Consider the following 576,716-nt stretch of genomic DNA (forward strand, 5'->3'; position numbering starts at 1 on the left):
AAAATCTACATATTACAGTATTTCAAGAAAAATAACTTCATTTGAATACAAAAGGATACACTTTCTCTTTTTTCCTACAGCCACTCTTGGACAGTGGATGTGTGCTAGCACTGGGTGGACCCAGTGCTGCTAAGATATACGGGGTACGACTGGCTTGAGCTTTTGAAGGGGGGCTGTTACACATGTGCATTACTAACACCAGACAAAGAAATCTTTCAACCAACGAGGGTACAGAGCAACGTTCACCAAAGCACAGGTTGGAAGGGGTTCAGGGACTGAAGCAGGCCAATATGGCAGCTTGTAACACACTTCCTTAGACCCACAATGCACTGCCAGCAAAGGATGCTTCAGTTTGGTTGGTTCACACACGGGGCCGGGTGGTGCGTGGGGCACACCACGTGCGAGTAGCCAATGTTTTTAGGTTGGTTGATTTGTTGTTGTTTTTCTGTCGTTCCTTTCGGGGGGCTGTCACAGGCTTTCCAATCGGCGATAAGCTCTGCAGCGGGCAATGTGATTTGCAGGGATACTATCAACAGCTGCCAACGCCTCTGGAGTCAGAAATTACCAGTCTTGACTCCGGTGTGCTGTCCACGGCTGTTATATATGGCTTAGTTCAGTTGGGCCTTCTTAGTTTGTACACTGTGTTTGAGTGGGGGGATCTGAGGGTGGGTTTCCTATGTTAGTAGCAAATGCTGGGGCTGTGTTTGCTTCCCCACGGCCGGACCCATCTGGTGGCTGGATGCGCCGCCTAGATCGCCAGGGGGCCGGCTGTCCCCAGCAGAGCGGCCAGCGGCAGCAGCAGCGCGGGGGAGCCGCGCGAGGGCGCGCCCTGGCCCGAGTCGGAGCCGCAGCTGCCCGATTCCTCACACCGCAGCTTCTCGCACAGGATGCCCGTGTACGCGGCGGGGCACAGGCAGCGCACGTTGTTGTGGCACGTCCCTCCGTTTTGGCAGTGCAGGAGCTCGTTGTCGCAGACATTCGCTGCAGAACGAGGGAGGGGGGCGCGGGGAGGAGAAGCAGAATCAATTTAAGTTCATCTGCTACATCATGTTTTCAGCTTTAAAAAACTCTCTTATCGATCTTGTGCTCCCCCCTCCCCTCCGCAAACTAAGCATGTGACTCCAATTTCCAAACAAATGTAGTCTGCTGCCTTTGTTTTGATCATATTAATTCTTTTCATATAGATTTTTGCTGCAATCTTGGATATTATCATTGTCCATTTCAGGCTATCAAACACAAAGCAATGTGATACTCCTGGTTTGGCAGTATCTTCTCTTCATGGAACTGGGACCTGTTGTGACCTTCAGGGTGTTTCAAGGATAGTGCCTGATACAAGAATGCAGAACTTTGAGGCCAGATGAATGGAATTAAAATGCAAAGCAGTATTGCTAAAATGACCGAGAACCTCTAAGGGGTGGGCCATTCTCCCTGCAGGTGATTCCAGGGCTGCATGCAGGAAGGCAGGAGGAACCCACGGACAAGCACGGGGCAGGGGGCAGGCAGCATGCTCCCGGTGAGGCAGCAGGCAGATCCGAAGAGAGAAAGCTTTTCATGGGAGGAATGTGAGGAAGAGCAGTCCCATCTGCCCCTAACAGCCTATTAGGATATTTATTGCCTTGTAAATATAGCAAGTAGAGTCCAAGGTTACCTTGATTTCCAGGAATAATAATAAATGCAATGGTGAAACCCTGATTATCAAAATTTCACCGTGTCCATCAATTTACAGAATCAGTTGGAATAAATCAAGCAAGCAATTTCAGATACTAAAATTCATTCACAGTCCCCGTCATGTAACTTGCATCTCTAATAATTTCTTATTCATTCAAAAAACTAGTTATCCTCATTAATTCAATGTCTCCTATTATTTTAGATAATCAAGGTTTCACTGATTTAGCAGAATGATAAATAGAACACAGAGAAATTAAAACAACACCAAAGAGCAAAAAAGCCAAGAACAGTTGCCAGCAACATACGCTGCTTAAGCACTTAATATATAGAACCACTCTGGAAGGGGTGGGGGGGGGGCAGGGCACAGAGCAGAAAAAGTAGCTTCTTATAAATTATAACATTCTTCATTTTTTAAAAATGTCATAGTCAAATTTCCCCAGGGATACCACATGAATTAAACACACACACACACACACACACTTACTATTACTATCAAGTGTAAAGTATTTAAAAAACCCTCATCTCCCAAGTAATAATTCAATAGAGAATATTGCCTTGTCCATTAATTATGTTCAATAGTATGTCACCTTCAAAAGAAGCTTCTTAAATGCAAACGTGCTAATGCTCTGTGTGCAAATGAGCTGAAAAAAGATGGTGGTGGATGCTCACAGGGTTAATAACAAAGTGCCCTAAACAGGGCCCTATTTTCCCACCTTCCACAACGATTCCTTGGCGACCTCTAATATAGTTGCATAATGGATTGGTATAATTAACAAATGTACCCACATTTGCTATCTGTAAATGTTACAAGTGACTATTAAGGCCTATAAATCCTTCAGGCTCAAAATATTGATATACAAGGTAGTGTTCCAGGGGTTCTAATGATTATGTAAGCTACTTCTCATTGGGTGGCTTAGAAACCATGAATATTAGACCCAAATTATAGTATTTTATGAGTCATGGTTTAAAATGTCAAGATCTGTAGCTTTGAGGCAAAGTGTACGAGGGTAGAGTGGTTAAATTCATGGTCAAAACTGACAAAAAGCCTCTTTTTTTGGTGGTTGTTCATTTGGAAAGCATACATAGGTTTTCAGGATTTTGTTTTGCTTACACTTTAGGAAATATCTGTTTAATTGGGGCAACATGGAATAAACAGATCCAAATAACTGTTTCCATTTAAAGTTAAAGATTCTCAGCATTTCTTGTTCCAGGCAGCAGATAGCTGAATGGGATATTTCCTTTCATTTGGGCACTACACATAGGGAAGTATTGTTTCCATCAATACCGATAATTGCTTGCCTTGAATAATTGAGAAGGAATCGATAGTTAATTAAATATCACTCCCCTTAAGAAAAAAAAAAAAGCTATTTTTCTTCTTCTTGGACCTGAATGTAAATCAATTGTTGAACAGAGGTTTCTTTTTTTCAAGAAGCTTGTGATTAAGTTAAAATTCAATACCTTTCCTACATTTAAATAATCTACTATTTGATGTTGATGACTGTGAGAAATTTAATAAATATTCAAGGACCAGATGTAACCCAGGATTAATAATCACATCAGTTGGGGTAATATGTTTTCTGTAAGAGATAAGCAGAAAAAATGAAACCTGGAATATATTTAATTACTTTAGAGTTCACTTTAAGACACACTACATTTGGTCTCTTGATTGTGCTATTCAACAAATACAGATCTTTACCATATGCACCGATCTCTCTGTTGGAATCAGGTGCTAGAAGTACATCTAAACCTAACTACAAATCTTACCTGCTATTCATAAACTTATGCTCCACCTTCATGTCATTTTGAATCAAATTTGCGGTGCTTAATGAATAAACTAGGTGGTTAACAAATATCACTGAGCTCTTCTTCAGCATATGAAACCTTGTACTGACCACCATGAAAAAAATAAAAGAAATAGAAAGCATGATCTCTGCTCTTATAAGGTTCACATCTGGTTGGGAAGATAAAATATATACAAGAAATAATCTAATATTAATTTCATTAAAATGCTTTTATCATTTCCATCCAGCTCAATCAACACCTGCTGTGTGCCAGGTGCCCTGCTAGACTGTATGGTTGTAACTCTGCCTGCCCTAAAGGAGCTCACAGTTTTGCAGAAAACAAACAAATGAACAAACACAGAAGTAATTATGATACAATATTAAAAAAATACTATAAAGGAAGTATTTGCCAACTGTTAGGGGAACTCAGATGCTGGTATAAATAATTATTTGGGGGAAGACTAGAGAAGACTATAGAAAGGAGATTGTATTTGAACAATGACATGCATCAGGCAGATATTGGTAGAAAGAACATTATGGGTGGGGAAACTGTATCAGTAAAGGCAAGAAGACGTGAAAATACATTGTGCTGGTTATTAACCACTTGTCTCTCAACTCTAAATCCACCTTTCCTTCTGTTGTTGAGGCTGAAACCCTGCAAGCTGTCTCCTGGTTTCTGCTAACAGGGCGCACTAGAGGGAACAGAGAAGGTAGGAGGAAGGAAGCAGAGATTTCCCTTTTCCTGATTCATGGCTCTTCCTAAGAGTATTGCCCCACCAATGGCCTTACATCCCAAAAGCAGCAGTTGGTTCTGGGGCTCAGCCTTTTCAGAACCAGTTTCAATCTCACCCTTAGAGGTTTCTACACCAACCTGGCAGCATTCCTTCTCTAGAGGTTTGAGCCCCAGCTCCAAGGGGCCCCTGCCTAGCATTTCAGAGGTAATAGCAGTATCCAGGCATTACCCCTCCTAAGAGGTACAGGTCCCACATCTGTGGGGTCTCTCCTCCAAACTGTTAGTTTCTTTCTCTTTTTAATCATTAATCAGTGGTTATTTATTGATAAATCATTTATAGATAGAAGTGAGAGGATTATCCATGAGGTCTTTTGTGGTTGTTGTTTTGTTTTTCTTTTTAAATTTTATTTATTTATTATATAGCAGGTTCTTATTAGTTATCTATTTTGTACATATTAGTGTATATATGTCAATCCCAATCTCCCAATTCATCCCACGACCCCCCCCCCGCGGCACCACCCCCCCACTGCTTTCCCCCCTTGGTGTCCATATGCAAACTGTTGGTTTCTAATAACCCCATCCTCTTTCCTGTAATTCCTCAGCCCAAGAGAGATAACTGCTCCCTACTTACACAGTTACTATCTCTGTGTTATTTCAGTGTCCTCTTCTCATGTTTAAATTCTAAAGCACCTGTTTAACCGTTCCCTTTAGTAAATTCTCTCTCTCCGTTGAAACACATAGTGTGGGTTCAGTTTTCTCACTGGAGCCTGGGAGACACATGGAAAATGTTGGTGAATGATGAATGAGGAAGGAATGGCATGGCCTGGATCTGAAGGTTCTATGTAACATTCTACAGAGTTTAGATAATAGGCAGTGGGAAGCTGTCAAAGACCTATGGGCAGGGTGGTGATTTAAAGGGGGAGAAAAGGTGAGGCTAGGCTAGACCTGAGAAAGGACAGGCTGGAGGCAAGGTGACCAGATACTTCAATAGAATAGGCTTGGTCTGGGTTAGAGCAATGGGGAGAAGGAAGAAGGAACAGATTTGGAGACAGGTTATTTGAAATAGGTAAGAGAGAGTCTGAGGTTCCTGTTTTTGGCATTTGGATGCATCATAATGCAATTTATTAAGCAAAGAAGATTGGAGGAAATGTTTGGTCAGAAAAGAAAATAAACTTTTTTTTGGACCTATTGACTTGGAAGGATCTGTAGGCTCTTCTGCAGGGGTCTTGTTATTAGCTGGAAAAACTAGTTAACAGTTCAGGAGGTAGTTCATCTTGGAGATACAGATTTGGAGCAGGGGTGATGGTGGTCATTGTTACAAAAAGTGAAGAGAAAGGAATAGAAGACCTCATCCTGCTAGAATATAGACTAAGTCACAATGAAGACTGCAGCCAGAACCCTGAAGAATATCAGCACTTAAGCCATAGGCAGAGAAAGAAAGACCAGGAATGATGCTGAGAAAAAAAGATCTCAACAAAATGCAGTGATGAAATGAAGTTATAAAATTAATCATAGAAGTCTTCCTGCTGTGGTTGGCTGTATCTAGGAATAAATAGACGGGAAGAGTATGAGAGGAAGGGCACTTTGAGCTGGATAAAGGAAATATGCAAAATAAGCATTGCATGCTCTTGATAGAATCTGGCAGAAGGGATTTTAGAATAGAGAAAGGATTGGAGGAATTTGAGGAATTAACATTTAATAGAGGTCTTTGGTTGTCAGTCTAAAGTAGTAGTTTTCAACAGTGGATGAATTTTGTCTTCCAGGGGACATTTGACAATGTCTGGAGATGTGTTTGGTTGTCACACCTCGGGGGAGGGCATGCTACTGGCATCTAGTGGGTAGAGATGCTACTAAATATCCTGCAATAAACAGGGCAGCCTCCTCCCCTGCCAAACAAAGAATTACTCCTCAATTAATGTTGGTGATAAAAGGTTGAAGGTCTGGATCAGGGTATCAGACACAGCAAAGAAGATAGGCAGTTGTCTTTATGTATATTGGGGAAAGGAGAATGAAGAGGCCTTGGTGACTTTAGATCAGAGAGAGTGAGTTTTCAGGTGTAGAATCATAGGAATTAAGATGAACGTAGTACTCAAAGCTGAAATATAAGAGCAGATTATCTTCCTGGGGGAGTTAAATCAGAAGACTGGGATCTAAATGGTCTAAGACAGACCACTTAGTATTACTCACAATTAAAGAGGAACCAAAATCACCCTTGTCATGTAATTAATCCTACCTTGCTCTGATAGAAGTAGTAAAATCAAAGCTTGAGGAAACTTCAAAAACTATCTAGACAAGCTCTAGACGAGGAAACCGAAAACAAGGGTAGCTCTAGATCTAGCATCCAGGTCTCCCAATTTACAGATTACTGCTCTTCACATAGAAGAGAACAGTCAGGAGAAATGCAGTGAATGTGCTGCACAGTGTGAAATGCATTCTACGCTCCCCAAGACAACATAAGTAACTCCTCTGTAGCTCCTCAGTAGACTTTCATTTGTATTGACCAACTGATCTGTTTTCATACCACACTGGGCGGAGGGCTTTGTTGATAGCACTAAATTTCACATCTTCTAGAGTTCCAACACATTCTGGCAGAGCTCCAAATACAAATCAGCTCATACATAAAATACCAAAAATATCAAGGTCTAGCTTGGGAAAGGCAAATATGTTGCATATGCTTTGATTTCCTCTTCCTCTATGTAGAAAACATAGCTACTTAATCATGGCATTCTCTTGCACTAAACTTCAGAATTCCTTTCAACACAAGGTTTTGTAATAAGAACATTTTGTATTCTATTACAAGCTAATCACTAAAGGGATGTCGCCTATAAGCTGAAGTTATACATAATGGACCATCTCTGGGAACCCTGCCTCCCAGGTAATGAGCGTTAAGCTAAAATACCTTTGTTTAGCTCGCAGGAAACATCAGGCCCACCTGTGAATGACCGCAGGGAGGAAGAAACTAACACATCCGTTCCAGAGGCCGACCAGAACCAGGAAATATTTGACTTTACTCCCTCCCCTTTTAGAATAAAAGAAGCCGGAATTCTAACACAGGCAGGATGGTTCTTTGGGGCATGAGTCCACCATCTTTTCAGTTTGCTAGCTTTCTGAATAAAGTTGCTATTCCTTGCCCCAACAGCTCCTCTCTCGATTTATTGGCCTGTTGTGTAGCAAGCAGTATGAGCTTGGACTTGGTAACAGTTTCAGGCATTTACCACCAGTTGATAGAACTGGCATGAGGATAAACACCCATTTACAAAATCCTGGCATATCTCCATTTCATCTTGCATAGCATTGCAGATTAAAAATCCAACTAGGGATTTCTACCCAATAAGCACTTTGCAGTTATCACTTCTTTATTTGGTGCCCTTCAGTGTGGATTTGCCTCAAACTGAAAACACTGACCTTATTTTGTTAAGTATTTACATTAAGCATGTCCCGATTCTTTCTACGTTGCTTTTGACAAATTAACAATGTGCTATCTCAATAAATAGTGAAGGTTCATTTTTAAATCTCTTACACAAAACTTGATCTAGTATTGGATACAAATTGTTATTTGCTAGACACAATTCTTTTTATTATAATAAAATATAATCCTTAGATACCGAAAAAGCTAATACTACTTTGGTAATAGTTTGACTATATTCTAAAGGATCATTTTACTATTGATAGAAATAAATTCATTATGGTGTGTCCAATATCACACCATATATCCTATAATCCCATGATGTTTCAATATTAGGAATGCTTTCAAACCAAGATAATCTGTGGTCCTTGATAGATAAGGTTATAGTATTAATGTTAGACCCAAACAGAGTTATGTTGCAAAAAGATGAAGTGTGGAACCCTGATGCAAAGGCTGAAGTCAGCAAGCTCTGATCATAGCTTCAGTAAGCAAGCCACCATAGTAGACAAATAAACTCCCACAGTTGCTACAAGTTTATAAAAACACTAGGAATTTTCACAGTGAAAGAATAGGGACAAGCAGCATTTCTGCCTCCTTCTTTCACTTCTTTTTATTTTTCTTCTAGGTTGGATAATGAGAGTCACAGGGATGTGGCTAAATCATTTGCTCCTTCAACTTTTTTTTGTAAGTTTCTTGATTGCCATTCATTTTTGCCTCTTCCTAAACTGCAAACTATTGTCAAAATGTGAATTATAAGACCTTGATTCATTTTCCCTCTATTAGTCCTTTCTGGAAGGTATGGAAAAGCAGACTTAGAGAGGGAACCAAAATGTGCAAAGAGGGCACAAGCCAGGACTTAGTATAGCTACTTGTTCTATTCTTCTTTTCTTTTATGACCTGAAGGGTCACTTATTCCTGTTATAGTCATGATAACCCATTACATTACCACAGGGAAGGTTTCTTTCTTCTCTTTGGGTCTTGTTCAAAGCTATACATTTAGGTTTGCCCTGTCAGTGAGCTGCTAGGCTTGAGCAATGCTGGGTCTGTATTTATAGACTTGAAAGTTTCTCTTTTTGGCTTTGTCTCCTGCACTTCAAGGAATCGAGGCAACGTGTTACCATGACAGCCTTCCTTGATGGCTGTATTAATAAAGTGACCTCTACCTTCACCACCTGAAACAAGCCTAGGATTGCTGAGGGAAAGATGTTCCAAATGTTCCCGTCCTTTTCAGAGAAACGTCAAAGAGCAAATAACCTCCACGAAACAGGCTAATAACAAAGGCATGTGTGCAACATTCAGTTCTGATTTAGGCATTTGAGAGTCTGTGGCAGGGAGATGAAGAGCTGTGATTATGACCCATTTATTCAGCCTTGGCGGCTGTTTTACTAAGTTGTGAGATGTGAGAGGTAAAACTGAACCTACAGGTTAGCTCCTAGTATAGAGAAGAAACTTTATAGACTGTTGTCTAATGGCCTTTTGGGGAATTCTAGGTACATTTTTCCTATCTTTTCTTACCTATGTCTGGCCATGATTGGGGATATGGCTTAGTGGTAAAAAACACTGATTAAGAGTCATAAAACCTGAGTTCTAGTCATCACTTGGCTGTAAGGCCTTGGACATAACCCGAAACCACTTAGTGACATCCATCCATTCATCCATCCATCCATCCATCCATCATCCAGTCAGGTACTGTTCTAGATGCTGGGCCCACAGTGTGAGCCAGACGGGCCATGCAGATGCTTCTGTGGAGCTCACATTCTAGTGACAGCTATAAAGTTAGAGAAAGAGTTTGAAGTAGGTGTTTCTAAAGTTCTCTTGAGCTCTGTGATGTGCATGAATATTTCTCATGGAAAGCGTATCATCTTAAAAGGCAAAGAGTGAGGAATTCTTTCTCTTTTTCGTCAAATACATGATAACAGTTGGACTTCTCCAGTATTATAGTCCTGGTGATGACGTAGGTGGCTGTTGGCTTGATCGGTTTTGCCTGCTGGTGCCCCACTGAACAGAGATCGTTTTTCTCCTCATTAAAAGCATGAGGTGGTATGAAGAGAATTAGGTGAAGAACTTGTGATTCAAGTCTGGTCTCTGTGGTTAATGGGCTGGGTGAACTTGGGGAAATCGTTTAACCTCTTTTGCCTCTCTTGCCTCACTTCTAAAGCAAGGATAATAACACTTGTCCTATTCACCGACCTCACAGTTGTTGGGAGCTTCAAGAAGAATTATGTGGTGGTGCTTTAAAAAATATAAAACACAACCTAAGTACACTTTGTTAATGTTCGATACCTTCCCAATCTCTCCTAATGCTAGAAGCTCAGAGTGGAAGAGCAGGGTGCTTAGTTTTACATCTGCCAGAATAATGAATTAATCACTACGTATCTAATGCAAGGTACTTGAAGTGAAAAGGAAGTAAATTTCCTCACTCAAAGACATCATCTGTATATGTCCTCTGTAGATATGAATCTTGAGACAGCATGGGGTCAAACATGCAGTTACTGAATATTTGAATTCAACTGCTGTGTACTTGCAAGGTCAGATTGGACCAGCAGTCCCTGTTTTCTCAAAGATGACTTGTATACTTGCATTTAATGAGCATTCTCCTGTACGAATCAGAGTACATAAGGTGTGTTTTCAGAATACCAGGGGGGTACTGCCCCTTGGCCAACCTTTAGCTTCTGCGATGGTAAAGCAGGGGATACAGTATCTATCTAGACTGAAACCTGGGAGCCATTAAGTGAAAACATCCTTGCTTTCCTGCTCTCAACCTATACTCCTGTCTGTGCCTGTATCCATCATGGGACAGTGATGCCGGTGGCATGATCCCCGTGTGACAGCATCCAGCCTACTTTGTTTCAGTGTAATGAGGCCAAGGAGCAGAACTAAAGGGGCTGAAGGGAACAATGTGGAGCTGTCAGCAGGTGGTCAGACATGTCTGGGTAATCTAGTACAGCAGGTTCTGACATTAGAGAGCAGCCATTCTATTCTTATTCATCTAATAACAAAGCACTGATTATGGGAGTGACACTTGCTCTTGTCCAATCAAAGGAAATTCAACTCAAAACATCATAAGAAAGACATATTCATTTGAAGGAGCCTATGCCTGCAGTATGCAGTAACCCAGCTAGCGTGAATGCAATAACAGGTGACTCGAATGCAGGAGCTAGAGGCACTGCCCAAACACCCCCCGAGTTTTTAGCTGTTGCAAACTGAAAAAAAAACCTTTGCTGATGTTGAGAAATAATTAATTCGTTGAGAATCCCACAAGCCAAAGGCTGGGCACCTTTCCTAAAGCAATCTTTAATGATGTATTGAAATCCTATTTAGGTCAACACCTTCAGACACAGATGCAGGCAAGGTGCTCATAAAAACGGTGCTGAGAAATCACAGCGTTTCCAATCTGGTATCAGAAAATGCACTTGTCTAGTTTAATAAAAAGGTGCAACCTCTACTCTTTTGCCCATGGCGAAAGATGGCATTCATTGGGAGGCATAGTCACACACGATGGCAACATACATCAGGGTATAAACCACCATTTCAAAGTACATGTCATTATGTCAGAAGAGAAAGCAGTACAAATATTTATCTAGTGTGATCCCCAAAAGTACAGACATATACCTCTCCACGTACCTTTTGTAAAATAAACTTTAGAGAAAGTACTGGGACAGAGTCTAACGAAATGTGACCAGTGTTCATCTCTGGCTGGTAGGCGTGCAAATGATTTCAGTAACTTTAATTTTCATCTTTATACATTTTACTCTTTCCAAATTGTCTGGAATAAATGTATAGTCCTTTGAAAATATTAAAAGTGTTAATAAAAAGAATTTTACTTGAGAAAATAAAAGTATCTTTTACTGAGATGATAAAGGTAATTTCAATAAATGAATCATGTGACCACATTTTGCCACATTTCAGTACTTGTTATTAATATGTATTTCTAGTCAAACTACCAATTATCTTAAATGTCTACAAAAACTATCTCAGGAAAGGCATAATCCTATAATCATACACAATCTTATACTCATACACAATCCTATACTCATACACAATCCTATACTCATACACAATTCTACACTCATACACAATCCTACACTCATACACAATCCTATACTCATACACAATCCTATACTCATACACAATTCTACACTCATACACAATCCTACACTCATACACAATCCTACACTAATACACAATTCTACACTCATACACAATCCTATAATCATACACAATCCTATACTCATAAGAGAGACAAAGACACTAGGATTCATTGCCTTGCAGAACACTGTACAGCCTCAGGTGTGAAGGGAACCAGTAGGGTCTCCTGAGCTAAAGTGATCTGTAGCCCAAGGGCCATCTCATTGTGAACTAGTGCAGACTGATGCAAAATGAGGGGACATTTTTACATTTGAAGATCAAGCCATAGTGAGGACTGTAATTGAATTTCCCACCACCTTTCCAGTAGAGGGGCTCATAGTCAGATTTAACCTAAAGAAAGCATATTTCATACTACTTGAGTTTGTGGGAGACTCATACCTGCTACACTTGTACATGTCTGCACTATATCTGTGACCTGTTCATTGTGGCTGTATCATAAATATTCAGTCCTGTCCCTGGCACAAATAGATGCCTGATAAATATTTATTAAGCAAGTAAATAAAATTCATCCTTTGTTCTCTGCCTCCTTCTGAGTGGTGGATACAAATCTATTATTAGTAGACTGCTATCAATACAAGTGGTTATACAGCGCATAGGTTGGAGAGCAGGAAGTAGAAGGAACTTTTCCTTGGTGGCCTCCTTTCAGTTTCCGTGGAGTGGGAGGTAAGGTTTCTGCTGAGCATGAGAGGCAGAGTTAAGCTGGGGTTAACTCATGCTCTGGAGTTAAGGGAAGGGATAGATATTTGGCGGGGAATGGGAGGAAGCTACCTAGGGACACACCGAAAAATCGCTGGTCAGCTTTGACATTGCAGCTCAGCTTGTATGTCATGATTTGTCAGGGCTTCTCATAAGTGATTCCATAATGAAGAATATTAACTAGAAGAGAATGGTGATTAGTTTGGGGTTTTTTCCTTTAATGATACAATATATGTTTTGGGAAGGGATGGAGGGAGGGGAAGAAGCAAGGGTAGGCAGATGAGTTAAAAGATCAGAAGCATTCCCTTCATGTTTCATTAGTCACAACGTCTTACCTCTCACAATCTTGGCATTGTGGGTAATATGAAGGTAAAGAAACATGGCCCTGAAGGAACTTAGTGACATGTTTCTTTTAATTGGAACGTGACTAGTTAAATTTGGAAAACAGGCTAAAGGAAAGTGCAGATGGAGCTGTCCTATGTGGCACTGGGGTGGAGGTGAGAGATCATCATGGCACTTAGAAGAATGCAAGAAAAAGGACTTGGTGTTCTTTAAGAATTGTAAAAGAAAATCCATACAGCCCCATTCAATGCTGAAGACAGATCTGTAAAACCGTTCACATTCTGAGGAGGAGGAAGAGCCATACTACAGGCCTTTGATATTCGGCATTAAGATATTCAAGTGTCTGTGGCTGAAAGGAGATAATTGTGTCATTAATTCACATGCGCGGGTTTTTTTCTTTTTTTTTTTTTTTTTGGAGACAGAATTTCAATGCCTTTGAGCACTTTGTAAAGCTAAAATATAATTTGGGGTTCCTGTTTGTCGAGTTATAGCCAAATGTCTCCTTAGAGACTTAATTTTTCCTATATATGCTTGGCAGGAGTGTTCTAAATACGGTCTAAGCCCCCTTAGGATTTTTAAACAGCAGGGATATTTAAGTATGAAAAATAGCTACTGAAATCACACAGCAGTAAATTTCTTAATGATTTTTTTTCCCTGGGAATCACTGTAACTCACTCTTGTCTTCTGTGGCCTTGCTGTCACCATAACCACCTCCTGACAATGTCAAACTAAGTCTTGGGAGGTGATTTTATAATGTCAGGACGAAACAAAGCCATTTCCCAGTTAATGCCAACGTCAAGGCAAAATGAATTGGTGTCAATAAATTCAAGGTGAGGAAAACAACATTATGGAATGAAGAGAATGTGCAAAATGATGATGAGTCATTTAGGGATGCCAGGATCCAAATAAAATGACTGCTAATTTTCAAAAATGCATTTGTCACTGCACTGGGGACCAGACATTTAAGTAATCTAAAATACATTAGTGAGGTTAGGAAAAGACAAAGGGGTTACAATTACAGACAAGTCATAAGCACACCTTTTCAATAAAGTCACAACGCACCATTGCCACTCACATTGTCTTTCCCCATTGTTAAATTCCTGAGACAGTCAAAATTTGAACTGCAAAGTTTAGTACTTAATTATTTACTGTGGTGGTATCCAGAAGTCTGGGTTCGAACACTGACATCACCACTCGTGGCTCTCCAATCTGAATTTCTGTGCCTCTGTTTCTTTATCTGTAACAGAGGCCATTTTACAGGGCTGTTGTGAGCATGAGAGATCATTCAACTCAATGATTATTATGAAGAGCTTTTTTAAGTGCCAGGCACTGCTCAAAGTCCTAAAATAAAAAGACAGAATGGAAGAGCCACAGAAATAGTGTTTATAGCTTCATGTATTTATGTCTCATTAGATAATGTAACTTCACAAAGTGGATGCTCTTGTGTCTTTCAGTTCATTTTCCTCATTAATAATTTCAGCTTCTTTGGTGCTTAAATACTCTTTGATTTGAAAAAATATCATCTTTCAAATACTATAGCCCCTTACATGAAAAAACAACGGCAATTTATTTAGTTTTCTTTAATGAAGAGGAAAACAGACAAAAGTCCTTATTAAAGAAAGTGTTTAAAAAAGACAGGGATGCTAGACTAGCTCAGGAGTAACACTAAGTAATTCTATGCAACATAACTTTTACTGAAACTAAACTTCAAACATGAGGCATTAGAAAGAGGTACTCAGAGTCCTTTCTCAACATTCAAAGGAATCCTTTCATAATTGATTAAGAAAATGGTATAGAGATGAGAATAAATCTATACAGTAGATGACATAAAAAGGAGGGAATGAAGTCACTGCAAGTATGTAGAAGGGTGTTTTAAGGCTTTTCCTAAGAAGAGCAAGGCTGTTGTATCTCAGGACAGAGGAGAGCTAGTTAGATGGACGTCAAGAGGCTAGCAAGCAATGTGTGGGAGCTTTCAGATAGAGTGGCAGAAAACAAAACAAAACAAAACATTATAAATTAGTTTGGATACAACTGGGAGGCTGTGAACATTACTTAAAACAGTAAAAAGATGTTAGTGCTTCTGTTTGAAGCAGACTAAGGCATAGCAAGGTTAGATGAAGCAGGGATGAATAATATTTGGGTGGCTGGTTAAAGAGAAATCATATGATGTGCTTTGAAAATATCTTGTTCTAACACACTTCACTTTCTTCGACATCTCTAATTCTTATCTTTGAGTATATATAATCTTTATATTAATAAAGAGTTATTATAGAACATAAGCTCTGCGAAGATAAGGATTTTGACTGTGTTGTTCCCAGTTGTATGTGCAAGCCCTGAAGAGTGCCTAGTATCCAATATCCAATGAGTATGAGTATTTTTGAGTGAATGAACAAGTGAATTTTATAGAAAAAATTCACATATTCCGTATCCATTGCTTCATTTCTTCTTCTAGAATACTTTCCCATGGGGTTTACTCTCTATCCCCTAAATCAAAGGGATTTATTTATTTATAGCACTTCTATTGCACAGAAGTGGTATAGCCAGATTGAGTTCTCACTCACAGCCTTCAATGCTTGCTAAATGGATAATTCTGAAGTCAGAATCCTCCACAATGTGGGGAGATCAGAATCTCCCCACTGTCTGCTTTCACTCCCCAGTATGAACTTGCTACTCCTGGCTAATCTATTCACTATTTTAAACACACCCACACATACACACACAAAATTAAAATAAATTATAAATAAGAGGCTAGACACTTTTACATGTCATCTTGGAGAATATTTCCACTAACCTGGCAGGATAGGTACTTACTATTATTATTACCATTTCCATTTTATAGGAAACCTGTGGATCTTATCCAAGCCCCACCAGTGACTGAGTACAGCAGTAGGACTAGAACTTAAACTACTCTGACACCAAAGCACTGTCAGTGCCTGGTGCCTTCCTGTCCCTCGACTGCTGTATCCTGGCCTCTGAGATGGTGCCTCTGCTTCTGGCCTGTCCTTCCCTAAACTCCCCACGTATTTTTGAATGTCTAACTCATGGACAACACCCATGGCTTCTCTGACTCTTCCAGCCTTCAGACACCAGTTCTGCCTTTCAAACCTTATGGCAGATGATCTGGATCTAGATCTGGACATAGATATAAAGGTAAATATAATTTGGATGGCCTGTGTTTAAATCTTGCTTCCACCAAACACTAGCTGGGTGAGCCCATGCAAATCACTCGACCTACCTTTGCTTCATTTATAAAATGGAGATAACCTCATAGGACTGTTGTGTTGATTAAATAAATTAATTAAGACATATAAGGCAATTGCAACAATGCACGACATAAAGTCCTTCAGTAAATGTTAAGTTTTATTTGACTCTTCAAAACCTACAACAAACACTTCTTTTTCATGTGTATTTCTTATCTCCCCAACTAAAGCTTAAGCAATGTGAGGGCAGGGCTATTGTTGTCTTGTGCCTCGTTTCATTGTCTGCACTGAGCAACGTGGTGCTTTGTGCAGAGCAGGTGGGCAATCTATAAACATTACTTCCCGAGGGTAGCAGACATCACTTTGTGCACTCGGCCATCTTTTGTCTTTGTATTCTAAGCATCTATACTATTTTCTGGTACATAAGAGGATATTCTTCATGATGTTTCTTCTAGCGATTTCTGCATTCCTAAGATCATGTAAGAGTTAAATCGGTCCTGAGAATAGAACTGAAACAAACCTGAGTTTCATTACTAACTCCAAGTAGTGGCTTCAGACAAGTCCCTTAGCTTAGCTTTTAACACCTTTTGTTTCTGTTCCTTTTGTCATGGAGCTAAGGAGAGCAGCTGGGAAAGAGGGGAATCATGGAACTGGGTCGATTGGGAGGGAAATACCCATAGAAACCTACCTGGAGATGCGGCGCCAAGTGGGGCTGTCTCCAGCTCTGTTTGTTTTGGAGTTATGGAACACATTTGAAGTTTAAAACCTTCAAGATCTTAAGCTGAACTGTTTCTTGGATTTAGCTCCTATCCAGGCTATTTCACTCCAAGGATCAGAAGGATGAATGACTCCCATGTGCTCCCCATAAAAGAGCACAGAAGGGTGAACAGGCCACCCCACAAATTCACATTCATACTTGTCCTGAGGCCAAAGCTAAGACCTTGATTCAAACGAAAACGTTTCTTGTCACTGGCTGTGCTGCTTGGTATGCCGTGCGATCCCACATGGATGTCTTATCTGGTTTTATCTTCTAGCATTCTAATTGTTTTGTTCCATGTAGGCCTCTGGTTAATCTAAAGTTCTATGCTCTCATTCACCCCTCTTTCCCTGGATTCCTGCTACCTATCACTAATGCATTAGACCTTTTATCTGTGTCCAGTCACTCATTTCTATGCAGTGCTTGCTTTTTACAGCAGGTGTCCCTAACTAGTCAGATCTTTCGAATATCACTCTAGCCTATTAAGGTCTGTTTCAGATACATCTCCAACCTGTTCAATCCGGCAATTCCTTTGTGCCAATGATGTTGCTGGTTATACATTTTTATGCCTCTTAAATCAACCTACAATGTTAAAATGCTCTAGTCAAAAGGCTAGCCTATGTCTGGCCTAGCTTAGTCAAGACAAAGCAGGCCAGTTTATTCACAGACTGCAAAGAAAGGAAAGACTCACAGAGGTACGGGTGGACAACGAGGTTTTTAGAGTGTGGAAGGATGATGTCTCTGCTTACGTTAAGTAGAAGAGAAGAAATGTAATTCACAGGATGTTAAGTTGAAGGTAAGTTAAGTTGCTTTAAACTTGAATACTGAAGCCATTAACTTGCTGCCACTCATTGCTTTCATATTTCCAAAATAATGATGAGAAGCCTCTTTTTCATAGTTTAAGAAGGAAGTATATAATTTCAAAATAACCCTAAATCTCCCAAATCCATCAAAGTGGAAATGTATCTAAAAATGAATACATTGCATTTTTACTGTATTGTGGGCATTTGGCAATTTTTAGGGTTACTGATGACGTGAAGAATAAATAAGTCCTATGATTTGGAAGTGACTCCTAAGGACATAACCAGGCTCTTGTATAGACGAGGTAGCAAACTGCTTGAAAAAATTCTCTCAAAACACAAGTAGATTTTGGTTCTTGAAAATTTTCTGATGAGAACTCTTAGACTTTCTTTTGATAGAATGCTTAACTACCTAAAAATGTTTTAATTAATATTACAGATTATTCATTTACTGTTTTAAATTCATCCATTTTATTTTCTGAGAACAAGTGTAAAAAAAAAGAAACAAAGGTACCATGAACTGAGATTGTGAATTATTTTTCCTAGCATTACATAACTAATGTGATGAAAGTTTATGGCAAAAGTTCAGTCAGGGAAGAAGAATGATGCCAAAATTTTGACGTAAATGAATTGGTATGACCAAGTTATAAACGACAAGAGATAGATTTGTTTTTGAATGCTAATATCAATAGATCCTTAACTATACTGCCAAGAGCAATCTTGTGAGAATAATGGGAAAAAATCGAATGACCACATGAAAAAAGTAAAGGATTTGCAGTGATTTCCAACCTTCATCAGTTTATTTCCTAAGAAGCACATAGTGAATTCATGTTGATGATGGGTACTTGCCTAGTGACATCAAAATGTATTATCAATACATGCTAACTAGACCAGGAATCTAGCTGGGAACATTCTTGAATAGAAACCAGTCAAGGCACAAATGAAGACTTGAGCTGGCAGTGGGAAAGCAAGGGAGAACCTCCTGGCTTGTTTGATGATGAAGCTAAGAGAACTGGAATTAGCCTGGTATAGTTGGTCTCTCACCTATTCTTTTTTTTTTTTTTTTTTTTTTGCGGTACGCGGCCCTCTCACTGTTGTGGCCTCTCCCGTTCTGGAGCAGAGGCTCTGGACGCACAGGCTCAGCGGCCATGGCTCACGGGTCCAGCCGCTCCGCGGCATGTGGGATCCTCCCAGACCGGGGCATGAACCTGTGTCCCCTGCATCGGCAGGCAGACTCTCAACCACTGTGCCACCAGGGAAGCCCCTCTCACCTACTGAAATGCTGTGAAGACTACTACTTTTTGTCTGTTTCCTTCTCTACCAAAGAGAATCAAATACTAATCAATTATAAGGCATCCATGTGGTAAGGGCAATAGAAAACAGAAAAAGCACATCTCTGTTGCAGACGCCTCAAAATTTAGATTTAATACTGAGTGTCTCAGCAAAGGCAGACACAGCCTATATAATAGGTCCTTAATCCATCCATTTTTCTTACGTGCTTTGCTCCCAACCTAGTCCAAGCCACTAACACCTCTCACCTGGACTACTGTAGTCTTGTTAGTCCTATTCTTATCCTCCCTCCCTTGCCCCTTCTACAATCCATTGTCCACACAGTAGCCAGAATTATTATTTTTAAACTTAAACCCCCATATCATGCCACTCTCCTGCTTGACGTCCACTGCACTTAGAATAAATGCACACCTCTTGTCCTAGCCATCAGGGACCTGTGATCTGGTGCATATCCATCTCCTTTTACCTCATCTCATGCCACCTCCCTGTCACTCACTGTGTTCCAGTCACACTCGCTTCTTCCCATTTTCTGAACTGGCCAAGCTCCTTTCTGCCTTCTGGGTTTTTCAGGAGGTGTTTCCTCTGCCTGGAATACCCTTCCTCCACAACTTTCCATGGTGGGCTCTTGCTTGATACTCAGGTCTCAGCCAAAGGGTTAACTTCTCAGAAAAGCGTTGGCTGACTGCCAGTCTCAAGTGGTGTCCGCCTGCCCACTGTTTATTCCTTTCCTTGTCTCCCACCTGCCTCCCACCAGCTCATGGGCTCTTGAGAGCAGGGTCTATGTTTGTCTTCTTATCACCATATTCTCACCCAGAGAATGTGCCACCCAGAACAGCGCCTGCCACAGAGTTCATGCTCAATGCACATTTATTAAATAAACTGAAGCCTTCTAGGGCTTGTTTCACCCAGCATCCTTCCTTTATGGGCCTAAAAATAGGGCAGGGATAATGGATTGTGTGGAAGCTTTCCTGGCTGGGATGGATTTTAATTGCTTTTCTACCCCAGGATTAGATAAACTCTTCTGACCTTCTGGTCTCTAAGCTGTGATGATAACTAGAGAATACAATTAGCACCCCAATGCATTGGCTGCCAGACCCTTAGAGTTAAATATCACGGGACGTGTCACAGCAGTGTTGTTTCATGCAGACTTGCTCCAGGGGAATATTATGCACTTGGCAATCCAGCAGAAAATTCCCCTCAGAGAAAGAATCGTTCCTCATGATGGATGGACAGTTTCCAGCATCGGTTTCCACAGCTAGGTTACCTCCTAATTTTTAGTTTGGTATAAAAGTGAAAGCTGAAGGAGGTACTGCTGTCAAAAAAAGGAACCTATCAAATAATTACAACTATTATTTCAACAGAACTGCCTTTTTCCCTGGCAGTGCAGCTAAGATGCTAGGAATATAAATATTCATAAGAAGTCAGTGTTAAACCATGGGCCATAGAAGAAATAATTTCATATCACAAACAGGAACTATTGGATTTCTCTGTGAGATTTAATTGGCAGAGTTTTTCCAAATTCAAAATATCTGTCCTGCCTGATAAAATATTATCAGCTCACCCCTTTCTGAGTGAAAGAGCAGAGGAATGATGTCATGGTAAGAGAGGCCAATAATGGCCTGAGAGCGTGCTTCTGGTGAACTGTCATCATGGAACTGTGCAAGGGCACCACTTAGTCGTGTAGCACTAGGCATGATGTGAGTGTTGTGATGAGAGCCAGGACTAGCCATCTGCAACTCTGAGGTGGGTCTCAGCCTGCACACTCATTGTGCTGAGAAGTGTTTTGAGCAGAGCAAACTGTTTTCTACTCTTCATGTTCGAAAGAAACGGAAAAGAACAAAGACAGAAATCAGACAAGAGGATCCACAGTTGTACTTTAACTCATCAATTCATTTGCACTCCCTCAGTGCTCATCTGGCTACTGGGGAAGGAGGGATACTGATTTGTAATTTAAAATCCCCCACTGGTAAATCCACAAGCAAATCATTTGCTCTGGGAGTACCTGGTGTGCTACATCTGAAAACGCTGCTGTGGGCACGTCTCTTCAACATTCCAAAACCCTGTGTTGGAACAGCTCCTTTGTGCCAGATTCTAGGTTAAAGAACTTGCTTTGGAAGGTGTTTTAACAAACTCTCCCCTGCTGGTTTCCTGCTAGCATCACTGCATAATGGGTTTTGTCAGGAGAAACTAGTGGGGATGCTAAGGCCTACCCCTACCTGTAAGGAATCATTAATCTTTACTGTGAATAATTTCAAAGGACTTGACTGAATAGAAATAACCTCAAATTGAAAATACAGTTTTTTTCTCTTGGCGACTCCTGCCTCGCTCCCGCCTCTTCCTTTCCTTTCCTTAATGTAGGCTGACATCTATATATACTGGCAAGGGTATTTTCGAAGACTCTCTAACAGCAATGAATGAAGAGAATGGGATCTTCAGAAAGTATGTATTCTATTTTGAGGCTGAATGAATAGCATAACCTGAAGCTAGTGGCCTCTATGTTAGGAAAACAAGACATAACACCACAGAACCTGGGTTTTACAAAGAATATAGGAATAAAGTTATCCTAGGTTTAAGACTCAAACCAAATTAATGCAATTTCTTTCTCTGTCTTCTTGAACGATATGTTTAGAAGTCCTTTCAAAGTTGCCAAAGCAAAAAGCAATGAACTGCTCTAACTTTTTTCTCTTTGATACGCTTTAGGTAATAATAGTGTGAACTGATGCTACATAATAATCCAATAATAACGTTTTTTCAGAGGTAAAGAGTTTAATAAAAAGAAATCAAATAAAAAATATGCATTGAAAATGATTTTAAAACAGCATTCATCCAACTTTCCAAACTATTTTGATGCTTTCTGAGATTGTAGGAAGTAGGACAAAATTAGACAAAAATTAGATTATGCTTCTTACTGGGGGAATAACACTTCCAACTTAAAAACAAAGTTTATATTCAACAAATGGGATTCCATTTATAGGTGAACTACAGTAATTGGAATGATAAATTTGGCCTACCAGGTTTTGGCATGCAAAAATATTATGCAAAGATCCATCATATGGAAAACGGCAACAATAGGTATGGTAATGGTAAGACGTTACATATTTTTTTCTTTCCCCTGAGTTGTTCAGCTTCAAAAGGCCATCAGGCTCTTTTCTGGTAACTGTTTCATGAGGATCATCAATGTGTGAATTAACTGAATTTGTAGGTCTTTAAAAAGGAGGCTGTGGACACTGCTCACTTCTGCCCATGTCACAAATGATACCTATTTTTTAGTTTTAAGCCAGATGGTCAATGAAGGCAGTGACCTCAGTAATGGACAATGTAATTACATACTTTATTTTCACTAAAATTGAAACTTCATTGAAAACGATTTTGTCTCTCAGTTTATTTATCGTGAAAAGTGCTTTTCACCTTTTGAACTCTGGGCTGAATATAATGGCTAGATATCTCCTTTAATTGTCTCTAACGACTTCAGAGTAGGCTGAAGTTAAATTTAAAATGATATAGAGTTCTTTTGCTTCCCCAGATTGGCAGTTCCTAATTTTAGAAGATTGCCAACGGAGTGGTATCACAGTGGAACTAATGTGTCATCTGCATTAATCTGACTAACAGATTGAAAGTAAGGGGATTTTGAACTAGCTTTTTATTGTACTGTGTGTTTTAATATTTGACATTAGACATATGGTGAATAACATTCCCAAACTTTCAGATGAGAACATGTCAGAATTGAATTTATCTGCACTTGGGCTATTAGAGCAAATTTAAGATCAACTTTTAACGGGAAACCAAGCCTTTCCCTTTAATATAATGAATAAAAACATATAATCCGGAGGATGGGTCCATTTTCTAATATCACTAACTAAGGAGTCTGGGATATATAAATGAAAAAAAAAGTCTTCAGCAAAACTTCCTCACGCTACTCATTACACAAAAAGCCAAGAAATTAATGTTCTGCTTCTTAGATATTATGGCAAAGTATTAGATTCATAATTTTCTAATACTTTAGGAGGCAAACACATCCTCAAACCATGAACCCGTAAGTCTACTGATATTAATAATTCATTCTGGCAGCTTATGTAGGATTCAAACTATAATATTTATAAAAGAATGTTGCAGTTTTCTTGTTACAAAAAATCTTAATAAAAAATAAATTATCATTAGATAAACCTTAAACAAAACATCTATTTGCCTCTTAGAACATTACATGACTATCTGATAGACACGTGCGTGTTATACTTAAGCACAATATTAAATAATACTCTCAAATTCTCTGTTAGTTGAGTGTAACACATTCATTGTAACTATGCTGGATGAGTGCTTGTATCCATGTATATCTTCAGCACTGAGCAGAGTGCCATGCACATGGGTACATGTGGAAGGTGCAAATGGAATTCAAACCCATTGCTTCCAGACTTTTCCAAATATATATTGCTCTTTGTAGTTAAAGCATTGGATTGGGAATTTGGTACCAAAATGCCCAGAAATTCATGCTGGAAAATAAGCCAAACGATAGGTGCATGTATGGTGTTTCCTTCCAACATGGGTATGTTGCCAGCTGGCCTTTATTTCTCCTAACAAATGTTTTTCTTTTTCTTCTCTTTTTTTTTTTTTTTTTTACACAAATGTTTTTCTAATGAAGGAAAACAGACTGGAACAATTCTAGGTGTACACATCTAATTTACATGTGAATTCCTACCGAAACAACTTAGAGGCAAGACATTCGAGAAAGTACTCATCCTCTCTGAGACTCTCTTTCTTCATATGTAAAATGGGCATGATAATACTTACTTCAAAGAATTGTTGTCAGGACTAAATCAGATGACCCAAATAATAAATAATGTGTGTGTGTGTGTGTGTGTGTGTGTGTGTGTGTGTGTGTGTGTGTGTGTGTGGTGGGGAGAATGAAGGTTGTCAGGGAGTGTGGGCTTCCAGTTACAGGACAGATAGGTTATGGGGATTAATGTATAGCATGTGACTATGGTTAACAATACTGTGTTATATATTTGAAAGTGGCTGGGAAAGTAGTGGATCTTGGGATTTCTCATCACAAGAAAAAAATGTGTAACTGTGTGAGGTTATGGATGTTAACTAGACTTACTGTGGTAATCATTTTGTAGTATATACATATATAAAATCATTGTGTAGTACACATTGGACAAATACATTGTGTGTCAATTATATCTCAATAAAACTGTGGGAAAAAGTTAAAAAAAAAAAGCAATACAAAAAGGATGGTGTTAGCCACACAAGTCTGAGGCTTGAGGTTTATACTTTCTTCAAATAATACAACTTAGATGTGCCTGTAATTAGATTCATAATGAAACAAAAAGGAAGCCATTTCCTAAATGTGTGGATGGTGTTATATGTAGAATTTGTGCAGAATAATCACTAATTCATTTATATGTTGAGTTACATGACACATACTGCAAATGTATGATTCCATGGGCCTAAGACCTAGCATTCCAATATGGTCTTATGGAGATTGGTTTCACGGTGGTCTGAGAGCTAATGGCATATCAAAACAGACATGTCATCCAACTGGGGATTAAAGTCTTACATCATGTTATGTAAGCAACAGTATTGCAATGTGTAGCCAGACAGAGGTATTTGCTGACCAACATAAAAACAAAATGGAATCTCTAACCCTGGGTTATAGGGTCCCCTCCCCTGGTTAGTACCAGGTGACTGAATCTACTTTGGGAGTAAAGAGTTGGATGAAGAGCAGTGTGTTATCAGCAGCCACATCAAAGGCTTTCTAAGATCCAGACAGAAGTCCCAGTAAGCAAGTGGGCTGGGCCCCTTGGCGGGTCCACTAGCTTCTGGTGGGAGCTCTCAGAGAGGTCTGTCTGATTTACTTGACCGAGAGTGATCAAGTCAAGATCAAGACTTACAACAGACTCCAAAGTTAGTCTGGCTGAGAGGAAACTTGCTTGTGCCCACTGTGCCCAAATCCTGCTCTCTCTCCTAAAGTTTGAAAGCAGGGATGTGGACATCTGCTTGATGTCCAAGGAGTTTCATTTCTGTTAAACTCAAGTAGCTTACAGTCAAGTTAGCCTATAGCTTATCAGACCAGCCCATGGAGGGCATCAAGGCTTCCTGTGGGTCACATTATTGTCCTTCTACTTACTGTAGGCAGACCCATTCACCCCACTTAAAGCCCAAAGTGAATCCAGGGTGACTTCCACTGCCCTATTTCATCTCCTTGTCCTTCATTGCTCATCTCCCTTTTCCATGAGATGGTTTTCACTTTCTAAGATAAAATGACCTGTCTCCCATCAGGATGGGTCACTGTGTTATGGCTGGGGAATATTCTTATCCTTTCCAGAAATAGATGCATCTTTCCAAACCTCACTGGGGACTATTCTGTGACACCTAGCCAAGTTTTCAGAGATCCTGTTAATAGTATTTGTAGCCACTCTATGGAGCCATCTCCACACCTCCTCATACACTCTTCCAAAGGGATGACAGGCACAGGACACGAGAGCTGAGACAGTGTGTCTGCCACCAGCAGCTAATGATCTGATAAATAAAGAGAATTCTTGCCATTTCTTGTCTCCAGGGCAACAGAGGGAGCCTGACCACATAGTACTGACATGACATCAAGAAAGTTGATATGGCAACGTATTGTTCTTGCCATGCTGTCACCTCATTTCATAAGAATGGCTGCAATGCAACGGCAGTCACTTCCCATTTCACCAGATTCCTGCCCAGCAGAGTCACTTTGTAGTCGCCTTGCCTGGCTGAGAATACTGGACCCTAAGAGTGAGTCAGGCATTTATTACTTTTCACAAGCACTAACACAGCTGGTGAAGAACAAGCCTGCTGCTTGAGAGAAGATGGACACCTTCCTGTTTCTAGCATCCGACAGTCTGTTTTGTTTGATCCTGAGGGGCTAGGCTAATGGACAACATTGGGAATAATGACTTTTTATTGCTTCTAAGAATCATTATGCAAGTGTCTGATGTTCAGCAGTCTTCCTCATCACACCTCACTTTTCACCTGGGCTTCCCTACGGGGCTCAGTACTGAGTAGCTGTAGCTCAGTGCTCTGTGCACAGCACCTGAATGATGAATACATGTTGGAGAGACCTGGAGAGGAAGAGAGCTGGGTTTGGGTCCCGTTCTTTTCTCCTCTAATTTCGTAACCTTAGACCATTTGTGTCACCTCTCCAATTCTTAGTTTCCTCATATGAAAATGCAGAAAGTGACACCTTCTATTATAGGAACATTGTGAAGATTAAATAAGATGTCATATATGATCCAGTGACTAAATATCTGACAGCTGTTTATATATGCCATTTCCTTCTTTGGGGTATTAACTTGTGAGGTGACATAGGGTCTGCTAATCAGGCCACAGTTTGATGTCTATTGATTTAAAGTTTTGACAGGCTTGAAGAATTGGTTAGAAAATCTTTTTTTTTTTTTTTTGCGGTACGCGGGCCTCTCACTGTTGTGGCCTCTCCCATTGCAGAGCACAGGCTCCGGACGCGCAGGCTCAGTGGCCATGGCTCACGGGCCCAGCCCCTCCGCGGCATGTGGGATCTTCCCGGACCGGGGCACGAACCCGTGTCTCCTGCATCGGCAGGCGGACTCTCAACCACTGCGCCACCAGGGAAGCCCCTAGAAAATATTTTAATGGCTATTTTGGGTGATATTTTTGTGTGAAAAGGCACAGGATTTTTGTCTTGAATCACATGATTTGCATCCTCAAAAGATGGCACATTCTTTCTGACATCCTAGGCCTATATAAGATGCTAAGTCTCAGCAGTGTTTGTACATTACAGCAGGAACTCTCCTCTGTATGCATCTAAGCATTGACCTTGTGAGCTGGGAACCTGAGAGTATAACTTGCTTGTTCCAAGTGTGCATGGTTAGACCAGTTGTTGATTCTGAGAAATAAATTCACTGCACATAGAGGGCACTGAATAAATTTGCTCCTGTTGGCAGATGATAAAGTGATGATGAGAGAGAGTTGGTAACCTTTCTCAATTGATGCTTGTTTTTATCCAGAAGTCTCTTTCTCTGTTGTGTGGTGGTGTTTGTGTTGTTGAACACTCCTATTAATAAGTATTGAGGCTTGTTTCCATCTCATGAAAGCAAACTGATCCTGTAGCTGGGCTGTGGTCCAAGACTAGAACATTGCAAGCTCCAATTACCCTCCCGGCTCTAAAGGAGGATTGAGCTTAAAGTGGGTTTATTTTGAACGCACTGCATTGAGTTTGTGTGGTATTTGGGGCAAGGAGTCAGATCTATATCTTGGTTTTATAACAGCTCTATCACCTACTAGCTGTTTGCTATGAACGAATCAAACTCTCTGAGTTTGTTTCCTCATCTATAAAATGGGTATACTAGCACTCCCTTGCAGAGTTATTGGGGAGAATAAATGAAATAATATGTGTGAAATGTCCAAGCACGCTTATGGCATATGGCATATTTATTATTGAAATATTTTTGAATGCAATTTAATTTATGAAGTGTTTATATTATGGCTGTGTTTATTTGTAAGACTCTTGCATATATGAATATGCATTCATCTTTCCTGTTTATTAAAGGCATTGCAGCTTGAAAAGAAAGACATGGTCAGCAGGAAAAGTTTAAATACACAGGAGGAACAGAAATAGATTTATGCTGAACTGAAGAGACCACCTGGGGAGTTTCAGTCATGATCTCTAGCTGTGTTTTCAAATGTATTCTTTGGTGAGTAATGCATACTTTTGTAGCTGGAAACTAGGAACCTGCTAAGGGAAACAAAAGATCCCCAGTGAACTCCTGTATTCTCTTGAAAAGAAATGTGTTTGCAGTATCCTTTTGTACTGTCAGTTTGGGGATGAAGTTTTAGACAGAAATCCATGTCTAAATCATTGTTATTTTCTGTATTAATGTTAAATTTGGGGCTAGGAACAGGCAGTGCCTTGTCTTCTTGATTAAAGAGAAATGAAAATACTAACTTTACCTTCAGATTCATTACCAAATTTGAAGTTCACTGTATGTCTTACAAAACAATACAGTTCTAATTTGAAAGCGAACACAAGCGAGAACTTGTCTTCTACTATACAAATGGCTAATGCTGACCATTGTTTTGCAACAGAAACTAGTATCAGGGAAGTGAGACACAGTTAATGGAAGCTCCATCATCTTCTCACTCCGAGGACCCAGAGGGAAGTGTTCACAAATCCTGAGCAAGGCTGGGGACTCAGGTACTCTCTAGATCTTAGTCGTTTCCCTAGGACCAGCAGACCTGCAACGTCAGGTATCTCTGAATATGGGAAGAACTTTCAGCTTTTTATCTTTCCTACACTTCCATTCCCTATTGAATCTTAGAGCATCAGAGAATCCATATTAAGGTCTCTGTCCATAATTAGAGACTTCCCACATTCCCCTGATGGCTACTGGACAGACAATAGTTAATGTCAAATATTGCTTTAAAAAACAACATTTATGATTGGGATCTCCATCTACACGTTTAATGGCTCATTGCCAGTTGCAAATCCTTCCCAGCTCTTCATCAAGGTTCCCTGTTACCTACTGGGGTTTGCTTACAATAGAGCAGTACCAATAAACAGCGATCACGTATAGAGCTTACCACGTCCCAGGAACTGTGCTCAGTAGATTATAAGCATTTCATCTAATTCCCTGACAACTCTGTGAGGTGAAATCATCTCTTTTAGAGAAGTAAAATCTTAGGTTTTAGAGATTATATAATTTGCTTAACAAGGTACACAGGAAGAAGCAGAGCCAGGATTCCAACCACTATACAAGTGAGAGTTACTCAGCTAGAGTAGACTTAGAATAGTTTCCAGTTTCTTTTCACAGCCAGAGCCATAAGGAGGACCTTATATACTTTGGACAGGAAACCTCTGCTTTACTCTGTGATTTTATCTGCTTTATTCTAATCTCCTTAAGTTTGGTAAACTCCTTGAGGGTGCAGGCTGTATTAAACTTTCCTTTTTTCTTTCTTTTCTTCTTCTTCTTTTTTTTTTTTTACTATCATGGTGTGAAGTCCATAAAAAATGGTCAATAAATATTTGGTTATTTATTAATGAATCCTTCCACCCAGGGTCTCTCCTGCCATGTTCCATCAGAGTGGTACTTCTTACACCATTTCTCTCTCCCTTGGTGATTCCCCACTCAGTATATAGTCGCAATGACTAGTACATTCATGTTAAAACATAAAGTAATATGACAGTACAGTGTGTAGAGAGACAGAACATTTCAAATTAACAGACTAAACCAGACTGGCTGACCCTGACAATGAGCCCTTTGTAAGCTAGTGACAGTCACACTTCCCTCATACTCTCCTTACTCTTTGGAGGTTATGTTTCCTTCTCATTTTCACATGTTGTAGTGACATTATTAGGGCTGCAGAAATATTAACATATCCTCTGTTCCTCAGTGTCTTTTGGTTCACTATAGAAGTTAGCCTTCCTTCTTCAAGGGCAGCGTGACGTGTGGTTAAATTGTTACTCATCTTATTATTTTTTAATCTTCTGCAGAAATTAACGACCTTATTTCCTTCAAAGTAAGAACCTCAATTTGAGTATCTTTTTAGTATAAAAAGATAAAAAAAAAAGGAGCTTAATACATTTCTGATATACAAATCCATAAGGGTGTCAACAGTCGCCAAGCTGAAAATAGTCAAGTATCCAGTAGGTCTGATGGTGACTCAGTGTATTATAACTGTCCAATCACCACTCCTGAGATACTGGTTTATGTCCAAGTACAGAACCTGCTCTAGCTTTCAGTTTGTTTAGGGGTCACCATAATTCAAGACCCAGCTAGCAGGCAGGCATTTTAATATTACAGGGTAATTTCCAAGATTTAGGATGATCCTAAAATTGATGAAGTGCTGCCAAGGTTAGGGTGAATTTAATGGATAAAAGTTTACTGTAAGGGCTTTATTTCCCTTTTTGGAAGCTGCAAAATAAAAGTCACTGATTTTAGACAAACTCTTAACTGAAATTTTGCATTTGCACATGGCAACTACAACTTAAAATAACCACAAAAAAATGACACAAGTGTTAAATGCCATTCATTTTTAGACTTTTTGTTTTTTTTAAAGGAAGCAGCCATGGTGATCATAGTTTTCACTTTATCATGTCATTTGTTTGTAATCTGATTGCTTTTTTAAATTCATTGACCCAATCCCCAGCATTTTCAATGAAACTTTGAGGGCAGGTACCATCATTTATAATTTTATTATCTCACTATGTGCCCTTACTGTGTGACAGAACTTGGGTTAAATATTGTTATATTATTTAATTCTCACAGATAGTGAGGTACATACAATTCTTATTTTCATTTTACATGAGCAAGTTGAGGCTAAATAAGAGTAACTATTGGTACAGGACTGACGTTTTGGCACACAAAATATTTGATTGCATCTATAAGGATTTAGGCACATTAGTCTAAGTTGCACATATTACTTTTGTTTCATTATCTTTAAATTTCTGTCATTGCCCATAATGTTCTTACTTCTTTATCCCAAGATTTAAAAATTAACAGATGTTAATACATTTAATAATCCCATTCATTTTTAAAAACATAACTGAATACAAAAATATTTTTGAAGAGGATAAAGCTATCAACAGGAATAAAGCAGCCATATTTTTATCTTTATACACTAGCTTTCTCTCTGTCTTAGAAATATTTTATCAAGACAAGTATGAAGTGAGGAAGTAGATTTTTTTTTTAATAAATTTATTTATTTATTTTTGGCTGTGTTGGGTCTTCGTTTCTGTGCGAGGGCTTTCTCCAGTTGCGGCGAGTGGGGACCACTCTTCATCGCGGTGCGCGGGCCTCTCACTGTCACGGCCTCTCCCGTTGCGGAGCACAGGCTCCAGATGCGCAGGCTCAGTAGTTGTGGCTCATGGGCTTAGCCGCTCCGCAGCATGTGGGATCTTCCCAGACCAGGGCTCGAACCCGTGTCCCCTGCATTGGCAGGCAGATTCTTAACCACTGCGCCACCAGGGAAGCCCAAGGAAGTAGATTTTAAAAAGTGGTAATTGGGGGCTTCCCTGGTGGAGCAATGGTTAAGAATCCGCCTGCCAATGCAGGGGACATGGGTTCGAGCCCTGGCCCGGGAAGATCCCACATGCCGCAGAGCAACTCAGCCTGTGTGCCACAACTACTGAGCCTGCGCTCTAGAGTCCACGAGCCACAACTACTGAGCCTTGTGCCACAACTACTGAAGCCTGTGCACCTAGAGCCCATGCTCCACAACAAGAGAAGCCTCTGCAATGAGAAGCCCCTGCACTGCAATGAAGAGTAGCCCCTACTCGCTGCAACTAGAGGAAGCCCACATGCAGCAATGAAGACCTGATGTAGCCAAAAATAAATAAATAAAATAAAAAATTAAAATTAAAAATAAATCCCTTGGGCTTAAAAGGCTTGCATTGAGTTCAAGAAATTCAACATATTTGGAGAAAACAGTAAAATCATTAAAAAAATGGTAATTGGTAACCTGGCAAAATATATTTCAGAGTAACGCTAATCATGTGTGTCAAGATAAAGGAAATTAAGGTGGCTTAAGTTTTCAGTTCTCTTCAGAAAAATCAATTATAAAGCAGTTACGCCGCTGACAGTAAACAATAAATCCCTGGATTTAGTTAATAAAAAGAAGCTTCCACTTTTTGAAGGTTTGTTTTTTTCATTCAACAAAAGAAACTCATAACATTGATTCTTTTTGAGAAAGAAGGGGCTGTTTACATCAGGTATTTTTAAATCCAGATGTATTCTTGATCTGTCTGCCTGCTTGAGTCAGAAATCACTTGCCATCTAGGAAATACATCTATATAAAGCCACCCAAGGTTTACAACGCTCCTGGCATTGAAACCGAGTAGGACCCTGTGGGGTTCCTGGGTATGAAAGCCATCCCATATCCCCTGTTTCTTGTTTGTAGGGAACAGACTCCAGCCTCCATGACCTCCCCCGAGTTCCAAAGATTCGAACAGTTGCTAATCAGGGAAGACAGAAGCTTGAGTCTGGCACCTTAGACCACTGCCGTCCTGACACTATGACAACAGTTGCTAATCAGGGAACGGAGGAGTAGACAGACAAAGGAGGAACAGCCAAGAAACAATAGTGCAGCCTTGGGGCAGGGTCCTAGTTCCACCTCCAGGGATACACATAACAATATCTTGGAGCTCTTTTCAGAACTAAAACCCAACAAATGGAAGATGTCATCATTCTTAATTCCAGAGAAGACCACCTGAGGCCAGATTAAAGGAACCAGAGAAGCTCATCAAGAGATTACCCAAGACCAGATTAAAGGCTCTGCACACACCCTAATCTTGTCAGCAACCCCACCCTTGAACTATTGCTATAAAACCCCTCACCAAATCCTCCCGGGTTGGGACACACAGTTTATGAGGTTAGGAGCCCTGTTGTGTGCCTGGCAAAGCTATTCTTTTCTACTTCACCCCAAACTCTCTCTCTGAGATTCGATTTGGCACTGGTGCACTTTGGCATCAGCATTATTTGTGTGCCCTCCTGCCTCAAAGTCTAACTAGGGATGGCAGACTGGAGCCCAGCTTGCATCTCACTTGGGGTTCAGAATATCCTGAGTCAAATTCATGTGTGGTTCAAATCTCTTTGATAATGTATAATTAATGAAAGTGTGGTCCTCAATCCTGGCTACATATTGTTATTGCCTGGAGGGTTTTGTAAAATACCGATGCCAGGGTCCACCCCCCAGAGAATCACACTTAGGTATACTGGAGTGGGGCCAGTGATAACTCTTTCATTTCAATCTCAGTTAACCTTTATATAGTCACTGAGATGTTCACAGTCTTGTCACTTTCTAGTTTTGGATGATTAGAATCTTGCTGTCATTCTTTCCCTTTTGTTCTCATAAAACCAATGACACAAAGGTTAAAGCCACTGAGAAAGTTTTTCAACAAGTGCAGTTCTGCTCATCGCTTTTCAAATGAGCAATTAATAATTCATAACAATTAACTGAGTTATGACTTTCTCTTTCAATACGTTTCCAAACATGAATAGATTAGATGGTAATTGCTATCAAATTTTATGTTCTATTATTTCATGTGCCCAATAAAAGTTTATCTTTTGGAACTCACTTTGTATTTCCTTTTGATATATTCATAACCAAATGCAATATACTGTATTAAAATATTTATTATTAACCTATCAAATATTAACCACTTTTAAATTATATGGATGAAAGAAAACAGATAGGCTACTTGTTTAAGTTTTCATGATTCTCCTTATTTTAATATGATTTGGATTTGTAGAATACATGCGGGTAAAAACTGATGACATGAGATATTGTATGAGTTCCTGCCCCTTATAAAATTTTTCCAAGGCATATGTATGCCCTTGATTTCCCAGCCACCATTATTCTATGAACAATAAGTGACAAAAACAAACAAAAAAACTTGGACTTTGAAGTCAGCCTCCTAGGTTAAGTCCATACGTATTACCTCATCCTTTGATTCTCAAACTTTAATGTGCATATGAATCACCTGATATCTTGTTAAAATGCAGATCAGTAAGTCTAGGGTGCAACCTGGGATTCTGCATTTCTAACAAATTCCTAAGTGGTGCTGATGCTACTGGTTGAAGGATCACACATTTAAGTTGTAAGAATCTAGATGACTGTATACAGGTTACCTAGCCTCTCTGAGCCTCAGTTCATTTATCTGTAAAATGGGGATAACTGCTAATGGGGTTCATGCAGATTAAACAAGGCAGTATAAATGGCTTGGCACAGTTCCTGGCACATGGCACGCACTTAATAAATAGTGACCATTGTTCTCATTGCAATTAGGAGAGCTAACCTACGACCTCAGTGCTAAACTAGGATATCTCTGAGATGCCAACTCAGATATAAGATTCTAAGGTTATAGGTCAAAGCAGAGGTACCGAGATCAGAAAAGTGAGCTAGAAAAGTGGTACTGGAAGTCAGTCTTCTCAGATTTCAACAGGAGTGAGGCACTGTCAGATTTGACACCTCTCTTGTTCTGTCAGCCCTTATTAGAGGGCAGGGATCACATTTTATTTGTCTCTTGGTGCTCAAATTTAGCACAATCCTTGACACATAACTAATATTGTACTATTTGTTAAGTGAATGATAGTATGCATAAACGAGTGAGTAAATGAGTGAATGAATGACTGCATGAACCCAAAGCCAGCCTAGTTGGCTGGGGAGGAGAATTCAAAGGTTTAGCAAGACTCTGTTAAGCAGCCCTTCTATTACCTTGGTTAAAATGAACTTAGTAACCAAAGATGAAATGAAGGGCAGAGTTTTTCTATAGAGTATGGGATGATCTGATCTCATCTGTTTTATATGAAGAACATATTGAACATGACTGATTTAATCATGTCTTATTAGATGTGCCTATCAATAGGTTAAGCATAGTCTCCTCCATCCTAAGACACCAGACAGTCTTTAGTAAAACTGTGACTTCAAATTTTAAGGTCTGATATAACCTGGTAGAATTCATACATTATATCTATATGTCCATAAGTAGTTTAGCATCCTTGTTGCAAAATCAGCAATTTTATTTTCATTTTAATGAAATAACAGGCAGATGGCAACTAGACATATCATGGTGATCATTTTGTAAATGTGTAGAAATATCAAATCACTATTCTGTACACCTGAAACTAACATAGTGATATATGTCAATTAAAAAAATATGTAGACATGGACAGAAAATATATAAAAATACTAATGATGGTTATTTCTGGGGGTTGGGGATTATGGGTGATTGTTAATTTTTACTTTATGCTTTTATGTATTTCTAGTTGTCTGCAATGAACATGTATAGCTTATAAAATTAGAAAGAAAACAATAAATGTCATTAAAAAATAAAAGAGAAAGAACAGGGGTGTGATATCTCATGAAAGACCTCATAATACATCCAAGTATTTTCCACATGAGCACTAGTAAAAGTTGGATCAACGCAATCATTGAAAATGCAGTGATTGTCATCTCTGTCATTACATCACTAATATATTGCCAAATTATTCAGTAATAAGCCCTCCTGTAAACTCCCAAACTTTGTTTTTTTATACTCAAAGTCCATGTGAACAATGTAGTTGTCCATATTATTGATTTTCATGATGAAGCATACAGATTAATGTAAGACTAAGTCCATAGGGTCAATAATACTAATTAAAAAGAGGTCTACATGTGATTCTTAAAAATAATTATATCAATATTTCCTTATTTTTGTAGTGTGTTGTCTTTGAGACATATGCTCATTTCCCCCAAAGAGTTGTATAATAGCTTAGAAGAAATAACCACAATACATAATATTAGTCCTATACTTTTGCAGAATATGGGAAGGAATATTGTTAAAAATATATCTTAGCAATTGTTTCTCTTTTAATATATCCAGCGATGTCTGGATGATCTTGATTTTGAAGCATAATGATGAGGTGGGGACTGAGGTTGGACGCAGAGCAGATGAACCATGTGTGGGTCTGAATTTCTGTGTCTATGTACCTGTTCCAGGTGAAATCCAACTTTACTGGAATTTACATCAAGATAATCAATTGCCCTATATTTACACATACCTCTTCTCCACACCTTGCAGCAACAGATAACTGAAGGTTGACTGTAATTTTTAAAAATAGAACACTTGACAAAGATGGGATAGAAAGCATGTAGCACTTAAATAGAGATGGGTCATGACATTCCATCCCTGTAGGTAGAGCTACATGATTTAAAATATCCTGGATTCGACAGACTCATTCACGCTCAAAAGAGCATTGGACAGAAAAGGCAGGGGTTCACAGCACTGATGAGCACTTTATTCAGAATAATTACACCTGATATCAAAGTTGATGATAAAAAAATAAATTCTCCATATGTTCTGTATGTATTTTTTTTTTCCTGTGCCCTTAATGTTGTAGCCAGTATTATTACTGTGATTCTCCCTTAGCAGAGATTTTGCTGATATTCAAGGTGATGGGTTGTTCTGCAGAATGCAACAGAACGATTCCTCACACCAACATGAGCAATCCTGATTGTATTATGGCCACTCTGACTTCGCTTTCATTAGTTGCTGATTGTACTAAATTGATGCGAAATTGACTTGGCTGGCTTGTAAGCCTTTAAACAGTTGGCACTGACTATGTCTGTGATCTTGCTCTGGAAATTATATGGTCAAAGCCTTCATGTTTCTGAAAATCCTAACATTTTTCTTAAGGTCAATTAGGGCCTGGTGAATATGAATCAGTAAGACTGACTTCCTGTGATACTCATATCAAGATAGAGGACACACTTTAATGAAATGCATGGCTTGGGTTTGTTTTTTTTTTTAATGTTCTCTCTTGCTTCCTGCTTCATATTCTCTCCATTTTATGTAAGAGGTCCTCTGTTTCTTCATTTTTAACTGCTGTGTGAGTTTAAAATAAACCAAACTGTGGTCTGCAGGCCAAATCCAGCCTGCGTCCTGTCTACTATGGCCTATGAACTAAGAATGGTTTTCAAGGTTTTTGGTGATTGAAACAAAATCAAAAGAAGAAGAATTCATGGCACGTGAAAAGTATATGAAATTCAAATTTCAGTGTCGGCAAATAAAGTTTCATTGGAACACAGATACACTCATTCATTTCAGTGTCATCTATGGCTGATTTGAGGCTACAACAGCAGAATTGAGTAGTTGCAACAGAGACTGTCTGGCCCAGGAAGCCTAAAACACTTACTATCTGGCCTTTCACAAAATAAGTTTGCTGACTCTTGGAATAAATAACCAAAGCCTCTGTCTCCATCTGCAGAGTAAAAATGACAAAATCCTAAAAATGCAATAGCAACTCAATTAGCAATAAATATTCACTGGTTTGCCACTTCTCAGGGGTTTGGCTTGGGGGAATTACCCTCTTTAAGTCTCAGTTTTGCTGTCTATAAAATAAGGGAAAAAATGACCTCCCTGGTAGAATGAGATAATGTATACATGTTCCTGACACATAGAAAGTGTACAATAAATAACAATTTTTATTATTTTAAAATAATTATTGTTCCTAAAAAATTGGTGCATATGGAAACAGGTCAGACCATTTTTGAGACTTCAGGATCACAGAATTTCAGACCAAGAAGAGCCTTAGAACATCCAAACCATGTCTAGAATTTCACAGGAGGAGCTGCATAGGAAAGGCTGAAGTCGTGGAGCAAACATCCCTTGGGGAGGTGGTAACAGTCACACCCAGATCAAGTCACTGTGCTGACTCTTATTCCCCTACAAGTTTCAGGTGGGTTGGCCCTTTTCCAATTGAGCTGATTTTCATACTTAGACATTTTCTTTATGTAACTTTAGAAGATTTTGAAATTCTCTCTCTTTCACACACACACACTCACTAGTGTGTAAAGAATGGCTCAAGGTGAAACTCCACTTAGGCACTGTCTAAAGTAAGGAAAGAACTACATGTATTGTGTTTCTGATGGCCTTCTGATCATTTCACTATCAGATAGGCTGCTTTGATTCTGGGCTACTAGTAGATACAACTGTACCTGGCTTTCTTCATGAGCTTTGGCCTTTCACACAACTTTCACTGTTAAACTTGAATGGTTCTACAGTGTGAAATGGTATAATTTGTGCATACTTGTCATTCTCAAGATTCTCTTCAAATAAAGGGGTGAAAATTAGCATGGGTTGCCAAGGTAATATGGAAAGTTGCCCAGCCAGGTCAGAACTGAGGTTCCTCTCTAAGCTGAGCACAGGTTAGCAGAGTAGTAGGCAAACCTCAGAATGTCAGGAGGGAGCCTGGAATTGCTGTTAGTAATTCCACTATTTGTATTTGTTCTATGCTGAGCTTCAGCAATTCAAGAGACTCGGGTTTTGAATGTATTAGGATATGATCCTACTGTGAAGGGCATTCTGAAAAACTCACTTCTTCCAACCTGCTCCATCAGCCTTTGCTTCTGTGGTGGTTCTGAGTGAGCCATTAGTGGTGTGAAGCATTAGAGCACTCTCCACAGTGTAAGTGTAAACCCCAACTCCTCTGCTCATAGCTGGCACTGGGTCCCTGATGTATTAGAGGTCAGTGGATTTTCCTATCAATCCCAACTTAAAGAATGAAGGGAAAACAGGACTGTCACTGGAAAGTGATGGCTATTAGCATGACTGAGTAGTTTGGCACTGTTCTGCTGAATCAGGAGAAATTTCACAACTGGGAGCAACCCTGGGTTTGCTCTTCTAGCTGACAAAATGAGCCATTTCCCTCCAGGAGGACAACCCAGCATATCTGTAATACCTACAAATAGCCACTTTCTATCTTCCTTCTTTCTAATATTTTCATTTCTAAATTACCTCTGGGAGGCTCCTACTGGTTCTATTTAACGAGCACTTCATTCCCACACTTAGGAGTTGAAAACAGTAACATCAAGTGCCCTTCCAGGTATTTATTTTTCATCACTGTTATGTATGTGGTGCTCAGCAAGGGAAATGAGACCGGTGTTCAAGTTGACAGCAAGGAGATTAAAAACTTGGATTCGGTGACGCCATTCACTTTTACAACAGAGATATAAGAACCAAATGAGTGAAATCATGTGTCTAGGATTGCAAATGCTCTGAAGCGTCACAGACATCCTTGTTTAAGTGACATGCCACCTGTCAATGGATTCAACATGTGAGGGCAACTGGTGAAATGTGAACTGGACATTTCAGCATAACAGCAAATGGCAGGAGACTCCGACTAGAGCAATTGAAAAATTACAAGTTAGGTTTAAGGTATTTGCCCAAGGAGGTATAATCTTCATCTCAGAGAAGCAATTGGAAGCATCATCTTAATGATCACAAGTTGTCAGGCTTGTAGAAGTTAATCTCAGACCAAAAAAAAAGAAAGAAAGAAAAAGAAATCCCCCTGAACTATGGTAGCAGAAAAGCTATGATAGGAACCAATTAATCTCTAGAAAAAAGAAGTTATATAAGTCTTAAGTCTGATTCTTGGAAACCAGAAGTGAGGACTGAGAACAAGGCTAGTGAGAGTATGAGAGTCTGTCTGTTGGTAAGGAGATTCTAGAGGACAGCTGAGCAGCTGAACTGGGGGTCTTAATACAAATTGAGCTGCGTCTCTCACTCTACCTTCCCTTTGCCCCATGGTCTTGGTCTGAAAGTCAGAGCTGGAAAGTTGGGGAGGCCCTAGAGATCTTTTCACTTGACTTTTCTTTTAAGCAGAAACTCGCCAAAAAGCATCACTCACAGGAGCCCATTCAACTTCTGTTTGAGCTTTTCCAGAGTCTGGGGATTTATCATAACTCAAGGCACTCTACTGTATATTCTCAAACACATGGAGAGAATAATTGTTGGAAAATACAAGGCTGAAAACCCAACTCTCTCTTTTTACCCACTGGTCCCTATTCTATCTTCCTGAAATAACAAGTCCTTCTGTTATGTAGTAGTCCTCTAAAACTGGTTGACAACTGTAACACGTTAAATCATATGCTTACCAGCCTTTTTAAACTCTCTTTCATATGAAAAATGCTTCATCAAAGACAGAACCCTCCTATGCCACTGCTTCGTTAAAATGTTTTTTTTTTCCGATGACTGGACTCTTGCTGTGGGCTGTCCAGGGCATGTGTCAGGGGAACTAAAACTGTTTTGGACCTTGTTTTGTGTGAAATTGTGTTAGCTTCTTAGCCACTCATGACAAAATGTTGTATGGAATTGAACTTGAATGGAAGCTAAGATTCCCACATATTTGCCAATTGAACAACTTGTTAACACAGCTCTATGCCATTCTACATTTTTGCAGTTTGTTTTTATAGCCTTAATTTGTAGCACAGTGCCTAGTATATAGTAGGGACTTAATAAATGTTCACCAAAAGTTCATAAGAAATCCTCATATAGCCCTGTTGGTTAGTTTAGAAGTCTCCCAGTTTTCTCTAGGTAGTCTATTGGAAACAGTTTGTGATTTTATTTAAAACATTAACTTGTGTGTTCTTGTATTTGAAAGAGGGTCTAAGATCCTACGTTTCCCCCCCCGCCCAAGAATATTTTGTATTCTTCTTAAGGTTTGGGACAGTATCCCTTAAAGGTTTTTAATAGCATTGGTCTCTTATGTGACGTTGTTATCTCCCTACTACCAATAAGTGATACTAGTAGTTCACTGACTGCTTCTTCCACTCTTTTGGGCGAAGAAATTCTCATCAATGCAAGCCAACAATTAGCAGGACACATCTTTTAGCAGATATCTTGATATGTGAATTCCCCCATTTTGGAAGATTACAGAGCATTTAGATTTCCTAATTTGGCTTTGGACAATATCTATATCCTCTAAATGGTTGTATCGTCTATAATATACACTCGTAATACCTTTTCTATAAGATCTTTGATCTTCACTGAAAAATATTGCACTGTCTCTAATTCACAGTGCAAGTCTATACCTTCTTGACATACATCTCTCCTTTCTAATCATATTATGTATTTCTTTCAAAGTTTTACCCTTGAATATCTTTATTGCAAGCATGCATTACATTCCATCTCCATAATACCTGCATATTTATCCCTGGAATTAAAAGCTTGTATTCTTGATGATTATTGTGGTAGGTGGAGAAAAATGTCTCCCTAAAGATGTCTATATCCTAATTCCTGGAACCTGTTCCTTTACACGACAAAAGGGATGTGATTAAATTAAGCGCTTTCAGATGGAAAGATTATCTGTGGGTCTCCACTCTAATCACATGGGTCCTTAGAAGTGGAGACTTGTGTCCAGGCTGTGGTTTGAGAAAGATGTGGTGATGGAAGAAAGGCACAGAGAAATGGAAAGTTCCTGGCTTTGAAGGCAGAGGAAGGGGCCACAAGCCAAGGAATGCAGGTGGCCTCCAGAAGCTGGAAAAGGAAAGGAAACAGGCTCTCCCCTAGAACCTCCAGCAGGGAATGCAGCCCTGTCGACACCGTGATCTTAGCCCAGTGAGACCCTTATTTACTTCTAAATACAGAACTGTAAGAAAATATATTTGTGTTGTTTTGAGCCACTAAATTTGTGGTAATTGGTGATGCTTTTCTACAGCAGCAGTAGAAAATAAATACACTTATTATGCAAACACTGGGAAGGGATACACCTAAGCCAAGGAATTTTGTTCCCCAAACTTTCTCTTATTTTTCTCCTGAGAATAACTGTTGCCTTTTTTTTAACTTTATGGTTTGCCACAGTGTCTTGTTTTACAGTTTTATAAGGGTATTTTCACTATATTTCTCTTAAATTTAATTGAAAAATCTTCTTGATCAGGCCGTTGAGCCTCCTACTAAATACATGTTTTCCTGTTCTTGGTAATATATGTACTGATTCCTTTCAAGAACACACATTCTGATACTATAGACCATGGTCCAGCAACTTAATCTCAGCCTTCCTGTTGTCATGTGTGCTTAGTTCTTGATTTCCTACATTCTCTGTTATCTTCCAAATCATAACATTTAGCTACGTCACGAAATATTTTGACTTGAACCCAAATATTCACACTATAAGTTCTTCTGAAAGCACCATTAGTATTCATATAAATTAGGTAAAAATGTGGGGAAATTGCTGGCTTTAATAAACATTGCATGATATTCCAGTGTAGCTTATACATTCACCAGGAAGACAATACATCTCCTCATTAGCCTCACTGGTTCTATGTGTGAGTATTCCTATTTCATTTTTCAAACCAAAAAAATCACACACCTGACCTATGTCTAGTCTTCTTGGTGCCATTAACAAGTGTTCCATTATTTTCCAATACAGGTTAACCAACCATATTTTGTGTGAAGCACGAAACGTTACTTTCTCTTTAGAAGGTTCAGCTTTATTCTCTGGGATGTGGCTCATGCCTCTTCTCGGATTTCAAAGGGGTGCATTAAAAAAAAAAATCTCTTTCTCCTCAATCCCATTCTTCTGTGGAGCAACCTCAGTACTAAGTTTGATTCTGCCTGTCCTCTTTGAAATCTTTTTATTTCTGCCTTCTTTCCTGAATTGTGCATTCCATGCTGTCTAAAGTCCACTCATTCTGATGGTTTTCAAGTGTTTCACCTTTTGTCTGAGAGACCAGCTTACATTCATGGTGCACACCATCAGTGGCCCCCTCATGAGAAAGTTCACTAATGAGCCTGGAGTTATCGATTTCCCTAGCTGAAGACACACAATTGCTTTTGGGGTCACCTTTGTTTCAATCACTTGAATTAGTCTTGTCTCTGATCAAGGGATTTTTAGAATCCCCTAGGTCAACAATTTGATACTCAATAGTGGCCATTCTGGCTGCACTTTCTGCACTATCATTGTACAATTAGTTTTAAACATGGATTCTTACCTCGTTCTTTGACAAATCAACTTGTGCTTGGAACTAGCTAATAATAATTGAGATCTTACTATGGACCATGAGCTCCACATTATTTTCCTTGAATCTTCACAATTACCATATGTGTTAGGTCCTAGTATTATCCTAATTTTTAGATGAAAAACTAGCCTTAGGGAGCCCAAGTAATTTCCTCTAAGTCCTGCAGGTAGTAAGGGGTGGAGATGGGATTCAAACCCTGGTCTGTATGACTCCAGAGCCTAAGTGTGTACTCACGTAGTTCTATTCATAGGATGTAAGCAACAGTGTCAGCAACTGAATCTCTTTCTTTATTTTCTATTCCCAAATCCAAGTCCTTTTGGACTGCAGTTCTACATTGCTCCTCTTGCCAGTCCTCTGGGGGACCGGAACCCTGTGTCTGGATCCCTCGGACTCTGTCCTGATACCTACGACATCTCCTCCCTGGCCCCACTTACCTAAATGTGCACTTAATCCCTGCTCATTGCTGCGAATGCTGCTATCAGCCCTAGTTGACCACTGTGTTTCTTCTTGGCCTTGATTTCTTCTTGCCAGGTTAATATCACTGTCACTAATAATGTGGTCAACCCAAGGATGGGTTCAACTCAGGGCAAGCAGAAGCATATGTGTGTGTGTGTGTGTGTGTGTGCACGCACATGTGCGTACACATGCACATGTGATGTAGGGAGTGACTGGGGAGGGGAGAGAGAGAGAGATTGATTTGAGAGGCATTTTTGAATGTATTCATGTATATGCAGACAAAGGAATGATATGAAAAATATTTATCAACTTACAAGCACTAACTACTTAGTATGAATACCTGCTCTAGTACTGGTATCCAGTACCAGCTGGTGCTGAAGGCACACCACTGACAGGTATTACCCTGTTAGTTGCTAGATCTTGGGGGGCATCTAAGAGATCCTAGGGAAGGCACTTAAGGATCTTAATGCAATAGCCATTTACCAACTGGCAAAAGGATTTCTATATTTTAACAAAGAATATCAGTCCTGTGTGGGTGGGTCGAGGAAAGAAAAGAAGATTTCAGAATGAGATAAAACGATTGTATGCTCAAAGGTGTATTTGAAATATGTGAAATTTATACAGTAAATCCAGTCTCACCCTGTTCCAGTCCTTCCTTTACAGAGTAGTCAGAATAATCTTTCTAAAACAGAATTTTATCCTTTCTCTGTTTGAAACTGTATGGTGGATCCCATATCTCCCCTGTATGATGGTCCTCACACCTATTCTCTGATGAGATAAAACTTCGTAGCTTGGCATTCAAGAAACTACAAGATCTGGTCTCTGGTTGCTTCTTCAACATTTTCCCTTCTTCCCAACACACACAACACACACACCCTTTACCCTTTAATCATATCAAAACCATTTGATATTCTGGAACATAGTGCATTACCTCATGAACTTTTTGCCCAAGAAGTTCCATCCTGGAAAACATCTACTAATACTAGAGTACACAAACAAATGTCACTTCTCTGGGAAGCCTTACTCCCCATCTGGGCTTCACTAAAATCAGGCACATAGCGCTTGGCTCTGATCACCTTCTAACCGTTAGGTGCTTGTCAGCCTCGCACTCCAGATTGTGAACTTCATGTCTACATGTCCAAAGCAGCTGTCTCTCTTCATCCTTTAGCCTCTACTGCAAGCTCAATACCTAATTTATAGTAGGTACTCAAGAAATACTCAAGAAGTTTTTGGAACCAAGATGGCGGAGTAGAAGGACGTGCTCTCACTCCCTCTTGCGAGAACACCAGAATCACAACTAACTGCTTAACAATCATTGACAGGAAGACACTGGAACTCACCAAAAAAGATACCCCACAACCAAAACCAAAGGAGAAGCCATAATGAGATGCTAGGAGGGGCGCAATCACAATAAAATCAAATCCCATAACTGCTGGGTGGGTGAATCACAAACCTTCAGAGTGAAGGTCCTGAGCCCCACGTCAGGCTTCTGAACCTGGGGGTCCGGTAATGGGAGGAGGAATTCCTAGAGAATCAGACTTTGAAGGCTAGTGGGATTTGATTGCAGGACTCTGACAGGACTGGGGGAAACAGAGACTCCACTCTTGGAGGGCACACACAAAGTAGTGTGTGCATCAGGACCCAGGGGAAGGAGCAGTGACCCCAGGGGTGACTGAACCAGACCTACCTGCTAGTGTTGGAGGGTGTCCTGCAGAGGCGGTGGGTGGCTGTGCCTCACCATGAGGACAAGGACACTGCCAGCAGAAGTTCTGGGAAGTACTTCTTGGCGTGAGCCCTCCCAGAGTCCGCCATTAGCCCCACCAAAGAGCCCGGGTAGGCTCCAGGGCTGGATAGCCTTAGGCCAAACAGCCAACAGGGAGTGAACCCAGCCCCACCCATCAGCAGTCAAGCAGATTAAAGTTTTACTGAGCTCTGCCCACCAGAGCAACAGTCAGCTCTACCCACCACAAGTCCCTCCCATCAGGAAACTTGTACAACAAGCATCTTAGATAGCCTCATCCACCAGAGGGCAGACAGCAGAAGCATGAAGAATTACAATCCTGCAGCCTCTGGAACAAAAACCACATTCACAGAAATATAGACAAGATGAAAAGGCAGAGGGCTATGTACCAGATGAAGGAACAAGATAAAACCCCAGAAAAACAACTAAATGAGGTGGAGATAGGTAAACTTCCAGAAAAAGAATTCAGAATATTGATAGTGAAGATTATCCAGGACCTCGGAAAAAGAATGGAGGCAAACGATGCAGGGGACGCGGGTTTGTGCCCCGGTCCAGGAGGATCCCACATGCCGCAAAGCGGCTGGGCCCGTGAGCCATTGATGCTGAGCCTGCATGTCCGGAGCCTGTGCTCCACAACGGGAGAGGCCACAGCAGTGAGAGGCCAACGTACCGCAAAAAAGAAAAAAAAAAAGAATGGAGGCAAAGATTGAGAAGATGCAAGAAATGTTTAACAAAGACCTAGAAGAATTAAAGAACAAACAAACAGAAATGAACAATAAAATAACTGAAATGAAAAATACACTAGAAGGAACTGATAGCAGAATAACTGAGGCAGAAAAACGGATAAGTGACCTGGAAGACAGAATGGTGGAATTCACTGCTGCAGACAGAATAAAGAAAAAAGAATGAAATGAAGACAGCCTAAAAGACCTCTGGGACAACATTAAACGCAACAACATTTGCATTATAGGGGTCTCAGAAGGAGAGGAGAGAGAGAAAGGACCCAAGAAAATATTTGAAGAAATTATAGTCGAAAACTTCCCTAACATGGGAAAGAAAATAGCCACCCAAGTCCAGGAAGCGCAGAGAGCCCCAGGCAGGATAAAGCCAAGGAGATACATGCTGAGACACATAGTAATCAAATTGGCAAAAATTAAAGACAAAGAAAAATTATTGAAGGCAGCAAGGGAAAAATGACAAAAAACAAACAGGGAACTCCCATAAGGTTAACAGCTGATTTCTCAGCAGAAATTCTACAAGCCAGAAGGGAGTGGCATGATATATTTAAAGTGATGAAAGGGAAGAACCTACAACAAAGATTACTCTAGCTGGCAAGGATCTCATTCAGATTCCATGGTGAAATCAAAAGCTTTACAGAAAAGCAAAAGCTAAGAGAACTCAGCACCACCAAACCAGCTCTACAACAAATGTTAAAGGAACTTAACTAAGTAGGAAACACAAGAGAAGAAAAGAACCTACAAAAACAAACCCAAAACAATTAAGAAAATGGTACTAGGAACATACATATCGATAATTACCTTAAACGTGACTGGATTAAATGCTCCAACCAAAAGACACAGGCTTGCTGAATGGATACAGAACCAAGACTCATATATATGCTGTCTACAAGAGACCCACTTCAGACCTAGGGACACATACAGACTGAAAGTGAGGGGATGGAAAAAGATATTCCATGCAAATGGAAATCAAAAGAAAGCTGGAGTAGCAATACTCATATCAGATAAAATAGACTTTAAAATAAAGAATGTTACAAGAGACAAGGAAGGACGCTACATAATGATCAAGGGATCAATCCAAGAAGAAAATATAACAATTATAAATATATATGCACCCAACATAGGAGCACCTCAATACATGAGGCAACTGCTAACAGCTATAAAACAGGAAATCGACAGTAACACAATAATAGTGGGGGACTTTAACACCTCACTTACACCAATGGACAGATCATCCAAACAGAAAATAAATAAGGAAACAGAAGCTTTAAATGACACAATAGACCAGATAGATTCAATTGATATTTATAGGACATCCATCCAAAAACAGCAGATTACACTTTCTTCTCAAGTGCGCACGGAACATTCTCCAGGATAGATCACATCTTGGGTCACAAATCAAGCCTCAGTAAATTTAAGAAAATTGAAATCATATCAAGCATCTTTTCTGACCACAATGCTATGAGATTAGAAATCAATTACAGGGAAAATAATGTAAAAAATACAAACACATGGAGGCTAAACAATACATTACTAAATAACCAAGAGATCACTGAAGAAATCAAAGAAGAAATCAAAAAATACCTAGAGACAAATGACAATGAAAACATGATTATCCAAAACCTATGGGATACAGCAAAAGTAGTTCTAAGAGGGAAGTTTATAGCTATACAAGCCTACCTCAAGAAACAAAAAAAAATCTCAAATAAACAATCTAACCTTACACCTAAAGGAACTAGAGAAAGAAGAATAAACAAAACCCAAAGTTAGCAGAAGGAAAGAAATCATAAAGATCAGAGCAGAAATAAATGAAATAGAAACAAAGAAAACAAAAGCAAAGATAAATAAAACTAAAAGCTGGTTCTTTGAGAAGATAAACAAAATTGATGAACCAGTAGCCAGAGTCATCAAGAAAAAGAGGGAGAGGACTCAAATCAATAAAATTAAAAATGAAAAAGGAGAAGTTACAACAGACACCGCAGAAATACAAAGCATCCTAAGAGACTACTACAAGCAACTCTATGCCAATAAAATAGACAACCTGGAAGAAACGGACAAATTCTTAGAAAAGTATAACCTTCCAAGACTGAACCAGAAAGAAATAGAAAATATGAACAGACCAATGACAAATAATGAAATTGAAACTGTGATTAAAAATCTTCCAACAAACAAAAGCCCAGGACCAGATGGCCTCACAGGTGAATTCTATAAACATTTAGAGACGAGCTAACATCCATACTTCTCAAACTCTTCCAAAAAATTGTGGAGGAAGGAACACTCCCAAACTTATTCTATGAGGCCACCATCACCGTGATACCAAAACCAGACAACGATACCACAAAAAAAGAAAATTACAGACTGATATCACTGATGAATATAGATGCAAAACTCCTCAACAAAATACTAGCAAACAGAATCCAACAACACATTAAAAGGATCATACACCATGATCAAATGGGATTTATCCTAGGGATGCAAGGATTCTTCAATATATGCAAATCAAGCAATGTGATACACCATATTAACAAACTGAATAATAAAAACCATATGATCATCTCAATAGATGCAGAAAAAGCTTTTGACAGAATTCAACACCGATTTATGATAAAAACTCTCCAGAAAGTGGACATAGAGGGAACCTACCTCAACATAATAAAGGCCATATACAACAAACCCACAGCCAACATCATTCTCAATGGTAAAAAACTGAAAGCATTTCCTCTAAGATCAGGAACTAGACAAGGATATCCACTCTTGTCACTATAATTCAGGATAGTTTTGGAAGTCCTAGCCATGGCAATCAGAGAAGAAAAAGAAATAAAAGGAATACAAATTGGAAAAGAAGAAGTTAAACTGTCACTGTTTGCAGATGACATGATACTATACATAAAGAATCCTAAGGATGCCAGCAGAAAACTACTAGAGCTAATCAATGAATTTGGCAAAGTTGCAGGATACAAAATTAATGCTCAGAAATCTCTTGCATTCTTATATATTAATGATGAAAAATCTGAAAGAGAAATTAAGGAAACACTCCCATTTACCACTGCAACAAAAAGAATAAAATACCTAGGAATAAACCTACCTAGGGAGACAAAAGACCTGTATACAGAAAACTATAAGACACTGATGAAAGAAATTAAAGATGATACCAACAGATGGAGAGATATACCATGTTCTTGGATTGGAAGAATCAACATTGTGAAAATGACCATACTACCCAAAGCAATCTACAGATTCAATGCAATCCATATCAAATTACCAATGGCATTTTTTACAGAACTAGAACAAAAAACCTTAAAATTTGTATGGAGACACAAAAGACCCCAAATAACCAAAGCAGTCTTGAGGGAAAAAAACAGAGCTGGAGGAATCAGACTCCCTGACTTCAGACTATACTACAAAGCTACAGTAATCAAGACAATATGGTACTGGCACAAAAACAGAAACACAGATCGATGGAACAAGATAGAAAGCCCAGAGATAAACCCATGCACCTATGGCCAACTAATCTGTGACAAAGGAGGCAAGGATATACAATGTAGAAAAGGCAGCCTCTTCAATAAGTGGTGCTGGGAAAACTGGACAGCTACACGTAAAAGACTGAAATTAGGACACTCCCTAACACCATACACAAAAATAAACTCAAAGTGGATTAGAGACCTAAATGTAAGAACGGACACTATAAAACTCTTAGTGGAAAACATAGGAAGAACACTCTTTGACATAAATTACAGCAAGAGCTTTTTTGATCCACCTCCTAGAGTAATGGAAATAAAAACAAAAATAAAGAAATGGGACCTAATGAAACTTCAAAGCTTTTGCACAGCAAAGGAAACCATAAACAAGATGAAAAGACAACCCTCAGAATGGGAGAAAAGATTTGCAAGTGAAGCAACTGACAAAGGATTAATCTCCAAAATATACAAGCAGTTTATGCAGCTCAATATCAAAAAAACAAATAACCCAATCCAAAATTGGGCAGAAGACCTAAACAGACATTTCTCCAAAGGGGACATACAGATGGCCAAGAAGCACATGAAAAGCTGCTCAACATCACTAATTATTAGAGAAATGCAAATCAAAACTACAATGAGGTATCACCTCACACCAGTTAGAATGGGCATCATTAAAAAATGTACAAACAACAAATGCTGGAGAGGGTGTGGGGAAAAGGGAACCCTCTTTCACTGTTGGTGGGAATGTGAATTGATACAGCCACTGTGGAGAACAGTATGGAGTTTCCTTAAAAAACTAAAAATAGAACTACCACATGACCCAGCAATCCCACTACTGGGCATATACCCTGAGAAAACCATAATTCAAAAAGACACATGCACCCTGATGTTCACTGCAGCACTATTTACAATAGCCAGGTCATGAAGCAACCTAAATGCCCATTGACAGACAAATGGATAAAGAAGTTGTTGTACATATATACAATGGAATATTACTCAGCCATAAAAAGGAACGAAATTGGGTCATTTGTTGAGACGTGGATGGATCTAGAGACTGTCATACAGAGTGAAGTAAGTCAGAAAGAGAAAAATAAATATTGTATATTAACGCATCTATGTGGAACCTAGAAAAATGGTACAGATGAACCGGTTTGCAGGGCAGAAATTGAGACACAGATGTAGAGAAGAAACGTATGGACACCAAGGGGGGAAAGCGGCCGGGGCGTGGTGGTGGTGGTGTGATGAATTGGGCGATTGGGAGTGACATGTATACACTGATGTGGATAAAATTGATGAGTAGTAAGAACCTGTTGTATAAAATAAATAAATAAAATAAAATTCAAAAATTAAAAAAAATAAAGAAAGAAATACTCAAGAGGATAAAGCATTTACTCCTATAATCTCACTGATCTACACACCAAGGATGTAAGGTGCTGGAGCTGAGGCATGGAGGGTTTTGTACACCATACAGCCTTCGTGTGGTAGGGCCCTGCTTAAATCCAGTCTTCCAATGCCAGAAGGAAAAATTTGAGGACATTACATTTTTTATAATACTCCAGGAAATTAACACAGAAATATCAAGTTAGGCCCTTTTTTTGGCATACATTTCCTCTAAGGCTTGATTAATTTTCCTCTCCAATGTCTTTCCCTGATTACACTTCAGGAACCCATTCATTAGGTCCTGTTGCATCAGGTAGTTTATGTGAGACTTTCCCTTTGAGAAGGTGTGCCTTCATTATAAAGTCTCCTCATTCCTTATGCTTTGAATCTTGTTGCTGATTTCGGCCCTTCCTTTGTCTCTCCTTCTCTCCTGACTGTCAGCCTTCTTTGGGCCTCTACATCTAGATGTTCCAGGACTGATGACTTATCCTCTGAGTCCTGGCTCCTCACATTGTATCTGGGATCCCAAACTCATTCAGACCCTTCAGGTGCTTTCTGGGAACCTACAGTGTGTACAACGTTAAAACTATGGCCTTATCCAGAGCTTATGTGCAGAAGTGCTGCCTGACTTCTCACTATTTGACGCTTTTAATGATTCTCCAGCATGGCTGGAGATGCTCATCCTCTAGCTTCTAGATCCTATCCTAACCTTGGCCTGCTCAATGCCAAATCTCTCAATTATCACCACAGTTCACTGCTGCCCATGGCATTAGTATGGCAGTAAATTTCACTTTGGCTTTATAATATGTAGAAATGTAGCCTTCAGATAACTATACATTCCATAAATAGCAGATAAAATATTCTGTACATCCCTGGTAGAAACCTGCTTTAGATAGTTCCTGCATACTGACGATTTTTCAAGTGAAAAGTAAGCCAAAAACCTCTAGAGCTGTGCTGTCCAATATGGTAGACATATGTGTCTATTAAGCCTTGCAATAGGGCTAGTTCTAATTGAGAGTTCTGTAAGCATTAAACATCTGATTTCAAGGACTATGAAAAATGTAAAATATATCCTTAACAACTTTAACATTAATTCTGTGTTGAAATGATAATATTTCAGGTTTTTTTTTTGGATAAAAGAAGTTATTAAAATCCACTTCTATTTATTTTTACTTTTTTAATGTGGATAACAATACATTTAAAGTTACACGTGTGGCTTGCATGGTTTTGTATTGGACTGCGCTCTCCAGAGGCTTTGCCTGGTGGCTCTTTAATATTAGTAAGCTGACTGTGTACAGATAGAGGAAAGTTAATGCAGAATTAAAATGCAAAAATGGTTATGAATGACAGAAGGAAGCTTCTGCTCAGATTTTAAAATTTCTCTTCCCTGAATACACCAACATGCCACCTGCCCTGACAAGCTTTTAAGAACGCCTGATAATCCTCAGAGAAATGAGGTTGAACCAAATGGCATGTGTCTAAGGCTCACTGCATGGTGCCTAACCTCAGAGGCTTAAAATCAATATTGATTTTCATCATTTATTTTATCCTGGCATTTAAATATCCCTTAGATTTATTACCTTTAGGTTTTTGGTTCAGATTCAGTGATGGGTATGATACAAGGGTGGTAATAAGTTATGCACATATCATTTAATTTATGGACTCTGGAGCTCCAGGGTAGTTCAAGAAATATATTAACCACATACACATCACCCTTTATTTTGCGGTAAGGATTTCTAAGCTGGGTCCCTATTGTGCCACTTAATTTATGGTCTGGCCAGGTACACGGATCTGCATACAGTATTTCAGTGTAAGTTTCTCCAGCCATCAGAGGGGACAAAGATGGGCTTCAAAGGAGCCAGCTGGAGAGCTGATGGATTGCTCTCTCTCCTATACATAGGCTGAAGCATTATGTAGTTTTTAAAGCTTGTCAGCGGTTTGGGCCTTTTTCTGCTCTGAGAAGCTGCACGCACCGGCCTAGACAAGCAGAATCAGCCATGCTGCAGCAGGCAGAGGACAGCTCCCAGAGTTACTTACGTTGACAGCCGTAGTGCCAGGAATTTCCTGGCAGACACTCATCACACTTAGGCCCTGTTGTTCCAGTCTTACACTCACAAAATCCTGAGCCATTACAACGATCATGGACTGAGCCCAAAGGGTTACAATAACACTCTGTAGAAACAAGACAACACACAGGCTGGAGACAAGTCCGCATGGCTTATAAGTTATCAACACAGGAGTGTTGCTTACTTAAATGCATCACTTAAAGAAAGATGTCCACTAATGAAATGCTTTGGCAAATATGGCTATTTCAGGTCCATTTATTTATTTGCTCAGCCTTCCATGATATCATTTTTATGTTACGGGAGGAAGTCAACTGAAAACCTCCAAGGAAATAAGACATCATGCTCTTCACTGGTAACAGATCGTAATGGAGGTTCCATTTGTTAGGGCATTTTTAGATGGTTTAATGAATGCAATGAGAATCCTTTATATATCCTTTATATATCAAGGATAAATCAATATGCCATCAGTGTAAAATCTGTTTTAAATTATTCAAATGAGCTTATCGGTTACACTCAAAATTTGAGAACTGCTGAACATTGTTAAAGTGGAATATGAACGCACTTTGTTCATTCAAAGTCAGTTTTACTATATGATTTGGGATGGTGCTTTGTATATATATTTATACAATGTTGTGATGAGCCTTTAGATATTGTATCTGCTACGCATGTTAAATTAGTATAGCTTTTATGCAACCTAGATTAACAATCATGAAAGAAAAATGAATTTTGTAATCCTAGATAAATTTCAACATAGGCATAATTTGAGACTTGTATCATTATAATGTCTATGGACAGAACAATATAACTTTGTGTAATAAAAAGTAAACAGAATAATTTCTTGATTCCTCACACATTATTATGCAGAATATTTTTACTTCTGAAGCTCTGTTTTTCTTAAAGGCTGAATCAGAAATAAGAATTCCTTAGGCTTCCATTAGCTTGAAAGGTAACAGCAGCTAGTTTCCAGCTTTTGGAATTTGTAGGCCAAAGTTACTTTTTTTGTAATCCCACTGTATAATACTGGGCAAGTTATTACGCCCCTCTGTCTCTTGACTTCCTTTATTTTAAAATGGTCCCATTAAGAGGTTTTCATGTCAAAAAACCAAATAAAATCACACCAAGCAACTAACCAAGCAACCAACTGTGAGAAACCCTGAGAATTTTAGTTTAATAACTTTAAGTTTAGCATCTTAGATTGGCAATGGAGATTCAGGGTTTACTGTTAAATAGAGAGATCCAGAGGTTTGGTTCTGTTTTTGTCATAGGGACTAATCATATAATTTCTTCAAAAAATGTGGAGTACCTTAGAATCATTATTTATTTCATGTTGAGTAAGTCAATTTTGAAGTTCAGCATCCTTAAGACACAAACATTTGTATGACTAAGAGTAACATACATAGGTAAAAATAAAACCAAATAAAGTCTAAAATGCTCTCTCCTTGTCTGGACTGATTTGCACTTAATAATTGGAGTTTTATTTTAAATTGGCATTTTCTATTTTAATGTGTGTATACACAGCAGTTGTTTAAAACATTTTTAAATAGCAATTTTGTTGTGGCTTTAAAAATACACACACACACACACACACACACTATAAGTATATACCTATAGCAAAACTACTATAATATGTTTCTTACTATTTAAAGTGTATAAGTTGACAACGAATCACCAACATTTCATAAGCCAGGGAGTAGAGTTAATCTGGCCAATATGAATTCACATACTGTGCTAGTCAATTAGCCCGTAACAACTGATTAATAAAAGGTTTTAGATGTAAAAAAAAAGTAAACAAAATTTTTAGAAATGTGGAACATCTAAACCATGGTACATCTCAGTGGTTGTCATACAAAAGGTGGTAAGGGTAATGTTAGTCAGGAAAATAAGTGACAAGGAGAGGTGAGGTCTACACTCCACATTACATACAAATAATTTAGTTTAAAAAACATCATTTCTGGAACGACAGTCAATGGTAGATGTTGGGGTGATGAGGATGGCCTTGGAGAATTATATTTTATTCCATGAAACTAGGAAGAATATACAGGACTGTTAGACTAAAAAACAACATGAAATACTTTTGGAAGTCTGATTAAAAAGTTATACTACAATTGATTTATAAGTATTAGAAGTGTCTTATGTTTGCTTTGTTTTACAGAAGGTACCTCTGATTACCTGATCTTGGGTTTCCAGGGGAATGAAAACAATAATACATCATAATTGGAGATATGTTTAGTAGCAACTGCTGAGCCCTGCATTTCATTCAGATGTCAAGTTTGTTATCAGGGATTATTAGCAGTGATTACCCAAGGTCACAAGCCACATATCCTCTAGCTTCCTGCTTAATGTTTGAGTTTATATGAAATGGAAGCATGCAAGGATGTCATCTTCATGAAATTGCTGCATCATACAGGCTAATTACATGCATCTTTGGAAACATGGCTGGCTTGGAATTTGTATGAAAATGGGTAAATTTACCAGGAATCACAAAGCAGCGATCACTGTGACAACATGGAATAGCGTGCATTTTATATTTGCCATAATATAAAATGATGCAAATAGTTTAAGACATCTATTTCAACACAGTCAACATTTGGTCAAAGATATGTGCTGTTCCCTCATAGCCAGGGTGGTGGATTTCATTGCCAATTGTTAAAGAAATGGCAAAGTGCCTTTTTTCCCCTTAAGTTTAGAGACGGCTTAGATGAAGTTCAAATTTTCAGGGATTAGTGCCTAATTCTGTGGAAGTGAATTGGGTAAATATCCATTCATTTTCATTAGTGCTTTCTATACAAAATGGCATTAAAATTAACTCAATTACTTGAGGTGTATCCTCTCAAATTTAATTCTCAGTCCTGCTGCAAGCCCTTTGGGGAACTTAAATGTAAAAAATAGAGAATAGGTTGGTGCTGCCCCATAGGGAAAACCTTGGTAATGGAGCCACAGGCTTCCAATGGCCTTCAGAGAGCAAACCCCAGCCTCAGTCTCATGCCCAGGCAGCCTGACAGCTCTGCCCTTGGCCCCTCCAGTGGGAAAAGTGGAGGCTATAACTCTTTTAGGAAACTTTCGTATGCTTATAGAGACTAAAGACAAAAGATAGACCGTATGTAGCACATACCAGCTAGCCAAATTTTTCAGTTCATTCTTTAAAAACAATTTTACCCCTTAGGAAAAGAGCAACAATTTAAGGAATTTTGGTATGTGGAGGTATACTGTAGCTAATTTTAATGCTATCTAAAAATACTCATCTTTGTGTTTACCTATATCCACTTGGTTTGAAGAGCACAAAATACTGAATAGGGATATGTTTACCTCAATAATATAAAATCCTCTCCAAGATTTATAACTTTAATTAACAAAGTTTCTAGAAAGGGAGAAAAGAACTGTGTTTGATTTTTTTAAGTAGAAATAAATACAAGAATGTATATTAAACTTTCCATTCATCTGTATTTTACATGATTTAAAAGACAAAAGCTGAATGGCAACTTCTTGTCTGTGGATAATCAAATATGGATTTATAACAGAACTATGACTCTTAGAATTAGACAGGAATTGTGGATTTTGTAGTTCATAGATTGCTTTAGAACAGGAAAAGGGGAGGAATTCATTAGAATAGAATACTCTGAGTAAAATATATTGGGATATTGTTAAGTTACCTGCTATGAGAAATTTTATGGAATAAAATCTTTTAAGGTTTTTTTCTTTGATTTATTGAAAATAATATGAAATTGATATTGCAAAGCATTTACATCTTATTGTAATGTTTTGTATTTTGAAAAACTGATTAGCTTTTATTCCTGTGTTCCTATTTATTTTACCTTTTCACTTGTTAACATATTTATAGTATGACATTTATATATTTTTACAAATGACATTCAGCAAAATGTAACTGCATTCAAAATTCAGACAGCTATGTGCCATTTGGTTTTTATTAATATTCTCAAATCTTTGTAACCCAAATGTTATAAAGGCAATTGAACTTCTGTTCACAAGCTCATAGTGGAATTGCTGCTGTCATCCTAAAAACATACCATAAGTAAAAGTCTGACAAGCTTAGCTTTGCTAATTGTGTCAGGGTAGTTGGGAGAAAGCGTTCAAAAGCTTTGAAGTCAGGAAACTAACTCTTTACTAAAGCTGTATGATTTGGGTCAATTTGCCTTACTTTTTCTCAACTAGAAAATAGGGGAAATTATCAGTGGAGTACTTACCACCATGGTTTTGTTAATGAGGATTAAGTAAAAACAAAACAAACAAACAAACAAAAAACATACTTGCAAGTCAGTTCACAGTTTACCAAGTGTTTCCTGTGCATCCCACATGACACCAATTTGACCAGGAGTTTTCAACGACTTACCTAAGGCACACAGCTATTAAATAGCAAACTGGGACTTGAACCCAGCTCTCCAGCCTCTAAGTCCAGGGATTTCTCCACTAATTCACAAATAATAAGGAAGCACTTTGAAAAATAGAACATACTATAGACATAAACAGTATTATAAAAACTTGGCCCATTTTAACTGAAAAAACTTGTCCAGCTATTTTAAATGACACTTGGCAAATAACTATATAACCTTGACAATCCAATCAGAAAACAATGATCCCAGAATTACAGATTGATTTGATTTCTGTTTTGATGAAAAGATCACCTTTCATTTTTCAGCTTGTGTATTCTATCTAGTCTTTATGTGAAAAAATCTACCTTTAACATTGGTTGCCTATATATTACCTATTGGTGTGGTAACAGATACATATGTACCCTTCACCATTTTGAATATATGCACTTCTTCAAAGTACATTACGAAGTGAAATTCCATTTCTTATGTTTCATCAGCTCCCTTTCTTAAAGATAGGTTCTACTATGCAAAAGGTAGGAGAAGCTTTTTTGGATGTGAAGGGCACCTGGTTCTCTCCAGTTGACATGATCAGTCATCACAGGGGGTGGAAAGAATGCTCAACGGAATCCTGTGGCCCCAGTTTTCCAGGGCTCATGTACTTTGGAAGCTAAGAGAATTAATTGCCTTGAATAGTTTTGAAAAATTGCTTCTCCTTTTGAGGGCTATAGGAAAATTCAGTAAGTGGAATTTCATTACTATGGATGGAAAAGCCAGGCAAACTTCTACATTACCAATTGCTAGTGGCTTTCAATTCCAAATGGGAATATTTTAAATCAATATTAGTTAATTACCAATTATTTACAAAAGTTTGTGTCCTAATCTCGTATCTATAATTAAAAACCTTATAATGAGTTTACATTTTGAAAGTTGAGTGTACAACTTAAGACTTTAAGATCAGGTTGAAATGACCAGGTGTTAAGATTTCATGCAAAAAAAAAAAAAAAAAAGAAAAAGAGAATTACTTCATCTCTTAAACATGACTTTTCAGCTCATCATCTTTAAAGCAACAATTAGACAAGGATTCAAAATACATCCCCCAACTATGATTTCAATCTGCACAAGTGAATTCTTTAAGTCTACCACAAGGACGTTTTCTCCATTGAGAAAGTTCATTCTGGCTCAGCTGTGGTGCAAATCACCAGCCTCTCCACCTTAAATAGCTCCCCATCTCGTGAAAGGCACAGAACAATAGCTGAAATTATAATGGAACTGACCTATGCACACATTCTCATCGTCCAGCTGTGCAGAAGCATTTCTGAAGTAGCCCAGCCTGCATAACTCACAGTGCTGCCCTCTAGTGTTGTGTTTACAGCTCACGCAAATGACTGTATTTAGCAGCTCGATATAACTGCATCGATTGGAGTGGCCGAAGCATTCACAATCTTGCAAGGAAGAACAGAAATGTATACAGAGTGTATACAGTCGCAGAATAACAGCACACTACATGCTTGGATAAAATGAGAAGTGGAGAAAAGATGGCGGAATGGCATTACATGTATGTGATTCCACATGACACATGGTGACCGCAGGTGGTTGTGACTGGCATGGAAGTAGCATCTGTTTCAGGCAGGAGAGAAAGATTGGACATTCAGAACACGATCGGAGAGTGTTAATTCTTGGCAGACAATATGAACAGAAGCATTTGCAGGTGTACACCTTTTAAAATTTGGGAAGACTCTGTTTCCATTGATGCAGAAGTCTAATTTTTGCACATTGAAAACTTCACTGTCTTTGCATCACTCCCCTCATTTTCTCTTCATATTTGCAATCTTAAAAAAGAAGGAAGGATGAATGTAGGCATCTAAGGCCTGAGTCTGCCATCACCCATGGCTCCTTCATTTAGAGTCTTACTATCATTTGTATCAAGACAGTAACTCAGTCAGAGTTTCACAGAAGAAATCATGGCAAATTTAATAGGGATCTAGACAATTAGACAACTCTTTTTGTTTTTTCCAAATGGTAAGAGGAGAAGATGACTTCTGTAAGCCTTTCATCAGGCCAAATCTGCATGTTTGACAGAGAGAATACAAAAAACGGGGAGATTATTGGTATGAAAAAAGTGCTCTTAAGATTTCCTTTTCTTGCAAGTTTCAAGCTAAGTCTGCTACAAAAGAAGAGTCAGGCAGCTACTGTACCCTCAGATTGCTTTTCCTTTGTCTCCCCAAAATGTTGGAGGAGGCTCTGAGGCTTAGGGGTGATGGTGATAAGAACTAGACAAGGAGACATAGGGAAGGGTGGAGAGTGACTAGGTTGTCTTTCTTTTGCACCTCAACCAAAGCAAGTCATTAATCTAATTCAACCTTATTTTCTTTTTTCTTTTTTTTTTGCGGTACTTGGGCCTCTCACTGCTGTGGCCTCTCCCGTTGCAGAGCACAGGCTCCGGACGCGCAGGCTCAGCGGCCATGGCTCACAGGCCCAGCCGCTCTGCGGCATGCGGGATCTTCCCGGACCGGGGCACGAACCCGTGTGCCCTGCATCGGCAGGCGGACTCTCAACCACTGAGCCACCAGGGAAGCCCTAATTCAACCTTTTTAAAAGAAGTAAAAACAAAGCCTCTATTGGTACAATAGTTACTAAATCAGACAGAAAAAAAATGTGTGAGAAGTAAGTAGGTGGGGAATCTGTTTCATCTCCTCAAAATATGGGGGTAGGCCTAGCTCACATTTATAAGAAAGGTCAATTATGAAACTGCAAACCTTGTTTGCCTAAAAATATCCCTCTCATTAATGTCTGGCTTTTATTTTATCCCACCAGGAAGCCAAACACAGTCACTATTTGAGCTAATTTATTCATTCACTCAATAAATAATATATTCAGTTGGTCTATGTGTCAGGCACTATGTGAGGTACTGAGTTACTCTTTTGGCATAGATTAAAATTTTGGAAGCACTGCATTTGATGACCAGAGTAAAAATGAGTAAGTGTTGTCAAAATTAAAAAGGAATTATTAATCTTTTATTAATAAAATTAATAAAAGATAATTAATATCTTTTTTTTTTTCTATTGGGTTGGCCAGAAAGTTCATTTGGGTTTTTCTATAAGATGTTACAGAAAAACCCAAACGAACTTTTTGGCTAACCCAATAAATTAACATACTGACACTCATCAGAACAGTGTGGATTCATTCATATGAGAGCCAGTTACTACAGTAGAGAGCTGAGGTCAAGGTCCCAACAGAATGAAATCAAATTTGGATAGAAGCAGAGGAGCACACCGGAAATGGTGATGAGTGGAAGACACTCAGGAATAGGGTTAGCACCTTGGAGTCCCCAGATGCTTAAAATAAAGGCAAGAAGAATGGGAGGTTCCTGAAGGCAAGCCCCTTCCTCTACAGGAGGCTAGCTTTGTCATGGTGTGCATGTGTGCTAGGGCTGGGGAGTGGGAGTGGGAGTGGGGAGTCGGAGGAACCAGCGGGAGAAGGAGAGTTCTGGAAGAAGGAGGCCATATGGGAGATGGGGTAAGAAAATCCTGCAAAAATTTTGTAGTTAAGGCATGCCAAATTAATAATAGCAACAAGAAAAATAATAGAATTACATATCACCAAATTAAATTCTCTTAGAAAACAAGCACTTCACCCCCATACATTCTATCTCCCTGAGTTCAACCTTGTTTAAGCTGGCATTTCTGACTACCTAGGAAACCTAAAGGGCCTCTCCAACCTTCCTTAGTTGAGGGTTTGGAACAGGGAGAATCTTTCTGGCCTGGAGCCACCTCAGAGTAGTAGTTGCAGGGAGGAGACCCATGTCCCAAATCTAATTGTTTCCCAAGGACTTCTTCAGAGCTGCCTGGAATTCTGGAGGCGTGGGCGCACACACCCTGTCCTCAGGCTCTCCCTCTCTAGAAAAGGCTCCTAAGTGGTTACTGTTGTTCACATAACCTCACCCTAGGTTGATTCTTGGTGTACCTAATATAATTAATCCAGATTTTTTCAAAAGAATCTTTTATGTGCATAAATTCATCCTAGGAACTTTTCAGAACCACATAGAAGTAAGTCCTCGTTGTCAAGAAGTTTGTTTAGTGGGTAAGACAAACGTGCTCAGATAACTAGAAAAAAAAGAGGACGTGCTTAAAAACAAAACCAAAACCAAAAACAGAGACACAAAGTGATATAAGGAGAAATTCATTTCACTTGAGGAGAATTAGGAAAAACTAAGTTAAAATTAAATCTTCCATGAGGGCCAGTAAGGTTTATTTAACGAAAAAAAAAAAAAAAAAAAAAGGAGGAAATGAGCATTTCCAGTGAAAGGAATAGAGTGTGCAAAGACATGACATTGGGAAATGGGAGAGAACAGGGCTGCTGGAGAAGTTTCATAACATGGTTCCTTTGTGGATAAGATCCACCCAATGCTGAGCTTCATCTGACAAAGCTTTATTCACCAAAAAACATGTCTGTAGACATCCAAGTTCAATCAAGACCCAATCCATGAATCTCTGTAGACACTGTTACCTATTCTTTGAATTTAATGAATAGTATGCATTTCTGTGATATTCATTATTTGTTTCTGGGTTTTGTTTGAAAATCAATTTATTAATTTTGATAGGAGAGTTAAATAATGTAAATTCTATAAATAATTATATACAAAACCATACACAGCTTAACACTCAATATCACAAACTTCTTCCAGAAGATAAGTGGTTACTTTAAATGTCTTATAACCTAAGAAATGAGCTAATAGTAACTTTATTTCTTTAAAACTTCTAAGACTCTTCTGAGACTTTGATAAAGCTGTCTTCTCTGGCCATGGTGTATTTGAGAATATAAAATGATAAAAAGATCTTTGAAAGTGATTTGAAACACATGAGAGCACTATATAAATGCAAGACATTTCAGATGTAATTATTAGACTGCTGTATTATTTTTCAGTTTTCTGTTAATTTCCCACTCTTTAGGAACTGTTCTTTCCACACACGCCCAGAATTCATGAATGATCATTAATGATAGAGTTAGAGCTGCACTAACTTATTAAGATCCTGAAGGGATGATATTAATAGTTCAATAATTCTTTGATCCTCTAATTCACTGACCTACCATTTCCTCCTTTCCCTTTTTACAAAATATAGAGTTCATGGTCCATTCTTACAATCACTTCCTTTTATATGCTCTCATCTCCCTCAACCCCAACCCCCCCGCCCCCAATTACAGTCTCCTGGGAAAATGTGATCCTGGTTAAATCCAACTCTCCACTTCTCCATGCCTATACCCCAGCAGCTAAATGTGGCTGCAGTGTTTTTCCAACTATTTTGAAACAAGTCTCTCTTTAAATTCATGACCATAAACTTCAATAGGGCCCTCAGGGCATTCTGGCAACCCTTCCTGAACCAGGAGGCTTTTGGGCCACCACTCTGTCTTGGTTTACCTCCTTCCCCACCTACCATTGCTTCTTCCTCTCTTCTGCTTTCTGTTGTATCTTCTCAAATGACTCAGGGCTTAGCCCTTGGACCTCTTGGCTCTTTAGGCTCACTAAGAACCAGGGTTTTTTACCCAACCTCATGACTACATAAATCATCAATATGCTGACCTTTCCAGAATAGTTATTTCCAGCCTGGACCAACTTCCCAGTTAGTTAGTGAGCCTTCATCCAGACTGATATCTTCAACTGCCTTCTTAATGTCTCCACTTGGACATTTAATAGATATCTCAACTTTAACATGTTCAAAACTGACCTCATAGGTTACCTTCCCAAGCCTGCCACTTACATGGGCAGCCGGATCTGTCTTGGTAAATGACAACTCTATTCCTCCAATTGCTTAGGTCAAAATTCCTGGAGTTGCTCTTGACACCAATCTTTTTCTCATCCCGCTCTACCCCGCCCCCAATCAATCAGTCAGCAGATCCTCTTGACCACACGTTTAAAATATATTCTAAATCTCATCACCTCTCACCATCTCATCTTTAGTTAAGGGCACTTGGATTATTGTTGTCCTCAAACTGCTTCCCTGGCTTCCACCCTTGTGATAGTCTCCTCCACACAGCAGTCAGAGTGACTCTTTTAAAACTTAAATTAGGTCATGACATCCTTTTGCCCATAATCCTAATGGCTTCCTGCCTCATTCAGAATAAAAGGCAGAGTTTGAATTCATTCATTCCCAATTGATCTGGGCTCATTGCTATCACTCTCCTCCTCACTCGCTGTACAACACTTTCATGTTGCTCTGCAAACATGCCAAGCACTTCCCCAGGGCCTTTGCATTTGCTGTTACCTCTGTCTGGCCTACTCCTCCCCCAGACTTCCCTATGACTTGCTTCCTCATTTTGTTTTTAGGTCCTGCTCAAAGAAAATGTTGTGACTACTCTATCTGAAATAACAGCTCCTGACCCAAACACATTAATCCCCCCTCCCACATTTACTAATCCTGTTTAATTTTTTTGTAGAACCTAGAGTATCTGAAGACTAAATTAAAAAAAAAAATTTCTCCCCTATACTTTGAGTGTAAATAAATGTGTGCAGACTGTGTCCATTTTGTCCACAGATGTAAACAGAACTCAAAATACTAAGCATTCAAAAAATGTTGTCGAATGAATGAATCAATGTCAACGAATCAGTGATGATCCTGAGGCATCTTACTTTGGGAAACAAAGGAAGACACAGAGGAAAGTTATTTTTAAATTCATTCCTCCACCATTCAAATTCTGTAAGGGTCTGGCTATACCTTAAATATTAAAGAGTTGAGAAAAACAACAGCCATACATCACACTATAACTGAGTTATTAAATATTTTAGCTGAAAATTGACTATATGTCTATGCAGATTAGTTTAGTTAGGAAAAAGGAGATTTCCAAAAATTGCTATGGTTTTATATACTTTTGCAATCTCAAATCACACTGTAGGCTATATTTTATTTTTCAGACAAGTTTTAATTACTGTTGTGCAAACAAGCTAACGGGGTCCTCTAAAACACATTTTCATGGTGTAGCATGGCATGCGTTGGCAATGCATATTTATTCAGGACCACCTTATACCAGGGGACAACTTGAACGAGGCCCAGTCTTAAGTGAGAATCATAGCCCTAGACCAACGAGCCACGTTGGACCATGAAGCCCAGTCCTGAAGAGTCCAGTGCAGAGTTTCTCAACATCAGCACTACTGACATCTTAGGCCAAATAATCCATGGTTTTCCCATATGTTGTAGGATATTCAGAAGCATTCCTGGCCTCTACCCACTAGAAGCAGTAGTAACTCCCAAGCTGTGACAACCAAAATTTCCCTGGGGGAGCAAAATCCCCCATCTGATGTATATGACATCATACAAGGCAGTTATGATAATATGGTACGTAATAACTGGCTAGTTAAGCGAGCAGCATTTTAGAAGAAGGAGGGTTCAAAGTTGCCTTTCTAGATCAGGAAAGATCCAAACCTCTTCTAGGGTTTAAAGACACTTTCTGACTGAGACTGGCTGGGGAAGGCCTGGGGAGGAAAGAGTTATAGAAAAACAAAAGGTTGGAGAGAAAGAGAATGAAAGAAAAAGAATGTTAAGAATAGGAAGGGGGGTGTTAAATGTCTTGGTGTCTTCTTTCTTACTGTTCCCCATGTTGCCTCTAATTCCATTATTACGTCACCAATGTACCATAATATGACATATGTTACGGAATATAAGATAAAGTACTCTGAATGTGGCACAGGAAGGTTTATTTATTTATGCTGGGGCCAAATGAGGAAAGTTTATTCAAAGTCAGAGCTGGTGGAAATTTACTGTAGTCACTCAAAAAGAAAGGATTTGGAAAAAAAGACTTTAGATAGACAGAAGCTGAAGGAATTAGAATTCTTATAAAGTATTTTTCCTTCACTACATTAGCAAAGTCACAAGCCTCCAGGGGCCTCCCCCAGGGGTGGGAATGAAGTGGCTGCAGCATTTTCCTGATTCTCACCCACCCCCAACTCTGTCTAGCAACCTTAGGTAGCTTTTGAAGCCCTTCCATGTACATCATTTGATAACAATCTGGATTATTCTATGATAAGTCTACTTCATTAGGTGGCTTTTTCCTGCCTGTGGAAATGTGTTCAGATCTCATTAGTGCTGTGACCCCAAGAAAGTAGAGATTCAATGATACAGGGTCAAATTTCAGGTCAAGAGTCCTCTTGTATATCCAGTGCTTGATATGACAGAAAAAAGATGGACTCTATAAGGTCCCTAATGCTTCCTTTCTCCTTCACCTCCTTGGTTTCTCTGTGTAGGTTTGCATATCATAGATAAGGAGGGACATCCCTACCGTGGCATCAATGACTGGCTTATTATATGCACACATGTCCAAAATAGGCTTGACACCCTATGAACTTGGGGCTGCTCTGTTCCTAAAGAACTTAGTTCCCCAAATTTCAAATCCACTTGGATTCCCCTCAAAAGGGCACTGCCAATGTTTGATATGTAAAAGTACATTGTGAAGAAATTTTAAGACTTGGTTTAAATATCATCGGTTTCCCTTTCCCATTTTCTGACCAGCTTCCTCCTTTTCTCTATACGACACAGAAGGAACAATTCAAGTTGGTTAAAATCTGGAAAATGATTTGACTCTTTTCAATAAGGAATAGGGAAGCTATTATGGTCATTTTCACCAAGTGGGTCAAACCAAATTTAGGTATTGTTAATAAATATATTTCTTTGTAAGAGGTGCTTCATGAAAAAAAAAAAAAAACCAAAAACTCCCTAAAACATGACATATACCCAACAGTCAAGGGTGGAAAACAAGACACACCTGTCACATAGGACATTTAAAGGAAAACGGTGAAATAAAAACAGAAGTCTTTATGTTTCCTGAAAAATCTTCAGTCTGTGAATGACAGATGCTAGCTGGAATGGGCCATTCATGAGTCACAGATGAGATTCTGCTCACTTTCATTTAAAGAAAGTAACGTAACTATTATTTTTGGGTCATAATCAATGCTTAACCCAGTGTAGCTCTTCACTGGTATTTGTTCACATTTATTTCAAACAATATTTGGAAGTAGAAATTCCAAGGTATTTCATTTGTCAAATGGGCACCATACATGAACCTACCACTCTGTTCTCATGAAAAGCATCCTTGAAACTCACTGTAAGTGAGCTTCCTTATTTTCAATGCAAATGAGTGACAATGTTAATACTCTAACATTCATGTTCCAAACAGGAACCTGAAGTGTTATAATTCTTATTCACACATTAATCTTTCAGAAAACAAATATTGCAGCATTTTAAATTTGCAGCAGTCAACTTTCTGAGTGAAGCATTTTTTTTCCTCTTACAGATGACATTCTCAGTACTATTTGATGTATTGATCGTTATCAGTCAACATGCCTCACCAATAAGCTGATGGGTACACTTCACAGATATTCCAGATTCATACAGTGCAATGTTTCACAACACATAACACCATGAAATCACTGTATGAATCCAAGAATTCCTACCTCTCTTGTGGTTTGCAACTTGAACAGAAGAAACTGTTGACAAAGTTAATTTGGGAGCAACTGGATAGGTTTAAAAGAATGAACAGCACATTAGAAACAATAGTGAAACGTTCAAATTGTAATTACTTATCATCAACCCGCTTGAAAAGTGGCCCTAAATGAAGAGAATATTTGTATTTGTTGTTTCTGGGAGTTTGCTTCAATCACAAAGGAAGTCTTGTATTTGGCTGAAAATGGTTTGACCTTGTCAGTAATAAAGTTTAGAAGCTTTATTTTCAGAGGCAAAAAGAATTACCATTTAAATCAAGAACGCAGTTATGCAGAGATTATTCCAATAACAATATGGATATTAGGATCCCCTACTGTTCTTCTCTTTAAATAGTAGTTGTGTTGTTGAGTTACTTAGCAATATCATTGCCTCAATTCACCATGTCTTTCTCTCTGTGTACCCATAATCTCATCTACCTATAAACCAGTTAGATTATTTTTGCTGAATTGATTAGACATTACAGATAGTCACAGTGGTCAACCATTCAGCGGAATCTGGATCTCAGTCTCAGAGTCACCTCGAATCTGTCCACCTTTCAAAAATGTAGTCTTTTTCCCAACATTTATTACGTATATGATATCAGTGTGTTAATGGCAGGAATTTCTAAGTTTGCCTGCCTTTCTTTTCCAATTGTTCCTGAAGTGTTGCTTGTGAAAATAGCAAAAACAAGATAGAGCCTGACGTTCTTTGCAGATGTTGACCAGATAAATTATGTTTGCACAGAACTGACCTCTGCTAGAAAGTGCACCTTTAGCTAAAATGTCAAGTTCAAGCACTTTATTCAACTGTGAGCTTCTCAAATAAATTTATTTGAACTCTTTATCCACATTCTAAAAAAAGTGCAACTGGCATTAACTAAAGATATTTCTGAAAGCTTTTAGTCTTGTGACACTCACAGAAAACATAGCAAAATAACTAAATGGGTCTGTTTCAGGTTTTAAACAATGCATAATCTTGTTCAGCACAAAACTTACTGTGGAGAAGTGTTAAGTCTTAGATCCTGTCTTGTATAATTTGTTGAGCTATGAAATTCAATGGGAAATACTGAGTGACAGTTCACTGAAGATGCTCTCATTGAACCTGCCGAGGAACAAAGCCACTAAACCTTCCCACAATCCTCACAGAATTATACTAATGGGTTGAGCTTGATCTGTATTTCTTCTTCCACATATGTATGCAGAAACTTGAAAAAATTCATTTGGAGCGGATGATTAAGATAATTCTATTTGCTAGTAATATATGTATCTAGGACAGTCTTGATTTCATCACTCTGATCAAGGACTGAAAATGCAGCCCTTCCAATTTGACTCCTCAACAAATTGCTAATATATTTTGTTTTGCTTAGCAGCTATTTCCTGGTTCCTCCTTTTGCTCACTTCCTCCTCCATCTGTATTCATTAGAGCTTAAAAGGAACATCTTGCATATAACAAAGGAAGGTGGAAGCCAAAGATGTGCCTCTTTTTTGTGAGAAGGAAGGACGCAAAAGAAGACAACTTTATTTTAATATAAACTATTTATATACGTCTATGTATATCTATAGGCTAGACGTTAATGTAATTTTAACATTACACTGAATCTTATGAATTTTATTGGCCAGTTTTTAAAGGTTCTATTTCTTCCTGTGTAACCACACTGCTGTCTGTCAGTTTCTTTCATTTATTTATTTATTATGTTAGAAGTCAGAAAATAATTACTGCTCTAAGGACAGAGAGAAAACACGTTGTTCTTAATCCTGGCATAAATTATTGGTAATTCATAAAGGATAAAAGAGGGAAAGCCTCAGCAGAGAAAATGCACTGTGATGTTGAAGGGGAAGAGAGAGAGAGAGATCCAAATTCCTGTCAGTCAATAAGGAACGACAGTTGAAAAAACAAAACAAAAACAGGTCTTTTAGGGGTTGCAATACTGCCTTTATGTATTTTCCCTGACCCTCAATACAACTGACGTAACAGCCAATTTACCAAAGCAAAGCAAAAGTGAGACAGTGGAAGGAAACCTGTGTCACTCACAAGTTTTTATGATGTATTATTTATACTCCCCACTGTGATGGCAACCAAACTCTAGGCTTCTCTTGGCATGGCTGACATTCAATGTAAATTTGATAAAGTGCTTGTAACTTTTATGCTGTCTAATTTTTTCTACATCTTTTACTATAATATTTCTGGGACACTTCATATTAGAAAAAAATATTTGAATTATGATTCTTTCAAAGACATGGCATTTATGATAATGCTCTTATTTAGTGCTAAAAAATAGAGTATGGGATTTTCCCCCTAAACATGTGGGATTTTATATCAGTAGGAATTTTACATGCTCCTACCTTGTTTTGGATTAGAAACCTCAAGGGAAGAAATATTCGGCCATATCCTATTAAACTTTGGAGGATCTGCATGCACCAGGAAAAATCAGGGTATGTTACTTTCAGCTATAATGTCATTTGGTCTAAACAGAAAACTATATGGACAAAGACACAAACCACACATCTGCTTTTTAACTTGGTTGTGATGCACTTAACAAAACATACTCCCACACCAAACAAGAGCAAGCAATTGATGATTCCCAAAACATTGAATGGACATTAAATATATAGCCTGTTCCCTAACAAAGCTATATACATTAACTTGTGCAATAAAGTAGAGTGTTCTTACAAATAACCAAACAGGGACTTCAGCAATTCAAATCGTTATATAAAGCTGGTGCCTGAAACTAGAAGATAACAGGAAAGAAATAATTTCTCACTTGAGGATTCCATTCTCTGCAATTTATATTTACAGATACGAGCTTGTTACATTAGTCTTCAGGAGAGATTCTTTAGGGTATGTTTTAAGTGTGAGCCATTATCTCTGCAAAGAAGTGGATTTATTTCCTATTTTTATTTATGCGATTTCTCAGAGAAAGATGACTGGTGGTTCTGGCTTAAGGAGAATAGTCCAAGGTGCTTCTGATCATATCTAAGGTTTGTATGTATGGGTGTGTATATATTTTCTTTATTTTAATATATATTTTCATGATGTTTCTAGCTCAAAATATATTTCTAAAGTTATTGGTTCCAATCAAATTATAAGCATTGTTAATTTAAGAATTAATGGTATTTCTTTCTTAGATTCACCTGTATTAAAAAAAAAAATGACTCTGGAAAAGCAGGAGAAGAGCCAGCTTTAGGACTGGGGGCTTTAAAGCTATTTTTGCTAAGGTACATAGGCCATGACAATTAAAGCAGTCATTTCATGACTCAAATCTACCATTCACTGAGATCAACTCAAAACCATAACCACAAGGAGAGTTCTTGCCTCTAAACTCCTATAGCATGTTACCTTATGTGCTCCTTATTTTTCACTGATAATGTGGATAGGCGTAAGTTTCAATATTGCTAGTTTACATTTTATGTCTATTTCTTGTCTCTGTAATTAGATTGGATCTCTTTGAGGAAGGGCAAAGCCTTCCAGAAGGCCTCAGTAAATATCTAATAACTGAGTAATTGATATCAAGTGGCTAGGCTACTGTAAACTGGTATTATCAGATTGTTTCCTCCATAATTAGATTATAGTGAATAACATTCTTGCAAGACATGGAACTTTCACTATGACTTTGGTTTTTTAACATTTGTTAGAAAAGCTGATCTACTGTTACTCTGTGTGTGTATGTGTGTGTGTATGCACATAAAAGCAAAGGAAATCTTAATATTGATATTGCTGTATCCATCAAAATTTATGAATGAATAAAGAATGTAACAATTTTCCACATCTGTATCCAGGTGTTACTAAATAAATAGATATTTGGTAACATGTAGGCAAAATATTCAAGTTATTGACTGAATGTTAAGCCTACTTGAACTGCAATGATCATTTTTGAAAAACAAATGATTTCTAGAAATTGGTGTTTTTTTTAAGGTTTTTTGATGTGGACAATTTTTAAAGACTTTATTACCTTTGTTACAATATTGCTTCTGTTTTACGTCTTGGTTTTTTGGCCCCGAGGCATGTGGGATCTTAGCTCCCCGACCAGGGATCAAACCTGCACCCCCTGCATTGGAAAGTGAAGTCTTAACCACTAGACCACCAGGGAAGTCCCTAGAAATTGTTTATTTAGAAGAGATTTCAAACCACTGTTATAGTTTTATATAGAAAATATATTTATTTATATTATTAGCATCAAATGAAGAAAAATTTAGTTCTTTTAAATGGTTTCCTCCATCATTTTCCGTAAGAGAGGCAAATACAGGTCATATGTGGGGTGATGTTTGTAAACTTAATGTTAAGTATTCAGTGGCTTGACTTTCTTGATGAAATGAAAGTAATAATATAATTAATCATTTTGTTAATAAGCTTTGCCAAAAAACTTAAGTAAAGACAAAAATTTTATACTAAATAAAAGTTAGAAGTGAGCTTTGAAAATTAATTTTATAAATTAAGCTTTATTCCATATTCTAATGTAATAAATATTTTACGCCTATATTTTAGTATACTTTTTTATGATTTTTCCCTAGGATGTTGAGGTTCCGTTTTGAGGATCTTCCTACATGTGTAAAAAATTAATGTAGGTCATTCTACTTTTGAATTGTTAACTACTTGACCTGTATGAAATTATCAAGGTAGACACCTCAGTTACAATCTGATCCCTACCTGGCAGGTATTTTCTTCTGTATTGTGTACTTCTGATAGTTTTTTTGGGGATGGGAGAGTGTAGCTTTTGTGTTTGCTTGGGAATATAATTAGACATTTTTTTCCAAATGATTTTCATTATGTGGGATGCCTAACCTTCCTGACAACTTAAAACTCAGAGCCACCAGCAGTCATCACGTGGAAGTCCTAATCTAATCTATACATATCTCTACTGGGACAAAATTTTATGCATGATGTCTTTTCCTTGGGAGGAAAAATGTCCTGAAAACAAAAAATATTGAAATTTGTGGACCCTAAGCTTCTATAGCATGTTACTGTCTGTGCTTACATGTTTTAATATTTGGTCATCATGCAATTTTAAATTTAATATCACATTTTAATTTTTATTTTGTTTTATAATTGCAAGGCCAAGTAAGAAAACAACTTAAAATTAGCCAGTTACTGTCTGGCTACTCTTGTTACTCGAAGATCCTAGCACATATAAATATTCAGTCAAAGTTACTAACAAATGTTTAATTCCCAGAAGTAAATTAGGCATATTGGAGTGTATATTCGTTGTATAATTGGGACAAATTCTGTGTTATCATATTCAATGCTAATAAAAGTCTTTGAGTAACATGAAGCCTCTGAGAACTTTTAGCCAGTGGCCGCTTATTTCGAGTAGTTAGACATTGCAAATACAAAAAAATATTATAATACGTCAAAGGTATTGGTATTGCTTCTAGGTGAACTGTTGCAGAATTTATTAATTTCATTCTTTCATGAATTAACTAAGGAATATCTTTGGGTCATATGAAGGTCTCAGAGTGGTAGTATGTTGCAAGGCAAAGGGTCCCTGGAATCAGAAGATAAGGGATCTGGTCCCAGTTCTGTTGAGTAGCTGTCTGGCTATTAATTCCCTGGACTTCAATTTCTTTACCTGTAAGATAAAGGTGCTGGACTAAAAGATCTCCATGGTTTCTCTCAGCCATTAAATCCCATCACTCCAATGGTTCTTTCATGGCCTAGCAGTGTCACACTAAAGTTCACAGAAGGATGAAGCCTGTTGGAATGAAGCACATGCCACATGCCCTTTGGAGAATCTAGGGGATTTGGGGGATTAAGAATCCCCTGTGTGGAGGGAAAATTATTGCTGCACATTGTAACTGTGGACCTTTGACTGTCATAGTGAAACCCAAACTGGAGTTAAGAAATTATTACTGAGGTAAGGGGAGGGATTATCATATGTGTCCAGTGGGACTGTAGATGGCCAATCCTTCAAGAATAGCCTTTTATGGAAATCCCTACTTCTCAAGGATCCTCGTCCCATACATCTGGGAAAATGGATTGAACTCATCTTGATGATCTCCAAAGACTTTGGCTTGAGGAATATGGAGACCAAGAGTACATACTCAACCACTGCCCCCTTTAAAAAGAAACAAAATATCTGAAATGCCCATCTTATGCTGTTACTCTATTGCCATTGCTAAAATTTCAAATTACATCCATGGGAAGCCTAGGAAATATCTATTTAGGGGAAAATTATTTAAGATATGGTGCATGTAAATAGAGCTTGGACTGGATTCAAATCCCAGTTTTACCACTTGGACATGCTCCTTAACTTATCCGTGTCTAAGCTTTCCTATATGTAAAATGGGATAATGACACTACCTACTGGTTGTTGTCAAGGCTGAATGAATGAGTCAATATTTGCTTGTCATGGTAGTGAGCATTTAAGAAATGTCAGTTCTTATTCTTTTTTTATTGAAGTATAGTTGATTTACAATGTTGTGTTAGCTCTTATTATTCTATTTGTGGTTGCTGTTGTAATAAAAATATTATTGTAGTATAAACAGTTCTTACTGAATTGAAGTAGAGGTAATAACGTGCTCCCCCTATTTAGTGAAATCTTAATTGTTCCCAAAGCAAGTGATTTGGATATGTAAAAATCTCACTTAAGATAAAAATTACTTTAGGGAATAATCTGGGTCTAGGGCCTACATTGATTACTACTATTGTCCAGAAAGCAATAGGAATTATTTTGGAATACCGTGGAAAAGATTTGATTTTTAACACAACGATAAAATGTTAATTTTCAAGTTTCTTTCAGTTTAGAAGCACATCAATTTAGACTATGAATCAGATATATATATCTTGCCTGATTTTTTTTTTTTTCCATTAAGGAGAGACTCAGAAAACTGTTATGCGACAATTTGGTTGCGGCACTTGAAACTCCTTTTCATGAATCAGAAAAACTGAGATTCTAGTTATAAAAATTAGACTTTGGTAGAAAGTTTTTCTCCTCCATGCCCCAAGGAAAACTCTTTGCACTGTAAGTTGGAGAGAACTAGGTTAGAATTGCTAAACTTGACCATCTATTGCTGACACCATAGTGAATCAAGCTGAAAGGAAGCTTGAAGCAGAAGGCTAAAAACACTTTATTTATATCAGGAAAGCTTCAGAGTTAGGGTTTTAGAATACTGTCTTCTATCACACATTCACTCCCTTAGCATGAATCATAGGCAGCTTTCAACTCATTTTGTGGATACCCTTTAAAACCAAAGTAAATTGTGACTATGCTTTCCCATGTTTTTTCTTTTTTGCTAGAATAGTCTACTTTATAGTGTTTCATACATTAGTCATTTAATTAAATGAGAAAGGTGGATGAATTCTAAAGGGTCCTAGTTTGGGAATTGGACATTGAGCTAGAATCCTGCCTTGGCCACCAGATGCCTTAGATGATTCAATTAAGCCTTAGTTGCCTTGTCTGTAAAATGATGATGTTGGATGAGTGCCCTTTAAGTTTCCTAAAAAGACTAATTTTTACATAAGTTTTTGGTTCTAAAATACAGTGGGAAACAGGGTTCCACCATGGATATGAAAAACCACTGCTGAGAGGACGTTAGTGAGCCTTCATTAAACATTCTTCTTCCAGGCGTGTATGAGGAAAACGTCAGGAAGAGACAAAGTCACAAGGTCCCTTTGGATTTGTAGAGTTATTGCTCTTGTTCCTCAGGGAGTTTGGAAACCACATTAGTGATGTCTACAAAGGAATCTATAGAAAACCCTAAAGCTCTTCAGAAGAAACCCCTAGGGCCTTGGAGGTAATCTTACCATCTTTACAGTGAGCTGCCTACTCTCAGAAATACAGCATCATTAGACTGCTGGGGAAGATACATTTTAATGTAATAGTGGTAAGGCTGCCCTTGAGATGGCACACAGAATGTTTTTTGCTATGAGTGACTATGTCAATAAAGTAAACATTTGGATTTTTACAGTCATAGAATATGTACAAGCATGTTTCACAATTTGCATAGCTAATTTCATGAGCTGTCACATGTTCTATAATATATGTAACATCTTTACATTTCCCCTCTCCCTCAGCTTACCGAGGATGTTTATCATTGATGGTGGTAGAGGAAGGGCACATTTTAATGTAGCTTCTGTTGACCACACAGTGAGATAACAGAAAATGAACTTCTGTTTTTCTCCAGGACACTAAAGTTCCCTGCACAGAAATGGGTCAATTCAGGGATCAACAGGTCTAAGGTGCAATGTATTAGATTGGAAAGAGTCTGAAGTAGGAGTTAATAAATCTAGAATTTTTCTTTCTAACCTCTTCCACCTGGTATAATGTTACGAGCACAGCTTTCGGAGTCAAACAGGCCTTCCTGGCCGTATTACATTTGGTAAGTTACTCAGACACTCTGAACCTCCGATTCACCATTTGTAAAATGGAATTCTGTAGACATGTGGGGACATTTCCCTCCAGTTCCCAGGAAGTGGAGCAGTTAGCTGGCCAGCTCTCTATTGATATTCTAAGAAGTCTTCAGTGATACCCCACTCTTAGTTCACAGTTACATGTTGGAAGTTTCATCATAGGACCTTTCAGAGATCTTGGCAAATCTTTGTTTAAGCTAGGAATTTCCAGATGCCCATACACAGAGATAACAGCAAAGGTACAGATACCAGCTCACACTTAAAAATTGGCTTGACACTCTAAAGTCACCTGGGAAAAGGTTAATACATGACAAAAGTCAACATTGCTCAAGGTGGGCAATTGTTGTTTGCTAAAGATTGCTAAACCTCTTGGATTATTTTTTTAAGGTAGGGGGTACTTCCCCCTTCTTCATTGGAATATTTAATTTATTCTTCAGGATTAAAGAAGCAGCTATGTCCTAATGTTCATTCAATTTTTGGATAACCACAAAGGTTTCATGAATGTGAAATGCTAGTTACACAAATATGAAATGGATCTGTGATGAGAATACTGGGTACATGATATAACAAAGTCCCAAAGGCATCTCACCTGGGACCTTAGCTTTCCTTCTAGAACATCAGCAAACAGTTCAAAATTAATGTAGCACACCATGCAATTTGCCATATAGCTACACTAGCCTGATAATTTTTTTCTTCATTATATAAAACCTAATTAGCTAAAGGGCGATTCAAATGAAACTTTTATTTGGGGATTTAGTAGTATTAAAGCAAAGGGAGAAAAACAAACACTGAAGCTCTCTGGATAGAATGAACAAGATTACTAATAACCCTTGAGTGGGGAAATGATTAACCTTGTTATTTTCCTCACGATCCAGGTTTCTACAGTAAATCAGTTCTGAACAAAAATATTTGGATGCTGTATGGAAAACAACTTTTACAAGGTCTCCAACTGGCATCAAATGTTTTCAAGTATGAAAACATCTCTGAGCTTTCTCAACAGGCTGATGAATCCCTGCAGGTAGCACTTCCCTTGTTTAATAGTCCTGCCAATTAAATCAAATTAGAGATGAATTTTTAACTCTGTGATGAAGGCAATGCTCATTATAAGAGAAAGCAGGAAAATGGAATATTTCCCTTAAATGGACTGTTGTTTCAAATTGAATAAATTGAAGAGGAGGGGACAGCCAAACGCCTCCATCAATTTCTACACTTTATAAACCATGATGTCAATCATTTGAAGGTAATTTAAGGAAACAATGTACACTTGGGTTCACAAAATGTCTACATATGTCTTTTCTTTTGTTGCTGTTCTAAGAAATGGTTTTGTTTATTTAAAAATTCCAAGTTTTTTTAAATGGTGTTTCCTGACGTGAATTTTCAGTAGATTATCTGCCTTTAACCTCTGACTTGGTTACCTTTAACCTCTGTTATTTACTTTTTAAGTGATAATCACTCACACAAAGCTATTTGCACATTAGGCCAACCCTTGTTGTTCTAATTATGTTTTTTTAAAAATAATATACTGTTTAACATAATTAGTGAAATTACTTGCGTTTCAAGGCTAAAGATCTGATAATATATGTTCGAACATAATGATTAGTTTATCACTTTAACAAAAACACCCACAGCAAACCAAATATTAATTTGGATCATCAGCATCAACAAATATTCCCTTGGATAAAATTGTGAATGTTTACTTATAAGTGCATGATACATTTTACATAAAAAGTGAAACCTGAATGAATTACTACTACATCAGGTAAAGGAAAAACAGAGCTCATAAGGCTCAAATGGCTACAGATCTATTTTGGGATTCATTAATTGCTGACATTATCACCAATATTTTTTCAGCCATGGCCAAAGCACATCAAAATGACTGAGTTTTAAATCAAGTACTTTTGGGATGATTGGGAAACCTATTTCCTAATAGATAGACAACAGCAGGTACAAATGACCTTAATGGGAAATTTGTTTCAAAAACATTTTTAGCAGATGATCGGAAAGGATGACCACTCTGTCTATGCATTTGAACCTTAATACAGGTGTTGATAGTTTGAAATCTGTACTGAAATCTAACAGTCCTCTAAAATCTCAGTCACTCTGTATATAGCATATGTATATGAACTTATGGTTACATACATCAATAATTTATGTTGATAATATGCATCATTCATTTTCCTTGAGATGCTCTTTGATGATGGAAATCTCATGGGTGTTACATATATTATAATGGCATCTTTCTATGTACTTGGAATTATGTTCATTGATTCCTTCCTTGGGATAAAGGGAAAAGCCCTGGCAAACACCCAAAATTAGTTAAAAATCCAAGCAGCTCTCTCTTCTCTGGCTTTACCTTGGAAACCCCATTTCTGTGCCCTCTAGAACAGGCAGTGAGTCATCTATGCATGAATTCTTGCCCTTTGGAGAGCAAAGGAATCCATCCACCAGTGCACACAGCGAGCACCTTATGAGTCCTCAAAGAAGGAATGTGTAAATGACATTAAAGCAGCCTAGAAGATACAATCATGTTTGATGGTTTTATGGTAAATCTCTTGACCTTAAAGCCAGGCAATAAGCAAGCTAGTCGTGTGTGATGTTGGGTGACCCCTGGAAGCGCTTATATCCTGTTTGCCTGAGAACTCTGAGGAAACACCCATTGCACTCCAAGCAGAACAGCCAGAGGCATCATGAAGGCGGGGTACAAGCTATCACTTTATTTGTTAGAGGGTTTTAGTTAGGTATTAAGGAGCTAAATTTTCCTAGTTTCCTGATAATAAAGGTTAATACATTTTCCAAAGGCAAAACAAAGCATCCTTTCAGGTCACCATTGATTTCAAAATAAAACAAAGCAAAACTGGAATTTCCCGATTCAGTGTGTAAAAGGTCAACATCTGCTGATGCTCAGAGATGGGGCATGTGGTGGAGGCGGCCGAATGAGATGTTGGGTGAGCAGTACAGTCAGAAATTCCATGCAACATACGATTGACACTCCAAACAGAAACACACCCTAACACCAAAGAACTACTTTCCATCCATCCATTTCTGAAACTTTTGACGGGTCAGATCACCATAGCAGCCTCAATTATCTGTCTCAGTTTGCTTCCATCTGGTTCCCTTTTGCTCCAAAATGTATGCGCAAATGCAATTGTCAAGGCCTGAAAGGAGCACAATGTGGCATATTTATACAGTTACGCAAACGCCAAGGGAGATACTACAGCAGAAAAATTAGACTATTAGATCTGAAGGTTTTCATTTGCAAGTTTGTAGCACTGATGCCATTTCAACAAGATCACAAGGAGGAAGCTGCAGCATTAGTCTGGTATCTAAATGAATGTGAACACTACTCCTATTTCTATTTACAAAGCGGCTGATTTTCATGGCATTTAACACGTCTAGTTCTTAACAAACCCACGTGCGGGCCTATCCTCAAGCGTAAGTAAACTAGGTTGACTTATAAATTGGGAGACCTGACTGCATTTATAAGAAGCGGGAAGTTGTTTTATCCAAATTAGGAGTGTATTGCTTTTTAGATGGATGTTGGGTATTGGAATTCTCCAATCACTGCTGTTTACACTTATATCACCCTGTGTGGCCCAGCACCTATGACAAAGACTGAGGGGTGAAACCCCAGTGAAAATGCTTCTTTTCACTTACAGTGCATAATCTTGGCTTCTTCAGTACTTTATTTCAAATCAGTTATTCAGTAGCTGTCCAAAGGTTTTAGCCATCAGAGGGAAAGGGAACAATATTTAAAAATATGTGAGATTCGGCTCTGAAAAATTATGGGGCATTTCCTCAGTGAGTATTTCAGGCTTGGTGTTTGGTGTCCTTGTTTTAAATGTAAAGAGGGAGCTACAGCCTGGTTCTCCCATGACAGCTGGTAGAATTCTCTTTGCAATGGTGCTAGAGAAATGTTCCACAGAATGTTGAAGAGAGATTTCTCTTTTCAGTTGCTGATATTTCTACTAAAATATTTCTTGCAGGAATTTCTAGTATCCTTACTCTTAAATTTTGCATGTATTTTTTCATACCCCTTCTCTATCAAACTTGAAACTAAGTAGTCAGGAAAACACGGATAATTGTATTTTAGGAGGGAGAAATGGACATACTGATTATTTTTTTCCTTCATTCCTCCAGTAAGACTAATGATCACAAACCTACCTCTTTCAGGCCTTCACAAAGGCTAAAGTTTAATGCACTAATAAAATTCCTGCTCCCTGGTTGCATGGTGATTTCTTTCGGTTCTAATGAATAAGCCTAAAACATTCATTCTCTGCTTTTCTAAATTACAGTAGAAATTCATATTCAGTCCTAGGGAGAGAGTTCAAGTTGTTTGTTGGTTACCAGGTATGGGTAAATAGGACTATTTATATTTTTGCTAAATGAGTTATGGTTATGTAACTAATTGCACCTCTGTAAAGGTAGCCTTCATTGATTAACAGTAGTCAGGCAAGCGGTAGCACTGCCATATCCCCAGAGGAGTTATACACAGATAACTATTTTATCTGTGCTCTCACCATGTATGTGCAGAGAACAAACACAGCAATTCAATTCACAAAGGAAATACTCTCTTACGTCAGAAATGGACACTGGGAAAATAGATCTGAGGAGCTGAACAACAAAGCAAAGCTGGCCTAGAATTGGATTGGTGAATTTTTTTTACTTACTGCCAATACTGGAAATACTGGGGATACCTGGAGAGAAAGAAAACAATAAAGAAAAGCTGTTAGACATTTATTAGTATGTGACATCTTTAACATGATATAAAAATCTCAGAAACATAAACACTTGATAACATTCAGGTCATAAGAAAAATAGCACAAAAAAACCCCCAAATATATATCCATCCATTGAGACCATTTTGCTTTATTCTACAACTCCTTGAACTCATCAGAGTTGGGAAATTAATGTTCAACTTTAGCAGCTTGTTCAAGACAGCTTCGTGATATCAAACATTTTGTGCTTGCTTGTAAGGTTAATGAAAATTTTTATGTGGTTCAAAACAGATATTAAGCTAGGCTTGTGTTCTGGGCACAAAGACCAAGTATGCATTATATGGGCCTGTGCAAATACATCCACATATGCAATAGATCTCTTTAGATGTGCTGATATGCATGTGTTAGGTGTTGAAAGTCATTTGGCATTTTATCTGATTAACTACATATAACCATCATTTTTCGTCTTCTTTTACTTGTCAGATATTTGGATTAAATTCTGTAATAGAAATTAAATTGAGCAGAAAGATTCAAGAGCACATTAGGTTGTTCGATTTGGGCTTCGTCGATTTTTCAGCTTCTACTTTAATTGCCAAGCTCTGCTGAGGTGGTAGAACCATTTCAGAATGTGACTGAACTTGGTATAAATGTGGACATGAATTTAGTCTGTATCCGGATGAAAACCCCTAGCCTGAGAGCCAGGCTGTCTCGCTTTGAAGCTTTGCTCTTATACTCATTGACTGCGTGACCCTGGGGCCAGTGGCTTACGCTCTCTGTGGCTCAGTTCTCCACCTCTTAGAGTTGTTGCAAGGATTACATATATATATATATATATATATATATATATATATATATATAATTAAAGTACTCAAAGCATTGCTTGGCAGGTGGTATGTGCTATAACCAACCATCTTTGCTGTGATTACTATTATTGATATAGTTGGGTCATCAAGCAAGCAACACTATAATAGATACTACTAATTAGAAGTCAGAGATTTGTAACATTTCCACTAAATTCAGGGAGTGGTGTGGGTGAGAGCATGAGATGCAAATAAGACAGAACTGAGTAAGAGTCATGCTTTGCAACTGACTAGCTGGGTGATTTCAGGCAAGTTCCCAGCCTCTCTAAAAGCCTGTTTCCTCATCTGAAAGGGGCTAATAATATCTACTGCACAGGGCTGCTGTGAGAATTGAATGAGATAATCCATAAAAATGTCTGACACATGGTACACAGTCAATAAATGATAGCTGTTAATGAGCTGTTCGGACTTGTTCTCCACATCGTGAAGTGTGCTAACAGGTGGTAAATGTAGGAATCATTAAATTTCTATTTTAGTATTTAATCTTTGAACAACTGCCCTCTGCTTATTTTAACTAATCATTGCATCTTGCTCAGAGATTTCTAGCTTTGTATTCTTTAAAACCAAGAGCTATTTTCCTATTTCTTAGTAAGCGGGGGGAGAAGGAGAAATTAAAGCTTACCAAGATGTTTTAAAAAAGCCTGGAAGGGATGAAATCTTATTTTCAGTTATTAGATATATTCAAAGTCTCTTGATTTTAAATGCACAGAACTTATGATGCTTCAGCTTAATTACTGATCGCTGACCAACCAAAACTGGAAAGCTAAATTTTCATTTCCATGTTTTAACTTTGTCTGAACTGAATTTCAAGCTGGATGCGATTTCTGCAAAGGACTGCTGGATTCCTAACCCGACATTTCAGTAGACTATCTTTGCCACAGTGTGACACTGACTTGGTACTGAATCTTTATTTTTTTCCTTTGCAAATCCACTTTTGAGTGAGGTATGATGGCAGCATCATAATTTTAGTGTCAGTTGCAGAAGCTCCAAATTTCCCCATGACTGAAAATCCTGCTCCATTACAAGGAACTGCTATGCCTTCGTAATCAGTCAAAGAGAATGGAAGTTGGGATGGCAGGAAGAGACTTTTCATGTGTTTTCAAACTTGCATGGAGTTAGAGGGCCATGCATAATGCAAGGGGGAGTTCTCAGGATGTTTGGCCAGACACAGTGGAGAGCAAACCTGTAAGACTGTTTGATGCAGTACTTGCTGCAGTTGAATACTTTAGAAAGATGCAGAAATGTTTCCATGCCTTTGGGGATGCCAGTGCTGGGAGAAATGTTCATTGCAGCTATACAAACCTTGCCAAGCAAGACCATAGGAGATCCTATTTTCCTCATTAAGATGTTTTCTATTAACTAACATTTGGATGTTTAAAATTCAGGCTCTTTCTCATTTTGTGGTTTAAAATTTTGTGAGGTGCTACCAGGTGAATCACTTTCTATTCCATTGTTGTAAAATGGGAATTGCTTAGAAAAGATTTTTAAACTGCTCATTGGAATAAAGATTTTTGAAGTTGAAAATACCTGAGCACCAAGGGATGTCCATTAGTATACTGTCAAATGTTATTTTTTCCCTAATGTTTCTTATTGTAATGTTCAAACACCTTGCTTTTGGTCCTCTACAAACAACTAAAGGATTTAATAAACCAGTTATATGCATTGAAAAGGCTATGAGTAAGTCATGAGAAATCTTTCAAATGCTTAAGAAACGAACACAGGAAGGTTACAATTCATTTCATGAAAGGTGGGTTTCTCTGGGGTCTGTAAGTGCTGAATCAATGAATGCAACTCCATCTTACAACAGTGATGGTTGCCCATAAGCCACAGGAATGATAGTCAGATTACATTCAGGAAAATTGTCTAGACGTGTTGGCAGTTTTTTTAACCATTCCCTGTGAAGTGACAACTATTATGTAAAGAATATTTTTACCTTTAAAATTGAGCTCAGAAGTTATTTCTTCCCTTCCTTCTTCACCTCCCTGTAGCCAGTGTCCTTTGTGATGGCACACCTCTTTGTGCAGGCCTCTGTGAGCAACTTATCAACTTATCCTTATGATTGTGTGTTTGCCTGAGACCTCTGAGGGGATGAGTGTCATGTCTGTATCTCTGTTGTCTGCTCAGGACAATGCCTGGTACAGAGGAGTTGCTCGATGTACATTTGAGCAAAAATTTATCGCCTGTTTCTGATAGAAGGTTTCTATCAGAGTGAAAATACCACTTTTGGTCATAGTATGGTCTTGTCCCCTATAAAATGTTCCACTGAGACATTTCTCAGAGTTCAGTATTAATAAATATTTTTGTTCTCTTTGGAAATTTCCTCCATTCTAATAGCAAGAGTTATACAATGTGTAGATATGCCCTTCACCACTTTGCCTTCCAGGAAACTCAGAGGTCAGCTTGATGCTCAACTGGGTAAACTGATTTAATGTTTGGCTTATTTTCTTTCTATTCTTTTTTTCTCACACCTTCCTTTTATATTCCTATTTGTAAGCTCTTATTTTTATTTGTCTTTTTCCCTAAGCTATCCAGGGGGAAATGCAGATTTTGTGGGACCTAAAGCAAACACAAATCTAGGAGCTTTTTGGGGGAATATTAACTTTAAAGTATAAAATCAGACATGAAATTAGATTTTTTTTTTAATTTAGAAGGAGTCTAGTGAGGGGCCCTGTAATTTAAGCTTCATTGGCTTAAATCTATCTCTGAAACAACCTCAAAAATCTTTGGGAAAGATAGATGATAAGTAGATAGGAAGGAAAGAAAAAAGGAAGGCACCAGATAAGTGAATTCAGAAAGAGTGACCAAAAATGGAGAGCTGAAAGAGAGTTAAGAAATAATCTCACTCAGCACTTTAATTTTACAGAAGAGGAAATCGAAGGCACAATGAGAAGTAAGGTCCTCGTCCAAATTGACCCCTTTATAGTCAACACTAGAGCAGATAATTATCCCCATCTACTGAGACACTGCTAAACTGACACCGAGGAAATGAAACACAGGTACGAATGAGCTTTAAGGGAAGGTTCTGCAATACATAGTATATGAGTTTAGGACTTCTGCTTCTTCTAGAATAGATATGCTCCTTCAGTCAGAGATACACATACATGTTGAGTAAGCCAAAAGGCCAAAGAATGTGAAAGTGCTAAGCTTGTAGGTACTTACAGTTCTTCCCTCTTCACCCAGCCCTCCCCAATCCCATAGTTATTTATTTATTTTTTTTAAGGAATTCTACTGCAGTTGGGGGACGAGACCCTAGTAGACTTATATAGTTTGTTATTTTCTCCTTCCTCCCCTCCCCCTCCCTCTTCTTCTCCTTCTCCGTCTCCTTCTTCTTCTTCCAACTTTACTAACCCTCCCACCAAGTATGTGGCTAAAGGGGACATAGTTAAGCTTAAGGAAGACAACCTGATGGAGACCTCAAAAATAAACACTCTGATTTTTCAAAGCAGATGAATGCAGTGCTAAAAATCATTCCTTCTGAGAATCAATGGGAAGTTCAACAGCTTCTCATCAAGAGGGAGGCAGAAGAGATGAGGATTCAGCATGCTTTAAACTGAGAGAAAATATTACCATTGTTGTGTTAGGTGGTTTGAAAAAAGCCTATCAAGTAGGTGACTAGATTTTCTTCTAGCCAGACTGCAGCCACTGGGAGCTCTACCTCCAAAAAGCCCAGCTGAAAAAGAAGTAGGTGATGAGTAAGAAAACATTCTGCAGCCTCATTTGTATTCTAGAGGAACTACTTCCAACGTCCTTTCAACCCGGCTCCCTGGTCCAAACTGCTGTGGATAGAAGGTACGGTGAGTTGTCTCCCAGGAACTTGAAAGTGAAGGAAATAAAATTGCCTTCACAGAATTGTACTGTTAAGTCAACACATAAATGATCCAATCAGAGTTAGCTAAGTCATCTTAGAACAACAGAAGGGCTCTGGGGCCTGAGTGTCTATGACAAATTTGACAGAGGTGACATTAATCTATTGATAACTTAGTGTATTAACATACCTGAAGATTGGAAGAAAAGCTAGTCAGAAGGTAAAAGCCTGCAAAGAAGAGCATCTTCAGGCATGTGGTGGCAGTACTGGCCTAGCACTATCTCAGGAAGAGGGAGGGGTAACCTGTAAACTTTCAGGCCTTCAGTGCTCTGTTGGCATTAGGGAGATTGACCCTGGGGTAGGATGGATGGGTCCGATGTTTCAGCCTGATGTTATTAGCATTTGAATCATTAAAATTTTTGAATTTAATTCCCATGCTCACCAAGAAACCTTCTGATTAGTATCTGGCTCTACAAGGAGACTTAATTACAGGGGAGAGAATACACTGATCATAAGGACTTAAATATTCTGAACTCTGTAACAGTTATTTCATATTGTGGATGAATAATCCGGCATTTGGGCACAATTTATCTCCCCATACAGTTGTTGTCTCCAAAGAGAGAATTTGCTCTTTAGACTGGGATGGGTCCACATGCTAGATTTCAGTGCAATTATAATAACAGCTAACTTCATTGTGTGCTTACTATGTGCCTACCACCATTCTAAGTATCTTACGTGTGTTAATTCATTTAATTTTTGAGACAACCCTATGATGTCAATACTCAGGTTTATTTTACTGACGGGGAAAAACTCAAACACAAAGAGCTTGCCCAAGATCATTGTAGTCAGTTGGGAAGGAGACTGAGATTTGAATCCAGAGGTCCAGGATCCAGAGCTTGGGCCTCTAACAGCTACTCTATATTATTGATCAATTTATTATATCCTTATCTTATCTTATCTTATCTCTAATCCTTACCTTATCTCTAATCCTCAAAAAACAAAACAAAACAAAAAAAACCTCTGAAGACACAAAGTTTTTTTCCCCAAAATTTAGCTGCAGCATGACATAATGTGATCTGAACTAATTTGGTGACAAAACCTGACTGGAAGGGGTATGAGGTCTTCTCCTTTATCTCACTCAGTGAAAATAATCATAGGTTTGCTACAGAAATATGTTTGATTAAGTGGTGCTACCTGATATTCTGCTGTGGGTATTGATGTAACATAATGTATGTACACTGTATTACCTTTTAAAATTAAAAAAAATTTGAATTCCAAATCAGATCTGGTCCCATAAGCATCAAATAAGTGACTGTGGACTAGTGGTTGTACATGAATAACTTGGTAGGTATCCTGGCTCTATATATTGGCCCTACAGCTTGGTTCATATATGTAAGGCTCTTAGAGGAAGGTCCTCTCTTATTGTGCTGACAGAATCAGGGTATTGAGCCTGAAAAACTGGTAGTCAGAGCCCAACAATGGTCAAGTCACTGAGGCCATGAATGTCACTTAGGGAGGCCTATACAAACCAGCCAGCCAATATGTCATCTCTAGATGGCTGCATGGGTTGTGAGCACCCATGAAAAATAAGTGATTCTCTTTCCTATTGTATTTCCTCCAAATCTCCGTTGGCCTCTTCCTATGCGAGACTGAAGGCCCTTGTGTTAGAACTGCTGAACTGTGAAGGCCACATATTCCAGGGGACATGGGAAGATCGATGGGAGGTCAATGCATCCACAAGCACATTTCAAGACTGTATAGGCTTACTTGTTTATTCACCAAATGATTAATTCCACAAACATTTATGAAGGCCAAGAATAAAATATGGTCCCATTCTTAAATTGCTAACATTTTAGGTCCTGAAGTCAGAATGACCTGAGTTTAAGTCTTGCTCTGTCATGTATTCGCTGTGGGAACTTGGGGCAACCTTTATGTGCCTATGTTCCTTTATCTGTAAAATGGGGATAAAAATAGTACACACCCCATGGGGACATTGTAAGGATTTAATGCAAGAAAGTACATAAAGCACTTCACAAAATATAAAAGGCTATGGTAAGCTTAATAAATATTAGCTATCATTATTATCACTATCATGGTAATTTTGATTACAGTCAACCAATTGTAAGTGCACATACATTACCAAGAATCTATCTTGATATATATACATACATTATCAAGAAAAGAGCAGCTGATTTTGCATAGGACAGGCTAGGTAGGCTGCATCGAGGAGTTCGCATTGAGGAGTAGTCTCGAAAAATGAGCAGAATTTCAATAGAGAGTGAAGAAAAAGGTGATTTGGGGAAAAGAAATGAATTCAGTATCTTGCAATGTTGACTTTGAGATTTTCATAGACAGCTGAAAAAAATGGCCTGGGTTCATTAGAAAGATTCAGGCTATAATTTGTTTATTAGCATTAAACCAATATTAATAAGATCTAAAACCACAAGATTAGATAGGAATATCAAGGAAGAAAACTGTACACTGAGAATGAAAATTTAAAGCAAGGTAGAAGGGGAGCCTTTGAAGGCAAAGAAATAACAAGCAGCAATCTAGGAAGAAAAGTGGGAGAGAGCAGGTTTAGAGAAGACCGACTTGTTCAAACAGGTGTCAGATGGAGTCCACATCCCAGTGGAGGACAGAGGAAGTCACTGAACTTTAACCTGAGAAGCCATATAGTGAGATGTACAGTCTTTGGGCTCAAGACACACCTGGGTTCAAACCTTCCTTCTCATTCTGACTAGGTAGCTAAACCTTAAACAAGATACTTTTCCTTAGTAGTCATCAGATTCCACCTTTATAACGTGAAAATAGTAGCATCTACCTTATAAAATTGTTGTGAGTTAAGAATGAACTAATACATGTAAAGCACTTAGGAAATTGTCTGGATAATGACATACACATGTACGCCCGGGAAAATATAAATTGGTCAATGCAAATTTGATACCAGAGAAAATAATAGAACAATCATTAAATTACTTTCCATCGCTCAGAGGAGACCTAGATATTGTGTAACAATTCAAGTCGGATTTCTGAACAAATAACGTCAATGTCAGACCAATTTAATTTTCTTTCTTGGAAGAATATTAGACTGTGTAGGTAAGAGGAAAGTAAAAGATTCAATACAGCTGAACTAGCTGGGCTTTTCTCAATGACATTTCTATCAGAAAGCTGAGGAAATTATTTACAGCAGCATGTCCCCAAGAGTGTTTTATAGAAGGTTTTTAAGTGTTCCATGAACAATAAAGTGTGGGAAACACATGATAAAATAGATTACTTATTTTAGGGTTCTCAAATGTTTTTAATAAGGTAATGTGAATATCTAAGAGTCAGTATAATGTATAGCATTTTCCAAACTTATTTGGCCATGGAATTCTTGTAAGGGTCATAGGACACAGTTTGGCAAGCAGAGGTATAGACAATATTATATTACCTTTTTTGAAATTACTATTCCTAAAGGTTAATTGTTAAGTTTTCAGCATCTATAAGTAGGGATCAGAATTTCAAGAGGGATCAGAATTTTATTTATGAGCTAGACAAGGGGAATCAAGAGAATCATGATTAAGCATGAAGTTGGACAGAGTTTCTATCTACTTGGAAAACAGAAATGAAATTCAAAGGACATTCAAAATAGAATTCTATCAAAAATAGAATGAAGATCAATAGGGAGAAGAAGAAAGATGTCTTACAGATAAAACATAAGCTTTGTAGAAAAATAAGAAATATATTGATACACATACATATGGCTTTAAAGAACCAAGAAAACACACTGAGTCTTCAGTAAAAAGCACAATGAATAAAAATATCATCACAAGAGTTATTACTTCTGCTTCTGCCGAGTCTATTATAATGAAAGGCATGGGGAAATGTGGTGTGTCTCACAGATTGGGGTGGCGGTGTTTTAGAGGGCTGGGGCTCTGTATTCTTCTCTCCTCGCTCTATATGCTCCATACAAAAGTGGCCTTGGAGCTGCTCCAGAATTTAGGACTTCCAAGCCATAGTATTCCCAGCAAGGTCCCAGTTTAAGGAACTTTTGAGTGATGGGCTGAATGGTTTTGAAGGGAGATCTTAAAATTTCCTGATGTAATGAAGCCTTCCTAGTTTTTATGCTAAGAGTAGGCAGGAACTGATCTTCTTATTCAAAAATCCTGGCTGCTTGAAGTTCTGCTAAATCCAGAGATTATCCAATATGAGTGTTATTTCTAGGCTACTAAAGAGTTGGTGTTGAGGGATCAGAGAGTGTAGCCACTCCTTTTTACTTCTTAGGTTTTTTATTCCTGTATTAGCATACAGCATATCCTGAGTGTCCCTCTTAATATCTGACTTGTAATGTACCAACTCGTGTCACGTATGTGTGGGCAAGTGCACACGTGAGTGTGTGCATGTATGCATGTGTGTAAGAAAAAGCCAAAATGACAGGAGAATCATAACAGTGCTAGAAGTCCTGAGTTTGGCTTAAATTTCCACACTAAAAATTCAGAGGACTTCCAGGGCAAACAACTAGGTAAGAGAGTTGAAAATCTTATCATATGAGAAATGGAACTGATGATGTTAACCTGGACAAGAAAGAAAACTGGGGTTGATATAGAGTTTTAAGACTTAAAAAGAAAAAGTGGTTGGAAATTAGGAGACACTCAATATTGATGTTAAGAAATAAGTTTTATAACAATTAAAACTGTCCAATAATTGACAAGTCTGCCTTATGAAAAAAAGCCTAAAAATAAAATTATTTTTGAACACTTATTTTGTGGTAGGTGTTATGCTAAACACATCACACGCATTAGCTTATTCACTTCTCTCAAAATCCTTATGAGGTAAGAACTGTTATTATCCTCACAATACAGATGGGAAGCCAAGTGTTAGAGAGGTTAATATTGATACTTTACTTTTTCAAGGTCACTGAGCTAGTGAATGGACAAACTGGTATTTGATTCTGGAACCTGTGTACTAAACCACTTAATTGCCTACTTCCGTCCTTGGACATTTGCAAGCAGTCTGATGTGGCAGAGATTTCTTTAAAGGGGTTCTTTCCATTGCAAGACTGGACCATTGCAGGTTATCTTAAAATCTTCAATCTAGCTTCGGCCATATTGAGGATTGAAACGCTGAATTCAACCTCCTTGGCCATTGTATCCATCTGTCACCTTCATATTTTAACAGAAATGGGGAAAAGTCTAGAGAAGACCAAGAAAAACTAAGGGATGGATAGACAATAGAATCCACATGGACAATTGAAAGAGGTTGCATTATATTAGGGCTATGTAAGCCATTTCCATGGAGAATATAACAAGAAATCCATTCCAGTGAAAAAGCTTGGCTGGAACAAGGTCTTTCCAGTGAAAATGTCTTGAAATAAGCAAGACTTTGAAGTACAGTTATGGGTAGAAAAAAACAGTGTCATGTTAGAATAGAAGCCAATGCCTTCAACAGCAGTCTCTCCCAGCTGCCTTTCTAGTAGCCCTGACAAGTTGGCCTGCCCTGAGGATGAGCTAGAATGCCACCAAGTGTTTGTAAACATTGTTCTCTTCCATCCTGTCCCACTAAAGGAGCAGCAAACATCAAAAATGAAATCTGAGTCATTTTCATTTGAGGAAACCTTTAAACTAAATTTGACAACTGTGGTGATAGGAATTCTAGCTAGTCACAGGGTATGGCAACAAATAACCTTATGAGATTCCTCCTGAATTCACAAGTCTATGGCTCTCAACAATTGAGGAAAGCCCATGGAGTCTCTGTTAATAAAACCGCCTTGAAAAAAAATCATTTCTGCTCAACAGAACTTTATGTATTAATTTTAGGAGCTAGGCTGTCAGTTTTTTCTTTAACACAGAAAGAAACGGAATACCTTCACAAAGGGGGATTTTTTTTTTTTTAGCCTTTGACAGATTTTTTTTCCTGCTTCATAGAAATTTTAACATCATTTCATGCCCCCATTTTTTATGGCCTGTTACTCGGTCCATTACTTTTACATTTAACTTGATAAGGTCTTGGTTCCTGGCTATTAGTTTCTGAGGTTTGGTTTCTCACAGCTGCTGCTTTGAAGTGCCTGATAAAATTCTTAGCCTTGCATGGAGCTGGTGGCTCTTCAAGGTCTCATTCCCCCACTACTCACTGTCCTGCTGTTTCTGTTACTTCTCACTTGAATGGGTGTATTCTCAACCTCACCCTTCTCTACTTTTAAGAGAGGTCAAACCTTGGGCTTTTGTGAGTGGCTAATTGGTCCATGCATGGAATTGGGCAATTTATTCTGGAAGTAATTACTTGTCTCCTTGAGCGTGTCAGAACTTGTTTTCCTAGGAATGTTCAGGGATTTCAGAGGGGCACCCACATGAGTGATAACGGGGCATCTCTCACGCTTCCTGTGAACACAGATAATGCCTGTGCTCTTTTCACATGCACACAAACATCCCTTTTCTTACGGTGGTCCCTACAGGCCTACAGTCACACTCTTTATTGAAAGGCAGCCTCTCCTAACAGGATACACGCCAGGCGTGACATCAACTGCTGGCATTTGGAAAAAGCCCACCATTTCACTGAGCAAAGTCAGGCTGTAGCTAAATTTGGAGAGGGAAACATCTTCTAGACAAAGCATCTCTTAGGTTACCCAGTATGGGAAATGGGATTGTAAATATTTAGAGAATTTCTGGAAGTAGTTTATGGTTAAAATTAAGTCAGAGTTGGGAGTTTTGAATGCCTTTGTTATTTTAATAGGAGATTAATTTGGGGAAGCAAAAAAAGCAGCTTCTGTTTCATCCAGTTAGAAAAAATTTCTCCTGTGGTTTCTATCATTTCCCAACACACTGATGTGAATGTTGGAAGACTGACTTTAACAGATGATCCAAGTGCTAAAATGTGCTTACAAGTGGCAAAATAGGGATGAAAGCTTTAGCTGCATTTTGAAGAGGAATGGGACTCCTGGTAAGAGGAGTGAAAGCACAATTGCAAGTGAAATTGAGAGGAACTCTCAGCTCATCGTGCACAAAATATGGTATTACCGAGCAAAAGTTACTCACAGGTATTTGCAGTGCCTTTGGGGATGGGGAGATACGAGCCTGGACTCCAAGGTCGGCCCTGATAATTCTTCTTGCATTTCCCACAGTCTGGACCTGTAGTGTTGTGCTCACATTCACAGGTCAATTTGCTGTTGTCATACACACACACAGTGGCATGGAGATTACATTTGCACCTAGGCAGAGGAGAGACAAGAGTTCATTAAGTCCAGTTGTCTTGGTGATCACTGAGGCTTTATCCATCTGTCTTCTAGGATTGCGGCTCTCACAGCCCATAGTGCTTGAGTGCTCCCTAAAGACTTAGTAAAATGTAGATTTGCAGGCCTGACCCTCCGAATCTTTTAAACAAGTGTCCTTGGGGGTAGGGGTGGGGGAGGGATTATGATACAGGCTGACCTCATCCCACACTTTGAGGAATCTTAATACAAGTCAGTTAGGTGGGGTCTGACGCTCACCTAAGGAAACTGTGCTCTGAAATCAGGGATTTCCCAACAGATATCCAAAATATTGCCACTAGTGAGAGGCTTTTCTGTGCTATTATCAAATCTACAATACATCTGGCTTTGAAGAACAATGTCATCTTCTGTTTTTCCTTAAACCAGAAGGACTACTCTTATTTGTTTAAAAAGAAATATAACCATTGAGATAATTTGCTATTCAGGTTTATTTTATAGACCCCAAGCGGTTATAAACAGATGTTCTCATTCTGGGCTCTGAAATGACATTCCTCAGGCAGAAGAGTTTTTCCACGAAGGCCTCTAAGTAACCTGAATAATCCTCAGATTTCCTACTCACATAAAATAATCACAAAGGTCTCTCATAAATGGGTCAAAGGACTCAGGAAAAAAGACGCTTCGAATACTAGAAAATGAAAACCTGTGTGTGGCAGGGGTTTGAGGTCATTAGCCAAGGCCTTCCCTTTGGTGCCTGTGAATAATGCTGTAATATATGAGAGGCAACAATGGAATATGCAATTTCTACAAAAATACATTCCCATATCCAAAGTCTCTGACTGTAAAACTACAAAGGCCAACTTGATATCTGTTGAGGTAGCAGGTTATAACTTATAAGATACAAAGTACGAGCCACATCCTCTGGAGAAATAAAGCCTAGGTCAACAGAATGTCCATGACCAGAGGGCAGAACAATGTATGTGGGAAGAGATGTGTCCACACAAAGGAAAGGACCTGATACCCAGACCTGGGGGTAAAGGGCCAAGATCTGTCAGGGTCAGAACCCGAAAGTGTGTGTGTGTGTGTGTGTGTGTGTGTGTGCATGTGTGTGTGTGCATTTTTAAACTAGTCTGGCCCTTTCTAGGAACTAGGACAAAAATATAGAAAGTCAAGTTTCATAAAAATGAAGAAATATTATAGTGCTTTACATTTGCTTTCTTTTTTGGCAGATGTCATGAATTGGGAAAAGTAACAATACTCTTTCTTAGGTAGGAAAATAAGATTCTTTAACAACTGCTGTTGGTCTCTATAATGTGTGTACAGTAACATCCAAATTTCTTTCTTGTGCACTAATGGTCTGTTTGGAACACTGACCCGTACTTACGGCAAGGAAACAAAGGAATTGCTAAGACTATTCCTGAGGGCTGCTGGGCTCTCTTCTAACTAAAAGGTGTAGCCCCTAAAGCAATAGCCACCCACTCAAACCTCCCTGGGTAATACCAAGCCTCAGCTTCCTCAGGGGTCGACTACACTTCATAGTACTTATAACTACACTCTGCCCTCTGTATAGTTGTAAATTATAATAAGGTGAAAGGCTACCATTTAAACAATACCCATTCAACATCAACACGTAAACAGAGTCTTTAACATTCATACAATCTTTTAAAAGGAGAAAAAATTCAGTTAAGTAAAACAGACAGTGTTTAATTATGAGTTAGGTCTTGTAAAAATCTCCTACGTGCAGGGAGGTACTTGTGTTAAGCTGCTTATTAAAGAATCTTTCTCCTTCCTTCATTAGCACCTTTATTTATGGGTGTGTTTATAAATATGAAGATGTTAGAAACTTAAGTGATAGAAGCACCAGCTTATACTGATTTAGCACCCTATCTGGTGTTTCAAAATTCCAAATGAGGAAATGAACAATGTGACCCCAAAGAATATGCTGGTTTCATGTGTGAAGATCAAGAATGCAAGTAGTAATTCTAAATTGGATTATATATCTTGTAGCTATTAATACTTTCATACTGGTAGTCAGTCTCTGAGTTGTAGGCAATTTCTATTCTAAAGACTTTATATTTGCTGAGAAAATATTTTTTGAATAACAAAAGGAAGTGAAAGAAGAATAGATGAATCTTTAGTCTTATTTTTCCCATATTTCTTTCAATTAATGGTTCATTTTCACCTGTCCAAAGATTTTTAATCATTCAAGGCTCAACTCAATTCATTACTCTTTCCTGATATCTATCATACCTACTGTAGACACCCTATCTCTCTAAGCTTCTGATTCCTTTAAAAGCTTCTGTGTGTTTGGTTTGGTTGGTTGTTACTTAAGGCTCCTTCTGCTTTTAGAATTTTTACTCATTGCTTCTCTCTCATCTTAAGGAAGAAAAATATCTACTTTGTACCCTAGTCTTCTTTTCTCGCTACCACTTTAACACTCTCCTTCCCCTTCTTGAGTTTTCTACACTTGCCATCTCCTTTTTCTCATCTCCCACACACTCACTGTTTCCAACTAACCACAACCTCTCTTGCCAAGACCACCCATGACCTCCTGGTGAAGATGTAATGGATTTCCTTCCTTGCTTTACCTATCTCCTTAGGGGATTTGACTCTGTGGGACCACTCCATTTCCCCTGACACACTCTCCCCACTGGATTCTCCAGGTCATTTTCAGAACCCTCTTCTGTTGTTCTCTTCATGTACTGTTCTTTGGGGTCTAGATCAGCATAGTCAGCTTAAGTGACTCTCCTTGGGCACTCTTATCCAGGTGGTCCCTTCAGTTTCCTCTGTGGTCCTCAACTACTTTTGAGTTATAGGCAATCTAAAGCAAATTTGCATCATTTTTTTCCCCTAGAAAAAAGTAAAAACATGCAAAATAAACTCAAACAATTGGAAATATTTTAGGAGATTCAGATTCTCTGTTACCCATAGGAATCCACAGAACTCTCTCCTTCCATTATCACTAGGTGAAGATCATCTGCTCAACATGTGGATAAGTCCTGGTGCTGTAACGTCCATCATGGATCTCTCTCCTGAACATGTCAAATCCAGCATATCCCAAACTGAATTATTTGGCTTCCCTCCCCCACCTACTCATCCTTCTGTGTTTTCTTTCTCAGTACATTGCATCACCTTCTAGTCAGCTGGTCAAGAATGACCACTCCCACTCCCTTTCCTATCACATCTAATTTGTCTTTACTCAGTCTCTCACCCAGTTCTGAAATTCCTCCTCCTCGATGACTCTCAAATACATACAGTTCTAGCCATTGCCACGTCCCTGTTGACATCATCATCATCTTTGATCCGGTTTATTGGCTTCTATAGAGACCTTTCTGCCTCCTCTCATACTCTTCTTTAGCCCAATCTCATCACAATAGTCAAAACGATCATTTACACAAAAATACCTGGGTCACCTTGGCTTAGAACCATTGAAAAATTTCCTTTTATTCTCAGAATAGAGTCCAAGCTCTCTAACATGGCCTACAAGTCCCTTTGAAATCTATCTCTTGTTCTTTCCCCATTTTTATTTGCACCACTACCAATTCTACAATTAGTTCTTCAAACTTTGCCTTTGCGTAATCTTTTAAGCTGTTCCTTATGCCTAGAACATAACTCTACCTCTTTTACCTGCATAATTTTTACCATTCAGATGTCAACTTGGAAATCTCAGTGTCTGGCTCCTAGGTGACATTCAAAAACCATCTGCTGATTAACTATCTGAATCCTTCTCTGACCCACCAGAATGCCTTTCCTATGGGCTCCTCTGACATGAGGTAAGGCCAGCCACAGGATGAAGTCCACACTATCTTTGCTCTAGACTTAGGCTGTATTGTAATTGTTTATTCTTCTGTCACTCTCACTGGAGTGTAAGCTCCTGGGAGCAGCAGTCATATTTGCCTTATTTATTGTAACATCCCTAACACGGGTCAAGCTACTTGGCACATAATAAGTGTTTAAAAAATATCTGACAAATAAACTAGTGACTAATAAACAACTAAACTTCCTGAAAGCAGGGACTTCATGTGCCTGTTCTACTATGATGAATACAGCAATGGACTAAGAATAGAGAATTAATAGGCACTGTCCTAAGTCAAACACTCCATGATGTATGCTGAAAATTGCCCTCACCACTGGATTTCATAACTAACCTTATATTGGGCAAAGGGAACTCTAAAATTGGTGCGACCTTGTAAACTCAATTTAATTTAATTTAAACTCCAGAGGATTTGCCAAATGTCTGAAAGCTAATGCAAGAGCTGTCCTAAAAAGATGCCTAAAAGACCTAGGAGAAGAACGCAACTTAGAGGAGGGATAAAAACAGCTTAGAGGAGAGCATTTAGGTAGCATAATTGTTCTGGAGTGTGCATCTTTTAGTTTCAACTCCTTCCTGTAAGGATGGCCACCCTGGGTCAGCTAAAGTTTGGCAGAGTGCTGCTTGGGTGCTGGCTACAGCTCTAACTTCGTAAATCTGCTGACCTAGCTCGGCTCCTGGACTTTCTTCAGTCATTGTGACAACTGCTGTGCCAGGGCTGAGCTTGTGAAAGTGGACGCTGAGGCACAATGTCATTGGCCTGTATTTGGAAACGGCTCCCTTTCATTTTCCACAGCTCAGTTTATTCTCATCATCCCATTCCAATCAGACACTGAAATCCTTTATTTAGAGCCCTTGCCGGAGTGGCTTTTCCTCCAACGGAAAAAAAATGTATTTCACAATGCTGGGAGATCGCTCTCAATTCCTGGTGTTATGAACTCCGGCCTTGTGATGGGGTGGAAGGCAGACTCCCGTGACATCCACTCATCTCTGACAGATTCATTATCCATTTCCTTGGCCATCCAGCTGCCACATTTGCCATCACATTAGGTGGGGGAGGAACTGTACAAGTGGAGATCTAACAGGCTTTGCTAGCAGTCAGATCTGATGTTCTGGAGAGCTGAGCCTATTCACCGATTCTGTTTACATGTATAGAACACATACAAAGACACTGCAGATAGAACTAATTGACTTGCTTGTACCTCAAAGATCCACTTGTGTGTAAGCAACAAATTGCACACACTGTCAAATAAGGGCATTGCTAAGACAGACCTTTAAAAAAAAAGTGAGCTCTATTCTGTGATGCAAACTTAATGAAAACCAGTGTGTTCTTGCTTTTAACCAGGTCTGCACTTCCTGTATTTTAGTGAGCAGCTGTCACAAGTCAATTTAATCTTGCTTATGAAAAGGCTCCAACATTTAGATCTGTGCCACCTGCCAGTAGGTATGAAAAACCCATCTAGTCTGCCTGGTTTTTTTTTTTTAATAACTTAATATATTTATTCTGGGAAGCATGCTATCCACCAGAGTTTCCTGCGAGTTAGAGGTCTGTACGTGTAGTCTATTGTAGTGTTTCAAATAAAAGTACCAAGACAAAGAAGTTTAAAACTGGCCCTTTGTGAAACAAACCTGGAAGGGAAATCAGGCTTGCTGCTTTTTGGCTACTTTTATGCCATAGGAGGATCTACCCTGAAGTGAATGAAGTTTAAGTATCAGGCGGCACTTCAAAAACTTGAGAAGGACCCTAACAATGTGTTCATACAGTCATATGCTTTTATATTATTTTCACCAATAAGATATTATTATATTTTTTTAATTAATGAAGGTTTTTCCTTAATAAGCCCCCTTCCCAAAGGGCATACATTTCAGGCACTACAAAACCTGGATCAGGTTTGCCTTCCTTGGGTCGGCACTTGCTATACAAATACTTGTAGAAAACAAGTTAGCACAAATATCAGGCATTTGGAGATGTCTTTTCCAAAAGGTGACAAATTATAAAATGCCTCTCACATACTTCTTCTCCCTCTGCAGCCCCTTGACCTTTCTCTTTTCACTTTGACACATGAATTTTCAATTTCTACTTCAATACATTATTTGAAATGGGAGACTTGCGGCAAAATGACTTAGAGATTATGAGTTATATGACACTGAATCAGACAGCCTCGGCCACTTATTTGCTGTGAAGCTATGAATGAGTGACTTAACAAAGAAATAAACAGAGCTAACCTTGACTAAATACTTCCAAGCACCTGGCATTGTGCTAAGTGCTTTTTGCATATTTCACACATTATTTCATATAAACTACAAAATAGTTACATGGAATTAGCACTATTAATAATTATAGATGATGCATTTGAATATTGAGGGACTAAGAAATCCAAGTCTCCCAGGCAGTATGAACTGGAGCAGGGATTTGAACTATGGGCAGTTAGCCTTTAGAACTCAGCTCTTACCAATGCAGAAGTCATGCTGTCTTCCTGAGTATGGCCAGGCTTCAGCTGCCACAGGGACAATAAATGAATGTGTTTCAAAGAACAGTTTTGGGGACTGAATGAGATTATCCATGCATACACTTAGCATAATGTCTGACAGAAAGGTATTAATAAGTGTTAGTTTCAATTATTATTATTATTTCTACTGTCACTATTGTTACCGCTGCTACTGGAATGGGCTGTCTGCTTCACTCCATAAGCTTTAATTAATAACAAATTCTATGGATAACACTGTGACAGGTCTCATGCATTCAAAAAGAAGACGACGTAGAGTCCTAATCTCCAAGAACAAGCAATCTGTTGAGTAAAGGAGATGAAACATACATAGACTAACTACAGACCACCAAGACTGAATACTCTATTTAATCATGACCATATAGGAAATTAGGGTAGTAACCCTGAGTTGTCTCTACATTGATAAGGATGTATTTGTACTCAACAGTCAGAGGTACAGCACCTATCATTTAAGGCAGGTGGAAAAAAAAAATCAACACTTACCAAAGCCCACTATAGACCTGGAACTGAATAGATGCTTTATGTATGTTATTTCACCTCAGCCTCATCACCACTTTGAGAAGGAGGAATAAGTATCTGTGATTTACAGATGTGGAAAGTGTGGCTGAGAGCAGTAAAGTAACTTGCTCAGAGAAACATGCTGCTGCTAAGTGGTAGCCAAGAGTCAATTCCAAAAGCTGGGCTCCTTCTAGGACATCACTTTATTTGAGGAAGAACAAATCAAACTGCTTCAGAGGAGAAGTAGACCCATGGTCTAAACAGCGTATTAAGACATTCTCTAACACTTGCTAGTCAAGGTGTGGTCCGTGGGCCAGTAGCTCTGGGATCACCTGAGGGCTTGTTAAAATCTCAGGCCTCCCTCAGGCTTTCTGAATAAGAATCTGGATTTTAACCAGATCTCTAGGTGATTTATGTGCACAGTAAACGTTGAAAAGGACTGCTGAGCTCACCAGTGTGTCAAAGTCCTGCTGAACAAGAAAACGAAAAACCTGGGGGTGATCCTTCTGCACACCTTCTCCCTTCCACCATATTGTGTGGAAATCTCTGACCTAAACCTGACCAACACTAAGGTTCTATCTGTACTCACAAACTTAATATATATATATATATTATGATATATAATATTATATATAATATATAACTTATAATTCAACAATAAAATGACAAATAACCCAATTAGAGAATGGATGAAGGATCTAAACAGATACTTCTCCAAAGAAGATACGTGCATATGGACAGTAAGTACAAGTAAGCACATAAAAAATGTTTAATATCATTAGTCATTAGAAAAAATACAAATTAGTATCACAATGAGATACCACTTCACATCCACTAGGATGATTATAATTAAAAAAGATGGACAGCAGCAGATGTTGGCAATGATGTGTAGAAACTGGAACCCGTGGGATAGGGAGGGTGGGAGGGAGGGAGACGCAAGAGGGAAGAGATATGGGAACATATGTATATGTATAACTGATTTACTTTGTTATAAAGCAGAAACTAACACACCATTGTAAACCAATTATACTCCAATAAAGATGTAAAAAAAAAAAAAAAGAAACTGGAACCCTCATGTATGGTTGGTAGGAATGTAAAATTGTGCAGTCACTTTGGAAAACAGTCTGGTAGTTTCTCAAAAAGGTAAACATAAAGTTACCACATGACCCAACAATTTTATTCCTAGACATTTACCCAAAAGAATTGAAAACATATCCACACAAAAACTTGTACACAAATGTTCATAGCAGCTTTATTCATAATAGCCAAAAAGTGGCAACAACCAAAATGTCTACCAACTGATGAATGAATAAAGAAGATGTAGATAACAATAGAGAAAACACAAAGTAATGAAGTACTGGTACATGCTACAACAACATGGATAAACCTTGAAAACATGCTAAATCAAGGAAGCCAGACACAAAAGGCCACATGATATGTTTTCCTTTGTATGAAATACCCAGAATAGGCAAGTCTATACAGACAGAAAGCAGATTTGATTACCAGGAGCTGGGGAGGAGCAAATAGAGAGTGACTGCTAATGGACAGTCATTTTAGAGTGATGAAAATGTTCTGGAATTCGATAGTGATGATGGCTGCACAACTTTTTGAATATACTAACACCCACTGAATTGTGCATTAAGGAAATGAAAAAATAAACTAAATGAAATAGGGCATTTATGCAAAAGAGACTACAGAAAACAATGGATAAGAGTTTGGGCTCTGGGGTTATGTAGTATGGCGTTAGCAGGAACCTTAGGCAACTTCCTCAAGCTCAGTTTACTCCTCTGTAGAATGAGGATAGTAAAATACCTACCTTAGGGGTTGTTGGGAGGGTTGAATGATACACTGTGATGAGGCAGAAACTGCTAACTGATCTTTGTTTTTCCACACCAGAACAGTTTTAACTGGGCATATGGTCACAGGCATAAAGACTACATTTCCCAGCACTTCCTCTAGCTAGGTGTGGCCATGTGACTACATCCCAGCCAATGGCATATTATCAGGAGTGGTGTCTGTGACACTCCTGTTGGGCCTGCACTCCTTTCCCATTTCTCATTTAGTTCCTGGAACATGCACAGGGTATTGAGTCACTCAGACCACGTGGACTTTGGTAGTGGAACCAGGGTCCTCAGACAACCTCCCCTGCAGTCAGAGGAAGGTGGGTCAAGGTGAGTGTATGGAGCAGAGCCACCATACCAGCTCTGGAGCACCAACCTCCCAAATGCAAGAGGATAGAAATAAACTTCTACTTTGTCTAAGGCACTGTTAATGTCAGTCTTTCTTATACACATCTGAAAGTATATCTGAAAACAGCACCTCATATGTAATAAGCACTTAATAAATATAAACTACTACTATTATCATTTGTATTTTTAAGCACAGTCTTATAGCAAAAGGCTGGATCTTCAAATATCAAATGGGGCTGGTCTGATCCTAATCCCACTAGAAAAGAGAGGGCTCCAACCTTTCCAGCATTCTACTACCTCTTCCTTCATTAATTAAATCTAAAGTCTCATGCTACTGATCACTGGTAAGCAAAAATGTTTTCAGAATATGTGTATTTATAAGCTATGCAATGGTCAAAGTTCAGTGTGAAATAGATATCTGCTTATAATTTTTTGAAAGCAGTGACAAACCAACAGACCAACAAGGAGGCGGAACATCCGACTTGTGTTTGGATTCCTGTATTATGGGAGAAGCATAAATGAAAGAAGTGGTGTTAGGACTCTAGGAAGCCACCCTGAAAATACAGAGGCAGGTTTCCATATGGCTCTTGAGCTCATTCTTTCACAATATATTGAGTTCCTGGTTGTTGAGGGCCCTGGTTGACGGGGGCTCCACTCTCCTAACCTTTGTTCTTGGAAGAATTATTTTTGAGAACTGAATGGTATAAACTTTTTTCTTTTGAAGCAGAGAAATGTACTGTTATGCAGTTTTCTCTGGGAGTGTAAAATAAAAACTGAGATCTTGATCAGCTCTTCATTGACTCTGGGATTCTAAAATGATCTTTTAAAAAAATTTATATAAGGCAATTGGTTTGCTCCAAAAATTGATGGAAAAAGGACCAGAAAGCCTTCTTACACATTTTGCAATAAATGACTTAGACATCCTTATGGCACTTTTAAAACCCTCTAAAAGTTCCATTTAAACCTTACTTGAGACTTTAAACTTACTCACAGTGAAGCATCAGATTACATGATTCACTAAACTGCTGGTTCTTGTATATAATATTAAAAATAGTCCCTTTCTATTTCTAAAGCTTGCCAGGGAGACAAGAGTACCATGACTATAAAATAAAAATAGGAGCTTATCAATTTGAGATAATGCATTGTCCAAGATTGGAAAGGGTATACGATGGTGCTCTGTGACCCGTTTACTACACCCAAGAGAAATCTGGTTAGACAAGAGGTGCCAAAAGATAAAAGACATAGCAAGATAATCATCGCAATCCAGACTGTCACTCTTCTCGGCACAACCAATCAGTCTGAAGACTGGCAGGTAAAGAGCTTGTTAAATTAAAACTCAACTAATCCAAGACCAATTAGCAATTAATAGATGATCCTAGATGCTTAATATGTGCATAGTAAACCATTCTAATTCTTTTTGAGAAAACAGAAAATCTAGGGGTCTCCAATCCTAGAAATACAAATGATCACTGTTCAGAGAACCAGATTCTATAAGACAGATAGGGCAACATGGTATTAAGAGCTTGGACTCTGGGCATGAAAGACCTGAGTTTAAGTCCTAGCTCTACCATGAGCCTGTTGGGCGTCCCCAACTGAGTGTCAGTTTCCTCACCTATAATCTGGATTACCGTTAGTAACTATAGTATAGGATTGCTATGCAGATTAAATGAAATAGTGCACATTAAATGTGTATCACAGATTGTGGTAGATAGTAAGTATTCAATAAATATTAGCTATTATTATAGCTATTATTATAGAGAGGAACGGCAAATTCATGGCTATCTAAAAGTCCTTCACATTCCCTCCTCTCTTGCCTTCCTCTATAAAACATGTGGGAAAACTAAAACACTGATTTTCCCAGACTGCCCTTCCTCTGGGGTTGGCCACATTAGGTAGTTCTGACAAATGAGATGTGACCAGAAGTCACTAGGTAGGGTGTTCACGGAAGCTTTTCAAAAAGGACAGCTTGAATGGAATCATTCCTTTGGCTTTTTGCTCCTTTCTCTTTGTGCTTTCCTCCTGTTCTGTTGTCTGGGGTCCAGACGGAAATGCTAGAGGGACTTAAAACTTTGCAATCATAAGAATGGAAGTTCTGCTTAACGACAGGTAACTAGGAGGCTAGAAGGAAACCAAGGCCAGACCATGTCCTCACACACTATGTGAGCCCCTAGCAACTGACCTCCCCATGTCCTCTTGCATGCAGAAAACAAGCCTCACCCTGTTTAAGACATTCAGCCTTCCTCTTTGGGAAAACTGAATATATTCCTGATATAAGAAGCAATTATAAAGATTGTTGACGTGCTCAAGTTATGTTCACACATATTTGTCCATTCTGTGGTTTATAGTAACCAACTAAGATTTCTTTCTTTTTTTTCTTTCTAGAACCACAAAAGTGAAATATTTTTTTTCACTTATTTTTTAAATTCCAATTTGATGTGAACTATACCATGATAATTTCTTATATACTTCTTTGTATTAAAAAATATAATTCTCCTCTTGGAGAAATTGGGACATAAGAAAAATAGGGCAGGAATAAACCTCAAGTTCTCTTGTGCTCTGCAAAGCCACAGAGTTCAGTAAGGCTCTGCTGCGGCGCTGAGCCATCTGACACTGTGGGATTCCTTCATCAGGTTGGATTGTCAGGTAAGTTTTTGAGATCTCTTAAATATGTATACTTATCCACTTAAAAAGGTCTTATTTCTTCAAATGGTTACCTTAGAGTCTGATTAAAAATAGATCAGGCTGAATAAATAGCTTTATGACTAGAAATAAAAGTCAAATCTGTGCAAAAGAATACACTACAGCAACCTTATTCTATACTTTTACTTTTCACTACAAAATTTGAGAGGAAATTGAATTAGATTCCCATGGGTGGTATGGAAAATTGGGGGTAATAGCTTTCTTCTAATTCTTTTTCTGAGAAGTAAAATAACGTCCAGTAGAGAAGAATGCACCTAGCAAAGCCTTTGGCTTTTTCCCCTTATTTGGTGGCCTACTTTTGTTAATAAGCCTTGGAAAAGTTGAAGTTTAAAGACAAAAAAAAAAAAAAAAAAGAAAGAGAGAGGTAAAAAGACCCGCCCACTAAAAGAGCATGATCTTACTTGCTATGACTGATGACCTGAACTGTTTCACTTAAGATTAGAAACAAGGGCTTTAAAGCAAAGAAACAAAGAACTCTGAGAATACAAATGAAGCACAGCAACGAGTTCTCAAAAGATCCATTAGATAGGATATGGTCAGGAAAAAGTAACTAGATAGTACTGATACTGTCACAATCACATTCAGTCTTTCCATCGATACGGTTAAATCTTCAGAGATAGGGTCTGTACCAAATGTGTGAGAATATTTTAATGAGAAATGAAATTTAAAGTAATTTAATATGGATCAGGGTCATATTTTAGAGTCAAATGATATATGATCAAGAGACCTGGACACAATCACTAACTAGCTGATTTATTTTTGGTGAATTAAACTGGCTTCTGTGACTCATTTCTTTGAAAGGTGAAGGATTTGGTCTGTGTTTGAAAAATGCCCTACATTGGTTGCCTGACTGATCCTACCTTCTGGCAATATCTAAACTGTGGTGGGTGTGCCTGTGTTTTTGCACACCCCAAATCCCTTCTTGTAACAACCCTTTGGGACCATCCTTCCTCATTCTCAGGCTAAGAGGATCAGGTGGGGGATTCCAACTTGCAGCTCCAAGGGTGAGCAGAGAAGCTGGGCTCAGCCTACCAATCCATCCTATCTTCTTGGACACAATAATGGGTTCAAGGATGGGAACATGACTCAATCCCTTAGAAAGCTGGTCCTGGGGATTTTGCTGAGATTATAGGAGTAAGAATTCTTTTTCCTTATAGTATTACTTCACTGGTAGTAGGTAGCCTGGAGCTGCTCATGGCCGTCTTGGCCACAACATGGAAAATCTTGGCTTAAAATAAAGCCAGGACAGAGGAGAGCAAAACTAAGAGACAGAAATAATATCCTGATGACTTTGTATAGCCCATGCTGCCAGCTTGTCCGAATCTAGCTGTGTCCTGGATTCCTAGTAATGAGCCCAAATAGTCTGTATTTGTTTAAACTAGTTTGAATTATTTTCCTGTTACTAGCAACCAAAAGATCCTAACCCAAAACACCATGTTACTTTTCCATGACTTCACCACCTCCTGAGCTGATTGAACTAGACTGGATGTAAGACCCCCAAAGCAGTCATTACATACATTGATCAACAACCCAAAATTTACGGTCTAGCTTGAAAAAATGAGCTGGGCCAACCAGACTTTTCTGTCAAGGATTTAGAATTGGGAAATGGAGAAATGTTATCACCAGGAGGTGGGCATCAGAATATGCTAGATAATTACAAAGTTCATTCCAATTCTAACCTTACACAATTCTTATTAGAAGTTTTTTTTGTTGTTGTTTGTTTTTTAAAGAATGAAGTGACATTTTTTTTAGACATCTTTATTGGAGTGAAATTGCTTTACAGTGGTGTGTTAGTTTCTGCTTTATAACAAAATGAATCAGCTATACGTATACATATATCCCCATATCTCCTCCCTCTTGTGTCTCCTTCCCACCCTCCCTATCCCACCCCTCTAGGTGGTCACAAAGCACCGAGCTGATCTCCCTGTGCTATGTGGCTGCTTCCCACTAGCTATCTATTTTACGTTTGGTAGTGTATATTCACTTCACTTTTTAAGTTAAGGTGAAAAGTGCTGTATTTTGGAGTTAGAAAACATCTGGATTTGAATATTACGTTGATCGCTTTTAAACCGTTTGACCTTAGGCTAGAGACTGCTTCTCTAAGACTGGTTTCTCATTTGTAAAACAGAGATGACGATGAGTAACTTCATTTGGTTTTACTTTGACTTTTGAATGAGAGAGCATGTCAAGTGCCACCACAGATGGCTCATGACTAGGTTAACTTCAAAAATTTTAGTCCCCACTTGACTGTCGTCATCAATCATTATGTTCAGCAAACATTTGCTGAACACTTACAATATATAAGACTCTGTGGCTAAGATTTTATTATTTCTGAGCATTGAACCATTAAAAAAATCAAGAAAAACAGAACAAGCAAAACTTCCAATTGAACAATATTTCCCACAGAAAGAAGGGACCTGTTGTCTTAACTACCCCAGGGTCACTAGGTCTTCTCATTCTTGTTTTGTATTTAACAGAAGGATGAGAAGAAGCTTTGGTGGACCGTGAGGACCTGCAGTGTGGAGGAGAGGGACCAGGACTGTGGACTTCATGAGGGCAGGCAATGGGCAGGGCTAAATCCCAGCTCCTGAATGGAATCCTTCATGGTGCCTGGTGGGCAGTAGGCTCTTCATAAATATTTGTTGGAAGAATCATCCAATTCCATACCCTCACTGTGGAAATGTGGAGACACAGGATCAGAAAAAATAATAACAATAACAAATAAGCTAGTATTTTTGAGCTTATTCTGTGTTTAAATGCACATTCAAATGATGCATTTTTCCTAATTTTTTTATCTATACAGCAACTTTGTATATTTTATTTATATATAATATATATATTATACAGCAACTTTGTGGGAGAGAGATAGGCTGGTATCACTATCTTCACTTTACAGATGAAGATAAAACTCAGATGGAGATTGTTTACATGTAGGATATAAAACCAAACTTGTTTTAATATGGAAACATAATGGTTTAGTTTTTCTCCACACACTTCCCTGCCTCCCTCTCCCTGAATCCCACTAGCAATACTTAAAACAAAGTAAGCCAACATTTTTTCTTCAAGTGCTTAAATGCTGAGCTCTTTCTACCCTGCTTTTCGTTGCCAAAGACTTCAGCTCTGGTTTGAACAGGTTATCAGAATCATTTGATAGGAAGGAACAGAGAAGGGGAGAGGGTTCTGGGTAAGAAAAGATAAAAAGTGTGTAACAAAAGCATCACTACCCCTGCAGACAGCAGATGGTTCCTCCACAGCCAGCTTCCTGGTCTCTTAGCTCAATGTGCTTGGCGCTTGGCCAGCAAGTTGAACAAACTAGAGGTGGATTACCTTCCCAGGAGCAACCTTCAGCCAATGAGGGGGGGATGCTTGAGGAAAAATACTCCAGTTTCCTTGCCTCTCAAGGAGAAAGCTCTGAAAACAGCAACTTTTTGACTTTCCTTCCTGCTCTACTTATTCCTCATTCCCTCACAGTGCTTTCTGGAACTATTTCCCAAATATACTATTTGCATCCAAATCCTTGTCTCGGGGGTGGGGAGGGGGGGGAAGCTCAGAACTAGCAAGACAGAGGGAAGGAGCCAGAGAATTTCTAGACTGCAAGATGGACCACAGGAAGGGACACTATTAGATTGTTAGGTCGAAGACCTCAGCAATCAATCACCTGCCTTCCCAGGAGTAAGGAGTTCCCAATACCTATTCTCTGTCCATTAGTCCTTTAGTCAGTACGTGGAAGGGATCGAGTTTTGTTCTTTATGTAACAGGGCTTCACTGATTGACTGCCTTTCCCTAGGGTTCCTGAAATCCTCCTGGGGTGTTCAGAACCCTGCAGCTCTAGAGGCTAACTGATCAAGCCTGAGGACTCTCTAGAAACAAGACGTTAGTTAGTGAAATACCCTCATTATAAACACAACTTGTCCAAATGCAGTAGGATCCAAACTTCTGTCTCTCAAGTCTAAAACGCCTCAGTTTGGACTCTAGCTCTACTACTCGTTTGCAGTGTGACCTTGGGCAGGTTACATAACTTATATGCCTCACTTTTCTCTTCTGTGAAACTGGATAATGATAGTACTTAACTCATAAGGTTCCTATGAAGAATAACATATTATCTTCAAAGCATTTAAAAACAGTGCCTGGCACCTAGTAAATGTTTATTAGCCTTATCATCATCCCCATCGCTATCATCATCTTTATTATTTTTGTTGTTGTTTTGGTTGTGGAAAGGAAAGCTAAATGGGCAACAGAGAAAGCCCAGGCTCTCACTGACTTCTAGAGTTCTATATAACACTAGTGATAAATTATCACACAAAGCGTTTTTGGGTACACCTGGTTAACAAGAGAGCTTAAGCTTTTATCAGTGACACTAATATGTTTTTGTCTCTTACAAATCGTGTACTTTGGACACTATTTTAAACTTTCAGGTGCTTGAGCCAAATCTGAAAAATGCTGCTGATCCCTAAAGAACACACTGGAGGCAGGGAGTGAGGATATGTCATCTGAAACTGAGGTGGAAGGTTCTGGAAGCCTTACAGGCCCCCGTTCCTTAGACTCCATAGAGGTGGCCATAGAAATGAAGTGACCTGTGCTTTGTCTAATAAAATCCACATGATGGTGACAATAACTGTCACAAGGCCGTCTTGGGCCTTGAGGTTTCCCTTCATTTGAAGGCCTGCCCGAAGAGCAGGGCTGCAACAGAAGCAGATCAAAACCGCCTCTCCTGCAGGACTGGAAATATCAGATGCAGAGTGTGGTGTAGCCTCTTAATCCACAGGGTAGCAAAGTAAAGGTCAATTACCTCACTTAGAGGAATGAAAAGCATGTAGTAAAAGTCAAATAGATATGCCATTAGATACTATATTTCAAGCACGAAAATGAGGATTTTCTCTTGCAGGGTTATATTTAATGCACTGGTAAACACAAGAGCTTTATGACAAAGAGTAAGATAGGAGGCTGAGAGTGAATCTGCCCGACAGAGTGCCCTCTGTTTGATGGAGGTGTCTGTGTGGGACCGTGCGGTCACCATTGATTGGTGTCAGGACCCTGCCCGGAAGCAAGCAGGCTGGACCCACAACCTGCTAGGCAGCGCCAGGAGGAACAGGTGCTTCTTGTGGTGGCTCTAGGGATTTAAGCCTGTCAAAATACTCTCAGCTGTGCCAGACTAGCCTCTTTGTCTCTAGTCTGTCCTGATCCGTGAACCTGTACCTTGGGCTTTTCTCCTTCCCCGGCATTCTACTCATGGTCCTGACATTGGTAGGGCCCCCAGTTCTGCTCTCCTGCAATGCTGCCTTCATTTAACAACCTTATTCCCAATTCCTGGGTCTGTGACTCTTCATTCCAAGGCTGTTCCCCTGCCTCATGTACCTCAGGTTCTAATCTCTACTTTTAACTAGGATTGTTGTGTGTTCCACCCTGGTTTCTTCATTTGTTGGTGATTAGACTTGGTGTTGAACCCTGATTTTTTCATTCTGATCACTTCCAACACACTGGTTCTTTAGGAAGGGCTCTTTCTCCTAAAGCAATCACCTTTATGTCTCTGGATTGATCTTCTCCCCTAGCTATGCCCTCAGTTTTTCACCTCATCAGAAACATCCTTAAGGGTCACAGGCAATATGCTGAGACCAGAGGAGGGGGCGGTGTGCTTCCATTACTGACATAGTCACTCTCTGTGAACCTGGCATTATTTTCCTGTGTCTACTGGCCACCACTTAAGAAGCTGTGTAACTTCAGGGATGTTGTTTAATTTCTCTGAGCTTCAGTTTTCACAGAAGCATTCAAAATAATTCCATTTTTCATTTTTTTTAAAATAAGCATTTATATTAAATGGGGATATTCAGTAGAGAATGCATCTTAATATTTATTGAAGTTGCAAAACTGTCATTTGGGGGCTCTGCCAGAAACATCTGCAATGGATTATATCTGGTTGGCAAAATCTTCCTTGGTTCTGGAAAGCACCCTTTGGTGAGCTTTTCACTCATGCAATGGAATGCAAATACCCACCCACTCTTCTTTAAAGAGCCTTGACACTGTGAAATAACTCAAGTGCAGATGCTTCGGCCTGAGATAAGCTTTCTGGTTAGTGATGTAAATATGGTGCGTCCTTTGCAGATCCAAGTCTCTGAGGAGACTCACCACTAACTCACAATTTATGCTGCCCGAAAAATTCCCTTGCCCCTGGGAGATACGTGCATCTTTTTGCCCAAGCATGTGCTCATAGGAAATTAGGGGAGTGTATGAAATAAGGAGGAATGCGGTGGCCTGTTATCTTTTCCTCTTGGAGAAAACGCTATGAAGAGGAACCAGACTGAGCTTGACACACACAACATTGACTGGATTTTTGATGCCTCAAAGATGATGTTGTGGAGGAACAGACAGACTTGAAGAAATAAATGCATTATTAAATAGCACAGTTGTTTTCACGTGGGCCAGAAGGTCTGGCCTCATTCTCTGGTTAGGGGTGGGAATTTCTCTTGAAGTAACAGAATATTCTCAGACAATCTTCCTACACCGGAAATTAAGTGGGCTTTGAAGAGAGAAAGGAGGTCTTTATTCCCTCTCCGGAGCCAGAACGTGGGGAACCCGGACTATGAGGCATGGTGGTGTCTGGAGATTCCAGCTAGAGGTGATGGAGATGTTCCTCCCTGCTCTGGCCACCACATCACAACTCTGTGACACCTTCTGGGAGTTGGGAGCTGTTCAAAATTGAAGGTGAGAGCTTCACTTTCAACATAGTACTTCAGTGCTCCCCAAACCTTCCTTAAAGTGTTGTTAAATCTAACAATCTCATTTTAAGGCAGTAGGTGTCCATGACTGGAAAAAACAGGCATGTGGCCAGCAACCTAATTACCCCCTCGTAAGCAAGCGAGAGAGGTTGGAGAAATCCTGGAGCCACATATTTAGGGCTCAGGGCACTTTAATCTCTCCTTGGCAGAGCTGCATCTCCTTGATCCCCCTGCCTCACTGTTATTTCTAAATGGGGCTCTGCTGTGGAACCAATGAATAAGTGGGCAAAGGCTGTAATAATTTAAGGAGACGTAGTACTCAAATAGTTCTGAGTGAACAGAGCTGTGAATATGAAGAGTAGGGAAAGAGTATGAAGAGTAGGCACTTAGGTGTACCTGGGTTGGTGACTGGGAAGCAGCAAGAGAAGACTGAAGGTTGGGACCAAGACAGCAAAGAAATTATTCAATAGAGTTCACTATAGGTGATATGTCAACAACCAGGGTAGAAATCTCCACATCATACAAATTGAAAGTCAGAGTAAAGCATGTCAGAAACTCAGGAGAGAAACAGAATTTAGAGCAGATGTAAATTCCAAAGTGAAGGGAGTCCGGGCAGAAGAAAGGTAACACAGCAGAGTGGTAGGATCTTGGGCTATGGGGCAGGGTTTCCTGGTTGGAATCTGATCCTTCCCCTTTTAACTAGCTATGTAACCTTGAACAATTTTCTTATCTTCTCAATGGCTTAGCTTCCCCATTTATAAATTGGGGATAATAACAGTAATATTGTTATAAGGACGTTGTGATGATTAAATGAGTTAATAAAAGTACTTAGAAGAGTTCCTAGCACAACATAAATAGTCAATACATGTTAAATATAACTGTCACTGCTATTATTATTTTCTAGGCAGAGATGAGCTAGGAGCAACTGATTAAAGGCCAAATGTCCTGACTAGTGGCCTACTCTCTGTTTTCTTCTCTTTAAAAGGAGGGAATGGTGGACAGGAAGGAGGAAGGAGGTTGGGCACATGAACTTAAAGAGCACGAAAAACAGTCAAAAGAACAAAAGCATAAGTGCTCAAAAGACTGATTCTGAGCTGGTCTGATGTCTAAAATAGTGAATTTTACATTTACTTACAGTTGGCATAGCTAAAAATCCTGCTTGGTATCAATTCCCAGTCAAACGATTAACCTGATGGTGGAGGCACTAAAGTGGGTTTAGTTGTGGGGAATGATCCCTTCATGGCTCAGAACACAAATATGTCAACACATTTGGCTTACACTATAATAGTAACCTTAAAACTCTCTCATATCCAATAAGGGCATTTTGGTTAATCAATCTACCATATACAAATGCCTGATCAACAGTACCCTTTAGATCATTCCAGAAATCACTGGAAAGCAAAATGAAAAACACGGGACTTCAACTTCCATGCAAAATGGAGTAAAAGGGTCAGTGATTACTCTTCCACCTGAAATAACTCCCCAAAAGATGAAATCTGTGAAATGTTTTCAAGACACCAGACACCAGGAAAGAAAGGACAATGACTCCCAAGAGAAAGCAAAAATAAATAAATAAATAAATAAATAATAGATAGATAGATAGATAGATAGATAAATAAATAAACAAACTGAGTCCACGGACTGCCTTGTCTTGCTGTCTTGGTACCATGGTACAGACAGGGGGAACCCAGGCTGAGGCCAGTGGACTCCTTGATCAGAAGAGAAGGAGGTGAGAGTTCAGGAGACTAGGGCAGCTAGAGTCAAGACAAAGTACTGGAGGGGCGAGAACTGCACAAAGAACACTGGAGATCTGCACACAGACCCCTCAAGTACTCAGCACAATACTCATCTGTGTATGTGGATAAAGAAACTATAGGAGGGGAGGGAGAAAAACATTCAAAAGGATGGGCGAAGAGTATCTGGAACTCACACGGTACTAGAAATAATGCCTATTCACACTAGCCAGATGAGAAAAACTCTTAATTCATGGGGCACTGGATAAAATAGTCAGGCAAGTCTTGCTTCAGTAATGTGTAATAATCAGTCCTAGACTAAGGACTGCTCCAGACCAGCCTAATTGATCACAGCAATAAGACCCCAAAGGATCAACATGTTTCCAAATAACTTAATTAAATCCCAGGAAAACCTCAAGAACATTCATAGGAATACAAAAATACCCAGCACTGAACAGGGTATAATTTACAATATCAGGCATACAATCAATGATTACCAGCCATGCAAAGGAGCAGAAAAATGATGCAAATAATCAATAGAAAGCAAGTCAAAACGGACACACATATTACAATTAGCAGGGAGGACATCAAAAGAGTTATGTACAGTTATTATAATTGTATTTCATGTGTTCAAAAGTTAACTAGAGGGATGGAAGATATAAAAAAGATTCAAATCAAAATTCTTCAGACAAAGAAATACAATTTCTGCAATGAAAAAATACACTCAATTGGGATTAGCAGGTTAGACAACACAGAAGAAAAAAAGGAGCATCAGTGAATTACATGGCAATGTCAAGTGACCTAAGACATGTGTAATTAGAATTCCTAAAGAAAAGAAGAGAGAGGGGTGGACAGAATAAATATTTGATGAAATAATCCCCCATATTTTCTAATTTTTACAAAATCCAAGAAGTGCAATGAACCTAAGCATAAGAAACATAAAGAAACCTACCCCAAGGCATACCATAATCAAAATACATAAAACTAAACTATCTTAAAAGCAGTAATAAAAGAAAAAAACATGTTACGTACAGATTTCTCTTTGGAAACAATGCAAGTAAGAAGACAATGGAGCAAAATCTTTAAAGTAACGAAAGAAAAATATAACCTGCCAATCTAGAGCTCTACACCCAGAAAAATATCTTTCAGAAACAAAGTAAAATAAAGTCATTTTCCAGCATACAAAAGCTGAAAGAATTCATCACCAGCAGACACAAACTATAAGAAATGTTAAAAGAACTCCATGGAAATCCGGATTTACACACAAAGCAATGAAGATAACTGGAAATAATAGCTATGAGGGTAAATAAGCAAGATTTTTTTCTTATTTAAAAGATAACTGATTGTTAAAAATAATCATATATTATGAGGCTTATGAGATGTATACAAGTAAAATGTATAAAAACAAAAGCACAAAGGCTGACAGGGGAGAAATTAAAGTCTAATATTATACTTCTTGTACTACATATGAAGTGGTATAATATCATCTGAAGTTAGATCATGATAACTTACAGTTACATATTATAAATCCTAAAGGAATCCTAAAACAACTAAACAGATACAACAGAGGAGATGTAAGGAATCATTAAAAAATTACACCAATCCAAACAAATGCAGAAAAAGAGGAAAAAGGAACCAGAAGAATGGAACAAATAGAAAAGAAATAGCAAGATGTTAGGCTTAAACCTAACCATATCAATAATCACATTAAATCTAAAACTAAACACCTAATTAAGATACAGATTAAAAAGCAACTCTATGCTACCTGCAAAAGGATTGAAAAATATATCAGGTTAACACTAATCAAAAGGAAGCTGGAATGATACGTTAATATCAGATAAAATAATACCTGTGAAGGACCTAGACGAATACTGCCCACTGTGTAAATCACTTTTATGGTAGCTCTAATGAAAGAGGCAGTGAATCATCATAGACTTAGAAGTCAAATGTAGGAGTGGACCAGGAGCCTTAGATTCAACTCAAATCTCTATTTACAACTTTAGGTAAGTTACTTAACTTCTCTCAGCCCCAGTTTCCTTATCTGTAAAATGGGGATAGAAAACAGTACTTACCACATGGAGTTGTTAGGAAGGAAGGTGAAATGAGCAAACTTGTACTAAAGAATTCCACCACCAGTTTGTTTTTTAGGTAAAGGAAATAAAGAAATGTATTTTGCACACTTGAGATTGTGGACTGCGATTCATCCCTTTGCACACACTGTATGTTAATGTGGTGAAGAGGGAAGGGAAAGGAAGCAAGAGGGGAGAGAAAAAATGAAGAAAGATAGTAGGAGTAGGAAAATGGAACAAAAAGTAATGAGGAGATAGAAAAATCCTCCAAGAACCCTGGAAATAATGGGGATATGGGGATAGAGTAAAGGGTTTCCTACTCTATGTTGGATGGATGTTTCAGCCATTTTTATTTAAAGATCTTAGTATAGGGTAACTCCAGAAGACTAGAAACTAGGGGAAATCTAGAAGGCTCATATATTGATAATATATATTTTTTATTTTGTGACAGAATTGCCTGTTTTACAAATGAGAAAAATTTGGGAATTTTTCATTCTATGGGAATACCATTGACATTCCAGGCTTGATCAAGATGCAACAGGAATATTCTAGGGTTTAAGAATCACGCAGGGAACCATTTTCTGAAGGTAAATCTAATCACAGTTACAAATGAAGTTTGTTAGGCCCTAAGGATAATCATCCACTCAACAATTATTTACTGAGTATCTGACATGAACTAGGCATGCTGGTGTCTGATATTCAGAAAACTCAGTGTCCTTCTTCAAGGAGTTTCAAATCTGTATGTTTCTCCTTCCTACTTCCATTATTCAGGGTCCTGTATGAAAAAAAAAATCCATTTTGGGCAACTATTAAGATGTATACTTCCTGTTTTGGGCAGGCACAGGTTTAGAATGCCCAAGTCTGCATTCAGGATGCAGCCACTTTTCCATTTATATCTGTAGAACAGTAGTGATATATCATATGGTTTAACATCATTAAACATTTATTAGGCACCCATAGTGTGCTAGACACACACAGAAACAGATAAAAGACATCGTTTCTGCTTAGCAGCCCTTTGTAAAAGAAGACTAATGAATATATGCTTATTCAATAGATCAAGCAAGCAATATACATTTTAAGAAATTTATAAATATTTAATCAAGATGTACAGTAAATCTGACAGAGAACCCTAGACTTTTTGGATTACTAAAATAGAATTCTACATGACTAAAAACTTAGTAGTGTACAGCTTTTGTGTAAAAAATGAACTGAAAATATTTTTAAATAGATATTTCAAAATTATTCCATATAATTTCTCCAAAATTTCCCAGAAAAAAAGTTAAAAATCAGAGAATATCTTAAATCCCTAGTAGACAAAATGAATTAATTCTGCATCATTTCAATCTAAAGTGTGGAAAATTTCATATTATCCCAGGAGCTTATATGTTCATAACTTGGAAAAGAGTTTAAGTCTGGCTTTATCCTTTCATTTTGAGTGCCTTTAAATATAAGCAGACACACACGCACACATGCAAACACACAGAGCCTTATAGAACCTTTTGTGTACAGATCTATAACTCCATCGGTTTGGCATTTTGTGGCCCTTTGGAACATCATCCTTGACTTTAAACCCTTTTGTTCTAAAGTTAATTTTAGCTATGAATTTTCAGGTCTCTGGAGAGGATGTGTCACAACAAACTTTACTTTGAGACAGATTTTGGGGTCTATATTTAATGAAAAGTGCCCTTACATCTGCTCAGTGGCCATCCTAAAAAAGTCCTTCTGAGATGTGAGTGATGACCCACAACTTCCGATCTATATTTGTAGGTAGCATTCCACAGCAGCAACTGCCAGCTGGTATCCTGCACTTTTCTCCCTACTGTGCCACTGAAAGGGAACAATTTGTTGTGTGGGAGCTCTAAAACTGTGAAGATTAAATTACCATCTGAGTGGACATGGTTACAATACCATTCAAAAATATTACTTAACTGTCTGCTATGTTTTTATTTCCCCCCCACACACACTAACAGAGCTACCCAGGTGAGTTGTTATAGATCTATGTCAACTGCCATTGTTACATGGAACAGACATGGGTAGCAGAATCTTCATCTGTCATCAGCTTACCGGAGAGGCAAATTAGAGACGGTACTTTGACACAGTGGGGAGTATAGCACATTTATGAACTGAAAGAAAATTGAGTTTCTGTTGAATTGTTTGCTGCTGGAGAAACAAGAGAGGTTAATTTCATACTGTTTAACACAGCTTTGAAAGAATGTAAAATAAAATAATGCTTGAGCATAACAGTAGCATGCTTAAATTCTGCCCTCCCCAAAGCAAAACAAACTTGGTGTAGTTTTAGACCTTTAAAATAGATTTTACATTCTTATGAATTCAGATCCTGAGGGATTATGTTAAGTAGTTCTTACAAATCATATCTTGTGCCAAGTGACATATAGAAAAAATATGCAAAAATATGATTATGTTTCATTGAAGATTTTGTCTATTCCGTATTATGGCTGAATTTGCATTTTTATACTTAGAGACATCATGACATCACACATGGTAAGTGACTGTAAAATACACATATATAAAATTATATTGGCTTACCTATATGCATATGAATAAATATATTCATTCATGTGTCTAATTTTTTTAAATTATCATTTAAGTTCTCAAAAATGGGACTGGGATCCAGTTGTTTCTTATGAGCCCTGGAGTGCCAAGAAGGATTAATGTGTACCATCAGTAAGTCACTCACCACATAGGTGGCCCTTTGGCTCTCCTTTATTTGCAAAGATCATCAGGTTTTTTGTTTTTTGTTTTTACAATTCCTATTACAGGCTGACATTGTGGAGTTATAGTGTGAATGAAGGCCAGATCCTAGGGTTGACTTTGATCATTCTTAATGAAGTCTTTCAGAAGAACTATGCTCCACAGACCCACACAACATATTGGATCTCTATTGTTTTTAGGTCAGCACTCTGTAATAGAAATGTAATGTGAGCCACAGATGCAAACCACATATATAATTAAAAAGTTTCTAGGGGGCTTCCCTGGTGGCGCAGTGGTCGAGAGTCCGCCTGCCGATGCAGGGGACACGGGTTCGTGCCCCGGTCCAGGAAGATCACACATGTTGCGGAGCGGCTAGGCCCGTGAGCCATGGCCGCTGAGCCTGCGCATCCAGAGCCTGTGCTCCGCAACGGGAGAGGCCACAACAGTTAGAGGCCCATGTACCGCAAAAAAAAAAAAAAAAAAAGTTTCTAACTAGACACACTCAAAAAAGTAAAAAGTTATAAGTGAAATTAATTTTAATAATACATTTAATGCAATATTGTTTCAATATTTTTCTGATGCTCATTAAAGTGAATGTATAACTGTGCATTGTGCAAAATTACTTTGCTTCTCATCGGTGCTTTAGGTACTAAATGTAAAAATACTTTTTTAAATAATGAGGGATGGGGGTGACAGAAAGTAGCAAGATAATTAGGTGTATATCAGACAGATCTGGATTGGGACTCCAGGTTGTGTATTTGACTATGTAATTGACCTTTGGGAGGTAATTTAGTGCTCTAAACCACTCTGAACTGTAAAGGGAGCATATTAATACCTGATTCAGATGAGATGAGCATTCAAAGCACTTAGAACATTGCCTGGCACAGAGCACTTGGTCACTAAATGACAGGAAGAAAAAGATGATGGTGATGCTTTCTGGAGTGTGAACAAAGGGGTACAGTTTTAGCAATCTCACTAGGAGCTTCCCTACACACTTGAGGTACTCTGTACCATGCTGGACACATTGCAAATGGTCAAAGTTTAATAACGAATGAATAGCTTGATAAAACTATGGTTTACCCCTACAAGGGAGTATTGATTATGCTGTATATTATTATGCAGTTAACATGATAATCATGAGATTATGTAAAATTAGCAAAATGATTATGGCAAATATAGATGACAGAATACAAAATGGTAAATGGACTCTGATAATGGCTGTATAAAATACTATGGATGTGGAAAAGGCTTGGATGGTAATTTGCAAAAGTAGAAATAATCATGTTAGAGTGAAGTGACTTAAATTATTATTTAATATTATTATATCATATTTCAATAAAATGAATATAAACAGTTTATTATAGTAACACACATTCTTATTATTCAGTGAAGCACAAATATTTACTTAGCATCATTCTATATTATCCCCGTCACTGGTCACAGTGGAGCAATCCAAAAGGCTACCAGAACAACAACACAAAATAACATGATCAAAACAAGAATGCAAAATGTAAAATAGGTATGTGGTTATGTCTTATTATACCTTAATAATAAAAGCATTGTATACAATGTCTCAAGAAATATCTATTATATATGAAGTGAATAAGTACTTAATTGAAATAATTGAATTGAGTTCAGATAAGAAGGAAGATCAAAGTAGAACAGTGTCTCTTGGTGGAGATTAGCCTTGAGATGAAGTTTAAAGGATAGGCAATCTATATAAATAGCAAGAGAGCATCCACATTCTAAAGGGGAAGAGTGAATAAAAGCATGGAGTGAATGGAATTAATCAGATAAGGGACTGATAATATTAGCGAGCTTTTTTTGAAGGGGGAAAGGATAGTGGGTTAATTACTCATTTTACTTAACTAATATTTATTAAGTGCAAAATATGGTTCAGATAAGGAGCGATCAAATTAGGCATGATGTTGAAAGTAGGTTAAATTGGAGATTAAATCATGTTTCCTGTGTATTGTGGATGATGACCCACTTGGACTGGATGACCCTCCATATCCTTCATGATTATGAGATTCTGTGATGATACACGCCATACAGCTCTTGGAAACAAAGACTGTACAGTGCTTTATTTCCTTCATAGGATTATATCAGGATGCTGTTCTACTGTATTTGTACTTCAAATAGGGCTTTTTTTCATTGTGTTCTCCAGAAAACAATCCAAAATATAAGCCCTGCCTTCACTGTATCATACATTTATGAAATTTAGATGAGTTATGTTTTATTTTGAAAAGTATAATTAGATAAACTCATATTTACAAAATAAAGAAAAAGCCCCTTAACTCTAATTCTTTGTTTAATTTTTGAAAAGGAAGAAACGAAATGATGGAACCGTGATTGTATTTGGCAAAATACACAAAAGGCTTTTCAGGAGTACTCATAGCCAACTTCTTGTATGACAAGAGAAAGCCTGGAAAACACCAAGAGACAGACAAAGTGAAAGATGACACTCAGATAAACCTCATATATTTGCTCAGAAAGGTCCCCTGAGAGCACATCCACAAATAATCATACATAATAAAAACAGATTGTTAAGAAAGGTAGAGAAACTAGCACAACATTGTAAAGCAACTACACTCCAATAAAAATTAATTTAAGAAAAAGGTAGAGAAACTTAAAAAAAATCTAAAAGAAGTTCTTGAAATCTTCGTCTGCCTTTATCCTATTTTTGCTTAAATGAAAATAGCATCATTTGCCTTGTGCTTTACAGTTTGCAAAGTGTTTCAACATATATTCTGTATTTAAGTTTCACAACAACTCTGTGGGATTTTACAGATGACGTAAGAGTCCCAGAGGCTGAGGGGCCTGCCCCACACCTCTCCTCCTGTAAGCAGTGGAGACGGAACACATGCCTAGGTCTTCAGACTCCAAAGTTCTTTCCGACACACCACGTCACGTGCCTGTCAGCTTTGCCTTCACGTGTGCTAGGATAATGCATAAATTCATTTTCCTACTTAGATCCTGCCTCATGATAGTGTGGCTAAAATGAGGGTTAACTAGTGAATACCTGGCCTAGCACTTAACACATCCAGCCAGGGTTTTAAGCAGTAACATGTACCCAACAACCACATGTATCTGGTCTGCCTCATATAAGACATCAGATGATGATATTCCAAGGGGAACAAAAGACCTCTTGCCTGTATCTCTCCTATGCTGCCTGCTAATGCATCTAGAATTTCCACCATTCAAGTTTTTCCTTTGGGTAAGACATAACCTTCCCTTTTAAAAAGCAATTATGTTATTGAGGTGGAAATACATGGCACACAGACTTGGGACACTATCAGAGAGAGGACTCTAAAGAGAGGGGATAGAGGTCAGAGTAATTCTGATAGGTGGGTTTCAGGGATGGGTGCTTTGTGGGGTGTCCAGGGAATTCCTGATGGCTGTACAAGAGCACTGGATGAGTGAGGGGTGGGTGTAAGATGACCCTTCCTGCAACTTTGTTTAGGACTCTCTCTGTCCTTGTGCTTGTCTCCGTCATATATAAACTAGCCTGTCCTTAATGAGTGTTCTGTAGACACTGTCAGCCATATTCTAATATTCCAGAAAATAGGATAACAGGAGCCAAGTTGCTAATTTGATATGACTTAACAGTTATGCAGTGATCCTCAGAAGTGAAAAAGCAAGCACTGTCTTTCATTGGCTTATTGTAGTAGGATGCACACTGGTTTATCATATCTTGCATACAGAAATCATTTCCTGAGTGTCAAAAATGACATCAGCTTTCAGCAGGATGAGGAAGTGCTGACAGTGATTAAAAGATATGTTTTCTCAAACCCATCTCAAAGGACTTTTGCCCTTTGTTTTCTGGAGCTGTGAACTTCCATATTACAATATGCTTTTCTTTGAAGTGATGTAATTAATAAAAGTGTTAAAGGAATGACAGGAGTTCTGTGTCAGTCTGTGCATCATATATATTGATCAGTAACAAAACTAAGGTTCTGAAGTTTGCTTTTTAGTAATAATAGGAAGAAAAACATAACAAATGTATTTTGGAGGCATAGTAGAAAATACTCAGTGACTGGTGAATAGATGCTAGAAAGTGGTGTCTAAGTTTTTGAGCCAGTGAACATGTATTAAGTGATCTTTATACCGTAAACAGAACTCAGCATAGGACCTTGCACAAAGTACGTGCTCAATAAATGTTTTCTAAGATACTGGTGAGCTGAGCACGTTAAGAATACAGATACAATTTCAGGAGCATTATTTAATTTTGCAAATATTTTAAGAATTTAAAGTAAGTTAAAATATGTGCTACCTGTAAACTAGAAGTTATCTATTTATTACCATATAAAGCAAAATACTTGATTTCTTTGTTAAAAATTTTCCAGAGGCTTCCCATTGTCTTGAAGTAGCCTATAAGAACTAAATAATCTAGCATTAGCTCAAGTCCCTTACCTCGGTTTCTATTACTTTCCACCTCACATACGCCACACTGGCCTACTTCCTGTTTCTCTTCAGGGTCTTTCCGCTTGCTATTCCTCCTTTTGGAATGTTCTTCCCCTAGATCTTTACAAGGTTCACTCCTTCACATAACTTAACTCTTGCTCTGATATCCTGCCCTCAGAGAAGGCTTCCTTAGATCCCTCCTAAAGTGATTATCTTCTCATTCTCTTTCCCTTACCCTAATTATTTTTCTTCATGGTCTGTACCACTGCCTTAAATTATAAAATTGATTGTTTTGCTCATGTCAAGTTCAGTACCTGGCATATGATATGTACCCAGTAAGCATTTCCCTCAAAGAGTAAATGTTTCCAAATCAATCTATTGAATGGTGTAGACCAAGGGGTCACTGCTCCACTGCTTTCAGTTGTCAGGCAGGTAAGCAGACCCTGGAGAAGACAACAAGGTATGGCAGGAGCTGCAACTACCTGAAAAGTTTAGGATCTTTAATAAGGTACTTAATAAGGTACTTAAATTAAACTTAAAAGTAATTAATTAATAAGGTACTTAAAATAAAAAAAAGTAATCAAAACACTGTGTTAACCAAATAAAATACATTTGAGGACCACATTGGGCCTGGCCTTTTCAGATTTACATAATGTATGCATTTATAGATAGCAATGATCATCTAAAGGTAGTTGGTTTTGGAGAAAAATACTGTTTCCAATAAATATTCATTCCCACTTCTCTCCCTCCCTTTCTTTCACCTTCTCTTCCTTAGCATTTTTTCTTAAGACCTGAAGGTGAATTAACACAGTGTATGTATTCAGTTCTTGACTGTTCAGCAACCTAATGATATGGGCAGTGACTGTAAATGAAAACATCTCTAGGTTTTCTAGTCACAGAAACAGGAAGCTTCAACTCATGAACATACACAAGTTATGGAAATGGGAAGGGTGGGGGCTTGCCAAAGACAGAAAATAGAAAATGCCACCCCTAACTTCTGGTATCTACTCTCAAGGCTGCAGAGAGGGTAATTCTCAGAGGAAGGATCTTCTTATGAATAAGGCTAATGAGGCTATGAAGCTTTTATATGATGACTGGACCTGTCCACTTTGTATCCATGGTCTCTTCCTGGGAAGCTAAGATTGATCTTTGGTGGTTCTTTGATTCTCTGATGCCCTAACTGGTCTGTGATAGGGTTCAGATTGAGTCAATCAATCTTATCATCTGCTATTCATATTTCTCTGCAATCAATGTCCATGCCACCTTGCTTCAGGCTGTGATTCACAGTCATAAACTGTGGTTTTATACCTATCAACTTCAGTTATGAGAAAAATTGAGCAGGCAGGATGTAATTACATTGTCATGAGCGACTAAAAGACAAACACGGAGGCTCACAGCAGTGACCACAGAAGTCAGGCATATACCAAATTTCTATTATTCCACCATCACTGAGGCTGTGCTGTGTTTTTAGTCGTTTTGTTTAGGTTTCTACCAAATTGGAATAGCATTTTGTGATAGAGATGTCAGCATTTTCAAAAGTACTTTATGATTTTTTTGCAAGACGATGATCGGCCTTGTAGGAGTCTGCCTTCATTTGGTTAAATGACGGGGCGGCTGTCAAGCCTAGAATTAACAGGGAAAATCAAGCAAAACGAATCTGTAAATTCAAGGCACGGACCTCGATCCTTTAATCACAGCTAAACTCTTTTACTTCTGGGGCACCAACGCTGTCCTCACAGCAGGGTGTGACGGCAAGTTGATAATGTCTAAAGGGTAGAAATATGCTCAAGTGTCAGTTCAAATGACGTGTTTTCAAGCAACATCAGCTTCTGAATATTGTTAAACTCTCTGCCTTTTTTTCCTGGAAAGATTTGATTGTCATCTTAAGATGTTCTTTAGAATTCACTACTTTCAAAGCAGATTCTAATTTAGACTTTTTTCATACGAAATTACTTTGGAAAAAGAAGACCAAATTTTCAGTGGGCTAGGTCAACACTATGCATGCAGCAGATGAACTGGAGATGAAGAAAAATCTTACTGTTGACAGACTCATCCAGAACAAAAGAACAGAAAGCCTCCACTCATGACCAAACCTATGTGTAAGTGGCCACTGGTTGTTGATAAATTCTAGCTTCCTCAAATAGGGAGTCACTGATGTCAAGATAAACAAATTACATACTATGTCTTCACAGCCATCTACTTTCCAATGTTCAGCTCTGGAGTATCAGCTTCACCAAGAAGGCTTGATGAACTAAACTTTAAAAATAACTCAAATTGAGGTGTTGTCTTAGTCAAGAGAGTAATATTTTCTCCTAATTACTTTTTTCCCTCACAAAGATGAAAACTCCATTCATGTGATATTTACTTTCAGATTTTGCATATTGTTGTATCTAAAATATCTCTTCACTGCATTCTTAGGACCTGTAAACATTTTCTCACAGTGTTTAAAATGGAGTTCACAATAATAGTTCATTTTAAATTCAATATATTTCAAAATCTTAATCATATATTTGAATGAAAAAATCCATTATTTAAGAGCAGTCAGAAATTTAAAAGAAGCAATTTGACACAGAGTAGAGTAAAATATAATGCTATTAACTCTACTGTTAGAGTTTTTAAATGTTCCTTAGATATAACAAACAAAGTGCAACTTCAGTATTCTATCCAACTAAATGACTTCATCTGTATTTCAAATGTTTCCAATCAATATTTTCCTTCATTTTGTACCAATTCTCCATTATAACCACATATAATTGAAAAGCTAAGGACGAGAAAGCTTATTATAAAATATATTTTTTGTTGTCACTGTGACAACAAATTGTTAAATACCACTGACAAAAACATTATATTTATATTTTTATGTTAAAAATACACTTTTTTCCAGTTTCTTTACTTCTCTCTTAGCTTTTAAAGCTAGCCCATCCTCTTTCTTAAAACATTAACTTTGTGATCCAGAATTTCTGGTCATTTCTCAATGATTTCTATCAGATCAGTCAAGTAAAAGATGAAATTAATTCAAGTTTTTAAGGAACTATGAAATGTCTATGAAAGAAATGAAATAGTTTAAATTAAAGCCTGTCTAAGCTTATATACCTGTGTGGAGATTCTGGGGCCCAACACTTAACAGATATTAAGGTATTTAGAAAAGATGTTATAATCATGAGTCATCTTTTAGCCTCTCTTTCCTTTCCTGTGCTCAGTGCACATCTGCTCATCTCCTCTGGTCCATCTAGCACTCATATATTGTAGGCTGGTGCTCTGTAAACTGGGAAAGGAGTCCACGCTCACAGTTGTCAAGTTCAACTCTGATTAAATGGGGCCTGCCAGAGAAGATATTTACAAATCATAATTGTTGATTTGGGAAATGTTGTTTGATTAGGAATTGCTGGTATTTGTTTGATTAGGAATTGCTGGCTCAGATGGAGAGAGGCTAGGTGAAATTCTCCCCAGGATGATCAGCAGCCTTTTCTATCTTTTCCCAAAGGACACAATACATATCTTCTAATGACTTGACTCCCTTTAGAAAATAGGCCAACTCTTCCTTGGGGGGTTTCTCAACACTCATTAATTCATTCAATAAATATTTGTTGAGGATATACTCCTTACCAGGTATATTCCAGATCGATGTTTCTCAATCCTGGCTGCTCATTTAAATTTCCTAAAAAGCTTTTTAAAAATGCCTATGTCAGGCCCCACATCAAATGCATAAGCACTGGGTATGATCCTAAGTATAACCAGAACTGGGAAACGCTTTCTGGGCACTGAGGTTACAAAGGTGAGCAGAACAGACTAGATCCCTAGTCTCATGGTACTCATATTTTAATGAAGGAAACCACCCAAAATATTTATAAAGACTTTTGTTTCTGCCTTTATGGCCGTCTAGAACACACTAAAACCTTCTTTCAAAACAAGATCTAAAGATACTTGATAAACACTTTTGAGACTGCAAAAGAGTGTAAAAAATCCACTGAAGTCAGGAATAAATCATAAATTCAGGGAAGCAGGTGAATATTGAAGCCAGTGGATTATTAGAAATCTATGGTCTAGGTGGTAGTGGTGAAGTTAGATTGGTAGTGGAACAAGACCTTGAGTCCAGTGGATCAAAGACTGGCCTAATGAAATACGGAATCCAGGAAGGGTTAGTCTTATGGGAAAGGGTAAATGAATGTGTGTGTGCATATACGTATATATATATTCATACGCACATCCACACTTCCTAAGAATGCTCCAGAGACAGTTGGTAAGGAAAGTTACTTTTCTTGGCTTGGCTCTAAGTAGTGGTTAAAGCCAATAAATATCTGATTGTTTGTGGTCAGTGCCCAGTCCAAAGGGGCTCTGGGGTTTGAATACACCTTATTTACATGGTCCTTAAAACTGTAAGCTTTGAATTATAAATTTAAATAGACTTGGGTCTATGTTTCCTCTAGGTGCCTGAAAGAAGAAAATATAAATCCATTTTATTATTTAAAGAATTACTATAGAATACTATCAATTATAAGCTTAGAATTAAAAACAAAACTCACAAAGCTTACAGGAAACAAACTACCATATGTGGGAGTCAGTGGAAAAAGTAAAAAGAACCAGACCCACAAAGACTTCAGAAATTGGAATAATCATAAGACACTGATGAAAGAAATTGAAGAAGACACAACTAAATGGAAAGATATTCCATGCTTATGAACTAGAAGAATCAATATTGTTAAAATGTCCATACTTTCCAAAGCCATCTACAGATTCAATGCAATCCATATCAAAATTCTAATGGCATTTTTCACAGAAAGAGAATAAACAATTCTAAAATTTGTATGAGGCCACAAAAGACCCTAAATAGCCAAAGCAATCTTGAGAAAAAAGACAAAGCTGGAGGCATTATGCTTCCTAATTTCAAACTATAGTACAAAGCTACAGTAATCAAAACAAATCAAAATATGGTATTGACATAAAAACAGACACATAGATCAATGGAACAGAATAGAAAGACCAGAAATAAACCAACACATATATGGCCAATTAATATACAACAAAGGAGCCAAGAATTTATAATGGGGAAAGGACAGTCTTTTCAATAAATGATGTTGGGAAAACTAGACAACCACATGCAAACTTATACCATACACAAAACTAACTCAGAGTGGATTACACATCTGAAATCATAATACTCCCAGAAGAAAACATAGGTGGTAATCTCCTTGACATTTGTCTTGACAATGATTTTTGGATTTGACACCAAAAACAAAGATAACAAAAGCAAAAATTAAAAGATGGGACTACATCAAACTAAAAACCTTCTGCCCAGCAAAGGAAACCATTAACAAAACAAAAATGCAACCCACTGAATGGGGGAAAATATTTGCAAATCATTTATCTGATAAAGGGTTACTATCAAAAATATATAAAGAATTCATACAACTCAACAGCAAAAAACCAAACAATCTAATTAACAAATGGGCAGAGGATCTGAATAGGCATTTTCCCTAAGAAAATGTACAGATGGCCAACAGATATGTGAAAAGATGCTCAACATCACTAATCATCAGGGAAATGCAAGTCAAAACCATAATGAGATATCACCTCATACCTGTTAGAATTGCTATTACCAAAAAGACAAGAAATAGAGCCTGAACAAAGATGGCAGAGTAGAAGGACATGTTCTCACTCCCTCTTGTGAGAACACCAGAATCACAACTAGCTGCTGGACAATCATCGACAAGAAGACACTGGAACTCACCAAAAAAGATGCCCCACATCCAAATACAAAGGAGAAGCCACAATGAGATGGTAGGAGGGGTGCAATCACAGTAAAATCAAATCCCATAACTGCTGGGTGGGTGACTCACAGACTGGAGAACACTTATACGCCAGAAGTCCACCCACTGGAGTGAAGGTTCTGAGACCCATGTCAGGTTTCCTAACCTGGGGGTCCGGTAACAGGAGGAGGAATACCTAGAGAATCAGACTTTGAAGGCCAGTGGGATTTGACTGCAGGACTTCAAAAGGACTGGGGGAAACAGAAACTCCACACTTGGAGGGCACACACAAAGTAGTGTGTGCATCAGGACCCAGGGGAAGGAGCAGTGATGCCAAGGGAGACTGAACCAGACCTACCTGTTATTGTTGGAGGGTCTCCTGCAGAGGTGGGGGGTGGCTGTGGCTCACCGTGGGGACAAGGACACTGGCAGCAGAAGTTCAGGGAAGTACTCCTTGGCGTGACCCCTCCCAGAGTCTGCCATTAGCCCCACCAAAGAGCCCAGGTAGGCTCCAGTGTTGGGTTGCCTCAGGCCAAATGAATAAAAGGGAGGGAACCCAGCCCCACCCATCAGCAGTCAAGTGGATTAAAGTTTTACTGAGCTCTGCCCACTAGAGGAATAGCCAGGTCTACCCACCACCAGTCCCTCCCATCAGGAAACTTGCACAAGCCTCTCAGATAGCCTCATCCACCAGAGGGCAGACAGCAGAAGCAAGAACTACAGTCCTGCACCCTGTGGAACAAAAACCAAATTCATAGAAAGACAAGATGAAAAGGCAGAGGGCTATGTACCAGATGAAGGAACAAGATAAAACCCCAGAAAAACAACGAAGTGAAGTGGAGATAGGCAACCTTCCAGAAAAACAATTCAGAATAATGATAGTGAAGATTATCCAGGACCTCAGAAAAAGAATGGAGGCAAAGATTGAGAAGATGCAAGAAATGTTTAACAAAGACCTAGAAGAATTAAAGAAGAAACAAACAGAGATGAACAATACAATAACTGAAACGAAAAGTACACTAGAAGGAATCAATAGCAAAATAGCTGAGGCAGAAGAACGGATAAGTGACCTGGAAGACAGAATGGTGGAATTAACTGCTGCAGAACAGAATTAAAAAAAAGAATAAAAAGAAATGAAGACAGACTAAGAGACCTCTGGGACAACATTAAATGCAACAACATTTGCATTATAGGGGTCCCAGAAAGAGAAGAGAGACAGAAAGGACCCAAGAAAATATCTGAAAAAATTATAGTCGAACTTCCCTAACATAGGAAAGGAAATAGCCACCCAAGTCCAGGAAGCACAGAGAGTCCCATACAGGATAAACCCAAGGAGAAACACGCTCAGACAGACAGTAATCAAATTGGCAAAAATTAAAGACAAAGAATAATTATTGAAAGCATCAAGGGAAAGATGACAAATAACATACAAGGGAACTCCCATGTTAAGAGCTGATTTCTCAGCAGAAACTCTACAAATCAAAATGGAGTGGCATGACATATTTAAAGTGATGAAAGGGAAGAACCTACAACGAAGATTACTCTACCCAGCAAGGATCTCATTCAGATTTGATAGAGAAATCAAAAGCTTTACAGACAAGCAAAAGCTAAGAGAATTCAGCACCACCAAACCAGCTCTACAACAAATGCTAAAGGAACTTCTCTAAGTGGGAAACACAAGAGAAGAAAAGAACCCACAAAAACCCAAAACAATTAAGAAAATGGTCATAGGAACATACATATCGATAATTATCTTAAACATAAATGGATTAAATGCTTCAACAAAAAGACACAGGCTTGCTGAATGGATACAGAAACAAGACCCATATATATGCTGTCTACAAGAGACCCACTTCAGACCTAGGGACACATACAGACTGAAAGTGAGGGGATGGAAAAAGATATTCCATGCAAATGGAAATCAAAAGAAAGCTGGAGTAGCAATAGCAATACTCATATCAGATAAAATAGACTTTAAAATAAAGAATGTTACAAGAGACAAAGAAGGATACTACATAATGATCAAGAGATCAATCCAAGAAGAAGATATAACAATTATAAATATATATGCACCCAACATAGGAGCATTTCAATACATAAGGCAACTGCCAACAGCTATAAAACAGGAAATCGACAGTAACACAATAATAGTGGGAGACTTTAACACCTCACTTACACCAATGGACAGATCATCCAAACAGAAAATAAATAAGGAAACAGAAGTTTTAAATGACACAACAGACCAGATGGATTTAATTGATATTTATAGGACATTCCATCCAAAAACAGCAGATTACACTTTCTTCTCAAGTGCGCACAGAACATTCTCCAGGATAGATCACATCTTGGGTCACAAATCAAGCCTCAGTAAATTTAAGAAAATTGAAATCATATCAAGCATCTTTTCTGACCACAACGCTATGAGATTAGAAATCAATTACAGGGAAAAAAATGTAAAAAACACAAACACATGGAGGCTAAACAATACATTACTAAATAACCAAGAGATCACTGAAGAAATCAAAGAGGAAATCAAAAAATACCTAGAGACAAATGACAATGAAAACACGATGATCCAAAACCTATGGGATGCAGCAAAAGCAGTTCTAAGAGAGGAGTTTATAGCTACAAGACTACTTCAAGAAACAAGAAAAATCTCAAATAAACAATCTAACCTTACACCTAAAGGAACTAGAAAAGAAGAACAAACAAAACCCAAAGTTAGTAGAAGGAAAAAAATCGTAAAGATCAGAGCAGAAATAAATGAAATAGAAACAAAGAAAACAATAGCAAAGATCAATAAAACTAAAAGCTGGTTCTTTGAGAAGATAAACAAAATTGATAAACCATTAGCCAGACTCATCAAGAAAAAGAGGGCGACAACTCAAATCAATAAAATTAGTAATGAAAAAGGAGAAGTTACAACAGACACTGCAGAAATACAAAGCATCCTAAGAGATTACTACAAGCAACTCTATTCCAATAAAGTGGACAACTTGGAAGAAATGGACAAGTTCTTAGAAAGGTAAAATCTTCCAAGCCTGAATCAGGAAGAAACAGAAAATAGGAACAGACCAATCATAAGTAATGAAATTGAAACTGTGATTAAAAATCTTCCAACAAACAAAAGTCCAGGATCAGATGGCTTCACAGGTGAATTCTTTCAAACATTTAGAGAAGAGCTAACACCCATCCTTCTAAAACTCTTCCAAAAAATTGCAGAGGAAGGAATATTCCCAAAAGCATTCTTTGAGGCCACCATCATCCTGATACCAAAACCAGACAAAGATACTACAAAAAAAGAAAATTAGAGACCAATATCACTGAAGAATAAAATCCTCAACAAAATACCAGTAAACAGAATTCAATAACAAATAAAAAGGATCAAACACCATGATCAAGTGGGATTTATCCCAGGATTGCAAGGATTCTTCAACATACGCAAATCAAGCAATGTGATACACCATATTAACAAATTGAAGGATAAAAACCATATGATCATCTCAATAGATGCAGAAAAAGCTTTTCACAAAATTCAACACCTATTTATCATAAAAACTCTCCAGTAAGTGGGCATAGAGGGAACCTACCTCAACATAATAAAGGCCATACATGACAAACTCACAGCAAACATCATCCTCAATGGTGAAAAACTGAAAGCATTTCCTCTAAGATCAGGAAAAAGACAAGGATGTCCACTCTCACCACTATTATTCAACATAGTTCTGGAAGTCCTAGCCACGGCAATCAGGGAACAAAAATAAATACAAATTGGAAAAGAAGAAGTAAAACTGTCACTGTTTGCCGATGACATGATACTATACATAGAAAATCCTAAAGATATCACCAGAAAACTACTAGAGCTAATCAATGAATTTGGTAAAGTTGCAGGATACAAAATTAATGCACAGAAATCTCTTGCATTCCTATACACTAATGATGAAAAATCTGAAAGAGAAATTAAGGGAACACTCCCATTTACCATTGCAACAAAAAGAATAAAATACTTAGGAATAAACCTACCTAGGGAGACAAAAGACCTGTATGCAGAAAACTATAAGACACTGATGGAAGAAATTAAAAATGATACCAACAGATAGAGAGATATACCATGTTCTTGGATTGGAAGAATCAATATTGTGAAAATGACTATACTACCTAAAGCTATGTACAGATTCAATGCAATCCCTATCAAATTACCAATGGCATTTTTTACAGAACTAGAACAAAAAATCTTAAAATTTGCATGGAGACACAAAAGACCCCAAATAGCCAAAGCAGTCTTGAAGGAAAAAAGCAGAGCTGGAGGAATCAGACTCCCTGTCTTCAGAGTATAGTACAAAGCTACAGTAATCAAGACAATATGGTACTGGCACAAAAAACAGAAACACAGATCGATGGAACAAGATAGAAAGCCCAGAGATAAACCCATGCACCTATGGCCAACTAATCTGTGACAAAGGAGGCAAGGATATACAATGGAGAAAAGGCAGCCTCTTCAATAAGTGGTGCTGGGAAAACTGGACAGCTACATGTAAAAGAATGAAATTAGAACACTCCCTAACACCATACACAGAAGTAAACTCGAAATGGATTAAAGACCTAAATGTAAGGCCAGACACTATAAAATTCTTAGAGGAAAACATAGGTAGAACACTCTTTGACATAAATCACAACAAGATTTTTTTTGACCCACTTCCTCAAGTAATGGAAATAAAAACAAAAATAAACAAATGGGACTGAATGAAACTTCAAAACTTTTGTACAGCAAAGGAAACCATAAACAAGACGAAAAGACAACCCTCAGAATGGGAGAAAATATTTGCAAATGAATCAACGGACAAAGGATTAATCTCCAAAATATATAAACAGCTCATGCAGGTCAATATTAAAGAAACAAACAACCGAATCCCAAAATGGGCAGAAGACCTAAATAGACATCTCTCCAAAGAAGGCATACAGATGGCCAAGAGGCACATGAGAAGCTGCTCAACATCACTAATTATTAGAGAAATGCAAATCAAAACTACAATGAGGTATCACCTGACACCAGTTACAATGGGCATCATCAGAAAATGTACAAACAACAAATGCTGGAGAGGGTGTGGAGAAAAGGGAACCCTCTTGCACTGTTGGTGGGAATGTGAATTGATACAGCCACTGTGGAGAACAGTATGGAGGTTCCTTACAAAACTAAAAATAGTATTACCATATGACCCAGCAATCCCACTACTGGGCATATACACAGAGAACACCATAATTCAAAAAGACACATGCACCCCAATATTCATTTCCGCACTATTTACAATATCCAGGTCATGGAAGCAACCTAAATGCCCATTGAAAGATGAATGGATAAAGAAGATGTGGTACATATATACAATGGAATATTACTCAGCTATGAAAAGGAACGAAATTGGGTCATTTTTTGAGACGTGGATGGATCTAGAGACTGTCATACAGAGTGAAGTAAATCAGAAAGAGAAAAACAAATATTGTATATTTTATATATATATATATATATATATATATATATATATATATGGAACCTAGAAAAATGTTACAGATGAACCGGTTTGCAGGGCAGAAATTGAGACACAGATGTAGAGAACAAGCGTATGGACACCAAGGGGGGAAAATGGCGGGCAGGTGGGGATGGTGGTGTGATGAATTGGGAGATTGGGATTGACATGTATACATTGATGTGTGTAAAATTGATGACTAATAAGAACCTGCTGTATTAAAAAATAAATTACATAAAATTCAAAAATTAAAAAAAAAATACAGGAAATAACAAGTGTTGGTGAGGATGTGGAGAAAAGGGAACCCTGGTGCACTGTCCATAGAAATGTAAATTTGTGCAGCCACTATGGAAAACAGTATTGAGGTACCTCAAAAAGTTAAAAATAAAGCCACCATATTATCCAATAATCCCACTACTGGGTATCTGAGAAAAATGACAACACTAACTTGAAAAGACATATGCACTCCCATGTTATTTGCAGCTTTATTTACAATAACAAAGATATGGAAACAACCTAAATGTCCATTGATGAATGAATGGATGAAGAAATTAACAACAGACACATACACACACACACACACACGAATATTATTCAGTCACGAAAAAGAAAATCTTCCCATTTGCAACAACATGAATGGACCCGGAGGGCACTATCCCAAGTGAAATAAATCAGAGAAAGATAAATACGGTAAGATCTCACTTATGTGTGGAATCTAAAAAAAACCCCAAACCAAGCTCAGATAGACACAGAGAACAGACTGGTGATTTCTAGAGTCAGGGAGTTGGGGATGTGTGAAATGGGTGAAGGCAGTCAAAAGGTAGAAACTTCCACTTATAAAATAAATGTCATGGGGATGTAATGTAAAGCTTAACCACTATAGTTAATAATACTGCATTGCATATTTGAAAGTTGTTAAGAGAGTAGATACTAAAAGCTCCCATCACAAGAAAAAGATTCTGCAAATAATTATACTGATGAACATTTACTTGACTTAGTGTGGTGATCATTTTGCAATACATATAAATACCAAACCACTGTGTTGCACCCCTGAAACTAATGTAAGGTTGTATGTCAATTATACCTCAATAAAAACAAACAAATTAATAAATCTTTTTTAAAAAATCAAATAAAGAAAAGGAAAGAATTTCAAATTTGACTCTGAGTCAAGTTCCAGCAGTCATCTTTTGAAGGATCAGTGCAGGGTCAGTACACCCATAATGAAAGGAAACTTTTTTTTTCCAGGATAGGAAAGAGATGATGGCAGGGATGGGGAGAGTAAGATGGAATTATTGTTTTATGAATTCTTGCTACACGTGGGTTCTTTACAAATGCAAATACAAGATAAGAAAGTCCTGGCTGTTATGGGGTCAAGACTGAAGACACAGTTAAGCAATTTTGAAGGAATGTGTTAAATAAAGATTGCCTTGCCATAACTTCCAAATGCTATTCTGGTCCCTTAAGCCTGATCAAAGCTTCTTTTTAAACCAGGCACTGAACATTTTATCTTGGATATAAATTTTTTACTTGTTTTGACGTCCCTGAAGATTTTTTTTTTAAACTTGCCAAAAAATCTAAATATATAACAGATTTGTGAGTGCACCTTGAGAGAAATATATTCTGCATCCAGAACAGCCATCCCAGCCCATGTAGTCAAGCTGTCATCAAGGAAGGGGCCACAAGTAGTGTCTGTTCTGTTGTCTGGAACACACTTTCAGGGTAAACTCTCACCAGGCATCTGGGTTGCTCTCAAATGAGTGGTCTTTTTCTCCAGCCTGCAAAGCCCAAGGGTGCTAAAATGGCTGACTTAAGTCCCCTTTTGCCCCTGGCCAGCCAACAATACTAAATTCATACTCGAAGCCAAAGAAATGCAGTTTCCTCATAGAGCCCGTGTCCAGGGAGCAATCTTTTCCCAGAGCTGTATTACTGACGGAGAAAACCTTCAGCCACTTCAGGTTGGAAGTAGTTCAGTATTTCTTAGTCTCATACATTTCTTTTTTCTTTTTTCTTTTTGCGGTACGCGGGCCTCTCACTGCTGTGGCCTCTCCCGTTGCGGAGTACAGGCTCCGGACGCACAGGCTCAGCGGCCATGCATGGCTCACGGGCCCAGCCGCTCCGCGACATGTGGGATCTTCTCGGACCGGGGCACGAACCCGTGTCCCCTGGATCGGCAGGCGGACTCTCAACCACTGCACCACCAGGGAAGCCCCATTTCTTCTTTTTGAGAGTTATGGAAATTACGATGCCTGGGCAAGTCAGACCGCAACACGCCAGCCACAGTGGCAGGAAGACAAGGGGGACCCCAGCCTAAATCCAGGTTTCTCTGCTGTGTCTTTTTGTTTGTTGCTTGTTGGTACAACTGGGCTTTTTCTGATATCTTGGGGCTTGAGCATCACGTGAAACCCCTTCTCAGAAAACAGATGAGGAGACCACACAATCTATGCCAGGTGAACTAATGAACATTCTCAATTCTGAGGAGACTGTACCCTCAATCTGGAAATGAGAAGAGGGTATTGCTCTCCATGTCAGATACATGATCTAGGAATGAAAAGCTTTCAATTCAGGTAGTTTTTAAAAGAGAAAGAAAGAATAGCACAAACCTAGGGCAGGCAGCAAACTTTTCATTTGGGGATTGGGTGGGGGAAGAATCTCTAAGGTACTTAAAAGGCTGCATTCTGACTATTGGAGATGAGGACAGTAATCAGTCTGTGGGTGGGTTTTCTAGAACAGTAGTTCTGGGCTGAGGGGTTGCCATCATGAATAATATAAAATGCCATCTGACATTCCCATCACAGAAAAATGCCATTTCAAAGAAGGCCAGAGTAAATACAGCTTCCCCTTGCTGCTGTATTTGTGACTCTATGCCACGGCAGCCCACACCAGTCCAGTGACCTGCTGAGCACGCTGCCCTCCAGCGTCATCTACAGCACTTGGAAATGCACCCTCTGGGCTTTTGGGGTTCACACAAAGAACAATAAGACTTGATTATTCTGAACATTATATAACAAGAAGCAGTTCCTGCTTATAACCTGTTCTAAAATGTTAGTTTCCTTTATTTTGATAAATAATTCTGGCATCAAACATTGTGGAGATAAAATACCTGGTACTACCCAGATCTTCCATACAGCTTTTGAACACTGGATTTTAATTTCCAGATAAATAAATGAGACGAACTCAAACATCTGGAAATATTTTCATGATCAGATCTACAATACAATGCAGTCCCTATTCTCTCTTCGAATTATTGAATCTTATCCTTAGAAAGACAAAAATATTAGAAGTGACATTTTGGAATGGATATCAGTATTTGAATGGTATGAGACTGCTTTTCCTTACAGTAAAATAAAACATATTGTTTTGATCTGTTTCAAAGAAAACTAGATATTTTATTCACAAATCAACCGTTTCTGCTATTTTAATGCGGAATATCCCATTGTAAAGGAGAAGGCAAGGTTTAAAAAATTATCCTTATCATTGAGAATAAATAAATGCATGCTTCACTTGAACTTTATGACCCAGAGGAGTTTTCAGAACAAAAGTGAGAGAAGTGTTTTGGAATTGAGGACACTTCCAGCATCAAAACGTACTAAGGGAAGGTTATGATATTCTACTTTGCATCTCTAAGATAACTTTGGGCCCAAGAAGAGGGCTCAAGCCTCAAAAATACAACAGAGTGACAAGTTTGCTGACAAACACCTCATCAAGTGGATCTGAAAAAAATTAAAACACCAACAGATGGAATGTGTCTGAATTCTCTCCCTGCTGGTGTGTGTGTGTCACCGAACATCAGCAGAGTGTACTGGGGAGGCCCCATAGGATCCTGCCGAGAAGGAAAGCAGCAGTGACCCAAATGCACTTCCCTATACAGAAGACTCAAGGTTGATGAATGCCGTGTCCCTGCAGCTGGCTTTTGTTGGCTCTTCATATTTCCCTTGGTGCCCTTTCCTCTCCTAAAAAATAACCCCAGAAAATCAGACCATAATTTTGGATCAAAGAAACTTTCCATTTATATTTCCATAAAAACTTTGGTAAATATCATCTGTAGGTTTAAAGAATCAATCCTCCTGTTCCCTGTAATTAAGCAGGAGAGTGAATTAGTGGATGTTTCCAAACATAAGCATTAAAAACAATAAATACGCCTCTATGGTGAAGTTTTCCTTTTGGAGGGAAAGAAGTAACAAAATTTAAATTAAATTAAAGTGGTGTTTTGGGAACCAAAGTGGTGTTACAGCTCAGTAAACTAACATAATTAGACAGCCTAAGAAGTTTGTTGTTTCTAGTCTCCAAATCTAAAGCGTGGGCTTTGTAAAGGCTCAGGATCATTGTCAGAATTCAATGCAATATTTGAGCTCCTCAAATTCACAGCCAGCACATTCTACCTTTAAGGTATTGCTTGTCTGATTATAGTGCCAGTCTCTCCATCTCCGAATGGTTTTGTGTGACTTTCAAGTACAGCAGCTCTGTTTGGAAACTGACAAGTGTTCATTTTGAAATGGAGTCATCAAATGCATGCAGCCTTCAGGAGGCTCCTCTTTTCATGAGAACAAACAAAGGGAAATGTTTTTTAGTACAAAATCCCTTTTTAACAAATAAAAAGCTTGTATTGCACTGCAGGGCTGCCCACCTCCACAAAGCCCTGGTTCTTTTTGGTGGCTCTCAGAAACAAGCTTTTCACTGTATAATTCATCCAGGGACAGAGCGTCTGCTGGGCTAATGAGCTCTCCTGCAGCCTCTTCTCCCGCAGGTGAAGCCCCAAAAGCACAGTCTTAAATCAGACAGCGTAACAGCCAAAAGAGAAAGGGGTAGGGTGAAGGAAAGAAAAAAAAAACTAGGGTTGAGAAAGCCAAGTTAGCAGTAGGCCAATAATCAAACCTTGCATCTGGCTTTAGTGAAGTTGTATGCTTAAAGATTTTCATCCACACAGTTAATTTCTAAGCTTGTTCCTTCATGGTCAAAGTTCCATTTTGAGTATGACACCGTTTGAGCACACCTCTAATGGATATTAATGTAATAGATCATCATGGCAGCTGGCTCCTAAATATGATAGCAACCTTGACCAGGGACTGATTAGAAGGGGTAGGATTAAGCAGCATTCCCTTTTTGCCAGAAAGTGGAACATGACATTGGAAACCTGAGGGCTCTGATTCCTGTCCTGTTACTAATTTTCCCATGTTTTACACTGTCACCGGTGAGTCTGGCAGACATTATTAGGAAGCTCTGTGACAGCATCTAATAAAGTATGTTGGGAGAGAAATCATGGCTCCCCTTTGCACTGATGATCTTTTGGAGAAATACAGTACTGTGGATTACAGGAGGGAGGTTGCAAACACTGATGATACCCACGGCAATTCATCATCAGCCTGCAGCTTGCCAGTGATCTACAGCTATAAAGGAATAGTCTCCAGGAGGGACAGGGATGAAGAGTCTGTCTTATTCATGTTAGCAAAGATGTTCTAGAGAGGATCGTCTGATTATTTATTGGTTGTTCTAAATTCCTGAACACAATTTTAGGACACTGCAGGTCCCCATGCAGTGTGAAGACTCTGTAGGATATTCTGCCTTTAGAAGTATCCATTGGGGTTGCATGAAAACAGCACAGACTGTGGTTTAGGATGAATTTGTAGAATTCAAAAGGCCAGGAGAGTATTAGTAATGTTGGGGTTAACACAGGCAGCTCATTTTAGAAATTTGGTATTTGAGTTTTTCAACATTATCCAAAGTAGCTTCACCACATTCTTTTTAACAAACTCTTCAGCACGGACCAGATGGTTCCTCTATTAACAACCATTTGCATTTAACATATTGCAATGATTTATGTACCACATGCCATTGAGCAAAGCAAAAACATTCAGCAGCGACTAATTAGTTGAGTGTAAAGACACGTACCTCAATGTACAGAGCCTGCCTCTATGTTTTACATTTTTATAGTTTACTGTTTTATTTGTATAAAGCATTTAAGTCTGAACTTTGACATTCACCTTACAATTATGGTAATTGTATGGTATGGTAATTATGGTTCTATTAATGCTTCGGTCATACATTTAAAAAAAAACTTTATCATTTGTATGTCAGAGTTTCTCTGGGTAATGATAGGTCAGCCACATTTTATTTTTAAATGTTAGAATGTTTGTAAGTTACTCCCAAATCCAGCAAAATACTTATTTTTAAGAAGTCCACTTTGCCTAATAGAACATACTCAATATATAATAGAGGTGAAATACGACTACAAATCAAAAAAGATGATTTACAGAGTGACTCGTTTTAATTGGGTTTTGAATGTCATTTATATAATATATAATTCCTTTTGTATCATATCTTCTTCACTTAATTGTCCACTCTTCTGAGCTCACATAACTTTTTCCTTCACCTGCTAAACCTCTACTCCAATTCCCTCATGACCCATGGATTTGCCTCTGAACTGGATATGCTTCTTAAGTTGGTGACCCTTGAACCTTCCCAGCACACAGGGGTTTTGCTGCCTTTCAAAAGCAGTTTCCCTGAAGCAAAGGAAAAACAAAACTAAAAATTGCATTAGTTATTGCATCCTGTGGAAAAGAAGTGCCATACTCTTTTTCTGTCTTAGGTGATCCTGAGACATTTTCTTTTCCTTTTTGCTGATCAGCAGGGTCAGGGCACATTATAATACTTTCACTGTGTGTCGAGGTGACAATGTTAGGACTGTAGGATGAACCAATGAATCTTTTATAACTACAGTCTTCTTTCTCAAGAGTCATCCATGCAAAATGTCAAAGTAGGCCATCCATCATTGGTGAGGATAAATACACATCTGTGACCCGGAGGAAATGGGGTATAATACAGCTGCATTTACCCAGGACTCAAGGGGCCAACCCTAGAAAACCTGAACTTGCTCTGCTCTTTTTGCAATTCCTGGTTTGAATTTTCATGGGGATTTCTACCAACAGAGAACTCTAGAAATATGGTAACAATAATTTGACCTGCTGAAGTCTTTAAAGGGAAAGGAAACAAGACAGATAACATATGTGCATTAATGAAGGTACACTAAAGTATGAATTATATATTAGTATAAATATAAACTCAGCAATATAGGAAATATAGTCCAAAAATACAGGGAGCTAGAAAGAGTTAGTAAAAGAAGAAAAATCTTAATGGCTAATGTTGATAGGGCCAATATGTTGTAGTGAGACTAATAAAAAATAATTGAAAAAGAAACAAAGCTGGTTTTGAAGTCATAATATTTAATTTTCACTACCATTCCTGGGCCTATGATAATAACCACCATTTATTTAACATGTACTTCCACTTTACATACATTAATAATCTTTAAAATAGCTCATTAATGTGGATAGCGTTGTTTCACTTTATATGAGGGGGACTGAGACTCTGAAATACTTAAGTTATGCAATTTTTCTGAAATCTATCTAGTAGCAAGTGAAGGAGCTGCGATTTGAACCCAGGTGTGTCTTGCTTCTAGTCACCCTCTGCTGCCTCTCCATGTAAACCAGAGTTAACAAGCATATGCCTCAAGTTAATATTTTCTTATTTTAGTTTGTGTCAAAAACTCAACTGTGGTAGTAATTTCCTCTGGCATCTTATTTTGGTAGGAAAATAATACTGGAAATTTTACACGTGCTTTTGTTAGTAGCAAAATCTAATAGAACAATCAATATCAAGGAAAGGAGCAAATAATCAAATTGCAAAGAAGCCTATTGGTTTAAACTCATCAATGCTAAGCAAGTACAAAATGTGTAACCCTGAGAGATAACCTCTTGCTTCTGCAGGACACTTGTTTTCCATAAATAACATTTATATTTAATGAAAACAGGATTAACTTTGTATTAAAAATTGAGCCTGTCATTCAGTCTGATTAAACAACATGCAGTCTTACAAATCCACATTTTACTTAATATTTCTGTGTGTCTGGAACCAAGTCTACTGTGAATGAATTATCTAGATATATTAGGGAAAGGAGAAGGAAAAAATGTCTAAGTGTGTAGTGATACTAAGATAGGGCACTAGATATTTTCAATCATTACATAATATTCAACCATCCTTAACTGATTAATAATAACAATTCCATATGGTTTGACCTAACATCTGGAGGTACTTGTTTAGAAATAACCTTGATGACGAAGAGAATATCAGAAGTCCTCCAGAAAGCTTCCCCCTTCCCAAAGGTCTTCCTCCTCCTCCTTCCTGCTGTTGCCATAGCAACCTTATATGCATCCGTATCACTGCACAGACCACATTGCTATATAATTTTCCTTGTGAAGTGGCTATCAACCCATCCAGATGGTAGCAACTTAAAGATAGGGACCTTGGCTTCTTTGTGTCTCCAGCAACTGGCACACTGCTAGGAACTAGTAAGCACTAAATATTTAAGTGCTTACATTTATTTGTATTGTACTTTTCATTTTTCAAAATTCTTGAAAAGGAGGTAAGGTAGGTATTATTATTTCCCATACTACAGTTCTTGGATTAGGATCCACCTGATTTGATTCCCAGTTAAATGAGTTTTACTCCGTTTTATTCTTATCAATTATCATGTTCTCAGAAAGCTTGTAACTTCATTTCTGTTTATCTAAACATAACTGATTATTTTTTTCTTTCTTAAGCCGCAAACATAAATTATTCTTAAAAGTGCAAAACGTCTTCATTGCATTAACAAGTTTAATCAAATGGTTACTGCTATTTCCAAAATGGACTTCTTTTGTTTTTTTGATTATAGTGTATTTCTGACATTGCCTGGCCTATTTTTCATATAAATTTCTGTTATACATTACGGGATTCTGGTACATTTTACATTCTTTGTGCTGCGGAGGTTAAGAAGGTGGTTGCCGTGGTCTCCTTTGATATTAACACTACATACTTTTCATTTTCAGCATGCTTTATCTCTTCCTCTAAATGGGTCACTCTAGAACACAGAAAAGACTGCATTTTAGATTGTGATCTGCTCACTTCCCAAATTCACAATGGCTAGAGAAGTGGCAGAGCTGTCGGAACCAAAGAGCATCTGAGTGGTTCTAGTGATCTGGAGATCAGCCTTTGAACGAAGAAGGGCACGTACTCCACCCTTAGGTTTTCTCTGATCTGTGGTCAACCATGAGGTTGGGCAATAAAAAATTTCTTCTGAAGTGAATGTGGATGAGATTTCTCAACTGATCTGATCATCTTGGGTAGGAGTGCAGAAAAATACAACATGATGTTAAAGACTTACTCTTGAGTCCTTAAGATCTCCTGAAAAACACCATTTATTTTTTATTCTTAAAAAAACTTTTCCAAAGGAAATAAAACATTCTCAAGATATTTTTATAATATAGTGTTCATCCAAAATCTTATTCTCTATGCTTATATTATTGGTTTATTTTCCATGGTTGGAAAACTCATTGAAGAGTCAAATCATTGTCCTATGATACCTATATTAATGGTCTAAATACAGTCAGGGTTATATATGGGGTAAGAATACTTTCTAGGTATTCTCGTGCCACTAGGAAATACCAGGGCTGCAATCAGTAATAATAAAGATAATAATGATTGCCATCTGCTTATTTCTAAGGAAACATTTGTACTTGGATGAAAATTTAAAGAGTGTAAAACAGCAATTTACTAATTTATTTGTAGATTATCAATAGGCCAATTTACTCATACATTCACTAACAAATACTTATATCTAAGTCTCTCCTCTCTGGTAAAAACCAGTCTCATAATTCCAATTAACCATAAGCCATTAACACTTTTAAGTTAAGTTAAAATATGAGCTGTCATCTCAAATAGGTATCCCTCTCCATTTCTAAAATATTACTAATGGCACCATCACCTTTCTGGCTCCCTAGGATGAAACATTTTGTCATTGTGGATACCTCCTCTCCACTACTGCTGCCGTGGGCCACCACAAGATGGGTTATTGCTTTGTACTCTGACTTTAGAGGGTCCCATACACCATAAATATGAAAGCACTTTTTTCCCTTAAGATTTTTTAAAGTTTGGTAACAGATGAAGCATATAGGAGTTACAGGAGGGGGACTGGAGGGCTAAGCTGGACCTCACCAGGAGATGCAGGGCTGAGGGAGTACAAGTCAGTGTGTTGGGGGTGGGAGAGTGGAGGTGGGAAGAAAAATGTAAGTCTCTGTATTTTTGTTTTCTACTTTTAAAAAATATCAGGTACCCCAAATCACCCTAAGTGGATGTCTAGGCAGACAGGCTCCCCAGATAACTGTGCTTCCTCCTTCCTCTGTTCTTGGGTGGTATAGTTTTGGTTTGATTATATATTTCTTAAGATTTCCATATTTAATTTTTCTACTGGCTTTTAAGATATACCTCATTGAATCACTATTATTTATGATTCCTCTAGGGATTATACTATATAGCCTTAATTTTTCACCATCTACTTAGAGCTAACATTGTACTACTTCACGCTAAATGTGAGAACTTGCAAGTATATAGGTCCCTGTATCTCTTCCTCTCATGCTTTATGCAGTAGTTATTATATGCATTATTTCTATATATGTATGATAAACTGTCAACAATTTTTGCTTTAAACAGTGATATGCATTTTAAATAAAGAAAGAGGAAAGCTAATCTTTTAGATTTATCCATATATTTTCCATTTCCATTGTTCTTCATTGTTTCCTAAAGTTCTAAGTTTTCATCTGATATCGTTTCCTTTTAGCCTGATAAGTTTCTTTTAGCATTTCTTCTAGTGCAGGTGTGATGGTGATGAATTCCTAGTTTTCTTTTATCTGAACATGATTTTAATAAGCCTTCATTGTAAGAGATATTTTCACTGGATATAGATTCTAAATGGACAGTATTTTTTTTTGTTGTTCATCACTCTAAAGATGTTTCACTATCTTCTATTTCTGATGAGGATTTCAATGGTTGTTTGAATTGCTGTTTACTTATACGTAATGTATCTTTTTTTTTCTCTTGCTGCTTTCAAGACCTTCTTTTTATCACTGGATTTCAGTGGTTTGTATATGATATGCTTAGGGAGCTGTTTTCTTAATATTCATCTTGCTTGGGGTTCGCTGCAACTTGATGTCTTTGGGTAAATTTCAGGAATTACTTCCTCAGATGTTTTTGCTGCTCCATTCCCCCTCTTCTCTCTTTCTGGGACTCGTATTACACACATATTAAACCTTTAGCTATTGTCCTAAAAGCCCATGAGGCTTGGATCATTTTTTTTTCTGCCTTCTTCCTCCCTGTTCTTCATATTTGATAATTTCTACAGATCTATCATCAAGCTCACTGACGTTTTCTTCTGGCAGCCCCAAAGTACTCTTAAGTAAACCAGTGAAATTTTATTTTAAAAGTTATACCATTTAAGTACTAGAATTTCCATTTGATTTTTTAATAGTTTCTATTTCCCTGCAGATATTTCATATCATCACTTATTAAAATCACAGTTCTTATATCCTTCAGCATTGTTATAACAGCTGCTTTAAAAATCTTTGTGTACTAAGTCCAACATCTTAGTCATGTTGAGTTTGGTCTCAGTTGTCTTTACTCTACAACGTAGGTCATCTTTTTTGTTTGTTTTCTTTACATATTGAGTAATTTGCTATTTTATCTGGATACCATGAATAATAATTTGTAGACACCAATAATCCAATAATTTGGATTCTGTTATGTTCTTCTGAAGAGTACTGATTTTGTTCACTTGTTTTAGCATGCAGTGAAAGTGGCTAAATTCAAACTGCATATGCTGTCTCCTCTGAAATAGCAGCTGAAAGTTCAGTTCTTTTAGCTTTCGCTATGTTGCTTGGAGACTGCCCCACACATTAATGATTCTGGGATCAGCCAGAGATTTAGGTAGAGTTTATGCATAGTATTTAGGGTTCCCCCCTCTCTGGCTCTCTCCTTTTCATATTTCTCTCTTGACATTTTAATTGCTGTGGTTGCCTCATCCTGTCCACTTGTTGTTCAAGTCGATAAGATAAGAAGATTTTCCGTCTGAGTTTTAACTGCACCTCCTTTTCCCCATCATGCATTGCATAGACTGAGGCCTGTCCTTGGGGAAAAGCAGAATAAAGGGAAACTCACCTAATACCTCTCCTTTCTTCCAAGTATTGACTCCCCTCCAATATCAGCCTGTCTCTTGTCACTCTCTAGGGCCTTCAAATAATTGCTTTTACATTTAGTCTGGAGTTTGTAGTCATTATTTTAAGGAGACTTAGCATGATGTGAAATGCTTGGCCATTATCAAAAGGAGAGCCTTGGTGTAGTTTTGGGAGGTGCTTAGAACTACCTGGAAATCCTGAATTGGGGAAGTGAGGCATCATCAGAGAGGAGAACCTCCCTACCTTGGCCTCTTAGTGCTTGCCTGGGTAAGTTTCTATCCCCAATTCGGGAAGATCTAGCTTTCTCAATACCAGTTGTTGAAAAGACTGTCCTTTCCCCTTTGAATGGGATTGGAACCCTTGTCAAAAATCATTTGATTATATATGTGAGGTTTATTTTTGTACTCTTTGTTCTATTCTATTGCTCTATATGTCTATCTTTATGCCAGTACTACACTGCTTTGATTATTGTAGCTTTGTAGTAAGTTCTGTAATCAAAAAGTGTAAGACTTCCAACTTTATTCTTTTTCAAGACTGCTTTGGTTATTTGGGGTCTCTTGGGATTCCACATGAATTTTAGGATGGATTTTTCTGTTTCTATAAAAACTGTCATTGAGATTTTGACAGAGATTGCATGGACTGTACAGATTGTTTTAAGTAGTATTGACTTAAAGTAGTATTGACATCTTAACAGCTTTCAAGCCACGAACATGAGATTGCTTTTCATTTATACATGTCTTCAATTTCTTTCAACAATGTTTTGTAGTTTTTAGTGTACAAGTCCTTTGCCTTCTTGGTTACGTTTGCTCCTAAGTATTTTATTCTTTTGATAGTATTGTAAATGAGATTGTTTTTTTAATTTCCTTTTAGAATTGTTCATTGTTAGTGTATAAAAACACAACTTCTTTCTGTGTGTTGATGTTGTATCCTGCAAATTTGCTGAATTTTAACATTATTTTTAAAACTGATTTTATTCTGATGACATGTTCAATGAATGAAATGTGAAAAATATAGAAAGACACAAATATTACCCACAATTCCACCACTGTGGGCTTGCCATACATTATGTTCTTTCATTCTCTCTCCTTTGTTCTCATAATCAGCCTTTTACTATTAATAATTTTAATCTTATTTTGCTACTTAAGAGTGTATAATGAACTTGAATTATTTTAATAAAGACGTATGTTCACAAAAGGTCACAGCCTGTTTCCATGCCTTCTCAGCTCAAATTCTCTGCAATACCAACCCTGACCTTAACAATATTTAAAGGCCTCATTTACAAATTGTATGATGGTTTTTATACATTTTTAAACTCCTTGGTTATTGAACCCAGGCGACAAATATCAATTGAAGGCAACTTTGGGACATATGGTCATTTTATTAAATATTTATTGGGCAGAAGAGTCTAATTTTTTCCACAGACTTGTCCTCAACCAGGAAAGGAACCAAGAGTTTTTCTGGTCTTAAAAACACCAATCAGACAAATAATAGAAGAAAATACGTAGGGTGATATTATCCTGAATACATACATTACTCTGATATCTGAGGTAGATAAATTTTATTCTCTAACTTTGGACAATTGGTTGAAGATTGAAGCTTTGCAATTTTAGTATTTTGGATAAAGTGGCATTACCAAAAATATTGTGCTTAGCCCCAGTTCCCTTGCAGTTTTCTGTAAGGAATACACAAAGATGGCCACAGGATGCTTAATGGGAAGAGTACAGATTCTTAGAATGGTTGGTTTGCTTGATGCTCAAAAGGGTATTCCACACCCATTCACTCATTCCCTCACTAAGTATTTACTGAATGCCTACTATGTGCCATGCCCAGTTATAGGCACTGAGGGCATATCAGTGAGTAAAACACAAGTTCTATCTGGATCTAAATTTTGGTTATTCAACAATATCATCCTTGGTTAATTCATTTAACCATTTTGTTTCACATCTGAAAAAGAGGGAGTTACATTATTTTCATGGTTTTTTTTTTCAGTTTTAAAAGAAATGATTTTGCAGTGCTATGACTCTCTGTTTGGCATACACACTGTATATTTAATTCCAGTACAGGAGTTCATGAGGCTGTCTCCTCCCAACCTGCCAAACTGCTGACCTCTTAGACTCCCCCATCCCATCATCTCTTGGTCCACCCTACCTCCATCTGTTCCCTGACCTAAGTAGCACTGGAGGATCTATAAGTACACATGTATGCTACCAATATATTGTAACAGCTTTGCTTCCCTGATATTCTAGCAGGACCAAATGAGTAAAAGCAGCCAGGGCAGCCACACAATTCCTAGACAAGATGATAACCCTTAGCCGTATACTATTTTAGTTTTACTGGGCTTTCAGTTGTTATTCATTAACACTCCTCAGGAGTAGAAGGAAGGAGACCCATATTTGACTAAAATCAGCCTGTGGTTTCAAGAATATCTTCCAGAGCAAAGGAAAGAAAGTAAAAATAATACATTAAGTATTAGTTAATCTTATTTTCCTTTATACACATGATTTTAGTTTATTGCTGTAATTAGAGTTTGAGGAGCTACATCTGAGAGGAAGAGAAATCCTCCAGCATCTCTATTTATCTCTAAAATGCACCAGATTGTACCACTTGGCATTTCATTTTTTTACATCTTTGCTGACTCTTCCATCACAAATTTCTCTAGCTTAAAAACAAAACAAAAATATCCCTATCTATTCCAATAGAATAGTGAATTTCCTATAATTCTTAAAGATACACAGTACTCTCCAATGTTCAAAAAATAAGAGCAACAGTAAAAAACAAAGGTACTCCCCATCAAAGCTAGCCTTTCACTAAGATAGTCTCATTTTTTCTCTTAACGTAGCAATGATATCGAAGGATGATAGCTAAAATTAGACCTTGCTGTGAAATATCAAATACCTTTGCTGTTCTTAGCACTGCAAATAGTTCAAACACACACACACTATGTTTTCATTTATTTCCTTATATCATATGAAGAGTCCAACGATACTGGAGACTGAAGAGACCTTGTTACCCTACCTGAGTTCCATTAACACTAATTCTTTGGGGTGCTAATAGAGGGTTTTTTTTGACTAAGTGTTTGGGAGGATCTGGTTAAATAAAATGGAAACATTCCTTTACTGTAGGACATCTCAGGGCCTTTAATATGCTAGTATATATTGTGATTCTCCTAGAAGGAAATATTGCAAACAACACTTCCAAAGTCTTTGACCATTACAGCCATTATTTGAAGAGTAATTCTGAGAAACACAAATCAAGTATAACACTCTCATTTTGAAGATGAGGAGATTCTGCTTACACTGGTTGAGATTTGCTCTGAGCTCACAGAGTTATTAGCACAGCTAGAGCTAGAACCTCTTGACTCCTAGCCAATGTTTCCTTCTAAAATAAGACAAAAAATGATTTTGAGATCCTAATGTTTTGTCCTGTGTCCTCTCAATACATTCCTAGCACATTATCAGTTGTCTTAGGCACCAGTCACAAATCAAGAAAGAGCTGACACAGTAGTTATCCCAATTACATAATATTCTGGATTGGGATCTTTGGACCAATGATATTTGTGAGACACTTACATCACACATTTTAAATCTAGGCTATTCATTCTTCCAATTGTTTTCAAGTGGAGGTTCAGAAATGAACTAATTTGCCGAAACATAAGTAATTTCAAATTTTTCTGTGAAAAATGCCATTGGTATTTTGATAGGGATTGCATTGAATCTGTAGATTGCCTTGGGTAGTATGGTCACTTTAACAATACTGATTCTTCCAATCCAAGAACACAGTATATTTTTCCATCTGTTTGTGTTGTCTTCAATTTCTTTCATCAGTATCTTATAGTTTTTGGAGTACAGGTCTTTTGCCTCCTTAGGTAGGTTTATTCATAGGTATTTTATAATTTTTGATACAATGGTAAATGGGACTGTTTCTTTAATTTCTGTTTCTGATATTTCATTTTTAGTGTATAGAAATGCAACAGATTTCTGTATATTAATTTTGTATCCTTCAACTTTACAAAATTCATTGATGAGTTCTAGTGGTTTTCTGGTGGCATTTTTAGGATTTTCTATGTATAGTATCATGTCATCTGCAAACAGTGACAATTTTACTTCTTCCTTTCCAATTTGGATTCCCTTCATTTCTTTTTCTTCTCTTGTTGCTGTGGCTAGGACTTCCAAAACTATGTTGAATAAAAGTGGTGAGAGTGGGCATCCTTGCCTCGTTCCAGATCATAGAGGAAATGTTTTCAGCTTTTCACCATTGAGTATGATGTTAGCTGTGGGTTTATCATATATGGCCTTTATTACATTGAGGTAGGTTCCCTCTATGCCCACCTTCTGGAGAGTATTTATCACAAATGGATGTTGAATTTTAGTAATAGCTTTTTCTATTGAGAAGATCATAGAGTTTTTATTCTTTAATTTGTTAATATAGTATATCACACTGATTTATGGATATTGAAAAATCCTTGCATCCCTGCCTGGAATAAATCCCACTTGATCATGGTGTATGATCCTTAATGTATTGTTGGGTTTGGCTTGCTAGTATTTTGTTGAGGATTTTTGCATCTATGCTCATCTGTGATATTGGCCTATAATTTTCTTTTTTTGTAGTATCTTTGTCTGATTTTGGTATCAGGGTGATGGTGGCCTCAAAGAATGAGTTTAGAAGTGTTCCTTCTTGTGCAATTTTTTGGAATAGTCTCAAAAGGTTAGGTGTTAACTCTTCTCTAAAGAGTTTGGTAGAATTCACCTATGAAGCCATCTGGTCCTGGACTTCTGTTTGTCGGGCATTTTTAAATTACTGATTCAATTACATTACTGGCAATGGATTTGTTCATATTTTCTATTTTTTCCTGGCTCAGTCTTGGGAGATTGTACCTTTCCAAGAATTTGTCCACTTCTTTTAGGTTGTCCATTTTTTGGCCTATAGTTGTTCATAGTAGTCTCTTATGATCCTTTGTATTTTTATGGTGTCAGTTGTAACTTCTCCTTTTTCATTTATGATTTTATTGATTTGGGCCCTCTCCCTTTTTTTTTTTTCTCTCAATGAGTCTGTCTAAAGGTTTATCAATTTTGTTTATCTTTTCAAAGAACCAGCTTTTAGTTACATTGATCTTTTCTATTGTTTTCTTTTAGTCTCTATTTCACTTATTTCTTCTTTGATCTTTATGATTTCTTTCCTTCTACTAACTTTAGGTTTTGTTTGTTTTTCTTTCTCTAGTTCCTTTAGGTGTAAGGTTAGGTTCTTTATTTGATATCTTGTTTCCTGAAGTAAGCTTGTATTGCTATAAACTCCCCTCTTAGAACTGCTTTTGCTGTATCCCATAGGTTTTGGATCACCGTGTTTTTGTTTTCATTTGTCTCTAGGCATTCTCTAACACTATATACAAAAATAAACACAAATGGATTAAAGACCTAAATGTAAGACTGGATACTATAAAACTCCTAGAGGAAAACATAGGCAGAACACTCTTTGACATAAATCACAGCAATATCTTTTTGGATCCTTCTCCTAAAGTAAAGAAAATAGGAGAAACAACAATAACAACAAATAGGACCTAATTAAACTTAAAGGCTTTTGCACAGCAAAGAAAACCATTGACAAAATGAAAAGACAAACTACTGAATAGCAGAAAACATCTGCAAATGATATGACCAATAGGAATTAATATCCGACATATATAAACTGCTTATACAACTCAACAACAAAAAAACAAACAGAACTGAATAGACATTTTTCCAAAGAGGAAAGGTAGATGGCCAACAGGCACACGAAAAGGTGTTCAGCATTGCTAATCATCAGGGGAATGTAAATCAAGACCACAATGAAGTATCACCTCATACCTGTCAGAATGGCTATCATTAAAAAGAACACAAATAACAAATGTTGGCAAGGATGTGGGGAAAAGAGAACTCTTGTATACTGCTGGTGGGAGTGTAACTTGGTGCAGTCACTGTGGAAAACAATATCGAGGTTTCTCAAAAAACTAAAACTAGAACTACCTTATGACCCAGCAATCCCACTCCTAAGTAAATATCTAAAAAAAAACAAAAACACTAATTTGAAAAGATACATGTAATCCAATGTTCATAGCAGCATTATTTACAACTGCCAAGATATGAAAGCAACCTAAGTGTCCATCCACAGATGAATGGGTAAAGAAGGTGTGGTATATACATACAATTGAATACTACTAGGTCATAAAAAAGAATGAAATTTTGCCATTTGCAGCAACATGGATGGATTTGGAGAGCATTACGCTAAGTGAAGTCAGACAGAGAAAGACAAATACTGTATGATATCACTTATATGTGGAATCTAAAATATACAACAATCTAGTGAATAAAACAAAAAAGAAGCAGACTCACAGATATAGAGAACAAACTAGTGGTTACCAGTGGGGGCTAAGGGCAATATAGGGGTGGGGGAGGGGGAGGTATAAACTATTGGGTGTAAGATAGGCTTAAGGATGTATTGTACAACATGGGGAATATACCAATATTTTTTAATAACTGTAAATGGAAAGTAACGTTTAAAATTGTAAAAAAAAATTTTTTATAAAAATAAAAAAGCAAAAAAAAATTCTATCTCCTCTTTGCCACTGATTGTTGATCTTGTTTAGATACAGTTTTCTTACCTATAAAAAGGAGGCAGAAATAGCAAACATGAATTTATATGCAATGCAGTTAATTCTGGTTACACTAACATTTTTTATTCTAAATGTGGCTTAATGAATTGGAGTATATATTTATATTGTTATGAAATCAATATATCTATCCACACAATCAAATTACTATGATAAAAGCTAGGACCTTAACACTTTTTTTCTTGTATTTGGAGAATGAATGGAAAGAGTATCTCTACTGAACCGCTGATCACATAGATCCCCAAAAATTTTACATTCAATATCTACCAATGGCAATGAACTCCTACTGTGTCAGGAAATACCTTTGAACCTAGTGACGATAAAACAAGAAGACCTTCCAAAGATGAAAACCACTGAATTAGAATAAAAAACATGGGTCCTGAAGGTGGATGGAAAAGCTGAGTGTATCCCTATTTCCCATTGTTTGGGCATACGGATGTAGCCATAACATAACTTCCTCTAACAGTGATAAATTAAGTGAGGGAGAAAATTATCTCACTTTTTTATTGTGTGGTATTTTGCCTAAATATCCTTATGTTTCTTAAAAGGAGACATCTTTCCTTTACTGACCCATTAGTTTAAAAAAAATCTCTGGCACTGGGGAGTTAAGGATAAAGAGACAAGCTCCTAAACTGGGTTGCTTTTCTGCACACTAAGGAAGTTCATAATTTAACTGAAGAAATTATTAGATACATTCTCTCCTTATAACGGTATAAACCTCAGAGGAAAATGAGCTGCTTATGCATATATTCTCTTTATAATTCAAGAAATCCTCAAAGATTTAAAAATTATGCCCCAAATCAGAATGGCACTCTGTTGTCCTCTTAACATGGGTTCATACCATAAATATTTATTTTAAGCATTTTCACTGGAGTTAAGTAGCAATACTCTATGTTGTTTTTTATTTTTATTTATTTTTATTTATTTATTTTGCGGTATGCGGGCCTCTCACTGTGTGGCCTTTCCCGTTGCGGAGCACAGGCTCCGGACGCGCAGGCTCAGTAGCCATGGCTCACGGGCCCAGCTGCTCCACGGCATGTGGGATCTTCCTGGACCGGGGAACGAACCTGCGTCCCCTGCATCAGCAGGCGGACTCTCAACCACTGCGCCACCAGGGAAGCCCTATTTTTTATTTTTAATTATGGTTACTAAGCTTTTCATCTGAATGCTCTTATTTATTGAATTTCATTTTCCTTCAAAAAGAAGAAGGAATTAAAATTTTTGGTTGATAGTATGGTTAAATTTAACTTGGAAAAAAAAAAGACTTGGAGGGATAGAATCCTTGACTGCAAATTTATGAAATTTTATTATATGAAAGAGGTAGCACACATTCACTATAGTTCCAGAAGGAAGAATGTGGACTAATATATGGAAGTTAAAAGGAAAACTTGATTGCTCTCAACTGAAGGATAAACTTTCTTAAAATAAACTAAGGTAGATGGCCATTTCCAAGTTTATCCATTAATGTTTGTGGCTTGTTTTAGTGTTTGATGATGCCCGTTAAGTGGAAGTAGTTGCAAGTATTAAAGGCCTATGGAAAAATATGGGAAAAAATTAAGTTCATCTATTTATTTTCCCCCTCAGAAAATGAGCAACTATCTTAATTTTGTTAAAACCTAACACAATATGACAAATTAGCCCAATCACACATTATAAAGTTGCTATAAATGAAGTAAGAAGTTAGAGTTCAGATAAACACACTGCAATCTGGTATAATGAAATGCAGGTTTCCTCCGCTATCTGAAAGTAGGGAGTTCCTATGAAACCTTTCGTAAGCTGAAATGGTGTAAAGCAAAGAAGCAATTACCCTAGGACACATCTTGGTAACAGATACACAGAATAAGTTGAGATAAGAGCACAGAAGCTCACAGACACAGTTCCAAACTATGGAGCCTTGATGCTGAGATGCTGAGTGTAGTTCCTGGGGAAGGAGCCTGGCGGTGCCGCTCTCACCAGGCTGCTCAGGGTGCACGCTGCCTCTAACGGGGCTTGGGGCAGAACAATCGCTGAACACTATTTTTGCTTTTCTCCTTTTAAAATAAAGGTGAAAATCCTCTTGAGACTCCTTTTGGTTAGCGAAAACAGGTACTAATGTAGGTCTTTTGTAAAAGCAAAATGGGGATACCTGTACTGGGCCAAAAGTCATGGAGAAGTGCCTTCCAGAATATTCCAAGAAGGGTTGAGCCACAAGACTTATTGGTTCATTATTGCCATTTAAAGTGGGTCTTTGGGAATATTCTGAGTCTGCTATATGTACTGAGCTCACTTCAGGTTAGTGTGGCTACAAGAGCATAATAAAGAGAAAACATGAAGTTTGTAATCAGCAACCTGATTTTGTCACTTTATTATGTGTAGGATGTTAAAAAAAAAGTCATGGAACTTCTCTGGTCTTCAGTTTCTCATCTGTAAAATGGTGTTAAACAGCACCTGCCTCACAAGTTACTTGTAAGGACTAAAGGAAAGAAGGTGTATAACAAGAATCTTGTAACCTGAGTGCTGTACAGATGTAAAGGATTACCACTTAAACATTAATAGGGGCTATTAGAATCACCTCACTCTCCTCTTTTCTGATTTCCTTCTGTTTCTCAGAGTTTTTCTTAATTTGCTTCAAGAATTACCTCTTAAATGACAGCACTCCACAGAGTTCTGTAAATGTTCTATAAATGACCATAGTCATTTAAAATTATAAGGGAAAACACCCTATCATATCAGTGTCTTCCATTCCCTAAACTTCAACCATCACATGTAAGGGGATAATTTTCAAACCTACATTTCTAATGCAAATCTTTCTCTGGAACACCAGAGCAGTATTTTCAAATCCTTTACTGGACTCCCCACTTGGATCCCTACTAAAGTCTTTCCTTCTTTGAAATCTGATTGGTTGTCAAGTCCTATTGACTTTGTAAGCAAATATTAAACCCTTATGCTCTGATTGCTTTTGTGGAATTTGGAGAGCTTTTACAGACTCTCCACTTAAGCATCAGGACTTGGAGTTACGGTTGCTCCACAATTAAGCACTTGTACTGCTCTCCTTGTCTCTCTCTGTATTTCCTTGCTAATACAGCCACACTGGACTATCCTCTTAACACCACTGCCTTAGAATGTTTCCCACCTACATTTAATTGCTATATGAGAAACCATATACTCTTAGATTTCCTATGACATTGGGAACTCAGAGGCCAAGATGCAGGAATCCTTAAAGGCTTCTTGGAGATACTAAACATCCATAGGGAGAAGATGGAAGAGCATCTCCCAGGATTTGTCCACTCCACCAATTCCTCACTATTTGGAGTTCCTCAACATGCTGTGCTGTTTTAAAGCATAATTTGTAACCTAGAATATCCATTCTGCACTGGCTGCTTGGCATTCTAAGGCACATATTCAAGATACCATGCAAATGTCATCCTCATCAGAGCTTCTGCGAGGCTTCCCAGATTAAGTTAGTATCTCCTGCTCTGTTTCCAGGGTGCTTTATACACTCACACGGTAAAAGCATTTAACCCAAGCTGTCATCATTTTTGTTTACATGTCTCAGCCCCTTCTGGATATCCGTTCCTTGAAGGCACTGACTATGCCTCCTGCATCTCTATATAGCCACTGTCTAGCCCACCACCTGTCCCAGGTCAGAGGTAAAGTCTTTTTGGGTAACAGAAAGAAGAAAGGTGTTACAAAAGCAGTAGTAAAGCCCAACCTCAGTATTTAGGACTAATTGGGAAGAACGGAAAAATGACAGGCCAAAAATGTGTCAAAAGCACCCTGCAGGACGCCTCTCACAGGAGAGACAAAAGGGCAAATATTTTGGTGGATTTATCCAAATTGCCGCTAGGAAAAAGACTAAGAGAAATTACAGGATAAATGTAAGTCTTTTATAATTGGCAAAGCACTTCCATATTACATGTGTTTTCCAAATTATTTGAGAAAGTTTGAAAAATGCCCAACTGCTTTTTTACTTTTAAACTTCCACCAGTGTTCCTGTTTACCTAATATCACAAGTCTGTGCACTAACCATTTGAAAGCCTTGCTTCAAGAAAGTGAATTTCAACCTCACTTTGTCCCAATTAGAGCAAATACCAAGGAGGCGACATTTAAATAAATATATCTGATTCCTTCTGAGGGTGAGAGTATAGGGGACCTTTCTCACTTCTGATACCCAAAGAGAATATTTCTGTCCCTGGACCTTCCCAGGTCCTGGGATTAGGCAGGGAGGCTGTGCTTCTGAGCTGGGGCAGCAGTGAAGCAAAGAAAGCACCCAAAAGTGTGTGGAAGTGGAGCTTCTGTGCTAGTGCTCCCTGGCTCTTTTCTTAAAGATAAATGGAGGCATCAGGGCGAAGTCAATTCTCTAAATAGTAACTGACAGCCAACCACCTATAGGGAGCTTGGGTAGGCCCTGCAGGGATCAAGAAATGAGTAAACACTACTGGGAAAAAATTATTGATAATTATGTTTAGGAATATTGTGTAACAAGGCAAGTAATGGAGATGTGCATTAGAGTTTTCTATCACTGAGAAAAGTTTTTACAATTCTGTCCTAAATCTTTTGAGGTTGAAAAAAATTTCTGTTATCTTATGTCTGAAACCAGTACCTTGATACACTGCTGACTGTATATCTTACAAATAAATGAGCATATTATCCAATGTTCATTGGTCTTTCAGACTTAACAATTATTACAATAAATTGCATTGCTTCCTTGAAGCCCTTCACCTCAAAGAAACGATAATGTTGAATTTATATTCTCTAAAATCTATGTATCTTACAAATATAATGTTTACTTTTCAATGAATTTGAATCTGGAAAGTTTAAACAGAAACAAAACACTTAAAAGTCAAAACTTCCAACTGCGTGACTAAGAAAACATTTTGGACATATCTATATTTAACAGCCCTGTGCATTTAACTCCCTGTCTGTATAAAAAGATATTCAGAACAAACATCTACTCTTCATTTCTCCTCTCACCCCTTGTCTGGGTAGATTTTATTTATGCATTAGATGACCTTTTTGGCCATTAGAACCATCTTGCTTCAGCAGTTAATTAACACAAGTACCATAATTTAATACAGTTAATGCTACTTGATGCCCTTTAATGTAACTTCCATTAGTAATATTATTGTAGTATTACCCTGTAAATTAAAATGAGATCAAGACTAAGAGAGCCACTCTTTAATTAAGGTACTGGCACACTGCACTCGTCTATTATTCACTAGAGAAAATCACCCTGATTTACTGAAGCAGGACATCCGTAAGTCAGAATTAGTCCATGAAGATTATTAGGTTTATTGAACAATGTAAGTAACATGGAGTTGCTGAGATTGCCAACGGCCTTATGTCCTCTTTTTCCTCCATTATCTTAATAAATACACAATAAGAGTGAGTAAATGGAAGCAAAATATGTATGTAGCAAAAGAGGCATAAAATTTTTATGATGTGATTATAGTTGTCAACAATAAAATTGGTATCAGATGTGTCACATGCTAAAAAGAACATAAATGCTACATTAGTTTAATAACAATCAAAACTAGTTTTACACCAAATAATGCAAGTCAGTATAAAACATAAAGGCCATATACACGTGCACAGGAAGTAGAAAATTGGAATTCACAGTCAATTGTTTTTGTTTCGTAGCTTAATATTTCCAGGTGAAAAAAAACTTGTAGTATTATGTGTCCACTATTCTATGGAAATTTACCCACTTTCCCCAAATAACTCACGCCAATTCTCACATCATGGTGGGAGTGGTGGGGGAGTGACAGGTAGAAAAATATCATTATAATGATCAGACACAGACATGTAAAAGTAAGTTAAACATTGTAATCACATCAAGGATGGCAGAGGGCATGGGCTGAGGGAAGCAAAGACAGTTATATTTTGGAAAGTTTATATTTATGATATTCTTGAAAAGAAATTTTAGTACCTTCTTTTAGAGATCATCAAATCCTCCTATAGATTATTCACTATGTAGGAAAAAGATGACTCAGGATTTTAACCCAACTGAAATTTTCAAGCGTATATCAGCTTCTTTGCTGAAAGGGCTGTGAACCAGGCAATAGCTCAACAGTTCCCTTAGTGGCTCCATCTTCCTTATATAACTTAGAAGCTGGAGATATGCCCGAGCCATCAGGCCTTGCTTCTTTAGTCCCTCCCTTAAGACTAAAAATACCCCAGCCATCTGGTACCTAGCACAGTACATGCCAGCATCAGTTTTGCCCTGAGGAATTTGGACAGAGTTTGGAGGTGACAGAGTGGAACCTTATGGAAGGGGTTCACCTCTATTGGACCTTTCTCTTTTGCCCAGCTGCTTCTTCACCAGCTTTCAGCTGACTGGTGAACAGGAAAAGACAGTGGAGGTGAGTCCCAGAGAAGGGAGGAGGGCTCCTCCAAACTCCTCAGAACCATTGAAATACAGTTGAAGGATACTACTAGGATGAAGGATAAAAGAAAAATGATAAATCTGGTGGGATTCTACATTTCTAACATGGCATCTTTAAGTGACAGTATGTCCGACTCCAATAGAGAATGCACCAAAATGCTTTTAGCTTTAAAGTGTATTTTATACTCTCTTAAGTAATCAGAGGAAACAAAAATGAATATCTAATAACAGACATAAGCCCAAACAATGTTTATTTTCCAGCCAAAAAACATCACAAGACTGCCTTTTTTATAAGTGAAAAATGAGAGTTTTAGGGGAAGTTGGGCTATAAGGACTTTGGCTTAGTTTAAGGATTTCTCAAACTGTAAGTAAGCTGACCTAGATGATTCTACCTAACAATATAGATCACACTAGGATTCAAATTCACATCTCAACTTATTAATTTTGATATTTATTCTTGTAGATAAACAGAATGCTTGTTACTTTGTTGTGGTATGCTATTGTTAATAATATCAACATCAACTGTTTTTATATATTGTATGTTCCCAAGAATAAGATACTGGAAACTGATCTTTTGCTAAAATATTCATGAGTACAATGGCTGCATTTTATTATAAATCACAAACTCATATGAAACATCATAGCTCCACACTGCTCTCATGTCATGCCCTGGTCGTATATGAACTCTAGAACACACAAGCTCAATATTGAACCAGTGCATATTTCTCTCAGAAATATGATTTTGCTCTAAAGATATTTTCATCAAACTTCACCAAACCTTGGTTAAAAGTTTTAAAAGAGGCTCCATAGCTAAAGATTCTTGACTCCTCCATGAGAAACATGAAGCCAGAACAAAGCTGAGAGTAGGTGGCCATCAGTTCCTGCTGTTCTCCATAAGTCAGATTCCATAAGGTAAAATTCTGAAACCTTTTCCACCTTACCGAGGTCATGCCCACCACCCCATTCTGCGTGCCCACTCTGGCTCTCACTTAACAGCAGTGGCCACTTCTTCCTTCTAGTGCACAAGTGTACCAGCACCATTATTAAAGGTGGTTTGAGACAACTCTCTGAAAGCCCAGGGAGTCTCAACACTCCTCCAGTCTCTGAGGACTAAGCTGCCCTAAGGGATTACTGGAAGCCAGTAATCAATGAATCTGGACTTATTTGTTTAGCTTTTATGGTTAACTAAACCTACATGATGTATGTACTGTTTATATTCTTATCCTCAGATATTTTGATTTAAAGCTCTCTTGGCATTTTTAGAATGATTATTGCTTTGCTTCACATTTCCTTTTTTTTTTTTCTCAATGTGCTCTATACTCCACTCTTACCTTTAGTTTTCCCAACTCATCATCTCATGCTTCAACTCCTGTCAGATGGCTATTCTGGTAGCATACCACACTTAAAAATCTGGTTGAGAATCTCTGTGTTGGTGGTCCTCGTTCTCATTATTCAAGTTTTTCATTTAAATGTCTTCAAAATCCTTGGAAACTTGCTCAATTGTGTCTCTGGTATATTATCAAAACAAAGATATGCCTGACTGGGAGCATGAATGCATTTGAACTCTGGTGCATCTGTAATTGACTGACAAAATGAAGGTAGCCTGAGTCAGGTTCATATTTTAAACGATAGTATATCCTTTTAAGATAATAACATCCAAGAACCTGAAAAGTAGAGCTTGCCCCTCATTAATAAATGCAGTGTATTTCCTAAATGCTTTCGGTTCTGATTTAATAAATGTAAAGAGACATAACTTTCATTTCTGGAACTTTTTTGGTACGATATAACAAAACATAAACAGAGAGTTGAACCATGCTGAAACTCTCTCTTGCATTCAAAAACAATAGTAAGATGTATTTTTTGTTTTTCAGTCCCTTTTACAGAGCAGCTGGCTTTGTTCCCCTGGCTTCGTTACCTTAAGGACTTAAACCACCCCCTGACCTAGGGACTTCCTTGTTCTCAAGTAAGATGCTTTTTTTTGGCCTCTGGTTTAAATTCTAAGAAATCCTGCCAGGTTCAGGTTCAGTGACAGCAACTCTGGGATCACCAATTACTGCTGAGTTAGAAGGGTCTCAAACGCCTCAGAACCTACCTCTAGGTTGGCGTTCCTGAGAAAATGTTACAGTAGAAAGGGACAAATGTCACTCTACAGCTGCAGGAGCAGCAAACTGGCCTTTTCTTTGGACACACCCATTCTCATTCAAGTCAGACAGTTGTTTTCTTACCTTCCATGAACCTTTATGTCTGAGATGGCGTAGAAGTAGCGTGCCAAGTGTAGCTCGTCTACAAATATTTCCCCAACGGCAGGTCTCAAAAGCCTTATCCTCAGGTCTGTGACAGTGAAGAAATCTCTGAGTTTCTTGGTTGTATCCAGTTGTCCGTAGAGGGAAGCCATATTGCGTAGCCAAGGTCCGGCAAAAAACGCGAACCTATCTTTGATTTCAAAGTGGATTATTTTGCTGTTGGTCATATACCCTGTGGAGTACTCTTCGGTGCAAATGATTTCTAAGACCGTATGCTGTGATAAATCCTTCACGGATTTAGGATCCATGTGGAAAGCATCTAAGCAGTCTGTGGCATAATACTGATAGGGCTGCCATGTTCGTCCATAATCAAGAGATTTCTCCAGGATCATTTGGTCTGGACGCCCCGATTCAAAGGTAATAACTATGTTGTCTGTGAGCTCAATAGTTTTGCTCCAAGACAGAGTGATGTTAACCTGGAGAGGCTTGGGATACTCTTTCCAAGTAGCAGACTGCCAAAATGTAGAGGGATGTCTTCCTTCAAAATCAAACATCAGCTCAGGTGGATGTGCCAGCTCCGGGGTACTTGCATCACACTCATTATTGCACATGTAGGGGTTGCCCTATGGAAGAAGAAGAAAAGAGGGTGCATCAGAACAGTGGTTTGACACAAGTCTTGCCATATTGCTGTTGCTGAGTGGGAGGCTAGGAGAAAAAGAAAAAAAACAACAACAACCTGTTTGCAGTAATCATTTTTATTTGCCTTAACTGGATTCTCCTCTTTAATAGCTTAAAAAAAAAAAGAGGCAATATGGTAATTTTCTTGTCTTATTTCCTCCCATGGTCTTTAAGAAATGAAAACAGTTTATTTATCCCATATGTGTTAGACCCATAATGTGATCTCAGAAGCACAAAGACACTGAGCAACTGTCTAACAGCTCAATACCTCCGCATCCTCTTAGAAAGATGTTATAGAAAAGCAAGGAAATTCCTCCATGCCTCAAGGACATTCCTCAAGAGCACAATTTTTTAAGAAGTCATTTTTCAAGTAAAGCTTTAGAATTAGCAATGAACCGTAGATACCTGTGTCCTGTTTGGGAAACAATACCCCCATATGACATCCAGCTTCTTTTTGCTTCACCTCAAATCCATCATACTTAACTGGGTCCCTGCTTCATAAAGCTTGCTTTTAAAGCATTTACTTTGCTCACCACAAATCATTAAAATGTGGTACACTACAGGCTCTGGGGCTTGGTCCCAACATCTGCCATCCTATTAGCTAGAGGCAAGGGGATTGCTCAGGGTGGGGGTGTGCTCCAAATTATCAGGACAGGAAAATCCAGTACTTAATTAGAAGGTTTTTGCAGAGAATCACTGCCGCTTGATGTATTACTCTGTGCCGGCCCACGGTCAGCTCTCTGTGGATGTTAGCCATTATTATTATTTTCCCTCACACAAAGGCTAATTCCTTCACAGTCTACTCTAACAAGAAGCTGAAAATAAGTCTCCTTGTCATATATCACAACAAGTTATAACACCACTTATGCGAAACTAAATGGCTGCTCTCAGGTTTCATTGGTAGACTGATTCTATGGCAAACAATTGGCTCCCAAATTTTGGGTTACTTTGTGTTTTAAAAAATAGTATCATTTGGAGTCAACTAGTCAGGTATTTCTCTGTTACCCTGTACTGGGTAATTATAAGCATGAATGGGTGAAAGAATTGATCCTCTGACATTGCCCTTAGGCTTTCTCTTGTAATTACAACTAGATTTTTTCTTTTTTCTTTTTCATGAACTGAGACCTTTTCATCATATCTGCAGGATGCATGAGCTGGGTCTCAAATAATGAATTTACACTTTAGACATTAATGCTCAGTTACCAGCTGACTCCTGCGAAATGTAAGACGAACATTGGAGACTTGCTTTGGCCTCCCTAGAGGCAACTTTCTCCTGCCTAGTCAGCTAATACTTCCACTCTCTCTTTTCCATTAATGCAACTGAATCCTAAAGCTGGCAACAGGTTTGGGGGTCTGAGTGTAATTGAGATGGGGTAGGAGAAAGGAGAGAAGGTACATTATTTGAGGACCAGAAATGTTTTAAAAATACATTCAAGGCATCAGTGATAATGGAAATGTTTCTGTTCTCTCTTGAATTTCAATTCCCTATTCTTGATCCCAGCATCTGTGGCACTATTTATAGTATCCCACTCATAGTGAGCCAATGGGGGCAAAATAAGTTTCTGTTCCAGGTGGAATAAATCACCAAATTTATTATTATTTAAACTCTCTTAAGCATACCAGAGAGCCAAATGCAGAGCTCTGCAAACTGGCAAAGGCTTTTTATGGAGGGCTATAAATATTGTGGAATCTGTCAGGATTTATAAATTCTAAATATATGGAAATGCACATTTTACTGGAAGGGGTCAGATTTACACAAATCACACCTTCATGTGAAATTTACTGGAAAAAATATGGTCACTTCAAAATCTGTCAGCATGTAGCCATCTGCACAATCATTAACTTGGATGCTACCACCTTTCTCCTGACAAAAGCATCTTCATCTGAGGTCAAGGGTATTGAAACACAGGAAATCAACTCTGCGGGATACACCAAAGTGAGTTATCAGACATTTGTATTAAGTCTTGTTGAAATATAGCATTTCCTTGATCTCTGCTTAGATACACAGAGCTCCTCAGATGGGGACAGGGTCTGTGACAAAAAAGGAGGCACAGCTAGCTGACTCTGGGTGTGGGTCAATACTAGGAAACCTGTCTTAGAAAATATGCTTAAAGATATCTATTTAAAAAGCACTCGTTTCTACATTTGATAAAAGGTGTTGACAATACTCAGTGTTTATTTAGCACTTATAGATCATTTACTTTACATACATTATCCTGGGTAATCCTTTTCATCCCTACCTTACAGAAAAGTGAGGCATACAGAAGTGTTAAGTAACTTGTCCAAGGTCATATAACAGAGTGGAGCCGGAACCCACTTTTCCTGCACCTGACCCGGCCCATTCAACTCCTAAGTCAATGGAGTTCCCTATGATGCAACCTAGTCTTGGAAACAAGAGTTGGCTGGTAGAACAGAAGAACCTATGACCAAATGAGTTTGGAAAACACAGCCTAAGGTTTTCTTGCCTTGGAGAGCCCTAATGAGCATTATCATACCTCTGAGATGCCTTGACGTTAAGAACCTTCCTTAGCTTCATATACTACCTAGTTTCAGAAACTGATTTGACCATGGAACCCCTTTTTGTTTTAGTAACCCCTATTTATATACCACATAAGTATAGATTCCTGGAGAGCATCCTTTAAGATTCTCTGCTTTGTATTACTCTTAAAATTGTAAACATGTGGATGGATGCCAAACAACAGGGCACAACCCGAAGTTTTAGTTGTTTAATGAAGACATAGCCACATCCAGCACTGTTTGCTTTTGTTCCAGAGAGGGACACCCTTCCACTTGGGCTGAGAAGACAGCCAGACCAGGATAAATGCTTACACCTACATCAAGTTGTCAGCCATCAAAACGCATGCCAGGAGAAGGGGAAACTTTCGTTTCTTTGCACTGATCTGGTAGTTTAAGCTTCATGTATTCAATAATTATTTATTGACTGCCTACTGTATTATTATATTTAAGGCACTTGTCTTGGCTCTCAGGATACAACAGTAGAAAAATCCAAATCCTTGCTTTTAGCAGAGCTTCTGTCTTAGTTGGGGAGAGATGCACTAAAAAAAACAGATATATAATGCTTTATAATGTTACATGATGATAACTGCTATACAGAAAAATAGAGCCAATTAAAGGGGAGAATGCTGTTAGAGAAAGGATACTGACTGTAATTTTATATTGGGAGGTCAGAGAAAGTCTTGCCTGGAGAATATGACATTTGAGCAGATTAAGAACAATTCCCAGTTTACACAGGAGATAATCAGAGGTTGACCAAAATGACAGTTTTGTCCTTCATCTGACTCTACTCCTAGTGATAATTTCAGCAGCATAACAATTTATTGAAACTGATGAGAAAACAAATCATTTCAAATGAAAATCTACACCAAATGACTGTAGATACCACAACCCAAACAAACAAACAAGAAATTGAACTATTCTTATTTCATAGCATCCGTGCTCTTTTAGGAGATTAATGATTTGATGGCCATTAACATAACTTACTGAGAGATAATGACATTGAGAGAAAATTAGCAGAGGAAAAACAAATCATTCTGGTTCCCTAAGAAGAAACCCTGCATGCTGGGTGAAAGAGAAAAAAGAGGAAAAGAAGAAAGCCAAAGCTGAAAATCTTACCATTCTAGAAAGAGAAAGCTGGAGGTGAGATTATATGCTAAAATATTTAGTGTAAATATTTCATACGGGTGTGATCTGTAGTACAGCACTGTTGTTACAGAGCATTATCAATATGAAAACAATTGCTGTTAAAGGATTAGATTAATTAAAATTTCAACTACTTCAACCACACCCTAAATCTCTCTAATACCAGCAACAATAAAATTTATATAAGAAAAATAACTTCCTCCTACTTGTGAAAGCAAAGAACACTTCTTGTTGCTAAATCTAACAGATTCAGGCATTAGCAAATGTAAGCATTATTTTGTGGCCAGCAGGCAGCCTTAAATAGATCTTAATTTAAGTCCTACAAGCAACAGATCCTTAGCTGATTGTCTATGGACAAAGCAGAAAATATTTATGACTGTGCTGATAATATTTATACCATTAAGAGATGCCTAAATAATTAAACAGATATTGCTGCTAAATATTTCTATAACAATTAGAAGAAGATTGTGATGTTTAATTTCATTTAAAAAATAATGTAATATTTTACCACTGGGAGAACTGAAGTTAGTTATTAATTAGCACTTTGTAGCCAAAGTGCAGTGTTATTATTCTTCTTTAATGTCGTTTCAGAACTTAGAGGGATAAATAAAATTTTAGATATGTTCGTACTGTTTCTATGGACAGAAATGTCTTCCTTCTGGTGACACTTTGAAAAGAACATCCTTTCACCTAAGATCTGCTAGATCCTTCAGAGTTAAAAAAGAAAATCCTATATAAGCAGTATATAGTGTAATACTTGTGGTTCCTACCATTGTGAACTTGCTTTTCCAAGCTTTACCTATTGGCAAAATATTGGTAATGACAGTTGGAACTATAGGGAATTCTCATGGGAGATCTGTTACAAACTTGTAAGTTACATGCCAAGCAGGCATGTAACTTACAAGTGGCTGTGAGAAGCATTTGAGTTAACACTTACATAGATTGTGAAAAACACTGAGACAGAGCTGCCTCCCAACCATTTGCATCTGGCTCATCCTTGCTTGTTTTATTGGTAAGGGACAGTAAGGAAAAAGAAAAAAAAGACACAAAGGCAAGGGGAGCAGAAACTGCATTCTGAGATAGCACTCCAGCCCTGTTCCCACTGTGACTTTGAAATGGACATCACTATGGCTTTGCCAGTGCAAGGCTTTCGAAGGATGAAGAAACCAGTAGCACAGTCCACTGCTCACCTCTCAGACAGACAGATCATGAGCAACATGCTTTAGCTGCTAGGCTGGGCTATCGCCTTCAGGAGATGGCTTTTTCTCCTCTTTAAATACAGCTCATTGGGAGCCAACCAGGCAGGACAGTTTCTGGGAGGCTGATGACTGACCTCTTTATATCAGAGGGGTAATTTTTGGTTGGAGGGACCTCCACTCCCAGTCCTTTCTTGGAACTTCTTGGTCTTGGGACTTCTAGATTTTTTCTTGGCTCTAATAAAGGGGAAAGGCCCATCCTTTATGAATTTTCAGATGAAGCTCAGACTACTCTGAGTATGGAAGCTGATGTTTAATTACTCATGCTGAGGTGCTCTTTTCAGGCCTTACAACTTTGTTACTGAAATAAGGGAGAACAGAGAGAAATCAGACCCAGAGGTAAGAACGATCCAAGAGAGTGGGTATCTTTCCCAGAAATCTGAAAGATAAATATCAATGCCACCAATACTGACAAGCCTTGATGACCACAGCTATGGGGATAGACTCTATATATCCTCAGATGAGAAAGGCCCATAAAGCAGTGTGCTTCCAGTTGTCCATTGTATCTTTGGAAACAAAGGGCACCAATCTCTTCAAATGGCACTGCAATCTCACTTTGTAACCTGCCCCATTGATTGGCATGTTGGGTCCCAATGTAGGGCATATACATGGTAACAGCATAGCCTGAATATTTCGGGACTGACCCAACTAAAATATTCTGAAACTGGTGTTACAAAAGTACCTATGTATTTGTCAGAGCATGAATCCTAACTTTTAGTTTGGGAAATATGGCCACTCTAAGAATGACAGAAAATACAGAATTTTGTTTTTGTAACTCTGAAGTTAAAAACCTACTACTCCATCTTCTAATGGAACCCCTTGCTCATCACAAAGATTCCTCCCTGCCATAGACACAGCCTTTAAGGCCTGACTGAAGCTGTTGCTTATTTCCATCTGCTCGCTGACAACACTAACCGTGTTTTTTACTCAAGAATAAAGATGGGAGGGCTTCACTTTTCTACAACAAGAATGCTAGAAGCCGTATCACAGATTACAAGCCAGAATAGACACCGGTGTAAATCCCCACAGAGAATTATGGTTAGGATTTTCCAACTGGTGAGGGCTGCAGAGGTCAAGAAGACCAAGGTTCTGAGAAGGAGCCAATAAAAGTCTAAAGCCACAAGCCACAAAAATGGATTCCTATATAGCAATCGAAATCATTACTGTGTATGTACTGAAGAACAAATATTCATAGAATCAAGTGCGTTCAAAAGTGACTATCTACAGAAAACACTGTAGTAAGCTGACGCTATTGTAATTGGTAGGACAATTGCTTTTTAAAATTTATTTTCTTAATAAACATTCCTTAAAAATCTTTGGTACAGTATTTTGCCTTATAGATAGTCTCAAAATAGACCAGAACACAGACACTTAAATGTTAATAACACAAAGCTGAAGCAAGCTGTCAGCAGTCTCAGTTAAAGTAATTTGAAAGAAACAAGGTGAATAAACTACCACCAAGGTAGGAATGTTCTGCACCCTGGTGCCATCATGCATTGTGAGGATTAGTTTGAGCATTTCGAGTCCTGAAAGATCAGATTTGACTCTCAAAAATTGCTTCCTTTTTCTCTCACATGAGAAAGTAAGTCCAAGATCTGCTTGATGTCCATCTTCTGAAAACCACCAACTTTAAGAGAGTATGGGAAGACCAAAGCAGCCTCTGTTGAAGTGATCAATTAATCACAAGAGGCAGGAAGGTATCTTCCCAGTGTGACACTCAAACGTGATTGGGTTTTGGTGTGTCTATTCTGATTTCTCATACTCTATTTCTTTCAAATGTCTCTCTTCCAAGTTCATTAGTTGTTTACTGGGTACCATTGCTATTTTTAAAGTATTGTGAAAAACACAGAAATAATACGATAAAATATTTGCAATTTAGTAGTGAAGTTTAGACCTAAACAAGCAACAATCACATGTTTCTCACATTGGTTACTCATGCTCTCAGGGAGAGCATCAGGTGTCCTTGAGGGTAAACAGTGTCACTAACAACCCTATACAACTTCCTGGAGTTTCACCCCTTGGTACATAATTAAACGTATTTTTATACTAAAAACAGAATTTTATGGAGTAAGATGCAAAAATAAATGTGCAAGTGTTTTTAGGAAAAGATACAGTGACATTTCAAGCTTGGAGCGGATTTGGATGTAGGTGTCAAAGCCCACCGAACAAGAGTATGAAAGAGGAGGAGTCTGGGGGGCTCAGCTGGGTGATAATTTATTCTACTTTACCACCCTTCCTGCATATGATACTTCATCCAAATCACCCTGCAGTGGTTGCAGCACCACTAGCCTTATCAAGGCTGAGAATTGTGAATTAAACTATCCCAGCATCAAATCCCAGTCTGAAAATACTTGCTGGTCTCCACCCCTATGGTAATCCAAGTAGTATTCTTCATACACTAAAATCTCCATGTTTTATTTTTTTTCAGAATTTAAATATAATGTTTTTAATATTTAAATTAATGCAATCTTATAGTAGAGTTATTATCCCATTATTTTGTTAGTGTTATTTTTTATTGGCATATAGTTGCTTTACAATATTGTGTTAGTTTATATTGTACAGCAAAGTGAATCAGCTATACATATAGATACACCCCCTCTTTTTTGGATTTCCTTCTCATTTAGGTTACTACAGAGCATTGAGTAGAGTTCCTTGAGCTATACAGTAGGTTCTCATTAGTTATCTATTTTATACATAGTATCAGTAGTGTATATATATCAATCCCAATATCCCAATTCATCCTCCCCACTTTCCCCTTGGTATCTATACGTTTGTTCTCTACATCTGTGTCTCTATTTCTGCTTTGTAAATAAGATTGTCTCTACAAATTTTTTCAGATTCCACATATACGTTAATTAACATAATTAACATACGTTAATATATGATATTTGTTTTTCTGACTTACTTCACTCTGTATGACAGTCTCTAGGTCCATCCATGTCTCTACGAAAGACCCAATTTCGTTCCTTTTATGGCTGAGTAATATTCCACTGTGTATACGTACAACAGCTTCTTTATCCATTTCTCTGTTGATGGACATTTAGGTTGGTTCTGTGTCCTGGCTATTGTAAATAGTGCTGCAATGAACATTGGGGTGCCTGTGTCTTTTTGAACTATGGTTTTCTCTGGGTATATGCCCAGTAGTGGGATTGTTGGGTCATATGGTAGTTCTATTTTTATTTTTTTTAAAAAGTGAAATCGTCATTCTCCTTCCACCAAGTCATAATATATAGTATGCAATGGCATATAAATTTTAAGTTGTATAAGAAATACCTGGTGAGTGCAGTCCCTACTCATCAGGAATTCTTTTTCAATAGATTGGGTTGCAGATCCCCTCTACACCACACTTTGATAAACACTGGTATATTGTTTATTAAGAGCAAGGCAGATCTGGGTTAGGTCTGCCTAGGTTTGAATTCCAGCTCTACCATTTAACTATTATGTAATTTTGGTCAAGCTACTTGACTTTTTTGAGCCTTGATTTCTCCTTCTTTAAATTCATATAATAATATGTACTCCATGATGTTAATCTGAGATAAAATTACATAATGCATGTTAAGTGTTTAGCATCTCCTTGGCAGGCAATGAGTGCTCAATAATTAGTAGCTAGCTTTAAACATGCTCCTCCCCCTGTATTCCTTGACACTGAGAATGACACCAAATTCTTCTATTTCCCAAGTGGGAAACGTGGGAATCATTTTATTTTATTTTTTCTTCAGTCTGTTCACCAGCCAAGTTCTCTACATGCAACTCATCACCAGAGCTTTGTTCACACTGCCAATGTTGTCCTTAGTTTTTAAAAATATTTTAAATATTTAAAAAATATTCTTCTCCTGAATTTCTGTAATAGCTTCTTTGTTTTTTTAACATCTTTATTGGAGTATAATTGCTTTACAATGGTGTGTTAGTTTCTGCTGTATAACAAAGTGACTCATCTATACATATACATATATCCCCATATGTCCTCCCTCTTGCATCTCCCTCCCACCCTCCCTATCCCACCCCTCTAGTTGGACACAAATCACCAAGCTGATCTCCCTGTGCTATGTGGCTGCTTCCCACTAGGTACCTATTTTACATTTGGTAGTGTATATATATCAATGCCACTCTTTCACTTCGTCCCAGCTTACCTTTCCCCCTTCCCATGTCCTCAAGTACATTCTCTACATCTGCGTCTTTATTCCTGTCCTGCCCCTAGGTTCTTCAGAACCATGTAATAGCTTCTTAAATGCTCTCTCTTCGTATTACATTGCCCTCTTATAATCTATTCTCTACATAGCTGCTACAGTAATCTTTCTAAAATCCAAACCTAACTGTATCATGCCCCCTCTTAAAGGTCTTTAACAGACTTCCCCTTACCTTCAGGAATATAATGCAAATTCCTTAGCATAGCTTGTAAGATCCTTCAAGATTTGGCCTCTGTATTTTTTATTTTTTTACTCACTCATATTCACACCTCTTGAGTGAACTGTACCAACCTATGAGTATATGTGTATATACAGGGGACCATATGCATTATCATACGATTAATCATATTAATTCCAATTGTTTATTTTTATGTCTCCTCCACTAGAGTTCTATGAGAAGAACTGGTACGTAATAAAGTTTATCGATCTAAAGAAAATAAGGAAAGCAGAAAAACAGGAAGCCAGGGAGGAAACAGGATAAATTAAGTAAAGTATGGAATAAGATGGGAGGGATTTGCCCATAGGTTGGTGATTTGGGATCAAACAGATAACCAAGCTTAAAGAACTTCCTAGCTCCCTAAGTTGTAGACGGAATTTGTTTGATGTAATACACTGTGTAAAAAAAAGAATAAATCCAAACAAAAAACAAAGAGTCCATCTCCAAGTGCAGTATGCCTGTGTGTATGATTGATATAGTTACTGGGACTTCTGGTGAGGCTGGAGGACAAAGACAAATAGCATGAGCTGCAATTATGTCCCAGTCCTTTCCTGGTGTTCATCTGATCTTCATTTTTCTCCATCAGCCACAGCAGTATTTCTCCTAGTGGCTTTAGAGCTGAAGATCTCTCTTCCTTATCCCATCTTGTCTTTCTTATCCAACCCACAGCATCCTTCTGAGTTTACAGGAGTAGCTAAATACCAAAAACTTTATTTATTCTTGGACAATTATGGAAAACTAAATAAAATTAGGAAGGAAGAAGCAGCAAGTGAGGTGGTTGTAATTTAAAAAAAAAAAACAGGCATGGAAGTGCCTCAGTAATGCAAATCCTTGAAAGAATGTAAAATGTGTAAAGTGGAAACTGGTGGACAAAAAGAAAGTGCACATGTTTTGCTGGAAAAGAGGGAAGTGATCTCTGTTTATTGTGCTACTGCTTAAATGGCTGTCCTAATTAAAGAGATCCTAAAAATTCTACCTGGGCCCAGAGGTTGATTCTTAAGAAACTAATGAAGCTTATACCTCAGAGCCACTCAATTACACAAGCTGCTTCTCAGGCCTTGTACCTAATTTTGTGTTTACATTTTTTGCATTTCTCTTTTTAAAAGAGGGTTCCAGAACTGCATAGGCTCTAGGCTCTTAAAACCTGGTCTCGCCACTGTCTGGGACACAGGTAGTATATTTTAGGGCTTGCTAAACTAAAACAACTCTTCTTTCTTCCTTCCTATTCCTTCTTTTCATTTTCTTTTTTTTCACTAAGATGCTCTATTCTCAGCATTTCCAACCTTGAAATACATTTTCTCTAAATCCAGTTTTCTTGCCCAAGTTCATCCCATTATATACATGGTTCATACCATATTTATATCTATGAATTAAATTGATATATCAATATTTATTACATTTATAATAACCACTATTTCATTATAATGTGAATGTATTTTATTCACATCAACAGATATATAACTCTCTTGGTGTATTACCAACAATAAACATAATCTTCATTTATTTGTAAGGCTGGAGTGGCTGTTAGTTTACCAGAGCCACTATCAGGAACCAAAACAAGTTGAATGACAAAAATTATTAAGCATTTCTCATGTGCCAAGCATTCTGTTGATGTTATAGATTAGCTTATAATAAGGTTGATTCTTCCTTATCAGTTGTAATGTAGCAGCAAGACAAAATTGGAAAGTTGTATCATTTTGAAAATAAAACATTTTATTATAGAGGGCTTTTATTTGGGTAGGTTAAATAAAAATGAATTGTCCAGTTTTCAGAAAATATGTGCAAAAATTTATTGTTAAAGAAAGGTATAAAAGTTATAAAGTCATTATGAAGGATTTAGAGGAGGCAGAGTGCTGGCTTTCAAAGATGTCTCAGGTTTGCATAGGTGAAGAAGACATTCTCTTTTTGGAATGGAGAAGGGATCAATGATCCCTGAACACCTTTTATGGTTAGGAATTGTGAGAGGGGCTTTATATTTGTCATCTCATTTAACCCTAACAATTCCCTATGAGGCAAATATTATTCTAATTTTACAGATGAAGAAACTAAGGTTCAGATATGTCATGGAACCTATTCAAATTAAGTATCTGTAAAGATGAAAATGAACCTAATGTTCGATAGTCCAAGGCATGAGCTGTAAGGTAGTGGAAGATAAGTTTGAACGTACCATGTGAAATTGATTTTAGAGAGCACTGAAAGCTGGGTAGAAGTGTTTGGGTTTGATTAACTGGAAAACACAAAGTCGTTTGTGGTTTTTATAGCAGGTATCTCATACACAGCTTTCTTCACTGGTTTTCCAGATTCCTTTCTTGAGAAAACAAAAGGATCAAGTTGAGTCCAATATTAAGAGTAATCTTAATGTTAAGAGTAATCTTGTTCAAGTCATGAAGAAGAATCAAAAAGTAGGGTTCAGTCAGAATTCTAGAAGTGGACATGCAAATAATCCTGGACATATCTTATTCATCTCTGTATCCTGCATAATTCCTGGCACACAGTAGACAGTCAATAAATGATGATCAAACAGATGAATATAAAGCAAGTTGTTTTTGTAATTAGCTTTTCTGTTTAACACAATATGAAAATTCTCAAAAATTGAGGAAGCAACTCTATATCTTCTAATGTCCTCAACTCTCTCTATGCTACATGATTGCTTCTAGAACAGCAGGCAAAGAAGACTTTTCTCTTTATTTAGAGAGACACTGCCCAAATCTCAAACATTAGTTCATACTTCACTTCCAAATCAAGAGGTCTTATTGTGAAGCCAGAAAGGATTCAAAACTGGCCTAAAGTTAGGTGAGTCTATTTCCACTGACGTCTAGAACAGGAACTGAGACATCCTTAGAAATAGTGGAATGTCATGATAACTACCGTGCAGGATATAATGAAAGGGAGAATAGATGACGTAGGGAGGTAAGCTAGGAGGTAGCTTTAATTAACTAGGTGTGAGAACAAGGAACTGCACTAAAGTGAAGAAAATGGTGATGCAAGATTCTGCAGGAATTAGATTGATTGGAAGTGGAGAAAAAAGGAATAGAAAGAATCATTGGTGACACCAAGGTTTAATGCCTGGAAGAGAGTGAAAATGTTGGTAATAAGGTATCTGTCTGCAACTAGTATAAGATTGACCCTCTATTACTGCCTATCCCAGGAGAGTTCCATTTGCAAAATGCTAGTTTGATATCTAATGTTACTGAAAATCAAGAAAATGCCATAGAGATTTAATTCATAATGTTCAACAAAACATTCTAAAGTTCTCCATCCTCATTTCTCTCTAAATATCTCACATGTCATAATTACTGATTTCCAAATCTTTCCTAGTTCATTCCAAGCTCCCATTAACTTGGTCTCAAACTTGGCCTGCATAAGCTTCCTTCTCTTTCTTGGTTTCTCGCCATTCCTCTCTTTATCTTCTTTTAGTTACTGCCTTCCTATTTCATTACAAATCTAGCTAGTCTTTCTGTTTTCTCCAAATATCCTCCTTACATATTATTCTAGTTTAAAAAATAAAGGCCCAAGAGCCTAGAGGGCAAAACAGAATACTCAGGAGCTAGTGCAAGGAGCTGTGAATATTCTTAAGGAGCTAAGCGGACCCAACCATATTTTCAACAAGAGACTAGAGCTGGGAACTGCAACCCAAGGAATGAATAAGGTATGTTGCCCTTCCCAAAGCAGTCACAAGAAAGTGGAACGCCAACTACAAATGAAGTGGAAAAAATGCGAATGGAAGAGGGAACAGGGCTAAGTATTAGAAGGTAAACAGAAACCAGTAAACATAGGAGCAGGTTAAGAATAAGCTAAAGATAAGCCTTGTGAGGCGCAAACTAGTGATACATGGGGGTGTTAGTGTTGGACAAAGATGGAATCATTATTTTCAAGCACAGACAGCTGAAACAAATAGTTTCTCTATCAAGGAGTATCAGCCTCCCCTGTAGCGAAGAAGAGCACAGAACTGTTTTTCTCAGAATTCACATCCCAACCCCATGTGAATTCTTTATGACTCCGTTTTCTTGTCTATGTCATAGGAATAATAACAGTACATTTTCATAGCATTTTTGTGAGGAATAAATGAGCTAATGTATAAAAAAGCTCAGCATGGTGCCTGGCACATAGTAAGACCTCAATAAATGTCAGCAATTACTATTATCATCATCACTGTCTTCACTATCATCGTTGTTCCTAACTATGACCTTTCCAACTTGTCCTCTCATAAAAGCCTTCTTTTCAGAGTCAAGTGTTGCCACCAAATAGTTTAGTATTCAGTTCTTCAAAGTGGACTAATAAAATGGAGTTAATCTCTTCATAGAATACATAGAACAAGTCAATCTCTTGAGAATCCAAATGCAAAAACACTATTCCTATTATTTATGTTGTAACTATACGAGGTCCCAGGACAAATATAAAAACATCCCCAGATGGGTCTTACTGAATACCTTATCTGTCTCTCAGGATCAAACCTATTAGAGTAGCTATGGCCAATCTAGGAAAAAAGAAAAAAACCCACAGTCCTCCTACCCTGCCAGCCAACTCAGAATTCAGTGTAATTAAAATCCAGATGGGAAGAGATCATACCTGAGACTGAATTCATACTCTTGAATTTATGAGCAAAATGAACTTGGAGAAATTATCTAACTTTTCTGGACCTTTGTCTGCTCAAGTACAGAACAGAGACTACATCTCACTCTCAGGTAAATATTAAAGTAGCTAATACCTTAAAAAAAGAAAAAACGCACAGCACAGAAACTGAAATATAGTTGGCAACATAGATTCATTTTCTTCCACTTCCATTCTCTTTTCCTTTTTTTTTTGCCGTATGCAGGCCTCTCACTGTTGTGGCCTCTCCCGTTGTGGAGCACAGGCTCTGGACGCACAGGCTAAGCGGCCATGGCTCACAGGCCCAGCCGCTCCGCGGCATTTAGGATCTTCCCAGACCGGGGCACGAACCCGTGTCCCCTGCATTGGCAGGCAGACTCTCAACCACTGCGCCACCAGGGAAGGAAGCCCCTCTTTTCCTTTTAACAGTTCACACCTATGTTTTCCAGTATGGTAGCCACAAGCCACATGTGGTTATTAAGCACTTGAAATGTAGCTAGTCAGAAATGAGTGTGATGTAAGTATAAATCACACATTGGATTTCAAAGACTTGTTACAAAAAGAAAAGAATGTAAATACCTCATTAATAACTTTATACTGATACATGTTGAAATGACAATATTTTGGATATTCTAGGGAGATAGAACATATTAAAATTATTTTAACCTGTTTCTTTTTCCCTTTGTTAAATTTAAAATTACTTATATGGACACCTTATATTTCTATTAGACAATACTAGTTTAAACAATCAACCAGATGTGATTAAGGAAACAACTCTCTGGCAAGTGAACTTTCATAATGGTCCTTCTACTTCTTGTAGCCTAGATTGAAATAACATTTGCCATCAATGCCCATAGGCACTTGAAGTCCTTGATGTGTTTGCTTCGGGCAACATGAGTACAGAAGGCATGGAAAACATAGCCTGACCAGCTGGTGAAAATGAAGCCTAAGATGAGAAATAGAGTAATAAGGAGTCTTTGAAGAATTGTCTGAGATTTGTGTTTTTCATTGTTGGGAAGGCCAAAAGGAGAACAGCCACAAGGACCAAAGAGTTCTTTTAAAATTACATGAAAAGAATGTGAACTGGATGGTCAAAAATCAAACTGCAACAAGGATGCATTTAAGTGCCTCCAGAAAGGTAATTAGACATTCCTCAACCCCAGTATTAATAAATTATTCCAGAATTTAGGGGTAGGGGATGGAGTTACTCTTTCTGGAGGAACCTCTTCTAGACCAACCACGTAGGAATTAATCAACTCCCCTAGAAGAAGGAAGAGTCCATGTATTTGGTTATAAGTGTGAACACATCATTTACTTAGAGCTGATTTTATTGGCAGCTTATAACCCGCATTTGAGTTTATATATACAATTAGGGCAGTCTAAATATTTGAATGTATGTAGAGGAGAGACATAAAAATTTAATCTGACCTCCAAGAAAATGAAAAGGCAATTCCTATCCTAGATTAAAAAAATATATTTCAAAAGACCAGTAGTAAAAAAAAAAAAAGAGTATATGATCAATAGTGCCAGATATTTGGGAGAAGATAAGGAATAAGAAAAATCTTTTGATTTGTCTTGAAAGTGGTCGTCAATGACCTTGGAAACTTGTTATAATAGAGTGCTGAGGCAGAAGCTATTTTACTAGAGAATGGTGGAAAGATAAAAAAAAAAAGGGGAGGGCAGGGCTTCAAAGCATGCATTGGAGAGGTCTGGAAATGAAAGCAAGGAAAATGGGATAATAGTTTAAATGGGAAAAAGGATCAAGCAATGCACTTTTAAGACAGATCCATTTTGATGACAAAGTGTAAATAAATGTAGCGGGAAGGGAAAGGATAAACATACTCATGAAAGAAGGTTAAGTGTGGGACTAAGTTGCTAGTATCTACATTATAATTTTGCAAACACAGGATGTATTCCCAGTGCAGAAAAAACTCTCTTATTTATTGGCTAAATCTTTTTAGTTAGTAGCCAGGATGCTCTATGACTAAAATTATTGAATAAATGTCTCCTTTATTTCTCACCTTCTAATTTCATTAATCTGCTGTGGTTAACTCTCACTTACAGAAACCAATATAAGGATTGATTTTAGGCAATTGCAGATCTTCCTCAATATTAGTTCAGGGCCATATCAGCAGAAAATCTACTTGTCTTGAATGGATTGCACTGGTCTACTCAAATGATTTCAGAACTGGGAAGTCAGAAGATATTGAATTTTAAATATTAGATTATTTTATATTGGGCTTTGGATCTAATATTAGATATTAAAGTGTAAAATCGCATTGTCCTTATTGCTAGCCTTCTTTTTATCTTGCTGCAGGATCAGTATTGTTTTAGTACAGTATTTGATGGCTTATGAGCCTACAGGGTGAGGGAAAATATTTATACTACTTATTGAATGGTGGACAGCCCAAGATTTAAAATAAATTTTGCCAAACTTTAAATGCAGTAATTTATTAACATCTGATGGCCAAATCATATTTTACTATTGTAGTAAAAGAAATATCAAACAAAACAAAACAAATACCAGGCTAACCTAAAGAAGTGATGAATATGATTGTATTTGTGGTGTTGCCTTCGGAAAGAAGCTTTTCCACCAAGAGAGACCACCTCTGTACAGTCTGGTATGTTGACACCATATAAAAGGTAGTGAACAAAAACAAATGGACAGGATAATTACAGGGACCTGAACTCATAAGACCAAAGTGGGTTGACACTACTTTTCTACTGTACTATTTTGATATATATTAAGAATAATCAGTATTAAGCAACTTAAAAAATATTAAAACCAGAAACAAAATGTGCAGTTTTAGATCCCCAAATGAAACACAAACATTTGATTTTTATTGAATTACAAAGAAGGCCCAAACTTTCTTCAGAAACAATAGCTAATGCTACAGAAAAATACCTAAATACCTAACGTTGTTTCAATTTGTTTAAAACAACAACAATAATGACAAAAGTTAACATTTATTGTGAATCTATTTTATGCCAGGAATGTTCTAATTACTCTATTCCAAATACTTTATATGAATTAAATGATTTGATTCTCAAAACAAACAAACAAACAAACCAGTCCTATGGGGAATGTACTGTTATTATTCTAATCTTGCAGCTGAGGAAACTGGGACTTAAGTGAACTGCCAAGATTGCACAGCTAGTAGTGGCAGAAAGTGGGCAGAACCAAATCTAAGTTGTTGTTTCTTTATGATCAAAATATTGGTACGCTACAGTAGTTCCTGAACAGAACCTAACTGGTATTTTACTTTGTTTCAGTCCCTGATAAACATATTCTCTGTATAGCAAGAGTTTAAAGTTCTTGAAAGGATCAGATGCCAGGCAGGTTAGCAATCACAGGATTATCATCAATGGAGTACAGTGGGAACTGGGTCCTAGGAATAAAAAATTTATCAGAATAGGTGTTCCTACACATAATCAAGACAAAGCAGGAAGAGTGAATTTGTGGCAAGTTCCAAATTGTGGAGTAGATCTATTTTAAATCCCTTTTATCTAAGATCAGGATTCATCCTAGAAACTGGAGTGGATCTAGGCAGGCAAGTCTTACCTAAAGCTAAGATACAACAGTTGCATGGATAAGAAGAGAACTGAGGCTAAGACCCAAACAGGGCTTATTAAAAAAAACACAAGGTTCTTGGTGCAAAGGGGAGGAAGGACATGGTCTTAGGAAAGAAAAGAGTCAGTGAGGTGAAAGGTTTGGAATTCAGAGGTTGAGAATTGGTGTCCAGGATCTTTTGGTGATTATATGGGACCCTATGGAAAGGGATGGCAAACAGCAAGCAAAGATGATCTCTAGAAAACTTGAATAGAGCAGGATTTCCCAAATAGATCTTCAAGGAATGTTAGCCTTATAGGCACTCTCCCTCATAAGAACTCACAGTGCAATTCTGTATTAAAGATGAGAAATCACGTGGCAAGGAAACCTTCCTAATTTTAACCTAGCATTTTCCAAACTTACTTGACAATTAAATCCTTTGTTATTAAAATGACATTGAGCTGCTGTTGCATAGAGTAGACTTTGGGAAACACTGGGGTGGATACAGTTAAGAAGAGGGCCAAAGTAGCCCATTAGGGGAGTTGAAGAAAATATTGGAACATCTATTTCCACATGTGTTACCTGTGTTACCTCATGCTATAAATTGCTTATTTTGACATATTTTATAATGCTTAAAATGTATTAGTGCAAAACATGTATTCCATTTTTACATAAAAGAATATACATATATTGAGGGTACATGTTCCCTACCTTTTACTGATGATGTGCACATCAAATGAGTTTGGAGACAAAGGAGAGGAAGGAGACCACTTGGGGTGGATGTTCCCTACCAAAATGCAACCCTAATCTATGGGAACTGAGAGGCTGTTCCTGGTTCTTCCTCTACTTTTGTTTCTTTTGCTGTTTGTCCAGGATGAAGTCTAGTCCCCCACAGAACCACTCTCAACCACTGAAAGCTGTTAGTGGTGAGTACTAATATCAACTTAAACAATGGTATATTAAGACTTTCATAGATAATAAGAGTTCTTGCTACCTCAGAGTAAGTATGAAAATAAATCTAAACATGATGTGGTATTTTTATTGCTATTTCAGTTTTTAAAATACATACACCAATAATTAGTTCAGGGTATTAACAGAACATGAAAGTAGAATGTAAAATTTGTTAATTTTTAAGACACAGATAAAACTCCCAAATTTAAAAAGAAGAAATGGAGCACTTGATCTGGATTGCTTTTAATAGGACTAAATATCACAAAACAGATCTAACTACTGTTTCTAACTTAAAAAAAAATCTTAAGGGTTGTCTGCAATTGTTACAGTTTATTTTCTTCAAGTAAACAGCTGTCTCAATTACAACAATCATCTAGATTCGAGGTCACAAACTCAAAGATCATAGGAGTCAGGCAGGCAGAGTCAATTGATGAAGTATACTGTGTGTAAAGGAATGAGTGTGGGGTCTGGGGGGATGGGGAACTCAGGCACTGGGTGAGGGGAGCAATCACCAGTCAGCTCCAGCTGATTGTTTCCACATAGGAATTCAGATCCAGTTCTGCCACATTCTCTAATTTTTCAAGAGAAACTATAAAATATCCAGATTTCAGGTGATCTCTCAGTATTTATACATTTATTTATTTTTTAGTTATTTTATTATTTATCTTTGGCTGCATTGGGTCTTCGTTGCTGCACGCAGGCTTTCTTTAGTTGCGGCGAGCGGGGGCTACCCTTCGTAGCGGTGCGCGGGCTTCTCATGGCAGTGGCTTCTCTTGTTGCGGAGCACAGGCTCTAGGCACGTGGGCTTCAGTAGTTGTGGCACATGGCTCAGCAGTTGTGTGCATGGGTTTAGTTGCTCTGCGGCATGTGGGATCTTCCTGGACCAGGGGTCAAACCCGTGTCCCCTGCATTGGCCGGCGGATTCTCAACCACTGCTCTTTTCTACCCAAAATCATCTGAGCAATCAGGGAGCATTGGGAATGCATTATCTCCTTTCCCTCTGTTCCTGTTCCTTCCACTTCTTCCAATTTTAAAAGACTTTTAATTTCAAAATTTTTCCAAGATGCATATTAGTAGAGAAAATAGTATAATGAACCTCCTGGAACCCACAACCCAAGGCAACACTCTTAATAAAGTGCTTTTACCATCTGCAGGATTTTTCTCCCAAGTTGCTAATACCTATTTTGAAAGTTTTGATGCTTATATTTTCTTGTATTACTAGAAGATGCCAATAGAAAGTTTTTAGACAAGAATTGAGACTCATATTCCTTCCTCCTATTGCCCTGAAATGGTTTGTTTCTTGAAACATCAAGAGGCTGCCCTTGTTTAGTCGTGTCAACAGGAATTCCAGCAAGATTTGTGCATGTGCAGGCAAAGACAACTATGTCACAACTCTCACCTGTTAAACAACAACCGTAGGACACTGATTGGAAGATGAATCCTGACTTGGTCAAGGTTAAAATGAGGATGCGTTCTTACGTGAACATCTCATAATTTCCCCCCAGGAATACTAGAGTTGCTCCACCATCTACAGGCCTAAGAAAGTGCAGATGAGAACTATGAAGAAAGGCAATGTTAACTCCTGTTGAAGGAACCTAGCTTTTCTGTTCTGAAATTCATCAGCACAATTTTCTATAATTTAAAAATTATAACAAGAAACCGTTTCTGTCATTACCCTGATTACTAAGTTACTTGGAACATGATAAACTCTTTCAACTGCTATTTTTGGGTCTTTTTCATCCCAGAATTCTAAAATACATATTATTACATCTTTAATGATTAATTTTGATCCATTTGTTGAGTCTATAGGTTTTATCTTCATGACTGACCTCTCTGCCCATTATACTCTGTCTCATTTTTTAAACCCGTGATTTCATTTTTTCAGTATTCTGGGTATGGCTGATTTGATTATTTGCAATGTCAAGTCTGCTTTTTACTACTTTCAAATAAGATTTTTATTTCAGTTATTGTCATTTTCATTGTGTAGCATGCTCTTCTTACCCAGGCCTGCTTTTGCTCAATAGAGACAATGTCGTCTTTTATTTCATTAAGAATAAAAAGTAGGTAATTTCTAAGACCATGTCCTCTATCTCATGAAATAGATCAGGTTTATTTCTGAACCCTTACAACTTGGCTCTGTGTGGCAGAATTGCTGCTATTGCTATTCATCTTTGAGATTGATGTGTTGATATTTTCATCCTTGAAGTTAAGGTTTTGCTTGGATATATTGAGCAGCAGCAATTGTTGTCCCGGGGAGAGGAAGATATTAGAGAAATGATCATTCCGTCTTAAATTTCAACCAGTGGTTCTCAAATTTCAGGGCACCTAAGAATCAACTGGGGAGCTTTCTAAGAATGCAGATTCCAGGGCTCCACTTCCAGTGATCTTAATTCAGCACAACTAGAGTGGGGTTGCCAGGAACCACCATTTGTTAAATGTTTGATATGAGATTTTCAAACATACACTAAAGCAGAAGAATAGTATAGTGAACCACTTTGTACCCATCACCCACCTTCAACAATTGTCAATAGTCTGTTCATCTGTGTCCTCTTCTATTATCAGTAATCCCGTTTGATGTTTTGTGTTTTATAATTTTTGCTAGAATATTTTAGAGCATACCACAGACATCAGTTCATTTCACTCTTAAATCCACAGAATGCATCCCTAACTTTTTCTAACACATAAACACAATGACGTTATCACATCTAACAAAATTAACAATAATTCCTTAATATCTCATATTTCATGATCATATTCAAGTTTCCCCTAGTGATTCAAAACTGTCTTTTACAGCTAGTTTGTTGCATCATGTCCCAAACAATGTGCTTATTGCATTTGGTTGTTATGTTGCTTATGCTGGAGCAGCTATTCTTAAAACTTGTCTTCTAGGGCCTGGATAAGATGTTAGCATAGGAGCCCTTCAAGGAGTAAAATGGTTTGGTTCACAACACAAGAAGACCAGGAAGACAATTCTTGACTTCCAGCACTGATAGAGATGGACACAGCAAGATCAAATAAAGATGTGTGTCAGGAAATGAAGTTCAGGGCTAGCTGAAGGAAGCCTCAGTTCAGAATGAGTCTGTAGCACAAAGGATACTATTTAATCCTCACACTATTAAATGATACAGTTAATATAGGAAATGTGCTTAGAGTGGTCCAGCATACAGTAAGCTCTCAATAAATGCTAGCTGCTATTGTTATAATTACTCAGTGGGACACAGGGAATGAAGTTTGGAGGGCTGGTCTGTGATTGAAAGCAAAAAGAAAAACTGATTAGCATTTATATGTCTTTTGTGACTTAATGTAGAGTTTGATGGCAGGTGACAGAGGGCAAATGCAAGAGAGAGAGCTGAATGGAGAAGTGGAAGCTGGATCTACAGTATGAAACAAAGCAGGGAGGACAACATGGTAATGAAGGTAATTCTCTATGGGGTCCACATCTGTCCCATTGGTATTTCAGGCACAATAGAGACCCAAATGAATTCTCATTCACTTTTGCAATGTGCTGCTGAAGCATCTTTCCTTCTTTAGTTTTTCGTAGGTAATTTAAGTGGAATTAGGAAGATAGGCTGCTGTAATTAACACACAACACTTTATGCTTTCTAGGCACTGTGCTAGGAATGAATAATGTGAAAAAAACTGAGATGAAATTCATGCCCACAAGGAGCTCATGGTCCAGTGGGAGACAGGTAAGTGAGATTTTATAAAGCAATGAGATTTTATGAAAAATTTATTTTGTGATACATCTAAAGCAGAAGGGGATACAGAATGCTACGGAAACAGAAAATAGGGGATGCTTAGCTGGGCCTGGGAACAAGTGGAATTTAGGTAGGGTGACCATATAATGTACCATCCAATTCTCTGAGTGTGAAAGGTGGTGCTAATAATAATTACAGGGAGACAGCGGTTGTAAACTAAGCCCATCTTTGACAAGCCAGAATGGTTGGTCACCTCGATTAGCCCAAAGAAAATCTCTGTAAGTCAGGTCATATGTGAGTTTTAAAGGGAGAGAACACAGTCACCAGGGAAGAGAGTGTCTTCCAAGCACAGGAGGAGTGTATTTAAGGACAAAGAGTTGTGAGAGACCTGAGATTGCTACGGATCCAGGAAAGAGCTTAGAAATAGAATAATCTGGAGTGAAGGGCATAAAATGGTCAATGATGAAAGAAGAATCTAGAGTTGGTACCAGGCCATGAGAGAACTGGTCAGCTAAGCAGATGAGACTGAATTTTATTTGAAAAGTTATTGAGCATCATTAAGGGGTTTTAGGGAGGGATGTGACATAGTCAAATTTGCAGGGAAAGATAATAGCAGTAAATGCAATTATTAAGGTTCCTTTCTATGACATACACTCTCAAATGTAATGCTCTCAACAAACTAATGGTATGCATATTATTATCCTTATTTTACAGCCACATAAAATGAGTTAAATAATTTTCCCATAAGAGATGGAAGTGGAACTTAAATATAGGTGTATCTAACTCAAAATCTGTGCTACACTCAACTTTGACAGAAGGTTTGAGGGCAGTTTGGCAGGGAGCCAGGGTAGTGAGGCAGGGTGCCCAGTGAAGTAGCTATTGAAATCCAGGCAGGAATTATGACAGGCACGAACTATGGAAGAGGCAGGGGGGATGATTAGGAATAAATAGTCATGCCATATAAAAAGAATTAACATAAAAATCATAGGACTTGGTTTGCTGAGTGAGTGGTGGTGGCAGTAAGGAGACTTGAAGAGTCTAGACTTCTGGTTTGGGTGCCTGTGTCAATGGTAATAGCCCATTCATCAAGCCAGGCAATTAATTGAAGGCAGATTTAGGCAAACTCAATGAGTTCTCTTGTCAAAAGTTTGTATAGGATTACTGGGTGATGCTTGGTAATAGAATATGTGAATCTGCTGTTCACCAGTGAATCATGGAAAACTATAATAAAATGGAAAGTTCAAAAGGTTGACGATAGAACCTGGGTAATCAGGGACAAATACTGCAGTAAAGTAATAACAAAGATGTTAACGTATCTATTGAATTAGGCAACTAGTAGCTCAGTTTTGGAATCTAAATTGGATACTGTATCTTTATACTTGTTAAATATTATACTAGTTGAAACAACTTTGAATCTCAAGTCTGTCATCTCTTATATTAGCTAGCTTTTTCTGCTTTGCATCATTTATTTACTTTATACATATATTTCTATATGCATTCATTGTGATAGCTATTATTTATTAAATGCCTGCTATATCCCTGGTTCTTTATAAACATTATTGTTAATTTACAAACAAACCTGCAAAATCCATATTAGTGTCTTCATTTTAAAGATGAAGAAATATAGTGTTCCCATAACTGTAATTCAAAGGAGGAACTGAAACTAAGTGGGGCAGATATCAAGGCCTGTTCTCTTCCCATTTATGCCACAAACCTATTGCTCCCTTCAGGATTCAACTGCATAAGTCAAATGCCACCAGATGCATCTTCATTATGGCACAGGAAAACTAGTGACAAACAGTAAGGCTATTTGATACTTCCAATCCAGGGGAAAAAACTGGATTATTTAATCCACCATAGAAGCAAGAGGATCTGTGAATATGAAGCAAAGTGAAGTTGGATATTTCCACAAGGAATGAACAAAAAGAACGGACCAAAGGTATAGGTAACAAAACTTAAAATAATCACATCTAAAGAGAACCAGAAGAAAAGAAACAAGGTTGAGCAATATACACAGGAATATCAAAGTGAGATAACTCACTCCACTGGGCTCCATTTTTAAAAAGGCAGGAGTACAAACAATTCGTCCTGCACGTCCCAACCAGCCTAATGTAATTACACAACTGCTTTCTGACTTTGAAAACTGAACACAGTGTAAAATCCATGGGATGACTTTAATTAAAAGTTATTTTCAAAAACAAACATGAATGGATTTTGCAAAAGGGCAAGTAAAAATCAGATGGCTGAGTATTGCAAAGAATTCACTTATTGAGTGCACTAAGGTTGAAACTATTTTGAATGAAAAAACTTCTGACTCCCATCAGTTCAGGTCGTTTTACATGTTGGAACACCCTGAACTTCAGATGAACTCAGACCCATAGCACACTATGTTTTAAGGTAATGTTACAAAACAGTGGATAAATAAATGATACTAACAAAAACATGAGGAAAATGCTGAAGGATTTCAAATGAATACGAAACAATTGTGAACTCTCACTAATCTCTGTAACTCTCTTGAAAAAGCAAAACTATCCTAACCTTTAAACCTGAATGGCATTAAACGTATTACTTTTTCAGATCACCTGCTTTGTCTCAGCTTTATCAACCACCCATATATAGCAGCCACAACTACTGAAGCCCGCGGGTCTAGAGCCCATGCTCTGCAGCAAGAGAAGAGACAGCAATGAGAAGCCCGTGCACTGCAACAAAGAGCAGCCCCAGCTCGCCGCAACTAGAGAAAGGCTGGGCGCAGCAATGAAGACCCAACACAACCAAAAATATATAAATAAAATAAATTTATAAAAGAAAAAAATATATATATATACGTCCTCTTACGGTCTAGCAAAGGTGCTATTACTGACTCACCAATAATAGGACAAGTGTTTGGGGTTGTTTCACAGTGTGCGTAGCTGCAGGGGCGGGGCAGGGCGGGGGGGGGGGTGGGGGGTGGAGTGGAGAGAGGGGTGGAGATAATGCGCTCTTTTCCATTCATGCCCTGAACTGGCCTGGCCTTGGTTAGACATATGGCAGTGAATGGGCATGCAGCCCGCAGGCACACCAAAGCGGCTAACTGTGGAAGACCCTTGAGGAGGCAGTCTGGAACTTTGGTCTCATTAATACCATGCTCTAGCCCAAGGGTTCTCAAATTTTGATGCGAGTTAGAATCACAGGTGGAGTAGCTATTAAAAATTCCAGCCCTTGGATACCACCACAGTCCTACCAAATTAAAATATCTGGAGGTGGGGCCCTGGCATCTCTGCTGTCCTCAGGCTCCACAGATGATTCAGATACACACCACAACTGCAGAACCACTGTTCTGGCCACCAGGCTACACCTCACTGGCCAGGACTCTGACTACCCTGTAGCAGATGGTGCCGACTGACAGCGGCTCTGCTCTGGTGGCCCAGGTACCGGCTGCTGCTGCCTGTCTGACTTACTCTTTCTTTTCACAATCCTTTGTCTGCTTTCTACCATTTGGAAACAAAACAAAACACAAAACCAATATACTTTAAAAATTATGAAAGTAGAAAAATCTGAAATATGTACAGAAGAAAAATCACTTATACTTGCACCATTCCAAGATAACCACTATTAATGCTACAGTGAATTATTTTCATTGTATACTCAGAGAGTTACAACCATCCTTTTATGGAATCATGTGCCCCATTAAAAAAAAATAATTTTTATTGAGTGGTATGTGTCTTGTGCTAAGTACTTTATATTCATTATTTTGTTTAATCCTCACAGCATCCCTATAAGGAATGCACAAGTATGACCCCATCTTATGGACTAAAAAATGGAAGCTTAGAGAAGCCATAGTAGATCATGGCAGAGTGCTGGTTTGAACCCAGAAACACAGTCTTTTTCTCACTTTAACATCTGATATACACGTATTTCCAAGATATTGAAAACATTTTATAAATAACATCAATAATGGCTACATACTCTTCTATTTTAGGACTCTACAATTTGCTTACTCAATGCCCATAGTCCAACAATGGATTCTAAATTGCTGTAATGTTGCAATGAATATCTTCATGAATTTGGCTTTATCTGTGTTTCCTATTATTAGGAGAAATTCCTAGAAAATGAATCAATATGTCAAAGAGTATAAATACGTAAAAATATATATAATTCTCGATGCACACTGACAGGTTACTTTTAAGAAACGATTATAAAAATTTCTGCAGTCTTTTCATCTACTCTGGCCAAAATGCTTATGTAGCTATTTCTCATTTTTCCTGATTATAAATAAATCCTAGGTGACCATATTTGCACATTTATTTTTGCCTACATTTCTGATTATTACTTTAAGTTAAATTTCTAATGATGGAATTGCTGGATCAGTGGGTAACACATTTTAAGATCTGTTAATACTTACGGTATTTCTAAATTGTTTGCCAGGAAGATCACAATTATATTCCCACCAGCAGGGAAAGTGAATGACCATTTCTTCACACCCTTGTCAACACAAAACATTTGTTTCTATCTGAACTTTTAAGAACTAATGAAGTAAAACAGCTTTTCACATGTTTATTTGACCCATTGCTTTCCTCTTCTTTATTTCTTGTAAATTTTAAAACTTATGTCTTTAGCCTTCACTTAAAAAATCTTTAGGTTGCAAGTACCTTTCTTATTATTTATTTGAAAGGGTTCTTTATACTAAGACTGTTAGCTCTGTCAAATCCACTGCAAAATGGCCCAAGTTTGTCATTTGCATATTTCTTATGAATGTTTTTGATGTAGTGGACTTGAAATTTTAATATGGTCAGGTTTATCTGTATTGTCCTTTATGGCTTCTACCTTTGGTTTTAGATAGAATTTAGAACATGCATTCTCACTCCACTAAGTACAGATATTCACATATATTTTCTTTCATTTATGGCATCATGGAACCTTTAAATCATTTGTAACATATCTTGGTATAGGCTATAATATAAAAACTCTAATGTTTTCAAGTAGTTAATAAATTAAGTCAGCTATATTGCTTGAAAAATTCATTTTCCTCCTATGTGAAATGCTACCTTTACATTTATGAAAAAGACCCAGGCACATACAGACACAAATACATATACATTACATATGTGTGTGTATAATTATATATATATATATATTATATATATATATATATACACACATATACATATACACATACATGTATGAAACACTTTGGAATATTTCTGCAGGTGTAATCAATATTTCAAACATTTTAATTCATTGATTCATCCACCTGGTTTGTCATTTATTTACTCAATGAATATTCATGAGTAGGTTCTACATACAAACACATAATTAGATCCTCTATACTCGATCTTATATTATTGTATTGACAGGGAAGAATCTTACCGTTTAGTGAGAAGTTCTTTTCTCTAAACTCTATAGCATGGATGGTCTTTCCTGTTCATTAAACACTTAATCATGTCAAGTACAACAGCATGTTTTGTTTAATTATAGACTGTTTTGGCTTGGGTCCATATGAAGAAGATAAGCTATTTGTGAATAAGGACTATGCCTGCCTTCCCTCACAATGCTTAGGAAATGTAGGCTCAAAGGCATTGTACACTTTTGACATAAATTTACCTCAATTAAAAGTTCAATTTTGGGCTTCCCTGGTGGCGCAGTGGTTGAGAGTCTGCCTGCCGATGCAGGGGACACGGGTTCGTGCCCCGGTCCGGGAGGATCCCACATGCCGCGGAGCGGCTGGGCCCGTGAGCCATGGCCGCTGAGCCTGCGCGTCCGGAGCCTGTGCTCCGCAACGGGAGAGGTCACAACAGTGAGAGGCCCGCGTACAGCAAAAAAAAAAAAAAAAAAAAAAAAAGTTCAATTTTGCAAATGAAGTAGATTCAAGGAAGTCAGATGACTTATCCAAGATCACACAGCTAACCAGTGACCATATTAGGATCAGGGTCCAAGTGTTTAAGCTGTCACTTCGGGTACCTTTCTATCATTACTCTCTTTTTTCCTAGCATTTCATTTGGCTCTTCTAGCTGGGCTGCTCTGCTAAAAATCTTTGCCTTAAGGCAGGATCAGCAAGGTTCTCAAGTCATAAGTGAATGTGTTATCACGTCATGGGAAATGCTTATGAATTGTGAAATGATTCTGTTCTATTTTTCAGTATGTGTATATATAAGCATCATGTGTCTGTTTGACTCAGTTATTAGTGGTATAAGAGAATTAAATACACAAACTGAAAAATTAAATACATATGGCAGAGATAATGCTTGTTGAATTATATACAGAAATGTTAAGGATGGTTATATCATATGTTGAGGTCAACACTTTTTCAGTAAAAACACATTTGAAATTATAATTGTGCTTAGTGGGAAATATGATTTCACATGAAAATATTCCTTGCTTTACTCCTAAAATCAATGTATAAAAATCAATTAATGTGAAAATCAGTTGAATCTAAATCTATTCTTTTGATAAATTACATTATAAGTACTAGGGAATCTATCTATTAATGAGCATATGTGATGAATATTCAACAAAATTTCCTGAATGCTTACTCTATGCCAGGCTGTATGCAGAATTCATTATACAAGAATGAACAAGACGGATTATCCCTTCCACGTGGAATTTATAATCTCTTAAGAAAGAAGCATGAGAAGTAGCTGGAAGGGTAGTAGGTATAATAAAGAAAAACTCCTAAACTAGGGTTGAGAAAAAAACTATTCTAAAGAAGTGATACTTAAGTTGAGACTGAAAAGATGAGTATAAAGAAGCTTGGGAAGGGGCAGGGAATTTGAGGGGCAGGAAATCATTCCAAGCAAAGAAATTTGCAAAGGCAGAAGGCAATGAGTGGCATTGTATGTGAAAAGTTGGCCAAACTTTATGAAGCTATGGAATTAACAACCTCTTTAAAAAAGGAGTTGGAGAAACATAAGCAGTAAAGGGAGAGGAATTTAAAAGTGTTTGGTTGAGACCTGAGTCTGTTTGATGTCTGATATGAAGAAGTCAATGTGAGGCTGCCTGTATGTAAGGCAAGGAGATGACTAATAGCACAGGTTCTTGAAAAGGAGGGAGGAGAGAAATCCAGCGCAGTAGATGGAGGGGTCACCCAGCTCCATTGTGAAAGGAGGAAAAGAAAAACCAGGAGACTCGGAGGCACATATGTTTATAGATGTGATGGTGGAAAGTTGAAAGAATCAGCATCTCTGATGGCTTGTGTTTTCTCACTGTAGTAGGTTGTCTGATGGGAATGAAGAGAAGGAAGGAGGAATGCAAAGATTTTGAAATAATCATGGGGGTCATTGGGAGAAACAACTGACTAGAGAAGATCATACTTTATTAAAGCAAGAACTCGTGTGTATACTTGTAACATACAAAAGTTATCTTGACTTTTGTCTAGGAAGTTGTCTGAGAAATTAGGGAGAAAGGAAGCTAAGACAAAGAAAATCATTGAAGCCTGATTCAAAAGAGACTTCAAAACAATTAATCTAATAAGACTGAATGTATAACGTTCCAATAAAATAAATGAATCAAAACCTCCTCAGAATATAAATATTTCTTGACTTCACGACCATTCACTACAAAACTTCTTGAAACAATGTTTTACACCTGTTTCATTTTATTCAATCCCCACTCATTCCTCAATCCTTTGCAATGGCTTCATTGCCTTTTTAACAAATAAGATTAATTTTTAAGAGAAGTTTTATGTTTAAAACCAAATTAAGAGGGGGCTACAGAGATGTCCCACATACCTCCCGCTCCCACACATGCATGACCTCCCTCATTATGAACATCACTAACTAAAATGGTATATTTTTTACCAAGGATGAACTAACACTGCCACATAATTACCCAAAGTCCATAGTTTACCTTACGGATTGCTCTTGATGTTATACATTCTATGGGTTTGAACAAATATATAATGACATATATCCACCATCATAATAGCATACAGAGTATTTTCACAGCCCTAAAAGTCCTTTGTGCCCTGCCTATTCATCTTTCCCACCTCTCACCACTAGTACCACTTATCTTTTTATTATTTCCACAGTTTTCTTTTACAAAATGTCATATAGTTGGAATCATACAGTATGCAGCCTTTTCAGGTTGCCTTTTGTCACTTAGTAACATGCATTTCACGTTCCTCCATGTCTTTTCATGGCGTGATAGCTCATTTCTTTTTTAGTGCTGAATAATATTTCATTGATCGCATGTAACATAGTTTACCTTCACTGAGTTTTAGGACATGATTTTCACCTCCACTTGATTCTTCTCCTACTTTATCATAAATGCTGGTATTTCTCAGTTCTGATTTTGGACTTTTTCTGTTTCTCCCCTACAAAATCACAATACTCATCTTACTTCTTGGCTTCAATCTGTACTTCAGTGCAAACACCTCTCAGATATATAAACCTTTCCACTATACCACTGTCCTTCTTTTTCACTGGCCCAGCCAGATATCCTGGTCTGAATGTCCCAATGGAAGCTCCAAGGCCTACTTCATCATTTCACTGTGCTTCCCAATTTGTGTCAACATCCTCCTAGTCACTTAGTTTCCAATTTTGAAATCATCTTTTTCTTTGCCCTTTCCTTCATGCTCATATCAGTTATCCCACTCCATCAATCCTATTTTTCAATATAAATTTATTTATTTATTTATTTATTTATTTTTCGCTGTGTTGGGTCTTTGTTGCAGTGTGAGGGCTTTCTCTAGTTGCGGCTAGTGGAGCGGGGGCTACTCTTCATTGTGATGTGTGGTCTTCTCATTGCGGTGGTTTCTCTTGTTGCAGAGCACGGGCTTTAGGTGTGCGGGCTTCAGTAGTTGTGGCACGTGGGCTCAGTAGTTGTGGCTCACGAGTTGTAGAGCGCAGGCTCAGTAGTTGTGGCGCACAGGCTTAGTTGCTCTGTGGCATGTGGGATCTTCCTGGACCAGGGCTCGAACCCATGTCCCCTGCATTGGCAGGCGGATTCTTAACCACTGCACTACCAGGGAAGCCCAATCCTATTCTTTATAATGTCATTTATTTGTCCTTCTGTACCCTACTTCAGGCTCTCAATAACATGTGCTTAAATAATTGCAACCTCTACAGTTCTGTTCTACCTTCCTTTACTCTATACTACATGCTATTGTCAGTGATCTTCCTAAATTACAGGTGTAATCACATCACTCCCATGCTCAGAATCCTCTCATGGCTTCTCATTAGTGATAGCTGTCATTTATCAAGTTTTTCATAAGTTCCAAGCAGTTTGCAAAGCTTATTTTATATTACCTTATATCATTTATCCTCCTCCTCATCATAATCTAAGAGATAAGTACTGCCCACATTTTACAGATGAGAGGACTGCAGACTGTTGAGCTCAACTAATAGTAAAGCCAGAAATCAGACAAGCATCTGGCTAACTAAATCTTTGTGCTCCCTCCTAACCATTACCTTCCTACCTAGAGAATAAAGTAAAGGTTAAATTTCCTGGACTCACATTCAAGGTCTTCAAGATATTTCTCAAATTTACATCTTCAGGGCTTCCCTGGTGGTGCAGTGGTTGAAAGTCCGCCTGCCGATGCAGGGCACGCGGGTTCGTGTCCCGGGCCGGGAGGATCCCACATGCCGCGGAGCGGCTGGGCCCGTGAGCCATGGCCGCTGAGCCTGCGCGTCCGGAGCCTGTGCTCCGCAACGGGAGAGGCCACAGCAGTGAGAGGCCCGCGTACCGCAAAAAAAAAAAAAAAAAAAAAAAAAAAAAAAAAAAATTTACATCTTCAACCTTTTGTTCATACCATCATTCTTCCCGATTTAAATGAGTTGAGCTATCTTTCTGGCAGGGATGCCAAGCAGTAAAAATCTTTGAGGTACTAATGCTTCAAAGAATATCCAGTAGTTAATCAAGGGCCATGAAACTTAGGTATCTTATGCTGCACCTGATTAATAAAGTAATGATACACTACTTACACCCTAGGTCAATTTTTAAAAAATAATATTTTATCTCTACCCTTTTTTGGGGGGAGGGGGGAAATATAAAAAAGACGGTAAATAATTATTATAATACTTTATGTAAAGCCATAAACACAGTATGCACATTTTGTTGGGTTTCAGCCTCCACAGCTGGTAGAACTTATTTTTGCTTTTATAAATGAATACCTCTGTTATTCTTTTGTATCAAGAAGAATTCTATATGTGCAAAAAGGAGTCTTCAAAATTGCTCAGAAAACCAACTGCAGCTGTAAGTAGCTATACAACTTTGCACAGGTTTAAGAAGTTTATATAAATGTATAAATATCATTGTACATATGTGCGAAGGACACAATGTAAACTGTCATTTGAATACCCCAAATCTTTGTTGGCTTAAAAAGTATATTAATATTTTGCATAAATTTGGATGATGAGATTTATACTTCTCTTGACAAAATCTTTGGAATTGAAATAAGAGAGATTATGGATATCACAATGAATCACATTGATAACCAGGAATTAATATTTATCTGTAAGCCCTTCTATGTAAAGAAACTCACTACCAGCAGACAAAAGATAGCATATGAACAATGGCACTTATTTTGTTGAAATGTTCACCCTAAGGAAGTGACTTCACAATGCATTTCTCTTGTTACGTCCACCCATTTATTTTAAAATCCTATGTGCTTCTCAAAATGTGTGGCTACAACAAATATTCATATAACACTTCTCCATAATCTTCGGGAAATCAGAAATAAATTACAGAAAGACAATGAATGGGAAGCATGTAATCCTCCATGGTGTTCATTAATGGGTGCTTGTGACAAGATACTGTCAGTTTTAGTTTAATAATTTTTCCTTGGATGGCTCCTATTTTCTCAGCAGAAGGCTTAGGTATTACTAGGACAGCTCACCATTAGTGGCAGTAGTGAAATGACCTTCTTGTCAGACATGCTACACAGCATAGGATTGTGACTGAGAAAGATGACTGAGGTCCTCAGGTCTTACTCATTTAGCAAGTAGGAGAAGACAATTGCCACATCAAATTAGATGACCCTCCTTAAAACTTCAACCAATTGTACACCGTCGAGTATTCCTCATTTTCCCATGAGCACTTGGATACTTAAGGAATTAGGGTTTGGGAGTGGCTCTTAGATAAATCGAGAAATAGAAGCTAAAACATAAATAACTCCCATGGCTTTGTACACCCACTTAAATAAAATTGCAGCAAACACCTTCACAAATGACAAAGTGACTGCAGGTCTTCTATCTTCACAGTCTCTTTGATGTGCTTCCTTCTTTCAGTAGGAAAAGCTGACATTTATTCTTTATCATTAATTCTATTGCTAATTCCATTGGGTAGGAGTGAGGAGCTCCACACATCCAGATGAAAAAAAGAACAAAGGCAAAAACAACAAACGAAGGTTCTTTCCCCTCCCCGACTTGGGATCTTTGAAATGTACTGCTGGGATTGTCTCCTATTGTGAGCATTATTCCTCGGCTATTTGATTATATACCTGTGGATTCTATGAAAAAGTCAGATTTCTAAAATAACTACAATTTCATGGCTGATCTTAAAGCTCTCATTGTTTTCAAAAATTTTTGACCTGCTTCTATGCTGCCAATGTGTCTACTGCCATTTTTAATAAGCTTTAGAGCTGGTGGATTAACACTGAATGTCAAACACCACAATCAGAATTGCTGATCGTTTGCAGAAACACTATTTTCACATATTAAAAAACTGCCTTCTTCTTGCCATAAAACTCAGCACTCACTTCTGTTGTATTTGATCATTCTTACATGCACTTTTTAGCTCTCAGTAACAGCCTTTGAAAGGGAGAAAGAATGTTAACGTAAGTGAAAATGACAATCATAAGCGGTATCTAATTTCTTTTTGCTTTTCTCAAAAGGTGCATTGACTCTTTAGCTGTTCATTTTTTCCTATGATTCATCATCAACAACTATGTAATCCAAAACCCATGAAAGAAAAAATTTGAAAGCTGGAGCACAACAGAGTAAGGTAGACCTCCTTAGCATGGGCTAGAGTTAAACTTTCTTACATTATCAAATTATACAGCATAATTCCTATAAAGGAGTGATGTTATCTGAGTCTACTGCAGACTACTCTGGATAGTCATGCAAAATTGTTTCTGAATTTAATCCATGCTTTTCTACAGCATCAAGCAGTATAAACTCATTTTTACGAGAACTCAGTGTTTCCCAACTATCCCAAAATATCTTTACATATGTCAAAATATGTTTTATATATGTGACTGGCAATCAATGAGATACTAATTACTTACTGAGGTGTATCATAACTAATTCAATGAAAACTAGATTTAAAGCAGAATTCTGTAGTCCTCCCCGAGGGATGCCATTTCTGTTCTCCATTCCAAGTCAGTGGACTGATCAACTATCAATTGCTATCAGTGAGTTAGATTTCATTCTATTAGCTATTTTTCCTTCCCTTTTCAATCCATTTCTTCCTAATATAGCAAAGACTAGTATATTCATTAAAGAAAACTTGGAATACACAAAATACTGCAACAGAAAAAAGCACCCACAGTTATGCCACCACACTCAATTATTAACATTTTGGAGGTGTTTTGATCTTTCCCTCAAATCTTTTCTTATATATATATTTTTAAAAACAGTCATAATTACACTATATACACAGTTTTATCCTACTTTTCTCACTTGTATTATGTAAATATTTTCCATGTTTTTGCAAACAATGAAATATAATTTTTTTTTTAACATCTTTATTGGAGTATAATTGCTTTACAATGGTATGTTAGTTTCAGCTTCACAACAAAATGAATCAGTTATATATATACATATATTCCCATATCTCTTCCCGCTTGCGTCTCCCTCCCTCCCACCCTCCCTATCCCACCCCTCCAGGCGGTCACAAAGCACCGAGCTGATCTCCCTGTGCTATGCGGCTGCTTCCCACTAGCTATCTACCTTACGTTTGGTAGTGTATATATGTCCATGCCTCTTTATCGCTTTGTCACCGTTTACCCTTCCCCCTCCCCATAGCCTCAAGTCCATTCTCTAGTAAGTCTGTGTCTTTATTCCTGTTTCACCCCTAGGTTTTTCATAACACTTTTTTTTTTAAATTCCATATATATGTGTTAGCATACGGTATTTGTCTCTCTCTTTCTGACTTACTTCACTCTGTATGACAGACTCTAGGTCTATCCACCTCATTACAAATAGCTCAATTTCGTCTCTTTTTATGGCTGAGTAATATTCCATTGTATATATGTGCCACATCTTCTTTATCCATTCATCCGATGATGGACACTTAGGTTGTTTCCATCTCTGGGCTATTGTAAATAGAGCTGCAATGAACATTTTGGTACATGACTCTTTTTGAATTATGGTTTTCTCAGGGTATATGCCCAGTAGTGGGATTGCTGGGTCATATGGTAGTTCTATTTGTAGCTTTTTAAGGAACCTCCATACTGTTCTCCACAGTGGCTGTATCAATTTACATTCCCACTAACAGTGTAAGAGGGTTCCCTTTTCTCCACACCCTCTCCAGCATTTATTGTTTCTAGATTTTTTGATGATGGCCATTCTGACTGGTGTGAGATGATATCTCATTGTAGTTTTGATTTGCATTTCTCTCATGATTAGTGATGTTGAGCATTCTTTCATGTGTTTGTTGGCACTCTGTATATCTTCTTTGGAGAAATGTCTATTTAGGTCTTCTGCCCATTTTTGGATTGGGTTGTTTGTTTTTTCGTTATTAAGCTGCATGAGCTGCTTATAAATTTTGGAGATCAATCCTTTGTCAGTTGCTTCATTTGAAATATAATTTTTAATGAATGGCTATAAAATGCACCATGAAGTGAATAAATTATTAGGCCACTTGTCTTAAGCACAGATTTCCTAAAGATTTACAGACAAAACAGGTTATTTCTAACCTCCTTCAGTCCAAATACCATTATTTGCATACATATAACAAAGGTTTCTGAAAGTATATGTAAATAAACACTTTAAGATAAATTATTGGGAGGGGAGAATGTTCAAGCCTGCTGTTCAGTATCATAAGAATTAGGTTTTGTTCCTCAAGAGTGGCCCCATTCTCCTTGCCTTGGTTCAAATTTCACAAACCTACTTTATTAAGTGACCATCATAATAGTTACTTTCTTGGCTCTTTCTTAGTATGAAACAAACAATAATTTATTAATTCACTATTTATGAGTGTCTTCCATATGAAAGATACTGTGTTAGCCACTATGAGTGAACACTGATGCATGAAGGAGCTTTGCCTGACCTCAAAGAGCTAATACGCAAAAGAGAGGAGGTAAGTACACTAATAAATAAAAAGGAAATGACCATAAATAAAGCAAGATTTCAGAAGAGGGAAATTCACATTTAGCTGAGGTAATTAAGTAAGGCTGTCCTAAAAAGAGAGCATTTAACTGAGCTTTAGGGGGGGCATAAAAATTGAATCAGTAGAAAGGGAGAAGACAGATATAACAATATGAGCAAAATTAGACACAATAATTAAGGGCATGTGACTGAAAAATTGAATGACAGCTTAGAGTGTAGGAGTCAGTGGCTGAGTTAATGATGTTGCTTAATCATGGGGCCGCAGTCCTCGGACTCCATCTGTTACGCCATGGGGAGACACTGTAGGTTCTCCAGTAGATACAAGGATTCATGTAGCAAATTCAGAAAGTTAAGATAGCAGTAGTGTGTAAACTGGATTGAGCAGAAGAAAGAGTAACAAGGGTCAGATATATTGAAGTGACCCATGCCTGATAAGGCTAACTCACTGGAAAGTGCAAACCAGCAATGTCAAGACAATCGGACTTGCTCATTCCAGGGCAATCATTAAATACAAAGGAATGATGTTACTATATATGTTTGGAAAATTGAAAGTGAATAAGTGACAAATTAAGGGGTTATTTGCACTAATACAACCCACGTGTGTTTGGCACTCCTTATTTCAGGGACTGGGCAAGGTGGAGCTTGAAGGTTGAAGTTTAGCAGCACTGGGGCAGGCTCAAAGAGTTGCCTCTACCAAGGCATCCTGGGGAAGAAGAGCAGGTAGGTCCCAAGAGGGAGCTGTGGTACTTGAGGAAGATCACAGACTCTAACCAAGATGGACTAGGGTATAGCTTATTTAGTCTTGTGTGAACTGAGTTGTAGAAGTCAGAGGGGAGAAGGTCCCCGCAGAGAAGGCTTGCATGCCATTCTGGAAATGGAGTGTAAAGACGGTAAGACTCCCATTTAGAAACTAGGCCATTCCAGGATGCCTGAAATGAGACTCAAGGACAGGGCCACAACATGACATTTGGAATCTGGAGCTAGCTGGAACCCATGGTGGACTGGCACCAGACAGTGAGCTAGGGGTGCAGGTGGGCTTTCTCCCAGGCAAAAGTGCTCCAGAAGGGAACCAAGGAGCCCTGAGCTCACCCAGAAGGGGGCTGGTCAGTGCCTGGTTCCTATGCAGGAGATAGTACACACTGAATAGCATTGCGGAAATATCTTGCCATTCATCAGCAAGCAGAGATGGAGAGGTCATTTCCAAACTCTGGGGGGACTTATGATGGAAGACAGATGTTGATATATTAACTCACTACCCATCTCACTAGCAAAATACATACAATGGTTTGCAGTGTCCAGAGTATTAATTAGGATCAGCTGGCATGAAGTCTCAGGATGGGGGCTCTCAGGAAGAGAGCTAGAACAGACAGGCAACGATTGGCAACAAGAAGAGCTCTGCAACAACTTTGGCTATTGTCACATTGGCAACTTAAATGATTGTTTTCTGCCGAATAAACTAAAGGGGTTTATGGGATTTTGCCAAACTGAAAAATAACAAAACTTTCACTGTGAGAAATTAGCAAAGTTCACTTTATTGTTTTATTAAAGAGACAACTAACCATTCTTTCTGTGAACGATCACGGTAGTTGTTTTCAAAATTCATTCCAAAGAAAACATGTGTCAGACTCAACTTAACATTTATTCAATGCCTTTTCCTGCCAGGCACTATTCTAAGTGATTTCTACCAGTCTTCTCAAAGTGTGGTCCAAGAACTGAAGCTGATATGCAAACTGTTACCTGTCTGTGATAGGAGAAGTAGCTTTTACCAAAATGTTAATCAACACACTGCTTCTTTCATTGGAAAGTCTTGCTAGGAAAAAAATGTCTGCTAACTAAGAAGTGTGCTTAATAACTTAGTTGATTTACACTCCGGTGCAAGTTCCTTAACTTGTCATGGGCAGGGAACAAACAACTCATAGATATGCAGTGGTCCACAAACCATATTTCAGGTAGGATTGATTTGTATACATCTCATTTAACCAAGTAAATGAGTCAAACCTAATTGAGTAAAATGGAGGGCAAAGCAGACATTTATTTTAGGGTTGGTCCATTTCCTCAGTCTTGTGGCAACAACGTGAAAATCACACAATTCGTAAAACATTTGTAAAGTGGTTCAAATTCCCCAATTATTTTAAAAACTCTTGAACATAACCACTGAGTCTCACAAATGATAAACAATAGCAAACAAGTGCATTTTTCTTTTGTTTTAAAAGACTAGTAATATTTTTTTTTTCTAGAAAATATTCGTGTTCAGTATAAATTCTAAAAGCATTTAATGACCTGTGGGGCAATTTGGCAGACTGAGCACATGCATTCATTCTCCGAATTCCACTGGGGACCCTGAAGTAACAGTATTTTATATGTATATAATTGCATAGAGGTGCAAAGAGGAGTAGACTTGTAACAACAAAGACATGAGATTTCAACACATTTACAGAAAAAAACAAATGGGGATGTGGACAGATAAAACACAGATAGAAATACCTCAGTCTAGAATGTGCTATGAGAGGTCTACTGCGAAGGTGAGAATATTGGAAACCCGAAAGGCTCTAGGCTAGAGGGTTAGATGAGAGTAAGGGTGAGAAGTGGTGCTGAAAATAGGGAAAACATTGAAGCTATTACACAAAACAACTGCCCACCTCACTTCCATTACTCAGAGTGATTGACAGTCTGGCACTTGTTCCCAACCAAAAAGAAATCAGGACTCTTGGAAATAAATTAAATAAACTATCTGGGGACAGCCTAAGTTTCTATTTCACATTGAGTGCCCGAGAGTCCATCCCTCCTTATTTTGGTATTTGTGGTCCTGTGGCTTGCAGCCTCAGTCTGATCTCTGGCTCTCCATCAACTCAATCAAAAGGGAAGTCTGCCAGTTGGGAAATCCCTGCCCAGTAATGGAACTCCAAATGAGACGTCTTATCCATTCAGGAGGATTTCAGGATAGTGTACTTATATAGAAACCAAGGAAGTCAGGCCAAATTGCCAGTCCTTCATTCTCATATAAGTAAGGATAACCAAGAACAACCAGACAGCGGAGAAAGAGCTACAGCATGACTGAGAAGAACCAACACAAGAAGAAAACTGACCTCTCAGGCAAGAGAAATAATTCAAGAAACAGAGAACAGTATAAAAACAGTAATTAATTAATATACCCAGAGATTCAAGAAGACTCTACATCCATGACAAACTAACATAATACTATAAAAAGGAACAAACAGAATATAATAAAGAGCTCTTGTGTTTTAAATATATATATAGTTAAAATAAGCTCAATAGAAGGGTTGTAAATAAAGCTGAGAAAATTTCTCCGAAGATTGAGGAAAAGGAAAGACACACATATACACATACATACACACACAAATATGAGAGAAGAGGTAAGTGATACAGTATTCAAAAGTACATTCCAAGTACATCTAATAGAGCTGCAAAAGGAGAGTACAGAAAACATGCAGAAATTATCAGAACATAAGAAATTACCAGAAATAAAAAAGAAAAATTTCCACAAGAAACAAATTAACCTTCAGATTGAGAGGTTTCATAGACTGGTCAAAACAATAAGTTTAAAAAGTCCAACACTCTAAACCCAACACCAAGATCTTCACCTCTTTAAGAAATCTAAGGAATTCAAGGATAAAAAGTGATCTAAAAGTTTCCGGATTAAAAAAGAAACACACACGCACACACACACACACAACTATAAAGGAACAGGAATTCAGAAAACACCAGACTTCTTTCATCAGCAATAGGAGAGGCCAAAAGCCAATGGAGTAATGTTTTCAAAATTCTAGGGGAATATTATTTTTAACCCAGAATTCCATTCCCAGCCAAATTATCAATCCAGAAGAAGTAAAAGAAGTCAATTTTCCAAATTTCTCTTCTAAAGAAGATAAAGATGTATTCTAGAAAAATGAAAAAGAAATAGAAGTCAGGAGAGTCAAGAAATAATTAAGTCAACCCAGGAGAAAAGAAAGGAGGAATCCTAGTGTGACAGCTGTGCTGCTGCTTTAGAGACCAATCATTCAAACTGAAGTTGGTAAGCAGGGCTGTACACAGTCTGTACACACTGGAATGCCCCAGTTGGTGGTTCATAAATGGCCTCTTACCTGATTGGTCAGTGATGATATCATGTTAGTTGTTAAATAATTTGACTCCAAGGTGAATCTAAGAGGGAGGTCAACAGGAAAAAAAGGGTGGTGATATGCAATAGATTTTATAATTGAGAAGATGAGTGCAGGGGATGGTAAGTAGAGTGGCTATTGAGCAGAGGAACCATATCATGTAGTTTTAACGGCACTGCTTTCTGTAAGGTATAACATATATTATCTTGAATCATTTCTTTCTGGCATGAAAATGTCATACGAAATAATGATTGGGTTTTATTTATTTAAGGTTGCTTCTAAGAGAGACTGGTTTATTTATAAGAATGCAAATTTAAAAAGCCTTCTGGAATTTCGAAAAGGCTTGTCATTTAAAATCCCTATAAATTAGGTATATGCTCTATTCTATACAACAAACTTTTACATGTCCTTTCCCACGAGATATGCAGCATCAACAATTTGTTAAATGTGATTCTTTTCAGGAAGTCTTCTGAATTTAACCTCTAAGTTCCAGAAAATTATGACCTTAGTCAAATGTATAAAAACTCCTTTGGGTTTTTGGAAACATATTTGTGCTCAAAATTTCCTTTAGTATTTTTGTTTGTTTGTTTTGTTCAAATTAGTTTTTTTGTTATTTTATCAACTAAAGTTTGTATATGATTTATTGATATAAAGTTCGCATAACATAAAATTAATCATTTTAGAGTGAATAATAGAGTGGCATTTAGAACATTCATAATGTTGTGCAACTACCTTTATCTACTTCCAAAACTTTTCTATCATTCAACATAAAACCCGGTACCCATTAAGCAGTTGCTCCCCATTCCCCTCTCCTCCAGCCCCCCCGCTAAAACACCAAGTGTCTTCTGTCTCCTTCTGTCTCTATGGATTTATCTCTTCTGAATATTACATATACATGGAATCAAACAATATGTGACCTTTTGTGCCTGGTTTCTTTCACTTAGTATATTTTCAAGTTTCACCCACACCGTAGCATACATCAGTACTTTATTCTTTTTTTTTCTTTTAGAAGTTTATGTAGATTTTTTTGTTTGCTTGTTTTTTTTTTTTTTTTGGAGACAATGTTCAATTCTGTTGTCACTGTTTTTTTTTTTAATTTATATTGCAGTATAGTTGATTAACAATATTGTGTTAGTTTCAGGTGTACAGCAAAGTGATTCAGTTATACATATACATGTGTCTATTCTCTTTCAAGTTCTTTTCCCATTTAGATTATTACAAAATATTGAGCAGAGTTCCCTGTGCTATACAGTAGGTCCTTGTTGGTAATCTATTTTAAATATAGCAGTGTGTATATGTCAGCCCTAATCCCCCAGTCTATCCCTCCCTCCCTCCCTCCCCCCATAACCATAAGTTCGTTCTCTAAGTTTGTGAGTCTGTTTCTGTAGTACTTTAAGTTTACTCAGTTGAGTATTTTATTTTTCTCTAAAATGTCAGAATTAGCTAACAACTGAAGCTTACCTAAGACTAATTTCAGATAAATACACGATTCCCAGTGCCTGTCTCTTGTTCCATTATTTAAAGCATGTTTCATGTATGTTTAGGCGCAACTCTGTAGAAGTAATAAAGGACCATCCCTACTGCCTCAAGTCCCTCAAGGGTTTCAAGCTATTGTAGTCACCTCATATACGGCTTCTCATATCTCCAACTGCAGGGAGTATAACTGACCAGGGGCCTCAGCTACTGGGCTCTTAAAACCAGCTATGAGTTTGACCAGGGATTCCACACTTCCCAAGAGCTGCTCTCAGCCAGTGACCGAATGCAGCAGGAATACTAAGGCAACCAGGTCCTGGGAGATGCAGGGCTCCTCTGATGGATGACTGCCAGCTCAGAGATCCTTGCTGGCCTTACTGAAATATTCTTAAAGCTGCACCATGGTTTTTTTTTTTTTTTTTTTTTTTTTTGCATTACGCGGGCCTCTTACTGTCGTGGCCTCTCCCGTTGCGGAGCACAGGCTCCGGACGCGCAGGCTCAGCGGCCATGGCTCACGGGCCCAGCCGCCCCGCGGCATGCGGGATCCTCCCAGACCGGGGCACGAACCCGTGTCCCCTGCATTGGCAGGCGGACTCTCAACCACTGCGCCACCAGGGAAGCCCATGCACCATGGTTTTAAAACGTTTCCTACCCAACCTCCATTCCTTCTCTCTCTCTCTTCCACAGGGGATGTGCATGGTGATCTGACAACTTTCCCAGCCTCCCCCAGCTTCCTCTCCCTTTTCTCTCATGTGAGTTCTCCCCACTAAATCTCTTATATATGCAATCCCATCATAGTAACTGCCTCTTGGAGGACCTGAACTAATGTACCATTAAAAATCAAATCTTAAGAATGACTGATTTTGCCATCTCTTCAACGAGGCAGAAAACAAAATTTAATTGACCTACGGAAAGTCAGGGAATAATGGGTAATGAATGTCATTGTTAATAATTTTATTATTCATCCAACAATTACCAATTTTTTACTCTGTGTCAGGTACGGTTCTATGCGCTTGGGATGCAGAGATGAATATGACCTACTTTTTGCACCCTACAACTGCACTGACTGGCAAGGAAGGCAATATGCCCTGAACAAATTAAATGGAAGTAGATACCCAGTGTTATGGGAACTCATTCCAAGAAGTAATTGATTTCTCTACAAGAGAAAGGTTGAGGGTGGTGGTTCAGTGATCTGAGCCTTGAAATTGGAGCAGGCATTCACCATGTGGAGGAGATTAAGAGGAGAAGTTTCCAATCAGAGGGTACAGCAGAAGCAAAGGCAAGAAGGTAGGCAAGTATGTGGTTACATGAGAAGTGATGAATAGCAGGTGGGGACAGAACTTAAAGTGATCTGGGGGAGAGTGGCAATAGAAACCAGAAAGCAGAAACTGTTGCCATGATGAGACAGACATTGACTACTATGCTGAAGTCTAGTAAATAAACGCCTGGATATACTGTTTTCCTCCTTACACAAGGGAGGATGTAATCATCAAGTACACATAGAGCCTCCTTAGTATGGAATCAGATTGACAGAAGAAGCTGTTAAGGACAAAAAGGAAAAGGTCTGATTCCTACCCTGGATGTGCATGAGATTTCATAGGGATGTATGATAACTGGAGAATAAAACAAAATTAGTTAATATCTATACCTTTTTTATTAAAATAGAGTTGGTTTGCAATGTTATATTAGTTTCAGGTGTACAGCATAGTGCTGCAATATTTTTATAGAGTATACTCCATTTAAAATTATTACAAAATAGTGGCTCTATTTCCCTGTGCTGTTCAACATATCCTTGTTGCTTACTTATTTTGTACATAGCAGTTTGTATCTCTTAATCCCAAACCCCATCTTGCTCCTCCTCCCTCCCCTCTCCCTACTTGTAACCACTAGTTTGTTCTCTATATCTGTGAGTCTGTTCCTGTTTTGTTATATATATCCATTGGTGTTATTCTTTAGACTCCACATATAAATGATATCATACAGGATTTGTCTTTCTCTGTCTGATATTTCACTGAGCATAATATCCTCTAGGTCCATCCATGTGCTGCAAATGGCTGAATTTCATTTTTTTTATGGTTGAGTAGTTTGTGTGTGTGTGTGTGTGTGTGTACAGCACTATGCTATAAATAGTGACAGTTTTACTCCTTTCCTTCTAGTTTGGATGTCTTTTATTTCTTTTTCTTGTCTGATTGCTGTGGCTAGGACTTCCAATACTATGTTAAATGGAAGTGATGAGAGAGAGCATCCTTGTCTTTTTCCTGATTTTAAAGGAAAGGCTTTCAGCTTTTCACCATTGAGTATGATATTAGCTGTGGGTTTGTCATAAATGACCTTTATTATGTTGAGATATGCTCCCTCTATACCACATTTGATAAGAGTTTTCAAAATAAATGGAGTCTTATTTTTTATTTAATAAATGAGTTTTATCTATATTTTATTCTGTTAGAAAATAATTTCAGGTGGCTAGCATTATTATTTTTAGTGCCTTCTATATTCCAAGCTCTGTACTAAATGCTGGGGGATTCACAGGAAAATAAGAGAGAACATCTATCTCCTCTGTCATTGGAGTGCATTGTTTGTGGGCAGAATGATGAAAGGAAACACAACAATGTAGCAAGAGCTATGAAAATGAGGATTCCTGGGTTCTCAGGGAACACAGAGGCACATTTATTTATCCCACAGGTGGGAGTGGGTGATGAAGGGGTGGTCAGGAAGCTTCCCAGAAGAAGTGTCTAAGCTGAGCCTCAGAGCAGTAACTTTTATGTAACAATAAACAATAAATGTTCAAAATAATTTCATTGTCACTCTAATGTTCTCATAGAATCAAGTATAAATTCCTCTGCCAACGTATCTAACGCCCCCCACAAGTTGTCAGTAGTGGGAGATAACTTGTCTCAAGTGCTTTCCTATTTATTGCCCAGAGAAAACTCTAATGTGGAAAAATATGTTTGATTCATTCTAAAGTTCCTAGGTGTGGCTTTCATCTGGACAACATGTCCCCACTCTTGGCTGCTCCTCTAAACCCTTCTCTTACCAGCTAGGAGACTGAGGCAAGTTATTTAACTGCTTGTGCCTCAGTTTACTCATCTGTAAAATGGGCATGTTATGTGCCTACCATATATGGTTGTGTGAGGCACAAATGAATTAATTAAATACCAGTGGTCCCTGGCACAAGGCAAATGCTACATAATTGTTTCGAATTGTTACTATTGCCCTTACTTAGTGTTCAAACTCAAGTTCTACCTATACTACCAAGTCTATCCAAATAGCATGCTCACTGAGGCATTTAATTTTCTTGAAGTCTGATGGCATTTTTAACACACTCTGTGGACACTTAACACATAATATCTCAAAATGTTACTTTTTGCTTTTCCAGAATGAGCCCTGAAGACAGCCTGCCTGGGTTAGAATCCCAGCACCAACTTCCTGTGGCCTTGGGAAAGTTACTCTTCAAACTCAAGTCCCTCATTTGTAAACTGTAAAAATAATACCCACCTAAATGGGCTCTTGTACAAATTGAGTAGAAAAATTACAGACCGAAAGTTTTTTTACAGGATGGGTGGCACATAAGAGCTTACTAAATGCTTGATATTAATAAATTGTAATTTCTGAGCACACAGAGCTGCGCCTTAATTCTCAAATTCCCAGCACCTAGTGTAGCTGCTGATCGTAAATCATCATCATGATAAAATTCAGGAGAGAAGTCAAAAACATTGTCAGAAAAAGAAGTTTTGGGGAAGTAAAATGACAAAGATTGGTGGGTTTACACCTCATGTACTCAATTTATTTAATACCGATTCAGTGACCACTAACTGGGGCTATGGGCTACATGACTATGAATGATATGCAATTACCAGGTTCTCACAAACTAACAGATGAGATGACACATATAAATGTAAAACATTATAAGGAAGTATGCAATTCATTTTCCAAATTTAAAAAAATTAGAACTATGAGAAAAAAACTCCATTTCTTCAATATTCATTCAGCACCTGTTACATGACAGTACGTGAATCACAGTATGAGGCACTTCCATGGAAGACTTCATGGCAAGAAGCCAGGGACAGAGGGCAGGAATGGCTGTTGTTCCAGTTCCCTCCTGCTCCTTGTATTTAAAAAACAAAACCAAAGCAAACCAAACCCCTCTACCACCAAAGAAAAAAAAAATCCACCACCAACAAAAATAACTGTTGCTTTACATTTTGCACTTCCAAAGACAGCTCTAGTGCAATCCCCTTAACAATTCTTAGAGGTGTGTGTGAGCCTGTAATAACTTTAGAGAGTTTACCATAACTTGCCCTTATTCACAAACCAATCCATTCTTCCACCAGGATTCACACCTCCTGAATCTAAGTCCTTCTCCCAGTTCCATACCTTTTCTTCCACATCACTCAGTGGCTCTCTTCTCCCATTCCTCTTACACCTTGCCACCCTGTTCAGAACTCCCCTGTCTTGACCTCTGTCAGCTTCTGGGTCACCCACCATTTAGCATGGCCTGATGCTGTTCAAAAAAAAAAGTGAATAAAAAGCAATAACTTTCGGGCTTCCCTGGTGGCACAGTGGTTGAGAGTCCGCCTGCTGATGCAGGGGACACAGGTTCGTGCCCCGGTCCGGGAAGATCCCACATGCCGCGGAGCGGCTGGGCCTGTGAGCCATGGCCGCTGAGCCTGCGCGTCAGGAGCCTGTGCTCCGCAATGGGAGAGGCCACAACAGTGAGAGGCCCGGGTACCACCAAAAAAAAAAAAAAAAAAAAGCAATAACCTTCATAGAAAGGGGAAAATGATTCACATTTCATTCCTTTACTAAGAAATGGGAAATTAATGATCTTTGCTTCTTATCACCATGCAAAAAGCAAGCTGCGTGAAAAACAATTATAGTAAGGGATATGCTAAGCAATCTTTAAGTATTTATGATGCTTTAGATTAGTTGTGTCCTATAGACAATTTTACTAGAGCTTTTAAGTGCTTCCAACTTTAGTGCTTTAAATTGCTTAAGCATTTATACTTTTTAAAAAATTTATTTATTTATTATTTTTGGCTGTGTTGGGTCTTTGTTGCTGCATGCGGGCTTTCTCTAGTTGCAGCGAGCAGGGGCTACTCTTCCTTGGGGTGTGCAAGCTTCTCATTGCAGTGGTTTCTCTTGTTGCAGAGCACGGGCTCCAGTGGGCCTGCTTCAGTAGTTGTGGCACGTGGGCTTCAGTAGTTGTGGCTCGTGGGCTCTAGAGTGCAGGCTCAGTAGTTGCGGTGCATGGGCTTAGGTGCTCCGTGACATGTGGGACCTTCCTGGACCAGGGCTCGAACCCGTGTCCCCTGTATTGGCAGGCAGATTCTTAACCACTGCACCACCAGAGAAGCCCTACGCATTTATACTTAATGGTTATACGATGGTAATGCCTACTCTCTTAATACAGCAGCACTGAAAGACAAATTTATACATTATGTATCACTTTTAAGGATTGTTTTTTCAAGTGACTTGGTGAACACTATCAAATCTCAACATTGGTTCTCGACAACATCTCCTTAAATACGGATTAACTTTCACTTGCTTAACTATGTACATATGCGGGAAACGGGTCCTTCTGGGAGTTTGTGGCTGAAACTGAGGTTTTTCAGGTATTCCACAGAGCCAGCCAAAAGCACAAAAATAACCTTCCCAAGGGTGAACTTCCTCATAATCTTGTTCCGTGTACCTATGGGAATTCACTGCAACAAAATGCCCTGGAGGGCTGATTTGAATGCCATTTTCCCAGGGGAATTCTTTGTAAAATGCTCATTTGTTAGCCACCAATGACTCTGATGTATCAGCCCAGCAAAGAGCTAAAAAGTTGTGGAGCAAATACAGTCATTAGTTTATAATACAAACTCCTCAGGGATGAAACAATGCCTATTATCCCATGTTCTGAAAGGAGCTACAGAGAAGGACACACTTTGCTGCATAAAAAAAGATTATTTAAAAAAAATACTGAGCAATCTATTTTAGTTCCTTTAAGAATAATATTAATAGTATCACTACTAATATTATTATTCAAAAAGCTAAGCAATACTGTTATTGATGATAAAAAGTAACTGCGTCATTTGTAAAGGCATGGTATTGACTCAAGGAGGTGCTCAATAAATACTTGTTGGAGAGTCACTTAAAATCACCAAGGATGTTTAACCTAAGCTGATTTCCATTTGACTTTTAAAAGTTCTCTGCTTCACTATTTGGTCAGAGGGAATTTTAACTAGAAGAGACAGTTTTAGCTTAAAACTCTGAATCATTGTTTTTAGAATAGGTACTAAACTTGACAGAACAAGGTCTTACCTCCCCATAATTCCCTTTTTTCATTAATGTCATTTTTTTCAATGCATGTAAAAGACAGTGCATGCCCTAGATTCTGAAGTCATTAATATAAATTCATGAGCCAAACATGACTGGAGTGTTATCCTGAAAAGCCCTATACCTTATCATGTTCTTGTCTCAGATTAGTAGCACCTTTTTTTTTTTTTTTTTTTGTTAGTAGCACTTTTTGACCCAAAGGTGGGAAATGTCTATTTAACCAGAGCCAGGAGAGTCAATACTTCTCTGTGTCGTATCCTTATACATGAAAACTTTACCTCTATTACCTATGTTTCATTAAAGTTAAATTTATACCAAAATAACCAGAATAATAATTTACACCAGAATAAATAATATTCTGTGATAGAATATATCAGTTTGATATTATATTTAAGTTATGTAGGACTCTTATTCATCTGCAGAGTGGGTTTATTGAGGTTTTTGGTGTCTGCCAGTTACCAACATGTTTTTGTTGTTTTAAATACAACTCTGAGTATATGGTATTAATTACTCATAAACGGAATCTGGAATAAAATGGAAAAAGGAAAACTTGGAGGTTTTAAATGAAAGTAATACATGCTGGAGGAGGATAAAGTTGTTTAGATCAGACTTGCTGGCTTTCAACTGGTTTTGTCTGATAATAATGCTTACAATCTCAATTAAAATATATTTTAAATTGATTTATATTACTTGGGGACCAAAATCGCTATCTGTATCTTTATCTGACAAGGAAGAAGAAGTAATACTGTACTTTAGAGAGTCAAGTCAATGCATTTGGACTAATATGCTTCATTTAGGAAGTGAACAAAAAGTTTATTTTGGAGGTGAATATAACTCCAAATTATGAACTATTAAAAAATAGTCATTCTAGGGCTTCCCTGGTGGCGCAGTGGTTGAGAGTCCGCCTGCCGATGCAGGGGACACGGGTTTGTGCCCCGGTCCGGGAGGATCCCACGCGCCGAGGAGTGGCTGGGCCCGTGAGCCATGGCCGCTGAGCCTGCGCGTCTGGAGCCTGTGCTCCGCAACGGGAGAGGCCACAACAGTGAGAGGCCCGCGTACCGCAAAAAAATAGTCGTTCTGCCAGTATAATTAATAACAACAGAAATACTAGTAAATGCATATAGAATGCTATACATTACTGCTTTATTTCAGTCATCATAACAAACTTATTCTTTCCATTTCACAAATGAGGAAACTGAGTCTTAGAAATGTCATGTAATTTTATGAGTTTGCTGAGATGAGAATGCAAAAAGCTTAGTTTCAAACTGAGACCTGCTTAATTACAAAGCTTGAGCTTTGAAATCACAATAGTGAATGAGGAAATAAGCCAACCAAAGCAATCTGCAATGGGATTTTCATATCTTAAAAAACTATTTGCAGAAGTCATAAAATAATTTTGATTAAAGCAGAAAAAGCTCAATATAAGTGACAGGTCATAAAATGTTAAGAAAATAATAATATATGCCTCTAATTGAGTGAACATGTTTGTTTGTTTTCTTTTTAAAAAGTTATCTGCTGTTTTACATCTGTCTTTTTGCTTAAAGTGACTTGGATTTGGTTTTCACCAAATTTGGAACAATTTGCTGTACAGAAGCCCAGCTTGAAATAAAATGGCAGTTGATGACATTTTTCACATTGGCACACTTTGTGTAATATTCAGTGGCTTTTCAATGGCATTTGGATCATGAATAGAAATTACAGAGCCAGCTATCCTAAAAGCAAAACAATTGTTTAGACCACCATTGTGAAGACATCAACAAAAACTGCTTTAAAGCTGCTGCTTTCTACATGCTTATTTAAATTTACGATATTTCAAGGCAGAAGTTTGAAGAAGGAAAGAAAAAGTACCTCTCAAAAGAACTGTCAGGGAAACTGTTAAGTATTCTAAAGACATAAAATATAACATGCATAAGAGTTTTACTCCATACTGGTACATTTGTGCTGCAGAGATAGAAGGAATGACTGACATCCTAGTCTCTCATGGTCTACCAACAGCCTCATTCATTCATTTGTTCATTCAATAAATATTGCTTTGAACACATTCCATGTATCAGATGTTCTTCTTGGTGTTGGGGATAAAGGTAAATGGAGGAAGGGGTTCCTATAAAGGTCTTGTCATCATGGAGTTGTCTTCATTTGGGTAGACAGCCAATAAACAAGCAAAAAAGTATATAATATATCATGGAGCAGTAATTACTATGGGGAAAGAAGAGTGGGGCAAACAAAACTGAGTATGCCATGGGTGAAAATGGGGATACTATTTTACTTAGGTAATCAAGTAAGGTTTCACTGACAAGGTAACAAGTAAGCAGAGAACTGAGGAAAATGAGAGTGAGCCATGTAGATTTTGGAGTAAAAAAATTCCAGGCAGAGAGAACAGCAAGCAAAAAGGCCCCGAAGTGAAGGCATGTTTGGGTGTGTAGTATAAACCAAGAAGTGGCCTATGGGTTGCAAACTAAGCAAGAGAGCATCTAATAGGAGATAAATGCAGAGAGGTAGTAGAGCCACCATAAAGAGTTTGATTTTTATTTATTAGAGATAAGAAAACAATGGAAAATGTTTTAACAGAGGAGTAGAATTAAACACCTTACATTTTAAAAGAATTTTTAGATCCTCTACCCATTTTTAAATTGGGTTATTTGATTTTGTTTTGTTTGGTTTGGTTTTCTTTTTGTGTGTGTCTGCTGAGCTGTGTGAGTTCTTTACATATTTTGTATATTAACCCCTTATCAGATATATGATTTGCAAATATCTTCTCCCATTCAGTAAGTTGCCTTTTCATTTTGTTGGTGGCTTCCTTCTCTGTGCAGAAGATTTTTAGTTTGGTGTAGTCCCATTTGCTTATTTTTGTTTCCTTTGCCTTTGGAGTCCAAAAAAAAAAAAAAATCACTAAAACTGATGTCAAGGAGCTTACAACATATGTTTTCTTCTAAGAATTTTATGGTTTTGGGTCTTACATTCAAGTCTTTAATCCATTTTGAGTTAATTTTTGTGTATGGTATAAGATAGTGGTCTAGTTTCACTCTTTTGCATATGGTTGTCCAGTTTCCCTAACACCATTTATTGAAAAGATTGTCCTTTACCTATTGTATGTTCTTGGCTCATTTGTTGTAAATTAATTGTCCATATATGTGTGGATTTATTTCTGTGATCTCTATTCTCTTTCATCAATCTGTGTGTGTGTTTTTAGGCCAGTGCCATCCTGTTTTGATTACTGTAGCTTTGTAGTATAGTTTAAAATCAGAGCATATGATACCTCCAGCTTTGTTCTTCTTTCACAAGATTGGTTTGGCTATTCTGGATCTTTTGTGGCTTCATACAAATTTTAAAAGTCTTTGTTCTAGTTCTGTGAAAAGAGCCATTGGACTTTTGATAGGGATTGCATTACCACTATTAATTCTTCCAGTCCATGAGCATGTAATATCTTTCCCTTTATTTGTGTCTTCTTCAATTTCTTTCATTAATGTCTTACAGTTTTCAATTAATAGGTCTTTCACCTCCTTGGTTACATTTATGCTTAGCCATTTTATTCTTTTTGATGTAATTTTAAGTGGGACTGTTTTCTTAATTTCTCACCCTTGTATTTCTTTACTAGGGTATAGAAATGCCACAGATTTCTATATATTGATTTTGTTTCCTGCAACTTAATTGAATTCATTTATTAGTTCTAACAGTTTTTCGGTGGAATCTTTAGGATTTTCTAAATATAATATGACGTCATCTGCAAATAATGAGTTTTACTTCTTCCTTTCCAGTTTGGATGGCTTTCATTTATTTTTCTTGTCTGATTGCTGTGGCTAGGACTTGCAATACTGTGTTTAAAAAGTGATGAGAGTGGGCCACTACTATTTCGTTTTGTTCCTGAGCTTAGAGGAAAAGTGTTCAGCTTTTCACCATTGAGCATGATGTTACCTGTGGGTTTTTCATAGATGGCCTTTATTATGTTGAGGTACCCACTTTCTTCTATACCTACTTTCTTGAGAGTTTCCGCTATGTCCACTTTGTTGAGAGTTTTTTTTTTTATCATAAATCAATGTTGAATCTTGTCAAATGCTTTTTTTGAATCTACCAAAATGATCATTTGATTTTTACCTTTATTCTGTTAATGTGCTGTAACATGTTGATTGATTTATAGATGTTGGACCACCTTTTCATCCCTGGAATAAATCCCACTTGATCATGGTGTATCATCTTTTTAATGTATTATTTAATTAGACTTACTAATATTTTGTTGAAGATTTTTGCATCTATGCTCATCAAGGATATTTGCCTGTAATTTTCTTTCTTTGTGAAAAAAATATCCTTATCTGGTTTTGGTATCAAGGTAATGCTGGCCTTATAAAATGAAAGAAGAAATACACATGGCCAACAGATGCATAAGAAGATGTTCAAACATCACCAATCATCAGGGAAATGCAAATAAAACCCACAATGAGATGTCACTTCATACCTGTTGGAATAGCTATTATCAAAAAGACAATAAATAACAAGTGCTGGAGAGGATGTGCAGAAAAGGGAACCTTCATACTGTTGGTGGGAATGTAAATTGGCACAACCATTATGGCAAACAGTATGGAGACTCCTCAAAAAACTTAGAACTACCATATGATCCAGGAATTCCACTTCTGTGTATTTATCTGAAGAATAAAAAAACACGAATTCAAAAAGATATATGCACCCCTATGTTCACTGCAGCATTATTTACAATAGCCAACACATGGAAAAACCTAAGTGTTTTTCCATGTGTTGGCTATTGTGTTGGAAAAACCTAAGTGTACATTGATGGATGAATGGTTGAAGATATGAGACATATATATATATACATACATATATATATATGTACATATACACATATATAATGGCATATATACTCAGTCATAAGAAAATAAGGAAATCTTGCCATTTATGACAATGTGTATGGACCCTGAGGGAAATAAATTAGATGAAGAAAGACAAAACAAAACAAAAACAAACTAGATACAGAGTACAGATTATTGGTTACCAGAAGGGAAGGAGGCTGGGGAGAGGGTGAAATGGGTGAAGGGGATAAAATATATGGTAATGGATGGTAACTAGATTTACAGCAGCAATCACTTAGTGGTGTATACATATATCAAACTATAATGTATACCTGAAATTTATATAATGTTACATACCAATTTTACCTCAGTTTTAAAAAAAAGACTGTAGAGAGCAAGGGTGGAAACAGTGAGATCAGATAGGAAATTACTGTGATTAGCCACATGGGTAACGATAGTGGCTTGGATGGTTGGATTCTAGATGTATTTGTTGATGAACTGGATGTAGTAAAGACAAGACTCCAACGTTTTGGATGTGATAAGGAGAGTTGATAAAGAGAGGACTCCAAGATTTTTGCCCTAAGCAACTGGCAGAATGGTGTTGCATTGAACTAGGGATGTCTGTGTGTTCAGTGGTTTAGGGAAGGAAGTGGGAATTGAAAACTTTGTCTAAGATAAGTTTGAAATGGAGTAGGCAGTAAGTCTGGAGTTCAGTGGTGAGGACTGGGTTTGAACTATTTATTTGGGGCTTATCCACGTATAGTTGACATTTAAAACCATGAGACTTGTTTGCCATGAATACAAGTAGAGACAGAGAAAAAAAGATTGCACCCTGAGAGGAGAAACCAGAAAAGTAGAGTGAGAAAGACTGATGAGAGAAGGGTCCAAAAAGTCAAGTGAAGAAAGGTTTCTAGAAGGGAGAAGTAATCAACTGAGTCCAATGTGTCGGTAAATCAGGAAAGATGAAGTCTGAGATCTCACCATTGAATCCGACAATGTGGAGATCAGTGGTGACATCGACAAGAATTGATTTGTTAGAATGGTGGGACAAAAGAATGATTAGAGTGGTTAGAGAGAGAATGGAATAAAAGGAAGTAGAGAAAATCAGTTTAGACAACTTTTTCAAGGAGCTTGGTTGTAAGAAGAAATAAAGAAATGGGGCAATGGCTAGGGGAAGATGTGAAGTTAAGATGGTAAGATGAGATATATTTTAGCATATTTGCATAAATGTTATTAGAAAGGAAAATGGTAATGTAGGAGAAAAAGGGTAGAATATTTGCAGCAATGTCTTTTGGTGAGAAGGGGTGGGATCCATTCATGTAGAGAGAAGTTAGTCTCAGAATAGGGGACAGTTCATCCACAGTAATGGAAAGAAGGGCAAAGTTTGGGGGTTAGATGCAGGAATATTGTTAGACACGGGGCCGGGAATTTGTGGAAACTGGGCTCTTTTATGGTTAGTAAAGTGCCTTTTGTGCTTACATTCTGGTCAAGGACAGAGAGAAATAAGCAGACAATCAATGTTATGATAAGGACTTACTGGAGGAAAAGAGACTAGGAGTTATTGTATGTGTGGTTGGTGTGTGCTTATATGGAAGGAAAGGTGGCCAAGGGGCTGAGTGCTCAAGGTTAAGCAAGCTGCATGTTCAAAGCCCTCGAGGCAAGAGAGTGGAGGACACTCTGGGGACTGAAGATAGCTGGAGGGATCCTGGCTGGAAAGAGGTGCCAGAAATGGAGAGGCACAGTGAGAACTGAAAGGATTATATAAGCTTGAGAAATATTTGGAAGTCAGAATGGATAGAACATAGTAGTGAATTGACTATTAGGGATAAGTATGAGGGGAAGAGAAGAGCTACAGTTGACACCTGGGTTCTAGCCTGAGCACTTGGTTTATGTTGATGCCTGTATTAGCTTAGTCACCTCTGTTCATGCTCTACCCCTATGCAAATTGCCTTCACATCCAATGTATGCCCTATCTCCCTATGAATTCCATCTCTTACTCTTCCAGCCTACACTGATCTTTCTCTTTCTTGAATAATGGTGGAAATTGTCAGTATTGGTTGAATGTCTTCTGTATGTCAGGCATGCTACTTGGTGTTTAACATGTATCATCTCCTTAATCTCTATTACAGCTCCATGAGGTAGGTCTTGTTATCCCTTTTTACGAATAAAAAAATAGAAGCTCAGTGTGGACGTTTTAACAAAGATCTAAATGCCTCCCAAATCCATGCTGAATTGATAAAGTTAAATGACTGAAGAACAGTTTCTGAATGTCTACTCTGTAGTTTTTGCACACTGTACCACAATGTGTCTGACTACATTGAGACTGTGATTTATGGAGGTGCAATCAACACCCCTTTAACTCATCATAGCACTTTGAACATAGTAGGAATTCAATAAATGTCGACATGAAGTGAAGAAAATCTGTGGATGAGACCCCAAATCTTGAAACTTTAGGTAAACTGATAGTTTTTGCTGAAACATGTTCAGGGAGGCTGGGGGACCCAAAAATCACTCTCATTGGCTGAAATGCTAACAAAATTATAATGTTAATTGAATAACACTTTAAAGATCTGAAAACAGTCTACGCCTCAGCTTTCTTTTGATTCTTTTTTGTAACTATTGTCCTCATGTTATGAATGAGGAAACTGGAGTCCACAGGGTTAAATAGCTTGGTTGTGTGACAATAGGTCTAAATTTGGAAAAACTGCACATCGAGCACATTTTCCTGATATACCATTTACCTCTCACATCACTATACACTGGTACTTCTCAGTAATTCCCATTTCAGCTAACACATATTGCATATTTACAGGAGAAAAAAAGGATGAATGAAATACAGACTCTCACATTTGAATAAAAGGAAAACGATAAGCAGTTAAAAAATCATTCTAAAATGTGACAAATGCAATTAGAATTATGTACAAGATACTAAGAAAGCACAGAGATTGGAAAGATTAATTTTGCTTGGGGCAAGGGATAGCGAACTGGAGAAGGTTTCAAATCGTCCATTAATTCCAAGATGCATTCTCAAATACATTGATCATGACTGGACATTGAATTAAAGAGAAGCACCCACTGGTAGTAGGCCAATCAGGACACCGAAGAGAATGCTACAGATTTTTGCTATACATTCACAGCTCTGCTCTATTTTCTTATATATTTATTAACAAATAATTTCTTTTATTTATAACAAAAGAGGAGCATGATTGGATGATTAGAACAAGACACATTTGGGGCTCATATTTCCTACTCCTAATATTGAAAATTTAACAGAAAGCTATCTGGTTTAGAGTAAGTTGTAAACAAATGATGTCAAAAACACTGAGGATCAATATAACCAAATCACCTGACAGGAAGAACTCATTGCTTTTCAGAAATTTCCATGTGACACTTATCTCACTGTCTAGGCTTACAGTCCTGCAAATCTCAACTCACAACATAGTTTTCAATGCCTATGATTATTCTGTTAATTACAGTTAGTTGACTCTTAGTTGACTCCCTTTCAGGAAGTCCTCCCACTTCCAGACTCTCACCATTCCAAGCCATTGCCAAATTAATAAAATAAAGAGAAGTGCTGTATTTAAATTTTCATTAATGAAAATCCTCTAATTTCTAGAAAAGTAATTCATACAGGCTGGAGGGGTGAATTTATAAGTGTGCCAATGTACAGAGGTACAGACTTCTAGTTTCCTTTCCCACCACAGATTTGTTATGCATTTTTATCAGCTTCTACTCTTCTGTAATTCTTCAGGGAGGCATTATTCTGAGAGAGGACAGTGAAATAGAATATTGGAACAATGAGAAACAAGGGACAATGAGAAACAAGATACAGGATTAGTACGTCATGCAACATTCACTCATTTGCACATTCATTTGTTCAAAAAACATTTGTTGATGCCTGCCGTGCAAGACACTGGAGGCGAGAAAGATGAGTAAAGACACAGTCAAGGTTCTCATCATCTCGTAAGAAAAGCAAAGATGTAAAATTCTCACTGCACCCAAATCACACAAAATGCCCTGCCTGCATATTTGATCAAAACCTTCCTTTCAGTGGAGATAAGTCAGGTGTAACAGGCAGGAATTCTCAAGGGAATTTCACAGGTACACAAAGGGACTTAAGTGTGGACTCAGCTCTGCCTCAGCCCTCCCTTATCACAAGTGGGACCAAACACAGAGACCAAACAGAAAAAAAAAAAATGAGAAAAAAGTGGCCCAAAGATGCCTTAAACTAATATAAATAGAGAAAATGTTGAGATCAGCCAAATTGATGAAAAATGATTTCTATTTTTAAAACTGCCAATGTATAAAGAAATAAAAACAAAGAGCTATAGCCAGGAATTCTCCTAAGAGAATACAGCATGGTAAGATACAAAAGTCCAAAAAGCACTTATAAAAAATGAAAGGAAAATCCATATACAGTCTTTTAACTTCATCAGGAAAGGATGGGGGGCATCGATTGCCATAAGATTGCAAAGGATTTTACTCTGTAGCTAAAGAGCTTAATCCACTAGAACTTTGGGGCTGCTTTTTTAATGAAGCCATCTCTATAATGAATGGCTCCTTCAACCTTCACAAAGGAAAAAAAAATGGCAGGGAGTGTGTCAACCACCAATAAATTGTGTGGGAGGTAAGATGATCAATAAAAAGTCTCCCTCACTGTCACCTTAAGAAGCAACTGGCTATAGGAATTTGCAACAGGGTGGCAAAATTGTGGTGGGAGTGGGAAGCGGTTAAGAATTCTGAAAAACAAAGGGTGTGTGAATGAGTGTGTGTGTGTGTGTGTGTGTGTGTGTGTGTATACAGGCAAAGAGGAAAGAAGGTGGCATGGATCTGTTCAATTAAATAACAAGACAGAGCTAGGATTCTAGATGAATCTCCTGTCATCTACCAACATCTGTCAAATAAAATAGCTTAGTATCTATAATTCCTTGGAATGTTTCAACAAATTATAAGAAGACTCTTAAGAGAAACAGTAAAATATATCTTTTAAAAAAGATGTGGAGTTTCAGAATATTTAATTAAGATGTTTGGGTCATGGTTTATTGTCATTATACCTTATTTCTATTTTTTTCAAAATCCCACAGCAATACTCAAATCTAACCCTTGAATTCTTGAATACTCAAATATTAAAATGAATGTTAAAATGATTTTTTTCATAAAATTAATAAAGGCAAGCACCATAAGTGTAACTCTCAAATACATCTTTCCCATAGGGAATATCTGGGATTGCCTCAGGTTGTAAAGCTAGTAAGGAGAAAAGAAATGCTAAGTGGGAAGTTACACTGTACAAGATTTAGAAAGAATTTTTTTAACTTGCCTTCTTAAGGCTAATTACCATAGATGAAAAGAGCTAGATAACTTAGAGTATTCATTAGCTCTCTCACCGCCACTAAGCAGCCATCCCCAAAGTGCTAATAGCTTTCCTACTACATTCTTAAAATGTTTCATATTCACTATTCACGATTCGCACTTCAAAAAGACCAACTCCCTGATTAATGCCTAAATGGAAAGAGTATAAAATGTGCCTCAAAAATTAGTATAGGTCTCAAAGGTATAAACCTACCTGTCTTAAAGATTTTAGCAAAAAATTTTTAAAAAGAAAGCAAGCCAGCTGAGAAGTGTTATTAGCTTTGCCCATACCCCAGTCACTCTCATATCCATATATCCATTCTTCTAGGAGCTGTGGCAATGCAGCCATGTACTTGGGGTACATATATTGGGATTTATCACTTTTCAAAGCTTTGGGTTATGTGTATTCCCCTTTACAATAAACACAACATTGATTCCATTGCCTTTCCCCCCTTTGATCAGAATCATTTACAAAAGTATCAACTCACACATAGGTAAATGGCCAACTTTGTATTATTCCTGTTAGATACTGGTTTCCAGTTCTTTGCCACCAGATCCTCTACTGGACTGATTCCAAATTCAGTCATAACTACAGTGGTTACCCTAATTAAGAGCGTCCATAGCTAAGAATAAAGTTGTGCACCAGGCCAAAGGGTTTCAACTCTGCCTACTACTAACAGATGGACTTATAGATAAATCTTTATTTTGTCTTTTACCGCCCTCCCTTTTGGGGGTGAGGGAGACATTGTTTTTTCATTGGTTTTGTCTTTTTTTTTTTTTTTAACAGAAGGCAAATAAGCTCCTGGGAAATGTGTATACCATATGCTCAAGTCAACATAAGTGATTTTTAAGATCTTCTAATTCATGTATTTATTTCTCAACTCCCAGCTACTACCTGGAGTAATTACAATGTACTATATCATTCTTATTATGTGTTCTTCAGCCAGATGGATTTTTCAACTTTGATCATAAAACTCCCCTGTCCCCCAAACCTTCAATGGCATAAACTATCAGTTAGAATCTAAACTCCTTAGTTGGGCATTCAAAGTTCACCACAGTTAGATCCCAACCTACCATTATGGTCTTTAACAATAAAATAACTCTCTATTTTAGCCAACTGGTCTACTGCTTGTCTCCGGGCATATCTTGAATTTTTATGATAAAATACCTTCTGTTGCTCCTCTTTCCTGAACTGCCCTCATTACCCCATCCTTCACACAAATGCTCCATCTGGCCACCCTAACCAACTTAGTCTCCCTACCAGTCTCCTCTTATGTGCCCCTAACTTTCTGGAGTCATTCAGATTTCATGTGATTTATTATGTATTACTACATGTACCATAGCCTTTTAAAAGTAACTTAATAAAACTTTTAGTGTAGATGTATAAATCAGGGCCAAAAGTCTTTATCAGTTCATGCATTATAGTTTTTCACTTCAAAATATATAAGTAGAACTTATTACATATGTTAACTTCCATGGGCTTTATCTCATAATTTTGTTTTGTGATTATTTCACTATGTAACTTATTTCTCCTCCATGACTGTAAACACCTAGAATGTAGTTTTTCTACAGTTCACAGTGCCCAGGCAGAGTACTGTATACATATCCTGTGTTTCCACTATGTAATAGATTTTGGACCAACAAATGACATATTATAATACAGTGTTATCTTTTTAAATAATAAATTTGCCACCTGTGATCAACAGCAGACTTAGAAATAAAATATTAATTGAAATATTTATTTGAATTTTTAGGAAGAGATTTTTAAAAATTTTGTGAAACATGCAAAGGAAGAAAAATTTTACTTTCCAGCAGTTCTTACACGTTAATAAATCAAGTTATTGTTATCAAATTGGCCACTGAAAGTTGTCTGGTATTTTAAGAAAATTTTAGATGCTTGAGTGGCATTTTTTCCATTTGTGATCAAATAATCCTTTGTGTATTTATTTGTCTAATGTCTTTATTTTTTATTTGACTGCCCATTTCTTAAGGGCGGGGACTCTGTGTACCATGTTCATTTCCACTTCTCCAGTTCAGTGCCCAGTGCATGGCAGGAGCTCAGAAAATACTCGATGGACCAATGAATTAAAGAATGAAAAACTGAAAAGAAATGAGCTAATTAAAGAACGACTAATATCACGAGAACTCCTACTTATTTGGGCCCTGACCCATAGTAACTACAGCTCTTCAGACGTACTTACCTGGGCTGAAGCTGTAGTTCATCAAGACTGTCTAGATCCTTTGCCTTGCTTTTCACCTCCCCAAGAACTGAACTTGGAGAGGAGTCTCAGCTGGGACTTCCTTTCTCTATGTAAAATACTAGCTTTGAATTAGTGGTTTCCAGTTACCAGGTGTGTTAAGCAACAGAAATGCCGATAGAAGAAATCAGGGCAATCTGTGTGTGGTTTGGGAGGGAAAATATTCACCTGATTGACTTCTGGGGAATCTCTAAACATCAGCATCTTGATGATAGTACTGCCTGGTGACAACGGTGGAGATGCTGTTGGTTTGGAGCCCAGAGGAGCTAGACAGGAGGATGTCAAAACAGGGGTAACTCAGTCCCAACATTCTCAGAAGTAATGTGCTCTGAAAAAAGTAGTAATAATGATTGTGACTGCTGTAGAAGACCCTGGTCAAAACCTAGAGGCTCTGGTGGATCCACTACTAGCTGTTGTTACTTACTTTTGTCTTGTTGCTGATGCTACGGTTGAACTTCACTCTATGAAGATTGTTGTTGCTACTACAGCTGTTGGAGGCAAGGTAGACCTTTTCCTCACTGACGAATGTCAGAATGAAATAAGGGTCCTTTTCCCCAATTTAACTTTGGAATGAGTGTGAAAATAGATCCCAAAGCAGACCCAGAAAATACAGAGCAATATTTCAGCAAACCTTCTCCCTATCCTCACAAAGCCTCTTTATAGTCTGTATTAACAGAAATTGCTCTTGTCAGGGGCCAGTTCAAGTAAGATACCTAGAAAGCTGAGAAGATCAAAAAGCTCATTCAGTTTTATATGATGTTATAACAGAAAACTACTATCGTGAGATGATCAAATGAGTGTTTTCATTTTTCAATCATTGTTTACTATCATGCAAACATGGCCAAAATTTCAATGTGCATCTTCTGGTGCATTCCAGTCATTTTTAGATAAACTATAATTTGCATTCAAAGGGAAGAATGATATGTTCACACAATCATAGTTCTGTGCTGTCCCTCTCACCTAACTCAGTACTTATAGCAAGTTTCTGACCCTAGTAACAAATTGGCGTTATTCCGGGGTTTGAATCAATAGGATTATAATTGAAATAACAGAATTTCAAATTATATTTCTGATTCAAGATATAAAGAAAGCTATAAAATTTTAATAAACAGTTAAAGAAGAAAACTAGAGGTCTAATAAAAAGAAATCAGTCTGCAAAATATCTCTGGCATCTATGGCACAAACCTCACACACTAGAGAAGTAGTTTATTAGTGTTTGAATGAAGCAAATAGCAAGACTGAGGTTTTTATCTTGTGGGGAAGGAACATAAAATGAGGGTAAAACGGAAGTACCAAATGTAAAGTATTCATTACCAGAAGAATACTATTATAGGAGGGAAAGTAAAGAGTAGAGTTTGAGGGAAAACACTTAAAAATGAGTTCTAGGGCTTCCCTGGTGGTACAGTGGTTAAGAATCCAACTGCCAAGGTAGGGGACTCGGTTTCGAGCCCTGGTGTGGGAAGATGCCACGTGCTGCGGAGCAACTGGGCCCATGCGCCACAACTACTGAGTCTGCGCTCTAGAACCTGCGAGCCACAACTACTGAGCCTGAGCCTGCGAGCCACAACTACTGAAGCCCATGCACCTAGAGCCCGTGCTCTGCAACAAGACAAGCCAACGCAATGAGAAGCCCACGCACCACAGCAAAGAGTAGCCCCCACTTGCTACAACTAGAGAAAGCCTGCAAGCAGCAACGAAGACCCAATGCAGCCAAAAATAAATAAAATAAATTTTTAAAAAATGAGTTCTAACAGGTTCTGGATTTATATCTATGAAAATCATGCAAAACAACAAATTCAGAGTTAAACTAAATGACTTTTTTTTTTTTTTTTTTTTTTGCGGTAGGCGAGCCTCTCACTGTTGTGGCCTCTGCCGTTGTGGAGCACAGGCTCCGGACGCGCAGGCTCAGCGGCCATGGCTCACGGGCCCAGCCGCTCCGCGGCATGTGGGATCTTCCCGGACCCAGGCACGAACCCGTGTCCCCTGCATCGGCAGGAGGACTCTCAACCACTGCGCCACCAGGGAAGCCCTAAATGACTTTTAAGGTCTTTCTTGTGTCTAATTTTGACGATTGCAGGGGTTAGGTAAATTAACTGTCTTACAGTTCCCAATACTGATGATCTTTTCAAGCACCTTTGTCAATTTATCTCTATTATGTATAGCACTGAATTTTGCCCAGTGAACATATTTGCCACCTTGACCTAGTGAGGATTTTAGTGTGAAAGGAATGCATATGGAAACCATTGGAAATTTTAAAATTACACACTGCTTTGTACCTTTGGTTGAATAGAAATATACCAGGAAAACATGACCAAAAAAAAAAAAAAGAAAGAAAATGGGAACACTAAGGTGAGCATAAAACTTACTGGTATCCTTAGGAATTACTGTTTAAATTATAATTGCTTTCTGGCTTTTAAAACCCAAACTTTTTTTCTTTTTTAATCTTATATGGGGCTCAGTATACCGTTTTTTTTTTTTTTAACATCTTTATTGGAGTATGATTGCTTTACAATGGTGTGTTAGTTTCTGCTGTATAAGAAAGTGAATCAGCTATACATATACATACAGCCCCATATCTCCTCCCTCTTGCGTCTCCCTCACACCCTCCCTATCTCACCCCTCTAGGAGGTCACAAAGCACCGAGCTGATCTCCCCGTGCTATGTGGCTGCTTCCACACTATCTATTTTACATTTGGTAGTGTATATATGTCCATGCCACTCTCTCACTTCGTCCCAACTTACCCTTCCCCCTTCCCATGTCCTCAAGTCCATTCTCTATGTCTGCGTCTTTATTCCCATCCTTCCTCTAGGTTCTTCAGAACCATTTTTTTTTCTTTTTTAGATTCCATATATATGTGTTAGCATATGGTATTTGTTTTTCTCTTTCTTACTTCACTCTGTATTACAGACTCTAGGTCCATCCACCTCACTACAAATAACTCAATTTCATTTCTTTTTATGGCTGAGTAATATTCCATTGTATATATGTGCCACATCTTCTTTATCCATTCATCTGTCGATGGACACTTAGGTTGCTTCCATGTCCTAGCTATTGTAAATAGAGCTGCAGTGAACATTGTGGTACATGACTCTTTTTGAATTTTGGTTTTCTCAGGGTATATGCCCAGTAGTGGGATTACTGGGTCGTATGGTAGTTCTATTTTTAATTTTTTAAGGAACCGCCATACTGTTCTCCACACTGGCTGTATCAATTTACATTCCCACCTACAGTGCAAGAGGGTTCCCTTTTCTCTACACCCTCTCCAGCATTTATTGTTTTTAGATTTTTTGATGATGGCCATTCTGACTGGTGTGAGGTGATACCTCACTGTAGTTTTGATTTGAATTTCTCTAATGATTAGTGATGTTGAGCATCCTTTCATGTGTTTGTTGGCAATCTGTATATCTTCTTTGGAGAAATGTCTATTTAGGTCTTCTGCCGATTTTTGAATTGGGTTGTTTGTTTTATTGATATTGAGCTGCATGAGCTGCTTGTAAATTTTGGAGATTAATCCTTTGTCAGTTGCTTCATTTGCAAATATTTTATCCCATTCTGAGGGTTGTCTTTTCATCTTGTTTATGTTTTCCTTTGCTGTGCAAAAGCTTTTAAGTTTCATTAGGTTCCATTTGTTTATTTTTGGTTTTATTTCCATTTCTCTAGGAGGTAGGTCAAAAAGGATCTTGCTGTGATGTATGTTATAGAGTATTGGGCGTATGTTTTCCTCTAAAAGTTTTATAGGGTCTGGCCTTACATTTAGGTCTTTAATCCATTTTAGGGTTTATTTTTGTGTATGCTGTTAGGGAGTGTTCTAATTTCATTCTTTTACATGTACCTGTCCAGTTTTCCCAGTACCACTTATTGAAGAGGCTGTCTTTCCTCCATTGTATATTCTTGCCTCCTTTATCAAAAATAAGGTGACCATATGTGTGTGGGTTTATCTCTGGGCTTTCTATCCTGTTCCATTGATCTATAGTTCTGTTTTTGTGCTAGTACCATACTGTCTTGACTATTGTAGCTTTGTACAGTATAGTCCGAAGTCCAGGAGCCTGATTCTTCCAGCTCCGTTTTTCTTTCTCAATATTGCTTTGGCTATTCGGGGTCTTTTGTGTTTCCATACAAACTGTGAAATTTTTTGTTCTACTTCTGCGAAAAATGCTATTGGTAGCTTGACAGGGATTGCACTGAATCTATAGATTGCTTTGGGTAGTACAGTGATTTTCACAGTTTTATTCTTCCAATCCAAGAACATGGTATATCTCTCTCTCTGTTTGTATCATCTTTAATTTCTTTCATCAGTGTCTTATAGTTTTCTGCATACAGGTCTTTTGTCTCCTTAGGTAGGTTTATTCCCAGGTATTTTATTATTTTTGTTGCAATGGTAAATGGGAGGGTTTCCTTAATTTCTCTTTCAGATTTATCGTCATTAGTGTATAGGAATGCAAGAGATTTCTGTGCATTAATTTTGTATCCTGCTACTTTACCAAATTCATTGATTAGCTCTAGTAGTTTTCTGGTAGCATCTTTAGGATTCTCTATGTATAGTATCATGTCACCTGCAAACAGTGACAGCTTTACTTCTTCTTTTCTGATATGGATTCCTTTTATTTCTTCTTCTTCTCTGATTGCTGTGGCTAGAACTTCCAAAACTATGTTGAATAAGAGTGGTGAGAGTGGGCAACCTTGTCTTGTTCCTGATCTTAGTGGAAATGGTTTCAGTTTTTCACCATTGAGAATGATGTGGGCTGTGAGTTTGTCATATATGGCCTTTATTATGTTGAGGAAAGTTCCCTCTATGCCTACTTTCTGGAGGGTTTTTATCATAAATGGGTGTTGAATTTTGTTGAAAGCTTTTTCTGCATCTATTGAGATGATCATATGGTTTTTCTCCTTCAATTTATTAATACGGTGTATCACATTGATTGATTTGTGTATATTGAAGAATCCTTGCATTCCTGGGATAAACCCCAGTTGATTATGGTGTATGATCCTTTTAATGTGCTGTTGGATTCTATTTGCTAGTGTGTTGTTGAGGATTTTTACATCTATGTTCATCAGTGATATTGGCCTGTAGTTTTCTTTCTCTGTGACATCTTTTTCTGGTTTTGGTATCAGGGTGATGGTGGCCTTGTAGAATGAGTTTGGGAGTGTTCCTCCCTCTGCTGTATTTTGGAGAGTTTGAGAACAAAAGGTGTTAGCTCTTCCCTAAATGTTTGATAGAATTCACCTGTGAAGCCATCTGGTCCTGGGCTTTTGTTTGTTGGAAGATTTTTAATCACAGTCTGAATTTCAGTGTTTGTGATTGGTCTGTTCATATTTTCTATTTCTTCCTGGTTCAGTCTTGGAAGGGTGTGCTTTGCTAAAAATTTGTCTATTTCTTCCAGGTTGTCCATTTTATTGGCATATACTTGCTTGTAGTAATCTCTCATGATCCTTTGTATTTCTGCAATGTCAGTTGTTATTTCTCCTTTTTCATTTCTAATTCTATTGATTTGAGTCTTCTCCATTTTTCTCTTGATGAGTCTGGCTAACGGTTTATCAATTTTATCTTCTCAAAGAACCAGCTTTTAGTTTTATTGATCTTTGTTACTGTTTCCTTCATTTCTTTTTCATATGTTTCTGATCTGATCTTTATGATTTTTTTCCTTCTGATAACTTTGGGGTTTTTTTTGTTCTTCTTTCTCTAATTGCTTTAGGTGTAAGGTTAGGTTGTTTATTTGAGATGTTTTGGGTTTCTTGGGGTAGGAGTGTATTGCTATAAACTTCCCTCTTAGAACTGCTTTTGCTCCATTCCATCCCTAGGTTTTGGGTCATCGTATTTTCATTGTCATTTGTTTCTAGGTACTTTTTTATTTCTTCAGTGGTCTCTTGGTTATTTACTAGTGTATTGTTTAGCCTCCATGTGTTTGTATTTTTTACAGATCTTTTCCTGTAATTGATATCTAGTCTCATAGCACTGTGGTCAGGAAAGATATTGATATGATTCAATTTTCTTAAATTTACTAAGGCTTCATTTGTGACCCAAGATATGATCTATCCTGGAGAATGTTCTATGAGCACTTGAGAAGAAAGTGTATTCAGTTGTTTTTGGATGGAATGTCCTATAAATATCAATTAAGCCCATTTTGTTTAATGTATCATTTAATGCTTGTGTTTCCTTATTTATTTTCATTTTGGATGATCTGTCCATTGGTGAAAGTGGGGTGTTAAAGTCCCCTACTATGAATGTGTTACTGTCGATTTCCCCTTTTATGTAGCTGTTAGCATTTGCCTTATGTATTGAGGTGCTCCTATGTTGGGTGCATAAGTATTTACAGTTGTTATATTTTCTTCTTGTATTAATCCCTTGATCATTATGTAGTGTCTTTCTTTGTCTCTTGTAATAGTCTTTATTTTAAAGTCTGGTTTGTCTGATATGAGAATTGCTATTCCAGCTTTCTGTTGATTTCCATTTGCATGGAATATCTTTTTCCATCCACTCACTTTCAGTCTTTATATGTCCCTAGGTCTGAAGTGGGTCTCTTGTGGACAACATGTATACAGGTCTTGTTTTTTTTATCCATTCAGCCAGTCTACATCTTTTGGTTGGAGCATTTAATCCATTTACATTTAAGGTAGTTATCGATATGTATGTTCCTATTACCATTTTCTTAATTGTTTTGAGTTTGTTATTGTAGGTCTTTTCCCTCTCTTGTGTTTCCTGACTAGAGAAGTTCCTTTAACATTTGTTGTAAAGCTGGTTTGGTGGTGCTGAATTCTCTTAGCTTTTGCTTGTCTTTAAAGGTTTTAATTTCTCTGTCAAATCTGAATGAGGTCCTTGATGGGTAGAGTAATCTTGGTTGTAGGTTTTTCCCTTTCATCACTTTAAATATGACCTGCCACTACCTTCTAGCTTGCAGAGTTTCTGCTGAAAGATCAGCTGTTAACCTTATGGGGATTCCCTTGTATTATTTGTTATTTTTCCCTTGCTGCTTTTAATATTTTTTCTTTGTATTTAATTTTTGGTACTTTGATTAATATGTGTCTTGGTGTGTTTCTCCTTGGATTTATCCTGTATGGGACTCTCTGCCCTTCCTGGACTTGATTGACTATTTCCTTTCCCATATTAGGGAAGTTTTCAACTATGATCTCTTCAAATATTTTCTCAGTCCCTTTCTTTTTCTCTTCTTCTTCTGGGACCCTTATAATTAGAATGTTGGTGTGTTTAATGTTGTCCCAGAGGTCTCTGAGACTGTCCTCAATTCATTTCATTGTTTTTTCTTTTTTCTTTATTCTGCTCTGCAGTAGTTATTTCCACTATTTTATCTTCCAGGTCACTTATCTGTTCTTCTGCCTCAGTTAATCAATCAGCTATTGATTCCTTATAGAGAATTTTTAATTTCATGTATTGTGTTGTTCATCATTGTTTGTTTGCTCTTTAGTTCTTCTAGGTCCTTGCTAAATGTTTCCTGTATTTTCTCCATTCTATTTCCAAGATTTTGGATCATCTTTACTATCATCTGTCTGAGTTCTTTTTCAGGTAGACTGCCTATTTCCTCTTCATTTGTTTGCTCTGGTTGGTTTTTACCTTGATCCTTCATCTGCTGTGTGTTTCTCTGTCTTCTCATTTTGCTTAACTTACTGTGTTTGGGGTCTCCTTTTCACAGGCTGCAGGTTCATAGCTCCCATTGTTTTTCTTGTCTGCCCCCAGTGGGTAAGGTTGGTTCAATGGGTTATGTAGGCTTCCTGGTGGAGGGGACTGGTGCCTGAGTCTGGATCTTTTCTTTCTGGTGAGCAGGACCGCATCTGGTGGTGTTTTTTGGGGTGTCTGTGTCCTTATTATGATCTTAGGCAGACTCTCTGCTAATGGGTGGGATTGTGTTACTGTTTTGCTAGTTGTTTGGCATAGGGTGTCCAGCACTGTAGCTTGCTGGTCATTGAGTGGAGCTGGGTCTTAGCGTTGAGATGGAGATATCTCGGAGAGCTTTCACCGTTTGATATTATGTGGAGCCAGGAGGTCTCTGGTGGACCAATATCCTGAACTTGGGTCTGCCACCTCAGAGGCACAGGCCTGACACCCAGCTGGAGCACCAAGACCCTGTCAGCCACACGGCTCAGAAGAAAAGGGAGGAAAAAAGAAAACAGAAAAGAAAGAAAAAAGTAAAATAATATAGAGTTACTAAAATAAAAAAATTATTAAAATTTTTAAAAAGTTAAAAATAAAAAAAAGAAAGAAAGAAGAGAGCAACCAAGCCAAAAAACAAATCCACCAATGATAATCAAGCTAAAAACTATACTAAAAAAAAAAGAAACAAACAAACAATAAAGGACAGACAGAACCCTAGGACAAATGGTAAAAGCAAAGCTAGCTATACAGACAAAATCACACAATACATACACATGCACACTCAGAAAAGGGAAATATATATATATATCTTTTGGGAAGTCTGAGGTCTTCTGCCAGCATACAGTAGGTGTTCTGTAGGAGTTGTTCCACATGTAGATGTATTTCTGATGTATTTGTGGAGAGGAAGGTGATCTCCACGTCTTACTCCTCCGCCATATTGAAGGTCTCCCCCAACCATTTTTATAGTGTATTTTTTAAGACTAGCATTTCCTAAATGTTTTTTTATTTCCTATCCAAAATTCCAATCAAATTTTGACGACCCCTATTGCCGAGGTGATTAATTTGTAGGACTCTTTTGAAGTATTCCTTTACTTTGTGTATTTTGCCTTTTCCCTTTGCTTCCTTCATTCCAAGGGTTAAAATAAATGAATAATAACAACAATAGCAGAAGCAGCAACAGCAGCAACAACAAAATGGCTTTATTCTCTTTGTATGAAGATATTCACATTCTCAGACTAGTCTTTTCCTCTGTAGATTGCGCTGGCCACAGAGTGCTCACTTATGGAGTCTGAGTCTCCTTCTAGTCGAGAGGCATTCAGTGAAGTGGACTTTTGTATCCTGTGGAGATGGACCCCTGAGTTCCAGTCCTCACTGAGTTCCCACTCTGCCACTTGCTTATTTACAAAGTCAAGCGAGTTCTTTAATTTCAGTGCCTATTTCCTCATTTGGAAAATAAGGATATAATAATAGCTACTTAAAGTAGGGTTTTTTTTGAGGACATAAATGCTTGGAAGTGTGTTTGGCACATTAAAATTGCCATGTGAGTGTTTACTCCTATTATAAACTGTATTTGTTCATGTGTGCCCCTAAAAAAAAAAAAATCAAAGTTGACAATCTAATTGTTTTCTTTTTTAAGTAAAATACAATATAGAGAGATTATTATGAAGCTGTTTTTATTTTTGTTTTCACTCAGTTTTTAAAAAATCAGTTTATCTAAGAAGTACATGCAGTGACATGCTTTAATTAAGAGAGATGAACCTACATATATTAATGTGGGACAATGATGATTTTCCCAGCAACATCATTTTTTTTTTTTAACCTCAGCTACTATTAAAGTGAAAAAAAACCCAAAACCCTTCTTAGAGTCATTAAGACACTTATTATGAGTAGCCCTGGGCAAAACATTAAATAAAAGAGCATACAATCCCAGGAAGAGCATTTAATTTAATGAAATTCAGCCTATAATCCCAAATGTAGATGATCCTATCTATACAGGGCAAAACAGAAAATGCCATGGTAGAGTTAGGGATTAACGTGACAATGTCTTTCATATAATGCTTTAATCCCACTTGTTCAATATTGGAAAATGGGAATGGAGGTCCTATTGTCACTGACAACGTCCTAATAATGAAATAGTCTTGGGGGAAAAGGCTCTTTGGGTTACCATAGGCCTGAGGCTACTGAAACAAAGAGGAAGCATGGGAAAGAATGCTGGATTACTAAAATGGAAATGTAGGATACTTTCTCATTGTGAGGTCATAGGGAGAATAAGATATTTTGTTTCTGGGAAATTCCAGCTAGCTGCATCTATATTTTTATCCTTTGTCCTGCTTCTGCAGGCATTTGCCACAGAGCTGTGTTTTCCCCCTTGTTCTGCACCTCCATGGCTAACATATGGGAAGGGTTTTTTCCGGCTGGGGCCCATGCAAAGTGTACTTTAACCCTCCTCCACCTGAAATCCTCCACCATCCGTAGAGCAGTTATGTGCAGGGATCAAATTAGCAGTGTAGCGTCAAGCTGGTACTTTTGGATATATTCACAATCAATTCCAAATAAGTGACTAGAACAGCTGTGTAGCAACTCTATTTATTAAGATGTCCAAAATGACTAAATTGATGGTTTTGATCCTCTCAAAGATTTGTATCCTTTCATTATCTTAAGTAAAAAGGAAGCAATTCTCTATTTCTGAAGAGCTGATTGGGACACACTGAGGCAAAATATTAAAGAGATGGGATGCATTCTTTAAATGCAAATCCTTATTTCCCCACCTATACCTAAACTACAAAACAAATATTTGAAATGGACACACATCACAAGGCAGAATTCTCTCACATACTTCTCTGAACCAAGTTGTTCTCTAGTCTTGGAAACATTTTTTAGAAAGTGGATTTCAGTGATTTCTCACAGTTAGCAACTAAAATATTTTTTTTATTTTCAATCTTATGAATTATCCAAAGACTTTCCCAGTTGTGCCTTACCTTCCTCTTCTGCCTCCCTCCCTGTCTCCTCCTCCAGGTTTAAGGAACACTTTGAGCAGGGTTCTCTCTGCAGCTCCAGCAAGTGCAGCTCCCTCTGCCTGGACCACCCTCCTCCTGGCCCTTCATTTCTGAGAGCTGTCATTAAGTCCTCCCCTGGGATGCTTTTGGTAACCTCTCTGGGCTCTGTTAGGCTCACTTCAAACACTCTTTGTGTTTAATTGCTTGCACATTTACAGGACCTCTCACAAAACCTGAGCTCTTTGAAGGCATGTATGATGACTTTCATTCATACAGAAAATAAAAGCATGAGGTCTGGAATCTAGTAAGTATTCAATACATTTATTCATTGACTGACTGACTGACTGACTGAATAAATGCTGCTTCAGGAAACACTTCAGGACTCTCACCCTGTATAGTGTCTCCTGAGAGATTTCCTTGGTTACTTGAGAAAATTATGAGAGGCCAGTGTTCATAAAGGGAAAAGGCAATTAAACTAAATTGTGGGTCGGGAGTAACAATGGATCAATGACATTATTTTGCTTTCAAAGGACAGTCACATTTAGCCATCAAATAATTACAGGGACCTTTAAATGTTTGAGGTGTGACCATAAAGTAATGAAATGACTTCAATAAACAATACATGAAAACCAGTTTCACTAACTTAAAGTCACACTCTCACAGATACATTTAACATGCTGCTTTTACAATTAAAACAACAGCTCTGAACAATTCAATGAGGTTCCAAACATGCATTTTCAATTTTCTCAAAGAGCTTAAGAGTTCAAAAATATAAGCAACTTATTTACTAGAATAGCTTTTAGTTGTTAAATATATAATAATGTATGAAAAGGCCAATAGAGGAAGATTTCAGGGATGCTTTGAAAATCGGGGCTCATTTCTCAGGATTCCAGGCTATTTCTAAATATGCTGAACTTTGAGTTTGGAAACTTGTTTTATAGGCAACTTTATTCCCATAATGGTCTCAGTCCCACTTCCCAAGATAGTGGTCTATCAGAAACAAGGAATTTGGGGGGGCGGGACTGCTGAAAAAGTTGAATCACTAGAATTTCCTATTGGACTTGAACTTAGGTGCACACAAAGAAACAACAGGGCAGTCAGTCAGTGAGAAAGAAAAATGTTTAAAGAATTAATTCCTGTCTAGTTCCAGTTTTCATGTCACAGAGGAAAAGAAGAATTTAATCAAAAAGGCCCTAAATACATTTGCAGCGGGGCTGATGCATTTCTTTTTATTTCTACTCTTTGCACCGCTGTAGGAAGCCAACCAACTGAAAAACAACTGCCCATCTCTCATCAACTTCTCATTTATCAATGTCCCCATACCTACGCTCTAGGCTGTTTCTCCTTTGGCAATTACTGTACCTTTATAAAGGAAGGCTATCTTTGCCATAATAACATATGATTATTATGACATATGGTTGTGTTTAATCATCTTAAATCTAAAATGATTTTAAATGCTAAAAAGCACTTTTTGTTTGAAAATCGCTTACCTTTGGAACTCTCCAGGCACAGAAGGGAGGGCTGTGACTGAAACATGAGGAATTTTTATTTCATTTCATTATTTTACTTTTTGGTTATTTTCTTCTAACTTAATGGGATGTATGTTATTTAAAATACATAACATTAAGATCCTGAACATTTTCAGTGCCCTATTTCTAAGTATTTTGTGTCACTGTTGTACATCTTTATGACTATGATTAATAGGCCTAAATAATATGGTCAAAGAGTAGAAAAGACAGAAATAATCTTTAGTCTTTATCTTCTGGGCAAAGGTACGGTACATTTGGCAGGAACAGATGAAGCCCCTCTGAGTCCTATAATTGTTCGTCTAATACAGCCATCAGCATTCAAAGTCACAGATAGGTATAATATACAATCATGTTTAAGCAGTGTATTGTTTGGTCCCCAAATGGAGAGATTAGTCCAGTCTTTCACTAAATGGAAAGGCTGTTTTATTTTTAATCCTTAACTCATTTGTTTCTTTCAAAAGTACTTTTCTATTTAAATTTGTTACAATCCCTCATTGCAACAAAATCCTATCATCGTAAATCCTTTCCTAGTGCGGGCAGCCACCCCTTGAACACAGGCAGATAATTCGTGTTCTTTTGCATCACAGAACCCCATGTAGTTTCCTACAGCGAGGCAAGCACCTCAAAGAGCTGCAGTGTGGGTTCTTCAGAAGGAACCTAGGGGGTTCTTGAGCCCCAGAGCGAGGGCAGACTCAAACAGCAGCAACGGCAGGCAGCTGATTGCAACCGGGAAGGGAGGTATGCAACGGTAGTCAAGAGGTAAAATAACAAACTCACAGAGTTTGCTCTTTTACCTTACTGGAGACCAAGAAAATCCTGGGAAGTACTTATGGACTTCAATTTTACAATCCAAGTGGTGCACTGGGTTTCCAGATTGTACAGTGCGTATTAAATCAATTTTATCATCGATTGTTTCTCCTGATGTTAAACAGATCTGATGACTACTCTAGCCACCACTGTAGGTGTTTATTTAAAGAACACATTTTCCACAGCCTGTTCTCCATGTTACAGCTTTACTGGAGCATTCTCATGTCAACCAAGCCCCCTGGGCTTTTAGAAGCGATGAATCCTAAAAGATGTTTTCCCCACAGAAACCACAAGGTAAATGTAACAAGTAATCAATCTTCTGAGCAGCAATCAGGCAACCACTTAACGAACATACTACACAAACAAAATAATTAATCTAAGCACTGTCCCGAATAGTAATTAATCTGATCGGCTCCAAGTGATATATTTGTTCACTGTACCCTGTTTTGTTTCATACTTGTCATAGTTAAAGGTGTCAGAGACAGTACAAATGTGTTAACCAGTTTAAAAGAATACTAATTTCAGGAGGAAAGTGTGACACAAATGTTTATGCAGTGTGGGATGTTCGTTCCTTTGTTTGCAAAGGAGAACAACACATATCACTGTCAGACTGAAACAAAAAGGACAAATGCTTTAAAATAAAGGAGGAAACGCCACTCCCAAACATTAGGCAAGCCAGTAAAGACCTGAGACAATTATAATATGATCTGGACCAATAATTGCCTCCTGGGTAAGGGCAGGTAAACTTAATTATAAATGTCCTGATGAATGAAAATGAAATAAAACAGAATGAAAAGTACAGAGCCAAAAGAGTACCCTTCTCTAAGATCTGTGACACACCAAGAAGAGATGGTTGATTTGCCAGGAAAACGGGTTGCATAGGAGCTAATTCTGATGGTTTAGAATAAAAGGCTAAACATAAATCCCTTATCATCTATCTCTTTTTTTGGATCCTGAATTCAATAATTTCAAGTGTTATCAGCTACCTCTTATCATTGAACTTCACTTTATGTCACGAAGACCAAATCTTTATTGCAGGGTGGCTGCTGGGAGAGTAAAAAGGAGCCACCAGATTGGATTTACAACTGACATTTGGCCCAGTAGTGTAATATGTAGTGGTATTCAGCCTCACCCCAGGTCAGATCCTACTGAGTAAAGGGGCTTTCTCAAAACTGTGTTTTTAACCTAAGGAAGCTGAGCGAAGTCATCTTCAGATTTTTAGGCTTTTTTGAAAAATTTCCATGAAATTGAGATTGCCTGGTTATAAAACATTCTCCCTGGCATCCTTTAGATCTTCTCGGTGGGCAAAGGAAGAGAAGAAAGCAGGAATTTTAGAAAACACTAAGACACATCTTCTTACAGCAAAGATGGTGACAGGATGTATACCCATTTTGCAGTTTCTGTACCACCTATGCCCACCTCTGGTGTTGGGGATATTCCCCCACTACCACTACCACCCCTGCAGGAAGGCTGGTCTAAGTGGTCATGTTTGCACCAGATAAAGCTACAGCTTGAACAGCTAACTGAAACAAGAGTGGACACTTGAGCCAGGGAAGCTAACTATAGGCCGGTCTGAGCCATTAAGACACTCTTTCCTAGGAATATGGAATTCAGACACTGAGACATTGACTTTGTTAGTTGTGGAGAGCCCTGACGCAGAGGCAAGTGATGTCCAGGTAGAAATCACTGCCTTAGCAAGCAGCGATTTCTAAGCCCACCCATGGAGAAGAAGAATAAGAGGAAAGAGCAAAACTGAACAAAGAAAGTCAGTCAGTTTAGAGAACCAGGGTAAGGGCCCAGAAGCAGACCAAACAGCAGGAAATGCCCCAGAAATGGAAGGAGACATCTCTTCTCAGTCTAACCCTATGTGGCCTTGATGTCTGTAATTTCCTGTTTTTAGAATTGGTATGATTCCCTGCTGGATCTATTCAGTAAACACCGTGTTTACATGCATTGGTTTCTGTAACTTTAAATATAACATTTCTTGAACAGAAAAGATTCACCAAATAGAAAAATCTGGGAATAGGCATACAATTAGCAAGTATCAAATCAGTTACTGGGTTTCAAAAGAACAACAGGTTACAGAGCTTCAGTAAAAGATTCCACACAGAAAAAGGATGTCAGTGAAGACTTTAATTTGGCCTGAGAAAAACAAACAAACAACAAACAACCAATAACAATAGCCAACCTTTATAGAATGCTTACTATAAGTTGGGCACTTGTATAAGCATTTACATATGTGAGCTATTTAATCCTCATAACATCCTCTGACACAGATGCCATAATCCCCATTTTACAGGTGAGGAACTGATGCAGAGAGAAATTAAATAACATGCTCAAAATCCCACAACTATTAAGTAGGGAGAAGTGAACCATGGAGGTTTATAAGCCCAAGACATCTGTTGTTGAAAATAGGTAACATAAAGAAACACAATATAGGAACATATATCACGGCAACATTTCCCAAAGTATATCTCTTAATACGCTATAGTTACAAAGTGTAACTATTAATCCCAGGGGATGTTCACAGTTGTTATTTTACAGGAAAGGTCTTGGTACTCAGATAAATTTGGAAAACTTTGGGTCAGACAATGTAAAATAAATCCAAATATATAATGAATATATAGGTACATATATATGATATAATAACATATATGAGCTAATATATAGCATAGATTTTCAAGAGGGAGACATTTTATGTAGTTTCCTTCCAAACTTATTTGACAACAGAGTTCTTTTTTAGGGTGGTCTCATCAACACAGCACATTCTGGGAACTTCTATCTTAGAGAAAAACTAAAGTAGTAATTTTTTATGGGTTCAAATACATGCATAACTCCCCAAAATAACCTCCTAATTAGTCAATAGCTAAATTTCTGATGAAGTAAATCAGAACATTCTTAAAATTTTATAAGAAGCTAGATACATGCACAACCACCCCAGTTCCCATTCATGAAAGGAAAACATAAAATTCAGCACTTTGGATTCAAAAAAACACTGTCTTCCATTTTTTAACACCCTCCTGGATTTGGGATGTGATGAGAATAAGAAGGCTGAATAATAACTGACAGGTTAATAAAATTGCTTATATTGTGATTGTCATTATAGATTCAGTGAACTCAATCTGATAGCCACAAGAAATGAAAAATGTTTGCCTTAAATCACAGAAGACTTGAGGACAAGTGGATGGTGAAGATGCATATACAATCTTAGTTCCTTGGTAAGATTAACTCTGTGTTACCTCCCATATCTGCTATAGCACCAAATTTATAATGGCAGCTAAAAATCTCAGACTTTCCCAAACCAAAAGCTAGCTTCACCACCACTTGCTACTCCCACCCTAGCAATAGAAGAAGATATATACTTGAACATCTTACTAAGTATGAGATGCTGCCACTGAGCATCAGTAAAGTGATCATGAATGAATCCTCACCATCCTTATTCTGGAGTCAAGGCCTCAAACAGAAGCATCTGATTAGCCACGTCAAGGTCACATGACTGAGCCCTGGCTGCCAAGAAGCTTTGAAAAGGTTTCTTTCCCTTTCTTAACATCTGCACTCGGAGACAGGGTACTTATTCTAATGATATTACACACGGTGGAATGTGTCCTTTAAATAGTAAGGTACACTGGCAAGTAGGATAGCTAAAAAGTGACAAAAGTCTACTACAATGACCAGGGACCACTTTGAGTGACAATTTCAAGTTCTGCAGGAACCTATAAAACTGACCTAAATAAACAGTTGCAGCGGGTGAGGTTGGGCCATATCCACTCAACCTCACCTGTGGGCTCTAGCCTCTCACTTCCTTGTTTGGGCTGCACTTGAAAAGGTGGGTATCAGACACATCTTAACTGAACACAGGACAGCAGAGGCCCTCAAGGCCAGGATGGTTGATGGAGCCCACAGATGAGACCCTCACTTCACTTGACGCTGACAGTGTTTCTCTTATTGCAAGTGTCATTTGATAGGAGTAAATAAGATCCTCTTGTTTAAGTAACAGATGGCTGGCATTGCAATGTTGACATTCAGGAAGCCAAGAAAAAAAGGTGACCACATGAACTGGAGAGATGGGAAAAGACTAAGACTGGGACCCAATCCCACAGCACCCAGACAGAAATTAGAAGAGAAGGTCCATGCTTCCAAGTATAGCTCTATCTAGAATTTACCAACACGCCCTGAAAGGCACTATGCTTATAATTATAGGTATCATCTCATTTAATGCTTCGAACAGTCAAATGAGGTGGATTATATTACTACACCAAGTTTGCAGAAGAAGAAACAGAGTCTTCGGTATTTGAAGTCACTTGCCCAAAGTTATAAACTCCTTAGTGACAGAGACACCTCGCCTATCTGACTCTAAGCCCTGTGCTCACAATTAATGATCCCTTTGGCTTCTTTCTATCCCATTCATGGCTCTGTAATCTCATTTTTAACATATGACTGAAAGAGAAAGAGAAAAAGACAAAGAAAAGACTGGCTAATCAAGTAATGCTTATTTCTGGTAGGACTGAGGATGCTATTGTGGCATGACTAATGGCACCACACTTCCCATTTAGTATTCAGGAAATGGCTGGTCAGGTGTGTGCAGATGGAAAGCCTCAGAGGTGTAAGATTATTCTCCTGGAGAATTACCCTTTCGGTTTCTTCCACCAGAGCCTCACAATGGTCTCCTGAAATGTACCTCTGTGAAAAATCAAGCAGAAAGGCAGCTTCATCTCTGAATTCACTGGGTTTCTAGGGTGACAACCACATCAATAAAGCCATGGAGAAGTAGCAGAATATGTGACATGCCTTCCTAGGAATAACCCAATGCCTGGCTGAAAGCTGTAATTCTCACCAAGAAAGGAGCATACAACGGATTTTACAATTTACATGTGAGTGTTGTGTGTTATGAAAAATTAAACTTACTACAAATGCATTCACCTCTATCATAAAAGGGATCTTGGATTTTACAAGACTCATTGCAAAGCTCCTTGAAGTAATCAGTTCCTCTGTTATAGTTCAATGAGTTTTTTATAACTTATTACACAAGGTCCCTGAGATAGCAAAATTTAAGATTTCAGTATTAGCAGCTACTGCGATAAAGTTTTCAGCATAAATAAAAAATAATACTTTTAAATGATAATGTGACCTTAGGAGAAGATGGCGGAAGAGTAAGACACAGAGATCACCTTCCTCCCACAGATACATCAGAAATACATCTACACGTGGAACTGCTCCTATAAAACAACCACTGAACGCTGGCAGAAGACCTCAGACCTCCCAAAAGGCAAGAAACTCCCCACGTACCTAGGTAGGGCAAAACAATAAAGAATAAACAGAGACAAAAGAATAGGGACGAGACCTGCACCAGTGGGAGGGAGCTGTGAAGGAGGAAAGGTTTCCACACCCTAGAAGCCCCTTTGCGGGCAGAGACTGCGGGTGGCGGAGGGGGGGAAGCTTCGGAGCTGCGGAGGAGAGCGCAGCAACAGGGGTGCGGAAGGGAAAGCGGAGAGATTCCCGCACAGAGGATCAGTGCCGACCGGCACTCACTAGCCCGAGAGGCTTGTCTGCTCACCCGCCAGGGCGGGCGGGGCTGAGAGCTGAGGGTCGGGCTTCGGTCTGAGCGCAGGGAGAGGACTGGGGTTGGCGGCGTGAACACAGCCTGCAGGGGGTTAGTGGGCCACGGCTAGCCGGGAGGGAGTCCGGGAAAAAGTCTGGAGCTGCCAAAGAGACAAGAGACTTTTTCTTGCCTCTTTGTTTCCTGTTACGCGAGGAGAGGGGATTAAGAGCACTGCTTAAAGGAGCTCCAGAGATGGGCACGAGCCGCGGCTATCAGCGCGGACCCCAGAGATGTGCAAGAGACACTAAGGCTGCTGCTGCAGCCACCAAGAAGCCTGTGTGCAAGCACAGGTCACTAGCCACACCTCCCCTCCCGGGAGCCTGTGCAGCCCGCCACTGACAGGGTCCCGTGATCCAGGGACAACTTCCCCAGGAGAATGCACGGCGCCGCCCAGGCTGGTGCAACGTCACACAGGCCTCTGCCGCAGCAGGATCTCCCCGCATCCATACCCCTCCCTCACCCCGGCCTGAGTGAGCCAGAGCCCCTGAAGCAGCTGCTCCTTTAACCCCGTCCTGTCTGAGCAAAGAACAGATGCCCTCAGGCGACCTACACACAGAGGCGGGGCCACATCCAAAGCTGAACCCCGGGAGCTGTGCGAACAAAGAAGAGAAAGGGAAATTTCTCCCAGCAGCCTCAGAAGCAGCGGATTAAACCTCCACAATCAACTTGATGTACCCTGCATCTGTGGAATACCTGAATAGACAACGAATCATCCCAAATTGAGGAGGTGGACTTTGGGAGCAAGATATATTATTTTTTCCCATTTTCCTCTTTTTTTGACTGTGTATCTGTATGCTTCTGTGTGAGATTTTGTCTGTATAGCTTTTCTTTCACCATTTGTCCTAGGGTTCTGACCGTTTTGTTTTGTTTTGTTTTTATTTTAATTTTTTTTCTTAATAATTATTATTAATTTTTTATTTTAATAACTTTATTTTATTTTATCTTACTTTATTTTATTTTATCCTCTTCCTTTCTTTCTATTTTTTCTCGCTTTTATTCTGAGCCGTGTGGATGACAGGCTCTTGGTGCTCCAGCCAGGCGTCAGGGCTGTGCCTCTGAGGTGGGAGAGCCAAGTTCAGGACACTGGTCCACAAGAGACCTCCCAGCTCCACGTTATATCAAACAGCGAAAATCTCCCAGAGATCTCCATCTCAACACCAAGACCCAGGTTCACTCAACAACCAGCAAGCTACAGTGCTGCACACCCTATGCCAAACAACTAGCAAGACAGGAACACAACCCCACCCATTAGCAGAGAGGCTGCCTAAAATCATAATAAGGCCACAGACACTCCAAAACACACCACAAGATGTGGACCTGCCCACCAGAAAGAAAAGATCCAGCCTCATCCACCAGAACACAGGCACTAGTCCCCTCCACCAGGAAACCTACACAACCCACTGAACCAACCTTAGCCACTGGGGACAGACACCAAAAACAACAGGAACTACGAACCTGCAGCCTGCGAAAAGGAGACCCCAAACACAGTAAGATAAGCAAAATGAAAAGACAGAAAACCGCACAGCAGATGAAAGGAGCAAGGTAAAAACCCACCAGACCTAACAAATGAAGAGGAAACAGGCAGTCTACCTGAAAAAGAATTCAGAATAATGATAGTAAAGATGATCCAAAATTTTAGAAATAGAATAAATACAAGAAACATTTAACAAGGACCTAGAAGAACTAAAGAGGAAACAAGCAACGATGAGCAACACAATAAATGAAATTAAAAATACTCTAGAAGGGATCAAGAGCAGAATAACTGAGGCAGAAGAACGGATAAGTGACCTGGAAGATAAAAGAGTGGAAATAACTACTGCAGAGCAGAATAAAGAAAAAAGAATGAAAACAACTGAGGACAGTCTGACAGACCTCTGGGACAACATTAAGCACACCAACATTCGAATTATAGCGGTCCCAGAAGAAGAAGAGAAAAAGAAAGGGACCGAGAAAATATGTGAAGACATTATATTGAAAACTTCCGTGTTATGGGAAAGGAAATAGTTAATCAAGTCCAGGAAGCACAGAGAGTCCCATACAGGATACATCCAAGGAGAAACACGCCAAGACACATATTAATCAAACTGTCAAAAATTAAATACAAAGAAAACATACTAAAAGCAGCAAGGGAAAAACAACAAATAACACACAAGGGAATCCCCATAAGGTTAACAGCTGATCTTTCAGCAGAAACTCTGCAAGCCAGAAGGGAGTGGCAAGACATATTTAAAGTGATGAAGGAGAAAAACCTACAACCAAGATTACTCTACCCAGCAAGGATCTCATTCAGATTTGATGGAGAAATTAAAACCTTTACAGACAAGCAAAAGCTGAGAGAGTTCAGCACCACCAAACCAGCTTTACAACAAATGCTAAGGGAACTTCACTAGGCAAGAAACACAAGAGAAGGAAAAGGCCTACAATAACAAACCCAAAACAAAAAGAAAATGGTAATAGGAACATACATATCGATAATTACCTTAAATGTAAATGGATTAAATGCTCCAACCAAAAGACACAGATTGGCTGAATGGATACAAAAACAAGAACCATATATATGCTGTCTACAAGAGAACCACTTCAGACCTGGGGACACATACAGACTGAAAGTGAGGTGATGGAAAAAGATATTTCATGCAAATGGAAATCAGAAGAAAGCTGAAGTAGCAATTCTCGTATCAGACAAAATAGACTTTAAAATAAAGACTATTACAAGAGACAAAGAAGGACACTACATAATGATCAAGGCATCGATCTAAGAAGAAGATATAACAATTGTAAATATTTATGCACCCAACGTAGAGCACCTCAATACATAAGGGAAATACTAACAGCCATAAAAGGGGAAATCGACACTAACACAATCACAGTAGGGGACTTTAACACCCCACTTTCACCAATGGACAGATCATCCAAAATGAAAATAAATAAGGAAACACAAGCTTTAAATGATACATAAACAAGATGGACTTAATTGATATTTATAGGACAGTCCATCCAAAAACAACAGAATACACATTTTTCTCAAATGCTCATGGAACATTCTTCAGGATAGATCATATCTTGGGTAACAAATCTAGCCTTGGTAAATTTTTTTTTTTTTTTTTTGCACTATGCGGGCCTCTCACTGTTGTGGCCTCTCCCATTACGGGGCACAGGCTCCGGACGCGCAGGCCCAGTGGCCATGGCTCACGGGCCCAGCCGCTCCGCGGCATGTGGGATCTTCCCTAACTGGGGCATGAACCCGTGTCCCCTGCATCGGCAGGCGGACTCTCAACCACTGCGCCACCAGGGAAGCCCTAGCCTTGGTAAATTTAAGAAAATTGAAATCGTATCAAGTATCTTTTCCGACCACAACGCTATGAGACTAGATATCAATTACAGGAAAAGATCTGTAAAAAATACAAACACATGGAGGCTAAACAATACATTACTTAATAACGAAGTGATCACTGAAGAAATCAAAGAGGAAATCAAAAAATACCTAGAAACAAATGACAATGGAGACATGATGACCCAAAACCTATGGGATGCAGCAAAAGCAGTTCTAAGAGGGAAGTTTATAGCAATACAATCCTACCTTAAGAAACAGGAAACATCTCTAATAAACAACCTAACCTTGCACCTAAAGCAATTAGAGAAAGAAGAACAAAGAAAGCCCAAAGTTAGCAGAAGGAAAAAAATCATAAAGATACGATCAGAAATAAATGAAAAAGAAATGAAGGAAATGATAGCAAAGATCAATAAAACTGAAAGCTGGTTCTTTGAGAAGATAAACAAAATTGATAAACCATTAGGGAGACTCATCAAGAAAAAAAGGGAGAAGACTCAAATCAATAGAATTAGAAATGAAAAAGGAGAACTAACAACTGCCACTGCAGAAATAAAAAAGATCATGAGAGATTACTACAAGCAAATCTATGCCAATAAAATAGACAACCTGGAAGAAATGGACAAAGTTTAGAAACGCACAACTTGCCGAGACTGAACCAGGAAGGAATAGAAAATATGAACAGACCAATCACAAGCACTGATATTGAAACTGTGATTAAAATTCTTCCAACAAACAAAAGCCCAGGACCAGATGGCTTCCCAGGCGAATTCTATCAAACATTTAGAGAAGAGCTAACACCTATCCTTCTCAAACTCTTCCAAAATATAGCAGAGGGAGGAACACTCTCAAACTCGTTCTACGAGGCCACCATCATCCTGATACCAAAACCAGACAAAGAAGTCACAAAGAAAGTAAACTACAGGCCAATATCACCGATGAACATAGATGCAAAAATGCTCAACAAAATATTAGCAAACAGAATCCAACAGCAAATTAAAAGGATCATACACCATGATCAAGTGGGGTTTATTCCAGGAATGCAAGGATTCTTCAATATATGCAAATCAATCAATGTGATACACCATATTAACAAATTGAAGTAGAAAAACCATACGATCATCTCAATAGATGCAGAGAAAGCTTTTGACAAAATTCAACATACATTTATGATAAAAACCCTGCAGAAAGCAGGCATAGAGGGACCTTTCCTCAACATAATAAAGGCCATATATGACAAACCCACAGCCAACATCGTTCTCAATGGTGAGAAATGAAACCATTTCCACTAAGATCAGGGACAAGACAAGGTTACCCACTCTCACCACACTTACTCAACATAGTTTTGGAAGTCCTAGCCACAGCAATCAGAGAAGAAGAAATAAAAGGAATCCAAATCAGAAAAGAAGAAGTAAAGCTGTCACTGTTTGCAGGTGACATGATACTATACATAGAGAATCCTAAAGATGCTACCAGAAAACTACTAGAGCTAATCAATGAATTTGGTAATGTAGCAGGATACAAAATTAATGCACAGAAATCTCTGGCATTCTTATACACGAATGATGAAAAGTCTGAAAGTGAAATTAAGAAAACACTCCCATTTACCATTGTAACAAAAAGAATAAAATACCTGGGAATAAACCTACCTAAGGAGACAAAAGACCTGTATGCAGAAAATTATGACACTGATGAAAGAAATTAAAGATGATACACATAGATGGAGAGATATACCATTTTCTTAGACTGGAAGAATCAACAATGTGAAAATGAGTCTACTACCCAAAGCAATCTACAGATTCACTGCAATCCCTATCAAAGTACCACTGGCATTTTTCACAGAACTAGAACAAAAAAATTCACAATTTGTATGGAAACACAAAAGACCCCGAATAGCCAAAGCAATCTTGAGAACGAAAAATGGAGCTGGAGGAATCAGGCTCCCTGACTGCAGACTATACTACAAAGCTACAGTAATCAAGACAGTATGGTACTGTAACAAAAACAGAAATATAGATCAATGGAACAGGATAGAAAGCCCAGAGATAAACCCACGCACATATGGTCACCTTATCTTTGATAAAGGAGGCAGGAATATACAGTGCAGAAAAGACAGCCTCTTCAATAAGTGGTGCTGGGAAAACTGGACAGGTACATGTAAAAGTATGAAATTAGAACACTTCCTAACACCATACACATGGTGTTCATGTGTTCATACAAAAATGAACTCAAAATGGATTAAAGGCCTAAATGTAAGGCCAGACACTATCAAACTCTTAGAGGAAAACATAGGCAGAACACTCTATGACATAAATCACAGAAAGATCCTTTTTGACCCACCACCTACAGAAATGGAAATAGAAACAAAAATAAACAAATGGAACCCAATGAAACTTAAAAGCTTTTGCACAGTGAAGGAAATCATAAACAAGACCAAAAGACAACCCTCAGAATGGGAAAAATATTGCAAATGAGGCAACTGGCAAAGGATTAATCTCCAAAATTTACAAGCAGCTCATGCAGCTCAATAACAAAAAAAAAACAACCCAGTCCAAAAATGGGCAGAAGACCTAAACAGACATTTCTCCAAAGAAGATATACAGCCTGCCAACAAACACATGAAAGAATGCTCAACATCATTAATCATTAGAGAAATGCAAATCAAAACTACAATGAGATATCACCTCAAACCAGTCAGAATGGCCATCATCAAAAAATCTAGAAACAATAAATGCTGGAGAGGGTGTGGAGAAATGGGAACACTCTTGCACTGCTGGTGGGAATGTGCATTGGTATAGCCACTGTGGAGAACAGTATGGAGGTTCCTTAAAAAAGTACAAATAGAACTACCATACAACCCAGCAATCCCACTACTGGGCATATACCCTTAGAAAACCATAATTCAAAAAGAGTCATGTACCAAAATGTTCATTGCAGCTCTATTTACAATAGCCTGGAGATGGAAACAACCAAAGTGTCCATCATCAGATGAATGGATAAAGAAGATGTGGCACATACATACAATGGAATATTACTCAGCCATAAAAAGAAACGAAATTGAGCTATTTGTAATGCGGTGGATGGACCTAGAGTCTGTCATACAGAGTGAAGTAAGTCAGAAAGAGAAAAACAAATACCATATGCTAACACATATATATGGAATTTAAGGGGAAAAAAATGTCATGAAGAACCTAGGGGTAAGACAGGAATAAAGACACAGACCTACTAGAGAATGGACTTGAGGATATGGGGAGGGGGAAGGGTAAGCTGTGACAAAGCGAGAGAGTGGCATGGACATATATACACTACCAAACGTAAGGTAGATAGCTAGTGGGAAGCAGCCGCATAGCACAGGGTGATCAGCTTGGTGCTTTGTGACCACCTAGACGGGTGGGATAGGGAGGGTGGGAGGGAGGGAGACACAAGAGGGAAGAGATATGGGAACATATGTATATGTATAACTGATTCACTGTTATAAAGCAGAAACTAATACACCATTGTAAACCAATTATACTCCAATAAAGATATAAAAAAAAAAACAAGAAACAAACAAACAGAAACCAAACAAACCCAATCCAAAAATGGGCAGAAGACCTAAACAGACATTTCTCCAAAGAAGATATACAGATTGCCAACAAACACATGAAAGAATACTCAACATCATTAATCATTAGAGAAATACAAATCAAAACTACAGTGAGATATCATCTCATACCAGTCAGAATGGCCATCATCAAAAAATCTAGAAACAATAAATGCTGGAGAGGGTGTGGAGAAAAGGGAACACTCTTGCACTGTTGGTGGGTATGTAAATTGATACAGCCACTATGGAGAACAGTATGGAGGTTCATTAAAAAACTACAAATAGAACTACCATATGACCCAGCAATCCCACTCCTGGGCATATACCCTGAGAAAACCATAATTCAAAAAGAGACATGTACCACAATGTTCATTGCAGCTCTATTTCCAGAACACGGAAGCAACCTACGTGTCCATCAACAGATGAATGGATAAAGAAGATGTGGCACATATATACAATGGAATATTACTCAGCCATAAAATGAAACGAAATTGAGTTATTTGTGGTGAGGTGGATGGACCTACAGTCTGTCATACAGAGTGAAGTAAGTCAGAAAGAGAAAAACAAATACCGTATACTAACACATATATATGGAATCTAAGGGAAAAAAAAAAAAAAAAGGTCATGAAGAACCTAGGAGTAAGACAGGAATAAAGACACAGACCTACTAGCATGGACTTGAGGATATGGGGAGGGGGAGGGGTAGGCTGTGACGAGGTGAGAGAGTGGCATGAACATATATACACTACCAAGCATAAAGTGGATAGCTAGTGGGAAGCAGCTGCGTAGCACAGGGAGATCAGCTAGGTGGTGTGTGACCACCTAGAGGGGTGGGATAGGGAGGGTGGGAGGGTGGGAGATGCAGGAGGGAAGAGATATGGGAACATGTGTATATGTAGAACTGATTCACGTTTTTATAAAGCAGAAACTAACACACAATTTTAAAGCAATTATACTCCAATAAAGATGTTAAAAATATTATAATGTACATATAACAGGAAACAGGAGTAGATGAGGAAAATCAAATTTAAACTCAACTTCTCAAGATTATGCATACTATATGAATTGAGGTTTGGATGTATTTCCCTATTGTAAACCAGGGATTAATAAATTTATAGTAGTATTCCCTTATGAACAACTGCATTTAAGCTTTCATTTCCCACAAGGGCCTCTTTTGGCTTGAACAAAAAGAATAAAACTCTAATGTTGACATTATGATATAAGCAAGTTGAGCATACCTAACATGCCTCTAGGTTGTCTATCTACACATAAACTTGCATAAATTTGCCGTAAATTCATAAATAGACAACTAAACATTATGTAACCAGTATCTAAACACTTTATAGCCTACTATATTAAGAATTTAATAAATTACCATATAGAAACAAATGTTTTTAACTACTAATTTAGAGATTTACAATTTATTGTTATGTCTATTTAAAAAAATGTTTTAATTAGATAATAACAAAAAATTCACATCATTTATTGAACACCTAGCACATGCCCAGCTCTGAATTAGGCTCTTTACATTCGTTGTAACATTTAACACAACCGTTTGTTGTATAGGTGTTACCATTCCCATATTATAGATGACAAAATAGTAACTTAGTATTAATGGCTAATTTACCCAAAAGTACATGGGTAACAACATGTGACAAGCTGTTCAAACCCTGATGTGCTTCCATGACTATTATTCCAGACTCCTTTGCTTCTTGCCCTTGTTTACCTAAAATAAGTGCAGTGAAAGTATATGCCTAGATGAACATTCTCTAAATCATTCAAATATAGCAGCATCGATCTAGAACAAGAAAACAGTATTGATTACAAGCATGGGTAAAAATCAACACAATAAATGTGAGCAAAAGGAAGTATATATAAATGGTGAAAAGCAAATTAAACTTTAAAGATCATTTCAATTTAAGAACTAAGCATTGGCAGCAAGAGCAGAGATTTTTTTTTTTTCCTTATAATAGCTGAATAGGCTGATGGCTCATTTCATTGTGTAACAATATTCTGATTTTTCTCCTGAAGCTGGAAATGCCTATTTTCCAGAATGAGAAAAATACTTACACTTATGTAAACTGCAGTGGTAAATTATGCATACTTAATTAATCCACAAGTACAGCCCTGAGTTTGCTTAAGGTTCTTGAGGCATAAGATGCAGGTGCCATGATGATAATTTATCAACCCCTGGATTTTTAGCCATCTATTCAGATTATGCTGATTGTGTAAGGAATGTTCACGGTTTAAAACAAACTAGATAGGGGCTTCCCTGGTGGTGCAGTGGTTAAGAATCCGCCTGCCAATGCAGGGGACACGGGGTTCGAGCCCTGGTCAGGGAGGATCACACATGCCGCGGAGCAACCAAGCAGTTGCGCCACAACTACTGAGCCTGCGCTCTAGAGCCCACAAGCCACAACTACTGAGCTCGAGTGCCACAACTACTGAAGCCCGCACGCCTAGAGCCTGTGCTCCGCGACAAGAGAAGCCACCAAAATGAAAAGCCTGTGCACTGCAACGAAGAGTGGCCCCCGCTCGCCGCAACTAGAGAAAGCCCGCACACAACAATGAAGACCCGATGCAACCCAAAATAAATTAAATAAATAAATAAATAAAATTTATTAAAAAATAAAAAAAAGTACTAGATAGAAAAATTCCTGCAGCCACCCCTCCCCCACCATACCATTCGTTACTGAGCTCCATGGATGTGAAAGATGAACACTTCTGGGGTTTTTTTTGATATAGTTCTGAGAAAGTACTGTTAGCTAACAAATCCAGCCCATAATAAATCTTTATTTACTGCCCACCTGGCTATAGCCCTATCAGTGTCAGCGGGAGAAAAGATAAAATCTTATCAGTAAATTGTGCAGACATCAGATGCAGTTTCCCTTTCAGTACTTGGGGTATGTGAATTGCATAGTAGTTTCATTCAGCAGGCTCCAAAGTGACAGCTAAATTCTCCAGCAGGAGATGCACTGCCCAGCATGTGCCACACTAAAGGTCCTGCTGCCTGCTCCACACCCTTCACCTTCTTCCAAAGATCGATGAATGGGGAGAGAGAGGCAGAGACAGAGAGCCAGCAAGCAGGAGAGGGAAGAAGAGAGGAAGGGGAGGTAATAGAAGGGAGAGACTGAGGAGGAAGGGAAGGGGAGAGAGAGAATGGAACCTCAAAAATATAACAATATACAAAATTACTGAAATAATGGATCATTTATTCCCTATGAAAAGCTGAAAACAGAAAAACTTAAAGCTCTAATATAATCGCACATAATGACAGTGTCTGTATTAGAGAATGAAAGGGGGTCTATTATTTCTAAGACGGCAGTACTGGTTTATATAGAGCAGCAGATGTGAGAACATAATATAAGGCATCACACGTGGCACATTTCAGAACAAGTTAAAGTGATGGGGGTGTAGAGGGAAAATCAAATAGTCAACACTTAAAAATTTTCAGAATCGTGGGTTTCTAAAGTTACAGGCAACATAAAGGAAAAGAAAATAGTTCAAAATTTTAGTTTTATCTATTTAACTAGTATTTTGTATCCACAGGATAACCAAATGTAGATAACACTAACTGTTTATCGGTTTTTATCTACATAAAGTATATATATATGTACATATATATAAATAAACAACAGACAATCTCATATATGAAGGTATTAACCTACACACTGTAATAGGTATAATATAGGTATAATAGTATATTATAGGTATATAATAGTATATAATAGGTATAATAGTAATAGGTATATCTTTCAAATTTATTTATTGTACCATGTTTTTATCTTCTGGCAATTATTACCGTAGATTGAAAAATGCTTTATTGCTGAACGTTTACTTTACCTCTAAGATATTTACAAAGTGGAAGTTAGTAATTTAGTTTTTTATTTCAAAATAAAACCTTCCTAACTCATTACACATCCACACTTCCACTTTACTGGACAAAATGATACTAAGTTCTGATGAAACTTGGAGTAGAAGTAATACATTTAAAGACTGAAGGTGTAAAGAACTGAACAGTTCTTTCTTTTATTCTGTCTACCTAGCCTTATCACTTAAAACGATTCAAGTACAAAGGGCCACACAGTGAGAAACAAATCTCTCAATCACTTGAGCCCTAGCGTCCTTCCCTTGCCCAAAAGCAATATTACCAATTTGTTATGCAATTATTCCGAACAGAGTCTATGTATATGCACATAAAAATACTGAGTGAAAAACTCAAGGTACTTAACAGTGGGGACACTTGTTTTTTTCATTCCATATGTCTTAGAAACTGTTCTATCTTTTAAACTGATAAACAGAATTCCATTTTAAGCATGCACCATAATTGATTTAAGTAGTCCCAATTCATGTTTATTTAGGTTTTCTCAGTCTTTTTTGCACTTAAACATTTTTTGAGCCAACTTTTAGGGTCACTTTTCCATTTCCAAACTTACTGCCTTTTCTAGAAATGCTCAAATTCAATTCTGATGTTACAAGTATAAAACCTGCACATTCTAGCTGCAAATGTACAAGGAGAAACATACCACATGGTATATAAATGTGAGCAGAAAATATTTTGTATAAATTTTCAAAGGAATAAAAGTCCAGTTCACAAGTTAGGATTTTCAACAACCCCCTTGATGTTCTCTCTGATCAAGACTTAGAAATTTAAGTCAGAAACCCTCTGGCAACCTTACCTCTAAGTAATCAAAAGCTCACTTTCCCTGTATATGACATATTGACATATGGTAACCTCTTATTCCAAAGAGTTATTTCTTCTCAAATAAGGCTTTTCATTATTTTGTTCCCCGGTTGCATTTAATCCTTCAGGATAAATTTTTTTCCCCTTTAATTTGGGAATCTGACAAAACAAAGGTATTTCTGAAGCACAAATGTTCACTTACGCAGCTCAGTGAGATCCAGCCACAACATGAAGTAAATGAGGTGGTCAAGTGGTAGAGGGAAAAAAAAATTTTGTTTGCTGTAGCAAGCAAATCCTACTTTTATTCATTTTCAGCATGCAAGAAAATACAGCAATTACCTTATAAAGTACAGAAAGGTTAGAATTAGTGTGCATCCAAAGCTTGAAGTATGTTCATTTTGTAGACAACAAACATGGACTGTTGTTAACATGTCTTATACGATATTATCTGGCATTCTGTAAAGCCCAGAAGCTAATCTGCATTTGTTATACTATTCAGTGCAACTGAGTGGTAGGGAGACTTTCTCTTGCCACAAATTTCTAAAGCCTTTGAGTTAAGTGGTATTTGGATATTCTCAATAGTATTTTTCTTTACACCGTGTTTGCACATACATATATACATCCATGGGCACTGTGGAGGAGGTGGTCAAAAGTTTTCTTAGTCAGTTCAGGCTTTAAAGACAGTAATACGAAGAACCTCCCCCTTTCTTGCCCTAAAACATGTTCATGGCATCAAATAATCTCCTATAACAAGTCAAGCAATCAATCAAATTTATTAATATGTGGTATAGTTGTGATGCCCTTTAGCCAATCACTACATTGTCTTGAGGAAATAGGATGACTAATCCAGGGAAGAGCTTGGTACAAATATTGGTATTTTGTTGTTTTGGTCACTGCTGTGCTTTGCCCTGTTTCAGCTGCTCCAGTTATAGAATGAAGGGTTTACTATGAGGCTCTCCAGATAACTTTTAGTAGGGCTCAAAGATCATGGGTTATGGTTTGCTTGTTCTTGCCTTCTTACTAATATCCTATCACAATGTGATTATATTTGGACATTCTTTGTGTAGAACGTTCACTGAAGGCAAATTTTTCTGTATAATAAACATCACTACTTCACCCTTTCCATTTATATCCAGGCTTGGCTGTTCCAGGAGGTCTCCTGTCCAAGAATCCATTAGTAATTTATCAAAAGAGCAAATATCATTATGCGGGAAGCCAAAGGAACTATTTTGCATTTGATTTCTGGTTCTGACAGCATTACTATTGATTTAGTATTCTCTAGCATGACATGGGCTAGACACAACAGATCATTGTATTTTTGACCTGTCAATCACAAATGATCCAAGGCTTTCCAAAATATTTTAGAGTTGAAGGTCCACCTCACAGCCTGAAAACTATTAAATTTTAACTGAAATTCCCCAGCCCCAAAAGATTTAGTAAGGAGTTGCTGTTAACCCAGTTCACTGTGGCTATTATTACTTTAAAGTTATCTTTTGGATTAATTAAGAATAAGAAAACTAAAAAACTTTATTTTACCCTTATTTATTCCTTCCCTAATGGCCTTCTTTTTTTATGCAGATCCAAATTTCTGACCTATCTCATCTTCCTTCTTCCCTAAAGAACTTATTTTAACATTTCTTACGGGACAAGTCAGTTGTTGATGAGTTCTCGCGGTTTTTGTTTGTCTGAGAAAGTGTTCATTTACTCTTTATTTCTGAAGAATAATTTTGATGGATATAGAATTCTAGTTTGGCGGATTGCTTTTTCTTTCAACACTAAATACTTCACTCCATATTCTGCTGGCTTGCATGATTTCTGACCAGAAGACCACTGCAATTCTTATACTTGTTCCTCTATAGGTAATAGTATTTATCCCCCTGCTTTCTTTCAAGATTTTCTGTCTCTGACCTACTGCAGTTTGAACTAGATGTGTGTGTGTGTGTGTGTGTGTGTGTGTGTGTGTTTGGCATTTATCCTACCTGGTGTTCTCAGATTCCTGATCTATTGTGTGTCATTAATTTTGGAACATGCTCAGCAATTACTACTTCAAATATTTCTTCTGATCTTTTTCTTTACTTTCTTCCTTTCTGTTAATCCAAATATGCATGTGGCACACCTTTTGAAAAGGTCCCACACTTTTGGGGATGTTCTTTTCTGTGTTTTGGGTTTTTTTTTTTTTTCATTCATTCATTTTTTTCCCTTGCATTCCAATTTGGGAAGCTTTTATTGACTTATCTTCAAGCTCACGGATTCTTTCCTCAGGCAGGCCAAGTCTACTGATGAGCCCATCAAAAGTATTCTTCACTTTTGTTACAATGTTTTTGATTTCCAGCTTTTCCTTTGATTTTCTTAGAGTTTTCCATCCCTCTGCTTACATTACCCACCTGCATTAGTATTCTATGGTTGCCTTAACAAATTGTATCAAACTTAGATGCCAAAAACAACACACACTTATTATCATACAGTTCCGTATTTTAAAAGTACAACACACGTCCCACTGGGCTAAAATCAAGGTGTAGAAAGAACTGCATTACCTTCTGGAGGCTCTAGGAAATAATCCATTTCCTTACCTTTTCCAGCTTCTAGGAGCTGTCTTCATTCCTAGGCTCATTGCCTCCTTCCTCCATACTTAAAGTTAGCAATGGTAGTTGAGTCCTTCTCACATTACATCACTCTTCCTCTTTTGCCTTCCTCTTCCACTTTTTAGGACCCTTGTGATTATACTGGGCCACCCTGGATAATCCATGATAATCTATCTCAAGGCCCTTAATTTAAAGACATCTTCAAACTTCTTTTTGCCATTTAAGATAATATATTCATAGTTTCTGGGGATTATAATGTAGACACCATGGCAAGGAAGGAGGGCATTATTCTAACTGCTCTACCATCTGTTCTTACATGTTGTCTACTTTTCCATTAGGGTACCTAACAAATCGATCATATTTATTTTAAATTCCTTGTTTGCTAATTCCAACATCTGTGTTATATTTGAGTCTGTTTCTGATGAATGCTTTGTCTCTTCAGACTGCTTGTCCTTGCTTTTTGGCATGCCTTGTAATTTTTTGCTGAAAGATGGACATATTGTATCAGGAACAGGAACTGACATAAATCAATCTTTAGTTTGAGGATTTATGTTAATCTGGCTAAAAGTTGGGCTATGTTTCATGTTTTCTATAGGTGTGTATGTGTGTGTCAATGTGTGTGCATGTAAAATATATATAGATATCATGGGTTTGGTCTTCCATCTTCACTTTGAGAGCCTGAGTCTTGCAGTTTTTCACTTGAAATCCAGAGTTATTATACTGAGGCCCTGTGGGTGTGGTGGTAAGGTGTGGTAGAGGGGGAGTAATCCATAATCTTCCAATTACATCTCAGTGTCTTAGTAGGTCCTTCCTACTTGGGCTATGGTCTTACCAAAGTCACTCCAGTGACATATCTTATTTTCTCCCCTTCCCCCTATATCCTTCCCTGGTTGCGGTGTTCCCAATGTATTTCCTTGAAGACATGACCTCTGTGGACAACTTCGGATGTGACTGGAAAGCTAGAGGGATCTGGTATGGGAAGAATGCCCTTTCCTTAGCTGGGCCATAGATAAAGCCCTGAAAAAGTCTTTTCCCTGGAGAGTAAGCTTTTGTTATGAAGAAAGCTCTGGGCTTATTTCACAAGAATCACTCCTTGCCAGAGTAATGACGAAAATGTTCATCATGAGAACCTGGTGGGATTTCTGGAGGTAAAGCCCATGAATGTGTTAGGGACTCTCTGAGGCTGAGGTCGCTCAGCATTTCTCACACTCATGCTAGTCCACACTCAGCATCCAAGTAATTCATCAAAATTATTATTTTGAAGTGTTTCTACCAGTTTATGACTTCAGTGGCTTCTACTGCAGGCATGCAGTCTTACATGTTTCTCCCTGAATGAGCCTGTCTTTCTAGATTTGAGGGTGGTGATTTTCCTAGTAACCTCATCTCTTATGGGTCCAAGAGAACTCACTGATTTTCAGTTTGTCCAGGTTTTTCTTGTAAGGACAGGAATGATGACTTCTAAACTCTTTACATGTGAGGGCTAAACCAGAAGTCCTAGAGCAATGACCTCCGAATTCAGACAAATTGAGTTTGGGTTCTGCTATTGTCATTCAGCAGCTATGTAACCCTGGGGAAATTGCCTAACCATTTTAAACCCCAGTAGCTGCACTGATAAAACTGGAATAATTATAAGATGCTAACATTAAATAAGGCATTGCATTACATTACATTGGGTCTAGCATACAGAGTGCTCAGTAACATTTAGCTGTTATTTCCCAAGGGCAATTTTCATTTGTGCTAATCCCCGGTGCTCTGCTGGAGGCCCTGTCCCACTTCTTTGCATCCTGCCTCTCTGTCTCATACATGAAGCCTGATACTGCATGAGCAGTTCCAATGCTGACAAATTTGGAAGCTATGGGTTCACTACCAGCCTCCTCGTTTTAATCATTAGCCTTTATCCAATGGAAGGTGGTAATTCCTGACTATCAATGTTTTGTCCATGGGGACCAATTGATCTTGGGCTTTCCTGGGAATTAGAATGTGTTGTTAAGAGGGAGTCAAGGAGAGATTCAAATATTGCCTCTGTCATTTTTCAGTATCACCTTAAGCATGTTACTTAACCTCTCTGGGCACCAGTTTCCTTATTTGTACAATAAGGCGAAATAGCTTATGGAATAGCTGTGCAAATCAAAAGAGGCAGCACATACAGCATTTAGAACAGTGCTTGGCAAAGAGTAAGAATACAGTTAGTATTAAATATGATTTTCATTAACCATATATGTCTGAAAAAAATGTGAAAAAGCTTTCTTGAGCATCTCAACATTTCCAGACCATTATTTCATTGTTATCAAATTTATAAGTTATTCTTTCTCTATTACAAATTTTCATCCTATATAAAGGTAAAAATCATTTACCAAAAGGCCTATCTCCAGAGTAGAGAGTTACAGAACAACACAAGCAAAATTAGTGCAGGTAGTTCTTTGCCCTTTGATCTAATGCACCTCTTGCTCCAAAACAAAAATCTTATACTGCTATAGAACAGACGATAGTGAAGGCAGGAACATGAGATGGAAAGGTGATTCTCATTACATGGCTTCCAGTGAGAAGAACTCAACATAAAAGGGAGCAAAAGACTGGGAAAAAATGTCAAAAATCAAATGTTCGTATCCATTAACCACCCTAAACAGGCAACAGGCAATTAAGTAATTAATCCATAATCAAAATCTACAAACAAGGTTTCCATTCCATGTGCACTCCCTAACCACTGTATTTGAAAGCTGTCTGGGGAGGAGTTCTTGCTTCTAAGTGTAGGGAACAGTAAAAGACCACGATTGTCAGGGAACTCACTAAAAGAACTTGACTACCATGCAGAATGTTTTCCAAAATGCCATGAACACATTTCTTTTCCAATAGGGGATGCAATTTATCAATTGTTAAGATTGATTTTCTCAGTACAGCTTTTTAGATGGGCTCTGAAACTGTACACATTGCATTTCTTTTTTAAAACCATAATCAAGGATGCTTGCTTAAGGACCTAAAATTTTGAATATCACTGAATGATCCAAAGGCTAGCCCCAGTGGGATGCCTGAGTTTAACAGACTCCACATAAAACAACAATCATTTCAGAAATATTTAAGCTCAATGAAATTATTTTCTGAGACCCATAATGCTCAATAAACAGAGAAGTGCAAATGCTTAAAAGTAGTGGACTAAGTCTCTGACTGCCTAGTAATATTTCTTATCTTTTATCTCCAGGGTTTTGCAGATTTATACAAATCTGAAATTGAAAGTTGTTATTCTCAGCACAGGTCTGTATGCTTTAATGTTTTCATAATCTCATATTTATGCATTTTAGGCAAATGCATCAGTTATACCACATACAATCCTGAAACAAAGGTAAAACAGTGTTAGTGGTCTCTGAAAGTAAACGCAATCAAAATGATTAAAAGTTAATAAAAATTATATTATTTCCACAAAACAGTAAAACACATATTCCGATGAGATTTGTGCATAAACTTCATTCTAAACAAAACAAAGTCCAATATTTGAGCTTCCAACTTTAATTTGCTCCTCTGTAGTCTGAGCTATACACACTGTCATTATCAGATAATGTCCATGCAGCTGAATGCTATTAGTACCCTCCATTTTGACTAGACTATTAAATTATAAAACATGAGATTGGGCAATTTTACATCTACTCCTTTCACTGATTCTGACTAGTAAGTAGGCAGTCAATGGTGATTACAAGATGCAAAGCATTCCAGAGTAGAAAGAAAACTAAATTTGGCTCATTACTTCTTTTAACTATACAAATATAATATCTTCAAGATGAACAGCAGGCAGACTTTAATATAAATAAATACACCGTTTAAGATCCCAAATCAGCAACAAAATTTATGAGACCACTTCAAAATGATGATGCATTTAAAAGGAGATTATATTTTCAAAGGAACTGCTCTCTTTAAACTGTTAGCAATATAGGCACATGGTAACACTAATTAGTGGGTGAGAGAACACAAGAATATTTATTAAAAGAAAAGGGCGGGGCTTTCCCTGGTGGCGCAGTGGTTGAGAGTCCGCCTGCCGATGCAGGGGACACGGGCTCGTGCCCCCATCCCACATGCCGCGGAGCGGCTGGGCCCATGAGCCATGGCCGCTGAGCCTGGGCGTCCGGAGCCTGTGCTCTGCAACAGGAGAGGCCACAACAGTGAGAGGCCCGCGTACCGCAAAAAAAAAAAAAAAAAAAGGAAAGAAAAGGGCGAATTGCTTCGTTTGCAAATATCTTCTCCCGTTCTGAGGATTGCCTTTTGTCTTGTTTATGGTTTCCTTTGCTCTGCAAAAGTTTTTAAGTTTCATTAGGTCCCACTTGTTTATTTTTGTTTTCATTTCCATTTCTCTAGGGGGCAGGACAGGAATAAAGATGCAGACATAGAGAATGGCCTTTAGGACACGGGGAGGGGGAAGGGTAAGCTGGGATGAAGTGAGAGAGTAGCATTGACATATATACACTATCAAATGTAAAATAGATAGCTAGTGGGAAGCAGCCGCATAGCACAGGGAGATCAGCTTGTGCTTTGTGACCACCTAGAGGGGTGGGATAGGGAGGGTGGGAGGGAGATGCAAGAGGGAGGAGATATAGGGATATATGTATATGTATAGCTGATTCACTTTGTTATACAGCAGAAACTAATACAACATTGTAAAGCAATTATACTCCAATAAAGATGTTAAAAAAAGAAAAAAAGAAAGAAGAGGGAGAAACCAGGGAAGGCAAGAGATCCAGAGCTTCTGGTTTCCACTGAAGTAGGAAAAGATACGCAGAGAAAAACTGGTTTAAGCAGAGTCATTTGAGAGTTTCTCTAAGCATGGGGTACAAACAACATTTTGTTGATTTTTTTTCACATATAAAGAACTCCATTCTGCAACAAGTATCTTTCATATGTTGTCTTTTTGGATCTGTACTTTCCTTCACTTGAAAAGATATTATTATGGTAAAAAGGATCTGACCTTGAAATGTTTTAGTAGCTAGGAAACGAAGAAGGTTACATATGGTAGCCCTTTATTCTATTCACCTTGACTCAACAGGAATAAAAACCAAATGAGACTAATCCTGGAATTTGGTCTGTTGAATGTTCACACAACAGCAGGGTGATAGCCAGTTTTTGAATCAAGAGGTCTTTACTTTCTTTCCTTCTCCAGGAAAATCATCCACAGTACAGATTACCACAGATATAAGGGAAATGCCTGGTAAGTCTCTAGACTGATTTCATTTGAGGATTCCTAATGAAGGGGTCAATCTATGGACTACATGTGTTTCTTCTATTGTAGCCACATATTAATTTCATTTCATTCTCTTTGGCAACAGTATGCCTTCCACAGCTTAGCAGTGTCCAAGATAGTGGAGAAAGAACAAATGCCATTGAGGGCTAACAGATACTGGGAGCTTGCCCTCCTTCAATCTGTACAGCTCACTGGCCTGAACTGGACAAGTACCACTCAGGGGTTAACCTGTTTATTTACCTGCCCTCTGTGAAAGGTACTGTAATTTAATAAGAGATGAAGTTTTCAGAATTGTAATTAATTTCATAATGTATGATAACTTAATGAACTAATATCACAAGGAGCTAATGATTAGCCATGTGAGATGAATTAGCCCTAAGATATAATGAATAACCCTAGAAAAGTATGGAGTCTGTTGGAAAGACACACAGAAATATACTCAACATAAATCACTTATCTGAATTAACCACTATTTACCAGTGGTAAATGGCAATCAGGAGTTGAAGCCAAGCTGTTTAACTCCAAAGCCTGTTCACGGGTTCTTTGCACTTTTCAAGATATCCCGGAAGGCCATATCCAGGACTGAGAGGCCACCACTGGCTAGAGAGGTGGGCACCTCTGGCTGTTTACGCCAGCATCTGAGCTTACTAACTAGAATGAACTTCTATGCTCATCGTCACGGCCGTATGGTCACTGTATTCATCTTTTATTGTACAGGTAGTTTATGCAGAATATCTCTTTAAAAAATCTAGAAGATAGGAATATTTACCTTAGTTCTACACGTGAGGAAACTAAGGTCTGAGAGTTGAGTACTTTCTCACACATTTAATAATTATGAGAACCTGGCTTCAAACTAATCTTTATCTGACCCCAAAGTCCAAGCTTGCACCCACTCTACCACAATACCTCTTTCATCCACTGCAAGTCAAAATGGATAACATGGATAACACGTTAAAAGTTATCCATTCCAGGAAGAATTCCATGTAGTACAAAGAAAGCTAAACTCACTCATCTTTGAAATTGATTAATAACTGTATCATGGGGCTGTGTTGTCTATCAAGGCCAACTAGTAAGTCAAATGATGCCAACTACTCTGTATTTCTAGGCTCTGAGCATTAAACTATGTTCAGTTTTTGGCAGACCTAGAAGTAATAACTCACTTTCTTGATACAGTTTAAAAAACACGTTCCTATATAGTGCATGATTTGAAGATCACAGAAATACATCAGGAATATTATTATTAATACTCCCATTTTAAATATGAGGAAACATACTTAAAGTCAAAAAGGAAAAGGAAAAAAAGGTGGGGAAACAGAATTTTAGAGCATTTGTTTAGCTAAGATATACAGAGTCAGCATTCAAATGCGACTCTATTGACTCAGTCTTTCCAGAACCTTAAAAATGTCCAGCTTCCAGATGCCCTGTACCCACTCTTCAGCCTAGTTATTCTCCTAGAGCTCTCCCTGGTCTTACACGTGGAACAAATCCTGCAAGGACTGCAGACTTTCTAGGATTCTGTCTGATGTAGACAGTCCATCGGTGGGCTGACTGGAACCTGAAGTAAAGGGCACCGTAGTTATCTTTCCTTCCCACAATAATACTGGCACTTTACATCACTGCTAGGCCTAGGGATGTCCAGAAGTAAAAATGTCTTGTGATGTCATTTATTTCTTCAGGATTCAAGCTTTCATAACTATTTTACAAGTGCTTATAAAATTAATACAATAAACAGGTACAATAATCCAGCGAAAAATAATAATAAAAAGAAACTACACATTTTAGGATTAGTACTAGTACTATCACATATATTTCATTCTCAGTTTGCTCAATTTGTATTCCACATTTTGCCTTAGTGAAGAATTCTAGGACCAGTCTTTGCCATCTTTACAAAAAAACTAAATTCCCAGAGACCACAGAACAGTGTTTCTTCAGAAACAAATTTACTTTTCAGCGTCATTAACATATTCCCATAGGTGCACAGGAGTTGAGCAACTTTGAGGGAAAATGCATTAAACCACCGCATTTTTTTCCAGCCCCTTCTCAGAGGATCGTCATCATTTCCAATAGAATTCACAGTAAATGCAGAAATACACGACACTATGACTTACGTGAAGGGATCACTTGAGACTCTGAAAAGAATATTTTTTAAGCCCCCCCAAAAAAACAAAAAAAAAATTGGAAGTCTCTGCAAACTGTCATGGCATAGCAAACTTTTGAGAAGTGGGAAGGGAAGATATGATATTATAGGGATCAGCTTCCCCAGTCCCCATAGAGCAGACTAACACATTAGCACCTCTACCTCTAAGCTTTTTCCCAATTGTTTCTTCTTTCAGAACAGAATCCTTTTCAGAAGTTCTCATTTAAAAATAAATGAAAACAACTTTGAAATGTACTAAACACATCAAAATTCTTACAGGATAAGTAAGTCACTCAGGACAGACAGGATTAAGAGCCTGAGAGGGCAGTGAAGAAATCCTCTCCTTCCAGCTTTTGCATTGCTTGCTGTCTTTTATTTTCAAAGAAGGCATACTTGATGAGAAAATGACATCAAGTGTATACAGATGTGGATGAAAAGGCCAATGCTGGATCAACTGAGGGCATGTACATATTGAGCACAGAACTGACTGTCCTTCAATCAATTAGTAGTGAGGCTATCAATCCAAAATGGGGCTGCTAGCCAAAAACCCCTTCTTCATTTGAAACATTTCCACTCTCCTAGACTTGCTGCCAGCCCAAAGTCTTTGCTTGATATGAGCAGATCTAATCTGTACAGTACCTTGATGGGCTTGCTGTGCAGCTCTTTCATCTAGCATGAAGCCAGTCTGAGGCTTTGTTTCATCGCATCCTCAGGCATTTTTACCAGTTTTCTGCTTAGAAGGGTCCTCACTCCACTGACAGCAGTAACTTGGATGTTGTGAACAACGATCAGCCAAACAGAGATGTGCTGGGAGAGCAATGCTTCCACACCTGGTGGGCTGACCACATACAGCAGACGACCTCATTCATTACACTCTGGTCTGGCCACTATGTTCACATACCCATGATACCAGAAGGTCCTCCTCACTGGCTGATGATGATGTTTTTGGTTGATCCAAGCCTCATAGCCTTATCAGAATTAGAAAACTATCAACATCTGAACATGAAGGATGCCAGTGCCATATTTAACTTCCCTGATCCTCGGTTTCCTTATGTATAAAACTAGAATAATAACACTATCTGCCTTATTAGTTTATTTGAGGTTACTGTAAACTGCCTAGCCCAGTGGATATCATGTAGTAGTCACTCAGTCAATGACAGTAAGTATTATTGTTGTTTCTCAGCTTCTAGGAAGATGTGATGACTCTAAGTGTCTGGGATAACCTAACATAGAAATTACAGCCATGCTTCCACAGGAGTATCTGACTTTCTGTAAACATGCAAGGAGTTTACTATAACCAAGATAGAAATTTTGTTGATGTGTTAGGTCAAAAGAGATTGTATAAATGGATTTTATAGTCCACAAAATAACAATGGAGTCTGATCTCACAGATTTAAAATTTCCTGGTATGTAAAAAGCAAGCACTGATCAGTATTTCAATATTAAGAAAAATCAAGAAAGTGAGAAAGAGAAGAGAAAGAGATTAATGCCTAAACTTAAATGAGTTATCAGTGAAAGGGATAATGCTGTTTTTGTCTTGGAGGTGTTGTTTTAATTTTACATTTAGAAAAGAATCATTGTGATTCAAATTTCATCTAGCAAAACAAAAAAGTAATAATGTTTTAAAGTTGATGCAAGAATAGCTTGTGTGGATTGCCTGATACTTATACAGTATTTGAATAAGAACAAAGGAAGTATAGATGATTGCTATCTACAAGTCATATAAATAGGCATATAAATAGTCATATAAATAGGCATATAAATTTATAGGCATATAAATTTATATCTACAAGTCATATAAATAGGCATATAAATAGTCATATAAATAGGCATATAAATTTATAGTCATATAAATAGTTTTTAATAAATGTTTCCATTAATCTTGAATTCTGGCTTCAGGTAATTCAAGAAGAACCTGTTAACATCATTGAAAGATTATTTGGGAGGATTCATGTAAAAGACTAGCATCTCACAATGATGTTCTACTGAAACTCCAATGACAAAGTATCTTTGAAAGAGATTTAAGAAGAAGGAGTCAAGTATACCAGAGTTAGTTTTACAAGCAAATTATAATGGAAAGTTTCTGATGTTGAAAAAATATGTGTTTGTGTGTGTGTGTGTGTGTGTGAGAGAGAGAGAGAGAGAGAGAGAGAGAGAGAGAGAGAGAGAATATGCTGGTTTGCAACTTGAGCCAAAAGTAACTCTAGCCAAAAGTTCAAAAACATAGACATATCTTGGTCTATCTGGACGCCTGCTGGAACAGTCCCAACAGAATTGATTTGCTCAAGTGACTGGGAGCTAGCTAGGCAAGAGTGAATCCTAAGGAACGAATAATAAGGCACATGAACATAATTTAAGGTTAGTGACACAGAATTAGAGAGCAGGGTATTTCTGAATAAAGCCAAGAGCTTATTACTCATGGCATCCTCTAGCTCAAGGCTGAGTCCTAGGCAGAGTAACTATATGCACAAACTGAAAGAGCAGATTAAAATCTCTGTGCTATCCTGGACACCTGAGCCAGTTTGGTTTAGGTACTTATATAACAGTAACAGTGGCCAAATTTACTGAGCCCTCACTCTGGACCAGGTACAACCCTATGAGGTTAGGTACTATTGTTAGCCCTGCTTTACAGATGAAGAAACCCAGGCAAAGGGAGATTAAGCAATTGCCCATGGTCACACTGCAACCTGACGGAAGGGCTGAAACTTAGACCCAGGGAGGAGGGAGTTGGACCCACACCCCTACTCAGATCCATTACAGTTTATGGAGCAAAATCTTCAAGTGAAGAACTGGGTTTTCCCTATTACTCAAAAAATACAGAAGTAATTTTGCGGCTTCAGGATTTCTAAAGAACACAACCAGCCATCGGTGCTTCTTTGTAAGCAGAATCCTTAAGACTCCATGTGTTTGCTTGGAGGCACTAAGCGTGAAGGCAGCTTCAGAGACATCACAGGCCTCCAAGGTGCCATCACGTCGGGAAGTTAGAACATACAAGGAGGAAAGCAGCTGACAGTCTCTGGTATCTGAGAAGACTGAGAAAATCTCCTTGGAGTAACTGAAGAAATCTTTACAGCATGATGGAGGACACACAATAATGAATGGGCAGACAGTCAAAGAAATATAGTGTTTGTTATCCTGCATTTCACCCCTAGGCTGATGTGGCCTGGAGAAACCACTTTAGGTGATAAGGAAAGTAAAGTTGCTAGAAATACAGTTAGGTAGGGAACTGCCATTTGTGCGCCTGCTGCGTACTGAACTCCACATCTGTACGAGATTGCCCTGGAGGCATGTGAAGAATCTACACGTGTTTTATTCCTGAGAAATAAAACTTTTGTCACATTAATGGCAAAATTCTTCCCTTACACAATGGGAGAGCGAAAAAGGAATATGAACGTGGCATTTATCTCAAATGCAACATTTTACTTCCTGACTGTGTTAATGATTGCATTTGAATAGCAGGGGGGAAAACCCTAGAACAGTGCATCACATTTAGCATTTAACATCTGGGATCAATTCAGTCAAATTAAGATTTACAGAGTTCACTAGGATATCATCATATAGTCATAATATATTACTTTGTATATGCTACACAGTTGACACGGGATAAAAAGTGGCTTTAAAGACAACAGACTCCAGTTTAAATCCTGCCCTCCCTCTCACAAGTTGCATAACTTTGGACAAGATACTTCATCTCTCTGAATCTCATTTCATTTGTCTATATAATGCAGATGATATTTGCCTATCTTAAAGCATTAATGTGAGGTTTGCATCAAACGTTATCTGCCAGGTGCTTAGAACAGTACCGGTTCCACAAAGGGTGGTGTCTACCGCCTTTTCACATGTACTTCTTCAGTCTGTGGTTGTCCATTGTCGCTGGTGGCTATTTAACTCATTAAAATGTTAATTATTTAGAAGGGGTTCTATAAAAAAACCTCTGGATTATTCAAATTTCTATATCAATAGAGTAATTGAGGATTAGAACACAGATTCTCAATTTTATCTGGATACACACGAGAACTTCCTTGGGATAGAAAGACTTTGTCTGCCTGGATACACACCAATGTCAAATTTTCCAGATATACAAAAATACAACAAACACATATTTATTACTCACCTCATGCCATGCTCTCTGCCAATTTGCTTTCAGCATCTAAATTAATTCCCACAAAAGGAGGAAGATATGGTTTATATAGTTTACATATCTTGCTCAGAGGCTCACAGCTAGTAAAGTGATTTAGCTGGGATTCAAACCTAGATGTGTTTAATTCCAAAACCATGTGTGAAGCCTTAATCCACATTGTCTTAACTCTCTAAAAGGCTTGCACATGCATATTTATATATTTTTCACTCAGAACCTATCACTGGAGACAGGCAAGTTTTTTGTTCGTTCTTAAAATTTTCACTCCATTTTCCTTTGTCCTGTGAACAGGTGCTTCTCACCTGCCTTTGACCTATCAGATGGATGTAAATATCCTGTGCTATCCTACAACTGTGACACCTGCTGATCCCAGAACTGCCCTTGAGAGTCCCTTTCTAAAGTCAAGCTCTTATTCAGAATCTTTGATCACTAAAGGGAAATTGCTAAGTCTTCCAATTTCATCCCATCTAAATCTCATATTCTGGTTAAATGATAAGTTAGTGTTTTCCCTTGGGACAATCTTCTTTTTTAGAGATATCCTCTGGGTACATGGACTAAGTGTAATAGTAGCAGTAGAAGCAGTAGTCAACATTTATTAAACATTTACTATATGCTAAGTTGATACTGATGGAAAATATGCATTATCCATTTACTACCCACTATAACCTTATAAAGAAAGTGACTACCATACAACACATGAGAAACTAAGCCTTCAGGTCTCAGAGCTAACAATTCACAGAGGTGCTTCTCAAACTAGATTTTTTCTGACATAAACATTCATATTTTTAAGTGCAATAGATGCTGCCTTAGTTGTAAAATGTGAATTAGGATGCAATTTAATTTCTCATTATTCTTGCATAATTAAATGAACATATTGCAATCCTGTAGCTTCTGTTAAATACCACGCAATACCTCAAAAGAAAAAGCAGACAGTAATCCAGCAGGGAGTGCTTAAAACTGCAGCATTCTAGGCAGGGAAACTGAATCAAATCCTATTTAGTAAAATCTTTATGGACCAACAAATGTCTGACCACAGAAGCTACCCAAACAACTGTTTCTCAGGGGACTGTGTTTCACCATCCTCTTGATGAGTTCTCTGTGTGGTGAGGGTGTAGAGAGGGTGAAACAGTCTGATGTCCAGGAAACTGAGACTCATTACTTTGGAGATGTGTCCTGAATTATCAGTCTTAGAAATCAGTGACCAATGCATGTATAAGTGTCCAGATAAGAATCAATTTTCTTCAAAATGTGTTTCTTAGATCTCGATAGGCAAACATTTGATGGCAGTCCTTTTCAGGGAGAGCAGCTCCCAGAACATGAGCCTCGGTTTTGGGTTTTATATTCTCAAACCCAGACTCATCAGATCTCCAGGTAATGTTAGGTGCTGTGTCAGACTAGAGCACTTCAGCAACTGCACATCCATGAGATTTCCTTGCATGATGCCAGTACGTTTTCAGAGACCCATGCATCCTCTCTTGCACGTCATCCCTATGACCCTCGACATCTTTCTATAAAACAGGAGTCTAACATTAAATTATTTAGCCTATAGAAATGGGAAGAAGTTAACTGGCCTATTAGGGATCAAATCCATAACTTTGGTATCTAATAAAAGCATCCCAAAACAACTGAACTAACGTTTTCAAAATTCCCATGTAAATAATACCTTTATTCCACAAGCTGTCATTATTATTTTCATTAATTCTCTCCCCATTCTTTCATAAGATGGCTGCCTTCTCCATTCCAAGGGCTCACCCCTTAATCTGACACAATCTCAAATTGATTCTCCCAGGATTTTATCCCCACCTCACTCTGCCTCTACCTTGTGTAACAAGCAAGAAACATATCCTCTGATCTTAAACAATAGGGCCCTTTTTTTCAGTCCCATTACCCCCAGAGATACCAATCTTTCTCAGTCCATTCACATCGTTCAAGAACAATGTTTATTATTTTATTTTTTGTTATAACCGATATGTCAGTTATAGACAAGTTAGCAAATACAGTTAAGCCAAAGGATGAAATTATCACCCTAATGCAACTACCTAGATATAACCTATGCATCATTTTAGAACGTATCCATCTACCCTTTATGCGTGCAAATGTTTTTTAAACAAAAAATAGGGTCATTCCGATTTATACTATATCTTACTTAAGAACACATAACTAGTGTTCTTTCATGTCATTAAAAATTCTTATATTCTTAAACCAGTAAAGGACACTCATTACCCTCCTCTCAATCCCCTCACTCCCTAGTCTCTTGTCCACGTAAACAATTCTCTCATCCATGACTTCCACTTGTTAAATTCAGCAGTCTTTTCTCATTTCTCTCCTTTTTTGACCAACTTGCAATACCGTACAGGATACAATGTGATGACCATACTTCCTCCCAGAAACTCTTTACTTCCTCAATTTATATGACCCCACCCCCCCATACACACAATTTCCAAACTACAGCCTGCTTATAAGCCACCTGCATCACAAGCTGCTTTCCTTGTACTTTCTCTCCTCATTTCTACCATACCAAAGTTAGATATTTTTCCCATTTAATAAGGGCAAAAACTGAAATCAGAATAAATGACTTGTCCAAAGTCACAGTGGAGTCATTTAAGCTAATTTTTCAAACTGCATATTCTTTGGTTCCTCTCCAGACCTACCCTATTGATCAGCATCTGGAAAGATAAGACCCAGAAGCCTGCCTTTTAACATCACCTGCAGGTTATTCCAGAGTATGCTGAAGTTACAGAAGCATTGACTCAAGAGTCCCTTCTCTTAAAATGAAATTAAAGCCCATCTTACATCTTCAGTTTCTTTCTGAGTTTCAGGACTAAATGTTGAGCTTTCTACTATACCTATAACTCAGTGTGCCCCAAAATGAATTCTGATAATCATCTTTTCTCACCCACCACTTCTTTTGCTCCTATTCTAAAAAGCACCGTTGGTCTTTCCATTCCCCAGACTCAGGCCATAGATGGAATCTGTCCAGTCACTTACCCCCTCCTCTAAATTATGTAAGTGACTGTGTTCTATTGGCTTTTATCACTACAACATTCTTCATCCCCAATCACTTAATGGCTATCAGTTCAGAGCAAGTTGTTGGAAATTTGATGTAGTTCCCCATGTCAAGTCATAAAGCAAACAGGGTTATCATTTAGCTGCTGGCAAAAGTATCAAATGGAAGATCGGAACCAGCGCACTAGTCAATATACTATTTGGAAATTATTGGAATAATTTTACAAATGAAATGTATTACAAATAACATGACTAGGTAAGAAATTTACATGATGTATCATTAACTTCCTTAGACAATAAAAAGAGTATGCTATATTTAATATCTGACTTATCAAATATACTACTTGGATATTTTGAATATTATTTTTGCCACTTTAATCCCAAGTTGAAGAGGCCATCCTGTATGTCTGGACATGTTTTCTTCACCCACATCTTCTTCATGTCCATGGGCATTTTTCAATCATCTGGCAATATCTGGCACGCTTATTATGTGCTTGGTAGTGCATGGTTGTATGGGATTCTAGGGGTATGACTGTGACTAAGAGCAAAATTTTAATGAATGCTTATGATGCTTCCATTACATTCCTGGTCCTATGCTAAGAACTCTACCTATGCTAAGCCATTTAATTCTCATAACAATCTTAGATATTAGGCTTTGTTATTATCCCCATTGTACAGATGAGGATGCTGAGAGCTGGATGAAGCAACTCATCCAAAGTCACTCAAGTTCTAAATGGCAGAACCAGGATTCAGAAGCAGGTTTATACATATCTCTCAACCCACTTTCAACGAGTAAGTTATATAGTCCTCACCTGACACAGCTTTCATTCTGGAGGGGTTAGGAGGCAGGTATAGAGGAACAGACAGGTAAAATGAAAAGTAGAAGTGTTAGCGTGTTCGAAGTACAGGCCACCATGCAAGTCCCCAGGAGGGATGCAGTCCAGACTTGGTGGGTGACCTGAGAAACAGTATGCATGCACTGGTTCAAGTGTGTACCAGGTGCCAGCCAAGGGCCTGGTACTGTGCTCAGTGAGGACCTCCAGTCCTCACGCACCTTACGTTCTGACCAAATGAATGACATACTGTGTATGTAGCTACTGCTCTCTCTTTGCTCCAAACGTTCTCTCTACCTAAAATGCCCTTTTCTCACATTTTGGTAGGTGGAGACACTAGGCATGGCTCCAAGCCCAGCTCAGATATCACCTTTACCACATAGCTGCCCTGAATCTTTCCAGACACTGCGGTCTACCTCCACTGCAGTCATCTACTACTGAACATGTGCCTGTGTTAGGGCATACACCAGTTTTGCATTAGAGATGTTTGCTTGCTTGATTTTAAGTGAATATTTTCTCTTGCCTACAGGACTGTGGCCTCCCTGTGGGCCGAGGCCCTAGGGTAATCGTTTGTATATCAACACAACCCCGCACAGCCTTATCATGAAAGCTAATATATATTGAGCTCTTCACATTAGGTTGAACTGAATGAAATTGCCTTTTTCATGGGTCAAAAATAGTGAATACTAGCGATTCAGGTATTTCAACCTAAACATAGGCCAAGTACCCAGCTAAGCAGTTTACATGTGTTATCTCAATTAATCGTCACAATAGTCCTTTGAAGTAGGTGTTATAAACATCTTCATTTTACAGACATGATAACCAAGGTTTAGAAGTTAAGTTATTTGCTCAAGGTTACACTGATAATAAGTGGAAGAGTTTAAGTTAGAAACTGGAATAAAACAGATGAAAATGGTAACATAGATTGCCTCTTAGTGGTAGGCTCAAGGGAAATATCAATATATGTCACTTTTACTCCTTTTCTATAATTTTTTATTTTCCTCAACTGGAAGATAGCACTTGGTTGTGAATAAGAATGCTATTTTAAGAACTAGCAAATGCATAGTTATAATAATAAATAAAATTTGTTCAGCACACACCTTGTGTCACCTATTGTTATACTTTTTTAAGTCTTTTAATGTTCACAAGAATCTTATGAGATACAGTCTGACAAATGAGGAATCAGGCTAAGGAGGTTGAGAATTTCCCAAGGTCACACTGTTAGCTAAGTGGTTTAGTCAGGGCAGGCAGTCTGACTGCAAAGACCATTCCCGCCACCTTTAAGCCATGTAATCCACAAAAGCTCCATGTATAAAGGATATATTTTAAATGGCAAGAAATGCAAACATATGTTAAACTAAATCAAGGTTTAAAATGCATGCAAAATCTGGTACCTTAATTCCCCCGTGCTATGGCTGGCATAAAATTTCAGGTTGGCTCTTTTTTAAATGTCCCACTTTCAAAGGCAGAATTACTTGTTTACTAGCTTCTTCAAAGAATAATGATTAGAAAAAGCACAAAGGCATGGAGTCATACTGAGACATGCATGATGGTCGAGAATTTGAATACAAAAGTTATTTCTGACTCTGCCACAGAAATTTGTCAGCTAGACCTAATTAGGTCCAAAATGTCACTGAGGAACTAGTCATAGCTAATTTAATAACAGGACTGGAAGGATAAACCAGGCATAGGGAGGGAGCGGGGGAGGCAGGGAGGGCTTAGTGGATACCTAGAAAAGAATGTGTTTTGGGAAAAGCAATTCCCAAGTAGGGCTTTGGGAGCTGCCTTCCACACATGCTCCATCCCTAGGCCTGTATGTTTTCTGGGATGCAAAATACAGAGACTGAGAAAGCATGGCTGGAGCTTCAGTGCCGATGGTTAGCCAAGTCTTAATCATATGTCCTTTAACATGATTTCTTGTGGCAGTCTCTTTAGACAGGCTGTTGTGCTTTTCATAGCTTCCAGATGTTAGAGCCATGATGCAAAAAATTGAGACAAGTGTAATGGGCTTGACTGTGCAGAAGCAGATCGATTCAAATTAGTTTATGAGCCCACTAAACATTAACAGCCAATGAATTTACAAGAGATTAAAACTGAAAACAGCACTATGGTATTTCATGACAATAACAGCTAAATAAAAATATTTCATTTCACTTTTATCTAATAGCAATTTTCAAATGACCCCAAAATACGTTTGGCTGTGAAGCTTGGTGCTTACCACAGTGTCTTTTGAAAGCAGAATTCCAAGGTAAGAGGGAGCATTACCTTGGGGTGTTCCCAGTGGGCATTGACTCTCAGTGGTCACCTCCATCACCCACTTGCTCTGAGTTAATACATGCAAAAGGCTGAGCATATAATGGGCACATAGTAGGTGCTCAATATGCAGTGTTTTCCTTTTCCTCTATACCGTACAAGTAAGAAGCCCTTTCCTGCCTACTGTAGGAACAAGTGGACACAGTATATATTAAGTTAAATGGAATCATACACAGCTGGAGTTTTCTTCTGTAAATTCTTGAGAAAGCAGGCTAAGTCCAGAAGCTCCAATGAATCATTCACTACTCAAAGCTCAATAATGTCAAGATTCTTTTATGAAAATAAGGTATGTCTATGGACTTTTCATATGTTCAGTGACATTGAGTTAACAAGGAAAAAAATGGCTCGACGTTACTGTTCGTATAACAAACTTAAATAAGCACAGATATTGGCGCCAAAAGAACCTGGTTTTGAATCCAAGTTTCAACACTTACTAGCTATGTGACCTTGAATAAGTCTCTTGTCTCTTAGGGAGTCATTCTGAAAGTCATTCTGATAATCCTTTCCTTGCAATGTTGTTATGAGGATTCAAGATAAGATATAGAAAGTACTAGTCTCTGGCAAATAGCACTCATTAAGTGATATAATATTATTAAAATGGGTATTCAAGCATACTCATTACTACTGTTGGTAACTTATAAAATCATATCATAGACTTAAAGATTTTTAACAAAAATGTGTGGGTTATGCTACTGTAATAGAGAGCAAATGGGATTATTTGCTTAGAAGGTTTGACCAACCCCTAACCCTTCTAGTTCTCATATAACATTTTCCTCCAAGAAAACGATAATATCTCATGCTGATTTTCTCCTCAGAGATTTATGAGTATTAAATATATTTTAATATATCTGTAAAGAGGTTTAGGTTCTTTTGGGAAATAAAGCTGAGGGAGTCATTGATCACAATTTGACATAGGTATAATTTCACTGCTGGGCTGAATTTTTCCAAATACATTTCTCCCCATAAACTGATGGGAAATTCAGTATTTCATTTTCTGAATATTGCCCAAATGAATTGTGGAAGTCCAGCAGAAGTGCCTGATTGTAGTTTCATTAGACTTCTTTTCCTTGAGGCCATACAGGTGCAATGAAAGAAGAAAGAAAATTAATTAAATTTATGGGCATGTTTATACCCTCCAGGTGTCATAAAATGTACTGGCTCAGACATTTTTCAAGTAATTAAGCAGATATCTCTGCGTTTCCTAACGAGTTACTGCCCTTCCCTTTTTAATCTGCTGTGAGATCTTATCACCTGCCTTCTGTCAGCTGATGGGCTTATTCCCTGGATGAGCTCAACCTTCTATCCTCATGCTGCAACATGCTAATGGGACTCCATGGATACAAACATGAGATCCTCTTGTCTGCAAAGATCTTTTCAAGGGTCAAGTGGTAATTGCACTGGGCATGGTGATTTCAGAATATTTAAATGAACGTGCTTGTCTCTTATATGTATTATTGAAGATGCTGGTTTAGAGTATTAGAGAGATATTACAACTGAGACATGCTCAACTATAGACATACATTTACATACGTATGCTCAGGTATAGATTATGTATTACAGTATATATATTACATATAATATATATGGAAAGAGAATGACTAATTCAGTCTGGGGCTTAAATGAGACAAAAGTAGAACTACCTCTTAAGGATGTATTAATGGAATTTTGGCAAAGTCGGGGTGAGACAGAATTCCAGCAGAGGTGAAGGCCACATATAACTGGCTTATATGATGCTCTTCCAACTCACCCAGCACTGCTCCAGACATCAAAGACCCTTAAAGAGCACTAGGTTTAGCTGAGAAATGCCTTCATTAGCCCAATATAGATCATACGTCTATTCCTGGACCTACTGTTGTGTAAGGCAGAATAGAGTGCCCTAACTGGCTCAACCACGGTCATATGTCAGAGGCTGTTACCAGGACAATGTGAGGAATGAATGAGTGCTGAGCAGAGGAAGAACAACAGCCAGCACAAGAAGACTTTCCTTACCTGTCCACATTGAGTCACCCCCAGAGATGCTGCTTTCCCACCGCTCACATACTGCTATCTGAAGTCACCACTATATCATGATGTGCTTCCTTTTCTGTCTCCTTTGAGAGCATACCCTGAGGCATATCCTTGGCATATAGGAGTCTCTCAAAAAACATTCACTGAATGCACCAAAAAAGTCAACATTTGTGACTGACCAAAAGAGAATGGGTTAATTGCTGCATCATGATAATCACAGCAATAGGTAAAGGTTTCAAATGGGGGCAGGCCATAATAGAGGAGCAAGGACCCAGGGTCAATGCCATGAGGCATGTTTGCAGTTAAATAGAGTGAGGAAAAAGTGAATGCAATGAAGACAAAAAAAAGCAAGCAGAAGGTTTTAAAAAGTAACAAAAGATTTGGGGGGGCTTCCCTGGTGGCGCGGTGGTTGAGAGTCCGCCTGCCGATGCAGGGGACATGGGTTTGTGCCCCGGTCCGGGAGGATCCCACGCGCCGAGGAGCGGCTGGGCCCGTGAGCCATGGCCTCTGGGCCTGCGCGTCCGGAGCCTGTGCTCTGCAACGGGAGAGGCCACAACAGTGAGAGGCCCTTGTACCGCAAGAAAAAAAAAAAAAAAAAAAAGAGTTGGAATCTCAGAAATCAAGGAAAGAAACTTTTGAACACAAAATGTAAAATGTAAGCTTTATTTGTTTGGGTCCTGGATAGCTGGGAATGTTCTCTATTTCCCCTAAATGGCTGTACTTACTGATTACAGAAGGAATCTCACAAATATATGCTGTGGTATGTGGGCAGGGGAATGGGGGCAGTAGTGGTGTGGGGTTCCAGAAAGAGCCCTAGAAGCTGTGGGCATCGTTGAGAGCAGGCATGTCTGTCAGATGAACTGGAGGGTAAGCCCCTACAAAAGCCCACCCACCTGAGAGACTAAAGCTCCTCCTAGAAGGGACTCCACCTAAGGGAGAGAAGAGTAGAGCAGATAAGCTTAATCCAGGAAGAAAGCCTTGGTGCTGGAAGGGGGACATGAGTCTGAGTGCAGCCTGGGGCTGGCCACTTGCATATGTCTCCCAGCCAGCCCTCTGGGATGGGGCGACAGATGGAAAATGAGTTTCCTCCTGTGTTAGTTTGGGACATATTTGATAAATGTTAACACTGAAGTGAGCAAAGAAGCATTTTCCCCACTTCCGCATGAATCAAAGTATGACCTTAACGCTTTGCGTCCCCAGAGAACACAGAGCACTTAAGCGCCTTGAGGACTTCAGCATCAGCTTTGTCCCCAGGGTGGTAAAACAGTAGGGAGGTGGGGTACCCTGCAGAGACCATTCTGCTGTGGGTACCAGAGGCAACTGCAGCAGAGTCACTGGAACCAGAATCTTAACATGTTGATACGCATGTCACCTCATCTTCAAAAGGCAAAAAGTTTTGAAGCATTTTGACTATTTTAAAAAAAAAAAAAAAAACCGATCCTTATACCCCAGATACTAAACATATGTACAGTTTCTCCATGGAAGAGTCCATTTTTCTTCTTTATATCTGGAGCAGAAGTTGATCAAAACGGAAAGCAGAATGAAGAGATTCTTAAAAATATGTGCACAGTAAGATCTCCTGCAAAGCACCATGAAAAATATGGCTTTGTGCCATCTCCTTCACAGTCACAATATTCTTCCTTTGGGAAGTGGCTATCCACAATCTAAAAGTTATTTTTTTCAGTGTGTATACCTACTGCATAAAATATCTGATTCCATAGAGGAGTTTTTCACAGATATGAGAGGAAAATGGGAAAGTGTTTGAGGCGAAATGAAATCTCTAGGTGTCATAGTTACTGCTAAGAAGAGTGTCTCTTCAGAGTGGAGGCTGCAGTTCTGCTATTACAGAGGATAATAAAGCTGTGTCAGACAGGGAAGAGGATTTCTTTCATAAAACCTACACTGACACTTGTGACTGGCCAGAATTCCTGAGAAATTAGGAACCAAGTAATTGGATGTTTTCATCTCCAAAACATGCTTCATACCACTTTTGAAAAAATGTCAGTGAAAAATCTTTTTCTTCCTTCTAGAAAATTACTAGGCAGAAATCTCTCAAGACCAAATTTCAAAGTAGCCTACACGTTCATATCTTTAAGGTGCTGCATATTAGCTTCTGTTCATCCAGTTACACCAGGGAGTGGGTGCAGGGAGGGGAGAGAAACCAAGACCTTATATTAAAGGAGGATTCATCCAAAACCAGCACTTAATCTAGGCTGGCACATTGTCTAAAAGCTTCCCCAGCATAAGAATTATCTCTGAATTCACTAATACACTTTCTCCCAACACAGCCTTACACAGTACCCGATACATACTAGGTACTGAAAAGATACCTATTAAGAATGTTTTAAATGCTTAAAATCTAAAACTTACATACATAATGCTCCAGGAACAATCCTTGAGGTGGCTACGAGGTACTATTTCAGGAAGAAAAGCTGAAAGCTCCGTACATTCATTCCATTAAGCAGGCATCTACGTAACTCTGGGTGAACGGCAACTTAAAAGAGAGGTACCGGCAGATTTTGAGAGATGCAAAGGTGAACGATAGGAGCCTTGCCTAGAAAGAACTCCCAGTCTAACTAGTAAGATAGACTTGATTAAAAAATCACCATAATAAACGGTACCTTCAAATGGCCAGAAAACAAAATGCTCGACTTTGTTACTCATCAGGGAAAAGAAAATTAAAACCACAGTGAAATACCACTACACACTCTAGAACAGCAACAGTGAAGAAGACGTGAGATACTGAATGTTGGTGAGAATGTGGAGCAACCAGAACGTTCATGCCCTGCAGGGGGGTATTGATGGGGGTGGGGCTAGGGGATGGATGAGGCAGGACAGGGCAGCCGTTTCAGAAAACTGCTTTTCAGTAGCTAGGAAAGCCTGAAGTAAGAATAAGTTATAACCCAGCATTTACACTCCTAGGTGTATATCTAAAGGAAACACATACACATGCTCACCAAAAAAGTACATATTCAAAAGTTCCAACAGCCCTGGAAATTACCCAAATCTTCATTCACTCTGAATGGACAAATAAATTGTTATATAGTCACACAATGAGAACAATCTCAACTATATTCAACAGGCAGATAACTCTAAAAAACGTGATGTTACACCAAACAAGTATAACATTATGAAAAGAGTGCATACTGTATGATTTCATTTATATGACGTTCCAAAACCAGCCAAACTAGTTTGCGCTGGAAGAAATCAGTAGAGTAGTTACCTTTTGGGGATGAGTGGCAATTAGTAAAGTGTAAAGGGCAGTTGAAAGGGGCATGAGAGGCGTTTCTGGGTATGGTGTAATGTTCTGTTTCTTCATTTGGCACTCGTTGTACAGGTGACTTTCAGTTTGTGAACATTCATTGTTCTGTATGTACACTTATGATGGGTGTAAATTTCTCTGTATATATATTAGACTGATAAAACAGTTTAGCAAGAAGCTACCTTTATATATTGAAAGGGAATTATAAAGAAAGTATTCAGGATTTGTGGTAAAGGGGGCATTTTAATTTCACTCTCTGCATCCTGGCCCAAACACTGAACATAACAGATACATTATAATAATTATTATAAACATTTTTTTTTTAAAAGGCATGAGCAACTTCTGGTTTTAGCTCTGACATACAAAGAGCCTGGAAGTCATCACTCCCATCCTTACAAAAAAGAAACACTGAATAAATTGCAAACCACTGACTTCTTGGATCCATCAGAGAACTGAGGCTGCATGGCAAACCACCACCCTGAAGTTTCAGGACACAGTCACATCAAGAGAGACACAGCTGAGATCTACACACTTGCAGCAGAAGCCTCTGAGGTCATGAACTGATAGAAATACTTAAAAGGGATTGCTGATGGATTGCTGGAGGCTGAGTGTGGACTAACATAAGAGTGAGGCACTTCTATAGTCAAAGCCTTAGTGGGTGTGCGCCCACACATCCATGGGCTTTAGCTCCAGTAATTGCACCAGGCTCTCACTCCAAAGATTCCTGTATGACTCTGTAGAGGGAAGAGAAGACAATCTTTGTGCAAGGGGCCCAGAGTCTTCTCTGTGAAAGACTTAATATTCAGAAAAAGATGTCAGAGCATTATCCCGGCTGGAGGAAGGGTATTCTATCCACTCCAGCTCCCTCTAAAGGTCCTAGTTCCTCTAACAGAGGAGACGTAGTCAACAGGATTGAGGGCTTTGAGGAAACAGACTGGGAATACTGTGGACAGGGAATGGAGCAAGAGGTAGGAGTGGAGGTGGGGGTGGGCAGGAAGCTACACCATGGGAAAAACAGTTCTGAAGGTCACAGCCCCAAAAGACCTGTCCACCAAAATACAGAGATGCAATCAGAAGATTATAGAATGCTCCCTTACCCTGACATCTTACTGTCACACCAGAAGGGCTCCAGTATAACAGGGGATCATAGTTCAAATATCTCGAAGATACGGCTTCTCTCCGAAGAGGAGTAGTTAGGGAAGCCCAAAGTTAAGAGGAAAACTAGAAACAAGGATACTAAAGGAATTTGAAGCCTCTAGTACCTAGTGCTACAGCAAACGTTAAACACAGTCCAAGTCCTAGCCAGATTAATATAAATATCACACTAAAGGCCTTTTTACCTCAATTCTTATTACCCAGTACAACAAATCTGGCTTTCAACAAAGAAAATCACAAAGCATACCAAAAGTGAAGGCAAAACACAATCTGAAGAGACAAAGGAAGCATTAGAATCCAACTCAGATATGACAGGGAATTATCAGACGGGGAATTTAAGTAACTGTGATTGTTGTATTAAGAACTCTACTAGAAAAAGAAGACAACATGCAAAAACAGATAGGCAACGTAGGCAGAGAGAGTAAACTCTAAGAAAGAAGTAAATAGAAATGCTAGATATTCTGAAACCACTATGCTGGTACCCTAGAATTCAAAAATTCAGAAAGCAGTTATCAAATAGTGGGAGTCAGGTTTCTCACTTTTAGTGGGAGGTCACAGACAAGCAATGGGACAGTACTAGAATGATTCATGTGGTAATAGATTAGAACTGGATACATGAGTATGAAGTCATGTTTAGCTTAATATAGATAAGATAGCTTCCTACAGAAATAGTTATACATATATGTATAACAGGGGTTAGTATACACACAACAATTTCATTGTTCTATCAGCTAGGAAGGCCTTGAAGCAATAACACGCCAGTAGCAACAAGCACACCTTAGCACCCAGATCTTGATTTCTAATACCATTCTCCAATAAAAGGAACCAGCGCTGTTTGGGGAAATGGTTGATTCTAGTATTGGGGAAGGAAATATACAAGATGAGCCTAGAGCATCCTGTGTTGGCAGAAAGTAAAGAAATGCTAACACACACACACACACACACACACACACACACACACACACACACAATGACGGGTGTACGTCAATGGGACCCAGGAGCCAAGAGCTCCTAGTGGTCAAAGTTGGAACAATTTATGTAAATACTTCACCCTCAAGGAAGTGAAACATAATTCCTGCTCCTTAAGAATGGACTATGCCTAACTTTCTTCCAAAGAGTACAGTATAAAAAAAGGGAGCAAAGAATAACTTTATAGTAGAGGAATCTAACAAATAGTACTTCAGCCAAATGGTCAAGGTTAACAACAACAGTGAGAAGTCATGTGGATAGTATTGTATATACCTTTGATATGATGTAAGGAGAATGGTACTTTATCCCTGTGGTCTTCCTTCCCAAAACACATAACCCCAGTCTAATAATGAGGAACACACCAAGCAAATCCTAACGGAGGGACACTCTACAAAATTCCTAACCGGTATACCTCAGACTGTCAAGGTCATCAAAAACAAAGGGAGTCAGAAGTAGTCACAGCCAAGAGAGCTTACAGAGATATGACAGCTAAACGTGATGTGGGATTCTGGATGGGATCCTGGAACGGAAAAAGGATGTTAGGTAAAAACTAAGAAAATCTGAATCAAGTATGAACTTTAGTCAATAACTAAATATTAACACTGCTTCATTAGTTCTGAGGAATTTATCTTACTAATTTAAGCTGTTAATAATAGTGGAAACTGGATATGGATATATAGAAACTACCATGTTAACAATTTTTCTGTAAATCTCAACCTATTCTAAAATAAAAAGTTCATTTTAAAAAAATGAAAAAGAAATCACTGTGATAGACAAAAGAAAAAAAAAGAGAGAGAGAGAGAGAGAATGAAAGACATGGCTAAGCTCCCAAATAAGCAAAATTTCTATGGTCAGAATTGAAAAACACACTACACTAAATGGGGTTAAATCTGAAAGTCTACTGGGCTTCAAGTCTGGAGAACAGAAAACATAACTGGGAAGTCAGCTCTCCTGTGGTAGGTGGAACTAAAAGGGCCCACACACCACAAGAAACCACAGTCAAGCATGGCTCCTTCCAGTTTGAAAGGTAGCTCAGGAATAAAAGCTGGTGCATATATGGAGTGGAGGACCTAAGGAGTCAGAAGGACAGCATGGAAGCGAGGACAGCATGGAAGCGAGGACAGCATGGAAGCCAGGACCTGGGCCAAGCTGCTTTTGGCTCAGTTGAGTCCATCTGCCAGGTATCCAGGATCACATGCAGACAGAAATCCTCAAGTCTACTTCTGTACTGGAGGAATGGGGAATTTAGTGGAGCATCCCCAAACTAGTGGTCAGGCTGAGTATGTACAGAGATTATGGGAGAATGGGTGGGAGACAAGAAAAGAGGTAGATTCAAGATAAGGCTACTGTTTCCATTATCTATTGCTGTGTAACAAAGTATGCCTGCTAAAACTCTGGCTTAACCCAATCATCATTTTATTGTATCTCAAATTTGTGGGTCAGAAATTTGAACAGGCCTCAGCTGAGCAACTCTTCTGCTCCACCTGCACCTGGTGTCAATTATGATCATTTGATGATATTCAGATGGTGGCTAAGGTGATCTAGAAGGTTAGAGATAACTTCCCTCACAAGCCTGGTTCATTAGTAGAGACAACTGGTAAGTCAGGGTCAGCTGGGCCCCTCTCCCTCTCCATGTAGTCTCAGGGCCTTTCCACATGGTCATTTATATGGTGGTTGGTCTTCTTTCAAGGTGGCTCAGGGCTGTAAAGGGACTGCTCCAAGAGACAGGAAGGACCCAGAAACTGGCTCAGTATCACCACCTTGTGTCTTGGTCAAAATAGTTACAGATTCCACCAAATTAAAGAAGAGAGATAGATCCACCAGAGAATGGAAGTAGTTTCAAACAATTTGTGACCTTCTTTATCTACCATCATCCTCAAGCCAAAACTCTAAAAGAGGTGATGACAATTAATGCTAAAATTTCCAACCAAAGAATCAACAAATGGGAAAGAAACTTATTCCAAATGAAATGAAAATAACAGGAGCATGGATAACTTCAACATAAAAATGTTCAGGATTTTCAAAGAGATACATGGGAGCAATAGCATCAAAAATAAAACTATGTGAAAAACACAAACAAGTAGCTAAGAAGAGTAAGTAGATTAGAACTCTTTTTTTTAACATCTTTATTGGAGTATAATTGCTTTACAATGGTGTGTTAGTTTCTTCTTTATAACAAAGTGAATCAGCTATACATATACATATATCCCCATATCTCCTCCCTCTTGCGTCTCCCTCACACCTTCCCTATCCCACCCCTCTAGGTGGTCACAAAGCACCAAGCTGATCTCCCTGTGCTATGCGGCTGCTTCCCACTAGCTATCTATTTTACATTTGGTAGTGAATATATGTCCATGACACTCTCTCACTTCATCCCAGCTTACGCTTCCCCCTCCCCGTGTCCTCAAGTCCATTCTTTTTGTATTTTCTTTATTTTTCTTTCTTTTTTTTTTTTTTTGGCTGTGTTGGGTCTTCGTTGCTGCGCGCGGGCTTTCCCCAGTTGCGGCAAGCGGGGGCTACTCTTCGTTGCAGTGCGCGGCTCCTCATTGCGTGGCTTCTCTTGTTGTGGAGCACGGGCTCTAGGTGCGCGGGCTTCAGTAGTTGTGGCTCACAGGCTCTAGAGCGCAGGCTCAGTAGTTGTGGCACATGGGCTTAGTTGCTTTGTGGCATGTGGGATCTTCCCCGACCAGGGCTCGAACCCATGTCCTCTGCATTGGCAGGCGGATTCTTAACCATTGCGCCACCAGGGAAGCCCTTTGTTTTGTTCTGTTTTTTGTTTTTGCGGTACGCGGGCCTCTCACTGTTGTGGCCTCTCCCGGTGCGGAGAGCAGACTCGACGCGCAGGCTCAGCGGCCATGGCTCACGGGCCCAGCCGCTCCACGGCATGTGGGATCTTCCCGGACTGGGGCACGAACCCGTGTCTCCTGCATTGGCAGGCGGACTCTCTACCACTGCACCACCAGGGAAGCCGGAAGCCCCCTCAAGTCCATTCTTTATGTCTGCATCTTTATTCCTGTCCTGCCCCTAAGTTCTTCAGAACCGTTTTTTTTTTTAGATTCCATATATATGTATTAGCATAGTGTTTGTTTTTCTCTTTCTGACTTACTTCACTCTGTATGACAGACTCTAGGTCTTGAATATGAAAAATAAAGATATTAATTTTTTTAAATAAAGCTTATTTAGTGGAATAAACTTTAGACTTTTGATAGCCAATGACAAGAGTTAGTGAACTGAAACATGGTATTGAGAAATTCACCCACAAGCAATGCAAAAAGATAAAGTTATTTTAAAACATATGAAAAAGCAGTTAAGAGACATAGGAGATCAGTTAAGACTGTTAAGTATACCTCAAAAAAAAAAAAAGAATTCAAAGCATAGAATAAAGGGAATGGATAAAAATTTCCAAAACTGAACAAAAATATATATTCCCAGAAAAAATAGATATTCTCAGACTGAGAATATATAGCAAAGGCCAAGCTGAAAAACTAAAAATAAAGCAAAACTGTACGTATATAGAGCTTATTGAAACTGCATGAAGAATATATATATGCATATATATATCCATATATATATTTACATATATAAATCTTCCAGAGAGAAAAACCGATTACCAAAAAAACCCCACAACCAATATTGATAAAATTTGCAGCAAAATTTCATTAGCAACAACAGGTATTATTGTACCTAAAACAACAGAAAATATCCTTTAAAAATGGACAGAAAAATAAATGTCAATGTGAAATTCTATCTCTGAGCACACTACTATTCTAAAGCTATATAGAGGGATTTCCCTGGTGGCGCAGTGGTTAAGAATCTGCCTACCAATTCAGGGGACACCAGTTTGAGCCCTAGTCCGGGAAGAGCAACTAAGCCTGTGCACCAAAACTACTGAGCCTGCACTCTAGAGCCCATGAACCACAACTACTGAGCCCACATGCCACAACTACTGAAGCCCGTGTGCCTAGAGCCCGTGCTCCACAACAAGAGAAGCCAACACAATGAGAAGCCCACATACCGCAACGAAGAGTAGCCCCCATTCGCTGCAACTAGAGGAAGCCCGTGCATAGCATCAAAGACCCAACACAGCCAAAAATAAATAAATAAATTCATTAAAAAAGCACAAAAAACAAAATAAAGATATATAGAGAAAAAGACACAGGCTAAGAGAAATTAGTACTCACAGACTCTTGTTGAAAGAATTATTAAGGAAAGTACTTCAGTTAAAAAGTAATTAATAAATGCAGAGGGGTGGAAGAACACAAATATATATAGAAAAGTGATCAAAGGAATCGGCAAACTTTCTTGCTAAATTAAATTACTTTGAAAAACAAAGAAATATTATGTTTAAAGCGTAGAATTAAAATTCTAGACAACAGTAGCAAGAAAAAGAGGGGACTGGAAGGTCAGAGGGTGGGGATCTAAGATCTTTTTCATTCAAAGATAGTGTATACGTACTGAATAATTTTAAATTTCGGTTGAAATTTTTGTAATTAAGATCCTTTAGATGTATCTCCACATGATGAAAATCAAAAGGCATTATTATAAGTGAATGAAGCCAGTCTCAAAATATTACATACTATATGATTGATTCTATTTACATGGAAAAGGGAAACACTTGAGACAGAAAACAGACACTGTTACATTAGGCAGTGATAGGAAAAATTCATGAAGGAAAAGCAATTTATTTTTGATAGGAGAAATCGTGTCCCTTCATTCACATCAACAAATTATGTGAAGAAGCAGAGAACTACTTGAACAAGGGACAAGCAGTGGCCCTAAATTATTTTAATGTTAAAAAGGCTTTGAAAAGTTGCCTCATCAAAGAGTATTAAAAAGACCATGACAAGAGTTCAAAGAGTAGGCCAAGAAAGGAGGGGATCTGCTGAAAACTCTCTCCTGGACACACCTTCCCCTAATGTACTGATGGGAATCCTCATGAAAATACCCTCATGTATGTATCCTCAGAAAGAAATCAAAGGGGGAGGGATAAATCAGGAGCTTGGGATGAACATACACACACTACTATATATAAGATAGATAAAAAAGGACCTACCATATAGCACAGGGAACTCCACTCAATATTCTGCCATAACCTATATGAGAAAAGAATCTATAAAAGAATCAATTTATGTATATGTATAACTGAATCACTTTGTTGTACACCTGAAACTAACACAACACTGTAAATCAACTATACTCCAATAAAATTAACATAAAAAAAGGAAAGAAAGAAAGAAACCAAAGACACGAGTAAGATCATGTACTGTTCTAACTCAACCACATAGCATATGATTATTAATTGACATGCTACCAAGAATTGCCAGATTTCAAAATACGTTATTTTGAAAATGAGGGTTGCTAAGGTTATCCTTGTCACTCTTGCACTTACCTAGCACACAGTGGATTCTCAAAAATAATGTTTATGAACTAATGAATGTATGAGTTAGTTAACAAAGAAGCCCACACTCTCATCTCTCAGTCAGAGATGAGAGTAAATGAAAGGAATAGTTACAAGAACAGCGTCTGGGAACCTGACATGTTTACTGAAGTACATATCTGACTAAAGAAGGAATGGATCCTATTACTTGTCATGTCAAGTACTTCCAACAGGTTGTGAAAGTCCCCACCATCTACCAACGTCAAACAGAAGTTAGTCCTGAGAGACTCTGGATAGAAGTATCATCATTTCACAGAGATCAAACAAACAAATCCTGGTCCAGAAGGCTATTGATTGCTGAAATGGATTATTGCAAAGATACTGAGTAAGCAGAGAGGATTTGTTTTAAAAAGTGGTGATAATGGATTTTGTAAAGATATTCCATTATGGCCTCCACTGAAATAGTCACTTCTCTCTATGGGGGCCAGAGTTGGAACTCTGAATTAATTATGGTAATTTTGAAGTAACTGTGCAAGAGGAGGACTGTGTGTATGAATAAGTAAGTGTCTTTTAGTAACATTTTCTGAGGAATAAAATCAGTTTAAAATTGGAAATCTGTGTCCTCTGGTAATTTGTTCTAAACCTTCTTTCCTTCGAGATCCCTTTTCAAAATTAACACACCTAGAAGACATTCATTAAACATTTGTTGAAAGGATGAATTCTGATGTGACATTGAAATAATATATTTAGCATTACTATAAAGTAGTACCCAATGCATATTTTTCATAAGAAGATGTTTTGCAATGATTACAGGACTGCAATGAAATTAAATTCTTGGGGAGAAGTTACAAATACATAGGCCTGCAGTGAGTTAGAGTTGCACTTCACATAATCAAAAGTATGACCTTTGTTTGAAAAAAAAATGTTATAAATACAACATGCGTAATGTATTCCAGACTGTGGAATTAGGGACAGTTCAAAAAAGAAACAGTAAAATTGGTGAAGAGGACAATGTCCTGCTACATGAGAATATATAAAAGATTTCATATAGAAGGCTGGGGACATAACTGAAGGTAATAAAATCATGAAATAATATATAGAGAGTAAATACGGTATTATTTTTAAAAATCTTGAATCCTAAAATGAAGGTGCACCCTTTGAATTTTGAAAGAGTTTATATTAGCACCACACCAAGAACATTGTTCAACTTTTCAAAGTGGGAAATAATTTCTATAACTTGTCCAGTAGGTAATACAGATAGAAAGAGCAGCTCATTTCAGAAGGACTTAAATAATAAATTCATATACAGGAGATCCATAGGAAGCATACACTATTTTGTATCACATTCCTAATATCTTTATGTTAAAATCAGTTGTCCCCAGAATGTAGCCCATTATTCCATTAATAGGGAGAGAATAAAGGTAAAAGACACCGTGAGCCAGCTTAATGGTAGATTTGGAAAGCCTGAGTATGATATCATGTCAAACAATTTCAGAGCTGAATGCCCCAGGAGACCAGAGTGCAATGTTCTCATTTTACATAATGAGAAAACTGAGGCCCAAAGAGATTAAGTATCTTGCCTGAGGTCACACAACCAACAAGAGGCAGAGGGCTGCTAGAGTTAGACTCTCTGAGTTCCCAGTTTTAAGTTCTTTCTATTATATGACTCTCTCAAATGAACAGAGTGAGAAACATAAGTCAACAAGTATTGGACTTGAAGACAAATGTTATTTCTGTCCCTTAAATATGAGCATTAAAATCTTTGATTTCATGTGATATAATTTTATTTAAACTCTGTATAATCAGACTAGAGTTTGGGAATCAGGAATGTAGTTTTAAACTTGCTATTATGGAAAATTTCAAGCATATATAAAAGCAGACAGAATAGCATACTGAAAGCTCCTTGTACCTATCATCCACCTTCAACAATTATCTCCTGGCCAATCTTGTTTTATCTATTTCCTACCTAATCTTGCCTCTTCTCATAGTACAGTTTTGAAACTAATCCAAGAGCACATTCATAGGCATATCAGCATGTGTATCTAAATTTAACTACAATACCATTATCACACCTAAAGAATTGTTAATAATTTTTAACATCACTTTAAAGCCAACTTTAAAGTTCAAATTTCCAATTGTTCCACAGATGTCATTTTTAGAATTTGTTTGAACCAAGAATAATTTAAATTCTACTAAGTTATTGAAAATAAAGAATAACTAAATAAGCTGTAGTGATGAAAGTCACACTATAATCTACCTTTGATAACAACAATATATCACTGTACCTTGAAGAATGGGAAAAAACGTGTATTATTTATAAGAGTCTGGGAATAAGATCATTATTTTTGTATAATCACATTAAGTGACCCAGTTTAATGCACACAAAAGTATTTTAATAGAGATGAGTTTATGATTAAAAATGCAGTGGCAAAGTTGATAGCAATGTTTACATGCTATGGTGCACCAAATTATCAATTACATCCATACCTCCAAACGATCCTGGGCAAGGCACCACACAGAGGAAATGAAACGGATCCCACCCTGTCACTGTATGCAAGTGTATTGTAATAAGTCATGGCAGGGATTAGATAGGAAACACTGCAGGAGAAACTGTAGAAGAAAACCTGGCTGATGCTGAAGTCAGGGGGCTGAAATTCCAGCCTGGGCTCAGCCAAATCTGTCGAACTCTCCGGGGGTCAGGCTCCTTATCGGTATAAAAAAGAGTAGCCAAGATGGTCTCTTAAGTCCCTTCCATATCTAATAGTAGATGATTTTAAATATTGTCTACCTATTCTTATATATTATGCTGAACTTAAAAGAGATCATCATATTATTAAATTGAGTGTTAAAAATCGCTTCATCTATCATACAGTTTCTGAAGAACAAAATCCCGAAGTGACCACTATTGTGATTTCTCATTAGATTGTTTGTGGTGGGACTCTGTGATTATGTAATTTGCTGAGGCAGAGGGTAGCATTTGGGAGTAGCAGTAAGCAAGCAGAGACCTACTTAGTTTCAGCAGAGCTGACCACTGTAGCTAAGGGCTGCAGAAGGAATCCCACATTTTCTATATCACGCATATATGGGTATCACATATATACTAGTGCCCCCTGTAGGTTTGCCAGACTTAGCAAATGCTAAATACAGCATGCTCAGTTAAACTTGAGTTTCAGATCAACAATGAAACATTCCATACTAAAATTTTATGTATTGAAAATGTTTATAGAAAAATATTCATTGTTTTCATGGAATTCAAACTTAACTAAGTGTTCTGTATTTTATCTGGCAAACCCAAGCTCCTGACACAGGCACATAGGAGGATTTATCTTCATGTTATAGATGAGAAAACTGAGGCTTAAATTATCCATTAACACAGAAAAAAATAAATGGTTGCAGTGAAATTCAAATCCAGATCTGCCTAACTCTAAAGCTTTCATTTTCCCTAAGCACATATGGAAAACAATGTAAATTTTCTTTAAATTTGCAGAGAAACCTCAACAAATTTGAATGTAAGAAGACCACAGCTTGCATAAGAGCTATGTCACAAAGTTTGTAAGGCAGCTATTTAGAATTTGGAAGGCATTTTTCCCACAGAAACTCTGACAAATGGTTCTTAGTTTCCGGATCAACCCAGGCTTGGAGAGCACAAAAAAAAAGCTGAAGAAACAGCTGCAACTAGGTGGAACTTGAAATCAGAAAGACCATGAGAAAAGCAAAGAGCAGTAAACAAAACATATAATATTGAGAGGCAACAAAAGTCCAGAAGTTGTGGAAGGAGGGGTCAGAGAGATGAGAAAAATAACAGGAGAGAAAATCATCCTACCATCCAAAGGAAAGGACAATTTAGCCCCTTATCAAGGTACTTTTAATTTCTGAATTTAACAGCTAAACATTAGTATATATTTAAGTGCATCTGTTATACATTATAATGCCAGTCTGATTATAATCCTCCAATATCTTATCTCATTTTACCTATTACTTTGTTTATGATACACATGGAATTTAAAAAGGAGAAAATTTATGAAACAGAAACAGACTCACAGGCATAGAGAACAGACTTGTGGTTGCCAAGGGGAAGAGGGGATGGGGAGGGATGGAGTGGGATGGCGGGGTTAGCAGATGTAAGCTATTATATATAGAATGGATAAACAACAAGGTTCTACTGTATAGCACAGAGAACTATATTCAATATCTTGTGATGAACCATAATGGAAAAGGATATAAAAAAAGAATATATATATAACTGAATCACTTTGCTGTACAGCAGAAAGGAACACAACATTGTAAATCAACTATACTTCAATTAAAAAATCATTTAAAAGTAAGAAAGTTTAATTCTTTTAAAAAACAGTCAACGCTTCTCATTTTTCAAGAAACCACTATAGTCTAACTTCCATTACTCAGAATTTGTCAGATTTTATTGTCTAATGTGAGCCAACTGAATTAAAGTGAACATTAGAATCAAATCCCATGGCATCCCTGGTAACTTCTGAGCATGCAAGATATACTCATATATGGAACAGCAATTGTAACAAAGACCATTTCACCCATTCAGGAAGAGCAATTGTATCTTAAATTTTAAAACTAAACACACATTTTGGAAATAAAAGAAAAAGAAGATAGAAGAAGATGTGCCAGAAAAAGGGCAAATACAAGACAAGGGAGGGAGATTACAGGCTAATATGTGTGTCTCTAGGGCCCTCAGTTGAAAGGAGGAGGGCGGGGCCAACCCGCAGACACTGGCTTTTACCGCCAGCAGTTGGAATCTGGGGCCTGGAGGTCAGGAGATGACTCCTGGAGAAAAAGAGTGAAACACATTAGCGCTGAAGTCATCCCTTGGGATAAGGCTCTCAAAAGTCCATCCACTTTCCTCATAGGAAACACTGAGGAGCTCATCCATCCAGGATGGCTGTGTGAAAAGAAGGAGGCCAGCTGCAAAATGCATGAGTCAGACAAACACGGGCACAGGCCAATTAGAGAGTGAGAAAGTACAGAAAGATGCTCATGGACTCCTGACTTCTTCCAAAGCACCTCGTTTCTTCTTGTTGTTGTTGGTTTTAATGGTAGGAAAATATACACACAATACAAAATTTACCATTTTAACCATTTTCAAGGGTACAGTTCAATGGAATTAATAAGTACATCACATTGTTGTGCAATCATCACCACTATCTATCCCCAAAACTTTTTAATCTTCCCAAACTGAAACTTTGTATCCATTAAACCAAAGCTCCCTAGTACCCCTTTCTCCCAGCCCCTGGCAACAACCCTTCTACTTTCTGTCTCCATGCATTTGACTATTCTAGATACCTCACATAAGTGGAATGATAGAATATCTGTCCTTTTTCATCTGGCTTGTTTTATTTAGCATAATATCTTAAAAGTTCAGACATGTTGTAGCATGTATCAGAATCTCATTCTTTTTTAAGTCTGAGTAATATTCCACTGTATGTATATACCACAGTTTGTTTATCCATTTTTCTGTCAGTGGACATTTGGGTTGTTTCCACATTTTGGCTATTGCAAATAAAGCTGCTATGAACGCTGGTGCACAAATAAGGCAATTTGTTTTTTAACTTCTGACTTGTATTTACCTGCTAGGCCATAGGTGTTCACTCCAACTGTCTTAGGACATTAAGAACTTTCCAGTTTAGACGTTTGGGGAACTACTAGAACTGTCTATCTGTCCGGGGTGATCTATAGGGGATTCTTATACCAGGTATGATACTGGACAACTGACAAATTACATGCCTAAAAGGTCCTTTTTAAGAGTGTAGAAATATTGAAACATTTTATGAACCTGTCTACAACTATTAGAGTACTATGCTCATACGGCAGAGGAAAAAATTGAGTCAAAGATACTTGAGCAGCAAAGAGTAATTTGACGGGACTGGGAATTTTGATTTCCATTTTTATCTTTAGAGACTACTAGTTAGTTATTTTCTTTTTTAAAAAATACTAAGAGTTGCTGACAATCTTGTCCTCAAGCTTCATTCACATTTCTAAATTCATGCGAACCCTTAGACACCCCAAAATATGACCGGATATCAATGCCCATTCTGTCACAGGAAGCCCCTCAAATGGAATGGAATTAATACTCTTAAAAAATTTCATTGATTTTTATGCCACTAACCAAAATAAGATTACCAGGAAGGACCATTTTAAATGTAAATAAATGCTGCCTTAGATGAAATAACTTACTCTTGATCTCACATTTGTAATCAATAGGGAACTCTTTGGCTGCATCTGATTTTTCACATTTTTAAGCTAAGTCAGGAATCCTAATGCAAAAATTTGCTCTGTTATGTGGATTTGTGAACTGTCTAGAGGGTTCTGGGTCCATTAACCAATGGATAGATTACCATGAGACACAAATATAATGTTTTTGTCTCCAACCGAGACAGTCTTACTCCAATATTATTTATGTGATTTCAAGAAAAGTGGTTGCTGTTTTCTTTAGACTCACACCGGGAAATTAATAAAGAGAAAGGCATTTCTCTTGGTATTAATTTGAAATTCTAAAGCAAAATTAATTACACATGCACTTTTTTTTTCTTTTTTTTAAAGAATATGTTGGGGTAGGAGTTTATTAATTAATTAATTAATTTTTGCTGTGTTGGGTCTTTGTTTCTGGGCGAGGGCTTTCTCTAGTTGTGGCAAGCGGGGGCCACCCTTCATCGCGGTGCGCGGGCCTCTCACTATCGCAGCCTCTCTTGTTGCGGAGCACAGGCTCCAGACGCGCAGGCTCAGTAGTTGTGGCTCACAGGTCTAGTTGCTCCGCGGCACGTGGGATCCTCCCAGACCAGGGCTCGAACCCGTGTCCCCTGCATTATTAGCAGGCAGATTCTCAACCACTGCGCCACCAGGGAAGCCCCACATGCACTTTTAAAACTATGGATCCTGGAGTGGCAAGGAGAGTATTTTAGAGTTATTCATTCAAAATGCCTGAGTGAATGTGCATAATAGGAGGTATTACTTATGCAGAGTGTGAAGGGACTGAAAGCTACAGGACCAAAGTATAGACCTGTCAGTTAAATAAGAGACATACTACATCCTGGCTGTGACTGAGACATCTAAGCATTGCCCCTGGTCTTACCATCCTGTGGCCAGCCAACATCATGTCAAGACTTTCATACCTAATGTGATAAATACAGTCCCACCAAATGCTACAGATTTATTCAGATCTATTGCTAGATTCACACAAACATGGCACTGCCGATCAAAAAATTCAAGTGGTATTTTTATAATTAAGAACTGTCAAATAAGATGTTGTCAGCAATGCTGAGTGGCATATAGTGATTTAAAAAATAGTGCCTGGGCTTCCCTGGTGGCGCAGTGGTTGAGAGTCCACCTGCCGATGCAGGGGACATGGGTTCATGCCCCGGTCCGGGAGGATCCCGCATGCTGCGGAGCGGCTGGGCCCGTCAACCATGGCCACTGGGCCTGCGCATCCGGAGCCTGTGCTCCGCAACGGGAGAGGCCACAGCAGTGAGAGGCCCACATACCGCAAAAAAAAAAAAAAAAAAAAATGCCTATGTCATTCCGTATTACATACAGAGGTAAATAACTGGACCAATCATAAATTAGTCTTCTGTACAATCATTTAGCATAAAACTCTCACAAATATTCTCAAGGAAATTTCTGTCCCTAGCCAAAGCTATAACTGAGCATTTTTATACCTAATGTGAAATACTGATGACTTCAACTCCCCCCTTCTCCTTTCTGTTCACTCCTTTCTGCTCCAATCCCAGCCATTCTTTCCCTGTAAAGGATAAAACAAAGTCATCCTGCCCTTGCTTCTGAATCATATGTGTCCTTGCCAACACCTGAGGCAGTGAAAAAAGATGAAGAAATGACAGTATCTGGTCTCAATGTTTCTCACTACATTGTTGTCGAGATATTTAGTGTCTCAGATGCAGTGTTAACTCTTCATTACCCTTTTGCAGCTCTGATAGCAGCTATGCTCTGAACCCTCACGAACATGTTTGATCTGTTTCGAGCTAAAACCACAAGGGCTTATGGAGAGGATACCCCTTGTCCCCTTGAAATCCAGTTACTGTAGGTTAGCTGCTCTGTTCTTTGCAACATTCATTCATTCAGTGCCATGCTGGAGCCTAGTTTTCAGGAATCTTGTGAGTCAGCTGTTAAACTGTTTGCAGCTTGAAATCAGCTCTGAGGTGGGAGTATGGAAATTTGAAAAACATACAATGAATCCGCATCCCCCACCCAAAACTGGTGGTTAAATATTTATCAACACATCACTACACTTATTCATCAAATACTAAGTAAGTATCTACTATGTGCCATGCACTGTGTGGGTGGTGAGATACAGCTATGAACAACAAAAACTTTTTAATACTAGTTGGAAAAATAGGCAATAAATAAGTATATATATATATTTTTTTCTTAACTATAGAGAATGATCAACAAAATGAAGAAAAGAAATAGGTGCTATGACTTAGAATAAAATGAAGAATGAGGCTTTCTGTAGAGGAAGCAAGGTCCAGCGGTTGAAAGGGCAGTCTCTGGAGTCAGACAGTCCTGAGTATGATTCTAAACTCTACAGTACATGGTATACATTATACAGCACATGGTAGTATGATTTTGGGGACATCATATAAAATCTCAGTTTTCTTGTCTATAAAATAAGAATGAAAATAGAACCTCTTTTACAGGGTGTTTTAAGGATTTTTTAAAAAATAATCCAGATAGAACTATTACCTCTAAGGCCTGAAAAAATGTTTTAAGCTAACTTAGAAGAATGTTAGCTATAATTATTATTATCATTATTATCTGAAGAGGTAGCACTTAAAATAAAACTTAGAGTATGTCAAATGTGAGCCTAATGAAGAACCAAAGAAAGAGATTTCCAGGCAGAAGAAAGCATAAGTGTAAAGTCTTTGAGGTGCAAACATGGTTGGGTTGGTCTAAGAACTGTTAGAAGGCCTGAGTGACCAGAGACCAGTACATGAAGAAGAAAAAGGTGGCATCCCTTTTCATTGAGGCAGTCGGAAAGACAAAGATTTTGTAGGGCCTCTTAGGCTTTTGGGAGGCATCTAGATTGTATTGTGCATGCAACTGGCAGCCTCCAGAGAGATTTAAGCAGAGCGTGATAAGAGTCAATTTATAGTTTTAATACCTCTTTTCTTGCAGCTTGGTGGTAAATGGGTTAGAAGAGGCAAAAGTGGGTACAGAAAGATTGGATAAGAGTCTAATGCAATAATTCAGATGAGAAATTATGGTGCTTTGCATGAGTGGGTGGCAAAGGAGGTAAGCGAACAGATGTGAAATATATTTTGGAAGCAGAATCAATAGAATTTGGTCACAGGCTGGGTAAGGGTATGGCAGACTGCATTTTTCAAAGATGAACACGAAAACACTTTATATCCCGCATTCTTCTACGCTGTGACCCTGAAAGTCCTTCATCAATAAGTAGAATCTAACTCTCCTCTGCTTAAATCTGGGCATGACTGTGCCTCATGCACAATCATGCACTGCTTCAACCAACTGGAGCACGGTGCAAATGACGCTACGTAACCTCCAAGGCTAGGTTACAGAGACAGTGCAACTTCCAACTTGCAGTGGGTTAAATAGCGTCCCCCCCAAATTCAGATAGTGACATTATTTAGAAATAGGGTCTTTGCAGATGCAATTAGTCAAAATAAGGACATGGTAGATTAGGGTGGACCCTAATTCCAATATGACTAGTTTCCTTATAAAAAGAGGAGAGGACACACAGACACCGATACAGAGGAAAGAAGGCCACGGGACAAGAGAGGCAGAAATTGGAGGGATGCAGTTGGAAGACAAGGAACATGAAGGATCGCTGGCAACCACCAGAAGCTAGGAAGAGGAGAGGAAGGACTCTTTCCTAGAGGCTTCAGGAGTACAGCTATGCCAACACCTTTATTTCAGACTTCTAGCCTCCAGAATGGCAAGACAACAGATTTCTGTTTTCAGCCAGTTTGTGGCATATTGTTACCGTAGCAGCAGGAAACTAATACACACTTTGTCTGCTGTGACACTTGCTTTGAAGTGTCTGAGCTTCAATGCAGTAAACTCTGAGTCCATCACACAGTGAGAAAGCCCAGGTCACATAGGTCGGCGAATATCCCAGGCTGAGGTTGGGCTATTGACAGTCAGCGTCAACTGACAGACATGTGAGTGAAGACACCGCGAGATAATTCTGGCTCCAGCTGCTGAACTGACCCCCAGCTGTTGAGTTCTACCAGCTAAGACCCTAGAAATTGTAGACCGGAGAAAAGCCATCCTTATTGTACCTTGTCTAAATTCCTGATCAACAGAATCTTTATACACAATAAAAAGATAATTTGTGCCACTAAATTGTGTGGTGGTTACTTTTGCAGAAATAGCAAGTTGAACAGAAATTGGGTACCAGAATGGAGTTCTGCCATATCAAAAGCCTAAAAGATGAGGCACTGGCTTTGGAACTGGGCAGTGGGAAGAAGCAGGAAAGACCTTAAAGAGACAGTTGGTAAAAGTAAGTGAAAGCTAGTAAAGCTAGTGAAGGAGGTCAGCGAAGGCAAGAACGGCCTTAGGGAGACGTTGGTGAAAGCTGGGATGTGAGGGAAGAAACCTGTATTGGAGGCTAGGGAAAAAAACGATCTTTGTCATGTATGGCAGAAAGTTTGGCAACGCCATTGGCTGCACTGATACAGAAAATGAAAAATGTGCTTAATAAGCTGGCAGATTTGGCTAAGGACATTTTTTAGGCAGAATACTGAAAGTGCTAATCTGTTTCTTTCAGCCATGTGTAAGACATAGTTAGATATAAAGAAAAAGGAATTGGTCAGCTTTTATGCAAGCTTTAATGGAAATATAAAAGGTCTTGTTTTTTTTTTAAATTGTTCATTCAGTGTTTCCCTGCAGAAGATTCTCAAAGTGAGAAGGGGCCTCCGTGCAAAGATCAAATCCAGGCTTGTTAGGAAAATGTCTCTGTCTCGATGCTAGGATGAAGAGAAGACTGTGATTATAAAATCTTTCATTAAAACTTCAGAAAGATTTAAGATGGTGCCTCATGAACCTTTCAAATACATACAAAGCCTTCTGGATTTAAGGGCATGCCTTTTTAAACAATAGGCACCTAGACTCTTAAGGGTTTTGCCCTATGGATACTGAAGAGATTTCAGGGTGTATCTTTTGTCTAATGTAGTGGATTGATATACAGGAAGCCCAAAGGTGCTAAAGGGACTGCATCAGCTTTGACTGAAAGGGCTGGAGATACACCATAAAATGAAGCGGGTGGGGTCTTTGGACCCGTGAACTACTTTGGGTAAGGAGCAGTAAGAGAAAACTACTCAGCTGCAAATGTGGGTTACTTCTTATGGAAAAGACAGAATAACACAGGGAGTGAAGCCAAATGCTGGGAAAGGTAGATTTTACAGCTGGAGAAAACAGCTGCTTGGGAGTAGATCTGAGCCCTTATTAAGGGACCAACAAGACGTGCCCACCTGGATTTCAGAACTGTCACTGAACAGTGACGGCTGTGTGCCTCCCATTCCTCCTCCCCTTTTTATTTTTTTAAACAGGAATGTTTGTAGTTGTTATCCTATGCCTGACCCCATTGCATGTTGGGTATATGGGAGAAAGGTAATTGGAATCTTTTAGCCACAGCTCTTTAGAGATTGAGGAGAAACATGCTAGAAGAGCTGTATCCACAGAGCTTCCCTGGCCCCTGGATTTGATCTGTATGACAACATCCCAGACTTAAAGTGGTAAGATGAGACTTTGGGAATTTTGAGGGAGGGATCTGGTGTATTTTGCATGCAAAAAGGATGTGAATAGTTATGGACAAAGGGTGAACAGTGGCTGATAGTATTTGCCAAAGATGGCTACAACAATATCCTTCATCCCATTCACCACTCTTCTTTACTTCGTGCCACTGAATTCTGAGGTGGTTTGTTATACAGCAATAGTAATCTGATCACAAGGGTAAGAGTAGGAGGGGATCAAGGATGACTACCAGGTTTTGGCTTAGGCAAATGGGGGAAAGGTGATACCACTTGCTGAGATGATCAGAGATAGTTTTGGGGAGAGGGAGAGGAATTGAGGAAGACGGGAAATCGCAGTTGTCTTTTGGCCATGTTATTTTTGGAATGTGTGTGAGACATTCGAATGTAATCTCCTTAGTTCATTCAGGATTCTAAAACCACAATAAGACTTCTATAATGGCAACAGCTCACCAGCAACATTTTTTATAAAGCGTAGCATTACAGGCCCATTATGACATTAACAAAAAGAAAGGATTGCTGTCCTCCAAATGGTATGATCACCCAAAACTGATACAACTAAGCATAAGCTGTCCCAAATTTTTAATATTAATGTTTGTTACTTTGAAAGGCCACCATTTGGCCCTAATTAAATAAGTGAGAAAGAACTTTACTATTTGAAAAAAAAACCTGAGTGCTTGAAGTGGAAAAATATCTTTAAACAATCACTCTTGCAAGAAAAACACAATTTGAAGTTGACCTAACCGGTCACTGGTCAAAAATCAAACCTTGGATTGGATTCCAGAGTCAGTCCTATACAAATGAGGGCTGTTTCAAAAATGGTGTTCCTTAGGAGGATGCCAAAAAGCCTTAAACATTGCAGTGTGACAGACTCGGCCATAAAGAACAGAAGTAGTTGTTTTGCATCACAGCATTAATCACAGGAACCAGACGAGAATAAACAGCAGTTGTGTGTGGGGGTACCTCTTGAACAAGGCTAATAAATGTTAGTGATGATCTCTTCCACGAGTGAATTAAAGCCTTTGGGAGATATGAAAAGGCAGAGCAAAAGAATCGATTCAATCTTCTGTTACCTGTGTTGATGAAACAATGTGCAATTTGTAAAAACCTCTATTCAAAACAAACCATCCCAGCCTGCCAGACACCATGTTTCTAGTTACAATGTCACCTTAATACCATAGGAATTCTATTTCATTTTTGGATACGATTGATCTGTGATCTAGATTCGCTGCAACCTTCAATAGAATACCATCATTTATTCAGGGGGCAATCGAACTGTAACAAATCAGCAGGGAGAAGACTTCTTCTCTGACTCCTCTGCTCCCTTCTCTCTTGAGAAGGATAAAGAAGGCTGCCATGCACACGATGCCCTGCTTCTCCTTTGTCAAGGCACCAGTGGTTCCAATTGAGCATGCAACTGCAGATCAGAGTCTCCTGTAGAGCTCATACCTCATAATCCCAGAAAATTTCTAGAGAACATAAATAAAGCCCTACAACACCTGTGCCAAGGAACTGGCGAGTGCTGGGAAGTTTACTGCAACCTTGGGGAATTGAGACTACAGACCAAGAAAAGAAGGATATTTTATGATTTTTCTTGTACCTAACACAGGAGCTCTTGAGACCAACACAGACCTCTACCCACTTAGTAGAACATTCCTGAGTACTCTTTTGATAATGATGGGGCTATAATCTTAATTGGCCATTGCTTCTGAAGAGAAAATGAAAAGTAAATTTTCATCACTTGGATTTGACCACCAAAAAGGGAAGAATTTATTACTGGCAGTATCTTCTAATTTGTGGCATGTTTCTGTTGCTAAGAAATTTCTCTAAAATGAGATTTGGGAAGAAGTACTTGTGCCTATACTTTTTTTTCCACCCCCTCCTCCTTCCCATTCCTAATGTAAGATATACATCATAAATAAATGTCTCATTTTGCATTTCAATAAAATATATTATGTATTCAGATCTTTCATCAAATGTTAAAGCTTCAAATATTTTAAACAGGGGAAAATGCACATTGATTTGGGGATTTGGAAGTGTTTAGGGTGTGGGTTTTTTTTTTTTTTGGAGAAATTGCAGATGGTGCAGGACAAAATCTAAGATAGCAATCAAGCTTAATTCCCCTAATAATTATTATTATTACAAAAAAATGGGGGAATATGGAGAGTTCTCCAGTATTTTTTCACCTAAAGGAGACAACCAGAATGAGATGCAAATCAGTGCTCTTATCTAATGAATAATGCAAATGAACGTTCTGCATATAGCAAGTCAGTCTGCAGGAATTCTCTCTGCCTCACCTCACATTTCTTGTGGATTTAAGGATCCTGTGTCACAAGAAATTAGAGAAAGGAATTGCCAAGTAATGACAGAGCCTTGGAGCCCCAAGTCAGTGTAGACAACAAGGACATTAAGATGCATGGTACAGCAAGGGAGGGAACTGACATCTCATTAAAATGAAAATGTTGCAATTTTCCTTCACCTCGTTAATGGAGTTGTATGATACTGTAATCTGTGATTATTTGTGTGGCTATTACTTAAAGGAATCCTCAACAACACCTTTCTGGAAGGGTTCTGGAAAACTTTTAAAAGCCATCTTTCTTCCTACCCGCAGTGAAGAAAAAAAAAACCTAGGAGTATTTCACACTCTCTTTCATACAAGTTAACCAACATTTAAGATTTTTCAGTAGCATAACAGAACCCACTTAAAACTGTGCTCTTTATGTAACTTTCCAGCTACTTGAAAGGTACTCAATTCCCCAAATAACAATTGAAAACAAACCATCATTTACTCAACACATAATCAATTGATGTTAACCATGGGTGTGCTCACAGTTACTTTTCAGCCATGGGTTATTTCACTGAAATGTATTTTTGATTTAGAATTCACTGCCATGTCTCTACTTTTCTAAGAAAGCAGTTCTGAATACAGAATTCTTTTTCTGTATAATATAACTGTACTTGCCTCATGTTTTTTGTTGAATCCCTTTCTCTGCCAGTTCCGGATTTTAATCAATCTTAAAGAGTGCTCAACTAATCTTGTGCAAGGGTGATACACTATTTTTCACCAAAATATTAAGGAGAGCTTTAGGCATGAGCAGCCACCTGCCAAAGGGGCATCTGCAGCACAGTCTTTGGGCTATTTGTTTCTAGTCATCTTTAGGGGGACTTCAAGATACAAAAGTGGACCAAAATCAAGCAATAATGCTTAAACCTTTTTTATGAAAATTGTTTGAAATACATTGTAAATGCCATGCCATAAAAAAACAGGCAACACCGACCACAAAACATCCTAATAAGGACAATGACCATATATCTCCATTACTGTACTAGGCAATGATTAGGTCACTTATGTACTTTTGTGGTTTTTCCTCTAAGTTTGAGTTCTAGAGAAAATACCCAGATAATAAAGCTTGCTAAGAATTGTTATATTAAATACGCATAAGACTCTGAGTTTTCAAATTACGTTAAAAAATAAAGAAAATAATTTCAGAGAAGGGATTTTGTGATGTTTATTTGAAAACCCAGAGACCATTTTTATTTAATTCCTAGGACCATGTCCTATAGCGCTGTTTTTCACACTACGAAATGATTAGTGAGTCATAAAACAAGTTTTGTAAGTCTAGATCAGAATTTTTAAACCTGAAACAAAAAAAAATATATAAAATTGCTCTGTACATGGTATGCATTTTAGTTAAATGCACATTTATGTTTATATGTGTTTACTGCTTCTTGATGTAAAATGCATTACCATTAATTTTAGATTTCAAAAAACTGAAAGCTTGTGCTCTAGGGCCCTTCATCAAATCGTAACATTCACATTGACATTGGGAAGGAGCACAGAGAAGCCAGACCAGCTTAATTATTACGCCTACTAAGTTAAAGGGTTGACTGAGTCTTCACTACCAGTATAAAATACAAACTGCATGAAATTCACAACCTTATAGAAGTGCAAATACATTTTCATTTCTTAATAGGCTCTTCAAAGAGAAGCATATATTTTAACACAATTCCTATATTGTTGCTAAGGGTGGATATCAATCCATATTCCTGGCTTTAGACAGGAAAATGTAAAGCACTCTCTGGAGTGTAGGTGGAAAGAATTACAAAGGACCTTGCAGTTAACTGGGCAAAGATAAGGCTCCTATGTGAATCTCAAAGTGGAGCCTTTGCATTCTTGCATATGGAACAGTCAGTTCCTGATTTGCTACTTCCTAAAGCCAAACTAGACTTCATTTCCTCACAGTGCTTCTAGTCAGAAACCCTTGAAAAGAGAACTAAGATAAACAAGCAGAAAAGTACAGCTTGAGACAAATGGAAATAATTCAGGAAACAGAAAAGAACAATACAATTCATCTCAGAAATTCAGAAATATTTTGTATTCATAAAACAAGAACAAAATATTTTGAGTAAAAAACAATCAAAACAACAATTTATTATTGCCAATTTTTTAGAAAATTAATTGAAAATAAATGCCTGGAAAAACATCATAGAGCAAAAAGCTAAAATAATGGAGTACATGTTTTATTGACAAAAATTAAAAGATAAAAGATACATATAATTCGTGCAGTTTAATTTCTAGAAGAATGAGTGAAGAACAGGAAGGAGAAGTTACTAAAGAGATAATGGAGGAATCCTCCCACAAGAAGGGAATGAGTCTTTTGGATTGGAAGGATCCACCAAGTGCCCAGAACAACAGATGAATAAAAGAACCATCTGGATAGATCATCATAAATTTTCAGAACACCAAGAATAAAAAGAAAGTCCTGAAATCTTCCCAGACTGTGGTACATTGTATTACTGGTCCTACTTATTCACTGTCCCCCATCCCTTGGGGACCCTCCCTGGGACTCCTCCCTGTGGGAAGCATGGGGCTACAGAGGAGGAGGCTTGGAGGGAATGTTTCCTGCTCAGTTGGTGTCAGGGATTGACATGTGACTATCTTAGAAAGTGAGTGGAAATAACATAAGCAGAAGCTTTAAGTGTCAGCATTTGGTTCTACCATAATTCCTTTCTCTTGTCAAGAAGTGAGCATTACCAGCTAGGAGCTATTCCTTTAGTCTAGATCCTATACTTAAGAAGACTTATGAGGCCAAGTTAGAGCCAACCTACAGCTAACTTGTTGCAAGTCACTGAGATTTGGGGGTTGTATGTGACCATGGCCTAATATAGTGACAACAAATATAAGAGAGCAAAAATATGCCATCTAAAAGAGAAAAAAAAAAAAGTATGTTTTTTCAGCAGGACTGAGTCTAACTGTACCTTTAGAATTATGAACAAAAATATTTTTTAACTTAGACGTCTATGCCCAATCTATCAACCAAGGTGAGGGAAATATTTCATTACACAAGGACCCATACAAAGTTTACTCCCTGTATGCTTTTTCTTGCAAGTTACTTGACCCTATACCCTAGCAAAAGGAAGATAAACCAAAAATTAGAAAGACATGAGATCCAGAAAACTATGGGTCCCACCTAGAAAAAACAATGAAGGGAATCCCCAAGCACAGGGCTGAGCGTGTGGGGAAAGAGATAGACATGATAAATGTAAGAATATGATGAATAAAAATAGGCAAATACTACAAGACAAATAAAAACTCACAAGAAAGATACAGGCTATTTATGAATTAATGTAAAATATGGTGTGATCTTTTACAGTTGATGAGAGTTGAAGAAAGAATTTATCTGACATTGACACTGAGCATTCTCCTTCAAGTGATGCAAAGATCATGACATTGGACCTATAGAGAAGAAATAAAATTATAGCTCTCTACTTGACCTGGCATTGAAAAATATTTGCATAATCATAGTAATGTAAATTTGGCTTACTGGCTTTCAACTTAAAGACTCAATCTGAGAATAAAGCACAGAAGCTTGGTTTTATTTGCAAGACTGAATGAAAATGTCTACATTGTAAATGGTAACGTAAATAAAAGTATAGCTGACAGAAAATGGAAGAGGGGAAGCAAAAGCAAAAGCAATGAAGGTCTCATCTTACTATGTGGAAGGGTTGAAAGATATTATCAACAGGGTCTCTAGTCCCACCCAGCTTCAGAGGGTACATTGCGGTTCTGAAAGTTGACTGACCAGTAATATATTATTTTTTAAAGGATACCATATATGACTATAAATGATCACCTCAATGTCAAAAACTGGAAAGAAGGGAGGGAAAATGGCAAATTACATAACTGAGCTACAACCCCAACTTTAAAACAGAAAGCCAACAGATGTTGCCTAAAATTGCTAAGTCAAATAAACAGAAGTATAACTATATCTAGAGTTTTGGAGAAAACTGTTAGAAGTAAACCAGAGACTGTAGGGAGGGGTAGAGCAGGCAACTTGCTTTTCATCACTCTTCTGTGCTCTTTGTTAACATGTACATCAGTACTTTGTTAAAAATGAAACAAAAAGACAGGGATGAGGGTGATAAAAAGGTCTGAATATGAGGGTAAAAGTCATTGGAAGTTTGGGGGCATGGGAGTGACATAATAAAAGCAAGGCTTAGAACCATTAAAATGGCAGCTATCATGAACAGAGGAGAGACTGTGGAAGAAAACTTAAGAAACTGCCTTAGACAAGGGGTTCTCAACTGGGGCAATTCTGCCTCCAGGGACATTCGGCAATGTCTGGAGATACTTTTGTTTGTCACAACTGGAGGTGTGTGCTACTGGCATCTAGTAAGTAGAGGCCAGGCATGCCGCTCAACATCCTATAATGTACAGAATAGCCACCTACAATAAGGAACTACCTGGCCCAAAACGTCACTTGTGCTGAGGCTAAGAAACTCTGCCTTAGACTATGTACATTTGTTCAAATGAGAGGTAAAAAGGCACCAAACAAGGCAAATGGCAATAAGGACTGAATGAAAGAACCAGTTAGGAGGAAATGGCAGCATTTTCAGTAACCTGGGTGTGGTAAATGAAAATCAGAAACCTTTGCAAATATAGATTGTGAAAAAAGTATTTTCTGTTTATCCATTTTAGTGAATGCAGCATTGTATTTAACCTGCAAATTTTCAGTACACCTCAATTCAGATAAGATCCTTAAGCCTTACAATATAGTTCATTCCTGTCAGCTAATGCACATAACGATGATGTTAAGATTTGTACTTTGCTAAGCAAATGAGTATGGATCTCCCTCAATTTACAATGAGGTTATGTCCTGATAAATCCATTGTAAGTTGAAAATGTCATAAGTTGAAAATGCATTTAACACACCTAACCTACCGAACATCAGAGCTTAGCCTAGCCTACCTTAAATGTGCTCGGAGCACTTAACATTAGCCTACACTTGGGCAAAATTATCTAACGCAAAGCCTATTTTAGAATCAAGTGTTGAATATTTCATGTAATTTATTGAATACTGTACAGAATGTGAAACTCAGAATGGTTGTGTGGATACCGGCTGGTTATAGTGTACTGGTTGTTTACCCTTGTGATCCCGTGGCTGACTGGGAGCTGCAGCTCGCTGCCTCTGCCTAGCATCACAAGAGAGTATCCTACCTCACATCACGAGCTGGGAAAAGATAAAAATTCAAAATTTGAAGTACGGTTTCTACTGAGTACGTATTGATTTTGCACCATTGTAAAGTCGAAAAATTGTTAAGTCGTTATATCATAACCACCTTAAGTATAGGCAATCTCTGAATTCCTTAGTTGAGGATCCATACAACTGTGTTATTTATAAGGGCTAATTCACTGAAATTCTTTCTTCAAAGAATCTCGGATTCAGATACTTAGGGTAAAAGTATGCTTTTCATGTCTATGGAAATGCATAGTGATTTTTACTTCAATTTCAGAAAGAAATAATGTATGCATCATATTTTTTTCCAATACCTCCCATATCAAAAGAGTTGTTGATAGCAGTTACGTAGGAAAAAAAGGGCATCCACAGGGAATGGGCAACCACTTAACTTTTGATAAATCAAGCTCCCTTACCATTGTGTTTCTCTATAAACCATTAGTTTCTTTGCAACAAGACTTTATTTTACAATCAAAAGCTACACTTTTCCTACCCAACAGAAAGTTCCTTGAGGGTAGGAAACTTGTCTTAATCAACTTCCTTCCCCTCTAAGTGCCCAGCCTTGAAAACAGTGGGCCCTCAATAAGTAGCTATTGATTTGCCCTGGATTGCTGAATTTAATTTCAAACACCCCCAGCAAGAATCTGTACTTGTCAACACTAAAATTACTTATGATCGCATGCAGAGACATAACCAACTGACAAATTTATGAATCTTTACAAAACTAGCCTTAGAAATACTTGTGGTTCTCACCATGCATAGGGTAAATGAGTTTGGAATTTGCATGCCAAGTTGAAATATGGTGCCCTAAAGAATTTCTATGATTGATCTTATTCAAGCAAATTTACTCATTGTCCCCCAACACCCCACAATTATTAGAGACTAGCCTTTTGTTTCAAATTATGTAATAGCTTTTCATAGAAGACATCTGTCTTAAAACCTGCCTAACTTTCTTAGGGGAAAAAAAAAAAAAAAGAAAGCAAAGAGAAAAACAGTACCTCAGTGACATTAATTATACCAGCATGTTTTCCAGTGCTTTGGAAGAAGGATTATGGGCATTGATTGCCATTGAAATGAGACCTGAAGGATATATTACAGTCCTAGAAACCCCACTTAACATTCTTATTGCTCTAAGAAATCTAGTAATATCCTGATGGCTACCTAGGGTAAGAATCAATTTCTCCTATTAAGTTGCCCAAGGCAGTAGTCTGCTCTGTGCTGGTGCCAGGATGCCTCTGCAGGTTGTTGAATTCTAAAATGCCTCTTGCTTCCTGACATAGAGGTTGAGCAGCATATAACACACCAGTAGGTAAAGGTCCTTCAAAACCCAGGATAGACTTGCAAAGAAACCTCACATTCTGATTGCACTATTGTTGCACTTCATTAATCCCAGTAAACTGCTTTTTCTTGAATTTGGAGTTCTTAGGAAGCATGCTAGAAGAGCCAGCGGGCTGAGGTTTGCTAGGCAAGTACAGCTTACTTCTGAAAATCAGAAAGCACTACCTGAATTTGAAGATAGTATTATAATTGCTCTTAAATACTTAAAGATATTCCAGCACTCATGCATTCATCAACCATATATTAATCAAATAAATATTTATGTTGCAAAAATCATAGTAAGTCAGTATTTTAAATTTCATTCATTCACTCATTCAGCCAACCACTATTTATTAAGTAGCTGTTATGTAACAGGGATGGTACTAAATTTGGGGAATATGGTTGAATTATCCTCGCCCTTGAAGAATTTATAGGTTAATATTTAGTTCTCAATTCTGAACTTGCATCAAAATTACCTGGGCACTTTAAAAAAATCTGTGAAATTCATCTTCAAAGGTAGGTCCCAAACATGGGCATTTCTTAAAAACACCCCAGGAAGTTATAATGTAGATAGAGAATGAGATTCTTAATCTTAGATGAACTGCACAAACAAACAGGAGATCATAGTACATGTAGTAAATGCTATCACAGGCATAAACACGATGTTACGGGAGCACTTTGGGAGGTCATAAAAATCAAACTTTCAGGGAGGGTGGGAGATGGTTAGGGAAAGCTTTATTAATAAAAATAGACTTATAGCTTCTACAGGAGAACTAAAAGCCTTCTAAAAATGGTCAGAGAAGAAGAAGAGGGACAAGAAAGCAAAGAAGTAAAAAAAAATAGCAAGAAGACATGCATAGTTTATCACAGTAAACTAATGGACAAGCACCCAGCCAAAAATGCTAGATTCCCCAGTGGAAATTCAGCTCAGACACCAGCATTGTGTCCCTGGACAAATTACTGAACTCCTTTGATTCTTTTGTATCATCTATAAATTGGGGATAATGACAGATACTTCATAGGGTTATTGTGAAGAACAGAAATAAAATGTGGCATGAAATAATAAATGCCATTATTAAATATAGATGATTCAAACCCAGATACTACTCAAGTACTGTTTTGGTGATTGGACTAAAATTATAGTTTCTGTTTGTTCAGAAGACTAAAATCTCAATATTAAATAAAAACAATCCTGACATATCTTTCTGCGGTGGGACATAATACATATTACTTTTTATGCCACATTAATCCTGAACAGGACTCAATTTTCCTCTTCCAATTGTAGTATTGACTAGTATAATGCATTGATTAACTAAGATCAGAAAATTCTGAAGGAATTAGAATGGGATTTAAATTATCTACAAAAATGGAACTCTAAAACTCAAATCTTTCTTCTAGGACTAACTGGGAATAAACACTCAATGTGGCACTGAAGCCTTTTCTTCATGAAATCTTTTGAGGTTTAAGATTTGCTTATCTCTCTCAGAATGGTGGACAAGAATAAAGGATTACAATTTTTTTCTCACTGTTTTTCACTGCTCTAAATATGAACTTCTTCAACACCTCACACTGCTTTCATTAGATGGGTATGGTCTTCCTTAAGATCCAGAGATCTGTAAAACCTTCAGTATCAGGTGTGCTGAGGCATTATTGAAGGGTGCTAGGTTTAGCATATAATTTTCTGGGCAAAGCTAAGTGTTGTGGGTCATATTTTGTTGTCAAAGAGGCTTTGGCCCATTTCTTGGCCTCCCTGCCCCAAGCCAAAAAATGTACCAGCTTACTCAATTTATCTATTACTGAAAAAGGGAAACACCGATCCCTTTCAGCCAGGGCTTTGAAATTGGTATTTCTAAAGACTCACAAGTCTTTCTGTACCAGAGACTAGACTGTATCCAACCCTAGAAATAAAAACAAGAGCATAAAGGGGAAAAGGAATAAAGCATAAAATGAAAGAGACTTCTAGAATAGAGAATTAGGAAGAGGTTTTAAGGTGCACTGAAAAAAATACATCCAGGCTGTGTATATCTCAATAAATCTTTGAAGCACTGCTGCTTGATTCTTTGACAAATATCACATAATGGCCTGGAAGTAAAGTATAATTTCAATTCCTACTACAGAGCCATTATGATGTTCTTTGGGGACCAGTTAATTTATTATGGAGCTTTCCTGTACCAATCTCACACCAATCTGGAAACAGAAAAGTCCTCTGTTCAGAATGAGGTGATTTCTCTAAAAAGGCAGCAATTCTCAAGAGCCAAGTTCACAGCACACAGATTGCAGAAGGATACTACCAAATTCTCTACCGTAGAGTTTGCCTAGAAAAATTATTTTCACACGCTATAAACATCCAACCAAGTACCCATCCTTTTTAAAATACTAGGTTTTTGTATTTTTCAAGTATAAATTAGTGAATTTACATTTATGAGAGTTCCTAGTACGAGGACATGGGACAAGCAGTTTACAATTTAAGATAAACCCTTAATCAATTTGATTCCACAAAAATTCCATTTCCTTTCAAGACAACTTTTAAAAGCATAGCCAATATTGTACATTCCAAGAACGCCTTAACCAAAGAGTGTTCACTTTTCTTTCCTAGTGACAGCATAGATAAGACGATTTTAAGTCTTGGATTCTGGAGCTCTGATTTCATACATTATGGCATACAGGTTAAATATGAGGAAGCTAAAACCAGACTGCCAAGCTTTTTGCTAGTTGTGTGACTTTGGGTAATTATATAACTTTTCTGTGCCCCACCTTCCTCATTTGAAAAATGGGGCAATAACAGTACCTAATTATTAGAGCTGTTGTGAGTTAACAGATTTAAAAGTTCTTACAACAGTGCCTGAAACACAGTAGGTGCTCAATAGAAGATAGTTGTTAATATATGATCATAGGGTCTCCAAAATTTCCCTTGGTAGAGTACAGGTTTTGGAATTAGGGATGGATCCCACCTCAGTCCTTCATTAGCTTTGTCAGGATAGGCAAAGTTATTTGACATCACTGAGTCTCAGTGTGCTCAAGTGTAAAACAAGGACAGTAAAACCTACCTCATACAGTTGTTTGAGGATTAAACAAGCAAGGAGCAAGATGCTTGTCTTATAGTCAGAGTTATCTGAATAGCACACAGCAACTAAAGCAAATAAATAATGCTGTGTGTTTTCAGAGGATAGATGGGCAGTTATGTTTATGAGGCATGGGGAAATGGAATTTAGAACGGTAAATGCAGCAGGTGTTTAGTGACTAATGCTAGGATAACAGCAGTCACAGAGCCCCATGGGGGCTTGGCACAAGACAGCCAGGAAGCCTCTGAGCCAATGCTGGGACACACAGAGGCAGACCAGTGCAAGCTACTGAGACCAAAAAGAGCCCAGTGTCTTTGAGGCAGCCAGACACCTGGAGGGAGGAAAAATCTTAATCTCAAGTCTTCAATCTCCTTTCAGTGCCTCCTGCCAATGGCTTTGAGAAGAGGGTAAAATGCCAAGGAGAGGAGAAAAGCTGTTTGCTGGAAGATGGAAGGAATATAAGTACAAAACTCAGAACTGGTACAGAATGGATAGAGAAAATTAGAAGTCTTATAGCTAAACATATACACAATTAAAAAAAGAAAAAAAAACTTTAAAATTTTACTGAGCATTTTTAAACATCAATAACTCAGTCATTAATACTTTTCAATATTAAAGAGAGCACAGAGGGTGCTATTGATTTGAAATACAGAAAATGTCATGCTGAAAAAGGTATCTGGTTTGGAACTGAGAAAATAAGACCAGTGAATCTCATTTTACCACAAACTAAGGGCTAGATTTCAACACTATTAAATTTTGTCTTATTAAATTATGGGTTGGGACACTAAATATTTGTATGGTGCTACAAGTAATAATGGCTCCATTATTAATATCCTATTCTTACTGAAGAGTTCCAAGAAGAGAAAAGAGAATTGGGAGCCTAAATATACCCTCTAATGTGAAAAATCATTACCTAAATTTGATTTGGGGGTCAGCAATGGTAACTTGATCAATTATAATGTGTTTTCTAAACCTGACCTATAATAGCTGCTTTTAAAATAAAACACAAATGATACCAAATGATATATCCAGTTAATTCATTTCCAACTTGTTTTGATGATCAGCATCAATAATTATGTTTAGTTTTGTATCTGGTTATTAACCTTAATAATACCATACCTGCCATTTAAATAATTGCTTTTTTACCAGTATCAGCAGTAACAATAATTTTTGCTTATAATTAGTTGATTTGTCATTCATTATGACTGCTAATTATAATTACCCTATTAAATCATCATCCACAAGATGATCATAAAGATAAATATTGCCTGGGTACCGAAATTTGTCACACATTAGAATTTTGAAGCATGACATAGACATGGCCCAAGAAAAAAATAATTTTTTTAATATTTTTATTGGAGTATAATTGCTCTACAATGGTGTGTTAGTTTCTGCTTTATAACAAAGTAAATCAGCCATACATATACATATATCCCCATATCTCCTCCCTCTTGCATCTCCCCCGCCACCCCATCTCACCCCTCTAGGTGGTCACAAAGCACGGAGCTGATCTCCCTGTGCTATGTGGGTGCTTCCCACTAGCTATCTATTTTTACGTTTGGTAGTATATATATGTCCATGCCACTCTCTTACTTCGGCCCAGCTTACCCTTCACCCTCCCCGTGTCCTCAAGTCTATTCTCTACGTCTGCATCTTTATTCCTCTCTTGCCCCTAGGTTCTTCAGAACCTTTTTTTTTTTTCTTAGATTCCATATATACGTGTTAGCATATGGTATTTGTTTTTCTCTTTCTGACTTACTTCACTCTGTATGACAGACTCTAGGTCCATCCACCTCACTACAAATAACTCAATTTCATTTCTTTTTATGGCTGAGTAATAGTCCATTGTATATATGTGCCACATCTTCTTTACCCATTTATCTGTCGATGGACACTTAGGTTGCTTCCATGTCCTGGCTATTGTAAACAGAGCTTCAATGAACATTGTGGTACATGACTCTTTTTGAATTATGGTTAAGAAATAATTTATTTATCTTCCTTAGGTTCTAATATCCTTTCAATTTCACTTCCTTTAGGTCTTAAAGTATATATTTATATAAGAAACCTAAATAGTTAAGTACTCTGAAAATGTTTTTTTTAGTATTTCTGAAGAGTCAATGTGATGATGTGTCAACTCATTAGGCAATGGCCACCAACTACTCAAACACTAATCTAGGAGTTGCTGTGAAGGTATTTTATAGATGTAATTAAAGTCCATAATGAGTTGACTTTAAGTAAGAGATTATCCTAGATAATCTGGGTGGGGCAGATTCAATCAGTTGAAAGGCCTTAAGAGCAAAGCCAAGGTTTCCCTGAAGAAGAAATTCTGTCTCTGGACAGCAGCTTCAGAACATGCCTGAGAGTTCTTACATGCCCTTCCTGACAGACTGCCTTATGATTTTGAACTTGCCTAGACCAATAATTGCATAAGCCAATTCCTTGCTGCAATGCATTTCTTAATACGTATCTCCTACAAGTTCTGCTTCTCTGGTTGAATTCTGATACAGCATGCTGGTGCAAGGTGTCCTGGCTGTTGTATTAGAGAGAAGAAAAAGCAGAAGGTACTCCTTGCCCTAAAATACATACCTCACCATTTCAAACTGCATTATTAGATAGCCATTCACTTCTTTGTGAGATCCTATTAATAATACAGACATTTCTAGAAGGAGTAACAGCATAAATTACTCCTATTAAGGCCTTTGCCATTAGAGGTCCCCTACTCCCTCCTGATGCACCGAGAGAATGCTACCCGTAAGGAGAGGTATAAGGACAAGGCAAAGAGTTGGCAGTAAATGGAATGTTGCTAACTCGGAGCTTGGCCAACGGCTAGTCCTATCAGAACTAGTAAGTCTCCATCTAAATTTCCTTGAATCCCTGCTCAAGTACAAGCTTGCTTCTCCCAGGTGGCCAAGATCTTATAGAAATGCACACCTCATAGACTTTCATTATCAAAAGGACAGTGTGCACTGTGTATCACAAAGCTCCAAGATACTCTCACCACTCTTTATAAAATCTATATACTCAAGAGACCAGTTTGATACACAGACTATAGACTCAAATAATACATGTGTAGATTAAACTGTCTGAAATGGATAGTTTTATTTTCACTATATGTACCCAAATCTGTGGGTACAGGTTTGGTTGGAAAAGAAGGCTAGCCTGCATAAGGAGGACTTTGTGATGGCTTTGGGAAATTTCAGTCTGTCAAGAACATGGTGCACATATGAAAACAGTGACCAATTTGATCAATTATTTAGAATGTCATGAGATCACACACACACAAACACACACACACACACACACACAAAATAGCCAGTGATTTCAAGGTATTTCTGGAGATTTTGTTGCTAGGTGGTTTCTATGAGTTGCCCCTCCATGGTCAAGAGACTGACAGACCTGTCCCAACTTTGGAGGATTGAGCCAAATAGGAGAGAGATCAAAGAAACTGCTACAGATATGAAAAAAAGTACACAATGTGCTTGTTCTTATGTTCCACCAGGATGCAATTCAAAAGAGGATTATTTTAAAACAGATTTACTACTGGGCTTATTTTGTTGACCTTGGTAAACATTACCTCAAAGGCGTTCCACTTGTATTTTCCTTAAGGGAGCAGAGATGCTCATGAACAGGTATAGACAGAACCACGTGTCAAGTTAAAGATATTGCAACTTTCTACAGAGAGAAAGATTTTAAACTGCCCATAATAATAAAAAACAACAACAACAGGATTATATTACAATACAATCTAGTGCTGAGGTGCTTTTGTCCTTGACATTACTCTAAAATGGAAATGAGAACCTAATCTATGATTTTCTATGATGATTGTGGATTTCCATTAAAGAAAATAAAGAAAGAAGAAGCCTTATAAACGTGTGATAATCCAACATCTACCACTTATTATTGTGACTGAGAGCAAGCCATTTAACCTTTTTAAAATCTCAGCTTCCCCATTTGTAAAATGGGGTTCTTCACCTATACATTATTACTAACGTGACTCAAGATGTATGAAACCATTTTTAAGTTATTTTTATACAAATATGAATTATTAGTATAATAAAGCTGGGATTTGAACTAGACTCCTTAGGAATTTTAACATTGATCATAATTAATTATATATAATTTATACTATACATCCTACCTATTTAATAAAGTGGGAAAATGCAATATTGATGTTCTGCCATTTATGGATAGACTCTTTAGAATAAAGTTCTTGGTGATCATGCATAAATTCATGCCACTCTAAGGATGGTAGTAGGCAGGCTCATGGAGTTATGAAGATCTGTTCTGGAACACTGCAGAGCAAATAAAATAAAAGGGCATTCAAGCAGTTTTATAAATGTTTTTTAATGGAAATCAGTGGTAAAACCAATAATCCAGTGTGCCAGTGAAAATGTCATATAGTCTCAAATCAGTATTTTGGGAGAAGGAAACTGAGGTTTGGGCTAGGATTATGGAAGACACTCTGAATATCTGAGCTATGGACATAGGCCAGGTTAAGTTGCTTGTATTTGAATTCTATGTTCATTGTGATCTTTCTGTTCAAAATTACTTGGTTAGGCTTCAATAAATATGCATTGAATTGAATCCCTATGTGCTCTGTTAAGTACCTAAGATTTGTGACCACTGAGCTTGCAAATAAATATGTAATAAGAACTACAGCACCTTTGTATAGCACTTTCCCCTATTTTATACTTTGTCTTTTATAAAGTACCTTTACCTACATGATTGTGTTTAATGATTGATAGATTAGAGAGTAGGAGATTATGCCAAGTATAAAAAACATTACAGTATCATGTATTGGGAAACATAAGGACAGCTGAACAGATTTATTCATGGATGGCACAATCATAACATTTATTACTGTTGAGATAGAGCCACAAAAGGAAATTAGTTTAAAAGGAAAGCTAAAGACAAGGCTTTGCTTGTTTCCTTAAGTTGGAATGTCCTTCTCTTTCTTCTTCCATATCAGACCAGTTTCCTCTTCCCTCAAAGCTCAGCTCAAAGACCATCTCCTTTATGAAGCTACCCCTCTGTGTTCCCATAGCTCTTTATATACAGCTCTAGCATGGCATTTATTTTCTTCTTCTTTGTAAATAGCTGTTTACTTTATAAGGCTGCTTGAAGGCAAAAGCTAGCCTATCAATGTTATCTCCCATTATGCCCCACACAGGGCACTGCAGAGCAAGGAATTCCATTAACACTAGTTAGTTAGTATTGAACTAACTAACACTAGTTAGTTAGTATTGAACTAACTAGTTAGTATTGAACTAACTAGTTAGTATTGAACTAACACTAGTTAGTTAGTATTGAACTAACTAACTGGAGAGAACACTATGTTAAAGAACTAAATACTCCCACAAGATATCCGCAGGGTCACCTTCTGCCAGATTATGCACGAGGTTACTTAGATATCATAATGGCAAAGACAGTGAAAACAAGAATTGAAGTGGCAGAAAAGATTACTGAGGGACAGTAACAAAAAAGTAAAAGTGGAGAGAGCAGAAACGTAGGAAAGCAGACTGCTAGAAGAACTCTTCATTCCACCGCTATATATTAAGGGCCCACTGTGTATCAGGCATTAAACTAATTGCTGGGGATATAAGGGAGAACAAGATTCCTTCCCTCCCTGTCTTCAACGAGCTTCCAATCCAGTGTGGAGGGAGACAAGTAACCAATAATTACAAAATGAAGTGTTAAATGTATTGGTAAGGACAACTACCTACTATAACTGGGCAGTTGCATGTCTAAGAAATCTTGCTGTCGAATTGCCTTTAAAAATAGTTTCAATGAGGAAAAGGGGTTAGGGGTTAGATTTCTAGTCTTGTGATAACAAAGACAGATTCCATCTTGGCTACTATAAATAATGCTGCAATGAACAATGTTTTGTCTTGTTGATCAGGACTGTGATGGAGATACACTGGATGCTTTTGAGGAAGGGGATAACATGGATGATACAGCAGTCAGAAAAGTTGATTTAGGACCCGGCATTTCCATTTCCCATACTAAAATTTCTCTCTTTCACTTCTAGGCCTCCATGACAGCCAACACATTGAGCCCATTCCAATATTTTATTAATAAAATAAGTTTTATTTATCTTCTCACAGTTATTTATTTTAACTTTTTTTTTAATTAATTTATTTATGCATTTATTTTTGGCTGCTTTGGGTCTTCATTGCTGCGCGCTGGCTTTCTATAGTTGCAGCGAGCCGGGGGCTACTCGTTGCTCTGCAGCTTGTGGGATCTTCCCAGACCAGGGCTCGAACCCGTGTCCCCTGCATTGGCAGGCAAACTCTCAACCACCACGCCACCAGGGGAGCCCCCCATTTTTTTCGTTTTTATAAGGAGTTACTAAGCTGCTGCTAGGCATGTCTAGTGCAGTTGTTAAAACATCGATCCATTATAATCTCAGTGTAAATGCCATTGCAACCATGAATAATTATTTTAATACTGTGTTATTTAGAATACATTTCATTTACTTCAAAACTACAGTTGTGAAATTATTTTGACTTTAAATACCTGGCTTGGAGCCAGAACCTCACAGTTAGTTATTAGATGCCATTAGTAACGTTAGGAAAAGCCAGGCAATTCACAAAAAGGGAAACTAAAGGGAAAATATTCAGAAGATCCCCTCAAAGCAGGAAATGAGAATCAGAATGACTTCAACTTTTTACGAATGGAAATGATAAAGATGATTAACATTTATTGGGCGCTTCCTACGTGCCAGGCACTGTGTTAAGTACATCTTTATCCTACTGTTGCTCAGAACAAAGAAGTGAAATAACTTAAGCTGGAACTTGAACCTTGAGAACTGTTTGACTCCAAATAAAATATCTCTAACGGCATGCACTTTCCGAAGTTACAGAACTCCACTTCAGAATACCTGGTTCTAAATGTCCAAGACCCCTGCACCTGAAACTAACATAATATTGTACATCAACTACACTTCCACAAAAATTAATTAACTAATTAATTAATTTTAAGTAATTAAAAAATTCCCAAGACCCAATGATCCTGGAAACCTCCTATCTAGAAAGGGCAACTGGCCTTTTCTTAGTAGTATGAAGCTACTCCTTTACTGTTGTTACTCCTAAAACAATCCCAATTCTCAACAAACAAACAAGCAAATGAACAAAATGTGTACTGATCTACCTACACTGTCAGCCTAAATGGAAACTTCCTGGCTGTGGTTTTAATTGGAAATGGAACCCTTCCCTTGCTGTCCAAATTTATTACTGTTACACATCACCCTCAGTTTTTCATCTAGGAAACAAGCCACTCCGGTGATGGATGAGGCAATATTTATATATCATCTGCAAAGTAAGCAAGGATGTCCAGTTTAAAAGCACTATAAGGCTATTGTTACAGTCCAGTAATGAAGACAGTGATTTTGGGGAAAAAAATTACATACAGCTAAATACTAAAAATAATTTTTTAAACTGTGATTTTTGTATAAGTTGTACAGATCAGAGTATACCTTTCAATTTAGGTGGAAGATGCCACTCTTAAAATTTGTTGCCTTCTGTATAAAAATCTAGTCAAAGAAGTTAGCTTATAGTTTGGCTCAATATTTATTTCTGTAAATTTTATGTTTCTTCCTATTGATCCATAATTATGAATATTTATTAGTGATGCTCATACAATATCCAAGTGATTTACCATTAAATAATTTTTTTAAAGATAAGAGATTAAGAGTCATGGTACACAGAGTTCTATTAAAAATCCTGAGTGAATTATGGTGGCGACAATAGATCATGAAATCGAACTGATGTCTAAGGCAATAAGAGAAACATGATTTCTTAAACTTTTTTTTTTTTTTTTTTTTTGCGGTAAGCGGGCCTCTCTCACTGTTGTGGCCTCTCCCGTTGCGGAGCACAGGCTCCGGACGCGCAGGCCCAGCAGCCATGGCTCACGGGCCCAGCCACTCTGAGGCATGTGGGATCTTCCCGGACCGGGGCACGAACCCGTGTCCCCTGCATCAGCAGGTGGACTCTCAACTACTGCGCTACCAGGGAAGCCCTTAAACTTTTTTCAATACACAATAAGAGGAAGCATATCAGTAAACAAGATAAAACAAAACTTAGAGAGGAGAATCCTTATAATCTGCTGGTAGGAATGTAAAGGGTGCAACTATATTTGATGAAAATGCCATACTTTATAAACCAACAGATTGGCTACTGGGTGTATATCTTGCGAAAAACAAAACTCTTGTTCATATGCATCAAGATGTGGGTACAAAAATTGTTTTACTGTTGAGTGGCTTGTAAAACTAAAAAAAAAAGAACTTCCTAAATTACCACTAATGAAGAATGTATTTATACAATGGAATATATATTTTTTATATGGATGAACAAGATCATACAGATCAAATGGATAATTTACAAAAATATTGTTAAATAAAAAAGCAAGTTACAGAATAGATTTTTCAGGATGGTAATATTTAAAAAGCCCCAAATCATAATTATATCTTGTTTATGAACATACAAGCTTGGTATAAAAAATATTAAAAGATAGACCAGAAGGAAATATAGCAAATTTATGACACTGGTTCCCTCTGGGAGAGGGAGGCAAGGAATGGGTCAGGCCATGGAGACAAAGATGATTTCAACTTGGTCAGTAATGTTTCTTTTTTTTAAAGCTTAACAAAAACAATATGCTACCACCGTTAATTTTAAGTGGTAGTTGTACATGTATTTGTTATATTGTTTATGTACTTTAAATATTTTTTAAGAAACTGAAAAAATTTTTTGTGATACCTTCAAGATCAAGGACCTCCAAAGCAGCCTATATATCCCAAAGACCATGTATGTATTACAGCAATAATCTTTGATATGAATATCATGATCAAATTGACATATCTGATTTTAGTACTTCATTTATTCGTTCAACAAATATTTATTGACCCCTACTATAGGAAGGTACAAGACAACGTTCCTGCTCTTTGGTGCTTGTATTGGGGAGGAGAAAAGAGATATAAATAAAGGAGTAGTATATAACATAATAAATATCAGGCAGTTATAACTGATATTCAGTCAGAAGGTACCCAGTAAAGTGTAACCATTGACATCTCTTCTGATTGGTCAGTGTTGGTGCTGCCCCAGTTGTTAATTAGTTTGAACATCAACCCCGTAATAAATTCAGTGAAGAAAAACTAAGCAGGCTCAGGATAAATGGATAAAGGGTGTGGAGGAGATGTGATTTTAGATAAGGTGGTCATATGAGAAAGGTTTTTAATCAGAGACCTAAAAAAAGGCAGTAATGAGCTCTGGGAAGATATTGAGAACATGGGTCCAAACAAGACAAGAATAAACTATGTTTAATGAGGAACATCAAGAAGGCAGGTAGAGAGGACTGAGCAAGGTAGGAGTGATCAGAGCAGAGATCAGAGAGGTATTCAGGGACCAGATTACACAGGAGCTTTCAGGAAGTGGTAATGGTTTAGATTTAATTCTCAGTGGGACACAAAAAATATGAGAGGAAATTAAACAAGGAAAAGATCTGACAGATTCTTAAAATTTTATGTATGTATATTTACACAATATAATTACACTGTCTATATATATTTACATTATAATATTCACACATTATAAAGTTTTATATTATAATATTATAAAACATATGTGAATTTGATAATAGGGCAAACGTGGGAAGCAAGGAGACCAGTTAGGAGATACTGCAGGAGTGCAACCTAGAGATATAGCTGGTAGTTAGCAGGGGAGACAATGAAAAGTGGTCTGATTTGGGATATATTTTGAAGGTTTAGCTAACAGAATTGGTTGATATGTGTGGTGAGAGACAAAAAGGAGTTAAGGAGGATTCCTAGATTTTTCGTCTTGAGCAACTAGATAAATATAAGCTGCCATTTATAGATATGGGAAAGACCAGAGTCAGAATAGATTTGGGAAGAAGAAATCAAGAGTTCTATAATAAACATGTGAAGTTTAAAATGCCTACTAGACATCCAAGTAGAGACAGCATGGAGGCAGTTGGCTATATGATAACAGTTGTTATTGATAGTGTAAAAAAAAAAAAATCAAAAGTATCACGCTAACTACTTTTCTCAACACTTCACCCACAAGAATATGATTTTGTTAACTAGCCAACAGTTGCTGACTTATTATTCTGGTTTTAGATGGTGAATACTCTGCTGGTGAATATGTACTCTGCTCTCTTATGATTTTTAACAGCTTACTTCCATTTATATGAACACGTTAATGGAAATGAAAGCAGAAATGGAAACAAACACAGTTGATTGGTTCTCTTATCCCTAAATGAAGACACTCATCACATAACGTGCATTTCCAACATTCCATACACTCTGTTTACAGAATCCAATTTTCTGAGGTTATCTTAGATAAAAGCTTTTTAGATAACAAAATCATAGTATTGTAGCTCATAATCCAAATAATAAATGTGATTTTAAAAAGGTTTTTGTGATGGTTTTATTCCACAGACTACAAATAAAATTAGAGAGTAACTTATAGTATAGTTTAAAAGTAGGACATGCATGTCAGATTCCCTGGATTTATCCGATTCCCACTACTTAGTTGGAAAAGTTACTTAACCTCCTGCCTTAATTACTTCACCCATTAAATAAGGATAATGATAAGATTGAGGATTACATGAACTAACAAAGGCCAAGTGTTTAGTACAGTGCATGACACCAAGTTCTCAATAAATAACATTATTTGTAAAAATATTCGACAAGTTCAATTCAACAAGTGTGCATTACGCAATACTATGTGCTTTACACTGTGCTAGGCACTGTTAAAGTGACCCCGGTGATGTCTAAATACAACATTATCCTGAGCCAGACAGTAGACACATTAGTGACAATGCTTCCTCACACCACATGTAAGATTAGTTTTTCTAAATTTTGAAATCAAAATCCATGTGGCATGGTCCAGGCATCACAACCAACCTCAGAGTGGCCACCAGCTCATTTTCTTTGTCATGCACACATCTTCTTCTGCAATTTGTACTGACCACATATATTGGATTCTCCTCTCCCTTGAGAGAGGGTTGCTTGGAAGTATATTTGATATCTTCATTTTATCATTTCCAAGAAGGAAAGAGAGCAACAGAAAACAAACAGAAAGTTATATGTAATGGTGAAAAAGCATTGTTCAGACATGACGATGATAATGTCAGCTGCCAGACCTCTCAAAGGACATCAACCCTCTGGAACAAAAGGGCTATTTCTTTGTGCTAAAACAGCATCCAGCTCAATTCTTCATTTAATATTTTAGAAGTCAGCTCCAAAGTAGGTCAAAAATTGAAAACCAATTTTGGTTTCTTCCTCAGGTCACGTTTCTAATTTTCATGGAACTGATACTATGAGAATCTATCTATTCCCAGAAAGATGAGAAGAAACTTACAACCTGCCAATCTCAGTAAGTTCTTTTCCAGTATGATGCTGTGTGAAACAACTTTCATTCTTTCCCCCTTTTGTAAGGAAGAAAATTCTGAAATCTAAAAAAGCACATGAAAAGCTAGTCTGCCCATGGGTCTTGTGAATTAAAACCAAAGCAGATTTCACACCAGCCACTTTATACAAGGAATATGTTTCAGTATGCAACTGTCTCCAAAAAGACGGATTCTAAGGGAAAAGGAATGCTTTACTGAGGGTAAATGACAACTTCTCAAAGTTTTTATATTAGAAACAAAAGACTTGAGGGGGCACTCAGATGAATATTTCCTAGCCCTGAGATGATGGCCCCCATGCCACCAAAACCCAGGGCAAGATTACGTAAAATTTCCACAAAATGAAGGGTGTGGAAAAGTCTTTGAAACAAGTCCTATTCTTCTGGAAGAAAGGATACTCATTTTTGAACTTGATCAACTGACAAACAATAATGTCTGTTTAAAAGGCCCAAATATGTATCTTTTAACTTAACTGTTGGCTTCAATAGAAAAGTTTAAAAAGGGGCAAAAAGTACAAAGGAGTAAAACTACTACAATTAAGAATAAGAAAGTTTAAATGGCCAAGAAACATATTTAAAAACTCAATCTTTTCAATAAGCAAATAAACACATCTTTAAAAATGAAATGTCATTTTCCCCTTCCAATATGTTTGTATATCAATGCCAAATTTTAAAAATTATTATCTTAGCAGAAAAGGTGGTGGGAATAAGGATAATTTCATCAATTTCGTTTTTGGTAAACTATATAATTTATCTGCTAAGGCCCTATATCAGAAGAAAATTTAAGAATATAATGTCCAGGGGCTTCCCTGGTGGCGCAGAGGTTAAGAATCTGCCTGCCAATGCAGGGGACAAGGTTTCAAGCCCTGGTTTGGGAAGATCCCACGTGCTGTGGCCCGCGTGCCACAACTACTGAGCCTGCGCTCTAGAGCCCGTGAGCCACAACAAGAGAAGCCACTGCAATGAGAAGCCCGTGCACCGCAACAAAGAGTAGCCCTGGCTCACCGCAACTAGAGAAAGCCCACGTACAGCAACGAGGACCCAATGTGGCAATCAATCAATCAATCAATTTTTTAAAAAAGAATATAATGCCCAGTATTGATGAGGATCTAGCTACTAGGGCATTTCATAAAATACTGAGGAAGTATAGATAAACTATCTTTCTGATGGACAGTTTGACACCAGTTAAGAGCCTTAAAGTATAAGAAACAAACAACCTAAATGTCTCTAAATAGAAGATTGATTAAAGAAATATCCATAGGGTAGAATACTACAAAGCAGTATATCTCAAAAATATAATGTTAAATTTAAAAGAAAGAAGCTATATAATAATGTGTACACTATTTTTCCATTTATGCAAGGTTCAAAAACACTGCTACTTATAATTTGTACACAACCATCAATATGTAATTTTCAATTATTTGTTAAAGAAGAAAAAGAAATATAAAGGAAAAAAAATATCAGAGGGCATATCACATATAAAAAGGTAAGGACTGTTCTTCAAAGCTTTCGTTTTGGTTGTGTGTGTGTGGATAAGTGTGTGTTTACTGTGTTCCAATATAAAATGTATTTCTCACTGTGGATCAACTTAAAGCAAGTTTTAAAGCCACAGGTATAGTCTACATGGTGTAATTTGCTCATTTTCAGCTTGTTGCTCCCAAAGAGGTCTCCTGACTTTGCTCTCTACCGTGTGGCAGAAGCTGTCTTCCTTCTACCTCCAGAAGCTCTCTCAAGTCCAGACAAAAGAGAACAAGGCCCACTGAGAGGGGGCCTGCCTAAGTCCTACATCTTGGTTTAAGTCCAACACCTCTTTCCCCAAGATTCACACAGAGAATGCCCCTTCCATTCAGTAGGATTCTACCCTTGAGAGCAAAAGAATACAGCCTAACTCTTTAGCCTCAACTAAAGTCAATATGATGAGCTCACCATCCTAAAAACATATGCATTTAATATGGGAGGTTTGGAATATGGGAGAAGAAGGGTAGGTTTAATAAAGAAAACTATACTGATACATGTTCATCAAAGCATTATAACCAATAGAAAAAAAATGAAATGAAAATAACATCAAGTCATCAAGGTAGGAGCATAATTAAATAAAATATTATATATCCATATAATAGGATATTTATAGCTATCAAATCATACTCTCTAAGCACATATAAATGATCTAACTAAATGATAAAGCTATAGTAGTAAATGAAAAAAGATGAAAAATTATATCTGATGATTCTATGATTCCAATTTTGTAAAACGAAATGTATATTATATTGGGTTGGCCAAAAAGAACAAACTTTTTGGCCAGCCCAATATTTAGGGAGAGAGACTTTTAAGAAATATGGCAAAATGATTTCAATGTTGAGTGTTAGGTTTTTCATCTTTTCCAAATTTTTTACTTGGAAAACTATTTTTTAAAAGATTCAATTAGAAATGGAAAAAAGAATCCTTCATACATACTGTCAGTGTTGAAACTCAGAGTAGATTTTTCTCTCCCACCTCTCCTTTGAGAACATCATTATAAGCTGCCCAAATGGATTAGCTAAATTTTTCTAGTTGTCTCTTAATTTACAGAGGGAAAAACCAGATATATGATAAAAGTCCTCAAGAAATAGAAAACATTCCAGAAAATCAAATACTATATTCAATCAACTGATCAATTAATCAGTTAAAAACATGTTATTATTTATTTGTTGCCTAGAAATATGATAAATGCTGTAAGGTAGAAACGCAATATAATACATAGTTTCTGTTGAGCTCCTACTCTGCATCAGAGAGTACAGGAGGCTGTCTCACATATTATCTCACTTAAAGGGCAGTGATCCAGACCAAGAGTCAGGATAAGGTAAACACATGAAACATATGTGTATGTGGGTACATAAATCAATAAGATGTAATGAAGTGCTAAATGGTACAGTATAGTAGAGTAGATAGACAGGCATATATTTTAATCACATAGTTAAAAGGTCAAGAGAATGATAAGAGCTGAAACTGGCAGGAAGTATACAGAGAAACTAACTTGACACAGACCTTGAAGGATGGGTGGAATTGGGATAAGTGGAGACTATTCCAAGCAAGAGGAATGTCTTCTGCTTCTCCTGGTAGAGAAAAACATGAGATGAGGGACTTCTTGTGTGATGACACTAGTCATTAACGTCAAAGGATCAAGATGCCAGACTAAGACCCACGCACAGTTCCAGAGCTAAGCAGAACAAACCCCACCACCACCACCAAAAGTTGACAGAATATGCCTGAGAGACCCCAAAACAATCCAGAGAGACTATGGGTTTTTCAGGACATTAGTTCTTATATTTTCAAGTGATATTCCTCTACAGCAGACAAGGCTACCTCTTCGGGAACTGAAGGAGGTAATTCAAAGTAGTCCACTACAAGGCAGTAATTATATTGAGGTCTCATGTTTCACCTTTAAAATCTTGTATTTGTGCATTCAGTAAAAGGATGCTCCTAAACTTTGTGTGAAGTTGGAGCACCAGGTATATGAGCCATGCTTATCTTATGCAGCATACTTCAGCATCTCCTAAGTTGAGAAATACATATATATATACAGGTCTAACTCATCAGGTTCTACGAATTTTTGCTCCTCTTCCATCTTGCCAGATATAAGGTGTCAAATCTACCATTAACCAGGCCCCTAGGCTATCATTTAAATGCTGTGGGTCGATCTGCTGCACCCAGCCTTTTTCTTGTCTTCTTCAAACACAGTTTAACATCAGGCACTTGGCTACCAGACAATATTTTCCAAGTGGCTCTTTAATATGCAGCAAAATAATGTTTCACCTTTAAACTATGAGTGCTGGGCTTACCTCTACGTCCCCGTCCCCATCCTCTGGCTACACAACACTTCGTATTAATTTTGTTTAGGACTCTTTTTTACTTCCTTTGGGGGCAGGGACCATATGTTATTTGACTTTGATTCTCACCACCACCACCAGGGTTTGCACGTGCTATATGTTCTGTTCACTTCACATTGCATACAGTAGTCTATAGTAATATTTGTGCATTAGCTCAACAGAGACAAGGGTACTCGTGCACGTAGAGAACACTGTCTGGGAACAATGAATGACATGAGGTGGTTTTAAGTTTGGTTAGCCCCACCATAATATTTATCAGCTCCCTCTCAAGGCCTCCTGCATAAACCATGCATGCTATGCCAATGCAGCCTCAACCCAAATCCAGTAGTCCCCTTCCAATGAGACTGCTAGTCTTAAATCCCTTGGAAATGCCATTGGGTCCTGATGGGAAGTAATGGGAAATAAGGTTGTAAACACTCAGATTTAAAAACCAGGTAGAGTACTTTAAAGTACTTTAGTACTTTAGCTACTGTTGGCTCCTTAACAAGGGAATACTTGATATAGTGACATATGAGAAAGACTGATCTCTGTGGAACTTAATTCACTGCAAACGTAAATTAAACTTTTCTAAGAAGTAAGTCTAAATAATGAACTAAATAACAATGAAGTGTTAATAATGAAGGAACTGAAGATTTTTTAAAATTCCATTCTGGCATAATTAAGGGATAAATCAATTCAAATGAAAGATGTCACTGTTATTAAAACTTCATTCATTTATTAAATTATGTTTCACGTGAACAGAGTGCAGGATTATTGGACTATTATGTAAATCAATATCATTTCCAGGTTTTGGAAAATTGATATTAATGCCTTGTCATTGAAAACGTAACTAAATTTATCAAATTAACTTCTCAAAAGCCACCTGATAGCCACCAGGTTGCAACCTGAGCCGATGCCAAATCAGAAATGTAAGTTATAGATAGCCCTGAGACTATGTGTCACCACTCATTCATCCCACTGGGTTCCTCTAAAATTATAAAACATGCAGGCTTTGTACAACTTTTGTAAATTCCATTTGAACGTAATGAAATATGCTCTATCCACAATGCTTACGGTAATTAAAAATGTTTTTCTTAATAGGAGTCTATCTGGAAATAGCACAATATGGAATGATCATTAATAGACCTGCTATGGTGCTTGAATAAATGCCTAACAAGAGCACAGGCACACATGAGTAAATTTCCTAACGAAAATCCATTTTCATTTCAAATTCTGACATTTTATTTAGAAAAATTATACCCTTTCTTTAAATTATTTCAGTAAACATAACTAGGGTATTGTTAACTACACCTCAGAGTACTTTATTTTCTCCATTTTTTAGTAATATGAATCTACATGTAATTAAAGGCGTGCTGCATTAATGATGCCAAAGGTCTCCAAGGGAAGCACTGAATGTCCACCTCAGAATATTATGTCAAAATTACATGCACAGAAGACTTTTTAATAATCTTTGTTTCCTAATTTAGATTTGATTGGCTCTGAAATCCATAGGTGCACTCCAGGGCTCACATTTCTACCGACATCAGCACTTCTGTGCCATGAATTGTACAAACGCCCATGACTTCTTCCGTCTGTAGGCTTCTTTTGAAAGCTTCTGTTTAACGTATCCAGAAAATGAGCTGCAGGCTGGAGATAATTGCAGATAATTTTGCCATTTTTAAGCCACTGGGGTGTTGCGTGGAGATATGACAGCTAAGTTTGTCTAAACACAAAGAACAAGTCATAACTTTGTGTTGTCACTTCAGCTTTACACACAGGTTCAGATCATCCTATGTGCTCTTTATGCAAATTGAAACAAATTGTGGTCACTAGATGATCTGTGTTTTCTGACAAAGCTGTGCTACCTGAAGCGTTTACGTGGCTGAAGGAAGGACATGATCTATACTAACATGTTATGTCAGCCTAAAAAAAAATGCTTAACCCTCTTCTACCCTTCAGATTCTTCACCCTTAACAAAAACAGAGTTCTTTTAGCCATCGACAACTTACAAGGAATATATCAGATTAAATTAAAAAGAAAATGTATGGCCTCAATATACAAAATTCATGCATATATATGTATATGTGTATATCTATATCTGTTTCTATTCCCCTATTTCACTATCATAAGTAGAAATGGTAGAATCTCCCATAAAACTAATGTTTAAAATGCTGGTACTATTACTATACAAAAATTTAAAATCACTAGATATTAAAGAGTTATTAAGTAGGTTATCCAGGTTAATAAACAGAGATCTACTGTTAAATGGAATCATGTGGTCCTTTTTCCCTAAAATTTCACTCTAAAGTAAATGTAGCATTCATGGATGGTCACTGGCATATAATGATGGAGGCAATGCAAAAAGCAGCAATACAAACCCTCAATGCATTGCCAATAAACTTCAACTTTATATTAGATAAATTGGCTATGGGAATTATAGGGTATTTCTCTGACCAAATGTCCCCTCGGTGCTCAGAACTGCTGTAGTCACAGCTAATAAGGGTGTCACTAGCTGAGCAGGTGATTACTGAAACCATTTTGCAGCAAACATTTACATATCAGGGCTAAGCAGTGATTGTGCTTATGTGGCAGCTGCCCTGATGTAATAGGCCGTAACGACTCTGAGGGAGCAGGTATGGATGCGTGTGTCAAGGAGGGGAGAATGTGAAAGTCATAACACAAATGACTTTATGGATTCCCATTAGACCTCGGGCTAAGGAGCACCTAAACAGGTCTGATATGACAGCATCCTGAAACAGCTTTACAGCCTGTGTCAGGAAAACTTACACTAAAGAGTTTTATGGAAAATACAAAACTGCAGAGAGGAAGTGCTGCTATATTAGGTCACTATCTTTGACTTGGTATATAATATGCATACAAATAGTCTCAAACTATGTATTTAAAGTATAGCTTATTAAACCTGTTATGCCAATCATATGTATATTAAGGAGTCCAAATTAAGCACTGATAGGTAACATCTCACAAACCTCACACTCTCCCATGGAAAACAATTCTGTCCAATGACAAACTTAAACCCACCAAGACTTCTGAATATCTGTATCGCAGTAAGATGTAGCCTTTTAAAACACTGTCCTGTGGAGTTTCACATAAACATGTAAAGTACACATATTACTGCACTTGAGAAAGCTAAGGGATATCGATTTTACTTTTTTCTCTTTTGGTCTCTAACATCACTTAGCCAGTAAACTGGTAGGAATTGGCTTGTTTAAGGACCTTAGACCATGTCACTGTAAAAGTCAGGCGTGAGAAGTTCTATAACGCACCCTCTCCCACTCAAGATGGGAGAAAGAGGCATGCTAAAGACACCAAGTAAACCCTTCAACACGACCGACAGGAGCAGTGCTGAGCAAGCATTCTCTTGCCAGAGGCTGACACCAGGGAAGCTGCACATTCAAATCACATGTTGAACACATCATACAGGGCCTATGCAAGTACAAACAGCACTGTGAAAAAGGATCTTTGCTATTTTACTTAGATCTGTAAATTATTAAACAATTCCAGAAGAGGCATATCGCTACAAGTGCATGCAAACCAATATATAGAGTTAGAGTGTTCTTAATAATACGAAGATTTGGCCCAGAACTCATCCTCTGCTAAGGAGTTCTGGGCCAAACCTGTCACCTGAACAGCAATTTCACCCCAGATTTGCAATGAGATCTTAAATATGACCTTTTATGAGAGATTATTAAAGATCTTACATAAAGCCAAAAAATGTCCCTGCTCTTTTGCAGATTTATTATAGTTTTCCTAATGTGTTTGAATAAACTCCTCTTCTGGAAGTCTCTGATTTCTAAAAGGCAACTTCTTTGCAAAGCACATACCTGCTACCCAGAGAGACGGTCCTCTCTTTGAAATATTTAGTCTTTCAGAGCACTTTAGTCATAGTGACACCTAATAGCCAAGCTCTTTTTCTCACTCTCCGCAAAATCAGGTTTAGACTATAATTCAAACCAGTCCCCAAAGGCACTTCTGAAAAATGGCAAGCCCTTAGCTTTTAGGTGAAAGCACTGTTTAGTGCTCAAAACTGTTTCCTGTTACAAAACCTTTTCTACAGTGCTAGGTCTAAGATGATCTTATGCTAATTTAACTCACAAGGGACTGTGAACAGATGCTACTTTGATTAATAGTTTTACTATCCTGAAAATGCCAGGCCAGGTTCAAGATAATAAAGTCAGGTAAGGATACTAGCAAAATCTGCCATACGATTACATCTGTTACGTGGTGAAAAATGGGACCACAACAGTTCCTGTATCAAATAAAGACCGCCTATAACAAAAAAAAGCAACAACATAAACCAAATGAACACACTGTCTGAATTCTTTAGCACATTGATTTACATCATTTCAATCACCAAACTCTTTACTAATACCTTATGGGTATATTTTCAGCAACATCTCTAGTGAAGATTCAATTTGTCACTCCTATATTACCTTTTCATATCCCATTTACTTTACCACTCAGAAAAAGACTTATATATACTATGAAAACAACAAATTATCTAACTTTGCTTATCAAAAGGAGAGTATTTGAATTTGTACGCTCCATACCATTACTTTTTCAATAAACATGTTTTCCATATTCCAAACTTTTCTATGGAAAACCACAACCCTTGTAAACAAGAGGCTGCATAAGTTGACAAATAAGACTCTTCTGGAAAAGCTTCTCATGAGGCTTTAGCCCCTGTCTCCTCTTCTGCTTCCCTTCTCACTGGTCTCCTAACCAAGGATTTCCAAACCATAGCAGTTTCCTGATGAGGAAAACCAGGACATCTACTCTAGCCTTGAATTATGGAACATGGGACTAGCCTTAATTTAAATATGTATGTGAAGAAACCTTTGTGTTTTTAAAGTTTGTTTACCAATGGGTTTTATCCTTATGATATCACATATAGCCTAATCATATTCCCAATCTCCAATCTGAAATTTAAACTTCAGTGGACTTTTTTTTTATAATTTATATTCAGTGCACTTGTCTCAGTGAAACCTTTGGTTTGCAGGAAGGTAAGTTCCAGTGCAAACTGTGCAAACTGTAATTCCAGGTGGTGCAGGCCTCCACTGAGAATGAAGCTAGCCTGTTTAGCACAAATCTGCCACTTGCAGATTCAGCTCATTACCTGAGTTGAGGCTTTACACTTAACACATTTGTATGCATATACAACATGCCCGCACTTAACATGAAATATTCTATTCAAAAAGGTTGTCTCACCATTGCACAGAATGTCTCAGGAGGGTCTCCACAGGTAATGTCCGGAGGATCCAGTTTCACTTTCAGATATTTTGTCATGTCTGTGGATTCCGGCTGACAGGCCATATAATCCCAAACTTTCCCTTCTTCTGTGTAAATCTGAGTCTTACACACATCATAATGTCCCCACACCAAAGGGTAGGGCTGCATCACCGAGGACACTGTAACCCAAAGGGCATGAATTGACAGGAATCTTGACAAATACATCTCTAAATTCTTGGCAATCTTCGTGGTAACAAAAGCCGGGTTTGATTATCTGTGGTCTCTATTTTACATATACATGTACGTCTATAGGTAGGTAGGTTTGTATATTTAACAAAAAACAAACAGAAAAAAGAGGATGAGACTTCAAAGTAGATTCCAAAACTAAAAGTGAAGGATTCGGATATTGCGCGTGTTCAGGTATATTGAGGACTTTGGTGGAAACCTAGCATACTTGTGCATTAGGCATTAGCAACAACTTGCAGCTTTTTCATTGTCTTAGAACATATCTATTAGACTTGGGTCTAGTTTGGTTTTTGTAAAAGATGTCCAGCAGCAGATAATGATCTAGCAAAGTGATGGCTCTCCTATTGTACATCCAATAACCCTGGGTGATCCTAGATGCTCACGGCTCATAAGCGTTGCTCAGGCGCACTGAGGTATCAGTATCTGAAGCAAAAGGATGAGTGTCTATAGCTCGGTGTCTGCTTCCCATCAATCATTCTTTTCTTCTGGCACCAACACCCTTTTAGAAACAATAAAAATAAGAGTTATTGTCCCACAATCAATGCATTACAAAATGTATGCTATGTTGGCATTTGGGAGGTTTGATGCAATATGAAGCAAATTGGTGTAATGTGGACAACCTTTACTTTGCTAGAATGAGCAAACCACAGAAATCATTCACATTGGGGAGAATTTTGAAATGAAGGATTTAACACTTCCGTAACAAAGACAGATGTTTGTGTTCCAGGTGAGTTACAGGTTTTCGCTTCAAAAATTATATTTCCATCTTGACAAAACCGAGAGCAAGCAGCTAGATTAAAACATTTCTCAGATATTGCAGTGCTGGAAAATCTTCCAGGAGTACAATGGGGGAAATGAGCGCTTTTATAACAATGACAAAGAAGTGATAACTACTTCTACGCCTTTTGTCTCTTAGCAAAGAGACCCTAAAAATCTACAAATTCCTTGTACATTTCTTAGCTTTTGTTAACTGGAGTGAAAACCGGCATTGTTGGCAGGAGCCTCTCCCTTTGGATTTGCTCATTATATTAGAAGAATTTAGTCTCTTTTGTTTAGTTGCATTTAGTGATAAAGATAACTTGGCTCCCTGAAAAAAAAAGTTCAAAAATAAAACCAGAGGAGCAAATTTTCCTTTCGTAAGAATTTTCTATTTTCTTATATCTTTTTATAGCTATTACATCTGCATTTGCAGTTACTTTCTGTAACAGAAGAAGAGAATTTGTCCCAAAGGCGAATATTATATGCTGCTTTAAAACTAAAAGCTCTGTAGTAAAACGCACAATTTAAAATGCACATATAAAAAGAGCCGAGGGTGAGTTAACAGGCCATGAAGCAGAATAATATGGCACTAAGAGAAAATAAAAATTACTGTTTAAAAGTACTTCTGGTTAACTGATAATACAGCCTACATAACTATGAGTATAAATCATTGGTGAGTTTAACTGGCAACTTTTCTCTTTAGAAATCACTGTCTAAATCCAAACAAACTATAATATTTGGAATCCAGGTGTAAGAAAAGCGTATCTGCTTAATTAGTTGGTTTATATTGTCATAGTCCCAATAATTATTTTTTAAACGTAAAATGACAAAAAAGCCTACAGTTTTAGGAAATACCATTATAGACCCTTCAATTCACACTAAGCAGTTTAAATATGGAAGTTCACTATCCTCACAAAATCTTATAAAAGGAATTCACTATATTTAAATAATGTACCATCTTAAAATGAACTAAGCCACAGAGACTATGAAATGCCAACAGATGGCTGAATTGTGTTTCCATAGCAAAGTAATTTATAATAATTGCTTTATGGATACAAGTGCAATTTTCATTATATTCAATTCATAAAATGTTATCATACTGCTGTAATTTGTGATATTTTCTATTAGGAAAACTGTTGAATATTTGAGTTACTATGAAGCAATAATTAGCAGTTTGTCTAAACATGTATAAACTACAGATTTGAATCTGCCACTTTCTTATAATGTAAAGACTATATAGTGTTGAGTACATTTTGAAATCTAAACCAAAAAAGAAAAATCACAGAGAAGCATGTGTTGTGGCTACTACAGCCTTCTGCTTTTTTCGGATTCATTAGTAATTTAAGTTGATATTTTCAGAAACAGCGGACTTTTGACAATAATCCGAAAAGTATTAAAATAATATAAATTTACATTTTCTATTATAATAAGAACAAACACTTTGGGGGGGATGAAGGGGAGGGGAAAGTTGGCCTTATAACTGAAGCAGTGTAAAATCTACTACACCAGAAATTATTAAATTCTTAGTTTCAAATACATAACAACTTACTTATCAAGAACCATACACTCTTGAAGACCTGGAATGAACTGCTTTGAGTTTGAAATGAGTGAGCACTACAAGCTAATTTTTAATATTATTTTTTAAATATGACCTTAAGTATATATTTGAATTCTCTGAGATTAATCATCACATTTTTTAATCAATAAATACTATCCCCCTAATCTATTTATTCTTGGCTACTGTCTTCATCCACCTTTTGCCTCACTTGAATCACAAAATAAAGGATGACCATATATATGTATGTTAAAAATTTGGAAAAATTTCCCACTAGGGAAATGTGTGGGAACCTGTTACTATTTCCTGACACAACAGCAATCCCAGTGTAACGAATTCTCATTAAAGTACACCAGAATTATAATGATCGTCATTACACAGAATTATGGACTACACCATTGATTGAATTTAGAAAGCTGACAAAGAAAAATGCAAAGGAGTGCAACACATTTGAATATTAGGAGGTTGCAGGGCTGTGCGACAGACATTCTTGACAAGAAGCAGCCAATTATAGCTTAAATTTCTGGCACATAACCAGTTGTGATTAACAGTTTTCCATTACATTACAGACATATTATTAATGTATTAAAAATGTCAGGCTTTGGCAAGCACTAATATGGCATGGCTCAGTCAGTCTGCAGAATTTACATTTAATGAGCTCCCATTGACACAGAAAAAGATATTGACCGCAGCGTATTACAGATCAGGAGGGGAGGGTCACTAAGTTGTTCTTTAACGTAATTATTTGATTTCATTCCAACTTTTATGTTTGTAGCATCACTTAGTGCGGATCCTTCACGTTAGGATCTCCTTACTTTTCAGTGCCACATACATTTCAAAGAAAATCCTCTTAATTTAAAGTTAGAAAGAAATTAAATCTGTGAACTTCCATGACACACAATGGAAAAGAAGCCTCTGTCAAAATCAGGAATTTTCTATTAAAGTATAATTATGGAGTTTTCAAAGAAAATAAAATGATTTTAAAATAGGATATTATTTACCCCTTAACCTCTCTTACCTAATGGCACCAGTTCCCACCTGGCTATGCTTTCAACTAGGTTAAAATCACCAATAGCTTCTTAAAAGCTAGGTCATCACAGCAAATAGCCAGGCAAACCAATTATGAGAAGGACAGTCAATGACATATTCGGGGATTTAATATACTAAACCAATCCCTTCTTGCCCATAACTGAACTAATTGCCAAGTAACGTGGGCTTTGAATTTGTCTCAGGTGTTCGTATCGCGTAAATGTGAGCAGCTTCAGAAGAGCTGTGCGCGGCCTCAGTTCTAGTTCTTTACTTTGCGAACCTTGGGAACTCACTGTAATCAAATAGTGCTATCATCTCTACCTCTGCACTAAAGTTTTTGGGAAGTCCTCTTTGATAGAAATACCCATTAATATGCCATGAGTACTCCATAGACCTCTGACTGGTATATAAATTTGCAAAGCCGCTGTGAAAATACAAAGTTACATCATGCCCTCAAGTTGATAGATGTTACTGATCTGGACTAAAATGGGCTATAAAATGGCTTTGCATACAAGGAACATATCTTTTTCCAGGATTCTGTAGCTAATTCCCTTCCACTTTGGGTTAACTTTGCAGAAGGTATTTCACAGGTCCTTTCTTTCATTAGAAAAGAAGCCTCCTAAACATTACATGGAAGTAACAATGATCAAAACTATAGACAATTACATTCCAAAAACAACTGACAATTTCATCAGCAGAGAGGAAAATATTGACAGTAAATCCACTAACTCTAGCTGGCTCTCGGCATTTGTTTCACTGTATAATCTCGCTAGGAGGAGAGGTGGTGATAGTAGGCTATTTATTCCATAAACACTCAGCTCTTCAGGGGCACCTGAAATAGACAGCTATTGACTCATTCCTCATAGACATTAAGAATTTTATAAATATGCATGTTTCTGAATGGGAAGGAGCAAAAAGAACATTGACTATAATCATATTCCATTGAGTGAAAAATATAAGGGGATAAAGACATATCCAAATTCCATAACCTATCAAAATTAGCAGTTTCCAACACTGTCATAACAAGATTGACTAGATGAGATACTTAACATATATTGAATGCTCTTTGCATTTATTTGTTGTGAAGAAAGCATTTTCTAGTCATCTTAATGGGAGATGGGAGTCATCTTAATTTGCTTCTATCCCTTTAACTGTCTTTCAAGATATAAGGAATTTAACATGTACTGCAATATCATTGGCATATTTTACTCATACTTGATTGGGTATTATGAGCAACCGGCTATCATGAGATTCTTAATAAAACCAAATAACACACCTTAGGATTTGGAAGATCTCTGTTTTCACCAAGAGACTAATGATTAGGGAAATTAGATAGCATATATTTTGCAGGATGTTTGGGGATGGGATAATACATAAAATTATTTCAGAATCAGCTAAGTCTAGAATAAATATGCTATTTCATTAATATAGAACAACAAATCTTTCATTGTCATGTAGAGAAGTTCAGAAATCCAAGGTTTCAAATACACATTTGAGAAAATCTACACCCACCTAAAGTTTTGAAACAAAACTCTGGATTCTGAAGATAAAATTATTTTTAAAAGTATGCCAAGTCTTTTACTGACCTATACACACACATTCATACACACATGTTTTTCTGTTAACATACAATTAATTTTCTGAGTTGTATGACATTTTATTTCTTTCCAAGTGACTTGGTGTTTTTGTAACTCTAAAACTCTCTCTTACAAATCCTTACAACAGTTAGAAAGCATATCAACTAAGCATGCAATAGTTTAATTTTTTTTAACATTACTATTTGATGTTTTTTCAGAATAACAACAGAGGCAAAGACAAGTATATGCACCACTTACAAATATACAAAAGGAAACAGCAAAATACATTAGCCTTCTCCTAAAAAAACTAACCTGAATCATTTTAGCACACCTACCCAGTGCAAGCTGACGAAACAAAAATCTCAATAGGAAAAACAGCCTTATGTGCATATAAGATCAACTGTTTTCTTACAAAATGTTAAGATTACCCTTTTAAAATTTCACAATAGGAAGTATCACCAAATTAATAGCCAACTATATGGAATTTTTAATTCCCTCATGTTGGTCTACAGTGGTGAAATAGATTTTATTTCATGGCACCCAGAAAAGGAAAATAGATCCCTTATATATGGTAAGCTACAACAACCTGCTGTGTGAAATACTTGAGACATTGTTTCTTTGCAAGCTGATCCCCATGCAAAGAACCGATTTTCATCTTAATGAAAAATTGAAAGTTACTTATCTTCCAAAAGAATCTTGAACAATTATGGAGCTGATTTTCCTTTGCCAAAGAGAGAAGGGATGGGGAGCATTTAAGGCAGTCCAAGTTACAGTTCAAAATACTTAATTAATGAAACCTGGGGTTGTTAATTCCCCAAGGTTTTTTTTTTAGAGATGATCTCAAGGACTAGACAAATAAGAAAAACCTTGCCGCTACTGCGAAAAAGAAAATTTCTAGAAAACTTTTTTCTAATAAGTTGAACCATTAAGTGTATTGAATAAATGATTTTATTAGAAGATTCTTCTGTTTTGTTCCCCAATTCTGTAAGATAAGAAAACTTTTAGTATTTTCAGTCATAAAATAGGGCCTTATTTCTAGAGCAAATCTACTGCCAGATACACCATATGTTTAGTGGAATTTTGAATCTTACTCAGAATTTTCCATTTCAAAGATTGACAAACTGTTATGATAATGAGCGGTTCCATTACCATTCCCTGGGAAGACTGGGGGAGGAAGTGGGAAACAAAAGCCTCTACTCTCTGGAAATCTATACCTGATGCGAGAATGGAAACGCTACCTCCAGCTTTTCCAAATAAAGTTGCTTAAAATCTCCGCTAGAAAATTTCCTCCCCTGCCCTGTAAAATGACAACCTCCTGAGTGGATTTCTGGAAAAGATAAAAAGAAAAAAGAAGTCCGAGCGAGGTTACTAAAATAAACAGCAGAGGGCGCAGTTTCTTTTCTTATCTAAGTTTTCCCGTGTCTGAATCACTTAATTGGTTATTTGGGGCCCAATAATATTCAGTATTATTTGTATTATATATAGATATCCACAGATCCATACAGGAGAGCAATTCAATGTCTCTAGCCGAATCCATCAACCCCTGAGAAAATATTCCACATGAAATTCCTACCCCAAGTCTTTCCCTCTTTGAATTTTCCCTTCTCCCCAGCTGCACAACATGGGATAGTAATGCTTTAATCTCGCACCAATAAAGGAGATTAAAAGAAAGGAACTTCAAAAGCTCAGTGTGGCCACCAGCTCCACAGGGCCGGCAAGAGGGCAAGTTTTTTCCCCAAGCAAGGACAACTGGCAAAGCAAGAGAGAAGAAAAAGAAAAAAGAACCCTCCGATGCGTTGTGTGCGGTCAGGTGTCGGGGGTGGGGAGGAGAGCGAGCTGTGTATCTGTGAGTCCAGGCACTGAGTACAACACACACACACACACGTAACCTGCCCGGGGCGCACACCAGGAAGACTCGTGTATGGGTGTGAGAGTGTGCGGGGTGTGTGTGCGCGCGCGCTGCCTCCACATGGCGCTTCACAAAGTTCCTCGCCCACCCGGAGCCTTCCCTCCCGCCCGTGGATTGCGCGGCGGGCCGGGGGGGCGGGGAGAGGTTCGGGGGCAGGGAGGGAGAAAAGCGGCAGGGAGAGGGGCAAAGGCGGAACGCGCGGGTCGCGGCGGGTGGGGAAGCCGGCGGCACTCACCGTGAGGCCCGTTCGCTAGGCGCCCGGCGGGAACCCAGCCGACGGCGCGGGGCGGCGGCCGGGCCCAGCCTGGTGCGCCTCGGGCGGCGGCCTCGGCAGCGGAGCCCCGGGCGGCGCTGGGCGGGCGGCGGCTGTTACGCCGAGCCTCTTCAGAGCGGGCGGAGCGGGAGAGCTAGGCGTGTGGACCCAAGCGCCGCGGCCCCGCCGCCGCACCCCCGGGGTCCAGGTTGCGCCTGGCCGGCGGCGGCAGAGGACCTAGCTGACCCGAAGCCCCGCGCCCGGCCGCCACTACCCGCCGCTTAATTACCTTCGCCTCCGGCCCCGGGGAGTGGTGGGAGCCTCCTGCGCGTAGCCCCCTCTCGGAGCCCTAGCCGAGAGGGGGAATTCCTTCCCGTTGACGTCCTCTTCCGAAATGCAAAAGATCAGTGACTTTGACAGGTAGATGAGGGGGAGGGTATAGGGGCGGGCGGAGAGGAAGAGAAGCTGAGAAAGGTGCCTCTCCCTCCAAAAATATAGTGATATTAATAATGAAATCGCAGCCTTCGGGAGGTCTTGCCAGCCCAGTCCTCTGCTTGCCGGCTCTCCTCCGCGCCTCCTCGCGCCACTGCCTCTGCCACTTCTCGCCTTAAACTTTTACTGAGGGATTTTTTTTTCTATTTTTTCTCTATCCTTTTTTTTTTTTTTTTTTAATTTTTTCAGCTGCAGGACGATTTCCTGATTCCCGGGGATCAGAACCAGCGGCCCGGTGGTTCTACCCCGCTTGGCACAGGTTTCATTTTATTTCAGACGAAGACGTTGAGCTTAGTCAGAAGGGACATAAATCAGGACAATTAGCATTGGCGCCAAGAAGATCCTCTAGTACCAATTTCGTCCGGGCTTCCTTCGCGCATTCCTCCACTCAAGTCAGAAATGTCACTGCACATAGCGTTGATGGTTGCGAGACGCGACGCACCCAAAGTCCATTTGATGAAATATACATGGCCCACGATGCTTCTGGATTGCCGTTCACTGGCTTCCCGACCCCGCCCGCGGCTCCTGGCCGGACCCGGCTCCGAGCCGGCAGCGAGCTCTCTGCAAACTTAGGCGCGAGTACGAATCACAAGAGTGAGCGCAAGGGAGGGCCTGAGAAGAGAAAGAAGCAAGCCGGGGGAAGCTGCAGCCCTTGGAGGGGTGGCATGTACGTTTCACTTAAAAGCAGATCTTCTGCAACTGCCAGCAAGTGGAAGGATTGCAAACCTTATACTACCTCGAGACCTGGGCGCTCCGAGCGGTCCTAACTCCGTCCCGCTCGCTGTTGCGGCTGCTGCTCTAGCCGCCGCTGCCGCCGCTCCAGGACCTCGGGGTACGGAGGCTCAGCGACTCCCCTTCACCTCCGCCACATCTAACTTGCCCACACGAGCGCGATTTCTACCAACTCTTCACGTACCTTCCACTCATAACCTCGCCCGTCCCATCCCTCACTCCTGGCTCTCCTCTCGAAAACCGCCCCTAAGCACACCCCTCGCTCCTAGCTGTGATCGCAACGGTGTTTTTCAACCAACAATTCCCCTGCCCAGCCAGCGGCCCCTACAGCGCAAGCCTCAAACCTCCTTATTTAGAAATTCATTCTTCTTCGGAAAGTTGAAGAGAGAGCTGTGTTTTTTCTGGCCTCCTCGCCATTCTGAAGAGAAAGACAAATACCCCCTGCCCCAAGACTTCCTTCCCCAGCAGTGGGGCTCAAACTTACCCGGGATCACTCTCAGCTACACACTAACGTCAAGGAAAAAAAAAAAAAAAATCCAGACTGATTTACATAGGGAGAGACTTTAATTAAAAAGAAAGACTATTGCAATAGGGAGAAAGCTCTGATCTCACAAATCTGCAAGCATCTCAAAATCAAACAGAAACCGGGCTTTTGTATGGTTAGGGGCATAAGCAGTAGGGAAAGTTGGTCAGATGAGAGGGAGTAAACCACGGTGTGACCAGCTGGTTTCAGAAGAAATGTGTCTCTGTGGCCCACCAATTTGGGGGATAAACTGAAAAGAAAGCATGTTCTGTGTTTTAGAATTTGCTTGGATTTGGGGGCAAGTTCAGGGTCCTGTGTGGAGGAGAGAAGTCGAACTCCAGTTAAAGACAAAGCAGAGGGTAAGAAATGGGCAATTGGGGACACTTGGTCACTCACTGCATGCCTCACAATGGAAGCACTGAGCTAAGAGCAGAGGGGTCATTTTTTTGCCATGACTGGGGGTGGGGGGGTGGGGGCGCGGGGCGGTGGCAGAAGGTGCATAGGTAAGAAGCTTGTTGAACTGAGCCTGTAACCAGATCCTTCTTGGCCCTAAGCAGCCAGGAAGGAGACAGGGATTCCAGGCACCCTAGACCCTCCAACCTCTGAGAGGCCATGATGAAGCCTTTCTCCCTTGACTCCCTCCACTGCAGGAATCTGTGATTTCCTTGCTTTCCTCCTCTCCACCTCTACATTCAAGCACTGTTATTGAAGAAAGGAGTTACCTGCAGGGATAAACTCCTCAAAGGCATTCTTAGACAGTGGCCATTCCTGGCTCTTCGTCCACTCTCTGCCCATGCTCCTCCAGGGTCAAAATATACTGATTACAGGGAGAAGCCACTCACCACCTAACCCTCCCTCATAGGCTACCAGAGCCTAGTCCCTTCTGAGAAGCCAGTACAACCTGAGAAACAACACCCAAGCAGCCCCCTCACTTCTCAATGGCATCCTGGCCTGAGCACTGAGATACAGACAGCTCTCATCCTTACCTTTTCCTCTTGCCCTTTTCTCTCAAGCCAGGAAAACTCCTTTTGAGTTCCCATTCTCAGATTTGTCTGATCTTTTCAGGTGTTTCTCCAGTAAAAAGTAAAGGAAAGAAACCTGTGCAGAGATTAGGAGTCTAGGATATACCAGGATCTTTGTGATATTGGCTCCCAACCTGGAGAAATTTCCCTTTCAGCTGTCAAAGTCTCAGACCTAACCTCCTTCCCCCTCTTCCTATACTATAACTTCCCTCATTCCCAGGTTCCCTTTGACTAGGAAGCAGACATCAGGCCGAAATAAGTCCAATATGTGAACGGGACCCTCTCCAGGTAAGTAACTTCTCCCACTCCAAGAGTGATAGTCTTCCAGAGGTGAATTTTTCTCTCAAACATCTGCTCTGATCTCTTCATACTTAGTAAATCACCAACCAAAGAAGTGGATCTAAACTCTGAGCAGGAAATCTGTATCCCTGAGGAGACTTTTCAATATTAAAACCCCTTCTCCTCCAGATCATGATCCCTCCTCTAGTGGGGATGGGTGGGAAGGACTTTTTCTCCAAAACAGCTCTTTGGGTGGATTTGATATACTTCATCAAACTGAACACCTGTGAATTTACATATTAAACCAGCTTTCCTGAACATATCTTTGCACATTTGTTTACATAATACACAACAATCAGAAATTTACTTTAGATATTTTCTTGGCATCTTTTCTATCATCCTTTACTTTCTCCACCTGTGTGTGTGTGTGTGTGTGTGTATGTGTACAATATATATATACATATATATATATTTAACTTCCTTTGGAAAGAATGATTTTTCTGTTTTTATTTAAACTTTCAACTCTACTTTTTTCTCTCTCCTTTTAGAGGAGAATTATTTAATCTTTCAGTTCTCTGACTTCAGATCTCTGGCTGGTTTCCTTGCATTCCTCATTCTTCTTCAACTTAGATTTTCATCTATTTGTAATTCTGTTAGGTCTCTAACTCTTGTTCATTTTTCTAGGTTATTAGCTGCTTAAAAACCTTCTTTGTAGAGATTTGGCAGGGTTGTTTAAAAACTTGTAACATCAATATGATGAACTGGTAGTAGTAGCATATTTGCAATGTATCTGGTCCAAAAAGATATGTGTCTTTTTATAAATACTGCAAACTACCTGACATAAAGTAGGTACAAAAGAAATGTTTCTTGCAGGTGCAAATAATTTTTGCCAATTCCCAGGACTCAGTAATAGCCTTCTTGGTAACAGGAACTAATTCCCACTATATTAAACTAAGACTTAGATGTCTGAAATATCCAAATCAGGTACAAGTCCTATTTGATCAGTTGTATACTATGTGATAGATGCTTCTTATAACTGCTGCTTGTGTCCCAGTAGAAACATCCTTCCTAGTAGTTGTAAAACCTTTAGCTCTTTCTTGCCTTCACTCTGTGCTCAGGGACATGTGTTATTACATAGTCATTAGCAGTGTAGTTTTGACAGGTTTTGAAGTTCCTTACCTAACAGGATTTTTTAATCCTTAAATATTTTGACATTTAAACTTCTCACAAGTCCTAAGCATCTGGACTGGGCTCTATCACTGACTATACTGGCATTTTCCTGCTGTTGCAGGTGTACCAAGTACACTTATCTTGAAACTTTAAATTTACAAGCCCAAATTATCCAAATATCAAGATGCCCAACATAAGTATATCAACAACCTCATTTAATTCTTCTGAGGACTGATAGCAGACCAAAGAACATATTGTTTAATATAAGAAAATACACACAGTGACTGTGTTACTGATTCTAGAACACGAAGAATAGCAGATTGTATAAGCCAATGATAGTTAATGACTGACGCAAGGAACATGACCTTTAGCACCCATGTGCTTGCTAATATATGGCACTGTGTAAGATAGTTTGGAAATAATAAAATTAGAAGCTTTGGTTAAAATAACATGAAAAAATTAACAAAATCTGGGTTTTGGTGTTTTCTTCAGGAGAAAGTATGCCAACTTAAAGATGAACTTTTTTAGTCATAGTCAAACATGTATTTCATGTGTCTTTTCTATTCCAACTTTATGAACCATGAATAGTTTTCTTAATTGTGTTTAACCCGTCTCACCCATAAGAAGTCAACAGAAATCATTTCTTAATTTTTATGCTTTCAGAGCACTGGGACACTAGATGTTTTTATCCAACCAGTAAAATCTGTCAAAATCATGACACCCTGAGCCTTTTTTAACCTATTTTGGTTTTTTTGAGACTTGCAACACAGTCAATATTTGTTTAACAGTTTACCTTTTTTCCAAGGCTACAAAAAGAGGCATCTGAGCAATGGGTTTGGATAATGCTATGGTCTGAACAAACTCAGTAAGCCTCTATGAACTTGTATTTTTTTGTGCTTAGTTTGTCTAAGATCATCAACATTTCTTGAGAAAAGGAGATCTCCCAATTAATCCAGTGTGTTGGCTGGAAACGTTCAGTCTCAGAAGTTAACAGCTGTGTCAATTTCCTCAAATGTAATTTTCATGTTTTCAGTTATTCTCCAACAACAAAATCAGCAGCCTTTCCAGATTGAGAGGAAAAATATATGAAGGAAGACTGAGTAATAACCCTTGCCTAATTTGGAGATCTTTCCATGAATTCTGTCCCAATGGTTCTTCCCTTAAATTCAATAAACGTTAATGGAACCCACACCACCTGTCAGGGGCTAGAGGCAATGCAAAACTCTCAAGGCAGAGTATATACCATCATGTGGGAAAAGAGAGTTAGACTAACTGTAATGTGCATCTTTAATTTTACACTAGAGATTGATTAAGAGAAAGGTAGTAGTAATGGTGAAGTCTGGACACTCCTTTTGTACTCAAGATGGGGCAAAGATGCAGACAATTAAGATGATGGTACAGGACTTCCAAGATCTCTATCAGGCCGTTGGCCCAAACTACAATAGAGTCCAGCCTCCGTGGTTTAGCAGCTTCTGCAAGAGGTTCTTATACTGTCTTATAAACGTGGGGTGGAATGCCATAAGGGCTGAACTAAAATTCGGTGGACCACTGCAATGAGAATATCCATGATGAAACATAGTCCAAGAATAGAAAAACAGCAGACACAGAAGAGAAATCTAAGATCACAGGGTGTCACTGATTTGAGCTGTATTCTACTCAGATGTTTCTCCCTGCTTTTCTTGACTTCTGCTTCTGAGTTTGGTTTTACTGTTCTGAAATGACTGCCTTGACTGCTGTTTATATCAGCTCAGTGGCTTCCATCCTTTAGCTTCTATGCTGAGTGGAGACAGTGGAGATAAGCTGGGTTGGCTTCTAGTAAGTAAGATGGGTTTGTGCCAGGTGGCCTTTGCTTCCCAGTGGGCTGCCATCTCCTTTGGCAAGAAGGCTGCCTCTCCTATGGTAAATGACTAATTCTCTTAAATCCTGCCTCAATGTGTAATGGAGAAGAATGAAATCAGAGGCATGAATTCTCTTCTTACTTCAGTAAGCCAGGAAGAAACTCAATTGTCCGTCCTCCAAACTTTGAAATCCCATAGAAAATAACACAATTGTAAGATTCCTATGATATCATAGAAATTATTTCTTGTTCCCCTCTCCCCTCCTTTTTCCTTATTCTCAAACATGAATTAAACACCTCCTATGTGCTAGGGACTACATTAGAAATAACAAGATGAATAGCAGTCCCTTCCCATAGTTTACAGGCTGTTAGAGAAGACGGACTTGTAAACAACCAATGCAATGCTGCCGTAGGAGCTGAGATTGAAACCGACGGGGAGCAGGTGAACCCCAAAGAGAGAATGTCTGATTCTCCTTGGTGAATCCTAGGAAAAGCTGATGAAGTGGTACATGACCTACATCTCAAAAGATGAGTAGGTGTTCATCTGGCAGACAAAGGAGCAAAAGGCCTTCTGACCAGGAAGCAGGGGGAACAAAACCAGGAGGCCAAATACAATAGGGCATATTTTGGCACTTTTAAGTAGTTTGGTATGAGTGCAGCTCACAGCCACATATGGATGGCCTTTGTGGTGAGTGTTTATGAGCTTCTGACATGGAAAATCTGTAATAAAAATTGAGAGCAATAGAAGAGGAAATCAAGAGAAAGGAAGTATCCTATGCTATTTAGGTTGAGACATATGAACACGCTAAAAATTTACTATTATTGACCTACAAAAATGGAAACTTTGTGTCTCAAGCTAATAGGATCAGATACTGCCCATTCAGTTCTAAGTACTCTGTGTTAAGAGAAGAAGAGTAATCTAAAACAGCAAATAATTTAAAAAACTTCTATACTTGCTTTTGAATACATTATATGCCTTATTTCGGCAGGAGATATACCTTCCTAATGAGCTTTTGTGCTTAGATTGGTATTAAAATTAGTTGGATTTCCCTGAGTAAGCACGGACAGCAGGAGAATGTGTATGCAGAGCCGACTGGTGACCTGGAAACCCAAGGTTCAAACATTTAACCAGGGATAAGCCACACATGACTAATAGAGTTGAGTAATTAGTAATTATAGACACCAATTAAGCATTTGATAAAAGAACCAGTCCCCAGTCATTCCACCCTGGTTTGCATTTTTGCTATCCAAAAAAGCAAAAATAGTGTGCTTCAAACTTTTGTTGGAGAATAACTATTTGTCAAAAAGAACTGGGGAACAAGATAAAACAGGACAGAAAAAGATGCAAAACTTAAAGAAATTTAGAAATCATTATGCCTAATGGAAGGAAACAGCAACAAACTGATATTTACAGTAACCAGTACTTCTCTAAGTCAAAGCAGAATTCAGATTTTTTTTCTTTTTTAATGACGATGGAACAGTTAATCAAGCTTTTTAAGGGTTTATGACCAAAAAGGCAAGAGACGTATTAGTGATAAGGAAAACATGAATAATCTGGTTTTGTTTGTTACATGCCCTCTCCACATATTCCCAAATGCCTCTGAATTTATAAACCCTAGTTTTCTTGATATCTATGTAAAATGAGACTTCGGAAACTACCTCTCTCCTCAGCTATTTTCTGAAGGCTGAGTTTGCAATAAAGGAAGAGAGCTAGCCTGTCAGTTACCGTATATCATGGTATATATATTACTGTTAAGATGTTGCAATTGTCCTCATATTAAGAGCTGATTGATAATCAAGGAGATCTGAATGCTCATAGCTCTTTTAAGCACGGAGAAGCAGAACCTCAGACTTTCAGCAATTGAAAATCTGAGACTGATCTAAATGTGGTTTAGTTTATAACCATTATACGTTTGGATCCTTCAAATAAATGTTTTCAGAAAATCCAATGAGCAATAGTGTAAGTAGCACTGGACTAGGAGCCAAGAGTCTAAGACCTTGTTAAGACACTTCCCTGCTGTGTGAATTTGAAAAAGTCATCTGCTTCTCTGGGCCTTAACTACCTAATTTGTAAAATAAGGAAGTTGAGTTAGATGAATCTAAATTCTCAAAATGGGAATCTTACCTCAAAATGTCTTTGGGGGCTTGCTAAAAACAGGTTCCTGAATCAGCATCTCTACAGGTGATTCTTATTTAAGCACCTTAAATTTTGAGGTTTCTTCTAGCTTTTGTATTTTGAGTCTTGCTTTGAGGTTGGGATTGATTTAAATGAAAGCTGAGACAAAAATAAATATACTCTTCACATTCTTGGATAATAGAACAGGATCTCTGATTTCTAAAAGTTGCATATAAATTTCTATATATTAGAATTAAGAGGGATATATGTTTGATTCCCTGAAAGATCAGATAGAATGAAGGCCAGGGACCTTGAAATCATATTTTTAAGAAAGGAAGAACTCAAGCATTTGCCACATGATACAGTTAATTTGTAACTGTGTTCACTAAGGCCCAATTTCTGGAACATATGTCTTAGCCATAAGCTATCATAAATCTCTCCTAGAAGTGAATTATTCGACTTGTAAACACCATTTCTCTGAGACCTTCTGTAAGATCCAGTCATGAGGTGTTAAAAGCTTTTGAACATTATATTCTGGCTGGGTTTTTTCAAAGTCAGTCAGTGACTATTGGACTTTCTTTACCAGCACTAGCTCACATCCTATGCAAAATGCCCTTGTCAATTATTATAATCAGATTTTCATAAAGGTCAAAACTTGCAAAACATTTTAGATTGAAAACTTATTGGCAAACTGTATGTAAGCATGTGTACATATTATATATATGCATGTATTTTCTGTGTATTCAAGTTAAAGTCATTATGAAATGTAGTATGATATACTGGCAAATCCTCAAAGATCAGAATTCAAGTCCCTTAATACATTGTTTGACCCTAATGGGCTTAATGGGCTTAATCTTTCTGAGCCTCTCTTTCCTCAGCTGTAAAAATGGGAATAATAGAAATAATGCTGAGTATCTTATAGGATTGCTGTGAAGAATAAATGTGATATTTGGTTAAGAAAAAACACCTTGCAAATATTATTTACTTCCCATATTATAGTAGTGACCCTTCCATTGTTAGTATGTCAGCATAAATGCTTATATTTATTTATTAATAAATAAGCATTTTGGGAACCATTTATAATACGTTTAATACTCTGCCAAATACTCTGGAATATATAGAAGTATAAGCTATAATTCCTATGCTTAAGACAACTTTTTTTTTTTTTTTTTTGGCAGTACGCGGGCCTCTCACTGCTGTGGCCTCTCCCGCTGCAGAGCACAGGCTCCGGATAAGCAGGCTCAGCGTCCATGGCTCACGGGCCCAGCGGCTCCACGAAATGTGGGATCTTCCCGGACCGGGGCACGAACCCGTGTGCCCTGCATCGGCAGGCGGACTCTCAACCACTGTGCCACCAGGGAAGCCCGCTTAAGACAACTTTTAATGATTTTATAACAATATCACAGAGTGTATGGTTAAAAACTGAAATACTAATTTTTAAAACTGACTGAAAAATGAATACAATTGGTCTTAAAGATCAGGGAGTGTTCCACTGAAGGAGGTGGGAGGAGGAAGACCATTTAGGGTTTGGGTAGATAAGTGATGGAGGGAGTTTCAGCATTAGACTGAGCTAGAGCAAAGGCAGGGAAGCCCAGAAGTCAACTCAGTTTTAGGAGATGGTGGGAAGCAGAGCCATTCGAGTTAAGGTATCATGCTTGAAAATTGTGGGCATACGTCTGGAAAATTAGATCAATGGAAAATAAGGCCAGTGCTCTTTGAATTTCCCAGTGAAGAATATGAAATTTACCCAAGAGATAATATGGAGCAATAAGAGTTCTGAGCATAGGAAATCCATGAATAGTGTGGTATTTTTTAACTTAATTTTTCTGGAAATTATGTTCATAATGAATCCAAGTTCAGAGATAGTAGAAGCAGGGAGAGCAAACGGGAGGCTACTGTATGAAGCCAGGTAGACAATGATTTATACTAAAATGGTAGTTGTTGAAATAAAAAAGAAAAAAAATAGATATGTGAGGTAATGGTGAGATTTCTGACAGAATTTATTTATACAAACAATTTTAAGCTAAAGAATTCTTTTAAATTAGATAAGAGTAAGAAGTCCTATAAAACCTTTACAATTTCAGTTTTCTTTAAGTGTTCTTTACATGCACATACCTTTTCTTCATTCAACAAAGTATTTATTGAGTGCATAATATGGGCATTGTTCTAGGAGCTTGGGATTCAGTGGTGAACAAAGTTCACCATGAGTTCAAACAAAGATTGAACTCATGAATTTTACATTCTAGATGGAGGACAAAGGATATAAACAATAAACATAATTAATAAGCAAATTATCCACTATGTTTGAAAGAGGATAACATATGGAAACAAGAAAAAAGTAGAACAGGATAGTAGGGATTAAGAGTGATAGGTTGAGGACAAGTTGCAGTGCAAAATAGAGTGGTCAGCATAGACCTCACAGAGAAGGTGACATTGAGCAGAGAGTTAAGGAGGAAAGAGAGCTGGTCCCGCAGATATTTAGGGGAAGAATGTTCCAGAAAGAACAAACAACTAGTACAAAGTCCCTTAGCCTCCCTGGCACGTTGGAAGAGGCCAGCATGGCTAGAGATTTAAGATATTGTTTTTAAAGTCTGATGGAAACTTATAGCAAATCACATTAATTCATATTTATGCAACTCTTTGAGGCTTAACCATATTTGTACTGTTTAAGTCTTTTGGGGAAAATATTATGTATTTTTGGATATGGAGAACAGTCCTCTTCACACTTGATGTCAGCCAGTATTATTATTTTTTATTAATATCATTAATTTTTGTATGGAGATTTCATTTCTATATCTTTATGGGAAGTTTTTTTTGAACTCCTTTGCCTGTTTTTTAGTTTATGCTGCCACTATATTTCAGAAAGCGTTTCAGGCACTTACAAGAACACATAAAATATGACCCCGAAAAGAGAGCAGAAACAAAGTGCAGTGAGATATAAGGCTTAACATGCACATCATAATATCCATGTACCACAAATTTTTCCCAAAGCTTACTAGTTTACAGTAAAAAAAGAAAAAAAATCTTATAGTTGAATTGATAGTATCTATTAGATTAAAAAAAAAAAAAAAAACTAGGATATAGGAAAAGTATCACTGTTCTTTGTAATAAGACCAGGCTGGATTTTTCCTGAGGGTCCTCAAAAAAGAATATGATGTGATGAAATAACATTTTTTACAACATCATTGCCAAAGGTATGAATAGTGAGGAAACAATGTTTCATGGGAAAGGCAGTTTAATTCAAGACTTCAATTGGTTATCTTGAGCACCTCTGGGAAACGCATGGGATACACATGAAATAGTGTTTGTTTTAGCAAAAAGGAATTTCATTTTCTCACTTAGGATGTCACATAGCCACATATTTACAAACTCTACAAATTACATCTTTGTTCCTTGTTCAGCACTGAATTCAAACCAGGGAAACTTGGATGGGATTCTCATTTTTGTTGCACATCTTTATAAAAATGCTAAAGAATAAGAGACTGGAACACTTTGTCTGGTGCTGGCAAGCTGCTGAGCCTGAGGACCACAGAGCCTAGAAGCCACAATATCACAACCAATGTCAGAGTGGAAGGCTTAATTGTCCCGTGGTCCAGTTTTGCCAAACTTGTTAAATTTAGGGTTGTGGGAAACACTAAATATCATTTGTATATGCGTCCAGGAAGGAACAACTTCTGAATAACCAGCAAATAATATCGGTAGCTGTAGAGCTGCTGCAAAGCAACATTATGACAAAAATCACAAATTAAAATACGCTACCTACTGATAATGCTCTTAAAAGTCGTTTTGAAATAGTGGAAAATTTTTTCAATGGTATTATAGTAAGCATTTGATGTGGCGCCGATTACATATCATGATTTCTAATGCTCGCCTCACTCTCATCTCTTAATTATATGTCATGTATTAGTTATATGAAAATCAGTGAAAATCTCTACTCACTGACCACTGCTCACTGAGGACACAGATAATCACTTCAGTATGTAAGGTAATACTGAAAGAAGAAATGGGAAATTCTGATGAACCTACTTTCAAGTGGGGAAATGACAATACACAGTAAGTAGTGAACCACATCTGTGAGTCCTGAGGTCGAGAAGAGTTATTTCAGATGGCTCCCTGGCTGATCTTCACACATATGTGTTATTTGGAACAATGCATAGCATGTAGAGATAGTAGAAGCCTTTACACCTTTGACAACTAGCCATGAGTTACGATTTGTGGTACCACTGCAAACCAGTAAAGGGCAGCAACTGTCAACAGTTTTGTAACATCATAAAGCCTAATTGTTATTTCAATTCGTAAATAAAAATGTTGACTTCGTTACACGTAAAGGTCTTTGATGCAAATTAATTATATTATGCAGTAGTTCTGATAGGCTAGCTTTCAACAATATAATCTTAACACAGAAACAAACTTTATAATTAACTTGACCATTTGTCATTTCAGAATCAATTGGTTCTTACAGAACTTAGAAAGAAGCAGAGATTAAAGATTTTTCTGCAGCTATTCTGGGAACACGTAAATGAAGTATTTTCTCACCTTCAACTCTGCCATCCAAAAATATACTATGGAACAGCATAAACATCCAAAGATTTTGTTGATTTGAAATCGAAAATAGAAGAGGAATCACATTCAATGGCACCTCGACTGATATAGTTCTAAATTCAATAAATTCTTTTTCAGATATCAGTTCAGGACCTGAACTAACATTCTTTTGCCCTAGATTAATAATGTGTACAAAAGCGAAAAATAAATCCTTGCAACAAATTTTACACTTTGCCAGAGCTTTCTGATTCAATTAACTTGTTACCACAATATGTTAAAAGGCGGAGGGAGGGGAAGTGTTTATCCTAAGTGATTAAGATGACTTAGGAGAGGGCAAGGAGGAGCCCTCCCATACTTAGAGCCACATCTCATTTTAATTTTCTTTCACTGGTTATAAGCATGATGCGAAGATTTTTAGTGGCCTTAAAATATTCCAGGATAGCCATTAGTGAATATGTTTAGATTTGGGGATTTCCTATAGGGGACGTCATAGTCTTTGGTGACAGATGTTATGTGAGCTCCAACTCTTCTGCTTATGACCTGTGTGATCTTGACAAGTGACTTCATCTTATTTTTTGTGGATATAATGGAGATAATACATGACTCATACAGTTACTAAAAGGATTAAGTTAAATGTCCTGTGCTGATAACAGTGTTTTTTAACATAAATATATGAGGCAAATCAATTAGGTAATATATAACGTTTGTTGCTTTGGATTGTTTAAAGACATATGGAACATTTGTAAATGTAATATTTACACTCATAATGGATCATTTGTAAAGTGTAATAAGATACTATGTAAGCCTTCAATATTTACTGATGCAAAATCACTATTATATTTACTTGTATATTATCATATCAAAATAAAAATTTGTGATGAGTACTTGTTTTCTTCTTAAAAGGCATTATGTGATAATTAAAAAAAAGATGACAATCTTACTTATTGGAAAATCTTTGTTGATCTTTACAACTTAGTGGTTTTAACAGATTCTAGAGAAATGAAGCAAGAGGCTGATGCCAGTTTATTTGCAAGGACCCACCAGGGTCATCTCTTTGTTCTAGGTCTGACTGGTTTTATCACATTTCTCTTTCAGTGTACACATCTGGATCATGTCCTGCTCAGCAATAAATTAGTATGTCCTATAACATTTGTGAAATTTTTACAACTTGAAATAGCATCTGACAGAGTAATTTTCAAATTGCCCAATTAAGATCCACATCATGGATAGCAGCTCAAGCTTCTATAGTAGCTGTCCCCATTACTTGTCTTCCTTTCTATCCTAGTAATAGAATTTTAGCTAAAGGCATTTCCTAGCCTCTATTAAATGTTATGTAAAACTGCCAGGAAATATCCTTAAAGGGAAGGAGTCTCGGTCCTACTTTCCCCTTTTCTCCTTCCTTTTGGAATGAAGGTGTGAAGGTAGGAGCTAGCATAGCCATCTCAAACCCTGACATGGAAGACAGGTGTTTAGGGCTGCAGAGCAAAAGACAGTTAAATGCTCCTGGCTTCTTGATATAACAGACCACCATATGTGTCCTGGACTGCTATGCTCCATGGTTATATGAGATTATTTTGGGTCTTGTTGCAATGGCCAAACTGTACCTTAATGAATACAGTTTCTATGACATCAACACAGAAACTGCATATTTTACAGCCAAGCAGAAGGATCACCAACTCACTTGAACTATACCAAATCATATATCAATTATAATAGTGAAATTATTTTTTGAGATAAATTGCAATCTGTTTAAAAATCTTAGATTGATTCTAACGTTTGCATCGTCTACCCTGCATGGTAATTTAATTTGTTCTCTTTCTTTTCAAATACTTAAAAATTTTTTCTGCCCTGAGTTTCTCACTTTTCGAAAACTTACATATTTAGTTTCACATGATAAAGACTTAAGGGGAAACTAATGTTACATCTTTCCATAGTGAACATATTCTAGACTCTCTGACCTGTGGGTTGTTTTTTTTTTTTGCAGTACGTGGTCCTCTCAGTGTTGTGGCCTCTCCCGTTGCAGAGCACAGGCTCCGGACGCACAGGCTCAGCGGCCATGGCTCATGGGCCCAGCCGCTCCGCGGCATGTGGGATCTTCCCGGACTGGGGCACGAACCCATGTCCCCTGCATCAGCAGGCGGACTCTCAACCACTGCGCCACCAGGGAAGCCCTGACCTGTGGGTTTTTAAAAACTGTTAAAAAGCATGTTTTCCTATAAACCATAATTACTAAACGCTTCCTATTATAGTCTGACTCATGAGCTTGCTAGTTTGTCCTTCCCTAGCTAAGTTATCTTCTGGTTAGTATTGTAGCTACATGATAGATCATGGAATACAGTCTGAACAGCATGTCTTTAAACACAGTGGCCAGTCTCACTGATTTATGATCAGATTTCTATAATCCCAGCTACTCATACTTAAATCTTTATTTGAGCAGGCTTAGCCAATATGTGTTAAAGTGTACAATTCTGGGAGGCTGTGAGTGCTGTGAAACCAGCTTGAGCTTTGAAGTCAGAATACCCAGCCGTAAATCCTGGCATTGACACTTACTACCCTATTTCCTCTGGGTTATTTCCTTGCCTTCTCTGAGCCCATGTCTGTAAATGGGGGGTAATAACACCTATTTCACAGGCAGGTTGACAACAGAGCTTCATGCCTGGTAGGTGCTCAATAAATGTTAACCCCTTCCCCTACTAGAGTATGCTGACATAATGACCATGTGAGCATGAACATTTTGACCCCTGTTTTTTGGGACTTATTCCATGTATTTACCCGTTGCTGGTGCTGAAAGATATTGCTGGCCTTGTTCAGCAGCTGCTTCTAATGTTGGAACGCTCTCCTGCTTTTGAAGTTGGCTGGAGCTGAACTAGAATGAAATCCATGGGGGTAATGAAAAAAGAGCAACTCCGCACTTTCAGGTGAGCTACACATGTGGGCCTGCCACACACCTTGTTATCTCTTGGTGGATTTAAGACAAATTTCCTTGGCTGCTTGGGCTTCTGTGATGAGGGGTCTTTGAGTAGATCAGCCACAGCTCATCCAGTTAAATAAAGATGAGATGTTGTGTAAGTGGGACTCCAGAGACCTGTATTATCACTTCCATTCTGCCACTGACTATAGTGTGATCCAGGCAAGGAAAGAGGGGCAAAGAATATATATTTATAATATTTATTTATTTATTTATTTTTATTTAATTTTTGTTGCCCTGGGTCTTAGTTTTGGCATGCAGGATCTTCGTTGCGGCACACGAGATCTTTTGGTTGCAGCATGCAGACTTCTTTGTTGCAGCATGCGGACTCAGTTGTGGCATGTGTACTCTTAGTTGCTGCATGCATGCGGGATCTAGTTCCCAGACCAGAGATGGAATCCCAGGCCCCCTGCATTGGGAGCATGGAGTCTTACCCACTGGACCACCAGCGAAGTCCCAAAGAATATATATTGAGTACTTATAATGTACCTTGTCATGTGCTAGACACTTGAGGTCATTACTTAATTTCATCCTTAAAAGAGGTCTGTGAACGGGGCATTTTTACACCCTTTCCAGGTGAAGACACCAAGGCTTCTCTGCTCTTAGTAACCTGCTCATAAATTATGGAGTCATGAATTGAAACCAACACTGCCTGGCCTCAAAGCCCTGCCTCTTTTGCTATAGCATGCTGCCTTTGACCTAACTGAGCCTTTCTTTCCTGTGCAAAATGCCGAGGGGTGGATGCCCTCTAAGGGTCCTTATATTTTCAAATCCTATAATTCCATCCTCTTTACTCTAAATGCAGGAATATAAAACCTATTAAGCTTTGTAAAGACTTAATAAGTCTCCCTCCAATAAATGTTCATACAATGTTTGACTCAGTACAGTCGTCACTTTTAAGTATGGAAGACATAGAAAGAGGAAATACATATAATTGGGGGTAAGGACTAAAGAATTAGGTACTTATCACTTTTTGTAGGCATCATTTTCAGGAGACTGCCATTTAAAATCTAAGTACTCTTATCATTTTGTTTTTAAAAAATTCTGATTATACAACAGAACACAAACGAAACAATTCAGAATCCATGCTGTTTTGAAAGAAGAAAGGGATTCAACAAGTACAATTGAGCCCAACAGGAGATGCAGTTATAGACATGCTACAGCTGAAGGAGCCAGGAGTATAAAAGATTATCTTGAAAAGCCCCAACATTATTAGCTTAACTTCAGTCTAGTCTTCCTGGGTTGGCTACGCAGTCAACACAGCACTAACCCTTAGCTTCCTTCACTTGTCACACACATTTTAAGTTTGAAGATATGAGTCTCACACTGATTTAAAAAAAAAAAAAAAGAATTCCTCGCCTTCTTTGGTATAATGTTTTGTTTCTTTTCTCTATTGAATAGCAAGGCCGGTTCTGGGGAGATTTTACAGGGCTGTGCTGAAGCTCCACTATAATACCCTTCGAGTGGCAAATTCAGTTTTATATTTAATGGATACACCTGCCTTAGTCATAATCGGTAAGCCTCCTTCTGGGTCATAAGTAATGATGCATTTGGTTGGGATTTATTATTTCTATTCATTGCTCTTTGTGTATCTATTTGAACAATAGAAGGAGACTACTCTTTTCTCTCCTTTTATTATCATCAAGTCTGTGCTTTTTGAAACACATTAGAATTTGCATTTTGCTTTAGTTCATAATATAGTAACATTGCAAGCTGCTGGGAATTAAAAGTATTTAAAAGAGAGGCAGAACACATTTGTACAATGATTCAATAAGTTGTAGAGGCAGATTCATGATGGAATGGGCATTTAGGTAAATTGACAGAGGTGCAGAGGTTACAGCTTCTGAGGCAGATGCTCTGTGGAAATGTAACCTGGCCCATTTCACTGCAGTATCTTTAACAGTACTATTTAAGATATACTGTAGCTGACTCACTTTGCAGACCATTTTTTTGCAGATGTAAAATTCACTGTTTTGATTCTGCATTCCAGGTCTTACTGCCAGCTGAATGTCCATGGTACAATGCACGATTTTCATGCACAAGAGGTTTCCACTGGTATCTTGTGCATTGTGAACTTTAGGCAAGGAAAAATGACTTACTTCTCCCCTGGAAATGGAAGTGTGGGGTCCCGTACACCCCTTCCAAATGTTGTAATTAATCAGTCCCACAAATATGTTTGAGGTGTGCACTATGCTCAAGGGGGTAAATACTGCAGAATGGCTTTGGGCTACTTGATTTGCCGGCAGCCTACTTCAATTCTCCCTAGCCTACCCCCAGGTTTTGACCTAATTAAACACTTTTTAACACCTGGTGCTTAAAAAGGAAGTTTCCTTTCAAGAGTGTGTGAACAAAGAGGAAAAGATAAAAAGGCATCAACTGTTTTTCCCCTAATCTGCCATCCCTGCTTCCACTATGGAAGGCTCTCACAGTCCAGGCATTCAGAGGTCTCCAGGTGCATGTGGAGAGCAAAATAAGTGATGTCAATCATCTCTCTGGGATCTAACATTGTTTCTGGGCTCCAAAATGCGTTTGCTTTGTTTACTTTTTATAGCAAAGTCAAGAGAGGTTCACTTGGATCTCCAAGCATGGCCTGAACCTGATAAATGTGCCCCATGGCAGCCCCAACCCTGACTAGGGCTTAGTTCTCAACTGCAAAGAGCTGCTATTTTAAGCTAATCCTCTAACAAGCATATTGCAAAGCAGTGAGTTTGTGGGGCTCTGTTTCCTTCTCAGTGGATGAGGATAGGATAGAGGACTCTTACACAAGGGTGGATCCCAGTTAGTAGGGAGCTGCTGGCATCCACATCTCATTTGTCCAGATAAGGGCTTCGGGACCCAATTTCATCCTTCTTCACATCCCCTGTCAAAACCGCCATAGCAACCAGGCAGGGGGAACACGCACAATAGTCTGAGGAGGGAAATCCCTACCATACAGGCTGCTGCCTCTTTGTCCCTTCTCTTTATTTATTTATTTATTTTTTTTTTTTTTTGCGGTACGCGGGCCTCTCTCTGTTGTGGCCTCTCCCGTTGCGGAGCACAGGCCCCAGACGCGCAGGCTCAGCGGCCATGGCTCACGGGCCTAGCCGCGGCATGTGGGATCTTCCCGGACCGAGGCACAAACCCGTGTCCCCTGCATCGGCAGGCGGACTCTCAACCACTGCGCCATCAGGGAAGCCCTGTCCCTTCTCTTGAGAAACATTGTCAAATAATTGCAAACTGAACTTTAAAACTATCCTAAGTTTGACTGACACCCAGGCATATGACTTGTTCAATGGATATTATTACTCGGCTGTCACGGTGCTTTAAAAAGTACAAAGGATTTTTTTTTATTTAACAATCACCACAATAGGAAACATTCAGTGGACCATGGGTTGTTCTAGACATTTTATAAGCATCTTCTCATTTAATTCTTACGGCAGCCCCTAGAGGGAGAAGCTGTCAGGGTCAGATAGCTTGATTTTAACCTTGGCACTATCACGATCTAGCTGTGTGGCCTTGTTGCTTCTCTGTGTCAAAGTTACTTTTAATCTTCACAGTTACAGTGTGTGGTAACTACAATTCCTCTACCTTAACAAATGTAGAAACATTGTCAAATGTGTTAGTACAATAGCCTGGATTTTCATTCCCTATTCCGAAGGAAAATCTCTGCTACAATCACAACTGACTCAACTATTTGCACCAGACCATTGCAATAACCACCTTTCAGTCTTTTGCATTGACATTTGCCCAAACTCCTTGCCTCCCGCCAACGCATCCTCTACATGCCAGCCAGCGCAATCTTCTTATAAACGTACCTAATCATATGTCATGTTCTGCTTAACACTTTTGGTGGGTTTCTATTTTTTCTTGGGATGAAAAAAGGAAAATCTTAACATGACCTGTAAACAAAGATATGATCTAGCACCAGCCTACCTAGCCAGACTAATCTCACAACCCTTTGCCTCTTGTCCTCCTTACTGAGTTAAGAAAGGTAAGAAGTGTGGGCATTGTGCCATCTGAACCACTTTCCAAGGATAAGGCCTAATATAGAAAATGTTAGATATATGCAGCTCTCCTTGGACACTCATCACATACTGCCTGATTCAGACTGCTTCCAACTAAAATGCGCATGTATGCCCCAACTGTTATAAATAGGTTGTTTGGGACAAAGAATACATTTCCCTCAAAGAGTGAGTTTTATAAAAATTAGTTAAGTTCCAAGATCATAAATGCCTGTTTTGTCTACGAGGTAGCAAAGCTCTCTGCTGAAAGTACTATAGCTTCCCATTTGACAAAATAACAATATTTAACACAATAACAATAGCTATTATTTATTTAGCACTTACCACCTACCAGGTGATAATTTCTGCTTTTGGCATTTATTTATGATGTAGTTACTATTATAATCCCCATTGTACAGATAAAGGAAATAAGGCACATAGCAGATTCCAACTAGGAAAAAAGTCAAGCTGAGGTACACTACTACCATAGTTTTTATTTTAAAAACCATATTTGTATGCCTCCTATTCAAACTTCTAACAGTAGGATAGCAGCTTAAGTTTCAGTAACCAAGTGTAGTTTTGAAGATTTTTTGCTCCCTATTTCATACTTTGAAAAGCAAAAAATTATAATCATTTTCTATTTAAGAATTCAATGCTTGTTTCTCAGCTTTTTAAAATTCTCCCGTAACTGACAATAAAACAGTCCCTGCTTTTAGTTGATTTACATTTTGCTTCTGTCTATTCAAACCTGTAGTAAGAGGCCCACCATCCTGATTCACTCACTTGAAAATACCTGTTAGTGTCTGACTAGGTTATAAAACAGCTCGCATGCAGTCCAGTATCCATGCAGAGTCAATTTCCCTACAGTAACCCCACTTAGGACATAGTCTCTAGGAATGCATAGAAATAACAATCCTAAAATGTCTTGCAATTGTCTAGTTCCTTCTACCAAATTGGGCTTACTCCCTATAGTGTGAGGGCTAAGTCTCTGTTTAGCTTTTTATTTTTTAAAGGCTTAAGTAGATTCTGCATGTTTAAAAAGATCAGATCTCAAGTTATTAATATTTGAGTAACTGCAAAAAATTAAGCTAAAATTCCAGACAGCATCACTTATTCATTTTCATCTATTGCCTTTGTTGTTTCACACTTTGGGGAATATTTGGCTAGGTTTTGTTTGATTTCAGAGAATTATTAAAAAGTGTTTTTATTGCTTACAATGATTTTCAATAATAGGTCAGCAAATGAAGGGATTTAAATACATATTTTATTGAAAGCTTAAAAGTATTTTAGATTCAAAGGGAGGCCCTAATATAAAACTGTAAGGTTTAGCAAAAACAGAACTGTTTCTTAGTTGTGAATTAATGTAAGTAAAGTAGATAATCAAACATTGCTTATGTGATATTCTCAACATAGCTTGTAACCAACGAACATGTTATCTATTTTTTTCATTACATCCTCTGCCCCACTTTCTCCACAACTCTATGGCTCCATACCATCCTGGTATACTTCCTTTCAAATAAATATTGTAAATACATCATAATACAAACAAAGGTGTTATGTAATTTTAAAAAGAGTTGATACATATAAACACACATAATATATGCAATAAAAGGAATATTTAAGCATTTTCTTCAAATCTTCCTAATGGGTTTCATGAATTAAGACCTTTCAGAATATCACAATGCTAAACAAGCAGTATGGCCTAGGCCCTTATCAGCCAGAATCAGCATGGGCTCCTGCTGAACGCTGTGCCAAAAATTCAACCTTTACTTGTGTGGAGGTGGACCTTGGCAGTTGAGAGTTTCAGCGTGCTGACTACAATGGCTATTTACAACTAGCGCAGAAGTATTTAATTAACTGACTAACTGAACTCTAACTAACCAAATATTTATAGTAGTGAATACTGGCTTATGAAAGCCTTGACCTCAGAGTGAGCTAGTAATATGCAACCTAGGAAATCCACCACTTTACATTTACCATTTTAAGATCCTATCTTTGCATTGCCATTTGAGAGTCTAGTTCTGTAACAACATCTCCAGCCCTGGCTTATAAAGGAGAGGCTCCACTGAACTTCTCATAATGCTAAAGGCCCTCTCACAGGTTCATTCCTTCTGGAGTATCTCAGAACATAGGTGGTGAGTGGGCTTTTAGATTTTGTAATATATCCATTCCCGTATGCTCACTTAGTTGAGCCCTTGCTTCCTTCCTCTACCAATTGCCGTGGCAATTTTCACCTTTCTACTTCTCTTTAGTGTGGGCCATTTCTAACATGCCAAGCATGTTAGCATTCTTCCTGAGGGTCCTTAATAGGATGTTAAATCCTGTATCCCAGGAAACTGATCCCACATCAATACATTCTTCCTTATTTAACTTTATATTCTGTTTCTCTTGATCCAGCATTCTTAACATCTGTTTCCAAATACACTCTCCTAGTTCCTCTGGTACATGTTGACTAGGTCCTGTATCCATCTCCTTTGATAGTCCTTTTCCTCCTTTGTCTCTTAGACCTAGTACTTCCCTAGCCAGGTTGTGTTTGATTATGTGTGATTTTCACATTAATTATCGTTCTGGAGGGCAGTAGTTCTGGAGGGAGCATGTGTTGTCCTAAAATGCATGGGCTTCTACGTCACCATCAAGCAGTGTGAGTATGCTATCCTCCGATAAATAAAAGTGGGCAACTTCTGCAGATCCCAAGAGTTCACTGGAAATTGGGGATTTAAATTTTTCAAATGCATCCAACATCTCAAGATCCCATTCTTTTCCAGTTAAGGTCCTAACTTTGACATAACAGACTTGCTTATGTTGAGAATTCAGCCTTCTTTGGAGCTCTGCTACTTTTAAAATTAAATGTGGAGCCTAGTTCTCAGCATTTTTTGTCATCCAGCTCCAAGAGATGAGAGTCTCTTTACATGCCATCAAAGAGGACTTCAGGTTTTCAAAGCTACCCCTTAATTGTTCAACCTTTTATTACTTTTTCCAAAGCATCAGTTGCCCCATCAAAAACCAAATAATTCTATTATCTTTATAATTATAATAATAATTAATATTTCTCAAATACCTGACATACTGCACGACTAGTGCATTTACTTCTTCCTTTATACCAACTCCATTTTCTACCAGTGAGCATTCGAACAATTTCACTGCTACCTTTTTCCAGGAGCTCCATCTACCATCAGTAACAGGGTCCTCGTGATCAGGGGACTGGCAGGTGGTCAAGCTCCAATATCCCATCTCAGTGTCTACAATCTCTGGTCACTCCTGGTATCAACCATTGCAGGTGAGGTTCCTAAGGAGGCAAAATATGAAGTGAAGATTAACATGCAGGTTAAACACCGCTGGCAAAAGAAAGCAAACATACCTGGGCAGAGGCAGAAGTTGGGCTGCAATACAATGCTCTCTCAAGAAAGGCTTCAACTGGCCCATGGGGAGTACTGAGACTGGGGAGTACTGAGGGTCTTCAGAGTTGTTTCAAATTTGGACAAAGGGGTAGGAAGGAGCAGAAGTCTGTCAAGGCAATTCTCATTAACATAGGTCAGTGTCTCTCAAACTTTAGCAGATATCAGAATCAGAACCCAGAAGAGCTTAATAAAACAGACTCTTGGGTCCTACTGCCAGCGTTTCTGATTAGGTCTGGAATGTGGCCTGAGAACTTGCATATCTAACAAGTTCCCAATTGATGCTGATACTGCCGGTCTAAAGATCATAGTTTGAGAATCACTGGTGTAGTTCATTTCCTGGAGGGGCTTGTCAGCTGGCAGCACTCCCAACAGCTGGGAGAATAAATTCTTCAATCCCAAAAGGGGATGTGGAAAGCATGTCAAAGCACCTACTAACAGCATGGACTCAGAAGTCAGGAGTCAAATCCTACTGACTGTACCACCTACTAGGTTTGTGACTTTGGGATTTATCTAAATCTTTGGGCTTTATTTCTGAAATGGGTGTAATAATACCTAATGCAAGGGGTGCTGTTTCCTTTTCCCCCTAACTCCGTGATAGGCACCGCCATCCAACCAAGTTGCTGATGTAAGAAAATTGAGCACCATCCTGAATTTCACCTCTTCCTCTCATCTAATCAGTGTATTAAGACTTGGAAAGTCTACTAGTTCAATGTCCTTTGACCCAGTCACTTCTTCTTGAGGTCATTGTCAATGCCTTAGTTTAGGTCACAATCACCTTTCATCTCTGAACTGGTCCATCTGCCACTAGTCTTTTCTTCCATTTCATCCTATAAAGGGATCCAGAGTAATTTTCCTAAAATAACTCAGGCCCTCTTGTGTTCAGTAGATTTTAGTGGCTCCTTCTTGTTTTCAGGATAGAGTATAATCACTCAAGCTTTGTTCTGTCCTTTAGAAGAACTCTGCTTACTTTTCCATTGTCACATATTGCCACTCATATACTCATGATCTATACTCTGAGCCAGCTTAATTATTTGTAGCTTCTTGCAAATTTTTAATTTTTCACCTGCAAGCTTTCTATAAACTATTTTCTCTCTATAGAATGTCCTTCTCTTATCTCCCAACTTACCTTCTCCTAATACCAAAACATTCTTCACGTCTCACTTCCTCTGGAAACCTTTTCTGACTCATCAAGGTTGGCTAGGTGTCCTTACTATGTGCTTTTCTGGTTCCCTGTTTTTCCTGTAATTAACTACTTCTCTATTTTTCTGTTCTTTACTCTCCACCCTTCCACAAGATGGAGGTGGTATTTGAAAATACTGTCATACTAAAATAATAGGTACACAATAGAACTCCCCACTTTCAAATTTTGGAGGGTTACATCAATAAGCCATATGCTTGCCACATAAACATTACTCAGTAAATGCTAGTTAGTATTTCAGTTAGAGTTGGAGAGAAAAAAAGTTCATGTGAGTGAGGGGAAAGAAAATGCAGCATGCGACTGGCAATTTCTAAGTGGAAGTTCATAACTGAGACAGTAGCATGGTTATTTTCTCTACCAAAAATGCAAATGATTTAGAAAATTTAATTTCTCTAAATAAAAATTTTTAAACTAATGTTATCAGTAAAGATATTAGTAGTGTAAAAACATTTCAATTTTATAATCTACCATGGAAATGAAAACCATAAATAATACTATAGGAACATAATAATCTGGCCATAATTATTGTTAATTTACTTTTCAATTATTATTTAGTTATACTTAGTGATTGATTCAACTTTTAAGTATTGATATGACACTTTGTAACCATTGTATGTTTTGTTGTTGTTGTTGTTTTTTGCGGTACGCGGGCCTCTCACTGTTGTGGCCTCTCCCGTTGCGGAGCACAGGCTCCGGATGCGCAGGCTCAGCGGCCATGGCTCACGGGCCCAGCCGCTCCGTGGCATGTGAGATCTTCCCGGACCGGAGCACGAACCCGTGTCCCCTGCATCGGCACGCGGACTCTCAACAACTGCACCACCAGGGAAGCCCACCATTATATGTTTAATAAACTCAGAAATTCTATGATATATAGATAAGCCTATTATTGCTTTTGCAAATGAAGAAGTAGTTATGTAGGAATATCTCAAAGGAATGAAAGAGGCAGAAGCCAAACCCTGAATTTTTAACCACAGGAATCACATAGCCCACCTACATCTACTTTCCATAAGAAAAAAAGAAATCTTTACCAGAATCCACAGAAAAGAAACAAAGAGCATCATTTTTGGTAAGATATCAATAAAGGAAATCAGAAGTCAATATAGTATAATAAGGTAGATAAATTTCTATAGAATCTCTTATGCTGATTAGTTTCTCCATTAATAATATTTACTATTTATCATTATACCCTCTTAGTCACCTGTATCCCAGTTAAGGATATATAGCAGTGCTGAGGGGTGGAAAGGCTGCTTCCACTGGCAAAGAAATCTCAAAAGATTTTAAGAGATTGGGTCATCAGAATCTGCCCACATGTTCCATCTTACTTTTCAGGATCTCATTCCTTCCCAATCAATGTCATAACTTAAAAAAAAGAGACTCTTCATGGTTGGGAATTCAATTTGTATTATAGTTTATCCACCTACAGGATTCGACTTTGGGTTTGGATTTCAGATATCTTGATGGAAAGATAGGAAATAAGAGTTTTATAGGAAATAAGAGTTTCCTATAGGAAATAAGAGTTTCCTTTATAGGAAATAAGAGTTTTCTTCACAGTATTCATACAGGCTTTCAAGTCCTTTATGAGGACCTTGAGATGAAAATTTAAAGCATTGTGAGCTAATTATCTTCTTGCTTCAAGTTCTCCAGCACAGTAAAAAGCAACTAACCAACACCATTATACTCTGTATTTTTACTATAATATTTTAAGGCTGAAAATACCAGTTCACACAGAACCTTCACTTCTAAAGGCACTTGATTACAGGTATTTAAACATTATAAATTGAGTCACTGTGTTGCCTATATTGTCTATGCATGCCATAGATCACTAGGGCCCACTTTATCATGGGATACAAGATCATTAATGTCTTTAAATTTAATCACATCAGAGAACCAACTCCAGAAAACCCAGAACCAACATAAAGAATTCATCTTTAAGATTTTGTTTATGTGGAACCATCCCATTTCCAGTACCAAATTTTGTATCAGTCAGGATATCATCAGAGAAACAGAATCACTAAGAGATATAAATAGGCAGTAGATAGATACAGACAGACAGATAGACATAGATAGATAGATAGATAGATAGATAGATAGATAGATAGATAGATAGATAGATAGATGATAAATGATAATTTGTTACAGGGAATTGATCTCATGCGATTGCGGGAGCTAGAGTTAGTTAAGCAATCTCTGTGAGGCTTATTCTTCACATTTGGTGTTGGAACCTTAAGTCCATAGTCCAGGTAGAGTCAGGAAGGGGAGATGGATATAAAGTGAGGAAGAACAAGGATAAGCTGGAACCCATAAGCATGAGCAGAACTCATGAGGGCAAGTTTCACGTCTGGTTCTTGTTGCCTCTGACTGGTAGTGTGGGTGTCCTGCAGAAGCATGAACACTTCGTTATGAAACTTGACACACACACTTGACCCAGGAGTCAGAGAAGCCGAAGGAGGATCCAGGATAGTTGGAGCACTTGCAGGCACCACTGCTGCCTCGTGCCAACATGGTGCATAAGCACATCTGTGCTGTGTGAACTACAAAGTGGCTGCCGTACCATCTACATCCTCCAAATCTTGCAGAAGAATTTTTCTCAAGACCATTGTGATTGGAAACGTATAGGAAAGAGAATTTTGAGAAATATAGTTTAGGCTAGCCAATCTGACACATTATAAAGCCCCCATATACCCTGAGGAGAAGTGTTCCATCAGAAACTTTCTGAAGAGATTTTTGACAGTTGGTAGGAAGTAAAGAGTATAAAGCAGTGCTGAGAGGTGGAAGGACTGCTTCCACAGGCAAAAAAAAATGCTGGGTAGGTTAGTCTTCCTTTTCTTGAAGAATCTGTAATGGCCTCCTCTAATAGAGTTATCTTGCAAGGCACTGCTTATCATCCTTGGGAACTACCCTTGCTACCCTTCCAGATGTACAGCAGGCCCCAAGGGTATGGTACAAGGGTATGGTACTTGAGCAGACTCAAGTCCCAGCAGGCCCCAAGGGTATGGAACAAATCATGACGTGATCAGGTACAATATTCACCAAGAGAATTGCATGATTTGCTAATTTAACAGAAATCTAGAGAGTGTGAAGGAATAGATCTTATACGTGTGGGATCAAGGTAGAAGAAATATAAAGTTGTACCTGGCCTAAAATATTTCTATAGGCCCCCTAAGGAGAGATTCTAGATTTAATGTTTTAAGCAGAGGAGCTAGGAATGGCCCTTTTTTTTTTTGTAGTTTTGTTGAAGTGTGGATCCAAAATAGCCCATACCAAAGAAGTTAAAATGCCATAACTTCCTTGAAATTCTGTAGAGTAAGGAATCCAAAGGCCTAGAGTGATTGGAATACTAAAGTGTTTTTCTTATCTAAGATCTTTTAGAGTGTTCAGAAGACATCCTTTTCATGCAGTTATGAGAAATAACTTAGTAAGGGGCTCCCTGGCATCCTTGAAGAGCTTTGTGGTAGCTCTTCTCCATACAGTTAGAATTACTCCCACAAAACTGGGTTCCTGAAATACAGTAGGGATGATGGTATTACTGAGACCAAGTTGCAACACTTAATCTCCAAAAACTAATGTTACTAATGTTACATGGTTACTATAATGGACACTGGAACCAATGCAGTCACCAGAATAGCCTGACTCACAGAGATCCTTGGCATTGGCCAGGTTACTTAATCTTTACAAGTGGAATAGTTCTAGGTCTAGTGAACAGAAATCTGACTTGAGTTACAAAAACAGAGTCATAAATCCTCCATCAATTCCCAGACTTAAGCCAGTTCACACAACAAGAGCCTTTTGAATGAAGGGGAGGCCTGGTCCCCTTGAGAAAAGACTATGATACACTGCCAACATTTTATACTGGTACTCTTTTCCCCAGAACTCCCCCAAAGGGATCTGTGGCCATTTTTTAGTGTGACTATAAATTGTGAAGGGAAAATAATCAGACTTTTTGGATATTAATGGAAACTGGCTCAGAATTAATACTGATTCCCATAGATTTAAACCACCACTGTGGTTCACCAATTAGTACTGGATTTTATGGAGGTAATGTAATCTCTAAAGCTTGGCTCAGAACCTTTTCACGATAGGGCTTGGGTGAGTGCAAACCAACTCTGTGATTATTATCCTTGTTCTAGAATGCATAATTGGAATACACGTACTTAGTGATGGGAAGAATCCCCACAATTGTTCTCCGACCTGAGGAGTTAGAGCTATTATGATAGGAAAGGCCAAATGGAAGCCATTATAATGGCCTCTACTTATGAAAATGGTAAAACAAAGGTAATGCTGCATTTCTGGAGACATTTTGAAGATTACTGCCACAGTCGAAAACTTCAAAGACACAGGGATGATGACTTCCATTCAACTTGCCTATTCAGTCTGTGTAGAAGAAGAATGATGGATTTTGGAGAATGACAGTGGATTATTGTAAACTCAATCAGATGGTGACTCCAACTGCAGCTGCTGTTGCAGATTATTCTTCTCTTTTTCTGGAGCAAACCAGCACATCCTGGCACCTCGTATACAGCTATTGACTTGGTAAATTTTCTTTTTTCTCTATACCTGGTAGTAAAGACCAGTAGAGAAGTAGTTTCCTTGCAACCGACAAGGCCAGCGATATACCTTCACTGTCCTATCTGAGTGATATACCAATATTTCAGCCCTATGTCATAATTTAGTCTATAGGAATATGACTCACCTTTTCCTTCCACAGGTCATTGGGTCGGTCTATTACATTGAGCATATTATGTTCTGGTAAGCAGAAAGTAGCAATTATCTAGACAAGTTGGTAAGAGACTTGCATATGAAAGGGTGGGGAATGAAACTCATAAAAATTCAGAGGACTGTCACCTTGGCAAAATTTCTAAAGATGCAACGGCTTGGGGCATGTCAAATGATCTCCTGCAAGGTGAAGGAAATTTGCTGCATCTGGCCACTAAGAAAGTGGCATATCACCCAATGGTGATTTGGATTTTGAAGTACCATATACGTCATTTGGGCATGCTACTCTGAGCCCTTTATTGAGTGATCCAAAAAGCTGCCAGTTTTTTTTGTTTTTTGTTTTTTGTTTTTTGCGGTGTGCGGGCCTCTCACTGTCGTGGCCTTTCCCGTTGCGGAGTACAGGCTCCGGATGCGCAGGCTCAGCGGCCATGGCTCACAGGCCCAGCCGCTCCGCGGCATGTGGGATCCTCCTGAACCGGGGCACGAATCCGTGCCCCCTGCATCGGTAGGCAGACTCTCAACCACTGCGCCACCAGGGAAGCCCAAGCTGCCAGTTTTGAGTGAAACACAAAACAAGAGAAGGCTCTGCAACAGGTCGAGACTGCCATGGAAGTTGCTCTGCCACTTAGGACGTATGGTCCAGCAGATCCAACGGTATTTGATGTATATAGGGATGCTATTTAAAGCTTTCAGCAGAACTTTATCACAGTACATATCCTTAGAATTTGGGAACAAAGCCATGCTCTTCTCTGGTGATAACTTCTCTTTTAAGAAACAGCTTTTTGATTACTACAGGTCTTCAGTAGAGACTGACCATTTGACCATGGACCATCAACTTACCATGTGATTTGAACTGCCCATCATGAACTGCATGTGGCTCATGAACTGCCTGGTTCACCAAACCGTGAATCTGGGTGTGTGCAACTATACTCCATCATCAGATGGAGCTAGTACATACAAGATCTTGTCCAAGAAGTTCTTGAAGGCACACGTAAATTACATGAACCCAGATGCCTGTTGTCCCTACTGTCCCTAATGATGCAGACGCCCATTCTCTCTACTCCTGCTACATTACCTTCTCTCTCTGTACATGTATGATGGGCTCATAGGGAATTTCATCTGACCATTTGACTGAGGAAGAAAAATCTTGGGCTTGTTTTATAGATGGTACTATGTGACATGCAGGCACGACCCAAAAGAAAACAGCTGCAGCAGAACAGCCCTACTCTGGGATGGCCCTGAAGAACTGTAGTGGAAAAAAACCCTCCTAGTAGGTAGAACTTCAAGCAGTGCTCCTGGTTGTTCATTTTTCCTGGAAGAAGGGATGATACAATGTATCAATCTATGCAATTTATGAACTACAGCCAATGGTTTGACTGGATGGTCAGAGACTTAAAGGAACATAATTGGAAAATTGGTTGTGAGGAGGTCTGAGGAAAAGGTATGTGGGAAACCATTCCAAATAGGCAGAGAGTTTGATGATTTGTGTTCCATGTGAAGGCTCATCAAAGAGTGACTGTAGCAGAGAATGATTTTTGTAATCAGGTATGACCCATTCTGTATGGCGATCCATACTTCTTCAGCCACTCCTGTCATTGCTTAGTGGGCTCACGAATTAATGGTCATGACAGCAGAAATGGAGGTTATACATGGGCTCAGCATCATGGACTTCCTCTCAACAAGGCTAATCTGGCCACACCCACTGCTGAGTGCCTGGTTTTAGCAGAGAACTGCAGGAGAGACCAACATAAGCCCCTGCAAGTGATACTATTCTCAAGGTGGAATCATCCAGCTACAGCAGGTTATTTACATTGGGATACATCTATCATGAAAAGGGCAGCACTTATCTCTTTTAAACTAGATACTTCCTCTGGATATGGATTTGTCTTCCCTAATGCTCCTGACAAAACTATCAGCTATAGACTTCAGGATGCCTTAACCCACCCTAATGGTATTCCACACAGCATCACTTCTGACCAAGTAATTTATTTCACAAAAAAATGAAGTATAGCAGTGGGTTCATGCTCATGGAATTCCTGGGTCTTAATGTGTTCCCTGTCATCATGAAGCAGCTGGCTTGATTGATGTAATAGCTATTTGAAAACGTGTGCTAGGGGGGTGGCAACACCTTGAGAGACTAGTGAAATGCCTTCTTGGATGTGGTATATGCTCTAAATCAGCATCCAGTCTTGCTGTTCTCCTATAACCAGGATTCCTGGGTCCAGGAATCAAATGGTAGAAACAAGAGTGATTCCTTTCACTATTACCCTAAGTGATCTACTAGCAAAAAACATTTTTTATTCCCCGTCTTCGTGACTTTAGGCTCTGCTGGGCACACAAAAATAATTCCATTCAACTGGTAGTTGAAACTTCTGCCTGGACACTTTGGTTTCCTTATTCCTCTGACTCAACAGGCAAAGAAGAGGATTATTCCTCTGGCTGGTGTGTTTGATCCTGACTGTTAAGAGGAACTAGACCACTACTACACAACACAATGTTCTAGCATCTGGCACAAAAGTCAACTGCCTTACAGAGACTGTTTAACCAACTTAAGCTTTTAAATTCATAAGGTCAACCCTTATAACAAAACTATATATCTGTTTATCCATCTATCTATCTCTATAATCTATAGTTTTCTGATGGTTCTCCTTTTTTTGATTGGACCCTGACTGACACAAAGTATAAATGCAAATGACTAAAAAGAAATTAAAGTGTTACTTTCTAATAAAAATCAAATCCTTAAGCCACCGGAGAAGATGAGACGTGCTTTTGGAAAATGGCTTTTGGAGTAATTATCACTAAGGTCAGAAAAGATGTTTTCCCAGTAGGAACTTGTACATGTTTTTCAATGAAACAGTGTACATTAACCTAAATAGGCCTGCTACTTTGTTTGCTAAATAGGCACTGTAGCTTGGGTAGGTCTAATTAGTCCAATAGCGCCAAATCTTAGGAAAATGATTTCTGTGTCTCAGACAAATGGCTGCGATAGGTCCTCTAGGACAATCTATTTTGTACTGGGGATTGCTTGTGTGAGGTAATCTATGGAAGGAACCAGGAAAGATGATCATTCAATAGAAGGGAAAAAAATCAAAATTGAAAATCTTGGAGAATGTCTCTCTCTCTGATAAAATGTTTTGTACTATCTTTGGCCTTGGAGAAATTGTTTAAGAGACAGTTTTTTGCAGAAACTGTTTAAAATGAAATTTTTAGATCTCTAAACAGAAATAAGGATGTGACCTACTTTGTGATATCATGTAATTACTCTGATAAGGTACATAACACTTCTCAAAATCTCACTAATATAATGAATATTCACCTACATTTTGCAGTGTCGGTAAATAGTGAGACATACAGAGTTAGCCCAGCAAAGGTAATGTGACTGCCTCATGCACAGAGGATGAAGTATGCTTTTAACATGCCTCGTGGCCCTTGTTTCAGAACTTTATCTATGATTATGATAAATAAATAAGGCCACCTAACATTATCTCAGCTTCCCAGTCACTTCATAAATATCCTAATTTTATCTCAGAATTCATGAAAACAACTTATTTTTGTTATTTAACACTTCAATGTTCAAATTTCAAACACCTTATTTTTGGGGTTTCTAAGGCTTTCTGTTTTCAAACCAGGAGGTGTATTCCACATTCCACCTCTCTTTTCACTAACAGGCTCTTTTAATCATTTCAATCAATCATAGCCTAACTATGATTAAAATAATGTCATGAATTACCAGTTGAATGCTGGATGCCAGAAAGCATGTAGCTTGAGAAACATTTATACTTAGAATCATAAAATAAAATATTCAGCCCCTTTCTCCTCACTTTCTTCTTGTCAAAACACAATGGCTTCTGAAAGATTCATTCAAGTATTTATCGTCAAAGGATGTCAGAATGCTTCCATCCTAAAGGAATTTCAAACTCTAGAAGGATATTTCCAACAAGACTTACAGCATTATTTTACAAGTCTCCTTACCATATTTTTTTGAATATTATATCCCCCAGGTATTTTCCTTCCCACTTCAATTTTGAGGAACAAATATATTTTTTATTTGGTTGGCTGGTTTTTACTCCAAGTTATTTTCACAGTGGTGAGCTGCTTTGGCTGTTGACAAAAGTAGTTGCAGCACTGAAAGAGGCATGAAAGACCCTATTTGCTGAAAGAGAAGGCAAGAGTGTGTATATAGACTTTGTAACAATGCTTGAGTGATTTGACATGGCGGAAATTTAGCTGTAAACTGCAGTGGCTGGAGTCCCTGGGGCAGCCGTAATTTATGCCTCTAACTTTTATCTTCCACTGACCATCTTCTCAGCCTAGCCTATTTTAGGAATAAAACATTCACTTATGAGGCCACAGAAATTATGTCCCATGTAAATGTCACCAACAAAGCCCACTGGGATCCCCAGGAAAAATAAGATGGAATCTAGGTGATAAAGTCTAAACTCTTCTTTTGTGCTATGTCTAGTTTCACTTGCCTTGAGGGGGCCATGTGCAGAGGCCTTGCACCTCACACGTTGGATTAGAGGTCCCAGCACAGAACAGCGGTGCCCTTCACCCCAAGTTGGAGAGCCTTGCAGAGATTGTGTGGAAAGGAGCTGTGCACGACGCCTCAATTCAAGATGGCGGCAGCATACCGTGTGCAGAAAGGCTGTGGCCGGCACTTCAGCTTGGTGGGGCCGTGTGCAAAAGCACTGTGCTTGACACCTCAATTCAAGATGGCAGCGGCAGGCCATGTACAGAGACCCTGCAGCTCTGGGAGCAGCACAGCTGCACCAGACCCTTGAGAACTCCGTCCCTTTCCCCAGCTGACAAAACAGCCCTGCCCAGAGCCTTTCCGGAGACGATGCATCTATAGGGCAACAGGCCCTTTCCAATATCTGATCAAAAAATAAAGCTTTCCTTTGCTTCTGAACCAAACTTGGTCTCCATTCTATTGGCGAGAACACACTGGTCAGAAGGACCCTTGTTGCAGACCAACTCGGGAGGGTCGGTAACATAAACACTGAGTAAGGAAGGGGCTTGAGTCGTAAAGCAATTTTTGTTCTGAAGATTTCCCTCATTTTAGAGATTACAGAAAAAGATTACAGGCGAATTCCAAGCATTCAGTTCATCTTAGCAGTTTTAAGAATTCAGAAGGTAAGTTTCTCAGCATGAAAAATCTAAAACATATTTTGAACTAAAATTATTAGAAACATTGTTTTCTAATACATTTCACAGCTTACCCATGCCAAGCTATGTAAAAAGGGAGAGAAAATACAACAAAAACAGCATTTTGTCCCTGACCATATTGGTAATTAGAATATTATGAAGCCTAGTAAACAACTTGAGAGTGGGTTGCAAGTGCTAATGTGGGCTAGCACATTATTATCAGTCAGTTGCCACTGCATGTATTTAAGCTACTAGTGAGAATTTTAACCATTGCCAAATAAAATACATATAGCCTGGTGGCTTAATAGCTGGTCATTATGTAAAGGGGTATAAAAAGGGGTGTTAGAGAAACAGTTTTGTGTTGTTTGCTTTTCTAATCAGTGGACTATGAATGCAATATAGCATAAAAGATGAGTAAAGATGTTATTGGTATAAAAGGGAAAAAAAGGTATTTCTGCCTCATTGAAATCCATTTGTTTATTTATGATCTCAGTATTCATCTGAGAATTTACCAAATAATAAGATATTTCTGAGTGAGAAAAATGGTGGATTTTTTTTCTTTTTTTTGGTAATTTGTTTTAAATTAATGCTTGGTTCTGAATTTACACAGTTCATTTATTTGATAAATCATTTGTGGTAAAATTCCTCTTTAGTAGCCATGAATCATAAAGGCTATTTAGTGTGGTCCTTCAGAACATAAGCCTTGATGACAAACACAATTGGCCACGAAGTTCACTTTTGTTACTTACTAAATGTGTGATCTTGGGAAAATATCTTGGCTTCTCTGAATCTTAGTTTCTTTATCTATAAAATGGGGCTGAAACAGTAGTCTCTAGTTATAAAATTTTGTGAAAATAAAATTATGTATAGAAAACGCTTAGCACAGTGTCTGGCACATAAGAAAAGCTCATTAAATGTTTGCTATTATTTTTGTTGTTGTTCTTTTTCTTTTTTAACTTTTTAAAATATTAATTACATTTTTTTTTTTTTTTTTTTTTTGCGGTACACGGTCCTCTCAGTGTTGTGGCCTCTCCCGTTGTGGAGCACAGACTCCAGACGCGCAGGCTCAGCGGCATGGCTCACGGGCCCAGCCGCTCCGCGGCATGTGGGACCCTCCCGGATCGGGGCACGAACCCATGTGCCCTGCATCGGCAGGCGGACTCTCAACCACGGCGCCACCAGGGAAGCCCTTAATTACATTTTAATTAACTTGATTGTGGTAATCATTTCACAGTGTATATACATATATCAAGTCATAATGTTGTACACTTTAAATATATCCAACTTTGTTATTTATACCTCAATAAAGCTGGGGTGGAGGGGAAGATAAGCAACCTAATAGAAAAATGGAAAAGACAGGACCTGATATTTCACAGAAGAAGAAACAACATAGGAAATAAACATAAGAAAAGTTGCTTAATTTCATTAGTAATTAGTAATTAATTCCAATTAAAACTAAATAAAATATATTTGAGGGGAGGCAGGAAATAGAGTTCATTGAGTCATATTTTCTCTTTACAGCTTCGAATACATACTGTATGCTAAATATTGGGTTGGCCATAAAGTTCGTTCACATTTTTTACGTAACATGTTACTACACTCCTAGTCCACGTTGGTATGTTATTTCCATAACAAGTTTAAAGACTTCTTATGAATGAGCTCAATAGTACAAAAATGTGTACATAGTTACACTAATTGTTATAAAACTGTAGTGCATACATTATTCTCCTCCTGAAAAATTAGCTTTGATTTATTGTTTGCTATTTTTAAAGTTGCAAACTTAAATAACCTTGCAATATTCATGGTATGCTTACAGAATTTAGATCCATAATAGGTCGGTCTTTTAATGGAGCAAGGACCCACAATTTTAGATACAGCATGACTACATAAAGAAATTTGATTGGGTCAGATCAGTTCCTTGTTCCCTGAGGGTCCAAATGAGATGAACAGGGACATTGGGAATTAAGTATAAAGATAATCAGCTGATAATCTAACAGCCTAAAACCAGGAAAGAATAGTGAAACACTGTCTAGATGGTAATTCCTCTTTTGAGCAGGCAAGGAGTTAGGGAGGTTGGACTGGGGCAGAGGTAAAAGACAGATACAGAATCTTCAAGGGCATGATACAAGGAGGGATGCTACATCAGGCATAGACAATTAAATCAGAATCAAAAGCCTGGAAGAAGAATCATCAATGATAGTTAAGGAATGAAAGCAAACATTGGAAATGGACCCTGGGGCTAGCTGAGGGACCATATCAGCTGACTCATATAGGACTAAGGGACAAATTGATGATAATCCCATTTATTAATTCACCTACTATGTGCCAGGAACTAGACTAGTTAGTACAGTTACACAGAGAGAATGGGTGTGTTAGAACTCTGAAGCATTTCTTAGTTTCTATTTGTCTATTCATTTCTTAAAATGTTAGGCTAGGCTATGCTCTAGACACTGAATATACAATATTAAACAAAGACAAAAATCCCTACCCTCAAGGAACTTATATTCTAGTGGGAGAAAGACACACATTCAACAAAAAATAAATAAAATATATTACATATAAGATGGCAATGAATGCTAAGCAGGAAGGGGAACAGGAAGTGTTGTGGGGATGTGATTTCACAGAGGCTTCACTGAAACGTGACATTTGAGTAAAAACCTGAAGGAGAGGTGAGAGCACACCACATGGATGTTTGGGAGGTAGCATTCCCCAGTGGCATGAATACCGATTTGAGAGCCAGCTGGCTTGCCAGGAAACCTACCATCTCAGGGGCAGATCAACCTCCAGCAGAGGCAGGGGCTGCAGAACTGCCAGTCCAGGCTAGAGGAAGGCTCTGGTGGACCCAAAGTGCCTTCAGTTGGTAGAAACCACACCGATATTGAAATAGGCAGGCAGGACTCCCAGGGTCCCAGGCAAGCCAGAGAGACCAAGCCATGAACAGCAGTCAGAAACTGAGTCCCAAAACATCAGCAGGGCCAGTATATCCCTGTGGGAAGGTCCCAAGCTGGACCAGCATTCAGGCACTAAGTCTTATCTCCCCTACCAAATCCACAAAGATATAAAAGCCATATAACCCTTCTCTCTCCTCCAACTCCAACCATGTACCCAGACAACATTTAAGGAAGAGAAGCAGAGAGGAGTCTCTGAACAATTTTATCCAAGAGAAGATGGACTCTACCTAAAAGTTACAGTATACTAAATAATGTAATCTATAATATGTAAATTATATATGAATTATGTAACTGGGCGAAGCTCTAAACTGAAGTTAATATTTGATTTATTTTCCTCCATCCTTTCCCTACCCTACACCAGTAAGAGTGGCCCCAGAGGAAAAGATTTGAATTGTACTGTGAGTACATGTGTGATCCTAATATATTTAAATTATCAAAGAAAAAATACAGTGATGTTTCTTCAACTGCCACAATATAGAAGACAAGTATTGAGTGGCAGGAGCTTCGAGACTAGGGCGGCGCGAAAGGTAGGAGGTGTGGAGAATTTGGGGATTCGAAAAAGCGTTTGCTGACTGTTGCAAACAAAAGTGAGGCATGGCTTCCGGGAAGATGGCGGAAGAGTAAGACGCGGAGATCACCTTCCTCCCCACAGATACACCAGAAGTACATCTACACGTGGAACAACTCCTACAGAACGCCTACTGAATGCTGGCAGAAGACCTCAGATCTCCCAAAAGGTAAGAAACCCCCCACGTACCTGGGTAGGGCAAAAGAAAAAAGAATAAACAGAGGCGAAAGGATACGGATGGGACCTGCACCAGTGGGAGGGAGCTGTGAAGGAGGAAAGGTCTCCACACACTAGGAAGCCCCTTCGCGGGTGGAGACTGCGGGTGGCGGAGGGGGAAGCTTTGGAGCCGCGGAGGAGAGTGCAGCCACAGGGGTGCGGAGGACAAAGGGGAGAGATTACAGCACAGAGGATCAGGGCCGACCGGCACTCACCAGCTGGAGAGGCTTGTCTGCTCACCGCTGCGGTGGGCGGGGCTGGGAGTTGAGGCTCGGGCTTCAAGGGTCATGGCGCCGGGAGAGGACTGGGGTTGGCAGCGTGAACACAGCCTGTAGGGGGTTACTGCGCAACGGCTAGCTGGGAGGGAGTCCGGAGAAAAGTCTGGACCTGCCGAAGAGGCAAGAGACTTTTTCTTCCCTCTTTGTTTCCTGGTACGCGAGGAGAGGGGATTAAGACCGCTGCTTAAAGGAGCTCCAGAGATGGGCGCGAGCCGCGGCTAAAAGTGTGGACCCCAGAGATAGGCATGAGACGCTAAGGCTGCTGCTGCTACTACCAAAAAGCCTGTGTGCGAGCACAGGTCACTATCCACACCCCCCTTCCTGGGAGCCTGTGCAGCCCGCCACTGCCAGGGTCCCGGTATCCAGGGACAACTTACCCGGGAGAACGCACGGTGTGCCTCAGTTAGCTGCAATGTCACGCCAGCCTCTGCCGCCGCAGGCTCGCCCAGCACTCCGTGCCCCTCCCTCCCCCCGGCCTGAGTGAGCCAGAGCCCCCGAATCAGCGACTCCTTTAACCCCATCTTGTCTGAGCGAAGAACAGACGCCCTCTGGTGACCTACATGCAGAGGCGGGGAAAAATCCAAAGCTGAGCCCCTCGGAGCTGTGAGAACAAAGAAGAGAAAAGGAAATCTCTCCCAGCAGCCTCAGAAGCAGCGGATTAAAGCTCCACAATCAACTTGATGTACGCTGCATCTGTGGAATACATGAATAGACAACGAATCATCCCAAATTAAGGAGGTGGACTTTGGGAGCAAGATTTATGGTTTTTTCCCCTTTTCCTCTCTTTGTGAGTGTGTATGTGTATGCTTCTGTGTGAGATTTTGTCTTTATAGCTTTGATTCCACCATTTGTCCTAGGATTCTATCCGTCCATTTTTTCTTTTCAATTTTTTTCTTAATAATTATTTTTTTATTTTAATAACTTTATTATATTTTATCTTACTTTATTTTATTTTACTTTATCTTCTTTCTTTCAATTTTTCCCTTCTTACCTCCTTCCTTCCTTTCTTCCTCCCTCTGTCCCTCACTCCCTCCTTTCTTTCTTTCTTTCTTTCTTTCTTTCTTTCTTTCTACTTCTACTAATTCTTTCTTTCTAATTTTTCTCCCTTGTATTCTGAGCCGTGTGGATGAAAGCTCTTGGTGCTGCAGCCAGGAGTCAGTGCTGTGCCTCTGAGGTGGGAGAGCCAACTTCAGGACACAGGTCCACAAGAGACCTCCCAGCTCCACATAATATCAAAAGGCGAAAATCTCCCAGAGATCTCCATCTCAACACAAGCACCCAGCTTCATTCAACGACCAGCAAGCTACAGTGCTGGACATCCTATGCCTAACAACTAGCAAGACAGGAACACAACCCCAACCATTAGCAGAGAGGCTGCCTAAAATCATAATAAGTCCACGGACACCACAAAACACACCACCAGACGTGAACCTGCACACTAGAGAGACAAGATCCAGCCTCATCCACCACAACACAGGCAGTAGTCCCCTCCACCAGGAAGCCTACACAACCCACTGAAACAACCTTAGCCACTGGAGACAGACATCAAAAACAGTGGGAACTACGAACCTGCAGCCTGCAAAAAGGAGACCCCAAACACAGTAAGACAAGCAAAATGAGAAGACAGAAAAACACAGCAGATGAAGGAGCAAGATAAACCCCACCAGACCTAACAAATGAAGAGGAAATAGACAGTCTACCTGAAAAGGATTTCTGAATAATGATAGTAAAGATGATCCAAAATCTTAGAAATAGACAAAATGCAAGAAGCATTTAATAAGGACCTAGAAGAATTAAGGATGAAACAAGCAATGATGAAGAACACAATAAAAGAAATTTAAAATGCTCTAGATGGGATCAATAGCAGAAAAACTGAGGCAGAAGAACGGATAAGTGACCTGGAAGATAAAATAGTGGAAATAACTACTGCAGAGCAGAATAAAGAAAAAAGAATGAAAAGAACTGAGGACGGTCACAGAGACCTCTGGGACAACATTAAACACACCAACATTCGAATTATAGGGGTTCCAGAAGAAGAAGAGAAACAGAAAGGGACTGAGAAAATATTTGAAGAGATTATAGTTGAAAACTTCACTAAGATGGGAAAGGAAATAGTTAATCAAATCCAGGAAGCAAAGAGAGTACCATACAAGATAAATCCAAGGAGAAATATGCCAAGACACATATTAATGAAACTGTCAAAAATTAAATACACAGAAAACATACTAAAAGCAGCAAGGGAAAAACAACGAATAACACACAAGGGAATCCTCATAAGGTTAACAGCTGATCTTTCAGCAGAAACTCTGCAAGCCAGAAGGGAGTGGCAGGACATATTTAAAGTGATGAAGGGGAAAAACCTACAACCAAGATTACTCTACCCAGCAAGGATCTCATTCAGATTTGATGGAGAAATTAAAACATTCACAGACAAGCAAAAGCTGAGAGAGTTCAGCACCACCAAACCAGCTCTACAACAACTGCTAAAGGAACTTCTCTAGGCAAGAAACACAAGAGAAGGAAAATACCTACAATAACAAACCCAAAACAATTAAGAAAATGGGAACAGGAACATACATATCAATAATTACCTTAAATGTAAATGGACTAAATGCTCCCACCAAAAGACACAGATTGGCTGAATGGATACAAAAATAAGACCCATATATATGCTGTCTACAAGAGACCCACTTCAGACCTAGAGATACATACAGACTGAAAGTAAGGGGATGGAAAAAGATACTTCCTGCAAATGGAAACCAAAAGAAAGCTGGAATAGCAATTCTCGTATCAGAAAAAATAGACTTTAAAATAAAGACTATTAGAACAGACAAAGAAGGACACTACATAATGATCAAGGAATCGATGCAAGAAGAAGATATAACAATTGTAAATATTTATGTACCCAACATAGGAGCACCTCAATACATAAGGCAAATGCTAACAGCCATAAAAGGGGAAATCGACAGTAACACATTCATAGTAGGGGACTTTAACACCCCACTTTCACCAATGGACAGATCATCCAAAATGAAAATAAATAAGGAAACACAAGCTTTAAATGATACATTAAACAAGATGGACTTAATTGATATTTATAGGACAGTCCATCCAAAAACAACAGAATACACATTTTCTCAAGTGCTCATGGAACATTCTCCAGGATAGATCATATCCTGGGTCACAAATCAAGCCTTGGTAAATTTAAGAAAATTGAAATTATACCAAGTATCTTTTCTGGCCACAATGCTGTGAGACTAGATATCAATTACAGGAGAAGATCTGTAAAAAAATACAAACACATGGAGGCTAAACAATACACTGCTTAATAACGAAGTGATCACTGAAGAAAACAAAGAGGAAATTTAAAAATACCTGGAAACAAATGACAATGGAGACAGGATGACCTACAATCTATGGGATGCAGCTAAAGCAGTTCTAAGAGGGAAGTTTATAGCAATACAATCCTACCTTAAGAAACAGGAAACATCTCGAATAAACAACCTAACCTTGTACCTAAAGCAATTAGAGAAAGAAGAAAAAAAAAACCCAAAGTTAGCAGAAGGAAAGAAATCATAAAAATCAGATCAAAAATAAATGTAAGAGAAATGAAGGAAACAATAGCAAAGATCAATAAAACTAAAAGCTGGTTCTTTGAGAAGATAAAGAAAATTGATAAACCATTAGCCAGACTCATCAAGAACAAATGAGAGAAAACTCAAATCAATAGAATTAGAAATGAAAAAGGAGAAGTAACAACCAACACTGCAGAAATACAAAAGATCATGAGAGAATACTACAAGCAACTCTATGCCAATAAAATGGACAACCTGGAAGAAATGGAGGAATTCTTAGAAATGCACAACCTGCCAAGACTGAATCAGGAAGAAATAGAAAATATGAACAAACCAATCACAAGCACTGAACTTGAAACTGTGATTAAAAATCTTCCAACAAACAAAAGCCCAGGACCAGATGGCTTCACAGGCGAATTCTATCAAACATTTAGAGAAGAGCTAACACCTATCCTTCTCAAACTCTTCGAAAATATAGCAGAGCGAGGAACACTCCCAAACGCATTCTACGAGGTCACCATCTCCCTGATACCAAAACCAGACAAGGATGTCACAAAGAAAGAAAACTACAGGCCAATATCACTGATGAACATAGATGCAAACATCCTCAAGAAAATACTACCAAACAGAATCCAATAGCACATTAAGACGATCATACACCATGATCAAGTGGGGTTTATTCCAGGAATGCAAGGATTCTTCAATAAACGCAAATCAACCAACGTGATACTCCATATTAATAAATTGAAGGAGAAAAACCATATAACCTTCTCAATAGATGCAGAGAAAGCTTTTGACAAAATTCAACACCGATTTATGATAAAAGCCCTGCAGAAAGTAGGCATAGAGGGAACTTTCCTCAACATAATAAAGGCCATGTATGACAAACCCACAGCCAACAACATTCTCAATGGTGAAAAACTGAAAACATTTCCACTAAGATCAGGAACAAGACAAGGTTGCCCACTCTCACCACTCTTATTCAACATAGTTTTGGAAGTTTTAGCCACAGCAATCAAAGAAGAAAAGGAAATAAAAGGAATCCAAATCGGAAAAGAAGTAAAGCTGTCACTGTTTGCAGATGACATGACACTATACATAGAGAATCCTAAAGATGCTACCAGAAAACTACTAGAACTAATCAATGAATTTCATAAAGTAGCAGGATACAAAATTAATGCACAGAAATCTCTTGCATTCCTATACACTAATGATGAAAAATATGAAAGTGAAATCAAGATAACACTACCATTTACCATTGCGACAAAAATAATAAAATACCTAGGAATAAACCTACCTAAGGAGACAAAAGACCTGATGTAGAAAATTATAAGACACTGATGAAAGAAATTAAAGATGATACAAATAGATGGAGAGTTATACCATGTTCTTGGATTGAAAGAATCAACATTGGGTAAATGACTCTACTACCCAAAGTGATCTACAGATTCAATGCAATCCTTATCAAACTACCACTGGCATTTTTCACAGAACTAGAACAAAAAATTTCACAATTTGTATGGAAACACAAAAAACTCCGAATAGCCAAAGCAATCTTGAGAACGAAAAACGGAGCTGGAGGAATCAGGCTCCCTGACTTCACACTATACTACAAAGCTACAATAATCAAGACAGTATGGTACTAGCACAAAAACAGAAATATAGATCAATGGAACAGGATAGAAAGCCCAGAGATAAACCCATGCACATATGGTCATCTTATATTTGATAAAGGAGGCAGGAATGTACAGTGGAGAAAGGACAGCCTCTTCAATAAGTGGTGCTGGGAAAACTGGACAGGTACATGTAAAAGTATGAGATTAGATGACTCCCTAACACCATACACAAAAATAAGCTCAAAATGGATTAAAGACCTAAATGCAAGGCCAGAAACTATCAAACTCTTAGAGGAAAACATAGGCAGAACACTCTATAACATAAATCACAGCAAGATCCTTTTTGACCCACCTCCTAAAGAAATGGAAACAAAAATAAACAAATGGGACCTAATGAAACTTCAAAGCTTTTGCACAGCAAAGGAAACCATAAACAAGACCAAAAGACAACCCTCAGAATGGGAGAAAATATTTGCAAATGAAGCAACTGACAAAGGTTTAATCTCCAAAATTTATAAGCAGCTCATGTAGCTCAATAGCAAAAAACAAACAACCCAATCCAAAAATGGGCAGAAGACCTAAAGAGACATTTCTCCAAAGAAGATATACAGACTGCCAACAAATACATGAAAGAATACTCAACATCATTAATCATTAGAGAAATGCAAATCAAAAGTACAATGAGATATCATCTCACACCAGTCAGAATGGCCATCATCAAAAAATCTAGAAACAATAAATGTGGGAGAGGATGTGGAGAAAAGGGAACCCTCTTGCACTGTTGGTGGGAATGTAAATTGATACAGCCAATATGGAGAACAGTATGGAGGTTCCTTAAAAAACTACACGTAGAACTACCATATGACCCACCAATCCCACTACTGGGCATATACCCTGAGAAAACCATAATTCAAAAAGAGTCATGTACCAAAATGTTCATTGCAGCTCTATTTACAATAGCCCGGAGATGGAAACAACCTAAATGTCCATCATTGGATGAATGGATAAAGAAGATGTGGCACATAAATACAATGGAATATTACTCAGCCATAAAAAGAAAAGTCATTGAGCTATTTGTAATGAGGTGGATAGACCTAGAGTCTGTCATACAGAGTAAAGTAAGTCAGAAAGAGAAAGACAAATACCGTATGCTAACACATATATATGGAATTTTAGGAAAAAAAATGTCATGAAGCACCTAAGGGTAAGACAGGAATAAAGACACAGACCTACTAGAGAATGGACTTGAGGATATGGGGAGGGGGAAGGGTAAGCTGTGACAAAGCGAGAGAGAGGCATGGACATATATACACTACCAAACGTAAGGTAGATAGCTAGTCGGAAGCAGCTGCATAGCACAGGGAGATCAGCTCGGTGCTTTGTGACCGCCTGGAGGGGTGGGAAGGAGGGAGACGCAAGAGGGAAGAGATATGGGAACATATGTGTATATATAACCTATTCACTTTGTTATAAAGCGGAAACTAACACACCATTGTAAAGCAATTATACTCCAATAAATATGTAAAAAAAAAAAAGAGACAAGTATTTTCTTTTGAGTTATCTGTAAGTTTGTTCTAGTTGCCCTTGTTTTTCTTTCCTACCCTTAGACATATGTTTATTCCTTTCATTTTTTTCATCTAACTATTTTCTCCATTCTTGTTCCCAAAATGATTTTCAGAGTAAGATGTTATAGCAGCAGTTTACATGGTAACAATTATTTGGCTTGTCCAATACTTTCTGTCCTTCTGAGTTATGCACCTTTCCCCTTTCCAGTGGTGTGAGGAGAGGAGGGAGTAAGTTGAGCTATGGCAGCTATGGTTTCTTTGAAATGGAAGAAGTCAGACGAAGAGAATGAAGCCAAGATTAGCAATTTTGAGAATGTGGGAAGATTCTGTTGTTCTATCCTTGGACTTCCGCTGCCTCTAAGGTCTAGCAGCATTCCTCCTATTGCATAATATTGTTCAAGTTGGGTTTCTGTCACTTGCCACCCCAAGTGCTGACTAAATTCGAATGAAAAGGAGTTTAAATGTTCAATGACCTCATCTTTTGATTACATTTGTGGTGATCTGGTGACTTTATAATTTCAATTTTATAACTTTTAACATTGTGGTATATATAAGACTTTGATTATTTCTAGTAATTATCATATTGTTTTGTTCAATACTTGATGGTCAAGATCTAAATAATTTTTTTGGAATCATAGTAGTTGAAGGGAATTGGAGAGGGCATATTTGTCCACTCCAACCTGCAGAGAATAACTCATCCTTCAAGGTTTAACTCAATACTTTCACTGAGATTATTTTCCCACAAAGAATTAATTATTTCTTCCTCTTTAGAACATTTTTTCTATGCTGCTAATATAGCATCTAACACTTTATATGGGTGTTTGGATTGATGTATAAAATGTATGTTGTGGGGTCTTTGGCTTTATAGTTCAATATGTAGCATATACTTACCTAGCATTCTCTAAATATTTGATACATTTATTACATAAATAAAAAAATTATTAAATTTAATTTACAATATGGAAACTAAGATAAAAATGAGAGGTACAAAGGACATTAGAAATCATCTAATATAAATTTCTTAGTTTATAAATTTGTAAACTGAGGGCTACAGAGTTGAATTTTTTTCCAACCTCACACGCAACTAATTACTAGCAAAATTAGAATTAAAGCACAGCTCTTCGTTCAGCTTCACCAGGTTGTAACTTTAAGAAGGTGTTTTCTCACATTAAACCTGTGTGATGCATTCATGCTTTGAGAAAAGAGAGAGCTCATATACCCAAGGAGGGTGGCCCTCGTCATCCTCCATAAAATTGCTCAAAATGGATACCCTTGATTTCTCATTTGGTGAAAACTGCCTTGACTTTGTAACCCTGAAGGGAGCACATTATTCTGAGCATGTGTCATTTAATAGTATACTGTCTATTCTGTGTTTGAAATATTTAAATTGGCATACAAAAATTCCTTTATGTTGGAGATGTTTAAAAATCAGGTATTTAAATTATAATTATGGGTCTGTTTTGGATGTTTCAAATGTGATTCACATGTTTGATCAGCCTTCTTGGTGAGATTATACATCCTCTTTTATTTTAGAGCATTGCATAATTGTCTTTGTGGTTTAGGATATAGTTGTAGTTGGGAATTTCCATGTGTGTTATGTAGGATCCATGTAGTCTTGGTGTTCAACTTTTGTAATGATGGTGAATACCAGGGAAGACAATTTTGGCACCGAATAGGAGCCCTGATAATAAGAGACTGATAACATTTTGGCCCAGGTGGGCATTGTCAAATGTTGATTGCTTAAATGTTGATGTCCTTAATGTATCAAGAACTTTTAAGGGGGAAGAAATGTACTTCTGAGTATCAACACCTCTAAATCAGAGTAATATCTCTTTTGATAACAGATTGATTGTGGAATGTGGCTTCAGATAACAGAGGAGATGAGAAAAGTCTAATCTGAGGGTGAATTATAATTGAAATTATAGCAATATACAGATTACCTATATGAATCTTCATGAAAATTTACTCTTTTCAACTGAAGTTGAGGCATTCATTACCTATTCTCAAGCTGCTGGTGTGAATCACAAGTTCTTTCTTAAATTCTGTAAACTGGATAGGACTGATGGGAACCTCATGGATACTACATATACTATAAGGATTTCTGGTTCAGGTACCAGTCGTGCTGTACTGCAATCAGTTTAGCTGCTGAGATTTTAAGAAGGGGACAGATAGACACACTTGTCCATCTGTGTTGCCTGTGACCTCCAAGACATTCAGGAGAGAACTGAATCCCTACATTTATTCTAGGGCCAGTGATCAACCTTATTTCATTATAGGATATCATTTCTCTACATTATTATTTTTGCTACGTTATATCAATAATTTAAGAGATATTTTTGCTCATGAGTCAGCAATATATTTCAGGTATAACTTTTATTAAATATTTATAAAAACAAACATTTTATTTTTCTCTACACACTTACTAGACATTTTTTTCTTGGTATATATTGACATGATACATTTTTTTAAAAATTATGCGTATAGACAAACATACTAATGCTCTTGAAGGAGAGAGATGAAAACTCATATTCCAACTACATTTGAGAAGACTGACATATTTTATGTTTCATAATTATCTTTAAAGTTCCCAATTGCATTACTGTTCAAAAGACTTAATTTACTATGTGTCAATGAAAGAATAAAAGAACCTCCCAGACAACTGCTATTTCAGATGAGAAAGTATTTCATTCCTTTGTGCTGTCGGAATATAAAACTTCCATGTGAAGGGCGTTTTTAACCTTCTTTTGTTGTACTCAAAGTCATGGCATCATTTTGGTCAAGGTTGACATTCAACAGAAGCATAAAATATTAATTTAATAAAATTTTCCAGTATGTAGATTTTCTGTATTTATTAATTGGTAACGTCTTTAGGTCTTTTTCTCTCAAAAGTATTTTACAATATATGAAAGCAATCTCAAAACTAGCTTGACAAAATTGATCCATCTCTTGAGAATTTTACTAGCCTACTGAGATTTTTTTAACCCTTCTCCCACATTTCCTGTTCTTTCACCAAAGGATCACTTCATTCAATATCTTATATTGTACCCTCGATGACCCTTTTCACTATGTGCCTTTTGGAACTACTAGGGAGAGTTTGATGAATTGATAATAGCCTGGGGGAATGGCTGCTGATTTTGTTCTTCATCTGAAATCGCTCAGTAGCAGAAAGCCTACCTCCTTATAAATTTACATTTGGGTCATTTTCAATCTGCAATCACATTAACTATAAACCTACTTGCATTTTCATATATAATTTTTTACATTTGTTTTTGGCTATACTGTCTGTTATCTTTTTTGGATGGCTGTACGGAGACTCGTTTTAATCACAGGTCTAGGTTCATGGCACACTATCATCAGTCCTCATTTTATTTTATTTTAATTAATTATCCCTTTCTTCAACAATCACTAGTCCTTTTCCTCTTTTGCCCCTTCCTCTACCCAAAACACTCCATTTTGTTTAAGGTTATGTACATTTATATATTCTATCCTGATGGAATATTGTTTTGAATATTTGAAAAAAAAATTTATGTAAATGGTATTGTACCATAGATTATAGTTCTCCTTTGGTTTCTTACACTTTTTAAAATGCAGTAATATATTCATGTCCATCCACGTTTATGAATGCACGTCTAATTCATTGTTTCTGACTGTTGCATGGTATTTTATAGTGTATGTATACCATATTTAATTATCTGTTCTTTCAACAATGGACAACAAAGTTACCTGATGTTTGTACCGACCCCACCAGGACCTCTCTGGTGTTGTAGGGGTGGAAGTAGGAAAAAACTGTGGGTGGAAGACATGCCCAGGAGATGGAAAGTCTGCCTACACTTATTTTCAGGTCCTCCACACCACATATGGGTTTGAACTCTGTTTTGCCTCTACCATCCTGGTGTTGGCCAGAGATGCTTTTCCCTGTTTCAGAGAGAGGAGGGGAGGGGGCCAACAGTGATCTACCTAGGGATTTATTTTTGTTGTTAATTTTCCAGTGAGAAATCTTATCTGTCTTCTATCACATATCAAGCATTGAATTTTAATAAAGGAAGTTAGAAGCCTGTGTTCTTAGTGTTTTTACAAACCAAGAATCTATCATTATTTTTAGAAGACAAATTCTTGTTTAAAATGTGGACATGAGTAAATGTGGACATCGGAGAGATACAGACTTAAAAATGTATTTTCATTGGGCACATTTAAGGTACATAGTGTTGAACTGGCATCTACTCTAAGTAAACATTAGAGCTATTAACCGCATTAAGAACCACAACTCTCACAGGAAGAATTAATGGCTATACGAAATGACCACAGATTTATATGAAGTAATGAAAAAAAATGCCTCTGGGAAAGATTTCTCAAAATTATTGCAGCAATATATTTTCTGGTCATGTTCTCACCTTCTAAGCAAATTTTGATCTTTGTGATCTCTTTTATCTCTTTGATCTCATACTTTGAAACAACTCTTTTTTCTTGGTGGAGGGAACAGGACTTGACATACAAGCACCTTTCTCTGCTCTGTGAACTCTGACACCTGCCTAGACACTACCTGGAATCTTCCACTGGAAAACAAAACAAATCAAAAAGAAAATAGAAACAAACAATAGGGAATTCCCTGACAGTCCAGTGGTTAGGATTCGGTGTGTTTACTGCGGAGGGCCCTGGTTCGATCCTTGGTCGGGGAACTAAGATCCCACAAGTCTTGGGGTGTGGCCAAAAATTAAAAAAACAAATAATAAACAATAAAATACCTCATTGAAGCCATATCTCACCCTAATTACTGTCTTGTATCCTTCACAGCCAAATTTCTTCAGAGATTCCCTTCCTACTGTGGCATCCTTAACACTCCACTCTAAACTAATGTCGCCCTACAGGGCCAAATTCAAAACTTTTAATTTTTGCTTTACATTTTCTCATGTCGGCAAAATGATATTATGAACCAATTCTTTCACCTCAAAATACTATCTTTTTCAGTTTCTAACTCTCCAGGAAATTTCTCATCTCCTTTGTCTCATAACACACTCAACTCGGAAATGTTCTTTCCTTCTCTTGTCACTCTACTCTCCCTCCCCAATCAATTTCATAACTTCATTTACCACATATCTATTTGCCAGAAATTTTCAAATCTGTATCTTCAGTCCAGACATCACTCCTAACTCCATATATCCAACTAGATATTAACTCTCACCTTGGTGAGTTCACAGGCACCTCAAACTAGGGTTGTCCAAACTGAACTCATGATCTCTCCAATCCCCTACTCCCACACACCAATCCCTCTCCCTCACCCACTCCTTTCAGTTTTCTGTAATGTTCCATTTGGGTACTACCATCTATCCAATCATACAATCTATAAATGGATGAGCTGTCCTTTAAATTGCCCTCTCCTTTTCCAATCTTGATATGTAATCAATCACCACATCCTAATTATATTTCCAAGATATATTTAAATATACTGTATCCATGTTCCCCACTCTTTCCACACTTCCACCTTTCAATTCAGTCTGTACGCAGTGGTCAGAGTGAATTTAATAAATCCTAAATCAAATTTTTATATGCCTTCAAATGGTACCAAGGTCTATATAATACCATTAAACTCTTCATGGATTGAGTCCTGCCTATCACACTTACAGTTCTGCTCATCACTCTTCGTTGTCAAACTCAATGTCTTTCAGTCCTTGTGCTTTCCCACCTCTCTGCCTGCCATCGTGGTTTTCCCTCTGCCTGGAATACTCTTCCTACATCATGTTCTCCCATTTCACTTGAATAACTCTTATGCGCCCTTTGGTACTTGGTTTAAACCTTACCTTCCCAGATTAGGTGAGGATCCCTTTTTGATGAGTTTATGTGGAACCCTGTACTTCTCCTTTTATAACATTCTTTAACCTTGTGATTATTTGTTTATTAACTTTCCATGCTACAATTTATGTTGCAGGTGGGAAAAATAATTATCTTATTCTCTTGGCAGGGTGTCTGGCACCATAGGCACTCTAAAATATTTGATGAATAAATGAATGACTGCTTAAAGAAAGAAATTAATCTTCTGAAATTCATTCATGTATAATAATTTCCAGAAAGCCTTTCCTTAACTTTTTGTTTTGGCTAAGTTCCCTTTCTCTTTATACTTTGGTATCTTATCCATGACCCCATATTCACCTATTACTAAATTGGGGTGAAAATACCTGCTTCTGGATCTGCCATCACTGAACCCTGCTTCAGAACTTTTATCAGTGGGAAAGGACTGCCTTGGCTTGAAGCCCAGCTCTGCTACCAAATAGCTATATTATCTTGGATAAGCTCTGCCTCAGTTTCCTCTTCTATAAAAAGGAGATAATGATAATACTTCCATTGTAGTTCATTGTTAGGATTAAATGACAACACATATGATAAGTGTTCAATAAATATTAGTTACTATTATTACTAATTTTTTGTATTGATTTGTATATTCTGCATTTGCTGTGAATGATAAGGCAAATTGCCTAAGGCAGTAGAGAAAGAGAGGGAGAAACAAAATTACCATTTGAATACATTATTTCATATAAAATATGTATTTGAGTACCTATTTCTAAATTCAATTCAATTCATCTTTCACACTGCAACCAGAATTATATTGTAAAAATGCAGGTTTTCTTTTGCTACTTCCCTCATCAAAATTTCTCCAATGATTTCTTATCACTTATAGGAAAAAAATACAAAAGCTTTAGCATGGAATGAAATGGTCCATGTTAACCTTTCCTGACTTGCCTCCTCAAATTTTTTCTTCTGTCCTGTTACTCTTTCTTGTTTCAGCCTTATTTACCTGCCATTGAGAGAAAGAGAGAGAGAGAGAGGAGAAAGAAGAAAGAAGGCTAATGCTCTTCTCTCTCTCAAGCACCAGATCTGTACATGATCAAATTCTATTTCCTCTTCAAAGTCTTTTTGAGTCATTTGTATTCTCCCCCATCTCCTCCTCACTCCAAAAATAATTATATTTTCTCTTTTCTAAATTCTTATGGCATCTTGTGAGTGCATATTATGATACTTGTCATATTTTATGGTAATTATTTATGAATCTATTTCTCCACTGGATTATGAGCTCCTTGAGGGCAGGGACTTCATAGATCATAGCAGTTCAGAATACAGGTCTTGCATTTCAATTGTAGCTTCATCTCTTCCCGGCTCCGTGATCTTGAGCCAGTTTATTTTGGTTTCTCCAGAAAACAGAGATAATGTTAGTACTTACCTGAGGATTAAAGAAGTGCCTAAGACATAAGAAGAGCTCAGTAGATGCTAGCCATTATTATTATTAGTTATATAATATATTGGTGCATAGTAATCCCCAAATCTAGTGGCTTACACCAATAACCATTTTATTATGTTACAATTTTGTAGGTCAGAAATCTAAGCAGGGTGTGTCTGGACAGTTTTCTGCTCTTTGTAGCATTGACTAAGACCAGCTCGTCTGGAAGATCCAAGATGGCTTCATTCAACATCTGATGTTTTGATGAGAATGGCAGGAAGACTGAGCTCAGCCGACTGAGTGCCTACACACGGTGTCTCCACCAGGCAGCCTCAGGGTAGTCAGACTTCCCTGAGATCAAGAGTTTCAAGAGAACTAGGGAGAAGATGCATGGCTTTTGATGAACTGGCCTCAAAATCCATGCTCTTTCATTTCTACTGCCTTCTGTTGGTTATGAGCGAGTTCTAAGACCAGCCCAGTTGAAGAGGAGAAGAATCAGACTCCACCTCCTGATAGAATAGTAGCCAGGTCACATTGTAGGAACACCTGTGGGATGGGAGAGGGTGCTGCTGCCATTGTTGGAAAACGCAGTGCACCACAGTATTGTCAGTGTTGAAAAGAGGGCCAGACATTCAATCAATATTCAAATGGATGAATGAGAGATTCTAGGGGAAGGAAAAAAGTAGAACACAGTCCTTGCCCCTCAGGATTTTTTAACTCTGTCCTCACTAGCTGCTGAGAATCAGAGACAGTCACGGAAAAAACAGGCTCCATTCTTCTTTTTCTTTTTATCTTCTAAAATAAATCTCAGGGCATAGTGTTTTGAAACTGGAAATGAAAGTGTTTGTTTTCATGGACTGACATCCAGTTCTCAACTTCCCCTCCAATCATCCCCACCTCTACATATCTATCATGTTTTAAACTTTAATTAAGTTTTGTATCAGTTGTTTTAGTAGTTCAACACAAAGAGATAAAGTTTCTTTTTAAAAAAATTTATTTATTTATTATTTATATTTGGTTGCATTGGGTCTCTGTTGCGGTGCATGGGCCTCTCATTGTGGTGGCTTCTTTTGTTGTGGAGTACGGGCTCTAGGCATGCGGGCTTCAGTAGTTGTGGCACGTGGGCTCAGTAGTTGTGGCTTGTGGGCTATAGAGCGTGGGCTTAGAGCACAGGCTCAGTAGCTGCGGAGCATGGGCTTAGCTGCTCCGCAGCATGTGGGATTTTCCCAGACCAGGGCTTGAACCCATGTCCCCTGCATTGGCAGGTGGGCTCTTAACCACTGCGCCACCGGGAAAGCCCCAAGTTTTTCTTTTATAGGAAAAATTATAGGGAGTTTTATGATAAAGCATTTACTGTTTAATTATCTCTATGAATGTTAACTATAATTTTAAGATAATAATTAAACTTCTAAGTCTCATACAATGTTTCACAAGTCCAAAATTATTATATCAAATGAATGAAAATTAAAAACTAATTGATCTAGGGCTTCCCTGGTGGCGCAGTGGTTGAGAGTCCACCTGCCGATGCAGGGCACAAGGGTTCGTGCCTCGGTCCGGGAAGATCCCACATGCCGCGGAGCAGCTGGGCCCGTGAGCCATGGCCGCTGGGCCTGCGCGTCCAGAGCCTGTGCTCCACAATGGGAGAGGGCACAGCAGTGAGAGGCCCGCGTACCGCAAAAAAAGAAAAAACAAAAACAAACAAACAAACAAAAAAACCTAATTGATCTAAAAATCTCTGATAAAAATTGTTAGTATGTAGAAAAAAACCTCTTAGAACAACAACAACAAAAAAACCCCTGGGCCTATTTATGGAATCCCCTGCCCATGTGCCCAAGTGATCTTTAGGTTCAGCTTTCTGATGGGGATATAACTATACCAGAGAGTATATTGTATTTTCTAAGTTCATAGTTATTACACAAAATATTACTGAATCTGGAAATAAAAACTTTAGAAATCACCATAGCAACAATAGGAAATACCTATCCAAAGACACATAGTACATGTTAAAGGCTTGTCCAAGTAATGGCACAACAGCCTGAGCTCTAACAAGACAAAAAAGAATTCTCTCCCAAACTGAGTATGGTGTGTCTTGTCCAATGAAAACAAGCTCAGTTTCATTATTTACATGCATTGGTTAGTTGAATCTTCATCAAAATTTGGAACGTCTTGCTGAGCAGTGGGTAAGCCAAGATTCTAAATTCAAGATTTTCCTTTCTCTTGGACAACAGCCCAGCTCACTGAAGTGGAGAGTTGCATTTATTACAATTCAAAAGCACCTAAAGGACTTAGAGAAAGAATATGCATTGATTTACTGTGACTGTTGGCTGCTATGATTTGGCAGAAACCAAGGGGCACAGAAAATTATGCTTTTTTAAACATCTATTCAAGCAATTGCAGAGGCAAGTAAACCAGTTCAGCTGTGTGAAATTTAGTGTTATGTTTTGTTCAGTTATTTATTTTGTGATTTAATCTCTACATGTTGGTGAGAATATACATGATTGAACTTTTTATTGATAATATCTAATTATGTTTAAATATAAAGGAGTATAAACAATCCCTGAATGAAATATATTCAAATGATAAAAATGGGTATAACTACTTCCTGAATGAGAAATAGTCAAACATTACTGAATCTTTGAGATTTAAGCAAGTAGACATAATTCTTCAGTAGAGATTCTAAAGCAACTCAACTTGGTATCTGTTTAGTAGAGTTATTGGCTATGCAATAAATGTTGAAGAGATTCCCATTTCTACTCATTTGTGTTTGAGCTTTTCCCCCAGAGTTAACTTCCACATGGAATCCTTGTACTCCCTCCTGCCATGGAAGAGAAGCCAAATAGTGAGTGTCCATCAGGCATCTCATCATTAAATCTGAAGGGCAATAATCATTGGTTTGGGCTCAAAAAAGTAAGCTTCATTCATTATCTTTTTTTTGTTAGTTGTTTAGTTTTTCCAAATTCTCATGTTTATCTTTAAGATACAAAGAACTATTCATTAACTCATGAATGTATTATTTTGTAAACACTACTAACTTCTATTATGTGCCAGGTATTCTGGAAGCTACAATCATTACTTTGAGTGTCAAATTGTAAACAAAAGAAAGTCATTAAACTGCAGTTGTTCACGTTGGGGGAGACAAGTAATTGTAGGCAATTATATTGTGCTGTATGTGATAAATATACAGTATATACACTCAAGCCCATGCGTTATGCCATGGAAGCCCATAAGAGACGGACACCCCCTCTTACCCTGGAGACTTGGTGAAGGTGACAATATGTGGGAAGGAAATATTTGTTGTTATTTTCTGTTTTATTTTTAATCAGAAAATATACATTGCTTAAAGGAAATGGTCTTTATTTCTCCATCATTCTCCGTTAAAGTGTTAACATTGGGTTGCAAACTTCCCACCTCTTCATCATCACTATTGGAAGAAAATGTGTACAAATTATATACAGGATTTGTCTGTTATGCAGCATAATTTGATTTTTGACATTTTAGGAATTAGTCACTTGCAGCTGAGGTAAAGGTGAGAATAGAGGGGAAAGCTACAAAGGAAATCACAATGGCTTAAAAAAAAATCACCGTTCAACTCATTGGTTCTGCAGTGACAGAACAGGGAATAAGACCATTCTGCACCATTTATCTGATTGGCAAGATCCTCCTTAAAGGCAGTTCCTTAGGTGGCTCTTCTTTCAACAGAGCAGTCCCCAAGGCAATTCTATTAACATATATTTCCTGATGGTGATATCAGTTGTTGTTATGAAATGTTTTATGTTCATCTCTCCATTTATTCATTTGATGAATATTTACTAACAGCCACGGGATCAGGCACTATTTTAGGTGCTTGGAATACATGCAGGAATGTGCTAGTAAATGTTTAATAATGGCTGGGGCGGGGAACCATTTGATGGGTAGCACTTGCGGTTTTCTCTGGTGTAAATACTCCTGTGATAGTTGATTTCAAATTAGCAACAGATGTCACTGAATGAGGAGTTGGGAAAAGTACAGAATCAGCTCTTGTGAGCTCTGAGAGCTGACTTTAGTACACCACTGCACACTTCAATGAACAAAATACATGAAAAGTGTGCCCTCACAGAGCTAACATTGTACATTATATTATTTAATCCTTGGGACATAGCCACTCTCTTCTGAAATATTAACCACCACAAATTAGATAATAGGAAGCACAATCAGCGACATTAAGTAGCTAGAATTAACTCACCCAGCTAAGAAGGTGTTGGAACCTGGACTCATCTCCAGAATTTCTGATGTGATGGCTATACTTGTCACATTGTGTAACCAATTCCTCATGATAGCTCACTGCAGCGTTTTGAAAGCTTCAGGTTGTCATTCAGCCAGCAATCAAAAAAAGGAAGAAGAAATAGAATTTTAAAAATCAGAGTTCATTGTTCAGTATAAGGAATATGCATTTTTGTGAAACTTTTGTTTCAATTATGAGTGCCTATGATCACAAATTAAAATTTACTTCTTTCTCTAGATTGTAGTCAAAATAAGTTTGAAAAAAAACTTTATTGACAAAGCCCTCTTAGAATTGCCCTTTAATGATGTGTGGTACAGGGGAAATGTCCAAAGGGTGTAATTATTGGGAACCCTAGTGAATTGGGTGTCATCTCATGGGAGAGCCTCAGAAACACAAATGTACACTTGAGGTCAAACGGGTAGCCTTTGCTCTACCGTGAATCCACATTTAGGTCTTAATTATATCTCCAGTTACTGTCTGAACACCTCTCAGAAAAAACAGGGGAATGCTTTCACTTACAGAAAATGAGTCAAAGTCTCTGAGGTAAGAACATGACAGGCTTTAAAACTGATCTCTTACGTTTGTTGTTGATGTTATTGCAATGGCCTTTTTTTTTTTTTTACATCTTTATTGGAGTATAATTGCTTTACAATGATGTGTTAGTTTCTGCTTTATAACGAAGTGAAACAGTTATACATATGTTCCCATATCTCTTCCCTCTTGCATCCTCCTCCCTCCCACCCTCGCTATCCCACCCCTCTAGGTGGTCACAAAGCACCGAGTTGATCTCCCTGTGCTATGCGGCTGCTTCCCACTAGCTATCTATTTTACGTTTGGTAGTGTATATATGTCCATGCCACTCTCTCACTTTGTCACAGCTTACACTTCCCCCTCCCCATATCCTCAAGTCCATTCTCTAGTAGGTCTGTGTCTTTATTCCTGTCTTACCCCTAGGTTCTTCATGACATTTTTTTTCCCTTAGATTCCATATATATGTGTTAGCATACGGTATTTGTCTTTCTCTTTCTGACTTACTTCACTCTGTACGACAGATTCTGGGTCCATCCACCTCACTACAAATAACTCAATTTGGTTTCTTTTTATGGCAGAATAATATTCCATTGTATATATGTGCCACATTTTCTTTATCCATTCATCCAATGATGGACACTTAGGTTGTTTCCATCTCCTGGCTATTGTAAATAAAGCTGCAATGAATATTTTGGTACATGACTCTTTTTGAATTATGGTTTTCTCAGGGTATATGCCTGGTAGTGGGATTGCTGGGTCATATGGTAGTTCTACGTGTAGTTTTTTAAGGAACCTCCATACTGTTCTCCATAGTGGCTGTACCAATTCACATTCCCACCAGCAGTGCAAGAGTGTTCCCTTTTCTCCTCACCCTCTCCAGCATTTATTGTTTCTAGATTTTTTGATGATGGCCATTCTGACTGGTGTGAGATGATATCTCATTGTAGTTCTGAATTGCATTTCTCTAATGATTAGTGATGTTGAGCATCCTTTCATGTGTTTGTGGGCAATCTGTATATCTTCTTTGGAGAAATGTCTAATTAGGTCTTCTGCCCATTTTTGGATTGGGTTGTTTGTCTTGTTGTTATTGAGCTGCACGAGCTGCTTGTAATTTTGGAGATTAATCCTTTGTCAGTTGCTTCATTTGCAAATATTTTCTCCCATTCTGAGGGTTGTCTTTTGGTCTTGTTTATGGTTTCCTTTGCTGTGCAAAAGCTTTGAAGTTTCATTAGGTCCCATAAGATTACTTTTGTTTTTATTTCCATTTCTTTAGGAGGTGGGTCAAAAAGGACCTTGCTGAGATTTATGTCATAGAGTGTTCTGCCTATGTTCTCCTCTAAGAGTTTGATGGTGTCTGTCCTTACATTTAGGTCTTTCATCTATTTTGAGTTTATTTTTGTGTATGGTGTTACAGAGTGATTTAATCTCATACTTTTACATGTACCTGTCCAGTTTTCCCAGCACCACTTATTGAAGAGGCTGTCCTTTCTCCACTGCACATTCCTGCCTCCTTTATCAAAGATAAGGTGACCATATGTGCATGGGTTTATCTCTGGGCTTTCTATCCTGTTCCATTGATCTATGTTTCTGTTTTTGTGCCAGTACCATAATGTCTTGATTATTGTAGCTTTGTAGTATAGTGTGAAGTCAGGGAGCCTGCTTCCTCCAGCTCCATTTTTCGTTCTCAAGATTGCTTTGGCTATTCGGGGTCTTTTGTGTTTCCATACAAATTGTGAAATTTTTTGTTCTAGTTCTGTGAAAAATGCCAGTGGTAGTTTGATAAGGATTGCATTGAATCTGTAGATCACTTTGTGTAGTAGAGTCATTTTCACAATGTTGATTCTTCCAATCTAAGAACATGGTATATCTCTCCATCTATTTGTATCATCTTTAATTTCTTTCATCAGTGTCTTATAATTTTCTGCATACAGGTCTTTTATCTCCTTAGGTAGGTTTATTCCTAGATATTTTATTCTTTATGTTGCAGTGGTAAATAGGAGTGTTTTCTTGCTTTCACTTTCATATTTTTCATCATTAATGTATAGGAATGCCACAGATTTCTGTGCATTAATTTTGTATCCTGCTAATTTACCAAATTCATTGATTAGCTCTAGTAGTTTTCTAGTAGCATCTTTAGGATTCTCTATGTATAGTAGCATGTCATCTGCAAACAGTGACAGCTTTACTTCTTCTTTTCCGATTTGGATTCCTTTTATTTCCTTTTCTTCTTTGATTGCTGTGGCTAAAACTTCCAAAACTATGTTGAATAAGAGTGGTGAGAGTGGGCAACCTTTTCTTGTTCTGATCTTACTGGAAATGCTTTCAGTTTTTCACCATTGAGGATGATGTTGGCTGTGGGCTTGTCATATAGGCCTTTATTATGTTGAGGAAAGTTCCCTCTATGCCTACTTTCTGGAGAGTTTTTATCATATAAGGGCGTTGAATTTTGTTGAAAGATTTCTGTACATCTATTGAGATGACCATATGGTTTTTCTCCTTCAATTTGTTAATACGGTGTATCACATTGATTGATTTGCGTATATTGAAGAATCCTTGCATTCCTGGAATAAACCCCACTTGATCATGGTGTATGATCATCTTAGTGTGCTGTTGGATTCTGTTTGCTAGTATTTTCTTGAGGATGTTTGCATCTATGTTCATCAGTGACATTGGCCTGTAGTTTTCTCTTTGTGACATCCTTGTCTGGTTTTGGTATCAGCATGATGGTGGCCATGTAGAATGAGTTTGGGAGTGTTCCTCCCTCTGCTATATTTTCGAAGAGTTTGAGAAGGATAGGTGTTAGCTCTTCTATAAATGTTTGATAGAATTCGCCTGTGAAGCCATCTGGTCCTGGGCTTTTGTTTGTTGGAAGATTTTTAATCACAGTTTCAAGTTCAGTGCTTGTGATTGGTTTGTTCATATTTTCTATTTCTTCCTGATTCAGTCTTGGCAGGTTGTGCATTTCTAAGAATTTGTCCATTTCTTCCAGGTTGTCCACTTTATTGGCATAGTGATGCTTGTAGTAATCTCTCATGATCTTTTGTATTTCTGCAGTGTTGGTTGTTACTTCTCCCTTTTCATTTCTAATTCTATTGATTTGAGTCTTCTCCCTTTTTTTCTTGATGAGTCTGGCTAATGGTTTATCAATTTTGTTTATCTTCTCAAAGAACCAGCTTTTAGTTTTATTAATCTTTGCTATTGTTTCCTTCATTTCTTTTTCATTTATTTCTGCCCTGATTTTTATGATTTCTTTCCTTCTGCTAACTTTGGGATTTTTTTGTTCTTCTTTCTCTAATTGCTTGAGGTGCAAGGTTAGGTTGTTTACGTGAGATGTTTCCTGTTTCTTAAGGTAGGATTGTATTGCTATAAACTTCCCTCTGAAAACTGCTTTTGCTGCATCCCATAGGTTTTGGGTTGTCATGTGTCCATTGTCATTTGTTTCTAAGTATTTTTAAATTTCCTCTTTGATTTCTTCAGTGATCACTTCGTTATTAAGCAGTGTATTGTTTAGCCTCCATGTGTTTGTATTCTTTACAGACCTTTTCCTGTAATTGATATCTAGTCTCATAGCGTTGTGTTTGGAAAAGATATTTGATACAATTTCAATTTTCTGAAATATACCAGGGCTTTATTTGTGACCCAAGATATGATCTGTCCTGGAAAATGTTCCATGAGCACTTGAGAAAATGTGTATTCTGTTGTTTTTGGATGGAATGTCATATAAATATCAATTAAGTCCATCTTGTTTAATGTCTCATGTAAAGCTTGTGTTTCCTTATTTATTTTAATTTTGGATGATCTGTCCATTGGTGAAAGTGGGGTGTTAACGTCCCCTATTATGAATTTGTTACTGTCGATTTCCCCTTTTATGGCTGTTAGTATTTCCCTTATGTATTGTGGTGCTCCTATGTTGGGTGCACAGATATTTACAATTGTTATATCTTCTTCTTGGATCGATTCCTTGATCATTATGTAGTGTCGTTCTTTGTCTGTTTGAATAGTCTTTATTTTAAAGTCTATTTTGTCTGATATGAGAATTGTTACTCCAGCTTTCTTTTGGTTTCCATTTGCATGGAATATCTTTTTCTATCCCCTCATTTTCAGTCTGTATGTGCCTCTAGGTCTGAAGCGGGTCTCTTGTAGACAGCATATATATGGGTCTTGTTTTTGTATCCATTCATCCAGTCTGTGTCTTTTGGTGGGAGTATTTAATCCATTTACATTTAAGGTAATTATCGATATGTATGTTCCTATTCCCATTTCCTTAATTGTTTTGGGTTTGTTATTGTAGGTCTTTTCCTTCTCTTGTGTTTCTTGCCTAGCGAAGATCCTTTAGCATTTGTTGTAAAGCTGGTTTGGTGGTGCTGAACTCTCTCAGCTTTTGCTTGTCTGTGAATGTTTTAATTTCTCCATCAAATCTGAATGAGATCCTTGCTGGGTAGGGTAATCTTGGTTATAAATTTTTCTCCTTCATCACTTTAAATATGTCCAGCCAGTCCCTTCTAGCTTGCAGAGTTTCTGCTGAAAGATCAGCTGTTAACCTTATGGGGATTCCCTTGTGTGTTATTTGTTGTTTTTCCCTTTCTGCTTTCAATATGTTTTCTGTGTATTTAATTTTTGACAGTTTGATTAATATGTGTCTTGGTGTATTTCTCCTTGGATTTATCCTCTATGGGACTCTTTGTGCTTCCTGGACTTGATTAACTATTTCCTTTCCCATATTAGGGAAGTTTTCAATACAACGTCTTCACATATTTTCTCGGTCCCTTTCTTTTTCTCTGCTTCTTCTGGAACCCCTATAATTCGAATGTTGGTGTGTTTAATGTTGTCCCGGAGGTCTCTGAGACTGTCCTCAGTTCTTTTCATTCTTTTTTCTTTATTCTTCTCTGCAGTAATTATTTCCACTATTTTATCTCTCAGGTCACTTACCCATTCTTCTGCCTCAGTTATTCTGCTATTGATCCCTTCTAGAGTATTTTTAATTTCATTTATTGTGCTGTTCATCATTGCTTGTTTCATCTTTAGTTTGTCTAGGTACTTGTTAAATGTTTCTTGCATTTTCTCTACTCTATTTCCAAGATTTTGGATCATCTTTACTATCATTATTCTGAATTCTTTTCCAGGTAGACTGCCTATTTCCTCTACATTAGTTAGGTCTGGTGGATTTTTTTCTTGCTCCTTCGTTTGCTGTGTGTTTCCGTGTCTTCTCATTTTGCTTATCTTACTGTTTGGGGTCTCCTTTTTGTAGCCTGCAGGTTCATAGTTCCCGTTGTTTTTGGTGTCTGTCCCCAGTGGCTAAAGTTGTTTCAGTGGGTTGTGTAGGCTTCCTGGTGGAGGGGACTAGTGCCTGTGTTGTGGTGGATGAGGCTGGATCTTGTCTTTCTGGTGGGCAGGTCCACGTCTGGTGGTGTCTTTTGGGGTATCTGTGGACTTATTGTGATTTTAGGCAGCCTCTCTCCTAATGGGTGGGGTTGTGTTCCTGTCTTGCTTGTTGTTTGGCATAGGTTGTCCAGCACTGTAGCTTGCTGGTCGTTGAGTGTAGCTGATTGTTGCTGTTGAGATGGAGATCTGTGGGAGATTTTGCTGTTTTATATTACATGGAGCTGGGAGGTCTCTTGTGGACCAGTGTTGAAGTTGGCTCTCCCACCTCAGAGGCACAGCACTGACTCCTGGCTTCAGCACCAAGAGCCTTTGATCCACATGGCTCAGAATAAAAAGGAGAAAAGGTAGAAAGATAGAGAGAAAGAAAGAGGATAAAAGAAAATAAAATAAAGTAAGATAAAAGAAAATAATGTTATTAAAATAAAAAATAATTATTAAGAAAAATTTTTTTAAAAAATTAAAAACAAAGAAAATGTACGGATACAACCCTTGGACAAATGGTGAAAGCTAAGCTATACAGACAAAATCTCACACAGAAGCATACACATACACACACAAAAAGAGGAAAAGGGGAAAAAAATAATATATCTTGCTCTCAACGTCCACCTCCTCAATTTGGGATGATTCGTTTTCTATTCAGGTATTCCACAGATGCAGGGTACATCAAGATGATTGTGGAGATTTAATCCGCTGCTCCTGAGGCTGCTGGGAGAGATTTCCCTTTTCTTCTTTGTTCGCACAACTCCCGGAGTTCAGCTTTGGATTTGGCCCCGTCTTTGCGTGTAGGTCGCTGAAAGGTGTCTGTTTTTTGCTCAGACAGGACGGGGTTAAAGGAGCAGCTGCTTCAGGGGCTCTGGCTCACTCAGGCCCTGGGGAGGGAGGGGCACAGAGTGCGGGGCGAGGTTGCGGCTGCAGAGGCTGGCGGGACATTGTACCAGCCCGAGGTGTGCCGTGCGTTCTCCCGGGGAAGTTGTCCCTGGATCACGGGACCCTGGCAGTGGCGGGCTGCACAGGCTCCCGGGAGGGGTGGTGGGATTAGTGACCTGTGCTCGCACACAGGCTTCTTGGTGGCGGCAGCAGCAGCCTTAGCAACTCATGCCCGTCTCTGGGGTCCGCGCTGTTAGCCGCGGCTCGCGCCCGTCTCTGGAGCTCCTTTAAGCAGCGCTCTTAATCCCCTCTCCTTGCGCACCAGGAAACAAAGAGGCAAGAAAAAGTCTCTTGCCTCTTCAGCAAGTCTTTTTCCTGGACTCCCTCCCGGCTAGTCGTGGTGCACTAACCCCTTCAGGCTGTGTTCACACTGCCAGTCTTCTCCCTGCACGCCAACCGAAGCCCGAGCCTCAGCTCGCAGCCCCACCTGCCCCGCCAGGGGGGCAGACAAGCCTCTCGGGCTAGTGAGTGCTGGTCGGCACCGATCCTCTGTGCAGGAATCTCTCCGCTTTGCCTACCGCACCCCTGTTGCTGCGCGCTCCTCCGCGGCTCTGAAGCTTCCCCCCCTCTGCCACCCGCAGTCTCTGCCTGCGAAGGGGCTTCCTAGTGTGTGGAAACCTTTCCTCCATCACAGCTCCCTCCCACTGGTGCAGGTCCCATCCCTATTCTTTGTCTCTGTTTATTCTTTTTTCTTTTGCCCTACCCAGGTACGTGGGGAGTTTCTTGCCTTTTGGGAGGTCTGAGGTCTTCTGCCAGCGTTCAGTAGGTGTTCTGTAGGAGTTGTTCCACGTGTAGATGTATTTCTGGTGTATCTGTGGGGAGGAAGGTGATCTCTCAGTCCTACTCTTCTGCCATCTTCCCCCGGCCTCTTCTGCAATTGCCTATTTTTCTTCAGTGGTTAGCAGTAAAAGTATTTAAAGAAAAATTGAGGCAGCAAGGAAGAGGTGAGGCTGTCAAGACTAAATCCACCGCATGGTGAGTTTTGAGGAAGAAGGAAGAGATTGGACAATGATTTTGGAAAAGAGCAAACAAGAGCATGGCTGCTCTTCCGTCAACAGGGTTGAAACAAAAGAGGCCTGGGGCTGAGCCTGACTCCACATCATCTACTCTTGATCCACCGCTGACTTGACTCTGAACTTCTTTGAAATTCCACTTGACTGATTTGGATATAAAGTGAACACCCAATGAATCAATTTTTTAGACTATTCTGATCATAAATCTATGAGGGACAGAAACTTGGTCTATTTTGCCTCCCACCATCTCTTCAACACCAAGTCAATTGTAGCTGTCCCAGAAATCATTGTTGATTGAATAATTATAAGCCTGAATAAATGTAAGGAAAGAAAACTTTGAATTTATATCTTTTAATATATCCTTGGGCTGAGAATTTCTTAATGATAATGGAATGCTGATTTCTTTGATCTTTTTCTGGTTTACTGTTTGCTAATTGTTAGAGTGTTCTAAAAACTTAAAATTGATATAGATACTAGAACAGTTTTCTATGGCTGCTGTAGCAAATCACCACAAACTTAGTGGTTAAAAACAGCACAAATGTATTAAATTACAGTTATGGAGTTCAGAAGTGTAGAGTTCACTGGGCCAAAATAAAAGTCATCAGAACCGCATTCCTTTCTGGGTACTCTGGCAGAGCTTCTCGTTTCTTGCCTTTTCTAGCTTCGAAAGCCTGCCTGCATTCCTTGGTTTGTTGCTCCCTTCCATCATCACAGCCAGCAATGGCCAGTTGAGTTCTTCTCATGTTACATCACTCATATTCACTCTGCTTCTTCCCTTGTCCATATTTAAGGACTCTTACAATTTCATTGGGTCTGCCTGGATAATCCAGGATAATCTCCGTGTTTTAGGTCAGCTGATTAGCAACCTTAATCCTATTAGCAATCTTAATTCCGTTTTGCCTTGTCGCTTAACATATTGACAGGTTCAGGGGATTAGGACATAGGCATCTTTGTGGGCCCATTATTCTACCTACCATAGACACCAAACATTGGATTGAAATTATTGTTCTGTAATCATCTACAGTTAAATTCAGTAATAGTGCCTTGTCCTTCATTGACTCCTCCATTCCATCTGAAACTTTTACAGAGTTTGAGGGCCTTGAATCACACAGAGTTGGGCTTCAGTTCCAGCTCTGACTATTCTAGTTTTGTGACCTTGGAAAAGATAACTAGACTTTTTCGGTGTCACTCTGTGTCTGTGAAGTGGCAATATGTGTTGCAAGGGTTTTGTGATGATTAAAGAAACATGGGTAGAGGATATATATATATAATTTATAAGCCTATTAAAATATTGATTTATTCTCACTGTTAGAAGAGAATAGTAAGAATGGAAGAGGAGCTAAGGCTCTTGGTTTTTGCTTCTCTTGCCTCAGTGATAATTAATAGCTATTTTAAAGATCTATCTGAAGCTTTTGTTAGAGAAGGAGATGGGGCTTCTCAGGAAGGGGAGGAAGTGGAAGTGAGCATCTGAGAGGATGATGAAGGAGGCCAGACTCTGAGCCTAGGAGGACACAGGAATTGCTATACCAGTAAAGGAGTTTTGTTTTCCATTTGTACCAGCGTACTAGGGCCAGGCCAAGGGAGGCTCAGATTCTGGACACAGATTTCCATGGTCACACCTGGCACAGAAGTAAAGCGTTTACACACCCTGAAAAGCACCATGAAAATCTGGGCAAAGAAATGTAGCAGAGTGGTTCCCACAGATTTCAGATTTTGAATTGTGGGAGGAGGGGAGGTGGATTGACATTTTTTGGAAAATAAATGTATTTGATATTTCTTCTGTTATAAAGTCTCTGAATATATAAGAAATTAAAGATATAGTAGCTATAATTGCTATACTCAATTAATTTTCAGTCTATGTGATCTAATTTGATTCTTTCCAAATACTATGCATGCTGAATAAAAAGTAATAAAAAATTTCTGATTCCTTTGTATATTTTTTGCTTCATGCCTTTCATAAATAAGACTTCTTAAAAACCAAATGGCAACAGGTTTTAGATTTTCACTCTTCATGAAAAAGGTAAAGTGACATTCTCTTTTTATTTAAAATCTTCACTTTTATTGCTGGCATTTGTTATTCTAGTGTACTATTTGCTATGTGTTATAATGCAAAAGCAACACTTCTGAAAGCCTCACTCAATATGATGAAGAATGTATTTCAATGACTCAAAATACACTTACTCTATTTAACCAAACTGTGTATGCATTTTGATATTATTTTATTTTAATTTTTTAAATCTACATTACTTATCCAACAAATTAGAACTATTCTGCTATGCATTTATTTATGAATGCTTTTAAAATTCCAAATGGCTCATAATGGCATATTTGAAACTACTAGTTGATGCTGTAAGTGAATATTAAGACTCATAACCCAAATGAAAAGCTATTATTGCAGAACACTCATTTTCTAGAGCATAATATCGCAGCAAATTTAAAGATGTTTATTCAAAATACCATGAAAAATTTGACAATATGATGACAATCCCTTTGCAAACTTCAAGTGTTAAAATTATTCTTGAACCATCCTACTGGAAAAGATCAACCAAACTTACAAACGTTTATTAGCATTACAATAAATAAACATTGATTATGGCAATAAGAACGCCATAAGAATTTTGAGTCAAGAAAAACAATGTTCTAAATAAGAAAAAAACATCACCCTAGATATACAGCTAGATTACTCTACAAAAGGGGAGAAGGTATAAACCTTTTCTATGGGTTTAAGAAAGACAGCCATGGTTAATATGGTCCATGTGGTTTACCACAAGATAGTTTCTGAAGCATCATACTCTTCACTGGTTTTGTCTATATAATAAATAATATTTCATTTATTAACATGTATGTTCTGTGAGACATCTTATCCCATTTTTACTCCCGTGAACTGTTTTCTTGCTGGAATGTATTTTTCTAGTAATTCTTAAAAATTAGTTTTAGAGAAATCTGTGCACAATTTTCACTCCATGTGAATTCTTTTTAGAGAGATAAAAAGTGCCAAGCAGTGGTACTAAATCAGTGACTCACAAACCAGGGGCATTTTTGTCCTGCAGGGCCATCTGGCAATGTCTGGAGGCAATTTTGGGTGTCAAAATTGGATTGGGGAGGTACGACTGGGACCTAGTGGGTAGGAATCAGAAATGCTATTAAACATCCTACAATGCATAGGATGGCCCCCACAACAAGGAATTATCCAGCCAAGGATATGTGAATAGTGCCAAGACTGAGAAACCCTGATTTAAGTTAAAAAACAGTCACAAAACCCATATATATGTAGTCAGTTTGCTAGTAAAAATAATTGGTTGTCTAGTAAACATTATGTACCAAACACCCCCTTTGGCAAGGGAGGTGCTGAAAAATAAATTATCTCTTGCCTTGAAGGTTTTAAAGTTTTAACAAAATAGTTGATCTAAAATTGTGTTTTGTCTGTCCAAAATTGTCTGCACATGTAAGTGAAATACACCAACACCAGAAATAAGAAGTATACATCTATAGAACTTTGTACATAGTAGACAAAGATAAATGACTAGACAGTGACTAGACTAGATAAATAATTATCTAGTAAAGATTTATTTAGTGTTCATTGTCTTCTTGGAAGGATCAAAGTCACATAAGTGAGAGTCTCTGAAATTGAGGGGTTTGTATTTTATTAGAAGGAGTCAGACAGTCAAATAAATAAATGCAATTAGAGGAGAGAAAAGACTGAAAAGCAAAGCAGGTGGGGGCCAGAATGCAACTCCTATGTAATATAGGAGTTTACATTTTATTTTATAGGCAACAGCATTAAAAATTGCTTGATGTGAGTGTGGGGAATGGCCTGGAATGATAGGATACCAGTAGGATTTTAACAGCCAGGGGAGAGATGTTAAGGACCTGAGCTAAGACAGGGCCATGAGTACGAAGGAGAGTGGGTGGGTATAAAGATATGAATGAGACTGAATTGAGTGAACTTGGTGACTGATTAGCCAGGAGTGGGTGAAGGAAGAATAGCATCTAGGATGACTCTGGGCTCAGGATGGGCTAAATGAGTTGTTATTCACTAAAAGAGAAAGGAAATGGGCAGTAGAGTTATGGGGGAGTTTGCTCCTGGCAATCTGAGTTTGAGATGCCTTTCTGACATCCTGGTGGTGGTAGAAGCTGTATATGTGAGCCTGGAATTCAGACAAGAGAGCTGGGCTTTATTGGGAGAGCCTTCTCCGTGGATCTGTAGCATTCTGCATCTTTAAGGCAGAGATATTGACAGCTTTTAATATCTTTTCAAGGATGTTGTTATAGGGAACAGCCTGGAATTTAGAGACAGTGTCTCACTCTGGAGTACAGGGTGTGTTTTTTTTACTTTAGAGTATGATAAAGAAAATGTCTCCCCTTGGAGCACAGTTTGGTCAGGTTTGCTTGCAGCCCATTATAAAAGTTTGGGGTTTCCTAAGCTTGGGTTTCTTAGTTATAGTGCAAATCCACTGCACCCACAGCATCTGCCTGGGCCTCTAAACAGTGTCCCATGGATTTAGGTGGGAAAAGGGAACTGGCGTGAACATGAAGCATACTCACCTTGTTGTGCTGTGAGTAATAAAGTCCTTTGTTTCTGATCCAAGAGTCTTCTGCCAGCATCCATGAAACTGGTATGCTAACTTGTGAGCTTGTAAACAGGGTAAAATCACAAACTCTTCATAGTCCTTGACAGGCTGGTAATGGAGATTTGGGAATGATCAGAATACTGCCCGGGCTGGAAGTCTTCAGAGTGTACAAGATCTCCTGACACAAAGAAAAGAAAGGGATTCTTCAACCTGGGATACATAATATTTTCTTCCTGTTTTTATTTCATTTCTTTCATTCTCTTTTCTTTCTTTATTCCATCCTTTTTTTTTATAAGTTTATTCTTTTCTTAAATTAACTAATTAATTTATTTTTGGCTAGGTTGGGTCTTTGTTGCTGCATGTGGGCTTTCTCTAGTTGCGGCGAGTGGGACTTCCGTTGCGGTGCGTGGGCTTCTCATTGTGGTGGCTTGTCTTGTTGCAGAGCACGGGCTCTAGGCGTGCAGGCTTCAGTACTTGTGGCACTCAGGCTCAGTAGTTGTGGCTCAAGGGCTCTAGAGCTCAGGTTCAGTAGTTGTGGTGCACGGGCTTAGTTGCTATGCGGCATGTGGGATCTTCCTGGATCAGGGATCAAACCCGTGTCCCCTGCATTGACAGGTGGATTCTTAACCACTGCGCTACCAGGGAAGTCCCCCCTCCCTCCTTTTTTTCCTCCCTTCTTCCCTTCCTCCATCCCTCCCTCCCTTCCTTCCTTCCTTCCATTCCTACCTATCCCCTTCCCTTTCCCTCTCTCTGTCTTTCATAATGGCACATAAGTCCAATAGGAATTGAGAGCAGACTGCTTCTGCTCCTTCATCACTGTAGGGAGAGATGCCATCCTTTTCCTCCGGCCCAAACAGTTTTCTCAGAGAAACTATCCCATCCCATCCAGAGCTCAGAACAGGCAACCCTGCCAGAATCTCATTGCCTGACCAGGTAATAGAGGGGATGAGAAGATAAGCTGATTCTTGTTCTCTTACAATGTTGATTTCCCTACATAAACACTGTAAGAGAACAAGAATATTTAATATCTTTTAATATGGGAAATTAACACTTCTGTTTTTCCTCCTTTTCTTTGTTATTCTGGGACTGTTTCAGATAAGCTTGTTTTTCTATTTAAAGTGGTGAGGGCAGAATACATGGGGCATGAACCACAGGAAGAACTTCAGGGGTGAGAAACACATTTGTGGTTTTGGAGATGGGGTGGTCAGTAGAGGAGATGCCTAAAGTTGAGCAACTAATTCCAGTAAAATTTTCAAGAAGTGAGAAGAGAAATAAAAACTTGATGGGTGGACATAATGAAGAACTACTGAATAAGATGTTGAAGGACCTCCCAGAGGCTGAGTCTTGGTCTACCATCCACTCAGCTTTCAGTCAAACAAGAGCATCTCAGGGTTAGCACCCAGAGACTACGCTGCTTGAATCTCCTGAGCCTTAAAGAAAATCTTTCTTTTATGAGACACCCACCTTCACTCTGAATGCCTGGCAAGAGTAATGGTCATTCATGACACAATTCTGTATGTGGTCATGCCACCCTGTGTGCACACCACTGCACACATATACGATGTCACAGCACATCTGCAAGCCCTAAGGGAGAGGTCCTGAGCTGGAACCATTAGAGGCAGAATCACTCCGAGGTTTTTTTAGGGGAAAGAGGAATAGTTTTAAGCAGGGCTTGAAAGAAAGATGAGCACTTTTTCAGGACAAAAAGTGGCATGAGCACAGAAATGATTTTTATTTTTTAATTGTAATTATTTTGCAAAAAATGGTGAATAAACCTGAACCAGTAGTGATTCTATTGGTAGTAAGTAGAAATTTATATCAGTCAATTAGAGGATAATTGTATTACATAGAGGGGAAATTAGTGATTTAACTTATGCAGTACCAAGTTATGGCGTTGTTCATCCCTGAGTGCAGATTTATGAAATAAATTAAGAATATTTCAAGGTATTGCTGCTAAGTGCAGAATGTTATGTGGTTAGAAAATATTCTATATCTGTGGAGTTACACCCCAAACAAAACAAAACTGAAAAAAGAATTAATAATAAAGACAGAAATATGTAGTAGTTAAATATTTCTAGAAGAAAAATACTTATTTTCCTCTATTCCTTTTGGGAAAACCCCCCCCAGGCATGTAAAGTAAGCATTTTAACAAAAAATATTATAGTACGCCAAGCAAATGCTTGCCACAAAAGTATGCATCCTCCTTTCTGTATATCTGTAACAAAATATGGATCTATTTATCCAGATGCTATCTGTGAACACTGGAACAACACTTGCATATTCAGCTCATGTTTTTTCTGAGCTTAGACTGTACACATACTATGTCCTATGCAGGCTTGTGATAAGAAAGCCTGTTGCAAAAATATGGACTCACTGTTTTTGCAAATGCACGTCTGGACAAAAGCTGTCAATAACTCTTCATCAATATGTTTTACTGCCCAGTTTTTTTTCAGCATATGCAGTTCCTGTAATGTGTTGTGATAATGCTGGTTTAAAATAGCTATGATTCCAGTCAGTTCACATTAACAGTAAACAAACAGATGGCTCACCAAAGGATAGATCTTTTCCAATAACCCAAATGTACCATATAACCTACTTTTATAAATATGAACACCTCCAGAAAGTATCTTCTGTGATGGCTAATTTTGTGTGTCATCTTGGTTGGGCCACAGTGGCCAGAAACCTGGGTGAACGCTATTCTGGATGTTTTCTGTGAAAGTGTTTTTTGGATGAGATCAACATTTAAGTTGGTAGACTTTGAGTGAAGTCAAATACCTTTCATAAAGTGAATGGCCCTCATCCAATCAGCTGCAGCCTTTAACAGAACAAAGGCTGACCTCCCTCTAAGCAAGAAGGAATTCTGCATCTCTTCCCTGAGTCTCCAACCTGTCTGCTTACCCCATTAGATTTTGGACTTGCTAAGCCTCCACAATTGCATGAGCCAACTCCTTAAAATAAATCTCTCCTCTCTCTTTCTTTCTGTATAGATGATAGATAGATAGGCAGGTAAAGATAAATCTATAAACATATATCCTGTTGGTTCTGTTTCTCTAGATACCTGTGACTGATATACCTTACAACTGCCTCAGAAAAGTCACTCTACCTATTAAAGAAAAAATTTTAAGTAGGAGTTCTTAGAATGTTCAGGATAAATACAAGATTAAAAGTGTATTGTTTGTTGACTTGTAGGTTAAGGAAGAGATAAAGGGACAAAATAACTATACTGAATAACCATAAACACGAAGTATTTATTCAGGTAGCAAGCCCATCAATAAATTGCTCATAAATTCCTAGGTAATTAGTTTTATTGAATGCTTACAGGTGGCATATTCCCTATCTTTGAAAAGGGAATGTCTGAAGCAAAAAAAGCAAGCCCTCTTGCTGTAAAGTAATATTAAGATGTTTAATAAACCACGCACCATGTAACATGCACATCAAATATTTGATGAAGACATTTCCAGGAAAGATGTAGGAATAAGAGAAGGCCCAGACCGCTGAAATGTACCAAAATGAATAAAATAGGCTAGAAACTTGAGACTAGGGTTTAGTTTCAAACTTATTACACAAACTACATGGAATATGTTTCAGGAACAGTATAAACTGAACAAAACTGAAAGTAGACATTGTAAGTTGACATTAAATAATTCTTCCAAAAGGAGTGATTCAGTGTTTTAGAAAGTTAGTGAAGTAAATCTGGAAAAATCCCAGTAACATTTCCTATTTTGGAAACAAACCTGAAGGTAGGGATGATAAAGAGATCATGATAAAGGAAATCTTTTCTTGATCATGATAAAGATGATAAAGAAATCTTTTCATTAAAAATTGAGTGCCATGGGATTTAGTGTTGCGCATGTATGCTCTGTAAAGAAAAATTCCTCCAGCTATTCAAGGAAGGCAAGAAGGTTACTTGCAAAAGAATGAGAAAAGTTTGTCCTGACTTCTCCTTAGCAATAGTGGAAACCAGAAAAGCAATTTCTATGGATGAGTTAATGTCAGTAAACAGTTGGATGTATGATCTATAGCTTACAAAAGAGGTCTGGCTTGGAGATAGAAATGCCTGCTATTCATCTTCACCTGAATTGATTGCTATCAAGGACAACATAGGCCAGTATTGCCAGATCGTCCAAGTCAAAATTCCATATTTTTAAGTGAAATCTCCTGATCTGAAACTATTTGAATTTAAAACTGTTTGGACTTAAAAAGAAAACATTTGGGGACTGACAAGTGATTGAGCCAAACAAAGCACAGGAACCATTAATTTTAAGACTCAGAGGGAGGAGGAGGAGGGGGAGAGGGAGAGGAGAAGGAGAAGATGAAGATGAAGGAGAAGAAGAAGGATAAAAGGTCCTAAGCTGAGCGAACTCTAACAACCACTAGATATGTAAGACATATATATACAACTTGCTCTATAGATTTAATCCTATCTGAATCAAGATTACAAAAAATTATTTTTTGGATATCAACAAACTGATTCTAGAGTTTATATGGAGATGCTAAAGACCCCAAATAGCCAACACTAGACTGAAGAAGAACGAAGTTAGAGGACTGATACTATCCACCTTCAAGACTTAATATGAAGCTACAGTAATCAAGATAGTGTGGTATTGGCAAAAGAACAAACAGGTCAGTGAAACAGAATACAGAGCCTAAAAGCAGACCCGCATAAATTTAGTCAACTGATCATTGATTAAAGAGCAAAAGCAATACAATGAAGCAAAGATAGTCTTTTCAACAAATGGTGCTGGAACACCTAGACACACATGCAAAACAAATGAATCTAGCTACAGATCTTACATTCTTCACAAAAATTAACTCAAAATGTATCATAGACCTAAATGTAAAACATAAAACTATAAAACTCCCAGAAGATAACACAGGAGAGAACCTAGATGACCTTAGATATGGCAGTAGCTTTCTAGATACAACATCAAAAGCACAATCCATGAAATAAATAATTGATAAATGAGACTTCATTAAAATAACAACTTCTACTCCACAAAGGACACTGTCAAGAGAATGAGAAGAGCCACAGACTAGGAGGAAATATTTACAGGACTGTTATCCAAAATATACAAAAAACTCTTAAAGCTCAACAATAAGACAACCAACAATTTGATTAAAAAAAATGGGTCAAACACCTTTATTGACACCTCACCAAAGGAGATAAACAGATGGCAAATAAGCATATGAAAAGATTTTCCACATAATATGTCATTAGGGAAATGCAAATTAAAACAACAATGAGATACCACTACACACCTATTAGAATGACCAAAATCTGGAACACTGACAATAGCAAATGTTAGCGAGGATGCGGAGCAACAGAAACTCTAATACATATCACTGATGGGAATGCAAAATGCTACAGCTATTTTGGAAGATAGTTGGCAGTTTCTTACAAAACTAAACTAAACCTTGCTATTTGCCTAGAGGAATCGAAATTTATGTTCATAAAAACCTGCAAATGAATGTTTATAGCTGTTTTTATTCATAATTGCCAAAATTTGGACGTAACCAAGATGTCCTTCAGTAGGTGAATGGATTAATAAACTTTGGTACATCCAGACAATTAAATATTATTTGGTGCTAAAAAATAAATGAGTTGTTAAGCCAAGAAATGACATAAAAGAATCTTAAATGCATATTACTAAGTGAGAGAAAACAATCTGAAGATTCTACATACTGTATGATTTCAGCTATATGACATTCTGGAAAAGACAAAATTATTAAAACAGTGAAAAGGTCAATTTTTGTAAAGTCATGGGTAGGGGAGAGAAGATGAAAAAGTAGAGCCCAGAAGATTTTTAGGACAGTGAAATTACTCTCTATGATATTTTAATGATAGCTACCTGTCGTTATCCATTTGTCCAAACCCCAAAAATTTAGAAAACCAAGAGTGAACTGTAATGCAGACCATGAACTTTGGGTGATTATGATTTGTCAATGTAGGTTCATCAATTATAATAGATGTACTATTCTGGTGAGTAACGTTGGTAATAGGGAGGCTATGCATGTGTGGGAGAAGGGAGTATATGGGAAATCTCTGTACCTTCCTTTCATTTAAGTATGAGTCTCAAACTGCTCTAAAAAAATAGTCATTTTTCAAAAAAAACCCACAAACATATAAAGCTGCATTTATTAAAAGTGTAATACTGGACCAGTGATAAATAAATAGAAAAATGGAAAGCTTAAACAGTTACCAAATAAATCCAAATTTTGGGAATTTTGGCATGGTGGCATTACAAATGAGTGAGATAAATATGATATTCAATATATGATTTGGAGACAATTTTATAGCTATGTTGAGATGCTTTCTGACAACCTAGAGGGGTGGAACAGAGAGGGTGGGAGGGAGGCTCAAGAGGGAGGGGATATGCAGATATATGTATACATATAGCTGATTCACTTCATTGTACAGCAGAAACTAACACAACATTGTGAAGCAATTATACTCCAATAAAGATGTAAAAAAAAAGTTATGTTGAAATACTGCCTCATATGTTGCATTAAAAATAATTTGTACTTGAAGATAAAAATGTAAAAATTAAAATAATATACTAAAATAAAATTTAGATATATATTTCTATAATATAAGCTGGAAAATAATTAGCTGAGGATAATCCAAAGCCATCACATCAGTTATTTACTGCTGTGTAACAAATTACCCTAAAACTTACTGAATTTAAATAATGATTTATTATTTTTTATGATTCTGTGGATTAGCTAGGTGGTTCTTATGCTGATCTTGGCTGGATTAACTCATGTGGCTGTGATCAGATCATGGGTCCAAAGGTGTCTGGGTTCAGCTAGGGGAAATGGGATGACTGTTCTCTTATCTTCAAGATGGCTAGACTGGACTTCTTCACAGTATAGTGGCCTCAGGGATTCAAAGAGGCAAAAGCAGAAACTGCAGAGAATTTGCTTCAGAAATTTGCACAAGGTCACTACAGCCTCATTCTATTAGTCACAGAAATTCACAAGATCTGCTAGTTTCAAGAAGTGGCAAAGGAAACCCTGCTTCTTGATGAGAGACGTTGCAAAGGATTTTTGGCAATTTTTAATCCACCACAGGTGCAAACTCTAAAGAACAATTTTGATTGTTTGGATGACATAAAAATGAAAAATTTTACTGCCAAATTCCCATAATAAAGAAGGCTGAACAACAAATGATAAAGTGGTTAAAAATATTTTGTAACACATGTGACAAAGGATAAGTATTTCTAATACATAAAGCACTCTTACAAAACAATGAAAAAAGGTAAAGACTGATCTGAATAATGGGATAAGCCAATTGTAACAACAATTCTCAAAAGAAGAAGAAATGTCAATCAACAATTGTATGAAACTAGCACCACCTAATAAACAAATAAATTCAAAATAAAACACCACTGCAATCTTTTCTACCCACAAAATTCATACAAGTTAACAAAATTGATGATGCCCTTTTATGGAAAGTTATAAGAAAAGAGGATTGTCCTACACTGGAGGAATATAAATTCAAATTTCTTTTCAGAATAATAACTTGGCATTCTATCAAAGTCTTTAAAAATATGCACACCTAACAGTTTGCTTCTAAGAATTTATCTGAAGAAAGTTAGACAATTAGACTAAAAAAATTATAAGAATGTTCCTCCCAAACTTGACTACAATAGACAAAAATGCAAACAAGCTCAATTCTTTAATTATTCACGCATTCATCCAACAAATATTTATTGAGAGCTTGCTATGTATAGGCATGACTGTAGTCCTGATGATAAAGTGGTAAACCAGACAACATCTTTGCTGCTATGGTGCCTTGTCCTGGTGGGGAAGCAAACAATAGACTAATAGCTATTCTATACAATATACTATCAGGTAGAGGGGTGAAGTTCTATTTTAATAGAGTGGACTGGGTAGGTCTCCAGTGAAGTAACATTTGAACACAGACTTGTATACTTTTGTGTTTGTAGACCCAAAGATAGATATCCTTCCCAGATCCTTTTCAGGAAGGATTTGCTGCCCAGCAAGGCAGAGACCTTGCCTGATTTGTTCAGTTTTTTTCCTTAGCCCTTAACCACTTAACTCTATGCTTCGCACATGGTAGGAATTCAAAACAATGAAGACATTTCCGGTAAAAATTATTAGTTGATATTTTGTACACTTGGGCAGTCTTCGTGTGCAAAAGCTACACTTTGATGCTGTTATTTTCCCCTTGGGCTGCATTTGCTTCTGGGCTGTCTTAGACCTTTCCTGGAACTCTACTGAATGCACTGAATCACTAAAGTGGCCAGGAGAGTGCCTCTCTGGTCCGACTCCTTTGAATTGTCATCTTTCCTCTCCAATGCCAATAGCTTCTTCTTTTTGGTTATTTAGCCAATGACTTTGACATTTGGACTTCTGGAAAGCATCACTTTGTACTGTAAGGTTACCTTGTAGGCCTATTTTCCAGCAAAGGCATGACACTCTCTAATATTGGAAAAGGACTTGTAATCCAATTATTTTCTCTAAAAGTGATCAGTTTCTTTTCTTTCTTTCTTTTTTTCCCTTCAACTGTCCTGTTTAGAACATCACTTCCAATCTCCTTTGGGTCCTTAAATGGCATAACTGCCTACTCAGTCAACCAAACTCTTCCCTCTTAATGTAACAGTTCTATAATTCAGAAAGGTTAGAGTTAAGTAACTCAAAATTAATTTTTACTGAGTACTGGTACATCTAAGAAACAGTTTTAAGTAATTAGGAACATACCAAAATAGCATAAGAATAAGCATCAACCTTCAATTAGCAACTATGTAGTTGAACATATCTAAACAGAACTAGTTATATCAAGAAGTATAGGAGGGGAGGGAGCTTCAAGATGGTGGAAGAGTAAGACGTGGAGATCACCTTCCTCCCCACAAATACATCAGAAATACATTTACATGTGGAACAACTCCTACAGAACACCTACTGAACGCTGGCAAAAGACCTCAGACCTCCCAAAAGGCAAGAACTCCCCACGTACCTGGGTAGGGCAAAAGAAAAAACAGAGAAAAAAGAATAGGTACGGGACCTGCACCAGTGGGAGGGAGCTGTGACGGAGGAAAAGTTTCCACACACTAGGAAGCCCCTTCACGGGCGGAGACTGCGGGTGGCAGAGGGGGGAAGCCTCGGAGCCGCAGAGGAGCACGCAGCCACAAGGGTGTGGAGGGCAAAGTGGAGAGATTCCCGCACAGATGATTGGTGCCGACCAGCACTCACCAGTCCGAGAGGCTCGTCTGCTCATCCACCGGCGAAGGCGGGGGCTGGGAGCTGAGGCTCGGGCTTCAGTCGGATCCCAGGGAGAGGACTGGCACGTGAACACAGCCTGAAGGGGGCTAGTGCGCCACAGCTAGCCGGGAGGGAGTCCGGAGAAAAGTCTGGACCTGCCGAAGAGGCAAGAGACTTTTTCTTGCCTCTTTGTTTCCTGGTGCGCGAGGAGAGGGGATTAAGAGCGCCGCTTAAAGGAGCTCCAGAGACGGGCGCGAGCCGCGGCTATCAGCGCAGACCCCAGAGACGGGCATGAGACACTAGGGCTGCTGCTGCCGCCACCAAGAAGCCTGTGTGTGAGCACAGGTCACTACCCACACCTCCCCTCCCGGGAGGCTGTGCCGCCGCCACTGCCAGGGTCCCGTAATCCAGGGACAACTTCCCTAGGAGAACACAGGGCGCGCCTCAGGCTGCTGCAACGTCACGCCAGCGTCTGCCGCCGCAGGCTCGCCCTGCGTCCGTGCCCCTCCCTTCCCCTGGCCTGAGTGAGCCAGAGTCCCCGAATAAGCTGCTCCTTTAACCCCATCCTGTCTGAGCGAAGAACAGATGCCCTCAGGCGACCTACACGCAGAGGCGGGTCCAAATCCAAAGCTGAACCCCAGTAGCTGTGCGAACAAAGAAGAGAAAGGGAAATCTCTCCCAGCAGCCTCAGGAGCAGCGGATTAAATCTCCACAATCATCTTGATGTACCCTGCATCTGTGTAATACCTGAATAGACAACGAATCATCCCAAATTGAGGAGGTGGACTTTGGGAGCAACGAGATATATATATATATTATTTTTTCCCTTTTCCTCTTTTTGTGAGAGTGTATGTGTATGTTTCTGTGTGTGATTTTGTCTGTATAGCTTTGCTTTTACCATTTGTCCTAGGGTTCTCTCTGTCCATTTGTTTTTGTTTTAGTATAGTTTTTAACACTTGTTATCACTGGTGGATTGGCTTTTTGGTTTGGTTGCTCTCTTCTTTCTCTCTCTCTTTTTTTTATTACTTAAAAATATTATTTTCCTAATAATTATTTTTTAATTCAATAACTTTATTTTATTTTATTTCATTTTATCTTCTTTTTTTTTCCTCCCTTTTATTCTGATCTGTGTGGATGACAGGCTCTTGGTGCTCCAGCCAGGCGTCAGGGCTGTGCCTCTAAGGTGGGAGAGCCAAGTTCAGGACACTGGTCCACAACAGACCTCCCAGCTCCACGTAATATCAAATGGTGAAAATCTCCCAGAGATCTCCATCTCAACGCCAAGACCCAGCTCCACTCAACGACCAACAAGCTACAGTTCTGGACACCCTATACCAAACAACTAGCAAGACAGGAACACAACACGATCCATTAGCAGAGAGGTTGCCTAAAATCATAATTAAGGCCACAGACACCCCAAAACCCACCAACAGGCGTGGACCTACTCACCAGAAAGAGATGATCCAGCTTCATCCACCAGACACAGGCACTACTCCCCTCCACCAGGAATCCTACACAACTCACTGAAGCAACCTTAGCCACTGGGGACAGACACCAAAAACAACAGAAACTACGAACCTGCAGCCTGTGAAAATGAGACACCAAACACAGTAAGTTAAGCAACATGAGAAGAAAGAGAAACACACAGCAGATGAAGGAGCAAGGTAAAAACCCACCAGATCTAACAAATGAAGAGGAAATAGGCAGTCTACCTGAAAAAGAATTCAGAATAATGATAGTAAAGATGATCCAAAATCTTGGAAATAGAATGGAGAAAATACAAGAAACGTTTAAAAAGGACCTAGAAGAACTAAGGAGCAAACAGTGATGAACAGCACAATCAATGAAACTAAAAATTCTCTAGAAGGGATCAATAGCAGAATAACTGAAGCAGAAGAATAGATAAGTGAACTGGTACATAAAATAGTGGAAAAAACTACTACAGAGCAGAATAAAGAAAAAAGAATGAAAAGAATTGAGGACAGTCTCAGAGACATCTGGGACAACATTAAACGCACCAACATTCAAATTATATGGGTCCCAGAAGAAGAAGAGAAAAGGAAAGGGACTGAGAAAATATTTGAAGAGATTATAGTTGAAAACTTCCCTAATATGGGAAAGGAAACAGTTAATCAAGTCCAGGAAGTGCAGAGAGTCCCATACAGGATAAATCCAGGGAGAAACACGCCAAGACACATATTAATCAAACTATCAAAAGTTAAATACAAAGAAAAAATATTAAAAACAGAAAGGGAAAAACAACAAATAACACAAAAGGGAATCCCCATAAGGTTAACAGCTGATCTTTCAGCAGAAACTCTGCAAACCATAAGGGAGTAGCAGGACATATTTAAAGTGATGAAGGAGAAAAACCTACAACCAAGATTACTCTACCCAGCAAGGATCTCATTCAGATTTGATGGAGAAATTAAAACCTTTCCAGACAAGCAAAATCTAAGAGAATTCAGCATCACCAAACCAGCTTTAAAACAAATTCTAAAGGAACTTCTCTAGGCATGAAATACAGGAGAAGGAAAAGACCTACAATATCAAACTGAAAACAATTAAGAAAATGGTAATAGGAACATACATATCAATAATTAACTTAAAAGTAAATGGATTAAATGCTCCAACCAAAAGACATAGACTGGCTGAATAGATACAAAAATAAGACCCATATATATGCTGCCTACAAGAGAACCACCTCAGACCTACGATACATACACACTGAAAGTGAGGGGAAGGAAAAATGTATTCCATGCAAATGGAAATCAAAAGAAAGCTGGAGTAGCAATTCTCATATCAGACAAAATAGACTTTAAAACAAAGACTATTACAAGAGAAAAAGAAGGAAACTACATACTGATCAACAGATCAATCCAAGAAGAAGATATAACAATTGTAAATATTTATGCACTCAACTTAGGAGCATCTGAATATATAAGGCAAATGCTAACAGCCATAAAAGGGGAAATCAACAGTAACACATTCATAGTAGGGGACTTTAACAACCCACTTACACCAATGACCAGATCATCAAAAGTGAAAATAAATAAGGAAACACAAGCTTTAAATGATACATTAAATAAGATGTACTTAATTGATATTTATAGGACAGTCCATCCAAAAACATCAGATTACACTTTGTTCTCATGTACTCATGGAACATTTTCCAGGATAGATCATATCTTGGGTCACAAATCAAGCCTTGGTAAATTTAAGAAAATTGAAATTGTATCAGGTATCTTTTCCGACCACAATGCTATGAGACTAGATATCCATTACAGGAAAAAATCTGTAAAAAATACAAACACATGGAGGCTAAACAATCCACTACTTAATAACCAAGAGATCACTGAAGAAATCAAAGAGGAAATCAAAAAAATACCTAGAAACAAATAACAATGAAAACACGACAACCCAAAACCTATGAGGTGCAGCAAAAGCAGTTCTAAGAGGGAAATTTATAGCAATACATTCCTACCTGAAGAAACAAGAAAGATCTCAAGTAAACAACCTAAGCTTACACCTAAAGTGATTAGAGAAAGAAGAACAAAAAACACCCAAAGTTAGCAGAAGGAAGGAAATCATAAAGATCAGATCAGAAATAAATGAAAAAGAAATGAAGGAAATGATAGCAAAGATCAATAAAACTAAATGCTGGTTCTTTGAGAAGATAAACAAAATTGATAAACCATTAGCCAGACTCATCAAGAAAAAAAGGTAGAAGACTCAAATCAATAGAATTAGAAATGAAAAAGGAGAAGGAAAAACTGACACTGCAGAAATAAAAAGGATCATGAGAGATTACTACAAGCAACCTATGCAAATAAAATGGACAACCTGGAAGAAACAGACATATTCTTAGAAATGCACAACCTTCCAAGACTGAACCAGGAAGAAATAGAAAATATGAACAGACCAATCACAAGCACTGAAATTGAAACTGTGATTAAAAATCATCCAACAAACAAAAGCCCAGGACCAGATGGCTTCACAGGTGAATTCTATCAAACATTTAGAGAAGAGCTAACACCCGTCCTTCTCAAACTCTTCAAAAATAGCAGAGGGAGGAGCACTCCCAAACTCATTCTATGAGGCCCCAACACCCTGATACCAAAACCAGACCAAGATGTCACAAAAAAAGAAAACTACAGGCCAATATTACTGATGAATATAGGTGCAAAAATCCTCAACAAAATACTAGCAAACAGAATCCAACAGCACATTAAAAGGATCATACACCATGATCAAGTGGCGTTTATCCCAGGAATGCAAGGATTCTTCAATATACGCAAATCAATCAATGTGATACACCATATTAACAAATTGAAGGAGGAAAACCATATGATCATCTCAATAGATGCAGAAACAGCTTTCAACAAAATTCAACACGCATTTATGATAAAAGCCCTGCAGAAAGTAGGCATAGAGGGAACTTTCCTCAACATAATAAAGGCCACATATGACAAACCCACAGCCAACATCGTCCTCAATGGTGAAAAACTGAAAGCATTTCCACTAAGATCAGGAACAAGACAAGGTTGCTCACTCTCACCACTCTTATTCAACATAGTTTTAGAAATTTTAGCCACAGCAAACAGAGAAGAAAAGGAAATAAAAGGAATCCAAATCAGAAAAGAAGAAGTAAAGCTGTCATTGTTTGCAGATGACATGATACTATACATAGAGAATCCTAAAGATGCTACCAGAAAACTATTAGAGCTAATCAATGAATTTGGTAAATTAGCAGGATACAAAATTAATGCACAGAAATCTCTTGCATTCCTATACACTAATGATGAAAAATCTGAAAGTGAAATCAAGAAAACACTCCCATTTACCACTGCAACATAAAGAATAAAATATCTAGGAATAAACCCACCTAAGGAGACCAAAGACCTGTATGCAGAAAATTATAAGACACTGATGAAAGAAATTAAAGATGATACAAATAGATGGAGAGATATACCATGTTCTTGGATTGGAAGAATCAACATTGTGAAAATGAGTCTACTACCCAAAGCAATCTACAGATTCAGTGCAATCCCTATCAAACTACCACTGGCATTTTTCACAGAACTAGAACAAAAAAATTTACAATTTGTATGGAAACACAAAAGACCCCGGATAGCCAAAGCAATCTTCAGAAAGAAAAATGGAGCTGGAGGAATCAGGCTCCCTGACTTCAGACTATACTACAAAGCTACAGTAATCAAGACAATATGGTAGTGGCACAAAAACAGAAATATGGATCAATGGAACAGGATAGAAAGCTCAGTGATAAACTGACGCACAAATGGTCACCTTATCTTTGATAAAGGAGGCAAGAAAATACAGTGGAGAAAGGACAGCCTCTTCAATAAGTGCTGCTGGGAAAACTGAACAGCTACATTTAAAAGAATGGAATTAGAACACTCCTTAACACCATACACAGAAGTAAACTTGAAATGGATTAAAGACCTAAATGTAAGGCCAGACATTATCAAACTCTTAGAGGAAAACATAGGAAGAACACTCTGTGACATAAATCACAGCAAGATTCTTTTTGACCCACCTCCTAGAGATATGGAAATAAAAACAAAAATAAACAAATAGGACCTAATGAAACTTAAAAGCTTTTTCACAGCAAAGGAAACCATCAACAAGACATAAAGACACCCCTCAGAATTGGAGAAAATATTTGCAAATGAAGCAACTGACAAAGAATTAATCTCCAAAATTTACAAGCAGCTCATGCAGCTCAATATCAAAAAAACAAACAACCCAATCCAAAAATGGGCAGAAGTACCTAAGTTTCTCCAAAGAAGATATACAGATTGCCAACAAACATATGAAAGAATGCTCAACATCATTAATCATTAGAGAAATGGAAATCAAAACTACAATGAGCTATCATCTCACACTGGTCAGAATGGCCATCATCAAAAAATCTAGAAACAATAAATGCTGGAGACGGCATGGAGAAAAGGGAACCCTCTTGTACTGTTGTTGGGGATATAAATTGATACAGCCACTATGGAGAACAGTATGGAAGTTCCTTAAAAAACTAAAAATAGAACTACAATACGAACCAGCAATCCCATTATTGGGCATATACCCTGAGAAAACTTTAATTCAAAAAAAGTCATGTACGAAAATGTTCACTGCAGCTCTATTTACAATAACAAGGACATGGAAACAACATAAGTGTCCATCAACAGATGAATGGAGAAAGAAGATGTGGTACATATATACAATGGAATATTACTCAGCCATAAAAAGAAACGAAACTGAGTTATTTGTAGTGAGATGGATGGACCTAGAGTCTGTCATACATAGTGAAGTAAGTCAGAAAGAGAAACATAAATACCATATGCTAACACATATATATGGAATGTAAAAAAAAAAATGGTCATGAATATCCTAGGGTCAAGACAGGAATAAAGACACAGACCTACTACAGAATGGACTTGAGGATATGGGGAGGGGAAGCGTAAGCTGGGACAAAGTGAGAGAGTGGCATGGAGATATATACACTACTAAACATAAAATAGATGGCTAGTGGGAAGCAGCCACATAGCACGGGGAGTTCAGCTCGGTGCTTTGTGACCACGTAGAGGGGTGGGATAGGAAGTTTGGGAGGGAGGGAGACACAAGACGGAAGACATATGTGGACATATATATATATGTATAACTGATTCACTTTGTTAAAAAGCAGAAACTAACACACCATTGTAAAGCAATTATACTCCAACAAAGATGTTTAAAAAAAAGGAAGTATAGGAGGAAGGAACCCCACTGGGAAGGTAATGACTGCTGATTACCTAATTCAGAGCCAAATATGAAACATGTAGTTATAGTTATTTTTTTCTTGAATGAGACAAGAATTTTGAACAATTCTGTCTGTTGCACTGAAAATCAATGAATCAGAGACTTATCATTATCACTAGCAAAACAAGAACAACAACAGCAATAAAAATGTTTAGTCTAACAGCATCAACGTAGATAGCAATCCATCATTTTTAATTTAAAAACACAACTACCTACTGAATTACCCTAGTATGTCTTGGGTCTAGGTTTCAAATGATCATTTAATTGATATTTTTGCCTTCTTACAAAGTTTAGATGCTTTAATCATAGTCGAAAACTTCAGTCCTTGCTTGTTTAACTGAATTGAGTCTTGCTGAAGTGAATTCAAAGATAAAGCAGGTGGAATTAGAGCTTCCATTCAATGATTTCCTAAATGCTCTACTTACTGTACATTTTTATGCTTAACCATTCAAATTTTGTGGCATAATAATTAAACTGTCAGTCAAAGACATCTGATAGATTTGGGGATAGTACTTTTTAATGTCTATGCTTTACTTTCATTTTCAGAAAATGGGAATAGTAAACTTGGTTTCTCCTCAAGGAAATATTGTAGGAATAATTTATTTTTTTTAATTTATGGAAGAGCTTTGCATTGCAAAATATTAATGGTGTCATTTGTGGTACACAGGCAACCACAGTAGAGCACATCTAGAATTTAGAGATATAGCCAGGTATTATCTTATTAAAACAAACTTAGTAAAAAATCAATATGTAGTTGATATTAACCACTTCTAGAAACAATTTTCTTTATCCCTTAGGGGTAGTTTGCTAATACTCTTGAATAAAGTTATTTCCTGGATCAAATCAAGAATGCAGATTATTTGTGTGAATCTAATTAAAGCAACAAAAATGTTTCTTGAAAACTGCAACCTAACTGTATTATTTTTTTTTTTTTCCCTCTGTCTCATGCCACTTTTATTCTGTCAGGAAATCCATTTGGCTCTATCTTTATTTTTTATTTTTTTAACATCTTTATTGGAGTATAATTGCTTTACAATGGTGTATTAGTTTCTGCTTTATAACAAAGTGAATCAGCTATACATACATATATATATATATATATATATATATATATATATATATATATATCCTCATATCTCCTCCCTCTTGCATCTCCCTCCCACTCTCCTCATCCCACCCCTCTAGGAGGTCACAAAGCACCAAGCTGATCTCCCTGTGGTATGTGGCTTCTTCCCACTAGCCATCTATTTTACATTTGGTAGTATATATAAGTCCATGCCACTCTCTCACTTTGTCCCAGCTTACCCTTCCCCCTCCCTGTGTCCTCAAGTACATTCTCTATATCTACCTCTTTATTCCTGTCCTGTCCCTAGGTTCTTCATAACCTTTTTTTTTTTTAAGATTCCATATATATGTCTTAGCATATGGTATCTGTTTTTCTCTTTCTGACTTACTTCATTCTGTATGACAGAGTCTAGGTCCATCCACCTCACTACAAATAACTCAATTTCATTTCTTTTTATGGCTCAGTAATATTCCATTGTATATATGTGCCACATCTTCCTTATCCATTCATCTGTCGGTGGACACTTAGGTTTGCTTCCATGTCCTGGCTATTGTAAATAGAGCTGCAGTGAACACTGTGGTACATGACTCTTTTTGAATTATGGTTTTTTCAGGGTATATGCCCAATAGTGGGATTGCTGGGTTATATGGTAGTTCTATTTTTAGTTTTTTAAGGATCCTCCATACTGTTCTCCATAGTGGCTGTATCAATTTACATTCCCAACAACAGTACAAGAGGGTTCCTTTTTCTCCACCCCCTCTCCAGCATTTATTGTTTGTAGATTTTTTGATGATGGCCATTCTGACCAGTGTGAGATGATAGCTCATTGTAGTTTTGATTTCCATTTCTCTAATGATTCATGATGTTGAGCATCCTTTCATGTGTTTGTTGGCAACCTGTATATCTTCTTTGGATAAATGTCTATTTAGGTCTTCTGCCCATCTTTGGATTAGGTTGTTTGTTTTTTTGATATTGAGCTGCATGGGCTGCTTCTAAATTTTTGACATTAGTTCTTTGTCAGTTGCTTCATTTGCAAGTATTTTCTCCCATTCTGAGAACTGATTGTATTTTAACAAACAATCCTATTATGCTTTCCCAGTAAAGTCATTTCTTTTTCTATGATAACTATTTCATACCTCTCATTCCTTCCAAAGGGAACAGACTGAGACACATACCCGTTCTATGATAAAACTGTGGTTCTGCATTGAAAGATACTCCCAAAGGTTGATATCCCTCAAAAGAGTTTAAATACACCATTTCTTCATTGCTGTCACTTACAACCCAAAGTCCTAAACCTCAAGATGGAGATGAAGGATTTTTAGCCCAGGAACAATACATTTTTGCCTTTCTGATACTTGTGTGAGAAGAGTTTGAATCTAGGCAGTCTTGAGCTTTCAGCCATTGAAATATCATTTGCTTATGGCTTGGGAGAAGATGCGTAAAATACTATTCTGTCTGGAAAGCAAGACTGTTGAAATGACTGTCCTACTTTAATTGGGATAAAACAGCTACTTTTATGGGGTTTTAGGATGTTAACTAATGTCACCGCTTAGGGACAATGCTCATCTAGGGCTACAGAGAGAGTCTAGCATTTTTACATACTTTTAAGTATACTTCATAACAACTCATTCAAAGATGTTGAACATTTAAATCCATACTGCAGTGGTGAATTTCAAGCAGGCAACATAAGTCCTATTGTATCACCACAAAGGAAATATTCTCTTCTATTCAATTAGTTTATTATATTTGACTATAATTTAATTATCATACTAAAATAATGTGTTTATAAATATCAGAATTATGAAACTGCCCCCCCAATCCACCTTATCACAGGGGAAGGCTTCCTCCCACCCCACTCCCCTTTTTTTCTCAGGGGCAAATTGGTCCTTTAAAAGGAATTTCACAGTTTCTCTTCGTGGAAAAATTCTCAGACCCTCCCTCACCAACAGTCTCCCCCACTCCACTTGCAACTCTCATGACTAAGATAAAAGAGCTATCACAGCAGATATGCCTCATGATAACTCCATAAACTGACCTGCCAGCCTCTACTTGTGTGCATCTGGCCTGCCTTCCCTTCTTTACGCCCAGAGAAGTTCTCTTCTCCCATGAAAGTCTTCCTCCTTTGCTGTGGATCTGCATTGTCACCTTTCAAGGATTTCCCTCCTTCTGTTTTCCTCCTTCATTATCAATATTTCCCTTTCTACTAGATCATTTCTATCAACATCAAGCATGTTCTCTTATCTCCTCTCTTAGGAAAGAGAAAACACCTCTTTTTTCACCCCAAATCATCCTATAAACCTCACATATCACTGCTCTTCACAGTGAAGCTTTGCAAATACATTGTCTTTATTCACTGGATCCATTTCATTCTTTAATTCACTCCACTTCAGCTAAGTTGGAACTCCTCTTGTAAAGTTTACTAAGTTTATTTATGATGTCAAATGCAATGAATACTTTTCGTATGTTTGACCTCTCAGCCACATCAACACAGTTCTCCATACTACATAAACTAGCTTTCTGATTGTAATGCTTGCCTAGCTTTCTGAACTCTTCACTCTCAAGTCATCTGGGATGTCCATCCTCTAAATTTGGAACTCCTCAGACTCAAACATTACTTGGTTTTAAGTCATACCTGTATGCTTGACTCCCAAATTTAGACTCTCAGTTCTCTCTTTTGATATCTACATTCATATCTAACTATCCAACAGACTCTTCTATTAGGATACCTAACAGGCACTTCAGATATATTAGACCTTGAGATGGGCTGAATAATGGCCCCCCAAAATGTCTATGTCCTAATCCTCAGAACTGTGAATATGTTACCTTACATGGCAAAAGGAACTTTGCAGGTGAGACTAAATGAAGGATCTTATCCTGGATTATTATCCTGGTAGGCCCGATGTCATCAAAATGGTCCTTATAAAAGGGAGAAAAGAAGGTCAAAGCCAGAGAAGGTGATATGACCATGGAGGCAGAAGGAGAAAAGAGGGAGCCAAGGAGTGAGGACAGCCTCTAGAAACTGGAGAAGGAAAGGAAACAGATTGTCCCTTGGAGCCTCCAGAAGGAATCAGCCCTGCTGACACTTTGACTTTAGCTTAGTGAGACTGATTTTGGGCTTCTAACCTTCAGAACTGTAAGAGAATACATTGTGTTGCTTTAAGATGCTAAGTATGTGGCAATTTGTTACAGCACCCATAGAAAACTAATACAGGTCTCAGTGTCGGAAATTAAATTGGGTTTTTAATCCATCCCCAAACCTGCTTCTCTGTAGTCTAAACTAATTCAGTAAATGGCACTATTATTTATGCAGTTTCTCAAACCAAAAACCAAGGAATCACCATTGATTTCTCTTTTTTCCTTCACCTCTTCCTCCAATTAATTAACAATTCCTATTAATTTAAATATATCTCAAATATGTATATTTCACTATGGCCACCTTTGCCAAGTTACTGTCTTTCTTTTCTGTGGAACCTAAATGACCTTCTAAAAATGATCTTTTAGGGAAAATCTCAAATATACACAAAATAAAGGAAATAGTATAATGAACCCTGTGTACTCATCACCCTGGTAAAACACTTAACAGTATATGTTGATCTTCTTCCTTCTTTCACTTCTTTTATTTTCCTGGAGTATTTTAAAGCAAAACCCATGTATCATGTCAGTTCACCCACAAATACTTCATTATATTTCTCTGATAAGAACATTTTTTTGAAATAACCTAATTGCCATTTTCATACCTAAAAAGTAAACAATAATTTCTTAATATTTTTGATACAATTCATATTTGAATTTCCCTATTGCCTCAAATATGATTTTTACAAATGGTTCCCTTGAATCAGATCCAGTTAGGTACTCATATTGCATTCAGTTGCAAGAGTCTCTTAAGACTCTTTTAGTCTATAAAACCACCCCTCCCCATCATCACTGCCTTTCATACAACATTGATTTGTTGGAGAAATTAGCCCATTGTTTTTCTGTAGACGTCTCAGATTCTGGATTTGGCTGGTTGCTTCTTCATGGTATTAACTTATTCCTTCATTCCCTTTACTTTCCATAAATCTAGAGGGCTGACTAGATTCAGATTCAATATTTTAGGCAAGTAAGCTTCCTGTTGCTTTCATCATGTTTTAAGACACATAGTAACTGGTTTTCCCAATTTTAGTGCTTAGTACATTTGATTCTGAGCATGTCAGCCTGATTCCTTCAATATAAAATTCTCCATTAACCACTCCCACCCTGGTTTGAGCAACTATGGATAATCATTGCAGAGATCTATTATTTCATTGTGGGTTGCGAAATGATGATTTTCTCATTCTATCATTTCTACTGCTTTATTTGCTGGAATTCTATAAATATTAAGAACTTTTCTTCACCAGTGGTAAAGAATCTGCCTTGCAGTGCGGGGGACGTGGGTTTGATTCCTAGTCAGGGAACTAAGATCCCACATGCCTCGGGGCAACTAAGCCCGCGTGCCACAAACTACAGAGCCCACGTGCCCTGGAGCCTGCGCACCACAACTAGAGAAGAGCAAACCCGCGCACCACAGCTAGAGAGAAGCGCACGCACCACAACGAAGAGCCCGCGCACTGCAAGGAAAGATACCGCATGCCTCAACAAGAATCCCGCGTGCCTGCCGCAACTAAGACCCGAAACAGCCAAAAATAAATTAAAAAAAAATGGTTTCAAAATATATTTTGGGAGTAAAGCCCTTAGTATTTATAGCCAATCAAATGTGCCAAAGATGTCATATGAGTTAAGACTGACCTCTAATTTTCTGGTTTGAATAACTAACTGGTGGATAGAGGTGCAATATACTGAGACAGGAAGCCTTTGTGGAAACCAGCCATGGGGGAAGATGAGCTAATCAAGGAGATATTGTAGGAAGTAGAAAATACGGCCTCCATCTTGTTCATTACAATAACTTTTGAGATAAAAGGTGTTCCCAAAACAAGAAATGAGTTTTCTAAAATTTTAGAAATGGGAGAATATCTCAGCAAGTATTCAACCAGTTTCATATTTGAAATACCACATCTAGCACCCCAGTCATGTTGCAACACTGACTCAGGCGGCAACAGCAAATGTTATTATAGCAGCACATTCGTCCTAAAAGTTAAGGGTCTGTCAGTATTTCCATTATAAACTCCAATTTTCAGGGGTTTATAACTTGGCTATTTTCAAGTCACATCAGGTTGAAACTTGCAAGTAATAAAACATTTTAAAAAATAGATTTAATGCATTTTTGTCAAGATCTAGTTAAAATATTGCCTAATATTTCTGAGATAAAGTGACCTACATTTAATATATTGTGAGACAAATGTTTAATTAAAAACACTTCCTATTTTAAGGTTTCTGGAAATAATTACACTTTATAATAACGTTACATTTCAAATGGATAGACTAGATATGGATGGACCACAAACATTATACTGAAGCAATTTTAACACATTATAGCAGAACTTGGCTTATGCATTGCAGTTTTGGATGAATTTCTTCCCAGTAAAACTTGTTGTAAATTGGTTAAGGTTTTATTTGAGGAACAGTAACATGTTCAATTTTATTTTATAAATAGATATATATATATTTTTTTGCCAGACAGAACTTAGTCTCAAAGTTATTGTTCAATTAAAAATATACCATCTTCTCTTTGGGATACAGTATTTTGATTTCCTTTTAGTAATAGAATTTTCTAACATATGGGATGCCAAGTTCATCTAAGCCCTTTGTAAAATCAGTTAAGCCAGGAACTGTGCCTTAAAGTACAAAAACACTCTTCCCTTATGAGCAACAGGAAGAAACAGAGAGTGTTATAGAATAAAAACAATCAAATATTATATCCTAGGCAAGGTGCAGCATGTAAAGATGAATAAGGAAAGTTCTTTGCCCTCCAGAACAACAGAACTACACGAAAGCAGACACAGGTAAGACCCCAAAGAGTGAAGCAGGTAAAGTATAATGAGAGATTGTGAAGAGATTCCTTCCATCAGGGAAGAAAAGGAAATAGAATGGGAGGTGGAACTGAAGCAGAATCTTAAAGGTTGGACATGCAAAGGAAAAGGGACAAGATGGGCATTCTAGACAGGCAAGGGTGGCAGCATGAGCAAAGGAAAGGAGCCAGGAATTGCATGATGCTTAGTGGGATGATATCACCATATTTCTCAGGAACTGAATCACATTTACCCAGCAGATGTTACCTTCTGGGTCTGTTTCAAGTATTTCTACAAAGTCTGTGTGTGTACACATGTATGTATATTTGATTAAGAGGGCAAATTAGTTGAATGCAAAATGGACCCCAATGCGTAAATTCCTTGATGATCAAATTTAATCCTAGAAAGAAACTTTCACATTAGGGGAAATTTGCTCATGGATTCTTCCTTGTAGTGACAAAAGTATTCCAGTCGAATATAGAGAAATCTGATATCATAAAAAAGTAATTTTTCTATATATTTAAAACAATGGCATTGGAAACATAACCCAAATGACTCAGTATCAAAATACTCGTCCCATTTTGTTTGGAGAATTTCATTCTTGGTTATAATTTCACTGAAAGAAACCTTTATGTGTGCAGAAATAAGGCCCACAGGATGCATTTATCCATACCATTTAAACATGAATTCAGCTATATTTTAATGTTTTCTTTCTGGAAATTAATACTGCATATTATTTGGATCAATTATCTAATATTTTCTTTTTTCAGGGCTATCTTGAAACTTTTAAAAATTTGTAAACATCTGAAGTTTAAAAACAGTATTCATAAATTTTAAAATAAATTTTTAAATTTTAAAATAAATTTTACAATATTAAAAATTGTACATTTTAAAATAAAATGTTTGTTAATATTGAGAATAAATAATAATAAATACAAGCATTAAGAATATAACCAATCTTTTAATTTAAGAGAATAGTGTATCTTAGAAACAATTACCCATCATTGAAAAGACTGCATCAGAGTTGGCTTAGGCAGGAAAATAACTGATACAAAACAATACTTTTTGAATCTAAAGTATTAATAATGATAAATTTTGCTTACACTGCTGGTCATATTGTTAGATTCTTTTATTTCTCAGACATTTTGACTCTTCTGTATCTATCTTCTGGGCACTTTTTGACTTTCCAAACTCTCTCTCTCCCTTTCTTTTTGTTGAAAATCTATCTACTGCTGTTCTCCATGCATTTTCTTTTATGTAGCTTTCCCTCTTTCTCCCATGTAATCTATTATTAAACTTATACTTTTTCATACTTCTGAAATGCTGAGATATTTTATGAAAAGCATTGATCCAACTTACGCTAAAAGTGAACTCTGGTAGCATTAAGTGCATTCTATGCTTTTACATTGAAAATAAAACAATTCTTATTTGAAGTTGGAAAAAAACAAAACAAATTAAATAGGAATTAAATATCTAAATTTTTAAATTAAATAATGAAAATAAAAGATAATTTGGGAGTATTTCCCCAATTTTCAATTTGGAAAAATCTTCTTAGTCAGAAAAGAAACTCAGAAGCATTTATAAAACTACTAGATTTGGATTCATTAAAATGGAAAAGTTCTGAGTGACCCCAAATGAATGAAGTAAAGTAAATTAAATGAATGAATTATAACATATATGATAGACTACTCCTAATTAACAAAGATTCTCCCAATACCTGTAAAATTCAATAGGAAAATGGGTAAAATAAACAGTAAATTCACAGAAAATGAAATGCAAAGGACCAATGAATATAAGGAAAGATTCTCAACTGCTAGAAGTTAGGGTAATAAAATTAAACATAAGAAGCTAGCATTTTTAGCCATAAGATTAAAAAAACAAGATCAATAAAATCTAGGTGAGTGAGGGTATCAAGAAACAGACTTTTTGAGATATTTTTGGTGGGAATCTGTATTATGACAACCTTTCATAAAGCAATCTACCAGAATTTGTTAGAATTGAAAATAAGCAAAATACTTAGGGAAATCTATCCTAAAGATATGAAAATACCAGTATATGAGGTGATATTTATAAGGATATTAATTTGACATTTATTTATTAATTAATTTCTTGAGTGCATAAGAGAAAATAATTTTGTTCTCTATAAAATATAGATTTTTATTTGGAGAAAATCAATATAGAAGTAAAGAAATGAATAAAATAATTTCAAGTGGTAATAGTGCTATTTGGAAGATAAACATGTGGTGTGACAATTAAGTAAATTAAAAGTTGTAGAAGACAGCAGGATGCTATTTTTATAAAGTTCAAAAACAGGCATATGTAAAAGTTGGAATGGAAAATACTCTAGGGGGTGAAACTATGGGTAATATGTTATTTTTTCTCATGTTTGAAATTTGCTGTGATCACCTTGCATTGCTTTCTTGATGAAAAAAATATATACTATTAAAATAGATGAATTTTTTTCAAAATGGTTCTTAGTAAAATCCTATCAAAATATATTGGTATGTAGCCTCACTCTGTGGTTGCTGCCTCTTACTGTAGTCTCTCATAAAGCATATCTTTTATGAGCTTTACCCACTCAGAGCAGTAATTGAGAAGATCCTGCTCCTTTCCTTCCTCAAAGGAAGAAATGCAGACTCACGCTAATGCAAATGGACAAGATCAGGGGTGATCTCATGGCATAGACTGGGCAGCATGGATGATGGCAGTGAATGAAGAGCACAGCAGTCTGTAATTCCTTCAGTGGCCTTTTGGCAGTTTTGTAGGATCTTGTCCACTGAGGCCTGGTGGGGAAGAGAAGACTGGCAGATACTCGTCAAACAGTAGCTGGGGAGAAATCTGACTAAACTTGTCAAAATATAGTCTTGGAAAAAAAGTTTTCATCATCTTTAACAAAGTAGACCTTGGTTTTATTTTCATTCTTTGTCATAAATTTTAGTCTTTCTCTTTTGTTCATAGAAATCCTGAAAAACCAAAAAGCCAATCATTCTGAAAGTCCTATCAACACTTTCATTTGTCTAATGCCTTGCAAAATTTTATTTCTAGAGATTCAACCAACTTCCTCTGACAAGCTTTATTCTGTGTGCTCAGGAAAAATTGGGAGACCTAGGAGAAGGCTCAATGGCTATAAACTGGCTAGGAATTATTCTAATAGTGTCAAGCTGAATCATTTGCACTGTCCATTAGTGTAATTATCAGTATCCCCGGTATTACTAAAATTTCCGTGTAGACAGTAGAAAGCCATTGATGGATCATGTTTGCAAATAACTCTCTAAGGAGCACTTGTTTCTCAAGCCATTGTCCTTGCCTAGAATGGCTACTCTGTCCTCTTATGTAAGTTCCATTTGATTTACAAGGTCCCTTTACTCAACAAATATTTATTGGATACCTACTTTGTGCCAGATAATGTTTCAGGCAATGTATAGACAATGATGAACGAGACAGACAAGATTTCATCGCTTGTGAATGTTATGTTGTGAGAAAGACTACACACAAGTAAACAACTGAATTTCAGATAACAAGGGGAAAATGGTATCTGTGGTAGAAAAGAGGATTCTTTTCATCATGGTAATCAAGGAAAGCTACTCTGAGGTGACACTTGAGAAGAGAACTGAGAGAGAGAGAGTGGAACATGCAGTCTAATGAAAGAATGTTCTGGGTGGAAAGTCCCTCAGGGAGATCTTGCCATGATTGTGAATCAGCAAGATGTGGTTCCATTCCTCCATTTTCAGTGAGAAGCTCTGATTCTCCCATTGTGCAGTGACCAAACTCTTATAATAGCAATTGTCTCTGTGATTCATTTGTTATTGAAAGTATGTTATATTATCATACTAGTTGTCTTTAAGAAGTTGAGATGCTTGCTTTCCACTTCAGACACAGCTCTTTCAGGATAGGGACCTTGTCCTATGCTTTTTTTTTTTTTTTGTGGTACGTGGGCCTGTCACTGTTATGGCCTCTCCCGTTGCGGAGCACAGGCTCTGGACGCGCAGGCTCAGCGGCCATGGCTCACGGGCCTAGCTGCTCCGCGGCATGTGGGATCTTCCCGGACCGGGGCACGAACCCGTGTCCCCTGCATCGGCAGGCGGACTCTCAACCACTGCGCCACCAGGGAAGCCCTGTCCTATGCTTCTTGATATACCAAAACCAAAAATAGTACTCTCATATAATAAGCATTAATAAACACTCACTGATGATCATGATCTGATGTGATGATCTATGCTGTTATCATGTTTTCAGGGAGCATATCAACTCGACTAAAGATAAAGTTGGATAGAGGGTAGTGCGAGGTTCTGGCTATTTAAAAACTACATCCGATAAATATATAGCGGTTCTGAAAAAACAAACAAGCAAAACTTAAGAATATGCTGCTTAGAGATATATACACATATAGTAAAATTATGTATATAATTATATATTATACATATATTATATTTAAAATACTTGGTTATGTTAGGTTATGCCTGTTATGTCCAAGTGGAGATGACAATTGAGCCGTTGAATATATGAGTCTGAAACTCAGTAGAAATGTCAGGGATGACAATATAAATTGGGGAGTCATCAGCATATAGATTGTACACTATTTAAAGTAATGAGACTGGATAAGATCACTTAGGAAGAGAATAGAAAGAAGGGTAAGTATAATTTGTAGTAGCAAAGAATTGCAAACAACTATTTATCAATAGAAAATTGGTTGAATAAATTACAGATTATGTATACCATACATTTTTATTTACTCTTACTAAGTTATTTATACATGTCTGACTTCAAGGAATATTCAGGATATATATTTTGACCTAAAATAATTTTTGGAGTAATATGAATAATATGTCTACATATTTGTAAAAAAACTACATAAATATGTGTATGAGTCTACATAGTAGAAAGATACATTCTAAACCAGGAGGAATGGGAGATCAACGTTTTCCTTCTAAATATATTTGTATTTCATTCATGCAGTTTTAAAAAATCTGATGATAAACAGGGACATAAAATAAATGTGTCTTAATTATTTAGAATGTAAAGGAATCTTAGAATTGATATTTATGACAATAGCAATATCCTATCAGTAATCCACTTATTCTACTTTTTGTGGCTTTGTATCCTTTCCCTTTTTTTTGGGTACATCTGCTCCCCCAGAACTTTGACTCTTAACCTTTTGCACTGTCGACCCTTAGCTGGGGGACCGCCCTTAGGCTGTGGAAACAGTTATGCCTGCCCACATGAGAGCTGGGAAGTGCCTAGGAATTTATGTCCCTCTAAGGTCAGTCATTAGCCAACGTCTGATGGGTGAAAAGGTTTGAATGTTGCAGAGATGCTCTGGAGACAGCATAGGTCACACATGTCCCTAATAAGGGAGCAGCATGTGTAACCTATGCTGTCTCCAGAGCATCTCTGCAGGATTGAGACAAAGTTCCCTTTCTTGGGACTTGGCTTAATATCACATGTTAGCCAGATCTCCTTCCCTTCCTAGTCCTGCTTCCCAGCTGTCCTTCTAGCATTTTCTGGGAATACTTCCTGATAAACACTTTTACAAGATCCCAGTCTAAGACAATGACGAGTCTATTTTAAGTGCCTACTGAAGTCACCTTAACTCTTGAGGACACAGGCATCATGGACAGGATATATAGTGTAGTAGTTTAGATGCTCAGAGTTTAGGTGATGAGTTCCAAGCTCTGCCACTTACTCTCCATGTGGCCTTGGGCAATTCACCCAACTCCATGCTTTGTTTTCTCATCTATAAGATGGGATTGATAATAGAACTACTTTACAGAGCTATTTCAAGGAGTAAATAAAATAATGTACCTAAAGTGTATTTAGCATGTTAGGCACTCAATAATTATTTAAAAACTAATAAAGATGCTTGATGTATCATGACTATTTATCTCTATGTATGCGGTGGCATGTCTGACAAAAGAAGTTTCTTTTACATGAAAATTTATGAAATGAAGTTTTCCTCGGTATGAAAGCCACTCTTTACAGAACATTATTTTATTATGTATGACTCATATGAAGTAAACAAGGTTAATACATCATTGATTTTAATGGGATTTTGCATACTATGATTAATATGCCATTATTGCATAAAAACATTCTACATGCTGAGACGTGTAGCTGGTGCATTAGAATATCATTTGGCATAAAGTTTCAGCATATGCTACTTTCACTATGTGTTCCTATGAATGCTTTAACATCTGGTATAAATCAGATAATGAATCAAAAAATGAAAAATTATATCTCCCTAACAACCATATCACGTATTTTAGCACCGAATAATATATCATTTTAATGTCTTGAATAACATCGCTATTTATGGGGGTGGTGCAATGACCACATCCTTTATTGGTCTAGTTTTACTTTTAAGAATCTTATCTTATTGCTCAGAGCAACTCAATTGTTCTGTCTTCTAACTACATAGAGCACCATCCTGAAGCCTATTTTTTCTTGGACCCAAGACCATGGAATTAATTTATATGTGAACCTATTTTATAATAATGTATGGGCTCTATGAAATTCCCCTGGTTGGGGTTTAAGCACAGCTAGCTAATATTGAATTCTGTTTATTACAAACTGTACATTTCCTGCTAGTTTCTAATTTTATTTCATATAAAATTCCCCTTGTTGTAATTGCTGTCATTCTCTCTCTGTTTTCCCCTAATTATTCTAACTAGGGTAAATTCTCAGTCCTTCAGGAACTGTGTATTTAGTCTGTGGATTTTCCAAATCCTCTTTTTAATTATTTTACTGTATATACTTAACCATTTAAATGTTTCCTATTTTTATAATTCACCAGATGATAAATAATGGTAGAGTGAGTTTGCATTAAAATAAGGAGTTTGTTATCTTTACAGAAATTCTTGGTAAAAGTCTAGCTCTAGTGAATGCTGTTATCTTTATAGAAATTCCTGGTAAAACTCTGGCTCCAGTGAATGCATAAGATGAATTTTTTTTTTACCATTTGGGGTTCTTAATCCTTTCTCTAACATCATATATAAGTTAAAGTTAAAACTCTGCACTTTGTTGTTTTTTGTTTTTGTTTTTTGTGGTACGCAGCGCTCTCACTGTTGTGGCCTCTCCCGTTGCGGAGCACAGGCTCCGGACGCGCAGGCTCAGCGGCCATGGCTCACGGGCCCAGCCGCTCCGCAGGCATGTGGGATCTTCCCGGACCGGGGCACGAACCCCTGTCCTCTGCATCGGCAGGCGGACTCTCAACCACTGCGCCACCAGGGAAGCCCTGCATTTTATCCTTAAATATAATAGTTTCACCAAGAGCAAAGCTGCAAGTGTTTTTTTAAAAAAGGTCTAATGTCACCCCACTCCATACCACCCATTACTAAGCTGCACATCACTTGAGATAATGGAGGTTGGAAGGGGTTGTCCATAAATTTGAGACGATTAGGAAGTTCTTACATAGAAGAGTCTTTGAATAAGTTTAGAATCTAAGCTTAAAGGAGAGATTAAGGACAGGTAACAAAATAAGCAATTATTTTTAATCGATCAAAATAATCTTAGTTATGTTCTGAGCCCATGACTTCAGAAAAGCTTACCCTAAGGATATTGTGATGTAGGCAAAGTGTATGCATGGGAATCCTAACCTTTATTTAAGTGCTTCTCTCCTAACTTTCAGGTCTCTTTGACCCCAAGGTATTTTTTATGCTACCTTTGGCTCTAGAAAAATACTGATTATCCTCAATCCCACTATCTAACCACCTTCTGAATACTCAACTATTTTCCTTCCACTCTACACAGGCCAGAATTTCTATTCCCCTTTCCTGTTGAATCTTTCCTGGTGACCAAAATAATAAAATAAATAGATTCATGCTAAAGGGTGGTTACAGCCACCTGTAAGTCTTCCACTCCATTCCATTTTCCTTAAAAAAACCCACATTGAAAAGATCCATAAACCCAATGGAATTTTGAAGTACTTTATAATTTCTGGAAATCAAACAAAGGACAGAATGTTGTGCTACAGTGCATGTTTTTGTAAAATAATGAACTCATATTATATTGGTAAGAAGAGGAACAATGTCAAAACATAATGTGGAAGTTGATTGATTCATATGTGACCATTCCCATCATTAATATTTAACACCACCAGGTAGCACCCACAGAACACAAAGTACACATACCCAAGTAAATGCAGCTAGCCAGAGGAATATGTCACACCCTACATTCTTCCTCTTGGCTCTGTTCAGCCACATGCTCTATGTCCTAGAAAGGTTTATTAAGCCTTCTCCCCATCTTTGTGCAATTGTTTTGTCTCTGTAACTCTTCCTTACGCTCTTTCATCAAGCTGTCTTATTTACTGCAATGTTTATTTATTAGGGTTAACATCTTTTTAAACTGCTACTATTTTTATTAGAATTAGTGTTCTTAGTGCTCTTCGTTACAAAATTTCATAGATTGTGATGGTCCACCCAACCTAATTTTTCCTTATTTTTAGTGTATAATATTGCAGAATGTGAAGGTTTTTACAAATACATATATCACGCGACTGCAGGAATGCCTGTAAAGTATTTAAAAATGTGTGGGGAGGATTTCTTTCCATCTCACTTTCCTTTTTCTGTCCTTCCTTTCCTTGCAGGGGACAGCTTATAGAAAGAGAAGGAGGAATTCTGCCCTCCCCGCCCCCAGTTCTATCTATGTATTCTAAATTTCTAAGTGATCGTTTTTAGAGTTAAAAAGCTATCCAACTGAAATCTCACCAGTCTTTCCCCAAAGTTATTACTATCAATAATGATGAATTTAATTATCAAAGCTCTCCAAAGAGCACAATTCCAATGCTACTGTTGATATCTGAATTTTTATGAAAATTCTCTTTGTGTTTTGTTAGGTTTAGATGCTTTGTTTCAAATCTTTCCCTACAAGCACATATGATATATGAGAAATAGTCTCATTATGTCCTTCCTTCCTCTTTATCATCACCTTAAACTATTTTCACATGCTTTTGGAAGGGGTCTGGCAATCTACAACTCTACGGTTGTCTTTAAGATGCAATTAGGGCCTGTTCTAGGCTTACAAAGAGCTGCAGAATATTCAAGGTTTCCTCAAGATTTTCTACATGTCTGAGTTTGTCACACATTCAGAAATCTTGATTCTACAAAGTGTAAAATGCTGTAGGTTGGCTAAAAGGATGAGATCCAATCAGCTTTCCATCCATATGAATAACTTTGGATATCACATTTCACAGAAAATAAAGAGGGCGTACATCAGGGTCCTCTGGCCTTTGCTCCAACCTCCTCACCCTTAGAACTACTGCAGGTATTCCAAAAAGGAGGAAAATATCTTAATGCCAGAAAGTATTAGAAGAGAACAAAGATACCTAAATTCCAACAAAACATTTATTGAGAGGGACAAATCAAGAAAAAACTGGGTTATGGAAATGAAGCCAGATATAAAGGTAAAAACAAAAAGCGCAAGTGAACTATAAATTTGGCTCAACTTTCTAGTAGCCAGTGTGAGAAGGGTCATCTACCCAAAATATTGTGTCCGTTAGCTGAAATAAACCAGTTATATAGAGGACATAGATTTATTTTTGGAACTAACACCATAGAGAAATTTTTCTCTGAGGAGCTCATAATCTACGTGATGATAAGGAGTATTTTTGCACTTGGGCGAAATTTTAAGAATGAAATTGATAAGAGGGCTGGCTTCCTATCCTTGCTTCAGCAGGGGTAAGATTTAGTTGGAATGAAATCTTTCCAGTATAAAGAATGAATGCAGATTATTGATGTAGGTAATTCTACTCCCCACCATACCCCAGTTTTTTGAGAGTAGGATCTGCTTACTTAACTGTTAGTTGGTGTTTATTAAACCATTAAATGAATGACTGCCTGGGCAGATGTCTCTCTGCTGTCCAGCATCAAGTACCAAGTAGAATGGCAGAGTTTGTCTACCTTTGCTACTATGTTGAGGATTCAGTCCCCTGGGGGAGCCTCAGAAAGTGCCACATTTGATTAGTTCTGTTAGGGGAATGGGAACAGGGAATGCTTCGTGAGTGCCTAGTATTTGTCAACGTGAAGATCCTATATACTGAAGGTGGTGGCTCTTTGAGGCCTGTGAGACAGGTCTCCAGGGAGACTTCCTTAATCTAAGGGGTCTTTTGTGGGTTAGGAATCGAAAGACTCGTGTTAAACTGTCAAGAAGTAGTTACATAACCTTAGGCTAAATCCTTCAAAATCTGTGTAACTCTTTTTTCCTAGTATGTAAGGTGAAGATAATTACTTGCCCTCCCTAACACCTACACCACCCAGTCTTTTGCCCATTATTTTTTGTTTATTTTACTTTCTGGTTTATCCTGTGAACATACCTATTTGAAGGAGAAACTATGTTTTACTGGTTTATATCCTAAGCACTTATCACAATGACTATTATATTGTATACCGAATAAAATGTCCATTGGTCCAGTGAGTTAATGAAAATATCTGGAAAGTTTCACAGTGCTAAATAAATGTAAGCTCTTTGAGGAAAGCAGGTAGGACTTCACCATGTTTTTCTCTCCTTAGGGCTGGTAGTTTCTTCCTGTGACCCAAATGACCCTAAGCAATCAGTACCAGTTCATACAGAGCTTGGACAGTGCCTGAATGTTGGTGCATCTCACAACCACATCCTTCTGGAAGAATCCTCACTTCAGGGCTTAGGCTCCTTTGGGTCATCTGGTATCCAGTGTCATACATTGCTCGTCATATACGGCCATGCTCGTACTGTCAAACAACACCTGTAAAAAAATCAAAACGTTGACTAATTTATTCTGAATCACATTTTCTATGTGTCCAGATGCTCCAGGTTTGCATATTACTTTCCCGCAATTACAACAGCAAGAAGTTATTGAGATCTTAGTATGTACCAGGCACTATGTGCTTGCATGTATTAACTCATAGTATCCTCACATTTCTATAGGGCACGTATGACTGTTACACCATTTGCATGACAGCACTGGAGAAGAAACAGAGGTTAAGTATTTTGCCCAGTCACACAGAGTGGTGGAGCCTAGATTCCAGCATGAGCTGTCTGGCTCCAGAGTCCAAGATTTTAACCACTGTGTTATGTTGCCACATGACTAATGGCTTTAGCTGTATTTTTATGACAATCCATCTTACTTTGGGGAAACAATAAGAATTTTAAATTCTGTGTAATTATGAAATACTTACCTTTTACTTCTACAGTTACCCAAAGTTTTAACTGGTATTCCCTTTGTGTGCTTATACTGGCAATACTGTACCCATACAGCAAAGGGATTGTTATAGGAAGCTACAACAAACACCAGAAATCTACTCAAAACTGTACACTAAAATGCTAAATAAATATTCAACTTAAAATACAGTTGACCCTAACATAAGGAAGTAATTTATACCTCTAGCTTAAACCAGGCCTAGCTTGCTATGACTGTACCATTTACATGAGCTAACTATCCTAACATCAACATGGTGACAACTATAAATGTATTACTTGCTATTCAAGGATCTTGTAAAGTTGATGATTTTGTACATGTATGTTTCCCTTCATAATGGTAGATCTCATGTGTTGATACCAAATTTTAGAAAATTAGTTGTAATACTTGAATATTTTAATAAGCAATGAATAAAGGAGAAAACTCAGTTAAAATAACAGAACTACGTTAGAGTACTTCAGAAGACCAGTTTTTCACACCTGTTTTCTACTAGCATACAAAAGCTACTAGTATGAAGAAAACATACATTAAGCATAGTTGAATTATCCTTAAGCTATATTCTGTAGGGGCTGTAACACGGTTTTTAAGAACAATATTAAAAAGGGTGAAATCTATAACTCAAACAGTACACAAGACTTACTTCATCTATAAAAATAGAGCGAATGCCAATGCTTTATTTGCCACATTGATAAGGAGGGAAACATTGGTAAAAATAAATGTGATAACATGACTCACACTTCATTACAAATGATTTTCCTAAATTCAACTTTCACATTAAGCTGAGCTAATAAGAAAAAAACAAACCCCCAAAAAACACTAAAAAACTTTCACTTGATGAAAGTAGGCCAAATCACATGATCCCTCTGAATGAGGGAGTTTAATTTTCTAGCTGAGAAAATATTTTCCCTAATTTAGTAAGCTTAAATAATTCACCCATGATGATAAATAAGCCCTTGGGTCAGGATCAGAAGAAACCTCCTGTATCAGCTTATTTTTAAGCAGTACACAAAAATTTTATTATGGAACATTTTCTTGGTTAAATCTTAAGAGTAAAGACAATTAAAACATCCATACTACTTCACCATCTTTCAGGTCTTTTTCTCCTAAATGTACCTTCTAGATTTCTTAGGTGTGCTGTACAATTCCTTAGGGTGCTAAAGTTGACGAACACCTTACTCCATTAAGTGAAATAAAACTTCACTTAATGCAGTAAGGTGTTCATCAACTTTAGCACGCTAAGGAAGTGTTATTTAAACTTTGTCCTCATTCTCCTCTCCCACGTTACCAGTAGTAAAATTTCTTTAAAAAACAATGAGAAAGAAATACCGTAGCCTAGAGGCACCTGGGAAGAGAGGGAATATGGCTCAGGAGAGATATTAGTCATATTGGAGATTTATGGAGTCTAATTATAAACCCCTTTACCCCCTCCCTGGTTTTAGACTTAGGGTGTGAGGTGTCTGGGATGTGCATGGAGCCTTCACAAACTGACATTTTCTTCCTTTTTTCCCCCTTTTTTGCATGAAACAAAAGAAATACAAGTGCTTGGTACTACGTGCTTTTGAGGCTTAAAGGGCCATTAATAAACACGCTGTTTCGGTCGTTGAGGGGGATCGAAATCACTTTTTAATAAATATCGCCAGAAGAATCTCCTCGAAGGGAGACTGTAGTTATTCTCCCTCCCCAGGAGCCCTAAGGGGAAAGGGAGACGGAAGATAATGTCCCCTACTTGCACGTGAGATTTCCCTTTCTCCTCCGACCCCCCTCCGCCTCTACCGCGCAGGTCTGGCCGCCTCGGGAGGTAGCTGGGAGAGAAAGCCACGCTCAGTCCTCCATGGCAAAGTCTTTGGTCTTTTCCTCCTGGTCGCCCACTTTGTAGCGCAGCAGCACGCGTAGGTGACGGTGGTTGTCCTGAGAGGGCAGCAGCGTGATCTCTCCGGAAACGTCCGTATCTTGCTCCACTTGCACAGGCTCGTTCAGGTAGAGGAGTGCCTGCTTCCAGTGCGTGACTGGGTGAAAAGGCGAGGTGGACAGCACCAGGGGTTTCTCCGAGTCCCCTCCGGGGAAGGTCACCTGGAACCAGATGGCAAAGCCGTGCATGTGAGCCGAGCCGTAGCAGCTGAAGCGGAAGCGCCCACCCACCCCCGCTTCCAGCTCCTGCTCCAGGCCGGCGCGGGCCAGCTCCAGCTGAGCAAAGCACTGCGGCCGGGCCAGCACATCCTCGCCGGACAGGCCTTGCACCACGATTTCTGAGTGGCCCATGAGGCAGCGCGTGGCGAAGCTCTCCAGGCAGCTCATGTCCACACCGTAGAGTTGCTTCATCTGGCTCCAGAAGCTTAGGCGCAACTCCAGCATCTGGTCGCTGATGGGCGCCACGAAGAGCTCGGCGGAAGCCGGCAGTAGAAGACCGCCCTCCTTCAGCCACTTGGTCCGCGCGTGGAGCACAGAGCTCAGCATGGACTCGTGCAGGAGTCCGCAGCCCATCCACTCGCTCACGATGGCATCCACCTGCTCCGGCAACTCCACCGTCTCCACTGGCCCCGGCAGGACGTGCACCCGGTCCTCCAGCCCGTTGAGCCGCACCACCTCCCGGGCCTGTTGCCAGATGTCGCTGGCCTCCACCGCGTACACGCGCCGGGCCCCGGCCTGGGCACAGAAGACGCTGAGAATGCCGGTGCCCGCGCCCACGTCCAGCACGGTCTTGCCCCGCAGCGCTGCCCAGTTCCGCAGAATGCCCAGGCGGTAGGCATCGGTGCGGACGCGGTCGGCAATCATCTCCTCGTGGACCGATACATCCGAGTAGCACTGGTAGTACAGCTGGTCTCGCTCCCGCCTAGTCCTCCGGGGTCGTGGCAGGACCACCTCCAGCTCTCCGCCATCTTCCTCTTCAGTTCCCTCCCCTCCTTCGCCGCCGCCCCCCGACTCAAGCTTTCTTCTCTTGGGCTGCGACATCTTGGCGGCTCGGGCCGGCTCCCAGCGTGCGTTGCGCGACGCGGCGGGAGCTCTAGGAAGCGGGGGCTTCTGGTATTTGTAGTGCGCGCTCGTGCCGCCCGCTTTTGGCGGGGCACCGGGCGAGTGCCCGCCAGATGCCTCTGACCTGAACTCTGCTTTTTTACCTGCTGCTTTGGTGTCGTGGAATCCCTTTCCCACCACCCCGCACCCATATTCTATGATTCTTTACGTTCCTCCTCCCTCCCTTAGATCCTCGATTCTCTTTTGCTTTCACTCCCTTCCTGAAGTGGACACGCCCACTTAAAACTAATAAATCCATGTTCTGTCATGTCTACTCAAGTCCCAGATTTTTTATTACACAGAATTATCTGGGCGGCACTGTATACACTACCGCCTCATCTGGACAGTTACAACTCTTAGAGCTCTCCAAACGTGGAGATTTGGAAATTGCACTACATGTTTTTCTTCTCTGTTTTCAGGGGAGTTAGGATGCAAAGGTGTAAATGGAACAAAGTTTTCAGGGGAGTTAGGATGCAAAGGTGTAAATGGAACAAAGTAAAAACCCAACAGTGTAAAACCCTGGTTCGGATTCCAGTGAGACCACAAATAAATGGAATGATTAGGGCAAGCTATATAACTACGCTTGCCTTCAGTTACCCATTCACCAGAAACAAAGAATCTTCAATGCAGTTGAAAAATTAAGTTTCTTGTCTCTATTTTAGCAGAATGGTTACTTGGCTCTTAGTCCTGCTCTGGTAATTCTGTGGCTCATTCAAGAGTTAAATCTTGGAAAGGTTCAAACCAAGGAGCAGTTGAAAAGCAACAGTGGTGTGATACAGTGAAACCCATTGCCAGGTGTATTCTGGTAACCAATTATTTTTTTTCCCCCAGAGGTAACTGAATCCTTCATCCCCTGTGATCACTTCTCTGCGTCAACTCATTTTTTCCTGTGTGTCTCCTTGTCTGGGCGAGATTGGTACTCCCCTCTTCCTCTTTCATTTTCCTTTCAGTCAACTATCAGCTGCTAATCTCTTTCCTCTTGGTTGTTCATAGTAGAAATAAAATACATTTTAAAATACATGTGATGTCTATATGGGTGTCTGTGTTCTTCACAAGTAAGGTGAGAAAAAATTTTCTCCCAGCTTAAAAAAATCACACGAAGAAAATTGACTTTTATTTTCTTGTAGTCTCAAACTATGTCTTTTAAACCAATGAGCCTGTATTCCTTACCTGGGGGAAAAGTTCCTTCACCCCATTCTCTCTATTAATCTGTCATTGAATGAAATAGGCTGATTGACCTGACATCCTCAGCTGTACTTCTAACTCAGGGCTTTCTGGCTGCTCATAAGAATCCTCTGTGGAGCTTTTAAAAAATACCTATGCCTGTGTCCCACTTCAAACTAATTAAATCAGAGCCACTCCAGTGGAGCTTGCGCATATAGTTTTAAAAGCTACCCAGGGAGTTTGTGCAGCCAGAGTGAGAAATGTTCTTAATGATTTTAGTTAAATCTTGCTCCATTATTTTCATTGGGTAAATTATCTTTTTTCGGTGGCCTGGGCTCAGCCATTTAAGGCTAAAAATCCTCAGAGCATTTCCTCTCTGCCCAGTTTGATATCTTGTTTTCAGAAAATAGAGGCCCAGAGCAGGACATGGGATTAGAGTTGAAAATGTGACTGCTTCAATATATTACTTCTAGGCTGTTGATTAGTGTATACTTCTCCCATTCTTTCTGTCCTCAAAATCTTTTCCTCCCTCTTTTAAATGCATTGACTCCTCTACCCTATTTCCAATTCACTGACTTGTGGTCTTTTTAAAGAAATATCTGAATATAAGTTTTGTTGGTTCTACTTCCAAATATATCTGAGTCCATCTTCTTTTCTCCTTATCCACTGCCTACACCTAGTCTAATTTCCCATTTTTGCTTGTATGGAAATCAGTCTCCTAAGAGATCTCTCAACTTCTAATCATACTCCTGTCTAATCCATTCTCCACAGAGCTACAAGAATGAGTTTTTAAAAATCTAAATTGGACCATGTTATTCTCCAGTAACTTCTTCTTCCAGTTACTGAAACAATCCAGTAACTTCAAGTAACTTCCCAGCTTATCTCATACTTCTCTTCCCAGCTCCCTGTTGGGCTCAATATATACAGGCCTTCCACCTTTTTTCTGTCTTAAGTCTATACATACGCTCTTCCAGGACCTGGAAGATTGTTTTTCTTTTTCTTTTTTTTTGTGGTACGCGGGCCTCTCACTGTTGTGGCCTCTCCCGTTGTGGAGCACAGGCTCCGGATGCTCAGGCTCAGCGGCCATGGCTCACAGGCCCAGCAGCTCCGCGGTATGTGGGATCTTCCTGGACCAGGGCATGAACCCGCGTCCCCTGCATCGGCAGGCGGACTCAACCACTGCGCCACCAGGGGAGTCCAAGATTGTTTTTCTTCTTAGCACTTCACTTCAGTGGCTCCTCATCTGTCAGGCCTCAACTTAAATATTACGGCCTAAGAAGGTCCTTCCCTGGCTACTTTAAATACTATTTTCTAACTCAAGACACTGTTTATTTCCTTCATAGCTTTTATTATTAGCTGAGTGTATGTAATTTGTCTATTTGTTTTTTGTAAAATATAAACTCCAGGAGACTTGGACTTTTGTTTCCCCATTATTGTAGTTCCTAGCACTAGAACAGAGCCTGACATGTACAGAGTGTTTAATAGTCTTCAATGAAGACTGTTGTGGAAGCAATTAAATTGTTATTCATAGGGGAAGGAGAAGAGAGTTTTGCTTTTTGTAGTGCAGTGTGACAATTTGACTCTGGTAAACTCTGAGATAAATCCAGATATAGATCAAATTTAGGATAATCCCAGATGTGAGATCATTCCCTTTCCAAACTCTCATAACCCTTTTAGATAGAATAATGGTAAGCCCTAATTTTATGTCCAGATTAGAGAGAAAATGGCCTGTGGCACTTTCCTTTCCTGCACTCTGGCTTGATACGGAGAGCGATTTCTTTACTCATCTTTTCTACCACACTGAGTGTTTTAAGTAAGAAGGAGACCAGATTGTAGTCCTTCTCTAAGCATTGCAGCTCAGCAGCTAACCACCTGGATGGGAGAAGAATTGGAGCTGTGCTGGCAGTGTTCTTTGTGGTTTCATGCCAGTGGTCTACTCACCACATCTATTCAATGTGAAAACCCATAGTTTTTCAAACAAATGGATCTTGAAATTGATTTAATACACCTTCACCAGCATTAAAAAAAATAGAATAGAAAATATCAAATACACAAAATGAATAAAGGTATTACTTCATAAAACTTGTTTCAGTTAAGTATACTCTCTCTCTCTCTCTCTCTCTCTCTCTCTCTCTCTCTATATATATATATATATATATATATTCCTTGCTACAGTTTACAGTTAAAAGTTATTCTCCAAAAACAGTGTAAACTTTGATATTTTTGTAACTTTGCTTTGAGTATGGTACTGCTTTGCCTCTCACTTATCTTTTTAGGTAGTCCTCAAATGTTATCATTTTTTGGTAGCTTTTCAACCAGTCTGTGGCCCAACAATCCTTATATATGACTTTTTTCACTCATCCTCTTGTACCAGAGCTATTTGTACATATGGCTTTTCCATGCTAGACAATGGACATTTGAACGCCAAGATTTTTTTATTTCTCACTTTTATATTAAGAATCTAGCATATTGTGCTGGAATCTGAACCATTTGCACATTCCAGATTGGCAGTCCTGAGTACACACAGGATCATAGATGTGTTTTGTATGACTGTGAGAACCATGGTCGATTTCTGCATCACACACATTCATGCATTTATCCAATCATTCATTTATTCAACAAACATTCTGGATTTCTACTCTGCACTAAGTATTCTAGAAACAGGGGACATATCAATAAACAAAAAGACAAAAATCCTTACCCATGGGGCTTCCCTGGTGGCGCAGTGGTTGAGAGTCCGCCTGCCGATGCAGGGGACACGGGTTTGTGCCCCGGTCCGGGGAGATCTCACATGCCGCGGAGCGGCCGGGCCCGCGAGCCATGGACGCTGGGCCTGCGCGTCTGGAGCCTGTGCTCAGCAACGGGAGAGGCCACAACAGTGAGAGGCCTGCGTAACGCAAAAAAGAAAAAAAAAAAAAAAAAAAAAAAGAAATCCTTACCCCTAAAGAGCTTATATTTTTGTATTAATGTTATGTTATCTATTAATCTTATTTTTTTGTTTCTGTTTTTACTTAAGTAAAGTATTATACTGCTTTTTTTTTTTTTTTTTTTTTTTTGCGGTAGGCTCAGCGGCCATGGCTCACAGGCCCAGCCACTCTGCGGCATGTGGGATCTTCCCGGACCGGGGCACGAACCCGTGTCCCTTGCATCGGCAGGCGGACTCTCAACCACTGCACCACCAGGTAAGCCCTATACTGCTTTTAACTATCAACTTTCTTTCTTGTATTATTTTACCTTGGGTCCTGATGTGATTTCCTCCTACAAATACTTATTTCTAATTTCTTTTTCTCTTTAATTTGAAGGTCTGTTGTTTAAAAGTGTGTTTTAAAGCCTAGTATATAGAGCTGCAATGAACGTTGTGGTACTTGACTCTTTTTGAATTATGGTTTTCTCAGGGTATATGCCCAGTAGTGGGATTCCTGGGTCGTATGGTAGTTCTATTTTTAGTTTTTTAAGGAACCTCCATACTATTCTCCATAGTGGCTGTATCAATTTACATTCCCACCAACAGTGCAAGAGGGTTCCCTTTTCTGCACACCCTACCAGCATTTATTGTTTGTAGATATTTTGTTGATGGCCATTCTGATGGGTGTGAGGTGATACCTCATTGTAGTTTTGATCTGCATTTCTCTAATGATTAGTGATGTTGAGCATCCTTTCATGTGCTTGTTGGCAATCTGTATATCTTTTTGGAGAAATATCTATTTAGGTCTTCTGCCCATTTTTGGATTGGGTTGTTTTTTTGTTATTGAGCTGCATGAGCTGCTTGTAAATTTTGGAGATTAAGCCTTTGTCAGTTGCTTCATTTGCAAACATTTTCTCCCATTCTGAGGGTTGTCTTTTCAGAGGGAGGAGATATGGGGATATATGTATACATATAGCTGATTCACTTTGTTATACAGCAGAAACTAACACAACGTGGTAAAGCAATTATACTCCAATAAAGATGTTAAAAAAAAAAAGCCTAGTATAAGAGTTGAAGGTAGTTCCTTTAGAATTTCAAGAATTAATTATAATTCTCAAAGTGTGTGTTGGGAAAGGGTAAAGGAACAATGACGAACAATGTTATAAATATCTCTTTGACATGAATATTCATTAAATGATGCAGTTCTTGCCATGGTGCAGTTACTTAGAAGCTGCCAGCATAGAAAGAGGCACTTCTGTCAAAAAAAAATCCTTTATAGAAAATGAACACAAAAGGTGGTGATTTTTGTATTTAAACAAATTGGAACATCAAACATAAAAAGCCTAGGTATATGTTACTCTCTTGATGTGTGTAGTGTCTTTTAGATCCATGGTATATTGGCCCAAATATTAAACCTAATACTAAAACAGATGAATAGCAAATTCATAACTCCCTGATGATATTATTATAAGTAGTTGTAATTCTTTTAAAAAATGTGTGTATTGAATTGTTTCAATAGTGACAACAGGGATATTATGAATTTAATCCATAATTAGTGATTCAGTTTAAATTTACTGAGCCCTCTTAGTGTATTGAATATGGCATTTTAACAATTTCAAGTGTAAATATTGGTTATGACATTTTAACAATTTCTGCTATAAATCAGGCCACTATATTGAAAATAGTACAGAAAAACAGGAACGTAAATTATAATATGGGAAAAGTAATGTATTGGTGCATCTATGGAAATAAGCATTTGCACACCTGCTCCAGGAGTAATAAGAATCAGGTAGTTTAATGAAAATCAGGTATTGCGGTTAATGAGTAACATTTAATAAGATCTTCCTCTCTCTTTTTTTTTTTTGTTTCTTTTATGAAAACCTTTAATATGAAAGGAAGCCAGCCATTTGCTTGTATCAGATGCTTATGTTCTCATAGCATTTTGCAACTGAGGGCATTTAAAGTGCATAGAAGTAATGTAGTCATGGTAGACCTGTGATGCTCAAAGTGTAGTTTCTAGACCAACAGTATCGGCATCACCTGGGAAACTGTTAGAATCACACAGTCATGAACCCCAATCTGTAACTAACGAATTAGAATCTCTGAGGTTGGGGTTCTGCAGTCTTTATTCTAACAGTCCTTCAGGAGATTCCAAGAACACTGAAACTTGAGAACCACTGCACTAGACAATCTGAAGACTGCTAGGACCAGTGTGAGGCCATGTAGAGACTATGGAATGGAAGGTCTATTATTTTTCCAACTGCTGTAAAACAAATTACTACAAATTTAGCCACTTAAAACAACAAACATTTTTTATCTCATGGTGTCTGTGGGTCAGGAGTTCAGGCACTGCCTCCCCAGAACCTCTGCAAGGTTGTAATCAGGGTGTCTGCCTGGCTTTAGTCCTTTCTGGAGCTTGGGATTCTCTCCCAGTCATGTGGTTGCTGTTCCTTGCAGCCATAGGACTGAGGTTTCCCTCTTTTCCTGATTGTCAGATGGAGGGTATTTTAGCTCCTAGAAGCTGCTGGCAGTTCCCTGCCACAGGGTCATTTCCCAGGCTCTCTCACAACACTTGCAGCTTACTTCTTCAAGACTAGTAGAAGAAGTTGTTTTATCTCAGGGAGGGTCCTATTCCAAATAATTTCCTTGCCTCTCACCTCCCCAGGATAATCTCCTTTTTGATTAATTCAAAATCAACTGATTTGGGATTTCAATTACATCTGTTAAATAACGCTTTCAGCTGAAGAATATAGCTCCGGGTAAAGAGACCAAGGGTGTATTCCCACTAAAGTTTGATAGATATCGCAAAATATCTTAAAATTATTCTGTGTCTCAGAGAACTGTGGGTATGGCTCATGGCATGGGGAGATGACCAGATCAAATAGATCAGAAACAGTTTTAAACAAGCTGTACACCATATCTGAGCCAAAGATTTTAATACAGCACAGTTTGCCTTAGTCACCCTTGAGTTTCTGAACCCTGCCATGTGAAAAAAAAATCATACCACATATAGTGTATGTAGTGGCTACTTTTTTAGGCTGGGTCCAAGAAGAGAAGACTCCTGGAATGAAGCCAAGCTGAGCTGAGCCTAAATGAACCCAGTAGACTGCAGCTCTCATGTAATGGAAGTAAGAAACAAAAAACTTTTGTTGTTGCAAGCTACTGAGATATTGGTGTTATTTGTTACTGCAGCAAAAAACAAAGCTGACTAATACAAATATACATACAGAATGAATGATCATTGTAGCACCATTACCCAGATCAAGACATAAAACATTACCAGTGTCATAACTGTACCTGTGTCCCTCCAGTCCTGTACTTTTTCCCTTTCCCAAGGTAAGTATCCTGATAATACCATAAAACATTCAGTGACAAATGTCTCTGCTTTTATGGAGTTTATATTTTAGGGAATAATCTCTAATTCTCAGAACGTATGAGGTGGTTATCAGTATCCCTATTTTCTCAGTTTGGAAAACCAAGGCACATAGTTATGTCCATCACTTATTTATCTTTTCTACTGGATTGTAAATTCCTTTTAGACAGGAACCAATTTCCTTTATCTTCCCACAGTTTAGTGTAGCATCATACATATAGGCACAATATTAATTATTTTGATGACAATTAACATTTATTTCCTGCTTACTATGTACCAGAGACAACTCGATTTTCATAAAACCTCTGTAGTAGGTATTATTATTAATCCCTTTAGAGATCAGAAAATAAGCAAAAAGAGGCTGACTTGTCATAGGTCTAGATTATTTTGCTCTATATATGTGTGTTGAAATTGATCCATGTGATTGCACATAGCAGTACTTCCTTCACTTATATTGCTGTATAGTGTTCAGTTCTCAGCTCCCTCTAAAGCCACAATGGATCATACTATACTATACCTATGGATGACTTTGCATAGAGGAGGTACCCGAGCTTCTCATTTCTTCCATCTCTGTTCTGCAGCTTCTCTATTTCTATATATCAAAGGAAAAAAGCAAGTTAGACATCATATTTTTATCTAATATCTGCCTGTGTTTTACTCAGAAGAGTTGTGGTGTGGGAATTGTAAGTGAAGCTGTAGTAGACTGACTGTATATAAGAACCTTAATTGATTTAATAATATTGTAAATCAACTATACTTCAATAAAAAGAAAAAATAGAGTGAAGTTCAGTTTAAAGAAAAAGAATATTATTTGGTTTATTCACTTAATATTGTTGAGCTCCTACATATCTAGCACTGTGCTGGGCTTTAAGAAAGAGAGGAGGAAGCAGTCTCTTTGTTCATCATAAGGAGCTCACAATTGTTGGAGGAGGTCATTCAAAGGACTTTACTGACTGTTGACCCATAAGCTGGACTTGGGCAATCAGAGGCTCCTTATACTCTCTCCTGCACTTGGAATGTATGTTCTGCCCATTGTTCCCATAGTCAGAGCAATATCCAGGATGTAGTTTTAAGAAAGTAAGGTTGAGACCATCTGTACTGTGTACATGACTGAACCCCATTAAAGCCTTTAGATAAAGTTTAAGATTTTGGCAGACAGGTATGGAGATCCACTCACCTTGTGGCCACCTAAGACAAGCCTTGTATGTGAATTCCCTTGCTTATTAAACCTGCCAATGACCAATTTGGATTCATCTGCCTGATTCTTTGGTCTCTCCTCACTCTCTGTGTAGGAGGCTAGTTTCAGGTTTCACCAGGGTAGCTCCCAGGTTTAGGAACCAACAGTTGGTGAGCCAACCAGGAGACCAAAGAAATGAGCCATGAAAAAGAGACATCCCAAGGGGAAATCCAGAGATCGCCATTGACCTCTGTATGGGAAGGGGTGGCCCATATGTTAGATGATTGTGGACTGCGTGTGTGTACAGAATGTACAGCTACTGTGGCAAAAAAGGGGAGCGAATGGCCGTGCAGGGGGCTGACCTCTACTGTGGACAGGTTGCTGGCCACTGAAGCCCAACTAGAGGCTGAAGCTTGAGTTAGAAAGCAGGAAGAAGAGCTGTGGTTAGAGAAGGATGTGTGGTTGTCCACTACTCTACTAGCTTCGGGGCTGGCAGACAAGATGGGAGAGCAGGATAAGAAGTTGGAGAACTTAGCGTGCCATTTGCAAAGGTAGGAGGGCTCAACCTACAGGATAGGTGGTGAACCCTCAAAAAAGTAAAGGCCCAGACACTACCATAAAGTTTTTGGGAGCCATATGGTCAGGTAAGATGTGTATTGTCCCAGAAGCTCTGATTGACAAGATGCAAGCCTATCCAATCCCTAAGAGCATGCAATGCAAGCCTTTGTAGATGTGGGAGGTTTGGAAGACTTTTACTCCCTCCTGTGCTGACTGCCTCCATCCCTTATACTGCCTGCTAAAGAAAGGGCACATGTGGAACTGGGAATCAGAGCAACAAGTCACCTTTGAGAAGGCAAAAATACTAATAAAACAGATAAAAGTTCTGGGCATCTTCCAAGCAGGGCTACCATTTGAGTTGTTAGATGTATCTGTGACTTAGGAAGGTATGGGTTGGGCACTGTGGCAATAACAACAGAAGAGGGTACCCCTAGGTTTTGGTTTCAGCTCTAGAAGGGGACAGAAACCTGATAGACCCCCCCCCCATAGAGCAACACTCCTAGCAGTGTACACAGTACTCCTCCAGGCAGAGCCTCCTATGAAGGAACAACATATCATAGTAAGAACTTCCCTTTCTCTCAAGAGATAGGTTGAGAATATGTTCCATTGACCCATCTCTGCCATGGCTTAAACTCCCACGTTGACTTAATGGCATGCCTGTTTGCAGCAGGGGAGCACCCTGTATGCCAACCCCTGTCTATGGCTTGGACAATGGGAAGCCAAGGGGTGGATGATTGTGAATAAGCCCTTGTGGGGTCAGGATGTATGGAGAGCATTTGGGTTTGCCTGCAAGAACCTGAAGTAGTCCTCACTGTCTTCCACATCCTGTCTCATAAGGCACTGACACTCCCTTGGCAATCAGGAAGCTGATGCCCTTGCTCCAGTATAATCCCTAACAACTGACCCTTCAGCCGATACAGCAGGTTGGATGCATAGAAAGAGTGGCCACTCTAGTGCCTGGGTGTGATGACATATTGTCAAGGATGCCCAATTGCCTTTGAAATGCAGTGGCTTGTTTCATGTACTAACAGTATGTCCTGTGTGTTCTAAACAATAACCAAGGCAACTACCAAAGAGTTTGGGGCCATTCACTGGAGTTCCCAAATGGTGAGGGATTGGCAAATTTTGATTATATTGGCCTCCTTCCTCTGACTGAGGGTTCTAAATATGCCCTGGTTTGTGTGGACACTTCATCTGGCCTAACTCAAGTTTTCCCCTGTCACCATGCAAACCAGGCTGCAACCATTAGGGGATCAGAGAAGCTGAGTACCATATGGATACTCCCGTGGAATAGTCACATTTCAAAGGTCATGATATGCAGGACTAGGCAGAAGACTATGACACTGAATGGAAGTTCCACCTCTCCTATAACCTGCAAGCTGCTATGTTAGTAGAAAGGAAAAATGAAATAGTAAACCAGCAAATTAAATTACTAATAGGTAAAACTGCCTTGGTCTGGTGGACTAAAGTACTATCCCAGGCTTTAATACATTTGAAAGATCAACTTATAGGGCATATTGCCCCATATGCCAGATTGGGAATCCTTGCCAAATACCCAATGCCATAAAGGTTTGGACGTCTTGAAGACAATTATTGCCTTGGTTCTCTTGTGGTTTTTGTGCTGTGCTGCTGAGAGCACAAAGCTCCATCATGCCTGGGAAAGACATTATCCTTGGCAATGGGAAGTTCCACTGGGATGTGTGAATTACTTCATACCTCTGGGTGAGGAGGAACTACGCAATCTCCACTGGGATCCTATTGTCTTGCTGCAAGCTGGACCTATTGAAACATACTATACCTGGAATGGAACATGTACCATTGAAAGAGGGGGAAAAATGAGAGTCCCGATCTGGCACATCCCACACCAAGCCCGTCTCCTCATGCCTGATGGGGCTGCCTCCTCTGGCCAACAGGTATGGTATGTACAACCAGGTCAAATTCTTAAAGCTGCAGTCACATTAACATCTAAGGATTAGTCCACAAGTGTAAATCTTAAAAGGGGAAGATCTTCCCATACAAGTTTCTACTAAATCTGTCATTTTGGCCTTAGGCTTCTGCTGCTATTCTGTTGTCTGGCCACAGGATGGACACCTAATGGAAATACCTTTTTACAGTGGGCCCACTAGTATGCCTGACAAAGGAATCAATCCAACTGTTGGGTATTGTGGGAAGCTGCCCTTCTTTAGCTCATCAGGATTACCATAGTGGGCACTGCCACTCCAGGCAGAGAATTAGAAGGCCCTAAAGCAGTATATTAAGGTAGAACAAGTTAGGACTAGTACTCTTAATTCATCTGGCAATACTTGATCAACCAATCAAGTATCAACCAATACTTCATCCAGAGACCTGACCTGTGGCTTGAATATCAGTAACACTTGGCATGGGTATTCTTTTTCTGTCAATCGGACTACACAGGCAGCCCATCACTCTGCTGACCAGAAGGGTCCTAAAACTACCATCACTAGAGCTGTAGGTGGTTACACTCAGATTTGGGATGGGTTCATGTGGCTCACCCTGGGTCATGGACATTTGAACCCAGGCACCCCTATGTTGGGAACAGATGAATCACTCTAAACAGAACCAACCCAATTGTACCAGGAATATGGAATGGATATCACCAAAACTGTGTAGTCATGCTGTCACATGAAAGGATAGTGACTGGTTTGGCAATCATTGGTTGTGACCGCCAGGTATTCGTTGGGGAACCCAAATGGAACCCAGTGGCTGTGTGGTGCAAATCTTTGGCCATGGCTTTCACCTGGGTGGTTGGGCCACTGTGCTCTATCTAGGTCTTCCCTGGGCACAGGGGAGAATCCACCCCAAAGTAACAAAAATTGTCAAACCCCCTCTCCTCAAGGCTAGATGGGCACATTCTGTTTTCCACTGGTACAATCACTTGGCTGCCGTCTTTGTTCCGTTTGTTGGCCTGGAGGATATTATAGCACACATAGAAACCCTTACTGAATTCACCCAGCAAGCCTTAAATGATAGCCGACAAAGCCTGTCTTTATTGAACAATGAAATATCTCTAATGAGAAATGCTGTCCTCCTAAATTGGATGGCCTTGGACATTATTACAGTCTCAAAAGGAAGCACCTGTGCCATTATCCAAATAGAATGTTGTGTGTTCATACTTGATGAGTCTGATAAGGCATCATCTTTATTAAATCACATGAATACACAAGTGAATGTTATGAGGGATCTGACCTCCAGCCTATGGGACTTAATAAATCAGGTTCAGATCATGGGCCTCTTGGTGGAAAAAACTGTTACTTAGTTTGAGAAACATTACCTTTTTCTGTGTTTTCTCTTGCATGTGCCCATGTGGCTGCTGTGGAATCTGCCTCCAATGCAGCCAGAGAGCCGCCAAATGAGCTACCTTCCTGCTGGTGAAACCCTTTGCTGACCACTCAGGGCACGTTACAGAAGAGGGGTGTGTGTGAAATTGTAAGAGCCGGTTACGAGGGATGGAGTGTTGGAGGAGGTCATCGAGAGGATGTGACCGCCTGTTGACCTGTAAGCTGGATTCGGGCGATTGGAGGCTCCTCACCCCTCTCCTGTCCTTGAAATGTATATTTTGCCCACCATTCCCATAGCCGGAGCCATTTCATGGATGAAGCCTTAAGAGAGTAAAGTATTGTTGAGACCATCTGGACTGTGTATGTGACTGAACCCCATTAAAGTCTCTGTATAAACCTTAAGATTCTGCCTGGCAGGTGTGGAGATCTACTCATCTTGTGGCCGCCCAAGACGAGCCACTTACATAAGTTCCCTTGCCTTTTAACCTGCTGCCTACCAATCTGCAGTGGTCTGCCTCTCTTCAGTCTCTCTTTGTCCTCCATGTGGCAGGGCCAGTTTCAGATTTCACCAGGGGAAACTCCAGAGGGTGCAGACCAGCATCAATACAAAGAGCTCAAAATCTACTTGGTAGTCCTTTAACCCAGCTTTGTCTACGGTTGGCAGATAATGCTGAGTCCCTTTCTCAAAAACTTGAGGATAATTCTTGTATTATTCAAATATCTTCCCTACATGGCTCTGCAGGTATTTAATTTTCACTCTGAATTTTCTTGCTGGTTTGAGGTACTACTGTGTTACTCTTCGGATGAATACCATTAGGTTTTCCACGTATATGCCTTAGGATATCTGGATAGCGTAATGGCCATACTTAAGAATTCAATTAATTTTCACCTTCACGTATATTAAAGCTCTCTGTAAAGTGCTATAAAATGATACTATAATTATTGTTGTTTTTATTGTTGAATTTATGCTTTCTCAGCCTAGTCAACATGAGGAAATACCTGAATGATTGAATCTGTTTTTTTGTTTGTTTGTTTTTAAAATGTCCATTGAGTTGACTTTCTTCAAGGACAGGAAGCAAAATATAACACGTTTCCAGGCTTGTCTTTATATTCTCAAGTATGGTTTACAGCCTCAAGCATGGTTGTCTTTAATGACAGAACTACCTTTTATCTTCTTTTTACAAGATAAGGTTGATCTATTTTTTAAGTTAATACACCACTGGCTTTATATCCTTGTCATACATGCACTTTGGGAATAGGTTAAAGCCTCTTTATGTTGTATTATTTACTGTGCAGCCATATTTGAAAATACAATGAATACACGGTAATTAATAACTCTAGAAGGGTACAAAGTGATAGTATTCACATTCAATTACAGAGATCATCTATTACATTAATATAATAGTGATGCTATTTGAATGTAATATAGTGAATAAAAATAAAGTGACAGACTAACAGAATTTTAGCTTTTCAGTTTAGAAAAAACAAAGGAAGATAAATGGTTAGCGGACATGGTTAGTAGCGCAAATGCATATGCTATAAGCCCTTATTTGAGTGTCAACTCTTAGCAAAGGACACCAAGCAAATGAACTCGAATATCCATTTGATTAGCTTCTTAAAAACTGAAATAGGTTTTTATATACTTTGGAAAGAATTGCTAGCAAAAAGGATGAGGATTTTTTTTGTTGTTGTTTTTTTGGGTTCTTTTGCAGTACGTGGGCCTCTTACTGCCGTGGCCTCTCCCGTTGCGGAGCATAGGCTCCGGACGCACAGGCTCAGCGGCCATGGCTCACGGGCCCAGCCGCTCCGCGGCATGTGGGATCTTCCCGGATCGGGGCATGAACCCGCGTCCCCTGCATCGGCAGGCGGACTCTCAACCACTGAGCCACCAGGGAAGACCCGAGGATGGGTTTTTAATGGAGGTAATCCTCTAAGAAATTACTGCTTAGCAGTTAGAAATATAGAAGAGCAAGATAAACTTGAAATAAGCCTGATAAATCCTATCTTACCCATTGTCTTCGCTTAATAGATACTTTGGATCTGGATTAAACGGTGCTCAGTAGTCACCCCAAGAAATCCTATTCTTTATGTATCTCCTTCCACCCCTCTTCTTACTCAACTAATGATGACTTTGCCACTTACAAGTTATGAGTGAAGTCACTGAACGCAGTTACTTGGTGGAGTCCTAGTTCTTGGCTTAAGATCATACATCTCTAAGGAGCCTTCATGTGTTCTATAAATGGTGACTCGCAGACCCGCCTGAGCATCAGAACCATCTGTGTAGCTTGTAAGAAATAGGCATGTCTGGGTCTCACTTGCATAGTTATTTGTTCTGTAGATCTGAGAGGAGCCAGGGCAAACGTAGTGAATCCTATGCATTGTTGGGTCAAAGTACATTTCATAAACAGGTGAGAATTTTTAAATATATTTCAGCATTGATTTGAATTCATATTATTTTATATATTTTATTCATGTACAATTAGTTTTTATTATCCAAGTAATACCTTTGCACTGTAAAAAACATCAGAAAAGTCAGAAGGAAAAAGAAGAAAATAACTTCAAATATGACCACTGTTAAATGGATTATTTGGTGTTTAACTATAGTAATAGAGTAGTTGCCTTTGCAACTGGAAGCATAATTCTATAGGTGCTCCATAGAGTTGGGTGTTTTTGGTATATAATTAGATATTATCTGTTCAAATTGGCATTCTTTACTGAAAGGAGGATCCCATTCATCCCTTCTTCCTCTACTCAAACACTTTTCTGGTTTTTTCTCTCTGTTAAGTGGCATGTCTGAGTTTAGTATGCGAGTCTAGCAAAACTGATAATGGGCTTTTGGAATGATCAGTCCTGGGGACATACCAACCTGGTGTGACAGCAGTTCTCCCATCCAGTTATTTATCCACTAAAAAAATTTATTGAGCACCTACTAATATGCCAGAGACTATGCTATGTGTTGGTGATATCCAGTCCCTTCCCTGGAGAAACTTCACACCCTCGTATGGAAGATAGACAAACAAACAGAAATTAAGGTACATTGTGTATGTGCTGTGAAAGATGTATGCACAGGGCATGTTGAATGCACAGATAGGGGATATCTAAATCAGAACAGGGAGTTAGGGAGGATGCATATAAAGAAAGGATGTGAAACCTGGATGTCAGAGCCCAAAACACTCATGTGGCATTGCTGATTTAGGAAATCTTTATCAAGGGGCATACTCATGCTTTAACTACTGTGTTTATTGTCTAGAGAGGAGACCAGAAAGCTCTCTTTTGTTTCCTGATGCTCCTTTTTTTTTTTTTTTTAAATAGAGTTCTGTTCTCTTTTTCACAGATGCATTATTTTTTATTATATTACTGAGGGTCTTAGTAATATCTTGAAAATTTCTTCTTCCTGCATAGTTTCTGTTTCTTCTGAGAAGCCTTTTCCATTTTTGTTTGTTTTGGTCCCTATCTTTCAAGGTAGAGGTCAGATTCTTCTGAGAAAGCTCTTCCAGTCTCTTGACAGGTTATTTATAGGCCTGGCTTTCCACTTTTGTGAAGTACAAGGGTAAGAAGCCTGAAGTCTCAGCATTAAGGATGTAAATGTCTTCTGGGGAGAAACCATCACACAGGTGATCTGGTTTTTTAATGGTGGGATAACTGGTTCTTACAAAGACTTTTCATCAATCTTCGTATTTTGGCTTTATTTTCACCTATACCTTAGGCAGGGGTGGGGTGTGGGGGGCACAGTTATATGTGTTAAATGGGGCTGCTTCTCACTTCCCTCATTACCTGCTTTGCATTTTACCTTCCCGGGTCTGCTGTCAGTTCCCATTAGTCAGTTATCATTTGCTTTTCTGACTTCTAAACTTTTCTTACCTTTCTCTGTTCTTCTGTTCTCCTTGTCCTTGTGGCTTTGTGTCTTAAAACAAAACAAACCAATTCTATTACGATATGGTTTCAGGAAAGAGAGAGACTAAATTCATGTAATCTGTCTCTTCTTTGGCCTGCATTAAGTGCTTTCTTTTTGTAGAACACTGTACTAAGAATTTAATTTATAATAATTCTAGGCAACAGGCATTATTATTGTGTCACTTTTGAAGATTAAGGAAGTGATGTTCAGAGAGAGTAAGCCGCCAAAGAGCTAGTAAGTGGTAGAGCTATGGCAGATAAGTGGCTCTCAAATCTACAGAGTGGTTCACGTAGATTATGAGGTCTCCTTTGGGCTAACATAGGAAAGACAAATCGTTCTCCTGCATTTTCAGAGCTAACCCTGGTTCCAGACCCAGCTTTAGAGATGAGGACATTAAGGACCTGTGAAGGGAGAGTTGGGTATGCAAAGCTATGAGAGAGCAACACCTCTGTATAGAGCTGACTTTTATCAGCGCTATCACCGATATGGATTGGACCATATTCTGATATAAATTCTTTCTTTTAGGAGCTTGACAAAGTTGCATTTTGATGATCTATTTTAGTATTTGCTAATTATGAAATACAAGCCACCTGCTTTCAAAAGAAGGAGCTGAAGTGGGGAATAATAGCAATGTAAATATGGTGAATTTATGGGCAAAAGAAGGTTTTTAGCAGCATGTTTAAAAAAATTAAGTAGTTAACAGCTGTTTTGAAAAATAAATGAAATGCTTCCATATTGTTAAAGAAGGTGTACAGGTAATTAATTTTAAAGTAAAACTTGTGACCTCATTTGACTGAATTTACCATCACTAAGTTAATTAATTAATTTTGTATATCAAATTATTGACCAGATTCTAAATCTCTGCTCACTAAAAATATTTATTTTTTCATGAAAGGTAAACATAAATTAGCAAGACAAATTTTCTTATGTTCTTTGTGAAACTGACCTCATGGTTTTATGTCTGTAATTGGTATGGAATGGAATATACATTACCTTTTCTAGAAGGATTTTAAGATGGGATTTTGGGGATGTAATATTTGTAAGTTAGAGAGTGAGGTTTTGAGTGGAGAAAGATTTTTAAGTACACTGAATTTAAAATACAAAAGAGTGAAAAGAGATAATTGAAAAATCATATCTCTTCCAACCAGGCTTCCATTAACATGCATTTCTTACCCAGAAAATGGTTTACTTTGGCCCCTTGTATGGACAGAATGTTTGTTTCCCCCCCACCCCACAGATTCGTATGTTGAAGCCTTACCCCTACCCCACATGTAATGGTAGTTGGAGATGGGGACTCTGGGAGGTAAATAGGCTTTGATTTGGTCATGAGGGTCGTGGGGCTCTCATGGTGGGATTAATGGCTTTATAAGAAGAGGGAGAGAGAAAAGAGATAGCTATCTCTCCCCCTTGTGGGTTCTCAGCAAGAAGGGGGCCATGTACAAGCCAGGAAAAGAGCTCTCACCAGAACCTGACCATCATGGCACCCTGATCTCAGACTTCCAGCCTCCAGAATTTTAAGAGAATAAATTTCTGTTGTTTAAGCGGCCCAGCCCATGGTATTTTGTTATGGCATCCCAAGCTGACTCCTATATGCCTCAACACTGTACTTCATCTTGTTCTAAGCTTTGTAGGCCCCAAGCCCCTGGTAGTTTCTCTCACATGATGCTCCCTCTTTTCTCAGTGTAAAATACATCCCTGAAGTGTACCTGAAACAGTTCCTTCTCTCAACACTTGGCAATCCTCTGTGCCCCAGTTTTTGAAAAGAAGCTGAAAATCCAGATTTTTATATGAAATTGCCTAACATTTTTAGTACTGACATAGCATTCTATAATAAAATATATTTCTGTGCTGGATTGACTCTCAAGCAACATGTTTATACACTTGGTTTTAATGTGTATGTCCTATCTCCTAAGCTCCCTGGAGGGTGTATTTGTGTTTTATTTTTATTCTCTGATTCCCAATGTCTGAAATGGTTGGTAATCAAATGTGTTCTTATTGATGCTGATTCTACTCCCCTTTTCTCTTACCTTTCTTTTCTTTGGGCAGAATACTCCCAATTCCATTCATTCTTACATGTCTTCAATTTTACTTTTAGTTCATTTGGTTACACTCCTTTGATCTTTCAAAATCCTTTGATCTTTCAAAGTACCAAAAGTGGTACTCACCACTTTTGGACCCAAAGGTGGGAGCATTGGCATGGAGGTCTCTCTTCATCTGAGGGCCTTGAACTGTACATAGAAAGGAACTAATAGATGCTAAATATAAGGAGGATTGCCTCCGGTTTTTATGTTTTCCTCCTGTTTTCATTACCCACTATCTTGATTGTTATTTCAACAACAGTGCTGCATTACTGCTCTGTGGTCAAATTTTTCTTGGTCTCAGTGGGAAGTCTTCTCTTTTATTTATCTGTTCATTCCTAGTATGTGGAGATTAAACTTCAAGTGGCTATACACCTGTTTATTCATTCTGCAAGTGGTACTTCTCACTGCCAGTGGTTGTCTCTGATGCTAATACTGTTTCTTGCCTTGTTTTATTTGGATTCCTGACATGTTTGCAGGCCTTCAGTATGCAATAAATAACAGTAATGAATTCTTAACCAGTCCCTGCTCCTCCCTCACCACAGCCTTCCTGGAGTCAAAATGAAGAAACGTTCTTTTTCTCTGTTTTCATATTTGGTATACATAAAGTGTTTAGTCAAGGTGCTTATAAAATGAAGTTAGTTGGTGTTTCAATGATGTAGTACTGATATGATTTTCTTAGGAGATTTTTCTGCAACTATTTTTTAACATGTGGTTGTTAGGATAGATAATACAATATCATAGTTCAAAAATAATGTACAAAATGCAGAAAGATACACTATGAAAAGTCTTAGTCTTACCTTTTCCTCTCTTTTTCTCAGTCCCTACCTCCTTACTCCAACTACTTTGATTAATTTCTTATATATCCTTCTACTGTTTGTTTTTATACATGTAAGCAAATGCCGATGTTTATGTATATTCTTATTACTCTGTTTTTTAAACACAAGATACCATTGTTCTTCTTGTTGCAGTATCACTTAATATTATATCTCGGAGTTTTCACCATCAAAATATAGAGTGCCACATTCTGTTATACAATTGAATAGTATTTCATTTGATGGAGAGATCATCATTTATTTAACCAAAGTCTTACTGATGAACACTTGTCTTGTTTTTAGCATTTTACTAGGGCATGCTGTATTGCAATGAATAAACCTTTTACAGACCTCATGTCATACACATGCAAATAGATTCATATAGAATAAATTCCCAGAAACGGAATTATTAGGTCAGAAGGTCTATTCACTTGTGATTTTGTCAGATATTGGTAAATTGCCTTCCAAAGAAGTTATACCAGTTTATACTTTCAACAGCAATTTGTGAGCTCGTCCATAAAATGCTTTTGGATTTTATCAGTCTGATGGGTAAATACAGTATCCCAGGGTAGTTTTAATTTGTATTATGAGAGCAGTTGGGCATCTTTTCATATGGTTAAAAGCCATTATATTTCCATTTATGTGTGAATTGTATGTTCCTAGCCTTAACCTATTTTTCTGTTGGGTGGTTAGATTTTCTTCTTATCAATTTCTAGTTATATATTACAAGGATTAACCTTTACTGTGATATGAAAATCACAGATAAAGGTTGTTTCTAGTGATTTGAGATTTGCCTTAGCTTAGGGTGTCTTGTTGGGCAAAAGATTTTTAAAATTTTTAATTTATTCAACTTATTTATCTTTTTATGGATCTAAGGTTTTGAGATACAATAAAAAGGGCTTTTCTATACACCCCACCTACCCACCAACCCCCCACCCAACATACAATTTTATTCCAGCATTTGATAATTTCATCTTTTTAACATTTAAATTTTTGTTTGATTTGTTCATTCATTCATTGAACACATTTGTTGAGTGTCTCTCATGTACTAGGAACTATTTTAAGTACTTGGGATGTATCACTGATCAAGACAAATATCCTTGCCATTGTGGAGTTTACACTCTAGGGGAAGGAGATAGATTTAAAAAAAACAAACCAAAACAAAAAACTCCCAAAACAACATAATACATAAATTATATAGTATGACAGAAAGTGATGAATGCTATTAAAATTAAGATAAAGTGTGTTAAGGGGAACTGGAATACCAAGTGGCAGGCATAAGTTGCAATTTTAAATAAGGTGATTGTTGCAGACCTCATTGAGAAGGTAACATCTGAGTAAAGCCAGGAGGGAAGTGAGTGACTTTCATGCAAATCTCTGGGAGAACATTCTAGGTTGAGACCCTAAGTTAAGAGCATGCCTGAGAAAGAGCAAGAAGCCATGAGACTGGAGTACAATGAATGAGGAGAATAGTTGGAAGGGAAACCAGAGACACAACAGGGATCAGATCATCTAAAGCTCTCTAGACCCTTATAAAGACTTTGGATTTTATTTTAAGTGAAATGAAGGATCATTGCTGAGTTTTGAGTGGAGGAGGGACAAACATGACATGTTTTAAAACAGTAACTTTGACTGCTGTGTTGAGAATAAATTACAGGAGAGCAGGGGTGGAAAGAAACAGACCAGTTAGAAATCAACTGCAAAATTCCAAGAAAGATATGATGAAGCCTGAGAATAGGGTAAGAATAGCAGAGATGGTGAAGTGTGGTCACATTGATACAGTCTGTTGGATTTGCCAGAAGAATTTCCTCATGGATCGGATACAAGGACAAGAAAAAGAGGATATAAGGATGACTTAATGACTTTCCTGACCTTGGAAGATTGGAGTTATCATCAACCTAAATGGAAATGCTATGGGTGGAGAAATTTTTGTGTGGTGGGGCACAGATACAATATCTGTTCAAGTTCAGTATAGACTTGTTTTGTTTTAGTTTTTTAACAGGCATCTGAGTGGTGATGTTGAATAAGCACAATGAGATTGGATGATGAGACAAGTGAATAAGCATAGAGAGAAGAAGACCAAGGACTCTAACCTGGGCACTTCATTATTACTATTTTGAGAAGAAGGGAAAGAACTAGCAAAAGAAGTTGACAAGGAATGACCATTAAGTTTGGAAGAAAACAAGACGTATAGTATCCTTGAACCCCAATAAAGATAATGAGTCAAATGTTGCTGATAGTAGTCATCAAGGAAGATGAAGACTGAGAATTGACCACAAGGTTTAGCAGTATGAAAATCTTTGGTGACCTTGTTAAGAGCAGTTTTGATAAAGTGGTTGGGATGAAAACCTGATCTGAGTAGGTTTAAAAGAGATGGGGAGAGAGAAATTAATGACAGTTTAGAGAAATCTCAAGGAGTTTTGTTAAGAAGGAGGAAAGAAATGAGATCGTAGCTGGTGGAGAAAGTGAGGCTGAGAGAAAGTTTAAAAAATTATTGTTTTAATTTGGGATAAATAATCGCTTGTGTGTATGCTGATGGAGATTGTACAGAAGGGAACAAGAGTTTGATGATAAAAGAGATAGTGGCAGAAAATGGTAACTAATGTCCTCACTTAGGTGAGAGAGGTGGGACCTAGTTTACAAGTAGGGGGACTGGCTTTAGATTATAAAGATAGATGGTTTATCTATGCCAGTAGGAAGGCAGACAGACTCTACCTGGGTCTAGATGGACACAGGTACATAGATATCATGGTGCCGGATCTTTTGAACCTTTAATTATCTCAGTGAAGTAAGTAGCAAGGGCTTTAAGAGTGAGGAAGTGTTGGAGGTTTGGAAGAGAGAATAGGTGTTATGGTCATCTTGGAGTGTGGGGGAGTGAATATACAAGAACCATAAGTGTGCTGGTAGTACTAAGGGCCCACTTGAGGTTCATGGTCATGGATTTAAAGTTAGACTAGTTTTGTTCAGCTTTAAGAATGTAGGTACAGAATGGTGAGAGTTGGATTTAACCAGGGTTATGGCATTTCCAAATTAGTTCAATGAACTGGGAGAAGGGGTAGAGGCACTGAATAATTGGAGCAGGCTGAAGAGTGGAATCGGGACATCGAAGGGCAGGGCAAAGGTAATAGCATCCTTTTTACTGGGGTTGAAGAATTACTGAGACCAAGATATTTTAGAATTAGGCTGGAAAGGGGAATCACCAGAGGATGGGAAGCAATATATTGAGGTAATAAAAGAGTTGCAGCTATAACAAAGCTTCTGTGTAATCTTGAGAGTGGGTGGCTCAGATAGGGTAAATGGCATAATTTGACATATATATTTAAAGGATATATGTTTCATGACAGGATCGTTAAAAGAGGTGAAAGCAAGGAAAAAGAAAAGACAGAGTATAAAATGGATCATCCACATGTGTTATGGGCTGAACTGTTTTTCCCCAAAATTCATATATTGAAGCCTTAACACTTAGAACCTCAGAATGTGACTAAACTTGGATGTAGGTTCTTTAAAGAGATAATTAAGTTAAAATGAGGTCAACAGGGTGGGCGCTAATCAAATCTGACTGGTGTCCTTATTAAAAGAGGAGATTAGGACATAGACATCAGAGAGTTTGTGCATAGAGAAAAAAACATGTGAAAGGGGCAGCAAGAGGGCGACCATCTGTAAGCCAAGAGAGAGGTCTCAGAGGAAATCAATCTGTAAGCACCTTGATCTTGGACTTTCAGCCTCCAGAACTGTGAGAAAATAAATTTCTACTTACTAAGCTACCCAGTTCTTGTATTTTGTTATGGCAGTCCTAGCAAACTACTATAACATGTTTATTGAATCGTTGTAAAAGAAGGAAAGAGTAGTATGTGGAGAGCGAGACAGTGACTCAGGGGCTGAAATTTTTGAGAAATTAGGGGAAATGGTCCAGAACATTTGATATGTCAGCAAAAATAGGGAATACTTAGTGACATAATCTGGTGACAATCTATTCAAAGCTGTTTTTTTTTTTTTGTTTTTTTGTTTTTTTTAGGGAGAGAATGGTCTGAAAGCAGCAATGAGGACCAAGGCTGACATCTACCTCATTTACAGCTCAGTGACACTGGGGTTAGAGGTGAATAAACAGCTGCCACTTGAAAGAGCTTCAGGGAAAGTAGTGTCCACAGGGGAGAGCCATATTTCAAGAAGGTGAAGGGAAGATGATTTTTCTGATAATGGAACCATGAATTTCAGAGGATAGAGTGGAAAAATTTCAGCAATCCGATGGCTTGGGAAAATGAGACAGAAAAGATAATGTAGGGATTCTTATTGTGATTAGAGTGTAGCTGTTCTAACTAAGAGTGTGGTGATGGCCATATACAGGGATAAAGGGCCTAATGAAGTAAGTCCCTGAGTGTATTTAAGGCAGAGATCCTCTTCAGGACTTAAGAGTTTAAACTGGAGAGGGGTGGAGGGTGAGTTTCTGGTTAAGGAGTTAGAAGTCCTAGTAGATGTTGCTTTAGTCTCTTGATCTTGAATGGAGTGGGGGTGATCTTATTCAGAATATGCTGTGTCTTGACCCCATGTTGATGGCCCTGGGGACTCTGGGAAAGCAGAGTGTTACACTAAATGTATGGGCTGCTTCCTGAAAAATAGGAAATTTATCCTGTTTTTCTCTGTGAAGTACTGAACCAACTTCAGTTTATTCTAGACAGTTACCAAGTTGGCTCAGAAACTTTCTTTGGACAGCCTCTTTCCCCCCATGGATTTGAGATGCCACCTTTAACATATATTTAATTCCTATGTCTATCCTGGGCTTTGTGCATATATGTATTATTGTTTTTAGTGCTATTTTGATTAATAAATGTTCTTTGAGAAGTGTTATATAATTTATAATTATACGTTTTGTTAATGTGATTTTCTCAAAGGTGGGTCATAAAAGTATACAGCTAACATTGGCTGGACAGGGGCATTAAGTAAGTAAAATTTCCTTTATGTTATAATAGAATCCTTATACCAAAATGTTGTGAGAATAACCTTTTCCATATTTTCCTTCACTGAGCTTATAATTCTGCAGGTATTGGCCATTGTTTTTCACTATCAATGGTGTAGCAACATAGCATAACTCCCAGGAGTCATGTTATCACAGATTGCCATCTGCCGTATGGTAAGTTAAGAGTGCAAGATTGAGCAAGTCTTTCTGTAAAGTAGCCAGTAGATCCTGGCAGGGTCAAGTACATATTACAGTTTCACCTGGGACATAGACTGTTTGTACTGCCACCAACAAAGTGAGACATAATTGATTAGTAATAGTAATGATGATAATAAAAACCTACTACTACTTATAAAATAGGTGCTAAGCTTTAAGCATCTTATTAAATCCCTGGTACTGTGCCATGGATTTTGATAGTGTATGATTAAAACAATAAGAAATTATTATTTTGGTTTTACAGAAGAGAATGCTAAGCCTCAGGGAAGTTGAGTAACTTGCTTAAGTCACACAGCTAGTAAGTGGCAGAGCCAGAATTACATAATATCTATGCTCTACTCTTAAGTAGTAGATTTTTGTTTGTTTGTTTTCTTCTCACTTTATTGATAAATATAGTTTAGATTATATGACAGAGAAAATCTCATAAAAAACTAACCTCCAGAGCAGAAAACATAAAAAATATCTTAATTATTTTGGTTTTGAATAAGTAATTATCATTCCCAATTAATATATTCATAAAATTCATGCATACATACTTTAATCCATCTAGCAGTTATCTATCTACCCATCCCCCATGCCAGAATAAATTTGTATAAATTATTATAGAAATAGCAAACACTTATGTAAACTAAAATATTAAAAAAGCGAAATAAAAGTGGTTTAATTTCATAAAATCCAGGATTATGGAAATTCCAATGGCAAAAATATATGGTGAGGGCCTTTTATCTGTTATTATAAAACACATACCTCAAAAGAGAGCATCTTAAAAAAAAAAAAGAGAGCATCTTTATTAATAATGCCTAAGGGAGTTTAAGAATGAAAGTCCAGTTTTATCAGATTGTGTGGTCTGTATTCTAATTCCCCACAAGGAGTAATTGGATTTGTAAGCATTTTTTTCACTTTCATGTGGAATGTAAATTAGATTTTTAATTTGACAGAGAAAATATAATTAAATAACTTTCTAGGGCATCAGAAAAAATCAACAGTGCTTTTGTTTTTGTTTTATAAATCACAGTTGTGTTTTTTTCCCTTAACATAAGTGTAGTCCACATATTGATCATATTGATTTTTACTCAGTGTGTTTATGCATTTTGTTGAAAGCTTTTTCTCTTTTTGCATTGTGTTGGGCACTAGGCATTTCAAACCAGGGTGTGGAAATCTAAGTCATTATAACATGAACTCTAATAAAAGAGGGATTTTGCATTGTATTCTAGTGACAGGTGCCTCAATTCTGTTCCTTGACTCTGCTGAACACTCTGCCATAAGGGCATTGGCACTAGTTTCCTTGTCCCAGAATGCACTGACCCCAGGTATCCACATGTCTCTCTCCCTTACTTCGGTCAGATGTCTTTTCATCTCTTATTTTCTTGGGTCTTTTCTGGGTGGCCTTTCTAAAAGAGTGTCTCCTCTCTGCAGCCCTGTATCTTCCTCTTGTTCATGAACATAGGACTACCTCAAGCTTTATTTTATATGTATGTATTTGTTTATTGCTGTCTCTTCCACTAGAATGTAATTTACAATCTATTAGAGATTATTTTTTGTTCACTGATGTATCTCCACGATCTAAAACAGCGTGGCACCTAATGAACACTCCAGAAACATTTGTCAGTTGAGTGTGTTGAGTTTGTAATGTATAAACACTTCTGGGTTCTCTTCCTTTACTTTACTATTTCCCCAAATATCTGATCTATGGAGAGCAGCTTTTGATTTATCTTTTTTTTAAAATAAAGTAACCATATATCATATCTTGATAGATGGTATGATTCCTTCCCACTGACTATCTTCCAAGATCTTTTTGATTGTTATTTTTCTGTAGCAACATACGGAATCAAATGATTTCCTTTAAGTAAATCATCAGAATTCCCACCACATTTTACCCAGTTTGTAAAGAACTGTAAAAATGTTCATTAAAAATAAACATAAAGAAAATATTTATCTCTACATAAGAATCTTTAAAGGATGTATATTCCACCATTTATTGAAACATTTAAGATTGATTAGTATGAATAATGCTTATGAAAGCACTTTGAAGTGCTTTTATGTATATTATTATTATTTAATATTTTGACTGTATTTGGAAAATATCTCTTGAACGAACATTAGACATTTTAATTTTTAACAGGGCACATTTACCTTAGATTGCTGAAAGTTCACTTCTAAATATTTAATCTTAAAATCATACAAAGTATGTTCTTAAGAGATTTGAGATTTCACTACTAATGCAGCTTATTTGCTTGTAATTGGTGAAAGCTCAACACTAAATATTTGAACTTAAAATCATGGGGAAAAAAATTCTGAGATTAGAAGTCTTTTTACTGATATGCAGTCTGCCTCTGTTGGCAGTTGGTCTTGATGGAAAGTCATTTAGACCGTTTAACAAGAGAGCAAACCATTAAAAATAAGCAAGCTCTAGAAAACAAAATCCAGTATACTAATTAGAACTATTAAGGCAATTACAGAGAACTATAAATGATGTAAAGGCTATGTTGGGTTCCTCATGGTGCCAATGACAGAAACCCAAGGAGTCCCTATTTTTCTAAATAGAGTTAAAGAGGTCTGGGTGATTAATCTCAGCACCATTGAGTTAATTTGCAATGAGTCAACAACAGAAAGCACATCCGTGGGCATTGGATAATGGTAGAAGATGATTATTTTACCACTTGATGGTAATATAGCTATTAGTCAGGGAATGCTTTAGTAATGAAGGAAAAAGTACAACCACCTGTTGACAAGAAAGAAGAAACATAAAAAGTTTCCTGAAACAGTTTGTGGTATCTACTTGCAGCCAAATCTCTGAGATTTCCCTGATTATCATGCACAGTTGAGAAGATTCTTAACTGCTGCCTTAATATCCTTTGATGGGTGATAAAAGCATCATGACTTCTGTTTCAGAAGACAACTTCAGGCTTATGAACTACTAATAGAAATTTCAAACCTGTTCCCTGAAAGGCACCGATTATTGTGTGGTAGTATGGAAAAACCATCTCATTTAAGGAAATTAAAAACAAGGCTGTGGTCAATAAAACCTTAAGGAAACTGTTTTTTGTACAGACTTGTGAGAGACTAAAATCTTTGTTAACGCGGGCCTCTCACTGCTGTGGCCTCTCCCGTTGCGGAGCACAGGCTCCGGACGCGCAGGCTCAGCGGCCATGGCTCACGGGCCCAGCCGCTCCGCGGCATGTGGGATCCTCCCGGACCGGGGCACGAACTCGTGTCCCCCTGCATCGGCAGGCGGACTTTCAACCACTGCGCCACCAGGGAAGCCCCGACTAAAATCTTTTTAACATACTTTAAAAAAACCTTTCACTTATTGTTTATAATCACTGTGAAGTAACCAAAACAGATATAATTGTTCTCTTCAGATGAATGATTGAAGCAGAAAAGTTAAGAAATTTCCATAAGATTTTCAGTAAGGGAGGAGAATTATTAGGTCAGGACTCAGCTTTCTTAACTCCTCATCTGGTCCAAGATGGCTACAATGAGGTGGTCCCCGATACTGTGTGAGTATTTCCCCAAACTCAGCTGCATAATGAATTTTCAGTTGTTTGTGCCTTGTAGCATCACATATTGCATAAGAGTATTTACTATTATTCACCAAATTATGACAGATGTTCAAAGTCAGCTAAGGTAGAATAAGTGTGAAGGAAGGGGCAACCAACAACATATGTGCAAATGTAACATCTATTAGAGTCATCCTCAGTGGTTTTTCCAGGGACAGGAAGCCATCAACAGAACTGCTTGAGCTGCAGAATCTCATACAGTGCCCACCTCCAGAGCTAAGCACAGCAGAACAACTTAGTTGTTTTGGTTTTACATTAGTGATTGTCATCTCCACTTAATGTGTTCATAAAAACAGTGTGCATACATTTTAATTGGTATATGCCCATGACAGAATGGAGTAATATAAGAAGATGAACCAAAACTAAATATAATTAATGGCCCATTTTCACCTCATAAGAGCCAGGATTTAAAAATCCCAGTTGCAAAGACATAGCTAATTGTGTTGCTTTAACCCATTGCTGCAGCATGCATTCTTTAAGAATGGATATTTCTTAATTGAGGTCTTATTAAAACTAATAATTTTCTTTTTCTTCTGACAAGGTGTAGATTAATAATAGTGTGAAATAAATGCCTCAGGGAATCCATAGTCTGTAGACTGAGCAGCTTAGTTCTTGGTCTGTCTTCAGGTTGCTGTCATGATCTTAAAATGCACTGACCATGTTAGGGTTTTGTTTTTTTTTTTTTTTTTGGTCAAGTTTCCATTAGAGACTAAGAGTTCATTGACAGCAGAAAATTTTCTCTTGTCTTTTTATCACTCTTGCTTAATATCATACCACAGGTATTGAATAAATGGTGAATAAACTCCAAATTTTTTTTTTAACATCTTTATTGGAGTATAATTGCTTTACAATGGTATGTTAGTTTCAGCTTCACAACAAAATGAATCAGTTATATATATACATATATTCCCATATCTCTTCCCGCTTGCGTCTCCCTCCCTCCCACCCTCCCTATCCCACCCCTCCAGGCGGTCACAAAGCACCGAGCTGATCTCCCTGTGCTATGCGGCTGCTTCCCACTAGCTATCTACCTTACGTTTGGTAGTGTATATATGTCCATGTCTCTTTATCGCTTTGTCACCGTTTACCCTTCCCCCTCCCCATAGCCTCAAGTCCATTCTCTAGTAAGTCTGTGTCTTTATTCCTGTTTCACCCCTAGGTTTTTCATGACATTTTTTTTTTTTAAATTCCATATATATGTGTTAGCATACGGTATTTGTCTCTCTCTTTCTGACTTACTTCACTCCGTATGACAGACTCTAGGTCTATCCACCTCATTACAAATAGCTCAATTTCGTCTCTTTTTATGGCTGAGTAATATTCCATTGTATATATGTGCCACATCTTCTTTATCCATTCATCCGATGATGGACACTTAGGTTGTTTCCATCTCTGGGCTATTGTAAATAGAGCTGCAATGAACATTTTGGTACATGACTCTTTTTGAATTATGGTTTTCTCAGGGTATATGCCCAGTAGTGGGATTGCTGGGTCATATGGTAGTTCTATTTGTAGCTTTTTAAGGAACCTCCATACTATTCTCCACAGTGGCTGTATCAATTTACATTCCCACCAACAGTGTAAGAGGGTTCCCTTTTCTCCACACCCTCTCCAGCATTTATTGTTTCTAGATTTTTTGATGATGGCCATTCTGACTGGTGTGAGATGATATCTCATTGTAGTTTTGATTTGCATTTCTCTCATGATTAGTGATGTTGAGCATTCTTTCATGTGTTTGTTGGCACGCTGTATATCTTCTTTGGAGAAATGTCTATTTAGGTCTTCTGCCCATTTTTGGATTGGGTTGTTTGTTATTGAGCTGCATGAGCTGCTTGTAAATTTTGGAGATTAATCCTTTGTCGGTTGCTTCATTTGCAAATATTTTCTCCCATTCTGAGGGTTGTCTTTTGGTCTTCTTTATGGTTTCCTTTGCTGCGCAAAAGCTTTTAAGTTTCATTAGGTCCCATTTGTTTACTCTTCTTTTTATTTCCATTTCTCTAGGAGGTGGGTCAAAAAGGACCTTGCTGTGATTTATGTCATAGAGTGTTCTGCCTATGTTTTCCTCTAAGAGTTTGATAGTTTCTGGCCTTACATTTAGGTCTTTAATCCATTTTGAGCTTATTTTTGTGTACGGTGTTAGGGAGTGATCTAATTTCATACTTTTACATGTAGCTGTCCAGTTTTCCCAGCACCACTTATTGAATAGGCTGTCCTTTCTCCACTGTACATTTCTGCCTCCTTTGTCAAAGATAAGGTGACCATATGTGCGTGGGTTTATCTCTGGGCTTTCTATCCTGTTCCATTGATCTATCTTTCTGTTTTTGTGCCAGTACCATACCGTCTTGATAACTGTAGCTTTGTAGTATAGTCTGAAGTCTGGGAGCCTGATTCCTCCAGTTCCTTCTTTCGTTCTCAAGATTGCTTTGGCTATTCGGGGTCTTTTGTGTTTCCATACAAATTGCGAAATTTTTTGTTCTAGTTCTGTGAAAAATGCCAGTGGTAGTTTGATAGGGATTGCATTGAATCTATAGATTGCTTTCGGTAGTAGAGTCATTTTCACAATGTTGATTCTTCCAATCCAAGAACATGGTATATCTCTCCATCTATTTGTATCATCTTTAATTTCTTTCATCAGTGTCTTATAATTTTCTGCATACAGATCTTTTGTCTCCTTAGGTAGGTTTATTCCTAGATATTTTATTCTTTTTGTTGCAATGGTAAATGGGAGTGTTTTCTTGATTTCACTTGCAGATTTTTCATCATTAGTATATAGGAATGCCAGAGATTTCTGTGCATTAATTTTGTATCCTGCCACTTTACCAAATTCATTGATTAGCTCTAGTAGTTTTCTGGTAGCATCTTTAGGGTTCTCTATGTATAGGATCATGTCATCTGCAAACAGTGACAGCTTTACTTCTTCTTTTCCGATTTGGATTCCTTTTATTTCCTTTTCTTCTCTGATTGCTGTGGCTAAAACTTCCAAAACTATGTTGAATAAGAGTGGTGAGAGTGGGCAACCTTGTCTTGTTCCTGATCTTAGTGGAAATGCTTTCAGTTTTTCACCATTGAGGATGATGTTTGCTGTGGGCTTGTCATATATGGCCTTTATTATGTTGAGGAAAGTTCCCTCTATGCCTACTTTCTGCAGGGTTTTTATCATAAATGGGTGTTGAATTTTGTCAAAAGCTTTCTCTGCATCTATTGAGATGATCATATGGTTTTTCTCCTTCAGATTGTTAATATGGTTTATCACATTGATAGATTTGCGTATATTGAAGAATCCTTGCATTCCTGGAATAAACCCCACTTGATCATGGTGTATGATCTTTTTAATGTGCTGTTGGATTCTGTTTGCTAGTATTTTGTTGAGGATTTTTGCATCTATGTTCATCAGTGATATTGGCCTGTAGTTTTCTTTCTTTGTGACATCCTTGTCTGGTTTTGGTATCAAGGTGATGGTGGCCTCGTAGAAGGAGTTTGGGAGTGTTCCTCCCTCCGCTATATTTTGGAAGAGTTTGAGAAGGATAGGTGTTAGCTCTTCTCTAAATGTTTGATAGAATTTGCCTGTGAAGCCATCTGGTCCTGGGCTTTTCTTTGTTGGAAGATTTTTAATCACAGTTTCAATTTCAGTGCTTGTGATTGGTCTGTTCATATTTTCTATTTCTTCCTGATTCAGTCTTGGCAGGTTGTGCCTCTCTAAGAATTTGTCCATTTCTTCCAGATTGTCCATTTTATTGGCATAGAGTTGCTTGTAGTAATCTCTCATGATCTCTTTTATTTCTGCAGTGTCAGTTGTTACCTCTCCTTTTTCATTTCTAATTCTATTGATTTGGGTCTTCTCCCTTTTTTTCTTGATGAGTCTGGCTAGTGGTTTATCTATTTTGTTTATCTTCTCAAAGAACCAGCTTTTAGTTTTATTGATCTTTGCTATTGTTTCCTTCATTTCTTTTTCATTTATTTCTGATCTGATTTTTATGATTTCTTTCCTTCTGCCAGCTTTGGGGTTTTTTTGTTCTTCTTTCTCTAATTGCTTGAGGTGCAAGGTTAGGTTGTTTATTCGAGATGCTTCCTGCTTCTTAAGGTGGGCTTGTATTGCTATAAACTTCCCCCTTAGAACTGCTTTTGCTGCATCCCACAGGTTTTGGGTCGTTGTGTCTCCATTGTCATTTGTTTCTAGGTATTTTTTGATTTCCTCTTTGATTTCTTCAGTGATCTCTTGGTTATTAAGTAGTGGATTGTTTAGCCTCCATGTGTTTGTATTTTTTACAGATCTTTTCCTGTAATTGATATCTAGTCTCATGGCGTTGTGGTCAGAAAAGATACTTGATACAATTTCAATTTTCTTAAATTTACCAAGGCTTGATTTGTGACCCAAGATATGATCTATCCTGGAGAATGTTCCATGAGCACTTGAGAAAAATGTGTATTCTGTTGTTTTTGGATGGAATGTCCTATAAATATCAATTAACTCCATCTCGTTTAATGTATCATTTAAAGCTTGTGTTTCCTTATTTATTTTCATTTTGGATGATCTGTCCATTGGTGAAAGTGGGGTGTTAAAGTCCCCTACTATGAATGTGTTACTGTCGATTTCCCCTTTTATGGTTGTCAGTATTTGCCTTATGTATTGAGGTGCACCTATGTTGGGTGCATAAATATTTACAATTGTTATATCTTCCTCTTGGATTGATCCCTTGATCATTATGTAGTGTCCTTCTTTGTCTCTTCTAATAGTCTTTGTTTTAAAGTCTATTTTGTCTGATATGAGAATTGCTACTCCAGCTTTCTTTTGGTTTCCACTTGCATGAAATACCTGTTTCCATCCCCTTACTTTCAGTCTGTATGTATCTCTAGGTCTGAAGTGGGTCTCTTGTAGACAGCAAATATATGGGTCTTGTTTTTGTATCCATTCAGCCAATCTGTGTCTTTTGGTGGGAGCATTTAGTCCATTTACATTTAAGGTAATTATCGATATGTGTGTTCCTATTCCCATTTTCTTCATTGTTTTGGGTTTGTTATTGTAGGTCCTTTCCTTCTTTTGTGTTTCTTGCCTAGAGAAGTTCCTTTAGCAGTTGTTGTAGAGCTGGTTTGGTGGTGCTGAACTCTCTCAGCTTTTGCTTGTCTGTAAAGGTTTTAATTTCTCCATCAAATCTGAATGAGATCCTTGCTGGGTAGAGTAATCTTGGTTGCAGGTTTTTCTCCTTCAACACTTTCAATATGTCCTGCCACTCCCTTCTGGCTTGCAGAGTTTCTGCTGAAAGATCAGCTGTTAACCTTATGGGGATTCCCTTGTGTGTTATTTGTTGTTTTTCCCTTGCTGCTTTTAATATGTTTTCTTTGTATTTAATTTTTGACAGTTTGATTAATATGTGTCTTGGCGTATTTCTCCTTGGATTTATCCTGTATGGGACTCTCTGTGCTTCCTGGACTTGATTAACTATTTCCTTTCCCATATTAGGGAAGTTTTCAACTATAATCTCTTCAAATATTTTCTCAGTCCCTTTCTTTTTCTCTTCTTCTTCTGGAACCCCTATAATTCGAATGTTGGTGCATTTAATGTTGTCCCAGAGGTCTCTGAGACTGTCCTCAGTTCTTTTCATTCTTTTTTCTTTATTCTGCTCTGCAGTAGTTATTTCCACTATTTTATCTTCCAGGTCACTTATCCGTTCTTCTGCCTCAGTTATTCTGCTATTGATCCCATCTAGAGTACTTTTAATTTCATTTATTGTGTTGTTCATCGTTGCTTGTTTCATCTTTAGTTCTTCTAGGTCCTTGTTAACTGATTCTTGCAATTTGTCCATTCTATTGTCCATTCTATCTCCAAGATTTCGGATCAACCTTACTATCATTATTCTGAATTCTTTTTCAGGTAGACTGCCTATTTCCTCTTCATTTGTTAGGTCTGGTGGGTTTTTATCTTGCTCCTTCATCTGCTGTGTGTTTTTCTGTCTTCTCATTTTGCTTATCTTACTGTGTTTGGGGTCTCCTTTTTTTTTTTTTTGCAGGCTGAAGGTTCGTAGTTCCTGTTGTTTTTTGAGTCTGTCCCCAGTGGCTAAGGTTGGTTCAGTGGGTTGTGTAGGCTTCCTGGTGGAGGGTACTAGTGCCTGTGTTCTGGTGTATGAGACTGGATCTTGTCTTTCTGGTGGGCAGGTCCACGTCTGGTGGTGTGTTTTGGGGTGTCTGTAGACTTATTATGATTTTGGGCAGCCTCTCTGCTAATGGGTGGGGTTGTGTTCCTGTCTTGCTAGTTGTTTGGCATAGGATGTCCAGCACTGTAGCTTGCTGGTCGTTGAGTGAAGCTGGGTGCTGGCGTTGAGATGGAGATCTCTCGGAGATTTTTGCTGTTTGATATTATGTGCAGCTGGGAGGCCTCTTGTGAAGTTGGCTCTCCCACCTCAGAGGCACAGCACTGAGTCCTGGCTGCAGCACCAAGAGCCTTTCATCCACAGGGCTCCTTAATTTGGGATGATTCGTTGTCTATTCAGGTATTCCACAGATGCAGGGTATATCAAGTTGATTGTGGAGCTTTAATCCGCTGCTTCTGAGGCTGCTGGAAGAGATTTCCCTTTCTCTTCTTTGTTCTCACAGCTCCCAGGGGCTCAGCTTTGGATTTGGCCCCGCCTGTGCGTGTAAGTCGCTGGAGGGCATCTGTTCTTTGCTCAGACAGGACGGGGTTAAAGGAGCCGCTGATTCGGAGGCTCTGGCTCACCCAGGCCGGGGGGTAGGGAGGGTCACGGAGTGCAGGGCGGGCCTGCAGCGGCAGAGGCCGGCGTGACGCTGCAGCCTGAGGCGCGCCGTGCGCTCTCCCGGGGGAGCCGTCCCCGGATCCCGGGACCCCGGCAGCGGCGGGCTGCACAGGCTCCCCGGAAGGGCGTGTGGCTAGTGACCTGCGCTCGCACACAGGCCTCCTGGCGGCGGCAGCAGCGGCCTTAGCGTCCCATGTCCGTCTCTGGGCTCCGCACTCTTAGCCGCGGCTCGCGCCCGTCTCCGGAGCTCTCCCAAGCAGCGTTCCCAATCCCCCCTCCTCGTGCACCAGGAAACAAAGAGGGACGTAAAAGTCTCTTGCCTCTTCGGCAGGTCCAGACCCCTCCCCAGACTCTCTCCCGGCCAGCCGCGGCGCACCAACGCCCTGCAGGCTGTGTTCACGCCGCCAACCTCAGTACTCTCCCGGCGCTCCGACAAAAGCCGGAGCCTCAGCTCCCAGTCCCGCCCGCCCCGGCGGTCGAGCAGACAAGCCTCTCGGCTGGTGAGTGCCGGTCGGCCCGATCCTCTGCGCTGGAATCTCTCCGCTTTGCTCTCCGCACCCCTGTTGCTGTGCTCTCCTCCGCGGCTCCCAAGCTCCCCCACTCCGCCTCCCGAAGTCTCCACCCGCGAAGGGGCTCCTAGTGTGTGGACACTTTTCCTCCTTCACAGCTCTCTCCCGCTGGTGCAGGACCCGTCCCTATTCTTTTGTCTCTGTTTAGTTTTTTCTTTTGCCCTAACCAGGTACGTGGGGGGTTCCTTGCCTTTTGGGAGGTCTGAGGTCTTCTGCCAGCGTTCAGTAGGTGCTCCGTAGGAGTTGTTCCACGCATAGATGTATTTCTGGTGTATCTGTGGAGAGGAAGGTGATCTCCGCGTCTTACTCTTCCGCCATCTTCCCGGAACTCTAAACTCCAAATTTTATATCCAATCAACAAGTATTGATCTAGAGAGAGTTATATGTGTTCCTGAAATGGCTAACTGGGAAGAGAACTTTGTCTTTGGAGCAGTTACACAGGAGACTTGGTGAAAGTTATTGAACATGATTCCGATTTTACTATTTTTAAAGGATGAATAAAACTTCTGAGAAAAACCTAGAGAGCATATCTAGGATCTGTGAAGAACTGGGTTTCTCTTTCTTCATGGAGGAGAAAGGAGAATATATTCAATCAAGAACTTGGTTGCTAGATGATGTCAGCATTTTCCTGATGATGGTTTAAGAGTGCCAAAACAATGAGCTCATTATGGGAAAAAATGGAGCTCCAAGGTAAAATTATTTTACTAAGAGATCTGTCAGGTTGATCAGCTGAAAATAAATCAGGGATTCTAAAGCATGTAAATATATTCAGTTATCCTAGAAAGAGGAATAACAATGGAGAAAGTTCCCAATAGGTCATACTGAAAATGCAAAAACAAACAAACAATAAAAACAAAAACAAAACCCCCCAAAACTTAAGATGACAGAAGATGGCACAGCTTAGTTATAGGAATCTAATGATATTACTGAGATTTACTATAGTAGGATAGACTACAAGAATTTTGGTAATGGGAAGATATAGATAAGTACTGTCTAATAGACCTATAAAGTGAGCCACATATGTAATTTAACATTGTCTGGTAGTCACATTAATAGTGTAGCCACACTGGCTTTACCCCAAGAGAGGTTTAGCTTTTGTCCTTGCTTGTAGGAGTTATCTATGTAATACCTGATGTCATACCATCTATGTCTTTGTTTAGGGTGGGGGCTGGCCACATCAGATCTTAAGATGGGACCAGCCGCACCTCATAGTCTCAGAGTGGAGGCTGGCTACTCTGTACGCCAAAGCTTGAGTGAGCTCCTCTGGTTGGCAATGCTCTCTGTGGATTGCCATACATCCTGTGACAACAACCAATGGAAGCTTTGCTTTTGGAACTGTCCTAGACTCTGCCCTCTTAATGTTGATTTCACTTTCTATCCTTTCCCTATAGTAAAAGAATAACTGAGTATAATAGCCTTCAGTGTGTTCTGTGACTCCTTTTAGTGAATTATCAAAACCGAGTGTAGTTTTGGAAACTCCTTGAACTGGCAGTTAGTGCTTGAAGTGAGAGCAGTTTTCCCTCTAACTTTTTAGTTGGACTCTAACTCCTTGCAGTTGATGTAAGAAAGTCTTGGGCACACTTTGTGTCAGAAGTCTTGGGCGCAGTCAGCAGTCTGGAGGAATGTGCCCTCAACTTCACAATTTGGCTAATTCTGGACACACATTAATAAAGTAAGGGCTTCCCTGGTGGCGCAGTGGTTGAGAGTTCACCTGCCGATGCAAGGGACACGGGTTCGTGCCCCGGTCCGGGAAGATCCCACATGCCGCGGAGCGGCTAGACCTGTGAGCCATGGACGCTGAGCCTGCACGTCCGGAGCCAGTGCTCCGCAACAGGAGAGGCCACAACAGTGAGAGGCCCGCATACCGCAAAAAAAAAAAAAAAAAAAAAAAAAAGTAAAAAGACACAAGTGAGTTAATATTAGCAATATATTTTATTTAACTTAATATATTCAAAAGACTATCATTTCAACAGGTAATCAAATAAAAATTATTAATCAGCTTTTTATGTTATGTTTTTCATACTATGTCTACTGGCTAGTGGCTACCATGTTGGATAGGGCCAGGTATAGAATGTTCAAAAATAATAGAGCTCTCAGCAGAAGAGATCAAGTATTGTCATTTGTTAAAACAACATTCACCTGTCATAAAAACTCATGAACCTGAAGGTTGAGGCAAATTGGAGAACATTTGTATACAGAGTAAAAGCGGGAAAATGATGTAAGTAACAGAAGACTGCATGTACAGGTCAAGAACATGGGTTTTATATCCCTGAATCTGATTATAAAACTGGCATAGGGGCAATATATGGTGGCAGCTTTGGGGGACTTTAGCTGTCAGATCATCTACTGATATTTTCATTCAGTGAAAATCAGTACTTAGGATAAATTCTTCCCATTTGTTGCAGGACATCCCTCTCTTTTTCTCTCTTTCCTCCTTGACTCCTGCTTTCCCGCTCCTCTTCCCCCCCTCTTCCCTCTTTCCTCCTTCACTCTTTGTTTTTCTTTTCATTTTTTCTTTCTTTCAACAAATATTTATTGACTATTTTTTATATGTCATGTACTATTTTTCTCCTAACAATTTGATCCCCAACCCCAGTGGATATTTGACTATGTCCAAAGACAATTTTAGTTGCCATAGCTTGTGGCAAGGGTGCTACTGGAATATAGTAAGTAGAGGCCAAGGATATTGCTGAATACCTTACAATGTATAGGACAATTCCCCACTTCAAAAATTAACTCAACTCCAAATATTAATAGTGCTGAAGTTGAGAAACCCTGTCCTAGAATGTTTTAAAGATGAAGGGGGCTACTTTTCAGGGTAACTTTGATTAAGAAGGAAAAAGTGGAAGTTAAAGAAGTGTTTAGAGAAATCAGCAATTAACAGTAATAATAGTAATAATAATATAATAACTAACACTAGTGTCTTTACTATTTTATAAGAACAATGGTAAATATTTTACTTATATTAACCTCCTTGATCTTTGCAACCTAATAAATAAATTTACTGTTATCTTAATTCAAATAAATATTAATATTACTTAAGGATGAGGATACTGAGACCCTTGTCCACTAGCTGAAGCTGTGAAGCGGTGGCATCATCATGCTTGAGTAATGAGAGAAAGGAGTAATTGACTCACTCAGGTGCTTACCATCAACACTAAAGATATGGCTTTCAAAAATGGAAGGAAATATAGTGGGCTTCTGTGATCTGACGATATAATAGAGGATGGCTTAATAGGATTTGGAGTTTCAAAAACACATTCTAACAATGATATAGAGAATGATCTCATTAAAATAAAAATGGATGTTTTATAAAGAGAGGTATTAGTCATCTTGGTGTGTAGAAGCAGATGCTGTCAGTATCCTTGCTATATCCACCAAACTCATACAGTTCCCATGGTTGCAGAACTGACCCAAGAGCTTCCTACTGAAAGTACCTGCAACTCTTTGCCTAAGACTTTTTTTGAGGAAGGTGGAGAGTTCTTGGCCTGCAATAGGCAGCCCAGACAATTTTTAGAATTAATTTATTTGGTAGAAGCCTTCACTAATTGTTGACAAGAGTGTGCATATTAAGTGAGCTTTCTTGGTCCTCTGAGGTGGACTCTATGAAGCTTCCCAAGTTTCTCAGCAGAACTAATCCTCTGTTGTCCACAGTGGCATCCTGCTTTGTAACATGCCTTGTATTGAATTACTTCCTTTCCCTGTCTCATCTAGTCCATCTCCTATGGGTGCTTCCTAAGAAGACCTTTCACTCATAACCTTGCTCAAGGTCTTCTAGTGGAAACCCACCTAAGATGGGTGTTCTCAGATTGAGTCAGATTTAGAAATAACCTAGCAAAATAAGAACTGAGGAGCAGCAGGTAAGGATGAATATGAATAAACCAAATAACTATAAAATAGAGAATAAACTAAGGTGTATGAAAATTGTTGTAGACAGCCTAAATGGCTGTCTTCGGAGCTAAAGGAAGAAAAATAAAAATAGGAGAAATGTATGTTCCAATGCTGAAGAAACAGAACCAATATTGCTTCTATCTTCTATGTTGAGAAAAACTATCTTTACCTTGAATAAAAAGAGTAGAACAAATATTAGTGAAAGGGAATTGAAACCCAAATTCTTTGAAGAGGTGAAGACTTCTCAGCCTATGAGGGGCAGGCAAGACAAATTGAGAGTTAATCTCCTTGTGAAAAGCCTTCAACTAATGGTTGACAAGAGTTTGTGCATAATGATTTAGCTTCATTGCTCCTCTGAAATGTCCTCTATGTAGTGTCTGAGATCTTCAGCAGTCTACACTATTTAAGTGTCTTGATCCAGACAAATTTTATTTCAGGAAACAGGACACTTGAAAACGATATTGCTGAACTTCTGCCAGAAATCTTAGAAGAACAATGGAAAACAGGTGAGGATTGATATAATCTATATAAGTGATCAATAAAGATATTTTATTGATCAACTGTATTCCCCTTACTACATCTGGACAGAGCTACAAAATAAATTATAGAAAAGACTAGTTTGTGAGCATTTGTCAAGTGAAAGTGTAACTCTTCAGAGCCTGTATGGGTTCTTTGACTATCCCTGGTTTACTTGAACCTAAAGAAATAAAAAAACCTAGAACTCTCCCCATCCAGTGTCAGATAATTTGGCCACCCCAGTTGTAACCCTGACTGTTACAATTTTTAAATGATGAGGAAGTTAGAAATATACATTAAACCACAGACGTGACTTTTATCACACAGATAAATGGTAAACTAATGAGGCTTAACTAGATGAACATAGCTTACTACCTTTTGAAAAACAAGCCATGAAAGAATTAAAAGGGATGCACTCTGAAACAACTTTATTTCATTTCTTTTTTTTTACTGTTGATTGCTCAGAGCTTGCAATAGTCTAAAAAATTAAAGGAGATTGGGCTTCCCTGGTGGCGCAGTGGTTGAGAGTCCGCCTGCCGATGCAGGGGACGTGGGTTCGTGCCCCGGTCCGGGAAGATCCCACGTACCGCGGAGCGGCTGGGCCCGTGAGCCGTGGCCGCTGAGCCTGCGCGTCTGTAGCCTGTGCTCCGCAATGGGAGAAGCCACAGCAGTGAGAGGCCCGCGTACAGCAAAAAGAAAAAAAAAAAAAAAAAAAAAAAAAAAAAAAAAAAAAAAATTAAAGGAGATTAAACCAGTCATAAGAGAACTACATAAATTGTAAACTATTTGAAGTGATTTTGATTGTATTAACTTAAATATTAACATAAAGATACAGTTTAGGATGATTAATGTTTTCCAGTATAACATTAATGATTGGAATGTCTGGTGAAAGAAATAATAAAGTATTCTATTGTTACTTTTTTTAAAATAACTTAAAAATATATTTATTTAATTAATTTATTTTCGGCTGCATTGGGTCTTCGTGGCTGCATGATGGCTTTCTCTAGTTGTGGTGCGTGGGCTTCTCATTGCGGTGGCATCTCTTGTTGCAGAGCACGGGCTCTAGGCACACAGGCTTCAGTAGTTGTAGCACACGGTCTCAGTAGTTGCGGTGCATGGGCTTAGTTGCTCCACAGCATGTGGGATCTCCCCAGATCAGGGCTTGAACCCGTGTCCCCTGCATTGGCAGGTGGATTCTTAACCACTGTGCCACCAGGGAAGCTCTCTATTGTTATTTTTGTGCCCTGCTTTTTAACTCATCTAGACACCTTTGCATTTCTTTTGAAGTATGTAGAAGGAAGTTTCTCTGTGCATATTTATGATTTAGTATGTGCACTCAATAAATATTCAAACATTAATCTATTTTAAAAAACACACTGTTCTCATGTCACCTCAGACATATTGCAAAATGGGGGATCCAAGTAGAAGCAGCCATGCTTTTCAATACATTATTTTCCCTATGACTTATATCACAGTTTACTCATCTCCAAATGTCTATATTTTTAGTATTTTGTGGTGGTGGTGGTGATGGTGGCAGGGGAGAATGAGGGTGTGGGTCTTGGTATACATGGAGATGGTTAGATCTACTAGTAATATGTTGGTAATTTAAAAATTAGGTAGAGGAAATAAATGATTTGACATGAGTTAACCACAAAGGTTCAGATATCTGCTTCTCATTCAGCACATAACCCAGAGTAGGGTTGTGGCCAGGTCACTGCTATCCTTTCGTGTTAAGTCTCTAGTGGCTGAAAATTATCATCTCATGAATGCCTGTTAGTGGTTTTTAAAGCTCTATCTTGCTCTTTAGCTGCTCCTGAGACAGAGCATACATAGATATAAGAACCTGACTGTAAGCAATCCAACAATTTAACTATCTCAGTGTTTTGTAGGATCTTCTGATGCAAAACTGTTGAGCCATCAGGAAGGTCTTACTTTGTCAGCACATTTAGCTAATTAAATATCTGTGTGCTCAGTAGACATAATGAACACTATGTGGGTCAGTTGTTTTCTGTTTCACTTTCATAACTTTTGTCAAAGCTTGTTCTCAAATTAGCCTTGTGGCAGCTTTCTCACACACACAGAGAAACGCTGGCTACTTGGAAGTGTTAGAAAATGGGGTGTTTTGATTATACGAGGAGTATATCCAAATGAAATTTACACAAATATCAACTTAGAGTAACACAAAAACATTGGACAAGGCTTTATTTTTTTAAGTTAATGTTGCAGTTTAAAAATTTTAATCAAAATTATAGACGCCTCAAATGTAAACAAATAAATAATTTTAAGAATCAAATAAATTAATTCAATAAGTAAAATTATTTATTTATTTATTTATTTTTGCATTTTTTTAAAAAACATCTTTATTGGGGTATAATTGCTTTACAATGGTGTGTTAGTTTCTGCTTTATAACAAAGTGAATCAGCTATACATATACATATATCCCCATATCTCCTCCCTCTTGCGTCTCCCTCCCACCCTCCCTATCCTACCCCTCTAGGTGGTCACAAAGCACCGAGCTGATCTCCCTGTGCCATGCAGCTGCTTCCCACTAGCTATCTATTTTACATTTGGTAGTGTATATATGTCCATGTCACTCTCTCACTTCTTATCCTTCCCCCTCCCGGTGTCCTCAAGTCCATTCTCTACATCTGCGTCTTTATTCCTGTCCTGCCCCTAGGTTCTTCAGAACCTTTTTTTTTTTTTAGATTCCATATATATGTGTCAGCATACAGTATTTGTTTTTCTCTTTCTGACTTACTTCACTCTGCATGATAGACTCTAGGTCCATCCACCTCACAATAAAAAAGATTTGATATGAAAAAACATTAGTCTTCCTCTTCCTTCCTTCATCCATTTTCCCCTCCTCAGAGAAATCACTTTCACATCTTTTTAAATATCTATCTGTTTATCTCTCTGTCTATCTGGAGTGTGTGTGTGTGTGTGTGTGTGTGTGTGTGTGTGTGTGTGTGTGTGGTATTAACCTCCTGTTTCTAACTAACATGCTTATATTGTTACTTTTTGATTTTTCGGGTTTTTTGGCATTATCTACTGACTCCCTGCTATGGAAAAGGAAGGTTTAACTCTGTCTTCCCTTATTTCCATAGCTCTCTCTTTCTCTCTCATCCTACTTAACTCTCATCCTCTCAGAATAGCTATATTATAGTTCTGGTTGGAGCAGATTTCAGTGTTTATATTATTAAGACTAGGGAATTTTATCCAGAGCTGCCCTGTATAGTAATCTGTAAGTTACTGGAATACTGCTGTGTAGAATCCAAGGCTACTCTGATTCCTGTTTCTTTGTGTATAAACTCTTTCTTCCCCCTCCCCCAGAAACTTTTAAGATCTTGTCTTTGGTGTTTGGAAATTTCATGGCGATGTACTGTGGGATGGCTGTATTTTTGCCATTTTTGCTGGCACTTGGTGGGCTTCTCAATCAGTTCTGAGAAATTTTCTTTTATTATTTCCCTGGATGATTTTTCTCTCAGTGTTCTCTGTTCTTTTCTTTCTATCATTTGGAGTTTGGATTGCCTAGACTAATCCTCTCATTTTCTTATCTTTTTTCTCCTATTTCACATTTATTTTTTTTATTTTTAAGTTTTTTGATTCCATTTATGGCCTATGTATTATTCAGTGTTATCTGAGCTTTGCATCTCTATTATCATATGTTATTTTCATTTCCAATAACTCTCTTTTTGCTCTAAAAATGCTTATTAAAAAAACAATAGTCTATTTTTATTTCATGGTTTTGATACCTTCTTTTGACTCTCTGAGGATATTGATGATGTTTTTTTTTTTAATGCATTCTCTCTACTCTGTATCCATTTTTACTCCAAACTGTTTTTCCTGTTTGATTATTTTGATCTCAGTTTCTCATGTTGGTTGTTTTTTCTCAGATGCCTGGTACTACTCAGTTGTTTCATATTCAGAAGTGGGGGTTGAAAAGCTCTGATTGGAAACTCTGAAACTATGAGGGAAGTTAACCATCTACGTGCTTTGCTGTAAGATGATGTGGCTGAACAGTTTAGTTGTGAAGACACTGACATCTCCATCTTTAGGGTTTTTACCTTAGATTGCTCAGATTCTGCAGAGAATGATCCTTCATTCACCTGTGTGGAGATGAAGGATGGCTGTTGGCATTCTGGGATTTTGAGATTTCCTTCCCTAAAACTCTTCAGAGACTCAGAGATGTAAGTGGGATTGGCTTTCAGCTTTGCCAAGATCCCATTTAGGATTCAGTTGTATACGCCTCTTCCACCTGTTCCAGCTTCCAAACCTTATTGCTGTTGTCCTTGTTCCTGTGCTCCAAATTATTGTGGAATAATGCTAAAAAAAATCTACTTGCTGTCGTTCTGGTGGAGTTTTTTGAGAAATAAAAAGTAGATGGGTGTGTGAAATTTGATGTCTTTATCTGGAGTCTTAATCTTTCTGAAGTTATTCTTTAGAGAAAATCTAGACATTATCCTGGCTTTGTTCAGGATTTCTGGGAAGGCTGCTCCTAAATTTATCCAGTAAGACAGGCATTAGCCAAAATTAAAACATAGTCTAAGAGCAAGATTGGCTTGTGATGATAATGGTTGAAATTAGATAATACATACATGAGGGTTCATCATACAAATGCTCTACTATTGCTTATATTTGAATTTTCCCATAATAAAAAGTTAAAAAAAAGAAAGGCTACTGTACAGTCCTCAGTAAAAGTATTTCTAATTCCAAGAAACAAGTAATTTTTTCTTAAATTATTCATAGCTTCTGTCCTATATGTTATAACTTTAAAAGAATTTAAATTATATGCCTCTGAAAACTGTGGACTTCAGTCCTAACACCACAAGTATTTTTGAATTAAAATCAAATTAACTTCCTAATAATCTAGTGTGCCACTGCTATTGACTTAAATAGCAACTTCATTGCTTCCTAGTCCATTCTTTTAAGAACCATTTCTCAATTTCTTTTTTTTCCCTTTTGCTTGAAACTGTAGCTTAAGCTGGTCCCCTCCTAATCTCAGCTCAGTATACATCTAGTTCCTCAATTTAGGTGCTCAAATTTCCTTTTGCCTTTCACTGCTTCCCCTACATGTCAGCTGACATGTGAAAAAGATGAGCTTGGAAAGGATTTTATTGTACCTTAATAAAATAAATTCAAGGTCATTAAATATCTATGCAGTTACAATTTGTCTAAAAAATATATCCTCCTCATGGAATAAAAATGTATCTTAATGTTTTGTAAAAAGTAAAATTTTGAAATATGAAATTTGTTTTAGATGCTGTATTCTACTCAGATAGAAGAAAATAATTAGTTATGATATCCTATAGCAGTATTGCTGAAAGTAACTCTTTGGACAATAATGTACCTGATCAATTGTATGAAAATATCACATGGAGATTAAGAAATTTTGGCTATTTATAACAATTACTTTAGAACTTGAAAATTAGAGGCAATCAGGCAGAAATTCAAGATAGTAACAGTAAAGAGAAATGTCAAATTTATGAAAATTCTCTTAGCAATCATACTAAATCAACACTTATTAATAAACATTTAGTTCACTGGTTGCACTTAGACCTTTATGTTATCACCTTTTGTTTTTTCTCTTGAATTTGCTTTGGTTTAATTTATCAAAACCCAAGTATATCTATTAAATGACATTCCTTCAACATGAGAAGTCTGAGAAACTTGATGTCTCTACTGGAGGAACATGTCTAATTGAAATGAAAGAATTAGGAGAGGTTTTCTATTGGTAATGTGGGAGATCAAAGACTCATAAAATTGGAAGAAATCATCAGAAACCACCTAGTCAAGCAGTTCTCAGCTGGGTTCGCTTATATAGAAATGTATTTGGGCATTTTTTATTGTTACATGACTGAATGGAAGGGACCCCACTAGCATTTCAGTGGCTGGGGGACAGAGATAATAGATACCCTACAATGTTCAAGATGGTTAGGTTATGAGGAATTGTCTTTCCCAATTACTGATCTAGCCAGCCACCACTTGACACTTGAATTCTTTCCACATTGTGGGCTTATTGTAAGAATAATGAATAGGAGATTCAGTTTTATTATTTTTTTATTTTTTATAAATTTATTTATTTATTTTTGGTTGCATTGGGTCTTCGTTGCTGCGCACGGGCTTTTCTCTAGTTGTGGTGAGCGGACGTTACTCTTTGTTGCGGTGCGCAGGCTTCTCATTGTGGTGGCTTCTTTTGTTGCGGAGCAGCGGCTCTAGGCACCCGGGCTTCAGTAATTGTGGCTCATGGGCTCTAGAGCGCAGGCTCAGCAGTTGTGGTGCATGGGCTTAGTTGCACCGCGGCATGTGGGATCTTCTCAGACCAGGGCTCGAACCCGTGTCCCCTGCATTGGCAGGCAGATTCTCAATCACTGTGCCACCAGGGAGGCCCAGAAATTCAGTTTTAGAATTATACAAATGCAATTCTGAAAAGTTGGGGAACGGCTATAAGAGTGGAGACAATACAAATTCATTGGAATTGGAAAGTCACATAATAGAAATCTATCTATTTATTTATCTATCTATCATCTATCTATAACAATTAATGTTCCCAAGATTTTCTGAATAAAGTGTCTCTAGATTTAAATTCAGTCAAAGTAATTCAAATATGTTAAAATAATTGTTCTTTTTTTTCCCAAATGGAATTGTCTTTTACCCTGATTAAAACAAAACAATACAAAACAAACATCTACTTCTGTAAATAATCCAGAATATAGAAAAGCACAAAGAAGAAACAACCGTAACTATTAATTCTATTACCCTGAGAAACCATTATTAATGTATACATCGAGGTTTTTCAACAGTAGCACTACTGAAATTTTGAATGGGATAATTCTTTGCTATGGGAGGCTGTACTGCATATCATTGGATGTTTAGCAGATGTGTTGGCCTCTACTCACTACGTTCCAGGAGCATCCATACAGTTTTTTTTTTTTTTTTTTTTTTGCGGTACGCGGGCCTCTCACTGTTGTGGCCTCTCCCGTTGCGGAGCACAGGCTCCGGACGCGCAGGCTCAGCGACCATGGCTCACGGGCCCAGCCGCTCCGCGGCATGTGGGATCTTCCCGGACCGGGGCACGAACCCGTGTCCCCTGCATCGGCAAGTGGACTCTCAACCACTGCGCCACCAGGGAAGCCCATCCATACAGTTTGGACAACCAAAATATGTCCAGAGATTGCCATATGTCCCCTAGGGGAGAAAAATCACCCTTGCTTGAGAACCACTAAGTTTAGATGTATAACCTTTCCTGTTTGTGTGTGTGTGTGTGTGTGTGTGTGTGTGTGTGTGTGTGTTTAATCACTTTATCCTTTTGGATTCCATTAAGAATTCCAGTGCTAACCAAACTAAACTAACTAGCTAGATGCCATAGTGTATTTTGAAACATCTTTCAGGGTTGTTACTTAATGCGATTCCTGCAGCCCAGTGGATTACATGGGTTCTTTTACATGTAGCAGGAGGGCCTTCCTCACTATGATTTATTCTTTATCAATTTGCTCATCTTTTAGATGTGAACCAAAGTCCCCAATGATGATTATCTGCATAGGTAAACCACCTGGCCTAACCTGCTTAGGGAATATCATGGTCTCACCCTGTAGCCATTTTGTTGTTGTGTTGCTACTGTTGTTTTCTCTCTGTATTCTCTCCATTTTGGACTGACATCTATTTTAGCTCAGGCTAAATATCATCCATTGGTGGTTGTGTGTGCTGCTTGCATGATGTGAAGACATTTTTAATAGACAAGTACACATTTCCTCCAGTACTGTATTGGCAATTTCATATTCATTTCTGCTTAAGCTGGTCGCTAGGCTGGATGATGAGAATTCATCCTCTGACAGAGCATGATAACTATTTTCTACTTTTTCCAAGTGAGTCAGAGGCAGTTTCGTGATTTATTAAAACATGAAAAATATATGTTGGCAAGTAATAACATGCAGTAGACTTACCGTGGTGCATCCTGAATGGATACGTCAGGACTTTTTCTTTTTTAACTTTCCCACAGCCATAGAGCTAGACTCACAGGACAAACTCTTTACATAAATTAAAAGAGCCCCTCTATGCCTGAACCCCACATGCCATTCTCTTTGTCCATGACAAAAAGAGGCAGCCAGGCTTCTACTGACAAGATACTTACCCCATCCCTGTCTTCAGTCCCACCCAAATTATCCTGAAAGAATAAACATTTACTAAAAACTGTCTTACCAAGTTACTGGGAAATTGAATGTACTCCAAGAGCAAGAGATGCTAAGATTGGAATAAAGCCACCCCCCTATCCCCTCATACATACTGTTCTTTGATAGTGAGCAAAACTGTAGCATTAGAAAATCTCAGGTAAGAAGAGGAAGTGTAGTTGCAGAAGTTCACGTTTGTGTCAGAAATGGTTAGCGCCTACCTACTGCCCATGCACACTTCCCAGCCTTCCTTGCCTATGTTGGTTCTAGCCAATGAAGTGTGAGTGTACCCCTTGCAGGATGTAGAGCCCGTAAGCCACCTCTTCCTTGTATCTTCCTGCTGTGGTGACCTTAGAGCCTGCATGTTCTGGATTACATGGCTATAAGACGAAAGACATCTAGATCTTTGAGTTATCACATGGAGAACTGTGCCAGTCCTGACCTGTGACCTGAGGAAGGATTTTTTTGTTACCGTGGCATGACCTCTCCTTGCCTGAAACACCAGTCAGCCTTAAGGGTTTGGAAAATGAAAAAGAGGAAGTGTGACTCAGACCCAGTTAGATAAGCAAAGCAGAGCAGAGAAGCAGTTAGCTCAATTTGAGAATTATAGAAACATTTTAGACAATTGTTTTCTTTGGAAGCAGAAAGAGGGATTTTGACTGAATCTTTGATTTGTTGATGGCAATCAAATCTCCCAGCAAATTTCTGGGAGGAGAACCTCATTGTGTTAGTATTTTACTCTTCCATTAAAAAAACTTTTTTTAAAACATCAAAGCTCAAATAATTATTCCTTTATTACAAAGTTTTAAGTTTTATTAAGTGCCAAATATATATCAGCTGTGTTTCAAAATTGCATAGCATTACCCTTTTTCTATAAAATAAAATTTTATTTGTACTTAAAAGGAAAAATAATTTTTTAAATGAAAATTGTTTTGGTTTTGTTTAACATACCTGCCTGAAATTGTCACCAATCAGAATCACAGTGTCATAATTAATGCTGACATTTTGTGTCTATTTTGTTTTAATGCTGTTCTTGGGTGGTAGGCACAATTTAAAGTAATAATTTTTAATTTTTTTCTAATCTTCACTCATTACAAATCACACAAGTTAGGAGAATAAAAACAGTTTTGAAAATTTTTTAGTTTATACTTGGTTGGAGCTCTTTTTCAAATTTAATGTTTTAAATATAAGTGAAACTTCAAAAACTAGTTACATTGTTAGTTTTAAAATTTTATCAAAGATACACTGCTGTTGTAGGGCTTGATTCCAAATAATTACAGGGACAATCAGCAGATTGACAGAAAATTTAGAGATCCCAGATATCTTCACTCTGACCTTCTTATAAAAATAACCCAAACATTTCCAAAGTTGCAAGAAGAAAGGATTCCCCTATTTTTGTCCTCTTCAAAAGATGACAGAAAGAATTGGCAAACGGATTAAGTCTGGGAAGAAGGCCACCTGGCTCTTGTACATTAGACAAGAAGGAATAAGTCAAGCCAATGGGTTTCCCCCATAAGGAGATGGTGGTAGTGAGGAAGATTCTTGAGGATGGATAGAGATAGAATATAAGAAGCTGGAATCTAGCCTAGATCCACACATAATTTGGAGATTTAGACTTCACACTAAAATTGAGCCAAAGCTTAGTGAAAGCTTTACACTTTAGCAAATGTCAATTGAGTTTCAGATTTCAGAAAAGAGTCTTAAAGAAGAAACAGAGCTTTGGCAGAGATGGTGACTGGCTGGTAATGGCTGCTGCTCGTGGTGGCCACACAATTTGCACTCTCCTCCCCCCCACCTCCATCAGTGACTCAGCCAAATGATGCAGGGGTACACATTTAATTTCTAAAAGTGTGTAGCGGTAGGGAGCATCATGTGTTCTCCGCTCTTTGGATATTCTTCATGTTGAAAATCAAAGAATCCATTAGCGATTTAAGAAATACAGAGGAAATGGAGGGCTTTTTAAAAAGCATCTATTTAGTTACCTGTTTATTTTATTCAGTATTTGCAGCCCACAATCACACTAATAATTAAAATAAAGATGCAGTCAGCTCTTGGCTATCGGCTATAATAATCTTTCCCAACATCAGCTTTATTATTATAGGGTAAATTGGCCAATTAAGGACTTGTTTCTGAGCAATGAACAGAGGTATTAGGGTATTTGACTAAAGAGTCAAACAGCAGGAACAGGCAGAGAAGTTCATGTGCAGGCTGGCAAGCAAATCCTCTACTGAGAGAGGGACCAAAATTTGTAAGAGGGAGATAAAGCTTTCAGACTTAAGTCCTGTGTCTTGACAGAACCTTTACAAATATACTGACAAACAGACAATTTCCTGCATATCATCTGTAGAATATTTGATGTTTATAGCTTATGGGTACACCCTTAATAAGATAACTAGGACAAAGACAAAAGCAAGAAATAGTTGGAGTACTAGATTCCAATGAACTTTGCCATATTTTTCATGTTGGCTAGAGTGATTGATGCCTTTTAGCGTAATAAAACATTTATTATCACATTTTAGATTTTAGTTCCAGTGTTTTTCAGGTTCCAATGTTTACTCAGGTATTGGGCCTTCTGTGTAACAGACACATATATGTTGACTCCTTCTCTAATGTGGCTTTTTTGTGGGTCTCTCAGGGACCCCTCCTCATTGAGAAACTCCTCCTCATGCCCTAATATGGGAAAAGCTCTCTCCATGTGTGCATTATGTTGCTCCCTCCAAGCTCTGCCTTCTGGTAGTTCATCCTACACAGATTTTTCTCTGTTGGGGTACTTTGTCACTCTTGGGTGTCTTGTGTAAGAGAAGTTTGTTTAAAAACAGTGCCTGTCTGGTTCTCCACAGATCCAGGAGGCCAAGTGACAGCTTGCTGCACCACAGCCCACTTCACTTGCCCTGCTGTCAAGGTGGATCCACACAGTACCCACCTTTAGATGTCTCCAGGAGGGAGTCAGATTCCAGCAGCTTTGTGACCCCCAAACTCCAAGTAGTACAAGTTACTTTTCCAAGTGTTCCTCTGAGCATCTCCCAATTCCGTCTCTCTTGGCTTGGTGGAGATAGGGCAAAGAAAAAGTGAACAGCACTGCAAAGACATCTTCCAATAAGCTTTCCAATTCTAATCTGCCTCCCATGAATCTTCAGTGTTCTCTCATATGGCCTGGAGGTAGCCTATGAGGTAGCACAACAAGTTTTGGTTCACCAACTTTGCAAGTTATTCACAAATGATGTAACTTATTTGTTTTTTCATATGGAGGCCACTTGCATCTATTGGTTGTGGTCTTGATACTCCAGGACAGCTGATACTCCAGGAGAGAAAGAGTCTCATTTTAATAATCAGTTACACATGTCAATCTGCTTAAAGAGGATTGTAAATACTAATATAATAAAAATTGAGGGAATAACTCCCAAACAAGGAGGGGGATGGAATAACTGTAATTATAATAAAAAATAAAGCTGATGAATCCAAAAGAAGTCAGGAAATGAAAAATACCAAAGTATAGAAATAAAGCAAATAGAAAGAATAAAGTAAGACATAGATATATCCAAATATATCTATGAAACTGAGTCCCCCTAAAACTGAGTTCCTCTGCCGAGTTTATGATTAACCTCTCTATCCAAAACATGATTCCCTTTTTTGTCCCACACCTGTTCCCCTCCAGATTGAGGAGTATCAAAGAAAAGGGGAGGGCATCGAAAGTGAGCAGGACCCTGCAAGGTTCTCCAGAGTACAAAAGCCCCTCTGTGTCCCCTGTTTCTTGTTTGTAGGGAAAAAAGGCTTTAGTCTCTTAGGCCTTCCCTGAGTTCCAAAAAGCAGGTTCAAGCAGTTAATAGGAAAATAGAGCCATAGGACTCCTAGTTCCTCCCGAAGGGATATAGATAACAATCTGATGCATATCTTTGAGTTGTTCTACAGACCACCCCCACCCAGGTAAAGGATAGTGACTGCGTGCTGACCACAAGCAATTGACCTCAGACTGGTTGGAACCAGAAGGGTGAGATTCTGGGGACATCACCTTGTTACCTCACCACTAACCAATCAGAAGAAGGTCACACATCCTGTGTCCTGGCCCTCACCCCAAATTTTGCCTTTAAAAACTCTTCTTCAAAAACTGCTAGGGAGTTCCGCTCTTTTGGGCACAAGCCACCCATTCTCCTTGCCTGGCCTTTGCAATAAACCTTTCTCTGTTCCAAACTCCAAAGTTTCAGTTTGTTTGGCCTCACTGTACATCAGGCACACAAACTCGGGTTCAGCAACATCTACGATCACAATAAATGTGAATGGATTAACATGACAGTTGAAAAAGAAATTGTCAGACATTGAATTTTTTAAAAATCTAACTATATGTTATTTTTTAAAAGAGCACATATTTAAACATACACAGAAAAAATGGAAGTGAAAGAATAAAAATGTACAACAGACAATTATTTAAAAAATGAAGCTGGTATATAAAAATCAGACAAAATAGACTCTAAGGTAAGGAAAATTATCAAGCTATCAAGACAGTTTTGTGCAGTACTGGGATAGACCAGTTGACAGAATAGAGATCTCAGAATCAGACCTAGAAACTTGACATATGACAGGTGTGGCATTTCCAACAGTAGGGAAAGTTGATCTAGTTGGAAAAAATGGTGTGCAAACAATGATGACCCATAAGGAATAAAATATATATTAGATTCCTATCTCTCACCATACCCACAAGTTAATATCAGAAGATTAATAAAACCTACTGTGCAAATTAAATCTCTAGAACTTTAAGAAGTTATAAGGTTATATGTTTGGAACTATTAAAGTATTTTTTAATAGTTCTAAGGAGAGGAGTATAATGAATTGAACCCAAAAAGAACAAATTATAAAGAGAAAAAAATTGTTTGACTACATAAAAATTAAAATGTAAAAAAGTATATCGCAAAGAGATGCCATACGTAACAACAGAAAAGTAAAAGTATAAGCCATATACTAGAAGATAATTTCAATGCTTATAGCCAGGAGAGGATTAGGATGCAGAATTTACAAAGACCTCCCATAAATCATTACAGAAAAGAGTAACACCTCAATATAAAGAAAAAACAAGATATCTAAACTTAAAAGGAAATTAAAATGTCCAACAAACAAGTGAAAATATGTTCAGCCTAACTAGTAATCAAAAACTGCAAATTAAAACCAGAATGAGATACAGTTTTGCACGTATTACATTGATAAAAATGAAAAAAACAATAACCTTTGAAAATACTAATCATAGGAGAGGATGTTGAACAGTGGATACACTCATACACTAGTGGTGAGAATACATATTAATAAAACCACACAGGAAATTGTTAAGGACTGAATGTGTTCCTCCAAATTCATATGTTTTAGCTCTAATCCCCAATGTGATGGTATTTGGAAGTAGGGCCTTTTGGAGGTAATTAGATTTACATGAGATGGTGAGGATTCCCCCTCTTCCCCCATCCCCTCGGTCCCATGATGAGATTAGAGTCCGTAAAAGAAGAGGAGGCGATACAACAGCTCTGTTATATGAGGTCACAGCAAGAAGGGGGCTGTCTGCAAGCCAGAAAGAGAGCTCTCACTCCAGGAACTAAATAGGCTAGCACCCTGATCTTTGAATTCGCATTCTCCAGAACTGTAAAAAATAAATTTCTGTCATTTAAACCACCGAATCTATTATATTTTGTCATGGCATCCAGAGTTAACTAAGACAGAGATCTATTTCACAGTGTGTGGCCAAGTATAAGGTGCACAGATACTATGCGGTGGATACAGTGAAGGTGCCCCAGCATTCCTTCCCATGTTGGTCTACTGTGCTGTTCTGTTAAAGTTTGAGAGCTAAAATCAACGTTTCTCAGACTCTCATGAAGTTAGAACACCAGAAGCACATTAGGTTCTGTCAATTAAATACAGTTGGGAAATACTCAGAGAATAGAAATGATATGGGGGCAAGTCCTGAACTTCTGTTTTGGTCAGCAGGCAGTCATACAGACATCGTTTTTGTTTTTGTTTTTCTTACAGTAACAGTGAATGTCAAGTCACTAGTTTCATCAGAGTTGACAGATAGTTGTAGTTCAGAGGCTATGGTTTCTTGATCCCGGGATCACAGCGGTAGTGGTTTATTCCTCAACTCAACAGTTCCAGTAGTGTCTTCCTGACTTTCTACCTTCCTGATTGTAGCCAAGGTGAAGTTCTGGTGGGTTCATTTGGTGGCTTTGTTCTGAGTCATTTTGGGAGGTCTGAAGCCCACTCCTTTAGCCCCTTCATTGATTTTGCAAGCACTTAATATTCTATGTTGTGTACTTCTCTCCTTAAAATACTTGTTTATTTCTGTCTCCTACAATTGAACATTGACCAATACACCTTTGACCTAGAAAGTCTATATCTAGATATATACCCTAAGGAAACTTTTGCTTATGTTCCCAACTTCTATGTATATACCCTAAGGAAAGTCCTGTGTTTGTGCCCAAGGAGACATGTACAAGAATGTTCATAGTGGCATGGTTTGTAATGGCAAACATATACTTGACTGGAAAATGGATAAAAAATAGTATAATCATGCAATCTCTGACATATTTTATAATAAATTAAAAATAATAATCAAACATAAGCACATAAGACATAATATCTGTCTTTGGTAGCTTAACAAAATAGTGGCAGTTTTTAAGTTCAAAACTTTAGGAATCAGATGATTAAAAATGAGTTTCCTCCTCCTTAGTTCTTAGTCATATATTCTTGAGGTTTGTTTACCAGCTTTTCTTCTAACCATACACATTCTTCCAGGGCTTTCTCATATATTTTTATGGTTTTAAGTACATTGTATGTATTGATGATTGTCAGATATATCCCTGCGTTTCCAATTCACATGTCCACTGACTACTGGATATCTCTCCACTTAGGTGTGTTGAAGACATTTCAAATTCAGTGAGGCTGCAAATGATCTTTGTTCCCAAACCAGCTCTTCATTTTGTGTTCCCTATCTCAGTTTAGAGACAATGCCACTCTTTATTTCCCCAAATTAGAAACCTGTTATCATCCTTGCCTACATTGTTTCCTTCACACCCTGTCCCACACACACAGTGACTAAGTCTTGTCATATTGTTAAAATTTTCCTCATCAATTATACTGTCACTTTCTTCATATATCCACTATGAAAAACCTTTTAACTCATTGTCACCTTGCCTCCAATCCTACCCTCCCTATCTGTTCCACATGACATAGTCAAAAATGATATTTCTAAAGCAAAAATATCAGTATTTCATTCTCCTTTTTAAGATCTCTCAATGGCTTCTTATTGGTACTAACCATAATATTCATGGCCTTTATGATATAGCTTCTTTCTTGGGAAAGAAAAAAAATTGTATGCTGAGGTTGCTAAGATCTCTGGTAAGAACAAATCTTCTACTCATGAAATGGTGAAGAAGGAAAAATAATTCATGCTAGTTTTGCTTTTGCACCTCAAGCTGCAAAAGTTATGGCCACAATCCATGATAAGTGCTTAGTTATGATGAAAAAGGCATTAACTTTGTACAATAAGATATTTTCAGAGAGAGGAAGAGAGAGAGAGAGAGAGAGACCAAATTCATATAACTTTTATTGCAGTATATTATTATCATTCTATCTTATTATTAGCTGTTGTCAATCTCATGCTGTACCTAATTTATAAACTATCATAGATACATATGTATAGGAAAAAACATGTTATATTTAGGGTTCAGTACTATCCACAGTTTCAGACATTCACTGGACGTCTTGGAACATATCCCCTGTGAAAGTGGCAACTACTGTATGTTTAGTTTTGTAAGAAACTGCCAAACTGTCTTCCAAAGAGGCTGTACCATTTTGCACTCCCACCAGCAATGAATGAGAGTTCCTGTTGCTCCACATCCTCAATGGCAATGATGTTGTCAGAGTTTTTGATTTTACCTATTCTATTAGGTGTACAGTGGTGTGTCATTATTTTTTTAATTAATAATTTTTAAATTTATTTATTAAAATTTTTATTTTATATTGGATTAGAGTTGATTAACAATATTGTGTTAGTTTCAGTTGTACAGCAAAGTGATTCAGTTATACATATACATGTATCTATTCTTTTTCAAATTCTCTTCCCATTTAAGTTATTACAGAGTATTGAGCAGAGTTCCCTGTGCGATACAGTAGGTCTTTGTTGGTTATCTATTTTAAATACAACGGTGTGTACATGTCAGTCCCAAACTCCTCATCTGTCTCTCCCTCTCAGCCTTACCCCCTGGTAACCATAAGTCTGTGAGTCTGTTTCTGTTTTGCAAATAAGTTCATTTTTATCTTTTTTTTTTAGATTCTGCATGTAAATTTTGTCATATGACATTTGTCTTTCTCTGTCTGACTTACTTCACTTACTATGATAATCTCCAGGTCCATCCATGTTGCTGCAAATGGCATTATTTCATTTTTTTAATGGCTGAGTAATATTTCATTGTATATGTGTACCACATCTTCTTTATTAATTCCTCTGTCAATGGACATTTAGGTTGCTTTCATGGCTTGGCTATTGTAAATAGCGCTGCAATGAACATTGAGGTGCATATATCCTTTCGAACTATGTTTTTCTCTGGATATATGCCCAGAAGTGGGATAACTGGATATGGTAGCTCTATTTTTAGTTTCTTAAGAAACCTCCATATTGTTCTCCATAGTGGCTGCATCAATTTATATTCCCACCAACAGTGCAAGAGCGTTCCCTTCTCTCCATATCTTCTCCAGCATTTATTGTTTGTAGACTTTTTGATCATGGCCATTCTGACTGGTGTGAGGTGATACCTCATTGTAGTTTTGATTTGCATTTCTTTAATAATTAGTGATGTTGAGCATCTTTCCATGTGTTTGTTTGCCATCTGTATGTCTTTTTTGGTGAAATGTCTATTTAGGTCCTCCACCCAATTTTTGATTGGGTTGCTTGTTTTTTTGATATTGAGCTGCATGAGCTATTTGTATAATTTGGGGATTAATCCTTTGTCAGTTGCTTTGTTTGCAAATATTTTCTCCCACTCTGAGGGCTGTCTTTTCGTCTTGTTTATAGTTTCCATTGCTGTGCAAAAGCTTTTAAGTTTCATTAAGTCCCATTTGTTTATTTTTGGTTTTATTTCCATTTCTCTAGGAGGTGGGTCGAAAAAGATCTTGCTGAGATTTATGTCAAAGAGTGTTCTGCCTATGTTTTCTTCTAAGAGTCTTAGAGTGTCTGGCCTTACAATTAGGTCTTTAATCCATTGTGAGTTTATATTTGTGTATGGTGTTAGGGAGTGTTCTAATTTCATTCTTTTACATGTAGCTGTCCAGTTTTCCCAGCACCACTTACTGAAGAGGCTGTTTTTGCTCCATTGTATATTCTGGCCTCTTTTGTCATAGATTAGGTGACCACAGGTGCCTGGGTTTATCTTATTGTTGACTTTTAAGAGTTCTTTGTATATTTTGGACAACAATCCTTTATCAGATATGTCTTTAGCAAATATTTTCTTCCAGTCTGTAGTGTCTTGTCATTTTCTTGAGACTGCATTTTTCATATCAGAGGCTTTTAATATTAACAAAGTTTAGCTTACTAATTTTCTTCTTTTATTAATCTTGCCTTTGGTGTATCTAAAAAGCCATTGCCATACCCAGGCCATCTAGGTTTTCTCCTACACTATCTTTTTGAATTTTTATAGTTTTGTGTTTTACATTTAGGTGTAGATCCATTTTAAGTTAATTTTTGCAAAGAGTTTAAAGCCTGTGTTTAGAGTCTATGTCTATATATATATATATATGCATATGGATGTCCAGTTCTTCCTGTACCATTTGTTGAAAGGTTATATTTACTCCATTTTATTGCCTTTGTTCCTTTGTCACAGTTGACTGATATTATGACTATACCTGTGTGGATCTATGTGTTTATTTCTGGGCTCTCTTTTCTGTTCCATTGACCTATTTTGTCTATTCTTTTGCTAATACCATCCTATCCTGATTCCTGTAGCATTATAGTAAGTCTTGAAGTCAGGTAGTGTCAGTCTTCCAACTTTGTTCTTCTCTTTCAATACTATTGTAGTTATTATGGGTCTTTTGCTTTTCCATGTAAACTTTGGAGTCAGTTTGTTGATGGCCACAAAATAACTTGCTGAGATTCTGAGTAGGATTGCATTGAATTTATAGATTATGCCTGGAAGAACTGACATTTTGGCAATATTAAGTCTTCCTATTCATAAATGGGGATTGTCTCTCTTTGATTAATTTTATCAGAGTTTTATAGTTTTCCTCATGTAGATTTTGTTTGTATTTTATTAGATTTATACTGAAATCCATTTCATTTTATGAATGATAATGTAAGTGGTATTGTGTGTATATTGATGATCATGTTGATTGTTAATAAAGACAGTTTTACTTCTTCCTTTTCTATCTGGATGCCATTTATTTCTTTTCTTGTCTTCTTGCAGTGGGTAGAACTTCCAATAAAATCTTAAATAGAAGTGATGAGAGTGGACAGTCTTGTTTTTCAGTGTTTCACCATTGAGAATGATGCTATCTGTAGGTGTTGTGTTGATACCCTTTACCAGGTTGAAGAAATTGCTTTCTATTCTTAATTTGCTGAGATTTTAAGCATCAGCAATTGTGTTGGGTTTTCATCAAATGATTTGCCTGCATCTATTGAGATAATGCTTTATTTATCTATTACTGTCTAACAATATTACCACAAAGTTAGTGACTTAGAACAACACATATCTATTTTCTCACAATTTTGGTGAATCAGGAGCACAGATAGCGCTTACTAAGCTTAATGTCCTGCTTCAGGCTCTCACAAGACTGCAGTCAAGGTATTGGCAGGGCTGCAGTCTGATGTGAAGCATGATTCAGGAAAGATCTGTATTCAAATTCAGATCCAAACTTAAATGTTTGCTGGAAGCATTCATTTTCATGCAGGTTGGAGGACTGGTGGCTTCAGTTTCTTGCTGACTGTTGGATGGAAGCTACTTTCAGCAGCTTTCTGTATGGCCCTCTTCATATGGCAGCACACAACATGACAGTTTGCTCCTTTGAAGCCTGCAGGGAAGAGTGTCTTTCAGCAATACTGATATTACAATCGTATGTGATGTAATCACCTGTAATAATCACATCCATCCTTTCACCTTTGCTATATTTCTATTCATCAGAAACAAGTCACAGATCCTACTCACACTCAAAGTCAGGGGGTTACACACAGAGGTGAATTTCTTGAGGTCAGATCATGGGGAGCATCATATTGGCTTACCACAGATAATCATATGGATTAAAAAAATAGTTTAATGTGATGAATTACATTGATTGGTTTTCGAAAGTGAAACCAACCTTGCATTCCTGGGACAACTATTTCATTATGATGTATATTTTTTAAACAGCTGTTTATTTATTTTTTATTTTTATATTTTCTTGGCCACACCACGCTGCATGTGGGATTTTAGTTCCCTGACCAGGGATCAAACCTGTGCCCTTTGCATTGGAAGTGTGAAATCTTAACCACTGGATCACCAGGGATGTCCCCATTATGATGTATTATCCTTTACATATTATTATTATATTTGATTTGCTAATATTGTGTTTAAAATTTTTGCATCTATGTTCATGGTGGGTATTTTTTGCAGTTTCATTTTCTTGTGATATCCTTGGCAGGTTTTGTTATCAGGGAAAAGTTGGTCTCATAGACTCTAGAAGTTTTGCCTCCTCTTTGATTTTCTGGAAGAGTTTGTATAGAATTGATATTATTTCCTCATTAAATATTTGGTAGAATATACCAGTGAAGACTTGTGGGTCTGGAGTTTTCTTTTTGGAAAGTTTTTCACTACAAATACAGTTTATTTAATAGATATAGAATTACTTGTTATCTATTTCTTCTTGAGTCCGTTTGTATAGTTTATTTCAAGAAATTTGTCTATGTTATCAAAGTTGTAAATATATTGGCCAAATGATTTTTGTAACACTTTCTTGTTATTCTTGTTATATTTGTAGATTTATGGTAATGTTACCTCTTTTATTCCTGATACTGAGAATTTGTTCTCTCTCTCTCTCACCTCATCCTGATCAGCTTACCTATAGGTTAATCAATTTTATCTACCTTCTCAAAGAACCAGCTTTTAGTTTCATTGGTTTTTCTTTGTCATTTTGTTCCATTTTATTTATTTTCCACACTGTTCATTGTTATATTTCATCTTCTTTCTTTTCATCTATTTTATCTGTTTCTCCAATTTCTTAAGTAGAGGTTGAGACAGTTGGTTAAAACCCTTTTTTTCTGATATAGGAGTTTAGTGCTATAAATTTCTCTCTAGATAGTGCTTCAGCAGCATCCCACGATTTTGATGTTTCATTCAATTCAAAATAATTTCTAATTTCCCTTTTAATTTCTTTGTTAACCTATGGATTATTTTAAAGTGTATATTAGTTTCCAAATATTTGTGTGCTTTTTGATATCTTTCTTTGTTCTGAAGTATATTTTTTCTGATGTTAATATAGCCATTTCATTTTTCTTTTGAAAAGGTATCTATTTTTAAATTTACTTTTAATTTATTTATATTCAACTGAGTTTCTTATACATAAGATGTGTGTTGGGTTTTGCTTTAAAAAATCCAATTTAACAATTTTTGTCTTTTAATTGGGGGGTGTTTAAATCACTTGAGTTAATTTGTTGAATTTATTGATACAATGTTCATGATATTCACTTATTATTCATTTAATATCTGTAGAATTTGTTGTGGATGTGACTTCTCTCAATACTGATATAGTTAATATGAGTTTTTCTTATTTGTACCTGATCAATCTTGCTACATTTTTTATCATTTTCATGGATCTTTGCCTTTTAATTGAGGCACTTAGAACATTTATTTTTACTGTAATTATTGTTTCAATCAAGTTTAAATTTTTCATCTTGATATTTTTTTATTGTTCCCTCTATTTTTTTTGCTAATTTTCCTTCTTTTTGAATAAGTAAACATTATGTATTAATTTATTTTGGCTTATTAGCTATAATTCTTTTTTATTTTAGTGTTTGCACTAGGATTTATAGGTTTATATATACATATTTAACTTGTCACTGGTTATCTTCAAGTGATATTAGACCACCTTACGTAGAATATAAGAAACTTACAATTGAATAGTTCCACTCATCCCATCCTGACCTTTGTGCTATTTTTGTCATAAATTTTACTTTTGTGTATATTATAAACCCCATAACACATTGTTTTCTCAATTATATTTCCAAGATATTCAAATAATAAACTCTACTCATGTAATCATGTCTTGCATTGTTTATGATGAGCAATCTGCTACCATCTTTTTCTTTGTTCTTCTGTATGTAATTTTTCTCTGACTGCTTTAACCTCTCTTTATCAGATTTTGTGCGTTGTGTAGTTTTCTCCATATTTCTCGTGCTTGAGTTTCACTGAATTGACTGCATTTATGGATTGATATTTTCAAAAAAATTAGAAAACTTTGGACATTTTGGAGGGAAATTTTTTATAACTCTCCCTCTCTGTCTTTTGCTTTGAGACTCCTATTATGTGTATATCAGGTCATGTGAATTTTTCCCACAGCTTACTGACTCTGTGCTCACTCTTTTTAATTCATTTTTCCTCTGTGTGTTTCATTAGGAATAGTTTTGTTGCTATGTCTTTACTTTCTAATCTGCCAATTATCCCATCCAGTGTATTTTTCTTATCAATACTGTAGTTTTCATGTCTATAAGTTCACTTTGAGTCTTTTAATTATTTCCTATTTTCCTATTTAATATTTTGAACAAGTGGAATGCAGTTATTATAACTGTTTTAATGTCTTTGTTAATTCTAACATTTGTATCAGTTCTGGGTCAGTTTTGATTAAGTAATTTTTCTCCTCATTATGAGTTCTTTTCTCTGGCTATTTGCAGGCCATTATTATTTAAAAAAATTGATTCCAGATATTGTAGATGCTACCTCATTGTGTGCTGAACATTTTTGTATCACTGTAAATATTATTAAGTTGTGTTCTGGAGTGCAAAAAAATTACTTGAAACTGTTTCATCCTTTTGGTCTTGCTTTTAAGATTTGTTGTATGGAGATAGAGGAGCATTAAGTTCAGCATTTAGTTCAGGGCTAATTTTCCTCCACTACTGAGGAAATAATCCTTATGAGTACTCCTTCCAATGCCCTATAAATTATGATGTTTTTCCAGCTTGACTCATCAGAACAGGCAGTATCCAACCTTGTGTGAGTTTGGTACTGTCCCTTATAATCCTTCTTAGGTCTTAGGGAGTTTTCTCACACACTGTAGGTCTGTAGAGTTCCTGCTCTGTGTAGCTTTTTTTTTTTTTTTTGCGGTACGCGGGCCTCTCACTGTTGTGGCTTCTCCCGTTGCGGAGCACAGGCTCCGGATGCGCAGGCTCAGCGGCCGTGGCTCACGGGCCCAGCCGCTCCGCGGCATGTGGGATCCTCCCGGACCGGGGCACGAACCCGCATCCCCTGCATCGGCAGGCAGACTCTCAACCACTGCGCCACCAGGGAAGCCCTGTGTAGCATTTTTAAAGTGCTCTGTCCTGTGAAGTTTTGTATGCCCTGGACTCACAAATCCATGTTTTCACCTCAGGAAATTATTGTCTTTCACCTGGGTTCCTCCTACCCACCCTGTGTCATGGCTGGGAAACCTCTCAAGGCACTAAGCTGAGAAAATTTAAGGGATAACCTCATTTGAGTCCTATCCCTCAGGGATCAATATCCTTCATTGCCTGATATCTAGTGTCTTAAAAAAACAGTATTTCATGTATTTTACCCAGTTTTTTGGTTCAGGCAGGAGGGTGAGTCCAATATATGTCATTTGATCTGGGCTGGAAGTGGAAAACCCATAGTTTTCTTTTAACAATTAAATGAAATAGCATGTTAAAATATGTTTGCATAAAATACTCCATACATATACTCATTATTTCCAGAAAATATATGAGGTATAAATATCATCCTATTATTCAAAAAGCAACTGTGAAATTCTATTAAAATATAGATTTTTTATTACAAAAGTCTTAGTATGTATATTTTTAGATTATTTGGAAAACAGAAACATTAAAAAGAATATTAAAATCACCTATCATCACACAATCAAGGTATAATCATTGATGATATTTTGGAATGTAGGCTCCTAATTCATTTTTTGTATGTATTGGGATACTTTCCCCCCAATATTATATAATGATTTTTGATGACATTGACTGTTTTTCAAAACATGATTTTCAATGGATAGATGAAAATCTATTTATAGATCCACAATTCCTTATTTAACCCTTACCCTCCTATGGGGGCATTTAGATAATTTTGAATTTTTACAACTATAAATGATATACTTTACATAATCTTTGTCCATAATTCTGATTATTTCTTTAAAATAGATTTTTGAAGTAGACAGGTAATTACCAGTTCAGTCTTTTTTGTTAGAAACAAAGGAAAGTGACAACTTTTGTTTGTAAAAGGTCTTTCTTAGTAGATATGATATTTTATTTTGTGGGATTAGAGTTTATTGATGTTAAAGATCATCTTGCCATACTGCTTTGCAACACTGCAGGTATAAATAAACTTCATTTAGTCAAGACACTTCTCTGTATTCATGTTAGTTAATTGAAAAATCCTATACCCAGGAGGAAGATTTTGAAAGATTAATGAAGTTTGTCAAAGGAGCTAGCAGACAGTGATCCAGATGCTGAGATAATTTTTCCTGCTCCCTTTTTTACTTTCACCATGTGAGAATAAACACATCATTAGAAAAAAGATGACCAGTAAAAACTATATGAAAGGACTGGCATATCTATAATGAATGAAGTTATGATACATGATCATTCCATTGGTATTCAAATTCTGGCCTTTCCATTTATTAGTTATGTGGACTTCTTAATATCTTTGGGTCCCAGTTTTTGCAGCCGTAAAAAGAGGATAGTGTAATACCTCAAATGGTTGTTGTGAGGATTCAATTAGTAAATCCATAGCATTAGAACAGTGCTTGGCAAGTAGTGAAGAGTTAAGATTTAGTAGATATTAATGTCAATCCTCTACATGACCTTTATAAAAAAATTCACTTTTCCGTAGTAAATAATTATTAAACACTTATTGGATGAAACAATTGGTTAGTTTCTGGTACAAAAAAGAGAGAAAGTTTATATTACAATCTTATGAGATCACTAGGTTTTATGTAGTTTTCTAGTCATGAACTTTATCATTAATCAGAGTTCTATAAAGGAAACTGCAACTTCCTGTCTACCATAAGAATCCCTTTTAAAATCTCTCTGGTAGCTGGTCTCACAATTCTTGTCTGCAAATCCCAGTCCCCAAAGCTGACTTCCTTCCTGAAATGATATGCTTCATTGTGGTGCAGTGCAGACTAGAAAAAAATATTCTTTATGTTATATAGCCATAATTTCTACCTCTGGCTTTAGGTTCCACTTCAAATAATTCAACTACCTCCACCTTTATCTACACTATAGCTTAGGTTTTACTCCTTCAAGCAGTTCACTAGATTTTCTTTAACCTTTTTCTACTATGGACAAGATTTCCTTATCTTTCACTATCATCCTGGGTCAATCTTTCTCAGAGAAAAACAACTTAATTCCATAGATAATTTTTAGCTACAACATCAAGTAAAAAAGCATATTTAAATTTAGCTACAAAAGAATTAAAATTAAGATATTAGAGAGGTATATTAAAATTTTATTTTTTTCATGTATGTGAAATAGAGATTTATCATGAATGTAATTGTCTTTTTGAGTAGTCATTTTCAATTTCACAGGATATAGGAAATTATACAGATTTTGACATATATTTTTTATCAGTACACATGTTTTAAAATTGACATTTCCCCCCTAGAAACTGTTTTCTTTTTAACAACATCAAATGCTACAAAAACTTACATTAAAAATCAATTTTTAGAAGAACATCCAGTTATAGAATAGTGTTACAACTCTGATTCTCTGTGCCATGAAATTGCAATAGTAGATCCAGGAATAAACAAATATGACTCTCTTCTTTGTATAACCATCTACCTATTTTGGCTTTTAAACAATTAGCATTAGTTCCTTTGTTCACTTGTAATTGAAAAAATTTGCTAATTTTTTAAAGTATTTAAGCCAACCCATTCATTTTATAGATGAGAAAGTGGAGGCTCACAGATGTTAAGTCAATTGTCCAATGTCATCCAGCTCTTTGGTGGAAGAACCCAAATTAAAAATGAGATTGGACACACATGGTTATCACTAATATTTTAGAAAATATTTTGTTTCCAAATAGCTTAGTGGTAATCATTCCATAATAATTTAAAATTATTTCCCATTTAACAAATCTTAAGCATAACTAAATGCTCTCACTAATGCAGGAACTCCAAGGAAGCCTAAGATATTGCTTCCCTACTCACTATACTCCCAACAAAGGAGAGATGTAGAGGACTTCAAAGTAAAATATGGTGGCAGGTGGGACTGGGAGCTGGTAGATTGAAGTGGGGGCCAGCTGGGGAGAAAGGTGAGGAAGATAGAGCAATCAACCAGAGTTAAAGCAGTTGTAGAGAAATCTTTTGGTAAATTGCGGGAGCATTAGTGGATCCACCTAACCACCACCTTTTTCTTGTCTACTTTGTTCTATGGGTTAGAGTTGAAGAAAATACCTAACAGAATGATGGAAGCAATTATTTACTCTTTGCTTCCAAAGTCAGCTGAGTCATGGGACTTCCCTGGTGGCACAGTGGTTAAGAATCCGCCTGCCAATGCAGGGGGACATGGGTTCGATCCCTGGTCTGGAAAGATCCCACATGATGTGGAGGAACTAAGCTCGTGCACCACATCTACTGAGCCTGCACTCTAGAGCCCGTGCTTCACAACAAGAGATGCCACTGCAGTGAGAAGTCCGTGCACTGCAACAAAGAGTAGCCCCTGCTCCCTGCAACTAGGGAAAGCCCGCATGCAGCAACGAAGACCCAACACAGCCAAAAATCAAATAAATAATAAATTAAAAAAAACAAAACAAAGTCAGCTGAGCCTCAAGTTCCCAGCAATCCTATAGATCACAATCAATTTCTTCTTCAATTGCTATCAGGTGCTTTTCTAAACTCTTCTATACACAGACACCCAGTTGTACACACCTCTCAGTTGAAGATTATTTTGCTAAGTTTTATTGTTATAACTACAGATATAAGTTATACATTATAACTACAGATATAAGTACATTTCAGCTAGAAAGAATACTACACTATTCATACTAGCTAATTGAAGAATTCACAAACATTAGGAGGAAACTGAACAATAAAGGAATATATTCTTCCCATTTAATCCTAAGTAAGAATTAACTCTGCCAGGATAGAACTCTTAACATGCTGTTTTTTTTGCCCCATCACCACCATTTGTTATCTTTAACTTCATCCATCTTTTCCACCTTCTCTCCCATCACAGAGGATGAAATAATCATTTTTATCCTAAGTAAATTCATCTACTTGCTTTTGAAAGCTCTTCAAGGATCTGGATCCATTAATTTTTTTTCTTACGTTTTAACCTTCCATTCTTTACTGGCTCCTTTATACTATGTATGCTCAAATAGTTCTCATTTTTATAAGGGAAAATAAATCCCTATCAAGCCTATTTACTTATTATTTAATGCCTTATCTCTTTCCTTTCATAGTCAGTTTTCAGGTGGTACAACCTTTGCTTCCTTAGCAAATATTCACTATATTTAAAACAGCTTGAGGAATCGGGAAGATGGCGGAAGAGTAAGACGTGGAGATCACCTTCCTCCCCACAGATACACCAGAAATACATCTACACGTGGAGCAACTCCTACAGAACACCTACTGAACGCTGACAGAAGACCTCAGACCTCCCAAAAGGCAAGAAACTCCCGACGTACTTGGGTAGGGCAAAAGAAAAAAGAATAAACAGAGACAAAAGGATAGGGACGGGACCTGCACTAGTGGGAGGGAGCCGTGAAGGAGGAAAGGTTTCCACACACTAGGAAGCCCCTTCGCGGGTGCAGACTGTGGGTGGCGGACGGGGAAACCTTCGGAGCCGCGGAGGAGAGCACAGCAACAAGGGTGCGGCGGGAAAAGCGGGGAGATTCCTGCACAGAGGATCTGTGCCGACCGGCACTCACCAGCCGGAGAGGCTTGTCTGCTCACCCGCCAGGGCGGGCGGGGCTGGGAGCTGAGTCTCGGCCTTCGGGGTCGGAGTGCAGGGAGAGGACTGGGGTTGGCGGCGTGAACACAACCTGCAGGGAGTTAGTGCACCACGGCTAGCTGGGAAGGAGTCCGGGGAAAAGTCTGGACGTGCCGAAGAGGCAAGAGACTTTTTATGGCCTCTTTGTTTCCTGGTGCACGAGGAGAGGGGATTAAGAGCACTGCTTAAAGGAGCTCCAGAGATGGGCGCAAGCCGCGGCTAACAGCGAGGACCCCAGAGACGCGCATGAGACGCTAAGGCTGCTGCTGCCGCCAACAAGAAGCCTGTGTGCGAGCACAGGTCACTATCCACACCTCCCTTCCGGGCAGCCTGTGCAGTCTGCCACTGCCAGGGGTCCCGGTATCCAGGGACAACATCCCTGGGAGAACGCACGGCGAGCCTCAGGCTGTTGCAACGTCCCGCCGGCCTCAGCCACCGCAGGCTTGCCCCGCATCCGAACTCCTCCCTCCGCCCGGCGTGAGTGAGCCAGAGCCCTCGAAGCAGCTGCTCCTTTAACCCCGTCCTGTCTGAGCGAAAAACAGATGCCCTTAGGCGACCTACACGCAGAGGCGGGGCCAAATCCAAAGCTGAACCCTGGGAGCTGGGCGAACAAAGAAGAGAAAGGGAAATCTCTCCCAGCAGCCTCAGAAGAGAGGATTAAAGCTCCACAATCAACTTGATGTACCCTGCATCTGTGAAATACATGAATAGACAACGAGTCATCCCAAATTGAGGAGGTGGGCTTTGAGAGCAAGATCTATGATTTTTTCCCCTTTTCCTCTTTTTGTGTGTGTATGTGTATGCTTCTGTGGGAGATTTTGTCTGAATAGCTTTGCTTTCACCATTTGTCCTAGGGTTCTATCCGTCCATTTTTTGTTTGTTTTGTTTTTCTTTAAAAATATTTTTTTCTTAATAATTATTTTTTATTTTAATAACTTTATTTTATTTTATCCCCTTTCTTTCTTTCTTTCTCTCTCTTCCTTCCTTCCTTCCTTCCTTTCTTCTTTCTTTCTTTCCTTCTTTCTTTTCTTTCTACTTTTTCTCCCTTTTATTCTGAGCCATGTGGATGAAACGCTCTTGATGCTGCAGCCAGGAGTCAGTGCTGTGCCTCTGGGGTGGGAGAGCCAACTTCAGGACACTGGTACACAAGAGACCTCCCAGCTCCACATAATACCAAACAGCGAAATTCTCCCAGAGATCTCCATCTCAACACAAGCACCCAGCTTCACTCAACGACCAGCAAGCTACAGTGCTGGACACCCTATGCCAAACAACTAGCAAGACAGGAACACAACCTCACCCATTAGGAGAGAGGCTGCCTAAAATCATAATAAGGCCACAGACACCCCAAAACAAACCACCAGACGTGGACCTGCCCACCAAAAAGACAAGATCCAGCCTCATCCACCACAACACAGGCACTAGTCCCCTCTACCAGGAAGCGTACACAACACACTGAAGCAACTTTAGCCACTGGGGACAGACACCAAAAACAATGGGAACTACGAATCCGCAGCCTGCAAAAAGGAGACCCCAAACACAGTAAGATAAGCAAAATGAGAAGACAGAAAAACACACAGCAGATGAAGGAGCAAGATAAAAATCCACCAGACCTAACAAATGAAGAGGAAATAGGCAGTCTACCTGAAAAAGAATTCAGAATAATGATAGTAAAGATGATCCAAAATCTTGGAATGAGAATAGACAAAATGCAAGAAACATTTAAGAAAGACATAGAAGAACTAAAAATGAAACAAACAACAATGAACAACACAATAAATGAAATTAAAAATACTCTAGATGGGATCAATAGCAGAATAACTGAGGCAGAAGAACGGATAAGTGACCTGGAAGATAAAATAGTGGAAATAATTACTGCAGAGCAGAATAAAGAAAAAAGAATGAAAAGAACTGAGGACAGTCTCAGAGACCTCTGGGACAACATTAAATGCACCAACATTCAAATTATAGGGGTTCCAGAAGAAGAGAAAAAGAAAGGGACTGAGAAAATAATTGAAGAGATTATAGTTGAAAACTTCCCTAATATGGGAAAGGAAATAGTTAATCAAGTCCAGGAAGCACAGAGAGTCCCATACAGGATAAATCCAGGAGAAACACGCCAAGACACATATTAATCAAATTGTCAAAAATTAAATACAAAGAAAACATATTAAAAGCAGCAAGGGAAAAAGAACGAAAAACACACAAGGGACTCCCCATAAGGATAACAGCTGATCTTTCAGCAGAAACTCTGCAAGCCAGAAGGGAGTGGCAGGACATATTTAAAGTGATGAAGGGGAAAAACCTACAACCAAGATTACTCTACCCAGCAAGGATCTCACTCAGATTTGTTGGAGAAATTAAAACCTTTACAGACAAGCAAAAGCTGAGAGAGTTCAGCACCACCAAACCAGCTTTAAAACAAATGCTAAAGGAACTTCTCTAGGCAAGAAACACAAGAGAAGGAAAAGACCTATGGTAACAAACCCAAAACGATTACAAAAATGGGAATAGGAACATACATATTGATAATTACCTTAAATGTAAATGGATTAAATACTCCCAGCAAAAGACACAGACTGGCTGAATGGATACAAAAACAAGACCCATATATATGCTATCTACAAGAGACCCACTTCAGACCTAGAGACACATACAGACTGAAAATAAGGGGATGGAAAAAGATATTCCATGCAAAAGGAAACCAAAAGAAAGCAGGAGTAGCAATTCTCATATCAGACAAAATAGACTTTAAAATAAAGACTATTAGAAGATACAAAGAAGGACACTACATAATGTTCAAGGGATTGATCAAAGAAGAAGATATGACAAATATAAATATTTATGCACCCAACATAGGAGCACCACACTACATAAGGCAAATACTAACAGCCATAAAAGGGGAATTCAACAGTAACACATTCATAGTAGGGGACTTTAACACCCTACTTTCACCAATGGACAGATCATCCAAAATGAAAATAAATAAGGAAACACAAGCTTTAAATGACACATTAAACAAGATGGACTTAATTGATATTTATAGGACAGTCCATCTAAAAACAACAGAATACACATTTTTCTGAAGTCCTCATGGAACATTCTCCAGGATAGATCATATCTTGGGTCACAAATCAAGCCTTGGTAAATTTGAGATGATTAAAATTGTATCAAGTATCTTTTCCGACCACAATGCTATGAGACTAGATATCAATTACAGGAAAATATCTGTAAAAAATACAAACACATTGAGGCTAAACAATACACTACTTAATAACGAAGTGATCACTGAAGAAATCAAAGAGGAAATCAAAAAATACCTAGAAATGAATGACAATGGAGACACGACGACTGAAAACCTATGGAATGCAGCAAAAACAGTTATAAGAGGGAAGTTTATAGCAATACAATCCTACCTTAAAAAACAGGAAACATCTCGAATAAACAACCTAACCTTGCACCTAAAGCAATTAAAGAAAGAAGAACAAAAAAACCCCAAAGTTAGCAGAAGGAAAGAAATCATAAAAATCAGATCAGAAATAAATGAAAAAGAAATGAAGGAAACGATAGCAAAGATCAATAAAACTAAAAGATGGTTGTTGAGAAGATAAACAAAATTGATAAACCATTAGCCAGACTCATCAAGAAAAAGAGGGAGAAGACTCAAATCAATAGAATTAGAAATGAAAAAGGAGAAGTCACAACTGACACTGCAGAAATACAAAAGATCAAGAGAGATTACTACAAGCAACTCTATGCCAATAAAATGGACAACCTGGAAGAAATGGAGAAATTCTTAGAAATGCACAACCTGCCAAGACTGAATCAAGAAGAAATAGAAAATATGAACAGAGCAATGACAAGCACTGAAATTGAAACTGTGATTAAAAATTTTCCAACAAACAAAAGCCCAGGTCCAGGTGGCTTCACAGGCGAATAATATCAAACATTTAGAGAAGAACTAACACCCTATCCTTCCCAAACTCTTCGAAAATATAGCAGAGGGAGGAACACTCCCAAACTTATTCTACAAGGCCACCATCACCCTGATACCAAAACCAGACAAGGATGTCACAAAGAAAGAAAACTACAGGCCAATATCACTGATGAACATAGATGCAAAAATCCTCAAAAAAATACTAGCAAACAGAATCCAACAGCACATTAAAAGGATCATACACCATGATCAAGTGGGGTTTATTCCATGAATGCAAGGATTCTTCATTATGCGCAAATCAATCAACGTGATACACCATATTAACAAACTGAAGGAGAAAAACCATATGATCATCTCAATAGATGCAGAGAAAGCTTTTGACAAAATTCAACACCAATTTATGATAAAAGCCCTGCAGAAAGTAGGCATAGAGGGAACTTGCCTCAACATAATAAAGGCCATATATGACAAGCCCACAGCCAACATCATCCTCAATGGTGAAAAACTGAAAGCATTTCCACTAAGATCAGCAACAAGACAAGGTTGCCCACTCTCACCACTGTTTTTTTTTTCTTTTTGCAGTATGTGGACCTCTCACTGTTGTGGCCTCTCCCGTCACGGAGCACAGGCTGCAGACTCGCAGGCTGAGCGGCCATGGCTCACGGGCCCAGCCTCTCTGCGGCATGTGGGATCTTCCCAGACAGAGCACGAACCCATATCCCTTGCATCGGCAGGCGGACTCTCAACCACTGCGCCACCAGGGAAGCCCATCACCACTCTTATTCAACATAGTTTTGGAAGTTTTAGCCACAGCAATCAGAGAAGAAAAGGAAATAAAAGGAATCCAAATTGGAAAAGAAGAAGTAAAGCTGTCACTGTTTGCAGATGACATGATACCATACATAGAGAATCCTAAAGATGCTACCAGAACACTACTAGAGCTAATCAATGAATTTGGCAAGGTAGCAGTATACAAAATTAACGCACAGAAATCTATTGCATTCCTATACACTAATGATGAAAAATCTGCAAGTGAAATCAAGAAAACACTCACATTTACCATTGCAACAAAAATAATAAAATATCTCGGAATAAAGCTACCTAAGGAGACAAAAGACCTGAATGCGGAAAATTATAAGTCACTGATGAAAGAAATTAAAGATGATACAAACAGAGGGAGTGATATACCATGTTCTTGGATTGGAAGAATCAACATTGTAAAAATGACTCTACTACCCAAAGCAATCTACAGAATCAATGCAATCCCCATCAAACTACCACTGGCATTTTTCACAGAACTAGAACAAAAAATTTCACAATTTGTATGGAAACACAAAAGACTCCGAATAGCCAAAGCAATCTTGAGAATGAAAAATGGATCTGGAGGAATCAGGCTCCCTGACTTCAGACTATACTACAAAGCTACAGTAATCAAGAAAGTATGGTACTGGCACAAAAACAGAAATATGGATCAATGGAACAGGATAGAAAGTCCAGAGGTAAACCCATGCACATATGGTCACCTTATCTTTGATAAAGGAGGCAGAAATGTACAGTGGAGAAAGGACAGCCTCTTCAATAAGTGGTGCTGGGAAAACTGGACAGGTACATGTAAAAGTATGAGATTAGATCACTCCCTAACACCATACAAAAAAATAAGCTCAAAATGGATTAAAGACCTAAATGTAAGGCCAGAAACTATCAAACTCTTAGAGGAAAACATAGGCAGAAAACTCTATGACATAAATCACAGCAAGATCCTTTTTGATCCACCTCCTAGAGAAATGGAAATAAAACCAAAAATAAACAAATGGGACCTAATGAAACTTCAAATCTTTTGCACAGCAAACGAAACCATAAACAAGACCAAAAGACAATGCTCAGAATGGGAGAAAATATTTGCAAATGAAGCAACTGACAAAGGATTAATCTCCAAAATTTACAAGCAGCTCGTGCAGCTCAATAACAAAAAAACAAACAACCCAATCAAAAAATGGGCAGAAGACCTAAATAGACATTTCTCCAAAGATGATATACAGACTGCCAACAAACACATGAAAGAATGCTCAACATCATTAATCATTAGAGAAATGCAAATCAAAACTACAATGAGATATCATCTCACACTAGTCAGAATGGCCATCATGAAAAAAGAGGAGAAACAATAAATGCTGGAGAGGGTGTGGAGAAAAGGCAACACTCTTGCACTGCTGGTGGGAATGTGAATTGGTACAGCCACTATGGAGAACAGTATGGAGGATTCCTTAAAAAATTACAAATAGAACTACCATATGACCCAGCAATCCAACTACTGGGCATATAACCTGAGAAAACCATAATTCAAAAAGAGTTATGTACCAAAATGTTCATTGCAGCTCTATTTACAATAGCCAGGAGATGGAAACAACCTAAGTGTCCATCATTGGTGAATGGATAAAGAAGGTGTGGCACATATATACAATGGAATATTACTCAGCCATAAAAGGAAATGAAATTGAGCTATTTGTAATGAGGTGGATGGTCCTAGAGTCTGTCATACATAGTGAAGTAAGTCAGAAAGAGAAAGACAAATACCATATGCTAACACATATATATGGAATCTAAAAAAAAAAATTTCATGAGGAACCTATGTGTAAGACAGGAATAAAGACACAGACCTACTAGAGAATGGACTTGAGGCTATGGGGAGGGGGAATGGTAAGCTGTGACAAAGTGAGAGAGTGGCATGGACATATATACACTACCAAATGTAAAATAGATATCTAGTGGGAAGCAGCTGCATAGCACAGGGAGATCAGCTCCGTGCTTTGTGACCACCTAGAGAGGTGAGAGGGAGGGAGATGCAAGAGGGAAGAGATATGGGAACATATGTATATGAATAACTGATTCACTTTGTTATAAAGCAGAAACTAACACACCATTGTAAAGCAATTATACTGCAATAAAGATGTAAAAAAAAAAAGAAGAAAAACAGCTTTATTGAGATAAAATTCACAGACCATAAAATTTACCTATCTTAAGTATACAGTTCTCTATGAGTTTTATTACATGTATACAGTAGTCATATTTTAGTTTTAGAATACTCTCACCCCGAAAAGCCCCTGTATGCCTTTTAGAGTTAACCCTATTCTCATTCTCAGCCCCAGACAACCACTGACCTGATTCTGTCTTAATAGATTTGTATTTTCTAGAAATTCCAAATAATTGGCTGTGTGCAATACGTAGTTTTGTATCTAGCTTCTCTCAGATGGCATAGTGTTTGGGAATTCATTCTTGTTTTACATATTTTGCTTGTGTGTTCCTTTTTATTTGTGAGAGATATTTTACTGTACAGATATACCACAGTTTGTTTATTCATCTGCTGATAGACATTTAGATTGTTTCCAGGTTTTGGTTATCAAAAATAATGCTTCTATGAACATCATGTACAAGTCTTTGGCCATATTTTTCAATTACCTTGAGAGATACATAGGAGTGGAATTGCTGTGTTGTATGGTAAGTTTATACTTAACTTTTTAAGGGAACTACTAAATTTTTCCCAGAGTGGTTGTATCATTTTTACATTTCTAACAGAAGTGTATGAGAATTCCAGTGTCTCCACATTCTTGCTGACTTTTGGAGAGCCCTTTTGATTATATTCATTCTCATGGGTTTTTAGTGGTATTTTTTGTGATTGAGTGTATTTTGACGTTGAGTATTATTTCCCGTGCTTATTTGTCATTTGTATATCTAACTTGGTAAAGGGCTTATTCAAAATATTTTTACCAAGTTTACTCTATTGCATTGTCTTCTTACTATTGAATTATAAGTTTTTGTATATTCTGAACACAGGTGTTTCAACAGTTGTATTATTTGCAAATACTTTCTCCCAGTCTGACTTGTCTTTCCATTTTTCAATTTTATTTTTAGAAAAACAAAAGTTCTTAATTTGAATTTATAAACAAATTATAAAATGTTTTTATATAGATTGTGATTTTGGTGTCATATTTAAGAAACTTTGCCTAACCCAGTGTCACAAAATTTTCTCCTGTTTTTGTCTGAAAGTTTTCTAGTTTTAGGTGTTACGTTCAAGTATAAGATCCATTTTGAATTATTTTTGCATATGGTGAAAGGCATGGATCAAAATTTATTTTAATGCTTATGAATATCCAATTGTTAGCACAATTTATAGAAAATCTGTTTTATCCCACTGACATGTGTGCTCTTTGGAAGAAAGTTTCAATGGACAGCCAGTTCTTAAGGACTGAGGTATTATGATCTATTATCCTGAGGTTGGAGTATCTATACAATTATCTGGAATTCTTCTACATGGACAGTTTATCTTTTTTCCCCCAATTATTAATTTATTCAATTATTTATTCATATCAGTATAGATTCATGGATATTTACTTTATTTTTTCCTGAAATATTCATCTTTATTATTATTATTTTTAACATCTTTATTGGAGTATAATTGCTTTACAATGTTGTGTTAGTTTCTACCTTATACTCTGGGTTACAATCCATTACTGCTTTATTTCCTTCTTCTTCTGATATTCCAGCTATGCCTAAGTTACGCTTTTAGACATTGTCCTGCATTTCTTAGATGTCTGTCCTATTTTTTAAGTTCCTTTATTTTCTTTATATTTCAGTGTGGGAAGCTTCTGATGACTTATCATCACAGTCAATGATTCTTTCCTCTGCGATGTTGAGTCTACTGATGAGCCAATCAAAACACCCTTTATTTTGTTACAACGTTTATTTGTAGCTTTTCCTTTTGATTCTTTTGTAAGAGTTTCCATCTATGGCATGACCCAGTTGTTTGTTTACTTTCACCATTAGATCCCTTAACATATTAATTGTAGTTATTTTAAGTTCTCTATGGGATGATTCTAAAATCTATGTTATAACAGGTCTGGTTCTGATAATTGCTTTGTCTCTTCATTCTGGGTTTGTTTGTTTGTTTTTCTCTACTGTGTTTGGCATGCCTTATAATTTTTTGCCCAAAGCTAGACATCTCATATCAGGTAATATGAATTGAGGTACTTCACTGTGAGGATGTATGATGATCTGGCTAGGAGTGGGGTGTGTTTAATGTTTTTTTATAGCTATAGGTGCCAGAGGCTTCAACTTCTCTGGTGACCCGTTTTTGTCTTCCTTCTTGACTTTGGGATTTCCTAATGCCTCCTTCTCAGAGAGAGACTGTATCTTGCAGTTCTTTCAGCTGTAATCCACTGTCTCTATACTGGAGCCCTATTGGTATGATGGTGAAGTGTGGGGGAGAGAGGCATTCTATAATCATACAATTAAGTTTTGGTGTTTTAATGGATTTGTGTCTTAGGTTTATGACTTTTACAAGAATTTCTCTAGTGGTATAGCTTTTTCTGTTTGTTTTTCCTTCTGTTGTCTACTCCTTTCTCTAGATTTAGCTTTCCCTATCTATTCTCTTCAAATCTTGACTCCTGTTGAAAAATTTCCCCCCCCTTTTTATGAGATAGGAAGGCTAGATAGGACTGGAAAATGCCTTTACCCCAACTGGGATAGGCTTTGGCCAAATATTTTCCTCTGGAGCATAAGTATTTGCTCTGATAAGGCTTTGGACAGAGTTCACAATGATTATTCTTTCCCCTGCTTGAGATGTAAGGCCAAAAATTAAAACTATGTGCTGCCTTGTATCTGGTAAAACCAGGAGGACCTTGAACGTCTTAACCCAAATTCCTCTATGTTTTAAAGGTAGCTGGGATTTGTTTTAATCAAGTATGATAAACACATGACACAGACATGACTGTCAGGAAGGAAGAACGTTTTATACTCACAGATCCCTAGAAGCAGGAGGCACAACACACTACACAGGACCACTTGGGGAAGCATCAGAGTTGATCAGGAGACAGATAAAGCAAGTGAAAAAACTTGTCAAGAGTCTTTATTGTAGTTTCCACAGGAAGGAACAAGTGTTGCAGGGTAAACAGTAGAATTGGTTACTTTGAATAATTTCAGCAGACTTGGGTGTATAGGGACTATTCCTCATTGTCTGGTACTTGGTCCTGGGGTGATTAGAGCAAGAGAATAATGGCCTGAAGTAGAATGAATTGAGGAGTGTGGGCTCTGGATTCGTTGTTGGTTTGCAAATGAAAGGTATGCTCACAGGCAAGTCCTTTCTTATCTCTAGGAATTGGCTAGTCTGGGAGAGGCAATCCCTCCAGAATCAGCAAGGCCTAGGTGTCAAAGCATCAAATAGAGAAAATAGAAAACTTGGCTATTACATCCTCCTCACTCTGCTCGCTTTGATAAAACCCCTACTTAGCAACCCTCCTCATCAAATGGACCAAACACAGGTCCTGTTTATCCCTGAGTAGTGGGTTTCAGTTCCCTGCCAGATTGCAGAATTACTCAAACAAGCCAATCACATCTTCATGTAGATACTGAGGTGCACCTCATCCTCTTGCTACTATAAAGCTTGTCTCCCACAGTCCTTGCTTGTTCACTCTGTTCCCAAGTGAAACCCCCATGTATTCCTGCATTTCATGTAGTGGCCTCTCTTGAGCTGTGACTATATGTAACTCATAAATTGCTGTCAAGCTCATTTATCCAGTGCCAGCTGTTGTGAGTTTGGCCATTCCCATAATCCTAGAGTGAATCCCTCCCTCACCACTGGGTTGAAGAGGAAGTGATCAAAACACTCTCCATGACTGATTCAGGGAAGGATCTTTGTTGGATCATCATCTGGAAGGAACATATATGATATTCTGGAAGGTCCTAGGAGTTTCTCACACTCGCGCTAGTCCATACTCATCCTCCTGCAATCTGCCAAAATTACCTTTTAAGTGTTCCTATCAGTTTATGTCTGCCATGGCTTCTACTTCAGGTAAGCATGTCTGGCCTTTTTTTTCTTGGATGAACCTTCTCTCCAGATTTTAGGTGTGGTGGTCAGTTCTCTGATGGGTCCAAGAAAAGTCATTTCTTTTCAGTTTGTCCAACTTTTTTGTTGTTGTTGTAAGGATAAGAGCAATGAATTCTAAACAGTTTACATGTTGTGGCTGAAACCAGAAATCCTAATTCATTAATTCTTTTCTCCTACTGTAATCTCATTTCATCACCATTGAAATTCCTCTTAACAAAGTCACAATTGTCTTCATTTCCAAATTTAATGGATATTTTTCTCTCCTTACCTTAATCTCTCTGCAACATTTAAAACTGTTGATTAATTCCTCCTTCTTAAAACTCTTGCCTTGTTGAATTTCTAAAATACCATGATTATGTTTTTTCTCTCCCAAGTTCTGCCACCATCTATTCTTTACATGTTAGCATTTTCCAGATTCCATCTTTAGTTTCCTTCTCTTCTCATACTCTCCTTGGGTGACTTCCTCTGCTCCCTTGTTTTTTATTAGTTCTTCAACTTCAATCACACTCCTAAGATCACTTTTAACTTAATCCTTCTTCTTATATTCAGATCTCTCTATTATATTACCATTCTGGACATGTCCATTTGAATGTCTAAAATTTCAGATTTGACAAAACCTAAGGTAAAATGAGCATTTATTTTCTATACTGACCACCCCACATCTGATATTTTCATATATTTCTGTATCTCTGAAAGGTTCCCTTAGGCATCAATCACACAAATCATAAACCTTGAAATTTTATTTCACTTCTTCTTTGTCACCTAATCAGTCAGTTATCATGCCTTTCAGTTCAGTAACAGCTGGAAATAGTGTTTTCTGCTCTCCAAAGCAATTGCCACTAATCTTGTCTCCCACTGCTATTCTAAGCCTTCATTGGGCATCAGCATCACCTGGAAGGCTTGCTACAGTGCAGATTGCTGGAATGAAGCCTATAGTTTGTGATTTGGTAGGTCTGGGATAGGGCATGAAAATTTGCATTTCTAACAAGTTGCCAGATGATTCTGATTTTGTTGATTTGGAGACCACACCCTGATAATCATTGTCTTAGATTATTATAATAGCCTCCTAAAGAATCTCCCTGTTTCTATTCAAGACTTCTTCCAACCCATATTCCTCACCTAAAACACAAATCTCCTTAAAACCTCTAATTGCCTTTTATGGCCTTTTGGAGCCTCACAAGTGCCTGGCACATGCTAAGTGTTCAGTGCTTGTATAAACGGAATAGGCTTTAGAGCATGAGTAGGATTTGCATAGGAAGCTTGAGACATATTTTGTGCTGGCAGTAGGGTGGAGTGAGGGGAAGGTCAGGATATATAACATTAATTCCAATAACATCCTAAGGAGGCAAAGCCTTTCATGGAAATTGATCACTAAATAAGTAAATTTGTTTTTAATATACAGGTCAGTGAGGAAATTAGCTGGATTGGAGCAAAAAGTTTATACTAGGCTGATCTCCTCAAGGACAGAGAGGAACTCAGTATCTTAAACATTTTATTTTGCTTCATAGTGTTAAAGAAATCTGGATTTACTTTTACACTTACACCCATCTTGCACAGTTTGAATATGTGTTTTAGCATTCCTCCATGTAGCTTTTTAGAACTCAAGAAATATGTATTTATAGAGTATGTCTACTTATTCGGTTTGTATGTTGAAATTTTTCCATTAAAATTAGCTCAAGGACTTTATTTAGCTTGCCACTACAGTCAAGAATATATTTGTTATATCCCTAGAGCCTTAATATTCTGATTTCTTCATGAAAAGAAATTGCTGTTTCCTTGAAGTTTTTCCTTCAAAGATCTTTTATACGTGGAGTATAAAAACTTGTTTCCTAAAAACAAGGAAACAGAAACTTGTTTTCTATTATTCCTCTTATTTAGGAAAATCCATTGTAAACTACTTGTCTCTTGTCCACAGAGGTGAATAAATTCAAGAAAAATACAAAAGTAAAATGATATGGGTCTTCCAGGGATGATAGTTGAGTATTTTCGCCTCAAAACTGTGGATGTCAATTAGGGTCTGTATCAGAATTTTATATGAGAATACACATTTCCCTTCCCACTCCTTCCACTTTCCTTCTGAGAGCTCACAGCACAGGGAGGGCCAGTGTTTTGAAACTCCTTCCAACGTAATTCTAATCCACCCTTTAGAATAGAATTGACTCAGATTGTTGGGTCTCAGACATTTTTTTTTCACAGATCAGAATTTTTTGGGGGGGTGGTGGGTGGGTAATGTAGTGTTGGTGGGCTTTAATTTTAATCATTAAGGCATTGAAATGAACAAATAAACTACCATATTTTGTCACCATCTCTTCCAATTAAAGTGTATTTTAATACAAAAATGTAGGTAGAACACACTCCTAGAATAAGGATTAATCCATTAAATTTAAAAAAGTACACTTAATAAGAAAACTCACCACATTGTCCTCACTTTGTAGGGGAGCATTAAAAACATCATTATAGACTAGCACTTTTTCTAGCTTCTGAAATCCATTGCCCTAGATAAGTTAGCAGCCTCCAGCAAAGAAAGTTAACACCACTTTTACTTTCTTTACCCTTTATTTTAATTTGTCATTTTAAAGCTTTGATTTTCATGTATGTCATAGTAGCCTATTTTGGTTCAATTAAGCATTTTCCTTTCCTGTTTTTCTCTGTTCTGCTCCAGGGGAACCATCCTCAGTGCTAAGACTTCATGGCTTTAGATCAGATCGTCCTTTCTTTCTGTCCTTCATCCAGTGGCAGGTTTAAAACCCTTTGATGATTCAGCTCTATAATATTTAAAGTTCTATTTCAAATCCTTCAAACTTAGGGTTTTGGGAAATAGCTAGCTGTGTGGGAAGGCAAGAGAAGAGTCTATTAAAATCTATAATCCTCTTAGTGACCCATTCACTGAGGCTCTCAACAAATCTGTTCAAGTTTTTCCCTCTACTGAAAACAAAGGAAAAAGCAAATGGAAAACTAAAACCCTACCAAGACAAATCTAAGAGGACCTCACTTAGAAATAAGACTTATAGGGGAAAATATTGTAAGTACTACTTATTTTGTACACTCTGAACACCAGATTCTCAAATTTAACAGCAGAGTGGAAGTCCAGCCACTTCAGGCAACTCTCTTTTACAATCCCTGAAGGGACTTTTATATTTAGAATTCTATGAATATGGAAAAAAATTAAGGCTACATTCTGTGCAAAGAACTATATATTGTTTACATCCATTACAACAAAATTTCAAGGCTTTACAAGGTTTCTGAAATCAATTTCCTTTTCCTCTTCATTCATTGGTTATGATAAGCTTTGTACAGGAGTAGCCAAGGGGATGCCTCTGTGCCAGTCTTCCCCTCCTTTTGTACATGTCATTGTTCTTATTTATCCAGGTCAGTGGGACCTATTCCACTAAATTTGAGATTTTTGTTTATGCACTTGCTCAAAGAATAGTTGTTAGATACTGACTCTTTAACATCTAGTTTCTGTGGAAGGCTTTGCCTCCTTTCAATATTTTTGTTTATTGTTAGTTGGACCTGTATAATCCCCAGCTGTCTGTATCTCTGAGCTGAGCATTTTAAGTGTCTCTTCTTTGGGAATCAGCGTCCTTCTGCACACTAAACCAATGGTTTGTGAGGAAGGAGGTTTAAATCCCTTTGACAAGAAGAGTGACTTTCTGTTTGAATGAAAGCTGAAAACACATTTACCCATTTCTGTAGGGTATATATGTGTATATACCCATGATTATATTGGTATAGTACCAATAATTGTCTCTTCTCCCACTCATCCCAGCCCTCCCAAGTAGTAATAGTAATGATGAGTATATAAATGAGAGCATTTCTATGTTGCTTCCTATGTGTCAGGCACTATTCTAATGTTTTATTTTTTATTAATTAATTAAATATTTAAATAACCCTCTGAATTAGGTACTATTATTCTCATTTAACAGAAGAGAAATCTGAGGCACAGAGATGTTAAGCCCGAGGTCATCTAGACAGTGGTAGAGCTGATATTATGAACACAGGAGGTCTTGCTGTAGAATCTGATTCTCTAACTGCTATTCTCTATTGTGAGAAAGTAAACCAGACACATTGCTTTTCAATCACTCCATGTCCAAAAATCATGCTTGTTACATAGTTTTGCAGACAGTGAACTTGGGACCAAGACATATTATAATAAGGTAATAATCATCTTGCAAAATCTCTGAGGACTCTGGGGAAGCAGAGTTTAGAGAGCACAGATTTGAAATCAGACATATTAAGGATATAAATATTGGGTGTCAGATGAGACTGTGGGCAAGTTTCTTAACCTCTCTAATCTGCTTTCTCATAATTATACAGAACAAAACCCATCTCTTGAAGGTGTTATGAGCTGGAGTACAAAGAGGGAATGACTGCTGAATAACTGAATTAATAGAGGATTTGAACATATGCAGTCCTTTCTCACATGTGTTTAACAATTATGCTTATCACATTTACTGTTCTGTGCTTGTCTTGGGTGCTTTTTTAAAAAAATTGTTGTAGTTGATTTACAATGTTGTGTTAATTTCTTCTGTACAGCAAAGTGACTCAGTTATACATATATATATTCTCTTTCATATTCTTTTCCATTATGGTTTGTCACAGGATATTGACTATAGTTCCCTGTGCTATACAGTAGGACCTTATTGTTCATGCATGCTATATGTAATAGTTTGCCTCTGCTAATCCCAAACTCCCATTCCTTCCCTCCCCCACGCTCCTCCCCCTTGTAGGTATTTTATGTATATCAACTCGTCAAAGCCCACTATAACAACTCCATGAGAAATTGCTGTTGTCATCAGCCTATTTTACAGATGAAGAAGCAGAGGCATAGAGTGGTTAATTAGTTTGCCAGGAGTCACACAGAGCTGAGATTAGCAGAGCTGGGATTCAAATCCGATTACACTGGTACCAGTGTGTTTTTAACTGCCAGGCCATCCTGCATAATGCTAGTTAAGCCATGGAATGAGTGGCTGTTTGGCATTTTTCCACTCATGCCTTTGCATAAAGGGAGGGGGGTAGGGACTGCCACCCAAATTGCTTAAGAACCATTCTGCAGCACACATTGAGTGGTTGAGCTGGAGCTAGAAGGGTTTCTCATCAGCCACAGCTCTTGGCTTCATAGTCACAATGATCATAATTTTGGAACCTAAAGATAACACAGAGAATTGATCAAGTAGGAATTTGGGACTTTTCCAGAAAATTCAAGACCTAGGCTCACCATGACTATACCCTGCTGCCGGTGATGTAATCATTCCAGTATCATATCACTGCACAATGATAGATAAGCTAAGCTCATATTGTATTGTATTCTCAGGTAGAGAGGTGGTGAATAAGACTGAAATGGGATTTTCTGCTTGGTTTGTTAATGAAATACCTGAAAGCACTTTCCACGCAATAACAAAAGGCTCCTGTTCTGGTAACCTAGACAAATTCCAGCTGAGTGATTACGTTCCACCTAATTTAAAAAATTCTTTCTCTAATTTCAGATCCTCCATGTTCACAATGGTCTTTACCTTCTGTCCTAAATTGTTGTTTGCTATGTTTTCCTGGTGCTAAATTCTTTACTGCATTTCTCCCTGGAGGTGACTGTTTACTGATAATGGTTAAAATAATTCTATATGTAAAGTAGGTATGGGATATGTAAATATTTGTCCTTTATCTCTGGAATAAATCTAAATTAAAATGTATAAATATATTGTATTCAGAACTACTCTTAAATGCCTCACACAGTCAAAATTCCTTTTGCATATGAGTTGAAGATAGGACGCATAGTTGTAATTATTTATTAATCATACATTTAATATTCCCCAAGCTGCCATAAAATGTCTGAGGAGACATGCTGCTAAGAAGAACTTGCTCAGCATTGCAGTACAATGCAGACAATTTTCCACAGGGAAAGAAAAAAAGAAACATATCTTTTCACCTATTGCTGAGTAAATCACTAACGATTTTGCCCATTTGAGCTGAGAAATAATTAGTGGTATGGGATAGAGGCCAAGCATATCAAGAACTTGAAAATGTGTTCCTACTTATATTCTGATTTGCCCATTTTGAATTTATCTGTAATTTCTGTACACTTTATGAATTTCCCTTCTGTCACAACTTCAATTTTGATAACTTGCTTTTCTGAAATAGTAATTTAAAAATAATGGCCATATTTTCTATAGACACAGATTGTAATTATATGAATAATAATAAGAATGATAAAACCTAAGCCAATTAGGTGCATATGTTAATTTTTGTTTTGGATGACAGCTTAATCTGACTTTTCTTTTTTCTGCAGTAACTAAGCCACAAGCAGTACAGCCTCAGAGTATCAGAATGCTTAGAGCCAGTGGTGATGGCTTAATGGGTTAATCTCTGGCATCAAAACCTTAGTATTTTAAGGCTCTAAGTGGCTTCAAGGTCATTTGGTTTTCTTTCCTGATACAATATAGAAGCATTCAAATGGTGGCCTTATCCAGTCTTTCAAACCTCCAGGATAGACTAATGTGTAGTCTCCCTAAGCAAACTTTTCTGGAGTTTACCCTGAAAGTGGAATAAATCTGTAATCAAATGTATAATCTCATCCTTTGTTTCAGGAAAGATGGCAAGTTAGCTAATGTTTACTTCTGTGTCTTTGTGTAATGTGTTAACTGAAATGGGTCATTGGATAATCTTAGAATCAGAGAATTAGTGATGTTAGAGATCGGCTATTCTGGACACTTGAAAAACAGGCATTCAGCCTGAAGGAAAAGGGACAGGAACATGATAGAAATGGTCATGACCTCATCAGTCAGTCATGCTTGCAGTTGTTACCATTTTTTAAGTGTATGTTCTTGGCCCTGTCTGCTGCTAATGGTGAGCCATTCTTGCAAAAAAATATAAAAATTATGTTTATACTTATAAAATACATTACACAAAATTCATGGGTGGTGTTCTAAGACATATAAGTGGCATTCCAAGAAACAAGTTCTGAAAACAAAGTAAGTCATTAAATTGGTAGTTTTGGCATGTGATTCCATGTAGTGCTGTTGCCTTGCTAGGCTATCTGAATAATATGGTACTTGAATACAACTCAATAATGTTCATAATCATTTCCCAGTGTTTGAACATTTGCCATAGACCACAGTTCTTTTAGACACTTTAACAGAGTACATGAAAAGAGAAAGAAGTCGTGAATATTGTGCGGAATGCTTTAAATGAAATCAAAAATTGATTTAAAATCTGAATTAGCAAAAGCAATATTGACTTCAAAGGTAAAACAAAAATCAGAACAAGGAGAAAAGGTATTTTCATCCTCAAAAAAGGAAATGAGCTGATACAAAACAACATATACTCTAATTGTGTATATGTGAAACTGCATTGTGAAACTGCAGAGCCCAGGTGAGGCTGAAGCACTTCCTGGACAACAAAGACTGAGAATGAATGCCTTAGAAGAACAAGAGGAACAGTTTCACTTTGACCACATCACCCCTTCCTGGGAGGGGGCACAGTGCCATACTGAGAAGCCCCACCCTGGGCCTATGTTTCTCCAGTGAGAAAAAGAGAATACTAGGTGGATATCCAGCTTCCTCAGCATTACGGGACGCTTCCTGGCAGGCTCACTTAGGTCCTACCTCACAGGGATCACCTGAAGAATCTGCGGAGCTCAATTACTGGGATTCAGATAGAGGCAGATAACCTGCACATCCTGGCAGAATGCATTCCTGCTTGCAGCAGCGCCTGAGCAGAGATCCCAGCCAGCAGCTCCACAGATCTGCAGAACTGAGCCAATGACCAGTCCGGCCAGTGAGCTCAGTTGGCAGTTTGGCCTGATTTGGATCTCTAGCACAGGGCCATGCTGCAATGGAGCACATTCCATGCCCAGGCGGGAGAGCAAATTTACAGTCCAGCCCAACTGTTAAGCATAGCATCCAAATCCACTGCTCTGGAAACCGTGGCCACAGCACTCTGCAGCTATGGAAGACATCTCTGGCCCTCCTAGGCAGGGAGCCAAACCCACAGCCCTGCCCAATTGTTAAGCATAGTTTCTGGCCCTGCATAACCAGGGGGCCTGAAAAGACCCAGAGGAGGCTTAAACCTCAGCCTATGGAACCACCAGGCTGCAGAAATCAGCTTATAACCCTACCAAGCATGAAGCAGAGCATATGACCTTGAGGGACTGCCGAACAACCTGCGGCCTCCCCCAAGCAGGGATCCCAGTCAGCGACGCCACCCAATCGCAGAGCATAACTTGTAGCCCTACCTGACCAAGAAACCAGGACAGTGATGCTGCTCAACCCCAGAGCAAGGTCACCAGCCCCACCCAACTGGAGGGTACAGCTAATGGCCCCTCCTGACCAGAAAACCCAGCCCACAACCTCTCCCAACAGTGGACCACACCCAGTGGTCTACCCAACCATAAAGCCCAGCCTGCTGCCCTGCCTAAATCCCGGTTGGGGAGGACAGCCTGAGGCCCCACCTGAACAGCCCAGATAGTGGCCACATCCAAACATGGAAGACAGCCAGCAACTCTGTCCAACTAGAGAGATCACTCAGAGGCACTGGTTGAACATGAAACCCAGCCAGAAGGCCTACCCAACTGTGAAGCCCAGCCAGTGGCAACCCGTCCCCCAACCTAAGAGTAAAAGGCAGTGACCTCACCCAACTAGAGATCCCAATAGCAAGCTCCATCTGTTGACAGATACTGCTAGCTGACCTATCCAGTACCCCACGATAAGCTGTCTGGAGAAGGTCTTAACCTGCTGAAGCAAAACCTGTAAAGTCTGAAAGAGGAGACTGTTTACTCAAATGCACAGATAACAACACAAGGTTACAAGAATCACAAAGAATCAGGTAAACGTGACACCACTAATGGAAACTAAGCTCCCATAATTGATTCTAAAGAAATGGAGACCATTGAATTGTCTGGCAAAGAATTCAGAATAACCCTCTCAAAGAAGTTCAGCGAAGTACAAAAAACACAGAGACACAACTAAACAAAATTAGGAAAAGCATGCATGAAAAAATGAGTAGTTTAACAAAGAAATAGAAACCATCAAACAAAGCAAATGAAAATGCTAGAGCTGAAGAATGCAATGACAGAACTGAATAATTCAAAAGAGAGCCTCAACAGCAAATTTGAAAAAGCAGAAGGAAAAATTTGTTTCCAATTTCCATTGAAAATTATCCAGTCAGGAGAGCAAAAAGAAAAAAAAAAACTATGAAGAAAGCCTATGGGTTTTATGGAATACCAACAAAATAGAATAAATGTATGCATTATGGTAACCCTAGAAGGAAAAGAGAAAGAGAAAGGGACTGAGAGTCTATCTAAAGAAATAATGACTGAAAACTTCCCAAACTTGAGGAAGGAAATGGACATCCAGATTCATGAGGATCAAAAGACCCCAAATAGGTTGAACCCTAAAAGAGTTAAACCAAAACACATTATAATTAAATTGACAAAAGTCAAAGAAAAAGAGAAAAATTTGAAAGCAGCAGTAGAAAGACAACTTATCACACACACACAGGCACCCCCATTAGACCATCAGAGAAAGCTCATTATATTGAAAGTGAAACATCTGACATTACTTTGAACTCCTTTGTTAATTGATTTCTAAAGGTGAACACTGAAGATGTGTTTGTTTTCATGGTGATAATATGACTACAAATATTACATTACTCTATAATGTATGGTAAAAAAAAATGGCTTCCTCACAAATTAAGAAACTCATGGTGCAGACATGTGCAGGAAATTTGTTATGGTAATGCATAGTTTATAATCCAAACAAGTTACTGTATTGCATTTTTTGATAATAATATTTTTTGAAATACAAGCTGTCATTATCAAAATTTGCAAATATCCTATACATACAGAGAACTGAACTACAAAATTTGGGGGCTGGTATCGAACACACATACATCATCATGGCAATATGTCTTTTCTCTTCTTATGGCCTATCACAAATTTAACTTTAGATATGTCTGAGCCTATAACAAATGATTGTGTAATTGTCCTACAATTCTATTGATTTTTTTTTGTAGTCAAGTTCTCTAATATTTCATGTTGTTAAAAAGACAATTGGAAATATTTAATCATAGAGTAAGAGTGGAATTTAAAGTTTTGAAGCTTTGGAGGGAACTTCAACTATTAAAGACAAAGCATGCAAACAGGTAGACACTGAAATTTATCCCTACAGAAGAAACAATTAAACAAATTAAATGATGATAATGTAAATATACATAATTGTATTTTTGGAATATCTGACCTGGTGTGAAGAATCTTTGAATTAAGCTTCTGGTTTTACTTGAATAAATTTATATTCTGTATTATAATAAAATGAAATTGAGAGGATCAATGATTTTGAAGAATGCAAATTTGGCAAAACATTCAAAATAATAACATGAGTCAAATCACTGACAAGTTTTAATTATAAAAAATTTGTTGAACATTTTTACTTTGAAAGGAGGCAAAAGATAGTATCTGAAAATGTTTGAGCTGAAATATTTCCACATTTAATACAAAAAATATAATTCAGACTATCTTATATTTAGCAGAATTTGCTCTGAATATACCACATTCCTCAGCACTCATAGACTGAATATTTTCTCATATGTTTTTTTCAAATATTATATTCTACATAGAAAAGTCAATTGGATGTACCATGAATATCAAATTTATTGACCACAATATATAATTTTAACGAGATTCTAGATAATATAATGAAAAACTAAAACTAAATTAATATTTAAAAAACATATTTTAGAAATAATAGCAGTGATATGAGATAAAGGTAGCTAAGGAAGTGCTTAAATTATGTGACACCATATGAAGAATAATTATTGTGATGTTATTTTTAATGCTCAGGTAACCATAAATATTTCATTTTCTTTTAAAGTACACAGATATATTTTATTTATTTTTTAGAAATAATTTTACTTCTATAAATATTTTTGTATGGAACTATTTTCTAGATCTACCAATATAAGTGAAACCAATTTTATTGACTGTCTCAACATTTATATTACTTAAATTATTGAAAAGCCTTTTTTCATTCTCTGAACTATCCCAGTTTGAACAAAACTTGACTCGGACAACATGATTACAGTTGATAATATTATAATCCCCATTTTAGTTAAGAGGAAATGGAACCGTTTCAAAGTCACCCAGTTAATAAATGCTAATGTAATATGCAAAAAAACTTTTAAAAATATGGTAAGAACTATAACCTATAGATATCTATGGGTTGGGGAGCATATTTGGCTCATGAAAGGATTATTTATTTCTCATGAGAATCCCATGAATTAGCTTATAATTATTTCTATTCTTACTTTATAGACAAGGAAATTGAGGCTTATTGAAGTAAGATAATGTGCCTAAGATCAACAGCTGGTAAGTGAAAAAATGGGATTTCATGCTCTTTGTGATTTCATGCTCATGTCTCTTACCCATTCTTTTCTCTCCTCCCCCAACTTTATTGAGATATAATTTACGTATAACATTGTGTAAGATTAAAGGTGTGCAATGATGATTTGACACACGTATATATTGTGAAATGTTTACTGTAATAAGGTTAGTTAACACATCCTTCACCTCACATGATTACCATTTTATTGTCTTTCACACCCATTCTTAGTGGAGGTTTTAAAAGATTCTTAGGAAAAACATTAGATACCCAGAAAAGGAACAATAATCACTACTTTGAAGATAAAGAAACCAAGGTTAGCTAATCAAAAAGGACAAAGTGTGGTCAATATTGCCAGCATGTAAAGAAAATGGATTTTTAACTAGGTAAACCTGAGTTCAAATCCCAGGCCCACAACATACCAGCTGAGAAATCTTGAAGTCTGTTTTGTATGATCTGTGAGATTCAGTACTTTGTCAACAAAATGGCAAAACTAGTATCTATCTTTAAAGAGTGGTTGGAGAATAAAATAGAGTAGTACTTTAAAAAGTCTAAAATAGTGCTTTGACCACTTCAAGTACTCAGTAAGTGTTATCTATTACTATTATTGTTCTCATTCATAATAAAAATAAAGCAATAATTCTTTGAGAAATGGCTCCATATGAGTCTCTGTTTGCTAATGTCACAGAACCTGCCTGCATTGCCATATGAATAGGATTTTGCTGCCTGTATGTTTAAACTTGGAAAATAGCTACTAAAATAAATATGTGGATTACTGATGAGAGGATGGGTTTGTGGAAGACAGTGTTTTAATAGATAGGTCTAGGCAGCTCTAATTCTTATCATCTTCCTTGCCTCAAAATTAGGGGTATACTTCTCGCACCACATTGCCCTATAATAATCAGTGGATGGAACCAGGAAGCCAAGATGGTATAGTTTGTCTCGAGATAGAATCATTTCGAATGTTTTCATGTTGACCCCAAAGTTATTTAGCATTGTATTCTGTTGAGGGATGGGGGGTGATGGTAAATTTGGTAATACAATCTTATTAATGGCATCAAAGTTAATGTGTTTTGTGATTGTCTTTCAAGGGGATAAATGGCAAATTAAAGTTGTGATTCTGCCCATTTCTCTAAAGATTTACACTTTAGTCTTGGAGCAATAATATAATATGTAACTACTATATAATTATGTAATAATATAATATAATGTGAAGAATATTTGACATGAAGATCTAAAGATCTGCCATCGTACTAGAAATGTAAATTTTAGCAAGTCTCTTACTTTTCTAAGCCTCAGTTGTGTTATCTGCTAACAGAAGTGATGTCTGAAAGTTCAAATGCGATAATACAAAATAGAGACACTTTGCAAACCGGAAAACTTTCTAGGTAGTTATATCATGTCATAAACCTTGTGTAAATTTAGATATTATATGAGAAATAAATACTAAATATTTTATATTTCTAATACACATGGACATTATATGTAGAATCATTACAGAGATTAAATAGCTTAATTTGTTTAAGTATCCAGTAATGAACTTTTATTCATTTGGTTCAAGGACTTACACATATTGAACCCTGGCTATAGACCAGGCAGTATGTTACAATGGTAAATAGAACAGAAAGTGTCCCTGCTTCATGGAGTTTATCATCTACTAGGAGGGTTGGGCATAAACATATACATGATTGTATAATTAAACACTGTGATGACTTCTATGAAGTAAATTAACTGGATTCTATGAGAGAGAATAGCAGCTGGGGAATGGGAGCCAACTTGGATTGGAGAGTTTGTAGTATAATATTTGAACTGAACCCTAATAGAGGAGTTGATTTTAGTCAAGTGAAGACTATTGACTGATGAGTGGGGAGAAGTGAAGGAGCTGTCTAAACAGAAGAAATAACACCTGCAAAACCTGAGGCAGGCAAGAGGTTGGCGTTTTCTAGGAACTATTTCAATGAGGTTGCCATGCAGAAACGTGAGATGAGTTTGGAGATCTTGACAAAAGCCAAATCATGCAGGTCCTTGGGGCCATGTTAAAGAGATTGAATTTTTTTAAAATAAATTTATTTACTTATTTATTTTTGCTGTGTTTCTGTGCGAGGGCTTTCTCTAGGTGTGGCGAGTGGGGGCCACTCTTCATCGCGGTGCGCGGGCCTCTCACTATCGTGGCCTCTCTTGTTGCGGATCACAGGCTCCAGATGTGCAGGCTCAGTAGTTGTGGCTCACGGGCCCAGTTGCTCCGTGGCTGTGGGATCCTCCCAGACCAGGGCTCGAACCCGTGTCCCCTGCATTGGCAGGCGGACTCCCAACCACTGCGCCACCAGGGAAGCCCAAAGAGATTGAATTTTATTCTAAGTGAAATGGAAAGCCACTGAGAAGGATAGTAGAGGGAAGAATGAGGGTTCCGTATTGAACAAGTTGCTTGGCAACAACCTTGAGGCATGTAAATGACGGAGTCAAGTATTTAACTGGATATGAGCCTGTCATTCAGGGGTTCAGAACTGGCAATATCAATTAGGAACACAGTTTTTAAAATCATGGGAATGGTTGAAACGCTTAAGTAGAGAGTCTAAGAAAAGAACTACAATGTCTGAACTCAAGGAATTCGAGCACTGAAAAGTTAAAGAAGAGTAGCTGACAAAGGAGACTGAGAAAGAATTGCCAAAGTAGCAGGAGGAAATGTGGCACCAAGAAGTCAATGAAGTCTGTGTTTTGAGAAATTGTGGCCAATTGGGTGATGCTCAAAAATCCATTATGGAGGTCAGCGTTAACTTTAGCAGGCGTGGGTTAGATGCAGTGTTGCAGGCAGATGATAGATTCAAGTGAGTTAAAAGGTAAACAGGAAAGCCAGGGCAAGAAGAAAATTCTTCAAAAGTTTTGGATGCAAAGAGGAAGAGAAATACAGATCAGTAACTGTTGGGAGATGAGATGCTTCTATTTATTTATTCAAGATCAGAAACAGTAGAATATGATTGTATGTTACTAGGAATACTCCAATTAAGAGGAGAGGTTTAAGATGAAGGAGAGAGAAAGAATAACCAAAGAAGTAAATTCCTTGAGAAAACAAGAGAACCTGGGATTCAGAATAAGAGCAGAAGGACTCTGTTAGGAGAAGAGGTTAATGATCATAAAAATACAGTGTTTCAAATTTACTCAGTTGTTTTTTGTTTGTTTGTTTTGCGGTAGGTGGGCCTCTCGCTGTTGTGGCCTCTCCCGTTGCGGAGCACAGGCTCCGGATGCGCAGGCCCAGCGGCCGTGGCTCACGGGCCCAGCCGCTCCGCGGCATGTGGGATCTTCCCGGACCGGGGCACGAACCCGTGTCCCCTGCATTGGCAGGTGGACTCTCAATCACTGAGCCACCAGGGAAGCCCTACTCAGTTGTTTTAATCTCTTCACTGATGCTCAGCTTCAAGGGTACAGCCTAGGGTCAGACAACTAGGTTAATTTAGCTTAGATTTTTGCCAGAGCAGTTCAAGGGAGTGAGAAGGGGACAACAATGGCAGTTGGCTAGAGAGTGATTGTAGCTAGTTGAGCTTGGGACGTTTGATAATAGACTGATGTAGACTTTGTAGCAATAAGCTGTATGGTATAAGGTATAAGCCTAACTACCTTTGAGATATGTCCTGCGATGTATGTTCAGTTTGAAGGCTAAGACCTGTTTCTTTATTGATACTTCTGAAATATGTCTAGATATGAAGATTTTAGTAGCTAAAATGTAATGCCACTTTTTGTCATTGGCATTCTTCTCTTCAATAAAGTAAGTAATCTAAGCTGTAAGAATAAATGTCTTTATGGATTTCTATAAAAGTTATCTTCATTTTGAATTATAAAAATGGGCCTTGCATACATCTTTTAAAAATTTTATTCTGAGTTGGTCCTCATGCAAAGATTTAGCTCACTGCTGAGACAGAGGGCATGGAAGCTGTTAAAAACAACCACAGGCTCAGAGGACAAGTAGGTAATAGCTTTGGGGTACCTGCCTTTACTCGTAACGTTTCTAAAGGGATAGGCCAAGTAATGTTTGCTGCTTCCTGAAACTTTCTTGTCATTTGATACCTTGGATATTTGCCTGGCCTACTGGGTTAAAGATATTCCAAATTTGCTTTAAGAAATTTAAAAATATGAGTCAAAATATGAATATAAGTTAGATTGAACACATATGTAAAGGAGCTAATTTTTAAACTTTTTTTGAACCTATTTCCCTGTTCACAAACTACTCTCTCTTAAGATGTACATTCAACAGATTATTTTTTTTAAAGATGAACTATTAATTACCCTCCTATCCAGAAACACAAACATGTTCTTCCTGCAAGCCTCCCTCCTTTCCGTCTATGAAAATCCATCCAGCAAATACCACTCTCCCATCTAAGCCCTCCATCTCAGCCACCAATACCTTCTTGTCCTTTGAGGTGACAGCATACAGTGGTGGAAGTGAGGATGCATTTACAAGACAGCAGACTTCCCCATGTAACTAACATTTCTAAATGTCTATCATTTAGTGGGATGATTAGGTGTTTTAACTTCCTGCTCATTATAATGAAAATTTCAAAAAGAGAGAATTTTCTGTGGTTGTTCTAAGTAAGATTAAGATAATTTTTTTCATAAAATATAATCAAACTTTCATTAAAAAATAAGTATGTAGTTGAAATCTGTAAGCAATTTAGTATTTATTTCCATAAATACATATGTTTTTATTTTAACTTCCTCCCACCCGTTAGTGGCTTGGTACCTTTTTTGAAAATGTGTAATAACTATTCACAAACTCTAAGAGAGGTACTTGATAAGTATTAAATGAGTAACACTGTATGCCATACCCATGAATTAGCTCATATAATTCTTACATCAACCCTTGAGAAATGAGTGTATTATCATCATAATTTATCCCTGTATAATAAATGACAAAATGAAGATAGGAGGAGTGTAGGGCTTGAGTAACTAGCCTAAAGACAGAGCTAGTAAGTAGTCAAGGCAGTATTTAAGCCCAGGACTCCATATGCTCATTTCTGTGTTCTTCCTGTTATTTACACTGCCTTCCCAATGCTGCACTGTAGGAGCTGGGGCAAGTCACGTGAGTGGATTTAGGTGGTAAAAAGAAAATAGGAGATGAGAGGTGGGGTGCATGGCATGTGCTTTCTTTTGAAAATGCTTTGGAGGAACTAGTCTTCCATGTAGACTACAAGCCCATGACTTAAGCCTTGTCTGCCATACCTCTTGGCATAGCCTTGCTTTTTATGTCACTCATTATGTAGGGTCTTAAGAGATTTTAATAACATAATATCTTTAATAACATATCATGAAGAAAGCATGCTATAATAAAAGGGAATTATAATGCTGCAGTATAGCCCTAAATCAATAACCCCCAATTATAAATGTTATACCATTTATAAGATTGTTTTTTCACCAGAGGAAAAGTATTTGTGCTTGTCATATATACCTGTGTGGTACACATAGTTAGTAAAACTGATAGTATTAATAAAAATCTTAATAAGCTTCATGATTAGAATAAAATGATATTTTGATCCAAATCCCTAATTAGAACAGTACATTTACCAACTGTTCTCATGGGAAATGGAACCAGAATTCATCAAAGTAATACCTAATTAATCCTTCTTTGTAACAGATGTCAGCCTTATTTTCAAGTCTTTTGTAGACAATGACTCGCTGTGTGAATCTTTTAATTGTCTATCTTGGGTTATTTATTTTTAACACTATAATATATGGTTAAATAAAGGAGATGGAGATAATCAGTTTAACTATGGGTTGAGTCTGTTTAGCTACTATAGTAGAGATACAGAATGGTGAGCACAACAGACATATTTATGATTCCATCAGAATCAGTTTAAAATAAAATGCAATAGTAAATCTGTTAATAGTGCACTAATACTGGGCTAGGGGTTAGGAGATCAGCATTTTATCATGACTAGGCCATACAGCGTTGCCTGATCTCAAGCAATTCATCCAACTCTTTGGACTTCAGATATTGAATCTGTGTGATGAGGCCGCTGGACTGTGATTTTTAGGGTCCCTTCCAGGACAAAGATTCATTATCTTCTAAAAATCATTCCATTTTTATAACTCACATTGTATTTTAATTTACTCTGTACATATGTGTATAGGTATGTGCATGAGAATGTGTGTGTGTATACACACACACACACACATATCTCTGTCTCTACTTACACTTAGTTTCAATCCCATTCTATAGTGTCTGATGAACAACAGGAGCGAGACAATGATAGCTGATAAAGTTACTTATGTTTTTAGATATATCTTATCTACTATAGGTAAAAAGGGAACCACTTATTCAGTGGCAGATTTCAGCATGTATCTCTGGGAAGTATAATATTATATTTTAAATACTATTTCATTGATTAGTCAGGAAAAATAATTATGACAGAAATTTAGAATATGTAGCTTTGATTCCTATCAATGATTCCTTACTTAAGTAATGTGTATTTATAGTCCAGTAACTACTTATCAAAGATGACAAAAGTATAATCTGAAAACAGAATAAATATGGAATAGTACATGTCAAAAGTGTTGTCAGTTAAAGGCATCAGCTTGTAAATAGGAATTTAGGCATCACTATTGTTGAAGATTTGAACTGTGTGATCTATATTTGGATTAATACTGCAAATGTTTAACCTGTAGGACTCTGTTGGCTTTGCATTATATGTCTATAATGTTAACAAAATTTCACGAACTTGGTGGTCTTTATAATGCCAGAAAGGCTAATAATGGCTAAGAATCATTAACATTTATTACGAACTCACTCTATACAAGGCTATGTTTTATGCATATTACCTCTTTTATCTCATTCACCTTCAAAACAACCCTGTGAGGGTTGTTTTATTAACAACCTGTGGGTCCTTTTATTAACTTTATTTTGCAAATGAAAAAACTGAGGCTTGCAGAAGTAACTTGGCCGAGACCACTGAACAAAAGTGGAGGGGACCCAGGATTCTAATTCAGGCAGTTTGGTTGCAGAACCTTATGGATACCCAGCGACAGCGAAAGCAACCCATTAACCAACAATAATGTAGATCACTCTTGAATGTGTTTATCTTTAGTCAGACCTGCCTACCTAAGCCCTAGACATGTCTGTCCACCTGCCTATTAGACTCGCCCACTAGGAAGTCTCAGAGTCCCATCCACTGCACAGTCCCTGAGCTCTCACCCTGTGCATGAAGCTTGTTCCTCCTCCAGTGATTTTCCTATTTAGGCAATGGCCCATCATTCATCTATGGCTCAAGGCTGGGAATAAACGCTGTCTTCTCTCTCTTCACTTGCTCCATCCAATTATCTATTACATCAATTCAATTCTATTACTCAAATACTTTTTAAATCCAATTGCTCTTCTCTATGCCATGGCCTCCACCCTGGTCCAAGGGACTGTCATTTCTCATGTGGACAACTGTAAAATTTTCCAATACTGGCTGCCCTTCTAGTTTTGCTCCTCTTCAATCCCTTCTCTACACTTTAGCTACAGTGATGTTTCAAAATCACATATCTGATCATATAACACGTATGTTATAACACGCTTAAAACGTATATCTTTTCATTACTTTTGGATAATGTCCATCTTCCTTAACATGTTTATTAGTTCTGCTCTCTGCTTACCCACCTGCCCCCCAACCCCAGATTATCTGATGCTATTATCTCCTTCTGCCTTATGTCACAGACTTAGTGCTTTTCTTTTAGTGCCTTGCTTTTACCTTTACTGCTTCAAGACCTTCACATATTCATTTAAAAGTCACTCATCAATCACCTCCTAAATGATGGCCACTGTCCTAAGCACTCAAGTATAGTTAGTGGTAACCAAGATTGACAAAGTCCCTGCTGTCATGGAACTTTTCTTTTAATGGTTTAGAGGGACAAACCGTAAACAAAGAAAATAATGTATTTTCAGATTGTTGTGATTTTTATGAGGAGGACAGGGCAATGGGACAGAGAGTAAGGGGATGTCTGGGCTGGAGTATAGGACATACATCTGCTTATAGATGCCTGGACTAGTCTTACATTCTCCCCTCAGCATCCCACCCCACTTTCCACTCCATGCCTGGCTAACTCCCACTTACATTTCAGGTCTCAGCATAACCATCACTTGGTTGGAAGGCTTTTCTTGACCTCTCCTCTATCTAGACTAGAATAGGTACCTTTCTCAGGCCCCCACGCTTCTTTGTGCTTTATTTTTTGTAATTCCCATCACACTTTAAATTACTAATTTAAAGTATTTAAATAATTAAAATACTTAAATAAATGTTTACTTAAAATAATTGTACTTATATAGTTATAATAAATAAATTACGATAAATAACACAAATTATGTTATCAATATATTATATATAACACATAATAATAATACTTAATTACTTAAAATAATAATTACTTTAAGTAACTATTTGAAATCTGTTTCCTGCACTCTAAATTCTACAAAAAAGGACTACTTACTTATTTCTGGGAGATACCTCAGTAAAAAAAACACATAAGACCCGTATTCTTATGGAGCTTTCATTCATAGTTATGTTTGGGAAATCACACAAAAAAATTAAGCAAGGTAATATCAGTTAGTTAAAAGGGTTAACACCAATATTTGATTATAATTTTAGCAAAGAAAAAAAGTACAGCTTTCTCAAAGCCTCCAGCTGGGGGACCTGCCCTCTCTGAAGTTTTAGGTATGGCTTCTCTGAGGAAGTGACGATTAGGGTGAAGCCTGGATGGTAAGAGTTAGCTTGGTGAAGATTTGACTTGGCAAGATGAGAAAATATCTCAGGGAAGTATGGTGGAGAGTGATAGGGGTCTTGGCAGTGATGCTAGTTTACTGGGGGTCAGAGGAGTTTTCCTGAGGAGATAAATTTGAGTTGGGACCCGATTGGCAAGAAGGATGCAGCCATAAGAATGCCAGGACGGTAGAATTTCAGGAGAGAAGAGCACAGAAGTCCTAAGACAGGAATGAGCTTGGTGTAGTCTAGGAAAATTGAGGACCAGCATGGCTAAGGCATAGTGATCAAAGGGAGTTGTGGTAAGAGACGTGGCCTGAAAAGTAGGCAGAGGCCAGATCACAGAGGGCCTTGCTGCCCATTGCAAGGAATTTGGACTTTATTCTAGGTGCACTGAAAAACTTGGAAGATTTAAGGCGGGAGAGTAGCATGCCTTCTCTATGTTTTAAAAAGATTACTCTGGTTGTAGACAAAGGATTTTAGGAGGCAGGAGGGCAGGCAATGAGACCAGTTAAAAGCTCATAAATAACATAAAAGATCACCTCTGTAACGTGAATGAAGTTTCAGAAAGGAATGTTGTACACTCTATCATAGGGATTATTTTATTTGGGAACAAAAGAAAGATGTAGTGAAAATACTTAGGAGTCAGAAAGATTTGGGTTGAAACACTAGCCTGCTATGGGACCTTGAATAAGGAATTTATATAAGAATAATAATCTACTCCTCACAGAGTTACTAAGAGGACCAATAAGGTGATGCTTTTGAGCCTATCATAGTATTGGTGCATGAAGGAACTCAAATATGCTTCCCTTCTCTCCCTTTAAAAGACAAATACTCCATGTGAGGAATAATACATTAGATCTCCGCTATTGACTTTACAGGCGTGATGCATATTGCAGGAGGGCCTACAATCTGCCAGGCACTGTGCCAGGAGCTGTGGCCACCAGTTCCCTTTCTCAGGCACTTACAGAAGAGTAGGAAAGATAGACAATAAGCAGGTGATTATACAAAGAGTTATATGATGATAATTGCCATGAACACTGCAAAGGACAAAATTCTTAAATGTGTACAGTAGGAAGAGTTTATCCAATCTGAAGTTCATGGGAAGGTTCCAGGTGGAATTTAGTGAGAGACCTGAAGGGTAAGTCTTAGTTAGGTGATAATTTACTTAATCTGGTCTCTTCCAAGGTGACAACTTGTAGAAAATAAGTTTTGATAAGGATTGGAAAGAGAAACCAAGAAAGGGAACCTGGCCTGAGGTGAGAAGTTCAATGCCAGGGATCCAGGTATGGGGCTTGGTGGGGGGGGTCTGTGATCCATGATGGGGAAGAGGAAGCACACAAGTTTAGTGCTCAGCATAGACAATGGACAATATCACAGAGGGTAACGTATCATGCTCATAACATCATACTTTTGCTTTCCAGCTTGTAAGACATCATGAGCATAAATGGGGAGAAGAGATTAGACTCAGGGAAGTGGGGTTAATAGATAGTTAAGGAGTTTGGGCAGCTTTTTCAGTCAATGTGAACTGAAGAGTTTCAGGCACAAATAATTAAATGATAATTTCTTCTTGCTGGTATCCATAAAAAAAAGATCAGTTCAGAGCTCCTCTACAAATTTGCAACTGCCCTAATTATGGTTTGAACACCAAAATATAAATTATGATCCAAAATCTAAATTGATCCATGAATAAAAAAGACCTTAAAGATATAAAAGTATTTTTGAGCTATTAGTGCCTATTATCTCACAAATAATTTAGTTGAAAGACATTATGTAATTTCAGGAATGATGAGAAAATTCAGAATACAAGGAGGCTATACCTATACCTCAATTCTGTTCCGTCCAAACCTTCAGATTGAAATGAAAGCCAGAAGTGCTCAAAATATAGCCTCTGATCAAGTACATTTTTGTATTAGAAAAATAATATTAAAGTGAAAGTGTAAAGTCTATATTCTCATTTGGCAAATTATTATAAGTGCATTAAAAAAAAAACACACTACAACAAATAAAAACAAAGGCCCAACTCCATCCTGGGAGAAAAAGTATCTTTGCGATTCAAAGACTCTTCATTGGGAACGGTTTTCCCTTAGTTTTTAAAGCTACATTCATTTTCCGTCCCTGCTCATTGCATTTAGAGAGGGGCTAGTTGACAGTGTTCCTTCCTGTCTGTGCTGATGGGGCTGAAAATCATAGCCGCCAATCAGCAATTTTTGCATGCTCTGGTTTCCAGGCTAGCCTGTTCTTTGAGCAAGCATCCTGAGTGCAGCTTGCCAAGCATGCTCTGTTGGTGGTCTCGGCCTCAAAGTCAGAGCGATGTCAGACTGAATTGTTTCACCTTTGATCACAGAACTCCTACTTGTCCTACAGGCTGTTGTGTCTTCTTTATGTCCTACAAGGTTATAGTCCTTTAAATTGGGTCATTGGAAACATTTTTCTTGCCTGCTGCACACAAGCAAAAACACCTTCAGTTTCCTCTAGTCATTCTTCTCGTCACCTGGAATATTCCATTCTTTTCCTGGGACAGGAAGCTCAACTTAAAAAATTATGAGTCAGGATGGAACTCTGCCATTTGGAGATATTCAGCTTTTACAAAGGGAGCCAGAATGTAAGAACACTTTCTTTCATTGCCCTCATACTTATAGGGAGAGTATAAATCACTGTAAGCCCTATGGCTTGATTGACTTGGTATAGGGGTTAACTTCTCCTGTGTGCTTTCTGAGGACAGTCCATGCTTTCTGCCTGTGGCCTTGGTTCATATGTTATGTATACTCACAGAATATAAGAAAGAGCATTCTTTAATGGCACTGTTGAATTTTACTCTGATCTGGTGCTTTCATTCATCCCCATCCTCCCTTCGATTTAGGCTCTTTTAACCTCTTGGAGAAAGAAAACATCAGCTTCAACTGGAATTTTTTTGTCTTCCTTAAGCACAATATATAAACATAAAAAGCCTAGCAAACTGCCTGACACAAAACTGCCTGACACAAAATGATTAAATGGTAACTGTATTTCATTTCTTCTAATTCATTCATCTTTTAAAGTAACTAAAATAATATTTTTCTTTTTCTCTGAAGGATTTCCATAGTATATTCTTTACTTTCCAAATTATTTGAAATCAATGGAATTAAAATAGCATTAATATGGAAAGATGTCCAGTTCATCAGAGAACAGATTTAGGACTGGATTTCTTTGTTTACAGCTTTTTTTAATGGAATGGGAAGATGTTTACTATTATTAAATAGAAAAGTAAGTTACAAAAGCAGAATATACTGTATATAGTGTAAGCCTAGTATTTTTACTGTGTTTAGAGTTTTAACCAGAATACAGAAAGAAACATGCTTAAACAATGAATTCATCTTTTTTTGTTGTTAATAACAATATTTGCTGTTACAAGGGAGGAGATTTTGAATTCATAAATGGATCTTCATACTTTTTAAGATCTTCTTAAAATGACAGCTTATATGAAGCAAATGCCATCTAATAATGTGTGACTTGAAACTGCTACAAGAATAGGTTTGTAACTCCTACATCTGAAAAATACATCTATTCTTCTGATTCCATTCTTCAGGATAGATTCTTGCCTCCCAATGAGAGATGTTTTCTACCATCCATAATAGCCAACCAACTCTTTTGGTCAATGGCCTTTGAGGCAGCAATCACATTACCCTCCTTAACACAGATTCTTCTAGAGACAGTTTATAAAAATAGTAGAATTTCCTTTTGTTTTCAACTAGGATAGGTAATGCCATCTTCCTGGAAGTGTTACAGATTTGCGAAAATAATTGAGAAATCCAAGGAAGAAATTAGTCTTAACCTATCAGTAATGTGCAGAAGGATGTTAGAGGAAGAAAAGAAGCATCATCAGGGAAACTGCATGGAGAAAAGGGATTAGATCTGATGCCCTCTTGTGTTTTCTTCCAACTCACACTCTGCAAAGTTCCAACACTTGCTTGATCAAATCATTCTATTCAGGGGTGGGAACAGGTATAAAAATAAATATTGTAGAGCTTTAACCACCATAGATTATTGAAATTCAGTAAACTCATAGAAAATTTGTATATATAAAGCAGATTTATTTTCATTATGTGAGCATGAAAACTAAAGAAAAAAACCCCACAAAGTTTCTATAACCTTAAAAGAGCTAAAATGATTTTCTCTACAAAAATTGTGTTCTCAAGTTTCACTGCCTTGTGCCAGTTTTCAGCCTAGAGTGAATTTTTATGGTTGAGTCATAAACCTCTGAAAATCATACCACAGGTTTATAGTGGAAGGAAGGCTGACACCACTTTAATTACAGTGTGGCAAGGGCCAGGGTGAGAAGCATGGATGGCATTAACTCTCTCACTCACACACCACTTCACACCTTTTCAAAGCAGGTGGGCTCTGCCATTCAATCCAGAAAATGTGGATTTCAAAATCACTGAGTTTGTACAAGTCTTCTGTTTTATTTCAGTTTCTTTGCCCCTTCCAAGAAATACTATCTTTAGAGTTATAATGAGTAGTTTTATTCCTCAGATTTGGATCAAAGCAATCTGCCATCTCTGGAGAAACCAAACTTCCTAGGCTGTTGCAGTGAACATACTTTAGACTTAGATTTATGAGCTAATTTTGATGACTATTATCACTGAGATCTTTCTTTGGCTAACAGATGAAAACGAAAGGGTTTAGTCTTCTCATTTGAAACTGAGAAATAACTTCAAAACTCATACCCTGCAAGAGGAAAATCCAAGCCTTTTGGCTACAACTTCTTCTCTGGTGGCGTTGCCCAAATTTTGATGAACAAGGAAATGATCAAGCAACTGTTTAAGAGGATCAATGAACCATAAGTGGCCCAAAATAACTGACTCATGAAAGCAGCAAAGCTTTTCGTAGCCATCTGAGGGACCTCAAATATGAAGGCTTCTTTCATATTCACCAGTAGGGCATATTTAGGTTATACACTGCTGAGGGATCATAACCATATGTTCTATAGTTATAGCTTATTACATTGTGAGCCCTTAAAAACCAACATCTCATTATAATGAGATGTTGAAAAAAAGGAGAAAAGGAAGACAGACATTTTCTTTGTACTAAGATACCTAGGAAATTTCATCCTAAAATGGCTGAGGAAACAGCCCTAATGAAATAAGCTAAGCTGGGACAGATCCATCAAGTCAATAACTACATTAGCAATTACATCCTTTTAGTGAAAAAGCAATCCTGGGCCATGTCTCCATAGCTATTGAGGGGATGTCTCCTCAGTTGTGCTGGGAGAGTCCAATACCTTTGGCTGCCTCAGCTCTCCAGGGCTTTCAGTTAAAGCAGCTGATGGATTAAGTTGGCAGCTAACAAGGGCAAGCCACCAGAGTGTATTGGGACTGTGTCTGGAAACTCATGGAAAATTCTGAGTCTAGATCCAATCAAAGTTTAGAAATGGATTTGATAGCCCCTGAGAATATTCTTTCTTTCTTTCTTTCTTTTTTAATAAACTGGTCATTCTGTTTTCTGTTAATGACTAACAAAGTAAACAACTACATGCTACTATAGATGGAGATGCTGATAAACCATGTTTTCAAGGTGTCTTCACAGAATCATAATCTATTATTGCTGCAAGAGATCTTAGAGAAAAATCTTGGCTAATGACTTGCCCAAGGCACTTCTTTTCTAATTCATAGACTTGCAATTCTTAAAAAAATGAACTTAAGGGCTTCCCTGGTGGCGCAGTGGTTGAGAGTCCGCCTGCCGATGCAGGGGACACGGGTTCGTGCCCCGGTCCGAGAAGATCCCACATGTCGCGGAGCAGCTGGGCCCGTGAGCCATGGCCGCTGAGCCTGCGCGTCCGGAGCCTGTGCTCCGCAACGGGAGAGGCCACAACAGTGAGAGGCCCGCGTACCGCAAAAAAAAAAAAAAAAAAAAAAAGAACTTAATAGTATGGATGTTTTGCTCACGCTCTGTACTAATTTTTTTTTCCACTTACTATTTCATACTGTATATGTAGCTTAGTTTGCATTTTTAAATCCACAACCATTACCCCCTTCTTCCCCCAGTTTTGTTCCCAGGTTGTCTGTCTCCCGGCTTTATAATTCTCAAAATCTGATAAGATACAGACAATGAATTTAAAATCCATATAAGCAGGGGGAGTTGAAAAACCTTTGTTTATTTGTTTGGCTGGCTGGTGTTGTGAAGAATAAATCAATCAATCTTGGCTTAAAAGTGGTTCCAGCTGATCCCCATACATTTAGTCCTGCTTGGAATTGCTATTACATTACTTACGCTGTTGAATTCACAATCGTTTAATGGACAGGCTTTGTCTTCTCCTGATAACCTGCATGCTGCTTGATTAGCACTGGTTTAATTCTCTTCTGGACACTTTTCCTTTAATTAAACCTGACAGCTTTTTTGGCGCGGAACTTCTAGAAGCACCCTAGGATCACTATGTCCTTTCCATTTATAAAAGTCAGCTCCTAGATTCCACAGGATAATGTAGGTGAAAGTGCTTTGAAAAAGTAAAATGCATTATATAGATACAAAGTACAGTACTGGTATTTTCTCATTTGGGAAAGCAAACTTAGTGAAGCAGGTTTGGTACAGCAAGGTAGTTCAACTTTTGTTCTAGGTTTTTCTGTTTCTTTTTTTCTCTCCCCTTCCTTTAGAGCACTTCAAAAACTTTGTCTTTTGTATCTATGAAGCCCCGAAGTTGCTTTTCCACCAGCATAAAGAATAAATAAAGCAACGGATAAATATTGCAGAGCTGGCATTTTGGGAAAAACAACCTACTGAAATCTATCTGCTTTTGGCAATAGACAGATCAACTTTAGGTTACTGGAAGAGCTAGATTATGGGGTTATTGAATATAAACAGTGGCAATACCACTGGCTATGATATTTTCAGGCAGTGGATTTGAGATGCCAGGGGAGTGGAGTTACAGGGCTGTCAGGATTCAGGTTGATCCGTAGGGTCAGCTACTTGATGATTTTCCTTAAGTCCCTCTGTAAGTTTGCTTCTATTGAAATTCATAGGTCCACTCACACATAGAGGCATCCTGTAGGAAAAAACATAGTTAAAACATATTAATTAATTTTATATTTCTGGTTTCCATAGTTCTCTAGTGCTTTTTATTTGGAGTTTCTTCCACAATCAAATGGCAAGAGATGTTATAGCTATTATAAATAACACACCCCAAAGATTCAAAGATAGCTCTAACAGGTTTTGGTAACTCTGGGTGAAACTGTTAGTGAAAAAGAAAAGTGATTTTAAAAACTATGGCAGAGAAAAGAGTAAGCAAACTCAAAAACCTCAGTTAACAAAGTTAATACCATGTTGGCTAATGCACAAACAACTTCAATTTCCTTTAATTAGTTCAGAGTTAGGTGACAACATATTTAATCAGTGAGCTAACAAGTGCAGCAGCTGATTGCTCTCACCGCCCTCTGTGTATGTGTTGACTGAAACAGTAAATAAAATTACTTTCACTGCAACAATAAAGTGGCATCCTAATTTTATTACAGTAACAACCTTTTAGAAGTGGCATGCAGCAGTGAAAATTGATTATTTCCTAAGTACTTTTTCCCCCCTTTAACGTGTCACTGTGGTTTAACCCTTTGGGAATGTGATGGCTAAATTGGAGTCCATCTGTCAAAAAGACCAACCACTGTGTCTCTTCTGCAAGGTATTGAGATGGTCCTGAGTGCATTGCTTGAATTCACGTTAGCAGCTATATTTCTAAGTGGCAAAATGTGGCCTTCAGCAGACAGAGGAATCTGTTCAAAATCCAGCGTTTTTCCAATTAGTTAAACACACCTAGAAGCCAGCAGTTTTTTATAGTGTTTTTGTCAGTGAGATAGAAAATAGGTGTCATTTTTCTCATCCTCTTCATGACTTATATAGAGATATTCATTTATTTTCTTTATATTAATTAGCTTGGATTTTGCTATGATTTTCCGAGGTTGGCAAAAGAGAACTCTCAAAAGCAATGCTACTCACTGAGGAAACATTTCTTCCTAAGTCCATGGTCCTTTGAGGGTTACAGTGTTTGGAGTACATTTTTCTTCAAACAGTTGTACAACTGAAACCACTAAGGTATAATAAAAATTGTTAAGAGTAACCTGCTCCTTTTGCCGCCATTACCTGTAGAATGTGAAAGACTCAGTTGATCTTTATTTATTTTTTTTTTTAACATTTTTATTGGGGTATAATTGCTTTACAATGGTGTGTTAGTTTCTGCTGTATAACCAAGTGAATCAGCTATACATATACATACATCACCATATCTCCTCCGTCTTGCATCTCTCTCCCGCTCTGCCTATTCCACTCCTCTAGGTGGTCATAAAGCACCGAGCTGATCTCCCTGTGCTATGCGGCTGCTTCCCAGTACCTATCTATTTTACATTTGGTAGTGTATATATGTCCATGCTACTCTGTCACTTCGTCCCAGCTTACCCTTCCCCCTTCTCATGTCCTCAAGTCCATTCTCTAAGTCTACGTCTTTATTCCTGTCCTGCCCCTAGGTTCTTCAGAACCATTTTTTTTTATTTTTTAGATTCCATATATATGTGTTAGCATATGGTATTTGTTTTTCTCTTTCTGACTTACTTCACTCTGTATAACAGTCTCTATGTCCATCCACCTCACTACAAATAACTCAATTTCGTTTCTTTTTATGGCTGAGTAATATTCCATTGTATATATGTGCCACATCTTCTTTATCCACTCATCTGTTGATGGACACTTAGGTTGCTTCCATGTCCTGGCTATTGTAAATAGAGCTGCAATGAACATTGTGGTACATGACTCTTTTTGAATTATGGTTTTCTCAGGGTATATGCCCAGTAGTGGGATTACTGGGTCTATGGTAGTTCTATTTTTAGTTTTTTGAGGAACCTCCATTACTGTTCTCCATAGTGGCTGTATTTATTTACATTCCCACCTACAGTGCAAGAGGGTTCCCTTTTCTCCACACCCTCTCCAGCATTTATTGTTTGTAGATTTTTTGATGATGGCCATTCTGACCTGTGTGAGATGATATCTCATTGTAGTTTTGATTTGCATTTCTCTAATGATTAGTGATGTTGAGCATCCTTTCAAGTGTTTGTTGGCAATCTGTATATCTTCTTTGGAGAAATGTCTATTTAGGTCTTCTACCCATTTTTGGATTGGGTTGTTTGTTTGTTTGCGGTACGTGGGCCTCTCACCGTTGTGGCCTCTTCCGTTGTGGAGCACAGGCTCCGGACGCGTAGGTTCAGCTGCCATTGCTCACGGGCCCAGCCGCTCCATGGCATGTGGGATCTTCCCAGACCAGGGCACGAACCCGTGTCCCCTGCATTAGCAGGCGGGGCCTCAACCACTGCTGTTTTTTTCTTCATTGGGTTTCCTTGCCTTTAGCCATCATAGAAAATACAGAGACAAAGTTCTTACTAAAATGTCTTTTGTTATCTCCTTATAAAGACTCCTGATCAAACATATCAGAAGGAATTTTATTTAAAAGAAAGCAAAATCTATATAGTAGGATCCAGGACACTTTTGTTCATTTCAGCCGGAGTAGTGATGTTGTTATACATCATCATCTTCATTGTTAGCTTTATTTGATGCGTATATGCCAGGTAACCTAGCTGTATTATTTCCTTTAATCCTCACAACCACTCTGGGAGGTAGACACTATTACAACACCCATCTTTCAGATGAAGAAACAGACACAGAGGAGTGAATACTGCAGTTGGATCTGAACGAGGCCTGCACCGTGAACCTCAAGGTTGGTGAAAGGTGATCTTGCCCACATTGCTAAATTCCTTTCCATCTTACATGCATTAGGGCTATTCCAACTGGTTTTTGACAACCTGGATATTACAGAAGAGGCTTGGAGATCTTTATCTGTGACCCCAGTGGGGCTCATAGTTTCCCCCATAAGACAGATCTGTACCAAGGTCTCTTTTTCACAGACCAACTTCCTCTCAGCACCGGAGATTGATTCAAGGGGGACATCATTGTTTTTCTTTCCAGAACGATAAAACTCTTTCTTTTGAGCTCATTTCAAAAGACAGGATAACCTAGGTCTTGGAGCCTGGTAGGCATGGGTTCAATCCCTGACACTGTCTCTTATTATCTATGTGACTCCTGAACAAGTTACTTAACTTTTGAACGTCATTTTTCTCATTTGTAAAATGGAGCTGCAGATACACATTATATATAAAATAGATAAACAAGAATTTACCGTATAGCATAGTGAACTATATTCAATATCTTGTAATAACCTATAATGGAAAAGAATGTGAAAAATATAGATACATATATATGTATAACTGAGTCACTTTGCTGTATACATGAAAATAACACAGTATTGTAAATCAACTATACTTCAGTTAAAAAAATGGACCTACAGATACCTACTATATAGACCTGTTGTGAGTATTAAATGAGATCACAGAGCTCAAAAATTGTTATTCAGTTCAAGAGATATATGAAACCAAACAGACAAAAAGTTTTGAACAACCACCAAACCTCCACAATTAAATAGAGCCAACAAAAAATTATGTAGTACAGGCTTGCTTCTCATGTTTGTAGTTTACATACCACTTGTGCTACCAATGTCTGGAAGGCTGGAAATATATTTAAATGAGGAGAAAGTGATGTTGGTACAACTAGTAACACAGATATATGTGGGAGTACCCTGACTTTTGAAATGTCTTTTTCTATTTCTATGAGATGACTTGAGTGGTTTACATTTCCCTTAGTGGCTCCGGGTTTCTGCCACCATTGAATTCATTTAGTTGTGGGTTCTCTCATCATCACAAATATGTTGCAGCTATTTTCCAGTGGCTCCCCACAATTGGTTAACACTGTGGTCCTCCTCGTCCCATGCTATCAGTGACCCAAGGCTATGTGTTTAGCAGTGAACTCCATTCACTGAAGTTTGTGGGCAATGATTACATTGCAGGCCGTATGTAAATAAGTTTAAAATTGAGATTTTGCTACATTGTAAAAATTCCTCTGGGTGCTTCCCAATGGCCCACCCATAATCGGATCAAATTTTCACACCTTGCTGAGCATCTCTCTTTCTCTCTGCCAACGTGTTCCACTTTCCCCATCCTCCTGGAAACACCCAAGCTTGTACTTAATCATTCAGAAATCATTTACTTCTCATTTCTCCCCTCTAAGATTTTCTTTCCTCCACAACCAAATGGCTCATCAATGTGTTTGTGATGTTTCAGGGAGAATTGATGCTGGTCTCTCAGGAGGTGGAAGTTGCCATAGTCATTTATAGTTTTAAACCCCCTTCCCCCTTCCCACTCTATATGTTCATTCATAAAGGTTTTATTAGGTACCTCTTGTATGCCTATTAATGGTAAGTAAATGATGAAGAATGTCTCTGTGTCTGAAGTGCTCTCCTTGGTCGCCTTTATCATTCTTGTCTATTAATAACTGTTGTGACTTTGGGGAACATCAACAGAGTGAAAACCGAGATAAAATGTATTCTTTCCTCATAATGTGGGATTATCAAAACATTGCTTCTAAGTCATTGTCTTCACAATTGGATAGTCAAAGTATTATATTAGCATTGATATTCCAGAGAGTGATAAAGTAAAAAAGATAATAAAGACCTCACAGCATAATCTGGGGACAGCTAAGTCCTGATGGCTAAAAGTAAAATGGCCAAAGAAATGAGAAACAGAATCTGGGTTAGAATTTAGGGTCTTCTCTTTTTCACTTCTGGATTCACAATTCTCCTTCCATTGCCACTATGTCTCTGTATTTCTTTGTCCCTGTATTTCTTTGTCCCACTGGAATATTCATTTAGAAGACACTAAGAGAAAGTTGGCAGGTAATTACTTATTGCAGGATTTTGAAAAAAAAAAAACCCAAACCTGGAATAGTCAACAGTGTTGATATGCAAGTGGAATGGGAGTATTAAAACCTTTATTGGGTAGACTATTTATATATTCATCTGTGGCTATAAGATTATAAGTTTTTGTAATAACCAAAATTTAACATTTTAATATGGCACTCATGAACTCTTTAAGTCCTGTTTTTAATGTCAGTAATGATTGAAGTGAAGTTACATCAAGGCATCTAAAAGAGGCTGTTAAAATCTCAACTGTGATCTGAAAGGCTTAAGTTAGAAAGCTAACATATGTACCAGGTGCCTTCCTACCTAAATATTCAATAAAATAAGATAGCATTCTCAGAACAATGACCAAAATGGACATATAGCATTAGGATATTTTGTTGCCTCCTAATGATTCCTGTGAAAAACATTAAGTAGTTTTAGGTGGACATCAATTTTGTTTTCCCTCCCCTGTGGACTAGGCTATTTTATCATCTGCAGGAAATCAGAGAAAAATAGTTGCATTGTAAAAATGATTTTGGCTTCCTTCAAAGTTTTTAATTGCTTTATTTTTCCCCTTGAAACACCTGATATTTAATAGGCAGAAAAAGTACAGGAATAATAAACATTTTTAGAAATAAACAAGAAACACCGAAGTATTATTGACTGCTGTTGAAGTCTCCCACAAAAATAGATTAATAGAAAAAATAAGGCTCTCTTCCATAAATTGGCTTAACAGGATGTGCTGTCTTAAGATTCTCTCTAGGACTGTGAAATACTGTCACTTCAGTGATGAGAGGAGGCTAAGTAAATTGCACTCACTAGTGACAGGTCTGGCAATGCAGACATTTCACTCTTCCTTGCTGAGAGCTCAGACATAGGTCAGAACTAGCCAGAATGGACAAGAGCATGGAAATATTTCTCCAAAGCAACTCTACTGGCATTTTCCTGAAGTTTTAGCACAGAATGGGGCCTTTCCTTGCTTACAAGAAAATTCCATTTTTCATCCTCGGGAGCGCCATGATTGCATCCTGTTTTTAATGCCTCAGAAGAAACTGAAGCCTTTCTTCAGATTAAAGCCATCATCTGAGTGACATCATGAAGGAATCCATCAGTTATCACCCAGGGAACAGACTTGTCCCCAAGGGAACAGTTTTGGAGGAGCAAAGGCCTGAAGGTATATTTATAAGACAGAGGAGTTGGCTATTTCCAGGATTTTTAATGCATAAGTTTGCAGGTTGAGATAATCCTATGTTTGGAGAGTTGGTTGCTCTTTACAAAAGTAATTAAACAACATTCACGATTTTGATTAAAGCCAAGCTAGGTGTGTTTAATTTCCTTTGGAAATATCCCTATTTCCTTTTCCCTGGTGTGAATCCTGCCACATGCATACTGCTGTTTCTGTTATCCACAATCTTTGGCCAAAAAGGATGCCAAGCAGGGTAACCAGTGTTGAGAGTAGTAAAGGAGAAATCCTATGTGTTCATATTTAAAACAAGCAAACTCAAATAGCTGGAAGAGACAGGCTATAATTCATTCCTGCCTGTGGCTTAATATCCTTTGGAAACTGGAAGCACAGTTTCTCCCTGCAGAATGGTACGCTAAGAGTAATTGTCAATGGAAATGACAAATACAGAGAAAAACTTTATCCTTTGGTTGGTGTGAAACAGTAACAGCAGAGAGCAAGACAAAACACATGCTTCTCAATCCTTCTCCCCACCCACAAAGTTTAACTGACCTCTTCTTGCAAAGGAGCAGTATAGTGAATTGGTTAACACTACTGACCAGGGGAGCCTGAATGGCTTTGCTTTGAATCTCAGTTCTACTAATCTGTGACCTTGAGTGGCTCAGTGTCCTATTTATAAAATGAGGATGATAACTGCATTACATTATGGAATTGCCATAAACAGAAGGTATGTGACATGCTTGGCACATGCCTGGCACACAAGTAAGTGCTCAAAACTGATAGCCATTGTTTAGCACAGAAGTATGGCTGTGTGGGAACATAGCTGCTTGATTAAAGAGAGGTAAATTGTATTTACTCATGAATTAATTAAACAAAGCACTGACACTATGTACTAGATGCTGTGCTAAGCTTGGGATACGACGGCAAAAAAAGAGACAGTCTCTACCCTCATGGTGCTTAGACTTGAGTGGTGGATACAAACATTAAATAAATCATACATGTGACTATATGACTACAATTAAAGTGTCTTGAAGAAGATGTAACTAATGCCATGAGAGAATATAAGAGGGATCCTAAACTAAACTCTGGAGTCAGGAAAGGTCTCCCTGAAAAGGTAACATTTAAGACAAAACTTAAGAATCAGTAGGAGTTAGCCAAATAAAAGGGGTTAGGGCTGGTGGTGTGTGCTTCAGAGATAACAGTGTGAACCAAAGGACTGATAGGAACTCACTTGGCATACTTGAGGAAAAGAGAGCAGGTCGGTGAGAAGAAGCTGAGTGAGAGAGGAAAAGAGTGAGAGAAAAGAAAAAGTTGCAGAGGCAAGTAGTGGCTAGATTATGCAGAAACTTCTAGGTTTTTGTTAACAATTTTGATTTTTTTTTTCTAAAAAATGTCAAGAAGCAGTTAAAGGGATTTAAGTGTAGTGAGTGACATAATCAGACTTGCCTTTTATAGAGGTCATTCTGGCTATTGTTGGAGAATGGATTTGGAGGGGAAAGAATAGATGTACAGAGAAGTTAAACTTTCCCTGGACAAGTCTTTGTGAAGGGTGATGGACCTGGCTGGTAAAAGTGAAGACATGGGAAATCTGAGTGAATTAGAGATGTTTGGAAGGTGAAGGTGAGAGGAGTTGGTGGGGAATTGGCGGTGATTGGGATGAAAGAGAGGCAAGGCTCACAGATGTCTTGGCATGAGCAAGTAGACAGATACAGGTGTCAACTGCTGATGAGCTAGTTGAGTTAATACCATTGCTGTTGATAAGGTTTGTAGATATCCATTAAGGGTAATGTCATTTGATGTAAACATTATTGATTTCAGCTTGGAAATGCATAATCAAAAAATTCATAATAACATTTTATAATAAGTTGCCAAATAAATAGATCTCTGGTGTAAAATCTCTTTCCTTTTATGTACCCCTGCTGCAGTTCTAGTGTTTTTGATGTTTTACACATACAAATATTTTCTGGTATTTAGCAATTTCTCTGTCTTCTTCCTTCTCATCCTTCTTCTCCCCCTTGTCTCTCTCACAGCATCCAGCCCTTCATCATAACACTTACTTCCATGAGAGCTGTCTTGATCGGAGACAATAATAAGATGGATAAAACTAGAGCACTAAATAGGCACCAGCCAGTGAAAGATAAGGCTAAAGAGGAGAGGAGGCTTTCTCAGTGGCTTGCTGGGTAAACTGAATGGGAAGAGTAGAAGGGGCATTTCTCGTTTTCAGAAGTTGGAGAACTCTAGAACATTCAACATTGCTATAATCTCATACTCAGAGTACACATGGGATAAAATGCTATTTTTCTGCTGCTTCAGTCAAACTGTTCTAGTGACCATAGCATTTTGAGGCATTTTGAGGTATTTTGACATCATTGCCCAAAGGTAATGAGAGAGCATGGAACTGCATTATTTTTTTCAGTCTATTTTTTCTCTTTTTCTCTCTTTGTCTATTGTGTTCCTATTATTTCTGGAACAGAAACTTAGTTAAAAAACTAAATTAGAGGAGCCTCCTAATTTGTTTGACTCTGCAAAGAAAACTTTGGCATCCTGGGTATTAGTTTATAAATTACGGTTGTAGAAACAACTTCTGCTTCTTATTGATAAAATATTACCAATATTGGTAACAAATAATAAACTAATAAAGTGACTGCTTACTGTTAAAAATAACCATATAACACTTTCAGAGTCATGAAATGTAATGAGGCGGCTACATTTTGCAATTTTATGAGCGTTACCTACATAACGTGCTGTGGAAAGAGTGTGTCCCCCCCCAAATCCATATGTTGAAGCTCTAATTCCAAATATGGTGGTATTTGGAGGTGTGGCCTTTGGGGTTAATTAGGGTTAGGTTAGGTTATGTGGTTGAGGGCCCCATGATGGGACTAATGCCATGTCAGCATACTGCAATGTGGGTGTGTACAAGTCAGAAAGCGGCTCACCAGAACCCAACCTCACTGGCACCCTGATCTCAGACTTCCAACCTCCAGGACTGGGAGAAATAAATGCTGTTGAAACCACCCAGTCTATGGTGTTTTCTTACAGCAGCCTGAGCTGACTAAGACACAACATGGCTCCAGCAATTTTGTGTGTTTGCTTCCTTTCTGAACTGAGAAGATTGAGATGATGTTAAAACAAGACATTTCCTTAGGTCAAATGTATACTTTTTATATTGTTGTTGGATTCAACAACTGTTGGTTCTTTATCCTTCACAGTATTCTTACATAGGAACCAACTGCTGGGGATTGTGTTTGAGAGAGAGAGAGAGAGAGAGAGAGAGAGAGAGAGAGAGCAAGAGTTTGTAAGACAGAGATGGAGAGGGAGAGAGATTGAGATTCTAGGTTCTGGTCTCTTTATTGGATCACTCACAAAGGAAATGGGAACTGACATTTATTGGGTCCTTACTATGTACCAGGCACTGTCCCAGACTTTTTACATGTGTTATTTTACCTGGTCCTTGTAAGAACTTAATTTTATACACAAAGAACCTGAGGCTCAAAGAGGTTTAATAATTTGCCCACAGTTGCACAACTGGTAGAAGGCTGAGTTATAATTTCAAACATGGTTCTGGACTCCAGATTCTAACTTCTTTTCTATAATTTTCATTGCTTCTATGAGGATTTCTTCCATCTTCACTCAATTCACCAACTGTGGAAGTTATGAGACGGCCTTCACTTAGACCTTGCCTGATTCAGCTGGGGAAATACGACAGGAAACAACCAGATGACACTGTATACATTGACTAGATGATGCAGCATACAGCATGATTGGGTAGGATGTAGGCACATTCATATTTGGAGAAGAGAAGTGCACTGTGGTTAGTGTTAGCTGAGAATACCCTGTGAGGGGACACACACACACACACACACACACACACACACACACACACACGCACACACACACACACCTTGAGAGGACCTCCATGGTCTGTGGGATGTTTAGGTGCCAGAGAAGACAGTGGAGGACATGATTCCACACAGAAGTGATTATGAGCGCTGAGAGTAGCAGAGCAGGTGAAGCATCTCCACACCATGCAGGTGAGACCGAGCACTGATGGAGACCGCAGGCCAGACTGAAGAGCCTGGCATCGATCCCATTAGAGCTCATTTTAGCATAACGCTCGGCTCAGCTCAGCTTAGCACTTAGAGTGGGGTATGGGAGCTGCTTGTCCATGTCCCAGACGCTAAGCTTTTAGGCTGTGCAAGAAACACTAGCAATTTGGCCAAACTAGGCAAAGCTTATGTTGGGCTCATAGTGTAAATAAGACTAAATTCTAGTTATTTTGTTTTCTGGTTTGGTTTGGATGCACACAAGCTCTGTTTTCTGCAAAGCTGATGATAAATTAAGTATGCTTTCTGTCACAAAAATTGACAAGATTAAGCGTCCCGTGGTCATTGCATTTCTGATTATGGTAGGATCATTAACAAGCAAACATCTGGCCATTATTCCTGATGAATCTGTTCCTTGATATCTCTTGACAAGGAGAGTGGGAGGGGTCAGTGAATTCAAGCACAGATGAACCACATTGCGATGACCCTGGCCGTTGACTCTAGTAGTTGTCGTTAATGAAGCATTTTGCATAATTGATTATTTGAAATCGAAAGATATATCAGTCATATTGTGCCATAGGGCACTTGCATTGTCTCAGAAGCAGAAAAACTACTCAGAGGAATGTGTTTTTGGAGCTGTGGTTGGTGACTCGACAGAGTGGAAACGGGGGCTGGGTGTAAAGCATTGATTAGTCACAGGTTCCTGACATCAATCTACGCATAAAGGAGTGAAAAGGAAAAGGTCTTCCCCAGCACTCGGAAAGCCTTGTGCTCAGTGAGGCATCCTCACAGACAGCCTTTTCCAGAGCGCTGGGGACAGACAGCTCCCAGCCTGACTACCTGCCACAGCAGGTGACCGAGACTTGCTGAGTGAACCATCAGGAAGGGCATGCGCCAGGGCAGCCTTCTGCACGGAGTGTGCTATTTCTGGACCCTGCTGCATGGAGGCAAGCTGCTAAGGTACATCATTCTGGAGCCTCTTCTGCCACCTCATCAAGCCATGTGTTCAATTTCAGAGTTCAGGGAGGATGACAAACAACCAAGCAGAATTCTCCTTGAGCTCAGACAGGAGGGCAACTTCTTCCTCAAACCTGTGCCCCTCCAACTCTAAAGATGTGTGCACCAGTTCTGTTCCAGGTGGAAGCATCTTTCCACCTGGCAGCCCTCGGCCCCTGTGCTTCCTCTAGCATCTGAGATTTAGAACCGCTGTCATGAGAGTTGGAAGGGGCATCAGACATCATCCAGATAAGGCCTCCTGTTACAGAATGGGACAATGAGAACTCAGAGAAGTGACTTGCTAGGCACCGTGAAGAGTTGGCAGCAGGTCTGGGATGGAGCACAGAATTATTTCAGCTTTCCTCTGTCTCTTCCATGTACCAACAGGTAATGTGTTAGGTTTGTAGTGACACAAGAACACAGAGATTCAGGGCAGACGCAATTGCTCTTTAGTACTTCCTCTCATTTCCCTGCTCTACTTTTCCTCCCAATTGTTTGATTCTCCTTTCACAGTACCCCTCTTATCTGTCCCATCCAAGGCATTCAAGTGCCACTACCCTGGTTCCGACAGGAGCAATGTCAGCGATGTTTTGCCCGGCTTCCTGCCTCCAGCCTCTTCCTCTCTAGCCCCCCTTTCACAGTGCTACTTAAATCTGACCTTTGCATCCCTGACAAGGATACTCTGCTGCTCAAAATTTGTCAGTGTCATGTCACTTCTAACAGAGGAAAACCAAGACCCTGAGTATGATATTTAATTTCATCCATTATGTGTTCTCAACTATTAGGTAATGGAAAGTGAGCCAGCCTGGGAAGCTGGGCTGCTGAGGGTCATCTCAGCTCAGCCATTAGCTGTGCAACATGGGAAAGGCGCTTAATTCTAAGATACAGCTTCCTCACGTGTGACGTAAGGGGTTAGGACAGGACGAACACTCACGCATTTTCAGGTTGTTCTAATTCTAGTCTCCACACTCACTACTCTCCGTCATGATCCCTGTGCTTTGGTCAGTTGTACTTCTCGTTATTTTCTAACAAAAGCCATTCTTCCTATCATTTAATTTCAGCCTGTTGAAATACTATCCATCTTTTAAAATGCAGCTGAAAAGCTACTTGGAGCCATTTCTGACTGCTCAGAGAAACAATGCAAACTCCTGACTGTGTTCTCTTATACCTCAGTCCTGTACTTCTATGACACTTTTTATCATGCCTGTCTGTGCACCCACCTTTTTTTCTTCTTCCTTACAGGTAGATCTGTGTCTTGCTCATCTTTATTTCCCCTATAATACCTGGCTCAATGCTTTTCACAAAGTCGATGTCCAATAAATATTTGTGGAATTGAACAACTGCAGTTTGTACCAAGAAAAAATGTCTTTTTCTCTCTGGAAACTGATTAGGTGTACCTAAATTCAGCAAGAAAATGTAATGAGATTTAACTGTAACTCACCTGGATATTTATGCTACTTAGCTTATTCAAGTGTTGGGGTATTCATAATTGAACTAGTCTGTTCATTATTGGATAATTTGCCACACATGTATTAATTGGTGGTATCCATCTTGTCTATTAGTATTTACTTTCATTTTTGTAGGAGGGGGTCTTAGCCTATATCTTATCACATTCCATGGAACTGAACACATCTGGCCATATTTGGCAGATGGATGGGAAGGTCCATATAGATTCAATTTGCATGAGGGAACAAGGAATGTCCTAGAAGAGAATTTATCAGATTCAATTTGCATGAGGGAACAAGGAAAGTCCTAGAAGAGAATTTATCCTAAAGGCAGATGGAGTCAGACAGTCTTGGTCAGTAATAAAGACCTAGCAGTCAGGGAGGACATGTCCTTCTGAGAAATGATAATAACGGTAATTAACATTTATTGAATGCTTACCAAGTGTCAGGCATGGTGCTAAGAGCTCTATAAGCATTATCTTGCTTAATCTTCATTCTATCCTATTAAGGTAGGAACTATTATCCATCTTTAAAAAATGAGGAAACTTAGCAAGACATATGTGTCTGGTAAATATTTAGTTAGTGACAGAGAAAGCATCAAACCACAATCAGACCCGACAGATTGGTCCGACTCTAGAGCAGGGTTTGGCAAACTACAGGCAAATATGGCTTGTGGCCTGTTTTTCTATGGACTCAGACTAAGAGCATTAGTACATTTCTAAATGGTTGTCGAAAAACAGAACAAAACAAAAACAAAGAATATGTGACAGCAGGCATACGAGGCTCACAAAGCCTGAAATATTTACTCTCTGGCCCTTTGTAGACAACTTTTGCTGAGCCCTGAGTTCTAGCACCAAACCCCATTGCTGCTCAGTATGTCAAGGTCTTTAGAATTATCTCTTTCCCCATGAGACTTGTCTTTCAAGACTAGGGAGAGAAAGTGTAGCAAGTAATACCTGAAAAAGTGATTTTACTGAAGATTCTTTAAGATATCGGGGGATAAGAGTACCACTTTTGTCCATATGTAACAAAATATAGCACAAGGAAAGGACAGAGGCATGGAATACAAGGTGGCTTTTATATCCTAAAGATTACCAGGATTTCGCTGAGCTCTGCTGTACAGGCCGTGCCACACATCGGTGCTTAGATGTCTGCAGTATGAGGCAGCCTGTGACCATAGACCTGCCTGAAGGAAGATAACACAAGGGAAGAAAGGAGAAGCCAGCTGACAATAGATTTTTATGAACAAACATTACTCAAAACCTAGATTCTATCTAGGGATCTAGGGATGAATAGGTAGAGCACAGGGGATTTTTACAGAGCAGTGAAACTTCTGTATGATACTGCAAATAGTGGATATGTGATACTGTGCATTTATTGAAACCCATAGAACTATACAACACAAAGAGTGAAACTTAATGTAAACTATGGGCTTTGGTTAATAATACTGTATGAATATTGATTTATCAATTGTAAGAACTGCAGCACTTCAAAGCAAGATGTTAATAGAAGGGGAAACTGTACAGAAGGATAGGGTAGAGGATATGTGGAAACTATACTTTCTGCCCAATTTTTCTGTAAATCTAAAAAAATAAAGCTTATTAATTAAAAAAAACCCACCTAGATTGTATCAGAAAAAAAATCATTTTAGTTGTTTGGGGAGATGTTTCATAGGTCTATGATCTCATAATAACAGGTGAGATTAAGTCATGAAATGCTATTTATTCTCTTAAGAGAAACTCAATAATGTCCTTCTTCCCAGAAGACTTGTGTGGCCTGGGGAAATCCATTTATTTCCAGTGATCTATGCTTTAACTGCAGACTTGTCAGTTTGAGTGAAAATTATCAGACATTTCTCTTATTAAGAAAAGTGTTTAGTAGTTAATGGAGAAACTCTGTGAATTCATCAAAAAAAGTTGTTGGAAAAACTTGAACAAATATATCAACAAAAGCAAATGTTTATTAAATTCTCACCAAGCAGCAAATTCTATTGGTACATTAAAAGAAGTTTAAGACATGGCTCTTACCCATAAAACAACAAGCAGTCTCAGTGATGAGATCAAATGTATAGGCATATGAGTAAGAGCACATTTTTTCATTAAAAAATTATTGAATACTCATTAGATGCCAGACACTGTTAAAATCCCTGAAGAAAAACTCCTACTCTGTGGAGGTTATATTTTAATGACAAAAATCAGACAGTCAGCAAAGGAAAAAACATATGAACAAAATAATTTTATTTCCTTCATGCTATGAAGGAAATAAAATGGGGCCAATGCAATAGTGATTTGGAGTGAGAGCTGGTTTAGATTTTGCATTCAGAGAAGGCCTCCCAGAGTAGGTGACATCTAAACCAAGATTCGAATTATAAAACAGATTGTATATTAGTATTATAGGCTATGTGCATTGGGGTAGGGAGTGAATTTCTCATTTCCTTTTCTGATTCCTGTGCCCCCGAAGGAAGGAACTGAAACCAAAACCTACAGCCTCCCTCTTTGTCGCCTACTTACTCCTCTCCATAGGGAAAAGGAGTGATTTTTCGGATTCCTCCTGATTTAAGAATTTCACTGAAATAAAGTTTACTAGTGGGAATTACTCTGCCACAGCCCTCTTCCCTGCCTGAGCCCTGGTATGGCAGGCTCTCTACGTTGGCTTAAAGGAAGGATATCTCAGTGGAATCTTCCCTGCAATTTCCTCTGAGTGTCAGCTGCTCTGTTGGCAATGACAGGTAAGTCAGGCTGGGCCTGTTCTTTGAGTCTATTTTCAATTAAGGAGGGGGGACAGGAAACCCCACTTCAGCCTCAGGCCTGAAAGCCTCATTATACACTGTAGTTGGTTAATATAGTTTATGCAACACAGTTTGATAAGTTAGACTTTCTTATTTGGCTAGTAAAACTTCTGTATATATTTCTGGAAAGGAGGAGTTGCAAGTGATACCCTGAGTGCTGAGAAAAAAGGAAAAGTATTAAAGAAAGGAAAAAAAACTTTTTTTAATTGCAGATAAGAAAAGAATGGTTTGGAATCATAGAACTTATTTTCCTATTGTCTAGAGGTATCTCACTGACACTGCATACATTATGTCTATTAACATTATAAAATACGATGATACTAATAATGTACTCTGAAGAAAAAACTGTCCCCTAAAATAACTTTTTAAGACCACACAAACTTTGAATTTAGACCATGGTTTGTTGTTTACCAGTTGTATGTGAGCAAGTTACCTAACCCTCTTATCTACTTTTCATTAGCAAAATGGGGATAATATTCTTATTTGGAAAGAATTTTGTGACGATTATCCAGACATTGCCTGACACAATAGGGCTGCTCAATAAATGGTATCTAGTGCTGGTTATCAGGAATCAGCTCACAGTCTCCAGCTGTATTGGAAATACATATGTATTGGAAGTATATGCATAACTTGACTGGAGTAGAGTTTTAGGGACTGTTCCTCTACAGGCGTGCACAGACCACCCATCCATCTATCCACTCATTCATTCATTCAATAAATGATGAGAACCTACTAGGTGTTGTGGAGACTCAAAGATAAAGAAGGCTTGACCACTTTTCTTCAGGAATTTCTAATGTCATAGGGAAGATATAGGAGGCTCACAAACAATGATAGAATGCAGAATGCAGTAAGTATTTTAATATGAAGAATGAAAGTGCTATAGGATATCTGAAGACAGGAAAGCAACTTCTTTGTGGCCAACATCCATAGCAGCAGTTAAGGTTTGTGGTGAGCCACTGTACATCACTCAAGAGGATAGATATTCTCCCTTAATAATTCCTGGTCCCAATCCTACAGGTTAGAGCAGTGGGTTCCATGTAGCACATAGGTGTTCAAAACAAGCAGAGCCAGGGTTTCTTTCCTCCTCGTGACTACTGTACAATATTTCATTCCAATTTTCCCCAGAGCCAGCATCAAATAAAGAGTCCCATAAAGTCTCTGAGGTATTTAACCAGTGAAATTCTAAATTTAAATACTTTGTCATGTCACATGTTCAAGTTCTTTTTCATGGGTAATTTAGTATAATGAGTGTTTTAGTTTGAGTATCTTAGAGCAGTGAGCTATATAAATATAAAAAGTTATTTTAAAGAATGATTTATTTAGTAACAAAAGTAAATAACACCTCCAATTTCTTAATTTTTGAAAAATGACTTTTAAATGAAGGGTTGGAGTTTACCTTTCACTTCTTAGGAGTACCAAAGAGTACTTTGAAAATAAAATTGTATTTTGCAAAAAATAATTCTCTCACTCAAAACTTCGGTTCTTGTAAGATTTCTTTATGTCATTGAAAAAAAAAGAGATTTTTAATGTGACTAATTTGGCTTGTTATCCCATCAGCATTATTTATATAGTTTTCACTAAGTTAGTTAAATTTTAAAGAAAGCAATCTTAAAATTACCTGTTGGATTCATACAGAATAATTACTAGGAGGACAAACTGAGTCCGCTGGTAAAATATTAGTTGTATGGACTGTTATTATCAGTATCTTTTTTGGAGAATTAAAGGATTTTGAACACTTAGATTTACTACTGCTGATATCAACTCAAGGAATTAAGCAACAGCACAGGTCTGGGATCAATAATTCATGAATGTCACTTAGCTTGCCATTCTGTAAAGCAGAGTGGTTTTGGCCCAACAGGGATGTTTAAGTGACCCTGAGTCAATACTCAGTATATAGGGTGTTGGTTGAAAGTGTAATTTCTGGAGTCAGACTGGCGGGATTCAGATTCTGTGGCCCTACCCATACCAACAGTAAGATCTTGCTTAAATTTCCTATGAATCACATTCTCATGTACAAAATGGGAGAGGTAGGAGAGGATAATTGCTTCACCTCATGCAGTTTTGGTATGTAAAAATTAAATAAATAAATCACTAAGAACAGTACCAAACACATAATGAGTGTTAATTACCAATAATCCCCAACAGCTCTGTATGATGGCTGGTTAAACTAAAAGATTCTGGCTGCCAATTCTGAGTCATGGGAAGGGTTTTTTGTTTGTTTGTTTTTGTTTTGTGGGTTCTTTTCTTTCTTTTTTTTCCCAGACCAAATAGCACTTCTTGAATACCAGCTCAGTGTCCTACAATTCAACTCAATTCTGACACCATCTACCAGGAGATACCATCAGATTCCACTGGTTAAGGGCTCAGTCTTATAAGACTGTCCATTTCAGACATCATTCTCAAGTCCAGATTGTCACCTGTGCTTCTCACTGACTGGCTATAGATTGGAGGTTCCAAGGACTCCCTTTTCTGATTAATTTGCTAGAGTGGCTCACAGAACTCAGAGAAACATTTTATTTACTAGCTCACTGGCTTATTATAAAAGGATATAACCCAAAAATATCCAGATGGAAGAGAAACCTAGGGCAATGTATGGGGAAAGGGCACTAAGCCTCTTTGCCCTCTCCCAGTGTGCCTGGCAACCAGGCTGCATCCTTGGGTGCTTTCCAAAGGTCCCCTCATTAACATAATGAAAGACAGCTTTATATCTCTCATCACTTAGGAAATTCCAATGGTTTTAGGAGCTTTAGGGACAAAGACCACATATATATTTCTCACTATAAATCACAATATCACATTATCATTACCCCCATTCTACAGATGAAAAAAACTGAAAAGTATAAAGGTAAAATGATTTGTCCCTAAACTCAGGGTTTAGAAGCTAGCAACAGATGAACCTAAAGTGTTTGACCTTAAAGCTTATTCAGACAGAAAGAACAGTAATAAGTTTGAGGTTTTCAAGTTGCTTTTAGTGCAGTGCTGGTCCCCATGTATGAAACAATCCCCAGATGTTTTACACTTGTTAATATACACTTCATGCTGCAGGTGGAAAAGGTAAGTGCTAGAATGATACAAATGGAGGATAAAAGGTGTCAGAATGTTATTTTAGAAATATAGCAATGTAAGTGAGGGAGAGAAGAGGCTGTATAGAACAGCTCAAAAAAATAAGCACACAGACATGATATATTATTATATGCCAGCCTATCTGAGTTTGAGATAAATCCAAAAAGTAAGTAATGCATTCGTTTTCCTGCTGGGCTTAGGATGAAGGTTTATTAAAAACGTGAAATTTTATGAATATAAAATTGTGGTATCTACCATGTTTTGCCATGAAAACCACTACTTGCTTTTTATTCACTGAAGAATTCTCTATAGTGTATATTGTAGTTTCTAACAGCAAGAACTGCTGATGTTTTCCTCTAGACTCCTGGCCCCAAACTCTAAAGAGTCTAACCAAAAGAAGAAAAATATGATTATCTTTGCAGTAGAATGATACTGTAAACAGACGGAATGTTTTAAAGTATTATTTTTTAGAGGGAGAAAGTTGGGGAAAGAAAAACAGTGACTTGAGATAAACAACAACAATAAAGGTACACATTTGGTCAATCATTTTGACCCTGTTATCATGTACTTGCACATTTTCTAAGTTCTGTCTAAGTCTGGGTCAGATTTTAGGCTTGCCTGATCTCAGAGATGGAACTCACTACTAAGGAATTCCATGTATGCTGAATTCCATACTGAATGGTCTGGAAGTCACATTGCTTCATACAATTAACAGAAAAAATAGTATTATTAAGTTCTTTTGGCAAAGACTGGCAAGTTGTTTCAGAACTTGTTTCTCTTTCTTCCTGAGTCCACAGATTAGCTACACTTCTAGTTTCTCTTGGGTACGTACGGTCGAGTGACTGAATTTTGTCCCTTGGAATGTGGGCAAGACCAATAGATGTCACTTCTAGCCTTGATTTATGGAAATCTTCTATGTGATCCTATTCTCTCTCTTTTCCCTTCTGCTGGTTGAATGAAGAGGGTGCTGAGGCCTTAAAGGTGATGGAGGCCACCTGTAGAATAACCCTAAGTTCCTGAATGTTGGCATAAACAGAGCAACACCCAATGCCCAACATCAATTTGACTTTATGTGAGAGAGAAATTAACTTCTCTTGGATTAAGTCTTTGAGATTTGGGGGTTAATCTTCTCCTTTGGTGGAAGCTGTGATGATCCTTCTTCAAGAAGGTCCTTCTGCAGAAATGAAGGACTTATTCCTAGGGAAGGTTGCTATCAGACAGCCCCCCACCACATCAGCCATCTGTGAGGATGTCTGGACTAAAGAGCTTTGTCTTATCAAAGGTCATACTCCGTTGTAGGAGTGGATTTTATCCAATCACTTGTGAACAAGCTGGTTCAAAGGTGAACAAACTCCTCAGCTCAACTAGGGATAACTCTAAAAAGCCATCTTGGTGGCAGAGCACCTATGAGGCGGGCTGAGGACTTTACTGAGACTTCATTATAGAACAGTTTCTTCTACCCAGTTCTCCTGTCTTCCTTTCCCTTCCACAGGTATCAGTGTGAAGAATTCTCTCTTTAGAGGAATATGCTGCATGGCAACTTCCATCTGAGTCTGCAAGGAGTTCACAACAATTAAAGAATCTCAGATACACATTCCTTTTATATGGACCTTCTGCCTTTTCCCACACAGCATTTCTTTACATATCAGGAATTTTAATATTTACTTATTTAGAACCCAAATCTTTCCTACCTTGGGCTTTAATTGTAACACAAGTGAAAAGTTGAAATGAAAAATCTTAATTCAAAATTAATTCCAGATGGTAAGTTTATTGGTTTCAGCTCAGGCTTTAGTCTCTGATTGACCTGATCAAAACCCCAGATCTCATTCTTGCTCCTGTGAGAAATTAGGGCTCTTCTTAGCTTCTATGATCTTCTGTGTCTTCATCTATAAAATAGGATAATATTAGTATCTATTCACAGCGTTATTGAGAAGATTAAATACAATTACATATTCAGAACATAATGTGTCCTTAATAATGGTAGACTATCATAATTTAGTCTTAGTTTATCCTTTAGCCTTATTTATTCTTACTGCCTATACTAGAGGCATACTTGGTTAAATAACTTGCCACCCAGCTATACAATCCTGTGTTCTACCACAATGGAATACTCTTATGCTTTGCATGTTCTGCTCACCCTTCAGGGTCTACCTGAATTGCATCCTCCTTAGAAGTTCATGGTACCTCTATCTGGGTAAAATATTTCCCTTTCTTGAACTCTTGTAACAATTTACCTTCACTTTTCTTATGCCATCTATGTGCCATCTCTGCTACTAGATTGTAAGCAGCTCAAAGTTAAATCCCATGTCTGATTTATCTTTACATTTGCTTAAGCCCTAGCACAGTTCCTTGCATAAAGACCTCAATAAATATTCATTGCATAATTGCATGCATGAATTAGGTCAGCATAATGTCCTCACCTGAAATTTGCATATATGCAAAATGAAATTCCAACCCATAATTACCTAGAACAGAGTCTTATATCAGAGTTGTCATGTTGTATATGGTTTCCAACAGAAAAGATTCTCACAGACAGAATGCCAACAGACTGTTATGGTTATTTTTATTATAGGGAATAAAAATGCAGCTAAAGTTAGAAGTAAGCAAATATGAAATATCAGTAAAATCATTTATTTACCTATCAAATACTTATAATGGCTTGTATCATGTGACAGACATTTTTCTAAGAACTGTATAAATATTAAATCGTTTCATCTTCATAACAACCTGATGAAGTCAGTGCTGCTGTTAGTCTCATTATACAGATGAACAAAGGGAGGTACAGAGAGTTTTCAGTTATGTGCTCAAAAATATTCAGATAAAAAATGGCAGAGCCAGGTACTAAAGCCTGTTACACTCATCTGCCTTCTACCTCTTTGGAGTCAATCTCACTGTACCCCACCAAGATTTGCTGCTGCTTCCCCTGCTTTTGTCTCATACTAAAGTGATTTTTTATTGGCTGGTAAGAATTATGTTCCAACCACTGCACATGGGTTTCTGATAAGAAAAGTTTATGCTTTATGTGATTGGTTTGTAAAAGATAAGTCAGAAAAATGACCAAACAGAAGGAGTAACTGGCATCATAATCAGTGCTAGGAGCACAGTATGTGGACTAAATAAATGCTTCTTGAATGAACAAATTAGACAAGAAGAGAATGTGTTCTTGTTAGTGAGCCATAGAGTAATCCCAGATGTATGTGGGTAGTTAGCTGCAGACTCATATGCTTGAAATTTTATGCCTTTTTTAAAAAAGATAAATCAATGGACAATGTGCTCAGAGCCTAGATAGATCATTTCTTAAATCTCAATCTAAAAATATACTAATTGTATCACTGTGTAAGTGTTTAGAACTCACATGTCTAAGAGGACTCAGACTTCTCAGACAGGAGGCATTGCTTTCCTGTAACTGATAATACAATTACAATACAATAGATTTTAACCGTTCCAGGAGAAATTATAACTATAAGAAAAACAGAAATTGGCTGATTTTTCATAGTATAGTTCTCAAGGAATAAAGGAATTCCCAGAAGAATATATGCAATATGACATATTTTTATACAGTTCAAAGGCAAGTATACATCTATATGTGATAAAGTAGAAGAAAGCCAACAAGGGAATGATAAAAACAAAATTCAGTATAGAGGTTACTCTGGCACAGTGGGGAATGGGAGGAGTGGAATAAGAAATAATACAGAGATAGATATGAGCTACTGGTAATATTCTATTCTTAGGTGGTTTGATGGGTTCATAGAATTACATTCAGTAAATAAGCAAATAAATAAAATTCAAAAGGGCATTAATGACCAGTGAGGATAATGTTCATGAGTGAAAGATTATGCTTAATTTATTCCTATGCCCTGATATAATAACAATAAAAAGTAAACTATCTTAAAAATAGACATATATATACATTATAAATGATATTTAACAGATTTTTTAAATGTGTCAGGGGTGCATAAAGCTAAGAGAGGTCAGTGTCTTACCAATTTTAATGATTAATGATAAATTAAAATGTAAGGGTGGAGGTGGTTTGATAAAACCTAGACAAAGGAAAGTGGAAGATTTCATTCATTTATTCACCCCTCTATTTATCCACTCAGCAACCTTTTATTGAGCACTAGCTATTGCTCTGGAACAATTCTGTAGGTAGTAGATGAAGTGGAAGACATATATAGATGAATACAGATAATTCATTTATTCCTTCTTCTATTCAGCCAAACGGTCTTCATATACTGCATGTTATATGATAGGCAGTGACTGAGGTGCTGATGATACAATGGTTAGTAAGATAGACTGTCTCTGCTTGAATTCTGGTAGGTAAGGCATATATTTTTAGGTAATTGTTATAAAGTGTGATGAGCATTATGATAGCAGAAATATAGGATGCTAACAGAGAGCCATGGGAACAGAAGGAACAAGAATGTGTCTATTTACCTTAATGCCTATGAAAATCACAAGGGAGATAATAGTTGAGAGAGGTCTTAAAGGCTGAATAGGAGCTTATTTGGCAGAGATGAGAATGGACATTCAGGTAGATTGATCAGATTGTAGAAAGCATGAAAATAAAACAAAAAGATAGCAGGTTGCTTTTAGAAAAAGCAAATAACTTGATATGACTAGGACATGGAGTACACTGGAAAGAAGTATTCGGATTACATTTTTGAGGGCGGTTATATGCTGTGCTAGAGGACTGCATATCATGCTAAAGAGATGAACTTTGTTTTATAGCAACAGAGAAATACAGATATTTGTGTTGTAGAAATAAAGAAGGTCAGAGTGGCGAGAGACAGAGAATTCAGTTAGCAAGCAGTGGAAATTACCCAGGCAAGAGTTGTAAATAGTTCATATTTCCAGGTCTTTGATACCGAAAGGATGTGTCCAGAGTGAATAAAATTGTTCCTAATACTGAAGCAAAGAGTTTTCACCCTAAGGAATCAAACATATGTGTCCTCATGTTTGTGTCTGTGTGTGGTGGTGGGTGGGATAATATGTAGAGTGAAACAATTACTAAAAAAAAAAAAAAAATTAAGCCACAATGCAAGATGGTATGTGTCTAAATGCCTCCATAGGATCAGAGAGAGAGAGAGAGAGAGAGAGGTTTAGGATAGGATAGGAGAGAGAGAGAGAGAGAGAGAGAGAGAGAGAGAGGTTTAGGATGGAAGGGATAATTTCAGTGCAAAGTTGTTTTTAAGATGAGAGAAGACTTAGGTAAGCCTGAAGAAAGAGAGAGGACCCAGTGAACAGGGAGAAACTGGAGCTACTAAGAAAGATGAGATAAATATGGAAGGAACGTTTCTCAGGAATTAAAAAGTGTTGGGATTTATAACTGTGGTGGAGCAGTAAGATAAAAGGAAAAACTTCTGTTCCTGTGAAGGTGAAAATGGATGAGTAGATATGGATAATGGTCACCATTTGGAGAACTGAGGTGCAGGATAGTTAGGGAGCTCAGTATCCTTAATAAAGTCTGAAATGAGGCCATCTGCTAAGAGAGAAGTGGTGAGATTTTAGATGTTAAAGAATTAGATGACTGCAGTATCAAGGGGTCAATTGTAATCAAGTTTCTTAATAATCTGTGCTTAAGTTATCAGAGTCTCAGTGGCAATGGAGAGTAGTACATTTAGTGAATGAGAGAAGATGCGAGAGTACCTTGCAAAGAAGTTATTAGAGGCCTATAAAGAAAAAACGTGACAGTGAGGTCAAAGATATGGTCAAGTTTGTGCATGAATGATGCAGAGTGGAGGAGGCTGTTGGTTGATGGACGGAGAGGCCACAAACTGAGGTTGAAAGCTGACTGGGTCATGGCATGGATGTAAATGTCAGTAAGAAAGAAAGGAAAGATTAGGCTGGAAAGGTAATGTGTATATAATCATAAAAGTAAAATTAGGTTCTCTGGGGTTTAGGAAATTGTGGTAATAAAAGAAGAACATTGTAAAATGCATTGGGATAGTAAAAGAAATGATAGATCACAAAATTTTTCAAAAGCTGAGAGTAGCTACTTCTAATCTATGTTCATATTAAGCTTCCTGGCCTCTCAACCTGCATTCTTCTTCAGATAATCAAGATAATGTATTTACATGGACTTCTATTTTTAGTTTTTGTTATATTTACATTAATAAAACAAATGTAAAAATGTAGCTATGTGGTAAGTAGTATTGTTAACTACTTATCTCAGGTACCTTGTCATATTTGGTCCATACCAGTCCCCTCCATTGTTTCATTTATTTAATGATTCCATTGTATCTCCATTCCTAGTTCCCATCTTCCTCCCTTTCTTTACCATATGCCAAATTTCAAATGTACATAACATGAATCTTTTCACTTGCATGTACTCTTACAGAACGTGTACTGCTGTTTAGTATGTAATTTTAATTAACATAAAATAGCATTATGTAATATATTTTGTTCAATACTTTTCACTGAGTGATGCCTTTAATTCCACCTAGATTGTTATAATTACATCTATTTTTTTAATATCTTTATTGGAGTATAATTGCTTTACAATGGTGTGTTAGTTTCTGCTTTATAACAAAGTGAATCAGCTATACATATACATATATCCCCATATCTCCTCCCTCTTGCATCTCCCTCACACCCTCGCTATCCCAACTCTCTAGATGGTCACAAAGCACTGAGCTGATCTCCGCGCAATGTGGCTGCTTCCCACTAGCTATCTATTTTACATTTGGTAGCGTATATATGTCCATACCACTCTCTCACTTCATCCCAGCTTACCTTTCCCCCTCCCCATATCCTCAAGTCCATTCTCTACATCTGCGTCTTTATTCCTGTCCTGCCCCTAGGTTCTTCAGAACCATTTTTTTTTTTAGATTCCATGTACATGTGTTAACATACAATATTTGTTTTTCTCTTTCTGACTTACTTCACTCTGTATGACAGATTCTAGGTCCATTCAACTCAATACAAATAACTCAATTTCGTTCCTTTTTATGGCAGAGTAATATTCCACTGTATATATGTGCCACATCTTCTTTATCCATTCATCTGTCGATGGACACTTAGGTGGTTTCCATGTCCTGGCTATTGTAAATAGAGCTGCGATGAATATTGTGGTACATGACTCTTTTTGAATTATGGTTTTCTCAGGGTATATGCCCAGTAGTGGGATTGCTGGGTCATATGGTAGTTCTACTTTTAGTTTTTTAAGGAACCTCCATACTGTTCTCTATAGTGGCTGTATCAATTTACATTCCCACCAACAGTGCAAGAGAGTTCCCTTTTATCCACATCCTCTCCAGCATTTATTGATTATAGATTTTTTGATGATGGCCATTCTAACTGATGTGAGGTGATACCTCATTGTAGTTTTGATTTGCATTTCTCTAATGATTAGTGATGTTGGGCATCCTTTCATGTGTTTGTTGGCAATCTGTATATCTTCTTTGGAGAAGTGTCTATTTAGATCTTCAGCCCATTTTTGGATTGGGTTGTTTGTTTTTATGATATTGAGCTGCTTGTAAATTTTGGATATTAATCCTTTGTCAGTTGCTTCATTTGAAAATATTTTCTCCCATTCCAAGTGTTATCTTTTTGTCTTGTTTATGGTTTCCTTTGCTGTGCAAAAGATTTGAAGTTTCATTAGGTCCCATTTGTTTATTTTTGTTTTTATTTCCATTTCTCTAGGAGGAGGGTCAAAAAGGATCTTGCTGTGATTTATGTCATAGAGTGTTCTGCCTATGTTTCCCTCTAGTAGTTTTATAGTGTCTGGCCTTACATTTAGGTCTTTATTCCATTTTGAGTTTATTTTTGTGTATGGTGTTAGGGAGTGTTCTAATTTCATTCTTTTACATGTACCTGTCCAGTTTTCCCAGCACCACTTATTGAAGAGACTGTCTTTTCTCCATTGTATATTCTTGCCTCCTTTATCAAAAATAAGGGGAAAAAATAACCCATTTAATAAAAAAAATAAACCCATATGTGTGTGGGTTTATTTCTGGGCTTTCTATCCTGTTCCATTGATCAATATTTCTATTTTTGTGCCAGTACCATACTGTCTTGGTTACTGTAGCTTTGTAGTATAATCTGAAGTCAGGGAGCCTGATTACTCCAGCTCCATTTTTCTGTCTCAAGATTGCTTTGTCTATGTGGGTCTTTTGTGTTTCCATACAAATTGTGCAGTTTTTTGTTCTAGTTCTGTGAAAAATACCATTGGTAGTGTGAGAAGTATTGCAATGAATCTGTAGATTGCTTTGGGTAATATAGTCATTTTCACAATGTTGATTCTTCCAATCCAATAACATGGTATATCTCTCCATTTGTTTGAATCATCTTTAATTTCTTTCATCAATGTCTTATAGTTTTCTGCATACAGGTCTTTTGTCTCCTTAGGTAGGTTTATTCCTAGGTATTTTTTTCTTTTTGTTGCAATGGTAAATGGGAGTGTTTCCTTAATTTCTCTTTCAGATTTTTCATCATTAGTGTATAGGAATGCAAGAGATTTCTGTGCATTAATTTTGTATCCTGCTACATTACCAAGTTCATTGATTAGGTCTAGTAGTTTTCTGGTAGCATCTTTAGGGTTCTCAATGTATAGTATGTCATCTGCAAACAGTGACAACTTTACTTCTTCTTTTCCAATTCGGATTCCTTTTTCTTCTCTGATTGCTGTGGCTAAAACTTCCAAAACTATGTTAAATAATAGTGGTGAGAGTGGGCAACCTTGTCTTTTTCCTGATCTTAGAGGAAATGGTTTCAGTTTTTCACCATTAAGAATGATGTTGGCTATGAGTTTGTCATATATGGTATTTATTTTGTTGAGGTAGGTTCCCTCAATGCCTACTTTCTGGAGGGATTTTATCATAAATGGGTGTTGAATTTTGCCAAAAGCTTTTTCTCCATCTATTGAGATGATCATAAGGTTTTTCTCCTTCAATTAGTTAATATGGTTTATCACATTGATTAATTTGCATATACTGAAGAATCCTTGCATTCTTGAGATAAACCCCACTTGATCATGGTGTATGATCCTTTTAATGTGCTGTTGGATTCTGTTTGCTAGTATTTTGTTGAGAATTTTCACATCTATTTTCATCAGTGATGTTAGCCTGCATTTTTCTTTCTTTGTGACATCTTTATATGGTTTTGGTATCAGGGTGATGGTGGCCTCATAGAATGAGTTTTGGAGTGTTCCTCACTCTGCTATATTTTGGAAGAGTTTGAGAAAGATAGGTGTTAGCTCTTCTCTTAATGTTTGGTAGAATTCAACTGTGAAGTCCTGGGCTTTTGTTTGTTGGAAGATTTTTAATCACAGTCTCAATTTCAGTGCTTGTGATTGTTCTGTTTATATTTTCTCTTTCTTCCTCGTTCAGTCTCAGAAGGTTGTGCTTTTCTAAGAATTTGTCCATTTCATCCAGGTTGTCCATTTTATTGGCATATAGTTTCTTGCAGTAATCTCTCATGATCCTTTTTATTTCTGCAGTATCAGTTGTTATTTCTCCTTTTTCATTTCTAATTCTATTGTTTTGAGTCTTCTTCCTTTTTTTCTTGATGACTCTAGCTAATGGTTTATCAATTTTGTTTATCTTCTCAAAGAACCAGCTTTTAGTTTTATTCATCTTTGCTATTGTTTCCTTCATTTCTTTTTCATTTATTTCTGATCTGATCTTTATGATTTCTTTCCTTCTGCTAACTTTGGGATTTTTTGTTCTTCTTTCTCTAATTGTTTTAGGCGTAAGATTAGACTATTTATTTAAGATGTTTCTTGTTTCTTGAGGTAGGATTGTATTGCTATGAGCTTCCCTTTTAGAACTTCTTTTGCTGTATGCCATAGATTTTGGGTCATTGTGTTTTCATTGTAATTTGTTTCTAGGTATTTTTTGATTTCCTCTTGATTTCTTCAGTGATCTCTTGGTTATTTAGTAGTGTATTGTTTAGCCTCCATGTGTTTGTAGTTTTTACAGTTTTTTTCCTGTAATTGATATCTAGTCTCATAGCATTGTGGTCAGAAAAGATATTTTATACAATTTCAGTTTTCTTAAATTTACCAAGGCTTGATTTGTGATAAAGATATGATCTATTCTGGAGAATGTTCCATGAGGACTTGAGAAAAAACTGTATTCTGTTGTTTTTGGATGGAATGTCCTATGTCCTATAAATATCAATTAAGTCCATCTTGTTTAATGTGTCATTTAAAGCTTGTGTTTCCTTATTTATTTTCATTTTAGATGATCTGTCCATTGGTGAAAGTGGGGTGTTAAAGTCCCCTACTATGATTGAGTTACTGTAAATTTCCCCTTTTATGGCTGTTAGCATTTGCCTTATGTAGTGAGGTGCTCCTATGTTTGGTACATAAATATTTACATTTGTTATATCTTCTTCTTGGATTGATCCCTTGTTCCTTATGCAGTGTCCTTCATTATCTCTTGTGATAGTGTTTATTTTAAAGTCTATTTTGTCTGATATGAGAATTGCTACTCCAGCTTTCTTTTGATTTCCATTTGCATGGAATATCTTTTTCCATCCCCTCAGTTTCAGTCGTATGTGTCCCTAGGTCTGAAGTGAGTCTCTTGTAGACAGCATATATATGTGTGTTGTTTTTGTATGCATTCAGCCAGTCTATGTCTTTTGGTTGGAGTATTTAATCCATTTACATTGAAGGTAATTATTGATATGTGTCTTCCTATTACCATTTTCTTAGTTGGTTTGGGTCTGTTATTGTAGGTCTTTTCCTTTTCTTGTGTTTCCTGCCTAGAGAAGTTCCTTTAACATTTTTTGTAAAGCTAGTTTGGTTGTGCTGAATTCTCTTAACTTTTGCTTGTCTTTAAAGATTTTAATTTCTCCTTTCATCACCTTAGATATGTCCTGCCACTCCTTTCTGGCTTGCAGATTTTCTGCTGAAAGATCAGCTCTTAGCCTTATGGGGGTTCCCTTGTATGTTATTTGTTGCTTTTCCCTTGCTGCTTTAATATTTTTTCTTTGTATTTAATTTTTGGTAGTTTGATTAATATGTGTCTTGGTGTGTTTCTCCTTGGATTTATCCTGTATGGGACTCTCTGTGCTTCCTAGACTAATTGACTATTTCCTTTCCCATATTAGGGAAGTTTTCAACTATAACCTCTTCAAATATTTTCTCAGTTCCTTTCTTTTTCTCTTCTTCTTCTGGAACCCCTATAATTCAAATGTTGGTGTGTTTAATGTTGTCCCAGAGGTCTCTGAGATTGTCCTCAATTCTTCTCATTCTTTTTTCTTTATTCTGCTCTGCATTAGTCATTTCCCCTATTTTATCTTCCAGGCCACTCCTCCGTTCTTCTGCCTCAGTTAATCAATCAGGTATTGATTCTTTCTAGAGAATTTGTAATTTCATTATTGTGTTGTTCATCATTGTTCATTTGCTCTTTAGTTCTTCTAAGTCCTTGTTAAACATTTCTTGTATTTTCTCCATTCTATTTCCAAGATTTTGGATCATCTTTACTATCATTACTCTGAATTCTTTTTCAGGTAGACTGCCTATTTCCTCTTCATTTGTTTGGTCTGGTGGGTTTTGATCTTCCTCCTTCATCTGCTGCATATTTCTCTGTCTTCTCATTTTGCTTAACTTATTGTGTTTGGGGTTTCCTTTTTGCAGGCTGCAGTTCATAGTTCCCATTGTTTTTGGTGTCTGGTCCCAGTGGCTAAGGTTGGTTCAGTGGGTTGTGTAGGCTTCCTGGTGGAGGGGACTTGTGCCTGTGTTCTGGTGGGTAAGGCTGGATATTGTCTTTCTTTTGGGCAGGGCTGCCTCCAGTGGTGTGTTTTGGGGTATCTGTGACATTATTAGGATTTTAGGCAGCCTCTCTGCTAATGGGTTGGGTTGTGTTCCTGTCTTGCTAGTTGTTTGGCATAGGGTGTCCAGTACTGTAGCTTGCTGGTTGATGAGTGGAGTTGGGTCTTAGTGTTGAGACAGTGATCTCTGGGAGAGCTTTCACCATTTGATATTACATGGAGCTGGAAGGTCTCTGGTGGACCAATGTCTTGAACTGAGCTCTCACACCTCAGAGTCACAGGCCTAAGACCCGGCTAGAGCACCAAGACCCTCTCTGCCACATGGCTCAGAAGAAAAGGGAGGAAAAAATAAAAAATAAAATAAAATAAAGTTATTAAAATTTTTTAAATTATTAAAAATAAAAAAAATTAGAATGTAATAGAAAAAAAAAAAAAGGACAGACAAAACCCTAGGACAAATGGTAAAAGCAAAGCTATACAGACAAAATCACACAAAGACGCATACACATACACATTCACAAAAAGAGAAAAAGGAAAAAAATATATATCTATATATTAAAGATAAAAGGAAGAGAGCAACCAAATCAATAAACAAATCTACCAATGATAATAAACTCTAAATACTAAACTAAAATAAACATAAATCCAGAAACAAATTAGATGCAGAAAACAAACCCCAACTCTACTGTTGCTCCCCAAGTCCACGACCTCAATTTTGGGATGATTTGTTGCCTCTTCATGTATTCCAGAGATGCAGGGTGCATGAAGTTGATTGTGGAGATTTAATCCACTGCTCCTGAGGCTGCTGGGAGAAATTTCCCTTTCTCTTCTTTGTTCGCATAGCTCCTGGGGTTCAGCTTTGGATTTGGCCCCACCCCTGTGTGTAGTTTGCCTGAGGGTGTCTGTTCTTTGCTCAGACAGGACAGGGTTAAAGTAGCAGCTGATTAGGGGGCTCTGGCTCACTCAGGCCAAGGGGGAGGGAGGGGCACTGATGCGGGGTGAGCCTGTGGCGGCAGAGGCCAGAGAGATGTTGCAACAGCCCTAGGCACTTCACGTGTTCTCCCGGGGAAATTGTCCCTGGATCATGGGACCCTGGCAGTGGCGGGCGGCACAGGCTTCCAGGAGGGGAGATATGGATAGTGACCTGTGCTCGGACACAGGCTTCTTGGTGGCTGCAGCAGCACCCTTAGCATCTCATGCCCGTCTCTGGTGTCCACGCTGATAGCTGCTGCTTGCTCCCACCTCTGGAGCTCGTTTAGGTGGTGCTCTG

The 576,716-nt window shown here is 38.0% G+C and overlaps 2 protein-coding genes across 3 annotated transcripts; both read right to left on the minus strand.

Annotated features, from left to right (window-relative positions):
• Positions 1-748: 748 nt before the first annotated feature.
• On the minus strand, positions 749-327,383 carry NTNG1 (netrin G1; the record flags this gene model as incomplete). Of its 2 annotated transcripts, XM_082833523.1 has the most annotated exons (7): positions 749-981; positions 51,903-52,037; positions 57,534-57,701; positions 78,737-78,763; positions 90,460-90,632; positions 158,505-159,145; positions 327,138-327,383. In XM_082833523.1, 7 exons carry the CDS (start codon positions 327,381-327,383, stop codon positions 749-751), a joined length of 1,623 nt encoding a protein of 540 aa, XP_082689649.1. The 2 variants fall into 2 exon arrangements, with proteins under 2 accessions (XP_082689649.1, XP_082689650.1); XM_082833524.1 differs by lacking the exon at positions 57,534-57,701.
• Positions 327,384-439,097: 111,714 nt separating this feature from the next.
• PRMT6 (protein arginine methyltransferase 6) lies at positions 439,098-440,406 on the minus strand (the record flags this gene model as incomplete). The annotated part of the gene is made up of 1 exon (XM_082832885.1): positions 439,098-440,406. The coding sequence occupies one exon, from the start codon at positions 440,404-440,406 to the stop codon at positions 439,279-439,281; it is 1,128 nt and encodes a 375-aa protein (XP_082689011.1). The 3' UTR covers positions 439,098-439,278.
• Positions 440,407-576,716: the final 136,310 nt, after the last annotated feature.

Source organism: Leucopleurus acutus (genome assembly GCF_964270905.1).
Source record: "Leucopleurus acutus genome assembly, chromosome: 2".
Lineage (NCBI taxonomy): Eukaryota > Metazoa > Chordata > Mammalia > Artiodactyla > Delphinidae > Leucopleurus > Leucopleurus acutus.